Consider the following 494,565-nt stretch of genomic DNA (forward strand, 5'->3'; position numbering starts at 1 on the left):
CCAAACACGGTCTGCTTACCATGTACTTAACCTTAGATATTAAATAACCTTTATTTCACAACATTAATCATTACTGAATAAACCTTGAATATTACACTTTAATGTTAAGGAACCTTTAGGTGTGCAGTGTGTAAGTATTGGGGAATTGGGAAAAGACACTAGTTAGCGCTGTGCGACTATGTGTTTTGTGGAGTACACCATGGTACGTGTTTTGCAGGGTTAATCATTTTATAGGTTTTAGTGACTGTCTGTATTTGTATAATGAGGACTTTTAACTTATTTCTATTGGGTGGAAATCGCACGATGCTAAATAATAGCATCGCCGTATGTACTTATAATGGCGTGAATCTCTAAAATGGCGCTGAGCGGCCAGTCGCAAAATGGCGTCGCGTTGCCATTCACAAAATGGCGTCACCCCGATCTAATTTTAAACCGATCCTGTCTCAGCCAATTATCTGGCTTCGACAGTCCACCCTTTGATAGCAAACAACATGCTATCATACTCTGATTTTAAAATTACTTTAGGCTTACATTATGACATATTATTTTATGTTAATTTATGGGAGGGCACAAGGTGGTTCTTAATCCATCAATAATGTGTCTCTAGGAGGGGACATAAAACTACCCCTATACGCACACCGCAGATCTTGGGAGATCATGGGAAAGATGTGGGGATGCACCAATCCTATAAAGGAAGTCTTGAGGGGGAATAGGGACTTACATTATGTAAAATAACATTTTAATAACACATTTTATGCATGTCTAAATATTATACATTATATGATGGTATTTCCTAGTTCAGGGTTGTAATGCAGTCCTACATTTACCTCAGTATTCATATTGTTACCACTGGCCACCATCATGATTTCATTCCTTTGAATCTCTTTAACTTTACATATTCCACATTTCAGCACAGTAGGAACACACCTGACACATATGCCAAATACTATGATGACACCCAGTATAAGGATCAGGAGTTTACCTACGCTTGCAACCATTTCCTGGACCCATTCTCCTAGACCTGAGAACCATTTCACTGGGTTCAACCATGAAACCTATTCCTCTACCTTCTCCTCTACTCCAGCCACTGAAGTATTATGGTTCTTTCGAAATTCCCATTTTAACTGCAGAATTTCTTCCATCTTCCGGTCTATCACCTCCTTGGGATCACTGGTATCGTTTGTAATGTAAGTGCAACACTTTACTCCAAATTGGGTGGCCAAAGTTACGCAATACCCTCCAGTGACAGCTGTTAAGCAATTTAACACTAGTCTAAGTTGCACAAGTTCTTTCTTGTAAGCTTGCAACTCCCTACCTGTATACCTGAATGTGTCATCATACATCTCGGTGATATTATCTATTAATTTAGCAAGATCTTGATTATATCTAAAATTTTGTGTACCCCGAGCGATCCTGGTGGGATCCAATGCTACCAAAACTTGAAAGCCAGTTGTCTCACTAATTAACTGTGTGGCTTTATGCACATCACCAGGTATCATACTTATTTTGGCTCTGTGTTCATACTGTGTGTGAAGATATGGTGATGGTGTGACTTTATGAATACCAAGCATTTCACCATGTGTGAGGGTCATAACTTCTGGAACTACTCTTCCCAAATTACACAAACCTTCAGAACTTGGAGAGAGCCACTTATACGCTTTCCTTCCACATATAAAATATACATCATCGGGGAGAATATAAGGAATAGTAAACATCATTATCGTCGTACACATTTCCCTGGCAAGTGATCCTACTTCAGGTTCTCCCATTTGACTCATACTTGTTTCGGGTTGTAATATCTTGGCACAATACCCTTCTGGTACCCTACCAATCATTTCTTTGGTGGAACTCAGTGTATATTTATACCGGAAGTGTCTTCCACTTGACATAATTGTGCGTAACAGTTCATAATTCATAGGCTCACGATCAGCTCTTAGTGAGAAGGTCTTCGTCTGATTATTCCCAGTCACCTCCCAACTTCCTGGTTCCTTGGAGTTGGTGATGTTTAAACACAAAAGTGATTTATCTACTTGGTACTGGTGGAGTTTAAAATGGGGTGGTTTGGTATTAAGAAATTTTCCATCTAGTGCATGCCCTCTCTGTGATTCTAGAATTTCAGAGACTTTTAACGGGATTGGCACTAATCCTACATTATGCTGTCCTTGGGGTACGTGAGAACACACCCAACAATCGGTTTGGTTCCAAATTTTGCCCACCATGGTGTGATAGTCCTATAAAGGATACCCACCCCAATACTGATTATACTTAGGTTGACACCGTTGGTTGCAATTCTCATCAATTACGGACCCACAGAACTCACACATACAATAATCTTCAGACGATAGACCCTCACACTGTCTCCGAGTATCCACTCCTCCTCTTGACTCCACTCCATCAATGCTACCATTAGCTCCCATCTCCTCTATCGGTCCCCATCTCAGAAACCAGAAATCCTGAACAAACCAGGATGATGGAAACTCTGGAAGAAAATACAAAAATGAACACAGCAGTCCATTGCCGTAGCAAGGACCTGCAAATTTCTTTAGCTCAGGTATCTCACTGCAACCTTTTAACTCTCCCGGAACAAGCTTGCGATCGACAGGTCCACTTTACCTGCCTCGTCTCCGCCTTGTTTCTCCACCGGTTGGTTGACCTTCTTGCAGTGAGTGGAATGGACCCAGGTATCTCTCTCGGCCACCTTCAAAGATGTGGTACTCGTCAGCAACACCTGATACGGACCTTCCCACCGATCAGTCAAACAACCTGAACACAAGAAATTTCTGATCATATCAAATTCTACAGGTTCAACATCATGACAGTTTGTTTCAGGCATATCATGGGACAACAATTTCAGTTTCTGCTGTTGCAGTTTTAACTGTTTACTCATTGCTATAAGATACCTTACAGTTACCTCATTGTTACCTTTCAAATCTTCCTGCGGACTTATAATCAAATGAGGTTGTCTACCAAACAGTATTTCAAAAGGGGACAGATTTAGAGGGGGTCTAGGAGTGGTCCTTATGCTATGAAGGACAAGTGGTAGTGCTTCTGGCCAACCTAGTCCAGTCTCCAACATGATTTTACTCAATTTGTTTTTAAAAGTTCCATTCATCCTCTCCATCTTGGCACTGGCTTGCAGTCGGTAGGGTGTATGAAGTCGACTATTAATACCCATCAGCTTACACATATTTTGGAAAACATCACCTGTGAAATGAATATCCCTATCACTCTCAATAATTTTAGGGATACCGTATCTGCATACAAACTCCAGAACAATTTTCTTGGCAGTAAACGCAGCAGTATTAGTGGCAGCTGGGTATGCCTCAACCCAATTAGCAAAAACACATCCGTGCACACTAATACATACTTGAGATTCCTGCTGGGTGGTAATTGGATGAAATCAATTTGTATTACCTGGAAAGGCCTGTCAGTCGGAGGAATGTGAAATGGTTCGGTAAGGGTTGGTTTTCCCAATGTTTTTCCTCAAGCAGGGTAGACAGAACAATGCTCTCTTTTCCACTTGCAAAGAAAAACCCAGTGTGCACCAGTATGCACATACCTTGCTTTCCCAAATGAGTCAGACCGTGCACTGCCTCAGCCAGGCTTGGGTAGTATGCCTTGGGAGTCACTGGGTTACCTTGTCCGTCTCTCCAGAGTCCAGAGGACTCTTGCCCACATCCCTTGGACTTCCAGACTACCTTTTCCTGAATAGAACACAAATTTTGCATCTCAATTAATTTCAGCATATCAATTGTTTGAAAAGTCATCATTTGTTCAGTTGGGACATTCATTTTTAACCCTGGTGCCCATTTTTCAGGTTCGTCTGCCCTGTTGTTGCCCAGTGACACTGGATCATCATCACATGTATGGGCTTTACACTTTATTACTGCCACTGCCTTTGACAATTGGATTTCTGTTAGTAGTAATTTGATCTGTCTGGAATGTGCTATTGGTGTGCCTGCTGCTGTCATAAACTTTCTCAGATGCCACAGGGCACCAAAATTGTGTACTACCCCGAAGGCGTACCTAGAGTCAGTGTAGATATTAGCAGATTTTCCTTCTGCTAATTCACTCGCTCTCTTTAGTGCCACCAGTTCCGCCACTTGGGCCAGTTGTGGTGGGCCTAAAGGTTCGGCTTCTATGATGTCTTCGTCATTTACCACAGCATAACCTGCACATAACTCTCCAGTGTCAGTTTGTCTATGACAACTCCCATCAGTGTAAAATGTCACATCTACATTTTCTAAAGGTGTATCGCGTATGTCAGGTCTTGCAGTAAAGGTTTGATTCAGATATTCCATACAATCATGTGCATCAATATACCTGCAAAACTCACCTGTCACCAGTGGCTCACCTTTCTCCACCCTTTGTGCATCATGTTGCACATATGGTAAATACATAGCTGGGTTTAACGTACTGCACCTTTTGATGGTGATGTTTGCAGGTGCTATTAAGGCCAGTTCCCATTTTGTGAACCTAGCTGAGGAGACATTGTCTGGTTTGGGCAGAGTTTAGCAAAGCAGATACAGCATGGGGAGTATAGACAATCATATCATAGCCTAATACCACATCCTCACTTTTACTGACCAATAGAGCAGTTGCTGCTACACTTCTTTAACACGTTGGGAGTGATCTTGCCACAGTGTCCAATTGTGCCCTGTAGTATGCTACGGGCCTACTGGCATCACCATGTTTTTGTGTTCGGACACCAGCTGCACAACCCTCAGCTTCCGTACAATACAAATCAAAAGGTTTTTCATAATCAGGTATTCCCAATGCAGGTGCTCTTGTCATACTTTCCTTAAGATTAAGGAAAGCTTGCTCTGATTCCTCTGTGTGTATGACACGATCGGGCTTTGAGGAAGAGACTAAGCCCTGTAATGACAAGGCCAAAATAGAAAAACCTGGGATCCACATTCAGCAGTATCCACACATTCCCAAGAAGGTACGAATTTGCTGTTGATTCTGTGGCAGTGTCATGTTCTGTATGGCCTGGATTTTGTCATTTGTGAGATGTCGTAACCCCTCGGTTAGGCAGTGTCCCAAGTATTTAACCCTGGACTGGCATGGCTGTAGTTTGTCCTTAGCAACCTCCTGTTTGTGAGAGATGAAGTAATAACAGTTTAGTATCATTTAAACATGACATAAATGAATCAGAACATAACAATAAATCATCCACATATTGTATTAGAACAGATCCATTGGCAGGTTGAAAAGATTGTAAACAGTCGTGTAAGGCCTGAGAGAAGATACTGGGGCTGTCTATGAAACCCTGGGGAAATTGTGTCCATGTGTATTGTACTCCCCTGTATGTAAAGGAGATTAGGTACTGACAGTCAGGATGACGAGGTACAGAGAAGACAGCAGAACAGAGGTCAATGACAGTGAAATGGGTTGCATTTGGTGGGATCTACATAACAATGACAGCTGGATTTGGCACTATGGGAAATTGTCTCTCCACCACCTTATTAACCCCTCTAAGGTCTTGTACCAGCCTATAACCCTTCCCACCACTCTTCTTTAGAGGAAAGATGGGACTGTTGGCTACACTTGCTGTACAAACTAAAATTCCTTTTTGTAACAATCGCTCAATTATGGGAAAAACTCCTAACTCTACCTCCTGTTTGAATGGGTACTGGGGAATTTTTGGAGCTTGCCTACCACTTTTTAGATTTCCCGTTACGGACTTACGTTTGCCATTAATCCAATGTCCTGTTCATCCTTGGTTCAAAGCGAATCTGGAATTTGGGATAACATTTGATCTACCTGAGATGGATTTTTACCTCAACCAGTAGAGTGATACATTATCCTTTGGGAAGTGTCCAACATATCCCTCACCTCATGCGCAACTCTCTCTGGGATATCTAGAAAAATACTATCAAGGGTATAATATATGACACATATACATAACAAATCCCTTCCCAGTAGGTTAGTAGGAGCCGCTGCTACCAGGAGGAAAGAATGCCTGGTATGTAATGGCCCGATAGTGACCTCTGTGGATTTTGTTAAAGTATAATGTTGCACTTTACCTGTTACACCCATTGCTGGTACTGTCTCGCTGGTCAACTATAAGTAAGCGGGAGACTTTATCACTGACCTGGTCGCCCCTGTGTCTACAAGAAAAGGATATTTAGTACCAGCTACATCAACCATCATCACCAGGTCTTCCCTAGTACTTCCCATTAACCTGACTATCTGTAGACCACAGGTATGACCTGACCCCTAGCGTTGACTCTCACCCTTCAATACAGCATTTACGGCTACAATTGGAGCTGGTGACTGCTGGAAATTCCCTGTACTCTGTGTATATCCCTTATGAGGATATCCAGCTACTACCTGGTTAGGGGTTCCTGCCTTCTTCACCCTACAGTTCCTACTTATGTGTCCCACTTGGTTGCAGTTGAAGCACTTTCGTGAATGGGGTGGGGGAAAGGGTTGTTGTGCAGGTTGAGCGGTAGGGAAAGATTGAGGGTGTGGATAAGGAATTTGATGGTAATATGGTGGTTGTGGGTAGTATGGGTTTTGTGGCTGTGTGTGATAAGTGGGGTAGGGCAGTGTTTGTGGTGGTGCAGGATTGGTGAGAACGTGTAGCTGTGCAGGTGCATGTGTGTCTGCTGGCTGTGATGTTACAGTCATTCCTTCTAGCGCTTGAATACTAACAGCCATTAGCTTCTCCCTCTGAGTCTCTCTCTTTTTAAGAATGTTTTTATCATGTTCAATAGCGGATTCTATGAGGGTGTCTACAGTGACTCCCCTCCAGCCAGGTAGTGAGGTCTGAACTCGGGTCTTTAGGTTCTCTTTTAGACCATCCATAAGTACAGTGATGATCATTCCCCTGTGATGAGTGCTATCTTTAATATCCTCTAACCCAGTGTACTGGGTGATAGCCTGCAGAGCTCGGTTACAATAAACCTCTGCGGATTCACTCTCTTTTTGTTTTATGGTGAAAATTTTGCTCCAGTTAACTACTACTGGAAAATATACACCCAATTGAGTTATTATGCGGGTTATGTTACCTTGATTACTTTCGTCTGTTATGGGAACATCTCCATCCAATACGCAATCCGTGATAAACTTTTTCACGTCGGTATTGTGTGGAAGACAAGCCCTTAACACCACTCGCCAATCTTTATTGGTTGGCTCGTGAGCACTACCCAAATTCTTTAAAAATCTTTGGCATTTTGCTAATTCCTATTTAGGGTCAGGGAAATCATTTATTATGGAATTTAGCTCCGCTCTTCTCCAAGGACAATGCATTGCTACTTCCCATGTGGGCACTACACCGTTCACATCCGCATTCCCATTCGGAACAGTTATTGTCCGAATGGGATGCAGACCGGCTGCACTGCTACTTTTGACCTTGTTACCTGGTTGGGGATGTAGTCTATTACTGCTATGTATAGGGTTAACAAATTCCTCTATGGGTGAAGTGGATGTTAACATTTCCTGTACTATCACTGATGAAGATGGCGGCACCACTCGTGCTTGTTGTGATGGAGCATCTAACATGTGTACAGCATGGGAAATGGCAGACAGGCTCATTATCCGCATCATAAACATTTTCTTTATGATTACTTAAGAGAGGGTACAAGTTACGTGTTACATTTTTATGGGTTTTTACAACAACTGTACATGCACCCCATCCACATAGGGCAGAGGTGGTGCGCATAAACCACTGACAATAACTTCCACAACACCACCTTGCTGCACATGTGCGCTATTTCGTAGCGCGCATGCACCACGATTTAGCGCTGCGGGTGCACCACAATTTAGCGCTGCGGGTGCGCTCTCCTGTAACGTGCTCGTGACGCTAGCTTGCATCACGTGCACACCTTTAAGCCACGCATCCCCCTCATGCTGCCATAACTTTAAACACTCGTTATATGTTACCTTTTTCATTCGAGAACGCACCACACAGATACTATCTCTGACATTGTTCAATACCTCTTTATCAAAGCTACCATTTGTGGGGAAAGGTCTAACACTCCTCCTCATCATTTTAAACCATACATCACAGTACCTAGTTGCATAAGCACCGTACCTAGTATGCATAATATGCCGTGCCGACCCACAAAGCTATGGAAGGATAGTCTAGATGCCTCCATTCACCTATGGAAGAAAGTCGAGATGCCTCCACTCACCTATTCCCTTTTTGACTACCTTTCAACTGCTAGCATGTAGGTATTCCAATAACACCTACCCTTTTCAGTGATTTCATCCACCCTCTACCCAGTTCACAATCACAATTTACCCAAAACTGTGCAGTTGAATTACAATGCTCAAATAACCCTAACTGATCACTGAATACTGTAATCACACTGAGAGCCGAACCTACAATAAAGACAACAGATACACCTGCTTATGTGTTAGAACGGTATCTACTACCGAGCTACTAGGCCAACCCTTGCGCCTAGTACTTAAGGGTCCTGCGATACCCTTAACTAGGGAACATGTTACCCCCTACCATCAAATACTCACTGTTACACACTCTTTTCCTGCGCAGAAAAATACACGTTTTCCCAGACTATGGCAACACTCATCAAGATGCTTACAACAATGCTATCTATCAATGTGCTCTCAATGGCTTTTTTTAAAACACGTGGCAGCAATACTGGAAGTACATATACGCTATTGTGCGACTAGTCGCATACACAATAATGCGACTACTACACAACACGTATTATGACTTTTTATGCTATCGTGTGACTGGTCGCATACACAATAATGCGACTTCCCCTTTTTAACACACAAAAAACTATCGATGAAGGAAAACAAACTTTTTCCTCCCTCATCCCTGGATTCTTAATCAGCGCTCCTAAAGCCACAATAACAGGTAGCGGACTCTCAGCAACAAAGTGGTAGCAGATTTCGAAGGCACAATGCATTCTCCTGCTATTGTGCCTCCATCCTTTTGCTGAGAGATCGCTACCGAGTGTTACCTAGTGATCGGTAGCGTGGTTTCACACTGCGAGCCCCCAACTATCGATTCCTGCCTGTCTATACCTTCTAACAATCGATTCCTGCCTATACCATCTAAAATTGTCGCTATTAAGCGTTATGAGTCGCACAAGAAATAAATGCTTTCAGACTTTGAGTGTGGTTCCAAAGCACAAAAAGATATTATTCAATATAAAAAAAACAGATGGTTACACGCTGTGATCTAAATACAATTAGCGCAAGTAGATCATACAGACTCAAGTTACAGTTGTTACATACGCACACGCTCTGGGCCCAGATACCGGCATCAGCAATAGAAACCTCTGTCAACAGCACAGCAAGAAGACTCTCGACTGGGGTCAGAGAGCGCACATATAAACACTTACAGGGATAGGCAATACAATAGAACAAATTGGCATTATTCCATTGGTTCTCCTTCATGGTGCTTGTTACAGGATAGTTCATAGGTCAATTCGTATGGACACAAGTCAGCTTCCAACAGCCCTTTGTGTCCTTTTCCCCGCTGCATACTAAATCTAAGCTGCTAACATTACAGAGTACATTTTAATGTTTTAACTCTCTATAGTCCATAGTTTGCAGACGCATGTTGCGATCTTCTCACCGATGATACCGGAAATCTGTTGAGGCACAGTGGATTAGTACAACACCAAACACGGTCTGCTTACCATGTACTTAACCTTAGATATTAAATAACCTTTATTTCACAACATTAATCATTACTGAATAAACCTTGAATAATACACTTTAATGTTAAGGAACCTTTCGTGTAAGTGTGCAGTGTGTAAGTATTGGGGAATTGGGAAAAAGACGCTAGTTAGCGCTGTGCGACTATGTGTTTTGTGGAGTACACCATGGTACGTGTTTTGCAGGGTTAATCATTTTATAGGTTTTAGTGACTGTCTGTATTTGTATGATGAGGACTTTTAACTTCTTTCTATTGCGTGGGAATCGCACAACGCTAAATAATAGCATCGCCGTATGTACGTATAATGGCGTGATTCTCTAAAATGGCGCTGGGTGGCCAGTCACAAAATGGCGTCTCATTACCATTCGCAAAATGGCGTCGCCCCGATCTAATTTTAAACCAATCCTGTCTCAACCAATTATCCGGCTTCGACAGCTGGTTTTATCACAATTGTTTTATCATCTCTGAGTTCTTTTATGCTTTTTCTTTCTTTTTTTGTGAAGTTGAACGGAGTCTTTATTTTGTCCGGAAGTTTCAAAAATTCTTCTTTAATAAGATGCTGGAAAGTAGTTATGTGGGGTCCTTTAATGTATGTCGGATAAAAGCTTGACGCTGGTTTGTAATTAGTGTATGTATATTCTTTTGAAGATGCTATTGTTTTGTAATAGGATCTTTTATAAAATATTTCTTTAAACACACCTTTCTGATGAATTTGTGTGTATCAATGTACAAATTAAATTTATTCAATCCTGACAGGGGGGCAAATTTCAAGCCCTTCTTTAACACATTCACTTGCTCTGTGGTCATTTCTTTCTTACTTAGATTGAATACTGTTTCTTTTTCAAAGGTTAGTGGCGATGGTCTCTTTTTCTTCTTTTCTCCTCGTGTACCTCTCTTCCGTAGTTTGGACTGTTCCTTCTTCTCTTGTGTGTGGATCGTATTTGGTCCGGGGCTTCTTCTGTTCTCCATATCCCATCTACAAAATCTTCCCCCTCAAAGTTGTCTTCATTTTCTATTTCTTCTGAATAGTTCCTTTTATTTGTTCTCTTCTTTCCTACATTTTGTTCTTTTTTTTCTTCATTGTCTTTGATAAGTGTTCTAAAACTCTTTTGTTCCTCTTCTATTGCTATTTGGGTACCTTGTTGATAGGATTGTCTTATTAGCTTATATGGATTGGGTTTCCTATAGGAGAAGTTCCTCCAATTAAAAGCTTTGTAGTTCCTTTGTTCCCTTGATGTTCCTGGATATTGTTTGAGGAGGGGTTCTTTTTCTTTAGTTCTATATTGCCCTCTCTGATGTTCGTTGAGATTTTGCTTTCCCCAATAGGGATGTTTCGTATGCTCGTATGCCGATGCGCGTACCCACTGGTCGTATATCGCATCTTCAGATCTTGCCTGCTGCAGGAAAGATCTGAAAATCTCAGTCACGATGCAATGGAATAGTATAGGATGCACGATAGATCATGGGTCAATTTGGATAGTTTTTAACACCAAATCGTGCCCACGACTGCAGGGGAAGAAATCGGACACGATATCGGATTGTGACCTAAACGCCTAGTGTGTGGACACCTTTACTCATTCCTGCTTTCCCCAACCCAGACCAATGGGATTGGAAGAGAAAAAAACCTCATAGCCCAAAAGCAACTTGTTTCTGCAGAGTCCCAGACATGCAATTTGTCAAAATTAGGCAGTCTGACTAGTTAATGGCCGAACAGCCTATTAGGGGCTTTGTCTTATCATAAAGATAAACAAAGCCAATCAGGAGCCAGGGAGGCTCTGACTGTGTTTTGTCTTGGAGATAGAACAAAATTGGAGGCTATTACATTCTGCCCACCATATATTTACTGTATATTGCCTATAATCTATAGACAGATTTAGTGGAACCTATTGTAAACAGTAGTTAAACCAAAGCTTCAAGTCTGGAATCACAAAAAAATCAATAAATATTGGTATTAATTGTCACTAATACAAAGCCTAACATGATACATTTTATTATTGTATTGCTAGAGATTCTGGCATTGATCTAACTTCTTTAATATGGTTTTATAAAGTAGTTTACAGATTATTCTTCAGATACAGTATATGTTATAGAAAATAAAATAAAACTAGCCAAGATTGATCATTTTATAAGTAAAATTATAGTTTTATTTTACATCCAAAAAATAATCAGTGTAGTCTGCCATGCTTAGGACCTCAAAAATATAAATAGTAAATTTAAATATAGCTAGAGAAAATATATAAAATAATATATATATTCTGTTTGTCCAATATTAGATATACTAAACTTCCAATAGACATAATATCCCTATATAATGTTGCTGGATCACAATTCAACTTAATATTGATTTTGTTTAATGTAAACTAAGCTCTCTTCAATAATCTGATGTCAAGAATATATTATAGTATTGCCAGTTAAAATGCATTCATTCTGACAGTGATAAAGATATCATGTAGTGCACCTGTATCAATAGCTTCCTTTATATTGCAATAGTAAATCAGTTCAAAAAAGCTCCAATTTGAAAATACATTTGTAAATCTCACATAGTGTATTGCCACTTATTTCCTTGCAAAGGATTCCAATTTTCCCAAAGGAGCAGAAGAATAAAACTACTTACAAACATAAATCTGTACCAAAAAGAAACGGTAACTAAACAAAAGAACTGTAGGAAGATTTGAATCACTATCAAGTAAAAATAAACAATTACTTCTAGAGCTATTTCATTCTTTCATTCATTCTGACCTATCATTATTTTTATTTAATAAGGGATACTATATTTAGAAGACACATACAGCTATGGACACATGATGTGCCCCTAGCTATGTCAACTTATTTATGGGAGAATTGGAAACTATTTTCAGCTATAAAAGGCCTACAGTACATAGATTTTTAGGTTATTTGGGCATGTATAAGCTTACCTTCTTTTCATGTAATTGTATGCAATATATGTCATACCCCCATGTACAGCAATGCATAACATGAGAGCATAAATAAATAACAAGATAATATTATAGAGCTAGACCATGTAAAACTATGTGGAAGGTACATTGATAATATATTTTTGACATAGGTGAGTATGTAGACATAGATCAAATGATTTGTGAGTCATTTTAGCAATATTAACTGAAATATTAATATTTCTTATAAAATCAGTAATCATGAAATTTTATTTTTAGATTTACAATAAAAATGTAGTATGGATGGAAATAGGTTGCACCAAAAAAAAACTATAAACCTGTTAGATATGTATAGCTTTATCTTATTTACAAACTGCCACCTGCCTAGCAATGTGATAATAACATATTGTGATAATATGTTCAAATACTATTCCTATGGAAATGAACAATTCCCTATTCTCAATCTCTTATAGATACTGTAGAAGAAATTGTAGTACTTTAGATTTATGTAATTTACAAACATGATTGTTAAGTTTTTAGATAAGGCATATTCAAAAGAATTAAGAAAACCTCAGTAAAAGCTTCAAACTTAGAGAGATCCCCGATATTAGTGAATATAGAGAAAAAAAGGATGAAATACAAGTTCAAATCGGACAATTTGTTACTTAATATAATAGTTCAACAATTTATTACTTAATATAATAGTTCAACATCTTATATTGAGAAATTATAATTTATCAATATAGGATCCAAAACTATTAGATTTAGTAATAAATGATATACCCAATTATATAATTGAAAAAACATTGGGGTATTTTAAAACAAGACCCGATTTTAAATGTAATTATACCAAACAAAACCCATATTATATAGAAAAGCCTCTATCTGAAAGTCTAGACTAGATAACACAAATATCTAAGATTAAAACTGCTGTTTTTTTTCTATGTCATCAGTGCAATTAATTTACCTTTACAGATGAAAAAAAAATATTTCAATAATTTTGGAAGGAGGATAGAATAAAAAATCACCACCACATACAGTAGATTATCTATCTTATATAATCACAAGGGGGAAAGGGGCAACTTTGAAGAAAAACCTAAGCACAGGTAAGTCAAAACAAATAACACAATAATTATATAAAAAATGTAGTATGTAGCCCACTAATTAAAGTAAATTCTACTGAGACATTGTCTCACCAGGAATTACATTCATGGGGGTGCACCCCTGAGAGTAAAACATATGACAAGAAACAGGGGAAGAAAAGGACTCTCTTTGTTTGGGGGCACTCATTGTATATATTATGTTATTAAAACTTAACTTTTAATAAACTTGTTAAGATATATGGATATTTATACCACCATGTAGACATACAGGACTAAAATATATAAATTAAGCACCGTTTTGTGCTTAGTAAGAAGCAACAACAATGTGTTTTAGCAAAATAATGCTCTTAATTTGATATAATGAGAAGCAACTAAGTATTATTGGCAATATATCATAATATTAGAAGTACAGATACTTCTGTTACATAGCGGCCAGCATAGTCACAGTAAATGAGATAGAAATCTGTGCTGAGTGTCATACATTACTGAACAGGAATATAACTTTCTATTGTGTAAAAGTATTGTACGGTAAATCAAGCATTAAATCAAACCACAATGGACGGTTTCGCAAATAGAATCTAAAACATACATAATTTCACAGATTTACCCAGTGAGCACATGTAAATAGGCCCACACAGATCATGCAAATTCAATGTAATGGGGAATAACAGATCCTTGGTACTAATTTATCTGCAAAGTAATCTCTGTTGTGATCTGGTGAGTATCGTTATATAGGGACTTTATACAATAGAGCCAGCATTGCTCAAAAACCACAATGGTGTGTTATCAACATAAATCAAGGATATGCACTTTAATTGTAGTTAGCAAGCAGTAAATGAGTGTAACAGAAACTCATATAATTGATATAGGATTAGTGTAAGAGAAATAGAAGATAGGAAAACACAGATCCCTCTCTGGCACACTCCGGTGTAGCTGCTGCTGCCTGTGTGCTAGGCATTTATTGAGCATGCCCCATAGAATGCTAAAGAGCATCTGCTGTTGTATTTAGTACATGGTGGACCTTGTTGATTCAGAGCAAGGACCTCCAGTGTATGTAGTGCAATGAGAGTATCCCAAATGTATGGGAAAGATTGTAGAAGCTATGATAGTAAGCAATTTAACAAGAAATAAATGGTACACCTAATTACAGCATTCCAAGCTGCTGCTTCCCCATATGTTAAATAACATTTAGTGGAGAGTGAGCGGTGCAATGTTATTGCTATTTACAGCCATGTCTATTCATTGTCTTTATATCTGTGTCAGACATTAGGTGTTGTATCAGGTAAGGAATTGTTTTTAGCTATATACATCTGTTGCAAAAGAAAAGGGAATGATTCTGCACAGAGCTAAAGAGAAATCTATATAATTATAAACCAACCATCTCATAATCATGAAAAGTTAATATATACATCTGTGTTAGGTTTAGAGTGTCTTTTTCAGCAGTTTAATTTATGTTTATAATGTTGTTTGGTAATTATGTATATGTTTTGTATATGTAGTTGATGAACGGTGGTTTGTGATTCAAATATAAATTATGTATTTTAAGCGACAGTTATGGTGAAATATATGTGTATATATAAGTTGCTGTGTCAGAAAAAGGTTAGGAATGGACAAGGTTCACTGTTTAATCCCAAATAAACAGTGTCTCATTGTTACCAGACATGTTACCACATAGTTAATCCTGAGTCAACATGGTCTTACCTTCAGTTTACCTGAGTACATACACTATACATACACCAAAAATATATATAAAAGAACAGATTTGTTGTGGTGCGCTCTGGGGCATTCATATAATTGTATATATCCTCAATGGACAAGTGAATACACTGTCCTTGTTGTAATTTAATGTTCTCAAAAGTGCATAGTCCAGACTTTGATCTGTAGGGAGGGTGTTCTTATAAAAACCGTTCTGATAAGGTGTTAAAACTGTCTCTCCATGACATCCATAATTTGTAGTTAAAAATTGTAAATCAAAAGAAGGCTGTGGGATGGGTGTTCTTATGTAAAAATGATGATAATGGTTCTTGTATACACCTCTTCCTCCTCCTCTTCACCTCAAATACAATGTGATATAACACAGTATCAGGAACTTGAGAAACACTATTGTGCAGGATAGGGTAAGAAAGCGTGTACTTACCCAATCTTGCTGTATGCTTCCTGCTGGTTCCTCTCTGTCCCGGTGTTTATAGAGGTGGTGTGAGAGTGATCAATATGCTATAGGTGTTGTGATAATTAATGGTGCAAAGAGTGAGTGGTACAACATTATTTTATTCTTTAAATTGGATATCAGGGACTTCAAGAGCCCTGAAATTAAAAAGCAATTACATGCATAATATATAAGTCCAAGGTAAATTGTCCAGAATTGAATATAGTCCATTGTGTATATGTGGTAAGGGGCATGGGCCAACGCGTTTCATCCAAGGTTGGACTTTTTCAAGGGTGTCTGCCTTCCTCTAAACTGTTCCTTAAATAGATATGATGTCCAATGATTACCTGTGTTCTCTCATCAGCCCGACCCGCGTCCTGCATGTCCCGCACTTCCGGGTACATGTTTCCGTCTTACTACACATGCTGATGGTCACTAGAGTGTGATTGCTTGTCTGCAAGTCCATATTGCGCATGCTCCATACCGGCGGCCATTTTGGAAGTGATATCTAGTCTTAATTGCATATTAGATAATAGGTGGTACTCCTTACCTATTAAACCTATCCCACACTAACTCAATTGTCAATACTGTTTTTGTGGGGTAGATCAATGATATGGGAATGTAAATTAAGGAACATCTATAAGGAGTAGAGTCTGGTGAGTATCATATTCACCATCCAGCCTGTGATGCCAAATCCTTCTCTACGAAATTGTTTTTGTATCCCTATTTGTCCTTCTTCCTATCATGGGTCAATATTTGAGCATTCTGGGATAAGGGTGTGCATGTTGAAAAATCACTTGCTCTCTACTTTGTCTATCCTAAAGTTGTGGTCTCCACCCCACCAATTTGGGGTTACCTTATCTATTCCCAGAAACTTCAGCCCTTTGGGGTTACAATTGTGTTTACTTCTAAAGTGTTCAGATTCACTATGTTGTTCGAAGCCCCTTTTGATGTTGCGAACATGTTCGTGTATCCTGATTTGAACACTTCTAGTTATCCGTCCTATATATTGTAGGTGGCAGGGACACTCAAGGACGTAAATTAAAATTTTACTGTCACAGTTCAATCTGTGTCTAATCCTAAATTATTGTTGGGTCTTACTCCTCGTGATGCTATCCACCGGGGTGGTACTGTGGTAACCCAGGTTTGTACACTGTAGGCAATGACCACAGTGGTAGAAGCCTGTCCTAATTGGTTGTCCATCCAATGTAGATTGTGTTTTGGAAGTATTAGCTCTGAAATGGTTTTTCACCAACTTTTGTATTAGATCGGGTGCCTTCCTAAAAACCACATCTGGCTTATCAGGTAGAACAGTAGTCAACTTGTCATCGAAGTGTAATGTGGGCCAATGTTTCCTCAGAATGCTTTTTACTCTGGATGCTTCATTCGTGTAGTTAGTTATGAAATATATCTTATCATTCTCTGTTTCTTCCATTTTTTTTTTTATATATATTGCAATATGTGTTCTCTAGGTTTCTTCTTGATATTTTCATAAGCCTCCTTTACTTGTGTCATATCGTAGTGTTTTCCTCAAACTGCCTACAGAGTTTCAACCCTTGTATTTCGTAATCCTTTAGATCGGTGCAATTTCTACGGATCCGTGTGAACTGACTTTATAGGATACTGCAGATCCAATTGGGGTGGTGGTTACGCTCTGCTAGGATATAGCTGTTAACATCTACTTTTTTGAAATGTGTTTTGGTATGAATTTTTGAGTCTTGTATAAAAATTTCCAAATCCAGAAACTCTACTCTTTCTGTCATAGTTGGTAATGAACATTAGGTTTTGATTATTGATGTTCATGTACTGTGTAAATTCTATCAGGGATGCCTCATCGCATTGCCAAATAAATATCACATCATCGATGTAGCATTTCCATAGGACCAAGTTCGCCCCAAATATTCCTGATCTCCAAAAGGCTCATGAATAGGTTGGCATAGCTTGGGGTGAACTTGGTCCCCATGGCAGTACCGCGGTTCTGCAAGTAGAACCCTCAAACCACATATAATTATGCGTGAGGATGAATTCAATACCTTGCAGTATGAAGTTGGCTTGTGTGTCGAATTCTTGGTCTAGTTCTAAAAAATATCTCACACTTTCTAGACCTTGTTTGTGATCTATCACCGTATATAGGGATGTTATATCACTGGTGGCTAGCCAGTATCCATCCCTCCATTGTGTAAGACTTTTGTTTTTTCACATATCTTTGTAAGAAATAATCAATACATTGTGACAGTGAGGATGTCAATGAGTTTATTCCCGATGTTATGGGTCTGCCTGGGTTTTTTTGTGTCTTTGTGCACCTTAGGAAGGTAGTAAAATACCGGAATGACTAGTTGTTTTGTGTTAATAAATTCAAATTCACGTTTGTCAAGAATGTCCATATCTTTCCCTTTCTGTAATATAATTTCTAATTCCTTCTGAAACCTCTGTGTTGGATCATTTTTTAGTTTGGAGTAGGTGCTTGTATCGTTAAGGATGCAGTAGGATTCCTCTTTGTTTATAACCACAATCCCCCCCCCCTTTATCTGCAGGTTTTATTACTATTGACAGATCTTGCTCTAATTCCCATAGTGCAGTTTTCTCAGCTTTCGTTAAATTGTCATGAGCCCCGTGTCCTTTTGCGCTTAATTTCTGTATATCTTTTACAACTGCTCTCTCAAACGTATGTACAAAATTGCCTTTTAGGTGGCTGGGATTGAATTTCGATAGTGGTTTTAGATTGGTGTGTTGATATTTATTTGTCTGGTAATTGTTAATCACACATGTGGTCTTGTCCAAAAAATATTATTTAATGGCTAGTTTCCTTGTGAACTGTTTCACATCTAAATATGTTTCAAATTTGTCCATATGGTTTTTTGGGGCAAACTTGAGACCTTTATTTAGTAATGTAGTCAGGGGTTTTTGTTAGTGGTTTACAACTTATATTAAAGATCCCTATTGGTTTGGATTGGTCTGGTTGTTTTCGGGGCCTGTCCTGCTTTTTTCCCCTCCCCTGCATCCTCTCCTGTGTCCTCTAGTTTTCTTTTCTAATTCTAAAAAATGGTCCACCCATTTTGTTACTGTATTTAGGTCTTCTTGTACTGCTGTCAGTAAAGTGTGTGTGGTATGTTATTCTTTACCTCTAGTATTACAAGAACAGTTTCAGAGTCAACCTTTGTTTGTTGTTGTATCTCAGTTTCTAACGTAGTGATTGTACCTTCAAGGTCCCTCCAACCTTGTTTGAAGGATTGTCTTACAATGTGCGAATAGTCCTCATTGTTTTCTCCTATATCTTCTATCGTGTAAATGGAGAAGCTATCGACCTCATCCTCACTATGAGTCGTTAAGTTGAGAATATCTATATCTTGGGCTTGTTCTAATGGCTGACTATGTAGTTTTATCATATACTGTTGATATGTTAACTTTAAATGTTTATAGATAGGAGTCCTGGTGTGATCTGTCTTGTTATCATTTATGGTGATCTGTCCCTTTCTGTTTTGCTTTCTAGCAGGTCTTTTGTTTGTATTTTGTACCTGCCTAGTAATTTTGTGTTTTGATTTGTTTATCCCGAATTTGTCTCTCAATATCTTTAATTTTTTAGTCTCTACAATTTCATCCTCCCTTCTTGTCAGTCTGTTAGTAATTAGTGTCTCTAATGCTTTGTATTCGATGTATGTTTTGTATAGTTCTAATAGTAGGTCTAATTTTACAATCTCTGTGGTGAGATTGTCTACTTCTGCTTTTCTGGTCTCTATTATTAGTGCTATGAATTTATGTTAATAATCTTCCAAAATCCCTTCTCACCTCCCAATAAATTCTTTGTTTCCTTTGTTGTGTGTTGGTGACTTTTTAATTCTTAAACCCTTTGGGATAATACTTTCCTCCTGATACCAATTTAGTATGGACAGGTCCCACCATAGCCTCATCTATTTGGCCAATAATTTTTCTAATTGTAGGAAGGAGTGGCAAAATGTATCGTTTTGCAGGTCTAAATAGTTCTATGTTGTTCGAAGCCCCTTTTGATGTTGCGAACATGTTCACCTATCCTGATTTTAAAACTTCTTGTCGTCCATCCTATATAAAGTAGGTGGCAGGGACACTCAAGGACGTAAATAAAATTTTTACTGTCACAGCTCATTCTCTGTCTAATCCTAAATTTTTGTTGGATCTTTCTGTTCGTGATGCTATCTACCGGGGTGGTACGGTGGTAACCCAGGTTTTTACACTGTAGGCAACAACATTGTATTTGAGGTGAAGAGGAGGAGGAAGAGGTGTATACAAGAACCATTCTCATCATTTTTACATGAGAACACCCACCCATAGCCTTCTTTGAGATTTACAATTTTTAACTACAAATTATGGATGACATGTAGAGACAGTCCTAACACCTTATCAGAATGGTTTTTATAAGAACAGCCTCCCTACAAATCAAAGTCTGGACTATGCACTTTTGAGAACATTAAATTACAACAAGGACAGTGTATTCACTTGTCCATTGAGGATATATACAATTATATAAATGCCCCAGAGCGCACCACAACAAATATGTTCTTTTATATATGTTTACTAATATGATAGTGGGATATCTCTAGATGTGGAGCAGCTAGGGAAATTACAGTTAAAGGTCCAGAGCGCTGTACTACCACCATTTAAATACACCATAGTCTGAGAGTTCCAACATTCATAATTGAGGCAACAGTGCCCCCTACTGTCTATTAATGTTTATATATCATTTCCAAACATTACCTTTATAATTATCTGCTTATGTATGAGTTTTTCTCCTATATAAACTGTCATTTGTCACTATACAATCAGCCTTAACGAGCCTTAACCAGCCTGAACCTATGCTCGATGTACAAGATTCCAGCTTCAAACTGTTGAAGAGGCTCTTGGGAAATGAAACCATTTATGTTCTAAGTAGATGATCTGTCAAGCAAGTTAAGTGTTTATTATACTTAATTTTTTTTATTTTACATTGTAATAAATGTCTTTTAACTGATATTTGTTGTGTGGCTTGATTAACGTCTTTGTATCCAAAGAATCTTATCTCACTCCACCGAGAACAACCATCAAATGGCAGGAAGTCTGATTGCTTATTGCTCAATGAATATGAATGTATCTAGTGTAACTCAGTAGTATATATTATTTTCACAATCTACCCATCTTCAAATGGCTACTTCCAACAGGTTAACACAATATGTCACAAAGTACTTGTCAGCTCAAGCCGAAACCATGAACATGTCAATGAGTTCAGTGTACTCCAATGTCACCACCTTCACTAGATCTCACTAGAAGTGTTAGAATTGGCGATTCCCAGCATGAATGGTTGAAAAAAAAAATGTCCAGTTATACTTTCATGTTAAAATAGGCCAGAATCTCTGATGAATGTTTCCAGTACCTTGTTGAATCCATACCACAAAGAACTTCGGCTTCTAATAGAAATGTATGCCTAAAACATTGGGCAGTTAGTATATACAGAATATTATCTGATGTTGAAATTAGTTCACCATATTGCACTTTTCTTTGTGTTTCTTATAGCTTCTTACTAATCTCCATGTCTCCAACCTAGCCCTAGTATAATCCTAATGATGATGAAAATCTGACTCCCAACCTTTTTCCTATTATAGTTGGTAATACTTACATATAATCCCAGACTCTCTGGCTAGACCTTATCCCTTACAAAATAATCTGCTCCTGATTTTCCCATGTAATTTATTATTGTAGTAATCTGTGCTGAAAAAAAACATTTCATAGCTCAAAATTTGATTTGCGTTTATATTAAATATTTTGGCTAATGTTAACCAAATACACACTATATTAGGAAAATGATATTAGACTAAGGTTGATTTTAATCTGCCGTCAAACCTGCCAAAACAAATGAGGTGATTGTGACAGGCAAAAAAATGAGGTGATTGTGACAGACAATAACCATCTGAAAAAACATTCTGTCTGAACTATCTGGCCAATCAGGAGGAGAGGAATTACAATACACTTATACTGAGGGCAGTCATTGTGTACTGAACAGAGACAGACAACATTGATAATTCTCTTATGGGGAATATACTATTTTATTAATATATTAGGGGGAAAATTAATGTTTAAGAGAGCATATTATTTATTAATTATATCAAAGGGGGCAATATTAATCTTAATGGGTTTTTAAAAATGTCTTTATGACAGGAGCAACATTTATTATTTTATGACTATATATATGGTGCCCAAATCATAAAATAATAAATGTTGTCCCCATCATAGAAAAAATTTTTTTTAAACAAAAATGAACAAATAATAATAAACTATTAAATATTATTGCTCTCAGTTAAATTATAACTCAATTATGAGTTATTTAACAATAATTTATAAATAATTATCAATGTTACAGTGTCTGTCTTCTTATTGAATTCATTATACAGTAAGTGTATTTGATTCCTCACCTTAAGATGGATGTGGCGATTTTACGGCAGTTTTATGGTGGTTTTGGTCAAAACCCTAGATTAAAAGAACCACAAAACTAATGAAAAACAGATGGACAAAGACAGCGGTTTATAAAACCTGACAGCTGTTTATAAAAGCCCAGGGCCGTAACAATTGCTGTGCTAGCAGTGCCGTCGCACAGGGCTCAAGGCCCTGGGGGAAGCACCAATGCTGACCCACTGTACCTGGAAGGGCACCCTGCAGCCTGTGGAGCCTCCCTTAGCAGCTTCACTCTCTAGATGTGACATCATGACATCACGAGTTTAAGGGATGGCGCCGACAAAGGGCACACTGCCGCACTGTTATGGCACTGTAAAACCCCATCAAAGCCACTCATTAGTAAATTCAGTGGTTTGGTGCTTCAATTTGTCAGCGGTTTCAAAACCCAGTAAAACCATCGCTTTGTAAATTTATTACAAAGTTTCTTATGACCACCTGATACTTCACTTGTGGTCCCAAATAAGGTAAAATAGTTATAACAACATTTCTCACTTATTCTGATGTATTAAACATATCACTGGTGAGTACAAATATGTGCATAATCTTGTGTTCAGAAAAAGATCTACAGTATGTGTAATTAACATATTTGTCACTCGCTGAAGTTGCCGTATAAGAAGCAACAATATTAGACTCCGAATTGTCCGAACTGCACTGTAAGCAAAATATTTGGAGATAACAGTAGGTGTTCATATGATTATTCCCAGGATTTAATTCAAGGATTCACAGGGGTATATTTACTAAAGTGTGGGGTTTTAGAAGTGGAGATGTTGCTCATAGCAACCAATCAGATTCTAGCTATTATCTTCTGGAAGGTGCTAGGTAAATGTTAAGTAGAATCTGATGGTTGCTATGGCCAACATTTCCAAATCTAAAAACCCGCACTTTAGTAAATATACCCCATAGTCTCCATTTTGCTAATTAAAAAAAACACACCTGATAAGAAGTAAATATATATTTTATTTTGTGTGTTAAATTATACTTTTATACTTTATTTCAAATAAAATGTAAGTTAAGAAAAAACAATTAATTTTCAATCAGTGAATCAGTGGGAGCCGGATAAAGCTATTTCTTTTTTGCTGAACTTTTTGCACTTTTCCTCTTCTGGGCTGATGGAACCTTTTTGTCCTCTTCTCCTCGGCCAGCGGCTTCTTTAACTGCTTCAACATCCTCCATTTTTTTCTCACTTTCTAACAATTTATTTCTGTAAGCCTCCCGAGCACTGATGATCTGCTCACGGGCATTATCAAGTGATATCTGCAAGGCAATTCAAATATGAATATATATTTACATTTACTATTGACATTGTAATACACATCTGTACAGTAGTATATGATGTAGAGCCTGTTTTAGAATAGAACTTATTTTTACTAAGCTTTTTGTTGCAAACACCCCTATGGAACATTGGGTCTGACTCAGAGACAGGCATAATGTCTCATTCGCACTGTGCATGTGTAGAGATTGTGTACCACAGTGTGTATATTTATGCAGAGTTATTGAAGGTCAGGGGGCTTTTTGGGGAGGTAACGGGGGTGTGGCAACTGAAACACAGAGATTAATTCAATATCTTACTTTCGATGACCATTCTGAGTAACCATAGGGTTGCTCAAAAGTTTGATGATTGACCAATGTGTCTAATGCTTCCACCTGTGTACACAAGCGGTGGACTTGAGACGCTGAAGGTGGGCATTTTAATACAAGTCCTGGCGGGGGTGTCATTTGCATATTTTCGCACAGCCATTGTGTACAAATTTGCAGCAATGGTGGCATTAGCATCTATCTCTGAATCGGGCCCACTGTTGGTATGATTTTGGACTACAATGGGCATACATGTTTTTCCATCACTTTCAGGGACTTATTGATCATAGGGGGCCATCGGACACCCAATGATTAAATATCCAACTTAATTACATAACTGTACATAATTCCTGGAGCAATTCGTTATTGCTCTGGTGCGGCGACAGCTGATTCCTCTTTGCAATCCCAGAACTCCTTCCCATAGGAAGGAAAATGGCGTTGATTCTCGGAAGAAAACTCTGTAAATCTTTCAGTATTCAGAGTTTGTTGAATATTAGATGGCCCTACTGAGCCCTTAATAATGAATGTTCCTGTACATAAAACTTGAAGAATCTAGCGTTTCCGCATATGTAACAGGTCCATTATTGTTGATGAATAGGTTCTCTTAATTAGTTCCAGTATAAAACAGACGGGCAAGAAATCCATTTTTATTCCATTCTGGCTCTCCAAATCGTTGAGGCTAAAGTTAATTACTATGATAATGCTAATTTGTGAGCAATATTTCTACCACGCTGAGCAATCCAGAAAGGAAAGTGTTAAAAAGTTAATTTAATAAGTAGCAATAACAAAAAGCGCTAATGTATGATGATCTATATAATCTGTTAGTAAGCCAGGCTATTTACTGTATGCACAATGGAAAAACGAGTGAAGCCTACACAGCGGCGCCTGAAAAGCCGTGTGTGGTGATTGACATCTTGAGACGCAGAGGCTCTAGGAACTGTTTTACTGGTCCCGGATTTGCTGTGGACGGCTCGTCAGTAGGGTAAGGTAAGGAAAGATCATATAACACTGTTTACTGCAATATGGGAGTGAGTCACCATGTATTCTCAAAGGGGCTATGAATATCATAATTTATTTGCATTTTATGTGTGTCCACTTGTACTGTTTATACATATACCGGTCAGTTTGTATAGATCATCATACATTAGTGCTTTCTCTCTTATTGATACATTTCAACATTTTGTGTTTATGAAAGCTGCTTTCAAAACATTTCTGAAGCACATAATTATATTAATTTAATAGTAGCCCTGAAGGGCTCCAACCACAATTGTAGTATTTGTCCTGGTAAAATTAATTGTTAGCACCATTATCTTCAGGTGGATCAACAAAGAGAACACGTCTATATTGCTTCATTGCGTTCTGAGTGTGCATAAGTAATTAGGAGTCTACATTCGAATCTCCTGTTTCACATATAACAATTATGGCTCCAAAAGCTTTATAATACATACTGTGATAAAATATATACACTAGGAATATTGATACAATATAGAGAGACATGTTATAGTGAGTAACAACTCCAGTGTCGCCGTAAAGGAGAAGGCTAAGGAAAAGTGCATGATAATCCTTATGTAACTGATGGATCCTCAGAGAAACTTAATAGCAATACATCTTCAATGTCTCTGGAGGAAGAGACAACAAAGTCATTGAGAATATGTATATTTTAACTATCTCTTTGAGTGACAGATTATACATGTCTAACAATTAGAATTTAACTTGGATACACGTAAACAGAGGGAATTTTCCAGTACACGTGACGTACTGTGGAAAGATAAGTGTGGAATACTCTAAAGCTGGGTACACATTTAATAATATGTACCCAGCCGACCTATAATGCGGTGGGCCCTGGCGGAAGTCCTGGCATCGGCAAGTGCATACACACTTGCCAATGTAGGGAGCGACATCGCGATGGCGGGGGCCATGCTGTATTTGCCAGCATGGCCCCCGCTGACCATGCAGGTCCGACGGCCGATGTCACTGACAATATGTTACAAACAACCACGGTCCGGCACGTCCTTAAAAAAAGATACTAAGGCCCGTATTCAATTAGATGCGAAAAGTCATTAACCGCGGAAAAGTATCACCGAATTTGGCTTTTCGCGTGGTCGGAACTTATCTCCGTATTCAATTCCAATCGGGTTTCGCGTACGCGTAAAGTCAATACAATGTAATAGGCGAAAAAGATTCGCCTCTGAATAGCAGGAGAAAAGAAGTGCAACATTTTTATTTTGGGGTGCAAAGGTGGAGAACCCTCAAAACCCAGAACCCTTGGGACAGTCCCCCAAAAGACAACTGTGTTAAAAAATCCCAGGAAAAAAATTAAGAACACCCCAAAAAAGTACTTTCATTTTGGGGACGAAAAAGCACAAAGTGGGGGGACCAGTGACGTAACTAGGGTATTTGGAGCCCCAGGTAAATTTTAAAATGGAGCCCCCCCCACTATGCGCACGCGCCACTAAAAATGGGGGTGGTCACAAGGGGCGTGGCCAATATGACACACACACCTTTCTTGTCACTGGGAACATTTCTTTCCATTTGCACCTTAATGCAGTGCCCCTTATACAGTCCCCCCTATGCAGTGCCCCTAGTAGTGGTCCCCCTTATGCAGGGCCCCAGTAGTACCCCTTATATAGTACCCCCAGTATACAATGCCCCCAGTAGTGGTCCCTCTTATGCAGGCCCCTAGTAGTGCCCCTTATACAGTACCCCCAGTAGTGGTCCCCCTTATGCAGCCCCCGATTAGTTCCCCTTATACAGGCCCCCAGTAGTGGTCCCCCATATGCAGTGCCCCTGTAGTGGTTCCCCTTATGCAGCCCCCCATTAGTTCCCCTTATACAGTGCCACCAGTAGTGATCCCCTATATGCAGTGCCCCTTATTCAGTGCACCCAGGAGTGATCCCCCTTATGCAGGCCCCAGTAGTGCCACTTTTACAGTGCCCCCAGTAGTGATCCCCCATATGTAGTCCCCATTATGCAGCCTGCCATTACTTACCCTTATACAGTGCACCCAGTAGTGATCCCCCATATGCAGGCCCTCAGTAGTGCTCCCCCATATGCAGTGCCCTTTATACAGTGCCCCAGGAGAGATCCCCCCCTTATGCAGGCCCCCAGTAGTTGTCCCCCCTATGCAGTGCCCCCTGTAGTGGTTCTCCCTTTTCAGTGCCCCCTTTAGTGGTCCGCCCCTGTGCAGTGCCCCCAGTAGTAAGCCCCTTATATAGTGCCTCAGTAGGAGTCCTGCTTGATACAGTGACCCCAGTAGTAGTCCCCCCAGTAGTGGTCCCCCCAGTAGTAGTCCCCAATAGTGGTCCCCCCTATACAGTGCCCTTTATATAGGGCCCCCAGTAGGAGTCCCCCTTGATGCAGAGCCCCCTGTTGTAGTCCCCAGTAGTGGTCCCCCAGGATGCAGTTCCCCCAGTAGTGGTCCCTCCCAGTAGAAGTCCCCCCCGAAGCAGTGCCCCCAGTAGTAGTCCCCTCCTTAGTAATAGCCCCCCTGAAGCAGTGCCCCCAGTAGTAGTCCCCTCCTTAGTAATAGTCCTCCCCGATGCAGTGCCCCCAGTATAAGTGCCCCCCCCCCGACAAATACACACTGAAATTAAGCAATAAATAAAAGAAAAATACTTACCTGAATCCACGCTCCGGCTCCCGCCGCCGTCCTCCCAGGCTGGCGCCCTCTGCATTATGGGAGAGACGTCATGACGTCTCTCCCATTACCCACTGCAGGAGCCGTAAGGGAGCCGACTCTTGCAGTGGGCGCTGCAGCAGTCAGTGAGAGTCTATCTGACTCTCATTGGCTGCTATTTAACACACACATCGCCGCCGGCACTGGCGGAGATGTGTGTGCAGCAGCAGCAGCCAATGAGAGTCTGTCTGACTCTCATTGGCTGCTGATTAACACACACATCACCGCCAGCGCTGACGGTGATGTGTGTGTTATGCACACCATGAGCCCGCCTGCCACCCTGGCTAACTAGGATGGGCCGGTACCATGGCCGGCGGCGTCCCCCCTCACCGCACGTGTTCCACTCGCCCTGCCATAATTACACCACTGGAGGGGACAACTTCAAAAACTAGTGAAATAAGGTTCTGGGGGTGCCCTAAGAAGGGGTCAAAAGTTTTTGGGATTGCAGGTGCTTGTATGCTGAAGGAAATTTGCTTTTAGTAAAACTTCACTTTAGAGACATTAAAATATACTAGCACCCATTTTCAAGTACCCCAAATTTGACAGGACTGCTTATTTTCTCCCAAAAATACAGCAAAATGCAATTTTTCATCACTTGTGCAAAGACGCTAATTAGAAGCTATTGAAACAACTTAAGTACCCCAAACTACATTGATCCCCAATGTTACTGTATCTTTTTTGGGGGGTTAAGGTTGATTTCCCCTATTCTGACACTACTTTCCGCCTGTTCTGACTTCGCGGCTTGCCTTTTTAGCGTGGTTTGGAATACAGCAAATAGCAGGGACGAGCACAATAAGTTTCCGCATCCAAAACATGCGATGTAGGCGAAAAGTCCGGGTACTATAGGTACCAGCAGGCCCTTAGTGCCCCGCCTGCTGGTACTTGTGGTTCTCCAAGAGCCAGTATGCAGGGGATGCCTGCTGGGACCTGTAGTACTACGGCAAAAGAGAATATTTATATATTCATATGCACCACATAACAAAAATCAACCCAGCACCCACTGCACGGGGGTGCTGGGGATAGCTCCGGGCTATCAGCCTGGGGTGCCCTGGAGAGGGGGACCCCTTTATTGGGGGGGTCCCCAACTCCCCAGGGATCCCCAGCCTGGGCTGACTAGCAGTCAGGGGTGATGCTTCCGCTGGGGGGCCCGGTGAAAGGGCTCCCCTAGCTGTGGCATTACCCCCCACTAGAAAGGGTCCAGTGCTCGTTCTGGGAAATACAGGGGGGGCCCTAAGCATTTTTCCCCCCTGTATTTCCAGAACCAGGACCGGCTCTGAGGCCAGTGCTGGTTGCGCTGAATACGGGGGACCCCTACGTCATTTGTCCCCCGTATTTTGGCAATCAGGACTGGTTCTGAAAAGCCTGGTGCTGGTTGTGCTTCATACGGGGGGACCCTACATTGTTTGTCCCCTGTATTTACCACAACCAGTACTGGGGCTCCATAGCCAGGGGCTGGTTGGTTTTGTGGGTGGTGGGACCAGGCCATTTTTTTACAGTTTTTTTTTTTAAACACAGGCAGCCAGTACTGGTAGTGCTTAAATGCAGAGGACAAATGACATAGGGGTCCCCCATATGTAAGCACAACCAGCACCGGGCTAGTCAGAACCAGCTCTGGTTGCCAAAATACGTGGGAAAAATTAAGTAGGGGTCCTCCGTAAGTTGCGCAACCAGCACTGGGCTCTGATCCGGTCCTGGTTCTGAAAATACAGTGGAAATAAATGAGTAGGGTCCCCCTGTATTATCTAGAACCAGGACCGGACTATTTCGAACAGGGGGCTGATGCCACAGCCAGGGGAGCCCTTTCACCGGGACCCCCAGCCGCAGCATCAACCCTGACTGCTAGTCAATCCAGGCCGGGGATCCCTGAGGAGCTGGGGACCCCCACAATAAAGGGGTCCCCCTCATCAGGGCACCCCAGGTCTATGCTGATAGCCCGGGTATCCCCAGCACCCCTGGGTGGTGGGTGCCAGGTTGATTGCGTGATGTGGTGCATTTTAAATAATATGTTCTTTTGCAGGTGAACTATAGGTCCCAGCATGCCTCCCTGCATGCTGGTACTTGGAAAACCACAAGTACCAGCATGCTGGGAATTAGGGCCCACTACCACCTGTAGTCCACCTGTAAAAAAATATTAAAATAACACAACACAACACACTTTAATATTGTAATATTTTATTTTACAGGTCTGCACCTGGGGGACGGCGGCATTTAAGCTCTTTTACGTGGCCGCCACCATCCCAGGGCTTAGGCATCTTCGCCTGGCACACGCCAACCCACCAGGGCTTAGGCGTCTTCGCCTGGTGGGCGCCAACCGGCCAGGGCTTCGGCGTTTTTGCCTGGCGGATGCCAACCCACCTGTCTTCGGCGTATTCGCCTGGTGGGCACCAGACCTCCAGGGCTTTGGTGTCTTCACCTAGTGGGTGACAGCCAGTGTCAGCTCTTTTACTTGGCTGCCGCCCACCAGGACTTCTGGATCTGCGCCTGGCAGACGCCAACCCACCAGGGCCTCGGCGTCTTCGCATGGCGGGCACCAATCCGCCAGGGCTTCGACGTCTTTGCCTGGCGGGTGCTAGGGCTTCGACATCTTCACATAGTGGACGGCAGACTGTGGGCCTGATTCAGACCTGGTCGCAAGCGATGAGAACTCGCAACCGGGTCGATGGTGGCCCAGAGCGCATGCGCACGTGTGCATGCGCGAGACCCGGATAGTGACGGGCAATCCGTCGCTCCGGGTCTCGTACCAAAGGGGGCATGCTGTCGATGTTGAGTGACAGCATGCCCCCTTTGGTGGGCGGGCCGGGGGGTGGCTGCCCAGACGGAGGCGTTCCCATGAAAATGCCTCCGTTTGGGGGCGGCCCCACTGACATCACGAGTGATGTCAGTGGGAGAGATTTCGGCTCTGTTAGAGCCTAAATCTCTCTGGGGCTTGCGCCAATGAGACCCTACCACAAGGGTCTCGTCGCAAGCCCTATGGTCGTGATGGTCTTGACCATCGCGACCATCTTCCTGGCCGCTCACTATAGCTGTGGGTGGTCACAATAGCCCATGGGTGGTAAATAGCCCGGACCTGATTCAGAGCGAGCACTCTGTCAGAGCGTCCGGCTCTGAATCAGGGCCTGTGTCAGCTCTTTCTCGTGGTTGCCTCCCACTACGACTTCTGGTGTCTTCGGCCGGCGGGCGCCAACCTGCCAGGGCTTCAGCGTCTTCACCTGGAGAGCGCCAACCCGCCAGGGCTTCGACATCTTCACCTATTGGGCGGCAGACTGTGTCAGCTCTTTTTCGTGGCTGCCTCCCACTAGGACTTCCAGTGTCTTCGCCTGGTGGGTGCCAACCCCCCAGGGCTTCGGAGTTTTTCGCCTAGTGGGCGACAGCCTGTTACCTCTTTTCGTGGCTGCCTCCCACTAGGACTTCCGGCATCTTCGCCTGGTGGGCGCCAACCCGCCAGGGCTTTGGTGTCTTCGCCTGGTGGGCGGCAGCCTGTGTTAGCTCTTTTTCGTGGCTGCCTCCCACTAGGACTTCTGGTGTCTTCGTCAGGTGGGCGCCAACCTGCCAGGGCTTCGGCATCTTTGCCTAGTGGGCGGCAGCCTGTGTTAGCTCTTTTACGTGGCTGCCGCCCACTAGGACTTTGGTGTCTTCGCCTGGCGGGCACGAGGGCTTCGACGTCTTCACCTAGTGGGTGGCAGCCTGTGTCAGCTCTTTTTCGTGGCTGCCTCCCACTAGGACTTCCAGCATCTTCGCCTGGTGGTCGCCAACCCGCCAGGGATTCAGTGTCTGCACCTAGTGGGCGGCAGCCTGTGTTAGCTCTTTTTCATGGCTGCCTCCCACTAGGACTTCCAGCATATTCGCCTGGCAGATGCCAACCCGCCAGGGCTTCGGTGTCCTAGCCTAGTGGGCGCCAACCCGCCAGGGCTTCAACGTCTTCACCTAGTGGGTGGCAGCCTGTGTCAGCTCTTTTTCATGGCTGCCTCCCACTAGGACTTCCGGCGTCTTTGCCAGGCGGACGCCAACCGCCAGGGCTTTGGCATCTTCGTCTAGTGGGCGGCAGCCTGTGTTAGCTCTTTTATGTGGCCGCCACCTACTAGGGCTTCTGGTGTTTTCACTGGTGGGTGCCAAGCCACCAGGGCTTCGGCGTCTTCACCTGGGGAGTGGCTTCCACCTCCCCAGGGCTTCTGTGGTCTTCTTCAGGTGCTGACGCCTACAATGACATCGCGAGTCGTTATTGGCTCACAGGGGCCATCCTTGAAAATCAAAGATGGCCACCGTGAGCCAAGCTTGGCTTGCGATGTCATCGGTGGAGGCACCCGGCAGCTGCGGGACTGGCGCCTGTTCGGGTGTCGGCAGCGGGCCTGGATCCGAGAGGATCCAGTCCCCGCCAGCCATTCTGCCGAGTACCATTTTTGAAAGTCAGAGATGGCCGCTGTGAGCAGTGATTGGCTCATGGCAGCCATCTTTGAATTTCAAAAATGGCACTGAGGCGCAATTTTTGAAATAGGCACCACTGCCATACTCGGCAGAATGGCTGGCGGGGACTGGATCCAACGCCCGTTCCATCCCCTCCGCTGCCGCTGGGTCCCGCTGTCACCCGTGCAACCACCGCCACTGGTGTACCCACCGCCACCTCCGTGTCCCTGCCGCTGCTATCGCCTGCAAACGACGGCCATATTTGTGCACCCGAGTGAAGCCACAGTGAGAACACCTGCTGACTACAGCAGAAAAGTGGTCCTAACTGAGAATGTCAGAAAAAAGTGACAGTTGGAGCTTTAGATTTCTCCCAAATCCTCATTTTTTATGCTTTTGCCCTGAAATTTGGCATGCAGCCAGTGACAGTTCTACCCTGCCATGCCAAATTTCAGATCCGTACCTCTAATAGCCTTTGAGGTGTAACCCCTTGAACACCCTGCCCCCCCTTTGGAATTTTCTATGGAGAAATACCTTTTTTTAGATGCAGCCTTAATATAAGGGCACGACTGTGCCCTTATAATATATTAGTCATTCCATGAAATAAAGGTCACAATACATGAAAATGTAATTTCACTTAACCGCTAACATTTTGGAATATTTATGCTGCTAAAATATCATAGTATATTAATGTAACTTTCACAGTGACTTCAGATGATGTAGTTAACGTTGGCGACTGGTTCTATGTTGAATATGATGGAAAGAGTTACCCAGGTGAGATCAGAGATGATGTATACTTAGTGCCTGATTCAGACCCGGTTGCTAGGTGCATATTCTCGCACCCAGCATATGCAAATCCGGCTAGGTAAATGACACGGCAGGCGAACGCACGGCAAGACATAAGCACGCCCAATATGTCTTGGCGTGCGATCGCTCAGTGTATGTAGACGCCCACCAGCCTGTCTTAAGATGCCCACTTGGTTGCATACACTTCCTGAAGATGATGTGCCCATCGTTACATCGGGTACCATCGGAAGCGAACGCAGCGCTTGAGGTTGCCTATACCCTGCCGCAAGCACTGCGAGCATTTCAGTGTGAAATACAACCAGGTGACGTGTACTAGGACGCTGCCTGTTAATTATGCATGCCTCTGAAACAGCGTTGAGATGCTCAGGCACGCCTGCGTTCGCATGTCCACTCGCCAGTTCCTAGCAGCCAGCCCCTGTCACCACCCACAAACCGCTTCTCCTGTCACTCACTCTGCTGGACGGTCTATGCACAGCAAGTGATTGCTTCTGGATCTCTAGCACTGGTTCGCGCACGCGCACTGCGGTGCATACGCAGAATGCAAACATCAGCCAGCTACGAGCGAACGCATCTTAGCGACCGGGTCTTAATCAGGTCCTTAGTGAGAACCATGGAGCAAGCAGGCAGCAACTAGAAATGGCTATCATCACCAGATGAATTATTTTATACATCTTCACAGTTAATCAGGAAGTCATGAGTCACATGTCAAAATTGATTTTAAGTAAAGTTTTATTAACATTCAGTTTTTTGTTTGTGTGTCAATCATAAGTTTATGGTCTTATAAGCGTATAATATAACAATCATATTGTAAAAATAAATAGGAGAGCAGGTTTAAATAAATATATAAGTCCCCTCAGTTCCTATGTTCATTCAGTTGTAACATGAGTCACATGTGTATAAACAATACAATTTAACTACTGAGAGTGTATATTTGTTTCTGCCTCTAAGCAATAATTATGACTACCCACCCCATATATTATTGTCATATTGTTGAAATATGTTGAATTCCAGCTTCATCTTTGTGTGTGATGCATATAATCTGCATGTCTGTCATATGAATTTATTTATAATAAATATATATATATATATATATATATATATATAATGTATATATTTTGTGGCAGTATCACCAGAGGTGGCACTGGTGAGCAGCAGATTCTGTGTTTTGACAGGGGAGATCCACCCATATAGACTAGAAAAGCATTATGGGAAGTTGCCTAATAGCTGCCTTGTGGATAGATATCAGGTGTGGGCTGATGAGAAGGCAGACCAGTCAGGCGAAACAGTCTATGTGGGATTGAGAGCCCAGTGAAGCTGAGCGAGCCATTGGGGGGCCAGGAGGCCTGTGTCTGGACCTAGCAGGAGGCAAGGAGGGACCACAAACTCTCAGACTGTGTGACAGGAAGGCAGTGAAGCTGCAGGCTAAGGAAGCCAGGGCCTATATCTGTATGATACAGGGAAGGCCACCAGGACTGACTGTATTTGTGTAGCTGTGGCAGCCAAGCCAACCCAGGCTGGAGCCGGCGATAGACCTGCAAGAAGCAGGCAGAGACTTTGTTGGCAGACTAGCTGCACCACATTAGAGAGGGCTCAAGAAGTGAAATAGCCGCCCTAAACAGTGCCTAGGTTGTCTATTATTTTCTGTTCCTTTATGTTGTACCTGTTTTTCCCTGCAGGAAGTAAAGCACCATCTCCATTATTTTGCTTGAAAGCTGTGTGTGGACCCTCACCTAAACACTGCACCAATCCACCCCCTGCCGAGCTAATTACCCCAAAGATATCATTTTATATATATATATATATATATATATATATATAATGCTTTTGTAAGTCCTCACAATACCACAGTAGAAGAAATATCTCCAGTGTCACGCAATAATATAACCTTACTATTTAGAGCTAAAAGTAATTTAAAAGTAATTCTCTGTTAACATAATGTGGAATGTCAATATTGCCCAGGTGTAACAGGGAATCCCAATAGATTTATTGGTGAAGTAGCTCAATATTTCACTCATATTGATGTCATAATATGCTTAACAGACTCAATTACTGACAAAAACATATAAAGTTACATGAATATCCTTCCCTAAGGCAAACTTATTAACATCTACATACAGTATATCATGATGGCTCTTTTTGTACTGTATGTCATTGAATTACAGTTAAAATATTAAAAGAAGGCATACAGTACATTGACACACAGTTGGCAACAATTTTATGCATCACTGTCTCTTTTTTGGACGTACTATTTTATTTTTAACCTATATTTCGCTGCTTTTTCTTAAAATAAAACATTCAATCATTTTATTATTCTAAGGAATATAATAAAAGTTATATTTTAATTGTATATCAGTGCACTAATTACAGACTCTTTTCTCTGTATGTATTGCTCCCAATATCTGGCCACTTACCATCTCAGAACCAAATTATGATGTGGATGGGACTACAGCCCCAGGCCTCCACACAAAATGTGCCCATCAACCTGGCTACCTGTCTGCTCGCTGCTGCATCTTGCCCAGGACTTTTTTTGCTTTGAAAAGGTCCACTGGGGTAACCTTTCCTTTGGATGGACTAAGAGGAACCAATTGTGCAGCAAATTGTTTATACATGGCACCATATACTCATAGTGCTTAACTGAGCAGCAACACAAGACTTCACTGCATTTATTACTGCTTATAAGTGAATACAACCTGGATCAAAGTGCACCTTATCTGGCAGGTAAACATTATGGGTCCGATTCAGGGGTGAACGCATTGTAGATGTCGCACACAAACGGCTGATTTAAGTCTGCGCGTGCATCTGGGCACAGAGACGCAACACAAAATTGGATGCTCGGTCAGTGAATTTTAATGGGGATTCCTAGGAGTGAACAAGGGGGTGGCGAAGCTGATGCGGGCGTGTCAATGAAAGTGGCTGCTTCCAAAGATGCTCAGCCACTCACATAGGAGGCAATACTCGGATGGAGAAACTGCATCTGCCATAGGGCTGGTCCACGTTTCCATGGTGCGACTGATGGTATGACGATGGTGCATGTAAATATGCACAGTGACAGAAAGATGCTGCAAGTGGGCGTCTCAGTCGATTGACACATAATTAGCATAAAGACGCACACGTGACTGCAGCAAAAGAAAGAGCCGCAGCCACATCTTCGTCCACCTCTAAATCTGGCCCTATATCATCTACTGTATGTGGGACTTGCAAATATTTCATTGTGAACTGCACTGAGCAATGCTTAGCATCACCCAAGCAGAGCCGGCCCTAGGCATAGGCATTATAAGTAAATGCCTAGGGGCGACTCAGTATGCTAGGGGCATTCTAGGCAGGGCCGGATTGATGGCCACATAGGCCTGGAGCTGAAAATGACCAAAGGGCCTATTATGAGAAGCAGAGGAGGCGTGACCAGTGCTGTGTGAGCGTGGCCAGTGAGGGTGTGTACATTCCTATACTCTCTGCTCCAATGTCTCCCTAAATATGTAAAAGGAAAAAAATCCTTCATTTTGTGAGGTGAATAGAAATACAATTTTACTACTTATGATTTATGGCTGACTGTGTGGAGAGCAGATGGCCAGTCAACATCATGTTGTCATGACAATGGGCCTATTTTTATGTGGAGGCCTGGAGCTGTAGCTCCATCCGCCCCATTGTTAATCTGGCCCTGATTCCAGGGCTGAGCTCTGCCTGTCTGTCCTCAGTCCTCCCCCTGCCGCCACCGCCTGCCGCTAGCTGTTGCCCGCTGCTCCCAGTCCCACCTACCCCAGAGCTTGCGGCGTAGCTACCCACTCTCTCCCCCATGACGCTGCCGCGAATGGAGCTCTTCAATCGGGCAGCGCAGCGGATGGCCAGGCCGGTCATGTGACCAGGATCCGCATCCGCCCGGCCCTTAGTCAGATTGAGCTTCGGCCTAGAAGCTCATTCTGACAGTCTACAGGAGGAGCCAAGATGGCCACGGGAGGGCATGCTGCGCATGCCCTGCCACACCTCCCATGGGCCTTTGCTCTCCGCCTCCATCTTAAGTCCCACTCCCAGCCAGAGCCAGCCATTCTGAATAACGCAGGCTGCTGCCCAGTGCCCGCAGGTAAGAGTTTAAAACAATTAACAATAAAGCACAGCCAGCCACTAGCCACAGCATCAATAAATTTAGCTGGGGGCAAAGAGTGTTTTTTTTGTCAGTGCCGTGTCTGACAGTGTAATCTGTATGTATATATATATATATATATATATATATATATAATATATTTATACACATAGATATCTATATATATATATATGTATGTGTTTGTGTACATATATATATATATATATATATATATATATAGTGCACCAGATACTTTCAGTAACACACTCCGCTATAGCATGGCTAATGACAATTTTTCAGAGCCGACGCGCAACAATATGTTTGAGAACATATCACTGATACACAGTGGCCGACGGGCGCCCGATATATTGGTCGATCAATTGATGTGTTATTTTTGGCATCCGCGTATAAACAATAAGTTGGTGGTGGGATTATATGCTAGGGGCACCAGTCAAAATTTTGCCTAGGGCACCAAATTGGCTAGGGCCGGCTCTGCACCCAAGATTACCTATTATTATATTATTATTAGCTCCTTTTTGCTGCCAGACATGTTTTGCAGTATTCTAATATATACAGGTCATTACCAGTTTGGAGTCTATTAGATATTTATGTTACACCTTATTCTAACTTATATTTTCATTATTTTATATGTTTATGCATTTTCATATTATACATAAATATTATATAAGCAATAACAGATATCTGCCTGCTTTCGTTGAATGTCCATGAGACTCTCGAATATCAGGGAGTTCTACTGGACTCCTAGAACTGCAGTGCACACTCCTGGATCCATATTAAAGATGCCTTGATTCGTGGAACTGCACAGAGAGGCCACTGCACTTGTTATTGTGAGAGATAGCTCTGCGCGCTGCCTCTGCTTTTATAGCCTCCGGGCACCAGGACCCAGAGACACAACCTCCGACCTGCTAAATTGGAAACTGTGCATGCGCAGTTCCCTATGTGCCTTTCTCCTCATGTCCTTCAGAGTATAGGATATGTCCCTGAGAGCTCCCCTTTAACGGAGGCTACACAGAGACCCCGAACTCCACGGTGTCACCACCACCATACTTTACAAACATCCTGCTGCCACCACTGCATATAGAAGTGCTCACAGTGTGTGCATGCAGGCGCACCATAAGCACCAAAATTACCCTGCATGCAACTGCTTGCAACTGGATATCCTTGCATCCTGTCCCTGCTGCATACTGTTTGTTCCTGTGTTATCTTGCACGTGTTACTACAGGTTAATAAACCATTCCCTGGATAAGTTTATCTGCTGTGTGGACTGACCTCCATCGCACACCGCTGCCACCTACCACCATAGTTAGGATTTGCCAAAACTTGTCATTTGGACTTCACACCCAGTATCTGTCTTTTCCCAACCCACATTTAATGGCACCAGAGTGGAGAGGGGATTTAGCCACCCTCCCCTCTGAGAATGCTGGAATGACAGACTACTTGAAGAGTAGGGAGGACACCATTGTAAATGATGCCTGAAGAGGAGGGAGGACACCATTGTAAATGATGCCTGAAGAGGAGGGAGGACACCATTGTAAATGATGCCTGAAGAGGAGGGAGGACACCATTGTAAATGATGCCTGAAGAGTAGGGAGGACACCATTGTAAATGAAAGTATTGACACCAGGAGTGAAAAATCCATGTAGACACATATGTAAGTTTTGTGAATCAAGTTGTATTGGTTAAAGAGGTAGGGGGCTAGAATAACCCCTGCCAAAGGTATACAATCGGGAAGCCGGCTGCCTTAATACCGGCAGCCGGCTTCCCGACTGTCATATCCCGGCGAGGGTGAAATGCCGGGCGTCTAGATGTAGACGCCTGACATTTTGCCGACGTCGGGAGACAGGCGCCTGGCATCCCGATCGAAGGGATGCCGGGCGCCGCGAGCGGACAGCCGCGGGGGGAGGGTTAGGGCACCCGGGGGGGACTTAGGGTTAGGCACCCCCCTCGGGGGACTTAGGTTTAGGCAGCGGGGAAGGGGGGGTTAGGGTTAGGCACTTAGAGGGGGGATTAGGGTTAGGCACTTGGGGGGGAGGTTAGGGTTAGGCACCCCTAAGGAGGGTTAGGGTTCGGTTAGTATATACTTACCTTAGGGACGATCGGGATTTCCAGCGCTGTCGGGCTTCCGCTGCCGGGAACTCTGCTGTGGTCGGCCAGGCGCTGCCGGGAATCGAACAACCTGCCAACCTATGTGTAAACCTTAAGCAGTTGAGCCCCACTGTGTATTTCTTGTATAGTATTCCTTCTGGGTGAAACATAGTGAGGTGTAGTTGTCCTTTTAAGGGCCACATATCAGCAATAAACTCCTACAATTCCTACAAGATCCTGCACAGCGACTATTATGTTTATAAACAGATAAGAGCTAAGATTCTAATGCACCCCTTGACTGTCCTGGGTTGAACCCGGCTTGAAAGCCTATTGCAATTCTGGTCCTATACAGTGAGGCACAGCTACCACCAAAGAGATATTGCAGCAGGTATACACAAAGCGCAGAAGAAAGAAGTTCAAAGCAGTGTCGGACTGGGGCATGATGGACCCACCAGGGAAATGCAGTAGCAGGGGCCCGCTGAGGGGGCATGGCCAGCCACTGAGTGGGTGTGGTCATCCAACAAATAATACAGAATATTACGCAGTCTCAGATACGCAGACACAGCACAGTGTAAGATGCACCTGTGTCTGTGTACCACTGATCCACTGCACCACACAATATACAAAAGTGAAAATAAACACTCAGGGCCTGATTCAGAGCCGGATGCTATATGCGGACGGTCATTCCAAAAAAGGGGCCGGCTATTTAAATTGAGCGCTCACTCTTTGCGGTTTGTTGACGCCTCTATGTCTGTCTGAGCGAGCGAGCGAACGAAAAATGTGCTCGCAATTTTGTAAAGACGCCCCTTTGCCGTTCGCATCACACGTCATCTCCGATATTTATAAGATTAATCGGGTACATCGAAAGGCATCTGAACTGCTCGCAGTGCTTGTGGTAGCTTTTTCTTACCGCTATCACTGCGAGCAGTTCAGGCTAAAAGACAACCAAGTGACGTGGTCGATGACGCTCCTTTACTAATTATGCACTCCCATTAAACGCCCTTTTCACTGTTTGGCACGCCTGCGTTCGGATCTCCACTCCCCCGTTTTCAAGCACCTTCCCGTTACCACCCACAAACGGTACATTCTGTCAATCAAATTAGCAGCCCCTTGCTGTTTTGCGAGCGCACGATTTCAGACCGCAATAACTGGCTTGTGCATGCGCATAACGACCCATATGCATGCGCAGTTGTGCGAACATCGCTCAAAGCGAACGAGCGGCCGCTTACGAGCGGCTCTGAATCAGGCCCTCAGTCCAAACACTAGTTTAACTTATGCTTGCTTATGCTGGGTACACACCTTCCGGCCGATCCGCCGACTTATCTAACTTACTAATCGCCCGCCCGATGTGTCTTGCCTGACATCACACTTGGGTGGTCATTTAATTGTGTCCACTCAGTTGAAATATCAGGCACCGGTCATCCCTGCAGCAAGTGTAAGGGCAATTGGCAAACCACCTGCACAGCCACAAGTGCCAATATATCTGCGGATATATATCGGGCATCGGCCGCGATACGTTGTTCAGACGTATCGTCTTCACACACATGCCAATGCATTGCAGATACTGTATATTGTCGGTTTGATTGAACGGGCGATATATATCTGCCAGTGTGCACCCAGGTTTAAGGTGTGTGCGTATCCACTACATAATAAAAATGAGCGATTGAACGATTACGACATCATAATTGTTCAATTGCTCATTAATTGTGCAGTAAAATGTCGAAAAGGACCAGCAATGTGCGCTCCTGCTGGTAGTTTTCGACATCTGTCATCGCCTGAACATGCAGGCCAACCTGCCGATATTGACAGTTTGTGCATGTTCGGGGATGAGGTAGGGTGCCTGCACTGAATGACATATCGCTGAGTGTGGGCACATTATAAACTGCACAGGATGATGAACGATTGCATGATTACAATGTTGTACTCGTACAGTCGTTCCACTCTCATGTAGTGGATATGCACCTTTAGTCAAACTGGTGAAAATACATCACCACCATGACACTAGTAAGAGGCTATGGGGTGTGGGTTTCATCTATGTGGAGTTTGTATGTTTATACTGTATAAATAATATAACATAAATAAAAAAACAATTCTAGTATTATACCATTACAACATACAACTGGGATACAGCAGATTAATGCTAAAATCTGTAACTAAGCATTTTACTGGCCTAGGTGAAAGATCACTCCATTGCCCCCGCACTTCTTAGTTTCAACTCTATTAGTATATAGTGCAATACTGTAGGTTACCTCTTACTTAGGGGTATATTTATTAGCACGTGATAATTCTAAGATATTAAGGTTCGCCTGAATGTAACTAAAATTACATCTAGGCATAGGGGTTCCTATAGGAGCTTGTCTCTGCATGGTGTTCCATTAAGGTGACAGCACCTGCTACAATTGTTCGCTGTTCTGGGATGTCTAGAATGTCTTTATTGGTAAATGGGACATACGTCGAGGAACAGGGAGCACAAACTGTCAGTGTCAGTTCATCTGTAAAAGGACACAGTGGTAAGTACTGCTGCCTGTAATACACTACATTCCCCAATACACATACCACTGATTGGATACATCACGCACCCACTGAAATACCTCTCACACATCTAACAGTGCAGTATATATTACATCTTACCCACTACTACTCACAGGCACTATTCATCACCCACCGAAATAGCCTTCACACACCACTACTCCTCACACTATACCTCCCTCATTATACTTACCCTTAATCAAATACATTGCCCATATTATGCAATCCCCTAACACAGCAGTTCTCAAACTGTGGGTCGTGACCCCAAAGTGGGTCGCGGCCATCTCAGCTTGGGGTCGCGACTCACATGGGGTGAGGTTGATGACCCCTCTGAGGAGACTGAAACCAGTTGAACTGCCTGTTATTTCAGACTCCTCAGATCACTGGCTAAGAGATCCGAGGAGTCATCAGGCAGCCCCGTCCCACCCCAGTGCTCAGCTTCTCTTGTCCTCCTGCCCAGCAGCAAAAACTGACACACAGGCAGCAAGCCTCAGCAGCAGACAGACTCAGAGTAGCCAGCTACCATACTCTGTCTGCAGTCTGTGCAGATGTTGTTAAGTAAGTGCAGCCTGGGGTACCACTGAAGCCAGGGTTGGAGGACACAGAATGTGTGTTGATTGCTGTTTAGGGAGAAGAAACTTGAGCAGGTGGAGGAATGAGGGGAGTGCTGAGCACAGACACTATGGGGGAACAGGGGAGCACACAGTGTGGGAACTGGAGGGGGTGAACAGAAAAAAAACAAATTTATTAAAAGCCCATTGCCTCCCCCGGTCATCCACTGCCTCCTCCTTGAAACGCACTGCACCCTCTGTCTTTCTCATCTACTACCTCCCCCTGTCACCCACTGGTTCTCCCTGTTACCCACTGTGTCCTATGTTACCCTTAGCCTCTCACTACCTCCCCAGTCACTCACTGTCTTCCCTGCCACCCTTTGCTGCTCCTTGCCACCCACTGCCGCCTCCTGTCACCCTCTGCCTCCCCGTCATCCACTGCTTCTCCCTATTACTCACTGCCTCCTATGTCACCTATTGCCTCCCCAGTCACTCTCTGCCTTTCCATGCCATGATCTGCCTCCCCCTTATAACCCTGTCTCTCCCTGTCATCCAGTCACCCCCTGCCACCCTTTGTCTCTCCCTGTCACCCTCTGCCTCCCTATGTGAGCCACTCATTCTCCGTTACCCACTGCCTCCTATGTCACCCTTTGCCTCCCCAGTCACCCACTGTCTTTACTGAAACCCTATGCTACTCCTTGCCACCTACTGCTTCTCTCTTTCACCCACTTCCCCCCGTCACCCACTGCTTCTTGCTGCCACCCACTGCCTCTCCGTCACCCGACACCCTCTGCCTACCCCCTGTCACCCACTGCTTCTCCCTATTACTCACTGCCTCCTATGTCACCTACTGCCTCCCCAGTCACCCTCTGCCTTCTCATGCCACCCTCTGCCACCATCACCAACTGTTTCTCCCTGTCACCCACAGCTTCTTCCTGTTATCCGCTGCCTCCTACGTCACGCTTTGCCTCCCCTGTCACCCACTGTCTCCCCAGTCATTCTCTGCCTTGCAGGGACAGGGGCTTCGAAAGGAGCTCGTCCCTGCAATGTCTAAATGAAATGATCGCATTAGCGCAGTGGCGTAAGTTTATACCAGATGCCAGTAGGCAAGTTATTATTTTTGTGCCCCCCTAAAACAAAAGGGAAAATAAATGTGGTGCATATCTATCTATCTATCTATCTATCTATCTATCTATCTATCTATCTATCTATCACTTATGCACAAAAACACTAATATAGTGGGGTGGGGCCTTAAGTGGGGTGACTATATTGTGGGCAATAGATGACGCACCTCCATTGTCTCCCATAGTTCTGCCCCTGCATTAGCAGATACCTCACTTCAGTTTCCATAGTGCTACTGTGCATGAGCGGTCTGCTGACCACGCATGTGTGGCAGTCATTCTGCAGTAACTTGCTGGGGTCCTGTAATAATTTTTATTGTTAGACGGGGTCCCAGAGCAAAAAAGTTTGAGAACCCCTGCCCTAACACATCAATCCACGCAGTATATCATACCTCTTACCCACTACTACACACAAACACCATCCTATTTACCCACTGAAATAGCCATCACACACCACCACCTAACACTATACCTCCCTCACCACACCCCTCACTTAATGCCCCTCCAACCCACTGAAAAACATGTCACATATCAGTAGAGTATGTGATAGCTCTTATGCACAACTAAACACAGATACCATCCCTCACCCAATAGTGTTTAACTCATTATTCAAACACCAATACGATGTACCCTAAGACAAAAAAAAAATCTGTTCTGACCTTGGCATTAGGTGGCAGCCATAAATTAATAGAAAAGGAGGCAAGCAAAATGGGGAACACAGGAACAGAGAGAACCAGACAAAGGGAGGAGAGAGATATCAGGAAGGGAGAAATGAAGTAACGGGGAGAGAGGAGTAAAACTAGGTGGGTGCAATTGTTTATATATATACATATATATATATATACACGCAAAATGGATATTACTTGGAGTGCTGATCTTTTGGCATCATGTCGGATGCTGTTGGTCTGTTATCTGCTATTACTCCTGTACCCACATTGAATTTTTTTTATGTTTGTCTGTGTGTACAGTATATACACACACATGTAAACATCAAATATGTATCTGACATGATGCCAAAAGACCAGCACTTCAAGTAATCTCCATAAAATTTGCAGAAATATATTTAAATTCTTAATAAGGCATTTTGTCATATAGTACGTCGGTATTCAGGCTGTCGGGATGCCGCTGTCTGTGTTACGACCTGCGGCATCCCGACAGCCGTGATATCATACCCAACCCATCCATAGCTGCTCCCACTATTATACGGGATGTAACTGATATCCCAGCCGTCGGGATGCCAGCGCTCAGAATACCAGCACCAGAATCCCGACATCAGTCAGAATCCCAGCGGTAAGTATTGGGGTTATGTGTTAGGTTTAGGCACTAGGGGGAGGGTTAGGCTAGGGATAGAGAGAGCGGGGGGAGGGTTAGGCCGCAGGGGGGAATAGGGTTAGGCTACAGGGGGGGTTAGGGTTAGATGGCGGGGGGAGGGTTAGGCTGCAGGGGGGGTTAAGGTTAGATCCCAGGGGGAGGGTTAGGCTGCAGGAGGGTTAGACAGCGGAGAGGGATAGGCTGCGGAGGGTTAGGCGGCGGGAGGAGGGTTAGGCTGCGGGGGGTTAGGGATAGACGGCAGGTGGGAGGGTTAGGATGTAGGGGGGGGTTAGGGTTAGATTGCGGGGGTAGGTAACAATAATATATTTTTTTATACCTTAATAACAATAATATTCCTATATATACCTTATAATTTTAATTCCCCCCCCATCCCATTAAAATTAACATACACACACCCCGGGATAACAATAACATTAATTCTCCCCACCCCCATAACATGCACTTACCTCATAATGGAGAAAGCTGCCTGGTCTCACACTGCGGAGCTCCAGAGGAGGAGGAGAATACACCCAGAAGCTGGCAGACAGAGGAGAGGATGGGGGCAGGGAGTGGATTACGGGAGTAGAAGGACAGAGACAGGCTGCAAAAAAAGTGGCGGAGACTCACGGATTGATGAGAAGGGGCGGAGTTTAAGGCAATGGATGAAGCAGCGTCTCACAGGCAGCAGTAGTGTCCAGCCCCGATCATAACAGCAGTCATGTGACCTGCTGGGCAGCCTAGGGGGAAGAACCTGGACACTGTCACCCTCCCCCTCCCCCGATCGCGACCCTCTAAACCCCGCCTCCTCACAAAAAGGGGCGGAGTCTAAAGCAGTGGTGCCCACAGGGCAATTACCCGGCTCCTCGGCACCCCAGTCCGAGCCTTTTTCAAAGAGCCGGTGAAGAAACCTGATGGTGGCAGTAACTACTGTCATGTTACTGTTTGTAAGAGTAACCATATGCCACTAAGACATACAAGAATAGAACGTACAAGCAGCTTCTGCTGATGAAAATTACATGTGGCATGCCTATTGTCTGTGTGCAACTGTGGCTGAATGTGCATGCAAAATGCTAATTTAAAGTGTCACAGCCGCTGACTCTGCAATGTAGCAATTCGCATACAGATACAGCCGCAGTCGCACACAGAATATATACTGCATATCAATTTAATCAGCACAAGCTACGTGTGTGTCCTATTTGCATCACTTTGCGCTTTGGCGGATTTTAAGAAAAAAGAGAAAAAGTCGCAGGAAGAGACACTCGGCGCTACCAGGGCCGGCTCTAGGGGTGTTCGACCAGGGCGGTCGAACAGGGGCGCAACCCATAGAGGGCGCACCCCTGCCCAACATCCCAATTTCAGCGGGTCAGTACTGTCCCGCTGTTCCACACGTGGACGGAAATGGCCCGCGGGTGGTCAAATCGGGAGGTTGGGGACCTGCCCCGCCGCAGCACGCCGCATCCATTCACTGATAGGATAGGGCTGGAGGAAGCCCAGCCAGTGACGAAGGGTTGGGTTTTACCCCCAGCCAGACGTTATTTGGAGGCGTGCCATGGTAATGATGTCACGCCCACAATTTCGGTCGCGCAGAGTGCTGCTTACCGGGCTGCCACAGGGTGCTCAGTCTCCTGGAGCCGGCCTTGGACGCTACCGCATCGTGATCACACGTTATGTGTAACGTGACTTGTAGCGCACGGAGGATAGATGTATGTAGACACATTTGCATATAATACTGTAATTGTACATTTTAAATTGGATATAATGTTTAATAATAATAATATTTTTATATTTTTTTTTATGAATACTTGCTATTTATTTGTTAGTATTTGAATTTGTGCCCTTATATATTTTTCATTCTGTACGTTTGCTAAGATACTGTTCCAGGAAATTCTTTCAAGGAACTCCTACCCAAAAATGAAACATTTAGGGGGTGATTCAGAGATGAATGCAGTGCTACTGCATTTTTATGCTAATGCTGCGGCCGATGGGTTTCATATTTAGACGCCCACCGGCTGCGGTTCAAATCCACCAATGTGCATACAAGGATGTACCATTGGACATTGCACCTGCCTACAGCAGGTGCAGAATGCCGGTGTGAAAACGGCCCCCGATGTCAGAGCAACTGCCTCTTTAGATGCAGTCAGTGACACCAACACGCCCTAGACTGTTAGCCATCCCCCAGTTACCACCCAGAAATGCCAATCGAAAGTGCATGAATCTCCATGAACTGCATCTCACGGCGGAAAACATCTGGACAGAGGTAAAAGCTTTACCTGCATCCAGCTCTCACTCACCCCATTTGTTTTTGGTGAATTCACTGGGGTATGTGAATTAAGAAAATGTAATATACCTGCACAAGAGGGGAAGCTCTCCTGCTTAATGAGAGCAATTTGCAAACTTTTTGCTGCATTGTAAAGAGCTCCTTCCCCAAGAGGAGCTTCTGATTCGCCTGTGCGCAAGTAAATTACATTTCTAATTGAATATACGTATATATATCACCTTATTCCACTCAAAACTAAATTTGAATAAGTCTTTGTTACCTTTCAGTCTATCTGCCACCAATTATTTTTTATTTTCTATCACATCACCTCTGTCCCTTATCTTGTCTAAGTATAAATGGACAATGTTTTACTTGTCACAAAGGCATGAGCAATCCATGACAAAAAGGCAGAAATTACACTTTTCAGCATTGTAGTAGTAATATCGACAATAACACAAATCACAGAAAACAAATACAAGCACTTATTGCAAAGCACAGTATTGTACCTGTAAATCTTCATACATTTGCAGCACATTTTGTTTCAGTAGATTCCTGGCATTTTGTTCCTGCTCTCTCTGCTCTTTAACTTCTTCCCTTATCTGCCTGAATTGTCTGATTTCCTCTGCTTTTTGCAATGCTTGCTGATGAATGATATACTCATCTTTTAATACCGGTTCTGGTTTTCTTTTTCTGTACAGAAAGAGAAGATCTGCATTACTGTGTGTACTCAGCATACAAGGGAGGTCTCGTATAGCCTACTATAGCTAATGAGGTGCAAGCAAATATACTGAGAAGATTGCAGCGCCTCAAAGTATACATATCTAAATAAATAATTCTTTAATTACATAATGACGGTTGCATATAAACCAAAATAAGCATTTTAGACCTGCTCTAAAAACTGTGCAAGTCTCCCTAGAAGAACTGATGCTGTTTTAAAGGCAAAGGGTGCTCACACCAAATATTGATTTGATTTAGATCTCTCTTCTGTTCATTCACTTTGCATTTTGTTAATTGATAGAAATAAACTATTAACACTTCTATTTTTGAAAGGATTCTTACTTTGCACCATTTATTTTACACGGAATGGGTATGAAGTCCCAGCAGCCGCCAGTTCATATTACGGGAACCCGAAGGGAGAAGATCCCTACAGGACAGGTAAGTAACCTATGCCTACCCCTCTATCCCCCTTAATCCTAACCCTCCCTTAGTGGTGCCTAACCCTAACCTCCTCCCCCTAATGCCTAACCTCCCCCCAGGGGTGCCTAACCCTAACCCCCCCTTACTGCACCCTAAACCTAACCCTCCCTGGGGCTGCTTGACCCTGACCCACCACCCAAAGCCTAAACCTGACCCCGCTATGCTCCCTAAACCTAACCCCAACCCCTGCAGCTAACACTAAGGGCGCCCCGGACTTACCTCGAACGGGCTGGCGTCCTCAGCGTTCTGGTGTCGGGATTAAGATAGGCGTCGGTGTTTCAACGCCTATCTTAAGTCCCTTGTCGGTATTGAGACCAGCGGCATTGTGGCCGCCGGTCTCATAAGTACATCCCTTCCACACCTGACTAAAACTTTTGCACAGTATTGTATATATCACTGCATACAGGGCCTGAGTCAGAGCCGGACGCTATGACAAGAGCGCTCGCTCTGAATCAGGGCCCTCATACCTAAAATTGGAGCGGCCTCCTGGCCGCTCGCATAGCGGTGGGTGACCACCCACAGCTTATGCGAGCAGCCAAATAGATGCTCGCGATGGTCAAGACCATCGCGACCATCGGGCTTGCGACGAGACCCTGCGGTAGGGTCTCGCTGCCGCAAGCCCAGGAGTGCTTTTGGCTCTATCAGAGCCAAAAGCACTCCCACTGACATCACTAGTGATGTCAGTGGGGCCGGCCCCAGACAGTAGACGTTCCCATGGGAACGCCTGTCTGGGCAGCCACGCCCCCGGCACGCCCACCAGAGGGGGCGTGCTGTCACTCACCATCGACAGCAAGCCCCCTTTGGTGCGAGACCCATAGCGACGGCTTGGTCGTCGCTATCCGGGTCTCGCGCATGCGCACGACGGAGCGCCCTCCGTCGTGCGTATGCGCACTAGGGCACCATAAACCCGCTTGCGAGCGCTCAGCGCTCGCGACAGGGTCTGAATCAGGCCCACAGTACATTATGTACAATATTACATTGCTTACCTCATAAAAGGTGTCAAGTCTACAGGTTCTAACTGTCTCTTTGGAGCCGTTACATTTAGATCAGTTGATTGAGATTCCGGGATTTTGAAAGGTAGTTCAACTGGAAGTAATGTAAAACAAAATTGATTCATTAACATAATTTTACCAGATTTTTATGTGATATTTGTGAAAAACATGCGTTTTTTTACCATTAAGTTAGTAATATAGGGAATAAATATATTTCAAGAGTGAACAAAAATAACAAATGTTTTTTCTATTGGTCCTGACACATTATAGTTATTTTGCAGCTACAGACATTTCATATTGCACCATTTATGTTAATTAGAGAACAATAGCAGGTTGTAGAATAAGGTCATTGTTTTTAAAAGATTTACTTATATAGAGGGAGGCAATGGAATAAACACTGGGGGGCTGATTCAGCATTTCATGTAAATGCAATGCTGAACATAGATTCTCAATGATCAGGAATCTATGTGTGCATGCGTGATCACATGCAGACCCTGCTATGCCTCTGTCTGATTGGCAGGCAGAGGCATTTATGGGGCGGTGTGGGGGTGCGTCGCCCCCGATTTCCGGGAGTGTCAAGACAGGGATCTGCATCCACAGATGCAGTGTCCTGGCCTCGCAAGCCTAATGGCCTTCGATGTTGGGGACAGTGCTGACTGTCGCAAATGCAGCAGGGGGTGTCAGACACCTTCTGCTGCTTTTGCATATTTGCAATGTCAGAATTGTAAAGCTGCTTGTGTGCGACTTTGAAATTCCGTCCTCTGCTGAATCAGCCCCTGGGATTGAAAATTGGGCCTTTGCGTACAGTAAATCAAGTTATACAAGCACAAACATTAATTTTGGAATCTTGTAAACAGGGATGGACTAGGAAATTACTTCCATTGACAACCACAAATTGCATCAAAGTAAGCCCACTGAAAATCACATATTGGAGAGAAATACCCCTTGCACTACATACCACATAATGCAGATAAATACTACCACTGCAAATCACATATTGCATACATACTCTCCCGGGAGTCGCGGGAGGCTCCCAAATTATCGGGAAACCCCCCGCACCCCCGAAAGAGTAGATAAATCTCCCGCATCCCGCCCACTTCCTAGGCCCCCTCCATACGGACCCGCAAACATCTTGGAATATCTCCCCATCCTGCCCACTTCACTAGGTAGTGGGCAGGATGTGGTGCTAAATGGTACGGATCGCACCAATTATCCCTGCCCCCTCCTCACGGACCAGTGAATCGCAGGAGTTTCCTGTAAAGGCAGCGGGGCCTAATGCTGGCTATTTAAATAACTAGCAAGAAGAGGTAATAAGCGCTAACAATACTGGACAACAAAAATATATGATACTGTCAGATTAAAGTATCACTGTGCGCCCACACTTCAATCATGCGTTGTTCTTTCTCCCGAACAATTAGATACAAACTTACATTGAAATTCTAACTCGAATGCAGTAAAAGGTATCTTTTTAGCGTGTTCTACCACCACGAATGTCAGGACCCTATGGAAAGAGGAAACTTACATTTATATCCTCTCTCGCATACACATCAGAGTTTCGTTTGGCTCCAGAGAAACGGGAATTTTCTCATACAAAATCTTAAAATTTATTTATGAACAGGAAGAAATAAAATCCAAGAAAATCTCAGCGATGATTAAAAATAGATAAAAAAACAGTTATGTAAACATCGGTGTGCGGACAGTCATTCTTTATAGATCCTTCCGAAGGAAAAAGTACCGTAACCCTGCAGGGGGAGAAGATGGTAGCCGGCACCGATTCTCCGTGCTACAGAATATGGTGAAGGTGAAACAGCTTTTACAATAAACCTCCTCGGGTCGGCACTTTCCTCCAGGCTGTCTGGTGGTGTGGCTTCAACGTGTTTCGGAGAATCCTTTTCTCCTTTTTCAAGAACTGCCACACCCGGTCACATGGTTTCCCTCAACCAATAATATTTTTCTAAACTCATTAATCAATTTAATACTTTCATAAATCTAAAAGCCTTATTTAAAAGGACATATGTTTGTAAAAAAAAAACTAATACAAGGCTGATTTAAAATATGTTATTTAGAAATAAACTAGTTCTAAAAAGTTATACAGACATAAAATAATATATCAATCAAAGGAGGCTATTAATTCTCATCCATATCTCATATAAACACATTGGGGAGGACAAAAAGGGGTAAAAAAGAGAGTGGAGAGAAAATAAAATAAACATTAGTCTTATATTGCAGCTGTAACCAGGGAATGAAAAGAATATAAATATATATTTTACATGAACCATTTAGTTTCAAAGTCTACATTGAGACCCTTTGGTATTAAAGTTTTTAATACAAAAATGGTTCTCATCTCTAATTTAGCCAAAGCTGTTTCTGTATCCTTTGATCTTCAGTTTTTCTTACATAATTTAATCCCTCAGAGACTTTTTAAATCCTTTATATTATAAGAATGTTTTTCTTTAAAATTCAATGAGACATTATGTTTCTCATACCCCTTCTTAATATTCCTAGAGTGTTCAGCTAATCTTTCTTTCAGCATCCTGCTTGTCCTCCCCACATACTGAGCCCCACAGCTACACTCTAGGAGATATACCACATTCTTACTCCCACATGTTATAAAGTCTCTTATTTTGTATGTACAGTATGTGTGTTAACATTAGATTTATATTGCATAATTTTACTTTCTGTCTTGCAGCAATTACACATGCTGCAAGTGCCGCAACAATAAAAGCCCTTTGACATAAACTTGGTTGTTTTTTCTTTTATGGGTAAGGCACTTGTTACTAGAAGGTTTTTTTAAAATCTCTGCTTTCTTATAAATTATTTGTGGTTTGCTGGTTATACAATCTTTTAATAAAGTGTCCTTAACTAGAACATTCCAATGTTTTTTTATTATTGTCTCTAGTTGTTTGTGTTGCGATGTATATCTTGTAATAAAAAGTACTTCCTTCTCCATCCCATTCATTTGTTTTTCTTTATAGCTGAGAGCTTCTTTTTGTTCCAAATTCCTACCTCTTTGTTTGGCTTCTGAAACCCTTTCTTTGTTGTACCCCATACTTAAGAATTGTCTTTCCATTGTAGCAGCTTGTCTGTCATAGACTACTATTTTGGCGCAGTTTCTCCTTAGGCGCTGGAATTGACTGTTAGGTATACTGTTAATCCAGTTGTCATGATGATTACTTTCTTGATTAATATAGGAGTTACAATCTGTCGGCTTTAAGTAGGTTTTTGTTAACAAACTTTCTCCTTCTACATATATAGTTAAATCTAAGAAGTTCACCTCTACTTCACTTGTTTCAAAAGTTAATTCAATATTTTTATTGTTAGTATTAAGATACTTGCAAAATATATATAATGATGCCTCGTCACCCCCCCATATAAAAAAACATAATCTATATACCTAATCCAGAGCACCAGGCTGGCATCCCATTCATGGCCCATCCAGACCTGTTGGTCCTCCCAGTGGGCCATGAATAAACTCGCATAACTGAGTGCCAGCCTGGTGCCCATAGCAGTCCCGGATCATGGTAAACAAAATTTGCCTTCTTACCCAAAAAAAATGTGTTATTTAAAATGAAAGATACTCCTTTTAGGATGAAGTCTCTATGTCTTACATCCATATTATCTTTATCTAGATAGTATTTTAAAGACTCCAGACCTAAATGATGCTGTATTATTGTATACAGAGCCTTCACGTCTGCAGTTACTAAATAATGGCCACTTTGCCAATTACATCGCATAAATTTGTTAATCCCAGAAATGGTATCCTTCATGTGTGATTTAGTCTGAATTTTAGAGGCTGTATCATAAAGACCAAAATGCAGGATAAATTTGAAGTTATAGAGTTGATCCCTGCCACTATTGGACGTCCAGAAGGTTTATCTGTACTTTTTGTACCTTGGGTAACACACCCAATACTGGAATGGAAGGGTTTTCCAGCTTGATATAATTGGCCTCCTCCACCGATAAGATACCTTGAGATGTATATAAGCTCACCAGTACTTCAAGTTTTTTCAGGATGTTATTGGAGGGATTCCCCCGTAGTTTTTTGTATGTCTGGCTATCTGATAGTTGGCAGAGGATTTCAGCATGGTAGTCATCCCTATCTAGGATGACCACCCCCCTGCCTTTATCAGCGGGTTTGATGACAATTTGATCATTGTTCTTTAGTGTCTTTAATGACGGGCCAGAGGAAAGCTATAGATTGGATTTTCTAGGAAATTTAAATTGTGTATTTTCTAAATCTGCTTTTACTAAACGTTCAAACATTTCCACATGGCAACCTCATATGTTTTGGAAAAAAAGTTGATTTTTTCTTTAAGACTTTAATATTTGGGGTACTATTCTCTTTGTCTTCCTCCTTTTCTGAAAAGAACCTCTTTGATGCAAACTTTCTTATGAAACGTTGGAGATCTACATATACCTCAAAGTCATCTATTCGATTGGATGGGGCAAATTTCAACCCTCTCTCCAGAAGGTTCTTTTCGTCTTTATTAAGTTTGTATTTACTCAGATTATAAATCTGTTTTATCAGTTTCCCCATCCGTAGGTCCGTCACTTTTATTTAAATCCTGATGAATCTATTTTTCTTTTGACAAACCTATTTTTTTCTTTTTTGATAAATGTTTATGTGTCCCAGTCCTACATCCCCTTTTCTTATATGGGGATATTCTGGCTATGCTAGGAATTTCCCGGTTGGTCTTTCCCCTAAAAAACATTGATGCCTGATGCTTCCTCTACTATTGTCCTCATTCTGCATCCGAAATCTTATATTATCTTTCCTCATTTTTTCTTTTATTCTAAAGAGCTCCCCTCTTTGATTTCTATTTGAGTCTGAATCATACTGTTCCGGTACTGGTGGTCTCCTGAATCTTTTTTGATCTGGGGTGATGAAGGGATTTCTATTTCTCCTCATTCTTCTATCCTGATAGGAATTAATTCTATATCATTAGCCCTCTTCTTCTCTCCCATTCCTTTCTAATCTAGATATTCTTTTTTGATCTGGGCTAATAGAGGGATTTCTATTTATCCTCACTCTTCTATCCTGATAAGAATTCATTCTGTATCGGTAGCCATCTTCTTCTATTCCTTTCTAATCTAGGTATTCTTTTGTTTCTGTTTATAGTATTTCCCTCCTCATATTCATTTCTAATTTTCTCTTTAGAAAAAAAGAAAAAATGAGGAAAGATAATATAAGATTTTGGATACAGAATGAGGACAATAATAGAGGAAGCTTCAGGCATCAATGTTTTTTAGGGGAAAGTCCAACCAGGAAATTCCTATCATAGCCAGAATATCCCCATATAAGAAAAGAAAAGTGCATGTATGGCTGGGACACAAACATTTATATATAAAAAAAAAAAAAAAAAAATAGGTTTGTCAAAGTAAAAAGAGATTCATCAGGATATAAATAAAAGTGACGGACCTATGGATGGGGAAACTGGTAAAACAAAGATTTATAATCTGAGTAAATACCAACTTAATAAAGATGGAAAGACCCTTCAGGAGAGAGGGTTTGAAATTGTACCCATCCAATTGAATAGATGACTCTGAGGTATATGTAGATCTCCAACGTTTCATAAGAAAGTTAGCATTAAAGAGATTCTTTTCAGAAAAGGAGGAAGACAAAAGAGAACAGTACCCCAAATATTAAAGTCTTAAAGAAAAAATCTACTTTTTTTCCAAAACATAAAAGAGGTTGCTATGTGGAAATGTTTGAACGTTTAGTAAAAGAAGAGTTAGAAAATACACAATTTAAATTTCCTAGAAAATCCAATCTAACGGCAGGCCAGAAGAAAGCTATAAAGACACTAAAGAACAATGATCAAATTGTCATCAAACCCGCCGATAAAGGCGGGGCAGTCTTCCTAGATAGGGATGACTACCATGCTGAAATTCTCCGCCAACTATCAGATAGCCAGACATACAAAAAACTACTGGGGGATCCCTCCAATAACATCCTGAAAAAACTTGAACTACTGGTGGGTTTATATACAGTCAGGTCCATAAATATTGGGACATTGACATAATTTTCATATTTTGGCCTCTATTCACCACCACAATGGCTTTGAAATGAAACAAACAAGATGTGATTTAACTGCAGACTTTCAGATTTAATTTGAGGGTAATTACATCCAAATCAGGTGAACGGTGTAGGAATTACAACGGTTTCTATATGTGACTCCCACTTTTTAAGGGGCCAAAAGTAATGGGACAAACTAAACAATCCTAAATCTAACTTTCACTTTTTAATACTTTGTTGCAAATCCTTTACAGGCAATTACAGCCTGAAGTCTGGAACGCATAGACATCACCAGACGCTGGGTTTCATCCCTGGTAATGCTCTGCCAGGCCTCTACTGCAACTGTCTTCAGTTCCTGCTTGTTCTTGGGGCAATTTCTCTTCAGTTTTGTCTTCATCAAGTGAAATGCATGCTCAATCAGATTCAGGTCAGGGGATTGACTTGGCCATAGCATAACATTCCACTTTTTAGCTTTAAAAAACTCTTTGGTTGCTTTTGCAGTATGCTTCGGGTCATTGTCCATCTGCACTGTGAAGCGCCGTCCAATGAGTTCTGAAGCATTTGACTGAATATGAGCATATAATATTGCCCAAAACACTTCAGAATTCATTCTGCTGCTTTTGTCAGCAGTCACATCATCAATAAATACAAGGGAACCAGTTCCATTGGCAGCCATACTTGCCCACGCCATTACACTACCACCACCATGCTTCACTTATGAGGTGGTATGTTTTGGATCATGAGCAGTTCCTTTCCTTCCCATCACTCTGGTACAAGTTGATCTTTGTCTCATCTGTCAATAGGATGTTGTTCCAGAACTGTAATGGCTTTTTTAGATGTTGTTTGGCAAACTCTAATCTGGTCTTCCTGTCTTTGTGGCTCACCAATGGTTTGCATCTTGTGGTGAACCCTCTATACTCACTCTTGTGAAGTCTTCTCTTGATTGTTGACTTTGACATATATACATCTACCTCCTGGAGAATGTTCTTGATTTGGCCAACTGTTGTGAAGGGGTTTTCTTCAGCAGGGAAATAATTCTTCTGTCATCCACCACAGTTGTTTTCCGTGGTCTTCCGGGTCTTTTGTTGTTGCTGAGCTCTCCGGTGCGTTCTTTCTTTTTAAGAATGTTCCAAACAGTTGATTTGGCCACACCTAATGTTTTTGCAATCTCTCTGATGGGTTTGTTTTAATTTTTCAGCCTAATGATGGCTTGCTTCACTGATAGTGACAGTTCTTTGGAACTCATATTGAGAGTTGACAGCAACTGATTCCAAATGCAAATGTCACACCTAGAATCAACTCCAGAGGGTAATTACATCCAAATCAGGTCAACGGTGTAGGAATTACAACGGTTTCTATATGTGCCTCCCACTTTTTAAGGGGCCAAAAGTAATGGGACTATCAACTCAAAAGCTATTTCATGGACAGGTGTGGGCTATTCCCTCATTATTTCATTAAGCAGGTAAAAGGTCTGGAGTTGATTCTAGGTGTGACATTTGCATTTGGAGTCAGTTGCTGTCGACTCTCAATATGAGATCCAAAGAGCTGTCACTATCAGTGAAGCAAGCCATCATTAGGCTGAAAAATCAAAACAAACCCATCAGAGAGATAGCAAAAACATTAGGTGTGGCCAAATCAACTGTCTGGAACATTCTTAAAAAGAAAGAACGCACCGGAGAGCTCAGCAACACCAAAAGACCCGGAAGACCACGGAAAACAACTATGGTGGATGACAGAAGAATTATTTCCCTGGTTAGGAAAAAACCCTTCACAACAGTTGGCCAAATCAAGAACACTCTCCAGGAGGTAGGTGTATATGTGTCAAAGTCAACAATCAAGAGAAGACTTCACAAGAGTGAATACAGAGGGTTCACCACAAGATGTAAACCATTGGTGAGCCACAAAAACAGGAAGACCAGATTAGAATTTGCCAAACAACATCTAAAAAATCCATCACAGTTCTGGAACAACATCCTATGGACAGATGAGACAAAGATCAACTTGTACCAGAGTGATGGGAAGAGAAGAGTATGGAGAAGGAAGGGAACTGCTCATGATCCAAAACATACCACCTCATCAGTGAAACATGGTGGTGGTAGTGTCATGGCTTGGGCATGTATGGCTGCCAATGGAACTGGTTCCATTGTATTTATTGATGATGTGACTGCTGACAAAAGCAGCAGAATGAAATCTGAAGTGTTTCGGGCAATATTATATGCTCATATTCAGTCAAATGCTTCAGAACTCATTGGACGGTGCTTCACAGTGCAGATTTACAATGACCCGAAGCATACTGCAAAAGCAACCAAAGAGTTTTTTAAGGCTAAAAAGTGGAATGTTATGCAATGGCCAAGTGAATCCCCTGACCTGAATCCGATTGAGCATGAATTTCACTTGATGAAGACAAAACTGAAGGAAAATTCCCCAAGAACAAGCAGGAACTGAAGACATTTGTAGTAGAGGCCTGGCAGAGCATCACCAGTGATGAAACCCAGCGTCTGGTGATGTCTATGAGTTCCAGACTTCAGGCTGTAATTGACTGCAAAGGATTTGCAACAAAGTATTAAAAAGTTAAAGTTAGATTTAGGATTGTTTAGTTTGTCCCATTACTTTTGGGCTCTTAAAAAGTGTGAGGCACATATAGAAACCATTGTAATTCCTACACCGTTCACCTGATTTGGATGCAATTACCTTCAAATTAAATCTGAAAGTCTGCAGTTAAAGCACATCTTGTTTGTTTCATTTCAAAGCCATTGTGGTGGTGAATAGAGGCCAAAATATGAAAATTCTGTCAATGTCCCAATATTTATGCACCTGACTGTATATCAAGCTGGATAACCCCTCCATTCCAGTATTATATGTGTTACCCAAGGTACAAAAAAGTACAGATAAACCTCCCAGACATCCAATAGTGGCAGGGATCAACTCTATAACTTCAAATTTATCCTGCATTTTGGTCTTTATGATACAGCCTCTAGTAATTCAGACTAAAACACACATGAAGGATACCATTTCTGGGATTAACAAATTTAGGGGATGTAATTGACAAACTGACCATTATTTAGTAACTGCAGACATGAAGGCTCTGTATACAATAATACAGCATCATTTACATCTGGAGTCTTTAAAACACCATCTAGATAAAGATAATATTGATGTAATACGTAGAGACTTCATCCTAAAAGGAGTATCTTTCATTTTAAATAACAATTTTTTTTGGTAAGAAGGCAAATTTTATTTACCGTGATCTGGGACTGCTATGGGCACCAGGCTGGCACCCAGTTATACGAATTTATTCATGGCCCACTGAGACGACCTACAGGTCTAGTTGGGCCATGAATGGGATGCCAGCCTGGTGCTCTGGATTAGGTATATAAACTATGTGTTTTTTTATATGGGGGGGATGACGAGGCATTAAATATATTTTGCAAGTATCTTAATACTAACAATAAAAATATCGAATTAACTTTTGAAACAAGTGAAGTAGAGGTGAACTTCTTAGATTTAACTATATATGTAGAAGGAGAAAGTTTGTTAACAAAAAACTACATAAAGCCGACAGATTGTAACTCCTATATTAATCAAGAAAGTAATCATCATGACAACTGGATCAACAGTATACCTAGCAGTCAATTCCAGTGCCTAAGGAGAAACTGCACCAAAATAGAAGTCTATGACAGACAAGCTGCTACAATGGAAAGACAATTCTTAAGTAAGGGGTACAACAAAGAAAGGGTTACAGAAGCCAAACAAAGAGGTAGGAATTTGGAACGAAAAGAAGCTCTCAGCTATAAGGAAAAACAAATGAATGGGATGGAGGAAGTACTTTTAATTACAAGATATACATTGCAATACAAACAACTAGAGACAATAATAAAAAAACATTGGAATGTTTGTATAACCAGCAAACCACAAATAATTTATAAGAAAGCAGAGATTTTAAAAAACCTTCTAGTAAAAAGTGCCTTACCCATAAAAGAAAAAACAATCAAGATTATTTCAAAGGGCTTTTATCGTTGCGGCACTTGCAGCATGTGTAATTGCTGCAAGACAGAAAGTAAAATTATGCAATATAAATCTAATGTTATCATACATACATACGAAATAAGATACTTTATAATGTGTGGGAGTAAGAATGTGGTATATCTCCTAGAGTGCAGCTGCAGGGCTCAGTATGTGGGGAGGACAAGCAGGATGCTGAAAGAAAGATTAGCTGAACACTCTAGGAATATTAAGAAGGGGTATGAGAAACATAATATCTCATTACATTTTAAAGAAAAACATTCTTAGAATATAAAGGATTTAAAAAGTCTCTGATGGATTAAATTATGTAAGAAAAACTGAAGATCAAAGGATACAGAAACAGCTTTGGCTAAATTAGAGATGAGAACCATTTTTGTATTAAAAACTTTAATACCAAAGGGTCTCAATGTAGACTTTGAAACTAATTGGTTCATGTAAAATATATATTTATATTCATTTCATTCTCTGGTTACAGCTGCAATAGGAGACTAATGGTTATTTTATTTTCTCTCCCCTCTCTTTTTTACCTTTTATTGTCTCCAACCCAATGTGTTTATATGAGATATGGATGAGAATTAATAGCCTCCTTTGATTGATATATTATTTTATGTCTGTATAACTTTTTAGAACTAGTTTATTTCTAAATGACATATTTTAAATCAGCCTTGTATTAGTTTTTTACAAACATATGTCTTCTAAACAAGGCTTTTAGATTTATCAAATTAATAAAATTGATTAAAGAGTTTAGAAAATTATTATTATTATTGGTTGAGGGAAACCATGTGACTGGGTGCCTGTGAATAAAAGCTGAGCCAGGACAATAGTGTGGCAGTTCTTGAAAAAGGAGAAAAGGATTCTCCGGAATGCGTTGAAGCCACACCACCAGACAGCCTGGAGGAAAGTGCCAACCTGAGGTGGTTTATTCTAAAAGCCGTTTCACCTTCACCGTAGTCTGCAGCATGGAGAATCGGTGCCGGCTACCATCATCTCCCTCGGCAGGGTTACGGTACATTTTCCTTCTGAAGAATCTATAAAGAATGACTGTCCGCACACTGATGTTTATATAACTATTTTCTATCTATTTTTAATCATCGCTGACATTTTCTTGGATTTTATTTCTTCCCGTTCAGAAATAAATTTTAAGATTTTATATGAGAAAATTCATGTTTTTCTAGAGCCAAACGAAACCCTGATGTGTATGCAACATGGGATATAAATGTAAGTTTCCTCTTTCCAATGGGTCCTGACATTCGTGGTGGTAGAACACGCTAAAAAGATACCTTTTACTGCATTCAAGTTTGTATCTAGTTGTTCGGGAGAAAGGACAACGCATGATTGATATGTCGATGCACAGTGATACTTTCATCTGACAGTATCATATATTTTTATTGTCCAGTATTGTTAGCGCTTATTACCTTCTCTTGCTAGTTATTTACATATGTTCTTTGGGACAAGGGTGTGCCCATTTAAGGTTGAAAGCTGCTGACAGAGGCGCAGGGTTAAAGAACTGTTTTTTTTTTTTAATGCTGGCTATTGTCTGGCCCCGCCCGCGAAGATGAATGAAGCAGGTCCTCTCCGTCTGCTCCTGGAATGGTGCCGGTAAGTATGTCCTACCCTACTGTAAATCAATATTGCATAGACATGGGATGCAGTCAGGAGTCCGACGCCCGGCATACCAAACGTAGGTAAGCCGGGCGCGAGGGGGGGGGGGAGGGTTAGGTTTCCGGGCTCCTGGGGGAATTTAGCGTTAGGCACCCCCCGGTAGGGTTAGGCTAGGGGAAGGGGTGGTTAGGGTTATGCACCCCTGGGGGGGAAGTTAGGGTTAGGCACCCCCCCGGGAGGGTTAGTTTCAGGCTGCGGGGAAGGGGGGTTAGGTTTAGGCAGTTACTGGGGAGATTAGGGTTAGGCACCCCTAAGGGAGGGTTAGGGGGGAATATTGTTGAGTAGCTCATCCCAGCCTTGTGCAGGTCTACAATTTTGCCCCTGGTGTCCTTAGACAGCTCTCTGGTCTTGGCCATGGTGGAGAGGTTGCAGTCTGATTATTTGAGGGAGTGGACGGTGTCTTTTATACAGTTAACCAGTTCAAACAGGTGCCATTAATACAGGTAACGAGTGGAGGATAGATGAGCTTCCTAAAGAAGAAGTAACAGGTCTGTGAAAGCCAGAATTCTTGCTGGTTGGTAGGTGTCCAAATATTTATTTTCCGCAAGAATATACAAAATAAGAGTTATGGTATAACATACCTTTGTTAACTCTTTTTCTTCGAGGTCCATGGGGTCCACAGCCATTACGTTGGGGTATGAATCCCGGTCACCAAACAGTTAATGCAAACGAGTTCTCTGCTCCCAGGATGCACCGGGGTTCCTACTCATATACCCCACCCCCTGCCTCAGGTAGCCAGTTCGTTACCAAGCTCAAGCAGGCAGAGACAAACAAAGAGTAGAAAGAAAAGGACCCATACTCACGAGTTCAGACTCTCAAGAGAAGAACTACGGAAAAACCTTCCCCAGAACTGCAGGTGCGTCTGGGTGGGTGTCCTGTGGACCCCATGGACCTCGAAGAGGCATCTTGAGAGGCAAAGGTGTCAAAGGAATAAAATTTGACAAAGGTATGGATGGAAGACCATGTGGCTGCTTTACATAATTGCTCAGCAGAAGCACCCCGGCGGGCCGTCCATGATGGACTTACCGCCCTAGTAGAATGTGCCGTCACTGAATCCGGCACCCGCATACCAGCCTGTGTATAAGCCAATGAAATTGCCTTGCAAATCCATCTGTCCAGTGTCTGTTTACTGGCTGGCCAGTCACGCTTATGACAACCATAAAGCACAAAAAGTGAATCGGACTTCCTCCATTTGCTCGTGCGTTTAACATAAATTCTTAACGCACGGACCACATCCAGGCAAGCCTCACCTTGTGAGAGACTTGTGCCCTGAAATGCTGGAACTACTATTTCTTCATTAATATGAAATGTAGACACCACTTTTGGAAGGTAACCCTCCCTAGTACGTAGCACTGCTCTATCTTGATGAAATACCAAGAACGGCTCCCGGAAGGAAAGCGCAGCTAAATCCGACACTCTACATGCAGATGCCATAGCAAGGAGGAATACCGTCTTTGCTGTTAGCCACTTGATGTCTATTGAATTCAAAGGCTTGAACGGAGGAGCCTGTAAAACCTTCAGAACTAGAGTCAAGTCCCACGGAACAACCGGGGAAATGAAGGGAGGCTGAATCCTCAACACCCCCTAAAAAAAAAGGTCTTTATATCCGGTCTCAGAGCAATTTTATGTTAAAACCAGACCTGTACCTTTAAAGAGGCCAGGCGGAGCCCTGTTTCCAGACCGCTCTGAAGAAAATCAAGTACTCTGGATATCAGGAACTTCTGTGGATCATACTCTTTCATTTCACACCACTGAAAGAAAGTATGCCAAACCCTATAGTATATACGGGCTGAGAATGGTTTCCGTGCCTTCAACATCGTCCGTATAACAGACTCGGAAAACCTCTTCTTCCTCAAGACGGAGGCCTCAAGAGCCATGCCGTCAGCGATAGCCGATGAAGATCCGGGTACCAGCAGGCACCCTGTAGCAACAGATCCGGTCTCAATGGCAGAGGCCATGGAGTGTCTATGGAGAGAGACTGTAGATCTGTGAACCAGTGCCATCTCGGCCATGCCGGAGCTATTAATATGACGGTGCTGCCCCCTTGTTTGATCTTTCTGACAACTCTGGGCAGAAGAGCAAACGGGGGAAACAGATATACCAGCTTGTAACGCCACTTTACTGTCAGTGCGTCTACAAACTCGGCTCTCGGATCTCTTGTCCAGGATCCGTACCTGGGAACCTTGTTGTTCCTTCTTGATGCCATCAGATCTATTTCTGGTAGGCCCCACCTGTCCACAAGGTTCCGAAAAACCTGTGAATGTAGGGCCCACTCCCCTGCATTTATCTCTTGCCGACTGAGAAAATCGGCCTCCCAATTCAGGATTCCTGGATTGAACACGGCAGATATCGTGGGCAGATGAGTCTCTGCCCATACCAGGATCTTTGATACCTCTGCCAAGGCAGCCCGACTCCTTGTGCCCCCTTGATGATTTAGGTAGGCGACCGCAGTGCGATTGTCCGACTGTATCTGCACCGACCTGCCCTTTAGGATTTCCTGAGCCTGCACTAAAGCTTTGAATATAGCTCTTAGTTCCAGGATGTTTATCAGTAGCTGGCTTTCCGCCACTGACCACTTTCCCTGGAAAGTGTGTGACCCCATCATCGCCCCCCAACCTTGAAGACTGGCGTCGGTTTTGACTAATGTCCAATCCGGCACCCAAAAGGGGCGACCCTGCCTGAGATGCTTTGTCTGCAACCACCAGGTCAGGGACAACTGTACCTCTGGAGAGAGACGCAGCAGCTGAGACCTGATCGTGCGATGATCCTTGTTCCAGTGAGAGAACTAATTGCTGCAGTGGTCTGGAGTGGAATTGAGCATATTCCACCATCCTGAAGGTGGCCACCATCGACCCCAGGACCTGCATGGCAACTAGAATGGATATCTGCCTGTTGCGAAGCAACCTGCATATTCGTGATTGTAGGTCCAGGATCTTCTCCTCCGGAGGATATATTTTCTGCACCACGGAGTCCAATCTAGCTCCCAAATGACACATCTGTTGCACTGGACAGGGTGACTACTTTTGCCAGTTTATGATCCAGCTGTGACTGTACAGATATGATACTGTCAGCCTCACATGATCCTGTACCTGCTGTGGGGACTGCCCCAGCAATAGGAGGTCGTCCAAGTAAGGCAAAATCCTGATGCCTTGGCGTCTGAGGCATGCCATCATCACCGCCATCACCTTGGTGAATACCCGAGGGGCTGTGGACAGGCCAAACAGCAGGGCCTGGAACTGAAAGTGTTCCTCCCCTACCGCAAAACAAATAAATTTTTGATGAGCCTGTGTGATTGGGATGTGAAGGTAGGCATCCTGTATATCTAAGGATATAGGGCCTCATTCAGAGGCGGTCGGAGGGTGCAAGCGGTCGCTCAGAAACTGGGCGGCCACTTGCATCCTGACTGCCCGCCTCTGTTGCGGTCGTTAGGCTGTGGGTTAACACCCACAGCTCTAACGACCGCTCCGGTGATGGTCGCGATGGTCAGAGACCATCGCGACCATCGGGGCTTACGACGAGACCCTAGGGTAGGGTCTCCCTTGTCGTAAGCCCCGGAGAGCTTCTGGCTCTGTCTGACCCGGAAGCTCTCCACTGACATCACTAGTGATGTCAGTGGGGCCGCCCCCAAATGGTAGGCGTTCCCATGGGAACACCTCCGTTTGGGCTGCCACCCCCCCGGCCCGCCTTCCAAACGGGGCGAGCTGTCAATCAACATCGACAGCTCGCCCCCTTTGGATCGAGACCCGCTACGACCGGCGCCGTAGTGCGCATGCTCTGTGGGGGGCCATCGACCCAGTCCGAGCGCATCGGCGCTAACGACCGGGTCTGAATGACCCCCATAGTCCCCCTGTTCCATCACCAACACAATCGATCGCAATGTTTCCATCCTGAACCTGGGGGCTCGAACAAATTTGTCGAGCTCCCTCAGATTCAGAATAGGCCGGTATGACCCATTCGGTTTCTGAATCAAGAGCAGATTGGAGTAAAACCCCTCTCGGAACTGATTCTCTGGCACCGGAATCACTACTTCTGCTAGCAAGGCAAGAATAGCCTTCTGAAGGGCCAAAGCTTTTTCTGAACCCGCCTGTGGGTTTACACAAAAGAACCTTTGCGGAGGAGTCCTCCAAAACGTCAGGGATATCCCCGGGAAACAACTCCTCAAACCCAGGCATGAGGTGCCAGGGCTCTGAGAACCGAAGTAGTCGGCCCCCTACCCTGGCATCCCCCAGGGGGAGGCCCGTCCCATCAGGCCACTGGTTTATCCTGGACCCTAGATCCTGGACGTTTGTTTTGCCAGGGCTTCCTGGGTCCTGCCTTTTTTGGTTTAAGTCTCGCTGAGGGCTGACCTTTGGCCTTGCCCTGCGGCAGAAACCCCCGAAAGGACGCCCTCCTCAATTTAGACGAGGTTGCTGATGGCAAACCTGCCGTCTTTGAGGCTGCCATGGAGACTACAATTTTGTCCAATTCTGGACCAAAAGAGAACACCTCCTGTGAATGAAAGGAATTCTAGGGCCTTTTTGGACCCTACACCTGCCTTCCAATCCTTCAACCAGAGGATCCTATGTGCCACCACAGACTCTGCTGAAACCTTAGAGGAAAGGATCCCTGCATCCAAGGCAGCATCTCCCAAATAAGAGGCCCCTTCTCTAATAAAGGAGATCATATCCAGTTGCTCCTTAGAGGCATCTGGTAAAGACTCTGTTAGAGTTTTGGCCCACTCCTCAATAGCTCTTGCTACCCAGGCGGTGGCCATAGCTGGGCGGGTGGCCGTTCCTGCCAGCGAAAAAATTGATTTTAGACAAATCTCGAGTCTCCTATCCGTGGTTTCCTTCAGCGAAACTGCTGGGATTAGCAGAGTGGTACGTTTAATCAGCTGTGCCACATGCGCATCAACTGACGGTGGATTCTCCCACTTGGCACAGTCCTCTGCTGGAAAAGGATATAGAAGCGCCATTCTTTTAGAAGAATGGCTTATCTTATCCGGACGGACCCAGGCTTCCTCCATAAGTTCTGATAAATGTTCAGACTTTGGGAATTCTGCCTTAACCACTTTCTGGCACTTAAACAGGGGGGTTTTCCTAGGCGGAAGATCCCCCTCCTCGATATTTAACACAGATTGTACCGCCCTTATCAGAAAGGGGACATCGGCTACTGGGAAATGATCATCACCCTCCTCGGAGCTAGACTCCTGTGAAAAGTCCTGTGCCTGTTCCTCGGAGGAGGAGGCACTGGAGTGCACTCAGCCATATGAGGCGATACATGGCGCCTAGATTTAGGCAGCTTTGGCTTGACAGACTGAGGCTGAAAAACCCCCGAGGATGATGCCATGACCTTACCAGCACCAGGGTCCATCCAAGGCGGCCACATCATGGGCATAGGATGCATCTGCTGAGGCAAACCCCAAACCGGTGGCACCGGGGCAGCCAGCCGTTCCGCCACCTGAGCCATAACCTGAGAAAAGGACGCCCAAGGGGGCTCAGGGCCTTAAACAGGCAAACTTGGTGTGGAGGCTGTCTGTGGGGACAATCCTGCCTTGCAGGCTATACAATCTATGTGCTGCTTTCTACTCTCAATCCACACACCTGTAGCAAGGGAAGGGGAGAGACAGTGACAGTATACAGGAATTACAATTCTTTTACAGAAGAAACAGTATCCATAAACAACAATCACATGTCATGCATAAATACTTTGCGAGCCATATGCATATAAGCTCTCACTACCACAATCAGCCTAAGCTTAGGTAGGATAGAGCCCTGTAAAACACCAAAACCAGCAGTAGGCAAGGCATACAGGGAGACTGCCCAGCATCCTGTTAGGAGCAGCGTTCAGAGAGCAACTGACATACACTCTGGCTGCCCTATATAGAGGCTGAGAGGAGCAATCCACAATCACTGTGCCAGAGGACTAAACTAGCGTGTGGATTGGGGGAGGGGCCGCCAGGGAAGCGTACCTCCCCTATGCTGCTTGGACCTGGCCGCCGCCACAAGCCCCGGCTGGTCAGGAACATCATGTCCCGGCGGTCTAGGCTAGGAGACAAGCCGTATGCCTCTAGACTGCAGCGCGCCTCCAGCCAGTCTCACCGCTGGAGGCCGGACCACCACGTGGTCCCGGTGACAGCGGCCGCCACAACCACCTGCTTACCTGCCATCCCCTTGATCCGGTTGCGGTCCAGGGCCTGAGAGCCCCTGCTGAATCCCCTGCCATGGACCTGCCAAGGCTAGCGGTGCGGCGCCGGAGGTAGTTGCAGCGCGTGGCCGGTGCGCCTCCAATCAGGCGCAAGGCTGCTTCCAGGACAGCTCAGACCACCCGCTGAGATAGAGAGTAAACTCTCTCTTTTTTTTTTTGTACTCGTCTGCAGGACTGCTCCAGCAGTCCCACCGTCTATGTGGTGAAACACACCAAACAGGAAGAACTGGCTACCTGAGGCAGGGGGTGGGGTATATGAGGAGGAACCCCGATGCATCCTGGGAGGAGAGAACTCGTTTGCATTAACTGTTTGGTGACCGGGATTCATACCCCAACGTAATGGCTGTGGACCCCATGGACCCCGAAGAAGAAATAAATTGTTTGAAAATCATACAATGTGATTTCCGGAATTTTGTGTTCTGATTCTATCTCTCACAGGTAAAGTGTACCTATGATGGAAATTACAGACCTCTGTCATCTTTTAATGTGCAACAACTTGCACAATCGGTGGCTGTCCAAATACTTTTTTGCCCCACTGTATGTATTGCAGAGAAATACCCACATTGCAAATTACATATTGCAGGGATATACCTCTACTGAAAAACAAATATTGCAGAGAAATAACCCCACTGCATACCACATATTACAGAGAAATATCCCCACTGCATTCTACATATTACAGAGAAATATCCCCACTGCATTCTACATATTACAGAGAAACAGTGGCGTAACTACAGCCCCCGCAGACCCCGTGGTTGTTTGGGGGCGGGGGCTAGTGTGGCGAGGTGGCTGCAGATTCCATGCAGATGGAATCTGCAGAAAACGGCCCTCCAAAAATGGCCGCAGCCTAGGAGGAGACAGATGCTAGAGGTCCTACTGGACCCAGGCAGTAGGCAGTAGTCACCCAGGCAGTAGGCAGGAGACAGATGCTAGAAGTCCTACTGGACCCAGGCAGTAGGCAGTAGTCAACCAGGCAGGGCGGTAGTGCGGACCGCACATAAGTGCCGTCCGCACTACACTAGTATAACAAACACACAACCGCCGGCAGCTGTGTGTTTGTCTTAGCAGCTGAAGAGAGTCAGACAGACTCTCATTGGCTGCTTGTCTTGCGCCCACTGCCGGAGCCGGTTTCCTCCGGCTCCCGCAGTGGGTGATGATGGGAGAGTCTCTCCCATCATGCAGAGCGGCCCTGCCCGGAAGGATGCCGGATGGAGGAGCTGATGCCGGAGCGTTGATCAAGGTAAGTGGATTTTGTGTGTGTCTGTCTATCTGGCGGGGGGTGGGGGTGGGGGGTTGTTTGCTACTGTTGGGGGGCATTGCTGGGGGGGTTGTTTACTACTACTACTACTGGGGGAATTACTGGGGGGGACTACTACTTGGGGGCATTGCTAGGGGGGACTACTACTGGGGGCATTGCTGGGGGGGACTACTACTGGGGGCATTGCTGGGGTGGAACTACTACTTGGGGCATTGCTGGTGGGGGGACTACTACTGGGGGCATTTCTGGGGTGGAACTACTACTGGAGGCATTTCTGGGTGGGGACTACTACTGGGGGCATTGCTGGGGGGGGACTACTACTACTGGGGGGTTAGTACTGGGGTAACTATATAAGGGGGACTACTGCTGGGGGCATTATATTACGGGCATTGCATAGGGGGATGACTACCTGGGGCACTGCATAGGGAGACCACTTCTGAGGCACTACTGTATACTGTAAACTGTCTAGGGGGGGTGGGAGCACATTTTTTACTTTTGCACTGGGGGCCAGATTGCGCATAAATGGCACTGTAATTATTTTACCAAAATGCCGAGGGGGAGGGCGACAGAAAATTTTTTGGCACGGGGGAGCAAAATTTATAGTTACGCCACTGCAGAGAAGTATCCCCACATATTACAGAGAAATATCCCCACTGCATTCTACATATTACAGAGAAATATCCCCACTGCATTCTACATATTACAGAGAAATATCCCCACTGCATTCCACATATTACAGAGAAATATCCCCACAGCATTCCACATATTACAGAGAAATATCCCCACTGCATTCCACATATAACAGAGAAATATCCCCACAGCATACCACATATTACAGAGAAATATCCCCACAGCATACCACATATTACAGAGAAATATCCCCACTGCATTCCACATATTAGAGAGAAATATCCCCACAGCATACCACATATTAGAGAGAAATATCCCCACTGCATACCACATATTACAGAGAAATATCCCCACTGCATTCCACATATTACAGAGAAATATCCCCACTGCATAACACATATTACAGAGAAATATCCCCACTGCATTCCACATATTACAGAGAAATATCCCCACAGCATTCCACATATTACAGAGAAATACTGTATCCCCACTGCATTCCACATATTACAGAGAAATATCCCCACAGCATACCACATATTACAGAGAAATATCCCCACAGCATACCACATATTACAGAGAAATATCCCCACTGCATACCACATATTACAGAGAAATATCCCCACTGCATTCCACATATTACAGAGAAATATCCCCACAGCATACCACATATTACAGAGAAATATCCCCACTGCATACCACATATTACAGAGAAATATCCCCACTGCATTCCACATATTACAGAGAAATATCCCCACTGCATTCTACATATTACAGAGATATATCCCCACAGCATTCCACATATTACAGAGAAATATCCCCACAGCATACCACATATTACAGAGAAATATCCCCACAGCATACCACATATTACAGAGAAATATCCCCACTGCAAATCAGATCTTGCATATAAAAACACCCACAACAAACCAAATATTGCAGAGAAATGCCCCTACTGCAAATCACAAATTGCAAATAAATACCACCACTGCAAACCACATATTGCAGAGAAATACCCCCACATATTGCAGAGAAATACCCGCACTGCAAATCATATATGGCAGAGAAATGCCCCCATTGCAAATCATATATGGCAGAGAAATGCCACCATTGCAAATCATATATGGCAGAGAAATGCCCCCATTGCAAATCATATATGGCAGAGAAATGCCACCATTGCAAATCATATATGGCAGAGAAATGCCCCCACTGCAAACCACATATTGCAGAGAAATACCCCCACTGCAAATCATATATGGCAGAGAAATGCCCCCATTGCAAATCATATATGGCAGAGAAATGCCCCCACTGCAAACCACATATTGCAGAGAAATACCCGCACTGCAAATCATATATGGCAGAGAAATGCCCCCATTGCAAATCATATATGGCAGAGAAATGCCACCATTGCAAATCATATATGGCAGAGAAATGCCCCCACTGCAAACCACATATTGCAGAGAAATGCCCCCACTGCAAATCATATATGGCAGAGAAATGCCCCCATTGCAAATCATATATGGCAGAGAAATGCCCCCACTAGAAACCACATATTGCAGAGAAATGCCCCCACTGCAAATCATATGGCAGAGAAATGCCCCCATTGCAAATCATATATGGCAGAGAAATGCCCCCACTGCAAACCACATATTGCAGAGAAATGCCCCCACTGCAAATCATATATGGCAGAGAAATGCCCCCATTGCAAATCATATATGGCAGAGAAATGCCCCCACTGCAAACCACATACTGCAGAGAAATGCCCCCACTGCAAATCATATATGGCAAAGAAATGCCCCCATTGCAAATCATATATGGCAGAGAAATGCCCCCACTGCAAACCACATACTGCAGAGAAATGTCCCCACTGCAAATCATATATGGCAAAGAAATGCCCCCATTGCAAATCATATAAGGCAGAGAAATGCCCCCACTGCAAATCACATATTGCAGAGAAATGCCCCCACTGCAAATCATATGGCAGAGAAATGCCCTCACTCCAAATCATTTATGGCAGAGAAAGCCCCCACTAGCCACCTACTGGTGCACAGAAACAACTGCTAAATTGCTAACCTGCAACTGCCAGCCACTTACTTTACAGATAACCTCCAAATGCCAGATTCCTATAGTATCTGATAGCCACAATGCCTGCTGCATTAGTCCTCTGTTGAGTTTCTTGGTGCCCCCATGTAACACTGTCAACATCCAGGGGTTATTCTGGCCTGAACCAGAATCCTGAATGACCCTGATAAAAGGTCCTGATGATAGTAGAGTGATACAGTGACTGCAAAAGCAGTTATCACCTCCACTATCAGCAGATAGTGACTAATCTGCAGGGGTGAAAAGAGGGAGGGACAGCCAAAACTGCATAACCACACCCCCTTCAGCTTCGCATAGCTCCTACCTGGTGAACTGATATGCACAATGGGATGTAGTCATGCCTTCTAATTAACCACACTCATCCTTAAAATAAAGAGGTATGAAACTTTTCATGGCCACCATGCCATCCTTTGGATTCTTGCTCAGGTTTCTGCTCATCTTAGAAGAAACATTGTTGGATTTATTTCAATGTTAGTGAAGGATTCAGCTGAAGTTGAATCATTTCAAATCAACTGGATATAGGGCCTAATTCATTAGTGCACTGCTGAACGCAGATTCCTGATATTTGTGAATCTGCGCAGGCGCCAGACCCGTTATGTGTATGTGCAGAATGGGTCTGCGAGCCGGCATGTAAACTGGCAGCAGACTGTCAATGATTGACAGTCTGCTGCCGTTTGGGAGTGGGAAGTGGGTGGTGATGGCACCGTTTCCTGAAGAGGAGGTGTGTCGCAGCCATTGGGGGGGAGGGAAGATGACGGAGATTTCCTGGCCTCTTCTTCGCAATTGTGACGGCCGGCTGCATGGCCCCATGGCTCACCTTAGCCAGCCACTGGTCTGCAGAGTATCCAATGCTGCGTTGGACAACGCAGCTCGGTTACGTAATGCAGCAGGAGGCGTGATGCCTCCTGTGCATTACTATAGCAGCACAGATGGAGTAGCTAAGCTGCTTTCGAGCAACTTAACTATTCCGTCTGAAGCTGAATCAGACCCTTAGTCAGAAGACCAAACTCAAACAAGGATTCTGTACATCCCTATTTGTAAGTAAAGGTAAAGATACAAACTTTTAATGTAAAGTCAAGTAGTAAAAGAAAGGGATGTTTGTGAAAATATTAATTTACCCCTTGGTAAATAAATATGCTCACAAACATCTTTTTTGTGGTAATATAATGTTTTCTATGCAATGTAATGTTCCCCGGAGACAATTAAGTCAAGAAATATAATTCTCTTATTATAGTTTCGATTTTTTATAGTTTTCAAATGCCTGTAGCTTACGCAAAGTGTCAGACTTATTAATTGAAATTCTAGAATATTCAAATGTTTAATAGTGTTCCATAGTTATTTAACTTATATTTTACATTATCAGAGTTATGAGTCATAACCTTTAAAATCCATAAGATAAGAGTCCTGTTTGCCTGTGCTAAATGTTATTGATTTCCTTGCAGTCTTCAAAGGCTTGTAGGCTATGCAAAGCTGCTTATCCCAATAGCTCATTTCAAACCATGAAAAGTTGCTCTTGCCAAATAAAAGAAAAAAAAATCAAATCATCACTGTATGTGAGTCAGTCTGAACTACATAAAATAGAACATATAGTAAGAATTTATAATATACTTACTTTTTGTTACAATATTACTGTGTTGCTACAGCTTTGATGTTATTAGTATTTTTTCTTTATTTAACATAAACCAAGCATTATTTACCTTCACATGACGTGTTTAGGACATATGTGGTAAAGTGGATCTGACACACAAGTACATGGTTAGCTTGTCATGTAGGTTCATCCTGGTCATTGTATGGCAGCCTCATGTCATATGAAAATCAAACCTTGATTAATCGAACTTGAATGGACAGGAAGAAAGATAATAACCCATGACACCCATTGTCTACTGTGTGTGGTTATCATCCAAGTCAGAGAGGTCATATGCACACTGTAACCTGATACTTGGCCTGGTGGCTCTATGGCTGGATCTGTGCAATATGGCCTCCATGTGTGGGTGGGGCTAAACTGCTCCAGCCATTTTGCAATTTGTCTGAATGACTGTATCACACAGTGTGGGTACTGTAAAACTATACTGCATAACGCAGTAAATAAAAGAGTGCACGTACATATTTTATCTGTTGTTAATGGACAAGTTTTACATATATCCATCCAAGTAAATGTAAACCCTGCTTACAGTTTAAATACAATATGTCGCCTTTCCTGTTTGACTATGGATACTATTTAGTTTACCTTCCTCTCCAGTAGGAACCTGACTGTCCCAAGATATATCTTCTACAGGCCCTTCAGTGGTTTTCTGCAGGTACTTGTTCACATACTGCAAACGTGACTGCAAAGCCTAAAAAACAATTTTCATTAGCTTATTTCAAGATGAAAGAGCAAGAACATAAAACTACATTGCCAGTTAAAGCATTCTGCAATTGTTATGGTATTATTTGCATATTCATCCATTGTTTATGTTACCTTGACAGCTCGACCTGGTTCTGCCATCTCCCAGGCTTGTTTCATGGCTCTTATCTCCTCTATGCGCTCAGTATCTTTCTTTACTTCTAGCGTGTCTGCCTCACTTGTTTCACTGACCAGTCGCAGGGTCCAAAATGGTTTGTTGTTATCATTGTGCTGCTGAGTCTGCGATAAAATGCATTTCACATGCAATTGTTATTAGATCTTAAGGTCAGTGGCGGTGACTGTAGGCTCCCCCAATGCAACTTAAAGTGATAACGTATATGGATATATCAAGATGTATTTGGGAAAGCGCAATTTTAATGCAATGGAAAACTAGGTAAAACCTGACTAGCTAAGAATAGTAGAGATTATTTATGATCAGGCCATTTTACATGCATTGCGCTAACAATAATAATCATTGTAACACAGTTGTAATTAACACCAGTGGCGCGAGACCTTACTTACCTCTACCCTCACTCATCCAGTGCATGGTGCTCTGAGTGTGCACTGTGCTCTGAGTGTAACAGGCTCTAATATAAGATAACTTTCCCAATAGCTTTACCAATAATACAACACATTTCATGATGAAACACTTTTAAAATGACAAAAGATACAATTGGGCAGATTTGAAGTAGAAATGGACCAATCAGAAAATTGTTGGCAAAAACTTTGCAACCTTAGGATACCTCTCCTTCCTCCTTCGCTCACACCTTCACTTGGCTCAAGTCACACTCCATTCTCTTTCCCATATTTATTTATTTTTTTTTCAACCAAAATAATTTTTATTTTTACTTTTCATCTTTTTTTTTTTTAAACATACAAAAAATAAAGAAAAGAAAAGAATAGAAAACATAATCCTAACACAGGATAAAATAACATATCTGGCATTTCTTAGAATCAAAGTGTACCAAATATCTGGTAATACCAATCATACATCATATATATGCAAATCAAACATACAATCCCCCCCAAAAAAAAATAATAAATAAGGGGTACTCTTAATCTCCTCCACTTTAGTACCTGGCTAAACTGAGCCGGACACCCCGCAAATTGAGAATTTATCTTTCGATTACTCTAAGGAACGTTAGATTCCTCCCCTTCCTTTATATATTCTTGCCATAATAACCATCTCCTCATTAAAGAGTTAGGAGCAGATAAGTGCGAAGGTGTATAAGTTTCCATTTCATAATTATATTGAATCTTTACAATCACTTTTGAAATGTTGGGAACATTATAGGTTTTCCACAATTGAGCTATAACCATTCTGGCTGCAATAAATATTTACCAGTTAAATATCGCTCAATTTTTTTCCCCCTTTTATTTCAATGTTATTTTCCCCTGTTGATGTTTAGTATTATAAGCTTGAAATATATATTTTTTTAAAAATTAAAAAACATTTTGTTTAGAACATAATAGGCTTTAATTTGATATACCACATGACTAGGTTTAAGGTAGTCAACATTTCAAAGTCGCAGACTCAAATTAAAAACAGGCTATGCTAGATAAATGATAACTGGAATCTTATAGGTTTTTATGTTCAACACTTCCACTTTTCCAAATCACTGATTGTCAATGCATAAAAGGCCAAGTCCCTACCAAGTCCCAACAATAGATCCCCGGATCCCCCGACTTTTAACTTTGTCAAATCCATTCACTCTGCCGATTTTAGTCTCACTTAAAGAGGTATCTCACTTATCCAGTTTCTCACTTACCCAGGTTCAAGAAGTGTTTGTCTCACTTATAGAGGTTCTCACCCCTGTAAGTCCAGGTACAGACATAGAGACTTGTCAAAACCTGTACTAATCTCAGTTACAGAGATTCGAAAGGCGGTTGTCTCATTTACAGAGTTTAATAAACTGCACTAATCTCACTGAGGGCCCTATTTACTACAATCCGCATTAAAATACAGATTGTAGTGTGATATTTCCGACTGAATTCGCATTGCAAATTCAGGCAATATTACAGGGATTTATTAAAAATCCCTTGCAGGTACAGAGCTTGTGATAAAGCTCTGTCCCTGTGAATCCCGTCCGCAGCCATATCACTATATTTTTCAGAAATAATACAGTGACATGGTTCCGCGCATGCGCCGATCGGCTGCTGCTACACCGGACCACTCGTGCAGTCGTCCCCCCCGCGCTGCTCCGGTGATGTCCTCCCTCCAGGGCTCTGGTCAGCTGGTCTCCCATCCTGCACTGTGACCCGGTCAGCTGTTGAATGCAGCAGCTGACCAGGGTCACAGTGCAGGAGCCAGGAGACCAGCTGACCTGAGGGAGGACATCACAGGAGCACCGATCACCAGCCCTGGACTCAGGTAAGGTGTTTTTTTTACTATTTTTTTTTTTTTAGCAGTGATCAGCTTGTGGTCTGTTTAGACCCAATTACTGGGGCCAACTCCAGGCTCTGCTCTGCCTGTTAGAGCAGAGCAGGCATCGGGGAACCGGGGGAGACTGTGGCGTTATTATTAGAGGGCTTCCACCAGTATTTTTTCACATTTTAATTTTAGTAAATCGCAGGCAGATCACATTTTCTATTACAATTATGGGACATGCGATCTGCTTACTAAAACTATGTGATAATTAGGGCTTGGAGTAGAATTTTACGAATTCTACTCCAATTGCTCTTTAGTAAATTTAGGTGAAAACACCCTTTTTCAATTTATTTCAGTAAAAATAATGTTAATAAATAGAACCCTTAAAGAGGTCCTAACAGTAATCGTCTCAGTTATTCCTAATGATCGAGAAAAATCAGTCTCAGTTAAAGAGGTTTGACAGTCTCACTAACAGAGGTTTTTTGGTTTAAAAATGCCAAGACCTCACAATTAGGGCTAGTAATATTTATTTATTTATTAACAGTTTATTATATAGCGCAACATATTCCATTGTGCTTCACATTTGGAAAGAAAACTGGGTAATAACAGACAGACAAAGAGGTAGGAAGGCCCTGCTCACAAGCTTACAATCTATAGGCAAATAGGCATTGATACACAAGGATAGGTGCTATATATTGCATTTTGGTCCAGCCAGATTGCAGAGTTTCTTGGTGGGCTGTATGATCCAGTCACATAGGAATGCTGGCTAAAGGTAAGGAGGATGTGAAAGAAAGACTATGGCCCGTATTCCATTTGAGGCGAAAAGCCGTTTTCGTGTGTTTTTGGTGGAAACTTTTTGCCAATGACATCATTTTAGCCTGTTTTGACTTTACTCCGTATTCAATTTGGAAGACTTTTCGCCTAGGCGGAAAGTCAATGCAATGTAATAGGCGGAAAAGTTTCGCCTATGAATAGCAGGCGGAAAAAAGTGCAGAATTGGGGTTTTGGGGTGCAACGTTGCGGGAACCCCCATGCAGCCTTCAGACAGTCCCCCAAAGGTAAACTGTGTCAAAAAAAAAAAAAAAAAAAGACTTAAGAACACCCCAAAAAATCACTTTGAATTTGGGGGCGAAAAAAAAAAATGTTGGGGGCCAAAGTTGAAAACTAACGAACTTGACTCTGAGGGGGGGGGGGGTCCCCAAGTATGCCCCATGTGTTTTTTTCATTGCAGGTGCTTGCGGCAGGTGGATTTTTCACGATTTTTTAAACTTAACTTTAGCAACTTTAAAATATGCTGGCCCCCATTTTCAAGTACCCCAAATTTGCTGGGATAAGTTATATCCTGCAAAAAACTCCTGAATACTATTCTGCACCACTTACACAAAAATGCTACTTAGCAGCTATTGAGCCCATTTAAAAACACCAAATACCTTCAGCAAGCCAAATTGAGGGGTACCATACCTAACCCCCATGTCAGAGCATCTTTTGGGGGGTGTCAGGCTGATTTCCCCAAATCTGACAGTACTTTCCGCTTGTTTAAGTTTCGCCGGGTCCCGTTTTCGCGTACTTTCAAATTGAATACGGCGATACGCGGGCACGCACGCGATACTTTTCCGCCTACAAAACATGCGATGTAGGCGAAAAGTATGGGAAGCGGAGAAGTATCACGGGTCCGCTCAAATTTAATACGGCTCTATGTGTGAGATTATATTTGGACTGTGAGATATGGAAGCTATGAAGGTTATGTGAGCGGTTCTGAAATCTGATAAACTTGTCTGAAGAGGTGAGTTTTCTGGGAACCCTTGAAGGTTTGGAGACTAGAGGAAAGTCTTATTGTGCATGGGAGGGCATTCCACAGACTGGGTGCAGCCCGAAAATAGTCCTGTAACCGTGAATGTGAGCAAGTAATGCGTGGAGATGAGAGACGCAGATCTTGTGCTGAGCGAAGAGGTTGGGTTGAGAGATATTTTGAGATGAGTGAAGAGAAGTATGTTGGTGTGGTTTGGTTGTATTTGTATTGAATATGGTAGAAAACCAGTAAACGATGGAGGGACTAACAGAGCAGAGCAGCAGACGAAGACTGTTTGGCAGCCTCGAAGCTGCATTAATAATTAAGTTTCCCACTTCTCCAGGTACCTCTTATCAATGTTCGACTGAATATCAATCCATGTCTGAAATATGTACATTTTTATATGCTCACAATTGCCAATAAATGTAGATTTCTTACATTTTCAAATGTTTATAATTGTAAAACTAAAGGGTCCATTTATTATGCTAATTATCGGGGGCCAGACACTAGCAGCAGGTGCCAGTGACTCCCCGCCTGCTGCTTCACGCCAGCCCAGCACTGCTGGACCCGGTATGTGAGAGAAGGTTAGGCTGTCTCTGCGATGTCCTACGCAGTGAAAATTAGCACTGCCGAGTCTTACTTGGCAGTGGTAGTGCGTATGCATGAACGTCAGTTCACGCATGCGCAACCTCTGGCGGAATCCTTCTTCGCAACCCAGAACTCCTTCCCATAGCAAGGAGGTGCAGTCCAGGAACAAATGCCATCTGAAGATGGCATAAGTTCCCGCAGTTAAACTTCGAAATGTAGGTTTCCATACTAGGGTGTGGGGACCTCAGGCCACATTGGGACTAAAAGGTACAGTAAGCAGGAGATATCTGTGATATCTCTTGCGGAACCTTTATATTCAATAGTCAGGACACTTACTATACACAAAAGTGAAAATTTTAATTTTCTGCACTAAGGGCATGACTCATGGCTGTTCTTTGTAAGCAGCTCCTGTGCTAAAATATGGAAGAGCCACAGGAGGCGTCTTAAGTTAAAAAAAACACCTACTGTCTACTGTCCAAAGACGCAGCATTGGATCCTCTGCGTGATCATCAACCTGTGTAACTCTCAGGTTGCCCAGAATGTCTGGCAAAATCACGCTGCTGGGACCAGTGAAGCTTCGCCCAAAGACGCAGCCTTTGGCTTCAGCACGTCCAGAAAATGGGGCTGACACACCGCAATTTTCTGGAATGCTCCCAGATGCCGCCCCCAAATGTCAGCAGCGAATAATTAAGCATAAGAGATTTGTGTATGTTACAGATTTACATAAGCTCCCAGAACATGTGTAAGATTAATGAAGTCGCCCACCGTTGGAAGACAATTTGATACGTTTCATCTGCATTTTCACAAAGCATGTACAGAATGTTGAATCATTGTGTTATAGAAATAATTTTGACTAATTGAATTATGGTTTGGTGTGGGGCGAACATAAGCTCCTACAGCGATTCTTATGATCTGCTGAATATGTAATTGGTATGAGGCTGCCCTTCCTGATAGTTATTAATCTCTAAAGCAGTTTGAGCAAGGTGAAGAGTATTGTAACCAACCTAACCATAATGTTTTTTTACTGCCATCAAAATGGTGTGTTAGATGCATTAAGTCATGAACATCTATTTAAAAAATAGTTTTTTAACTCAGTCAATGTTAGGATGAAATTAAATCAGACTTTCCGACTCTACCGCAATGGCAAGAGAGCAAGTCTCTCGGTTCAGGAGCCACCAGAGGAAACTCTTCCACCCTTCCGGCAGCCATCCACTTAGGAGTGATAGTGGGCGGTCAGGGAGAGGGTTGGGTGGTGATGACGCGATTTGCGCTGAATCACATCATTGTAGCCCCGCCCCCTGCTTTTTAATGATGGAAATCTTGGCATTGTATAGCGGAAGGTGGGGCCACGATCACGCCGCCATGCTCCCGCACCGCCCACCATTTCCATCGACAAATCCCCTGCAACGCCGACCTGGCTGCCACCGGCATGTATGAATTAGATTGTGCTTAGATGCATTATGTCAGATCACTGTCTGTATCAGGAAATGGATTTTATTGTCAATACATTTGTTTGTGTTGTTGGATGACAAGTGTTTCGTTCATTCATTCGGAGAAATAGACAAGTTCATGCCAACTACTGTACATAACACAATAATACGGCAAAGGAAAAATGAAGCTGCTGGGTTTAAATATTCCATTGCTTTATCTGTTTGACCACTGATTAGTATTAGGTGAAACTCATTGAGCAATAAGAAATCCCTGTCAACAGAACAGTATCTCAGTAGCAAACAAGCAAATGAACAAGCCAAGGATGCATAACACCAAGTTCAAGGTCCAGTAGGACTACGTTCTGACATACATTTACAGGCTGCAAAGTTGCAGAATCCTATATGGAGCCCATTGAGTTGAACACATCGCCACCACTCCCTTCTGTTCCCTTTGCTTTAGGAAGGAAGGTCAGAGAGTACTCCTTTCATTACACAGTGCACAAACTATCTGGCAAAGGGCTCAGCCAGCACTGCTACAGTTTAAAAAAGCCTGTTCTGACCAGGAGAGGGAATCTGTGAGGCATCATATACCTGCCAGTCTGGAGGAAGAGTGAAGAATAGGAAAGTGGCATTTTTTTCATTTAAAATATTAATTCCACCCAAAACAAGATATTATTGCTGCACTTAGAACACTAGGTGGCAGTATTGGCTTAAAAATAACAGCTAAGGCAAATAACCTTGAATATCAAAATAATTCTGTTATTAATCTTGCACAGTAAGGCAATGTTAATAATGTTAGAACACATTAAAGAACCATTTCTGAACAGTTTTTTTATCATTGATAAAAGATATATCAAATCAAATACTCATGTAAATTAAATTGAAAATGTGATATGAATTATTTAGTTTAAAAATATAAATGTATTAATAGATCTAAATGCAAATTAAACCTGAAATAAACTGCAAGCTACTATATTCAGTCACGGGGCCTGATTCAGCAAGGATCGCAATTCTGCTAATACGCACGCAACGCAGTTGCTTATATCAGCGGTGATATGCATATGTTTACATAAGGACGTCCACTTCCCCTTACTTACATCCGTTACTTAGTAGAATAGCGAAACAATCGGTAACATCGAGTAATATCAGACTCATACGCACAGTTAAGGAAGGTCAGATCTCACTCAGGAATTGCTTACTTCAGCGCACGCTATGAGGCCTCACACTGCGTATGGCACCTCAGTGGCTAACTTATCCACCCCCATGCAACGGCATTGAAACGTTCACCCGACCACCCCGCCCCCCCATCACCACCCACAAACGGCACTTCCTGCTCTGGGTCTGTGTAGCCTATTTAATCGCAGTTCCGACCGCATTTGCTAGTTCACGCATGCGCACTGCGATGCATACACATGCGCAGAACGCAACAATCAACTGATTGCGTGCAAATTAGCAACTGTGTTCCTTGCTGAATCAGGCCCAAACTGTGTATTATTGCAACCAGAAACAAGATTAGTTCACAACATCTGCCAAATCTAGCCACAACGGAAGAGTAATTTAAGGAATTAATTCTGCAAAGGGGACCTAATGATAAATAGGCCCCTTAGTTGTTTCCCCATTAAAAAGAACTGAATAAACTACAAGTTCCTGTCTCAGAAACAGGTGTCTTTTAAATCAACCACATGATACATACCATCAAAATAAATAAATAAATAAATAAATAAATACATTCTTTATCTGCTACCTCCTAATTGCTTCTAAAATTCTGCCTCCTGCGGTCAATGATTCTTGGAAATGGATGCACCTCCAAAATGCTCATTTACAAAGTTTAAAATTGCAGTGCTTTTGTGATGTTATGACCTTACATTTGTGCAGTTGTACCCAATATTACACATTATGCAAATGGATTTGTGGGTCGATTTTGAAGCTGCTGGCCAATATCGATGGAGGAGCTGACATTATCAGGAACAAGTCTGGTAATTATGATTTCTGTTTCAGTACTGGGAAGATTGAATCTGAAAAGATTCAAACTTATCCAATCATGTTGCAGCAATTAAAAAATGTCACTACTCGTCAATTATGGCTCGCAGTGTGCAGGGCGAACAGAGCTGGCCATAGCGAACCAATTAGATATCGCCGCCTCATAACTCCAGCGAGAACCAGTCAGAAGTGAGAAGACACCAAAGAAAAGAAGAGGCACCATCAGGAAGAAAGAAAATAGCGGTCGCACACAGATATACAAATGTTGCATATCAAAAAAAGAATGGCAATGTCAGATGCATGAATAAATACAACATACATTTTGCACCAATGGTATGCATAGGATAGATCTACTGATCGTGTCCTAAGTTAACAGTTTGCTACAACCATTATCACGTTTCTTTGCTAACCGCATTCTCTACAGAGCATGTGTATGACATCTGTGTATATTGTAATACTTATCTGTTTTAAAGATTAAAATACTTGTTATTTACTGCATGTTCAGTTCTCCCTGAAATGGCACAAGGTGCATTGTCTCTTTACCTGAGATTCGGGTCTTGAGGTAGGGGTTGACTGCAGTCTCTCTCTATCTTTCTCCTTACCAGACCTTTCCTTTTCAGATTTCTCAGCTGTTCTCTCTTTGCCTTTTCTAGCAGTCTTTGGAGTATTTGTAGATTTCTGACTCTCCGCACTGTTATTTGTATCTGCTATTTCCTCAGGCTGATCTGCATATACTAGGAAAGTGGGAAAAGAGAACATTTAGCACTGGACACAAATGTTTCATAACGTTACACTCAACATACAACAAAAGACACTTCTTAAAGTTTGTACATAGGTAGGTATGTTCAGAAAGGGTGGTGTTACCAACAGCAATCAGATTCTAACAATCTGATTGTTACTACAGTTCAGAAATTAAAGCTAACAACTAATTGATAAAAGATTACAGCAATTGTAATGTAAAGTAAAGTATGTCTGTAATATTCATTCTCTACTGCAGTATGTATGGTAATTGCATCACAATGTGATTTAATAAAAAAATTCAACAACCAACCCAAATTGTACGTGGCTAATCCAGATGGATCTGGCGGATCTAGGGAGTCTGTGCTGCGCTTTCTAAAGTGACCGGAAGCAGCACTGCACCATGTATACACACATGGATGGAAATTGAAGGTGCAGACGGATTGATCTGTCCATTAACGATGCATTCATTCCCTGTAATGGGCATTCCTGGGCCGTAACTGTACACGGAACTGATCCAACTCATGGAAGTGTCATGGTAGTGTCGTGGGCATGTAGGCCGACTTCTGTGCTAGTTTGTAGCATATGGGTGGAGATGTGAAGATTGTTTCAGATGTATCTTTTGCACCTAGCAGAGCCGTAACAAGGGCTCTGAGCGTCCTGTGCCATCCCCGCCCCCTTTGACATCATGACGTTGCGCATAAGGGGTTGGGATTGCCGGCATCTGAACGTGCAACAGTGTCCGGAGCATCTTTAAGACGCTCGGGGCAGCTATAATTATGGCACGGTGCCTGTCTGTAGAGTCCGTGGTACGCTACAGGCAGCACTGCCGCAGCGATGCTGGCTGCAGGGCGCCATTCCAGGCACCTTGCAGTCAGAATCATAGGCCATGGGGTGGCGGCGGTGCTGCCCACAGAGCCCTGTGCGGCCGCACACCCCTAGTTACGGCCCTGGCACCTAGCATGGATTGGGTGCAATTCTAATGAGGACGACTGCGGTTGGAAAAACAATGGGTGGGTGGTCCTTCTGCATGCCAACGCACTAATATCCGCATTAGCATAAGGTAGTAAACAGGTTGCCATGGCTGTACAAATAAGCACCCACAGATGTGTCTATCTCAAAATCAGCCCCTATGTTAAAGCAGCTTTGGAAATAAAAAACAACAAGTCATTTGATAGTGATACATTTAATAAATAATTAATTGACAGCAAGTTTATAAAAACTTGATAGACCTTTACCATAGTTAGCGAGTAAAGGTACCGATATAAGATACTTTTGATATTTTTTAAGTCTTTTCTACAGCTCGCATGATACTACTCCCTATTGTGTTAAGAAAAAATATGAGATATGGTAAGAACTTACCCTTGTTATCTCTATTTCTACGAAGTCCATAGGGTTCCACAGGATACCTTGGGGTATAGGTGTGACGTCAGTCGCAGGGCACCAAAGAGTTAAGCTTTCAGCCTCCCAGGATGCACTAGGTCCCCCTCCTATACCCCGCCCCCGGGCCAAGGCACCTCAGTTAGTTACCAAGCCATAGGCCGGAGGAGGAGAAGGAAGAGAGAGAACAAAGATCTGGACACATACAAGAATCACATTCTCACCAGAGGGAGACGGAAAACCGGTGACCAGAGCAAAGCCCATCTGCAGCACAGGTGCGACAGGGCGGGAGTCCTGTGGAACCCTATGGACTTCGTAGAAATAGAGATAACAAGGGTAAGTTCTTACCATATCTCATATTTTCTACTTCAGGGTCCATAGGGTATCCACAGGATACCTTGGGGATGTCCCAAAGCAGTATCCTTTAAGGGTGGGGACGCTCCTGTGCAGAAAGGAGAATCCGCCGCCCGAAGGAAGCATCCTGAGAGGCGAAGGTGTCAAACCTGTAATACCTCACGAAGGTATGGACAGAAGACCACGTAGCAGCCTTGCAGATCTGAACTGCCGAGGCACCACGTCGAGCTGCCCACGAAGGACCCACAGACCTAGTGGAATGAGCCTTCAGAGAAGGAGGGACCGGTAGGCCTTCATGAAGATAAGCTTCAGAAATAGCCATACGGATCCAGGCTGCCAAAGTTTGCTTTGAAGCAGGCCAACCCTTTTTACAGAAGCCCTAGAGGACAACAAAGCGTCCGACTTCCTAAACAAAGAAGTGCAGTCAACATAAGTCCTTAAGGCCCGCACAACATCCAAAGAGGCCTCACCCACGGAAAGACCCGGTGAGTTAAAGGCCGGAACAACTATTTCCTCGTTAACATGAAACTGGGAAACAACTTTGGGAAGAAACTCGGGCCGAGTGCGGAGCACTGCCCTGTTCCCATGAAAAACCAAGAAAGGGGGTCTACAAGAAAGAGCCCCTAACTCAGAAACACGTCTGGCTGAAGCAACGGCCAGAAGGAAAACAGTCTTAGCTGTTAGCCATTTAATATCCACTGAGCCCAGTGGTTCAAACGGCGGTCCTTGGAGAGCCCTCAGGACCACAGCCAAATCCCAAGGCGCCACAGGTGGAACAAAGGGCGGCTGAATACGGAGAACACCTTGCATAAAGGTGCGCACATCCGGGATTGTAGCAATCCTATGGTGAAACCAGACAGATAGGGCCGAAACCTGTACCTTCAAAGAAGCAAGGCGAAGCCCATGATCTAGTCCCGCTTGCAGGAAGGCGAGAATCCGAGACAGACGAAACTCCCGCGGTGCATAACCTCTCGGTCGACACCACTGGAAGAACGTATGCCACACGCGATGGTATATCCTCGCGGAAGACGGTTTCCGAGCTCGTAACATGGTACGCACCACAGAGCTGGCAAACCCCCAGGACCTCAGCATGGCCGTCTCAACAGCCACGCCGCTAAAGACAGCCGAGTCAGGTCCGGGTGAAGACAAGGACCCTGAGACAGAAGGTCCGGTCATAGCGGCAACCGCAGAGGACTGTCCACGGACAGACCCTGAAGGTCTGAGAACCAGTGCCGTCTGGGCCACGCGGGAGCTATCAACAGGAGCGTCCCTCCTTCCTGTTTGAATTTCCGGATTACCCGTGGAAGAAGGGAGACCGGAGGGAACAGGTATGCGAACCTGAACGTCCACCGGACGGACAGAGCATCCACCAGAGACGCCCCTTCGTCTCTTGTGCGAGACCCGTACACCGGCAACTTGTTGTTGTGCCGGGACGCCATGAGGTCGATTTCTGGAAGACCCCACCTGTCCACCAGTAGTTGAAAAACGTCCGGGTGCAGGGACCATTCCCCTGGATGAACGTCCTGGCGACTTAGAAAGTCGCCTCCCAATTTAGCACTCCCGGGATGAAGACCGCTGATATGGCCGGAAGATTGCGCTCCGCCCAAACCAGGATCCGAGAGACCTCTACGAGAGCCGCCCGACTGCGAGTTCCTCCTTGCCTGTTTATGTAGGCCACGGTGGTAGCATTGTCCGACTGGACCTGCACCGGGTGACCCTGGAGAAACCGCTGTGCCTGCAGGAGAGCATTGAAGACCGCACGGAGTTCCAAGATATTTATTGGAAGCTCCGCTTCTGTCGGTGTCCACCTGCCCTGGAACAAGTGTGGACCCGAAACTGCTCCCCAGCCCCGAAGACTGGCGTCCGTTGTCAACAGGACCCAATTTGGAACCCAGAACGGACGTCCCTTGTTGAGGTGGGTCGTCTTTAACCACCACGCAAGGGACAGGCGAACCTCCGGGGTGAGCACAATCGTCTGGAACTTCAGAGACTGAGGCAGCCCGTTCCACTTGGACAGGATCAGGTGCTGCAGAGGTCTGGAGTGAAACTGGGCGTATTCCACCATGTCGAACACCGACACCATGGAGCCCAGTAACCTCATCGCCGAGTGTAAGGACACCCGGCGGCTGTGCAGACAACTGCGCACCCTTGACTGTAAAGCAGAGATCTTGTCCTCCGTCACGAAGATCCTTTGCTGTCCCGAGTCCAATAAGGCTCCAAGATGCAGAATCCTCCGAGACGGGATTAGAGTGGACTTCTGCCAGTTGATTAGCCAGCCGTGCCGTTGCAGCAGTGCAATGGTCAGGTCCAAGTGGTGTAACAGGAGCTCTGGAGATCCTGCCACCAATAACAGGTCGTCCAAGTACGGCAACATGCGGACTCCTTGCAGCCGCAGAGAAGCCGCCATGACCGCCATAGCGTCCTGTATGTCCAATGACACCATGTAGTCCCCAGGTTCCAGCGCCAGAATGATGGACCGTAGGGTCTCCATCCGAAACTTCGGGACCCGCAAAGACTTGTTGAGTGCTTTGAGGTTGAGAATCGGACGATATGACCCATTGGGTTTCTGTACCAAAAATAGATTTGAATAGAAAACCTGGCCCCTCTGGGAGAATGGAACAGGCACTATAACTCCAGCCTGGAGCATAGTGTGCAATACCTTCCGCAGCTCCGTAGCCTTGTTCCGGTCTGATGGTAGACCCGTGGTGAAGAATCGAGCCGGGGGTCTGTGCCGGAAGGAGAGGGCGTACCCGTGAGAGACCACCTCCAGAACCCAAGTGTCTGTCGTAGTGAACGACCAACACCGGGAGAACTGCAGCAGGCGGCCTCCCACCCTGGGATCCCCCAAGGTGAGACCCGGACCGTCAGGCCGCAGGCTTGTCATCTGGCTTGGGGGCCGGACGTCTGGTACTCCATGCCTGTTTCCGGGGCTTGACCGATTTCTTAGGGCCAGCCTGTCGAGGAAACGACTGTGGTTTGGGCCTGCCCTGGGCCTTAGATGACCGAAAGGACGATGGTCCAGAACCAGAAGGAGCAGCGGCCGACGGGAGACAAGCAGATTTGGCTGCCGCCAGCGTGGCCACAATCTTATCCAGATCCGGACCGAAGAGAACTTCTCCGGTAAACGGCAACGCTTCCAGACCTTTCTTGGATCTGCGTCCGCCTTCCAGGATCGCAGCCACAAGGTGCGACGAGCAGCTACCGCTGCTGAAGAAATTCTAGACACCAGAGTACTAATGTCTAGAGCCGCCTCGTTGATGTAGGTGGCCGAATCACGGAGATTGCCAATCAACTCCGCCTGTTCGGCCGGACAGTCGGATTCAAAAGAAGCCTCTAATGAATCCGCCCAGCGCTCCATCGCTCTGGCAACCCAGCAAATGGCCATAGCCGGCCGTGCTGCCCCCCTTGCAAGGGAATAAGCGGACTTCAGGCAGATTTCTACCTTGCGGTCCGTAGCATCCTTAAGGGAGGACATGGATGGCATCGGCAATGTGGCACTACGGACAAGACGGGTCACGTGAGAATCCACCTGTGGAGGGGATTCACACTTAGCAAAATAATTATCCGCGAACGGATAAGCCACCGCCAGGCGTCTCTGCGGCTGGTATCTTTTGCCAGGTTGTTTCCACGCCTCCTCTAAATGGTCCACCAACTGACCCGAAAGAGGAAAGACTGTGGCATCGCCCTTCACATCTTTGAAAAAGGCATACTTAGATTTAGCCGCTGGGGGAACTTCGTCCTCAATCACCAAGGCTGTGCGGACCGCCCGAATAAGTCCAGGAATATATACTTTGGACTTAGCATCAGCGTCCTTAGTATGGAAAGGTTCCTGATCGTAAGGATCCAGAATCTCCCCATCATCAGACGTCCCTTCGTCATCCTCATAAGGAGCGGACAGAGACGCCACCGGCCTTTTATGAGGCCGCATCACAGACTCCCCTTGCAACACATCCGACAAGTGCTGTACAGAACTCGTCAGGGAGTTAACCCACGCTGGCTCCTGAGAACCCGGGAGCGGGGAAATAGGGAGACTGTGGGGTACCACCAATTGTCGTGGGAACCCCTGCATGGGTGACGACACCACAGACTGCTGGGACAAACCCATCGGAGTAAACGCGGGCTGCGGAGCTAACTGGCCCACTAAAGCTGTTAACACCTGAGCGAAACAAGCCCAGGGCGGCTCCTGTACCGGTGCTGTAACCGTAATAGGCCGCGCCATGGACAAACACTGCCGGCAAAGGCCCTCCGCGCTACCCTCCCCCTCCGCTAACGGTACTTCGCACGTGGTACACTGTAGCCGGAGGGGAAAATCACTTTCAGACATGATGGCACCACGTATGTGACCTCTCTCACCAATTAAGTATTAAATAGGCGAGAGACCACCCTGCAGCACCGCACCGCAAGGGCTTTAGCAGAAAGAACAGGGACAGTAATAAAGCTGACAGTTTAGAGAAGAAAAGTTACAGGCAGCGCTAGCACAGTCACATACAATGCAGAAAATAACAATTCCTGCACTAACAGCGCTGATCACTCAACTACACAGACACAGGGCCTGGTAGGACACAGCGCTGCATACACAGACCTGAGCCACAGCGGAGGAGAGGTATGCGGGGGGACCCAGACCACGATGCTTCCTTCCAGACTTCCAGCAGCGTTCACCATGCGTTGCAGAGAAGATGGCCGCCGAGGAGCAGAGAGAAGCTGGCCTGGGGGAGGAGCGCTGACACAGGACCAGTCAGCACAGTGCAGAGAGGGCTGTGTGCAGCGGGGGAGGCGCCGGCTGTGAGACAGGGAAGGCGCGCTCCCCTGGCATGCATTTAACCCCTGGGACGCCGCAGCGCTACCGCTCTGCTGCGGTCCGCTGTCCCAGGGAGTAGTGGAAGCGCAGGTTGGTCGCCTGGCTCCACGCTGCAGCCAGTCCCCAGGGAGCCCCCTGCCTGGGGACTTAGGACCATGTGATCAGCGGGGACCCACCGCGGGACCCCGCTGCTTACCTCTGTCCCCCTTGAATCCGGCCATGGTCCGGAGCATCTGGGGTCACCGCTAGCTGTGACCCCAGACGCCCACCAGCATCCCCGGATCAGTACCGGCGTTCTGGTACCGGCGGGGTGTAGGGAAGACAGCATGGACGTCAGGACTGACTGTCCATGCTGTTCATCCAGATGTGCAGCCACAGCTGCATGAAGAAAAAGCTTCAGGGGCTCTTCTAGCCCCCACTCCAACAGGTGCACCCGACTCCGGCCGGGCACCAAACTAAACTGAGGTGCCTTGGCCCGGGGGCGGGGTATAGGAGGGGGACCTAGTGCATCCTGGGAGGCTGAAAGCTTAACTCTTTGGTGCCCTGCGACTGACGTCACACCTATACCCCAAGGTATCCTGTGGATACCCTATGGACCCTGAAGTAGAAAGTCTACCATTCAGTCAATATATTTATTTATAACAGATATTTCTCATTCAGAGCTGTACCCTAATCCCGTCGCAACTGTGACTTTTTACGCAGCAGCTATTCGAAAGTATACAAATGTTGCAGCTGGCGGGAGATGTATTGAGACGCCGACCTGCGGCTTTCCAAATCCAAGCATCTGCATAAAATGATACAGCATCGGTTTCAGATCAGTTGACCATTGGCCTCCTGAGTAACCCTATGGTTACTCAGAATGAACGACCGAACTTTGATGCTGGCACTAGTGAAGCTGCGTACACAGACACAGGACCTCATTCAGAGCTGGTCGCACAGAGCGTGCTGTCGGTCTGAATGAGGGGAGGACGTCTTGAATTTTCAAGACGTCCTCCTTTGCGGTTGTAAGGAGGTCTAAGGTGATGGTCGCGATGGTCAGAGACCATCGCGACCATCGGGGCTTACGACGAGACCCTAGGGTAGGGTCTCCCTTGTCGTAAGCCCCGGAGAGCTTTCGGCTCTGTCTGAGCCGGAAGCTCTCCACTGACATCACTAGTGATGTCAGTGGGGCCGCCCCCAAATGGTAGGCGTTCCCATGGGAACGCCCCCGTTTGGGCTGCCACCCCCCCGGCCCGCCTTCCAAACGGGGCGAGCTGTCAATCAACATCCACAGCTCGCCCCCTTTGGATCGAGACGCGCTAGGACCGGCGCTGTCGGTCGTAGCGGGTCTCACGCATGCACACGACGGCGCCGTCGTGCACATGCTCATATGCGCATGCTCTGTGGGGGGCCATCGGCGCTAACGACCGGGTCTGAATGACCCCCACAGTCTCTGGATCCAACACTCCTATAAAATGGTTGCAGCGCATCTGCATTTTTCTAACCACCAGTCGGTTACCACCCATTACACACCCACAAATGGCCCATAACTGTCAACCACTCTGCGTCTAAATCCTGTCTGAAAGCAACATTGCAGAGGTACCAGTACACATCGACTTAGACGTATTCACTGAAATAAAAACATTGGCAAACCGCATAGATATTGGCATAGCGTACAATTCTGAATCAGGTCCTGTAAGCCTTATCACATGGACACACATACATTCTAAGTCTTTTAACTTACCAGCATGTTTTTGGAGTGTGGGAGATCATACAAACTGCACACAGATAGTATATTAGTCAGAAACTGAACTCATGACGTCAGGGCTGTGAGGCAGTGATGCTAACCACTATGGTAATCGTGCTGCTTACATACACACCTGCTTTTTTATGTAACCCCATATAAAAGAAGTGATTTACTTGGTAATAGTAGTAAAAAGGGAGAAGGGAAGGTAACTTGGAGAATGCTGTCAGACATACTGTACAACAACTTAGCATAGATAATCAGTTTAACCAGGTTCACTCGTCCCGTGAAAGAGAGGAAGCTTCTGCCAGACATGACACTTAACCTTTAAATACTCATTTTGAGGTTGGACTTTAAAGTGACATGCACAGTCGGGGAGTGGGTAATTTGTATACCCAGGTATTTGAACTGCTTGCACCAGCGCAAGGGGAAATCATAAGAAGCCGGCATAGGGACAGTAGGAAGACGGAGATGTGTCACAATTCTAATCCCTGAGAAGGGTACACAAAGGTCTACCAATGCCAATAGAGACAGTAAGGAGTGTTTCATACACATTGGAAACAACAGAATATTATCAGTGTACAGGGCGATTTTCTCTTCATGACTAGAAACCATCAGTAGAGATCACATAGGAGGCCCTGAAAGCACAGGCTAATGGCTCAATGGCAAACAGCAATGGAGATAATGGGCAGCCCTGCCGAGTGACCCTGCCTAGGATAAAGAATCAGTGACAAAGCCATTTATACATGCTCATGCAGCAGGACAGAAGAAAAGTAACTGAACCCATGCCAAGAAGGCAAAATCAATTCCAAATCTAGAGAGTACCGTACCTCCAACAGAAACGGCCATTCCTCTGAAACACATGCCTTGGCAGCATCCAAGGACACAATCAAGGTGTCAACCATGCCCTCTGTGGCCACCTGCAGATAAGTGTAAAGGTGCTGGAGATTAATAGAGGAGGAGCTCCCTGGCAAAAAGCCCGTTTGATTAGGAAGAATAATAATAAGTATGACCTTATTTAGTCTCAGGGCCACATTCTTAGCCATAAATTCAACATTAGTGGATAGCAAGGAAATGGGGTGATACGTGTTCATATAAGCCAGATCTTTACCCATTTTACGGATAACCACTATTAAAGCTTCAGCCATGGACGAGGGGAAAGAACCCAATTCCAAAAGGGATGCAAAACCATCTAATAATTTAGGTACAGAAAAGCAAGGTGGGTCTTATATAGCTCGCTGGGAAGCTCATCTACCCCCCGCGCCATATTTAAAGGGAAAGACTTAATAGCATCCTCAACTTCCTAAGAGGATATAGGAGAATCGGACAGGGTCGGGAGGATAACTTGATCAAGGACAGTGGATAATTCAGAAGGGGAATAGTTAACTCAGGACCTACAGTATATTCATCTACAAATTGGCTGCAAAACACTTCGGCAATGACGGTGTATCTACATTGCATAGTCTAGTCCTGGTCTCAATCCACGGCTTTTGAACAATTAACCAATCAATCCTATCTGCTAGGCCACATCCTTAAGTGTCCAATATCTACATTACAACTCAGCCTCTTTCTTTTATGAAACACTGTGCAACTTGGAAAATAGGGTACCTAGAAACGGCATTATGAGACAAAGAAAAATAAGAGTAGCTCTGTGTATCCTGGCACCTCTGACACAAAACATCTATCAAACCCATTTCTGAGTACAAGCGAGAGAAGGAGGGAGGCCCACCACCAGAGGACCTACAGTAGGATCCTCCCTCCACCTATCCAGAGCTCATCTAACACATACTTACCTACTTTTGCACTTTCTCCTCTGGAAGAAGCTTAGAGGAGAGATGCATCCGACTGGAGGTGGGGGAAGGGCTTGGTGTTATGTGTCACTAAGCCCCGTCCCCACACCGGGAATGCAGAAAGTCGATTTGGCCATTATGACGTTATTTTTATAGAAATACATCATATTGACCCTGCCCCTTCTCTGTTTACTTGCGATTCACAGCATTATCCACCCCATAGTGCTCGCTTAGGAAGTGGGCAGGATGCGGGAGGGCCATCTACTCTTCCAGGGGTTCGGGAGACTGCTTGCAAATTTGGGAGTTTCTTGCACTTCCCAGGAGAGTAGGCAATTATGATACATAAACAGCAAGGACAGCAGGAAAATCAGCTATAAACTCACAGCATTTAGAAAGGACATCAGAGGTAAAAGGTAGGGGGAAGAGGTATACACTAGCAATAATACAAGAGGGGAAGAATGAATAGTGCCTGAAATGAAAACAAATGAGCCAAGCTGATCCACCTGAACTTTATGACAAACAATGCACGTGGATTTATGTATTAATACAGAAACACCTCTAGAATTGGAGTGGAAAGCTCTGCCAGGTGCAAAAGAGAGAGGATTTTACTGCCTACCAAATGAGTTTCCAATAAACAAACAATACCAGGGGTCTGAGACTTATCCTGGTGGAGAACTAAGTAATGTTTCATTTTATCTTTCAGATCCTAGACATTGCAAGATAGAAACTTCAACTTATCAGAGATTCACGCAGAGAAATAGGAAGAAATGGCCACCACTCCCCTTGCCCAGCTGTATTAGTAAGGAAAATCTCCTGCAGGTGCTCCACCAACTCCGCTACAGTAGCTAAAACTGCTCATGAAACATATGGAAAAACAATAAAAACATCAACAAAGCAAACAAACCAGGAAATCCCGAACCCCCCACCCTACATACCGACCTGTACCCTAAACTATTAATGGGCAGCAACGCGTTTCCTCCCTTCCCTGGGACTTTTTATGCTGGAAAAAGTTCCAGGGAAGGGATGAAATGTGCTGCTGCCTGTTATTTGAAAAGAACTGTGTCCACACTGCTGACTATCGCTGGCAAGGAATCCGCCGCATTACATCTGCCAGTCAGCGCTCAAGAAATTTACATGAGCACGGCTTGTTATAGCCTAAGTCTTCAGCAGACTCTGTATCCTATTACTGGAAAGACTTCTCGGGACTATGTGATGTCTACCACCTACTATTAGTAAGTACGATTAGCATGCTGTTATACTACCAGCGGGTCTGTTATGTTTATGTGATTTTTGGCCTGATATGTGATTTATTGCCTAATATGTCTGATTACTAGATGGATGGGATTTATTAAAATGCCTATGTGATTTTATACCAGTGCAGTTTTATTTTAACACACACAGAAATATTGCTATAATATAACACTTAAGCAAATCAACTTTCATTTTAACATTAAAAATACATTACATTTTACTGTAGATGGCACTGTTACATTATCTTTTTCATATATGCCAAAGACAGACAAACCAAAGAAATTCCACCTGCAGTTCATTTGGTCATTCCATCTACAAATGCTGCATAGAAATGAAGAATTATATTCTCTTAAAATAATTACATTACAAAATCAACCAATATTTTGCATAACAGCAGTAAAGCTGAATTTTTTCTAAAAATTTTTACTTATAAAATCTTATAACACATACTGTACAGTACATTTCAAGTTAATAAAGGTAAAAAATGGTTCTAAGGGCCATATTCAAGTGGCCACGAGATTTTAACCGCAAAAATTCATGTAGACCTCGCAACCAATTTTGGATTCCAGTGGGTATGCGTACTCTCGATACCAGCAGTATCCAATTTTTAAAAAATGCACGCAGGGTTTTCAGCACTGCAAAGCCTGCGATGCATCAAAAAATAAAAATAAATCACCTGTTCCGGCGGCTCTGGTCTCTGCTGTGCTCAGCTGCTGCTACTGTCGGCTACATCGGAGAAGCCGACCAGAGTAAGGTAAGTGACTGTACAGCACACTGGAGTCACACACACAGTGGACAGGGTCAGGGGATAACACACACATGACAGCGGCTCACACACATGACAGGGGAGTCACAGACACGACAGGGGGGGTCCTTATAGCACTGTACTAAAGTCCGTGGGTCTGCGAAATTCGTGTTTTTATTTTGCCAGGGCTGGGGATGCCTACTTTGGAATGAGAAAGGACCCGAACTTCGCATAGAAGGTGAGTGTGGATATATTTTTTACAGGTACCGTATGGATTATCTACATCAGGGAACTTTTTTCTGCCAGGGGCCATTTTGATATATATAACATTATTCGCAGGCCTGGTGCAGGCCATGCCCCCTCTGTGTGATGCCACACGGGGGCGGGCCACAATCGGTGGTTATTACAGCAATGTCTGGAGCATCCTGGGGATGTTCCGGGGAGCTGTAAGGGCAGTGGTGTGACCGTCTGAAGCATCCTAAGGATGCTCCAGGCGGCACTGCTGCATAGATTCTGGCTGCAGGGTGCCATTCTACGCACTCTGCTAGCCAGATGAAGATAGCAGAAAAAAGCTCTGAGGGCCAGATAAAATGATTCCGGGGGCCTTATATGGCCCCCAGACTTGAGGTTCCCTATCCCTGATCTACATGGACAAGAGCACCGATTGCTACAGGGATACATATGTGAGTATGTGTACATGTGTGAGTGTATTTATGTTTAATAAACTTATACTTTGCACGGTGTGTGTCCTGTGTTTATTTTAATATTGCTTTTGCTGTGGATCTACAAGTACCAGCGGGCACGTAATGCACCGCATCCTGGTATTTGAGGTGTTCCAAGTACCAGTATGAGGGGGAGGCTTGCTGGGACCTGCAGTTCCACAGCAAAAGACAATAATTTCAACACTTTCAAATCCACTACACTACATAATCAACCTGGCATCCACCGCCCAGGGGTGCCGGGATAGCCCCGGGCTATCAGCCAAGGCCTGCGGTGCCCTAGAGAGGAGGAACCCCGGCCTGGGCTGACTAGTGGCGAGGGTTAATGCTTTAGCTGGGGGGCCCGGTGAAAGGGCTCCCCTTGCTGTGGCATTAGCCCCCGCTAGAAAAAGTCTGGTGCTGGTTCTGGATAATACAGGGGGACCCCACACATTTTTTCCCCTGTGTTATCCAGAACCAGGACTGGATCAGAGCCCAGTGCTGGTTGCGCAAAATACGGGGGAACCCTATGTCATTTGTCCCCCGTATTTTGGCAACCAGGGCTGGTTCTGACAAGCCCTATGCTGGTTGTGCTTAAATACAGGGGACCCCTACGTTGTTTGGCACTTTTCTTTTTTTTTACACAGGAATAATTTTTTTTTAACAAAAAGCAGCACAGACGGGTCTCACTGATCCTGTCCGTGCTTCTGTTTCAATGAGACAGATGCATGTAGCACAGATCTCCCTGGTCCATGCGTGCATCTGTGTAATTGAAATACACAGCAGCACAGACGGGTCTCCCATCCGTGCTTCTGTGTCAATGACACAGATGCATGTACCATGGATCGCCCAGATCCGAGCCTGCATATGTGTCATATCGCACTCAATCTATTTAATATGCAAATCATTAGATCATGCACGACAGATTGAATGAACATCGTGCAGCTTTTGCTGCACATCGTTCACTTTAGCTGCCGGAGAGAGTTCGTATACGATATCAGCTAATACACAAATCGCACCGTGTATGTTAAGCCTGGAGCCTTGGACTGTCCGGGGTAGGAACACGTTGCTCAGGCCATGGGTTGCTCACAGGAACTGGTTTAAAAAGTAGGTAAACAAAAGCTATTGGTCTAGCTGACAGGTAAGCACACAAGTGCATCAGTTAATATCAGGGAGGCATACCTGGGATGTCTTGGAAACTGAAATGAATGAATGTCTGAGTCTGAAAGGGATGCTAATGGTGCCCATACACGGGGCGATTTATATCAGATCCGATCTTGCATAAGATTCCCTTGAAAATTCTTCCCTTGACATTCTGTACAATTTGTATTTAGAAATGGTACGATTGTACAAACGACCATACGATCCGATGTATTAAGATGTGTCACATCGTACTGTTCCTTTGAAATCTTTCTGCAAAACCATCTGATCTACGATGCCGATACACGACTGCGGGTACGCGCGTCGCATCATATTCGTGTCTGAAAACACTACTTTTCACACGATTGGTCGTTACGATCAGTCGAAAATGGCCAAATTGTGTGAAAAATCTCCCTGCCCATGGGGGGCTTTTAGACCCCGATTCGTGACACCAGTGTTGTCTCTCTTACCCAGGGTGCTAAAATGTCTAGTTACAGCTCTATTGCAGGGTCAAATACATAATGAGCATACATATTTAGAGCTGGGAAGGCCTTGTCCTACTCCTACCTACAGTAGCTCAATTCTAAATTTCACTGTAAAAACAAAGTTTCCCAGTATTTCTGTGCTACACACTGGCGTATCTATAATGGGGGCGGGGTATGTGGTGCACAGGCCCCTGGGTCCAGGAGGGCTACACCGAACAGCCTGCACACATATAATTATACTCATCAATCCGGAGTCCCGCATCGCAATAGCAGCATTTTCCCAGAAATCTGCGTATGTGCTGTAGCGAAGTCACCAGGAACATGGAGTGGGTGCCATGTTACCGGGACCCTATGCATGCACAGTAAACTCTGGCACAGTGCAGGAAACAACTGCACTACAGAGAGGGAGCCTGCACTTAGACTGCTCATGGGCCTCAACACTCTTAAACAGCCACTAGCGCTACGTGCATATTCATCCTGTATTTTCCTTGCATGGTGGAAGCTGGAGGGAGGGGAGGTGATAATAATGATTCATCTAAAGGGATCAATTGAAAAAAGAACGATATGAAAAAATTCTTCTAAAAAGCTACATTTTAGGTTGTCCTATGATCCAGCCAAACTGCACAGTACTGTATGTTTCTAAATCAATCAGATCTTTGGCATGGGAATCATTTCTGTATGTCAGATCAGAACCTTCATTTCCTCAACCTACATCAAAATTAATTATATTGCCCTTAGAGGTCCCTAAACATCAAAACATGAAACCAATTGGGAGATGTATGAAGAGGTGATATATGTGTAAATTACATGTAGTAATGCAGGGAAGTGATCAGAATGACAGAGGTGCTATGGTGCCGATATTACTAGATAGGGTGTAGAAGTGGTGAGGCAATGTATGAACAGTTAGTGGAACAGACCGCTCCAATAACTGAAGCTATCGGTTTCAACAGCTGCAGCTGTCTTTGGCAGACAACAGCACTGTCCCTGGCTGCCGGAATATGCAGCCAGAGACCGTGCTTACTAAAAAAATATTTTTTTTCTTTTCAATAACAGCACGGGTACTGTTGGGGATTTCTGACTGGAGCATGTGACCCATACACTCGGTTAGATGCCGAAAGAGGGAGACTGCGATTCCCCGGAGAGGGTGAGTTAGCACTCTCCCTCTTCAGCAAACCAAGTGTTAATACATGTGGATGACACTTAGGGACATATTCATCATTATGGCCCTCATTCCCCCCCATAATTACGCATCCATCTTGCCACAATACAGCTGTAAATTACTAGCAGTGAAATTTTACACAGCCAGGTTTTATCCGCTAGTTATAGTGCTAATGCATAAACTAATGTTCATCTAGTGTATGGGGACAGCAGACAACATTGGGACTGCAAGGTAAGCAGGATATACAGTATCATTAATATCTCCTGCTTTACCAATTAAAAGCACTGTTACTTAATTTCTACAAAATTTATATTTTCACCTACTTTAGGAATGATTAATGGGCCCATTGTTTCCATTCATAACTAGATGCTCACCATCTGATTTGTGTTTCCACCAAAGGGCGCCCCCACACCATCTGTGCTATTTTTGTTGTCCCTGCTGCTTATATCAGCAGGTTCCGTAACTAGGGTGGTGTGACGTGCCACGGCACAGGGCACCGCAGGACAGGGGGCGCTGTTCAGTTATGTCAGCTTCCCATTTTTTGATCCTCTGCATCTCCTGGCCACCTCTATATCCCACTTGGCCGACTCTGGCCACATCCCCAAGCACCTTCAGTCACATCCTCTTTTTTATTTAATGCATATATTTCAAAATACTGTCAAACTCGGGACTCAAACCTATCACCTCTCACATGGCAGTCAAGACACCTTACACATGGAGCTATCTGTCCCACAGTTTCTTATGGCAGCCCTGAACACAACCACTGATTCCCGACTCAGGTGTTACAAGCACACCTCGAGTACCCTGGCCAGTGAGTTCACCTGCTGGTGCAGGGTACATACACAGATCTCCCCGTGGCTGATATTTGCTGCATATACACTACAAGTAGCGCTCTTTTGATACCTTCAGTCGGGGATATACACTGCCAGCTCCAGGCTTGTGCACGGCAGTTCTGATGGACAAATCCTGTTGCAAGCACAGCTTCCCCGGTGCTCTCCTACATCTAGAGCTGGTGAGTAATGCTGCATTAGTATTGTGTATCATCAATGCAACCATTGGATTCACACTGTATTTGGCAGTGACACCTAGATAACAGTGATACAATGGGATCGGTACCCCTTCATTCTCTTCCTGAACAAATCGGGTTTGTCATGGCCCTTGCCCATGAGGCCACTTCCCTCTTTTGGGCGTGTATCTTATGCTTCTATTTGAAAAATGGAGGGAGAGGGTGTCAAAGCTCTTTCTGGCCCAGGGCACCAAAAAGTCTAGTTACAGCTCTGTATATCAGAGGGATCCTTGCTGTTATTTCCACATGTTCCCCTCGTTCCCCTCACACCTCTCATCATAGGTTTATTAATTTGTCATACTATTTGGCATTTGTTGACTTGTTTTATCTTGCAATTATTGTTTTTACATTGGCCTATTATCATAATAATGCACCTGCTTGCATTTTCTTTAATAATTGCTGTTTTTCTCTTACTTTACCATGTACAGATGTGTCCTCATACACTGTAGCTCAAAGGGTATCAAACAGGCATCTGTCGCGGCATTAAAAACGCGGAGAAAAGCGCAAGAGGGTCTACATCGTGCAATACACAGCATGATCACTAGGTGACCAGTGCTCCTCTGATGAATACTACAGTGCTGTATACAACAGCAGTGGATGGAGAAGGCACTACAGTATGTCAAGCCCTGACTGGTGACCAATCCTGTAGGACAGTAAACAGTCGCAGATGTCTACATGTAGTAAGCCCAGGCTAGTACCTCCAGGAAAGTGGGGCCCACAAAAAAGTGTGCCCCCCCCTCCTGAGTGTAATCAGCCCTAGTGCCAATAGCACCATACACAATGACTCTGGTGGCATTGGGTATGGTGGTTATGGTATTTTTAGAATCATAATATTGTTTTTTAAAGGTGAACTTTCTTGCTGGCACCTGTAGTCCACCTGTAAAAAATATATTAATGATAGGACACAAAATGTTTATTAGATAAAGATTCCCCCAGACTATGGATAGTATCCGCAATTTAGAAATTGTTGCACAGAAGTAAATTGTAGCAAGTCCCAAGTTTATTTTTATGGAGAATGTACATAGGGAGTACTCCATGAGTCAGAAATTGTTGCACAATGCTTCAACAAATGTTGCACATGAATGCAGAAATTGTCGCACACAAAGTACTTTTATTTAGTCACTGTACAGTGTATATAAGAAAATAATTGATTAAAAATAAATAATCATAATAAGCATTACCAAGACAACAGTATTGTAGAACATTGAAGAAAGAAATACAAATGCAGAGTATTAAAACACACAGTAGTCTTCTAGTGTGTCATTTCAATACATTGGCTATTTGTCGCATGCACATTGGACGGAATACACACTGTCGCATGCACATTGGACGGAAAGTAGTAATACACTTTTCTGCATCTCAGTGCGTTATGTTGCGTCTGCATAAGTCATGGTGCGCTGAAATAAGCCCTGCTACGTCCAAGCGTATAATTTAGATGCGGCAAGACTGCCGCACTGCATAGTGCATGGTCGATAAGTGTATGAGAACACATCTGTATTTTCCCTTGTGTGATACCTCATTTACTGTGTATCTATTGTGACACTGCAGCATCCAAAATCACATTCACAAAGTCTTTCCTGTAAATAGCCTTCTGTTTTATTGTCAGGATGACAAACAGGATGCACTTAAACATCACCTTTACCCTTGCCTTGGTGATCCCTAGCTATAAGCTAACACATTCCAACTGTTAAGGAGATCCACCAGTTTCTCCAGCATGGATTGCCCCACCCACAGGAACCACCCGTCTTATGGACCCTAAGCTCCTCCTCAGCTTTAACAAGATAAACAGATGTCACATATCGTTTTCTCCCTGAATTTGATACCACCCAATTCATTAGGATAGATGTGATGTTTTGCATTTCTGTAAAGCCTTATCACATAGTAAGTTACTCATTTTGCCACACTCTGTTGCTCAGACTTTTAAGAAACAACTTTAAAATATATATAAGAGTGTATTGGGGACCAGGTCCATTTGTTATGTGGGTACCCATTGGTTGAGCATTAGTCATTCACTCAGTCGTATTTAAACAGAAACCTTGTCATCAGCACTGATCTGCACCTTACAATAGAGAGGTTATCGCTCTGATGAATAGGACAAAATGCTAGTCATTTCAAAGTCATATGGTAATTTGTACACCACTGGAGAATGGATTAGTAAGACTAACAATGGGAAGAATAAAACAGATGGAAATGCAGCCTACCAAGCATTGTGATTGGAAAGTATACAAATGTGAGGTCATGCAGAGATTGCTTAGTGTTTATAGCTGATATTCAGATTAGTTTTAGACCTTGCCATCAATTGTTTCTATATGTAGCATTACTAGCTAGCTTTCTAGATTCAATAATTCTCTGCATTAACAGTGGTAACTAAGCTCTACTACTGCTCAGCGGCATCAACTGCTGTGATGGAAACCTTACAATCATGATAACATGTACTGAGAGACCCAGGAGGCACAGTGCATTAAAGCAAAAGCTGGTTGTCTGCACAGTAAGCTATTAGGGAAATAAAAGGGATTTTAGCTTTGATGATAGAAATACTGTATATTTTTAATCTCTTTATACAAAAAATAATCTTTTTTTGTTATATGTCATATGAGGTTAAGCAACTTCATCCTCCTTTTCTAAATTAAAAATGTTGTATTTTATGTTTTAATGAGGAATATTTTCATGACAATAAAGTTATATTTAAGTTGTATGTACTGAACACCCCTCTCTCCCTTTACCCATCGATTACCACTATTATGGGTGTGTTTGTTGTGTTGTAACCTTTACAATAGGTTGTGGGGTTTAATTACATATTAACATTTGACAAAGCATCTATTTATGTGACACAGCCATTGGAACAGTAGCTGTGCTTCATGTCTACAGGGAACTCAGCAGTTTAACTTTTCACCAACTGTCCTAATCTATTCAACAACTACTCTCCCTGATTACTATATTCTTCTGTCCTGATCTGGAAGCGCTGCATCTTAAATCACATTCTACAGTAGCAACAGCCCTTGATCAAGTGACTCCAGCAACTCTTTGTTCTCAATGTTGGCCACAGTATTAGCTTTGGTTGGCAAAGGAAATTTACTGCTTTAAAAAAAAAAATTGCCCTACCAAATAAAACATGAAATGCTTTGGACACTGTCAAACAAATATAATTCCAATCACCCATGTCTGCTCTTGTTTAAATCTTCTCTAAAACCACTTATATCAACCATAACCATATAAGCCCTCCCTACTTCACAGGCAACATTATGCAGGATACAATATGAAATAGAATCCTCTTCCAAGTGCACCGACATCCTCCATTTCTTTCCTGCATTCACTCACACCATTGACTTCCTTTGATCCTACAAAGTTTGCAAGCGTCATCTTGAATGTATCAGTATGCTATTGTGTAATGGCGGAAAAATATTACTAAATGATTAAGTTACCAAAATATATTATACAGCACAAATTCACATGCACTTTAGCCCTGTGCTATGAGGCCCTTTAATTTGATTGGCTTTAGAAACATACTATGTCTGCCAATATACAGTACATGATGCATATGAGAATACACAAAGCAGAGTCAATCTATACATTGGAGACATATTCAGCTATTTAGACACAGAGACGGAAGTTATTTTGGTCAAGGACAAATTATTTAAGCTGAAACTAGACCGATTAAGGACATTTTTATGACTGGGTAACATTGAAGAAGAAAAAAGTAAATTATTATTTTCATTTAATTTGAATATTGTAAGGGAAAAAAATTATGTGGATTCTGCATTAGATTGTCAGACATGACATCAGTTTTTGCAAGAAGTGAGTGTCCATTCTAAATAAATGCTCCCTGGATCTTATATATCTTGTTATAGAAGGATCAACCAGGGAGCTTTGTAACATCAAACAGAAAATCTGAGAACATGAGTCACAATATAAAGTTGATATAGTAGTGGCTAAATCTCAATCTAGTTAAATTTAAAAGAGAAAGATTGTTAGGGTGAACAATGACTACACAAAATGGTTAGTTGGTTGACTGGAGAAACCTATTGTATACAGAGGCATTCAATACCAACAAAGTGGCCTTTTAACTAAAACTAGGTCACAAGCTCAAGTACACCATGAGGTATGGCCAAAACAAGAGGAAAATGTGTAAACAAGAAACTTCCATTGCTCAGGAGCTAAAATGTAACCTCTCTTCCATACTTTTAACAGACATAGAGAAAGGGTCATTAGTAAAGAGTTATCTTTTGTTCCCACTACCCCCTTTGACCCATTTATAAAGAAGACAGAAGTTTATAAATGTCAAATGCAACCAAAATGAAAATAATATTTCTATCAATACTTTACTGAACAAAGTGGGACTCCACAACAATTAAAAGCTATATTACCAATATCGAAATTTCATCCTATGTCATCATACCCCTCCATTAAAACATATTCACAGTTGTTGGATACAACAATGGATGAACAAGAGCATATCCAAAGCCCAGGTCTTGCAATATTAGGTAGGATGAGTTTGCTACTCTCAAATCCCTTGGAAAGCGAACTGACATTACAATTAATCCCACGGACAACGGCGGATCTAAAAATATTGTACAAGATTTGAGCGATAAGTAATGACTGTACAACATACAGGCGGTTGCTGGACAAAGCTACCCTAATATTCAGGAAGAATATTGATGCTTTTTTACAGAGCGCATATGATCAATCCTGATAACTTCCCAGGATAAAATGGCAGACCTATCACTATCTGTTGAGGACCACTGTTCCAACCAATTTTGCTTACCTGGATGCATATTTGTGACCGTATGTAAAAGGTGAAACAGCACACCTATAAGATATCACATCCAAGTTGAAGGCACTTGAACAACTTCCAATGTTACAAAAAAATGGTTTAATGTATACAAGTAAACAGTCTATACACATACAGTATATACTTCATAGGGATGGTAAGTTGGCCACTAAATTGCTCATCATATATATGGCCCAGAAATACAAGTCTTTTTGGATTTGTTAGAATTGGTGGTAACGAACAATTAAATATTTTTTATAGTCAATTTCAGGATGTACAATGGGGTCTAATGTGGCCACATCTGTCATATGCCACTTCTTAATGTACATGGTGGAGAGCTATTTTTCCCCAGTTGTACTATTAAGCTTAATGTCATCTATTATGCTAGGTATACAGATAATATTTAAAAATGTTTGGTCCGAATCAATGGAGTCACTTACTGTTTTGATAGATACACATAATTCTAGCAATAACATTGACAACTTATCTTACACAATAGAGACCAATTCTGTTAATTCTTGTGAATAGTACTAAAAAGTACACAACAATTAGTCCATCTTTTTATGGTTTTGTTATCAAGATGTTTTTACCCAAATCCGCAACAATCAGTGCTAGTCAGCGCTGATGCACGTGGCGAAGGGGTATAGTAAATGTATGTGTAGTGCGTAATCTGTTTTTCTTGTAACCCTGATGAAAATACTTGAATAATTGAAATGTTGGTTTCTTAGCACAGTTTGAGTGTTTGTTACTTTATTCCTGAGTGCCACCATTATACAAGAGTTTACTGTATTATTTTATCGGGGGACAATGGGGAGAAGATATTCCTCATCAAACAATGAGTGCCAGAGATATGTATAAGTCTGTCATTTGCAATTGTCATTTATTCTACAATCAAATAATATATTAATTTTCTGATTTAGGAAAAGAGTTTTCTCAAAGTCTCCACATGCCTCCTTATTACAATTCAAAAATGTATGCTGAGGACTGACAAGCCTTTTCTTTGTTTGACTTGTTGCACATTGCAAATTCAGATAGTGATAACACTGTATTTGTTAATGAATAAAAGGACATGCACTTTTAGAAATGTTTTAATGTATATACATAATACATAACAGCTTCTTCCTCCCTGAACTAGTGATTACACTTTATGTCACGCTTGGTGTTGTGGGGTCCCCTACTGAGAGGCTGAAAGTTGTGATCCTGGGTTATGGAAGGAATCAGGGGTGAGGGGACTGGATATTCGTTCTAACCATCCGCAACCATCGGATGTTGGCGAGACCTGAGTCTAACCTGCCAGGAGGTGTTGACCAGTGACCCCTCCAAGCAGGAAATGGGCTTCAGCTGCACTCGGCAGGAAGGTCGCAGTCCCCTGGTAAGGGATCCGTTGCGGGTGGGAATAGAGAAAGATACACCGCTATGGCCCACTAGTAAAATAATCTCTGTACAAATAGTACAAAGAAGCACACTGGGAAAGCTTCCTGAAGAGGCACTGAGAGAGACCAGAGAAAGAGAATCCAATATTTCTGAGATAAATAGTACTATCTGCGCTCGTTATCAATTCTGAGGTAAGTAGGTATAATACTATAAGTTGCAGCCTGTAAAAAACTAACCAGCTTCCTCTACTGGTGATGCTTAAGCAAAAATGGAACGTATTACTGGCGCATACTTATTGAGAAATAAGCAAGGTAGAGGGAAATAACAATGGGGAAAATAGGTAATAAGGAAAAGTAATAAGGAGAAGTAGAAAGAAAGTAATCCACTTGGTGTAGTACAGTATATTTAATATGTATATAGCTAAAAAAAAAAAAAAAGGCGTGATATGCCTTTACATAAGATCCGGTATTAAGATATACACTTAATAATCTGGATACGGAGGACTATATCCAACAATTTAAAACATACAACAAAGGTATAGCCTGCAGAGGCAACATATAATTGAGACAAAGCTCGCTGCAAGTTGGCCAAAAAACACAATAAGCTAAATGTATATTGCACTTAATCAGTGCATACAGTCTAGTCCAGAGATCTGTTCCTCCTGTCACATTGGCTGTATTAGGATCCACAGTTGTAACCAAGTATAATATCTTATTTGCATATTTTTTCATACCACTAAGAACCTCAGTGGTGGAAACTTTCTTATAGTATTATTGTTTTTAGGTTTGATACAATTTTATTACTAAGCATCTTGCAACATTGAATTCAATTGTATATTGATATGTTCACCGTTATTTTCAGCACAATTTGATCAATTAGATATATATTACGCTGTTACGTATCCAGTATATTTTTACTATCCATACATGGTTTTATTCTGTATTGTTTATAATATATGTTTTCTAATTTATCTATATTAGATTTTAAATTATTTATTAATATTTTTTTCCTTTTTTCGTTTTTTTTTTATATATTGCAATAAATGTATTTATTTTCTGGCTAGCGCCTATATATCCTTTGTCTTTACGCTTTCTAGTCCATGGGAATCCAGCAAATTTCCCATCTATATAAAGGCTGCTGTCATATGTATGGTATTATTATAGATTGATATTGCTTGAGGTTTAGATACCCTCTTTATAGGTTAGCTCCTTACGTATTAGTTTTTCTTTAGAATGGTTACATACGTGACCCAAGATGGTAATAATCTTCACTCTGTATATGGCACTCACCCTCTCTGGTATATTCGTAGCACCAATGTTCCGTTTTCCCAGCCTTTACTGGTCCGGTTTATAGTTGTAGCGGGGAGTCGGAATAGCTGCTGTTTTCCTCGCTGGCCGAAGTTGTCATGGACTCCCCTGTTGTTTGGAATGCAGTTTGGAGCGCACGGCCGCACTTCCTGTTACTGGGTGTACGTCCTTCCGGTGTCTCGGGGTAACAGAGATAGCTGAGTCGAGGGTTCCTCCAACTAGTTTCTCCCCTGTGGTGCTTCATCAGGGAAGTAAATAGCACACAGGCTCTATCTCACTGATGCACAAGGATATAGCACTTGTAAATAATCACTAGGACTCAGTACATAGGAGATGTACAGAGTATACACAGGAAATACCACTTGGAAGAGTCTCTGGAAGATTGCATGTGAAGCCTGGATTGAAGCAAGCAGCAACCATCTGGGATTAACAAAGTTGATCAGGCAATTACCTGTTCACCTGGAGTCCTGTTTATACCCCCAGGTAGCTGTCCATTGGATGAACAAGTCAGCTGAGAACTGACACAGCTACCACTGGATAAGGATCTATCAGGCGATTCAGCCAAGATGGCTGTGGTAAAGCAGCCAATCCCAGGCAGAATCCTGACACTTTAGAGGTGTCTAGATTATCACAGAATAAAAAAGTTATACCTCAAGATGAGCGGAATAAGTGTATAATGTGCAAGCACAATGCACCAAAGATCCTGTACACTATGTACTGCCTGCCTTTGGGGAAATAGAAGAGATGGCAGTACTCTGCAATTACTACCTTGACAACTAACAAATGTGCACCCCAGCAGTACATTTTCTGCTCAAAACACAACTGAGGCGGCCATTCTGTAGCCTTAGGCTCACTCAGATGACCGATGTTGCAACCGATGGTCTCGATAGTGATCCGATGCAGCATCTCCTGACGCAGCACTCGGATCTGAGATGCTGGCAGTAAACGTCTCTGCTGTGCCTTTAGTGTACATCTCTGAATAAGGCCCAGAGTTCTGTGTCTGACAGAAACAAAACACATTACCAAGTCTTTAAATGGGTTCTTAACAATCTAGAAAATTGCCAGATCTTAAGCAACCTGATTCGGATTGGAAACCTGTACTTGTATTCTTGCCAATTCCAGCAGCAGGTCATTAGTACTGTATATACAGTATTAGGACAGCACGGATAGTGTAATGTATAGCATTATTGCCTCACAGCTCTAAAGTTGTGAGTTCAATTCCCAACATTGCCCTATCTGTGTGGAGTTTGAATATTCCCGCGCTTGCATAGGTTTCCTCCAGGTACTCTGCTTTCCTCCCACAATCCATTGGTAGGTTAATTGGCTACTGACAAAAAAAAAATATCCATAGTGTGTGTACATGTGGTAGGGAATATAGATTGCAAGCTCCACTGGGGCTGAAACTGATCTGAATGGGCAAATAGGTCTCATATGGTTTACTGGTCACTAAGTTGCTCTCTGTATTGAACAAAGGGGGTGATTCAGCAGAGGACATGCTAACAAGTTAGCAGCTGCTATAATAATACGGTAATGCAGCTGGAGGCGTCACGCCTCACCATACATTACTTATCCGAGCTGCGTCTAAGGAAGGACTCATGGGGTTATGGAAGCCGGTCACCGCAGATACAGCAAAGAGACCAGGAAGTCTATTAGCCGATGGAGTTTCTGACCTCTTCCCTACCTCTCAATGGCAGCGACACGCCTCCAATTTGGGACCCTTCCCAGAGTCTGCTGCAGCTTTGTGTGCGATCACGCAGGACCCGTAGTGCACATGAGCAGTATGGGTCCGGCACCCATCGGGAATCTGCGTTCAGCAGTGCACTTACATGCACTGCTGAATAGGGCCCAAAGATCACTACAATGCTACCTGTTTTGTAAATTAGTCTTTAGATTGTAATTGCATTTTATACTAGCCAAATACTCTATGTTGTAATTGATTATTGTATGTTTAAAATAATAATTTTTTCATGTCTTTGGCTTTTAGAACCCGGCCAAAAGAGGCAAAACATTTAAATGTAGTTTCACTTATAATGAATCACTTATATATTAGTTATTGTCTTACATTTAATTTATTCATTCTTATTTTATTTCTGACGGAGAGCGGCACTGAATAAATTTGATTTGGGAGTGCTGTTATCTGACTGACCTCCGTTATATTAGGTTTTGAGATTTCCCTAATTTAATCATGCTATTTGCGTGGTTATACTGTGATTTGAAAACTGATCATTTCTCAGCAGTGGGCTGTAATAAAAATAGGGATAATCTCAACCATTGGGGAAGATCTACATCTAAAACCTCTGTATATATAAGATAGGTAAAATAAATAAACCTGTATATCACACATTATAGAAACTTGCAATTTTGGAGATCATAATAAATCAATATTTATGATTAGGGACACTGGATACAATTTATAAACAATTATTATTAATATTTTTTGAAGAAAGGGATTCATCTGAACAGTAGAATTAATGATACACACTGGGCCTGATTCAGAGCTGGACGATCTGACAGTGCGCTCGCTCTGAATCAGGGCCGGCCTTCTGGTTTTTTACAGCGGCCTCCTGGCCGCTGGCATAGCTGTGGGTGACCACCCACAGCTATAGCGAGCGGCCAGGAAGATGGTCGCGATGGTCAAGACCATCGCGACCATCGAGCTTGCGACGAGACCCTTGTGGTAGGGTCTCGTTGCCACAAGCCCTAGAGTGCTTTCGGCTCTAACAGAGCCAAAAGCACTCCCACTGACATCACTTGTGATGTCAGTGGGGCCAGCCCCAGACGGTAGGTGTTCCCATGGGAACGCCTCCGTCTGGGCAGCCACGCCCCCAGCCCACCCACCAAAGGGGGCGTACTGTCACTCCATATCGACAGCACGCCCCCTTTGGTACGAGACCCGGAGCGACGGCTTGCCCGTCGCTATCCGGATCTCGTGCATGGGCACGACGGTGCCGGCTCCGTCATGCGCATGCGCACTGGGCCACCATCAACCCGCTTGCGAGCGCTTTGCGCTCGTGAGCGGGTCTGAATCAGGCCCACAGTCCCATGAAAATAGAGCTAGAGATTTGACTGTGAACAAGCTGAAACATATTGCTACATACACTATTATAAAGTAGCAATATTTATGACAAACACTGACTGATACTCTTGTAACATTATAAGACTAGCACTTAGGTCTACTGAGTCACTGTATATAGTCATTAGAAACCGATGATTAGCACAGTCCCTAGATAATAGTCACAGAAACTGAGAGGACAATTAACAGGCACATAGTAATTTTATTATATATATACACACACACACAAAAATTTGTACATGCAAATTAATAAAGGTTATATTTTAATTATATGAAGTGCACCATATCCAGATTCTTCATCTCTCTATAGACTATGGCCCTCATTCAGACCCACTCGCGAGCGGCTGTCCGCTCGCAAGTGGGTCGATGGTCCCCACTGCGCATGCGCACGACGAGCTCCATCGTGCGCATGCGCGAGACCCGACGAGCGAAGGACTTTCCTTCGCTCGGAGTGTCCCATCATTTGGTGGGCGTGCCGGGGGCGTGCCTGCCAGACGGAGACGTTCCCAAGGGAACCACAGCTATACGAGCGTCCAGGAGGACGCTCCATATTAATGGAGGTGGGCCCTGATTCAGAGCGAGCGCTCTGGTCAGAGCATCCGGCTCTGAATCAGGGCCTATATACCTTATTTATCTGTGGCAGCACCCTCAATAGCTAGAAGGAAATATATATAATAGATTCTGAGAATATTTAATTTGGGGGTTCCTTTTATGATAAAAGGTAATATTTCCGGTGCAACAGAATATTTTTCTCTTGTTTTCTCTATTTCTCAAATAGAGCCATAACCACTATTTGCCATAGCTACTGCAAACTAGAAGTTATCACAAAAGTTCCTATTTCATCCACAGCTAATCACTGGTAAAAATTGTTTCAGAGACCAAGGGGCATATTCAATAAATTGCTGGGTTTACCGCTCGGGGAAAAACCGTGGGTTTCACTTATGGAGCTATTCGATTAGTCAGCTTTTACCCTGTACGGTAACCCATAGATCCCGCGTAAAATATTGAAATCTATGGGTTTCACCACGCATGAAACCCCAGAGGCTGCATTTAATGCAGATTTTCCCCACAGCTCCTGAGGCTGCGAGAGAAAAATCAGCGTTACTTGTGGGAATGCAGGACCTAATTGAATAGGGCCTTGCTGTCAATTAAGCCAGAGGCTAATTGGGTATGCACCTAAGGTGTAAATATAAATCAAATTCTGAGGCTGTTAGGTTTTAAGTACAATAAATTTAGTAACTCTATTTAAAATGTACAATATATTTAACTTTATATTCTGACTATGGAGTGCAAGTTTGTTTATGTAATTGTAATATGTAAATTAAGTTTAAAGGGTAAATTTACTAAGATTGGAGTTCTATTTAAGAAGTGATGTTGCCCATAGCAACCAGATTCTACTTCTCATTTATTCTAGAAGATAATACCTGGAATCTAATTGGTTGCTATGGGCAACATGACTTCTTAAATAGAACTCCCATCTTAGTAAATTTACCCCTGAATGTTTATCTCTTTTGCCATTTGACTTGTAATTGATTTTTTAAGGTTGGATAGTAGAGAAGCGCCATGTGCTTGACTGATATGATCAGTGTGGGGTTCCAGACTGTGAGGTAAAGGGAGGGGTTACATAGTATTTATAACTAGCTAGCAGTTATAATTAGTAGATGTCAGGGTTCAGCATATTTTAAATTAGAGATTCCTAGTCACCCGCCCCTTGTGGATCATTGTAGTTGTATTTCCTGATTTTCTTTGTGCTTTGGCTGTTTATTCTGACCTTTACTTTCTGCAGTTGAGGTGGGAAAGCACTGCTATTTGGCAACCACAGGAGATGTAAGTGAAGTTGGGGTAGCACTCCTCCTTTGATAAGGGCAACTTTGTCATTACCTAATGGAATGATCTGGTCATCTTCAGTAATAGTAGAGACCTGCACAAGCCAAGAATAGGGGAGTGGTTCCTCTGCAATGCCTTATTTATTCCTGGTCACCCCCTTTTAGCTTATTTACAATAAAGTTGTGACTTCAATCAGTTCCAGTGTCGTTATTTTAAGGGCAATTATGGTAAGGTTGAGTTGTCATTAAGCCTAGATGGAGCCCTAAATCGCCAGGTTGCTTATATTATGTAAAGCCATGAGAATGTAAATCTACTCCTCTAGCAGTTTTTGTTATGCTTACAATTAGTTGCATTTAAATCTATAACAAGGCGCAGGGTTGCAGCCAAGTCCTTTTTGTGGACCAATATTGTGCATGCTCAGCGTATTCAACTATGAGCATCTATGAGTGATTCACAGTCATAAGCAACCCAACCGTTAAAATATAGGCGGAATTGTGTGTTATGCAGACTAGTGCATAGGCAGATATAAATCTTATTTTGGACGGATTTCTTGTACCAGGTTTAAGGCTGGTACTAGTACATGCTGACAGTATTGGCAGATACTTTCACAAGTTCACGATGAACTCAATGATTGCAAGATGTCCAGGTCCTGTGGCTACAACAATCCCAAGTCATCACTCCTCCAGCACTGTGCTTGATATTGATATGAGATTCTGGTGGTGATATAGGTTTGGTTTGTGCCAAACATGGCGTTTGTCCATTCAGATAAAAAAACTCAATTTTGGTCTGGTTTTTGCAGAAAGCCTTGTCCCATAAGTATTGTGCTTGTACTTCATTCAGATGTAACTGTACCAGCCTAATCCCTACTGCAATATTTGTTTGGGAAAAAGGGTCTTTTCCTTGGCTACCTTTGCTGGAATAAAAAAATATAAACCAAAAGAACCCATTTCCAGAGGAAGAGGCAATGCAAATAAAGATTGTACACTGGATATTTTTTTTAATAAAACTACTCCCACGGCAGCCTAGAATTACTGAAAGTGGGACTTGCCGCCAGGCCACAACCCTCCACCGAGAGGCCATGCAATCCTTCAGCGCATAAGTGTTCTGCTACTTGATTGGCACCTTTCCCAGTCAAGAAGCAACACTAAAATGTATAAGATATATATTATCTAGAGTGCCTGGCACTTAAGGGTTCCATATAATTCTATATATTTTTCCAGAATTTGTATTTAGGAAATAATAACAACAAGAGACATAGGGGAATGTATGAGTCACTCTTTGGAGAGCTCTGTGGTATGATCATTAGATGTGTGATCTGTTACGTGTAGACAAGAGTTGTGTATGGCATAAGTGAAACCATTTTTTTTCCCCATATACTCTTTGGAAGGTTGGCCTAAGACATGAAGAGCTGTAGGAAGTTGGGGAAGTCAGTTCCCATACTCTTGGTCTTCATAGGATAAAAACATTACATAGATTTGTACCTCTTTGATGAAAAAAAAAAATCTTTTTTTTAAAGTATAATTTTGTACATGAGTGACAAAAACAATTTATACTAAACTCACATTAAAATAAATATGCAAAAGTTAAAAGATACTTTAGAAAAAAGTCAACCTTCTTTACGTAGCTCTACAGTGAAAGTCGACATGTGCTTACAGCTGGTACAAGCCAGAACTATTGAACATCAAGTGCAAATATATCACTAATGGTGCATACACACGGTACAACTTGAACAACCATAGATATTGTTGATAGATTTCCCTCCAACTTTCTGTAGTGGAGGGCAAACGATTTTGGCTGTACACACTGATAGATATTTCAGTGAAGCTATTTGTTTACAGGCAAATCTTTACAAAATCGTCCAAGTTGGCCTGCATGCATGAAAGACCATAGATATCGTTATCGTTCATGCGGGAACGCGCATCGTTGGTCGATTGTTCCACTGCATAAAAATAAACTATATGAACAAGTTATCGTTGAACGATATCGTTATCATTCATATCGTTCAGGAAAATCGTCCCGTTTGTATGCAGCTTAACACTTGTAACGGACTTGAGAAACACAAATTTGTAACAATGGCAAATACTTTAGTTTATCATTTAAATAATGTCCACAGAGAAATAATGAAGACATCAAATATAATCACATAATATTACCTCTCATTTGTTGTTTTTCCATTTCCTTAAGACCTTGAACAAAGGTTGCCTGGTTTTCTGTAAGCACCCAACGATTATATAACACAGTAGCTTGTATAATATACTTGTGTACCTGCAGACAAGTAAAGAGGAATCTTGTAAAACATGCACATCAGCTCAACTGAAGCACGCATACATTTTCTTGCACCATTTTGCAGAGAATTTCTAGGTGCTAGTTATGCACATATATGGAATGGATTTACTAGGTGATCGTTATTGATATACATGTATATGAAATAAATTGACTAAGTGATAGTTATTCGCATATAGGGGCATATCCAATTGGCTGCAACGTTTTGGCAGCAAAAAATTACACGGACCTCTCAACCAATCTTGGATTACCACGGGTATGCACGCTTCCAATACCTGTAGTATAGAATTTAAAAAAAAATTGTTGTGGTTTTATTTGCGGGCAAAATCCTTTGGGAGGGAATTTTTTTGTTTTACTCGGATGGCTGCCGCGGCTGTGCAGGGAGGGTGTAGTGTAGTGTAAGGAGTGGGTGCAGTATAGTTTGTTGAGTTGGGGCAGGGTTAGCAGCAGTAGTGTAGTGTGTGGGGAGTGGGTACAGGGTAAGTGGCATTAGTGTAGTGTAGTGTGGATAGTGTGTGGGGAGCAGGTGCAGGGTGAGGGGTAGTGGGGTGCAGGGGGGATGCCGTCAAGAAGCAGACGGTCGAAATACCGACCGCCGGCTTCCCGACTGTTAAATCCCAGCAGGGTACTAATGACAGGTGTCGAAATCCCGACAGCTGGTGGTCATAATAATGTGATTCGAATGTGTATTTGTAGCGCATCAAAATAATAGCAATTCTACATAAAAACATATACTGCCCCATCACATATATTTGCAATGTAAATAATATGTAGATCCCCAAGGTCAGTAAACAAGATCGCAAACCTTTAGAGCAGTGGTGGGCAATAAGTTGCCCTCCAACTGCTGTTGAACTACATATCCCAGCATGCCCTGCCAAGGTTTAAGCATGTCTTGATAACAAATCTGTGTCAGGGCATGCTGTGATGTGTAGTTGCACAGCAGCTGGAGGGTCACTTATTGCCCACCCCTGCTTTAGAGGTATGGGACATCGGGTACCGATGTCATCATAGCAGTAACAACCTTCAATATGCACTAATACCCATTTCACATCGCAAATGGTGGGTCGCACACAGAATTTGTTCACACGGTCAACCCGGGTGTGACCTGCCTGAGACCCCTTTCAGACTGGCTGCTTGACCTGGCAATAATGCCAGGTAAATGACGTCACCGCCATCACTGCTGAGTCGGCGCTTGGAGATAAGATCATCTCCAAGCGCCGGCACTTCCTATGCAGTGAACGGGACCCGGGTCGCCTCGACCCAGGTTACCCATTCACACTGCACTGCGAGCCGGGTTGAACTCATGTTCAGCCCTGCTCGTTACCTGAGTAGAAATGCCGGGTCACTCAACTGGGCCCTTTCACACTGCACAGTAACCCGGGTTGCTGCGCATTCATGTGCAATAACCAGGGTTATTTGATGGTACTGTGAAAGGGGTATTATTTATATCACCTCTGAGGGTGAACTTCTCATTGCACAGTATGTGTGACTTTAACTAAAAGCAGGACCAAGACCCTGAAAAAGAACAGTCAAGGCAAATGCTCCTCCTTGGAAGGACAGCACCAGCCTTATACAGCAAAATATAGTTTAGCTGCTTGTCATATAACAGTACTGAAAACAAAAGTTGTTCTGATAACCAAATAAATGTGGGGAAGAAGATTCATTAACAATTCTATTTCAGGCCAAACTTATTCTTTGCATCCATTTGTTCCATAAACATTCCATAAAAGCAAATGTATGTACAGAGAAACTACTTTCTGTGCATTAATCAACATGACAATAGGTTTTGTTTGCTTGCTTGGCCAAGGTACAGTACATTACCATGAAAAATGTTTCTCTACTTTATGTGGACACTATCTTTATTAAATAAAATGTAAAATCAACATGTTCTATGAAAAGCTGGCACAGGTTTCACAAAGTGTCAATTACAGATGTGTCCTCATTCACCAAACAGTTTTGCTCCATATGGTGCGAGGCGCTTGACTTGACTTAGATGCTCCATCACCGGTAGTGATCCTGTTGAGGTGAACACTCTGTGTTTGTGTTTATTTTTTTCTTTACTCTTTAGGTATTAGTATGGCAAGGTTGTTACTCCAAGGGTTCCAATCCTGTTACTTGCTCCAGACCACACAGCACAGGATGTTAGTAATTGCCCCATATTTTACAACAGAGACCAAGTAGCCTCTGGGGGGGAGGTGGGGCTCTTTTCTCTGCCCCCTAAACTGTTCAGCAAATAGCAGGGGAATCCTGCTTATTTGTTCTCCCTCTGATCGTGTGCAAATTAGCTCATAATGTTAAGTGCAGGGTCTGTTTGAGTATTTTGGGGGAGCATGCGGCCAATTTGTTAATTATCTATTCTTAATGGTTTTAGGGGAGGTAACTGTCAATAGTTTTTTTCCTTTTTAGCTGTGTGTGTTTTTGGTAAGTGATTGCAAGTTATATATATTCAGATGACAGGTGTTGACAATTCTTTAATTTAAGTAAAAAATGCAAATATATGGGAAGTAGTTGCCACTAGGGGGTGGGTTAGGCCGCAGGGGGGGGGGTTAGGGTTAGGCTGTATGAAAAGGGGGTTATCCTTCCCGCAGCCTAATCCTCCCCTCCCCTCCCCTAGCCTAACCCTGAAATACATACTTACCGTTAGAAGTTGTCTGCATTCTGACCCGTAGGAGTCCCGCTGCCGGCAGGATTCTGACTACATCCCCTAGTCATAAAATTTACTTTCTTCACAAAACTAACCCTCTATACACAGTTTTACATTTGTATGATTATTAATTTAAATAAAAAATTATATTTTTTGTTTTGGGAGTTTTTAGGAAACACATTTAAAAAGAACATCACAGTCATTAGAGATAAGAGTCCCTTCTATCAAGCGTGATCTCAAAGCTGATTCATATTATGTCAATTCATTTCAAGGTTCATAGTAAATTACATTAACCATCATTACCACATCAAGAATGTTTCTTCAACAGTGCGATGGCAAATAAGTAATAACATGAAATATATTTCATTTTAATTAACTGCCCAATATTGTTTCTACTAACAAAAACATAAAAGAACAAAATGCTATTAAAATGTTTGAAACAGCAGGCAACTGAATTATCAAAAAGGTCAGCGACAAGGTCTTCAAACTGAAATTATAATGTGAATCTGCTACAATCTTCATTTAAATGTATTTTCAAGCAAACTATGTTAATCTGTCGGTCTCTATATTATATTGATCTAGTTCATTGTAAAATTATTTTTTACAGTAGTCGTTTTAAAAAAACATGGGAAGAAAGAAAAAAAAAATACTGTGTTCAGACTTTTAAAAAAAAATGTTAATCATAAAACATGATACAGAAGCAATATAACCTATTTAATAACAGTAACATTATTCATGTATTAACTATTTTATGTAATTTTATTCTAGGTATATTATTATAGAATTAAACTTATTTATCAACCTATCCAACTCTTCCGTGGTGCCTTCATAACCACTAAAAATGTATTTTATTCCCTATGATATATGTGTATAGTTGGATCATTTTATAATGTATTTTTTTAAACAGACAATTAATTAATTACACTATAAATTTGATTTTGGATTGATTCTGGGTTCCCATAAACTTTCCCATAAACTATTGGATTGATTCTAGGTTCCCATAAACTTTTTAACAGTTAGAAAATGTCTTAGTAAGTCTATCCTAAAAGGGAGATATCATGCACCCTATATGATGTCTGATTCCAACCTACAGATTAAACTAGGGCTATAGTAAAGTATTATTAAAACTAGTATGTGAATGATCTTTTAGATGGTCATAAGATTCCAGGACTATAACTAAAAATAACACAGGCCATACAAAATTTGAGTTGTTGAAAATTGCCTGCCATTCTCTAGCTGATTCCAAAAGTACCTTTATGTGTTGATTAAAAAAATAACTGCAATTTTTCAATGAAACGTAAGGATTTTTCACACAATAAGTGTGAAAATAGGCTATTTCAGTGTATTCTGGTACAATGTTAATTTGTTACCAAAGTTGAAAAATATATTGATGTACTATACAAAAAAAAATCTAACAAAGAACCGTTTTACAATGTTGATTACATTTACAGTCTTTACATTTTATTTTCCCTTCAAAGCTTCATTTGGTACATTTTCTTTTATACACTGTTTGCGGGTCCTCTCTGTGCAGCATTTAACAATAGTCTCCAATTATGTTGACTTTCTATCTTCCCTGGTATAGTCACTTCATCTCCTTTACTGTATGTCTTGGTGGAATCGTTTTCCTTGGTCCTTACTAATGGCTCCAAGGCTCTCAGGAAAGTATTCCAAATGATGGTTCAGAAAGGGCTCTTTCAAGCTCATCAAACAACCTAATTATTTGTATTTTTCTATCATGCTTTCCACAGTTTGCTTGTAGTTGGGATCCCAAGAACTTCTTTATGACATAAAATTATCCCAAGCCGCTCTTTTTTTTAACAGTTTCCATCCAACTTTTCAAAATTATTGGCGATTAGGAGTTTTTGAATGACTAGTCCAACAAAAATGTCCTCATCCTGATTGTGCTCAATGTTGGACTTTTGAGCACATCACTACAGTACACTAAGTCAACATCTCGACAGCAGTATGAGAGAGGTGCCAGTAGTCAATAAGTTATTTTCCTTAAGCCTAGAGCCTAACATTTATGTAGATTTTTACTACAGTCTTACTAAATTGTTCAATCCAATCTGAAAAAAATAATTAAAATATAAAATTGGTTTATATGTAAAAATAGACAAATTAATGGACTGCAAAATTTAAATTTCATATTGATGGCCAAATGGTGCGTGATGGAAATTTTTTTGTAGCAGCCAAAAATGTATTGATAAGTGTGTACATTTTTCAAACTGTTTTTCCATTGCAGACCTGTGTAATGTGCCATTTATGCAACTACAGTTGACAGGTGAAATCATAAGACAATACATCTCCACTAAGACATTTATAAAAGAACATGTGCAAGGGCCACTTTAATTAAAGGGAAGATGCACTGCGCTTAAAAGGATAAGGGGTCAATCTTTAGACATTCTAGTAATGTTCATGAGAGGACCTGAAAGAGCTTCTCTCTCAGTAATCTGCTGTCCTAGTATTTAAAAATGGAGTTTCTTCTGTCACCTTGCTTGACCGAGGTGATCCTAAGATCTGTCGAAGCCGGATGATTGGCTGAGACCAAATCTTAAATGAATATCTGGCGACGCCATTTTGTGTCGCCCCTGACAACTCCATCTTGCATCGTCAGCACGAAACCATTGTGTACGATGGTATATTTAATTATTAGCGTTGTGCGTCAGCTTTGCTACCGCATATTGTTGAAAGTCCTATCAAAACCTATACGCACAATAATACATATAAAATACACAAGACGCACCACGCACAGTTGCGCTGTTCATCAAAACACAGATAAGCACAAAATACATAGACGCACAACGCATACTAGCGTCTTTACACAATATTTTCACTCCCACACATGTAATCACTTATAAAAAGGTTCCCAAACATTAAGCTTAATATTAGAGGTTTTATTACCGAATACTTATGTTGTGAAATGTAATGTATACGATATTAAAGGTACATAAGCTAGTAGACATATCATGTTTGGTACCATTCTAAATCACTGTTTATTTGCAGATCTCTGGTTCTATCGGCAAGGAGATTGCATCATGCGTCTGCATGTTATGAACTATATGAAATTAGTGGTTAGAATGTATATCTGTATGTAGTGTCTTTTGACTAGTTTAAACTAGTTTAGAAAAAGTTCTTAAACGGTAAAACCACACAAAGCACCGTCTGAGGAACTGGGACATACCCCCAGTGATGCTGTATGAACTGTCCAATGATCTGCATAGTACCAGATTGTACAGGAGCAAGACCAAATGGAAACCTGTTAACTAGTTTCTTTGTTCTGTAAGGTATATAGCCTGCTCACTGGTTATAGTATACAGCCATTCTTCTTGGATGACCACAGGCTTCTGGAGAGACGACTTTATGCTGGGACCAGTGCGCACGCGTATGTATCAGCTTGTACTTTTGTATATAATTGTCTTTTGCCTAAATATGTTAGATCAAAGCGTGTAACTTTCTTTTATTGCAATAATAACTTTTGTGCTTTGGAACCACAATATAAGTCTGGAAAGCAATTCTTTCTTATGCGACTTGTAGCGCTAAACAGCGACATTTTGGGTATATAGATTTAGGAGTATCAATAGTTGGGGGCTCGTAGTTTTGGAGGTCACACTACTGAGAGGTCGCACGATAGCGTACAGATCTCGATTTCACAACAAAGGGTGGAAGGCGCCATAAGCAGGAAAGAATGCACTGTGTTCAAAACTTGCACCATCTTGTTTTGTGAAACCGATATCCGTTGTTATGTGATTTCAAAGAGGGCTGACTAGGACCTGGGGCAGGACAGAAAGTTTGTTTCTTTCATTATCTGTCTTGGCACTAGAGTGCGAGTCACACAATAGCGTATACACATTTCCTGTATTGCTGCCACGTGTTCAAACAATTGTTCTGATAGTACTGTTGTTTTGCTAACGTGATTACATTGTTTAAAACCTCTGAATCATACCGCCATATTAGCAAAAAGTATAGTTTCTGCGCAGAAAACTAAAAGGTGTATGAAAGCAGACTTGTGATTGTAAAGTGATAGAGGCTACTACTGTGTGTGGGGCCTAGGCTAGGTACCATGTGTTGGTACTAAAGACTCGGTAGGTGTTTGATGAGGCAGAAAGCTACTGAGTGTGTACACATAGCAGGTGTATTGCAGCAAGGACAGGGATTTTGTACCTTGAAGAAAACAAGGGGTTTTTGAAATTCGTCTCCCAATAGTGGTCGCAGAGCCCATTGATCAGTTAGGTTTTCTGGACACTGCAACTAGACCACACGGTTGGGTAGACTGTGATTGTGACTTGGGTTGTAGTGGAGGAAATCACTGGAAAGGGTAAGTGTTATTGGAACTCTTAAATTCTAACAGGGGAGAGTACTCAAAAAAGGTGAGCTACCGGACAAGGGCTGAAAGGTGTCCGGAAAGACAGTATAATTGTATAAGACGTTATTCTGTTCCTCGTTGTGCGCGCCGTCCATAATGGTTAGCGGGCCGGTTGTGCACAACGGGATAGGAGCGCGTGAACATAGCTCCATTAGAATTGTTCACCGGTCCACATTCACTAGCGATAAGTTCCCTAGCGTTTTCCCAGATGGGTGCTAAGCAGATGCTGGGAATGGTCGATGATACGCTGCGTGTGGAAGGACCGACAGGGTCGGCAAGGCATATAATGTATACAAAGTATGGTGCGTATGCAACTGCGTACTGTGATGTATGGGTTAAGATGACCAAGAGATGTGTGAAACCTTTTCCTAAAATTGGCAGTTTTGATGTGGAGGTGTTGAATAATGAAAGAGATAGCATCTGTGTGGTGAAATCTCTAAAGAAACTAGTAAAGTATAATGATTGTTTGAAAGTATGGCAGCATGAAGGGAACACGTGGTTGAGAGGCGTGCTCGCGACGCAAAACAGCATTGTGCACGCTACGGAAGGGAGCGGGCACGCGATGCAAAACAGCGTCGTGCACGCTACGGAAGGGAGCGCGCATGCGATGTAAAACAGCGTCATGTACGCGCCGCATGGTAGCGCGCACGCAACGCAAGGTAGCGCTACCAAAGCGTAAAGGGGATAGCGCATGCTCACCTCCACCACCTCATGTGGTTGAAGGTGATTGTACAGCCGATAAAAAAAAAGTAACCTAATACCCTGTTTAATTCACCTCTAGGAAAAATGTAACTGAAAAAAAAGTGTTTTAATTCACCTCTATGAATTGTAACTCTAGGAATTCTAAGTGTCTGCAGCTTTTAGTTATTGTGCATTTTTTTTTTGGGGGGGGGAATCAGGTGTCCTTGTAAATATTGAGATCAGGAGCTCTAGTCAAAATAGTTACTATATATGTTAATAAGAACAGGTTTTTTTTCCTTTGGTCTATTTAGAGGTTTAGACAATAGATTCATTCAAGAGGTCCACTTTGGTCATGTGTTAGAAATCCCAAGTAATTGTTAGGAACAGGCACAAACGTGATTTTTTTTTGTGTGTTTATAAATACCTGTAAAAATCTAGTTACAGTGTGATGAAGGTTGTTTTAAAGGGGTCTGATATTCAAAGAGGTTCGACAGGATGATTTTCTGTTATTACTAAATGAATCAGGTTTATCTATAAAATAGTTTGTGTGTTGAGAATAGATGTGAATTGGTTACATATTGTCATGCCTGTACTATGTGTACTAACATTTCTTTCTATTTTCTCGGAACACCGGAATGCAGGCCAAAGTAGACGAAGGAGTCCAAGACCTCTCTGATTCTCCTCAACAATTAGTACACAGACCATGACACTGCCGCAAAACCAGCAGCAGATCCGTACCTTCTATATTGTACAGAAGCTGATGGCTGTGCAGCCGGTGTCCTCACACAGAAACATGGTGATTCCCATACACACACGCATGTACACTTCACACACATACATTCATGGTACTGTATATCATTCCATTTTTATTCTGTTCCATTTTTATTCTGTTTAATAAATCCTGCAGTGATAAAACTTATGTATGCTAAGTTACAAAAGGCAGTAGCTGTCATCAAATGTAATGCCCACACATGTGAAGAAGACCCAGTGTCACTGGGCAATAACAGAGAAGGCAAAGCTGCCAAATGGGCAGCAGGGTTAAAAGTAAACATGCAAACTGATAAAATTATGGTTTTCCAAATGATTGACATCCAGAAATTAATTGAGATGCAAAATTTGTGTTTCATACAGGAAAAGGCAGTCTGAAGATCAAAGAGATGTGGTCAGGAGTCCTCCGGACTCTGGAGAAATGGACAAGGTAAGCCTGTTGCTCCCAGGGCATATTACCCAAGCCTGGCTGAGGCAGCGCATGGTCTGACTCATCTGGGAAAACAAGGTATGTGCAAGTTGGTCAGAACATATTGGTGTACCCCAAGCTTTTCTACCAAGCTGAAAAAGGGCAATGTCCTGCTTAACCTGCTTGAGGAAAAACGTTGGGAAGACAACACCAACTGAGCCATCTCATATCCCTCCGACAGATGGTCCTTTTCAGGTAATACAAATTGATTTCATCCAATTACCACCCTGCAGGAATCTCAAGTATGTATTAGTTTGTATCGATGTGTTTTCTAATTGGGTAGAGGCATATCCAGCTGCCACTAATACTGCTGTTTTTACTACTAAAAAGATTGTTCAGGAATTTGTATGCAGATACGGTATCCCTAGAATCATAGAAAGTAATAGGGGTACTCATTTCACTGGTGACGTGTTCCAAAACATGTGTAAGCTCATGGGTATCAATAGTAGGCTTCACACCCCCTACCGTCTGCAAGCCAGCGCCAAGGTAGAAGAGTGGTTCTCGTGGTTGAACCCTGTAAAATGGTTTTCAGGTCTAGGAGAGTGAGTTCAGGAAATGGTTGCTAGCGTAGGTAAACTCATAATCCTCATATTGGTTGTCATCTTAGTAATTGGCTTATATGTCAGATGTGTTCCTGCTGCGTTGAAGTGTGGAAAATGTAATGCTAAGGTAAACCGGGAGAATGAAATTATGATGGTGGTTAGCAGTAATAGTATGAATACTAAGGTAAATGAAGAACTGCATTACAATCCTGAACTAGAATGTACCAACAGATAATTGTATAGATTTAGCCATGCATGAAATGTATTATTAAATGTTATTTTTAAACATCCTAAATAATGCAAGTCCCTATCCCCTTCAAGACTTCCTTTATAGGTTAGGTGCATCCCCACATCTTTCCCATGATCTACAGAGATACGCGGTGTGTGTATAAGGGTAGTTTTATGTCCCTCCCAGGGGCGCATTATTGATGGTTTAATGACTGAATTGTACCATCCCATAATATAACACTGAATAATATTTTATAGTGTATGACTGAATAGATTAAGCCTAGCGTGTGATAGTGTTTTGGTTGCTATCAAAGGGTGGACTGTCGAAGCCGGATGATTGGCTGAGACCAAATCTTAAATTAATATCTGGCAACGCCATTTTGTGTCGCCCCTGACAATGCCATCTTGCATCGACAGCACGAAACCATTGTGTACGATGCTATATTTGATTATTAACGTTGTGTGTCAGCTTTGCTACCGCATATTGTTTAAAGTCCTATTAAAACCTATACGCACATCAAATACATATAAAATATACAAGATGCACCATGCAGTTGCGCTGTTCATCAAAACACAGATAAGCACAAAACACATAGACGCACCACACATACTAGCGTCTTTACACAATATTTTCACTCCCACACATGTAATCACTTAAAAAGGTTCCCAAGCATTAAGATTAATATTAGAGGTTTTATTACCGAATACTTATGTTGTGAAATGTAATGTATACGATATTTAAGGTACATAAGCTAGTAGACATATCATGTTTGGTACCATTCTAAATCACTGTTTATTTGCAGATCTCCGGTTATATCGGCAAGGAGATCGCATTATGCGTCTGCAAGTTATGAACTATATGAAATTAGTGGTTAGAATGTAAAGCTGTATGTAGCGTCTTTTGACTAGTTTAAACCAGTTCAACGGTAAAACCACACAAAGCAACGTCATACCCCCAGTGATGCTGTATGAGCTGTCCAATGATCTGCATCGTAGCAGATTGTCCAGGAGCAAAACCCAATGGAAACCTGTTAATTAGTTTCTTTGTTCTGTAAGGTATATAGCCTGCTCACTGGTTATAAATTAATATACAGCCATTCTTCTTGGATGACCACAGGCTTCTGGAGAGATGACTGTATGCTGGGACCAGTGTGCACGCGTATGTATCGGCTTGTACCTTTTGTATTTAATTGTCTTTTGCACTAATTGTGTCAGATCAAAGCCTGTAACTTTCTTTTATTGCAATAATAACTTTTGTGATTTGGAACCACAATAAAAGTCTGGAAAGCAATTATTTCTTATGTGACTTGTAGCGCTAAACAGCGACATTTTGGGTATATAGATTTAGGGGTATCAATAGATCTTAGGGTTAAAATAAGAAAATATATGGATATTAAAAAGTGATCCTTACACAGTACTAACTGGAACTTTGTTAAATCTACCCTGGGTACTAAATAAACTCCTCCTTATAATGCTAGACATATAACAAAGCCATAAAGAACAAATGGTAGCAGAAAATCTAAAATATTTCTCTTTTACATATACATACAGTATATATATATATATATATATATATATATATATATACATATACACACACACACACACACACACACACACACACACATTACACACACACACACATATATTTTTAGGGGCACTCTTGTATCAGTGGAATAGTCCTGGGTTGCCTTCCTTAGAATAATGCATAGATTCAACATCCATATCCACAGAACAGGCGGCACTCCACCAGACTTAGTAGTGAAAAAAGTTTGTTTTATTGCCAACGTTTCAAGGCCTAAATGGCCTTTTCATCACAATATATTTATATATATATATATATCTCCACAATGCAGGTGAGCAGCACTCCCTTCCAGATATAATACCAATAGCCGGTGCCCTCTTAGGTATCCAGTCCGGATCCAACATATAGTAAAGGGTCGCAGGCAGCACTCGGAAATAAATGCCAGCACACAGCTGGTTACTTAAACATCAACGTTTCAAGACATTAATGGTCTCGTCATCAGGATAAAATACAAACAAAGTTACTGACCTTATATACCCAACACCGTCACCTCGTGCATCACAGACGCCGGACCTCCCCACAGGCGCATACACATGACGTCATGTCTGGGAGACCCGTCGCCTAGGTAACAATAATAACATATAGTGAAAACGTCATCTTAAGGCCCAAGCAGTATTGAATATTACAGAAGATAAACAGCTCCAATCCATTGTAAATCAATACTATACATACTAGTAGAATGCGATAATAATCAAAAGCGTGCTCTACACAAAACAGTGTAATCCAAGGCTTTCATTTAAGCCTCTAGGTGATAATGTTCCCAGCCTGTGGATCCACCGAGCTTCACAACGCAGAAGCTTCCCAGACCGATCACCCCTACGTATATGTTTAAGTAACCAGCTGTGTACTGGCATTTATTTCCGAGTGCCGCCTGCGACCCTTTACTATATATATATATATATTTATTCTTTATTGCTTGAATATGTGATACTCTGTATATTTTGGATACCTTTACCAGATTTTTCTCATGCATCAAGAAACTGAAAGACCGTTGATAGGACTTTTTCCATGGGCCCTGAGTGTGTTGTAGTAAGAATACTTTATGCATAATCATAAAATATTCTTGTCTCATAGTAGTAGAAGAATCATTATTGAAACACTGCTAACTGAAACACATGACAACAAAGCAATACATAATAAACCACAGCCCTCTGATAAAGGTACAGAATCAAAAGAGTCTCACCGGTTGTGGAGTTGGAATTTTCTCTTCTGTGTTTTCATTCTCTCCAGACAGTTGTATTTCAGTTTTACTTCCCGGTCTTGAAGAGCTCTTATTATTTTTCTGACTGTTGCCAGAACCATTTCTTCCTTTCTTTGTCCCACTTAACAATATCTGGCTTTTGCTTGCTGTTAAAGGTTATGAAGTAAGCTTTTTTAGTAAATAATATATGTTATATCACAGTTGAATGTACCAGAAAAATAGTACATGTGAAAACCAAATAGTCAATGTATACATTTCTACTTGCTGATTGTTTGCCTGATAATTTGGTAAGTGGTACCAATGTGTCCTCATACATCTAGCTTCAATACACCTTGCAGCGCAACTTGCCTGGCGTGAGCGAGCCGCCGGGTTCCATGCTACTCTGCTAGCGTCTGGCAATACGATGCGACTAGGAAGATCCAGCAGACTGTGCTGATTAATTTGATATGCGACACTTGTATATATGTGTGCACCTGAGTCTGTATATGAACCGCTACGGAACTTGGAATGCAAAAAGCTGCACCCGCTATATTGCTTTTGTATACAGATTCAAAAACTCAGTCAAACACAGTATAAGTGTTGCATATAAAATGAATCAGCATAGTCTGCTGGTGCATCCTAGCAGAGCCTCACGTGACCTGGCGCACAGAGAAGCTTCATGGAGCGACTGCAGCAAAGATTAAGGACACCTCATGAAAAAGTCTAGCAAACCCATTTGACTCACTTTCCTTAGTATTTTTATACTAAAGCAATAATTAGGAACAGTATTTCCAAAAGTATTTTAATCCAGTTGTACAGTATTGAGGTCAGTATTGTGCTGCAACATAAGTGCTGTTCTAAAGAAATAGTTAAAGATATAAGATGATAACCTTTAAAGTAAAATACGTCAATAATACTGGGGATCATACAGACCACTGTAACCAAGAACACTGGCATTATGTATCAGCAGGGCTGTAACTAGGGTAGTGCGACCAGTACCATGGCATGGGGCACCGCAATGCAGGGGGGCACTGTTTGGGACTATAAATGTTCCTGTTTATTATCATTCTCACTTGTAGCTTCCTCTTCTTTTATCCCCAGCATCTCCTGGCTGTCCCCAGCATCTCCTGGCTGCCCCAGGAGTACCCCATCTCTTCCCTGGCCCTTCCCCATGAGACCATGGCCCTTTTTCAGATGCACTTATATATACATACTATCTTATGTCCCTATTTAAAAAAAAAAAGGGGGGGGGACGGACAATGCTCTTTCTGGCACTGGGCACTAATAAGTCTAGTTACAGCTCTGTGTATCAGTTTGCATCAAAATAATTACAGGAGGAATGAGCAATGTCTGATTGCCAGGTAAAGGTAACAGTTATGACAGGCTATGGAGGGAAGGGGGAGGGGGGTTGGGGATTGGAATACACATTAAATACAGGTCATCTTTAGCCATACTTAATGTACAGTACTCTATCAAGAATATGGTCCCATAGACCTACAGTACTGTACAATGAAGGTAAACTGTTGCCCACTTCACTTCTCTCCCCCCATCAATGCTACACTTCAGAGCTGAAACAATACTATTAATGGTAAAAGATTACATTTGTATTTCATGATAAAACCATGGTTGTGTTACAGGAAATGATAAGGAAAATGTGCTAAATGTGACAATATAAGATATGAAATGGGGATGAACTGTAAATTACATTTTAGTCGAAAACAAAACGATTTTGTAACATTTGATTTTATTTAATGCAACATTTTAACTGTATAAAATCAATGATAACACATGGCAAATGCGAAAAGTGATAAGAACATCTGAGCTAATAAGTAATGCACACCTGCCAAACTCACATACCATATATGTAGACATAGGTCACAGAGGCTGAAATCATTTGTACTATGTTTCAATTTCCTTGCAGCCAATGTTTCTTTCAATCTATGAAATACACTACTATAATTCCATTTTATGAAATTTAAAATTAACATTTATTTTCAATGTTCTTATTATAAAGGATTAGTAAAATTATATCTATAAAGTATATAGAAAATCAAATGTCCTGACTGACTCACTGACTCAACAATGTCCAGCCCAAACCCCTGGACTCAGAAACATGAAAATCGAGTAGTATATATATATATATATTTTGTGGTAAGAGGGGTGGTCTCTCACCTGAATTTCCCACAATCTGGGATCTGGAGGATGAGGAAAAAAAGACTGTCACATTCTGCAGCTACAGTAGAAGTTTGGAACTCCGGGTTTTCTGGCTGCGCAACTCAAAGTGGAAATATGGAATTCTGGGTGTTCCTGGTCGCCTACAGTCAGCAGGAAATCGGCAGCAGAGGAAGAGTTTAAAACTCTTGTTCACCTAGTCTACCAAGCATTGATGCTGAATAGCGGCCAGCGAGTAGGCCCAAGTGACTGTAGTGCCAGGGACCAAGGGCTATGCCAGAAGAGCATGGCCAATTGTGGTTGCAGGCCACTGCAATGGGCTGACTGCTAAGCACGAGGAGTGCTGGGACCTTTTATGTTAATTTACTTATTTTTCTGTATGTACCTGTGTTTCCAGGCCTAAGCCTAAGTATATTGATCTTCAGGTTCTGCTTCCAGTAATAAGATACTGTGTATTCACCAGAAATCTGCCTACCGAGTCCTTATTTCAAGTACCCATTTTTCACATTATATATAGTTATATACACAGTGCATCCGGAAAGTATTCACAGCACGTCACTCTTTCCACATTTTGTTATGTTACAGTCTTATTCCAAAATGGAATAAATTAATTTGTCCTCAAAATTCTACATACAATATCCCATAATGACAATGTGTAAAAAGTTTGAGATTTTTGCAAATTTAATACAAAAAAAACCCCTAAGAAATCACATGTACATAAGGGAATCGGTATGAAATACCGATCATCCCTAGGTAAGTATTAACTAACCTAACCTACCCCCCTAACCCTCCCTTAGGGGTGCCTAACCCTAACCTCCCCCCAAGTGCCTAACCCTAATCCCCCCTCTAAGTGCCTAAACCTAACTCCCCCCTCCCTGCTGAATAAACCTAAGTCCCCCGGGGGGGGGGTGCCTAAGCCTAACCTCCCTCCGGGGGTGCCTAACCCTAACCCTCCCTTCCCCTAGCCTAACCCTAAGTCCCGTACATAAGTATTCACAGCCTTTGCTCAATACTTTGTTGATGCACTTTTGGCAGCAATTACAGCCTCAAGTCTTTTTGAATATAATGCCACAACCTTGGCACACATCTTTGGGCAGTTTCGCCCATTCCTCTTTGCAGCACCTCTCAAGCTCCATCAGGATGGATGGGAAGCGTCGATGCACAGCCATTTTCAGATCTCTCCAGAGATGTTCAATCGGATTCAAGTCTGGGCTCTGGCTGGGCCACTCAAGGACAGAGTTGTCCTGAAGCCACTCCTTTGATATCTTGGCTGTGTGCTTAGGGTCATTGTCCTGCTAAAAGATTAACCGTCGCCCCAGTCTGAGGTCAAGTGTGCTCTGGAGCAGGTTTTCATCCAGGATGTCTCTGTATATTGCTGCATTCATCTTTTCCTCTATCCTGATTAGTCTCCCAGTTCCTGCCGCTGAAAAACATCCCCACAGCATGACACTGCCACCACCATGCTTCACTGTAGGGATTGTATTGGCCTGGTGATGGCCTGGTTTCCTCCAAATAGAACGCCTGGCATTCATGCCAAAGAGTTCAATCTTTGTCTCTCATGGTCTGAGAGTCCTTCAGGTGCATTTTGGCAAACTCCAGGCAGGCTGCCATGTGCTTTTTACTAAGGAGTGGCTTCCGTCTGGCAACTCAACCATACAGGCCTGATTGGTGGATTGCTGCAGATATGGTTGTCCTTCTGGAAGGTTCTCGTCTCCTCACAGAGGAATGCTGTAGCTCTGACAGAGTGACCATCGGGTTCTTGGTCACCTCCCTGACTAGGGCCCTTCTCCCCCCCTTCTCCCCTGATTGCTCAGTTTAGATGGACGGCCAACTCTAGGAAGAGTCCTGGTGGTTCCGAACTTCTTCCATTTACAAATGATGGAGGCCACTGTGCTCATTGGGACCTTCTAAGCAGCAGATATTTTCTGTACCCTTCCCCAGATTTGTGCCTCGAGACAATCCTGTCTCGGAGGTCTACAGACAATTCCTTGGACTTCATGCTTGTTTTGTGCTCTGACATGCACTGTCAAGTGTGGGTCCTTATATAGACAGGTGTATGCCCTTCAAAATCATGTCCACTCAACTGAATTTACCACAGGTGGACTCCAATTAAGCTGTAGGAACATCTCAAGGATGATAAGTGGAAAGAGGATGCACCTGAGCTCAATTTTGAGCTTCATGGCAAAGGCCGTGAATACTTATGTACATTTTCTTCGTGTTTTTTTTTTTAAATTAAATTTGCAAAAATCTCAAAAAAACTTTTTACACGTTGTCATTATGGGGTATTGTGTGTAGAATTTTGAGGACAAAAATGAATTTATTCCATTTTGAAATAAGGCTGTAACATAACACAAAAGTGACGCGCTGCGAATACTTTCCGGATGCACTGTATACACACACACAATACTGTGCAAAAGTTTTACGCAATTATAGAAGAAATGCTGCAAAGTAAGATTTCATTAAATACTAGAAGTGTTAATGGTTTATTTTTATCAATTAACAAAATACAAAGTGAATGAACAGAAGAGAAATCTAAATAAAATAAATTTTTGGTCTGACCACCTTTTGCTTTCAAAATAGCATCAATTTTTAGGAACATGTACAGTACTTGCACAAACTCAGGGATTTTGTAGGATTATAGTCAGGTGTATGATTAACCAATCATACCAAACATGTTATATTGATCATCATTTTCATATGTAGGTTGAAACACAGTCATTAACTGAAACAGAAACTGCTGTATAGGAGTTAGGTTAGGGTTAGGGATTCAATAAGAACAAAACTACAATGTCGACATGCTAATGAATTCAACATTACATCCATGTTGACATGTTAAATGTCAACATGATCATTGTCAACATTATGAACATGCGGTGCGAGACACTTGGGGTGAGTGAGCATAGCGCTCCATCTTTAAATTTGAGTCTTTATCTGCAGCGCTGATGCAGCGAAACACAACTCAATCTGTACCAGAGACGCTGGGCTACGACTTTTAACAGCACAGGAATTCATTTTAAATATGTACAAAGTCCCAGTTGAAGCACAACGGAACTAGTTGTGGAAAAAAGCTGCGGTCGTTGCATCGCAACACTTTGTATACAGATTCAGAGTCAGTCACATACAGATATATATACACAAGTGTCACATATCAAATTATTCAGTGCAGTTGCATCGCGTTGCGACTAAGATGCACATTAGAGCAAAAAAGATGCTTGGCGCAAGCTGAGTTGCATGGGACATAGATATTTACACACATAGGGTCTTATTCTGGGTCAGTCTGAAACTTAATCACAATTTGCTATTTTATAAAAAAAAAAAAATCACATCTCTGAGACCTATTCACAGTCAGTCACATCTGCAAATCTCAAACTGCGACTCCCTCCCCTTGTCGTATCTGGCTGAGATGAGTCTGTATTGCAACTGGAGGCATGGCTTCACAAGCAGTACTGAAAATGCTAACAATCACAGAAGACAGTAGAAATATATTGAAGTCAATGGCTTGGGGCATCTGAATTACTCTGCAAAGCAGATGCAAATATTACATTTTCTTTATTTATTTTTCATTTCATCACTTATAAATATACAACAAATAAATATGCATGCTTCACTTTCCCCAATCATTCTTTGTTTCTATAAAACGAGGGTTTAGTTCTGTGTAAAGTGACTTTTTAAGCATTACTCCTGCTGTTTCATGTATTTGAATAAGAGATGAATGGTTCGGATTCGACTCGGTTCTTTTTGCCAAATTAGCGCAAGTTCTGATTAGTTCGGATTTATTTTATTGGCTATTTAAAACACGCGCGAGCCGAATAGCCAATATGATGCAGTTTTTGAGAACCAAACACAACCGAGTAAAACCGATTAAAACCGAACCGCTCATCTCTAATTTGAATAAATGGGTGTGTTCTTCACATTTGAAATCAATTGGACGCAGTCATCATTAGCAGCTTTGCAATCAACACTATCAACTTTACACTTATACCACGGTCAGAGCTGACACAAGCCAAACCCCTTCAGGAGGCTGCGTTAGAGATTTTCCAGCAGCCATGTTTGTCTTAACTTGAGACTATGGGGTATATTTACTAAAAGCTGATTTGGGGAAATCTTGGCTTTTTGGTGTATTTATAGGTGATTTTGCAAATCAGAGATTTACTAAAGGCAAAATCGACTATAAAATCGAATCTCTACCAAAATCAATCATCAACCAAACATTGGTACTTTCCCATATCCTCCTACAGGATCCCCTCATTTACTAACAGTCAGATTTGAAATCGACTAAAAATCAACTTCTATCTGACTTTTTAAAAGCACACAAACAGGCCGCAGCCATGGAAATGGCATCTCCATTATAGTGAATGGAAATGACCGAACGGCCAAGTCGTTTCGGGTTGCAGCGGGCACTGCCCGCAGCATGTCTGTGAAGTCTCAGACATTTCTTTATTTTACCAAGACCTAGTACATCCACTTGGAGAAGAGGACTGATCTCCTTCAGGGAGTAGGTAAGTATGTAGTGTGAGTATGTGAATGAACGTGTAATAAAGATTTACAATATTCGGTATGTGAGTACTGTGGTTTGTTTAATATTTTTTTCACAGTGGGGACGCAGATGCTGCTGGCCTGCTGGCACTTGTAGTTCTATAATTGCCAAAGGGCAGGCTTGCTGGTACCTGTAGTTCCACTGTGAAAATTGATATTAATTCCTCATTTGTCCCAGGGATGCAGGGAAGAGTCCTGGACTTTTGCCCAGGGCTGGTTAATGCTCAGGAGGGGGAAATACGGCGGGAGGGGTGTAAGATGTAGGCAAATACTGTATTCTCTGTTTATTTTGGGACAGCAGCTTTAAACATGACCCTTCTTTATTTGTCTATTTTAGTGCCTATTACTTTCTTCAGTCTTAAATATTTTGTTTGTTCCAAGGTCAGTGTTCAGAATACATCCAAATTAAATAGCAAAAATACATATGTAAATGATTATATTGGGCCTGATTCAGCAGCGATCGCAACTGCGATTACGCACGCAATCGTCCGCTGTTATGTATTACTCATGCCTGTGCATCGCAGTGTGTATGCGCAAACACACCACTGCGATCGGGACTTTGGCCGCTGTGACTACGGAGGGCCATCGCAGAGTGATTGACAGGAAGCACCGTTTGGGGGTGGTGACAGGGGGGTGGTTGGCGAAAGGCGTGCCAGTGCATTTGAACAGCATTGCAGGGGCATGCATAAATTAGCCACTGCGATGCCATACGCAGCTTGAGCTTCCACTGCATGCGATGAGGTTATCAATTCCTGTGTAGGGACAGACCTTGTGCAAGTGTGCGTGAGGCTGCGATGGTACTCGATGTTACCGATGGTTCAGCAGTCTTGCTAAGTATTACGGATGTGTGTAAGGTAAGGTGGGCGTCCTTATGTCAGGCTGCGTATGGCATTGCGATCGCAGACATTAGCATATCTTCGCAGTGAGACTGCATGCGTAATTGCTTTTGCAATCGCAGTTGCGATCTGTACTGCATCAGGCCCATTGTACATTAATGTAAAATATAGTAAAAGCATATACTCACAGTGAGCACTAATTGGCCTTTCGTTGGGCAGAAAGCAAAATGCAGGAATCACTGCTTGACCTTTGCCAGTAGCACTTACAACTTCTTCATTGTCATCCAATATCTGTATCTTGAGGAATACGTCTAACTTAGAGGTTTGTACTTGAACAGTTGCAATGTGGTCTATTGCTGATTTTACTGTGTACCTTAACACAAGAGCAGAACAAAGACATCAGTATGTCAGGAAAGCAGCACAGACGGAAAGAGCACGTCTGACAGATTCACACTAAAGAGTTATGTTCTAAAAAGAAGCAGATGAATAAATTATATGTTGATATTTTCTTACTGTACATAGTGCTGTTTACATGGTAGTCTATTATAAAATGGAAGCATTTCTTTTTAATAAATGTGTTAATTGTTAAGTCTTTATACTGTACACACTATTCCACCTAAGGATGGAATGAGAGCTCAACTGTACTGTAACTTGATATTCACCTAATTTGTGTAATAGGCAGTCCAATGATGCTTCTAATTACCTAAATATCAGGTCCTTGTCATTGGGTATGTAATAGTCTCTGATTTCCCGCAGGGAGAATGCATTGTTTACAGTGTCACGAGAGAGATACGGCAGAGGGTTGCGGGTCCCAATGAGTCTCAGTCTCCATTTTCCAGATGCCACAGCAAATTCACCAATATGCGCTTCAGCCATAAATGTATATCCCTTCTGAGATATCAGATGTATAAACAAAACCTAATTAGATATACGGAAAGCACTGTCACACCTAGAAGACTGTGCAAAAATCTACCATTGCGTACAATCTGATTATATCATTGATCATATGCAGAATAGGAGTAAAATATTACTAATGAATATTACTATGTCCTGTACAAATACTGCGGGTGAAATGTAATAGGGGCGAGATTTAAAAAGGTGTGAGTTTAGCGCAAAAATAGCACTTTTTAAGTCTCACATGTAATAGGCTCCGAGAACATGCAAACTCGCATTTATCTCACATTTCCACTACTCGCATGCCTCAAATTCGCATCCAGATGTTTTCCCGTTTTAAACAAACAACTCGCCCAATGTAAGAGGGTGCGTGTTGTAAACTCGAACAGAACTTGTAAAAAAACCCCCGCAAAATAATAGATCTGCGTTAGGCTAGCACGTTTAGACTGAGCAGCAGTGTCTATAGCAGAAGCCTACACAGATCAATAAAATTACATGAATGGACTTAGGGGCCAATTCATCATTGTAGGCTGAATGGTCCCCAAAGATAAAAGATCCAACTTGCTGCGATATGCGGCGGAGGATATTTAACTACTGGAGCATTTCGGTATTGCTCCGGTGTGGGGACTGCTGCTCTGAAAAGCAGCTGTCCCTGTGATCCCTAACATTGCTACTGAAGTTGTTCCGATACTTACCTCTCTTGAGCCAGCTGACTGCTCGTGTGTGACCTGAGTTCATGCATGAGCATGGCCACAGAGCACGAGTGGATAGGCAGTGAAAGGATCAGATCAGAACCCTTTTCACAACCCTAGACCTCCTTCCCATTGATATCATTTTCTGTTGTCTCTCCATTCCCAAAATATAATGACAATGGGCCTGATTCAGACCCACTCACGAGCGGCTGTCCGCTCGCAAGTGGGTCGATGTTATGGACTGAGCATGCGCACGACGGAGGGAGCTGTTGATTGACAGCACGCCCCCTTTGGTGGGCGTGCCGGGGTCGTGCCTCCCTGACGGGGGCGTTCCCACGGGAACGCCTCCCGTCAGAAGCCGGCCCACTGACATCACTAGTGATGTCAGTGGGAGTGATTTTGGCTCTGGTAGAGCCAAAATCACTCCGGAGCTTGCGGTTGAAAACCTCAACCGCAGGCTCCGGCTCGCAATTTCGATGGTCGCGATGGTCTCGACCATCGCGGCCATCACAAAGCACGCTCGTATAGCCTGTGGGTGGTGACCCACAGCTATACGAGCGTCCAGGAGGACGCTCCATGAAAATGGAGACCAGCCCTCATTCAGAGCGTGCGCTCTGCTCAGAGCGTACGGCTCTGAATGAGGGCCAATGTATTTTTGAACCACTAAAATGCTGCTTAATGCTTTGCTTCCTTCTCTTTTACATACAAATCCCACTGGATGTAGAAGGGAAGAGAGGAAAATAAGTAAAAATACGAAAAAGTTAGCATGTATGGGACAAACAGCTACAATGATAAATAATAGAACACATTTTGCTATATACTGTACTATTAAATTCTAAGTTATCAATGCAAACAGATACTGTAGGCGTAATTTGTTAGTTGCCACTCACCTTGTTTTCTATGTAAATATGAGGTGTTACTTTGTTAAACACCCAGGGTATTTTCTCCAGTGTGTCATTATTAATGACATGTAGTGTGCACACTGGAAGGTTTGTATACATCTTGGGTACTATAAACATGTCTTCAGGAACATGGAATGTTTCCCTAAAAAAAAACATTTGTTTAAAAAATAGTTGATTAATATTTACCTAAATGTTACATACAGTTGCAGGACAAGTTTTTTGGGCATTTGGCACACGAAAAACAGCAATGACACCCCTTCCTCCAACCTCCCACACACACTTTAACTTGTATGGTATATTTCTCTGGTTGCCTAATATACTATACAGAGCCTAGTCACTAGTGACTAAGGCCCTGATTTAGCATGGATCGCAGTTGCTAATACGCACGCAATCAGCCGACTGCTGATTTCTGCGCATCACAGTGCGTGTGCGCGAACTGGCCACTGCGACCGAGACTGCGATCGCAGCGGCTACGCAGACCCATCGCAGAGTGATTGACAAGTTTGTGGGTGGTGATGGGGGGGGGGCGGGGGGTCGACGAAACACAGGCGTACCAGTGCGTTTGAACGCCGTTGCATGGGCGTGCAGAAATTATCCACTGCGGTGTTCTACGCAGCCTGAGGCCTGATAGCGTGCGCTTAAGTTAGCAATTTCTGAGTAATGTCAGGGCTTGTGCAAGTGTGCGTGAGGCTGCGATGGTTTCTCAATCTCGCTAAACATTATGGATGTGTGTAAGGTAAAGTGGCCATGTAGTGCTGCGGTGACATAGTGATCGCAATGGATTAGAATACTATCGCAGTTGAACTGTGTGCATAATTGCTATTGCATTCGCAGTTGCGTACGGTAGTGATCGCAGTGGCTGGTTCGCGCATGCGTAGTGCGAAACAATTGGCAGATTGCATGCGTAATCGCAGTTGCGTATGGTAGTGTATCAGGCCCTCAGTCTTAAGTGACCAAGTGTACAATACAGATCCAGTAACTAGTGGCCAATTATACCATATAGAGCCCAGTCACTAGTGGCTAAGTGTACACTATAGAGCCCAGTCTTTAGTGTCCAAGTGTACAATACAGATCACAGTCACTAGTGGTCAAGCGTACTATACAGATGCCAGTCACTAGTGACCAAGTATACATACAGAGTCCAGTCCCTAGTGGGTAAGTGTAGTCCAGTCGCAAAGGTAAGTATAAACTAACCTAATTCTACCCCCTAACCCTCCTTTAAGGTGCCTAAACCTAACCTCCCCCCCTGTGCCTAACCCTAATCCCCCCTCTAAGTACCTAACCCTAACCTCCCGGGGGGGGGGGTGCCTAACCCTAAGTCCCCCCCGGGAGTCGGTAAAATGACAGGCGTCTAGTTTTAGACGCCTGTCATTTAACCCTCGCCGGTATTAAGCAGTCGGGAGGCCAGCAGTCGGCATTGCGTCTGCCTGCTTCCCGAACGTATAACGTCCAGTCAGTAGTGGCTAACTGTACAATACAGAGCCTAGTCACTAGTGGCTAAGTGTACAATACAGAGCCAAAGGGTCTGACTCTGAGTTGGGAGTAAAGCAAGAAAGAGTAATTGTGCGCCTGGATCAACCATGTGCAAGAGTAAATACTGGCTGCTTTTGCATGTACCCCACAAATGTAGCACAGCTTTATTTAGATTTCAGTTTGGACATGCCCCCCAAACACTAAATCTTTCACATTTTACATCTTCCCCACTTGCAGTGCAGCATGGCAACATAATTACCAAGGTGCACCGTTATTTGCTCTTTTTTTGCTTTACTCTCAACTCAGTGAACAGTGAAGAGCCCAGTATACTCGTCTATACAAAGGTGAGATAGCTGTACCCCAGACTGCTGCCTCTCCTAATTCTGCCCAGTCCGGGGTTAGACTGTATGAGCATATCTTACCTGAAAACCACAAACCAAGAATTTGCAGGTTGATCAACATAGGTAACAGTATAATCAGCAAATGTAATTCTGTGTTGCTCGTCTTCATAGCAGGGATATTCACGTGAAGCAGGACTGTGTTTAAAAATGTACCTAAACAAAGTTTGAATGAGTGATGCAATCAATTACTATATATTTTATTTATTACCAGTTAATTATATAGCGCACACATATTCTGCAGAGCTTTACAGAGAATATTTGGCCAGTCACATCAGCCCCTGCCCCAGTGAAGCTTACACTCTATATTGCCTACCACATACTCACACACATGTACATTAGGATTAATTTTCGTTGGGAGCTAATTAAACTACCAGTATATTTTTGGAATGTGGAAGGAAACCAATGCAAGCACAGGGAGAATATACAAACTCCACACAGTTAGGATCATAGTGGGAATCGAACCCCTGTCCTCAGTTCTGTGAGGCAGTAAATAAACCATTACACAGGCTATGCTGCCCTAATTTTGGATTTACACAATAAAGTTAAACTTAAAACAATATTTGAGAGGGTCTTAAACATAAAATTTCGGTGACATTTGCTTTGACACAAAAATGTTTCCATACAGAAAGCTATATTTTATATTGCACGTATCTTAAGATATAAGCAACTTTAAGTTAGAACACAGTGCAAAAAAAGTTTACTAAGCCACATTTTTACATACAACTCACATCAGCAATAGACTTGGGAAGAACTAGTATGCTAAATCTCTTCAATTTTGTCAACAGTATTTTTTTGATACATTTTATTATTGTATGTTCAGTATGTTACAAATTCATAAGTAATTCAATACAAATAAAAATTGTATACAATACAAATAAAATTTTATTTAAAATGTGCATGCTTCTAAAGAGAAAAAAAATCTCTTGATGAAAAAAAATAATAATGTAAAGTTAACATTTTTGAGTCAACACCAAGAGCTAACCAGGTTGCCGGGGGGGGGGAGATTAGGGTTAGGCACCCCCTGGGGGACTTAGGGGTGCCCGGGACAATTAAAGCAGGGGGCCCTCCCCCGGCCCTCTCTCTCGTCAGCACTGCCCTAATCCGGTGGCAGCACAGAGGATGGCTGGAGAGGAGAGGAAGATACAGCAGGGATGGAGAGGAAGACCCGCGGGGGGCACACATGCGCAGAAGGCGCATGTTGGAAGTCACGCCTCTGTGGAGAACCACTAGGTCCCAGAGCCAGATTAAAAACTCATGGCAATATACTGGTTTTGGTCTTCCTTCGTGATCCAGTCGTCCTTTAGTGCATGCCTATATAATGGGGAATCCCTGTGTGTCAGTGTCTCAAAACACCATTATCGCATTTGCCATTGGGATTTTGACCCTGAGGAATAGGACCCATATAATGTATGAATACTGTAGGTTCCTATTCTGTAGCTCAGCAAAATTATTCAAATAAAAGATTATGCTTACCTGAAATATTCAGATTCAGCTATTTGGTGTACGACACACCTGTTTGTCTACATTGCTTTTGGGCACAGAAGAAGAGGAGGAAGAAGGTAAGCGGTGAAGAGAGAAGAAGAGGAATAAGAAAGGGTGCAAGACAAACAGAAAAGTGTTTTAAGAGAAGCACAAGGGAAAAGTGGGCTGTGGAGCAAATGATAGAAGGATGGGGACAAACAAATGGGGAAATATAGGGACAGGCACGAAGACGAGACAGATGCACAGACACGTAAAGTGTGGGAGGTAGGAAGAGGCACACATGGGGGATGAAAAATACACAAACAAAACTGAAGACAAGGAGAAAAAAAAAAAGGGGAAACAGACAGGGGAACGATAGATAGAGACATACATACAGATAAGGGACAGAATACAGACAGTTAAACAATGCAGATAACAGGAGAATTGCTCAGGAGCTGCACACCCAGTGGAATGGGAATAGAGGTATGGGTCCGCTTGCACAGCTTTTGCAAATAAAGAAGCTTTGAATCCTATGTATACAGAGTGTCTGCATTCTGCTAATTCTGGTGGTGCCATTGGCATAAGCTGGGAAGTGGGAGGGGAGGCACATGGAGGATATGGACTGAGAAGGGGAGAAACTTGCAGGCAGGGCTGGAGCAGGGCGGCATTGCGTCCTGTGGCGGCTTCAGCCCCTGAACACATGATGTAATGGCATCACTTATATGGGGCGACGCCAATAGCACCTGGAAATACAGCACTGCCAGACTGTACAAACTGTGTATGTCCAGAGCCAACAGCGACATTGGCTACTAGGTGCACACAGCAAGCCAAATGCGGGGGCTGTGGTATAGCGATAATGCCACCCCCAGGGCCCTGTGCGACGGCCCTGCTTGGACACCACTATTTACAGCCCTGCTTGCAGAATATGGACTGAGTGAGGGAGAAACACGCAAGAGATGGACTGAGAGGGAAAAACAAATGCAAGAGAGATTGAGAGGAAGAAATACATACAGGAGATGGACTGAGGGGGGAAGAGACACTTGCAGGAGATGGCCTGAAAAAGGGGAGAGACACGGTCAGAAGATGGACTCAAGGGGCTGAGAGAGGAGCTGGGAGACACGAGATGGAGTGTGAGGGAAGCAGAGAGGAGACAGGAACTGGAGCTGTGGTGAAGAGAAGGCACAGAGGAGGTTTACTGGTAGGAACCATGCTCATACTGAGAGACTGGAGATAAAGTCCTCCTCACAGTCCAGGTGTCAGAGAGCAGCTCCACCAAACTCAAGGACTCTGACAGTCAGCATGTGCTGAACTCTTCTAATCAAAAGCTCAGCGCATGCCATTGCACCAAGACTCATAGGAGTGCCTTCGCAGTGTGAGAGCTGCAGGTACTTAGTTTCAATCCTGAGTGCAGCACAATACACGCGATCGACCCCTGGCACCACATGCAAGCCTCTGGGCCCAGCAGACTTTATGGATGAAGGCGTCATAATAGAAACAAAAATCTATCTGCAGGTGGGTCCCACTGAGCCCTAGGCAGTTGCCTGTACTACCTTGACAGTAATACAGCCCTTCTGGGTCCTGACTGCTACAGAAGTGTGCTCCGGCTGGGGGAACCCCCTGAGAGAGGGGACCCAGGGCACCGTGCCCCTATGGCCCCCACTCCCCTTTATCTGGCTCTGATTGTCTCACCATTCCAGGCCATCACTTATATCTTAATCCTAATTAAATCTATTTAGATTATGCCTAATTGTTATTTTCAAGATTCATTAGTACAAACACACACATTGTACATACAAAAAAACACATTCTTAAGGTGCATACACACTAGACGATATGCTCCCTGAGCGATATCGTCTAGTGTGTCCCTGGCAGGGTGTGCTCAATGTCGTTCATGACATTGAGCACAGCCGCTGAACGATATCATTAACGATATCGTTCAGCGCCGGGCTCTCTCCCCCATTCCCTGACATGCAGCAACCTGACGACATCGTCAGGTTGGCCTGCATGTCAGCCCGATGAACGATGATGACGAACGACCCGCGGGAACGCGCGTCGTTATCGTTCATCTTTTTGGGCTTAAAAATGGATGATAAAGTGGACGACTGAACGATAACGATATCATTATCGTTCAGTCGTCCACTTTATCGCCCAGTGTGTACGCACCTTTAGTAGCTATACTAATTCTTATCATTTGTATAATTTAGCAGTTTCGTTAAAAGGTCTTCAGCATCCTGCAGTTTTATTTCTTTTGCTGCATATTCTGTTTAAAACAAGATGGTTTTCATTGTCTGTTGAATGTAGTATAATTATCAGTAACTATTATGTTGGAAACACATGCTGCAATATCATAGCCTATGTGACGCAATGCATGACAATAATCTAAACAATTGATTGGATCATTATAAATTCCATTGGTAAAATGACCGAACCTCAACACTATCCTGCTGTGTGTGATCAGTTTAAGGGGGTATTCAATTAGGCTGCGAAAAGTTGGAATCGGCGATAATTTATTGCCGATGACGACATTTTCGCCTATTTCAATTATCCCCGTATTCAATTTCAAAGACTTTTCGCAGGTTCAAAAAGTCTTTGAAAAGAATGGGGATAACTTTTCACCATGTTATACATGGCGGAAAAAAAGCGCAGAATTGGGGCTTAGGGGTGCAGGCTTAAAAAAAATAGCCTGCACCCCTGGGAATAGCCCCTAAAAACGAACTGTGTCAAAAAAAGTTGAAAAAAAATAGGGACACCCCAAAATAAATATTTTAATTTTGGGGTTAAAAAAAAATAAAAAATGGGGAACAGTGTTTAAAAATAGCCCAATAGGTTCAGGGGTATTCTGTAAGTATGCGGCAGGTGTTTTCTAGAATAGGCTATTAGCGGCAGGTGCATTTTTTGCAGAATTTAAAAAAAATTAGTTTAGGGACTTAAAAATATTCTAGTACCAATTTTCATGTACCCCAAATTTGATGGGGACCACTTTTTAAAACGAAAAAAAAAAAACTCTTCTGCATCACTTCTTTAATGTCAGGAAAAAAAACACCTACACGGCTATTTAAAAATGCAGAACACATTCTGCAGGGCTAAACTGGGGTACCCACAGTGATCCCCCATGACTAGACATCATTAGGGGAGTCCCTGGATGAATTCCCGTAAATTCCCCTATTTTTCCAGATACTTACCTTTCCGCAGCCTCCTGTTTTCGCCGGTTCCAAATTGAATACGGGGATAAAGTGGGCACACGCCCGAAACTTTATCCCCAGAAAAGCTCCGATGTGGAGCGAAAAGTCCAGCATGGAATTTTCGCTCCCTAATTGAATACGGCCCTTAGTTTTAAATTGTTCTGGCATTTTACAGAATATTGCATGACCCCAACTCCTATGTGGATGCTATGTGCTTTAAAGTGATTTCACTTAATGGACTTACCTTAACAAGTTAACACCATACTTTTCAGCATTTGGTTCTACAATAGCACATATTTTATCAAAGGTTTCCTTAACATTGGTGTTTTCTTTGGTTCCTAAAATATATATAAAATAGACATTGAAAGTTCAGTAAAGTAAAATATGTATTTTGTTAATCTATTTGCAATAGTTCTGCCTTTATAAAATCAATATGTACAAGATGAGTGATTAAGTAAAAGATCACAGCACCCTTGACAATTTCCTGTCTATGAGTATATTATTTTATTATTATTATTATTAATAATAATAATAATGTATTTATATGAAACGGTAAACAGAGACTGAAAATTAATATATAATTATGTGCAATGAGTTCTAAATAAACTTGCAATTACAGTACATTTATTCATGGAGCTAAAAAACCTTGAGGTTCATCCTTTCCAAATTCCAACTAGTAGGTATCCAATACCAAGGAACGGCAGATTGTAAGATGCTGTTGGAAAAACGTATCAAACCTTCTAAAAAGGTAGAGAAGTGGAAAAGTTACCCATAGTAACCAATCAGTGGAAAAGTTACCCACATTGTATAAAATGATATGTAGAAGCCGATTGGTTGTTATGAAACATTTTAGAAGGCTTGATACATTTCCCCCTGTACCTGTTCTTGCAGACACTCAGACAGAAGAACTTTTAAAAGTAAATGCTGCTTCAATGCAGATAATCTGACAGCTGATAGCCGGGGTTAAAGCTCTGCTTTGCTTACCTGAAAGTGGGAACTGTTTTGCTTACCTGAAAAACTTAACTAACTCCCTAAAGTATCTTACACCTGTATAATTTCATTTTCTGGTGCTATTACCAATTTTTATTCAACTTTGCTATTTCTAATGCTGGGCATACACTATACAATTATCAGTCAGATGGAAACGGTATGATTAACGCCAGCCGCATGGCCGGCAGTTCAATTCCCGACAGCGGCAGCCCAAAATGGATGAAGATCCCGATCGTCCTTTAAGGTAAGTATCACTAATCAATTTCCCCCCTAACACTAACCCTCCCTTTGGGGTGCCTAACCCTAACCTTCTCCCCCAGTGCCTAACCCTAATCCCCCCTCTAAGTGTCTAAACCTACCCCCCCCTTCCCTGCTGCCTAAACCTAAGTCCCCGGGGGGGTGCCTAACCCTAACCTCCCCACGGGGTTGCCTAACCCTAACCCCCCCTTCCCCTAGCCTAACCCTAAGTCCCCCCCGGGAGCCCCTAACCTAACCCTCCCCCCCCCCGCGGCTGTCCGTGCCTGGCACCCGGCTTCCCTTCGATCGGGAAGCCGGGCGCCGGGCTCCCGGTGTAGGTAAAATGACAGGCGTCGAGATTTCGATGCCTGTCATTTAACCCTTGCCGGGAAGCCGGCAGTCGGGAAGCCAGGACTCCCTACGTCGGCTTCCTGACTGTTTCCCCTGTCAGATATCTGTCCAATCTGGCTGGTTGGAATGAAAATCTGGTAATGTATGGGAGCAAATGACAATCGAACATTTGTTCACAAACACTGGAAAACAGACAAAAATGGACGCTCAGCCAAATTGGTTAAATAAAACAAATGTAACCAATTTGAACAATCGTTTTTGTCTGTTTTCCATATAATCTATTATCATTTGCTCCCATACATTACCAGATTTTCATTCCAACCAGCCAGATTGGACAGATATCTGACAGATAATTGTATAGTGTATGCCCAGCATTAGTTGTATAATCTTGATATTCATCTACACGAATGATCTACCAAGTCTCTTCCCATACCAGAAACCGTCACTCCACCTCCACTTGCCTGAGAATGCAGTCCTGATTTGTGAACCACGTTGCATCTTTAGAGGAGAGAAATCTTATTCAATTTTGCCACTTTGACAATTGTTTTTAAGGGCCTGATTCAGAGATGTACACAATGCAGATATTTACACAGATCGAGGGATTGTTAGTCATTGCTCATGCATGTAAGTCGCAATGTGCACGCGCAGCGATTGATTTGCGTTTACACACACATACAGGAATCACTCGCAAAGTGAGTGGCAGGTAGTCAGTGGAGGGTGGTTAGAAAAACACAGGGGTGTCTGACCGTTTAAACACTGCTTTCAGGGCGTGCATAAATTAGCCACTGCGTCCTTGCTCGCAGCACTGTGTGGAGTTCCGCTATATCTGCAACAGCTTAAACTTACTCAGAAGGCTGATGGCCGCCTACCTGCCTTCGATGTTTCTGTTTTTCGTGTCTGAGCTATGGATGTGAGATGCTTTCAGTTGGCATCTCTTAAGCCCTAGACTGCGAGTGAGTCATTAGCATATTTTCGCAGATTTCATTAGTGTACATCTCTGAATCAGGCCCTAAATTTTTATTTATTTATTAATTTCATTTTTAAATGGTATAGTTATTTATTCATTCACTTCATTTTTAAGTGGTATACTGAATTATTATGGGTCATTTGTTTACATAAAAAAATCAATTTAAGATTATTTCAATGTGATTGTTTTATGTATGAGAGCTTATTATCAAATAGTATTTTCATCAGATCGTGATATTCACACATCACCAGTAAAAAAGTATCCAATGTTGTCAGGAGTACTGGTCCAGTCTGCAGTGCTTATTTGCAGTTCATGCTAGTTATTATCTCCCCATGGTTAAGTGGGTGGGCGCATAACAATTTGCCAACATTGGAAATTGCGAAGGAGAATTGCGCAATATTCAGTGGTGCTGCGTACTATTTGTATCTTCAGTTCTTCGCCTCCCTGCAGGTTAAAAGTTTGTATGGGCCTAGCAAACCTTTGCGATATAATTGTCTAACTTCTAGCTCCGTTTGCTTGGGCCCCTACAAAAGAAAACATCTTGGTGGTTTGGTTATACCAAGCTACCAATAGGCTTAATGCTAACAGCGTTGCCACCCATTCTCATAGTTTGAAGATGTCATCATCTTCATCATCATCCTATCACTGTTGTTAATAGCATCATCACACAATATTAGCTCATCTCCAATTGAATTCACAGTTACAGTCCATTTTTTTTAATTGGTGGCAGAAGTCTTCCTCATAGAATTTGTAGTTAATTTTGAAGAACATCAGTTTTTCCACATTTTTTGGAAGCAGCCTTCTACACAGATCGCTAACAAGGCTCTCGGGTGTGCTAAACACTTTTTTCTGAGTACACACTGTAGGGTGGACAGTTAAAGACACAATAGCTAGCTAGCTTGTACAAGGGGCTGCAAATTGACTTTTTTTCCTCCCAGTATTCAAAAGGACTGTGTGAGATGTTAATTTGTACATTAATGTTAAAGTAATCCTCCACCAGTGGTCTCTGGGTGTGGCCTCATGCCCACAAGGCCACACCCCCTGGCGTACCATTCTAGGGCCGTGACTGCATGTCCTATCCACAGTATTCAGACTCAATATCCACCATATCTGGTTTTTATTTTTTGGATCCATATGCACCATAATAGCCCACATATCCAATCTGATTTGCGTATCACACAGCAAAACACAGGTTAATGAGATCTAAGGAGCTAAAAGTTAAAGGGGCTGATTCTAAGGTGGGAGCAGAGCAAAAAAAGCAAGTGTCACCCTTGTGTGGTTTGTTTGGGAACCTGAGCTGTAGACTGGTAGGCGAAAGTTCGGGAGTGCGTACAGTGAAACTGGGAGGTTTGATGTAGTTTCGACTAATGGACTGGGAACTGAGAGATAGGTAGATGGCCAGTACTTGGGAAGTTGGCTGAGACCCAAGTCAGAGATGTGGAATCTAACACGCCGGTGGTGTTCATAAGTGACCCCCGCAAGGGGATTTGGCTGTGCCAGAAGTGCAGGTCACGGTCCTCTGTTTGGGTTTCCCTGTACAGGGTTGTGGTTGAAGCAATGAGAACACTCTGGATAGCTGTGTGTGTGTGCGAACCGGAATGGATGCACCGGAATGGGACCAGACTGGATACACAGGAATGGAACCGGACTGGATGCACCAGAATTTTTGCCAGACTGGATACACTGGAATGGGATCGGACTGGATTCACTGGAATGGAATCGAACTGGATGCACCGGAATGGAACCGGACTGGATGCACTGGGATAGACCAGACAGGATTACTGGGATGGAACTGGGCAGGATTACCAGAATGGAACTGCACAGGATTACCGGGATGGAACCGGATAGGCTGAAGACAACATTGCACTGGCACTTTGAACAGTACTGGGAACTTCCTTAAATATAAAAGTACTTTCTGCAAGAAGCAGAGGAAAAGGACAAATATGCCTTTGTAGGGGCACTCTTATGACAGATAATTGTTTATATATCGATGATGATGGAATGATTAGTGTGAATAAAACTTAACGTTTAATATACACCTTTAAAAGGAAGTTCTCCCCAGAGAGTGATGTGTAGATGTTACATGGAAATCTACTAAGGACAGAAAAGAACAATATAAACGTCCTTTGAAGTGTAAATGAGTATTATTATTTATTATTGATAAAAATTCAATGAGTAATCAGCTCCTGTTAAGGGTAATGAATATTCTAATTAACCCTAATTCAATCTACAGGGAGGCACATATGATTACTTCATACAGTACATATCTGGCGAACTATAGTAGTTTTTAATTAGATCTCTGTTGTGATCGACATATACATAAATGATAGTCGGTCAGAAACAATTGTATATTGTATGAAACCACACTATGATAACTAAGAAAGATGATTTATTAGGATAATCCAGCATCTTTGAAATTTGTGTCCCCTGTAGATGAGTGAGGGATATATATTGTAATTAAATATCAGTACACAAATATAGACATTGCTGATAGTAATAAAGTATGTTAACTCATATTGGTTTTAGCAGATATGCTAGGTAAAGAATAGTACACCTTGGAGTAGTGATAAATGCATGTATTAAATTGCCATATAATATCAGCAGTTTGCACTGTGAGAAACAAAGTGATATCCCAAAACAGAAAATATGTATAAAAAAGAAAAGAAAAAAAAAAGAAAAAAATCCAAACAATAATGGTAAGTACACAATGACAATGTTACATGTACTGAATAATGACACTGTCTTCAGTGCAATAAAGAAAAATAATAACAGAAAAATTATACTTGTACTTCAGTGCAATAAAGAAAAATAATAACAAAAAAATTATACTTGTACTGAATATCAACCTAAACCATGGACAAATGCAACATGTTTGTGTACATATGTAATGAGGATCTGTCCTGAAAAAACAGGGTTATGTACCACAACACAACGGTAAGTCCTGCACTATGAGAAGCAACAATGTTACATGTTCTGAATAATGACACTGTCTTCAGTGCAATAAAGAAAAATAATAACAGAAAAATTATACTTGTACAGAATATCAACCTAAACCATGGACAAATACAACATATTTGTGTACATATGTAATAAGGATGTGCCCTGAAAAAAACAGGGTTATGTGTCACAACACAAGGGTAAGTCAATGCATAAGGTGAATTACAATATATAAAGAAAAAATAATTGATAATAATTCAAAAAATGTTCATGAACAAAGAGAAGCAATAGTATATATACTGAGTAGTGACTCTCGTCAGTAAAAAAAAATATATATTTTTGCACATGTACTAAATGAAAACATAGAATTTGACATTTATATAGCATAAATACATATATATGAAAGGGTTTAAGCTGAAGGAAGTATGACCTGGAATAAAGTAACGAGGAGTCACTTCTACTTTCCCCTGTCTACATCAAACAGGGGATGAGAGAGTGACTACAGCGTTTATTCCAGGGGAAACAACAGACAGTTCTATTCTCAGATAGCAGAAGAGCTAAGTCTCACCCCTGTTACTCTCAGGCATTGCAGGGGGAGTCACAGACTAGGACTCAGATGAGAGAGCGCAGGAGAGCAATAGAAAGATACCTCACAGGAAAAGTTCATGGGTCAGAGCTGCTGGTGTGGTTATTCAGAGATCAGCATGCTAAATGAGCATAGACAGAGACAGGACACGTGTTTCCCCGGGCGGCTTGTTCACCTGATCACCTGATTTGTTTTGGGATAATACTTTGTTTCTCACAGTGCAAACTGCTGATATTATATGGCAATTTAATACAGGTTGAGTCTCCCATATCCAAATATTCCGAAATACGGAATATTCCGAATTACGGAATAATTTTGGCATGACTGAAATAATAAAACCTTTGATTTTTGATGGTAAAAATGTACACAAACTTTGTCTAAGGCACAAATTATTAAAAATATGGTATAAAATTACCTTCAGGCTGTGTGTATAGGGTGTAAATGAAACATTAATTTATTTCATGTATGTACACAAACTTTAGTTGAGCCACAAAATTATTGAAAATATTGTATAAAATGAGCTGCAGGCTATGTGTATAAGGTGCATATAACACATATGCATTTTGTGTGTATATTGGGGTCCCATTCCCAAGATATTTCATTATGATATGCAATTATTCCAAAATACGGAATATTCTGTTATCCAAAATACCCCTGGTCCCAAGCATTTTGGATATGGGAGACTCAACCTGTATATGCATTTATCACTACTCCAAGGTGTACTATTCTTTACCTGGCATATCTGCTAAAACCAATATGAGTTAACATACTTGGGATAAAAGTCCTCCCAAACACAATCCTCTTAGTTATATGGGGACACAGACTTTATTACTATCAGCAATGTCTATATATGTGTACTGATATTTAATTACAATATATATATATCCCTCACTCATCTACAGGGGACACAGATTTCAAAGCTGCTGGATTATCCTAATAAAACATCTTTCTTAGTTATCATAGTGTGGTTTCTTACAATATACAATTGTTTCTGACCGACTATCATTTATGTATATGTCGATCACAACAGAGATCTCATTAAAAACTACTGTAGTTCGCCAGATATGTACTGTATGAAGTAATCATATGTGCCTCCCTGTAGATTGAATTAAGGGTAATGAATATTCTAATTAAACCTAACAGGAGCTGATTACTCATTGAATTTTTATCAATAATAAATAATAATACTCATTTACACTTCAAAGGACGTTTATATTGTTCTTTTCTGTCCTTAGTAGATTCCATGTTATATCTACACATCACTCTCTGGGGAGAACTTCCTTGTAAAGGTGTATATTAAACGTTAAGTTTTATTCACACTAATCATTCCATCATCATCCATATATAAACAATTATCTGTCATAAAAGTGCCCCTACAAAGGCATATTTGTCCTTTTCCTCTGCTTCTTGCAGAAAGTACTTTTATATTTTAAGGGTGCACCACCAACTTAGAGTCATCCAAAAAAATTTTTTATTGTGATGAACCATGATGTTGGTATCAATTATGTAATAGCAATTTTCCATTCATTTCAATTGTATTACTAGTGCGTACTCACAACTTTGTCATATATAAAACTTCCTTAAATACCCTGGGCTAGCCAGGGATTGGGTAAATGGAGTCAGGTGACAGCAGACTGGGATTCCATGGGCTGTGAGTTAGTCATCTGATTGGGTACAACATGGCTGCACCCAGCAGCAGGAGCCGGCAGGAAAGAATCCATGCAGGAAGTTGGGGACACTGTAGCATGGTTGCCTGTGGAGTGAGGCAGGACTCGACCAGTGGGAGAGTGGTGAACAGCGCTCAGGCCCACCCCTGCTCTGGCTGGTGACAGCCAGTGGTTTGGAACAGTGGATGATGAATGTAGATGCTGAGATCTCCCGGCACACCAGCACATACTCCTGACAGGCAAGTGGTGGGGTCTAGTACTGGGGTCTCTGACCAGGTTTGTGACAGTACCCCCCCCCCCCCTCTAAAGAGACTCTTCTTGGCTTTATGAGAATTTTTGATATGGAAGTTTTTTACCAGCTGAAGAGCGTGAACATCTTCGGAGAAAACCCAAGACCTTTCCTCAGGACCATATCTTCTCCAATCTATGAGATACTAGAGGAGACCATAGCTTAAACGGGAGTCCAGGACTTCTCTATCTCAAAATCCACACCCCGTTAGAATTGTACCTTGGGACTTATGGGAAGAGAAGCTTGAAACCATTTGAGGATGAGCGGTGTCAAAGAAAAGTGGAAGACATTTGGGATGCAATAATGGAGCAAATATGCCACTGGATTGAAGACCTTGGTAATTAAGCAGTGTCCTATGAAGCGGGATGCACATATTATTGAAGAAACCTGCAATCTGAGATTGCGTGTAGACAGCCAAACCAGCTTGAAGATTGGGGATGGCTCTTCTCTTCTTGTCCAAGGAAGTTATATAAACGCACAGAAGATATCTTTAGAGTGGAATGAACCCCTTTCCAGACTGTTGCAAAATCTTGAAGAGATGCTTTGGCATCTGAAACATCAAAGACAGGTAAGGACTGGAAATCTGGTACTCGAGAATGAATACCAAAGACTGTGAGGAATGGTGTGGAACCAGAAGAGGAATGATACGTGTTGTTGTGAGCGAACTCTGCCCATGGCAGGAGCTCTAACCAGTCATCCTGAAATGAGGAGATGTACAATCGTAAGAATCCTTCTAAATCTTGGTTAACACATTCGGTTTGTCCATTGGTCTAGGGGTGATAGGCTGTAGAAATGTATTATTCTATTTGTAGAGATGAGCAGAGAGACCTCCAAAAATTTGGCCACAAACTGAATTCTTCTGTCGGAGATTATTTTGGAAGGAAGTCCATGAAGCCGAAATATCTCAGATATGAACAGTTGAGCCAGGTAGGGAGCAGAAGGTAAACCTACTAAGGGTACAAAATGGTCCATCTTGGAAAAATTATCAATAACTACCCATATTGTGCTGTATCCTTTTGAAGGTGGGAGGTCAGTGATGAAGTCCATCAAGAAATGTGTCAATGGATGGGTTGGGATGGACAATGGAGGGAGCAACCCTGAAGGAGGTTGACTAGAAGTTTTGTGTTGTGCACATTTTGCGCAGTAAGCAACATAGGCCTGTACATCAGATATTTACTGGATGGTCACCAGTATGATCTTTGGATGAACTCATGGGTTTTCTGTATTCCTGATTGACCTGAAAAACGAAAAGCATAAGCCCAAGAAAGAAGTTTCTGATGTAGATCAGGATACACAAAGGTTTTCCCTGAAGGAGGATCCTTAGAAAGTTGAGTGGATGCGAACACAGTGGGATTCAGCACTGGATAAGGTTCTGTCTTGATTGGATCCTCTTCTGCGCACATAGAGCAAGACAGAGCATCAGCTTTCCTGTTCTGAGTACCGGGTCTGAAAAATAACTTGAACTCAAAATGAGACAAGAATGATGCCAAACGAGCTTGATGAGGAGATAGGCACTGAGCAGTCTTTAAGATCAACAAGTTCCCATGATTGGTGTAGCCTGAAATAGGAAAGCTAGCTCCTTCCAGCAAAAAGCGCCACTCCTCAAAAGCCAACTTCTTGGAGAAGAATCCATGATAAATTTTGTTGTCACAAGATTTTTGGGAAAGGATGGTTCCAACTCCTTCTGAGAACGCGCCCACTTCCAGAATGAATGAACGATCAATCTCTGGTTGTCTCAAGACAGAGCTGAGATGAAGGATTGCTTAACTACAGTAACTGAAAATTTTTTAGTAGCTTTGTGGGATGTAGGGTCAGTCCAGGATAGAATGGCTTGTACCTTTTCTGGGTCCATTTGGAGGTTGGATCCTGAGATTATATACCCTAAGAAAGCGACAGATGGGACGTCAAAGATGCATTTTTCCAGTTTACAGAAGAGGTGATTGTTGTGAAGTCGAGGACTTCTTTGACTTGTTCTCGATGTGAGGAAAGATCTGAGGAGAATATAAGAATAATGCCCAGGTAGACGACAACTGTTTTGTAGAGAAGGTCTAAGAAGATTTCATTAACAAAGTGTTGAAACACAGCAGGAGCATTACTCAATCCAATGGGCATCACCAGATATTCGTAATGCCCATCCCTTGTGTTGATTGCGGTTTTCCATTCGTCTCCTTCTCTTATCTGGATTAAATTGTAAACTCCCCGAAGATTTTTCACTGTGATATCATTTAAACCCCGATAATTGATACAAGGGTGGAGCCTGCCGTTTTTTTTTTCACAAATAAGAAGCCTGCCTCTGCTGGCACAGTGGATGGTCGGATAAATCCTTTTACAAGTTTTCCTTTATATATGCGGACATGGCTGCAGTCTCAGGAACAGAAAAAGGATAGGTATGACCTCGTGGTGGCATTTTCCCAGGTATTAAGTCAATGGGGGAATCCAATGCTCGATGTGGGGGAGGTTGATCCGCCCCTTGCTTACTGAACACATCCTGGAAGGAGTGGTATTGTGGTGGATGTAACTCCTTGATAGACTTTTCCATACTACAAAGGGGAATAACTTTTTGGAAGCAATGGTCCTGGCAGAACTTTCCCCAGGATAGGATTTGCATGGAGGACCACTCAATTTGAGGACTGTGCATTTGTAACTACGGGAGTCCCAGGATGACTGAATGTGTTGACTTGGGAATAACCAGGAAGGAAATTTCTGATGAATAGCTTCAAAGGAGAGGTTCTGGAGGACATTATACCCTGAGGAATCAGGCTGCCATCTATGGCTGCAAGGGAAATGGATTGGGGAAGATTCTCAGTAGGCACCTGGAGTTGGTGAAAGTAGTCAGAGGAAAAGTTCTCTATGGCTCCAGAATCCAGAAATGCAGATACTGGCTTAGAATCTAGCTTTCCCAAGGAGACTGAAATTATTGAGTCAGATCTTTTAGGAGAGTGAGACAAGACTCCTAACCTGGCCTCTCCTTTGCAGATTAGGAGCGACCGTTTCCCAACCGCTTGGAACAAGTATTCAGATAATAGTTTGAAGCACCACAGTTGGAACAGAGGTTCTCCTGGCAGCATCTAAGGCATTCCTTAGTGGAGAGCCAGAAGCGACTCACTTGCATAGGTTATTTTGTAGGAGGAGAGGAGGATGACAAACTCTGTGGTGTTCATTACTATTCTTTTCACAAGAACATTCTTGGAATCGCAAATCAATTTTATTGCAAAGTGAGATCAAGTCACTGAGACTATCTGGCTGTTCACGGGTAGCTAACTCGCTCGTGAGGTTGTCTGAAAGACCATTCCAGAAAGCGGCTACAAGAGTAGTGGATTAGATCTCTCCAGAGAGGTGATGCCCAATCAATTGCTGAACCAGTTAGTAACGACACAATGTACACCACTTTGGCTTTATCAGTGGGAAAGTTTGCTGATTGAGAAAACCACAACATAATTTAGGATTTCCAGCAAATTTGCTTGGCAGAGAGAGTCGGAGATTAGGAATCGAGGCAAATGAAGCCGGAGCTGTATTCCAGGAGCTAGATGCTTTGGATGTAGACATGTAACATTAGTCTGAAGACTATCTGGACTGGCTGTAAGTGTGTGCGAACCAGATTGGGACTGGACTGGATGCACCTGAACTGGACCAGACTAGATGCACTGGAATGGGACCGGACTGGACGCATCGGAATGGAACCAGACTGGACGCACCAGAATCGGGCCGGACTGGATGCACCGGAATGTACTCGGACAGGATGCACCGGTATAGAACCGGACAGGATTACCGGAATGGAACAGGACAGGATTACCGGAATCGAACCAGGCAGGATTACCAAGATGGAACCGGATAGCAACTGGAGCCAGCGGTGCAGCGAGATGGAAATCTACACTGAGTAACAGAGATTTCTGCAGGAGCTCAGACGGTATTTGTCAGCTAAGCTGAAGACAACATTGGCAACTTGTACAGTGCTGGGAACTTCCTTAAATACCCTGGGCTAGCTAGGGATTGGGTAATGGAGTCAGGTGATGACAGACTGGGATTCCATTGGCTGTGAGTTAGTCACCTGATTGAGAACAACATGGCTGCGCTCAGCAACAGGAGCCAGCATGGCTGCCTGTGGAGTGAAGCAAGACGCGACCAGTGGGAGAGCAGTGAACAGCGCTCAGGCCCGCTGCTGCTCTGGCGGTGAGAGCCAGTGGTTTGGAACAGCGGGACCTGCTGTGACAGCAAATGATGAACTGAGATCTCCAGGCATGCCAGTACATACTCCTGACAAGCAAGTGACGAGGTCTGATACTTGGGTCTCTGACCAGGTTCGCGAAAGCAAGTAACTGCATGTGGAACAAATCATGTTGCAGTGATGCAAGGGGTGCAAATATGTTTATTATTTTGGCATGCAGGGTAAGCACTGGCTGATTTTGCATGTAGCCCACAAAAGCTAAACAGCTTTTTTTTTTACACTGAAATGTATGTTTGAGTTTGGACACACCCCTTTCAAATCTAAATATCTCTGCACATTTAAATCTACCACACCTACAGTGTTACATGGATTTGCCAAGATGCACATTTATTTGCTGTTTTTTTCTTTGCTCCCAACCCAGCACCAAAATGTAGATTTTAAGGGATTTAGGAGCTTATTATTTAAGCTGAATGGGCCCAATACACATGGAGAACCACTAGTACATTCAACAAACTTCAGATACTGAAACTCTATTTTGCTACGTAAACTGAACTGACGCCATCTTCATATTGGATGGAATTCCGTAGTGGCATGAGGGATCCAGTCAGATCCATCTGCCTCCAGTGACCCTCTTTGTGTGTATGCAAGAACTCTGGCCCTGATTCAGAGCCGGACGCTCTGACAGAGCGTTCGCTCTGAATCAGGGCCGGTCTTTTTTTTTTTTTTTAAGAATGGCCTCCTGGCCACTCGCATAGCTGTGGGTGACCACCCACAGCTATAGCGAGCGGCCAAGAAGATGGTCGTGATGGTCAAGACCATCGCAACCATCAGGCTTGCGACGAGACCCTTGTGGTAGGGTCTCGTGGCTGCAAAACCCAGAGAGATTTCGGCTCTAACAGAGCCGTAATCTCTCCCACTGACATCACTCGTGATGTCAGTGTAGCCGCCCCAAACGGAGGCGTTCACATGGGAATGCCTCCGTTTGGGCAGCCACTCCCCCGGGGCGGCCCACCAAAGAGGGCGAGCTGTCACTCAACATCGACAGCTCGCCCCCTTTGTTGTGAGACCCAGAGCGATGGAGTGCCCGTCGCTATCCGGGTCTCGCGCATGTGCACGACGGAGTCAGCTCCGTTGTGCGCATGCGCTCTGGCCCACCATCAACCCAGTTGCGAGCGCACAGCGCTTGCGACCGGGTCTGGATCAGGCCCTCAGTTCACATATATGCACTTTTGCTGCCTGGCAATGTAAACTTTACTGCTAGTAATTAGCTGTGAAAATGTAGATGATAGGTATTCTGGGACATCTGTTTTGAGATAGAGGGACTCATTATCAATGAGTTTTGTCACTTACAACGAATGATAAAACTCGTTGCATATGGTAAATGGTGTGTAAACCAATAATTTCTCAACTGTCATTTTCCAAACAGATGACAGTTGGCAGCTGATTGGCTGGAGCACCATTATCATATGCAACAAGTTTTATCCCTCGTGGTGAATGATAAAACTTGATAAATTAAGCCCAAATTGAAATAGATTACACCATCCTTTCGAGAAAATTGCTTTCTAAATTTGAAAGAGTATGATGAGTTTTCTTTTCTTCATTACCACAGACACTATCAGAGTTTCTTTGTTTGTGCAATGCATATAGTGACGTGAGCTTATCTCAGTACAGTACATTTGTTCTTTTTTGCTTGTTGCAGATTTATGCTTCCATTCTCATCTGACCACCTTTCAGCATGGGAGGAGAAAAAATATCCTTATCATCCTCTAAGAATGCAGTACATCTGCCTCAGCATGCTAATGCTAATAGTTTCTGGCGCTTAACTGTAATTTCAGATGAACTTTGTTTTCACCAGTGCTACAACCTGACATATTGTATGCAAAGTCTATAATTGTGTAATGATTTCAGGTAATGGTAGAGAGTCATACTGTAGGATGTATCTTACGTGTTTTAGAACTAAGCATGCTTGGTAGCTGAGCGTACATATCTATTTGCAATTCACAGTTGTATGCAACTCAACTGTAGGTCATGCAGCTGTATGTATGTTACTGGGTGTTAACAGGGTGTTGGCACGTAGTTTAGTAGGGGAAATGTAGACAGAACTGTGGAATATGCTGAGTTGTGTGTATGCAGCGATTTGTCTTTTTTCAGACACACCTCTTGCACCAAGGATAGGGCTGGTGCGTGTGCGCAATGATAATAGCTATGAAACTAAATCATACAAGTAGGGGGCGGTATTGTTGCAAAGATGTGAACATCTTGGCAGATAGATGAATATCCACATCCATACAATCAATGCGAGTGCAAATGGGGCCGACTTGCGTGTAACTCTGTTTAAGATCCTCAGTGGCAACTTCATTAAGTACACCTTTCTAGTATTGGTTAGGACCCCCATGTATCCCCCCTAGATCAGCCTGAATTATTTATGGTATGATACAGCAAGGTGCTGGGAGCCTTCCTTAGAGATTCTTGTTTATGTTGACAGGATAGCAGTGTGGTTTTCAATCATGTTCCACAGGTATCCGATCAGAAGGTCAACAGTAAGCATGTTGACACCACAATGTCGTTCAAACTGTCAACATCATGAGGATGTCGACATTGTGCCTGTTGACAGTTTGAAGGCACTGCTTTCCCTATGCGTGTAAATATCACCTGGATGTCCCATCCTGCCCCACTTTTACAGAACATTTTTCAAGTACCTCTGAACGTCACAGCTCGTACCTCTGTTGGTACTAATACCCAAGGTTGAAAATGTTCATATCATAATGCCATTCCTGTAGATTTGTCACATGTACATTCATATTGCGATTCTTCACTTCCACAATATGCCAAAAGTACTCTGATGGACTGAGACTTGGAGACTGTGGAGGCCATAACTGACTACACAGACGAGGTGTGCTTTGTTACATGGCACATTATCCTGCTACAGTGACCATAATAATTAGCATCAATGCTGAGATAGACTGCAGCATTTAAATGATGTTCAATTAATATTAATTGGCCTAATGATTGCCAAGGAAACATTCTCCATACTATTATACCACCATTTTCAGCCTCAGCCATTGACACAAGACTTGATGGATCCATAGATTAATGTTGTTTATGCCAAATTCTGACCCTACCATCTGCATGTTGCAGCAGAAATCGAGACTCGGCACACCAGGTAAAAGGTTTCCAATCTTCAACTGTCCAATTTTAGAGAGTTTAGTGCCCATAGCAGCCTCAGTGGACCCAGTTTTAGCTGATAGGAGTGGAACCCAGTGTGGTCTTCTGCTACTGTGCTTTTCGTTCACAGATGCTTTTCTACTTTCTGTAAATTCTTGAGACTAGAGTTCAGCCATTTTTGAGATCACCCCTCCTGGGATAAACAATCATTCAATGGTCTAAGGGCCTGAGTCAGAGATTTACGCAGTGCTGATATTTAAGGCAAATCGGGTGATTGTTTGCAATTATGTATGTGTAAAAGCCTGTGAGCAATTCTGATTACAGATGCACAGATAAATCCATCAAAGTGATTGACAGGTTGTCAGCGTTTGGGATGTCTTAAAAACGTAGACATGTCTGACCATTTGAACGCCGTTACATGGATGTGCATAAATTAGCCTGTAATGAAACTAGGAACTTGTGATTGTGTACCCGAACTGGGCTGAGTGACAGAGACACCTGAACCAACGGATGGTTGAAAACTGGATGGTTTAATGTAATTTCTACTCACAGGAATAGAGGTAACTGTAATATATGAAGTTATAATATAGTCCACAGTGCAGAGATAACGCAACTAGAAGATACTGAATAAAGTTGTAGAACAAAAGTCTCTGAATAGTCTCTGGACTTGGAAAAGGATCTGTAGGAAGAACTGTAGACTTAGAACAGAATGAACTGGAAGAAGTGGAGTTAGACTTCAGACTGGAGCAATGAGGACGAGCTTGAAGAATTAAAATTAGATTCCGGACTGGAGTAATGAAGAATGAACTTGAGTATACTCCAGACTGGAGTAATGTGGAATGAACTTGAATATTGGAGTTGGCTCCGGACTGGAGCAATATGGAATGAAGTTGAAACTTGGATCTGACTCCAGACTGGAGTAGAGTGGAATGGGTAACTTGGATCTGACTCCGGACTGGAGTAGAGTGGAATGGGTAACTTGGATCTGACTCCGGACTGGAGTAGAGTGAAACTTGGAAGCAGAAGTATCACACTGGGAGCTCAGGAACATAGGTCATGCAGGAGCAATGGACATTATTGCACTGGCAACTAGCATGGGTCACAGGACGGTCTTTTATACCAGCAGCCGCATGCGGATAGGCTGAGGTAAGCTGAGACTGCTGGTGACTGGATACACGGGCATCAGCTGACCCGGACCAAGATGGCCGCGCCCATGGCCCGGAAGACCTGTGTACTAGCGCGTCGTGCGCACATGGATCAGCGACAGAGGAACTCAGACAACAACGGGGATGTTACAGACGACTTCCTAGGGAAGGCCCAGAGTTGAGAATCACGCGGCTAGCAGGCTGGTGGCACCTCAGACCGCGATGGCACAGGCGCACAGGGAGATGCAGGGGTCTCAGGTGGAGGTCTCTTACATGGTTTGTGACATAGCCCTTGCGATCTACGCAGCATGAGAGCCCTCTGCGTGTCAGGAGAGCTGCAGTGTTTGCAGCTGGTCAGACCTGCGGCAAGGGCAAGATGGCCGCTGATGTGCATCGATGTTACCGATATTTACTCAGGTAAGCAACAACGTACGCAGATGAGCAGGCAACGGTGGACGTTCTTATGCTTGGGTAAGCTTTGCAACCATTAGCATATTTTCGCAGCTGCATTGCGTACAAAGTTGCAGCTGTGATCGCATTAGCGTTCATCTCTCAATCAGGCCCTAAGTCACTTAGATCACATTTCCTCCCCATTCTGATGATTGATTCTGAACAACTAAACCCCTTGAATATGTCCGCAAGTTTTTGTGCATTGAGTTCATGTGCCATGATTGGCTTATTAGACATTTTCATTAACAAAGAGATGTTCAGGTGTATAAACAATACTAACCAATGAGTATACAGACAACTAAAATAAAATAATATTTACGAAACAAAACATATTTTTTACTTTTATACATTTAACTGCTAGTAATGAATTTCAACTGCTGTTGCCTAGAAACTGAATTTTATCTACCTATCTTAAGAGTAAACACTTCTCATTTCTCAGGTTCTCTACACTGCATAGCAACTTTTAAGATCTTATGTTTAATTGCTTGGCTCCCGCTGTGCCACATCATATAAAGATGAGAGAAGATAAATCTGACAATTCACAGAAAAATCATATTGCAGAAAGATGAGAGATGCTACTTGTGTTAAACTGACAAGAATAATCCAACATAATACCACAACGTAGAATAAAATATTTAACTTTTATTAGAAAGTGACATTCATTGCAGAGATTAATATAAATGCACTGTACGGACATGCAACTGTAATTAGTGGTCACTTGAAGACAATATGGTTTTGACATGCCCAGGCTAAGTCTAAATCACTGATAGATAGCAGGAGGCCCCAGGGCCACATGCGGCCCTTCAAGCTCTCATTCCCGGTGTGCAGCCCATTCCTACTTTGTTGTCATATACATTTCTTATAGCTCTGGACACTTGTTTAAAATTTCTAATGGTATTTTATTACAGGCAGGTCTCATTGAAATTCAACTTTCAAATGAGAGAGAGGGTTATTTGCTGCCCTTTTGTAGGTTAGAGGGCTGTCTAACCGGTCCTTGGTGCAGCCTAAACGTTAAAAAAGTGTTTTGTAAATAACATTAAAAAATTGTACATTTACATTATTTATGTACAAAAAGTACAGTAAAAGTAAATAGGTATCACATACAGATGTGTCCTTATACATCTAGCCTCAATAAGCCATGCAGTGCAACTTGCCTGGCGTGAGTAAGCCCCCAGGTCCCATGCTACTGTTGGGCATCTTTTTTCCCCAAAAATACATCTACTGTAAGTTGCAATGTGATGCGACTACGAGGCACCAGGAGACTGTGCTGATTAATTTGATATGTGACACTTGTATATATGTGTGTACTTGAGTCTGTATATGAACAACAGCAGAACTTGGAATGAAAAAAGCTGCAATAGCTACATTGTAGTACTTTGTATATAGATTGAGACACTCAGGTGCACACAGATATACAAGTGTCCAAAATTAAATTAATCAGCTCAGTCTCCTGGTGCATTATAGTCACATAGTATTGCGACTTACACATATTTTTGACAAAGAAGGCGCAAAAAAGACACCCCAGCACTAGCAGAGTCTCACGGGACCTGTCGCACAGAGAGGGGCTTTTTACCGCAACTGCAGCAAAGATGGACACATCTGTACATGTTGTCTTGGGATAACCCATAAATCCTACTGTAGAGAGACTGATTGTAACATTTATATGCAGTATGACTCTCTCAGTTCAATAGTACAGATACTAGGCTGATGCTGAGTTTGACGTATACCTGTTTGCAAAGTGTAAAATATGCAAACTGGTTCTGCACTTGCCCAGACCCACACACCCATATGCAGACCTGCTCTAATATGTCATTTCTGACTGCTTGCTATGGAAGAGGCAGGACAGAGGAGGGAAGATGCGGTTAAGTACAGAAAGGGTGTGATAGAGTAATCAGGTGCAGACAGGGCCGCAAGAAGATGGATGTATGCCTGTCATAGCTGTATCAGTTGCAGGTTCAAATACACACTGATTAAGATGCTAGGTAGCTGCTTCTCATTGGCTGATTGCGGATTCACCACTGATGGTATCGCATAAGAGCTTTCTACATTGTATGCATATATATTATAAGATTTTCTGAGCATATTTTAGAAAACAATTTTTTCTCACCTGCTGAATATAAGATTTTTTTTTTTATCAAACCTAACACTGAATGCTATGTTTAAAAAAATGGGTGTAAGTCAATCTGATGTGTGCCTGATGTAGACATGGAACAGACCTGCATGTATCTTGTCATTGTTCAAATTCATATAATTGCAATTTTTTAGTGAACGTTTTTTACATCTGCAATATTGGGTGCAAGTGTGGTCAAACTCAGGGCCTGATTTAGCTTGGATCGCCAATGCTAATACGCACTACGCATGAAATAGGGCAACTGTTGCGTATTGAGCATGTGTATGCATTGCAGTGTGTGCGCGAACCGGCTACTGCGACCAGGACTGTTATCGCTATGACTACGCAGACCCATCACAGAGTGATTGACAGGAAGTACCGTTTGGGGGTGGTGACAGGGGGGGGGGGGTCGTGAAACACAGGCATGCCAGTGCGTTTGAACGCTGTTGCAGCGGAGTGCATAAATTATCCACTGAGATCCCATATGCATCTTAAGGAATCATAGTGTGCGACAAGGTTAGCAATCCTGAGTAAGGTCAGTAAGATGCAAGTATGCGTGAGGCTGCAATGGTACTCGATTGTACCGATGCTTTCGCAGTCTTGCTAAACATTACAGATGTGTGTAAGGTAAAGTGAGTGTCCTTATGTTATGCTGCAGCGGCATAGCGATCGCAATGGATTAGTATACTATCGCAGCTGAACTGCGTGAGTAATTGCTATTGTAATCGCAGTTGCGATCAGTAGTGAATCAGGCCCTCAGTCCCATTATCTTTGATCCAGGAGAAACTGTTATCCACATCCTACACATATTTGCTAGTACAACTGATGGAAAGTGTGAACAAGTTTATCATACAGAATTGTGTAAATTGCTTTGTACTTGTGTTACCTGGTTTTCTGGAACTCCAGATTTTCCTATAGAAAACTTTTTTCCAACATGCTTGAAGTTTAGTTGCTGCAGCTTCTTCAAGGCTAGTAGCAGTTCTGTTTTGCCAGGAAGATAATACTTCAGGACTTGAATCTATTAAATAAACACAAAGTCCAATAATGCTAAAATCTCAAATCAAAGTATTAAGAAATCCAAAACGTTGGTCTTGAGAAAGCGCAGTGCACAGAGGAGCGGATTTACAGTTGGACATAAGAGATGCCTTTTAGTGCATAAGCAAATGTACATCTGTTCACACATCTTATGATATTTGCAATGGAAAATGGAGGAATGGCGAAGACTGATGACATAGGAAGAGGTAGGGGAGAATAATTATGTGATGGCTATATTGGGACAGAGAAAAAGGAAACAGAAATACTTGGAGGAATCAGAGGAAGAGCAAGGAGAGAGAGAGACAGAGGGACAGAGAAACAATACCTAGCAGACAGACAGACAATGCCTAGCGACATAACAAATGAAGGATCCTGGATACTAGTAACATAATATAGCATCTGGAAAACTGTTCAATTAATTAATGAAGTAGATTATTGGCTATGACTCCATGTTAAGCCCAAAATGAAAGCTTTGTAAAGATATAGAACTTGGCTTACACCTTTGGATAGGTATAGAGCTAAGGCTTGCTCAAATGCATTGGCTACAGCTAAAATGATAGTTTATGGGGACTAATCTAAAAATTGTATTTACTTAAATGGTTATAGCTCAGGGGTATGTGAATGCTAAACATTGTTCCCTCTCATTGCTCGATCTCTGCAGAGAAATAGGTTTAAACTCCCTTTAAGATTAACAGTATCTATAGGAGAAAAGCCATAAATCTGGTGAGAAGCCATCACTGGGGCTCTCCTATCATACCTTCCCTAGGCAAAGCATGGGGAGGCTAGAGTTTAGCCATTAATATGACCTACTGATTATAAACAACTCGTATTATAATTGTATCAATAGCTTAATCAGTCCAGTAGTATTTCGCTAGATGGTATATTAATGTTCTACACAGTCACATAGGGATAAAGAATATGCAATTATTAAAGTGACATTAATGCACAGTGCCATTATACTCTCAGGCTCATAGTCAAAATCTGCATTATTGTAACCCACGTTTATAACAGCTTATGTTGAAAGAAATTATCCATTTTACAGTTAAGCCTACATACCATCAGAAATGTCTAAAGAAACTTATCTGATTAGCCAGGATTACATTTCAGAGACTTTGTGTGTAGATACCTTGCGTAAAATGAGATCCTTCAGACAAAACAGCAGAAAAATCCAATGTGAAGGCTCTGAATGCAAATACCAAGTCATGTGTAACTTTGCTCCCGATAGCTTCAGTCATAAGATGCCACAAAGCAATGTTAAAGGTCTGGAATGAAAAAAAAAAAAAAAAAGTAACCACCGTGCAACTTAAATGAAACGAGACCAATTAGCGTAGGAAATAATGTACCTTATATGTGGGCAAGATCATTATAAAGCTATAGAGAAGTTAGGTTCCACCTCTTCTATGGCACTATCACCTCAATTTTAACATCCATAACCATCTACTGTAACATAACATAGATGGGGACGCTTATAACAGTGTGTCCTTTTATGAAGCTATTGCATATGCATTTCTTAAACAGTAAATGGAACGAGTATGACGACAATTTAAATAAAGACTGCATCTTTCCAAAGGTATACGGAATAAGGCTCTATAATAGGTGAATTGCTAGAAGGTACCTCTTGGAGTATATAAAAACACTTTCCAAATTGCAGAGATACAAGAACAAAATGATGGGTAGGTAGAGCCAGACATTATATTTGCAAGAAGGAGGGAGTAGAACATTTTGGGAAGGTCCTAACTAGCACTTGTGATCCATGGAGTAGTTGGTTCAAAATTCCAGTGGAAAACTTTGTGCAAATACTTTGCAACTCAGTGGCCGTTGTGCTCAGAAAAGTAATTTAAGTTAAAGATTAAAACTAAATTAACTGAAAATAATTAAAACAGTTTTTCAATGGAAAATATAAAAAGCTATTCACGTGTAAATAGACCCTTATAGATTGCCTTCAGTGACTGTTATAAAAATAATCAGCAATTAGTTATAAATCAGTTTAGTAATATACTCTGCTCAAAAAAATAAAGGGAAGACTAAAATAACATCCTAGATATGAATGAATGAAATATTCTTATTAAATACTTTGTTCTTTACATAGTTGAATGTGCTGACACCAAAATCAAAACAAAAATTATGATTGAAAATCAAATTTATTAACCCATGGAGGTCTGGTTTTGGAGCCACACTCAAAATGAAAGTGGAAAAACACACTACAGGCTGCTCCAACTTTGATGTAATGTCCTTAAAACAAGTCAAACTGAGGCTCAGTAGTGTGTGTGGCCTCCATGTGCCTGTTTGACCTCCCTACAACGCCTGGGCATGCTCCTGATGAGGTGGCGGATGGACTCCTGAGGGATCTCCTCCCAGACCTGGACTAAAGCATCTGCCAACTCCTGGACAGTCTGTGGTGCAACGTGGCATTGGTGGATGGAGCGAGACATGACGTCCCAGATGTGCTCAATTGGATTCAGGTCTGGGGAACGGGCGGGCCAGTCCATAGCATCAATGCCTTCGTCTTGCAGGAACTGCACACACACTCGAGCCACATGAGGTTTAGCATTGTCTTGCATTAGGAGGAACCCAGGGCCAACCGCACCAGCATATGGTCTCACAAGAGGTCTGAGGATCTCATCTCGGTACCTAATGGCAGTCAGGCTACCTCTAGCGAGCACATGGAGGGCTGTGCGGCCCCCCAAAGAAATGCCACCCCACACCATTACTGACCCACTGCCAAACTGGTCATGCTGGAGGATGTTGCAGGCAGCAGAATGTTCTCCTTGATGTCTCCAGACTCTGTCATGTCTGTCACATGTGCTCAGTGTGAACCTGCTTTCATCTGTGAAGAGCCCAGGGCGCCAGTGGCGAATTTGCCAATCTTGGTGTTCTCTGGCAAATGCCAAACGTCCTGCACTTTGTTGGGCTGTAAGCACAACCCTCACCTGTGGACGTCGGGCCCCTTTACCACCCTCATGGAGTCTGTTTCTGACTGTTTGAGCAAACACATGCACATTTGTGGCCTGCTGGAGGTCATTTTGCAGGGCTCTGGCAGTGCTCCTCCTGTTCCTCCTTGCACAAAGGCGGAGGTAGCGGTCCTGCTGCTGGGTTGTTGCCCTCCTACGGCCTCCTCCACGTCTCCTGATGTACTGGCCTGTCTCTTGGTAGCGCCTCCATGCTCTGGACACTACGCTGACAGACACAGAAAACCTTCTTGCCACAGATCCCATTGATGTGCCATCCTGGATGAGTTGCACTACCTGAGCCACTTGTGTGGGTTGTAGACTCCATCTCATGCTACCACTAGAGTGAAAGCACCGCCAGCATTCAAAAGTGACCAAAACATCAGCCAAAAAGCATAGGAACTGAGAAGTGGTCTGTGGTCACCACCTGCAGAACCACTCCTTTATTGGGGTGTCTTGCTAATTGCCTATAATTTCCACCTGTTGTCTATTCCATTTGCACAACAGCATGTGAAATTGATTGTGGACAGTTTGATTTCACAGAAGTGTGAATGACTTGGAGTTACATTGTGTTGTTTAAGTGTTCCCTGTATTTTTTTGAGCAGTGTATATGTTTGGATTCCCAAATCTAAGGAGGTGACTTAAAAAAAAAAATAATCAAACAGTTTTAGTGCACATAATAGAGCTGGTTTTTTTTAAATCATAAAGCCATATAAATGTGGAGTCAACGGGGTAAATTTACTAAATCATTTTTCCCCCCATATATTCTGAACCAGAACTGACTCAAAGAGCCCGGTGCTGGTTATGCTTAGGGAAGGTGTCTGTATGTCATTATGTGTAAGGGGCACTACTAGTGTGGCCATTATATAGGGGAACTACTACTGTGGGCATTGTATAGGGAGAACTACTGTGTGCATTGTATAGGGGGCACTACTACTGTGGGCACGGCATAAAGGGCACAACTACTGTGGGCATTGTATAAGGGGAATACTATTGTGTGGCATAATGCGTATAAGGGGTACTACGGTGTAGTCCACTACACGGATGAAAAAGGGGGCGTGTCTTAAGGACACATCTCTTTTGAGTGGCCACACTCCTTTTTCCAGCGCGTGCATAAGTACAATTTTTTCCATACCCCACTTCAAAATTCCCACTTCGACCATTGGGCGTATTTGTAATGGGTGAAGAGTGTGTGGTGCACAGACACCACACCGCACACCCTGCACCTATATAGTTATATGTACCTCTCCAGAGTCCCACGTTGGCCAGTGCTGCAAACTGACATCACTGGAAAAATTGTGTGGCGGCCTGGTGATTTGCGATTGCGCAGTACAGAAGTCTCAAGGAACATAGCAAATGCGCCATGTTTCATAGAGGAAAGGGGGAGGGGGCTTGGACTGCGCACCCTAATTTTAAACGTAATAAGAGGTGCTGCCATGCTGAGACTTGTAGTACAATGCAAGGGACATATAATGCAGGTGCACACTCTAGGTACTAAGAACAATGATAGTCAAAACAATTCTGATACACTCTACAAATACCATCGAGTATAAGTGAGGTTCTTAGTACATGTTTAGTCAAAAAAGTTTGCCAACATGGAGGCTGCACATGGGGCTTAAACCTCCCCTGGAACTACGACGCAAAACTGAGGAAAAAGTAGCAGGAAAAAGTTGAGCCTTAAACAAGTGACCCTAGTCATTCATCATTATGCTTAGTCTTCTACTTTATACCAATTCCTTTGCAAGAAAACAAAATCATAAAATCCTAAATACCTAGTATGTTATTTGTGATCTAAAACACAAAATTGAGGAAAATGTACTGTAGAACAATGAAGGCAAAATTATATCAGAAAAAAAAAGCAGCAAATTTGAGGTAAAGGTAACAAAGTTGAGGATAAATAACACAATCTAGGATAAATAGTCAAAAGAAAGGTCGCTTAATCTGCATCTTTATACCAAATTCTTTGCTACAAAAAACGAATCCTAAAAACCTAGTACCAGGGTTGTCTTAACAGCAGTGTGGGCCCTGGGCAAAGCACCCGCCCATTCACGGGAAAAAAATTTAAACCCTCCTGCAAGCCCATCAGACCTCCCTCCATGCAGAGACTCTGGGCCTCATTCAGAGGCGGTCGGAGGATGCAAGCGGTCGCTCAGAAACTGGGCGGCCACTTGCATCCTGTCCGCCCGCCTCTGTTGCGGTCGTTAGGCTGTGGGTTAACACCCACAGCTCTAATGACCGCTCGGGTGATGGTCGCGATGGTCAGAGACCATCACGACCATCGGGACTTACGACGAGACCCTAGGGTAGGGTCTCCCTTGTCGTAAGCCCCGGAGAGCTTCTGGCTCTGTCAGAGCCGGAAGCTCTCCACTGACATCACTAGTGATGTCAGTGGGGCCTCCCCCAAACGGTAGGTGTTCCCATAGGAACGCCTCCGTTTGTGCTGCCACCCCCCCGGCCCGCCTTCCAAACGGGGCGAGCTGTCAATCAACATCGACAGCTCGCCCCCTTTGGATCGAGACCCGCTACGACCAGCGCTGTCGGTCGTAGCGGGTCTCACGCATGCACGCGAGGAAGCCGGCTCCCTCGTGCGCATGCGCACTTGCAAAACATCGAGGCGGCCGTGCGGTCGTAGACCGTACGGCGGCCTCTGAATAGAGCCCTCTGTCTGACTGGTCTAAAGCCGGCGGATGAAGTGAAACTGGGACTGAGGTGAGTACTCGTCACCGATGGGGGGGTTAGATCAGAATACAATGCCCCGGCGTCCGACTTATAAAAATATCACAAATTTACCAACTGGCCGCGGCTGCAGGGGAGCGGGTTGGCGGGCCCCTACAAGCTTTGGACCCTTGGGCAACTGCCCAACAGGCCCATTGGAGACATGGCCCTGCCTAGTACACTATTTGCAACCTAAGGGCCTGATTCAGATGTGTACACAACGCCGATATTTATGCAGATTGAGCGATTATTAGCCATTGCACACGTGTGTAAGCCACACTGTGCAATGCAGCAACTGAATTGCGATTATGCTCACACAGAGGATTCACTCGCAAAGTGAGTTACAGGTAGTCAGCATTTGAGGGAGGTAATTGGGGTTGGAGGGTGTTGGGGCATTTAAACACTGTTTTCTGAGCATCCATAAATTAGCGACTGAGTTCTTGCTTGCAGCAGGAGAGCCCTATGTGTGTCTGGAGACTCGCTATGTCTGCATAGAGTTACTCGGAAGGCTGATGACTGCCTGCTCTGCCTCCGATATTTCCGATTTTGTGCGTGAGCGGCAGATGTGAGATGCTGTCAGCGGGCGTCTCTAAGCACTGGACGGCGGGTGAGTCATTCGCATACTTTCGCAATTGCGATTTGTGAGAAATTGCAGCTGTGAAACCATTTTCATTCACATCTGAATAAGGCTGTAAGATTCAAAAATGAGGACAAAGTAGCACAATGAAGGAAAGAGTAGCAGAGTTGAGTACAATCAGCAAAAATAAATAAAAAGTAAGCAGTACGGGAATCACACTAGGTATCTAGTGCCATATGGTGCAAAAAGGATAGGTGTATGAGGACACATCTGTACTAGATAAATGATAACTAGTAGCTCATTGGCTGCTATGGATAACTTCTCCAGTTATCAAGAGGATGATGTACAGACCAAGAGGATATTTTACTTCTCAGCTAAATTTAATAGAAAAACTTTATACAATTGATGTGCTGTAAATATGGATAAACCTCTAGGATGTAAAACATAGAAAAACAGTTTCTCCCATAATTTTTTAATTAAAATTTAAATTAACAAAAAAGCCCTTTTAGTAACATGCCAGCTGCAGCAGAGTTTCATTTTACTTCTCTTATCTATTGATATATTATATATTACTGAGCAGAGCATTTCCATCATTATGCAATTGTTTTTACTTTCGCTAGGGGGCACATTTATTAATTATTGCGTTTTAGACCGATTACTTTTTCTCATTGCCGCTTATCGCAGCAATTGAAATTAAAGATCACCTGAATTTAGCAAAAACAGGGACTCAGATAGTGAAGTGAATGGTTAATTCAGATCCATCTTCTAGTAATTTTGGTGTAGTGTAACTATGGATGAGCATCAGGGATCTGAGTCCACCTGAGCCGCGGCTTGGGTGTTCCCTTCTGACTCGGATCCCACTGCGAGGCCGAATGTCATCCTCGTGACATCGGATTCTCGAGAGTTCATTGGCTGAGAGAGGCAGGGGCTCACTACTCTCAGCCACTGAACGCTCAGATACGGCTCTACAAAGGCAGAAGCCGCATCTGAGCTCTTCATTCGGGAGGTAACAACCATTGTGTTGTTGCCTGTTGCGTGGATCGCGTGACTCGTTTATTTATTTTACCAAGACCATAGATGTCTACATGGAGAAGTGGCCAGGTAATGTAGGTGAGTATGTGTGAGTGTGTTTGTACAGTGCCTTGCAAAAGTATTAATCCCCTTCGCTTTTTACCTTTTTTTATTACATTACAACCTGTAATTTTTTTATTTTTTTAATCTGCATTTTATGTGATGGATCTCCACAAAATAGTCTAATTTGGTGAAGTGAAATGAGAACAATATATATAAAAAAGAATCTTTATAAATAAAATTCTGAAAATTGGCATGTGCATATGTAATCACCCCCTTTGCTATGAAGCCCCTCAAAAGTTCTGGTGTAACCAATTACCTTCAGAAGTCACATAATTAGTGAAATTAAGTCCACCTGAAATCTTAGTGTCACATGATCTGTCAGTATAAACACGACTTTTCTGAAAGGCCCCAGAGGTTGCAGCACAATTCTGGGTTGGGTTATAAAAAAATATCCAAATCTTTGATGAGCCCCCGGAGCACCATCAAATCCATCATCATCAAATGGAAAGAACATGGTACCACAACAAACCTGCCAAGAGAGGGCCGCCCACCAAAACTCACAGATCGGGCAAGGAGGGCATTAATCAGAGAGGCAGCACAGAGACCAAAGGTAACCCTGAAGGAGCTGCAGAGTTCCACAGCAGAGACTGGTGTATCTGTGCATGTGACCACAATAAGCCGTACACTCCATAGAGCTGGTCTTTATGGAAGAGTGGCCAGAAAAAAGCCATTACTTAGTGATAAAAATAATAAGACACAATTTGAGTTTGCCAAAAGGCATGTGGGCGACTACCCAAATGTATGGAGGAAGGTGCTCTGGTCAGATGAGACTACAATTGAACTTTTCGGCCACCAAGGAAAACGCTATGTCTGGCGCAAATCCAACACATCCCATCACCCCAAGAACACCATTCCCCACAGTGAAACATGGTGGTGGCAGCATCATGCTGTGGGGATATTTTTCAGTAGCAGGGACTGGGAAAATGATTCGAGTCGAGGGAAAGATGGATGGTGCTAAATACAGGGATATTCTTGTTGCAAAACCTGTTTCAGTCTGCCTGTGATTTGAGACTGGGACGGAGGTTCACCTTCCAGCAGGACAATGACCCGAAGCATACTGCTAATGTAACACTCGAGTGGTTTAAGGGGAAACATATAAATGTGTTGGAATGGCCTAGTCAAAGCCCAGATCTCAATCCAATTGAGAATCTGTGGTCAGACTTGGAGATTGCTGTTCACAAGCAGAAACTATCCAACATGAAGAAGCTGGAGCAGTTTTGCCTTGAGGAATGGGCAAAAATCCCAGGGGCAAGATGTGGCAAGCTGTAATTGCCACAAAAGGTGGCTCAACAAAGTACTGACTTTGGTGGATGAATAGTTATGCACGTTGAAGTTTTCTGTTATGTTGTCCTAAATGTTTGATTCATAATGTTTATTTAAACATTTCTTTAGAGGTGAACTACAGGTACCAGCGGGCCTTTAATGCCCTGCATGCTGGTACTTGTGGTTCTCAAAGTACCAGCATGCAGAGGAGGCTTGCTGGGATCTGCAGTTCTACTGTAAAGACAATGTTTATACTTTTCTTTTTTTACACTACACTTACACTATCAACCAGCCACCCACTGCCCAGGGGTGGCGGAGATAGCCCCGGGCTATCAGCCTAGGCCAGGGGTACCCTGGAGAGAGGGATCCCTTTATTGGGCAGGGTCCCCAGCTCCTCAGATATCTCCAGTCTGGGCTGACTAGCAGTCAGGGTTAATGCTTCGGCTGGGGGGCCCGGTGAAAGGGCTCCCCTGGCTGTGGCATTAGCCCCCTGCTAGAAAAAGTCCAGTGCTGGTTCTGGATAATACAGGGGGACCCTATGCATTTTTTCCCCCTGTATTTCCAGTACCAGGACCAGAGCCCAGTGCTGGTTGCTCAAAGTACGAGGGACCCCTACGTCGTTTGTCCCCCCGTATTTTGGCAACCAGGGCTGGGTCTGCTTTAGTACGGGGGACCCCTACATCGTTCATCCCCCGTATTTTGCACAACCAGCACTGGGTCACTAAAGCCCAGGGCTGGTTGCTCTTTTGAAGGAGGGGTCATGCCGTTTTTTTTTTTTCTTTACATAGGTTTTCATTTTTTAAACACAGCAGCACTGATCCAGTCCATGCATCTGTGTTTATTTTTTTACAGACAGATGCATGCATCATGGATTTCCATTACCGTGCAAGTATCTGTCTGCTATCCTGCACGATCTAAAGAACGGCAAATCTTTAGATTGTGCATGATAGATCTTATGACACATCGTGCAGCTTCGCAGTACATCGTGTCCTGGAGTGCCAGGGAGAGTTCAAGGGAAATTGCTCACGATATCGCATCGTGAGCACATCGCGTAGTGCGCAGGCACCTTTACAAGTGGCTGTGCTAACAAAGTGACTGTGTGTAGGGGCACACTGATGTATGCTGTGCTATACTCTCGAGAATCATGGGTGGCTGTGTGTACAAAAAAAAATTTAAAAGTTTAAAAAGTAATAAAACCTTTCAAGAAAGTTAAAAGTTAAAAAACAAAACAAAAAAAACAACATTTTTTGGTTCTGTACCCCACTTTGTATACAAGCACCATGACTAAATTGAGCAATAGCCCTCTGTGTGTATAAGCCAGTGTTGGCTAACCTTGACACTCCAGCTGTTGTGGAACTATATATCCCAGCATGCCCTGCCACAGTTTTAGCATGCCCTAATAGCAAAACTGTAGCAGTGCATGCTGGGTTATGTAGTTCCATAACAGCTGGAGTGTCAAGGTTAGCCAACACTGGTATAAGCACTGTGACTCCATGTGTGTATACAAGCACCGTAACTCCTTGGGCCGTAGCCCTCTGCGAAATACAAGCACTGTGACTACTTGGGCCTTCGCCCTCTGTGTGTCCATAACTCACAAGCACTGTGACTCAGTAGTGAGTGGCAGTGAATGGCAATGTTTCATAGATGTGCTTTAAACTGCGGTGTCTGTCACTTAGTAACCAGCTAGCTAACTGCAGCCTTTGGCCAATAATGGTGCAAATAATATTGTGAGCTGTGAGGTGGTCTAAATTAACTGTAAATAACTGGAAATTAATGTTATGGGGGTTAATAATACTCTAGGAACAAAAAAAAAACCCAATTTATGTGATTTTAGCTTTCTTATAAATTTTTGTAAACCCAAATCCAAAGCCGGAAAACGAATCAGAACCAAATCTAGCAAAAATGGTCTGGCGCACATCCCTAAGTGTAACCCACAAGATACAATAGCTGACACTATCTGAAGATGGCGTTAGCTGCCGGGGCCATATCCTGTATTGCTTTGGATTCCAGAGCTTGTTAAATTCGCTAGTTTAGCACTCCCCATAGAAACCCATCAGAGCTTTTGCGGTCGGAAATGGAGAAACCGCGGCAGATATCAGAAATATCTGCTGCAGTCCCCCCATGTTACATACAGGGGATACAGTTTGCCAGAATCCCCCCCAAAAAACTGTTTTCAGAGAATTTTCTGCAAAATAATATTGGTAAGTATGACCCTCTGGGATTTATTTATTAACATGCATTGATTGGCAATATAAAAAAAATCAGTTAATGCTGCAATTTAGCAAATAAAATCTTACTGAGGCAGCTGAATGATACTGAACTGCCTTGGCAACACTGGCCCAAAGTGGTAAAAGCTAACTTACTGCTTTGCGATGCCAGATTCAAGGGATTAGCACATGCGTGACCCAGCAAGCTGGTTCATGCATTCGCTGTGGAACAGATAGCCCAGACTTGGGCTTTCAGCTCTAGTAATAAATAAAAAGATTTGGCAATAAATAGGTTAAAGTATTTAAAAATATTACTATTGAACAAAAATGCTTCATTCAAAGAAGAAATATATTTTTTTCTTTTATTTTTTTCTGTTATATCCATCCTGAGATGTGATAATAGAACAAGTATTGCAGCAGCAACAAGTAAGTCAAATACGCAAAGCATCTCAGTCAACAATCCCAACAGGAAATGTAGACTGATCAGGCTACGTTCTTGAACAGACCAAAATACGTCCATATTTACTGTATCAAACCCCTTTTTAGGTGACACCACAGATTTTTTTTTCTACACTGGGGCACGGGCAGTCAAAAATATTAATTATGTATAAAAATTAATCTTTTCATTAAAATATCATTGTATCAATGTTGGAATTATACATCTATTTTAAATGTGTTTACAACTGCTCTATAGTTGAACTAAAAAAATACAAAATGTGGAAGTTTCTGGATATATATTTTATAATTATGTTCTGTCACTCTTGACTTTGGAACTAAAATCCTGTGAGGAAGCCACGCTTCACAACACAATATAACATAGAACAAAGAGTAGAAAATATATCTCAGAAAATAAATATTCCTACTTTTCAGCCTTGGGCGTGAAGTATTTTTACAGTTTTTCTTTATGGCATACAGTAAATAAACCTCTTATATTTTTTTATAGTATTATTAAAATATTGTAAGATAAATATAATTACCTTGAAGTGTTCATCAGTTAAGAGTTTTGTTCTTATTTGCTGTGGATAGTGTGCTTGTTCCAAGTGTTTAAATGTCTTGGCTATTTCATTTCCATTATTAAAGTTATGCATCATTTTCAATATAGCTTTTGTTATATTTGAAGCCTGCTCCATAAATCTATAGCTTTCCTATATAATAAAATAAATATACAATTATTTATTAAAAGGATATTTTATATGAATATGAAAAAATATTTTAAAACACATTTTATGACACATTACATGTACAAAAGTTTCACAATACAAACAAGTATTCTGTCCTGCCTAGGCCTACAAACCCATTTGTGAAAGCCTGGGACCAGGCTAGGGGTCTTTGGCTATGGTAGCCCACGTTCTATTAAAGTAAGCAGGTGTACACAGTAGGTAAACACTTTCCTCCCTATCTTTTTCATTCAAAAATGTCTCTCAAAAAATTGATATACCCCACACCCATACCTGTATATTACTGGCTCTCCTATTGGATCCTATTCCTCTGCACCTTTGGGATCCTCCATACTGATCCTACATAAATACATAAATAACTTTTGTATCAAACTAATCCCCATCTCCCTTTTTCCTGAATTGTAGGAATTGAAGACCCTAATAGAATCAACAAAGGAAAGTACTATTTGTGAGTAGACAGCAGAATAGTGATGAGAGTAAGATGCGTTATATGTTATACGACATGGACTCTCAACAGTGGATCACTGGGCTTGTATGTCAATGAAGAACTGTGAGAATTACTGTAGATTGCAGGACACATCGATCAATACACCTGCCTGATGGTCGCTAGGAAAGAGAAGAATACTGGTACTCTCAGCGCTCGTAGTTGAGATCTGTTACAGACAACATTACTACACAATTTGCTTAGAAGAAATATGGGGACTGAACAAGAACCTAAAAGTATCCAATGGCTTCACCCCCAGGAATACACCACAGCAGAATCCTCAACATCATACACTCTTGGAGAGTGGATACCGTTACAAAGGGAATTGTGTTCGGGTCATTGGTGTCAACAAAAATAATCACTGCCGTTCGCCTTTGTATGCTGGATGGCTGAAGTGCCGCGTTGATGGAGGCAGGCGATGAGGCAGCTTACTCTGAACTCAAATTGTCATTTCAGAATTCTCAAATTCATTGGATGCCAACAGTGCAGAGAAATAGAAGCCTGATTCAGAGGTGCATGCTAACTGTATGCAATTTTGATGTTGGAAGTACTTCACATGCATCAGAGTTGCACTGTGTATATATCCCAATGGTTACCACCAACAGTGAATTTCAGTGGGTAACGGGTAATTGGGAGCTCTTAGTGCTGACGCGGGCGTGTCGCTAACGCAGTAGCATCGACACAGCATGCCATGTTCAGACAGAGGAATTGCCCCTGCCATAGGGCTGATGCAAGCTTTGATGATGCAACTGATGGTGACTCACAGAGACAGATTAGCACCGCAGTCACTGAGTGTTTCAGTAGGAAGATCATCGTTTGCGGCATTAGCATAAATCGTGCACTTCCGATCAGGCCCTATGTCTCTTATGAGCGACCTAAAAAATTCTGGTAGCATGGAATATGATAGTGGGGATTACTTTCAAATGTTACATCCAATGGTAAAATTATCCTTTAATTGCAATTAAAGGATAATTTCACCTTAGAATGTAACATATCTTTATAGGACAACAAAAGGAACACAAAAGAGTGGTATTCAGTTTCTCATAGAAGAATAAAATAACTGCACAATAAAGTGTAAAACACTATGCTTATAATTGAGGCATATGAGGAGTAACTATAACATGAGAAATATACTGGACTATACTTGTCACAAATGGTGTCTGCGAGTTACCTGTCTCAGGTGGTGATCAGGATTCAATGGAGACCGGCATGACTGGAACCACAGATGACGTAGATAGCTCTATTTGCAAGATTTGTGTAGCAGTGAAAACTGCCTTTGATGATAAATGACAGGAACTTGGAGGAACTGGACTGGGACCGGCAGGAAGACTTGTTGAGTTGAGCTGATGAACTTGGAACTTGACTCTGGACTGGAACTACGTGGCTTGAACTGATGAGCTTGGAATTTGACTCTGGACTGGAATAACGTGACAATGGCTGAAGGGAAATCTGGTAATGCTGAGACGAGGGTTAAACAGGGTGATCCGGAAATGCTGTGACAAAGGTTGGAATTCAGGTGCAGGCTGGATTGGATAATTGAGAATTACAAGTTCAGGAAGAAATGGGTAGGTTTGGGATTTAGGTTCAGGGAGGGAGTGGGTAGTTAGAAGGACAGGAGTTGATCCACAGCAGGAAGCACAATGCAGGGTAACACGATGCAGGTTTGCAGGGTGCCAGGGACCAACCAGGAGTAGGGCTAGCAGCAGAGCACAGGACTAAGGTCAGAAGCACAAGAACTCACTTATAGCTGAAGCTGAAAACACAGGAGTTGCACTGGCCTGGGAACTAGCAGGATTACTGGGTTGCCAGGTATTGCTGTAGCAGGACATCTGGATTGCCAGGTATTGCTGTAGCAGGTTTTCTGGATTGCCAGGGATTGCTGTAGCAGGTTTTCTGGATTGCCAGGGATTGCTGTAGCAGGTTTTCTGGATTGCCAGGGGAGATGAACTGGTCTGGGAACCAGCAGGTTTTCTGAATGCACTAGAGGTTGCTGTCAGCAGGAGCCAGGGATATACTTGTACACAGAAACAGCACGCACCATACACCACAGGAAGAAACGAGATGTTCAGGCCCAGAATGCCATCAGGGGAGTATATATATACCCTGGGTCTGGCAGCAATTGGTGGATATGGACAGGTGGTCTGGCAGTAGCATTTTGAGTGGTGGAAGGCACAACATGCAGAGGAAGTATTCATCTCTGAAGCTCTGAGAATCAGAACCACACCTGCGATTCCAATCAGGGCTAGCAGTGTTCACAGACAGGAAAGGACTCAGGTGGATAATTACTGTGACAGGAATGCATAGAGAAGTGCTGCAGCAGCATGATCAGAGCAGATCCTCCAGGCAAATTACACACATAGATCCATGGGACAGCTGACAGGGGTAAGTCTCAAGGCAAAAAGGTGACAACTAGACAGGGTCGTGACAGTACCCCCCTCTTTATGGGTGGACTCCGGACACAGAGAGAAAAAAAACAAAAAACCTGTCTTCCAAACATGACATTCCAGGAGCTTCAAACACAGGGACACCATAACTCTGAAAACATCTCTTCAGACATCTTCATCCTCAGAGTAAGTAGACCATTCTTCCTCACTACAGGTGGAACCTTCATCACCTAGGAAGTCTTTAGTAATCCCAAAATGAGGACAATCTTCTGGAAATGTAGTACACAAAGATTTGGTATGAGAAGATGTAGAACCGGCATTATTTCGCTGGTATCTTTGGTGGGAAGATGATAGTCTCCCCCGGAAAGCCGTAGCTCTCTCAGGCAACTCCTGAGGAAATACATGACTGGGAAGGACAGGGTCAAACGACAGATGGTCTTCAGAGAATGGAGAATTATCGTGTGCATAATCGAATTCAGATTCAGAGTCATTATCTAAAAGGTAAAATGGAAGGCTTAGTAAAACTTGAACATTGATAGGACTCCTGGGAGGAACTAAGCGAAACATGACCAATTTTGATGGTGTTTTGGGAGATACCGCAGTATGAAGAGGGCAAGGAGGTCTCCGCACAAACAAACTGTTTGGTGAATATTTTGGAACTGAGAGCTTCCCTAGAACTTTGGTTTACAGGGTAAGGACCAAATTCTTTGACAACAGCTTCACTGAAAGTCTTTATATTTAGAAGCATTGGATCTTTTGAGTCATAAATAGGGTCAACCCAGTCCCAAGCTTTACCTTGAAAAGATGGGATAATAAACTCTACAATATTAGTAGGCTTGACTCCACATGGCAAAGAAGAATTCATCATACCGAAGAATTGTTTCAATAAAGCATAGTTTTGAGATAAGTTCCTATCAAAATAAATGCATGTTGGAGTATCCGACGAATCCTGTGTGTTCAAGGACTGTAGAGCACATTCAGGTGCAGGGCTGGAAGAGACTTGAGGATGCTCCAATTGATGAGGAGTCAAAACAACTGGAGCTGACAGATGTTCGGTATTCGGACCAACTTATGGGACTGGAAGGTGTCCAGAGGAGCTAGAGACAGTAACATCAACAATCAAAGCTGAGAATAGACTACAGAGATTGTCATTTTCTGGAATGATATTTGTAGGAGATGCTGAACAGGAACCATAATCAGGATTAGTAGTACACGACACTCCTCCCTGGGAACTGGAACCTGGAACCCGCTCCTGGGGTACAAGACTTGGAACCCCCTCCAGGGGCATGAGACTTGAGACCCCCTCCAGGGGTGCAAGGCTTGAGACCCCTTGCAGGGGAATGGGACTTGAAACCCCCTCTTGGGGTACGAGACTTGAAACCCCCTCTTGGGGTACGAGACTTGAAACCCCCTCTTGGGGTACGAGACTTGAAACCCCCTCTTGGGGTACGAGACTTGAGACCCCCTCTTGGGGTACGAGACTTGAGACCCCCTCCTGGGGTGCGAGACTTGCCGGAACGGGCAGAACCAGGCTGGGGCCGGAATGGGCAGGGGCCGGAACGGGCAGAACCCGGGCTGGGGCCGGAACGGGCAGAACCCGGGATGGGGCCGGAACGGGCAGAACCCGGGCTGGGGCCGGAACGGGCACTGAGACGTTGACACTTGGAACCACTGCTGAAGTTGCAAAGGGAGCAGTCTTTAATGAAGTGGTCAGAACTCCCACAATAGAGGCAGAGCTGTAAATCTTTGCGCCGCTGGCGTTCAGCCACAGAGAGCTTGGGGCGTGGGTAACTACGATGTCTGACATTACTTGGTTCAGAAGAATCCTTGTTTCTTAGGGATTCCAAGGCAGAGGTTTTAGTTGAGACAGAGGCAGCTCTAAGAAATTCAGGAATGATCTGAAAAATGTTGCTGAGTAGAGCCTGAATCTGTTCCAGCAGTTGATGGAAGGTAGTTAGGGGTTCAGGTAAGATTTGGGTAACATCTAGCCGGTTATTCAGGATTTGCAAAAGATGTAGCACTTGATGCTGTATGGCCTCCTGTGAATCCAAGCGGGCGACCAGGTTACAGAAAGCATCTAGTCCCTTATTATGTGCTTGATCCGCCACCATCGTTGGGCCTGAACATTATGTCACAAATGGTGTCTGCGAGTTACCTGTCTCAGGTGGTGATTGGGATTCAACGGAGACCGGCATGACTGGAACCACAGATGACGTAGATAGCTCTATTTGCAAGATTTGTGTAGCAGTGAAAACTGCCTTTGATGATAAATGACAGGAACTTGGAGGAACCGGACTGGGACCGGCAGGAAGAGTTGTTGAGTTGAACTGATGAACTAGGAACTTGACTCTGGACTGGAACTATGTGGCTTGAACTGATGAGCTTGGAATTTGACTCTGGACTGGAACATGGATAGAACTGATATGACAGGAACTTGACTCTGGACTGGAATAATGTGACAATGGCTGAAGGGAAATCTGGTAATGCTGAGACAAGGGTTAAACAGGGTGATCCGGAAATGCTGTGACAAAGGTTGGAATTCAGGTGCAGGCTGGATTGGATAATTGGGAATTACAGGTTCAGGAAGAAATGGGTAGGTTTGGGATTTAGGTTCAGGGAGGGAGTGGGTAGGTAGAAGGAGCAGGAGTTGATCCATAGCAGGAAGCACAATGCAGGGTAACACGATGCAGGTTTGCAGGGTGCCAGGGACCAACCAGGAGTAGGGCTAGCAGCAGAGCACAGGACTAAGGTCAGAAGCACAGGAACTCACTTATAGCTGAAGCTGAAAACACAGGAGTTGCACTGGCCTGGGAACTAGCAGGATTACTGGATTGCCAGGTATTGCTGTAGCAGGACGTCTGGATTGCCAGGTATCGCTGTAGCAGGTTTTCTGGATTGCCAAGGGAGATGAACTGGTCTGGGAACCAGCAGGTTTTCCGAATGCACCAGGGGTTGCTGTCAGCAGGAGCCAGGGATACACTTGTACACAGAAACAGCACAAACCATGCACCACAGGAAATAACAAGATGTTCAGGCCCAGAATGCTATCAGGGGAGGATATATATACCCTGGGTCTGGCAGCAATTGGTGGATATGGACAGGTGGTCTGGCAGTAGCATTTTGAGTGGTGGAAGGCACAACATGCAGAGGAAGTATTCATCTCTGAAGCTCTGAGAATCAGAACCACACCTGCGATTCCAATCAGAGCTAGCAGTGTTCACAGACAGGAAAGGACTCAGGTGGATAATTACTGTGACAGGAATGCATAGAGAAGTGCTGCAGCAGCATGATCAGACCAGATCCTCCAGGGAAATTACACACACAGATCCATGGGACAGCTGACAGGGGTAAGTCTCAAGGCAAAAAGGTGACAACTAGACAGGGTCGTGACAATACTTTATTTATTTTCCAATTCATGTTAATTGGAATTTGATACAAACCTTATCATTGGAAGACAACATTCATCTTTTGGAAATCACTAAAGGACACTATTCTGGGACCTTTCATATGTTCCTCTTTGTTATCCTCATTGTTTGTAAAAAAAATAGTAAGAATTGCCAGGGCAAGATCACCATATTTTAATTTATATGTTCCAAATTCAAGTATAAAGGGGCATACACACTAGACGATATGCTCCATGAGTGATATCGTTAGTGTTTGGCCTTGATGAAGAACATTGAGCATACACACTGAATTATATCATTAACGATATCTTTCAGTGATGTCACCCTGCACTTCTCCCAAACATGCAGTCCCTGACTATATTGGCAGATTCACCTGCCTTTCTGATTACAACAGACATCGTGGACGACCCGTGGGAGGGTGTATCATCCATCGTTTTGAACATACACACAATATCATTATCGTCAATATCGTTCACTTTAATCGTCTAGTGTGTATGCCCCTTAAGATGGTGATACTTTCAGGTGCAAAATACCAGGTAACTATTTTATGTGCGTGATTTGTTTACTGCCTATCTTTGCACATTTTTAAAGTCAATTATGCCTACGCCTTTTGAAATAAATAACATTCAACTTAGCATGAGCCCTAAGTGTAAACTTACATAGAGTTAAGAGTTTGCATGTTTCAATATGCTTTATGTAGAATGCTAAAAACATCATCATACAGGGCATGATTCAGACTTATACACAAACCCGATGGTTTAAGTACAACTCTGATGTTTGGCGATCTGCGCATGTGCAGATCTGTGTTCGTGACGGCGGTCACAGTGCCCCCTAAGGCACAGCATGATTGGCATGCTGCAGATATTTGGGGGCAGGGAAGAAGAGCCAACATGTAGAGTCCCAGAAAACAGGGGCGTGTCACAGCCAGTAGCTGTGTGTTTAGATGCAGCTTCACTGGCCCCAGGAACATGATCCTGAGTAACTTGAGGGTTACTAAGGTGGTCGATGGTCACGCAGTTGATCTGATGGCTGCATCTCCGGATGCAGCATTAGATCAGAAAATCCACCAGTGGGCGGCTTTTTACGTAATATGTCTCCTGCAGCTTTTGCATATTGTAGTAGTGTAGTCTTTATACGCAGCGGCTGTACATACAACCCTAAATCAGGCCCACAGTACTGTTATCACATTAGATCCTCTTTACTTTTTTAACTTGAACCTTTAATTTTTTTCAAAAATACTTCTTGTTTTATTGCATTATATGTCTTATTTTATAATAGTGGAACTAATGAAAGTAATGAAGATTGGGACTTCCTTTATTTTATGGGGCAAACATAAACTACATTGAATGTAATGCATTAGTATTCTTGCCACTACTACTACTTTCTTAATTTCGTATTACTACATTTAGGTTTTTTCAGGTTAGCATTAATATTGTTATTATTAAGAATTATTTATATAGCCTTAGTAGTGCTTTATAATTGGGAACAAACACAATAATAAACATTTACTAGGTATCTCACCTTCCTTGCGAAAAACAAATGGGACTCGTCACCAACATATCTCAAAACGTACTAAGGGCGAGTTACACTTGTTTGCAGTATTGCATGATTTCAGAAGGGAAAGGTGGGAACTTATTTACTTACTTACTTAAAAGTCCCCAACTGCTATGTAAACAAGCCACACCTTCCTCAGCCACTACACTACAGATAACTGTGAAGACAAATGGGATGGCACTAAAACTGCCCCAATTCCAGCACTTACATACAGTTGCTTGAAAGTGGCAGCTCTACCGCTCACTCCTCAAAAAAACAACATCAACAAATAAACATGGCCTCTGAATTACAATCAGTCAGTAATGCCCAGTTGTCTGTTTTGACTCTACTACTCATACTAAGTGATTACCTTTTCAGTGGTCTTAGTAATTGATTGGGTAAAAGCCTCTTTCTCAGGTGCCGATGATAGCATTTAACTAGTTTGCTGGATGCTTTGTCCTACTGAATTTGAACTGATTACTGGCTCCGCCCCCAAATTGCTCTCACCATTTTTGGACTGATTACTGGCTATGGCCTCGGCTTGGGGATGGGTATGGGATGCCGGCACTCGGGATCCCGGCTCTCAGAATCCCGATGCTGGCATCCCAGACAGGGTTAGAATACCGACACTTGTTGGTCAGTATTCTAACCCTCCCCCTCTCCCTACCGTGACCATCCCTGCCAGTGCCTAAACCTAACCTCCCCCTGCCCGCATCCTAAACCTAATCCTCCCCCTGAGTACCTAACCCTCCCCCTAGTGCAGGGCTGGGGAACCTCAGGCCCAGGGGCCCACAGAATCATTTGGTCTGTCCCTCAGAGCTTTTTTCTGGTAGCCTTATCTGGCTAATATGGTGCCTACAACGGCACCCTGCAGCCAGAATGTATGTCTTCAGGACGCTTCAGACGGTCACACCGCTGCCCTTACAGCTCCCCGGAGCATCCTCAGACTGCTCCGGACATTGCTGCAATCACCAGCTATTGTGGCCTCGCCCCATGTGACGTCACACGGAGGGGCGTGGCCTGCACCAGGCCCGCGAATAATGTTATATATATCAAAATGGCCCTTGGCAGAAAAGGTTCCCCACCCAGTGGCAAACGCAGGATTTCTAGATGGGGATTTCCAAAAGCTTGATTGAGTGTTGCCAGTCCATGAAGAGGGGAGAATTAGTATTTAACCAGTTTTTATGTACGTCATACAAAGTGTATTGTGTGTCATAATTCCAGCATATACAAAACTAGTGATCACAGTATGCCATTAGATGCGGCAGTAGGGCCAACCTGCCTGAGCTGAATTTTTTTATTTGTGGGCACCATTCAAGAGTATTGGAGCAAGTCCAGGAGCCTGGAGGAGCAGCAGAAGAACCTAGCACTGCCCTGGACATATATGTACATATTGGGCTCTATAGCAGTGCATCCCTAACAGTGCATGTTTTCCAGAACTCCTAGTTGGTGCACAGGTTATTTATTACTGGCTGATACATGTTAAAAGATCTACAGGTGGTGCTAATTATTTCATTTGTGATACTGAGAAGAAGAACATGAAGTGCTAGTAAAATTCTATTTCTATTGTGGTCCAGGCAGCCAGAAACCCCCCCTGCATTTGCCTATGCCACCCCTGCCCTAGTGCCTAACCCTAGTCCCCCCCCCAACCATGCTACTTACCTTCGGGATCCCAGCAGTCGGGATGCCGGCTCCGGTATTCTGACTAGTGTCGGGATTCCGGTGTCGGCATTCTGACTGCCAGAATCCTCGTGGTCGGGATATTGACCGCGTCCCCTCAGCTTGCTATCACCAGTCTTGGAGTAATTATAGGATCTGATCTCGGCTTGTTCTCATCATTCTCAGACTGATTTACTGATGCTAAACCAAGTTTACAAACTTTTACTACACAGGGAATTACTTAAATATCAGCTTGCGGATTTATCTCATAGTTGCTTATCTACACACAGTGTACTACCATCAGCTTCATAAAAGTCTCAGAGTACTTTGGTTTTCCATTGCATACAACTCATTCAGGTCAGTGCATTCGTATATCAGTCGTGTAAATTGTCACGTGGTTCCATTGGTGTTACATAACTGTGTTACATCGGTGTTACATAACTGTTCATTCAGTATTGAGTATTCAGTATCCTGTTTCAACTCTGGTTTCCACTTTATGGTATCAAACTTTACTATGTCGTTCTATATTACTATCACCAATACCTCCAAATAAGCCTTTGCTAAGTCCTGGAGGTATCTGTACTCTAAGGGGTATATTTACCAAAGTGCAGATTTTTAGAAGTGGATGTCTCTTAGCAACAAATCAGATTCTACTTAACATTTATTTACCACCTTCATGGAAGATAATAGCTAGAATTTGATTGGTTGCTATGGGCAACATCTCACACTTCTAAAAACCCACACTGTAGTAAATATACCCCCAAGGCTGTTTTAAATATTTATTAAAGGTGACAGGTTCCAACACTCTGCATTTTAGTACTGGCCTCACCTAAACAGGGCGCTGTACAGTATTTCATTTTTTGCCATTTCATATTTTGAATGCAATGCCATTCTGGGGCACCAAAAATTGGAGCTTTTACCATTTCTCTTATATTAAGTATTCACGTTTGTAAAAGAATAAGAGAGTCTGGTTATGTGGTACTTCTGACCCAGAAAATCCTGGCAGCCATAAGCTGCTCGGATGGCATTTGTTGACCTACAGCTGTAACCTAATTATGTACACCAAAGCATCCTAGCACTTGTAGAACTACAAACACCAGTATGTCCTGGCATCAAGGGTCGTTGGGACCTGTAGTGCAACATAAAAAAATACCTATGCCAGAGGTTCCCAAATGCGGTCCTCAAGGCAGCCCAACAGTTCAGGTTTTAGAGATATCCATGGTTAAGCACAGGTGGTTAAATAAAATTGACTGAGGTACTAAGTAAGTCACCTGTGGCAAGCATTGATATCTTTAAAACCTTGACTGTTAGGGTGTCTTGAGAACTGAGTTTGGGAACTTCTGACCTGTGCTGTTCGTACAATTAGATGAATTCACTTGTGTTTGTTGGGGATTTTGAAAAGTAACATTGATGCTTGTTCCATGATTGCTATATTCTTTCTAAGGGCTAATGTGTCACGATCCGTACAGAAAATCCTCAGGTGAGGGTAAAAGCCAGGGGGTTAGGGTGGCTAGGGAACAACTAAGCGACTGTCAATGGAAACAGAAGGGGGGAGAATCTGCGCTGTCTATAATGTGTACTGGTGTTAATATTATATGTAAATTAAAAAACAGATGGTGACTAAAAGCATAAAATAACATATATTTGATACATATTAAGAAAAAACACAACAATGACAATAATTTCAAAAATCAGGAAACCATTAGTAGGAAGATAATTGCCAGTGACCGAGATAAAGCATCTTTGCAATCTATCCCAATTGAATGGAGGTAATAGCTGCTGGCATCTGTATGAAAGTCTCTATTTGTGTCTAGTGTCAATGTTTCCACTTGGAAACTATCAGTTCACTTGTAACATATAGGAGATCACCGTTGTAATTGTCTCCAGCGGACACAGCTGATATAAATCAGTATATGAATTCCTGCAGCAATTAAAGGGTAGATCACATTTAAATTGTGAAGCATATATAGTATTCCGACTTTTGTAGTAGCACTGCTGGAAAACTGAGAGAGAGCTCAAGTCTCAGACTGAAAATTAGCATGGAAGCTAATGCAGGAAATTTCAGGAAAACTGTGAGTAGGCTGAAGCAACACTCTGAAGGAAATAGCACAGAGCCACACTGGTGAGTAACACAGTCACTGGAATAGCGAAGTTGAACAGCACTTTTCTGTTCCTGGAGTCAGACTTAAATACCCCTGGGTAGCTGGTAATTGGATCAGAGGATCAGCTGAGTGACCACATGACTACCATTGGGAGAGACAAGTCAGGTGATATGGACCAACATGGCTGTGCCCATGCCTGGCACCCTGGAACCAGGACGCATGCATGAAAGCCCTAGCAGACCCTGGGGAGAATACTCAGTCACCACTCACCTCCACTCCCAGCGACTGAACACCTAAGCCCAAGGACACCGGCGCGAAGGTGAGTAGCGGCCGATCCCAGGCCGCATCTTGACATAATGATAACAATAATTATTTAAGCCATGGGACAAAAAAAACGATTCGTAACAAATACTGAGCCCATGGTACTCCCTAGTATTTTGGATCAAATCTTGTAAATTTTCATAATTTATAGTAGATTATTATACATGTATTATAGCACATTATTCCAGTTTACATCTGCTGTGCATTGTGGCCTAAACTTGCACCACTTGTTGCACTTGTTGAAAACTCATACTGTATATTGCATACACATTTACTGTTAACTAGTCTTAAAACATATGTACACTGTTGCCTTTTTGTAAAATGAAGTAAAACGCAATGAGCATATTGAAAATCATGTAGTGACCTAGTAGTTCTAGTAGTTGCCATGGGAACATGTACCTTGTCAAGATATGGCATAACAGCTTCCTCATCGCCAAAGACAAATGGCACTGTACTACACAGGTGGATATGGTGCCCCAGGGGTGATCTTGCAGTGAAGCATAAGACATGACGCCTACAATAAAGACACATAAAAAGCATTGTCTTAAAAGTGTTTCAAGAGACTTTTGACACATAACTTTTATGTTTAAGGGAGACATTTTATGGAATAAAACATATTCTGTAGTTCTCCATATTAACAATAATTGTGTAAGGACATTTAATAAGATTTAATAAAATTTTAAATAATTACTATTGACTCAGCAAAATAACTTTATATTTTATTTGGATCAGAAAATAACAAACTAACTAAATGACAAAACAGACATAAAAAGTATTTGAGCAAAATGTCATATTATATAAACTTAGAAAATATGTCAATCACCTAGTGTAAATGATTTGTAGCACAGTGGTCCTGTTATTGCCCCATAAATCCCCATTTGGCTAGATGAGTTTACAGGGTTATAGCTATAGTATAGTGGTATACAAGTCCCAAGACCGAATCCTGTTGCTTCCCACTCTATTTTAGAATGTAGGAAAAGCATCAGTTCTTGGCAAATGGTATATCTCCTTCTACGCCTCTGTAATGGTTACCCCTGCCAGGTTTGTGCTACTGTTTGAGATTCTCCACCACCTGCAACCAATATAAAATGTAACAAGGAGGCAGTGACGCTCACATCATTCAAAGGACGCCGCTTCCTATATTGAAACAGTAGTTTATTCCTCTGAAGAAGTCATATTACACATACAACACTACTATACTGTAGTTCTTGTTTCTGAACCTTTTCTTTGCTAGCAACGCAAGAAATATACTGTAACAGTGGCTTCCTTTGAACAGCAACAGTACGGTCTCTTCCTTGCAACATTTTACACTGCTGCTTTTTTTCTTTGTTCATACTGTATATACAATATATACCGTAGATAGTTAGGAAGGACCCTGCTCAGGCACAGGGGGAGGACTTAGTAATGCACACTTATAAAACACAGCAACTCAGTTATTTCAGCAATGCTAATACACTGTAGTTAATTCCAAGATATTTTTTCTTCAACATACATACCTATCCTCCTATCTATAACTGTAATTGTTTTCCTTATTTTTCCTATTTAATGGTACATAGAGGTGGTGAGTCAGGTACAAAGTACCCAGGCATCTCTCGGATAAATGCCTGTGTCATATAATGGTGGTGGCCAGTCAGCTGAACCACATTAAAGAGATGATTGCAGAAACACCCCTACTACGTAGAGTGCTCGGCAGAGGCAGATAAGGAGCCATGGAGCTCTATGCAAGATACTGATTTGGGGTACCCTAGATCCATTTATACCCCTAATATTTACCCTATACATGTCCCCAGCATTATTTATCCTTTCTCCTCTTTGCATTCAACATTATGACAAATAAATACATGTTAATGCTTTTACTGTATTTCCTTACATCTTAAAATGAGGTACATGTACTGCCACTGTCCTTATTAAATAACCTTCAACAATGCTTTGGGGCTAATGCTGGCCTGGGGCATTCTTTAATATGGAAAGGCACTATCTTCAGCAAAATCACCCATTTTCACCAGAATTTTCACCGTTTACATGAATATTACAAAATTATGGACATTAATTTAGAGATATATTTACATCCATAATTTAGTAATATTCATGTAATCAGTCAACACACATATTTATTTATTACCAGATATTTATATAGCACACACATATATTCCGCAGAGCTTTATAGAGAATATTTGGCCATTCACATCAGTCCCTGCCCCAGTGGAGCTTACGATCTATATTCCCTACCACATCTACATACATACACATGAGGGTTAATTTGTGTTGGGAGCCAATTAGCCTGACAGTATATTTTTGGCATATATATGCTTATATACTATACAGGGCCATAACTAGGGGTGTGTGAGCAGTGCCGCCGCACAAAGCGCAGGGCTCCATGTGCGGCACCGTCACTTCCCCACGGCCTTTGCTTATGGCTAGCAGGGTGGGCAGCCGGTATTGCATTGGAAGCTCCAGACAGGCATCCTGCAGTCTAAACAGTCGATCAGAGTGTCCACAGGATGCTAAGATCAGTGCTGCACTTACTGATGTTGGTGGCCAGGTCTCCTGTGCGCAACTTAATGATGTCATGCATGTTGCGTCATGCACTCAGGGGGGCGGAGCCAGCAGCGGGTGCAGTTGAGCCCTGATACTGCACTGATATTATACATTTTAAATGATTTGCTCACCAAGAGATGTCTGAATACATCTAATTTTATGAAAAATAACTGACAAATGTGATATAGCTGAAGTAACTAGGTGCTTGATTGAAGCAGTGGTTTGCTTCCATATAACAAGTATGGGTATGCCTGCTGTCAATATTCCAACAGCGGCATCCCGATGCTCAAGATCCCGACAAGGGTCTGGTAAGTATACCTACCCTCTTCCTTTCTCACCCTAACCCTCTGTTTGTACATCCTAACACTCGGCCGATTGCGTGCGTATAAGCAACTGCGTTCCTTGCTGAATCCTTACTTTGTAAGGTGCTGCAGAATCTTTGTGGCGCCATATAAATAAAGAATAATAATAATAATAACAAGGCAGTATGGGGCAAAGCCCTAGCGCTGCACAGCCACATCCCCAAGATGGTATGGCCATGTCCTCTCCAATGGACGGTGCATAGCGGGAATCAGCATTCCGGATGGGAAGTGACCACACACTCCTAGTACTGGGGCTTTATGGCATCTTGGAATACATACCCAGCAGGCAGGCTAAGCATAGCAGCTTTGGTCACATAAGTATGTAGTTTTAACACAACTGATCCACAGAGAATACTTTTCCAAGAAAACTGCTCTACAGTCAACAGGCCCTTCTGTGCTCCAGTGTCCTGTGTAACTGTAAAAACACAAATCACATGAAAATATAACGTGTATTATATGCAGAAGGAATGAAAAACATTTGCATATTTTCTGAGGAGCAAAAAATATGTAATAGACATAAAAGAATTGTGAAAGTTGCTATAAAAATTTATTTTATTTTATTACACGTATGTCATGCTTACAGTTCAATAGAGGGATAACTAAGGATCCGTTTTGTATAGTGTATTTATCAGATTCACAGTACACAACACTCTTGCATTGTTGGACTTACCTGGTGAATCACCCCAGTGTACCAGTGCTGAGAAGCTAACTAAAAGCTCTGTAGGTTTAGTGTTGTCCAAATATAAGAAATAGGATTTTTGATCTGGATCATCTGTTGTCTGCAGAGTAAAAAAAAAAAAAAGAAACACATTTATTATTTATTTCAACATTTAAAGGCTACAGCTGTCTGCTGCACTTTGTCTCTAGATATTACTTTTCTTTTTTGCAAAGGGAGCAAAATAATGTAAGCTAAGAGCTTGGAAATCTGCTTTTCATTATTAATAAAACATATAGGGGTCCACTCAGAGTTTGTCACATTTGCATCCAGATCATATGCTTAAAATGTGTGCTGCATACATTGTGCTTTTATTTTGAGTTGGTTGAGTTTTACAATACGATAAATTCAATATAAACATATAAAGCCCCCTCTTGAAGATAGATGTAAAGCTTCCGAGTACAATGCAGGGGCATACTCTAGACAAAATTTAACTTCATTAATACAGTGGTGCTCACTGAAAATGAATGGATCAATAAACATCACTGTATCAATTATCTGTATCATCCCTGTGTTTTTATTTTCTATTGGATAACAAACTGGAAGCAAAGGATCCCTATGGATGTAGGTGATTAATAAACAGAGATCAGGGGAGTCTATTTTCATATTGTGTTTTATTTTATTATATTTTTTAGAGAGGTACTGTAAGTCCCAGCAGGACCTGCATGACAGGACATGCTGGCGCATATTATTTTGTATGTTCTAGCATACTCTTGCAGCCTGAGTATGCTGACACTTCTTGTACTACAGTACAAGTCTCAACACAGGGCCGGCTCAAGGCATGTTCGACCAGTGCGGTCGAACAGGGGTGCCACCCCATAGAGAGAGCACCCCTCCCAACCATCCCGATTTTCAGCAGGACAGTCCCGTTTTCCAGGCAGCTGACATATTTTTTTTCCGGGGACATATTTATGTTTATTAGTAGAGACTGTTCTACACATTGTGTTCCTTTTCTTGTATTTCCATATGACGTATCACCTGGAATAACGGACCGAGTGTTTTAAAAGAGTCTAAAGAAAAAGGAAAAAAAAATACAGACTGGCTTACTTGATCCTAAATAAGGGACATATGTTTTTTTCATAAAATTGCATTGTGTCATATAAGCGCCTTGAACTGAAGTCATTTCTATTCTGTTATGTATTGGCGTCTCTATGCTGGCTTTGCTGTTGCAAATATTAGCATATTTTTGCAGCAGGTCTGCGTGCGTAATTGCAGCTGCGATCGCAATAGTGATCCATAGTGAATCAGGCCCACTATTGCTTACCTAAAACTCGCTAAATAATAGACCTGCATCAGTCTAGCAAGACTTTTGACCTTTGTGCCGTCTCCTCTCTTATGTCATCTGAAGCCCCACAGCCCGGTGCAAATCAAGGGGAGTGGCGTGTTCAGTGTGATTGCTCCCCCCCCCAGGCAGAAGAGAGGAGAGGAGACTGCAGCGAGCAGTCTCCCACTGCAGCCAAGCACACAGCAGCATGTGCTGGGTTGCTGACAGGTAAGAGGAAGGGGAGGGCAGCGTCAAACACGGGCCTCAGTACATGCTCTCTGCGCCCCTGGGTTCTGGTTGTGAAAATACAAGGGCAAAGAGCCGTCATTTAGGAAGTACCGTCCTTAGAGGATGGTACTTATGTCCTTGGCACGGATTTTCTCGGTTTGATTTTTTTCTGAAGACATGGATGCCTACATGGACATAAGAGGACCGGAGCAAGGGGTAGGTTAGAATGGATTTTTTTTACAGGTTTCGTGGATGCTACATGGTGAAGAATATGTGAATGGCTACAGGTATTGTAGGTGAGTGTATGTGAGTGAGTGAATGAGTGAGTGTATGTGTAAAAAAATATTAAAACCTTCGGTGTCCGTATCCTGTGATTTTTTAAATATTTTTTTTGCAGGTGAACTAGAGGTACCAGCGGACGATAATGCCACGCATGCTGGTACTTATGGTTCTCCAAGTATCAGCATGCGGGGGAGGCTTGCTGGGACCTCTAGTTCTCCTGTAAAAGACAATATAATTTTATCTATTTTCTGACACAATCAACCCAGGACCCACCGCCCAGGGTTGCCTAGGATAGCCCCGGGCTATCAGCCCAGGCCCAGGGTGCCCTGGAGAGGGGTAATCCCTTTATTGGGGGGTCCCTGGCCTGGGCTGACTAGCGAGGGGTGATGAATGCTTTGGGGACCCGGAGAAAGAGTACCACGGCTGCAGCATTACACTATCCGCTAGAAAGAGTCCGGTGCTGGTTGTGGAAAATACAGGGGACCCCTACTTATTTTGTCCCCTGTATTTTTACAACCAGGACTGGCTTACTGAGCCCAGTGCTGGTTGATGAAAATATGGGGGAACCCTACGTCTTTTTTGGATGTGGATTTAAAGATCTACAGTAAAAAGGTAGACAATGTCTAGATAGACACCAGATGTTAGACAGTCACTAGGTCGACAGGGACAAAAGGTCGATAGGGACAAAAGGTCGACACACTAAAGGTCGACATGTGAGAAGGTATGCATGTGCAAATGGTCGACATGGTCAAAAGGTCGACATGCAAATGGTCAACACAAAAATGGTCGACACCTTTTTTTTCTAACTCTAATCTTCACCCTAACCCTAACTCTCCACTTGGTGCCTAAACCTAGCCGTCCCTCCTGATACCTAACCCTACCGTCGGGGTAGGTGCCTGACCCTAACCGTCTCTTCTAGCATTTAAAACTAACCCTCCGGTAAGAGCATAACCCTAACCCTCCCTCCTGGTGCCTAACCGTCAAGGTAACCCTAAAAAAAAAAATCATGTGTTGACCATTTTCATGTTGACCTTTTGACCCTGTCGACCATTTGTACCTGTTGACCTTCGTTCTTTAGTGTGTCAACCTATTGACTGTCTAACATCTGGTGTCTATCTAGATATTGTCTACCTTTTTACTGTATATTTTTAGACCGGATCCCGTCTTTTTCCCCACGTATTTTTACAACCAGGGCCAGCTCAAAAAAGCAGGTTGTGCTTTTAGGGAGGGACCCCACGTCGTTTTTGGGGGGATTTTACACTCTTAAAAGATTTTTTAACACAGAAGCATGCACGGATCTCACTGATCTGTGCATGCCTCTGTGTAACTTGCACCTTGTAATGAAAGTCGCATTCCAAGGTGCGAGTTTTCCCTCAGCTTTAACTATCATACACTCACACATTTATGTGTTTGTGCAAATCGGGGGCATAAATACTCATCATCTGGGGCAAGAGAAATATAGATGTGACCTAATTTTTTTAAATTGTACTGCCAGACAATGAATTAATCTATATAAATTAATCTGTGAAGCAAATAAATCAATGAATTAGTGAAAAAAAGGAAAGTAAATACAGAAGCAATATTCACAAGTTTTATAACTTGAAGATCACTTTTTTTTTTTTTAAATCATTGTATGTAAACATCTCAGGAACTTGTCAGAGCTCAACGTACCAATAATCATGCTAGAATATATTTCTGACTGAGGAATACAAGAAAAAGTCCTTCAGACTAAATCAGTGACCATATGGATAATTGTTTATATATGGATTACAACTAATATCAGATATTTTAGTTTCTATAAAGGTTTAGAAAATGGTATCCGCATGCCACAAGAGCCCTTTCACATTGGCTGTCTTAATGGCAAAAATAAAAAAAATATAATGAAAACTCAGAGGTATTGTAGAGCTAGTAAAATCACAATTATATTGTCATATTTTCTGCAAACCATAACACAATACTCCCTAATTGTGCAAGGTCAAAGTCACATCATTAATTAGTATTTTAGGTAGCATTTATGTTTTCCAATCTGACCATACAACATTGTGATATTTTCAAAAAGGCTCTTTATCATTTGTAATCAGTGTAGATGTCTGAAGGTGTTAAAAAGTAAGTTAAATGACATAGGAAATGAGCAATAGTCAAATCGCTATTCTTTACTAAATAATTAATTGCATCAAGGCTGCAGTTGACATAAGAGAGGAGACGGCACAAAGGTCAAAAAGTTTGACAAAGTCTCAGGAGCAACACTGTTTTCATTCTCATTTTGTCCTTTTATCCAGTCCTTCTTCACCTTGAATCAATAATTTAAACTATTGAGTTATTTATAGTCTTGCTGTGCTATACTATTGTATTCATTCAACAGCTGGAGAAGAAGGTCTGCATCTTTCTGCTAAATGAAGCTTTGCATTTTTTAACATCTTTCAACAAAAATATTTTTTTTGTTCAAATATGAATTCAATTTAAAGTAATGTAATTTAAACAAAATGCTTATTACATTTTAAATTTGTCCACATATCTCAGAGGAGGTAACTTAAGTTAATAATGGATATCATAATTATCTAGATAGAAGTAGTCAAGGGCACAGTGAGGGGGGAGGTAAGGATTACTGAGGCCCGGGCTTGTCTGACCCATGGGGGAGGAGGAATGTCCCCCCCCAATCAGTATGCAGGGAATGGTTTGCAGAACGGACATGACCACACTACCATGCTAGCCCATCCTCCATTCTCTAGCGCCCAGGCCTGCGAGATGTCTCAACATCCCTGGAAGTAGCTACACTAGTGGGATACAAATGTATGAATCATAAAACACTCTATATAGCTTGGCTGCAATATTGTACAGAGCTTGGAGTTGCTTTTAATTTTATGAATCTATGGTTGTTCTTACTAATGAATTTCTCTAAGCTATTATGTTGATACTGTAAGTGTTGTAGACATAAACATTGAGCGTGTGGACAGCCAATGGAGATGGCTGCACTTTCGATCACCTATGTGCTCTACTCCCACATAATCATCTTCCAATTAATAAAAATGAGGTGGTAGTTAAGCCAGAAATAAAGATGAAGTGTAAAAATCTTTATTGTACCAGCAAATACATCAGGATCAAAAATGGTTGTGGAATCCTCAGGTTGGAGGAGCAGAAACATGTTGAACATAAAAAGCAGAGTATAAGGTCACACATGGATAGCTAGGTTTGTAGCAGACACTGTGACGTCCGCTGGTTACAAGTTAGCTGGCATAGGAATGCTAGGTCAGGAATTATGACTGTAGGTACACAGGAAAACCAAGCAGGGCTATGACTAGGTCCATAACAAGCGCTGCGCAGGGGGCAGCACCATCGCTGCCCCGTGGCACATGTATTTGGCATGCAGTTTGCCGGGAATGGCACCCTGCAGCCTAGACAGCAGTTTCTAGGCTACTTTGGGGTCTCAGCTTCCCCCTAGTCCTAGCGCCATGATGCCGCAGAGCCGCCCACAGCATCCGCTCTGGTTGCTCAGCTTCCCCTTAGTCCCTGTGGCAAGCCAGCAGAGAGCAGCCCGGAGCATCCTAAAGATGCTTTGGAAATTCAGCTTCTCGCCCTGGTGCTGGCGGCACCACTTCCTCATTGTGACATGATTAAGTAACACATTAGAGGGGCGAGGGTAGCACTTATCAACCGGTTAGGGCCCTTAGAGTTAGGAGAAAAGGGACTGCAGACTTGCATATTAATATTATTAATATTAGCCTTGTCAGGAACAAAGACTGTAGATACATTGTAGCTGATCAGACATTGTAGCTGAGTGAAATAATAATATTATTCAATGATCTGTACCAAATAGCTGGGAGAATGAGTTATAAAAGTCAAGCACAAGTGAATGTATTTAAGAAAAAGCAGAGGGACAGCTAAGCAATGCTCAGCTATCCGGCCATAATGGCCAGCTTACCACACTGCTGGCCAGTCAGGGTCAGTACTGCGTATTCGTGTCCCGGTATTGCCAGGTCCCATATACACAGTGAACCTGGAAGGCCAGTCATGAGCTTCCAGTTCAGATTCAATTAAATAAAATCAGAATAGCTAAAAAAAAAAAATTATTATATAATCGTGTAAGGCATGGGTATTCAACATGCGTCCCTCCAGCTGCTGTGCAATTACACATCCTAGCATGTCCTGACACAGTTTTGCTATTAGGACATGGTAAAACTGTGGCAGGGCATGCTAGGATGTGTAGTTCCACAGCAGTTGGAGGGCCGCACATTGAATACCCCTGGTGCAAAGTGTCTGTCTAGCAGAAGCAAAATGGAACAGACACCTCACTCCCCCTGCTGACTACAACAACAGCAATGACCAATAAAATAACAATATGTCTGATCCCACCTCTTAAGTGAGAGTCAATTATACAAACCTTTACATTGAAATTTGCCTTCTGCTGTGTATAAGGATATGTATTTGGCTTGTGGAAGACATACAATGTCCTGTAAATCAAGATGGAAAAACGAGTTAATAGTTTTCTCTTTTTGAACTTCTCTAGTTATTTGGCAATGACAAGTAGATTACTGCTATATTCTTTATACAGTATACATTTAGACTTCCATATATTGTATGTATTAATATTGAAAAAAAAAAACGTGTTTTCATATAGAATTCTTTAGGGATGCGGTCAAAATGCCGACCTATGGGATTCTGGCGGTCAGAATGCCGACGCAGGAATCCACACACTAGTCAGAATACTGGCGCCAGCATCCCTACCGCCGGAATCCCAAAGGTAAGTACTAGGGTTAGGGAAAGGGGTTAGGAACTAGGGGGCGGGTTAGGGTGTTAGGGTTAGGCTGCGGGGGAGGTTAGGTTTATGCTGTGGGGAGAGAGGGTTAGGTTTAGGTACTAGGGGGGGGAGTTAGGTTTAGGCTGCAGGGAGGGAGGGTTAGGGGTAGATTAGGTGTACTTACCTGGGGGCATCGGCATTCTAACCTGGTCGGGATGCCGGCGTCTGGGTTTTTTTGACTGCCGGGATCCTGAGAGTCGGCATCCTGTACCCATCCCAAATTTTTATGCTCCTTACATGGAAACAGAATTGCACTATGAGGCAAACCAATACCCTATAATACGTGTCACCTCTATGAAACTATTTGGTAGGGGATCCACCACTTGACACCCACTATGATGTATGAAGGCAAGGTCAAAAGCTGAGGCAGATAGAGAATAAGTGGAGGCAACAGCTCCAATGAAGAAAGTCACTGCATCACACATAATCAAAGTATTATATTTAAAATAAGCAAAGGCAAACAGAGTAAACTGTAATGTATAATTATATACCAGTTAGCACATTGAGTTTCAAGGGAAACAATGGCTATTACAGGTGAAAAGAATGCTAGCCTGGATGCTGGAGTGTAGTCGGTGGGTATCTGATGACTTTACTGTCTTTTTATTTTATTGTATGCTGTTTTTGTATTTCACTTGATGCTTCAATTAAAAAAAAGTTAAACAAACAAAAAAAAACTGTCACCGTAACTCATACCAATGAAAATTCAAATCTGATTTCAATCTGAACTGTGCTAATAAAAACAACAGCTAGAATCTTCTTGGTTGTTTAATATTTACCTTGGAGAATATTCTTGGTTGTTTAATATCTAGGTTGGTACTTTTACACCAGCACTCTTCACAAAAAAATAAAATATATTTAGTGCTCTACAAATTAAATAAAGGGAAAAAGGAAGGGAATGTCAGTTGGCGCTCTCAGAAAGCAGCTAGTTCAAAAAGAGGTGCCAACTCCTAATAGTATGTTTAAGAAAAAGAAAAAATGGGTATGAACAGCGCTAGAGTACCTTATCATAAACCATAAATCAAAAAATTTATCAATATTGCCATGCAAATCGTGGGTGTTATTGTAGAAAGATGTAAATATATATAAAATTGATAATACAGGTTGAGTCTCCCATATCCAAAATGCTTGGGACCAGGGGCATTTTGGATATTGGAATATTCCGTATTTTGGAATAATTGCATACCATATTGAAATGTCTTAGGCATAGGACTCAAATCTAAACACAGGATGCATTTATGATTCATATACACCTTATACACACAGCCTGAAGGTAATTTTATTCAATATTTTCAATAATTTTGTGCCTCAAACAAAGTTTGTGTACATACATGAAATTCATATTTGTGTCATATACAGCTTATACACAGAGCCTATAGGTAATTTTATACTTTATTTTTAATAATTTTGTGCCTTAAACAAAGTTTGTGTGCATTAAACCATAAAAAAGCAAAGGTTTCACTATCTCAGTCATGCAAAAAATATTCCGTATTTCTGAATATTCCGTATTTCGGAATATTTGGATATGGGAGACTCAACCTGTAATATCATATAAAAAGTAAATAATAAATATATATCACAAATTATAAAAATAACTATAAATATCTATACAGCTTGATTGGAAAATTTAAATTTATTAATAGATACAAAAAATATGTTGAATATATGGAAATGAGCATAAATTTCATGAATATTGAAAATCAAAATGTACAAATAAAAAATAATAATGAAAAATGTATAAATAATAACAGTCATAAATCAAATATATAAAAAAATAATCCAAAGGAATCCAAAGAAAATGTCCATAAGAAATTGATGAGTGGACTGAAATGAATGAAAAATATTAAAAACAATTGAGCATTATAGAAGAATCTCATAGAACAGTCTCGATTCAAATAGTAATTGGAAGTGATATTGCAACAGTCACCGGCCTATACGTGTGGATCCGGAATAATATCCAGCTAATAGTAATTACCAGACTTGGTTGAAATGTCCATGGCCTGAGAAAGATGCAGAAGTTCCTGCACTGGCGTGCTGACGTGAGAGGCATGGGCTGGAAAACAGAAGAATGGTGCTGGTCCGGAAACAAATCCACAAAGGTATCCAAGTGCTGTGTTGGTGATGGTGGGGTGCTAGTCTGGTAATTACTATTAGCTGGATATTATTCCGGATCCACACGTATAGGCCAGTGACTGTTTCAATATAATTACCAATTGCTATTTGAATCGAGACTGTTCTCTGAGATTCTTCTATTATGCTCAATTGTTTTTAATATTTTTCATTCATTTCAGTCCACTCATCAATTTCTTATGGACATTTTCTTTGGATTTTTTGGATTATTTTTTTACTGTATATATTTGATTAATGACAGTTATTATTATTTTTTAATTTTTCATTATTATTTTTATTTTTACGTTTTGATGTTCAATATTCATGAAATTTATGCTTATTTCCATTCATTCAACATATTTTTATGTCTATTAATAAATAAAATTTTTCCAATCAAGCCGTATAGATATTTATAATAATTTTTATAATTTGTGATATACTGTATATTTATTTCTTATTATTTATTATTTACTTTTTATATATATTTAGATATATTTACATCTATTTACAGTAACACCCACGATTTAATATTTAGTACTCTGTTACCGAATTAAATGGCTATACATTATACGGTACATCATTATGATAAGATGGATAATGACCCAACCAAGGGACTAGTTTAACAATTGTCAGCGTACAATGCATTCAGATGGGAGGCAATTAAGATGTTTAGAGAGAAATGGGTTAAGAGGGCAGGTTATTGGGTGAGAACAGGAGTTTAGTGCATAGATGTTGTCCTTGGTTAACTTGGAGAACGAATTTAGGGTTGATTAGGGAGTGTAAGATACAAACAGAGAGGGGATGGGAGACCTGCACTCAATGTGTATGGGCTGTAGTATGTGGTTGATGCCTGCTGCTGACCTCTATGGGGTTACCCAACCTATAGAGTACGACTTAGTATAAAAAGTAATGGAGGTCAGCGCTACATCTATTGTGTGCAAACCAAAAATTATAATACAAATGGATATGTTTTTATTTTATTTATTGGGATTCACATTTAAGGGTCACAATGCCCCTGTAGTATAGTATGCAGAATGGGGTGGGTGGGTGGAAATAATGGTACCTGTTGGGATATATATGCCAATACTGGTGGTAGGTAGGGTATGGCAGAGTCAATAAATATAAAAATGGAGGTGAACAGTGTAATTAGCACAATAGTGCTAATAGGCCTCCTGATGTGCTACACCGACAGTTCACAGTGATGTGACGTTGGTGATAACAGAGTCTAAATACGCGGGGTGTATAAGTATGTGTCTGGCGGGGCGGCATCCCGTATCAACCAGGTGCACAAACTTACCCTCAACGTCCTTTCTCGGTCACAGCCAGGTGACCGTGATCCTCTTCTCCGTCCTCGTCGTGGGTCCCGGTCCTCTGGTCTTCTGCTCCGCTAGTAGTGACAGCGCGTGTTGTTAGTAGCGTGCTGTCTGGGATGCAGAGTCCACACCGGTGCCCTGCGAGACTTTCGGGTAGCCGCGTTCTCGCGAGATAGCGCAGCTCTCCGGGCTCAGCAGGTATGACGCGGAGGCTCGACTCGGCGCCGCAAGGAGACTCAGGAGATGAGAATCGGCGGTGTAAAGTAGTGGGGATGGTAGTCTGTGGTGTCTCCAACATGTATCGGCTGTTAAGCCTTCCTCAGGGATTGATAAGTGCCATCTTCTGTGTGGCTATTTATAGAGTCTCTGACGGTCGCCATCTTGGTTGAGGTCTCAAAGTGTCATACAACTGCGGTGGCCATCTTTGATAGGGGCATGTGAAATAGGATATATGATATTATCCAGTACATATGATGCGTTATGGGATATGCATAATACTGTGGGGAAAAGGGTATAGCGAGTTCTATACGTTCATATACATATACTCTTGTCTGTCTGTCCGCATGTTACTATCCATCAAATGTGTATTCATGCATAAGGCAGTCTTAATAGTACTTTTAATCTCACGGGGGTAGGGTGAGGGCACCTATAGTGGAGTAGATCTCCCGTTGGGTACATCTAAAGTGTTATAACTGACTTCACCTCATTATCCACATTAAGTCCCTGTGGTTGGAATGTTTTGAGGGTATATATCCATTTTAATTCTTCCCTATTCAATCTACCCTCAAAATTGCCTCCTCTCCAATTTTTCTCCATATAAACAATCCCTATATATTTCATCCCTTTGGGATCCTGATTATGTTTCTCTTTGAAATGCAAGGATAGGTTGTGTGTTTCCAATCCTTTCTTAATATTACATCGGTGTTCCGATATTCGTGTCTTTAAACTGCGTTTGGTACGTCTGACATACTGTAAACCACAGGGGCATACAATCAAGTATATAACCCCTGTGCTGTTACAGTTAATATGTTGTTGTATTTTGTACGTCATCTTAGTGGTGTTTGACGTAAAGTTTTCTATTCTCTTTGTGGTATTGTATCCCTCTTTGCAATTTTTGCATACTCCACAGAAATAAAACCCTTTCCTAACTGCAGTGGTTCCTAAAGTGGTTTGTCTTGAGGAATTGGTTTTTATGTGATTTTTTACCAATTTTTGTTTCAGATCAGGAGCTTTCTTATATATTATCTGTGGTCTGGCTGGTAAAAGATCTGACAAGATATCATCTTCTTTAAGGATGTGCCAGTGTCTGCTCAAGATTTTCTGGAGTTGTCGGGTGTCTTTACTAAATCTGGTAATGAAGGTGGTCTTGAAGGGGTTATTTTCATTTGTGTTTTTATTTTTGTATGAGAGTAATGTCTGTCTCTCCGTGTTTTCTATTCTTTGATATGCTTCCTCCACTATTAGTGCATCATACTGTTTTGCAAGAAATTGTTCCTTCAGATTATGACCTTGTATCCTATAATCTTGTAGTTTGGTACAGTTGCGTCTAATTCTGTATATATGCCAGTATTGGCATATATACCCCAACAGGTACCATTATTTCCACCCACCCACCCCATTCTGCATACTGTACTATAGGGGCATTGTGACCCTTAATTGTGAATCCTAATAAATAGAATAAAAACATATCCATTTGTATTATAATTTTTGGTTTGCACACAATAGATGTAGCGCTGACCTCCATTACTTTTATACTAGGGAGTGTAAGAGTCTTTCACTTGAAAGGTGCAAGTTGCAATGGTTAAAACGCCGGTAATGGCACCGCATCTTGCACCCCTCGAAGCCGGCTCCAAGACCAAATTCACATAACTTTGCTTGGAGCCCTATGGGGTTGCAAGCACTTTTATGCGAATTCGGGCTGCTTTCAAGTGCACCCACTCGCACCCGTGAGTACATCACATGTAATTGTATTGACCCCATTGTGTGAAAACTGTGATTTTGTGACTTTTGTGTTGGTGACAAACTCATGGGCTGTAAGAGAAGAAGTGTCAGGTGGACAAGGAACCTTCATAAAGTTGGCCAAAAATCATTGAGGGCATTATTCAGTATGGTTTTGTGGCCTACTTATCCTATATACACTGAGCTCTCCCTGACCTAAGCCTTTTAAAAAAGGGCATGCCATTGATAGCATATAATTACCTGGTGAACCTGGTCTGATTGTTGGTGGGGAACAGCTCAATGGGTGGGGAACAGCTCAATGAATGTTCAAATATGCCTATTATGTACCCACATGTAAGTACCATTCTTCTTCATAGTGCTCCCCTATAATAACGATTTTGTAGGGACACAAGGATTGTTTTTCAGCAACATTTTCTAACAAATATATGGTTTTAAAACATTTCTTGCTGGAAAACAGACAAAATTGGAACAAATACACTTTTCAGGAAAATCTTCACGTAGGTACTTATTTTCATGCAATAAGTGCAGCCCCAGATATCCACCCCAAAACTGAACTACACTTCGAACTGTCTATGTCCAGCACAAAGGTATATTCTACACTGACAAAAATATGCAAACAACCTTAGAGTAAAATTAAGGCAGATAGGACAGTGGTGGTAGATGGTGAGTGACTTATTTTTGTGAGTTTGGGGGCATGAGTGTAAAGACAAAGACAATCTTAATTAATTTTTCTTTTTATACCAGACATTAAGGATTTCAGTAACCCTATAGACATTTTATTTACAGGTTCACTTTACTGTCATCCAACGTCCTTTAAATGACTTACTGACATAAATTCTCGTACATAGAAAATACATGCTCCACACTTATTAAAGCCTGTTAATTTTTTATTTATGTAACAATGAATTCGTACAGAGGCTCCCAAACTCCATTACAGTCCAGGTTCAATGGATGTTCATGCTTGAGTCCAGATGGTTAAATCAATTTGAATGATGTACTATTTAAGTCACCTGTGATCAAGCATATATATCCTTAACGGGATGCAGTTATTATGCCGGCGGACGGGTTGCCGGCAGTCGAAATACCGACGCGCAATCCAGCTGCACGGGCATAATACCGACGCCGACATCCCGATGGACATCAGGATACTAGCATCGGCATCCTGACCGCCGGAATCCCGAAAGTATGAAGGTAAGCCGGGGATTGGGGTGGTTAGGATTAGGCACCCCCGGGGGGGGGGGGGGACTTAGGGTTAGGCAGCCCCCCGGGAGTGTTAGTGTTAGCATGCGGGGAGGAGGGGGTTAGGCACCCACTGGAGACTTAGGTTTAGGGTGCCGGAAGGGAGGGTTAGGCACCACTGGGGGGGACTTAGGGTTAGGCAATGCCTGGGAAGGTTAGGTTTAGGCACCACTAAGGGTGGGTTAGGGTTAGGGGGGGCAGGGTAGGGTTAGATTACTTACCTAGTTGCGTCGGGATCTCCTGCTGTCGGGTTTCCGGAGGTGGTATTTGAACCGGCGGCTAAAGAGCCATCTGTATTTCAATACCATTCCATCCTTAATACATGGACTGTAATGGCGGAGTTTGGGAACCTCTGCATTAGGGCATTGATATAAATGTTGCCCCTTTTCTTTTTGAGAACATCCCTACTGTCAGATTTTGCACCTCAGAGCAGAATGCTGCTCATGTGAGATAGTTTGATGGAACAATCTCATTGTGCCTTAGAAATATACATGCATCCAGCGATAGGGTTATCAAGATAGAAGGGGGGGGGCAACAAGGTAAGTAAGGACCTAACGACCCCTATACTTACCTTTTGGGGCAGTTATTGTAACTTATGGGGCGGGTGTGTTGTAGCATATATTTGAGAAAGTCATTAGTGATACTCTTATAATCTTATATACACATATTTGTGTTAGGTGTCCTCTTGTATCTTTGACGCTGATGCGGCAAATTGTGCCACATATGGTGCGAGTCGCGCAGCCCCGATGCTGTACACACGCTGCATTCGCACCCGCGATCCATAGGATTGCACTGTGCAAATGCTGCCACAGCATGGTGTACCATGGTGCACGCGTCAAGTCGCATGGTGCAATGCATGCGCACGTTTGTCGTCAAAGCGGTAAAGATGGAAGAGGACACATCTGTACATTTAGAAATCATGAATCAGTAGCCGCAGAAAAACCACCCAAAATAAATACTAAAAAGATGCATTATTTCCAGTCTATAAACTGTAACTATGATATAAACTACCAGCTGTTAATTGTGATGTTATTTAAAGACATGCAATCAATACTTTGTTTTATCATTTATTCATAGTTTGATATAACAACATGTATAATTTGCACAGGGCCTGGGGGTAGGTAAGTGTGAAGGACAGGTTTTCTCCGTGATGTGTTTGGCTTAATTTGTTACTTCAAAGTTCTATACAAATGCAAATGTATCTCAAATGCAAGTAAATATATTAATATTGAGCACTGTAAGTGCTCTTGGGAAAGAGGTGAAGGATTCTGCTATTTTTCATCATTTCAGCTAACACCTCACATTATTTTCTAACAATTCTTAAAATAAAGGTTTTAGCTATGGTGCATTAACGACTGTGAAATTAACATCACTTGAAAAGTCGAAAATTTTATAAATTCAACAAGAAGAAAGTTTCTACAGATTTGGACACATTTATTTGCACCTAGTTTTGTCTTTGAAATTAGCATAAACGAAAGTCATTATTTCTTTAACACACTGAAGATCATTAATGAAAAGTGCTAAAGGATAAATATAATGTTACCCATGACAACAATCAGATGTTTGCTTTGGTTTTCTAAATGGCACCAGTAAAAAAAAAATCTAATTACTGCGGGCAAAGCTACCTTTTCTTTTCCACTTAAAAATCTACTCTTATTAATTTACTGTTATTTTCATGATGACCTATATTTCAGTAAACTTTTTCGACAATGTAAAGCATAATTACAGTGTACTGTTATTTCTACACCCACAAAGAATTTCAGCTACTGTTTAACTCCTTGAGAGTGGGGATTTTTGCCTGGAGGGCCTGTGACACTTTGAAATGTATGCAGACAATCAATGACAGTTTAGCGGAAATCTCATGATGAACATTTAGGAACGATTTCCTGGGGGAAGTACTGTTACTATTATGTATTGTATGTTTTAACACTCTACAGTGTATGAACATTAGGAAACACAATTAGGGGCATATTTATAAATCCCACAACAATTAAAAGTCCTTATCACCACATATTGCAGCATATTGCATTCGGGGGTATGTACCATTGAAGGACCCCAGGACACGGACTCCAATAGGGGATGGGTACGTGATGCTGGCGTTCGGGATCCCGGCTGTCAGAATCCCGATCCTGACAGGGTTAGAATACCGACACTTTGTCAGTCGGTATGCTAACCCTCTCTCTCTCCTAACCCTCCACTTCTTCCTACACTAACCCTCCCTCCCCTCTACTTCATCTTTTGGAGTCGGCCATGTTACTGTTCATGTGTGACCTGAAGACCACGCATGTGCGAATAGTCATCTTATAGATTCATCTCCCAGTAAATTTGCAATCTGTAGCCCATAGGCATTTGAAAATGGCGTTAGGCGTAAATTCTGTATCTTAACAGCCCTCATTTGCAATTGAAAACGGGGGATTGCTGCGGATAATCAGAAATCTGCTGCATTCCCCCATACATACATGTGGGTGTATCCCGGGAATATCCCACAAATATTCTGTGAAAAATATGCCTCTAAAAGTCTTGGCCTAGAACAGAGTGGAGAACTGTGAGTTCCAATTTCTACCAGCTGCAAAGAGGTAAAAGGTAAAGCCACCCTTAGAAATAATATATGCTGTACCCCAAAGAGTGGTGAATAGGCAGAACCCAGAAAGGGGCTTGATATTTGGGCAAAATAAAGGCTAATTAGGATCATGACAGTGACAAAGGTAGGCAGAAGAGGAGTGGGTTAAGCTTGGAATCTACCAAAAATCTATTTTATGCCGAGGGTGGGTAGGTCAACAGGTCACCCTATAAGACCCAAATAATGTTCAGACCAGGAAGAAAAGCAATGAGCCATTGGCATTCTACAATGCTGCATAATATGTTGGCACGTAATAAATATAAAATAAAAATAATAATGGAGGACCACCCATCTAAACAAATAAGATCTATAGAGAAGGAGACTTAAGCACAAGTTACCCTTTCATGAAGAGTGCAACTGGGACTGTAGTGTGGAATAGAGAAAAAAAGACTATGGGTCTGATTTAGATGATGACAAATTTATACATGTACAGTATGTATAAAAAAAGTGGTTGCAAATAAATTATGTTTAGCTCAAGACATAGCAGGGTTTCCATGCCAAGTATACATCAGCCATATAAACACATATTCTTCTGCCCAAATATAGAGTAGAGATACGATTTGACCTTGTTAGTTATAAAAGTGAAAGTTGTATTGCCCTATTCATAAACAATATTGTGTAACGAAATGTCATATTCACAAGAGATAATAGTATTGAAGCAGGATTATTTCTAAATGCAAAAAAACCCCATTTTCAATAAAAGTGCAATTATTATAAATACAAGCACTGCCATTTCCATTGTTTACTGTTATATAAATTCAATAGGAATCTTATTTCCTGTAGGAGTCCAAATGGAAATGACAAATAGGAAATCTGGAAAGGCAACTGCTACGTAACATAATATAGCTACAATATTAATGAATAAAGTACTATCACCTGGAGGGATAATGCAAACAGCCTGAAGAGTGCTGCTAGTATCATCATTAGCAGTACACACCTTTACACAAGGCCTCCGGTCAAGGGTGTAGCCAGAACTTTGTGGGCCTCATAGCAGCATTATGAAGGAGCCCCGGCCTCACTGCTTTTAGAGACACCTCTCTATGCAGCTGCTGTTCATTTTATGATCCATAGTAGTGCCCTAGTTCATCTCATGCCCCATAGTAGTACATATTATGCCACTCTGTAGTGCCCTAGTTTGTATTGGTAGAGAACTATATGACCTGGGTGCAAGTGAACCCCCGTCCCCCTAAACCTCTGGGCCCCACAGCAATGGCACCCCCTGCACCCACTATAGCTATGCCTATGCCTCTGGAACCTACTAAATATATGTTTCTTAAGAAGCATATCTGGGGACTTAAATTTATTCAGGTAGTATCTTCAGCAAACGTACTACACTTGCGTGTACATGCCATTATTCAGGTAGTATCTTCAGGAAACTTACATCACTTGTGTGTACATGCCATTATTCAGGTAGTATCTTCAGGAAACTTACATCACTTGTGTGTACATGCCATTATTCAGGTAGTATCTTCAGGAAACTTACATCACTTGTGTGTACATGCCATTATTCAGGTAGTATCTTCAGGAAACGTACATCACTTTCGTGTACATGCCATTATTCAGGTAGTATCTTCAGGAAACTTACATCACTTGTGTGTTAATGCCATTATTCAGGTAGTATCTTCAGGAAACGTACATCACTTGCGTGTACATGCCATTATTCAGGTAGTATCTTCAGGAAACGTACATCACTTGCGTGTACATGCCATTATTCAGGTAGTATCTTCAGGAAACGTACATCACTTGCGTGTACATGCCATTATTCAGATAGTATCTTCAGGAAACTTACATCACTTGCGTGTACATGCCATTATTCAGGGAGTATCTTCAGGAAACTTACATCACTTGCGTGTACATGCCATTATTCAGGTAGTATCTTCAGGAAACTTACATCACTTGCGTGTACATGCCATTATTCAGGTAGTATCTTCAGGAAACTTACATCACTTGCGTGTACATGCCATTATTCAGGTAGTATCTTCAGGAAACGTATATCACTTGTGTGTACATGCCATTATTCAGGTAGTATCTTCAGGAAACGTACATCACTTTCATGTACATGCCATTATTCAGGTAGTATCTTCAGGAAACGTACATCACTTGCGTGTACATGCCATTATTCTGATAGTATCTTCAGGAAACGTACATCACTTGGGTGTATATTCCATTATTCAGGTAGTATCTTCAAGAAACGCACATCACTTGCGTGTACATGCCATTATTCTGGTAGTATCTTCAGGAAATGTACATCACTTACGTGTACATGCCATTAATGTATAATACTTGTGGTTGTCCATCTCTGGTCCATTTTTTCAGGTGCTTACAGTCAAAAGTTTAAGTTTCAAATCTAAATACATACATATTTTAGACAGTACACATGCCCAGTAAGGAAATGGGTTTTTTTTACGTCATACAAATGGACTTATATCTAACTGTAAAATGATCACCGCTGTGTGATTCAGAGGTGCACGCTATTGTAGCTGCGACTGCGTCTTAATGCTAAGGATGCAGCTGATGGTATTCGTACAGAGATGCCCTCTGGCTGCATCGCTAATCAGATGCACTATCGGTCGCACCATGGGAAATTGCACCAGCCCTATCGAAGTGCAGAATCTCAATCTGAACATGGCCGTCTCTGGCAGCACAACTACGGCAAAAGATGCAGTCATTGACCATGACACGCCACCTCTGGCTAGTCACCCCCCTATTACCTCACTTGAATGCCCACTTAAATCCCCAGTTCAAATTCACTCTGTGGCTTCTGGCGGTAATCACCGGGACGCAGACGCAGTGCGATTGTGACACGTGCAGACTGAAAACATATACTGCTTGTGTGCAGCATTGACATTGCATGCACCTCGGAATCAGGCCCAGAGTCTTAAGGTGCATATCCACTACACAAATGTAGAACGAATGTACAATTACAACATCGTAATCATTCATCATACTGTGCAGTGGATATTGTGCCCACACTGAACGATATGGCGTTCAGTGCAGGCACCCTCCCTCATCCCCGAACCTGCACAACCTATCAATATCGTCAGGTTGGGCAGCATGTTCAGGTGCTGACAGATGCCGACAACAACCAGCAGGAGTGCACATCGCTGGTCGTTGCCGGCATATTCACTGCGCGATTAATGAATGGTTTAACCATAACGATGTCATAATCGTTCAATCGTTTATTTTTATCGTGTAGTGGATACGCGCCTTAAGAGATGTCTCAAGTATGATGATGGTCCCCAGTATATAAGGGGTCTTGGAGTTCCAGCCAAAGTGTTAGTCGCAGAATCTAGTGAGCGCAAAGTGACTCTGGGTTTCTGTGGTAGAGTAACAGCGCAAGAAAACTGGGGACAGCCAAAAGGCACATCCTGAGAGAGAGTGGGCTGGACGAGAAAGTCATGATGGCCAGGGAATGAGAAAAGTTACTGTATGAAGATGCACAAGTCAAATGAATAGACTGGGTGCTTGGATAGTGTTACCAATATCAATTAACTATTCATTTAACACAAAAAATTGTAATGGAGAGGCATGTGAAGATGAAAATAAAGTTTGTTTTTTTCATTTAGATCATTGATGGGCAACAGCCAGTTGGGGTGAAGATGTATCATAAACAGTGTGTGCCTGTATTGCCTGGTTTCTGTGTAATCTGACAGCACACTGCAGGACATCAAAATGAGCTCGGGGGAGGAGGGGATGCAGTAAGTCAGCACCATGTGATCTCCCTCCTTCATCTACAGGAAATAGTGCACTTTATATCTGACTGAAAAGGTATGCAGTCATTTTTCTGCTGACTTGTGTGGATATAAGATACATTTGGGAGCATTTTTATTTAAACGAAGGCATGAGGGCAAGTCTGGGTGCAGTGAAGATTTCTTTTTTTTTGTAGTTTATAGAAAATCTTAATATATTTGGAAGCAGCGTTATGTGCAAAGGAGAGAGGGAGAAAGACGTGAGCTGACTATAACAGAGAAGATTGTGAGTGTAAAACTGTATTTATAAGTGAGATTGAGAACAATGTGCAGTCCTTTTGGTGGTTCAATTGATCCACATGATGAACTTGAAGTGGGTTAGGTACGAGATGCCAGTGCTTCAGATCCCGGCGGTCAGAATCCCGATGCCGGCATCTCGACAAGGTTAGGATACCAACACCTGTCGGGTAAGTATACTAACCCTACACCTCCCACCCCGCAACCTAAACCTAACCTCCCCTTCTAGTGCCTAAACCTAACCCTCCTCCCCAGTGTCTAACCTTAACCCTCCCCCTAGTGCCTAACCCTAACCCTGCCCCTAGTGCCTAACCCTAAGTCCTACCTATGGTGTCAGGATTCCGGCGTCGGCATTCTGAGTGCCGGTATCCCGCACGCCGGTATTTCAACTGCATCCCCTTTGAAGTATATCAAGTTAACCATCACTGTTTAAGATAATCAAAAGGGAGATAGACTGGCACCCATTTATTGATCAAGAGAAGATTGTTTTGCAGGTCTATTTCTGTATCTGCAATTAAAACAAGTATTATTGTTGTCAAACCTAAATAGGCAGCTGTTTTCCACTGTACCCCGGAGTCAAAAAGACAGATCTAGATGTGGGTGGATAGTACCAGGATATCTACAAGCTAAGCGCATGTGCAATGGATCTGGCAGGTGCAGCGAACACCGGCTTCTAAGGACTGCATCGGCTGCAGCCCCCTGGGACTCAGGTAGGGATCACAGAAGGGCAAGGGAGTGACTTCCCATTGAAAGCGCTCTCTCTGCTTATCGCATTCTGAACTGGTAGTCCTAGGGAGAGAAAACTCCACCCACTGGGACTGCCTGTCGAGCGTTTGATTAGCAGGTAGCACTTCTAATAAGAAACCACTGTCAGGGATGACACCCAGTACAAAGATTCACTGGTTAAGTTTACTGGGGTGGCAGACTTTACTGGGGGGCTGCAGCCTTACAGCCACTAGGTAAAATCTGCCACTGCATTCAAATGATGCTCAGTGGTATGAAGAGGACTAATATGTGCCAAGACAACATTGCCCACTCCATTATACTGTAGCACCACCTCCATGAACCATAGACACAAGGCAGAATGTATCCATGTATTCATGTTGTTTATGCAAAATTCTGACTCTACCACTGCATGTTGCCGCAGAAATCAAGATACGTCAGACCAGGCGTTTTTCTTTTTTCAATCTTCAAATATCCAGCTTTCATAAGACCAGGCAACATTTTATTTAAATCTTCAACTATCCAGTTTTGCTGAGGCTTTGACCATAGTAGTCTCAGCTTTCTGTTCTTAGCTGACAGGAGTGAAACCTTGTGTGGTCTTCTGCTACAGTAGTCCATCCACTACAGAGTTTAATGTGCTCAGAGATGCTCTTCCGCATACCATTGTTTTAACACCTGGTTGAGTTACTGTTGCCATCCTGCCAGCTTGAACTACAGATGTGTCCACATACATATTACTTCCTTGAAAAAACAGCCCTTCTAGTTGCACCATGCCGTGTCGTAACTCGGTAGCACAGAGCTTCTTTTCCTGCGACTTCTTACCTTCAAATGCATCTTATTCGCAAAGTGAATAGCAGCTTCTGTTGATTAAAATGATATGCGGCATGCCTACATTCTGTGTGCAGCTGCGGATGTATCTGCAAGCTAAATGCTACGTTAAAGTACACAGCTGCTGACACTATAACGTAGCATTTTGCATGCATATATAATCGCATTTAATCAGTAGAAGCTGCTTGTGTGTCCTATAAATAAGATACATTTAAAGGTAAGAAGTCGCACGAAAAGAAGCTCTGCAATACCGAGTTGAACGCCGCTCACGCATTATGTTAAACATGACTTGTAGAGCATGAAGGTAAGATGTATGTGGACACATCTGTAGTGTGGCCATTCTCCTTTGGTATCTCATAATAACAAGGTGTTTTTCTGACACAGAACTACTGGTCTATGTATATTTTTTGCTTTACGAAACATTCTCTAGTGACTATTGTGCATGAAAATCCCAGGAGAACAACAGTTTGTGAGATGCTCATTGTAGCCACTCTAGCACAAATAATAATTTCACGGTCAAAGTCACTTAGATCACATTTCATACCCATGCTGGTGGAACAACTGAACCTCTTAACCATGTTAGCATGCTTTTATGTATTCAGTTATCGACAAATGATTGATTCCTTTATATATATATATATATATATATATGCATTAGTGAGCAGGTGTTCAGGTGTACCTAATAAAGTGACCACTGAGTGTATATACAGTACACATATATATGAAATAGGAACAGTGATACTGGGTTGCAAAATGAAGGATTATTAAAAAATGTTCAAGCAAAAAGTTAAAAATCGGTGATTGATATTGGAAATTAAGAACAGATGGCAAATATAAAGCTATTACATAAGCATCCTATGGGCATTGGAATATTTGCTTGATTATAATGCCTAATTGTAAACTCACCAATCCTAAGTCACATGTGCTAGCTATACACAGGAGGTGTGAAAAACAGAAACAAAAGAGGAGAAAACTACGGGATAAAGTAATACATGTTATTTATAATCACAAATAAAAACTACTCACTGAAAACACTTGCAAAAGTCAGAAAAATCCATCCATGCTTGGTTTGGCACTTGATTTATTTCCACAGTTCCTTCTTCTTTATGTATAATGTTTGTTGCCAGTGTTGTTGTGTGACCGTCACCAGCAACAATATCACTGAAGCCATCTACAAGATGCACAAGATATGCTTATGGCACTATTGACTGGGTGATATAGTGCTCTGTAGCACTCTATTACAGCATGATTCTACTAAGCACATCACGTTAGCTATGTATACCACAATTAGATGGATTAAAAGTACTACAGCCATAATTATTTAATTTGACTGGATACAAAAGCAGCTTTTGACATAAGATAAAAGCTTTGTCGGAGTTTGGAAATAAGCACTTTGACACAACATATTTATTACCATACGTGCTGACATTTTCTCAAAGATACAGTAGTAAAGGAGTGATTGCTAAACTATTAGAACCGATGAGGTGATTCCTAACCTGTAATCTGTACACATGAGTCATATTTATACTGCAATAATCTTCTGAATATTAAACAGATACTGCTAATGATATGTACCATACCAATACAGTTGTAACATATACCCCTTTTACACCAAAATCCCGGGTCCAACCCTGGAATTTGAACACTGGTCAATCCCGGGTTGAACTCGGCTTCAGACCCCGTTTATACTGCAACTCGACCCGGGTTATTCCCGGGTTTGCCCCGTTTACACTGAACCCTGGTAATCCCTGCTTTTCTCTATAGAAGTCATTAAAAATGGTCTGCTTTAAGGTCTGACAAAGATGGTCACAAAAGGCAGCAAAAGAGAGGGGTGGGGACTGTTTTCAGCATTGCTACAGGCTGCTGTTTTGGCTGTGGCAGGCTGTGTATCAGCCTGCATTTGTGGCTGCTGGTCAGGCTGCAGTTCTGGCTGTGGCAGGCTGCAGTTCAGGCTGTGGCAGGCTGTGTGCCTGCCTGCTTTTGCGGCTGCTGTGGTGCAGGAGGTTAGGCAGGCAAGCGATGGCTTCATGTGAGTGTCTCTATGCAGGGCACTGACAAATTACATCAGAAGCTCCAATCAGCATCATTCAGTGCTAGCCGGGTCAAATAAGCAGGGTAGCACCCGTTTACACTGCCTCATGACCCGGGAACAACCCGTTTTCAACCCTGCTCTCAACCCGAGTAAGATTGCCTGGTAAATCGAACCGGGTTATTTTTTTGGGAGCCGTTCACACAGAGCCTCAACCCGGATCGACCTGGCAATAACCTGGGTTATTTGTTTGGTGTAAAAGGGGTAATACTGGCTTCAGTATTCATTTACTCTAATGCTATATCTGTTTTTGTACAAATGAGCATGCTAGCACCAGCCTGAGCTCTGATACCTTAAGCCTGTGCACAATGCGGGCTGAAATAGACGTGTTCATTTCTATGTGAAAATTAAGCGCACTGGAATGTAAAAATTTAATTTTCTTTTGCGATTATTTCATAAGATAAAGTGGTGGAGAAGGTGCATTTATTTTATATGCATTCTCTGCCTTGTGGGAAGGTGCACAGCTTTTTTCTCCATCTAAAGGACCTGAACATTCCAGAACAGATCACATAGCTGAATGCAATTTGACATTGCACTTCGATAGGCAACTGCTTTTTCTAAGTCTGTCAGGCAATGTAATGTAATAAATGCAACTTAACAAACATGCCACATGCACTAAAGACAGCCCTAATGTCCCCTCACATGCATGATTAATTTAAGTTACAACTGGTGATACTGTAAAACAGTATTTTAAATCAAGAACAAAAATGTTTAAATAATAAGGGATGGGATATGATCAAAAAGTTGAAGTAGGAGAGACTTGCCCTATTTTTACTGCTTCCATGATATGTATTATACAAATAATCTGCAAACCCACAACAGCCAGTGCAGTTTAATTACACTGCGGGAAGTGAGTGCGCACCATGAAATACACTTGGTGAACAAGCAGGTACACTTGTACTAATAAGGAAGTAGTAGCTTATAGTGCACGTAAAATTTGTATGTGGCGTGTTATTCGAGTGTCACGGGACAGTCAGCCGCACAGCCGCAAGCATAGGCCATGTTTAGACAGAGAATCTACACCTACCATAGGGCTGATGCAGGTTTTGATGGTGCAACTAATGGTGGCATATTTGAAAGCACCAATTATAATTACAGCATGCACGGACGCTAAAAGTGGGTGTCTCAGTCCTTGCACATTCAGCCAAATGAATATACACAATAGAAGGTATTGTTGACGTAAAGTCGCAGATGGGCGACCACCAATAGACGCTGCTGTCTGCCCTTTTGCGTGTGACTCAGAATAAGTCTCTTTAAGTGCATGAGTAGTGTTCCCCATAAGTAGCAATCATCTGTACTTAAAGTTCCATTTCAGCTTGTCGAGCACTGGCAAGATTAGATAAACTCTGAGTTTGCAGTCACTGTAGATTCTGTGCTACCAGAAAACAAACTGATTCCTCTACATTGATTCACATACAATACAACTGCTCGAGCAATAGAAATTGTGTGAAGCAAGGAACAATAGAGAAATAGGTTATTTGATGTCGTCTTTTTTCTCTTTTTGGTTACCAGTGTACAGTATGTGCACATTGGTTTATGCGCTCACAATTAAGGAATCATTTTTCATTCTAAAAACTTTCAGAATAAGGTACAGAACTCAGATCTCTACAAAATCAAGGTTATGCAAAGATCATTCTGCTTTATGTTGTAAGGTTTGAGGTTAAGAGTCTCTTTATATGATGAACAAAATGCTTTGCTCCCGCTCTTTAGTTGAGAAAAGCACAATATATTGTATTTCGTTTCACTTCTCATGTGCCTGCAACCCACATAGCCAGCAATGGGAGCTGTGCAGGTCTGCAATTTATAGAGATGAGGGAAGCTTAATTTCTCTCATCTTTTGCCATCTCTGGATGGCATTATGCTTACCTTAGTGTATGCGTATCTGCATTAGTTAAATTCTTTACAGCACATGCACAGTTTTACCAGCTCGTGAATGCACAGTCTGAAATCGTCAGACTTTTCTTTGCACATGTGCAAGCCGCAAACAAAAAGTATGGTGGTTGCTCATATCAGCTTAATGACACAGGTGCTTGTAAAGGGCAGGGTTTACACTGAACACAGAAAAAAGGGATATGCCCTCCAGCACACTGTAGCAAAATCAACAAAAAATACTTTAATCCTACATAATAATAGAGATTCAGAGGTATTAGTTACATACGTTTGCAAATATATGAATAAGCGTCAGGCCAATCGTCATGGCTCCTCTATACTGGCGTCCCTAACATTAAGTGGTTCAGGTCCGAGAAGCAAGGTACCCCAAAATATTCCAGCCAAGAACCATCCCCAGGGCATCACACGAAAAGGGGAAAAAAGGTGATAGTGAAGTGTAAAGGATAGATGTGTAAGGATAAATCAATAAGTGTTAATGAAATGTGAAACAATTAAAATGACATAAATAATAAACAAACAATTAGAGAAGTAATACAAATATTCTATGTGAATTAAGTGGTGATGCTCTGAAAAAGGTCCAGCCAGAACAAGCCGGTAAGGGCACGCATGAGCAGTCCGTGCTGATGCTGGGGGACAAAACTCACACGCCAGAGAGGTAGGTTTCCACAGGACCTCTCATCGGTGAGTGCTACTTTATCATATACAGACAAATAGGGGGAGGGGGACAAAAAGTGATAATACTTTACTGAGGAAAAATTTGTTACTTTATAAAAAAGCCCATTAATGTGAAAACAAGCGGTTTACTGTAAGCCAAACCACATCGGATGTGGTGTAAGCTTTCAGTGTGCAAACTGCTAAAGTAAATTCGGTTGTTTAGTTCTGAAAACCACATCCAATCTGCGTCAGTTTGCAAATCACATACAAAGTTACTGCTTTGTAAATTTCCCCCTTAGGGTCAAATTCAATTAACGTCGAAATTGCCCGATTTTCGCCAAAAAACAGGCAAAATCGGGAAGTGCTAAAAAAAAACCAGGTGAAAATAGGTAAAAGAGTCAGGAAATTGCGACTGTACTCCAAAAAATGGCTGATGCACATCGGAAATTAATTTAGAAGTGTATTATTGGCCGTAATAAAAGTATTTAGGGCAATTAAATTATGTTGGTTGGTGGTAATTTGCATATATGATGTTTTTTTTTAAATGACAGAAAGACATTTTTTTCCAGGAAATTACTGTTCCACGTAATTTGGGGGTACGTTAAAATGGGTGCAAATATATTTTCATGTCGTAAAAGCGCACTTTTAAAAACGTTAAAAAAAAACACCTGCTGCAGCCACGTGCAATGTTTAAAACACTTAACGCACTCATATAGCCCCCCCAAAAAACCAAACCCAATACAATTTTCATAGTTTTTTTTTTCACCCAAAATTTTTCGCCACATTATGCAAATTACTAAAAACTTTTGGGGTCATTTATCATTAGGGGGGTGCCCAAAGGGTTCTGAAAGAAATCCCCACATTTTTAGACAAAAATAGGGATTTTGATTTTTTTTTCACCTGGTGAAAACTTTTCGCCTGTTTTTTTTCCACCCCTCCCGTTTTCGCCTGTTTATTGTCGAAAATCGTCCGATTTCGCTGTCAAAATTGGCCTGTTTTATCGCCAACAAAATTGGCCGATTTAGTCGGTAATTGAACACGGCCCTTGCAGTTAAAATATCTAGTTGAAGAAAAGAAGGAAAATTGGGACACATGGGAGTCATATCCATCATCAACATACTTTCCAACTAAATTTTAATAAAATTTACCTGTTATGTTATCTGGCCTGTGTAGAAAATCTTGGCCGGTAGAGTTTACCTGCTGGTATAAAAAAGAGAATTTATTTAGAAGCTGTGCATCACCTATGTTTAGATAACCACAAAACAAAAAGCCAACAAAAGTGGATTTAGGGGATTCAGCGAGCCAATCCTGGTCTTGGAAATACAAGGCACAAAATGAGTAGGGGTCCCCTGTATTTACCATGACCAGCACCAAGCTCTTTCTAGCATGGGTGTAATGCCACAGTCAGGGGAACCCTTTCACCGGATCTCCTGGGCAAAGCATTACACCTGGGGAGGTGTGGACCCCCCAATAAAGGGGTCCCCCTTTCCAAGGCACCCCAGGCCTAGGCTGATAGTCCGGGACTATCCCCGGCACCCCTGGCTGGTGGGTGCCGGACTGATAGTGTAAAGTGTATGTAAAAAAAAGATATAATAACATTGTCTTTTACAGTCGAACTACAGGTCCCAGCAAACCTTTCCTGCATGCTGGTACATGGAGAACCACAAGTACCAGCATGTGGGGCATTAAGGGCCTGCTGGTACCTCTAGTTCACCTGTAAAAGAAATGTTAAACTAAAGACAACACTCAGCATGAAAGTATATACGTTTATTACACACACAAACTCCCCTACAATACCTGGAAAGGTACTCTTGTCCAAGTAGGCATCCAGTGTCTGCTTAGAACAAAAAAACGAGAAGCCCGGACCACAAACTTAGTACCGTCCTCTAAGGACGGTACTTCCCAAAAGAAAGGTCTGCCACTGAATTTCTCTTAGAATGCTGGGACTGAGCGTTCATTGGTTGAGAAAGGTAAGACTTCGTCTCTCTCAGCCAATGAACGATTCCACCATTGACTTCAGTGGTGAAAACCGCTAGATAACCTTTAGTAACCTATCAGTAATCAACAGGGGCTATTGTGTCCATCCAGGGGCTGCTGTGTCCATCCAGGGGCAGGGGCTGCTGTGTCCACCCAGTGTAATATTCATACAAGTATTTAGACGCTGTAGGTCATACCACAGTGCAATATTCATAAAAGTACTGTGATGATGCCGGCCATACCTCAGTGTAATATTCATACACGTATTGTGACGCAGCAGGTCATATCGCAGTGTAATCTTCATACAAGTATTGTGAGGCTGTAGGTCATACTGCAGTGTAATATTCATACAAGTACAGGTTGAGTCTCCCATATCCAAATATTCCGAAATACGGAATATTTTCTGCATGACTGAGATAGTGAAAACTTTGATTTTTGATGGTTCAATGCACACAAACTTTGTTTAAGGCACAGAATTATTAAAAATAAAGTATAAAATGACCTATAGGCTGTGTGTATAAGGTGTATATGACACATAAATGAATTTCATGTATTTACACAAACTTTGTTTGAGCCACAAAATTATTGAAAATATTGTATAAAATTACCTTCATGCTGTGTGTATAATGTGGATATAAATCATAAATGCATTCTGTGTTTAGATTTGGGCCGTATACCTAAGACATTTCAATATGGTATGCAATTATTCCAAAATACGGAGTATTCCGATATCCAAAATACCTCTGGTCCCAAGCATTTTGGATATGGGAGACTCAACCTGTATTGTGACGCTGTATGTCATACCCAAGTGCATTCATATAAGCAGTGTGACTCTGCAGTGTCATTTGTGCACAAAGTTTACAATAAAGTAAAAATAAAAATTTGGTACAAATTGTGGTATGTGCTGTACCCCACGTTCGTGTTTGTTGATATGGAGAACGATCAGTTGAGAGAAGAGCAGGAACCGCATACCAGTGCTGGAGATGCTGCCATTAGTCATGATGATACTAGTCTGTCAATGTCATGCCCAAGGGCAAAGAGGGCTTAAGTCAAGCCACCTAAATTAAAGAACCAATCTTTTATAGTGGTAAAGAAAAAAACATCAAAGTGAAAGTTAGCTGCAGAAAGATATAAAATTGGCAATATGCCTTTCACCACACGAAGTGGCAAGAAAAGGCTAAGGACTTTGCCTTTGTTATGACTGGTGGTTTTGCCTCTTATGATGAGGTAAGCCCTTCTCCCTGCAGAAGTATAAAAAAAATGAAAATCGTTAAGGCACAGGAACCAACTGTGCGCTCACAAATACCTGAGGAAAATCTAAGTGTATCCGCGGGTGCCATGTGTGAGCCTGACCTTATACTGTACACCGAAGAGGAGCCTCCTTCCACCATTTGTGCTCCCTCTGCAAATGTTGGGATGAGCAGCACAAGTCAACATGCTAACATAGAAATTGAGGATGCTGCTGTGGAAGTGCACCTGTCACGATCCTGGCTAGTTTGTACCTTTTGTGACTTTCCACTGCCAGCTGCTCCATGGATCTGTGTTTGTGATTCTCCTGGGACATCTGCTCTGGCTGAATCATGCTGGCTGTAACATCTCTGTGTGTGCAGACTCCTCTCCCCCCACACTGATTAAACACCTGGACTCTGCTCTGTCTGTGAGCATTGCTAGTCTTAATTGGAATCACAGGTGTGGTCCTGATTCTCAAGGGCTGCAGAGATGATTTCTCCCTCTGCATGTTGTGCCTTGCTCCACTCTGAATGCCACTGCCAGACCACCTGTCTGTATCCACCAATCGCTGCCAGACTCTAGGTATATAGATCCTCCTCTAATAGCACTCAGTGCTTGAACATCTCATTACATTCCGTGGTGTACTACTTGTGCTATAGCTGTACCTCTGTGTACCAGTTTGTCCCAGGCTCCTGCTGGTTCCTAGACCAGTGCTATCCGTAAGCCTTCTGCACTCAGCTATCCACGCTACCATTTCTCACCCACAGCTCCCAGGCCGCACCAGGTAGCTTCCACGCTACCATCTCTCGCCTACGGCTCCCAGGCCGCTCCAAGTAGCTTCCACGCTACCAGCTTCTCCACACGGCTCCCAGGCCGCACAAAGTAGCTTCCACGCTACCATCTCTCGCCTACGGCTCCCAGGCCGCTCCAAGTAGCTTCCACGCTACCAGCTTCTCCACACGGCTCCCAGGCCGCACCAAGTAGCCACCCAGCTACCAGCGTCTACCCACGGCTATCCGGCCGCTCCACGTAGCCACCCAGCTACCAACGTCTACCCACGGCCTCCAAAGCCACAACAAGTAGCTTCTATGCTACCATCCGTCTGCAAGCCCATCTACTAGTAACCCGACCAGCTCAGTCAGCCTACCTGCCGGTCCCAGTCCGGTCCCTCCAAGTTCCTTCTGGTCTCATTCCAACGTCTCCAGTTTCCAGTTCCAGTCACTCATCACCAAAGGCAGTTCTCACTGCTACCACTTCTTCTAATAAAAGAGCTATTCATGTTACCCATGGTTCCAGTCCAACCGGCCTCCTGTGATTCCAGTTCATCACCTGATACAGGTAACTCGCAACTGTGACAGCACCAGGATGAAGAGGATATTTGTGTAGCTGACACTAATAAGGATGTTGATGATGAGGATGTTGAGGTAGGGACCTTAACCATCTAGGAACCTCCTTCCCTGATATGCTAAAAACCTCTATTGAATGCAAAATTTTATTGAATTTATATATTATCAATAATTTGGAGTTGTGCACCTGAGATTTGTCTGTTTCTGTGCCTACAATTAGTCTCATCAGGTAGCACTTCCCATTATATATATTCAGGTTGTGCAAGTGCAGGAATCTTTTCCATATTCCTCAGAAGAATCAATGAGCGCTAGGCCTGCTGCTGCTGGAGGTGGATCTCCATCCCAGAAAGGGACCAAGACTACTACTAGTAGTAGTTTAAAAAACAATTGACTGTTAAACAATTCTTTGATAGAGGAAGCAAGTATGGCAGCTGTCGCCCAGTTGCACAGAGGATTCCTGACGCCATGACGGCTGTGCTAGTATTAGATGGTGAAATAATAGAAATTGAAGATGATAGTGTGGAGGAAGTGCAAAAGGAGGATGGGCGGGATATTTGTGTCCTATTTGACGCTAATGAGGATGTTCTTGCTCGTGATTTAAAAAAAGCCATTGTCATGCCTGGGCATTAGACCAGAAAAGCCACGTCTTCGGAGTGGAATTATTTTAACCCAAATCCTGACAACAGTTGTGAAGGCATCTCTACCATTTGTGAAGCCAAAGTTAGCAGAGGAAAGGGACGTTAACCATCTAGGCACCTCCTCCCTGTTATGTCATTTGCAGCGAGTTCATGCACTTTATTTAACAAAATTATAATAATTTGTAAATTAATAAAAAGCAGTCCAATATCTGCTACTAGCAGTTTGGACCAGCACTTGCAATCTCCACCGCCAACACCCTCATCATTAACCTCCTCCTTAATAATTTGAGGCCCCCCCTTTCCAAAAAATTGTTTTGTGGGGACCCAAACAAACCAATCACTTCAGCCACAAAATTGTCAGTACTAGTCGCTAAAGTGCTTGGTTTGTTAAACTGTGCATGTCCTTTTTAATATCCAACATAAGAGTGTGTGGGAGGGCCAAATGACAATTTCATCTTGCATCTCTTTTCTTTTCATTATGTGTTGTTTAGGGCATTGCTGACTGACATTTTTATAGTTTTTTAAATTGCCATCCTGTCTGCCACAGCTGTGTGGCAATGTTTCATAGATGTACTATATTTTTTTAAACTGCTGTGCAGTTGTGCCGCTGCTCTGCCGCTTACTTTAGTCAGCCAGCTTGCTGGAGCCTTTGGCCTATATTGTTGAAAGTAGTGAAAACAATTGTGAGCTGTGAGGTGGTTAAAATTAACTGGATATGCCTGAAAATGATTGTCATTAAGGTTAATAATACTGTAGGAGCAAAAACAGGCCCACATTATGTGGTTTTAGCTGTTTTTATAATAATAAAAAAAAAAAATACAGAACCAAAACACGCAAGGGCGGTTTTGCAAAACCAAATCTAGATCCAAAACACGAAGGAGATACAGATCCAAAACCAAAATCAACACCAGCACAAATGGTCCGTCGCACATCTCTAATTTCCAAACCACTGCAATATGTGCGTTAAATGGTGTTACTCTTTGGGGCATCACCAGATAAATAGCCTCTTAGATGGAGTCTTCAATTTTGATATACTGATTTCCATGTGCAAAGTGCTGCTGGGGAAAAGCCTATAGCTGGGTATACACTATACGATATATTGTGCAATCTTGGTACTTTCGACCAATCCGCATGACCATCATTTAGTGTGTAGTGTACCCCCAATCCGTCGTTCATTGCAGCGTCCCATTGGATGTTATGCACGTCCAATTAGATGATTACACGGATGAAGTAGTGTTGTCACATGAAGAATGTAAATATATATTGTGTTGTTGTACAACAGATTGTGTAGTGTGTACAGCGATGCATTATATTGTTACATCGTATCACTGCATCGCTGGGGCGCAACATCGTTCAGATGTGTCCGAGCTTTACAGGGGTAACAACAGTCTGTGATCACTGGATTGTGCAAATGGGATGGTCTATGTGCTTGAGAATTAGCTCTACTTTTATTTATTTCCAAATGAGCCCTTTTGCTTGAGCATCATGTTCTCTGGTTTATATTTTTATTAAGGACAATAGGAGATTTAAATTGAGAATCAAGCTCACTAATTATTTAGCATATTTAAAAATAAAAATGTCTGCACTCCACAAGTCACTTAGAGAAAATGCAATTTCAAAGACACAAAGGTTAAGAGAGGATTATTTTTTGTATTGTTTTTCAGCAAAGTTAAGGTCAACACGGATTACTGTTAATAGTTTCGGTTTATTTTGCTTGTTGGTTTCAATAATGCACTTTATTGTTTTTTCAATTTAGTTAATACTTGTATGTAGTTAACAAAAGTTTTTATATTTTATAGTATAGTTTTATACAATATAGTTATATCTATATATCTATATATATACTGTGTATATATATATATATATATATATATAAAAAAAAGGCTAACGCTGCTCCTCACCTCTATATGGGGAATTCAAGTGTGTTGTACGCCAGCAACCACTAGTTGGTGCCCGACGGAGAAATTCAATTGTTGCTCCGTTCGGGCATGCACAGCTGCCACCGCTTTCATCATAGCCTCCAACTGTACTGTTTTATCCAGTACAGTAGTGATTTTTTTACAGTCCGTACCAGCAAATAGCACTGTAATGGTTTGTATCGGGTTCCAGAATTCTTAGCAGCGATGCAGGGACATGGACTTCCGCAACCCTGCTCAGTGACACTGAAAGGCGGCTCCCTACCCCCCCATCCTTCCGTGGCTGTCTGCAGGCTTTGTGCGTAGTGACACACCTGCAGGGCTGCCAAGAGAAATCCTGGTACAATAACTTCCCAGCCCCCCCCCCCCCATGGAGGGGGTGTGATCACACCATGTTAGGGGCAGGGCTGCACATACATACATATATATATATATATAATAATAAAATAATAATTTTTTATATATATATATATATATATATATATATATAAAACAGTCCAAATTACTCAGCACTAATACCTAAAAGTTCTACCAATAGTCGGTGCCTTCCTCCAAAATGAATAACAGTATGCAATGGGGTTAAGGTGGCACTCAGACAGTTAATGTGAAGTAAAGACACGGCACACCGCAAGTCTCTGTCAACATTTCAATTCAATAAGAAATTTCATCAGGACATCCTGATGAAAATTCTTATTGAATTGAAATGTTGACAGAGACTTGCGGTGTGCCGTGTCTTTACTTCACACTAACTGTCTGAGTGCCACCTTAACCCCTTTGCATACTGTTAAATATATATATTATATATTTATATATAACAGTATGCAATGGGGTTAAGGTTATATATATTATCATACCTCACAACATTGGATGAACTGCACTCGGGATATTATGTATACACAGTATAAGGGTATTACCCAGCAGCAGCGAGCACGGTGACAGCAACGGGCGGGTCCGTGATACAATGTATCATCTCTGTGGTGCATGTACAGTGTATTTATGTATGTATATGTCTGTGATCAGTCCTCACGCCGCACTGCATATGGGGCCATGGTGTATGATACTACAGTATATAGTTTTATATTATGTTATGTGGCCTCTCTGTGTATCGGTCAGAGACCAATAGTGTGAGTAAGGCTTTATACAGAGATTTATGTTGTATATCTATATATGTAAAAGATTAATGCTGCTCCTCACCTCTATGGGGGGAAACCAAGTGTTCTGCGCAGTACAATTGTTGATCTGTACGGGTGTGCACAGCCGCCGGTGCTGACATTTCTGATCGCAGCCCCCCGAGCTGACGAGCAGAAATGACCGAAAAGTGACCCATTTAAGCACTCAAACAGGACTCTTCACAGGCACAACAATGTACCGTCATTTTGACGGGCTGCTAACTAGTGCATACAATACTTATCACTAGAAGATAATGCATTTGACTTATAACACTGTGACATTAAGAAAAGACTATCTGTTTAATTAAACTAATTAAGGTACAGAACATTATGCATTCTTAATTAACAGCGGTTTCTGCATTAAGGTAACAATTTGATGAATGTAAAGGAACCACAATAACAGAATACAATTCAAATCTTCCAGTTCGCCTACTAGTGTTTCATAGGTTCAGGGTTGCTTTTCATTGTTAATTACCAAATGAATTTAGTCTTCAGTTATAGAAAGAAGGGAATAATTTGGAAAACCATATTTAATTCTAATGTTTAATTAATATGTGACACAACTAAGGAGAAGGAGCAGTTTGTAATTTCCAAAAACAAAGTGTCACTATGTATGATTCACAAACTGGTTATGGCACACGAGTCATCTCTACTTCCATCGGCACTAGGATTCAAAATACATATTTACATTGCAAGATCTAAAAAAAAGTATATCATCTACACTTTGTAAATCATGGAAATCATATTCTGCAGTAACATTAACAAAGTCTGACTCAATGACAGCTCAAGGTAGCAGTGTCTGTACTGCAGTAGGAATGATGTACCTTTGCATTGCAGTAAGAATAACAAATGGTTGTCTGGGCAGATTACTTCTCAGATGTAACAAATAGCTTACAAAGACTGATTCTCACACCTAGTTTGCTGTGAATGGAGATAATTTCCGAGGTGTAACATGGCAGCTATGCAATCAGGGGCTGGCTGGCAACTTTTAGCCTGGGGGGCAGGCACCAGTAAGTGGCCCGGTTTTTCCACCAGCGCATTGCAGTAGGGAAAGACACATGATAATAGCCTCTGTAGGCAGGCCCGCCGAGAGCCGCGGCGGGTCCGGGTAAAGGGGGCGTGGCTTAATCGAGTGATACTTAGCCACGCCCCCTTTGAGGAGAAAAACCCATTTTTGCGGCACTGCGCGCTGGCGAGGGGGGCGTTCTGAGCCCCCTCAGCCAGGCGCATAACCAGTGAGGGGCGCGATCAGCTTGATCGCTCCTCCCACAGGTATAGGAGACTGCTGTGGCTGCTTATTAGCAGCCACGAGCAGTCTCCCAGGGCAGCCCAGCACACAGCAGCGTGTGCTGGGCTGCTGTGATGAAAAAGGGGGGGGAGCAGGAAGGGGTTTAGGCACTTGGGGGGGAGGTTAGGGTTAAGGTGTCCACACACATACCGATCTGCCCACGATCAGCCGATGTGTACGATTTCCCTTGAAACTCTCCCCGGCAGCTCTGCACGCGATCTCCACACGATCTGCACACGATTTGGTGTCCAATCTTCAAACGATCTCTCCTGCATCCAGACTTTCACAGTGCATCGCGTCCTAGATTGTCAGATCTGCCCTACTGCACGGCAGATCTGAAGATGCGATGTGCGACCAGCGGCGACGCGCATCGCATCGTGATCGTGAGTGGGGACTCACGATTTCCTCACGATTTGGCCATATTTTACACGATCTGTCGTTCCAATGTGTCGGAATCGGCCAGATCGGGTAAAATATCGCTATGTGTGCGGGCACCTTTAGGCACCCCTAAGGGAGGGTTAGGGGAGGGAGGTTAGGTTAGTAAATAGAAAAAAATACTTACCTGTCGGGATCTTCACTGCCGGGTTCCGCTGTCGGCGGTAAATCATACTGATTCCCTTACATTTACACACTCTCTAAGCAATATAACAAGTATTACAGCCCAGACAACATTTCTACATGTGCAGATGTCCCCTCACTCTCATGATTACTGTGATTCATAAATAAAGGTAAACCAACCAAGATTTTAGGTATAAACTATAAAATCTTTTTCAATGAACGAACGTCTCTAGGTTGTGGAGAGTCTCCTGAGAATGCTGGGTAGGCATGAACTCTGTAGCAGCTGCACAGGTGTTCAGCCTTTATAAATGACATCCAGTGACTGCAATGCATTCCATGTAGTCTGTCAATTGGAATTACTGATCTTGTTTGTATATTTGTGCTTCGACCTTGGATCTTTGCCCTACTTCTACACTGAGATCAGATGCTCCTAAGAGATGGCAGAGGAATCATTTACAAATCAGAAGAATTTGGAGGAGCGGTGAACTTTTTCATGTATTAAGTCTTATTGAGGGACATAAATGGCAAACCCCATACTGTTTTTCCACTATAATATGCACAAAGGTTTTGCCTTATGTGTTGTAGTCTTGTGGTCCATGAAATTAATACACATCTGTCAAAGTAAAAGTGTCAATCAAAATACTGCACATTTCTGCCAACTAACATATTTGTACAACCTCATTGTCACAACACTACATACTTTGCGTGATATCTGCGCCTTCCAGCTCTTTTTGAGTTTTCAGCGTGCTTCATGTTTACTCTGCATACCTGGGCCATTCCCCTTTGCTATGAGACTGAGCAAGCAACACTTCCTTGGCTTTATTCCTGCAGTCATGTGATCACAGTCATCACAGTGGCAGGCTGTTTGAATTGGGCTTCTCTATATAAGTTGCTCTGGGTGCAGATGGCTGCCAGAGTATTAGGCTCACTAACTAGATCCAGTGTTTTTTTGATCTCCACTGCATTTGCTCCTGTGTATGACCCGGCTTGTATCTGACTCCAAGTTTTCTGACCCAGGCCATCTATCACGCCTGTAACCAGCATGAGAAACTGCGACCTGAATATTGGGTGCAGCAAAGACCAAGCATCCTTCCGTGGGTCCCTGGTGAAAACCACAGCGACTTTTTACTGCTAGTGCATATACAGACTGAAAGCACTGACTCCATGACTTCCCATAGAACTTTGACACTCATTAATTAATTATAGTTGTAATATTGCTTGTTGGAGCATCACTGATGCCTTTAATCATGACTTAAAACATTTTGCTGATCTTTTTCAAATGTCACAACTTTACATTTTGATCTTTTATTCATGTCACTTCTGCCTTACGATTTTCTTAGGTGACACAAAAGATGTTATTATATAATTAGATTTCTAATTACGACTACCTCTAAAGTGCCATAAAAATCGAAACCGTTTGCCCAGGTAATAGGGCACTATGGACACCCAGTATAATAGGAATGACTTCAAAAATGCACATGCTCTACTCCTTGAAGTTCATTAGAATATCTTGTCTCAAAATAAATCTTGCTTTTGCATGAGCATTAGCTGGCATTATATGGTGAATTACACTGCAGCTGTGCCTCCAAGGATAAAGATATTCTCAGTTCTAAAAACTGAAGTAGCAGCCTGGGAGCTCATGGGTCTAGCTTTTATATAATGTATAGCTTTAATCCACAAAACAAGAAATTAGGAAATTGACAAGAAATTAGGAAACAAGAAATTAGGAAATTGACATTTTATATAATGTATAGCTTTAACCCACAAAACAAGAAATTAGGAAACAAGAAATTAGGAAATTGACATTTTATATAATGTATAGCTTTAACCCACAAAACAAGAAATTAGGAAATTGACAAGAAATTAGGAAACAAGAAATTAGGAAATTGACATTTTATATAATGTATAGCTTTAACCCACAAAACAAGAAATTAGGAAATTGACATTTTATATAATGTATAGCTTTAACCCACAAAACAAGAAATTAGGAAATTGACAAGAAATTAGGAAACAAGAAATTAGGAAATTGACATTTTATATAATGTATAGCTTTAACCCACAAAACAAGAAATTAGGAAATTGACATTTTATATAATGTATAGCTTTAACCCACAAAACAAGAAATTAGGAAATTGACAAGAAATTAGGAAACAAGAAATTAGGAAATTGACATTTTATATAATGTATAGCTTTAACCCACAAAACAAGAAATTAGGAAATTGACATTTTATATAATGTATAGCTTTAACCCACAAAACAAGAAATTAGGAAATTGACAAGAAATTAGGAAACAAGAAATTAGGAAATTGACATTTTATATAATGTATAGCTTTAACCCACAAAAGATTTGCATACAATTTTACAGCACTGTACATATATAAATAATATCACTATATTAGAATATTTTCTGATATTTGGTTTTATTGACATATCTTTTATTTATTATTCAGTGGTCTGGTCTATGCCAGTCTAACACTAGACCATTTAAAATAACAGGGCTATGGCACACACTCTAAATACAAACCAAGTATATGATGATTGAAGGGACAAGGCTTCAGGAAATAGTCTTGATGCTTAAGATTAATAGTTGTTTTGGAATATAATATATTGAATGGAATGTAAAATAAGCACATTAGAATCGGTGTACATTTATTATACTGGGTAAAACTGACAGACTGTATAAAACAGAGGATTATATGATCAATAGCTTCATTCCACCTTCATTGTGTCACTAGACGGATTATCCATTACAAAATGACTCACGCAAAATGATTTGTAAATCCCATCTTATAGCTTGTGAATCTTAAAACCTCATGGTTTTTGAAGAGGTCACAACAATGTATCTTGCCATGGGCACTTGGATAAATAAATATTCCTTAATAAACTGTAAAGTAGTAGTACAGCCAGACCATCACATCATGGAAAAGTCTATAATTTCCAATAGAAAGGACACAATAACACCCTGCCTCTCCCTCCCCCCTTCCCTAAAAGAAACAAAGAAGAAGCAATAACTGTATTAAATAAGTGTTTTTATATAAGCACTATTATTTTATTATTACCTGAGTTATATTGTCAGAATTTAGTTTAAGATTTTCTTTCACATCCGCATTCTTTTCCTGAACAGTCTCTTCAGTTTCATTGACAGATGTAAGGCTCAATGGTGCCAGAGAGCTTCTCCTGGAAGTAGTGCTAACAATATGTCTAAATAATAAAGTAAAATAAAACGTATTGATTTACACATATTTTTGGTATTTTCAGTGTGTTTATCTACAATAATATAAAATAGGTACTTATAATATGTTGATTTGTAACAATTGCTATAAACTTGAAAAAGTGTACTGTGCAAAAGACTTTAATAATAATTTACAAAGGTTATATGTATAATTAGCAAACAATTTGTAGGCAGTAATGAGGCCCATGTGCGTATAATTGTGTCCATACACAGACAGAACTAGTGACAGACTTGGGAATCACAGCTGAGAGACTTAATCCCATTGGGTCCAGGTGGTCGATGACTATACAAAGTGGCAGATCATGGTCACAGACTGGCACGATTGTCCTCTATACAGATGTAATCCTCATAAACCTATCCTCAATCTAACGATTGGTGAGTGCCAATCGTTTGACCGATGTGTCTGCACTGACATCACAACTGGATGGGCATTTAAATTTGCCTGCCCAGTTGAGATGTCAGTCACTGGCTGGTCCCTGCAGCAAGCGTACAGGCAGTCGGCTGGTCAACCATACACACAGCCAGAAGTGCCAATATATCTGCAATATATATCGCACCGGCTGTGCAGCAGGACAGATGCGATATGTCTGTGAACAACGTCGTTCACAGACAATTCTTCTGTACACACCCGCCGATGCACTACAGATATATCGCCCGTTCAATGGAAGACTACACTGATTAATTTCATATGTGACACTTGTATATCTATGTGCAACTGAATCTATATACGAAACACAACGGACCTTGGTGTGGAAAAAAGCTGTGGCAGCTGCATCATAGCACTTCGTATAGAGATTCAGAGTAAGTCGCACACAGACAGGTGTTGCATATCAAATGAATCAGTGCAGTCTCATGAAGCAGTTTGTCGCATCCATTTGTGACTAAGACGCATTTCCGGGAGAAAAAAATACACAACAAAATGCTCGGTACAAGACAAGTCAGAATGGACCTGGCTGTTATCTGGTGCAACTGCAGCAATAGTGTATGAGGCTACATCTGTATGATGGTCGGACTTTCTAGTATTTGTGGGCCATAAAAACCAGTGACTTGGATCTAATTTGGTCAAAACTACAAACTAAAAACCACTAAGGGACAGAATAATTAATATGTGATGTATAGTATCAAAATTAAAATATACCAATGTACCTGTAAGTACCAATACTGGAATGTAAAGTAAAAAAAAGCATTCCCACATTCATCCCATATGCAGATAAGTGGGGATATCCAAAGTCACTGTGTTATGCTGTATTATGCCAAAACTCATTGTTATTGTCCTGAATGGATTCTAGGGCACCATCACTAAAAGATAATAAACCTGATAAATTAGGTAATGTAATGAACTTCTAAACATGAAAAACTAAAACAAACGCACCCAAAAAATACAGGGAATATGGATATAAATGTAGCTGCAGACATATTCAGACAAAGGGTCACCAGTGTGATTGTGGAATTGTACAGTGCATCCGGAAAGTATTCACAGTCCTTCACTTTTTCACATTTTGTTATGTTACAGCCTTTTCTAAAATGGAATAAATTAATTTTTTGTCTTCAAAATTCTACACACAAAACCCCATGATGATAACGTGTAAAAAGTTTTATTGAGATTTTTGCAAATTTAATTTAAAAGAAAAAACTTAGAAATCACATGTATATAAGTATTCACAGCCTTTGCCATGAAGCTCAAAATTGAGCTCAGGTGCATCCTGTTTGCACTGATCATCCTTGAGATGTTCCTACAGCTTAATTGGAGTCCACCTGTGGTAAATTCAGTTGATTGGACATGATTTTGAAAGGCATACACCTGTCTATATTAGGCCCCACACTGCCTGTCAGTGCACAAACCAAGCATGAAGTCGAAGGAATTGTCTGCAGACCTCCGAGACAGGATTGTCTCGAGGCTCAAATCTGGGGAAGGGTACAGAAAAATATCTGCTGCTTTGAAGGTCCCAATGAGCACAGTGGCCTCCATCATCCATAAATGGAAAAAGTTTGGAACCACCAGGACTCTTCCTAGAGTTGGCCGGCTGTCTAAACTGAGCGATCGTGGGAGAAGGGCCCTAGTCAGGGAGGTGACCAAGAACCCGATGGTCACTCTGTCAGAGCTACACCATTCCGTTGTGGAGAGAGGAGAACCTTCCAGAAGGACAACCATCTCTGCAGCAATCCACCAATCAGGCCTGTATGGTACAGTGGCCAGATGGAAGCCACTCCTTAGTAAATAGCACATGGCAGCCCGCCTGGAGTTTGCCAAAATGCACCTGAAGGACTCTCAGACCATGAAAAGCAAAATTCTCTGGTCTGATGAGACAAAGATTGAACTCTTTGGCGTCAATGCCAGGCGTTATGTTTGAAGGAAACCAGTCACCGCTCATCACCAGGTCAATACCATCCCTAAAGTGAAGAGTGGTGGCAGCATCATGCTGTGGGGATGTTTTTCAGCGGCAGGAACTGGAAGACTAGTCAGGATAGAAGGAAAGATGAATGCAGCAATGTACAGAGACATCCTGGATGAAAACCTGCTCCAGAGCGCTCTTGACCTCAGACTGGGGCGACGGTTCATCTTTCAGCAGGACAACGACCCAAAGCACACAGCCAATATATCAAAGGAGTGGCTTCAGGACAACTCTGTGAATGTCCTTGAGTGGCCCAGCCAGAGCCTAGACTTGAATCCGATTGAACATCTCTGGAGAGATCTGAAAATGGCTGTGCACCGATGCTTCTCATCCAACCTGATGGAGCTTGAGAGGTGCTGCAAAGAGGAATGGGTGAAACTGCCCAAAGATAGGTGTGCCAAACTTGTGGCATCATACTCAAAAAGACTTGAGGCTGTAATTGCTGCCAAAGGTGCATCAACAAAGTATTGAGCAAAGGTTGTGAATACTTATGTACATGTGATTTCTTAGTTTTTTTATAATAAAATTTGCAAAAATCTCAAAAAAACTTTTTGCATGTTGTCATTATGGGGTATTGTGTGTAGAATTTTGAGGCCAAAAATTAATTTATTCCATTTTGGAATAAGGCTGTAACATAACAAGTGTGGAAAAAGTGAAGCACTGTGAATACTTCCCGGATGCACTGTAAGTACATGTTGAGTCTCCCATATCCAAATATTCAGAAATACGGAACATTCCGAAATATGGCATTTTTTAGCATGACTGAGATAGTGAAACCTTTGCTTTCTGTTGGTTCAATGTACACAAACTTTGTTTAAGGCACACAATTATTACACATATTGTATAAAAATACCATCAAGGGTGTGTGTATAAGGTGTACACTATATTAAACATAAATTAATTTCATGTACTGTATGTACACAAACTTTGTTTGATGCACAAAATTATTAAAAATATTGAATAAAATTACCTGCAGGCTGCATGTATAAGGTGTATATGAAACATAAATGCTTTCTGTGTTTAGATTTGGGTCCCATTCCCAAGTTAGTTCATTATGATATGCAATTATTCCAAAATACGGAATATTCTGATATCCAAAATACCCCTGGTCCAAAGCATTTTGTATATGGGCGACTCAACCTGTACAGTAAATCATCCCCTCAATAAAATAACCTTATTGTACTTACCCTTCTGATGGTACAGAGAGTGGGTTCAGCCGAAAGTTAAGTAGTGCTGTGGTAATTTCAACAAACTGATCAGCTTTTTTCTCTACAGTTTCTGAAATGTAATATATTCTACTATTAATGTCATTAATAGCAATGGAAGGGTTGTTTATTATGCAATTTATTTTATTCCAGTGTATATAATGTCTTTGTAATGTATACTACTATACTAATGTATACTAGAAAAACAGTTAGTAAGAAATACAACAAAAATACATTTATATTCTTTCAATAAATTCTATACTCATTAATACAGCATGTGCTTCTGGAACATAAAATTAAATTGGAAAATAGAATATTTTTTTATATAGAGTATTTCTCATACAGAGGCCGGTTTCACGCATGTTAATTATGTATTTATTTATTTATTTTACTAACATCTATTGATATAGGGCCTGATTCAGCAAGGAATGCAGTTGCTAATATGCACGTAATCGGCTGATTGTACAGGTGATTTTGTAGTCTTGCTAAACATTACGTATGTGTGTAAGGTAAAATAGGCGTCCTCATGTAGTGTAGTGGCGGCATTGCGATCACAATGAATTAGCATACTATCGCAGTTGAACTCGTGCGTAATCGCTATTGCATTTGCAGTTGAGTTCCGTAGTGAATCAGGCCAATAGTTCCTACATATTCTGTTGTGCTTTACTGTAGGGAACAAAATAGTAATACATTGAGACTGGGTAATAACTAGAGATGTGCACAGACCCAAGTGTTTTGGTTTTGGCAAAACCACCCTCAAGTGTTTTGGTTCAATTTCGGTTTTGGTTTCGGATTTCATTTAAAAATTGATATAAACAGCTAAAATCATGTAACTTGAATCTGTTTTTGTTCCTATAGTATTATTAACATCAATAATATACATTTCCAGTAATTTTCAGTCAATTTTGATCACATCACAGCACCTGAAATCATGAGAGAGGGACATAAATGCAATCCAAAATGCGCGTGATCCATTTTTTAGATCCGAGTTCCGAACTGGGTAAGAAGACCTGAGTCAGGAATCGGTTCTATTCGGAACCCAAAAGTGACCTGAGCTAGGGCTCGGTTCGACTCAGAGCCCCAAAGTTCGAGTGTGTTCGGTTTTCAGCAAAACCGAACCACTCATCTCTAGTAATAACAGGCAGATAAATATGTTAATGGGCCCTGCTAACAACCTTACAATCTAAAGGGAAATAGGAATGAGATACATGGGAATAAGTGCTACATATTGCAAATTACTCCAGCTAGAATGCAAAGGTTCTCGGTGGACTATAAAATACAGTCACACAGCTATGTTAACCTGAGGGTAAGGGGGTTGTGGGAGTGTAGAAAGAGAACATATGTAAATTTACAGTAGCATGAACTAAATTTAGAGAGGGAGGGAAGGTAATTCGGTAAAACAACTTATGGAGGTTATATGAGTAGTTTATGAATTTGGAAAGCTTGTGTGAAGAAGAAAATATAACCTTCTAGTAGCAGAGGTTAAATCCAGGCAGTAATTACATTGAAAAATAAATAAAATAAACACAGTAATTAGAACATATATAACATACAATAAATATAATCTCTGTGCTCTTGTTAGGAAGTTTACAATGTACAATAGAAGATTGTACATTATATATATATTTGATCTTCTACTGTAAATTTTAATCTTCCTAACAAGAGCGTAGAGATTATATTTATTGCATGTTATATACAGTGGTGCTTGAAAGTTTGTGAACCCTTCAGAATTTTCTATATTTTTGCTGAAATTTGGCCTAAAACAACCTCAGTTTAAAAGTAGATAAAGAGAACTAAATTAAACAAATGGGACAATTTTGAGGAAAATTATCCAATATCACATATCTGTGAGTGGCAAAAGTATGTGAACCTTTAGGTTTAGCAGTTATTTTGAAGGTATTTTCAATCTATGGGATGACAATCAGGTGTGAGTGGACAACTTTAAAAGAACAGCGATCTATCAAAGTCTGATGTTCACAACACATGTTTGTGGAAGTGTATCATGCCACAAGCAAAGAGTTGTTGATGCTAATCAGGCTGGAAAAGGTTACAAACCATCTCTAAAGAGTTTGGACTCCACCAATCAACAGTCAGACAGGTTGTGTACAAATATAAATAGAGACATAAAATATATCCAACAATATTATTATATGAAATCTAAAATCATTCTCAGGTTAGATACGGCTGTGCAGATGTGTCTGACCTGTGAATGATTTTATATTTTATATACTATTACTGTTGGATATATTTTATGTCTCTATTTATCTGTATAATTAAATAGTGCGTTTTATTTAATATTTGACTGACTATCTCCTATTACAGCAGCTCAGTATAACAACTCACATCAGCGCCTGACCGTGTATAAAGTAGGTACACTCTTTTACAGATTGTGTACAAATGGAGGAAATTCCAGACCATTATTACCATCCCGAGGAGTGGTCGACCAACAAAGATCACGCCAAGAGTCTAATAGTTTGCAAGTCCACAAAGGAACCCAAGGTAACCTCTAAGCAACTGAAGGCCTTTCTCACAGTAGCTAATGTAAATATTAATGAGTCCACCATCAGGAGGACACAGAACAACAATAGTGTGCATGGCAGAACTGCAAGGAGAAGCTGCTCTTGGAACAATGTTTTGTGGACAGATTATTCCAAAATAGAGCTCTTTGCTTTAAATGAGAAGGGTTATGTTTGGAGAAAGGAGAACACTGCATTCCAACATAAAAACCTAATACCATCTGTGAAGCACGGTGGTGGTGGTATCATGGTTTGGGTCTGTTTTGCTGCAACTGGCCCAGGACGACTTGCCATCATTGATGGGATACCAGAATATTCTAAAGAAAAATGGCAGGATCTGTCCATGAGCTTCATCTCAAGAGACCGTGGGTCATGCAGCAAGACAACGAAGCACACAAGTCATTCGACCAAAGAATTGTTAAAGAAGAATACATTTAAAGTTTTGGAATGGCCAAGTCAAAATCCTGACCTTAATCCAATCGAAATGTTGTGAAAGGACCTGAAGCGAGCAGTTCATGGGAGGAAACCCACCAACATAACAGAGTTGAAGCTGTTTTGTATGGAAGAATGGGGTAAAATTCCTCCAGGACTAATCAACAATTACCGGAAACATTTAGAAGCAGTTATTGCTGCACAAGGGGGTCATACCAGATACTGACAGCAAAGGTATACATACTTTTGCCACTCACAGATATGTGATATTGGATAATTTTCCTCAATAAAAAAATGAGCATGTCTAATTTTTTTGTCTCATTTGTTTGATTTGGTTCTCTTTATCTACTATTAGGACTTGTGTGAAAATCTCAGGTAGTTTTAGGCGAAATTTCAGCAGAAATATAGAGATTTCTGAAGGGTTCACAAACTTTCAAGTACCACTCTTGGTGTATCCACCATGTTAGGTAACTCCTAGTAATTTCTCTTGCCGCCATTTTGTCTGCGCAAGGAATTCAAACTTTGTTTTTATGTTAATTAGAACAATTAGACTCTGCTTATCATAAATTAATTAAAATATCAGGGAGATAATATTAGTATTAGTAAAACAATACGTACAGAGAACTGAGCATATCTTGCAGCTAAAATACTGATTAGAAACATGTTAGACCTGTGTTAGGGGATATTGCCACACATATAGGTATATTCTGTTAGTAACTCCCTGCTAAGGTAATGCTCCATTAGAATCAGCAGAAAATGAGCCCAGTATGATTACCTTGCAAGTGTACTGTACAAGCAATTGCAAGTATTCAGTGGGACAGGTAGCAAACATGTGGTCTCGGACGTCACTCCCAGGTGTGTAAGAGAATGCCCCCATCCAGCAATGTGAAACTAAGTAATTGTAAAAAGAGTTTTGCTTACAGAGCAAAGTTCCGTCTGTGTTGATGTTTCCAGTGCCTTGAAGGCAAGACTATTGACGCATTTCACTGCCAGTAATAAGCAATTTTTTACAAGACGAGTTGGGAGATAGTTTCAGAAAAAACAGAGATGTATGTAGGTATAGTCTTGTTGCCTTATATGTAAGCAGAAGTATTTTAGATTGAATCTAGTAAAGTACAAACAACCAATGTAATGACTAACAAAGTAGAGAAGCAGAACATTTTGTGAGGAAGATCAGTCTAGCCACTGCATTCAAAATAGATTGTAGTGGGTATAGTTAGTAAGATTTGTGTCTGTCCTAGATTGCATTCCTGGTCGTGTTTCCCCTGATCTTCAAACATGGATATTTACCAAAGTCAAACACAGGTGTAAAAATACGACTGAATCTGCAAAACACGGCCGAACACACAAGTACAAGTAAATACACCATCAAAACAATTCACAAGTACTTTCCATAGACAGGAATACAACACAGGGACTTACCCAAAATTGTATCTACAAACATGATCGTAAAAGGAGCCAACTCGGGCCAAACTAGAAGTTTAAAATAGACCTCCTCCTCAGCAGTGTATGCAGCTGAAACATTGCACAGATCACTGTGATCTGTGCAGTGCTTCTGTGTGCTATAGGATAAAGAGTAAAAAAAAAAAAAAGTCTATTCTGGTCCTGGAAGATTGAGGAAAAAAAAATCGTGTGGGGTTCCCCCATATTTCCAGTAACCAGCATCCGGCTCAACCAGCCGGGGAGTAATGCAGAACACACAGCATGGAGTCCTCCCTGCCAAAGCATTCACCCGCCGAAATCGATCACCCCATCCCTGGGAATCCTTGTAAAGTGGACAAAGGAATCCCCCCCTTTGAAGGATACCCCAGGGCTAGGGTGAAGCACAAGACCTGGAGGCGGTGGGTGCAGGGGTAAAGGGTACATGATAGTAATAATATTGTTCTTCACAGTGGGACTACAAGTCCTAGCCAGCCTGTACTTGTAGAACCACAAGTACCAGCAGGCTGCAGGCCCCTGTAGACTCACAGTGAAAAAATATTGATAAAACAACAACACACACACCAAATGTTCTATCACTTTATTACACATTTACTTACTCACTCACACTCACAATACATACTTACCTACTCCATGCCGCTGGTCAGTCCTCGATGTAGAAACCGGTCTACTAAAAATAACAAAACAGAATTGCCCAGACCACACAGACAGCTATACTGTACAGAGAGCATAGTGCTACCTGACTGACAGGTAACCCACGCAGGTTTCCAGCATAATAGCCATGATTGGCTAAGAGTCCGACTGCTCTTAGCCAATCTGCGGCCATTGTCATAGTAACCACTGTCACTTCAGGATTTCAAGTGGATGTACAGTTCGATAGTGTGGGACAGACAACATTGACCTGAAACAATTAAAATAGCACTGTAACCCTAATGAGAGGCAATCATATGCTTAGGAACCGAATGATAATTCTACTTTAAACCACTAAAGGCCACCACTGCACATGATCTTGCCCAGGGACGTCTTAACAGCTTTGTAGGTAATAGGCAAAGCAGTGCACTGGAGCCCCTACCCACCTATAAAGGGGAATAAAAATCTAAACATTCAATAAAATTAAACCTTAAGATTTATTGGCACTTTCAACAAAATCAATGTTTAAATATAAGAAAACATGATATAAAGTGAGGTTTATGTACTCCACCTCCCTCTTCTCTTTTCCAGCTCGCAGGGCAGTTCCTGCCCTGCACTGCAGCTGTGTTTAAAGTATGGGGGCTCTCCTGAGAGAGGGGGCCTTTTGGGGGGATATGCCACCTGTGCCTCCCTCATTAATCCAGCTCTGTGGCTGCAGGCTGGGAGTCAGGAGGGAACGCTGCCTGGCAGCTCTGATTGTGTGTAATTCACAATCAGAGCGGCCAGGGAGCATCTTTCTCTGCCTGCCTCTCAGCCGACTGCCATATTCATGTAGCGAGGGGCCGCACACCCCATGTAGATGCCCCCTGGTCCAGCCTGCCCCTGCTCAAAGGCTCTTTGAATTTTGTAGGTCCCTGGGCAGCTGCCCAGTGTGCCCATACATTAAAATGGCTCTGATCTTGCCATAACCAAGATGTTAGAAATAGACTCTAACAATTCTACTCTCAGCTACCAAAGTCCATCACTAGATATGAACTTGCCCTTAACCAAAATGATCAGCTCTACCTCTGTTGTTCAATTAGACTATTGATTTTTTGCCTATAAATGTAAACTTGTTTGATATATTTTGATTGAGAACTGTGTTTTTCCTACTCCAGCAATTCCTGCTAATCGTAGTTATCGTACTCAACTTGTCTCTAAGCATTCTAGTTCTGCTCATCCAGTATACTGAACTCAGCAACTCTGGCTACTGCTGATCTACTCATCCTATGTAAGAAATACAGCTGGTTACTGACTATCTGCATTCACTGGGCCTGATTCAGAGATGGATGCAAGGGCTGTCAGTACTGCATCTTCAGTAGCAGATGATCTGAGAAGTGACTGTATGTTAATGCAGCAGGTGCCTTTTGTAAAAAGAAGCCCACTGCCAGCTTCTCAGATGTGTCGAAAGTTGCAGCATCAGATCACCATCAAGCGGGCCATCGGGCATCTAAGCAACTTCAAGATTGCTCAGAATGCCCATCTCAGCTATGCTGCCAAGGCCAGTGTTTCTACGTCAGGAAGTTGCTGCCACTGGCCTCGGAATGCCTCAAAAACTAAGCTGACATGTTCCCGCTTTGTTCAACACTCCCCATCCCCAAATGGCAGAAGACTGCCAATCAAGCGACATCTGCTGCCCTTCTGCGTCCATCAAAGCAGGACTAGATTTGCACATGCCTAATGCAGCTCTTGTGCATACACAGATCTTAAACCATCAGTCAATAACGACCGAATCGCCACAGTGTCCGACCCAGAATCAGGCTCACTGTTTACCAAACCCAGTCTTGATTTGCTCATCTTGTGTATTGAACCCAGCTAGTCACATCCTGTGTACTGTACTGTCAACATGCAGCATCTATTCACTCGTCACACTTCAGCCAAACACAACGATATAATGACTTTCACTCTTGTTCTCTCTTAAAAATAAAAGAATAAGTCTTCTTTTGTTTAGTCAGGTAACCTGCACTTGCGTCAAGTTCCATTACCATCGTCGCTCACAGTGAAGATTTGTTTGCAAAGTGATAAACAGACAGAGACAGTTGCTGGCGGCAATAGGGGGTTGTGACTCAAACGCAGGAGTGTAGCGATCATTTCCAGGTGCCTCTGTCCGCAATTATTTGGTGCAACCATAGAGTTACTCAGAAGTTCGATAATCAACTAATCTACAACGGATACTGCGTCTTTGTACACAGTCGCTTGGCTTTTGCAAAGCCACCAGTGGGCGTCCTAATACAAATCCAGGTGGCTGCTACAATTGCACATTTTCGCACAACCTCTGCATACAAAATTGCAGCCACAATAGCATTAGTGTACATCTCTGTTTCAGACCCTGCATTATGAGTTTGTAGAATAAGAAAAGTAAAATGAAAAAAATATTAAAAGGCAAAAAAATCATGATAAAGGGTCTGTTTCTGAGCCGCCTGCTGCTGCAACCGCTTTACCGTCATCTGCTGTAGTAACGTCTGCATCTTTATGTTACTGCTAGTAAAACCCCTTCCCCAGATGTACATGTGTGCGTCTGAATGTGCCTGGGATGCCCACTTTGTGCTTCTTCAGACGCAACAATCCTGCTTGGTGCTTCTTTACACTCTACTATTGGACGCACAATCAAAACTTGCACCTGCCCAATGCTAGGTGCATACTATGTGTCAGAGTATGGCCTCTTTTAAAGATAAAATAATTGTGAAGTCCGCTCACCTTCTTGGAGTTCCAAAGTTCAAAAGATGTTTATTCGCATAAAGAAATACAAAGTGTACTGCCCTTACAATGCGCATGCGCTGTTGGCACCAACATAATGCTTCAATTCTGAACGCACTGACTTGCAGGGTCAGTGTGGAACAATTTATACACAGCAAACAATACAGGAGTAATCTTAGTGACATATATTACAGTTTAGATCAGGGGTCTTCAAACTTGGCCCTCCAGATGCTGTGGAACTACACATCCCAGCATGCACTGCACATAGTTTTAGCATGCTGTTATATCAAAAAGGTGGCAGTGCATGCTGGGATGTGTAGTTTCACAGCAGCTGGAGGGCCAAGTTTGAAGACCCCTGGTTTAGATAAACTGGTCACTACACAATAGATTACAGGTCCAACAATGCAACTGGTCAAGCTTTCAAACTGTCTTCTTGAGCCGTGGTAACCTCGTGCTTGTCATCATTGTCGTATCCATGTGTGCTCATGTCCCCAGGTGCTCGCCACTCAGGCTGGGAAAGTCCAGGTAACAGTTTACACTTAAAAATAGGTTCTTATGGAAAGCCTATGCATCTACCAAACAAGCTGTAACTACAAGCAATGCTGAATAAAATAAATGATCAAAAATCTGTGATCACTTACAAAATCAAATATATATCCATACATAGAATTGCAGTGCTATATTTACACACTGTTATTTTGGAAATTGTGCAACGTTCGTAAAGAATATAAACACTAATATAAAACAATGCATGATATTGAAAAGTAATATTTAAGTATATAAAATATGATTTAAACGTACAGAAAGTTGTTTATTGTTGTACTTCATTCAATTTTGGTATTTGACTTTGACACCTCCAATGCAAGCATTTAAGCTTCTAAATTCGCAACCAGTTATGCAACATGCCCGAGACACTCTTATAACACGTCCATAAGGCAGTGCATCTCCATGTGTCGGAATAGCAACCGAATACTCCCCACCCAAAAATGCTGAATACCTTTTCAATACATTTCTGAGACTGTTTGTCTCAATCGCTACTGTGAGAAAAAGGGAGGATTTATGTCAAGTGCTACACCTTAGAGAAACATATATATCAGATTCTATGTTGTAAACTCTGAATAATGTCAATAATGATGTATAGTGGTGTTGTTAATTGTTTAATAACAAAGAGTGTTGTAAGTCACCGTCTACTGATTAAACTGTTGAACATATGTATTGACATATATCACAGGCACACATGTGGTTAATAGAATAATTCAATCTTTACTCTTCCTAATCGTAAAACATGCATAAAATAAGCAAGCAGGTATTAATGATGGCAACACTATATGGCAGCTATGTGCGTAACTTTACAAGAGCAAGTGGAGATATTGCAATGATGGCAAGGGATTAGTGCTTTGTAATGTCACTCTAAATCCACTGAGTCCGTGACCCTATGTATTGGAGGTGATGGTTCTTTCAGAGATCACAGCGTCCTGCAATCTCTATGTGGTAGGATGATGTTACCAACCACTAGTCCAGTATGAAATGAGTCTTTGATTACTGTATTGCTAACATTGCCCGGGGGTGTTTTCAGGCTGGAGGGGGGACGAGTGTGCGTGTGACCGGTGTCTCCCAGGACCGTGCTGTCCACAATGAGGATCAGATCGGCAGTGCGCTTCTTTGGGAAGTCACATGCTGCTCGATCCAACTCTGTGGATGTGCACTCATCTGGGGAGGAAGCGACTGACAGCTCAGGTGTATGGACCGTATGCCGGGTGCTCCCTCCACTCACTGGGGAAACTTACCTGGTCTAACTGCAGTGTGCGTCGTCCTCCCACCTCTAAGGATGCCCTCACGATCAAGCCCTGTGTTCCGGTCTCTGTTCCCGTGGAAGTCCTGGTGTTCGTATACTGCTCTGTTCTCCGTCTAAGTCCTGAGTCATGTGATCGGGATCCCGAGTGTGAATGCTGGGGGGGGAAGCTGCCAATGGATGCATTTCGCCTGGAGGCTTGATCACGGAGATAAGCTTCAATCGTTACTGTGCCTCTGTACATACATACTATAGCATGCATGCACTGTTCAACTTTTTAGCGACTTAGGGGTTAGGGTTAGGCACTAAGGGGAAGGGTTCGGTTTATGGTGCAGGGAGGTTAGGTCTAGGCACTGGGGGGGAGGTTAGGGTCAGGCACAGAGTCGGGAGGGTTAGGATACCGATCGACATGTGTCGGTAACCTAACCCTGTTGGGATGCCGGCGCCAGGGATTTTGAACAAAAGAATGAATCAGTTAACCTACACTTCCGAATCTAAAACAAAAAGGGTTATAGCCATTGTTTATTAGAATGTCGCTTATTTATCTTGCGGATTTCTGAAAATGACCTTAATGTAAATACAGTAAAGTTGTTCTAAAATACAAAACTGATTTTTGCAGAGGATATTTTGTGTGTTGGGTTTAAAATGATCTGTAGCAGGAACATATAAATTTTCTTGATGCACCAAGTGGAAACTGACAAATGGATATTGTGCAGATAAAATTGGTCCCTTTGTAGACGCTTATTATGATTAATGACATGTCCTTTGAGTCCCAGTAAAGATACATTTTAATGGCCCTGCAGTCAATAGCTGTGGAAAATTCGCTAACAATGTAAATGTAGCATATTCATATTGATAATGTTTTCATCAAAATGAATAGCCAGTTTCCTCCTAAAAATTGCAATTAAGCTTGTTTTGAAACCACTGTAAATAGCAGTATTATGTAAGTTTAAAATAGTTTGGCTTTCATATAGCTATTTCACTTGACAAAAAGCATCACAAAATGTTTCTAACTAACATCTAAGAAAATCGCAGACACAAAAAAAGCTGATTGCTGTGTTATTGTGGTTTTCCATTATGAGATTAAACTCCATTCTTATTATTTATTGCACAACATATGTTTATAGAATGTGTTCACATTGTGATAATGCTCCTGTACTTTATGTAATTACATATTTTTGATGATTTTCAGTAAAAGGCTGTATATAAAAAAAAACAGACAAACCCTGCAGAACAGTGTCAGGACTAAACTGGGACTATAGTGGGTGTGGTTGTTACAGCTCCTGAAGGTACTCAGAAAATCTATGGCCTCACCGGGCCTAACCCAAATTTTGCTATGGAGTCTGGTAATGCACAGATCCACACACTTCCTTGAAGTTTCCCTGGCCAACAGAATCATAGGAGGACCCTTATTTTTTGCTAACAACATAGTACTGAAGGCACTATATAATAAAGGAAGACAACAGAATAAAAGGAACACCAACAATTTGAAATGCAAAGACAGTCAGAAAGGTGTACAATCTTTTGGCAGCACTGCTTAGAAGTGGGCGTGATCATGTGTTATAGGGATGGGTATGGTCAGCGCTCCTATTATGCTGGACAGCACCCCACCGCACCCCGTTGCCTTCCATTTGAATCCCTGTTCACCGATTCTGTTATGCAGGGCAGTGGTAAATAGGACTTAACTACCCGACTGCCCAGCCGATAATAACAATGCAGTTCTGACCAAGAAGGTGGGATAGAGTCTTTGACTAAATTGTCACTACAGCCTAAAGCTCCTGCATTAGGCTAACACTGCAGACCCCAGACCCCATTATTCTATCTGGCCCTATTATTTACCAAGTTCTGAAAAGTTTAGCCTTTAGGAGCATAGTCCCGTTAGCCAAAGCCATCTGAAGTTTTGGGGAAAAAACATACTGAAAATAACTGGCGCTACTGGAGAGCCAATAATGTTTCTGGTATGCTGGCACTTATGGAACTACAAGTACTACCATACAAATATACCAGAGCGCATAATGTCACTTGTGTGGTAAAATATAGAAAAACCAACCACAGCAAAATTAAATTAACCAATATTTTATATTCTTAATGATAACCTATTATTTGCATGTTTTCTATAATTACATTTGTGGTATGTTGAATAAAGAGTCAATGGTGTAGTTTTGAAAAGAATCTCTGCATTCAAAAATATATCACTTGTAGCCCTATTGGCAGGGGTAAGAGAAAGGGCCCTGTGCAACACTTCATCTTATGGCAAGGTGTAAATGTAAATATTTCAGCATTATTTGCTGCTTGGGATAAGCCAAAAAAGGTTACTATAGTTATTACACAAAACTAAACCCTGGAACTAAAACAGTGCAAGTGGTATGACCCAAGGGCAAACACAGGATTTCTAGAAAGGGGTTTCCAAATGCTTAATTTTAGAGTAAGTGTGGCCATCTCATGAAGAGGGCATAATTAGCATGTAACAATCTATAGGGGTCAATGTAACAGCCTGCGACTTGAGTTTCCGGAGAGTCTGTCCGAAGACTTAAAGGGGCAATCATTTGAAAGGCAAAACCAAACTCGTACTACTTTTTAAATGATTGCCCCTTTAAAACATTGGACAGACTCCCCGGAGTTTTCATGATGCCTGCAAGTCACAAGCTATTATATTTACCCCATTGTCTGTTTCATACAAAGGTGGCCGACTGTATCTTGACAATAGCAGACTTCTTATAGGAAGTCAGAGGTTAAAACATTATTACAGTGACTTCCGGTGGGCGGGCCGAACTGACTGGCCATAATTATAGAGAGGTCCCGGAGCTCCCCTCTCCCACACCATACCATCGCCGTAACGGAGGGGGAAACGGACCCAGACCATCATCCACAGGTCCCCATTATACAGTCAAGCAAGTGACTCCCTGTGCCTTCTTACTGCCGGAGTCAAGCCATGCACCAGAGTGGCACTGCCCATGGCCGCCTGCCCCCTCAGTCCACCCCCTCCTGGGTTTAACGGGGACCTTTGCCCCCCCTTACAAACCTGACATTGCATTGCTGTGTGTATTCTCCCTTAGGGATCCACATACCTGACACAGGCTACCCTCTCCCCTGCTGGCCGTGCTGGGGATTGCCTTTATTGTTTCTTCAAGGCTGCTCATTCTGTTTTGTGCTACTCAGCCTGCGTTAACATAGAGAAATTTGTAGTAAAGCAGCAATGTGAAGCCAGGGGGGGACAGGCTGCTAAAAATAAGGATAAACCTGCAGCTGCTGCTACCCCCAATAGGTCTCGTGTTTCTCCATCTGCTGATTGCATACTAGATGGTGTTTCAACCCTACCAAATATAACACACTGTCTGTGTTATAAGAGGTATCTGAGCTCCTATCTCAAGTGTCAGATTGGAAGCTGGCAGGATTAAAAGAATCCATTGACTCCACAATGACACAGCTTACAGAACATGGTCACTGCTTTACTGATGCGGAACAACGTATTTCCAATGTGGAAGAAGAGCTATCTGAAGCTCAGTCCTTGATTCACAAGCAGGAGTCCACCACTACTGCCATGCAGGACAAACTAGAAGATTTAGAGAACCGAAACCACCATAACAATGTCTGTCTAATAGGCCTCCCCGAGTCCGTGAAACAAAAAGACCTAATGGACTTGGTATCACAATGGTTTCCTTCAGAGCTTAACTGCACCACTCCTTCTGGCACTTTCATCATAGAGCAGGTACACCGCGTTGGTCCTGACCGCTCATCAGATTAATTCTGACCTCATCCCGTCATCATTATGGTACTAAATTACATGGACAAGATCCGTTTACTTATAGAAGAATGTAGAAGGTGATATCTGCCAACAATTGCGCTACAAAGGCTGCTAAAGGGTAAATCTCCTTGGTGTTATCCTCACCAAAATTACATTAACACAAACAAAAATCCGGAGAATACCACTCTGCGCTCACCCAAGATATAGAATTTACTTATCTTCAATATGAAGTCCTGATCTTGGGACCTCAAATCCTTTTTATAATGGACACTTTATATGATAGGTGTGGGATGTATGTTCCAATGTTGATGAATATGTGGGAACATAAAACATAGAAAACAGTCTAGTGCAGACGTATAAGAATTCACTTGAGTACACAATAATTCACATATAGGGGTGTATATGATCTACCCCAAATTAATACATATATAGTCCATTCAGGTATATGCTCTCCATATGTCCATATTAAAATGGAAAAAAAGGCACATTTAAAAACCAAAGAGACAAAATTTCCAAAAAAATAAAAGTGTTTTAATTGGATATATCCAAATGAAGGAGTTCCAAATAACTTTAAAAATACAACAATGCTTCACAGCTGAAGCATTGTTGAGGAAGATCAGAGTACTGATCGAAACGCGTTGGCGGTATTGGTGTTGAACAGCTATCCTGACCAGACCAGAGGAGGACGGTGCCATTTCCATCGAAGATTTGGGTGCATTACTGCGGGCAGTGAGATCACTCTTATACGCACAAAAAACCACTGTATTCTGGTAGGAAGCCATCTTCACCTTTTGTGGATATTTCAGCTGTGAAGCATTGTTGTACTGTACAATACATTACAGGACATGGATAATATACATTGCTACATTCACGACTATAACACCCAGATAAGCAACAATGCAAAGCAATCAAGTGTTAGGTGCCCTGGTAGAGAGTAAGAAGTAGATGAAGGTATAGTAAGGAGATGCACAAGAGGGTAGAGGGCCCTGCTCAAAGGAGCTTACATTCTAAGGGAATGTTCAGTGGGGATTCCTCGCAGGGGTGCCCAGTGGACCACATGCTCTTTTTCCTCTTGCTCCATCTCCTCCCCCCTTCCCCTTATCTGTTTTCCTTCTTACTTTTGAACCATTATTATATTATATGGTTTAAAAGGGCCCATTGGGTCCTTAGTTTGGGTTATTAAAATGTAAAAAACTTGTAGGGCTGCACAATGTTTGTTATTTTTTCTCATTATTTATTTATTTCATGTCTGTTATTGTTGAGGTTCAACTCGCAAGCAAGTTGTGGGAACTTTTGTGGATTCCCTTTGCTCGCTGGGACAAAGGGAACCACACTATTTAAATTATCCATTGTTTTCCAGATGGATAGAGTAGGTATAGGTCTGATAACATGCCTCATCTGTCCACAGCTTCTACTGTAGTTAAACGGAGTATATCATTTTTTAAAAATCAAACTCGATATATTGGTATTACAAGAAACACATTAGAGAAGGGATGATCCAAATGCCCTCCATGACTCTTGGATTGGTGATTATGAATCAGCTTCATTTACTACTAAAAAGAGAGGGGTAGCTGTCATATTTCAGAAATCCTTACGCTACACTATTATAGACTTGCTGCTAGACACAGAAGGCAGATTCTTATTCATTAAATTGACTGGAAATAATAGAATTAATCACTCTTGCTACTGTACTCTATATGCTTCCACAGGTTCCAACGGGATGTAGTCGGCATCCTGGTGTGCAGGATGCCACACAATGCATTATTTTCAGATGTCTACACAAGACTTCAGGACTTCAGTATTGGGCCAAGGGCGCCATAATCTTGGAAGGTGATTTTGATACCACCCTCTCCCCTAATTTGGTCACTCTGAAACGACACATGAGTGGCAGCACGTCACCCACATTGCAACTGTTACTTGATTCTCTAATGCTGGGCACACACTGGCAGATATATTGGGCGATCAATTGATCGGTCAATATATTGTATGCCCGTCGGCCTGTGTGTACCAGCGAAATTTCTGTGAACGACGTCGTTCACAGACATATATCGCTTCTGGTGTGCTGCACAGCTGATGGCAGATATATCTGCAGACATATCTGTCAATCGTGCTCTGTGTATGGGCGATCAATCGACCACCTGTACACTTGCAGCTGCAACCGCGGGGAGGGAGTCGCTGCACGATCCCCAGCCAGCAGGACCCGATGACAGATGGAAGATGATGGTTATTCAGTGTGTATGAACAACCATCATCTACAGATATATCTGCAGATCACTCAATCTGCAGATATATCTGCTAGGTGTGTAACCAGCTTAACTTTATTAGATCCCTGGAGACATTTGCACCCTGTCACACACGACTACACTTTTTATTCCCCTTCCCTATCAATTTTCCGCTAGGTTGGACTTTTGGTTAGTGCCTAGTTCCTTACTTTCTAGAACCCAGACTGCACACATAGAAAACATAGTCATTTCTGACCACGCACCCACATGCTTTTCTTTGCAATTGACATCCCCCAAAGTTTCATCCTGCAACTGGAGATTTCCAGCTTATCTGCTCATCAATTTCACAATTACATCCACGACAACAAAACTCATCTTGACAAAATTACTTTGTTCTGTGGCGCATCTAAACCTGTGTTACGAGGCCACATTTTAGCTTATGTATCCCATAAATGTCACCAGCGTCACCAACATTTCCTAGCCAAAAGCAAGGATCTATTAAAGTCCTATGCTGACATGCTGCATTCTGCTAATGGCGCAGCTCGGCAGCATTACTTCACTAACAAGCTTGATACATTATACAATGAGAGGACCCAATATCACCTAGACTAACCGGGAAGCACAGCTACTTTTGTTGGGGAAATAAGGCAGGCAAACTTTTGGCAAATATTGTTCGGAGCCAAAAGCCATCCTCCCAAATTTTATCTATTATGGGTAATTCTGGACCTCTCATGGAGACGAGGATATTGGCGAAATTTGTTTGCAATATTATACCAATCTAAATTCTGCTCAGACTGATGATCCTGCTCTTAGCATGTGTTTCCTCAAGGTGGCTAATTTACCTACTCTTTCTGTAGAGGCTAGTGAAACCCTAACGGCTCCTATTTCAAAGCTGAAAATTTATTCAGCTATTAAATCTTTATCTAATGGTAAGTCTCCAGGCCCAGATGACCTTAGTGCTGAATACTAAATAATGCTCGCACCACATATGATGCCTCACCTAGTCTCTATAATTCTATTTTAAGGGTCAAGTATGTGCTGAAAAACCTTTAGCCAAGCCAATATTATACTTCTATTGAAATTCGGTAGAGACCCTGACCTTAATTCGATCATATCATATATCCCTGCCACACCAGGATTTCAAGCTATTCAGTAGTATAATTGACAAACGTTTGCAGCTACTACTCCCTGAACTAACACACCCCCCTCAAACGGGATTTATGATAGGTAGAAAATCAGTGCATAATGTACGACATCTGATTGCGTTGCTGACTAAAGCACATCAGGCAAAAGACAGACACACATTACTAATAATTTGTGATGCCGGCAAGGCTTTTGATAGAGTGTCATGGTCACATTTGCTACGTGTCTTTCATTTACAGCATTTCGGCACAGACTTTGTACAGTTATTTCAAATGTTATATAATACTCCAACTGTTAATGGTTTGAACACACTTCCTTTTAGATTGTACCAGGGTATCCCCTTTGCTTTTTAACCTGGTGATAGATCCCCTTATTTGTAGTTTTTTTCTCTGTAAAGACTGGCAGGGTGTATATATATATAGGGGAATACACCTGAAGGTCTTGGCTTATGCCGCTGATCTATTATTGTACTTTAGAAATCCACATTCTGTGCTTTCCACTTGACATCCTAAATGATTTTCATGTTATCTCATGTTTCCTGATAAATTATACTAATAACGGAGGCCTTGGTCTTGCACCCTGATGCCACTAGAGGATGGTTTAACACATTCCCTTGTCAGAGGGCTTCGTCTACTTGAAAATATTTAGGTCTCCACATTACTCCACATCCCCGGGCCTTTATGCTGCCAATTTCCGTGCCATTATCTAGCGAACACTCCTTGACTTTAAAAAATGGAAACATCTCCCTCTCTCATATCTTGGTAGGTGCCAGTTAATTAAAAATATATAATTTCCAGGATTTTATATATATTACATATGCTTCCCTTACTCCCACTGGACAATGACTTGAAAATTTTGAACAAAGTTATCAGCAAATTTATCTGGGTGGAAAAAAAAAAGAATTTATTTATATAAATTAAGGCTTCTGTTCTCTCCACTCCAATGAAACTGCCCTCACAAAAGTCAGCAATGACCTCCTTGCAGCCAAATCCAAGGGCCACTACTCTCTGCTTATTCTCCTTGACCTCTCTGCTGCCTTCGACACTGTTCATCACTCTCTCCTGCTGCAAATCCTTCACTCCCTTGGTTTACGTGACACTGCTCTCTGCTGGCTGTCGTCCTACCTCTCAGACCGGTCCTTCTCTGTCTCTTCTCATGACTCCTCTTCCCCACCACAGCCACAGTAGGTGTTCCCCAAGATTCCGTTCTTGGACCTCTACTATTCTCCCTCTATACTTCCTCTCTGGGTGAACTCATCAGCTCTTTCGACCTTCGTTATCATCTCTATGCTGATGATACTTAGATCTACCTTTCCTTCCCTGACCTCTCCCCCTCTCTCCTCACTTGTATCTCCAACTGTCTCTCTGCTATTTCTTCCTGGATGTTCTAGCGATTTCTTAAACTTAATATGTCTAAGACTGAGCTGATCATTTTCCCATCCTCCAACATAACCTCACTTCCCACTATTTCTTTAACAATTGATGGCACAACTATCTCTTCTAGCCCCAAAGTGCGCTGTCTTGGAGTTATCCTGGACTCCTCCCTCTCCTAAAAACCACATATCCAGAGCCTTTCAGAGTCCTGTCGTTTCCATCTCAAAAATATTTCCAAGATTAGACCCTTTCTCACCCAGGATGCCACCAAAACCCTCATACACTCACTGGTCATATGCAGATTGGACTACTGTAACCTCCTATCTGGCCTCCCCAACTCCCATCTCCCTCCTCTCCAGTCTGTCCACAATGCTGCTTCTAGACTCATCTTTCTCTCCAAACTCCCCTCTCCTAAAAGCCCTCCACTGGCTCCCCTTCCCTTTTAGAACCCAATTCAAGGTTCTCACACTTGCTTACAAAGCCCTCACCCACTCCTCTCCCATTTACATCTCTGACCTCATCTCCCTCCACTCTCCTGGCCACCCCCTTCACTCAACTAATACACGCCGCCTCTCATGCCAACTGATTACTTCCTCCCACTCCCGCCTCCAAGATTTTGCCTGTGCTGCTCCCGATCTTTGGAACTCTCTCCCTCTCCCTATCAGACTCTCCTCCTCTTTACAATCCTTCAAACGGGCTCTCAAGACCCACTACTTCATCAAAGCCTTCCAGCTCCCATCCTAACTTGCTGCAACATGCTCCGTTGACCCCATCTGTGTCACACCTGTTTGTCTGCCCATCCCCTTTAGAGTGTAAGCCACCACCCTCTTGTGCTTCTCCTTACTTCTTTTCACCTACTTCTTACCCCCCACCAGGGCACCTAACACTTGGTTGCTTACGCTCTGTTGCATATCTAGGTGTTATGGTCAATTATGTATCAATGTATATTATTCATGTCTTTGTCCTATTTTGTACTGTAAGTCACTTGTCAAATTATTTGTTTATGTACTATTAAGGCGCTGCGGAACACTTGTGGCGCCATATAAAGGATAATATTATTATTATTATTATTATTAATAATAATAAATACACGTCTCTTCTCTTTTCCATCCCATTTAATCCATAATATATGGATTCACACCCCTTACCAAGTTTGGCGTCAAGATCGATCTCAGATGAAGTTATCCCTATTGTCACTTTATTTCTTCCTATTGGCCCTAAACCCATAACCCTGGATTCTCTGCAGGTTTTTTTTATCACAGCAAGTTACAACATGTAGCCATCGTGGGCTTTGATACATTTATCAACTATTAGACCAGTCCACTATGACCATTTATTCTCAAGATTATTCACAAGAAAAATACCCTCAACTTCAGATCCCTTTATTTTTTTTATTTTCAAATACATAGTTACAGTATGTCACTGCCCTATTGCCCCAACTTCCTACCCCAACGGTGGGTTGTGGGCTGGATGATGTGCTGTCTCGCTGCTCTACTATGATGTTTTCTACCTCTGTTATTTATGCACACAAACATTCCCTACTATACAGTCGAAGCCGGGTGATTGGCTGAGAGCAAATCTTAAATTAATATTGGGCGGCGCCATTTTGTGTCGCCCATGACAACGCCATCTTGCGTTGTCAGCATGAAACCATTGTGTGCGATGCTATATGCAATTATTAGCGTCGTGCGTCTGCATTGCTACCATACCCCATACGCACATTAAATAAAACAAAATATATAAGACGCACAGCGCACAGTTGCGCTGTTTATCAAAGCACTCTACACATAAATGCACCACGCATATTAGCGACTTTACGCAATATTCTCACACTTACACATACCAAAACTTATAAAAAGGTTCCTCCACATTAAAAGCTTAATAGTAGAGGGTCTATTAGCGAATACTTATGTTGTGAAATGTAATGTATACGATATTTAAGGTACATAAGCTAGTAGACATATCATGTTTGGTACCATTCTAAATTACTGTTTATTTGCAGATTTCCGGTTCGACCAAAAAAGGAAATCGCATCATGTGTTCGGGTTATTATTATTATTACATTTTATTTATAGGGCGCAACAAGTGGTCTGCAGCGCCGTACATACAGAAAAGGGTACACAGAACATTACATTAAAATACAGTAACCAAAATATAAACAGAACACAAGTAACAATTAGCAACACAATTCTCCATAAACTGTACAGCTCTGATGGTGAAGACTGTTCTCAGAAGTGCTAGAGAAGAAGGCTGTGACACAGTGGGGATGAGGACCCTGCTCCTAGGAGCTTACAATCTAGGGGAAAATCTAGTAAAGCTGTATGAAGTGTTTTTCCCGTCTTTGGCGGAAAAACCACACAAAGCAACATCTGAGGAACTGGGACATACCCCTAGTGATGCTATATGAACTGTCCTATGAACTGCATCATACCAGAATGTCCAGGAGCAAGACCCAATGGAAACCTGTTAACTAGTTTCTGTGTACTGGGAGGGTATATAGCTTGCGTGCTGGTTCTAGTATACAGCCATTCTTCTTGGATGACCACAGGCTTCTGGACTGATGACTGTATGCTGGGACCACTGCACACGCGTATGTATTGGGCTGTATCTCATTTTCTGTATTTAATTATCTTTGCGCTAATTGTGCTAGATGAAAGCGTGTAACTTTCTTTTATTGCAATAAGAAGTTTTGTGCTTTGGAACCAGAATATAAGTCTGGAAAGCAATTATTTCTTATGCGCCTGATAACGCTAAACAGCGATATTTAGGGTGTATTAATTAAGGGGTATTCATAGATGGGGGCTCGCAGTTGATATCACGCCACCGTGATTCGCACGATAGCAAACGGACCTCGATTCCGCACCAAAGGGTGGAAGGCGCCATAAGCAGGCAAGAAACCCTGCTACCATTCAGTGTTGTGGAATCGATGTCCTTTATTGTGTGATCTTAAGAGGCGCTGATTAGGAACCTGGGGACAAGAGAGAAGGATTTATTTATTTTATTGTCTGTCCGTGCTTTGTGTGTTAGTCGCATTATTGTGTATGCGAGTAGTCGCACAATAGCGTATTTTTTTTTTATTTCCACGCTTTTGTGTATCAGTCACATTATTGTGTATGCGACTAGGTGCACTATAGCGTATACATGTTTCCGGTATTGCTGCCACGTGTTCAAACAAATTGTTTAGGATTGCATTGTTGTATTGATAGCGTGATTACATTGTTTTGAGTCTCTTAATCATACTGCCATATCTGAGAAAAAGTTTAATTTCTTTTCTGCGAAGAAAAGGTGCATGATAGACGTATATTTGTGATGAGAATAGGGGTACTGTGTGTTCCGTATTGCTAGGGGTACTGTGTGTTCCCTAGAGCTAGGTTACTGTGTGTTTCCTAGGGTACACATAGCAGGTGTATTGCAGCATAGGGGTACTGTGTGTTCCCTATTACTAGGGGTACTGTGTGTTCCCTAGAGTTAAGAAATCAGCTCTCAGTGTGATTGCAAAATCCATTGATCAGTTAGGTTCTTTGGGCATTGCGATTGAACCGCACGGTTGGGGCAGCCGTGATTGTGAATTGACTTGTGGTGGAGGAAATCACTGAAAAGGGTAAGGGTTATTGGAACTCTTAAATTCTAGCAGTGGAAAGTACTTGAAAAGGGATTTGGTTAGGGGTACTGTGTGTTCCCATTGGTTAGGGGTACTTTGTGTTCCCATTGGTTAGGGGTACTGTGTGTTCCCTATCCGGAAGGCAGGATATTGTATAGGCGACATTCTGCTTGTTGTGTAGGTTGACTGTAACGATTAGCGAGTTGGTTGAATACAGCGGGTGAAGGTGAGTGGACGCAGCCTGTGAATTGGTCCACCGGTCTAAATCTCTATTGAAAAGTTCTGAATTTTGGCCCAAGATGGATGCTAAACAAACAGTGGAAATGTTAGATGATGCGCTGCTTTTGGAAGGACCAACAGGTTCGGCATGGCATATAATGCATACAAAGTACGGAGCATATGCAACTACGCACTGTGATGTATGGGTTGAGATGACGAGGAAGTGTGTGAAACGTTTTCCGAAGATTGGCAGTTTTGATGTGGAAATATTGAACAATGTTAGAGATAGCATCTGTGTGGTGAAATCTCTGAAGAAAAGAGTAAAATATAACGATTGCTTGAAGGTGTGGCAGCATGAGGGGAACATGTGGCTTAGTGGAGTGCACGCGGCGCAAAATAGCGGCACGTTCACGACGCAAGGGAGCGTGCACGCAATGTTAAATAACATCATGTGCGCGCCACAAGGGAGCAGTTAGTAGCGGAGGCGCACCTCCACTGCCCTACGCGGTGGAAGGTGAAGATATAGCCCATACCAAAAATGATAAAAATGTAACAAGTAACTTGTACCCTCTCCTGAGTAATTATAAGGAAAATGTTTATGAAGCAGATGATGAACCTGTTGTAATGTCAGCCATTTCTCATGCAGTTCAAATGTTAAATGTTCCTCCACAGCAGGTACAGGAAGTGGCCTCACCAATGGTAGTAGCAGAAGTGCTACCACCCACAGAAGCCGTAGCAGCAATCACCTGCTCGCATAGTGGCAGTAAATGCTTTATTAGAGCAGGACAGTCAGCTCTAGGGGTCAGGTCACACCTGTAGTCTACAGCCAGTCAGGTTAACTGGGAGTACTAGGGTAGAACCTGTAATGATGGTTGATGTAGGTGGTACTAAACATACTTTTCTTGTAGACACAGGAGCAACCAGATCAGTGTTAAAATCTCCAACCAATTTATAGGTGACCTGCAAGACAGTACCAGCAATGGGTGTAATAGGTAAAGTGCAGCATTAGCCTTTAACTGAATCTGCTGAGGTTACTATCGGGCCACTGCATACCAGGCATTCCTTTCTCCTGGCAGCGGCGGCTCCTACTAACCTACTGGGAAGGGATTTGTTGTGTAAAATGGGATGTGTCATTTATTGTACCCCTGATGGTATATTTTTAGATATCCCAGAGAGAGTTGCGCATTAGGTAAGGGATATATTGGACACTCTACAAAGGTTAATGCTACACTCTACCATCCTAGAGCAAAGTCCATCACAGGTAAAGGAGATGTTATCTCAAATACCGGGTTCCCTTTGGACCAAAGATGGACAGGACACTGGATTAATGGCAAATGTAGCTACTGTAATGATCAATTTAAAGGTGGGAAGACAGGCTCCAAAAATCCCTCAGTACCCTTTAAAACCAGAGGTGGAGCTAGGGGTATATCCCATTAATTGAGCGATTGCTCCAGCAGGGGATTTTAGTCCGTACAGCTAGTGTAGCCAACAGTCCTATCTTTCCTGTGAAGAAGAGTGGTGGGAGGGGTCATAGGCTAGTACAGGACCTTAGAGGGGTTAATAAGGTAGTTGAGAGCCAATACCCTGTAGTGCCAAACCCAGCTGTCATTCTTATGCAGATGCCACCAAATGCAACCTCTGTTCTACCTTCTTCTCTGTCCCTCTTCATCCTGTCAGTATTTATTCACCTTCACTTACAAGGGGGTACAATACACATGGACACGGTGGCCCCAGGGCTTCATAGACAGCCCCAGTATCTTCTCTCAGGCCTTACACGACTGTTTACAATCTTTTCAACCTGCCAATGGATCTGGTCTAATTCAATATGTAGTCGATTTGTTGTTGTGCTCTGATTCATTTATGTCATGTTAAAATGATACTAAACTTTTGTTGCTCCATCTCTCACAGACAGGACACAAGGTTGCTAAGGACAAATTACAGCCATGCCACACTAAGGTTAAATACTTGGGACACTGTCTAACCCAGGTCCTACAACATTTGACAACCGACCGAATACAAGACATACAGACCATGACACTGCCGCAAAATCAACAGCAAATCCGTACCTTCTTGGGAATGTGTGGATACTGAAGAATGTGGATCCCAGGTTTTTCTATTTTGGCTTTACCATTGCAGGACTTAGGGCCTGATTCAGACCCACTAGCAAGCGGCAGTCCGCTCGCAAGTGGGTCGATGTTCTGGACTGAGCATGCGCACGACGGAGGGAGCTCCGTCGTGCGCATGCGCCAGATGCGACGAGCGAAGGAAAGTCCTTCGCTCGTTGTGTCTGATCAAAGGGGGCGTGCTGTCGATGTTGATTGACAGCACGCCCCCTTTGGTAGGCGTGCCAGGGGCGTGCCTCCCTGACGGGGGCGTTCCCACGGGAACGCCTCCCGTCAGAAGCCGACCCACTGACATCACTAGTGATGTCAGTGGGAGTGATTTTGGCCCTGATAGAGCCAAAATCACTCCGGAGCTTGCGGTTGAAAACCTCAACCGCAGGCTCCGGCTCGCAGTTTCGATGGTCGCGATGGTCAAGACCATCGCGGCCATCAAACTGCACGCTCGTATAGCCTGTGGGTGGTCACCCACAGCTATACGAGCGTCCAGGAGGACGCTCCATTTTCATGGAGGCCGGCCCTCATTCAGAGCGTGCGCTCTGCTCAGAGCGTACGGCTCTGAATGAGGGCCGTAGTCTCTTCCTCAAAATCCGACTGTGTCACACACACTGAGGAAACAGAGCAGGCTTTCCTTAACCTTAAGGATAGTCTGACAAGAGCACCTGCATTGGGAATACCAGATTACGAAAAACCTTTTGATTTATATTGTACGGAGGCTAATGGCTGCGCAGCAGGTGTACTCATACAAAAATATGGTGATGCTAGTAGACCCGTAGCATACTACAGTGCACAATTGGACACTGTGGCAAGATCACTCCCAACATGTTTAAGAAGTGTAGCAGCAACTGCTCTTTTGGTCAGTAAGAGTGAGGATGTAGTATTAGGCCATGATATGATTGTTTATACACCCCATGCTGTATCTGCTTTGCTGAATTCTGCCCAAACCAGACATGTTTCCTCAGCTAGGTTCACGAAATGGGAACTAGCTCTAATAGCACCTGCAAATATCACCATTAAACGGTGCAGTACGTTAAACCCAGCAACGTATTTACCATATGTGCCTCAGGATGCGCAAAGGGTGGAGAGAGGTGAGTCGCTGATGGAAGGTGATTTTGCAGGTATACTGATGCACATGATTGTATGGAATACTTGAATCAGACCTTTACTGCAAGACCTGCATACATGATACACCTTTAAAAAATGTAGATGTGACATTTTACACGATGGGAGTTGTCATAGACAAACTGACACTGGAGAGTTATGCACAGGTTATGCTGTTGTAAATGATGAAGATGTTGTAGAAGCTAAACCACTTGGTCCACCTCTCTCAGCACAAGTAGCTGAGCTGGTGGCATTAAGGAGAGCGTGTGAACTGGCAGAAGGTAAGTCAGCTAACATCTACACTGACTCCAGGTATGCCTTCGGGGTAGTGCATGATTTTGGAGCTCTTTGGTGTCTGAGAATTTTTATGACAGCAGCAGGCACACCAGTCGCACACTCATACCACATAAAAGGACTGTTGACAGCAATTCAAAAACCAAAGGCAGTAGCCGTCATTAAGTGTAAAGCCCACACGTGCGAGGAAGACCCAGTGTCACTGGGCAATAACAGGGCAGACAAAGCTGCCAAATGGGCAGCAGGTTTAACAGTGAACATGCAAATTAATAAAATGATGTTTTTCCAAGCATTTGATGCGCAGAAACTACTTGAGATGCAAAATTTGTGTTCCATTCAGGAAAAGGCAGTCTGGAGATCCAAGGGATGTGGGCAAGAGTCCTCTGGACTCTGGAGAGATGGACAAGGTAAGCCGGTGGCTCCCAATGCATACTACCTGTCACAATCGTGGGATTTCGGAGCTGTGTTCCCGGACTGGGCCTTGGATCTGTATTACTTGGCGCAGACGCTCGCTGGAGGAGACTAGGCTTAATGAAGTTTCTCCGCATGAGAGGGTGCAGCGAACTGACAGGAGTTTGAGGAATGCGGCTGTAGCGTGGTAGCTAGGAAGCTACGTGGAGCGGCTGGATAGCCGTGGGTAGACGTTGGTAGCTGAGTGGCTACGTGGAGCGGCTGGATAGCCGTGGGTAGACGTTGGTAGCTGAGTGGCTACGTGGAGCGGCTGGATAGCCGTGGGTAGACGTTGGTAGCTGTGTGGCTACGTGGAGCGGCTGGATAGCCGTTGGTAGCTGAGTGGCTACGTGGAGCGGCTGGATAGCCGTGGGTAGACGTTGGTAGCTGAGTGGCTACGTGAAGCGGCTGGATAGTCGTGGGTAGACGTTGGTAGCTGAGTGGCTACGTGGAGCGGCTGGATAGCCGTGGGTAGACGTTGGTAGCTGAGTGGCTACGTGGAGCGGCTGGATAGCCGAGGGTAGACGTTGGTAGCTGAGTGGCTACGTGGAGCGGCTGGATAGCCGAGGGTAGATGTTGGTAGCTGAGTGGTTACGTGGAGCGGCTGGATAGCCGTGGGTAGACGTTGGTAGCTGAGTGGCTACGTGGAGCAGCTGGATAGCCGAGGGTAGACGTTGGTAGCTGAGTGGCTACGTGGACGGCTGGATAGCCGTGGGTAGACGTTGGTAGCTGAGTGGCTACGTGGAGCGGCTGGATAGCCGAGGGTAGACGTTGGTAGCTGAGTGGCTACGTGGAGCGGCTGGATAGCCGTGGGTAGACGTTGGTAGCTGAGTGGCTACGTGGAGCGGCTGGATAGCCGAGGGTAGACGTTGGTAGCTGAGTGGCTACGTGGAGCGGCTGGATAGCCGTGGGTAGACATTGGTAGCTGAGTGGCTACGTGGAGCCTCTGGAGCGCAGTGGGAAGGCTTGCTTAGTTAAACTAAGAAACTAGTTGCTCTGGCAACTTGTGTGAGCATTGGGGATTCTTTTGTAGTGGACACTGGGAGCTGACTGGCTGAGAGAGAAGGAGAAGGCTCCTCATTGGTGGTAGTGGGGTCACATGGGCAATCCAAGAGGGCCACGCCCATGGACCGGAGGACAGCGCTTCCTGGAGGTAGTCAGCGGGGACCAGCGGTCAGCAGGAGCCAGCGTGGGAGCAGCACAGCAGCGGGACCCTCCAGAGGACAACAGCAGAGACTGCCTTGAGAGATGAGGAAGGAGCGTACAGCGCGGGAGCCGGAAGACAGCGCGGGTCAGCGCCCACACAGGTAAGCGACGGGGTCTGATTCTGGGGTCTCCAGGCCGGTGTGTGACAGTACCCCCTTCTTCAAGAGTGGCCACCGGACACTTCCTTGGTTTATGAGGAAATTTCATATGGAACGCTTTGACCAGACGGGGTGCATGGACATCGGAGGCATTTATCCAGATTCGTTCCTCCGGATCATAATTCTTCCAGTCGATGAGGTATTGAAGACGGTTGTATCGACAACGGGAATCTAAGATTCTGTCAACTTCGAACTCCTCTCCCTGCTGTGTTTGAACACTAGAAGCTTTAGGCAGGACCTTCTGAAATCGGTTTAAGACCAGTGGTTTTAAAAGAGAAATATGGAAAGAACTTGGAATGCGAAGAAATGGAGGAAGCTTTAACTTGTAAGCCACAGGATTCAAGACTTTGATGATTGGGAATGGACCAATGAATCGCGGAGCAAATTTCATCGAGGGTACTCGGAGTCTTAGGTTTCGGGTAGAGAGCCAGACCATATCCCCAGGTTGGAAATTTGGAACCGCTCGTCTTTGGCTGTCAGCAAATCTCTTGTACCGGGCTGAAGTTTTAGTCAGAGAGGAACGAACCTTTTCCCAGATGTTGGAGAACTGTTGAAGGGACATCTTGGCCGCAGGCACATCTAATGTTGGAAGAAGAGGGAAATCTGGCACTCGAGGATGATGACCAAAAACTGTAAAAAAAACGGAGTTGAGCTGGTGGACGTGTGATAATAATTATTGTGAGCAAATTCAGCCCAAGGAAGAAGTTCAATCCAGTCATCTTGGGAGGAGGAGACAAAAGAGCGCAGGAACTGTTCCAGGTCTTGATTGACCCTTTCGGCCTGACCGTTGGTCTGGGGATGATAAGCGGTAGAGTTTTACTTGAAGGGCTGAGCAGAGTGACCTCCAGAACTTCGCTACGAACTGTACTCCCCTGTCGGAGATGATCTCTTGAGGAAGGCCGTGGAGCTTGAAGATCTCTTTTATAAAGCTCTGGGCGAGTAGAGGTGCAGACGGAAGCCCAGTAAGTGGTACGAAATGAGTCATTTTAGAAAAGCGATCCACGATAACCCAAATTGTGTTGTGGCCCCGAGATGGAGGAAGATCAGAGATGAAATCCATAGATAGGTGAGTCCATGGCTTAAATGGAATTGCAAGAGGCTGGAGTTGACCGTGTGGAACCCGCCAAGGTATCTTGTGTTGGGCACATTTGATGCATGATGACACATAAGACCTGATGTCCTTTTTCATCGAAGACCACCAATAGGACCGCTGGATGAATTCTAGGGTTTTATCCATACCCAAGTGACCAGAGAACCGGGAAGCATGAGCCCAATGCAGTAACCTCTTGCGGAGTTCTGGAGCGACGAAAGTCTTCCCAACCGGGGGTATAGAAGATAATTTGGTAGAGGCGAAGAAAGCTGAATTCAAGATTGGTTGGGGCTGTTCCATGGGTAGATCAGGGTCGCTCATCATGGAACGGGAGAGTGCGTCGGCTTTGAGGTTTTGTGAACCGGGACGATAGGAGACTTTGAAGTTAAATCTGGAGAAAAACATTGCCCACCGGGCTTGACGAGGGTTCAAGCAATTTGCAGATTTAAGATAAAGGAGGTTCTTATGGTCTGTAAAAATGGTAATGGGGTAATGAGCTCCTTCTAGAAGATATCACCATTCTTCGAGGGCTAGTTTCATGGCGAGTAACTCTTGATCTCCGATGGTGTAGTTCTTTTCTGCAGGCAAAAACTTCCGGAAAAAGAAACCACAGGGATGAAGTTTTTCATCTTTAAATCGCTGGGAGAGCACTGCACCGACACCTTCAGAGGATGCGTCCACCTCCAGGATAAATGGCCGGGTGGAGTCTGGTTGCTTTAAGATGGGAGCGGAGATGAAGGCTTGCTTAAGAAGTTGAAATGCAGAGGTAGCTTCGACGGGCCATTTAGTTGGATCTGCTCCCTTGCGGGTGAGGGCTGTAATCGGAGCTACCAGAGTCGAGAAACCTTTTACAAACTTGCGATAATAGTTGGCAAATCCTAGGAATCTTTGTATGGATTTTAAGGAAGAAGGAAGAGACCAATCAAGAATGACTTGTAGTTTTGAAGAATCCATTTGAAGGCCTGTTCCGGAGATGATGTATCCCAGGAATGGTACACTTGAGACCTCAAACAGACACTTCTCTAATTTGCAAAAAAGTTGATTGGACCGCAACCTCAGAAGGAATTGTTTGACCTGGTCTCGATGAGTTTGGAGGTCTTGAGAAAAAATCAAAATGTCGTCCAAGTAAACGACCACACACTTGTACAAAAGGTCCCGGAAGATTTCATTGATGAAAAACTGGAAGACGGCCGGAGCATTACAGAGGCCGAAGGGCATAACGAGATACTCGTAGTGCCCATCCCTGGTGTTGAAGGCCGTTTTCCATTCATCGCCTGGACGGATACGAATTAAATTATAGGCTCCTCTTAGGTCGAGTTTGGTAAAAACTGTGGCTCCCTTGACTCTATGAAATAACTCTGTTATGAGAGGAAGAGGGTAGCGATTCTTAATAGTTATTTCATTAAGACCCCGGTAGTCAATACACGGGCGCAAGCCACCATCTTTCTTTTTTACGAAGAAAAATCCAGCCCCTGCTGGAGACGTGGAAGGTCGAATGAAGCCTTTACTTAAGTTTTCCTTAATGTACTCCGACATGGCCTGAGTCTCAGGGAGAGATAGAGGGTAGGTTCGGCCTCTAGGAGGATTCTTCCCAGGAATCAGATCTATGGGACAGTCCCAATCACGATGGGGAGGTAACAGATCTGCACTCTGTTTGCTAAAGATGTCCTGAAACCCATCAGAGGCTTTGTGCAGGTCTGTAGAATCCCGTACGACGGAAGATCTGACAGGTATTACCCGCTGAAGGCAGCCTTTGAAGCAAGTGGAACCCCAGGAGGTTATTTGCATGGTGGTCAAATCGATTTGTGGTGAATGTCTCTGTAGCCAGGGTAATCCGAGGACTAAAGAATGAGAGGCTTTGGGAATCACTAGGAAGGATAGTTGTTCGGAATGGAGCACCCCAATGGTAAATTTAAGTGGTGTTGTACGATGGGTGATGGTTCCACTAGAAATGCGACTACCATCGATGGCGATTAAAGTGATGACTCGAGGCAAGGCTTCCATGGGGATTTGATGTTTCTGGACAAAGTCAATAGTGACAAAGTTCTCTGCCGCTCTGGAATCCAGGAGAGCTAATACAGCTTTGGAACCTCGAGGAAACTTTAAATGAGCCTGGATGGTGGAATCAGACTTCCTTTGTGATTCAATGGCAACTCCTAACTTAACCTCTCTTTCATAAGTTAAGAGGAGGCGTTTCCCGGACGAATGGGACAAGATTTAACTAAATGTTGAGGAGATCCGCAGTACATACAGAGGTTCTGCCTCTGCCTTTTCTGCCGTTCCTCAGCCGATAAATGAAAGCGGTTGACCTGCATGGGTTCTTTGCCCAGAGGAGGAGAGGGTAAACGGGAAGCTGGACGTGGCCTTCCACGATCAAATCTGCTTCTTTCCAAGGCACTCTCAATTTGATGGAGATCCACCTTGTTGCAGAGAGAGATTAACTCATCCAAACTGGTTGGAAGGTCACGGGAAGCTAGGTCGTCTTTGAGTCTTTCAGAAAGGCCACTCCAGAAGGCAGCGATGAGGGCATCCTCGTTCCAATTGAGTTCTGAAGCCAGAGTTTGGAACTTGGACTATGTATTGGCCGACGGTCCTGCTGCCCTGACGGAGGCGTAGAATATCAGCTGATGCGGAAGTGGTTCTTCCGGGTTCATCAAAGATTTTGCGAAATGTGGCAACAAATTCAGGGTAGTTGGAGAGCAGGGGATCCGACATCTCCCAAGGGGGCGAGACCCAATCGAGTGCTTGGCCAGAGAGTAGAGAGATGATATATGCCACCCTGGTTCTGGCCGTTGGAAAGTTGGCGGATTGTAGCTCGAATTGGATTTCGCATTGGTTTAAAAAAAACCTGCATAATTTGGGGTTGCCATCGAACTTGCTCGGAGGGGAAAGCTGAAGACGAGCAGGAGGTAGAACCGGAGGAGCAGGTGACACTACAGGAGGAGAGGCGGCTTGGGAGCCAGCGGGAGCGGGATGAGCCAGTAAGGACTGAATGTTGTCCAGGCGTGATGACATATCTTGGATGAATTGGATCAACTGGGCCTGAGAGGTCTCCTGTCTTTCCAGACAAGATAGTACATCCTGCGAGGGTTCTACCCCAGATCCTTGACCACTTGCCGAGTCCATCTGGCCAGTGCAAACTGTCACAATCGTGGGATTTAGGAGCTGTGTTCCAGGACTGGGCCTTGGATCTGTATTACTTGGCGCAGACGCTCGCTGGAGGAGACTTGGCTTAATGAAGTTTCTCCGCATGAGAGGGTGCAGCGAACTGACAGGAGTTTGAGGAATGCGGCAGTAGCGTGGTAGCTAGGAAGCTACGTGGAGCGGCTGGATAGCCGTTGGTAGACGTTGGTAGCTGAGTGGCTACGTGGAGCGGCTGGATAGCCATGGGTAGACGTTGGTAGCTGAGTGGCTATGTGGAGCGGCTGAATCAGGGCCCACCTCCATAATTATGGAGCATCCTCCTGGACGCTCGTATAGCTGTGGGTCACCACCCACAGCCTATACGAGCGTGCAGGTTGATGGTCGCGATGGTCTTGATCATCGCGACCATCGCCACTGCGAGCCAGAGCCTGCGGTTGAGTTTCTCAACCGCAAGGCCCGGAGTGATTTTGGCTCTATCAGAGCCAAAATCACTCCCACTGACATCACTAGTGATGTCAGTGGGCCGGCTTCTGACAGTAGGCGTTCCCTTGGGAACGCCCCCGTCTGGGAGGCATGCCCCCGGCACGCCCACCAAAGGGGGCGTGCTGTCAATCAACATCGACAGCATGCCCCCTTTGATCAGACACAACGAGCGAAGGAAAGTCCTTCGCTCGTCGCATCTCGCGCATGCGCACGACAGAGCTCCCTCCGTCGTGCACATGCTCAGTGCACACCATCGACCCACTTGCGAGCAGACAGCCGCTCGCGAGTGGGTCTGAATCAGGCCCAATGTCCTGTCTGACCTGCTTGAGGAAAAAAGTTGGAAAAACAATACCAACCGAGCCATCTCACATCCCTCCGACAGACGGACCTTTTCAGGTAATACAAATTGATTTCATCCAATTACCACATTGCAAGAATCTCAAGTATGTATTAGTTTGTACCGATGTGTTTTCTAATTGGGTAGAGGCATATCCAGCTGCCACTAATACTGCTGCGTTTACTGCTAAAAAGATTGTTCAGGAATTTGTATGCAGATACGGTATCCCTAGAATCATAGAAAGTGATAGGGGAACCCATTTCACTGGTGATGTATTCCAGAACATGTGTAAGTTGATGGGTATTAATAGTAGGCTTCACACCCCTTACCGACCGCAAGCCAGCGCCATGGTGGAGAGGATGAAAGGTACTATTAAAAACAAATTGAGTAAGATCATGGCTGAAACTGGATTATAAGGAGGGGCTCTAGACTGCACACCCTAATAGTAATGAAAGGTGCCATCATGCTGAGATTTTAAAGTGACATATACAAAAAACAGAGTTGCAGATGCACTATGCGATCATTACTGTATACATTTAAATTTATTATATAGAATTTCAGAGGTAGTTTGCATATCAATGGCCACTGATATGGGTCTGCCCAGCAGCATCAAGGTCACCTCATTGAGCAGGTCCCTAACACTCTGGGGTTCACATCTGGGACGCAGGGCACCCCAAAAGTCAGCCCAGCCAAAGATGCCCAGGGCATCACACAAAAAAAGGGTGACAGTGAAGTGTTAAAGTATCAGGTGTGTAAAGTAATTAACAAGTGTTATAATACTGATAAGGGTAGAATATGTGTGAAAAAATACATAAATAATAAACAAACAAACATGAAAGTGATATACAAAGTGACTATATGTATTAAATGGTGATGCCCTGGAGAGCTCCAGCCGGAACAGCTCAGGGGGCCCCACACTTTCATGTTTGTTTATTATTTAAAAATTGGAAAAAAGGGCACAGATGTATGCCATCTTATTAATGAGGGTGATAGAATTTAATAGAAGATTAGACAAATTAGGATTTAAAAATGTATCTGAATTTAATGCAAATATTATGCTGGGTACACATTAGACGATAAATTGGAACATGAGCCGGATTGGAACAACAAATCGTCCACATCGTCTAATGTGTACCATTGCATGCTCCCATGCGTCGTTCCTCGCATCTTCTCATCTGCTGTACTGTACGGCAGCTGGGCAGATTTTGTGCAAATCGTGTAGTGTGTACGCCCAACCGGACAACCAGGCGATATATTAACATTATATCTTAACGGGGATACAGTCAGTATCTAGTCGGCCACGATGCCGGCACTGATATTACTGACGTGGAAATCCCGACGCCTATCACAATCCCAGCGCCGACATTCTGACCATCAGGATACCGAAGTTAAGTAGCAAGGTGGGGAGGAGGGTTAGGGTGCTGGGTTATGCACTAGGGGGAGGGTTAGTGTTAAGCACTAAGGGGGGAGGGTTAGATTTAGGGTGCTGGGAGGGTTAGGTTAGGTTCAGGCACTAGGCGGTGAGGTTAGGGTTAGGCACCAAAGAGTGAGTGTTAGGGTTAGGGTAGGGAGAGGGGAAGGGTTAGCATCCCGAACAACAAGTGTCAATGTGCTAGCCCTGTCAGGATGCCGGTGTCGGGATTCTGACAGCAGGGATCCCGACTGCCGGCATCCCATACCGATTCCATTTTAACAATCTAATTACCAAATAATGCAAGATATATCGTTCAGTCATTTGCAGGAATGCACAGTGTGTAAGCGGTATATCTCTGTGTTCCCAGCATTAGACTAGCAACAGTTTCATACCCAGGACTAAGCAGGTGATAAACTGCATCCAAAAGTTATATGGTTTTACCATGAGCACAGAAAGTGTAATCAGACTATGTAATTATCTGTCAATACAAGTGGTGATGAACAATTCTTTAATGGATGTAAAAGTGAATTGTACACCTTTCTTACAAGCTACAGTATAAGATTGCATTATCAGGGCGACTGACCAAGGGAATAAATCTGATTGCTAATTATGGTGACAGGAAATATATTTTTCCACACCCATGGAGGATAAACTGGCCTGTACTCTAGTCTAGAATCTGTTGTTAGGATTCCTAATATTCATACTAAGGAACTTGAATTATTTAGTTTTGTTTTTTGGAGTGACAGGGAATTAGAAAGTAAGCACCAGTGGGGTAGGGGAATAATATCATATTCTCTGTTCATCATTGCATAATATGGTGGCACTATATAATTTTGTTTTTTTTATTTCACACTGTGCATGTTCCGTAGCCAAATATTAGCAACTTTGAGAAACTACAAGAGCTACGTACACATCTTGGCTTTGTGTGATATTTGTGTATTTTACATGTGTTATTGTAATTCAAAATGTTTTTTGTGGTATATAATGTTAGACAGGCTAGGCCATTTGATAAATGTGCAGATTTATGATTTCCCTTGGGTCCACCATAATCAGAAGCTTTAACCTAGAAGGCCTTACAAATGACGGTTCTAAAAAGCATCTGTCAGTGTTATAAGTAAGAAAAAGACAAAACATCACATATTTCAAATAAGGGAGTCACGTCTGACAAATGACTTATTGACTAAGGAAATCCTGGTATTCATGGCTCAAATAAATATAAAATACTTTATGTCACGGGCTGGGAAATTGGAAGGGGTGGACCCGAGCTGGGTTGAGTGACAGAGACACCTGGACCAGAAGGGAGTTTGAATTTAGATGGTTTAATGTAATTCTTTAACATACAGATGAAAGAGGACTAACTGAGTGATGGCAAATAAAGTCCTTGGTGCAGAGATGCACAACTGCAGATACCTAAAACAAACACAAAAGTCTCTGAGGTTCAGGGGGTACTATGGAGGAGAATTGCAGGGTTAAATACTGTAGAACTTGTAGATGAGTTGAATACTGAGTTGAATATTGTAGCAGAGTAGAATATAACTCCTGGATGGAGTATGCAGGATTGGGGAAGCACTATGAATAGAACTCCGGGATGGAGTGTGCTGGATTGGGGAAGCACTTTGAATAGAACTCCGGGATGGAGTGTGCTGGATTGGGTGAGCACTTGGAATAGAACTCCGGGAAGGAGTGTGCTGGATTGGGTGAGCACTTGGAATAGAACTCCGGGATGGAGTATGCTGGATTGGGTGAACACTTGGAATAGAACTCCGGGATGGAGTGTGCTGGATTGGGTGAGCACTTGGAATAGAACTCCGGGATGGAATGTGCTGGATTGGGCAGGAGTACTCCCAGCTGTAGTACACAGGAATAGAGTCACAGGTGAACTGTAACTGGAAACAGCAGGGCTCAGAAGCATAGGTCTGGCTAGAGCAAGAGCACTATTGTACTGGCAATGAGGCAGAGTCAGAGAAGGGCTTTTATACCCCTGGCCGGAAGATGATTGGCTGGAGTCACTGGAGAGTGCTACTGACTGGATGGGGTTGGATCACCTGACCTGATCCAAGTTGGCCACGCCTATGATCTGGATGTCTGGCATGCAGAAGCACAGGAAGTGCATGGAGAGGCAGCAGGAACAGCTAGGCAACAGTGGGGATACAAGGAATCACCTTCTGGCATAGGCCCCACTCTGGATTCCCCTGAAAGCAGCGGCCGGCGACTCAGCAAGCCGCGATGACACCAGCGCATAGGAAGATGCAGGGGTCTCTGACGGAGGTCTCTAGCACGGTTTGTGACACTTTATAAATAAAGCCTGGTCTTTACTGTACATACAATTGCTTTAACATTAAAACAATTAAACAAATTTCTGACCCATTCCAAGCTTTAGACCTAACATTAATTCATGGCCTATTTCCTAATGATAAACCTAGCTTAAGCTATAAAACGTTCCTTAAAATTGATTTTAACTTGCCTCCTCAAACTGTAAAAGTGTAAAACTATAACATTCTGTAATTTATACCACTGGAAACATAAATAATTTTGCTTGTACGGTGCTCCCAAGACAGCATAATACACTAATAGGTCTATTTACTAAGCCTTGGAGAGAGATAAAGTGGATAGAGATAAAGTACCAACCAATCAGCTACTGTAATATTTCAGGCTGTGGTTAAAAAATTAAAGGTAGGAGCTGATTGGTTGGTACTCCATCCACTTTACTCCCTCCTCCAGAGTAGCTCTACAAAAGCCTAAGATCTCCCTTTGAAAAAGTGTGAGGCACTTTACCTTCAGCTTCATCCTTAAGATTAACTTCTTTTTTCTGCCTTATGAGTTTCCATCGTGGCACAAAGGGAGGTTTCGGAGGAGCAATTAAAGGACATGATCTAGTCCTAGACACAAGCACTGGGTGGTTGTAAATGTGAGAGAGTCCATATTGTCTCAGCTTTTCTGATGAATCAGCCTATGAATAACAATATATACCTTAATTTTATTAGTTTTAAGCAATAGAATTCTAACTATATGTTTATGCAGTAAAAAATATATGATTACAATGAAAGCATTATTATTAATTACATACCTCGCAAATTGTAATATTGCTTCTGCAGTGCAAGGCCATGGCCAATGCACCTCTCTTCCCCTCCATTAAAAACACCCCTGAATTGTCAGCTCGCATCAGAGACACATACCTCAGGTATGTGCAGCAACCATTGACCACGGTAATCGGGACATACCTTTCAACTTCCCATGAGTCAATACAAATGTGCTGACAATGGGGACTTTCCCATTGAAATCGCGACAGTTGTGAGGCATGGGTTTATAGATTCTGACTGTGTAAAATAACTGTGCCCACACGCAGAACAAATATTCCTTTGGTAAGGTTAATGTATGAACCACACAACATAAGTACCAACAACAATGCATCTTTATTTGTGCAAATGCACCTACTTGGCAACCTAGTACATTTAAAGATAATCGCTAACTCTTGGTCCTTGGAATGGCTCCTAAAAGGTCAAGAGTTTGCGGATAGGCCTGAAAATGTGCATGCTGGAATGACTGCATAATATCACTTCCTCTTTCAACATGCACAGCTGTTTAGTACCAGCCCCTTTATATTTTATAAACTATATGTCTACAATTGATCGGCTTAACCCTATTCATGTCTTAAATCATGTAAGTCCTTCTGTAGAGAAAAAAAGGCTGTGCACCCTCACACAAACTTGGCAACTTCTCTCAAATGTTCCCTACTGCACACTAGGGTTTGCAATCCCATGGGATTCGCACGAGACTGAGACTGAACTGCATTATTTTTCAAGGTTGAAAATCAGACAAAAAAAAAGTGGAAAACAAAACCTTTTTTGCTGGCCGCTGTCTGATGTTCAGAAATACAGGAGAATGACCGCATAAACTACTATTTAATTGATTATCCTTCCCATTTATTCTAATTTATTTTCTATAATTTTCATTTTTTAAGGGAAGGTGCTCCCAGGAATAAAATAAGTCACAATGGAAAGCAAAAGAAGCAAAGTATTCCTATAGCGGGGCGCTCTCGGATTAATCATATCAGGAACTGTAACCTCTAGTGACCCTTCAATCCTTAAAATATACCTTTTATTAGATCCTTTAAAATAAAGTCAGCGAAATATGTTAGAAATCATAATGTGAAAATAATAAAAACAAAATTGTGTAAGTAAATTAAAACTCGTGTTCTCCACAATAGTCTATTATTCATAATACTGTGATCCATAAATCATATTGTATACCAACTTAATAAATTGAGTGCACAAATAAATCTTCTTAAATGGTCCACTGTATTTCTTTTCACAATATATTGCTTATGCCTTGATTGAGTGATGATACACACATATATATTCTTCTTCTTCTTCTTCTTGTTTAATCCAAACTCTGGAGCCAATCATTTTTAATAATTAAGACAGATGTTCCATACAGTTAGGGGCATATGTATCAAAGCTTGATGTGAGATAAATGTGAGATATATATCACCAAACAGCTTCTAACTTACATTATGCAGGCTGTGTTTAAGAAATGATAGTTTGGAGCTGATTGGTTGGTGATATATATTTCAAAATTGTATCTCACATCACGCTTTGATACATATGCCCCTTAGTATCCAAAAGAAATTAGATTTAGTCTCTCCTACACCTTTAGTTTTATTATCTCTGGTGTGTTGTTACGCTTTCCACTTATAAACATCTTTCATATTGTATCGAAGCAGATCTCACAACTCGTTATTAGTGACAGTGATACAACAGAGACACTAATTATCATTGGTTAATATGTGTGGCTTGAGTAACTATTCTTCCATATTAGTCATATCTTTTAGATATATTATTCTCAATCCAGCAGATACTAGGTTGCTCTAGCCGTTGATTTGCATAGGCAACTGGTAAACAATTAATATTCTTGGTAATTCAAATTTTATATTAAACGGGTATCTTCTGACAAGCGTCTTATTACTTCTTCACTTAATACAGTGGACAATATGTTTAAATAATATTATAGTTGTGACCACATCTCATTTATGAGGCTTCCTGAAAGAACTCTGACGCCAGACAGCACTCAGTGTATCTTCTTTAAGCCAGTAAATTACATAATGCGAGCTGGTCTATTGTGTGGTCACAATCATAGTTACCGGGTGAGCTTGGACATTAAATAATGTTAACTGCACACTTAATCAGTCTCTCAATTTTAGAGTGATATGCTGCAGGTGTATCTGCTATATTATCGAGTGATCTCACTCTCCTATTCGTGTCCCAGCAGTATTATACAGCCCCACTGTTATTACTCTCAGCTGCTATTAGCAGCAGTGTATCACTGTCAGTTCAGACTGCCTTATAAAGCAATTACTTTTATCTGCTCAGTGAGCTGTAATATCCTATAGCATTTATCGGCATGTATTATACAGCCCTATTGTAATACCCTGCAGCATTCATCAGCATGTATTGAACAGCCCCACTGTTATTGATCTCAAAGGCTCATTAGCAGCAGTCTATCACTGTTAGCTCTAAGGTTAAGTAATCACTTCTATCTGCTTAGTGAGCTGTGATACACTGCAGCATTCATCGGCATGTGTGCTGTGCTCACCACGGTCTATACACATTTCACTCAAACATAGTTAAGACTAAACATTTTTTTGAGGAGACACAATAATTTAAAAAACACAGGTCACACTAGGCATCGTGTGCCTGTGCAGTCCTGACACGCGTTTCGCTTGTCAGCTTTGTCAAAGGAACAACCTGACCACCGGGTTGCTTCAAACTATATCCTGGTCTTTCTCCAATCACTATTGGAATCCATGATTAACATTACTTTGGGCCAATGGGATGCGCCTGTCAGCGTTTCTATTGGCTATCGTGATCTCCATTACAAAGATACAGAAGAACAGCGGTGTAATAAGATCGTAAATGTCTGCTATACAATGTAACATCTAATTTTTATGACTGACATTTCTTTAGGCCAATGGGACGCGCCTATCAGCATTTCTATTAGCTATCGTGATCTCCATTATAGAGATATAGAAGAGCAGAGGGGAAATAAGATCATGAGTGTCTACTACACAATGTAACATCTTATCTTTATTTTCATCTCGCATTTATATGTGATACATTAAAAAAACTAAATCCCAAACTTACACATGTGTACTGTATGATTTGATATATAGAGTGTTTAAAACTCTATATATACGTGTGATGTGTCTATTATTACACTATTAAGTAGCAATATTAATGCCTGATGTTCACTAGAAGGGTGGAGCTACACTGGATGGAAAGGAGGAGGAAGAATCTGCACTTCCTGGTTTCCTCCTCCAGGGATTAGTGTATAAGTGTAGTCTGGTCCGGTCGCTGCACGGTGTTCACTGTAGGGGTGAGGCTGCACAGGGCAGGAGGAAGCAGGAGGAATATTCACTTCTCTGCTTTCCTCCTCCAGGGATTAGTGTATAAGTGTAGTCTGGTCCGGTCGCTGCACGGTGTTCACTGGAGGGGTGAGGCTGCACAGGGCAGGAAGAAGCAAGAGGAATATTCACTTCACTGCTTCCTCCTACAGATCAGTCAGTGTCATAATTCATAACGCAATCCAGAATGGAAGTTATGATTTCTTTCACAGACTGCAGTAATATAAGCTTACCATTGTTTTATGAATTGCGGTGGATTGATGCTTTCCCCATACTTGTGATTGGGGAAACAAAATTAGATGAAAATAGGGAGACTGCAGAAGAAATCAGACATTTCTCTGAGAGTACATAAATAGCTGAGAGCAATGAACAGCCCTTTTATCACAGGTCATAGTTTCATAAAATAGAACCCTCAATCGTACAAATACCGTAGAATCCTGCAAGGTTAATCCTGAAGATGAGGGACTATAACAATAGTGCAGGATCCCACGGAACTGAGGAATCCCACATTGCAGGATTGCAATATCTAATTCATAACTGCAAAACACTGTACGCCTCTGGTCCTCAAAGTTCCTTCCATCGGAAGGTTGCACCATCACAGAAATTGTCAAATCAATGAGTTTCCCATTGAATCAGGTACATTTGTGCACAGTAGGCAATGCTACAAAAGAACAGATACACTGCAGGCTTAACCTTTCTTAAGTTATCCTTAATCATACTAGTCTAAAGGTGGGTACACACCTGACAGATATATCTGCAGATGATGGTCGTTCATACACACTGAATGATCATCATCTACAGTCTGCAGCAACTCGGGCCGGACTGGGAGCGGGTAGGGGATGTGGCCTAATCGCGGAAGGCGTGGCCATACCCCCTTTGAGAAATAAAAAAAAACACATCTGCGACACTCAGCCCGGTGCCCAGCCAAGGGGGGGTGCGATCAGCGTGATCGCTCCCCCCTTGGCATAGGAGACTGCTCAAGCTGCTGCTTTAGCAGCCTCGGACAGTCTCCCAGTGCAGCCCAGCACACAGCAGCGTGTGCTGGGCTGCTGTGGATGGGGAGCTGTGCCGTACCCAGGTAAGTAGTACCCGCTCGTGGCTCCCCCCCCTCGCTGCACCCCTGTGTACAGGCGATCGGCTGATCGCCCCCGTACACACTTGCCGATGGACAGATATGTCTGCAGACATATCTGTTCATTGGCTGTGCAGCACAGCCAATGCGATATGTCTGTGAACGACGTTGTTCACAGACATATCGTCTGTACACATTGGCCAACAGAGGCATGATATATTGGCCGATCGATTGATCGGCCAATATATCAGCCAGTGTATGCCCAGCATAAGTTTCTGGCATGTTTGTGAAACACCTGAAAGTCTGGGAAAATAGGCCACCTTCCCTAGTAAGTTGGCGGGACCTTTATGATGCAATTTGCTGAGAATCAGGTCATCATGGTGGAATCTTCCCAGTATGAATTGAGCCACTGAGCATCAGATTGGGACCATGACGTGAATAATTGCGTTATCATGCTCAACTGCACTTACCCCTTAATCATATGTAAAATAATGGCTGCTACTTGTACAACACCAAATCAGTTACCTACTCAAATATATTTTTAAAATATGTATGTGAACATGTCCTGATTATCGCATAGTCAAGAATAAAATATACATAAGCCTATATAAATGAGTAATTCACAGATATAAGTACCAGTGAGGTCACTGTATATTAGGTGTTAACTAGGCTGATATTTCCTCTAGCAATCTTTTTAGTGTTATTTTCCTGTTACACAGCTGAGAGTCTATATTTCAGAAAAGGCCCGACAGTGTGCTACAGGATAACCCAGCTCCCCAGAACCCATAGGATCTTAGGTCTCTTATAAGTCATAATGCTAGCTGGGAAGTATATTATGCTTTATATGAGAACTGATATACATCTAATTAATATAATCCATGTTTTCATGGATCCCTAAAACAATCTATAATCAGTTAATGTAAGAACAAATATGTCAAGCTCAAATATCTGCTTCATCAAGAAACCATAGACATAAACAATGGTCCCAAATAATGTATCTAATATTTCCATGTACCATAGTCAAATGTGTGGAAAGTTATGACCTGGTTGGTGAATGTCATATTTCTACCATGTTCTTATTTATAATTACTCCTGAATTGCAGTGGCCTGGAACACAGCGCCATAAAAGAGGCTTTGTAACCAATTAGCATTCATACTGATCTTCTTTCAGTAATTTCAATGGGAAGGTGGGGGGGCTTTCAGGAGAAGAGAATGCTTAAAATTTTAAATTGTGCTTTGAAAAAGGGTCAGTCCAAGAGCATCAATAAGCTACATGAAAAATATATACATTTTCTGTTTCTATTTTTATTCCTGTTTTATCTCAATAAATTTGTTTGCAGTTGTATCTCTGTTCTTATTGTTATCTTTTTTAAACCATTTTAAGAATTGCGACTTTCTTCATCATATTAATTTATTAAAGTTTTTTCCTTTGTGATCTTAACAAATGAATGTGAGAGATAAGCTTGCAAGTCATAAACACTAAATTTAAAGCAGATAACTGTTGATGAGTGTATTTTGAGTGTGTGAAATAATTTTGGGGAAGTTTAATAATTTTTAGACAGACCAGGTAGTTTTGTATTGATTAATCCTTTCACACCAATGTGTCAAGATTGCTCAATTGATTGTTCTTATGACAAGAAAGTTGCTAACTATGATCATTCAACACATAAATAACAATTGTATCACTATGTGCATGTGGACATTAAATGTTATAAATTAAGCGATTTGTTTTATCCACATGGTCAAAACTTCATGAAATCATCAAAATTAAAAAATATATATATTTATGTAATATTCTATTTAGATACTTTATTATACAAATTGTTAAATTATATCATTTAACAAAAAGAAAAAAGCACCCAATCTCACTACTGCTCGAAGCTCTGTTTAAGTAACTGCTGCTGCAGGGGCTTTTCAAGAGAGGAGGAGGCCTGTGTGCAGTCTCTGTCCGGGGCTCCCTCCTCTCTCCGGGCGACTGCGCACTGAGCGCAGCATCGCACGGGTAGACTCTGGGCACTGGAGTGTGCCCAGAGTCTACAGCACACACCACACACCCTGAACTTAGAATAGTATGCCTGAATCAGCCCCCCTCGCCTTTTCAACTTCCAAGTGTAACATTGTAAAAGTTGGTGCCATCACACGTGTTACGAAAGACTCTGACACTGTGCCAGAGGCCCCCCACCCAGCTTTAATTTGGTCTGAATTAAATCAAGTAATGTTGAATATAATATTCCACATTTTTTATGTTTAAATCACCATTGCCACTAACTCAAGCTAACAGACCCTTCACAGGATAGTCAATGTTGTCTTATATCTGGACTGGACAAATCACAAGATATAAGTAGCCAGTACTGCACTAAAAAAATTCCTCTTTGCACCACTGAATATTTGCTACATATATACTAGAGCATACATGCATAGAGCTCATGATATGGGGGTTCAAAATGTGATTTTGAATCAGGAGAAGGAGCTGATGCAATGGGAGGATGGGGTGGTGTTGAATCCTGAGGTGCCATAAGGATTACGTTTTAAGCAATCCCTGTAGCAACGGAGACAGGACAGACCGTCAGAAGAGTAGATATTGCAGGAACAAGATGAGGAGGGAGCGGGTCGTGGGCGGAGTGGGGACAGACGGTTTCAAAACTACTAGTATGTAATATAAGAGGTGGAGGATACATATAATAAAATGAGATGTTCAGAAAGACAGAAACAGAGGGTACAAAATAGATCTTTGATCTTAAACTGGTGTGTCATGGTACAAGTGTGCCATGACACAACCAACTTAGCTGGCCTTGATACACACTGGCCCGCACCAGACACACAGTGGCCTTCCTGGGCTAGGAGGTGCAGAAAACCTGACCAGCCCCCCAACAAATACTGGCATAATGTGATTTAAGGGGGCACTACAATGTGGCATAACGTGATCTAAGGGCCCTACAAAGTTGCATAATGTGATTTAAGAAGGACTACATAGTGGCATAATGTGATTTAAGAAACACTACATAGTTGCATAAAAATCAAAAGGGCTCTATATGTGGCATAAAGAGATCAAAATGGAACTATAATCTGACATAATGTGAGCTAAGGGGCACTACAGTGTGGTATAATGTGATCTAAGGGGCCTACAAATTAGCATAATGTGATTTAAGAAGAACTACAATTTGGCAAATTATGATCTAAGGGGCACTACAACATTGCACAATGTGATTTAAAGGGCACTGTAATGTGGTATAATGTAATCTAAAGGGCACTATAAAGTGGCATAATGTGATCTTAGGGACACTACAATATGACAATGTGATAAATTGTTATCTAAGGGGCACTACAATATGGCATAATGTAATCTAAGGGCCCTACAGAGTAGAATAATGTGATCTAGGGGACACTACAAACTGCCATAATGTGTACTAATGGCATTACAAAATGGCATAATGTGATCTAAGGGTCCTACAAAGTAGCTTAATGTGATTTAAGAGGCATGACAAAGTGCCATAATGTGATCTAAAGGGCACTACAATGTAGTAAATTGCGATCTAAGGGGCACTACAAAGTGGCAAAATGTAATCTAAGGCCACCACAAAGTAGAATAATGTGATCTAAGGGGCTCTATAAACTGGCATAATGTGAACTAAGGGCACTATAAAATGGCACAGTAAAATAGAGGGAAACAGGAGACAGAGGAACAATAGGGATATAGGCTATAGATACTGAATAATAAATGCCCCTTTATGTATGTTAAATAGATCATCTTGGTAATAACTGTATCTTCCTGTGAAACAGCGCATATTGAAATGTATGGTGCTGTAAAGTAAATTTTCCACTGTAAAAAGGACCAAAGTCAGATACACAGATGAGAATAGCTTAGCACACCTAAACGTAGCAACAAATATTTATTTCTCAACATTTTGGACAGTCCTGATGACAGTGTTCTTTGTAGCAGGTGTGTTATTCCAGTCTCATCTTCATATGCACCTTGATTGATCTTTGTATTTCAGTGTGCATTTGGCCTTGCCTGCTTCAAACATGTAAGTGGTAAATGGCTAATATATACTGACAGAACCGTTTAACAACTTGTACCCTTGGGTTACAGTGTTTTGTACATGTCGAACAGAAGGAAGATTGTATAGCAATAAACTGGTTGAAATGGATTGTCTTATAGGTAAACAGGCATAGTATGTAGAAAACAGTTGTTATACCCTACATTACTGCCAACAGGATAGTTAGATCTCTATTACATAATATACACAATATTATTTTGTGTATTAGTTTCAGTTTAAAATTATGCAATCTGTTAATGCAAACTTTAATATTGAATATGTTTTCCCCTTTGTGAAAATTTCTCCCTGCCACTATAACCATCTCTGTGCCAATCTTCAGATTAGTAAAGATGGTCAGAGCGTAAAATTAGGTGAGATATTAGCAGCTTCCTTCATGTAAAATGGCTGATACACAATTATATATGTGCACCTATATTGTAGGTGTGGGCAACTGGCGTGAAAAAATGTTGACATCTGTCATATAGAGAAATAAGTTCAAATATAATATGATATAGCAAATAGAATTGTTATAAAAAAAAATTAGGATGTAAGTGTAAAATATTAAAAGATATATAAATATTTCAAAAACTAAATAAGAATAACAATCAAATGAAATAAATATGAAAAATATAAAGATACAATAAATATAAATGTTAAAAAAATATTTTTTCTCTTTATTTATTCCTATTTTTACTCTCACTGTACACTACTTCAGCCCTTGCACTTTTCAAAATTTTATTAACCTGAAAACGCTTCCATGTTATTCTGTAAATGTATGCACTTTTAATGAATTCTAAGCACACTTGCACAAATCGAGGCACACAACAGGACCAAAGCTCGCTCTGCACCATCTTGCACTTAGTAAATGACCTCCAGTTTCTCTATAAACAGCTATCTCAGCCTTCAATTTATTACACTACCCTGCAGAGCTACTCCAACAGATTACTGCAGCGATGTACTGCAGCCACATGGTTAATAAAGTGTGCAACTGCTATTATGGATATGCAAGACTACATCACCACACCCTTGAGGTTTGCAAAATGGGAGGACAAATTCCAATTTCAGAGAGATGAGCAGAACACATGATTGGAAACCAATGCACAGCCAATACAGGTAGTTATAAAGGCAGTGGGACTCTGATTGAAATACGGCACAGTTGCAGTTGTAGGCTGAGGTTGGCCCTGCATAGATCTGGTTAAGGTCATGGAAAACTGTATCTGAAGCCTTCCACTGCATTGTTTGTAGAGGAAGATTCAGACTGAATCTCTGCAATACTGTTTTTAAAGGGTTAACTCATGATCTGCAAATAAGTTGTTGCAGTGGAATGGAGCTTATGACCAAAGGCATCCACATCCATAGATGTATGGACGGATTCTGGCTGAAACCCTGAAAAGCCATAGTGGAAGAGTATATGGACTGAAGCCCTGCCAGCCGCTGTCGTGTGAGGAGCTTAACAAGCCAAGTAACAGTAACCCAGAGATCATTAATGAACTCCAGTGACCACCAATCACCAGCACATCGCTATGCTCATTCAGGTCAAACCTAAAAGGTATCAGAAAGACAGTGTTCATTCATAGTGTTCATTCTAGTACACTGCACCTGTCACAACCTGTGCAGTTCCTCTTTCCTGTCTGGGGTGTGGCTCTCTGCTCGGGTGCTTCCAGCACACTCAGGTAATGCAACAAACTGCTGAGATACAGACCAGAGTGTGCTAGAAGCACCAGAGCAGAGAATGAAACCCCAGGCAGGAAAGAGGAACTGCACGAGTTGTGACAGGAGCAGGGTGCTAGAATGAACACTAAAGCATATACTTTACACTTGAATTTACACTGCAACATATTTAGCCACTACAGGGTCAGTACTCACATAGAGGCTCATTTTGAGTTAGCAAAACAAAAAATTGCACCTTGACAAAATTATGTTGCACTGTAGGGGAATGTCGTGACTGCGCTCTAAATTGCAGTGTAAGTAAAGCTGTCCAGTGTTTCGCCCTGATTCTGCGTTGGGAGCAAAGTAAACAACAGCGAGTACCTTTGCACCTTGGCAAAACCTTGTTTTACTGCAAGTGTGGCAGATTTAAAATGTGCAAAGAGATTTAGATTTGAGGAGGGGTATGTCCAGATCTAAATTGCACTGCAAAAATAAAGTTGTCCAGCATTTATGGGCTACATATGAGAGCAGCCGGTATTTACCCTGCATGCAAAAAATAAATGTATTTGCACCCATTGCAGTGCAACATGGTTTGTCCAGGTACCCTCTTTTTTGCTTTACTCCCAACTCAGAATCAGGTAATTTGTGTGCTACTTGCAAAGGCAGCAGTATTTACCCTGCATGCAAGAAACAAAAATACATGCATTTGCACTCCTTGTTTGTTCAGGAGAAAATTTGCAACATGTTTTGCTTCGTGCCTAACATTAAATAAAACCCTTAATGCAAAGGTTCCCAAACGCGGTCCTCAAGGCTCCCCAACAGTTCAGGTTTTAGAGATGTCAATGGTTGAGCACAGGTGACTTAATAGGTACCTCAGGCAATTTAATTTAACCAACTGTGCTTAACCATGGCTATCTCTAAAACCTGAACTGATGGGGAGTCTTGAGGACCGAGTTTGGGAACCTCTGCCTTAATGTGACTATTGCCCGTATAATACATTCAATAACTGCTTATTTGGGACAAAAAGACAATATTTGTAAAAAAAGCATGTCCTCTGTAATTTACCTTCAATGTGGTGACTTTTAATTTTCAGACAGTTACATATATTATAATGGTTGAATGCCGGATAAAGTTCTTACCATTTGGCCAAGTACGGAAGTCTTCTGTTCGCTCAAATGGAGTGGTAAGTAGCTGGCGTATACAACCATCTGGGGCACTAACTGTACAGAAGTGGCTGTAGAAAATAAAGCAATAGATATAAACACATTTATTTAAGTTTCAATATAACTATAATAATAGATGTCCAATTTCATTATAATTACAAATGCAGAAAATCTTAACTGTAAAAAATATCCATCTTTAAATATAAATACTTACAGTTTTCTATTTCATTTGTGCTACATTTTATGGTGCAAATGAGAACCCCTTTGGCGTTTGGAGACCAATATGTTGCACATCCCACTGATATAGCAGCCAAGGCCAATGTAATTTAGAAACGTGTGAAAAAGATAATTGTATTTTTGTAGATAAACTCTCTAAGGAGAATCATATAAAATTAAAGCCAGTAAAAGTTTCATGTTAAGTTGTGCTAAAAAATAAATCCCCTAGGTTTAATTCTATATGTTCTATTTTAGTTTAAGGAATCAGTACAAAAGATATAATTAGGTCAAAGACAATATGAAATTAGAAAACAAGCAAGAACAGGAAATTATAGGCCACTAAGGTCAACTAGTTTAGTGTGTGGAATACAGAATAAAATTGAGCAGAATAGAAGATAAGAAGCAGGATACATTTTTTATGATCTGACAATAGAGCTAACATTTGCAGTTGTACTTGAAGGACTAGGTGCAAATAGATTTTTACTAAACATATTCAAATTGTGCACAGGCTCCTTGACAGGTGATAATTATGCCATTCGCTTTGCACTTTGAATTTGGAACTTGAGTGAATAATGAAGCTCTGGTAGAAACATCTTAAGGTTTGACCAATGAAGAGTTGGCAAGCTTTGATGTCCTGCTTCTTTAGATTAACTTATTTCTCTCTATAATAGACATTAATTGTAGGTAGTGTACTCTCAAAACAAATCGTCAGCTTTCATACTTTTGCTTCAAACTTCAAGAAATCATATTCTTTATTCAACTGAGGAACTCATGCAAGTTTATTGATTAAATATCTCTGTAGAGAAATGCACCCTTAAGGGGCTCATACACCTGAGATGTATTGTCCCTGGGAATTGGAAACAATCATCATGATGGAAATCCTGTAATTCAACGATCCCTACCAAAACATGATTGGTATGGGTGAGTCAGGGATTTTTAGCATGCAGTTTTTCTCTGAACAGCCAACACAGTAGCGCAGGCAGTGGGGGTTTCTGAGTACACAGAGACCCTCTTGATAGAGGTGAGAGTAAGCACCAGGTTATTAAGCCCCACCCCTTCACTGCAAAATGCAGCTATTTGTGAGTCAATGGGGAGAAGGCGGAACCAATATGATGAGATTCCATTACAATTGTGTAATTTGGCTCCGCCCCCTCCCGACTGACCTGTGAATCGCGACAATTTGCCACTGGGTAGGGGCCTAATGACATGGTGCCTGGTCCCATCCCATCTACAACCTGCAGCTACTGCAGGGTAAGTGTGTGTGTGTAATGTATGTGTGTATATATATATATATATATATATATATATATATATAGACAGTAAAGATTATATATATATACATATACACAGTTGAGTCTCCCATATCCAAATATTCCGAAACACAGAATATTCCGAAATACGGAATTATTTTGGCATGACTGAGATAATGAAACCTTTGATTTTTGATGGTTCAATGTACAAAAACTTTGTCTAAAGCACAAATTATTAAAAATATTGTATAAATTACCTTCAGGCTATGTGTATAAGGTGTATATAACACATAAATACATTCTGTGTGTATATTTGGGTCCCATTCCCAAGATATTTCATTATGATATGCAAATATTCCAAAATACGGAATATTACGTTATCCAATATACCCCTGGTCCCAAGCATTCTGGATATAAATATATATATATGCTGAAAAATAATAATAAAAACATGCGCCTAATAGTGTAGTAATGTAGAAAACAATTTAATCAATGCTCAAAAGGATAAGTAATGTGCGTACCAAAGAGTAAACAATCAAAAGCTTATCTGATAGTCAGGTAGTACTCCAATGGTCAGGTAACTTGAACCGATATCACTTTCCAGGTTCCCACGGGATACACCTTCATGATAACCTTAAATTTTGGCTTGCAATTTTTTGCCCATCAGGAGAATATACAGTATATAGTGTAGTATTATATGCAACAAATGGAAACATCACTGGACATAAATATATCTGCGTAACCAGAATATGTGTAAATCAATTGCAAAAAAGATATCACTCCTCTGTGTTTCAGGTCAAGCTCAGTAGCAGTCTGGCTTCATATGAAAACAGATAGAAGACCTCAGACCAGAAATGGAGAGAAATCTCCGTAAATATTTAATTTAGACCACATAAAAACACAACAACAGAGTAAAAACAAACGTAAAAAATAATAAATAAACGCTTATATTTTTGGTATTACTGCAGATACTAGTCCACTACTAGCAGTATTGGGGAATCAGTTCCAAAGCGTTTCGTCCCTCTGGACTTCCTCAGGGGTAATATCAATGTCCTGGACACCCCTTTATATATCCTCTACCATAATTGTGATTAAAATTTGTGCCAACTCGTTGCAGCATGCCGTTTGTGCATACGCACTGTGCGGCGGCCATTTTGGTGACATCATATCCGCGTCACCGATGTTATATGGAGTAATGGGAGAAATAAGAAAAGATCTGCACACGCCACCCAACATAGCGGACGTATGTAACTCCCAATTAGGTGTTGAACAAGGCTGGCGTCTCTCCCAGAGGCTTGCAGCACTCTATATCCATGGCTCGCACTTCCGGATAACTACAGGTTGCTGGAGGGCGGAAGTTGTAGGTGTAGCCATCTTGTGGATGGCGATCGTCAATTCGACTCGTGGCGGCCATCTTGATGCTGTTAATAACGGCCTCAGCCATCTTGCGGATGGCGGCCATACGTAAAAGCAGCCACGGACAACTTGTGGATGGCGGCTGGTAGTTAAACATGCAATGGCCAGCTATTTGGTAGTACTCAATAGCCTACCACCAGATTGTCATCCATCATTTTGTGTGAGGGCAGCACTGGCTTTTAGCAGGCAGCCATCTTTTGGGTATAAAAATTACAGAACAGCAGAACCAGCTTTACAAATGAGACCAAAAATACCTCATTAATAAATAAACCATAAACATAAATAAAACCAGAAATTACCTCATTAATTAATAATAATATGGAGGTAAACTATAAACATATGCATACAATAATAATAATAAACAGACATCTGATAATAAATAACGACTCCCATTATAGTATATAAAAACTGAATGAAAAAATGATAATAAAAATTCCTTAATAAAAGCTACAGTAACAACCAATAATTAATAATAATAAAATACATAAAAGGAGCTAAAACAAGATAAGATGAATAAGAGTAGACATTAAGAAAAGGCGCAATTTCATAATTTTTATTTAGATATATATATACACACATATATAGACACACACATATGTCACACATACATTACACACACATATCGGCAGAACGAGGCATCGGGGCCATAGATGTGTGGCCCGCATAAGATGATCGTTTGTTCCACACTTAGATGATTACTTGTTCTGTATATGTCCTGCATTGCAAAGAGCAACTTTGTCAGCCAGGTGATTCTATAGAGGCCATTATTAGCAATGTTAAAAGCTTACCAGTTGATAAAGGACAGCGTGACGGGTTCGGGATGCAACAGAATAGCCAGGCTCCTCCACAGTTTAACTGTGGGGCGATGCACTGTTCTGCCCCTAAAATAGCCTCTTTCACTATAGATACAAATGTACAATAAATTCTGCCTCATCAGTAGATATCGGACTGGGGAACGGAAAACAACCTGAGCCCAACCCACTACTGGTTAACCAAATTCTTGGTTTCAGCATTCTTTTAGCCCTATAACAGCACCCATTCCCTCTGGACAGTTCTCAGATGCCAAAAAGGACTTTGATGGTATGAAAAACTTGATGTACAGTAATGGCAGCTGGTCATGAAAGAACCAGTACATCAAAACAAGGGAATGTACAACATCAACTGACCAAGGCAGACATAGGTGAAAAATATGTTAGGATAACAGAAAGCTCAAAACAAAAGGACTGGGACGAAGAAAATGCTCATGGTCACAAACTCAAACAAAAAAAGAAGACACAAGGCCACAGACTAGAAATAAGATGAGAAGACAGACACAAAACGGAGAAACAATACACACAAAAAGACAACATGGAGATCTAATTGGATGGCATGTGCTCCATTAGTCTAGTAGCGAATGTGTACAAGATAAAAGTGAAGAGGTCCTGGGTTTAAGCACCATCAGCGCCTTACAAAAGGTTATACTTTAAATATATGAATATAAATCCCTGTTGTTTTAAACTTTCTTTTTGAATTTTTCAAATATAAATATAAACCAGTTAACTAAAACATTTTTTTTCATCAAAACCGCACAAAATTGTTGTTTTTTTTATTTAAGTCTAATAAGTATTTTGTAAAACATAGTAAAATGTTTTGTTTTAAAAATATACCTAGGAGTGTCCATGCCCCAATTGTAATTTTACTTCCCGCCCCATCAAAAATAGCAACCCCCAGTGTCAAAGATCCCCAACAATATCAACCTCCACTCCCTAGTGATAATAGGTCACCGTGGCAGAGCCCCACCCTTACACCCATGAGGGGCCCCATTTTGTCCCTCCCCATCCCCATGTGTCACTATGTCTTAAAAATGCTTTTTTATATATCCCCCCACACTAGCCAAAAATATATATTAATCTGCAGCATAACCCCCCTCCCCTCCCAGTGGCGAAAGATGCACCTCCCTACCCTCCCCCGTGACCCAGAGCCCACTCATCTTTGCAGAATGTGGTGCAGGTCCCCTCTGCTGCAGCTGTCCTCTGCACACGCAGAGATCTGCACACTTTGTGCTCCTCACACTTTTACTTTAGGCACATGCAGCAGTAATGTTGAGGGTCATAGACCACCACATCACTGCAGTGGGGACTGGGGAGTCAGTAAAAGGAGCGTTCTACACTTGTGCAGAACAGATCTCCTCTGCAGAAGCCGGGGGACAGAGCAGGCTGGTGTGGTCACATGGGATGCAACCTTGCCAGATGAAGCACTTCTGGCTCCAGTTGCATCACATGCGACCAAGCCAGATGAGTGGTTAAGGGTTTAATGTACAGATAGTAGACAAAAAAATTAAAACACTGAAGTCACTTGATTGAATGTTTGGCCACCATGAAGAATCAGTATGGTCGGTCTCCATCATGGGAATGAGTCAATAAATGTCTGGATTATGCAGGAGAGATGTAAGACCATTTTTCCACAAAATACTAACTAAACTGATGCCTGGGTGATGGTGGAAATTGTTGTTCCAAGCACAGCTCAACAATATCTCATTAATGTTTGATTGGATCCAGATCTGGTGACTGAGAAGGATGAAAAGTCCTGAAAGTCACCTACCCCATCAGGAAAGAAATGCTGCAACATGCATGTAATTATGTATTAATTACTAGCATTTATTTAATTAGACCCAGCATATGCTGTTGGGCTTTATAATTAGGAACAAAACAAGACTGGGTAATAACAGACGATAAAGATGTAAGAGGATCCTGCTCTCAAGCTTACACTCTGCAGGGAAAAAGGTATTTTACACAGATGTGATCTCCTACATCTATCCTCAATAGGTCACGCGGCATGACATGCCTGGTGGGAGTGAGTCATGATATGCGACACTTGTACACCTGTGTGCGACTGAGTCTGTAAACGGAGTGGAAAAAAGCCGCTGCATCTTAGCACTTCATATGCTGATTCAGAGACTCAGTTGCACACAGATATATAAGTGTCACATATCATATTAAACAGCACAGTCCCCTGGTGCCCGTCCTAGTGCATCACATTGAGACTGGGGCCTATCCATTAGCAGATCATTTTCAAAAGATGAAAGACAAAAGATTATCCCTTGAAAATCCCTGGGGCTGCGGTGACAGATATCTGTCATGTACATGACAGATTTTTGCAAACGACGAACGATATTGCATGACATCATTCAGGGAGTGGATTTTTTTTTATGTATGAACAGAAGTTAATTTTCATTAAAAATATTGTTCGTCGTTTACCGCGACAGATATTTCTAATATCTGTCAGCGATAAGCGATATTTGACCAACATGTTGGAGAGACAAAAGACAAAATTTGTCGGCTGCGGGAGTGCGCATTTTCATTGTTCAGAGCCTATCCATTAGCAGATAAATTGAACGACTGAATGATAAATCGTTTATCGTTCAAATTTATCTGCTAATGGATAGGCCCCTTTAGGGGTATATATTTACTAAAGGTCGATTTTAATCGATTCGAAATCGATTAACATTGATATTGTGTTTCTGAAGCTAAATCACAAATACTTTAAAAACTATATAAAAAATTGTCAGTTAGTAAATAGCCCCAGAAACCCAACATCGATTTTGATCGATTTTTAAAGTAAAGATACCCCTTAGATGCATTTTCCCCCCCAAAAAAAGGCCCCACACTAGTAGTGTCTCACGGGACCTGGCATGCCGAGGGCTGCTTGGTGCGATTGAAGCAAAGATGTGCGAGGACACATCTGTAATTCGGAGTAAGTGCTACAAATTGCAAACTGGTCCAGCCAGAATGTAAGTGGAAATTGCTTGTAATTATGCATAGGTATGCTGGTTGACCTGTTTTTTGCATCTTTGCTACCCTGTTTTATCACTGATTTGTATAGCGCTGTAGTATTTTGTAGTGCCCTAATATATATGCTAATAATAAAAAACATGGGGTAAAGATGATCATACAGCACCATTACATAGTAATGAGCAGACTGCCCCCAAATAATGTCAGGAATGTGTGACCCTCAAATGGGTTTCGCTGCACCAAGTGAGCAGGTCGCGGCCCTCTGAACAGGTACCTGGGAGTGGCAGGAAGACCGGAACTATATTAGAATGAATTAGCACTGGGAACCCTAGAACTGTAATAACACTAGAGGCCAATGTAAGAACTAAATGGCTAGGACACAAGGGATCAGCTAGACCTGAATACTTGAACACAGGAGACTGGCGTATGAACTGAATACTTGAACACAGGAGATCAACATGTGAGCTGAATACTTGAACACAGGTGATCAGTGTATGAACTGAATACTTGAACACAGGAGATCAGCGTACAAACTGAATACTTGAACACAGAAGATCAGCGTATGAACTAAATACTTGAACACCAGAGATCAGTGTATAAACTGAATACTTGAACACAGGAGATCAGCATATGAACTGAATACTTGAACACAGGAGATCAGCGTATGAACTGAATATTTGAACACAGGAATGCACTGTGAATTTGTAAAGGATGTAGTTGCTGACTTGCACTTAGAACACAGGGAATGTAGATACAGGCATGTACTGGGAATTGCTAGAGATCCAGCTGAGAGCTAACTAGTAATTAGCATGAAAGCTGACACCAGTAACACAGGGAGGCAGCTGGGGAACTGAACAGCACAATAATAACAATACAAGTGTTGTTATGTAAAGAACTGGAGTTCAGTGAGAAAACCAAAAGGACACACTGGGAGCTAATATAAATAACACTGGAGGACAGCGAGAAGGCTGAAGCAAGACATTGATGACATTACATGGACAAACACTGGTGAGTATCACAGTCACTTGGACAGCAAAGATGAACAGCAGCTTCCTGTTCCTGGAGTCAGACTTAAATACCCTTATGTAGCTGGTAATTGGATCAGAGGATCAGCTGAGTGACCACAAGACTACCATTGAGAAAGACGGGATCGGTATGAATGACCGCCCGACCAAATCCCGACACCAGAAGACCAGCAGGACAGAAAATCCTGATTGGTAAGTATAGTAACCACACCCAACCCTATCCCCCCCTAACCCTAACCCTCACTTAGGGGTGCCTAACCCTAACCTCCCCCTAGTGCCTAACGCTAATCCCCCCTGTAAGTGCCTAAACCTAACCCCCACTTCCCAGCAGCCTAAACCTAACCCTCCCGGGGGGTGCCTAACCCTAACCTCCCCCGGGGGTGCCTAACCCTAACCTCCCCCTTCCCCTAGCCTAATCCTAACTCTCCCAGGGGATGCCTAACCCTAAGTGCTCCCAGGAGCCTTGAAACCTGATCCTCCCCCCCCACGGCTGTCCGCGCCCAGCTTACCTTTGTTTGGTATGCCGGGCGTCGGGCTCCCGGCATAGGGATAATGATAGGCGTCGGTATTTCGACGCTGGTCATAAGTCCCCTGTCGGGATTAGACAGTCAGGAAGCTGGTGGTCGGCATTTCGACCGTCGGCTTCTTGACGGCATCCCTGAAAGACTAGTCAGGTGATATGAACCAACATGGCTGCACCCTGCCCGGCACCCCGGAAACCAGGATGTACACACAGAAGTCCTAGCAGACCCTGGGGAGAATACTCAGTCACCACTCACCTCCACTCCCAACGACTGAACACCTAAGCACAAGGATGCTGGCGCAGTGGTGAGTAGCGGCTGATCCCAGGTCGCATCCTGACAACTGGCTGCTATCGCCAGAGGTTGAAATTTACCATTAGTAAAACTGCAGATAAAAGAGAAGTAACTTCTGAAGTGCATCAAGAACAGCAACTATGCAGCGCTGTATAAAAACAATGCAATTTCACTTACAATATTATATTTTAAACTTCAATGTCAGCGATGAATCAATATTTATGCTGAAACATTAACAGAGAGATTTAGCAAACCTTCTAAAGAGGACAAGGGGAGAAGTTGCCCATAACAACCAAATTCTAACTAACATTTATCCATCCAGTACATTCTATAAAATGATAGGGTGCTGGCAGTAGTCTATGGGATGAAACTTTTGGCTACAAAAAGGATGCACAAATATTTTGAGACATCTACTACTATAGGTTATTGAATACACCATATTCAAGTAAAAGTCAGGGACAAATGCTTAATACAGTACGTCCCAGAAAAGGGATATTTCTTTTACACTGTTCTCTTTTACAGTTTTAAAAGTTTTTATTTTTCTCTTTGCGTAATAAAAAAGTAAAATGCCAGATTTTCTAGTCGTGTTTCTTTCTTTTATTTCCAACTGAGAACATGAAGCAAAAATATGAACATCCTTTAACCAATTGCCAGACCTGGTTGCATCAGATGCAGCCACTACCCTCCCCCAGTGTCTGCCATGCAGCCGATCATTACTGATAGGGCAGCCCAGTGGCACCCCCCCCACCCGGCGGCTGCAGAGAGCCATAATTACAGGTTGAGTCTCCCATATCCAAAATGCTTGGGACCAGGGGTATTTTGGATAACGGAATATTCCGTATTATAGAATAATTGCATATCATAATGAAATATCTTGGGAATGGGACCCAAATTTAAACACAGAATGCATTTATGTTTTATATACACCTTATACACACAGCTTGCAGGTAATTTTATACAATAATTTCAATAATTTTGTGGCTCAAACAAAGTTTGTGTACATACATGAAATTCATTTATGTTTCATATACACCTTATACACAAAGCCTGAAGGTAATAATATACATTATTTTGTAATAATTTTGAGCCTTAAACAAAGTTTGTGTACATTAAACCATCAAAAAGCAAAAGGTTTCACTATCTCAGTCATGATAAAAAAAAAATCCGTATTTCGGAATATTCCGTATTTCAGAATATTTGGATATGGGAGACTCAGCCTGTATAGTCAACCAGATGGACAATCCTGCAATTTTATACATGAATCGACCATGCTGGGTGTTATCTGTTTGTTTAACACATAAGCCATAACTGTGCATAGGCTGTTGCTTTCAATATAATTGGCATTCCTGAATTATTCAAGTTTGCTAGCAAAGCTCACCATTTTGTGCACTATTGTTGGTCTTTACCTTTAGCAACTCTCATATTGCAGACCAGGCAGTCTGAGACATACACAATCCAATAGACCAGAGTTTCCCAAACACTGCCATTATAGTCCAGGTTTTAATGGTATCCATTGCTTGAGCACAGGTCACTTAATAGGTACCTCAGTCAATTTGATTTAACCATCTGGACTCAAGAATGGAAATCCTTAAAACCTGGACTGTAATGGCGGAGTTTGGGAAACTCTGCAATAGACAATAGCACCCATGTTAAAAAAGAACAAAAGTTGTTATGTGTCCTTATAATGCCAGACTTGCTCTTATATAGGTGATGTCACTTTATATTGTGCCTATATGTGTTCTTGACCGCAAACATGCAATACTGTGAGCAAAATACTAACAGGAGTCACAATAAGAAGACACCAGAAAAAGTATTTTACAAATAGCTGTGGGGGGTACTGGCTCATGGCAATTGGAGGTTGGGATTAGCGTCATTAGGTAGCTTGGTTCAAAAAGGTTTAAAATAACTAGTTGTGTCTAAAAAACTCTCTCTCTATTTTCTCTGTTCATAGTCTGCACAGAAGGAAAACTACTGTATGCCTAACATACACATTCCCATGTGCTAGCTACAAATTACCAAGGTTGAGGTTAGATTCCCATCAATTCTATCAGAAAAATTATATATACATATAGGGGGCAATTCAAATAGCAGTGGTAATTTACTATGGTCTGATTGATCCCCTGTAACTATTCAATTAGCCCTGAAGGTAGCCCGCAGGCTGCAGTTAATGGGGATTTTGTTCAGGTCTAATCAGACCTGAAAAGAAAGCCCCGATAAATATCCTGTTAACGGGTGCAGCAACTAATTTTACATATAGGCCCGGGAACTATGTGTTAATGGCCGTTACCAGGGTAATTTAACGGGTCAGAAAAAGGGGTTCTAATTGAATAGCCCCAGGCGCTAAAGCCCGAGACTAGCACCCTTTTTTACACCTGTTAAATTAATGGGGCTAAGTTAATTTCCCCCACAGATTTTTAATTAGTATTTTGTTTACAAATCACATGAAAACTACAGTAAAACATTTAAATACAGATTTAAACAGCTGATATAAAAGTTACATTTAGAAATAAAGTAAAAAATAATATTTATTCATGTTTAATATATCAATCTAATTGAACACCACATGAAAAAAATGTTCTCAGGTGTTTTTTTTCCTCCACATAACATTTAATTATACAAATATTCAATGAGTCGTAGGTGCAAATTGCAAGATGTTATATTCTTTTTTGGCCAAAAGCGAAAAATCTGTTGCTTCTTTGTAAAGACACTGTTCAAATGCTGCAAAACTAGCAATTTAAACAAAAGCAAGACACAATTGTTAAATATATTTAAATGATGTTATGCTTTTTATGATAAAAAAATAAATATTATTTAGTGGTGATCTTATTTGACAATAATAAAATCAAGACAAACAGAATTAAAAAGAAAAAACTACTTGAGCTACATTATTACTATCCAAGTACAGGTTTGTGGCCTAACATAATTTACTGTACCTTTTTTGCAAAAATATTATTTGGCATGGTTTGGCCAATGCCACAGCATTTTGACTGTTATCGTTTTTGAACATGACACATGGCTCTGCTAAACTATATCTCTCATATTGTATCATTTGGCTACAAGTATGCCATCTGTCTTCTTACAGATATACAGAGTGTACTGCCACTGGCATTGTGTCAATCTGTGTTTTGCCAATTGCTTAAGAAGCATCTGACAATACTGCTGTTTTTTTTTTATCTTGTTGTGTTACAGATGGTTGCATAATGTTGCTTTGGAAAATATGCCCTTCTTTATATGCAACCTAACTAGGTAGAATGCATACTCATATGCAACTGGGATACAACTTTCATGGTCCTTCCAACATGGCTTACAGAAATTGAAGGGTTAACACCTCTGTAACTTGGAGATGAGGAATAATCCAGAGCATAGTTCAGTAAAAACAAGACTCTACCTCTTCCATACTCTGTATTTTTTAATTCACGATGGGACTAGGTAGGTACAGGTATTATTATTATTATTTATATATCACCAGTATATTTTGAATCTCACCAGTGGTGGTGAGATTATGGTGGGGTCAGCTCAGTTTGGCAGAGTCTGACAAGAGTCAGGTGTTCACTAGGGATCCGCTTCACTGCTGACACCCCATGATTTGTGGCTGTTCACTGAGAAGATTCACGGTAAGGATGGTTTATCAGGAATAAAAAGCTCATAATTAGGAGGTGTAAATTTATTGCTAAAGAAGATTTGAGGAATCTATTGATAATGAAGCTTTGAGAAGTCAACTGATATAGAAGCTTTGAGGAATTGATTGAATTGATTTTTAAAGAGTCAATTAATAAAGAAGCTTTGAGGACTGGAGTGTACTTGACTGAAGTGTGGCCTGATGGCCATGTTGGAGCCTTGAGAGCTGATGTGTGCTTGGCTGGAGTTGTGGTTGAGTTGCATCCTTGAGGGCTGATGAGTACTTGGCTGGGATTTGGCCTTGTGGCCAGGTTGCAGCCTTGAGGGCAGATATGTACTTGGCTGGGATGTGGCCTTATGGCCAAGTTGCAGCCTTGAGGGCTGATATGAACTAGGCTGGGATGTGGCCTTGTGGCCAAGTTTCAGCCTTGAGGGCTGATATGTACTTAGCTGGGATGTGGCCTTATGACCAAGTTGCAGCCTTGAGGGCTGATATGTACTTGGCTAGGATGTGGCCTTATGGCCAAGTTGCATCCTTGAGGGCTGATATGAACTTGACTGGGATGTGGCCTTGTGACCAAGTTGCAGTGTTGAGGGCTGAAGTGTACTTGGCTGGGAAGCGGCTGAGACAGCCGTGATGGAATAACTAAAGTCCACTCAGATGCAACAGTGTGACTGAAACAGTAGTAAAGTTGGTAACAAATAGTCCAGTCAGACGCAGCAATGCGGCTGAGACAGCTGTGATGTAAAAAGTAGAGTCCACTCAGACGCAGCGGTGCGACTGAAACAGTAGTAAAATTGGTAACGAATATTCCAGTCAGACGCAGCAGTGTGGCTGAGACAGCTGTAGTTTAGTAAACAAATAGTCCAGTTAAACACTGCAGTAAGGCTGAGACTGTTGAGATGAAACATGTTAAGTCCCCTCAGATGCCGCAGTACAGTAGTGACAGGGAAGATACACGCTAGACAGGAGATACTGGTCTTGTTACCCCACTACTAAGCCCCATTCCCTCCTCGTTCTGTCTGTCACCTCCAGGGCTGCCAAGAGAAATTCTGGGCCCGGGTACTGCAACATCCTGTAGGACCACATCATGTATGGCTGCACCCATTTGTGAGTGGGTCTAGCATGTGAGATGCACCCACTCACAGGAGCATGGCATAGCACCCAGCAGCTGGAACTAAAGTAGTCACTACTGTATTAGGATGGCGGGACAGTCCCATAATAGCTGAATTTCTTGTCAGGCTGTATATAGATGCTAAAATGTAACACACAAATTAAAGTGCTTCTACTTTACTTTGTACATCTCTCATGTAAATAACACAAACAATCTATTTTCTATCATAGAGATAGATGTATGAAGGACTTAATTTTTACATAACATCAGGTCGTCTTATACACACACATTCCGCAGCACATATCCATTCCTAACCCACTGCTCCATGCTCCTTCTTCACTATCTACCCCTCTGTGTCGCCCCTGTCTGTCTGCCCTTCCCCTTTAGAATGTAAGCTCTCACGAGCAGGGCCCTCATCCTCACGTGCTTCTCCTCCCCCTACTTATAGTATAATTTACTCCTAACTCCCTACAATGGCACCTACCACCTGGTTGCTCATGTCCTGCTGCTTGTGTTTTGCAGCTGAGTTTATAACCTTGTCCTTGTCCTGCATTGTTTTGTATTACTATTAACTGTTTTTCTTGTGTGCTCATTTATGTACTGTGTAAGGCGCTGCGGAACCTTTGTGGCGCCATATAAATAAAGGATAATAATAAAATAATAATAAATACTGGAGCGCACCACGAGGATGATACCACACACAGAAACCGGAAGCCACGTAATGAACGCTATAGCCGGCATCCGAGCAGAGACTCAGCAGAGGTAAAAAAGGAGAGGGATCCAATCAGGACAAGATGGAGATTACCGAGCAGCCAGGTAGGAGGACCTCACGGAGTGACAGCCCAGCATCACGGTCTCTTAGCAACGGGCCTGAGAGAACCGCCCGAAGCAGTATTGTCAGACAAGATGCAGCAGCGACTTGTGACAGTGACCCTCCAGGTAAGTACTTAGCATGCCCAGTCAGAGAACACCATGAAAGAACAGCGAGCTTGGAATACAAGTCATAATGCAAGGTCCAGAGTCAGTAATGAATAATGTCGGGGGTGGGGGGAAAGTGTCAACTGTACAGTTCAAAACAAATTATCCTTCCCAAGTATATTAGAAAGTATTAATTCTCAATGAGGGAGATGAGCTAACAATTACAGAGCTATATAGGGTAGAGACGAGAAAAGTAATATTATTGTGCACAAATCGAGCATTGTACCATATGGTGCTCCAACTGATACAGGAAACAAAGAGAGGGGGATCCAGGGAAAATAACAATACAGGACTCGTATGATAAGCAGAATGAGAAACAGTTTAAGACAGTATTGAAGGCCTAGGGATTGTAATGTTTGTATAAGAAGAGAGTGGACAATGTTGTCAAATGGCCAGGAGAATAAGAAGTATATAATGGCCTTTATATTTAATACTGATCAATTATTGACCACCACAGTGCAGTCTCTGTGGAGTATTGGGAGCGAAAGCCTGACTGAAGAGGGTCCAATAAGTTGAGTGAGGAATGGGAGCATATGTGGTAAGTGTAGAAAAGCCTCTTAAGTAATTTTTTGAGGTGTATGGGTCGGGAGTAGTGTGATGGAATGGTAATCTGCAAGACAATTTGAGTAAGAAATGGTTTCTGTTTCAGAATAGAAGCAATTCAATATGTAAATAATGGAAAGGTACCAGTGGAGACAGAAAGATTACAGCGATGTTGATTACATTTGTGAGGGGATAAAGTCAAGTGTACATGTATAGACGTACTTCCTCTTCATTTGTGCCCAAGCGTTCGGGAAGGGAACTGGACTGGTTTTTCCAGGGGAAGAAGATACAATTTCATGTTGAGCTTTCTTAGTTTTGTCCAATGACGGTTGTCAGAATCTTTGGCATATAAGGGTTGGGAGGTGATTAAAAAAGTATTAAAGAGGCATTTGGAATTAAAAGTCTGTTAAAGAGAGAAATCAAAAATAAGTTTGGCAGTGTCCAGAACTTTTTGGAGAGGTATATAGTAGTTCTTTAGTGCATTTTTTCTTCAGTGTCTCGTGGCAGGGATCTTCGTCACCTCCTAGAACAAAGAAAAGCTAGAGCTACTTGATCAAGACTTTGATTAAGATATGTTTTTGAAGATCAGGAGAGGAAATGTAGAATTAAGGAGAGTAGTTGTTGCAAAAAGGTGGAAAAATTGTTAAAAGTTATCACAGTGGAAATTTCTGTGTTTCATGGAGGATTAGTAGAATTAAAGTGTATAGAGATTAAGCTGTTGGGGACAGCTTGCAGGTTGTCAGGTTGTCAGGCGACAGTCTGAGACAAAGGAGTATTTAAGCAGTCAGAAACTGAAAAAAAATCTGTAGAAAACATGAACAAGGGAGTGGCCACGAATATAAGAAGAAGAGTCTGTCCTCTAAGAGATGCCAAGAGATGAGGGTATACCGACATATGGATGCCAAGAGATAAGGGTATATCGATGTACGGATGCCAAGAGATGAGGGTATACCGATGTACAGATACTGCAGTTTGGTTAGGCATGCTTTTCAATGATTCTTGGATTTAGTGAAGCGGTTTGGTTTTGCAGCACAGTAAATCATTCACTGTACAAAATCACCAGCAAGGACTGGAATTATGTGTTCATAGAAGGCACCATCATGCTTATTACATTACCAGAGAACTAAATAAAATTGAGTACAATTTGTTTCACTGTACAAAGCTGGAAAAAGGAGTAGTTTGGCAGGGTGGAGTCAGCTGAGCAGCCCGTCATCTCGGTATCTCAGATGGGCAAGTGCAAATATACTTCATATATGAAACATTTCACTACTTCTGCTCATACTTTTTCAAGTATCAGATTAAGTTCAGAATTAAAATCAAAATCCAGAAAATTAACTTTTGATATGGTTTGCACTAGGGGTGAGCGGGTTCGGATTTCTGAAATCCGAACCCCCCCGAGCCCCCCCGATCCGAGTCCGATCCGAGTCAGGCTCGACTTTTCCCGCCTGACTCGGATTCTGAAATCGAGGCAAAACGTCATCTTCCCGCCTTCCGAGTCTCGCGGGTTTTGGATCCTATATAAGGTACCCACGTCGGCGCCATTTTCTCACTCGGCTGTGGACAGTGAAGAGGGAGGGTGGGAGTTAGGGCTGTGTAGTGTAGTGTAGTGTAGTGCTGCTGTTGTCCACTACTTCAAAGTCCATAGGGGCTGGCTGTGTTGTGCTGTGCTGCTGTTGTTAATAGGGGCTGTGTCCACTACTTCAAAGTCCATAGGGGCTGGCTGGACTGTGTTGTGCAGTCAGTTCTCCATAGGGGCTGTGTCCACTCCAAAGTCCTGTGCAGTGTCCCAGTCCTAAAGAGGTGCTGTAGTGTTGTCCAGGGGGTGCTCTGTCCATCAGGGGTGCTCCCCCCAAGTGCTAAAAATATAATATATTTTCTGTGTTTGTGAATTGTGTGCGCAGTAGCCGCATGTGCATCAACAAAGTAGTGCCAAGCGTGCGCCTGTGTCATAAGTAAAGGGCCGGCTGGCTTGACCGTTAAAGGGTGCTGTAACCCCCGAAAGTACACTCCAGTCCAAACCAAAAAAAAATTATTTTCTGTGTTTGTGAATTGTGTGCGCAGTAGCCGCACGTGCATCAACAAAGTAGTGCCAAGCGTGCGCCTGTGTCATAAGTAAAGGGCCGGCTGGCTTGACCGTTAAGGGTGCTGTAACCCCCGAAAGTACACTCCAGTCCAAACCAAAAAAAAAATTATTTTCTGTGTTTGTGAATTGTGTGCGCAGTAGCCGCACGTGCATCAACAAAGTAGTGCCAAGCGTGCGCCTGTGTCATAAGTAAAGGGCCGGCTGGCTTGACCGTTAAGGGTGCTGTAACCCACGAAAGTACACTCCAGTCCAAACCAAAAAAAAAATTATTTTCTGTGTTTGTGAATTGTGTGCGCAGTAGCCGCACGTGCATCAACACAGTAGTGCCAAGCGTGCGCCTGTGTCATAAGTAAAGGGCCGGCTGGCTTGACCGTTAAGGGTGCTGTAACCCCCGAAAGTACACTCCAGTCCAAACAAAAAAAAAAAATTATTTTCTGTGTTTGTGAATTGTGTGCGCAGTAGCCGCACGTGCATCAACAAAGTAGTGCCAAGCGTGCACCTGTGTCATAAGTAAAGGGCCGGCTGGCTTGACCGTTAAGGGTGCTGTAACCCCCGAAAGTACACTCCAGTCCAAACCAAAAAAAAAATTATTTTCTGTGTTTGTGAATTGTGTGCGCAGTAGCCGCACGTGCATCAACAAAGTAGTGCCAAGCGTGCGCCTGTGTCATAAGTAAAGGGCCGGCTGGCTTGACCGTTAAAGGGTGCTGTAACCCCCAAAGTACACTCCAGTCCAAACCAAAAAAAAAATTATTTTCTGTGTTTGTGAATTGTGTGCGCAGTAGCCGCACGTGCATCAACAAAGTAGTGCCAAGCGTGCGCCTGTGTCATAAGTAAAGGGCCGGCTGGCTTGACCGTTAAAGGGTGCTGTAACCCCCGAAAGTACACTCCAGTCCAAACCAAAAAAAAATTATTTTCTGTGTTTGTGAATTGTGTGCGCAGTAGCCGCACGTGCATCAACAAAGTAGTGCCAAGCGTGCGCCTGTGTCATAAGTAAAGGGCCGGCTGGCTTGACCGTTAAGGGTGCTGTAACCCCCGAAAGTACACTCCAGTCCAAACCAAAAAAAAAATTATTTTCTGTGTTTGTGAATTGTGTGCGCAGTAGCCGCACGTGCATCAACAAAGTAGTGCCAAGCGTGCGCCTGTGTCATAAGTAAAGGGCCGGCTGGCTTGACCGTTAAAGGGTGCTGTAACCCCCGAAAGTACACTCCAGTCCAAACCAAAAAAAAATTATTTTCTGTGTTTGTGAATTGTGTGCGCAGTAGCCGCACGTGCATCAACAAAGTAGTGCCAAGCGTGCGCCTGTGTCATAAGTAAAGGGCCGGCTGGCTTGACCGTTAAGGGTGCTGTAACCCCCGAAAGTACACTCCAGTCCAAACCAAAAAAAAATTATTTTCTGTGTTTGTGAATTGTGTGCGCAGTAGCCGCACGTGCATCAACACAGTAGTGCCAAGCGTGCGCCTGTGTCATAAGTAAAGGGCCAGCTGGCTTGACCGTTAAAGGGTGCTGTAACCCCCGAAAGTACACTCCAGTCCAAACCAAAAAAAAATTATTTTCTGTGTTTGTGAATTGTGTGCGCAGTAGCCGCACGTGCATCAACAAAGTAGTGCCAAGCGTGCGCCTGTGTCATAAGTAAAGGGCCGGCTGGCTTGACCGTTAAGGGTGCTGTAACCCCCAAAAGTACACTCCAGTCCAAACCAAAAAAAAAATTATTTTCTGTGTTTGTGAATTGTGTGCGCAGTAGCCGCACGTGCATCAACAAAGTAGTGCCAAGCGTGCGCCTGTGTCATAAGTAAAGGGCCGGCTGGCTTGACCGTTAAAGGGTGCTGTAACCCCCAAAGTACACTCCAGTCCAAACCAAAAAAAAAATTATTTTCTGTGTTTGTGAATTGTGTGCGCAGTAGCCGCACGTGCATCAACAAAGTAGTGCCAAGCGTGCGCCTGTGTCATAAGTAAAGGGCCGGCTGGCTTGACCGTTAAAGGGTGCTGTAACCCCCGAAAGTACACTCCAGTCCAAACAAAAAAAAAAATTATTTTCTGTGTTTGTGAATTGTGTGCGCAGTAGCCGCACGTGCATCAACAAAGTAGTGCCAAGCGTGCACCTGTGTCATAAGTAAAGGGCCGGCTGGCTTGACCGTTAAGGGTGCTGTAACCCCCGAAAGTACACTCCAGTCCAAACCAAAAAAAAAATTATTTTCTGTGTTTGTGAATTGTGTGCGCAGTAGCCGCACGTGCATCAACAAAGTAGTGCCAAGCGTGCGCCTGTGTCATAAGTAAAGGGCCGGCTGGCTTGACCGTTAAAGGGTGCTGTAACCCCCAAAGTACACTCCAGTCCAAACCAAAAAAAAAATTATTTTCTGTGTTTGTGAATTGTGTGCGCAGTAGCCGCACGTGCATCAACAAAGTAGTGCCAAGCGTGCGCCTGTGTCATAAGTAAAGGGCCGGCTGGCTTGACCGTTAAAGGGTGCTGTAACCCCCGAAAGTACACTCCAGTCCAAACCAAAAAAAAATTATTTTCTGTGTTTGTGAATTGTGTGCGCAGTAGCCGCACGTGCATCAACAAAGTAGAGCCAAGCGTGCGCCTGTGTCATAAGTAAAGGGCCGGCTGGCTTGACTGTTAAGGGTGCTGTAACCCCCGAAAGTACACTCCAGTCCAAACCAAAAAAAAAATTATTTTCTGTGTTTGTGAATTGTGTGCGCAGTAGCCGCACGTGCATCAACACAGTAGTGCCAAGCGTGCGCCTGTGTCATAAGTAAAGGGCCGGCTGGCTTGACCGTTAAGGGTGCTGTAACCCCCGAAAGTACACTCCAGTCCAAACAAAAAAAAAAATTATTTTCTGTGTTTGTGAATTGTGTGCGCAGTAGCCGCACGTGCATCAACAAAGTAGTGCCAAGCGTGCACCTGTGTCATAAGTAAAGGGCCGGCTGGCTTGACCGTTAAGGGTGCTGTAACCCCCGAAAGTACACTCCAGTCCAAACCAAAAAAAAAATTATTTTCTGTGTTTGTGAATTGTGTGCGCAGTAGCCGCACGTGCATCAACAAAGTAGTGCCAAGCGTGCGCCTGTGTCATAAGTAAAGGGCCGGCTGGCTTGACCGTTAAAGGGTGCTGTAACCCCCAAAGTACACTCCAGTCCAAACCAAAAAAAAAATTATTTTCTGTGTTTGTGAATTGTGTGCGCAGTAGCCGCACGTGCATCAACAAAGTAGTGCCAAGCGTGCGCCTGTGTCATAAGTAAAGGGCCGGCTGGCTTGACCGTTAAAGGGTGCTGTAACCCCCGAAAGTACACTCCAGTCCAAACCAAAAAAAAATTATTTTCTGTGTTTGTGAATTGTGTGCGCAGTAGCCGCACGTGCATCAACAAAGTAGTGCCAAGCGTGCGCCTGTGTCATAAGTAAAGGGCCGGCTGGCTTGACCGTTAAGGGTGCTGTAACCCCCGAAAGTACACTCCAGTCCAAACCAAAAAAAAATTATTTTCTGTGTTTGTGAATTGTGTGCGCAGTAGCCGCACGTGCATCAACAAAGTAGTGCCAAGCGTGCGCCTGTGTCATAAGTAAAGGGCCGGCTGGCTTGACCGTTAAAGGGTGCTGTAACCCCCGAAAGTACACTCCAGTCCAAACCAAAAAAAAATTATTTTCTGTGTTTGTGAATTGTGTGCGCAGTAGCCGCACGTGCATCAACAAAGTAGTGCCAAGCGTGCGCCTGTGTCATAAGTAAAGGGCCGGCTGGCTTGACCGTTAAGGGTGCTGTAACCCCCGAAAGTACACTCCAGTCCAAACCAAAAAAAAATTATTTTCTGTGTTTGTGAATTGTGTGCGCAGTAGCCGCACGTGCATCAACAAAGTAGTGCCAAGCGTGCGCCTGTGTCATAAGTAAAGGGCCGGCTGGCTTGACCGTTAAGGGTGCTGTAACCCCCGAAAGTACACTCCAGTCCAAACCAAAAAAAAAATTATTTTCTGTGTTTGTGAATTGTGTGCGCAGTAGCCGCACGTGCATCAACAAAGTAGTGCCAAGCGTGCGCCTGTGTCATAAGTAAAGGGCCGGCTGGCTTGACCGTTAAAGGGTGCTGTAACCCCCGAAAGTACACTCCAGTCCAAACCAAAAAAAAATTATTTTCTGTGTTTGTGAATTGTGTGCGCAGTAGCCGCACGTGCATCAACAAAGTAGTGCCAAGCGTGCGCCTGTGTCATAAGTAAAGGGCCGGCTGGCTTGACCGTTAAGGGTGCTGTAACCCCCAAAAGTACACTCCAGTCCAAACCAAAAAAAAAATTATTTTCTGTGTTTGTGAATTGTGTGCGCAGTAGCCGCACGTGCATCAACAAAGTAGTGCCAAGCGTGCGCCTGTGTCATAAGTAAAGGGCCGGCTGGCTTGACCGTTAAAGGGTGCTGTAACCCCCAAAGTACACTCCAGTCCAAACCAAAAAAAAAATTATTTTCTGTGTTTGTGAATTGTGTGCGCAGTAGCCGCACGTGCATCAACAAAGTAGTGCCAAGCGTGCGCCTGTGTCATAAGTAAAGGGCCGGCTGGCTTGACCGTTAAAGGGTGATGTAACCCCCGAAAGTACACTCCAGTCCAAACCAAAAAAAAAATTATTTTCTGTGTTTGTGAATTGTGTGCGCAGTAGCCGCACGTGCATCAACAAAGTAGTGCCAAGCGTGCACCTGTGTCATAAGTAAAGGGCCGGCTGGCTTGACCGTTAAGGGTGCTGTAACCCCCGAAAGTACACTCCAGTCCAAACCAAAAAAAAAATTATTTTCTGTGTTTGTGAATTGTGTGCGCAGTAGCCGCACGTGCATCAACAAAGTAGTGCCAAGCGTGCGCCTGTGTCATAAGTAAAGGGCCGGCTGGCTTGACCGTTAAAGGGTGCTGTAACCCCCAAAGTACACTCCAGTCCAAACCAAAAAAAAAATTATTTTCTGTGTTTGTGAATTGTGTGCGCAGTAGCCGCACGTGCATCAACAAAGTAGTGCCAAGCGTGCGCCTGTGTCATAAGTAAAGGGCCGGCTGGCTTGACCGTTAAAGGGTGCTGTAACCCCCGAAAGTACACTCCAGTCCAAACCAAAAAAAAATTATTTTCTGTGTTTGTGAATTGTGTGCGCAGTAGCCGCACGTGCATCAACAAAGTAGTGCCAAGCGTGCGCCTGTGTCATAAGTAAAGGGCCAGCTGGCTTGACTGTTAAGGGTGCTGTAACCCCCGAAAGTACACTCCAGTCCAAACCAAAAAAAAAATTATTTTCTGTGTTTGTGAATTGTGTGCGCAGTAGCCGCACGTGCATCAACAAAGTAGTGCCAAGCGTGCGCCTGTGTCATAAGTAAAGGGCCGGCTGGCTTGACCGTTAAAGGGTGCTGTAACCCCCGAAAGTACACTCCAGTCCAAACCAAAAAAAAATTATTTTCTGTGTTTGTGAATTGTGTGCGCAGTAGCCGCACGTGCATCAACAAAGTAGTGCCAAGCGTGCGCCTGTGTCATAAGTAAAGGGCCGGCTGGCTTGACCGTTAAGGGTGCTGTAACCCCCGAAAGTACACTCCAGTCCAAACCCCAAAAAAAATTATTTTCTGTGTTTGTGAATTGTGTGCGCAGTAGCCGCACGTGCATCAACAAAGTAGTGCCAAGCGTGCGCCTGTGTCATAAGTAAAGGGCCGGCTGGCTTGACCGTTAAAGGGTGCTGTAACCCCCAAAGTACACTCCAGTCCAAACCAAAAAAAAAATTATTTTCTGTGTTTGTGAATTGTGTGCGCAGTAGCCGCACGTGCATCAACAAAGTAGTGCCAAGCGTGCGCCTGTGTCATAAGTAAAGGGCCGGCTGGCTTGACCGTTAAAGGGTGCTGTAACCCCCGAAAGTACACTCCAGTCCAAACCAAAAAAAATTATTTTCTGTGTTTGTGAATTGTGTGCGCAGTAGCCGCACGTGCATCAACAAAGTAGTGCCAAGCGTGCGCCTGTGTCATAAGTAAAGGGCCGGCTGGCTTGACCGTTAAGGGTGCTGTAACCCCCGAAAGTACACTCCAGTCCAAACCAAAAAAAAAATTATTTTCTGTGTTTGTGAATTGTGTGCGCAGTAGCCGCACGTGCATCAACAAAGTAGTGCCAAGCGTGCGCCTGTGTCATAAGTAAAGGGCCGGCTGGCTTGACCGTTAAAGGGTGCTGTAACCCCCGAAAGTACACTCCAGTCCAAACCAAAAAAAAATTATTTTCTGTGTTTGTGAATTGTGTGCGCAGTAGCCGCATGTGCATCAACAAAGTAGTGCCAAGCGTGCGCCTGTGTCATAAGTAAAGGGCCGGCTGGCTTGACCGTTAAAGGGTGCTGTAACCCACAAAGTACACTCCAGTCCAAACCCAAAAAAAAATTATTTTCTGTGTTTAGCCGCACGTATATATCAAATCGATATAACATAAATGGAGGACCAAACTTTCTCCGATAAAAATAAAATAGAGAAAGATCAAGAACCACTTCCTCCTAGTGCTGAAGCTGCTGCCACTAGTCATGACATAGACGATAACATGCCATCAACGTCGTCTGCCAAGGCCGATGCCCAATGTCATAGTAGAGGGCACATACAATCCCAAATGGCAAAGTTCAGGAAAATGACCTTGAAAAAGACATTTAAATCAGCTGAAGAGAAACGTAAACTTGCCAATATGCCATTTACGACACGGAGTGGCAAGGAACGGCTAAGGTCGATCCCTAGTATGTTCATGACTAGTGGTTCAGCTTCACATGACGATGGAAGCCCTCCTCCCACTAAAAAAATCAAAAGAGTTAAGCTGGCAAAAGCACAGCGAAGAACTGTGCTTTCTAAGAAGATATCACAAATCCCCAAGGAGAGTCCAAGTGTGGTGGTGGTTGCGATGCCTGACCTTCCCAGCACTGGACGGGAAGAGGTGGCTCTTTCCACCATTTGCACGCCCCCTGCAAGTGCTGAAAGGAGCACCCACAGTCCACTTGCTGATATGCAAATTGAAGATGTCACTGTTGAAGTACAACAGGATGAGGATACTGGTGTAGCTGGCGCTGAGGAGGAAGTTGGCGAGGAGGATTCTGATGGTGATGTGGTTTGTTTAAATCAGGCTCCGGGGGAGACAGTTGTTGTCCGTGGGATGAAAAAGCCCATCACGGTCATGCCTGGGCAGAAGACCAAACATTCCACCTCTTTGGTCTGGCAATATTTCTATCCAAATCCGGACAACAACTGTCTTGCCATATGTACCATATGTAAAGGTGAAATAAGTAGGGGTAGGGACGTCAACCACCTAGGAACATCCTCCCTTATACGGCACCTGCAGCGCGTTCATAAAAAGTTACTGTCAAGTTCAGAAACTTTGGCTAAGACCGTAAGCAGTCCAGGGACACCTAAATCCCGTTGTCCTGTTGTATCCAAGCGCCTGCAAACCACACCGTCAACTCCCTCCTCGTCAATTTCCTCCTTAGTTAGGATCGGAAGTAGTCCTGCAGGCCATGTCACTGGCATGACTGACTCTCCTATCCGGGATTCCTCCGGAGGATCCTGCATTGCTACGCCTACTGCTGCCGCTGCTGCTGTTGCTGCTGCTGGGAGTCGTTCATCATCCCAGAGAGGAAGTAGGAACACCACTACTTTTACTAAACAATTGACCCTCCAACAGTCCTTAGCGAGGAGGATGAAGTACGACAGCAGTCATCCTGAAGCAAAACGTATAACTGAGGCCTTGACTGCTATGTTGGTGTTAGACGTGCGTCCGGTATCCGCCATTAGTGCAGTGGGATTTAGACAATTGATGGAGGTAGTGTGTCCCCGGTTCCAAATCCCGTCTAGATTCCACTTCACTAGGCAGGCGATACCGAGACTGTACAGAAACGTCAGAAAAAGTGTCCTCAGTGTCCTGAAAAATGCCGTTGTACACAATGTCCACTTAACCACGGACATGTGGACAAGTGGAACAGGGCAGACTAAGGACTATATGACTGTGACAGCCCACTGGGTAGATGTATCACCTTACGCAGCAACAGCAGCAGCGTCACCAGTAGCAGCATCTCAGAAATGCCAGCTCGTTACAAGGCAGGCTACGCTGTGTATCACCGGTTTCAGTAAGAGGCACACCGCCGACAACCTCTTAGAGAAACTGAGGGAAATCATCGCCCAGTGGCTTACCCCACTTAGACTCTCCTGGGGATTTGTGATATCTGACAACGCCACCAATATTGTGCGGGCATTACATCTGGGCAAATTCCAGCACGTCCCATGTTTTGCTCACACAATAAACTTGGTGGTGCAGAATTTTCTGAAAAGCGACAGGGGCGTGCAGGAGACGCTTTGGGTGGCCCGAAAAATTTCTGGCCACTTTCGCCATTCAGCGACTGCGTGCCGAAGACTGGAGCGCCAGCAAACACTCTTGAACCTGCCCCGCCATCACCTGAAGCAAGAGGTTGTGACGCGGTGGAACTCAACCCTCTATATGCTTCAGAGGATGGAGGAGCAGCAAAAGGCCATACAAGCCTATACATCCACCTATGACATAGGCAAAGGAGGGGGTATGCACCTGACTCAAGCGCAGTGGAGAATGATTTCCGTGTTGTGCAAGGTTCTCCAGCCCTTCGAACTTGCCACACGTGAAGTCAGTTCAGACACTGCCAGCTTGAGTCAGGTCATTCCCCTCATCAGGCTTTTGCAGAAGCAGCTGGAGAAAGTGAAGGAGGAGCTAAGATGGAGCGATTCCGCTCGGCATGTGGGACTTGTGGATGAAGCCCTTCATTCGCTTTGCCAGGATTCCAGGGTGGTCAATCTGTTGAAATCAGACCACTACGTTTTGGCCACCGTGCTCGATCCTAGGTTTAAAGCCTATGTGGTGTCTCTCTTTCCGGCCGACACAAGCCTGCAGAGGTGCAAAGACCTGCTGGTGAACACACTGTCAGCTGAAGCGGAACGTGACACGTCAACGGCTCCTTCTTCATTTTCTCCTGCAACTGGGGCTGCCAGGAAAAAACTTAGGTATCCTAAGCAACCCGCTGGCGGTGATGCAGGGCAGGCAGGACCAAGTTTGGACATCTGGTCCGGACTGAAGGACCTGGCAACAATTTCTGACATGTCTACTGTCACTGCATATGATACTGTCACCATTGACAGAATGGTGGAGGATTACATCGGTGACAGCATCCAAGTAGGCATGGCAGACAGTCCATACCTGTACTGGCAGGAAAAAGAGGCAATTTGGAGGCCCCTGTACAAACTGGCTCTATTTTACCTGAGTTGCCCCCCCTCCAGTGTGTACTCCGAAAGAGTGTTTAGTGCAGCCGGGAACCTTGTCAGCGAAAGGCGTAGGAGGTTGCTTCCACAGAATGTGGAGAAGATGATGTTCATCAAAATGAATTATCAGCTCTTCCAGGGAGACCAGCCTCCAGAAGGTACAGAGGGACCTGTGGTGGTGGATTCAAGTGGGGACGAGTTAATACTTTGTGAGGATGAGGATGTACACACTGAAGAGGGTGAGGAATCGGTGGATGAGGAGGATGAGGATGACATCTTGCCTCCATAGAGCCAGTTTGTGCAGGGACACATTAATTGCCAGCTTGTTTTGTGGAGCCCAAACGAACCAATCATTTCAGCCACAGTTGTGTGGCAGACCCTGGCGCTGAAATGATTGGTTTGTTAAAGTGTGCATGTCCTGTTTATACAACATAAGGGTGGGTGGGAGGGCCCAAGGACAATTCCATCTTGCACCTCTTTTTTTTCTTTGCATTATGTACAGTTTGGGGCCTAGTTTTTCAAACTGCCATCCTGTCTGCCACTGCAGTTTCACGCCTAGATGGGTCACGTGTTTGTGCCGCCCACTCGTGTCGCTTAGCATAGTCATCCAGCTACCTCGGTGCAACGTTTTGGACATAAAAACACTATTGTGAGGTGTGAGGTGTTCAGAATAGACTGGAAATGAGTGGAAATTAAGGTTATTGAGGTTAATAATAGCATAGGAGCAGAAAAACCTACAAATTCTGTGATTTTAGCTGTTTTTATGCTTTTTTAAAAAAAAATACAGATCCAAAACACAAAACCCAGAACCCAAAACACGGAAGGGTGGTTTTGGCAAAACCAATCCAGATCCAAAACACGAAGAAAGATCCAGATCCAAAACCAAAACACAAAACACGAAAAGTGGCCGGTGCACACCCCTAGTTTGCACCAGGCGGTATGTGGCAGAACATACCAGAAGCCATAATTTACAAGCTTTGAAGCCCAAGAAGAATGTGGATAATAAATAGAGAAGTTGAAATCACATATGAAGATGGTTGGGATGTAAAAACATAAGAAATTAAAGAACCATGCACATTAATGTGTTTTTTTATGTATTTTTATTTAGTACAGAAAAGAGTTTACCAATTACATAAAAAGTGAAAATTAATTACAAATCTGCAAAGGTTGAAAATACATTACAGAGAATTGTGAAGGGGAAAGGGAAGGAGTAGGAAAGGGTAGGAGGAGGGTAGCCAGCCAATGAGAGCTACTAACTTCAATAGAACTGAAAATAGAGTAAACCAAGCTATATAGTTGTTAGAGGAGGTTCGGCCTCAAAGTGGGTTGTCCATGGGGTCCAAACTCTGACAAAGTGGTCTGGGGTATCGTGTATAACTGAAGTAATACATTCTAATCGATAAGTAGACCAAATAGCTTTAACGGTAGCAATCAATGAAGGTGGCGTCGTTGATTTCCATCGTGCTGCAATTTGACATTTAGCTGTATTCAGGATGTGTTTGATCAGTTTCTGCTGCGGAGTTAAAATGTTGGGTATGGGGCATGAAAGCAGAGTATACAAGGGAGAATTTGGGAGTTATATACCAAAATGCACATAAATGTTTAAGGAATTGTCATTTGGTCTAGAGGAGATAGAAACAGATGATTACAATTGTTATAGTTTGAGAACATCACAGTTAAGGAATGCAGAAAGGAAAATAATTCATGAATGTCAATTAGATATTTATATGGATAAAAGAATATGAAGTATGTTGTAATTTCAACAATAATGCCATGGCAGGATAGTGTGAAAAATAAGCATTGTGAGCTTTGATAGCTTGTTAGAGAAGATAGATGCGTTCTCATACATCTAACCTGAATATGCCATGTGCGTGAGATGCCTGTCGTGAGTGAGCTGCCAGGTCCCATGTGTCTCCGCTAGCGCCGGGCGTCTATTTCAAGCCTTTTTTGATAGAAAATGCATCTTGGTCACAATGTGATGTACTCGGATCAGGAGACTGTGCTGCTTAATTTGATATGCAACACTTGTATATCTGTGTGCAACTGAGTGCCTGATTCATTACGGATCGCTGTGATTGCGCGGCTGTGATTACGCAAGCAGTCTGACTGCGATGATATGCTAAAACACTGCAATCGCTATGCCGCCGCAGCACAACATAAGAACGCCCACCTTACCTAACACACGTCCATAGTGTTTAGCAAGACTGTGAAACCATCGGTAACATCGAGTACAATCTGAGCCTCACGCACACTTGAACAAGCTCTGACCTCACTCAGGTATTGCTAACTTCATTGCACGCACTGAGTACTCAAGCTGCGTATGGCATCCCAGTGCATAATTTATGCACACCCCTGCAACAGTGTTAAAATGCCCTGGCATGCATGCGTTTCGCCGACCACCCACCTGTCACCTCCCACAAACGGCACTTCCCGTCAATCACTCTGCGATGGGTGTGCGTAGTCTCTGCAATCGCAGTCCCGACTGCAGTGACTGGTTTGCGCACGAGCACTGCGATGCATGCACAGAACGCAACAATCGGCCAATTGCATGCGTAATTGCAGTTTCGATCCTTGCTGAATCAGGCCCTGAGTCTGTAAATGAAGCGTAACAGAACTTGCCATGGAAAAACGCCACGGCTGTTGCATTGTAGCACTTCATATACAGATTCAGAGACCCAGTCGCACGCAGATAAACAAGTAACACATATCAAATGAATCAGCACAGTCTCATGGTGCATCCTAAAGTCGCATTGCAACTAAGATGCATTTTTGGGTGCAAAAAATATGAAAAAAATGCCTGGCACTAGCAGAGTTACACAGGACCTGGCCCACCAAGAGGGGCTGCATGGCGCGACGGCAGCAAGCATGTATGAGGAAATATCTGTATCACATCCATGTAGACAAGGCTGTGTCTTTAACAGTATGTGCTCCCAGACGTGTGCCACTGGTTGTGATGGACAAAGTGCTAAAGGAGTTAAATTGCATGACAGCATTGGCCATCATTGCTCCATTGGTAGAAGCAATGGTTGCTGTAGTAAAAAAAGATCATTCGGTGCACTACACGCCTTCATTGACACTGTGCATCTGAACAAAGCGCTGATGAGACCGCATCACCTCCTCAAAACTGTGGAGCAAGTAATAGCTGATGCAAATGCAAATATATTTACCATTCTGGATGCCAAATGTGGATTCTGGCAGATCACATTGTACAAGGAATCATCCATTTTCACCACATTCATGACACCTGTGGGCAGATACGTCTTCCTCCGTATGCCTTATAACATATGCACTGGCAGTGAAGTATTCTGACATTGCATGAAGTATCTCTTCAAGCGATATCCTTGTGATATCATTGTGGACGACATCTTTGTTTGGGGCTGCACCACCGAAAAACACAACATGCTCCTCTGCAAGGTCCTGTATGTTGGCCATCTCCTAACATCAGAGGGTGTTAAGCTGGATCCTGCCAAGGCACAGGCTATCCAACACATGTCTACCACCACAGATAAGTTGAGTATGCAGCATTTTTTAGGCATGATGAACTAGCTTTCAAAATTTCTGCCACACTACAGTGAGGTCACAGCCCTTCTTCGCCAGCTTTTTCACAACAACGTTCAATGGTGTTGGTTGGACTGTCATGCTACTGCTATTTCTTGCCTCAAGGCTACGCACTTAAAACTCCAGGGTTGGAAAAAAAACTGTTTTTTAAAAAATAAATAAATAAATACATTTTTGGTTTAAACCATTTTTTTTTTAAACCAGTTTTTTTGCATTAATGTTTAAATAAAATAAAAAGAATAATCTTGCTATGTATTAGAAACCTTGATCAATCACGTTTAATGCTTTCTAACAGTAATAAACCAAAGTTATTACGGTTTCATATGATTTATTTGACATATTTCAATAAAACCAATTTTAGACTAAACATAATTAAAACATGCAAAAACACTTTTCAGAGAAACACACAAAAAGAGGAGATAAGCATTAGAACTGGAAATGTCACTGGCATTAAACATTTTGAATAAAAACACTAGTTTAGAGGCCTTTTCAGTTCCCAGCCTGTTTCGAAGCTTCGAATGAACAAAACCGAAAGAAGAAAAAAATTCTTTCCACACTAGCTGAAGATGCTTGAGCTGTCAGAAGTTGTTAAATAATGGGAAATACATTGGGGTTAACTTTTTTTGCTCGGCCACCATTCATAAGATGATACTTGTGACACCACAGAGTCTTTCTTTCTAGCACTCATCTCAATAGGACTGAAGGTTTTGAATTGAAATACAAAGGTAAGCATGGAGAATAAACCATGAGATGTTTCTCTGTATATTGCCTGTTTTATGTGTTGGTGTATACTCTTTAAGATTGAGAATGTTAGCTGTGGTTTTTTTCCTGCCCTATGGGATTGATGGGGGAGAAGTCTTTGCTTGATGCAAGGCAGATTTAACACTTCTCTTATCTGGTTCATACTCCCTATATCTTTGTAGTGTGTGTGATTTACTGCAATGATTCAGCTTACTCAGATAAAGACCACAAGCAACAAAAATGTGGAATAATACCAGTCACAGTGTTGTGCCTGTAGTCACAGCATAATAAAAAAACAGTGTTTTGTTTTTTTAAACATTTGGCTTAAAGCATGGTTTAAACCGAGGTGGTTTAAACCAGCCAACCCTGTCCAGCTCCAATATTTTTTATGTGCATGTTTCTGCTGTGATCTCGGTCAATGCATGTTCTTGGTGCTGTCTGCCTGCATTGTAACAAACCCATCAGTTTTACTTGCAGGGCCCTTACTGAAACTGAATCGTGTTACGATCAAATTGAAAAGGAACTGTAGGCTCTAGTCTTTGCTTGTCAAAAGTTTCATGAGTTCATCTATGGGCGTCCAGTGCTGGTTGAGACAGACCATCAACCCCTGATTGCCATTCTCCCTAAACCCCTGCATACTGCCTCAGCACGAATTGATATATTTTGTGCTCCAACAATACAATCTGGATGTCATGTAAGAACCTCCATGTTGCTGACGCTTTATCGCTTGCTTACCTCCAGGACTCAGGTGTCCCTGCTGACGACCAGGATGTCATGGTGTTTGAAGTCCTCTCCTCCAGGTGCATGTAGGAGCTCTTTGATGCCACACTCAGGGATGCAATCTGCCAAAGTCTGTTTCATGTTGTGCTGCATGGCTGGCCCTCTTCCTCCAAACAACTGTGACCTCAATTCTTTCTTTGCCTTTTAACAGTGAATTGACCATCTCAGATGACATCCTCCTGCATGGTAAGCGTTTTGTGATACCTCATGCCCTTCAAGGTTTCTATGCACAACAGACCCACCAGGGGCACCCCGGGAGTGAGACCACTATACAGCGGTCTAAGAATGGCCTGTTTTGGCCCTCAATGGCCAAAATCGGTTGGTTCAAGTTAGATTATATTCCCAAAATGACAAGTGCCACAGTTATTAAAAAATTAAAAGGCACTTTTCTGCACATGACATACCACGCAAGCTACTTACTGACAATTCCAAGCAATTCATTTATGGCGAGTTCTAGACTTTCACTAGTGAATGGGATACTGAGAAGTGGCATTTTGTTGGTGGAACTGTTATGAAAAAAAAGTCTAAACACAAGTTAATGAGTTTACTTGCATGTTTAGGACTGGTTCAGCTATAAAGTTCAGTTTTTTAGAAGCGCTTGATTCGCTTGATTCTCCATTGAGAAACATTCCGTTTTGACTTTAAAACAAGTAGAAAAACAGCACAGCTTTATTGATGAGTTTTAATAAATTGTTATTTTCTCTAAAAACCAAGCTAGTGTAATTCATCAGAGTTCTTTTTTAAAGCAAGCAAATCCATAACACAGACCCATGCAGCTGCCTTATTAAAAGTGCCCTTTTCTTACAGAAGCAGCTCTAAATAAAGCACAGCTGTTGGCTTACTGTACAAGGAAAACAGTCTCTTTTTGGTTTAATAATAGGACACTGCAGATGGAAATGCAACATCATATCATAACAGAAAATGCCATTGCAGAAGCCACATTTTAAGTTCACAACTATATGAAATCACTGCTCCAGATGGTAGAAAAGCTTTTTAATCATTAGGAGGCATATTTTAATAATCAATACAAACCCCATAATTAGTAAAAACAAACAGTAAATTAAATTCATAGGGCTCTGTGTCAAGGAAAATAGGGATAGTGCAGTGCATACTGATCTTTAGACGGCTGTTTTGCATGGCCACATTTTTTGGGCATGACCATGGGTGAAGAGAAAAGAGTTCTATTGCTCCATCCACTATCCCTGCGCTGAAATCCTAAGTTGGGGGAGAACAGTTCTGCTGCAATTTAAAACAGATCTGTATTATATGTCTCAGTATTTCATATGGTGCTACTGTGGTCAAAACCCCCCCATTACTTTAGCACTTAGAACTAGAGATATGCGTGGACACCCGTGTTTTCGATTTGACAAAACCACCCTCAAGTGTTTTGGTTCGGATTCAGTTTTTATGATTTCTTTTAATTCCAGTTAATTTTGACCACCTCATAGCACCTGAAATCAAGATAGAGGGACGTAAATGCAGCCCAAAACATGCAAAATCTGTTTTTTAAATCCGAGTTCCAAATTGCGAGAAGACCCGAGTCAGGACTCGGTTTTACTCGGAACCCCAAAGTGATTTCGAACTGGGCCTCAGAACCCCTAAGTTTGGATGTGTTCGATTTTCTCAAAACTGAACCGCTCATCTCTACTTAGAAGTCACTACTGCCATCTGTCCAATACCCCAGGTCTTATATTTCCAAAATTAGACTATAGAAATTTTTGTTGCAGCGGTTGTGCAAAAATATGCAGCTGTCGCAGATGCCGATATTAGTATTGAGATGCCCACCAGTAGCTTTTACTGCGTACAAATATGCAGCATTGGCTCCAGATCAGTCGTTATTAAACTTACTAAGTAACCTTACGGTTATGCAGAATGGCCATCTGAGCTGCGACAGGTCCCCAAATGGTCGTTACACGTCTGCATTTGAACCAACACTCCGCCGTTACCTCGTCAAATGCTCCCTGACTGTCAATCACATTACGGGTAAATACTAACTGCGACTGACAGTAATGAAAATTGGCGCATGCACCATAGATGCATGCACTGATCACTGCTAATCACTCAGCTGCGTAAGCATCACCATTGCGCCCATCTCTGAATCAAGCCCACAGCTCTCAATAAGAGTAAGGTTCTAAAATGCACAAATATATGAGAGGAGAGCGTTTCATGCTCCAAAAACAAAATTAAGCAGGACGTTTTAAAACTTTGAATTTATAATAATGCAGATATAAATCCGCTCTTAAAAAGGCTCTGATGATTCAATAAGATAAACAAGATTGTGTGTGATAGCCTGCTGAGTCTGGGGTCTCAGATTTTAAAGCAGCTTAATCAACACCTCAGTTGCAAGCAAGGAAAGTGAGAAGCAGACTCACAGTCTTTGCAAACTTTCTAAGCACTTTAAGGAGGAGACAGGTGCTGGGGGCTGGGTATTTCCTTAGTGGGCCCTTCTTCTTCAAAGCCACACCCGTTTCTGGGAGGAGATGGGGATTAGTGGGCCACGATGGTGGGATAGGGGTTGCGGTGGGGACCATGGGCCTGATTCAGAGCCACTCATAAGCGGCCGCTCGTTCGTTCTGACCGATGTTCGCTCATCTGCGCATGCGTACGGATCGTTATACGCATGCGCGAACCAGTCAGTGCGGCCGAAATTCATGTGCTCGCAAAATAGCGAATGCCTGCTATTTTGAGTGACAGAATGAGGCGTATGTGGGTGGTAACAGAGGAAGGTGCTTGAAAACGGGGAGTGGAGATCAGAACGCAGGCGTGCTTAAAGGTAAAAACGGGCGTTTTATGGGTGTGCATAATTAAAACAGCAGCGTCATTGACCACGTCACTGGCTTTTTTTTTACCCAGAACTGCTCGCAAAATTGTGGTAGCAAAAACCAACCACAAGAATAGCGAGCAGCTCATACCCTGTTCGATGTACTCGATTAATCTAATAAATAGCGGACATGACGTAGGATGCGAGCGGCCAGGGGGCGTAGTTTCCCAAAAAACGACCGCAAGTTTTGTTCGCTCGTTCAGACCTAGAGGCGTGAACAGACCGCAAACAGCGAACGGTTCATTTGAATAGCCACCCCTATTTTCTGGACGAGCGAGCGCAAATAGCGACCGGCTCTGAATCAGAACCCATGCTTTAACCAGGTGACAGAACATGACAGTTACAGTCTCTGGGAAACTCAAGGGGGCTGCGCTGCTGCAGAACCTGTAGATTGGTATTTAGCAGTATGATGTAATTGGCTGTGCCAATCTGCTTGATCAGCTGTTGTGTGCAGGGGTCTGCTCTCTTCCTGTCCGATGTGCCATTGTGCTGCTATGTAGCAGCCAGTGGTAATGGTCAGGTGAGAAGTGTTGGGAAAGGGGGGTACGATGCCTGCTAACACAATCATAAACACCGACAAACATAAACACAGAAACATCAAACACAAACACCACCGAGAACAAACGATATAACTTCAACAGGCAAACTCACACTGACAACAAAATGCCTATAAAAAGGACTAAGGGTGCCTACACACTTGGCGACGTGCTCACGATCCGACATTGTGTTCGATTTCCCCTTGAACTCTTCTCAGCAGTTCCTCGGCAGTCGTGGGCACGATTTGGTGTTAAAAACTGTCCAATGTAACAAACGATCTATCGTGTCTCCTAACTATTCCAGTGCATCGTGACTGAAGGTGCCTACATACTAAGCGATATTTTACACTATTTACCCGATTCCGACGCATCGTAACGACAAATCGTGTAAAATATGCCCAAATTATGAGTGTCCACTCATGATCATGATGCCGATGCACGTCCCCGCAGGTCATACATCGCATCTTCAGATCTGCCGTGCTGTAGGGCAGATCTGACAATCTCAGTCACGATGCACTGGAATAGTTAGGGAGCACGATAGATCGTTTGTCACATTGGACAGTTATTAACACCAAATCGTGCCCACGACTGCCGGGGAGCTGCTGGGGAGAGTTCAAGGGGAACTCGGACACAATATCGGATCGTGAGTACATCACCAAGTGTGTAGGCACCTTGAGATTGTCAGATCTGCTCTACAGCATGGCAGATCTGAAAATGCAATGTACGACCGGCGGGGACGAGCAGCGGCATCGTGATTTGGGCATATTTTACACGATTTGTCGTCACGATGCTTCGGAATCGGGCAAATCGTGTAAAATATCGCTAAGTGTGTAGGCACCTTTAAATGTGCACCGACAATACAACTCAAGTTTGACATCTACTGTGACCTACAAGCCTTTATTCTAAAACTCACCCTAAAATAGTGTTTCGTCAACAATTCCATAACCAAAAATCACAGCACCCAGCAACAACAGACCAGAATAAATATGTGCACATAAAACAGAGACCCGATTCACGCTTCTACCCCAGCCATTTGAAAAACAACTTTATTACAACCTTCAAATCACTAGAAACCAACAACATTTATATATACAAATACATGTTAGAACCATTATGGTTGATAAACACTCACATCAGCAGAATACACCATGCCAGATGCAACAGTGTTACCAGCACACACATTACAGGATATATCCTACCATCTCACAGGCTTGGATACACACAGATCCTCTCAAAGTGAATTATTGTTTAACATACCCTAGCTTAGATTGTTATTCTTCACATTTTTCTACAAATATACCCAGATCACTTTTGGGGCCTGATTCAGAGCTCGTAAGCGGCCACTCGTTTGCTCCGAGCGATGTTCGCACAACTGCGCATGCGTATGGGTTGTAATACGCATGCGCGAACCAGTCATTGCGGTCGGAAATTGTGTGCTCGCAAAATAGCGAATGCCTGCTAATTTGAGTGACAGAATGAGGCGTTTGTGGGTGGTAACAGGGGAAGGTGCTTGAAAACGGGGAGTGGAGATCCGAACGCAGGCGTGCCAAAAGGTCAAAATGGGCGTTTTAAGGGTGTGCATAATTAACAAAGCATCGTCATCGACCACGTCACTTGGTTGTTTCTTAGCCTGAACTGTTCGCATGATTGCGGTAGGAAAATCCAACCACAAGCACTGCGAGCAGTTCAGACGCCTTTCGATGTACTCGATTAATCAAATAGCGGAGATGACGTAGGATGCGAGCGGCCAGGGGGCATCTTTACAAAATAGCGAGCGCATATTTCGTTCACTCGCTCAGACATAGAGGCGTCAACAGACCGCAAAGAGCGAGCGCTCAATTTAAATAGCCGGCCCCTTTTTCTGAACGACCGTTCGCAAACAGCGTCCGGCTCTGAATCAGGCCCTTGGTTCACTCACGCGCTGCCCCCTAATCTTCTCAGCAGTTAATTACAGCTTAATATTAGAATAAATTAAAAAACCTGTATTATTACCATAGGATGTATGTCTCTATGCTACAAATATATTTAAATGTATGCCAAAAGTCCTTACAAAATAAATTCTAAAGAATAACTTTATAATGATGCAACTCTTTCAGTGATATCACCCTTTTCTTATACAGTATATAGTAACTAGCTAATGTACTAGGTTTCACCCGGGTAGACCTTCCTTCATACCATCTTAGCTTAATTTATATGCTTACTTAGCCACTGCAGCATGGCACATATTTCCTTGCCGCATCCTGAAGTTGCCTCCTCCTTTCAGCATGTGTGTATCAGGCACAACGTTTGTCAGGAGCCTTCTTCGGGACAGGAAGTAGTGATTCCTGTGAGATATGTGAGGCGAAGTCGGGCTGGAGAAGCGGTGGTGTGGTGCACACTTTTTGAGGTTTACATGGCAGGTACGCACAGCAATGGCCTCTAGAGAAGTCTTGCGTAAAGTGTAGCCTCCTCACAGGGTGATGTTCAGCACCAAAACTCTCAAGAAGTTCACCATTGTGGTAAACCTCAAAGACGAACTCGAACAGCTGCCCAGTTGCCACCAGTTCACATAAACCACCATAAGTAAAGAGTTGGGACATGTCAAGGAGGTACTTAGCGGTGGTGGTATAGTTGACCCCCTTGCTGTCGTGGGACATGATTGGGAACTCCACCCAGTTGTCCACCACATTCCTCACGATTAGTTCACACACACCTCCCTAGCCATTAACTGAGTGTCATACATGAGATAGGAGAGGGACAGGAACAGTAAGGTTCCGTCTCCTGTGATGGGGACAATGGTGTAAAGCAAGATCTCCCCTTTAACATTCAAAACCTCAATTGCCATGTTTGAGAAAATAAAATATACTGTACAAATACAAAGCAAATGAAGTATCCAAATGGAAAAACATAGTCAAGTGCTAAGTCCTTAGCAGTGGTGACTACAGAGGTGTGGCTGCAGTGCAGTCCAATAGTAAAACATGAGAACCACACCAACTGTCACCCCAAATGCTGCCAAACATCACTGGCAGTTAGTGTGGCGCCCCTATGTGAATATTGGACAGCAATGCAGCCCCACCTCTAAAGCCACTACTAGACCAAGACAATGGAATCTATTCCCTAAGCCTTGGAGAGAGATAAAGTGGAAAGAGATAGAGTACCAACCAATCAGCGTCTCACTGTCATTTTTCAAACACAGCCTGTAAAGTGTCATGTGCGAACGCAGCCTAGCGAACGGGTCTGAATCAAGCCCCTAGTTCGGGGGTCGGTTTTCTCGTGTTTTTGTTTTACCAAGACCAAGGATGCCTACAGGGACAAGATGACCAGTCCAGGTAATGTAGGTGAGTATGTGTGAGTGTGTATGTATGTATGTATGTATGTACAGTATTAAAACTATACTGTCACAGTGTGTGTGTATTGTGCTCATTTAAAATGTATTTACAGGTGAACTACAGGTACCAGCGGGCCCTTAATGTTCGTATGCTGGTACTTGTGGTTCTCCAAGTACCAGCATGCGGGGGAGGCTTGCTGGAACCTGCACTTCTACTCATAAAGACAATGATTTCACTTTTTTTTTATACACTACACTAATACACTATCAACCCAGCACCCACCGCCCCAGGGATGCCGGGGATAGCCCCGGGCTATCAGCCTGGGGTACCCTGGAGGGGTTTATTGGGGGCTCTTCAGCTCCCCAGGGATCCCTGGCCTGGGCTGACTAGCGGTTAGGGTTGGTGCTTCAGCTGGGGGGCCCGTTGAAAGGGCTCCCCTGGCTGTGGCATCAGCCCCCCCGCTAGAAAAAGTCCGGGGCTGGTTCTGGAAAATACAGGTGGACCCTATGCATTTTTCCCCCTGTATTTCCAGAAACAGGACCGAATCAGAGCCCAGTGCTGGTTGCGCAGAATACAGGGGACCCCTACATCATTTGTACCCCATATTTTGGCAACCAGGGCTGGTTCTGACTAGTCTGGTGCTGTTTGTGCTTACATACGGGGGACCCCTACATCGTTTGTCCCCCGTATGCTGCACAACCAGCACTAGGTTACTAAAACCCTGAGGCTGGTTGCTCTTTGGGGGGGGGCACACTGTTTTTTTTTTTACACAGATGCACGGATGGTTCTCACTGAACCATCCCTGCATCTGTGTTTATTGTATTAAAGACAGATGCATGCATCATGGATCTCCCTCACCCTGTGCGTATATCAGACTTCTTTTTTTTTACAAAACCCCGGTCAGACGCACGATGCACCGCATGAGCAAATACATGGCACGATCAGCATATGATCACGATAGATAATATGGGCTGCACATCTGATCATACAATACGTTTTAAGAGCTGTGGGAACGCGCATCGGATCGTATTGCTACCTAAATTCTACACGATTTCGATACGATTCATCGTACGACGCGACGCAAATCAGGCAAACATCCCGAAATCGCAATAGTGTATGGCCAGCATATGAATAACTTGCTAAAACAAATGCTACAGTATAGTGCTAGTGATACTGAGCAATAGGCACAATAATAGTCCGATTGTCACTGTTTGGATTAATATCAGGTACTCCCATAAATCTGATAGGTAGATACCCATCACTACTGAAGAATATGACTTCTAATTAAAAACGAGCAAAACGTCATCTTTCACAGACTTCTCGGCACAGATGACTGTGAAAGTTTAAGTTTTGTCCACAACAATAGACATTTTGCTTAATTCTGAGATCCGAACTTGACGGGAAGATCAGACCCAAAACCGAACTGCTCATCTCTACTTCTATCTGCATTCATTTATTGTAAGATATACTTTAAATTTTCCTATAAAATATACAAGTTCTAATTTGCACAAAAAAAAACATATGCTAAAGCATACATTGCCACATATAAACATTTATTAATTTATTACACCAGATACATATATATATATTCTATGATTTAGCCCATTTTATTTTTCGGGTCCACACTTTCGGAGGATTGCCAGCCCTGGGCTGACCAGTTTGGGGCTGGTGAAGGTTTTGGCAGGGAGACCCCACGTTGTGTATTACAACCCCAGCTGGTTCAGTTATGCTGATTATAAGAAGTAGGGGGAACCCCATGTCGATTTTCCCCCCTGATTTTCCTGTTCCAGAAGGGGCTCAGAGGTCCATGGTTGGTTATGCTTTGGGGAAAGGGGTACCTTATTGTTTTACACTTTATTACACCTATAGCACAGAAGCACTGATCTGTGCAGTGCTTCTGCTGAACATGCTGCTGATTAGATACTGTAGACTATTTAAAACTATTTGCATTACTGTCTATGGAAAGTACTTGTGAGTTGATTCGATGGTGTATTGACTATTTGTGTGTTCGGCCGTGTTTTGCAGATAAAATCGTGTTTTTACACCCATGTTTGCCTTTAGCAAATCTTTGTGCTTAAAAATTAGGGAAAACACGCACTGAATATTCCTGTCTTTAAAGACATCAGTTGCTATTATCACATCTCCACTGTTTTGAGACATCAGTTACTATTACCAAGTTTCCAATGTTCAAGGACTTCAGTTGTTATTTCCCAAGTCTCCTGTACTGAGGGGCTGATTCAGTAGAGGACAGAATTGCAAAGCCGCAAACAAGCAGCTTTGCAATTCCGTTCTTGCAAATAGGCAAATGCAGCAGGAGATGTCTGACACCCTCTGCTGCATTTGCGATCCTAGCGCTGTGACCAATGTCGCAGGCTGGGATAACCATTGCAACCATCGGTTGTGATGGTAGACGGAGCCGGCCAGCTGAGTAGGCCTCAGCGTACGCAGGTTGGCTGGCTTGCGAGGCCAGGAAACTGCGTCCGTGGATGCAGATCCTGGCCTTGCCACTCCCCGAAAACGGGGGCGCCGCGCCCCCGTTTCTGGGAACACCAGTCCCTGTCCCCGCACCATCTCGTACATGGCTCTGCCTGTCAATCAGGCAGAGGCATAGCAGGGGTTGCATGTAATCACGCAGAACGGGACCTGCGCACGCACAGATTCCTGATAATCGGGACTCTGCATTCAGCAAAGCACTTATGCCTCTTAGTATCCATAGTAGTCATATGTAATCACATTATTGCTTCAGCTACAATTTAGCTAAATCAATACCTTGTCATATTTCTTTGCTTAACCAGTTTCTATTAAACCTTACACTACCTTCTTGGTAAAAACTGGACTATCTTTTATTATTTATATGTTCCATAGACTTGTTACAGTACTATTTAACAGCATGTTCGCTGCAATTACCTGTTGCTATTATATCAATGTTTATCTGCAGTCTTCAGCTTGTTGTGTTCCTGTTTCCCAACCAGTGCTTCACTACCCTTGAAATAAAGACTCTTGCACGTCAACACTCATTCTTGCCTAGTTATGCATTTGTTTAGAATTTGAATGATTAGTGGCGGCTCCTACCCTCTTGGACAGCAGCTATAGTACACTTGGCTCTTAGCCAGCAGCTATAGTACACTGTGAGTGGTGTTTTGTCAAGACAAGACACAAAAGTTAAAGATGGTACGTTACACCTCTCGGGACGGCTCAATCGCACCGGGCATCTTGCGCCGCATGCTGTAAAGATGCTACAGTAGGTGTATGAGAAGACATCTGTATGTCATCTGTAATTATTTACATCAACAATTGAATAGTTACAATACAAATTGTAGGACTTCAAAGATTCTTACAGCTAAAGCTGGGTACATACTTAACGATGTGTGTACCCAGCGTCGCGACAGACGACCGCACCGCCGATGGGCTGCATCCCGCTGCATGGGGTCGTCAGCTGGATTGTCAGATTGGGCTACATGTAGGGCCGATCTGACGATGCGATTGACGACCAAACGGGAGCTTGGTCGTTAGTAGTGAGTACACCAGATTGGATGACATATCATCTACATATCTGCTAATGTTTTACCTGGCTCTTAAAGTTTTCCTTCACCAAGCTGTAAAGGCATTAATAAAAATTTAGGAAGTACAACATTTCGAGGGAGCTAAATATTAGCACTCATACAGTATTCTTGTTTAATTTTAAAAGTTGCAGCTTATTTCATTATTTGCTATTCTTAATGCAAGCTGCAAGTATCTGCGTTTGACTTCAATGAAGAACTATGGAAAAAGATTGCTTAAAGTTGCCACTAAAACTGAACACAGCTTTTCCAAATCCTTGGCCTATGAGACTAATTTACATTATTTCTCTGCAAAGAATTTCTGCAGCATTCACGCTGTCATGACTAGCCCCAGAGACCTCAGAACCAGCCACAGAACCTGGCACTTACCTGTTCAGGTCCTGACAAGCTGTCAGCACCACACTCCAATGTCCCGCAGGCCTGCGTCCTTCTCCGCGGGTCCACTTTAGCTTCTTCCAGCTGGGGCGCCTTACTTCTCTTATACCCACTGGTGCCTGCTTACTGTCAGTGCAGGCTAATCCGGCATCCCACGTGCAGAGTCTCCCGCCGACTCCTGAGTATGAGTGCCGCCATGTTCGGCCAGGTCAGCTGACTACTGCACCACCATTGGTAATTCTCATCCTGGTTCTCTGTCAATCAGCTGCCAGCCAGTACAATAAAGAGACTTCCTGCAAGCTGCCAGTGTAACATCCCTCTATGCGGCCTGTCAGAGGTGAAGTCCTGTGCTTCCCAGTGTCCTGAGAAGTGGATTTTCTACAGAGATTCTTTATTCCAGTCTCCAACACTCTTTTACCACTCCAGAGCCCAGTCACAGGACCGCTGTTTCTACAGCGTCCAGTACCACTGGCACCAACCCGGTGTCCAGCCACAGTACTGCTGCATCCACAGTATACAGTACCACTGGTACCAGCCCAGCCCTAAGCCTCAGTACCGTTGTATCCACAAAGTCCAGTACCACTGGCACCAACTGGCATCCTCACTGGCAGTTGGTGTGGCTCCCTAATTTAAATTTTGGTCTGCGCTGCTGACTAGGGTGGTGAACAGCTGACCTTCACTTCACGCACACTTTCAGCACTTGCTATGACTTCCTCATGTTTCTCATAGACCAAGATATGTCTGTGTCAAATTTCACTAAATTACGTCAATTACTTTAAAAGTTATAAGAAAAACTTTGGGGCCAATGGTGAGTGAAACACCCTGGGGCAGATGAATGAAGCTCTGGGAAGTAATAAAGTGGAAACTGAAAAACGACCAACCAATCAGCTCCCAAGTGTAAATTTTCAAACACAGCCTGTAACATGACAGTTGGGAGCTGAGTGGCTGGTCGTTTATCACTCTGCACTTTATCACTTTCCAGAGCTTCATATGTATGTTGAATATGAAGGACAGAGTTACCGAGGTGAAAATGATGGAAAGAGTTACCGAGGTGAGATCAAGGACATCAGAGATGGTGAATACTTAGTGAGCACAATGGAGCAAGCTGGCAGCAACTGAAAATGGCCATCATCACCAGATTAAAATATTTTATACATCTTCACAGTTAATCAGGAAGATAAACAGGCCTACATTGATTAATTTACATGGATTCTACAGGTTTTTGTAATTTGTATCAGGAGACCTTTGACTGGGGACGGAAATGTAACGTGAGTCACATTCGTATATAACATGTCAAAATTGATTTTAAGTATAGTTTGGTTAACATTCAGTTTTTTTGTGTTAATCATAAGTTAGGGTCTTGTAAGTGTATAGTACAAATAAATAGGAGTTTAAATAATTATATAAGTCCCCTTAGTTCCTACTGTATGTTCATTATGTTGTAACATGAGTCATGCATATAAACAATAAAATGTAACTGCTAAGTGTGTAATTTTTTTTTCTGCTTCTAAGCATTAATTATGACTACCCACCACATATATTATTGTCATATCTTTAAAATGTTGAAATTCAGCTTCATTTTTGTGTGTGGCGCATTTAAACTTCTAAAAATTAACATGAAATTTCACATGGAATGACCCTGTAGCATGCATATTATCATGGGCGCCGAAAGTGGGGGAGCGGGTACTAATTACACGTCCTGCTGGAGGGGCCTGGTGGGGGTCTGGGTCCGGCGACGCCCTCCCCCTTCTTACATCAAAGCAGCCCAGCACACACTGCTGTGTGCCTAGCTGCACTAGGAGACTGCTCGCGGCTGCTACGTACCAGCAGCAGCAGTCTCTCACTGGCTATGTGCCGGGCTGAGGGGCTCACATTAGTAATTTGTTTTCTTTTTTAAGCACTGATTTAAGAAAATATAATTTTTTTCTCTAAAATAAACCTTAACCCCTACTGTGCATAGGCGAAACTACTTGGTGGTCTAGGGGTGCACAGAACCACCCATTAGGAAAAGGAGAGAGCAGTGCATAAGCAGACATGGCGTAGTTACATACAGTAAAGCCTAGCTAGCTGCCTGCACTGCTGAGGAGTCGGGCTTCGACCTGCGTTACTCCTAAAGGCAAACTGTGAATCAATGGATGCAGAAGGGGACGAGGTACAGCAAGATTGTCCAATCACCAGCTGCAGTCTTTTTATCAACACTTGTGACTGGACCTTGCAAGGTTGAGACTGTGAAAAGAATTGCAGGATTCCCGGAAAATGGGATGATTTCAATAAACTGTCCCCAGACCCAGCTAGTCCAGGGGCATTGCGTGCTGCCTATTGGTCTGCCATACTTTTTCCTCCGCATGGTGAGAGCCAGACAGCAGGGTTGGACTGGCCTACAGGGATACAGGGGAAACCCCCGTGGGCCCCACTGCCTGTGGGCCCACCCCCTCTTCTAGGTATCAGGTTTCAGACATCAAATTATAGATTGTTACCCTATTAGATGGTCAGTTACCAGGACCACTGATCAACATGGGGGCCTGGTTCCCTTTTATAGAAACTACACCAAGATTTGCCTAATGGTTAGCAAAGCATCTGCAATGGTTGGCCACACCCCCTAAGCATGGGCCCTTAACACTGCCAGACAGTCAGTGTTCCGGTTAGTACTCCCCTTCCTCTACATGGCAGGCACTTCCCTCCCCTTCCTACGTGCTGCATTACTGCACTGCAAACCTCCCCTCTCATCTGCTCACCAGGCTCAGCCAGGCTGCACTGTGTAGAAATGTGAGTATGTATGCATGATGAACTTTCTCGATGTGATCTGCTACACAGTAGTAAGAGACAGGAGAGTGGATTTATTGCCCTTGTAACACTTCTGTTTACTAAAGGAGACGAACTTGCATATAACCTGTTGTAGAACCCCAATTTTTTTTTTTTTTTAATGGTGGGTCCCTGGGACCCACATAATTACAAACGTGGTGTAATAACTGGTAGTAACAACCAGGACATAGGTTGAACTGTTTAACACCTGGGCCTGGGGAACCTATTTGCCTTCATTTGCTCCCCCTCATGTAAAAAGCTGGCTACAATCCTGATAAACACTTCTTTTCTACCAACAAACTTTATTTATAAGCAAAGAAGGTATATTATCTGCTTGCCAATACTCTATATTTTAAGGTTTACATTTTTTTACAAAGACGTGGTAAAATTGGTATTTTTTTTCAGTCTAAGTAAATGCACTAGAAGTGCTTCATTCTGTGTGGCATAACAAGAAACTCTGGGCACTACGATTTGGCGTAATTTTTTAAATGGAGGCATTTTGTTCTATATGGCATAAAATTAGGTTGAGGATAGAGGTAATGCTAGATAACTTTACGGCCTACCTAATGGTCATGAGACAGAGTGGCAAACTGTAAAGGTAACAAAAGTTCTGGTGAGTTGGAACTGGGAACCCATGAGGGAGGGTACAAAGTATCCAAGCCTCTAAAGGGGCATGAGAGTAACCACTCTCCCCAAGATGCAATGACAACACCCCCTCAGCACAAGCCTCCACTTCCTCACACTATAATCATGAAGTCCATGACAGGGAGTTGCCATGCCCTCCCATGTGGTCACGCACACCCACCATAATGGGGCCAAATTAATCTATTGGCAGCCCTGCTGGGACCACCCATTACCAAATGTTTAGTTTCACCCATGCTACTGTGCCGTATGCGAACTGACTGGAACATGATTGGACAGGCTTTAACAAGGTCAAACATGCTTTTGCAATACACATTGTTATTTCAATTATAGTTAAATCCTATCTTCTATAACTTACAATCATGTAGGTTCTGCTGAAGAGGGTTTGAGGACTCTGAGGGAGGTCGTGCAGAATGAAGGGCTGACCTGTTTCTTTCTTTGTCTCCTTTATTTTTCCGAGTGTCCTTTGAGTCTGATTTCTCTGTAAAATTAAAAAATTGGCTTACTACCAGAAGACTAATCTGAAAATATAGCAAGAACCCCTGTAAAAATGTTTATATAATATGTACAAAAAACAGAGAGAAAATACAGTCTTGATGTAAGAGATGCAATAGAATTCTCTAAACCAATCTTTGCAGATTTTATGTATTGCAAAAATGATCCTAAAATGATAATTACTACTGGGACAGGCTGTGAAAGTGTTTTGATCACGTTCTGACAAATAATAACAAACCCATCAAAAAGCTAAGTATGCCAGAGGACCGACAAATGCGTTATTCTTTCTGGAATATACATGATTCACATGTTATGACAGAAACTCTATAAACAGTTTCTCTTGATAAAAGGAATAAATGAAGTGAATTGATATAAAAATTTAATAAAAAAGATTACAGTATAGTTTGTACTAATAAGGGTGTCTATTTCAGTTCTCGACACCTACCCTATGTGTCTCACTTCAAAATACAGCACGAATTCCACACTGGCAATTATTTCATTAGCCTAATGTGGAATTTAAACAATAATTTTAATTAGTTGCAAAAGCCGAGGACATGCATTCAATGCATCTACTTCAAATGAGTTATATATAAATCACTGGCTACATTTTTAGTACAATTAGCATTTTTGACCTATTCCGATGCCAAGACTGAAAATGGACAAGTAATTTAACCTTTGCTGGCCTTTTCTGGTTGTCTAATAATAACGGGTACAGTGATCTCTGGTTTAAGTTCAGGGTTATTGTTGTCTTTTGTTTTGTCTTCTGTTTCAAGTTTGCAATCTTGTTTTACATCACAAGGTAATCTGAATTCAGGAACTATTCTCTTTAAGAAATCCCAGACTTCACTGAGGTAGTCATTGCTGAAACAGAAGAAAATATTACAGTTCTATGAAAAAATATCAATATACTATACCTACAAAGAAGCTTTATTCTATGCAATTAAACCACATACTGGTATATATGTTTTAACAGACATACATATGCACAATAAAATCACCAAGTTTCAGAAGCCCAAAGTATAACTCTGTCCAATAAACCTTTAGGTGCATTTATTTAGAATCATTTACAGAAGTGTACACATTCAGTACACACTCGTACCAGGTGGAAGGTTGATTGTTTACCCGTGTCTCCAGTACTCCATCATATAATCTTGAGTCATATCGCATTCTCTAAGAATTAAAATGGTTGGCACCAACATAGGGATCCAATCTAATAGCAACACAGGGGGCCACGATTTAAGACATTACATGTACATAACTCATTTTGTTCCATGATGAAACCCATAACGATTATTAAAAGGGGTTAGGTACGGGATTCCGCCAGTCAGAATACCGACAGCGGCATCCCGACAGTCAGAATCCCAACACCATCAGGTAAGTACCCTAATGCTAACCCCTACCCCTAACCCTCCCTCCCCGATGTCTGAAACTAACATCCCACCCTAGTGCCTAACCCTAACCTCCCCTTCCCCGCACTCTAAACCTAACCCTCCCTCCTTAGTGCTTAACCCTTCCCCTAATGCCTAACCCTAAGCTCCCCTTAACCCCAGATACTTACCTTCGGGATGCCGGAGGTCGGGATACTGGACGTTGTTGGGATTCTGGTGCCGGTATGTTGACCGTCGGAATCCCGCACGCCGGGATGCTGACTACCCCCTATTAAAGGCAATATGCCCTGTACAAAGATCAGATTATATATATTCAAGAGCTATAGATAGGACAGGATTCTGGGTCTTAAATAAATAAAAAAATATATTTCAATAAACAAAATAAAAAAATTACAATCAGTCCAACATTTCGATGTTCAAAAACACCATCATTAAGAACATGGGGCCTGATTCAGAGTTGTATGCTATTGCACAGCCGCTGCAACTTTGCACTGGCTGGTGTTTTCACGCCTCCGGGAACAGTGCAGCTGCGTCAGAAGATGCAGACACTGACCTCAGCATGCCCAGAAAATAGGGCCAGCACATCCATTTTCTGGGACGCTAGCCGTCGCCGCGCCATCCCTGCCCCAAAAATGGCCAGAGCATGTCAATCGTGCTGCAGTTTAGGGGACACTGCAACCGTCGCTGCAGACACAGATCAGCACATGCGCACTATAGATCTAGCGCATGAGCCGATCGGCAACCATCAGCGTTGTAGGTAAACCATTGGGTTTGCGTACAACTCTGAATAAAGCCCATAACTTCAAAATATAAAGGGGCAGATGTACTAAGCTCTGGAAAGTGATAAATTGGAAAGTGATAAACTAACAACCAATCAGCTCCTAACTATCATTTTTCAAACACAGCATGTAAGATGACAGTTAGGAGTTGAATGGCTGGTAGTTTATCACTTTCCAGAGCTTAGTACATCTCCTCCACAGTGTACTAACAGACAAATCAAACAAACAATAGTTTTTCTAATACCTGGAGTACCGCCCTATGTATTGCTTTTGTGTTTATTTATAGTTATACCATATTGGACTGGACAACAGGGCATTTTGTCGGAGTTAATTGAGTGCCGGGCTGCAGATATTTATATATAGTGTGTGTGTGTCTATGTGTATTATTTAAAACACAACTCAGTTTCAAAAACAGAACAGAGCTGTAGCTCCATGCCAACCCATCCTCTTGGTGCAACCCTGGTGAGACCAGTCATGCAAAGTGAACCTAGCCATCCTTGTATTGTCGTCTGTACACTAAGCATAATGGGGCTCATTTAGAGGTGAAGGTATATGCATTTAAGATGCATGCAGTTTAAAAACAGTAATACTTACACTAGGCTTAAGACAGATGTATGAAGTGTGTATGCTGTACATACCTTGCACAATAGCACAAAGAGACTACAGAGATGTGGCTTGACAGTGCTAAAGTCACATTACTTAGTTCTACACAATATAATATTAAAATAAAGTACCATATGCACGAGAGACCATTTGGTCTCGACAGTTATTAATAACTGTGAATATTGAAAGTTAAAATTAAGTCACAATACAGACTTGTTTAAATATCATCTGTTTTTCCCTTAAAAAAGTCTTCTTTCCTGCACTAGAAAGAATGAAAATATCACTTGCAACAGATGATTATGAATTCTTGGTAAATAGCTACATGTTGACTAGTAATGGATTGAGTGCTATTTGTTGATGAGGTCAATACACAATAAGCTAATCAGAAAGGTCTAGACTCTAGAGAGTGTTGCTGACAGTCATCACCACCAGCATCCACAAGGGATATGTCTCCTGAAAGGCATACCTCCACTAATTATGTCTCCAGGTACAAAGAGATGAAAGTCGTTGATATGTTTCCATAATTCATAATGCAATGCTTTTTGGAATACATCATACCATTGGTAAATGACTCATTAACAAAAATGAATAATAGATTTAAAATATAGTTTAAAAACTATATAATAAAAAGTAATATTTAGTGTAACATTTGTTCTACTTACTGAAGTGGTATCACTTCTGGTAGCCAGCCAGTTAGTGCATGTAAGACAGTAAACTCTCCTAGTTCCCGCTTTGCAAATCCATTAGTACTAGGTTCAAAAAAGGAAATAGTAAACAGCATAATTAATTTGAAAAACTAATTGAGAGTTTATGATAGAAATTGCACGTTGATAACAATGTAGAAAAATTGCACTATGATTCTGCTGGTATGAATTAACCTGTGTTGGAGTGGTAGTGGTTTGTTTGAGTCTTGTGGTACATACATAAAGAGCTTTTAGAAATTTATTGGAGGTCATTAAGGATTTTTTTAAGTGTACTTTAATATAATATTAATGGTTCCTTTGTATGTTAGAAGAAGTCTGAAACGAGCCCTTTAAATTACAAATTACCTGCTTTGACTACTATAGATTAGAGGTAACATTCTCTAATACAGTAGAACAACTTGTTATGTTTGAATTATTTAGACAATATTTGCCTTTACGTGTTTCAGTAAGAAAAAAAAAGGTAGTTATCACTTTAATAATATAGTATATTAGATATCTAGAAGAATATACTTGCAGAGCATTGATGGCAAATTAAACTATTGTTAAAAAAAGCTAATAAGTATTTTATAGACAAAACTAGCTTTGCATTCAGAACCACTCGCTAGGATGTGTTCGCATGCAGCCTGCCGATGTTTGCATTCTGCGCATGCGTACGCATCACAGTGCGCGAACTAGGCCATGCGATCTGGAAGTGTTCGCTCGCTGCGCATAGCCACCTCGCTAGAATGAGTAACAAGACGAGCCATTTGTGGATGGTGACAGGGGATGGTCGATGGAGACGGGGGAGTGGTGGTGCGAACGCAGGCGTGCCTGAGCATCTTAACGCCATTTCAGAAGTGTGCATAATGAAGATGCAGCGTCATAGTACACGTCGCATGGTTGAAATTCACACTGAAGCACTCGCAGTGATTGCGGTAGGGTATGGTCAGCCGCAACTCGATGTTACCGATGGTTGCATACACTTCATGGAGATTACGTATATAAGTGGGCGTCTTAATACAGGCTGCTGGGCGTCTACATACACACCGCGATTGAACGACAAGACATAGTGGGCGTGCTAATGCCTTGCTGTGCGATCGCGGGATTTGCATACTTTCACTGTGTGTGAACGCATCTAGCGACTGGGTCTGAATCGGGCCCTCAGTGCAAAGCTAGTTGGGCTAATTAGTACTATTTAGTCTCTCGATATAAAACTGAACAAACTAACCTAAATAAAAGAAATACAAACATTATCTTTTTAATACACGTTGATTTAAAAGATCAAGTTGATTTAAAATATGCTCATTTTCTCCAGCCACCCAGCTAATATTGAAAAACATATTTAAAAGAGCTTGGCAGTTACAAAAAACAATGTCTTGCTTAAAAAGGTTTACATTTTGGGAAACAGACCTACAAGCAAACCCATCACTAAACCATAATATTGGAAAGTGTAAACTTCAAACCAGGCAGATAGCTCTAAATAAAGGTTTACTATCCTGATGAACTGGCAGGCTGCTAATTTGACATTTTGTAGCATTAACATATGCTGCCATTTTACTTAATATTGGGAACGCTGCACTAAAGAACAGCCTAGGTAAAAATCTATATGTGATCAATACATCTCTCAGTGTTGTTGTTTTTCTAACCCAGCAGCTGCACCACTAAAACTGGTCCATAACAAGGGTTTATGCTCAGTGCTCCTGTATTACACTGTAAATTAGAAGTCATACAGTAGGTGTACCAACCATAGTTACCGCTTATTATAATACATTTGCTAAAAATTAATTGCAAACGAGAGATCAAGAGAAAGAACACTTCAATATAGTTCCAGTTCCATTTAATTATAATTTTTAAATGTTAAATCAATGGAGCATTAACAGTACAGCATGGTTGCTTGTCAATAATGAGGCATACACATAATGGGTTGCTTAAATTGATGTAGTGCAAATTATATTAATGATAAGTTTATATATTTTTGCAGTACTTGTACAGTACTTTCAGTGTCAATTATTGGGTTTCACTTGCTGAGCTTCAGTTTCTATTTTGTTATGTTTTTCTGAGATTAAATAATCTGAGTTTTTCTGATGTTCAGGATGCCTAGATGGTTATAAATGAAGTGGAAGATCATAGGTCACTTGCAAAATCTGATTATAGAACTGTGTGATTTTTACAAATGTCACTAAGTTTTTGAAACAAGGGTTCTCAGACTGAAGAAAGATGGTTTATCAAATTTCAATTTATTATTGCAGATTAATATAGTTAGCACAACATGGAAGATTGTTTTAAAAAAGTACATATTGGATTCATACTGTGTCTAATTGCACATGTAATATGCATTCTGAAAAGAAAATGCATTTTTGCTACCGATGTATAGCTGCCCACAAATTCAAGATGTGTCCAGGTTGGTATACGTAGTGAAATGCGCTTTATTACTCAACAAGAGCAGCTGTGCCCAGAATACCATTTGAGGTGTGGCATTACAGTGGTAGTAAAAATGCTTATAAATCGGTACACCGTACATATGCATTACAGGTAAGGCTGGCTCTTGGCATAAACAAAGTAGACATTTGCCTAGAGCAACCTACCACCAGAGTGGGCGCCACCCATCTGGGATAACTCCGGACAGTCTGTAAATCCACCAGTCCAGATAGATGTAGAAATGTGTCACACTTGTGGCTACCACTGGGACCGACATCGGATTCCAGCGCCAACAGGGACTCTTTTCAATTTTGGTGATAGTCGTGTGGCAATCGTGGCTCACGTACCAGTGAGCCAATCGCAGCATGCTATGTCATTGCTCCACCCACTTGCTTCATCTTTTATTAGTCGGCTCGAGCGACATGAAGTTAGTACAATGGTGGATGGAGAGCATAGTAGAGCAACACCATGCCAGAAGTCAGTTAACCAAAAGAGGCAGTAGAAGACAAGAAGAAGACACCAGGTCAAGAAAGAAGATACCAGGATGCCTAAGCCCTGGCTGCAAAGTGGGCTCTTGCAAAAGAGCTTATACTGGCCCCATTGTTGCTCAGGTGAAGTCCAGCAAGAGACATGTAGCCAGCGGAGTGAAATCAGTGCAGTGAGGCAAGAAAGGGTCTGGCGCTTGGTAAGCTGATGAGTGGCGCTGACCCCTGCAAGAAAGGCCGGCGCCAAGGCCCAGTGGGACAGCCTCTACTCATTACCTCCCTAGACCCCCAGGGTGAACGTTAGGCCCGTGTCATGCATTCAGGGCAGTAGGCCCGTGGGCATGTGGGGACAGGGCACCCTTTAAATCTTGCCTAGGGCACCAAATTTTACTGGGCTGGTCCTGAATACAGGGCATGGTTGGATGGATAATACAATTAATAGGTAATAAAGTTGCAGGGAGCATGTAAAATAAAAACTGAAGAAACAAAAACTATCTTTTTTAAGTACCCAATAATAAAAATGTCATTACTTCCACTTTACATGCTGACTAGGAAACATGTATTATGACAGAGAACTAATCACTCATTGCACTGTAATCCTGCTAATAGACTGCAGCAGCATTATGAAAATATTGGTAGAACTGGGAGGGATTTAGACAAATTTAGCCAATCTAATGCGGTTACCAGTTGTTATCATCATCATCAGGTCACAACTTGTGCCAGGGGTTGAGTACCCACAAGTGCTCACCCACCATACAGACATGTGTCTGCTTGATACTCGGCATGAGTATACATTATGGTATTGCCTTTCAGTCATGTCTATGCGCCCCCTCCCAACCCCATTATGGCCCACTTTGTGAATGCGAGCCCTTCAGCATGCATATGGCCATTTGTATTCAGTGATGAAAGATGCATTTTGAGCGGAAAACATCAGTACAATGTGTTCATACCAACTCTGCACCAGCTCTATTGTCTTCAAACAGTTCAGGTGGACATTTGTATACAGAGCTAATATTTATACATCAATATAAAATGTATGCAATCAATTCAGTATTACTGAAATAATGGGAGCATTCTAGAGGCATGGATATCTTCTTCATTGATAGCATGCACTTCCTTTGACATAGACAAGTGAGGGGCTGATTCTGAGTCAGACACAAAGTGGCTGTGTTTGCATGATACTGTGGCAACCTGATTTACTACCTTATGCTAGTGCAAGTTTCCATAGGACTAGTGCAAGGATCCATGTGGCTCCGAGCAGGAAGCTACACCGCCCACTGTTTTTCTGTACACAGCTGCAACCATCACAATTAGCATCGCCACTTACACAAGCCCCATACTAAGTGCAAGAGATCTGAAACAGGCTTCCATTTCTATATATGCATGACTCAGATTAGCACGGACCTCTAGTAACACACCCACAACATATCCCACAAGACGGAACAGCTCAACGTAATCGTATTGTCACCGCCCATATTGCGCCCTGAAACACCCATTTCACAGGACAGATCCAGCCAAGTTCCATCTGACTCAGAATAGGACGGAGATATGCAAAGATACATACATTAGCATGTGTGCATGTGCTGTACGCTAATACCCGCTATAGTATTTGCAACTGTACATCAAAATCAGAATCAGCCCCTGAACCATTATCTTATGGAGGCACTTAAGCCTAGCTTAAAGCTTATGATTTGATCACAAACTCATATCATATCATTTGGGGGGCTGGGTGTACATGAAGAGAAGGGTAACAAACGTTATACCAAGGACTATTCATTTACAGTCTTCACTCACTAATAGAGATGAATATGATATGAAACATTCATGGGTGAGTCTAGGTAGTGTCAAGAAAAACTAGATATATAATTAAATTAACCATTGACAATAAAATTCTTAAACTGACGCGCTCTCTCTCTCTCTCTTTCTCTCTCTCTCTATCTATGGAGAGGAGGAAACTGTGAAAAGAAATTGCTCCAACTGGAGATACGCTGAACCTTCAAAATTAATACAGCCATGGCCAAAAGTTTTGAGAATGACACAAGTATTGGTTTTTACAAAGTTTGCTGATTCAGTGTTTTTAGTCCTTTTTGTCAGATGTTACTATAGTATACTGAAGTAAAATTACAAGCATTTCATAAGTGTCAAAGGCTTTTATTGACAATGACATTAAGTTTATGCAAAGAGTCAATATTTGCAGTGTTGACCCTTCTTTTTCAAGACCTCTGCAATTCGCCCTGGCATGCTGTCAATCAACTTCTGGGCCACATACTGACTGATGGCCGCCCATTCTTGCCTAATCAATGCTTGGAATTTATCAGAATTTGTGGGTTTTTGTTTGTCCATCCATCTCTTGAGGATTGACCACAAGTTCTCAATGGGATTAAGATCTGGGGAGTTTCCTGGCCATGGACCCAAAATTTCAATGTTTTGTTCCCCGAGGCACTTATTTATCACTTTTGCCTTATGGCAAGGTGCTCCGTCATGCTGAAAAAGGAATTGTTCGTTACCAAACTGTTCTTGGATGGTTGGGAGAAGTTGCTCTTGGAGGATGTTTTGGTACCATTCTTTATTCATGGCTGTGTTCTAAAATCTGAAACATTGGATCAAAACCTTTGAAGAGTCTGTGTTTATTATTGAAACATTCTGTGTTATATACAAACAGTAATACAGTAATACATTGCTACATACTGTACACTCAAAAATAATTTTAATGTGAGATGCCAGTTTTTTGGGCCTTTACAATTATCTATCTTATAGTAGAAAGCTTTTTGAAGGCATTACATACTTGTTATTTTTAGTAGTTTTTTGTTTATACCACACTGTATTTGACTGCAATACTTAATTTAGAAAAATGAATATAACATTTATCTAACTCTCATTTTATTTATAATAGGCATATTCTAAAATGTAAGGTGTTATTCTATTTATATTCAATACATAAAAAATATGTATTCATTAAGGGAAAACATTTTGTATTAATATTTCAAAGTAATCTGTGTATTTTAATTGTTTGCGTAACTTCAATGTTATTCTGCATAGAAAACAAAATTTCTCTGTATACTTGCATTTCTGTATTGGCAGACACTACGGTGGTAGGTGGCAGTTGGCAGCAGTGTGCAAATGGAGTTTAGTCCACATGGAATCCTAATGAGTTGGTAGGAATGGGGTTATTAACCAGGTAGAAACAGGCAGCAGGATAACACAGGGTTAACAGTAATGCAGCAGGTACAGGATGCAGAGATATCCCAGTTTCAGCCAGGAGCATACAGGGAATGTTGGGCGTTGTGGTGTGCCAGTGCACTCTCTCACTATATTGCAATGGTGCCAGGATTTATGTATATACACTGGAGTGGTGATATAGTGGAATGGGGTCATTGTATACTGCCTCCATTAGCGGAGGAACTCAGGGGCACGTCCACTATGCTGAACAGAGAGGAAAGAAAGATGTAGCGAGGAGTCGCGCAAGCGCCAAAGGTGCATGTCAGAGGTCGCACCTTCGTGGTGAGCCGCTGAATCCTAATGCCCGGCGGTGGCTGCAGTAAACAGGCCGCGCAGAGTGCTCCTTAAACATTCTCTACCAGAAAATGTACTTGTTATCTGCACACAGTGGAGGTAACCATTTTAAGAGTGAAACCTACCAACTCATTAGGATCCAGTTATATGACAGACATGGGACACAAACTAATAGGCTGTATTTCATTGGTTCAGCACACAAAATGTTACAGCAAATGACTAGAACACTTATGGCAGCTATGCAGTTTTCTCAGCCAAGTTAAAATACATTTTCAGTCATGGAAGAGTGCCCATAAATGTTACATTTTCATAGAAAACTATAATTTATTGTCTTTGCCAAGCAATATATTACACACAAAGCTTCTATGAGACATGGGAATATTCTTGTTTTAAACAGCAAGTAGTGTTTCAGCCTATTCTTACTGCAAAGGATACAAAGGGGTGGGCAGTGAATGAGGGAAAAACATACTATAAGCTTTCCTATCATCTTTGGGAAAGGTATAGTTTGGAATGCAGATGCAGGGAGAACATTTCAGAAATTAAAAACATCATAAGCAGCCAGCCCTAATAATTACTGATTTTAAGGGGTATTCTGTACAGACAAATGCTTCTGATGTGAGTTTAATTCAATTTACTGTCAGACTACTCCCTGTTCACAATAGTAATGAGAAGGTTAGGGCAACAAGCTCGTTCTCAACCCTACAAAATGTGGAAAAAGCACTGCAGAGTGTGTGTATTTCACCCTTGTCCTTATGCTGCGTGAAATAAATTCCAGGGAAAGTTTCCCTATTTTTCATGAGGTAGTAGGTAAATTCTAGCTTCTGGGCCTGGAACCTAGGAAATACTGGAATATTAGGCAGGTCAAAGTGTTATTCAAAAATAAGGTCTCCGAACGGGATGTAGTCAGGATCCTAATGGTCAGAATGCAGATGGTCACAATAAAGACAGATTCCCACGGTATTAGGGTTTTGTTTAGGTACTAGGGCTAATTTAAGGACTATGCTGTGGGGGCGGGAATGGGGGCGGGGATGGAGGCGGGGGGTGGTTAGGATTAGGCTGCAGGCGGGGACGGTTGGGGTTAGGTTGAGGGAGGGGACGGTTAGGGTTAGGCTGCAGAGATGGTTGGGGTTATACTGCAGGAGGGGATGGTTAGGGATAGGCTGCGGAGAAGTGGGTTGGGGGTTAGGATTCGGGTTAGAACACTTACCAAAATACGTTAGGATTTTGACCATCAGGATGCCACTGTCGGTATTCTGACCGTCTGCATTGCGACCGTCGGGATACCGTACCCCACCCCTCCAAACACTATATACTGAAAATCAGCAAATTATCTAAACAATACCAGTTCTGTATTGTCATTTGGACTATACATCATTCTTGACTTTTACATGTGTCCCTTTCTCTCAAATTCATTAACAATGACTTTCATAACAGTCAGAGCTGACCCATAATGCACTTGTCATTATTTGTCTCCCAGAATAAAAAGCCATGTTCAAGATTACAGCATTTGTGGAAAAGGCCACCTTCCAGTCACCACCCAGAAACTCCCATCACCTTGCCACCCCATTTCTGATGCCCTCTATCCCAAATGCAATAGGATAGAACACTGTGTAACGCATCATAGGGGTTTTCAGGAATTTTCAGTTGCAAAGAATCACTCAACTACGTGAACATCGGCATTGTGTTCAAATTGCGTGCACCTCTGAAACAGGCCTTATATGTAATATTGTGGTTTAAACACAATGTTTTTCTTGGTCAGTAAAACAAGGGTATTTCAATGTCTGGGAGAACAAAATTACTGTTTGGTAAGGTATTCAACCATGCTCCATGATCAGTGATCGCAGTGAGTGACAAAATATGTGTGTCCCAGGGACCCTACACTTTAAAAAAATGGGGTCCTTCCTGACCGTTTCTGGGTCCCATCATAATTTATGCTTTAGAGCTCCCCATATAACTCTCAGACCTCCCCTAACCCCGTACAGATGATGCCACACAGCCATGCCTGACCTTTACACATTATGCCGCACATTAATGCCCTTTACACATTATGCCACGCAGTAATGCCCAGTCTTTACACATTTTGCCACACAGCCATGCCCAGCCTTTACACAGTATGCTGCACATTAATGCCCTTTAGCCCACCTATGCATTGGCCCCAGTAGTAGTCCCCCCTATGCACTGCCCTCAGTAGTTGACCCCCTATGCATTGCCACTAGTAGTAATCCCCCTATGCATTACCTCTAGTAGTCCCCCTATGCATTGCTCCCAGTAGTCCGCCTATGCATTGCCCCCAGTAGTCCGCCTATGCATTGCCCCCAGTAGTAATCCACCTATGCATTACCCCTAGTAGTGCTCCTATGCATTGCCCCAGTAGTAATCCCCCCTATGCAGTGTCCCCAGTAGTAATCCCCCTATGCATTGCCCCCAGTAGTTGACCCCCTATGCATTGCCCTCAGTATTGGCCCACCTATTTGCCCTTTAGTGACCTAGGCCTAATGCCCAGGTCACTCACACCTATTTGTGGGGCAGATACCTTCAATTGGGCCTAATGTCCCCTATGTAGCCCGGGAATTGTGACCACCTATATACTCACAGGCCTATTGCCTGAATTTATGCCACGGGCCTAATGTCCGACAACCCTGGTGGTCTAGGGAGGGGTTAAATAACGGTGGCCCAAGGCACCCTACCCGTACGGTGGAAGAGGCTACGGTGGGAGCTTCGTTAGCTCTTTTTCTTTCCACCCCCGCAGTCCTCTCCGGTCCTCAGCTTCATTCTTCTGCTGCTGTCCCGTCCTGGCCAGCGGCGCTGCCTCTTCCTTTCTTCCTCCTTGATCACACCGTCTTCGGCGTCTTGCACGGCCGCCGGAACTGTTGCCGCGACGCTCTTCTCTTCGGGAGGTCTTCACACCTCCCCTCCGCCACCGGTACTGAAGTTTCCCGCTCAGTAATTCAAGACGCCACGAGTGGGCGGGGCTATGACACGGCGAGCCGCGATTGGCTCATCGCGTCTGCCTCCTTTTGGCTGCTGGACAAACACAGCTCGCGGCCAGTGCCAAACAACCGCCGCTGCTACTTGGCTTCCGGGCAGCGAGCTCTGCTTAGCTTGCACCCAGAGCGAAGCTTCTCCCGCCGCCACTTTACCGTCGACGCTGGTGGAAGGGATGAGGCGGTCCCTTCACCAGGTACCCGCCGCAGTGGCTTAACCGGCGCTGGGAACAAACAAACTGTCCCAGCGCCAGTCAAGGATGCTGCGTCGATGCTGGGATCAGACACTTGATCCCAGCACCACTTTCCACAGCAGCAGCCAATGAGAGTCTATCTTACTCTCACTGGCTGCTCTAACAGACAGTGTTGTGTCTTTCTCAGGGGGACGCGCTTTGCTGCAGCCAGCTGTCAGGGATTGGCCACAGCACAGCGCGTCCACGGGGACCCAGCTTATTTTTAAAAGTGAGTCCCCACTACTCAATCCTGGGTAAAATACGTGCTATAGCACCGATGATAACAGTATATTTGAATTAATCTCTATGGTTTCATTCTCAATTAGCAATGGAAGTAGTATGGAAAACTCAGATAATATACAAATATGCAAACAAATATTGATTTCTGTGCAGAGGAAGTAGTCATGGGCATGGCTGGCCTGCTTCCAAACACAGCAGGTCACTGTTTGCTGGCCTTCCGAATCAGAATCCTCAACAGAACCCAGCTGGGCACAGCCTGAGGCTAGAGATGACATAACACCTCTCTCAGCTGTTACCACTATCAGTATCAATTGTGCTTTCATAGATGCACCTGCTTCAGAACTATACTTTCCAGTATAGTTTGCTTCCAGTCTTATTTCAACTCTGTCTGGTCTCCTTGATAGCAGCACATCCATCCCTGCATTTTCATCTATAGTATTTCCAGCTAAGCACTCTGCTGCTTTCAGGGTGGGAACCAACTACGCTGGGCTGCGATCTGGCTCCTCACTGAGTAAAGACCATATCCTCCGCCGGGGATCCCTGATGAAATCCAGTTGAGGGTCTTAGACTCTGCGTCAGTGTATTTGATTGTGCCAATTTCACCGGTTTGGATTTATGATCTATGTGCATGTGTGTACTCTGATAAACTCGCTGTCTGTTTTGAGCTCCAGGGTTATTGCATCTACTCCGTGTATCTCATTGCATGCTACATGCTGTTCCTACAATGCCAACACATCTGTGCTTCTCACTGCATACTACGCGCTGTTCCCACAGTGCCAACACCTCCATGTACCTTATTGCATACTACGCACCGTACAAACAGTGCCAACGTGTCCGTGTACTGTACTGCATGCTACCAAACTACCACCACTCGGAGTTCGTAGCTATACCCCTTTCGGTGTGTCCTCTTATAGGAGCAAAATCCCAAGGCTTCACAGGGGCAAACTAGTAAAATAGAAGGATGCTCCAAGTGATGCTGCAAGGGAGCACTGTACTGTGTAACTGCTGATGCTAGAAAGGTGAACGCGGGGAGTAATGAACAAATTTTAATAAAACAAGAAGTACCATCATTTCTTTCCAAAAAACAGTTCAATCAAAAGATATATGAAGCTAGTTGTGTAAGGGTCTAGGAAGCAAATACCCCATGTGGGTTGAAATGCGTCAGAGTTTTATGCTGTGTCCTGCTTATTCTACTAATGGTGGTCCCCTTCCAAGAGAGATCCTGTGTACAACTGGTCGTACCAATTCCAGGTTTCCGGGACTTAAGTTTCTACATAACAAATTTCACTCTGGTAGGGTTACCCTATCTTACACCAGTTGGGGATTGTTTTTACATGTTATTCATGTTTTGCATATTAATAAACGTGCTGAAGATAATGCACTAGCATGCTGCATTTTACATTTGCATCATCCAATGGATGAGGGAGTGGGGTGATATTTGGAGAGTGGGGTTGGACAATGAGGTGTATCATCTTTGATTCAGAAGTGTCTATTTGTGATCCCTGAAAATTAGCATTGGATTTCAGGGGCTCTGTTCTTCACCTAACAATTCACTATAATGTTTCAGTGAAGGTAATACAATAGAATTGTACCCTCTATTTGTCATCTCCATATCTTTCAATCTCAGAGTTTTGGACTTTGCTGACACCTGGGGAGAAGCTCATCATAAGAAGAAACTTATTTCCTACATTTTTGGCACATTTGTGGTATTTGCCAGGATAGAGTGCATGTTTAAAGTGCTTTCATTTAGTGTTTTCTTTTGATAAATACGTGAAATATATTATTTGTATTATCTCATGCTGGATTGGTATACAGTCAGGTGTATAAATATTGGGACATTGACAGAATTTTCATATTTTGGCCTCTATTCACCACCACAGTGGCTTTGAAATGAAACAAACAAGATGTGCTTTAACTGCAGACTTTCAGATTTAATTTGAGGGTAATTACATCCAAATCAGGTGAACGGTGTAGGAATTACAACGGTTTCTATATGTGCCTCCCACTTTTTAAGGGGCCAAAACTAATGGGACAAACTAAACAATCCTAAATCTAACTTTCACTTTTTAATACTTTGTTGCAAATCCTTTGCAGGCAATTACAGCCTGAAGTGTGGAACATATAGACATCACCAGATGCTGGGTTTCATCCCTGGTGATGCTCTGCCAGGCCTCTACTGCAAATGTCTTCAGTTCCTGCTTGTTCTTGGGGCATTTTCCCTTCAGTTTTGTCCTTCATCAAGTGAAATGCATGCTCAATCAGATTCAGGTCAGGGGATTGACTTGGCCATTGCGTAACATTCCACTATTTAGCCTTAAAAAACTCTTTGGTTGCTTATGCAGTATGCTTCGGGTCATTGTCCATCTGCACTGTGAAGCGCCGTCCAATGAGTTCTGAAGCATTTGACTGAATATGAGCATATAATATTGCCCGAAACACTTCAGAATTCATTCTGCTGCTTTTGTCAGCAGTCACATCATCAATAAATACAAGGGAACCAGTTCCATTGGCAGCCATACATGCCCACGCCATGACACTACCACCATCATGCTTCTCTGATGAGGTGGTATGTTTTGGATCATGAGCAGTTCCTTTCCTTCTCCATACTCTTCTCTTCCCATCACTCTGGTACAAGTTGATCTTTGTCTCATCTGTCCATAGGATGTTGTTCCAGAACTGTAATGGCTTTTTTAGATGTTGTTTGGCAAACTCTAATCTGGTCTTCCTGTTTTTGTGGCTCACCAATGGTTTACATCTTGTGGTGAAGACTCTGTATTCACTCTTGTGAAGTCTTCTCTTGATAGTTGACTTTGACACATATACACCTACCACCTGGAGAGTGTTCTTGATTTGGCCAACTGTTGTGAAGGGGTTTTTCTTCACCAGGGAAAAAATTCTTCTGACATCCACCACTATTGTTTTCCGTGGTCTTCTGAGCTCTCCGATGCGTTCTTTCTTTTTAAGAATGTTCCAAACAGTTGATTTGGCCACACCTAATTTTTTTTGCTATCTCTCTGATGGGTTTGTTTTGATTTTTCAGCCTAATGATGGCTTGCTTCACTGATAGTGACAGCTCTTTGGATCTCATATTGAGAGACGACAGCAACTCATTCCAAATGCAAATGTCACACTTAGAATCAACTCCAGACCTTTTACCTGCTTAATTGATAATGAAATAATGACGGAATAGCCCACACCTGTCCATGAAATAGCTTTTGAGTTGATAGTCCCATTACTTTTGCCCCTTTAAAAAGTGGGAGGCACATATAGAAACCGTTGTAATTCCTACACCGTTCACCTGATTTGGATTAAATTACCAGCAAATTAAATCTGAAAGTCTGCAGTTAAAGCACATCTTGTTTGTTTCATTTCAAAGCCATTGTGGTGGTGAAAAGAGTCCAAAATATGAAAATTCTGTCAATGTCCCAATATTTATGCACCTGACTGTATATACAGTATATCACAACTTTCACCACAACCCTTTATTTTCCTATAGCCACTACTAAATTTCTACTCCAGCTACTGTCTATACAATTTTGCACATTTTTGTTGTGGAAACGTTAATACTGCCTCTTTAGTTCCCCTGTGATAAAAGAAAACTCCACTGTCACTGGTTGTAAACTATGAAAACACATGACAAAAAGAGCAAAGTAGAAACAGTGATTACATTATATAAAATGAAAACATAAAATCCCCAGAATGTAGTATGAGATATAAACTAATGTATGTAGTACAGTTGTTTGAGGGCTACAAAGTTGTATAAAGGTACTTAGCTCCTGTAACATACAATGGGGGTGATTCAATTCAGTGCAATGCTCTATAGACCCGGGACAGAGCTTATGTGTTCCTTTTGTACATAACTATTACCTGCAAAAAATAGTTTTTTCTATACATTTATGATCTATTAGAACAACTACTAAATATGGACAATAAAATGGAACATACTCTACACTTGCAAGCTTAATGATAGCTTTGGACAATAACATCGGCCACAATTCAGCTTCACATGTTGTTGCGGGAAGTAGCAACTTGTCGTCTTTGCTAAATGGTAGAGTATCATCCACGACAATTTTTCTCCAGGACCCCTGAGAATAAAACAGAAAGAGCAAAGGAATGAAATCTCTGAGCAGGAATAGAAACTGTGATTCAGCGCAAGTTATCCATCTCTCCTACACAAAACACTCCCATTGTTTTCCTGCTGTGGGCCGAGTGAAATTATTGAAGGTTTAAGTGGAGAGAAGTCACTAAGATTGCAGATTAGGAACCACGCACACATGCTATGTGTGACAGCCACTGATAATCTGTACTAATTTAGTAACCTGCGTACTTTTGTTGCTTGTACTTCTGTATGTATATAAATGTCATTGCTAAGTGAAGCTGCAACATAGTATTTATTCTAAACAATTGCACTCAAGCTTTAATTTGTCTTTCTAAAACATCTGTAAAATGTATTATTAAAATGGGGCATTCATAAATTAAATATGGCATCCAAATGCTAGAAACAGAAAATCAGCAAAATAGCTAAATAATACCATGGTATAGAACTGTGTGGGAGTCATAATCACACAAATCTCTGATTTGTATATATATATAAAACTGTGATGGAGTTGCAGCATATAACTGGACTTAGAATAACTGATTTATTTTTCTGTCCTTTTGAGCTCAGAAAATCTAATAAAAGATTTCTCTTTGGAGACTTCTGCTTTGGGGGTCCCAGGAAAGTTAGGCAGAGCTGGTAAAATATTTCTTTGGAGTGAGTTTTGCGTGGTCAAGCTGGTAGGGGAGATGGAAAAGAGGGCCATCTTAAATTTTGCACCAGTCCCAGAATCTTTTTAAACATAACAATTTAGGAGAGAGGTTTTAGTGAAACTGCCAACAGGAACTATTTTATATTGGAGGTTGGCATAAAACACCTTGATTTTGTAATTGCGTGTTTCTCTGGTTCATGTTGCACATTTTAAGGTAAACATCCACTCTTAGCTCCCGGAAGTCACTTTTCTTTGATATGGAGAATTGAGGAAAGATCTTAAGAAGTGTACTGTGCAGTCTTATAGATTTCACATCAATGTCCAACTGATCATTTTAGTATGAGACCATTCCCTCAAACAACATGTCATTTTATCTCCTAAAACAGTCATTCACAACTCCAATACTCACCAGATCATGTTTACAGGATTTATGTCTGTGGAAACAAGTGGGATAATTACCGACTAAGCAAAATAGATTCACTGATCTGTGCATAATTAAAGAAACCCTGAAAACATGACCTGTTTGGGGTAATTGAAGATTTGAGTTGATAGCTCTTGTCCTAAAATATTGTTCAGCTGAGGCATCCTGCTACGGCACTGCTGGCCTGGTTTGTTCTGACTTTGGTTCCCTGCTTGTGACATCTGAATCAGATGTTAAAACCTCATGCACATTACACCAAGGATGGGTCTAACTCTTCCTGTCAAAACTGAGCAACATCACAGAGCTCAGACTATAAACCCAACTTTAGATTTCAGAGGTGTGGCTAGGCAGCTTCCTGGTCTCTGCTCTACTCAGCGGGTAATTTCAATAATCATAGCATTAGGTTTGTAGCTATTTTATTCTACCACTCACTGCTGCACTATAGTATATGGCTAGTTTGGTCCCCCACTAAATAAACTAGCCCCAGGAAACTATTAGACTATTTGTTTCCCACAATGAACTTCTACATTCTTAGAGGTACATTTATTAAAGAGCCCAGAGCAACCAATCAAATAGTACCTATTACTTATCTTTATATTCCATAAAATGATATCTGTAATCTGACTAATTGCTATGGGCAGCTCCCTACTTTTTGTTTTAAGAGATTTAATAAATCTATCCCTTAATCTCTAGGTCCCTACAGTTTCATATTTTGTCAGCTGCTTGATGTTGGTTATTGTATAAGAGAAAATATTTCAATTTAAACTGGAATAATGATAGTGAAATCCACAACTTTAATCTCCTAACAAAATCGTTTTTTTAGGATTACTTTATAAATTATACAACAAAAAATCAACTCTTCTTCAGAAGTTGTGAATGTGGCTTTTTCTTTCTTAAATAAACTCTATGGAAGCTTTTTTTGTACAACATGTTTAATTATAGATGTATAACATGTTTACTTCTGCTTATCTCAGCTGTATATACTGGTAGAGCACCTTTCTTTTGGACCAGTGATATGGCACTTTAATCATGTGGTCCACTTCTAACAGTGCTACAACTAAGCACAGTTATTACAGAGTGGACAGATATAGTACTACTCAGTCAGTCACTGTCGTAGGTTTACTAAAGCTTCTAAAAACAGATAAAAGGTGGTGTTGCCCAAATCAACCAATCAGATTATGTCTATCATTTTCTAGAATGCAAAAGACTAATGATAGCTAGGATCTGGTTGGTTGCTATGGACAACAACATCACTGGTCTGTTTTAGAAGCTTTCATAACTTTTATTTACTTTTAAGCGGTACTCGAGGGGTGTTATAGTTTTGTTTACAGATTGAATGAAGTGTCAAATTCATGTTTAATCAATAATCCTAATCTCTGAATTCTGAAGATTAATTATGGTTTACGTTTCAGAGAAAAAATGCATGTTGCAATAATCTAACCCCACATTTCATGTAACTTACCAACATCATTACTTACCATCCAATATAGTTTTACAATATATTTCCCATAGCTGTTATACAGAGGGATGTGCCCCTTCACGGCTTTACAAAGGGCATAGATGTGTTCCCATGGCTTCCATGCCAGCACTGGTGGTTCTGCCGATGTGTCTTTATTATCTGTCACATTTCCATTAAAAATTCTCCAGACAGCACTGATCTCGCTAATTATCCACCTCATAAGCTGGGAGGAAACAAATGTCAAAATTCACATTATATGAGTGTTACTCTTTCAGGTTTCATAAAGTAGTTAAAAAATGTGTCAGTTTACAAGCATTTCTTATACGATTTTACATACCTCACTACCAATTAAATGCTCATTTGCTGACAACAAATCACAGGAGGTTTCATCCTTCACAACCACAGGAGTCTAAATCAAAATGGGAAAAGTAAAATGAAATCAGATATTATGCTATGGCAGCCTAAGGTGTTTTTTTTTATATAATATAAAAGTGAAGCCTTGTGGGTAAATTGTAGAAGGTGATATATTAACATTTTAATAAATGTTACCAACACAATTATTTAACTCTCTAGTGCAAATCACACTAAAGATGAAGAGGTATATTTACTAAAGTGTAGGTTTTTATAAGTGGAGATGTTGACCATAGCAACCAGTGAGATTCTAGCTATTATCTTCTACTTGCTAGATAAATGTTAATTAGAATATGATTGGTTGCTATGGGCATCATCTCCACTTCTAAAAACCTGCACCTTAGTAAATATACCCCAAAGTACAATGTTGGTGTTGCAGCTGTTTTAATAAAGAGAAACATATTACATTTTCCCAAGTTCCCAAGTTCTATAACGATACAAGACCCACAATTATGGAGCGTACACACGGTCAGATTTGTCAGACTTGTCAGATTTGTCAGATGAACGACTGAACGATTGAACGATTTTACCAAAGTTTTGAACGATTTGAACGATTGAACGATTTTTGACTGCATTAAAATGAATGGAATCGTCCAAGTCTGACTGCAAACCCATCAGATGTCAGATATCGTTATCTGACAAACGGGAACGCGCATCGTTGATCGTCCATCGTTCAGGCATGTCAGATATGAACGCTTTTCCTTCAGATATGAACGACTGAACGATTTTTAAATAGTTATCGTTCATATCTGAAGGAAAAATCTGATCGTGTGTATGCACCATTATCTTCATATTTAGAAACTATTGTTATGACAGTCATTAAAGGATGTGTTATTTTAGTCCTAGGGTGGAGGTTTGAAAACCATCAGAAAACCCCTGAAAAAAGCATGACAGCTACTCTAGTAAATTGGTACATAAGGATGCACAAAACTCCTCTTATGAGGGCAATAATTTCATGATGTTGGCATCATTTATCAATATGTAAAGTGTAATAAAATAGTTGTGCCCATCCAGGCCCGTTACTAGGGGTGTGCGAGCATTGCCACCGCACAGGGCTCTGTGGGTGGCGCCATCACTGCCCCACTGTTCCTACATCTGGTTAGCAGGGTGTCCTGCCTCCCCTCCCCACTCACCTCAGCATGATGTTGCGACAACATGCGGCCCTGTTACGGCGCTGTTCTCATCATGAATACATTCTTATTGACACCATTAACCTTCACTTTATATTGCCACCTTAACATATTTAATAAATAATATTACTATCTTAATAAAATGATATATTAATTTAGCCTAATATATTCATAAAAGACAATTGCTGCATAAAAATATTTTTTTATGATATGCCCCTATTAACCAAATATGAATACAAATAATGTAAAATAAGGATTTCTGTTGGTTTGACCTTTAGTAAATTGTGCCGTTTTCAAATTGCAAGACAACTGTCAAAAACCGGTGGTCCAGGTTTTCAGAATATCCATACTTAAGCACAGGTGACTTAATTAGTACCACAGTCAGTTTAATTATACCATCTATGCACAAGCATGGATATCCTTAAAACCTGGACTGTTAAGCTGGGCATCCACTATACAATTTACTGTCAGATATCTGTCCAATCTGGCTGGTTGGAATGAAAACCTGGTAATGTATGGGAGCAAATGAAAGTTGATCATATGGTTTTGAACACTAAAAAAAGGACACAAACAATTGTTCAAATTGGTTAATTTTTAACCAATTTTTTAACCAATTGGTTAACTTTTAACCATAATTCTTAAGCAAATTGGTTAACTTTTAACCAATTTGTCTGAACAACCATTTTTGGCTATTTTCCAGTGTTTGTGAGCAAAAGGACGATTGTCATTTGCTCCCATACATTACCAGGTTTTCATTCCAACCAGCCAGATTGGACAGATATCTGACAGCAAATTGTATAGTGTATGCCCAGCTTTAGGGTGCCTTGAGGACCTAGTTTGGGGTGGTGATATCTATCAGCCAATCAGGTGCTGCCATTAGTTGACCAATCAGAAAGTGTAAGCAGCATTTATATACGCCATACACATTCTTTTTTACATATTGGAAGTGCCTTCTCTCCATAATTCTTAAGCAATGAAGCCTCTGACCTGCATCAGCAAAGTAGAGGGGTATACTGGAAGACAGATTGCCGAACGTCTACTGTTTAAAAACACAAAAGGGAGAGATTCCGCACAGGACTTTTGTAAAAGTCTCTAAATAATTAGTTTTTTTTATATATCAATATTCACTTTGAAAGTCTACTGTTGTCAGGATGTTTGCCAAATCTAAGAAGACCAGATCTACCAATGTAACAGATAAGTTTTCTGCCACAACCTGGGCTGTATACACTATGGGCCTGATTCAGAGTTGGGAATAGAGAGAGAGATAGTACTTAACTGTGTACCTGGACAACCCATGTTGCAATGCAAGGCGTGTAAATACATATATTTTCTTTTGCATGTAGGGTAAATGCTGGCTACTTTTGCATGTAGCCCACAAATAATGCACAGCTTTATTATTATTCTACAATTTAGATGTCAATTTGGACACCTCCCTCCCAAATCTAAATCTCTCTGCACATTTTAAATCTGTCCCACCTGCAGTGCAGCATGGTTTCACCAAGATGATCAGTTGAGAGAGAGATCTCTCTCTATTCCCAACTCTGAATCAGGCCCTATAACAGCTGCAACTGGGTTTTCTATTGTGTCACCCTGAAACACCCGTGTGAAAATATGAGATATGGTAAGAACTTACCCTTGTTATCTCTATTTCTACGAAGTCCATAGGGTTCCACAGGATACCTTGGGGTATAGGTGTGACGTCAGTCGCAGGGCACCAAAGAGTTAAGCTTTCAGCCTCCCAGGATGCACTAGGTCCCCCTCCTATACCCCGCCCCCGGGCCAAGGCACCTCAGTTAGTTACCAAGCCATAGGCCGGAGGAGGAGAAGGAAGAGAGAGAACAAAGATCTGGACACATACAAGAATCACATTCTCACCAGAGGGAGACGGAAAACCGGTGACCAGAGCAAAGCCCATCTGCAGCACAGGTGCGACAGGGCGGGAGTCCTGTGGAACCCTATGGACTTCGTAGAAATAGAGATAACAAGGGTAAGTTCTTACCATATCTCATATTTTCTACTTCAGGGTCCATAGGGTATCCACAGGATACCTTGGGGATGTCCCAAAGCAGTATCCTTTAAGGGTGGGGACGCTCCTGTGCAGAAAGGAGAATCCGCCGCCCGAAGGAAGCATCCTGAGAGGCGAAGGTGTCAAACCTGTAATACCTCACGAAGGTATGGACAGAAGACCACGTAGCAGCCTTGCAGATCTGAACTGCCGAGGCACCACGTCGAGCTGCCCACGAAGGACCCACAGACCTAGTGGAATGAGCCTTCAGAGAAGGAGGGACCGGTAGGCCTTCATGAAGATAAGCTTCAGAAATAGCCATACGGATCCAGGCTGCCAAAGTTTGCTTTGAAGCAGGCCAACCCTTTTTACAGAAGCCCTAGAGGACAACAAAGCGTCCGACTTCCTAAACAAAGAAGTGCAGTCAACATAAGTCCTTAAGGCCCGCACAACATCCAAAGAGGCCTCACCCACGGAAAGACCCGGTGAGTTAAAGGCCGGAACAACTATTTCCTCGTTAACATGAAACTGGGAAACAACTTTGGGAAGAAACTCGGGCCGAGTGCGGAGCACTGCCCTGTTCCCATGAAAAACCAAGAAAGGGGGTCTACAAGAAAGAGCCCCTAACTCAGAAACACGTCTGGCTGAAGCAACGGCCAGAAGGAAAACAGTCTTAGCTGTTAGCCATTTAATATCCACTGAGCCCAGTGGTTCAAACGGCGGTCCTTGGAGAGCCCTCAGGACCACAGCCAAATCCCAAGGCGCCACAGGTGGAACAAAGGGCGGCTGAATACGGAGAACACCTTGCATAAAGGTGCGCACATCCGGGATTGTAGCAATCCTACGGTGAAACCAGACAGATAGGGCCGAAACCTGTACCTTCAAAGAAGCAAGGCGAAGCCCATGATCTAGTCCCGCTTGCAGGAAGGCGAGAATCCGAGACAGACGAAACTCCCGCGGTGCATAACCTCTCGGTCGACACCACTGGAAGAACGTATGCCACACGCGATGGTATAGCCTCGCGGAAGACGGTTTCCGAGCTCGTAACATGGTACGCACCACAGAGCTGGAAAACCCCCAGGACCTCAGCATGGCCGTCTCAACAGCCACGCCGCCAAAGACAGCCGAGTCAGGTCCGGGTGAAGACAAGGACCCTGAGACAGAAGGTCCGGTCGTAGCGGCAACCGCAGAGGACTGTCCACGGACAGACCCTGAAGGTCTGAGAACCAGTGCCGTCTGGGCCACGCGGGAGCTATCAACAGGAGCGTCCCTCCTTCCTGTTTGAATTTCCGGATTACCCGTGGAAGAAGGGAGACCGGAGGGAACAGGTATGCGAACCTGAACGTCCACCGGACGGACAGAGCATCCACCAGAGACGCCCCTTCGTCTCTTGTGCGAGACCCGTACACCGGCAACTTGTTGTTGTGCCGGGACGCCATGAGGTCGATTTCTGGAAGACCCCACCTGTCCACCAGTAGTTGAAAAACGTCCGGGTGCAGGGACCATTCCCCTGGATGAACGTCCTGGCGACTTAGAAAGTCCGCCTCCCAATTTAGCACTCCCGGGATGAAGACCGCTGATATGGCCGGAAGATTGCGCTCCGCCCAAACCAGGATCCGAGAGACCTCTACGAGAGCCGCCCGACTGCGAGTTCCTCCTTGCCTGTTTATGTAGGCCACGGTGGTAGCATTGTCCGACTGGACCTGCACCGGGTGACCCTGGAGAAACCGCTGTGCCTGCAGGAGAGCATTGAAGACCGCACGGAGTTCCAAGATATTTATTGGAAGCTCCGCTTCTGTCGGCGTCCACCTGCCCTGGAACAAGTGTGGACCCGAAACTGCTCCCCAGCCCCGAAGACTGGCGTCCGTTGTCAACAGGACCCAATTTGGAACCCAGAACGGACGTCCCTTGTTGAGGTGGGTCGTCTTTAACCACCACGCAAGGGACAGGCGAACCTCCGGGGTGAGCACAATCGTCTGGAACTTCAGAGACTGAGGCAGCCCGTTCCACTTGGACAGGATCAGGTGCTGCAGAGGTCTGGAGTGAAACTGGGCGTATTCCACCATGTCGAACACCGACACCATGGAGCCCAGTAACCTCATCGCCGAGTGTAAGGACACCCGGCGGCTGTGCAGACAACTGCGCACCCTTGACTGTAAAGCAGAGATCTTGTCCTCCGTCACGAAGATCCTTTGCTGTCCCGAGTCCAATAAGGCTCCAAGATGCAGAATCCTCCGAGACGGGATTAGAGTGGACTTCTGCCAGTTGATTAGCCAGCCGTGCCGTTGCAGCAGTGCAATGGTCAGGTCCAAGTGGTGTAACAGGAGCTCTGGAGATCCTGCCACCAATAACAGGTCGTCCAAGTACGGCAACATGCGGACTCCTTGCAGCCGCAGAGAAGCCGCCATGACCGCCATAGCGTCCTGTATGTCCAATGACACCATGTAGTCCCCAGGTTCCAGCGCCAGAATGATGGACCGTAGGGTCTCCATCCGAAACTTCGGGACCCGCAAAGACTTGTTGAGTGCTTTGAGGTTGAGAATCGGACGATATGACCCATTGGGTTTCTGTACCAAAAATAGATTTGAATAGAAACCCTGGCCCCTCTGGGAGAATGGAACAGGCACTATAACTCCAGCCTGGAGCATAGTGTGCAATACCTTCCGTAGCCTTGTTCCGGTCTGATGGTAGACCCGTGGTGAAGAATCGAGCCGGGGGTCTGTGCCGGAAGGAGAGGGCGTACCCGTGAGAGACCACCTCCAGAACCCAAGTGTCTGTCGTAGTGAACGACCAACACCGGGAGAACTGCAGCAGGCGGCCTACCACCCTGGGATCCCCCAAGGGGAGACCCGGACCGTCAGGCCGCAGGCTTGTCATCTGGCTTGGGGGCCGGACGTCTGGTACTCCATGCCTGTTTCCGGGGCTTGACCGATTTCTTAGGGCCAGCCTGTCGAGGAAACGACTGTGGTTTGGGCCTGCCCTGGGCCCTAGATGACCGAAAGGACGATGGTCCAGAACCAGAAGGAGCAGCGGCCGACGGGAGACAAGCAGATTTGGCTGCCGCCAGCGTGGCCACAATCTTATCCAGATCCGGACCGAAGAGAACTTCTCCGGTAAACGGCAACGCTTCCAGACCTTTCTTGGATCTGCGTCCGCCTTCCAGGATCGCAGCCACAAGGTGCGACGAGCAGCTACCGCTGCTGAAGAAATTCTAGACACCAGAGTACTAATGTCTAGAGCCGCCTCGTTGATGTAGGTGGCCGAATCACGGAGATTGCCAATCAACTCCGCCTGTTCGGCCGGACAGTCGGATTCAAAAGAAGCCTCTAATGAATCCGCCCAGCGCTCCATCGCTCTGGCAACCCAGCAAATGGCCATAGCCGGCCGTGCTGCCCCCCCTGCAAGGGAATAAGCGGACTTCAGGCAGATTTCTACCTTGCGGTCCGTAGCATCCTTAAGGGAGGACATGGATGGCATCGGCAATGTGGCACTACGGACAAGACGGGTCACGTGAGAATCCACCTGTGGAGGGGATTCACACTTAGCAAAATAATTATCCGCGAACGGATAAGCCACCGCCAGGCGTCTCTGCGGCTGGTATCTTTTGCCAGGTTGTTTCCACGCCTCCTCTAAATGGTCCACCAACTGACCCGAAAGAGGAAAGACTGTGGCATCGCCCTTCACATCTTTGAAAAAGGCATACTTAGATTTAGCCGCTGGGGGAACTTCGTCCTCAATCACCAAGGCTGTGCGGACCGCCCGAATAAGTCCAGGAATATATACTTTGGACTTAGCATCAGCGTCCTTAGTATGGAGAGGTTCCTGATCGTAAGGATCCAGAATCTCCCCATCATCAGACGTCCCTTCGTCATCCTCATAAGGAGCGGACAGAGACGCCACCGGCCTTTTATGAGGCCGCATCACAGACTCCCCTTGCAACACATCCGACAAGTGCTGTACAGAACTCGTCAGGGAGTTAACCCACGCTGGCTCCTGAGAACCCGGGAGCGGGGAAATAGGGAGACTGTGGGGTACCACCAATTGTCGTGGGAACCCCTGCATGGGTGACGACACCACAGACTGCTGGGACAAACCCATCGGAGTAAACGCGGGCTGCGGAGCTAACTGGCCCACTAAAGCTGTTAACGCCTGAGCGAAACAAGCCCAGGGCGGCTCCTGTACCGGTGCTGTAACCGTAATAGGCCGCGCCATGGACAAACACTGCCGGCAAAGGCCCTCCGCGCTACCCTCCCCCTCCGCTAACGGTACTTTGCACGTGGTACACTGTAGCCGGAGGGGAAAATCACTTTCAGACATGATGGCACCACGTATGTGACCTCTCTCACCAATTAAGTATTAAATAGGCGAGAGACCACCCTGCAGCACCGCACCGCAAGGGCTTTAGCAGAAAGAACAGGGACAGTAATAAAGCTGACAGTTTAGAGAAGAAAAGTTACAGGCAGCGCTAGCACAGTTACATACAATGCAGAGAAATAACAATTCCTGCACTAACAGCGCTGATCACTCAACTACACAGACACAGGGCCTGGTAGGACACAGCGCTGCATACACAGACCTGAGCCACAGCGGAGGAGAGGTATGCGGGGGGACCCAGACCACGATGCTTCCTTCCAGACTTCCAGCAGCGTTCACCATGCGTTGCAGAGAAGATGGCCGCCGAGGAGCAGAGAGAAGCTGGCCTGGGGGAGGAGCGCTGACACAGGACCAGTCAGCACACTGCAGAGAGGGCTGTGTGCAGCGGGGGAGGCGCCGGCTGTGAGACAGGGAAGGCGCGCTCCCCTGGCATGCATTTAACCCCTGGGACGCCGCAGCGCTACCGCTCTGCTGCGGTCCGCTGTCCCAGGGGGTAGTGGAAGCGCAGGTTGGTCGCCTGGCTCCACGCTGCAGCCAGTCCCCAGGGAGCCCCCTGCCTGGGGACTTAGGACCATGTGATCAGCGGGGACCCACCGCGGGACCCCGCTGCTTACCTCTGTCCCCCTTGAATCCGGCCATGGTCCGGAGCATCTGGGGTCACCGCTAGCTGTGACCCCAGACGCCCACCAGCATCCCCGGATCAGTACCGGCGTTCTGGTACCGGCGGGGTGTAGGGAAGACAGCATGGACGTCAGGACTGACTGTCCATGCTGTTCATCCAGATGTGCAGCCACAGCTGCATGAAGAAAAAGCTTCAGGGGCTCTTCTAGCCCCCACTCCAACAGGTGCACCCGACTCCGGCCGGGCACCAAACTAAACTGAGGTGCCTTGGCCCGGGGGCGGGGTATAGGAGGGGGACCTAGTGCATCCTGGGAGGCTGAAAGCTTAACTCTTTGGTGCCCTGCGACTGACGTCACACCTATACCCCAAGGTATCCTGTGGATACCCTATGGACCCTGAAGTAGAAATATCAATAATAAAATGGTGAAAACCCAATAGCGCTAGTGAAAAAAGAGTTATGGAAACAGAAGTGAACAAAGGAAGAAAGAATGTAAGATACTTCACTTCCCCTCAGTAGTAGCAAGACTGGTTGGTGGATCTGATACTCTTTTCTTTGTAGAGCGTCATTCATACCATGTAAAATATAAAGTATGTACAGACCATAGTGTAACAAATCAACACTGAATTTCTTCTTTTAAAAACAACACTTCTAAAATGGTGCAGTGAGAAAGTAGGTACTTAATGTACAACAAATTAAATGAGAGAATTACCAGATGTCCCTAGTATTAGGGCCCATAGACAAATATTAGGTGGAGGTCTCTGGAACCCTCTTGGAGGCACCTTAAACGGGGGACCAAGTGCTGGCTAATTACTCCATTAAGTTCCCAAAAGTCACAAAAACACCTACATGTCTCCGTGGTTAGCAGGTACCCTACATTTCAGTCTATTGGCAAATGTCATTCATACTCTGCTTTCCTCTCAATATGAAAGGACACAAAGGGAAAAAGAAGTAGTAATATGATCAGTGAAAGAGACTGCTATTGGTTCAGTGCCGGGCTATAAACTAGCTTTATATGAGTTTTTTTCTCTTTCCTATATGGATTGCCATCTTCCCACTGGACTGCAGCAGACCAGGAAATAATTATGTATTTATTATTTTTAATTATTTACTAATTTTAAAGGGTGAAACATATAATCATTTAGTATGGTAGCACTATTTATTTATGATGGAGAGGCATTATTACTAATTTGTGGTTAAAGTTGCAGCCCTGTGTCTGCGATGCAAATTAGACACAAAATGTAATTTAAAAGATGGTACACTACACCTCTTGGAGCGGCTTAGTTGCACTAGGCGTCTCACGCCATATGGCATATACAGTAGATGCTAGGTGTATGAGCACACATCTGTTTTTAGGGGGTACTGCAGACTCCCATCTTTCCAATCCCAATAGCTGACCATAGGTTTCTATGGGAGCTGCTATATTGTGAAATCTACCAAGCTTGGCCCTGGTAGCTAACATCAGCTTTAGATGACATTAACCATTGTAGTCTATTGGATACATATGACAGAATTTGCAGAGAAGAGGGATCCTCCAGAAGACGTGTATGCGCAGTAGGATGCTGGGGGTCCTGCAGCACAAAGTAAAGCGATGGAATTAGCGATCACTTTAAACATTACAGTGATGGGCTCCTACCGAAGCCCCTGTCACTGGATGTGATCTTTAATACATTCAGCCAATACAAAATGTAATATTGGCGCAAATTGCGGCGATAATAAATTCTAATTATCGGATATAAAACCTGACAAATGGGTCCTTTTCTCTTTAGAATGATGGCTTCCCAAATGTGTGAGCAAGCTTAACATTCTATTCATGTATTAAAAAAAAACATAAATGTCATGTATCAAATGATATTTATGTAGTATTTAAAAATTATTAAAGAATTTTACGGGTATAAAATAAGCTTACCTTAGGCAATGCAAATCTAGCAGACATAGTCAGTGAAAGCATACTGTACACATTTGGAGGCCTATTTAGCATTCAATATTTGTGGCATATCACCTGAAAACACCTCTTTTGGGGGGATACACACAAATATTAAGTCTCACCCCAATGTATGAAGGAGAGACAGCAGCAGCTATCTCCATATCTGCAGCAGTCCCTCCATTTCCAAACAGCAGCCGCAGCTTCCATCCTGTAGAGACTGTGAAGCTGTCAGATTTATCCAGCTGAAGATGGCATTAGCCGTTGTAGCCTATGGGCAACAGACCGCACTTGAGCTGTAGCACTGCAGGGTCCCGATACACAAGTGAAGTAACTATTAATGCGGAGCCACTATCTTGGAGTGCGATCTTTGATACATTCAGGCGGTATATCATTTCTTATTGCCATAAATAGCGGTGAAAAGAAATTATAATTATCGTGTCTAAAACCTGATAATTGATAACTATGCCCCTTGCTCACTGTAAGCATATAGCGGATTGTCCTGTGACGAGCACTGACCTTTGTGCTCAAGGTGACTGGCATCATAAAAGCTTTTTATGATGCCAGTCAAAACAATATATTTTCTATGTCAACCTGCCTGGATTTTATGAATTCTAAACGTATTTATGGAAATTACATGTCAGTTTAAATTTCTCTATTTAAGGATAACCTTTGTGTACCCATCCACCGCTGTTAAACCAGATGTGTTACAGGAATTTTGTAATAGTAAGTAGATAAATGTATCAAGCAGAACATACATTATGACAATACAAAATGAGCAAACTTCTAAAAGTTTAAACATTATATCTTTTGAAAACGCACTTAAGCTTAAGAGCTGAAATTACAAAAGTTTTAACTTAAAATGTAATGTTCTAACCATAAACTTAGTTTAAGCTCTACAACTATCTGAGGGCCTGATTCATTAGTAATTGCAACAGCGATTACGCACGCAATCGGCCGATTGTTGTGTTCTGCGCATACGTATGCATCGCATTGGGTGTGAGAACCGGCAACTGCGATTGGGACTGCGATCACAGTAACTACGCAGACCCATCACAGAGTGATTGACAGGAAGTGCCGTTTGTGGGAGGTGACTGGGGGCTGGTCAGGGAAATGCAGGTGTGCCAGTGCGTCTGAACCCCGTTGCAGGGGCGTGCATAAATTATCCACTGCGATGCCATAAGCAGCTTGAGTACTCATAGCATGCGATGAAGTTAGCAATTCCTGAGTAAGGTCACAGCTTCTGCAAGTGTGCATAAGGCTGCGAATGTACTGGTTTCGCAGTCCTGCTTAACATTACGGCTGTGTGTAAGGTAAAGTGGTGGTGCGAACGCAGGCGTGCCTGAGCGTCTTAACGCCGTTTCAGAGGCGTGCATAATTAAGACGCAGCATCATAGTACACGTCACGTGGTTGAATTACACGCTGAAGCGCTCGCAGTGCTTGCGCTAGGGTATGGTCAGCTACAAGTGCTGCGTTCGCTTCCGATGGTACTTGATGTTACGATGGTTGCATACACATCCTGGAGATGACGTGCATAAGTGGGCGTCTTAAGACAGGCTGCTGGGCGTCTACATACACACAGCGATTGCACGCCAAGACATAGTGGGCGTGCTAAATGCCTTGCCGCACGATCGCGGATTTGCATACTTTCGCTGCGTGCGAACCCATCTAGCGAGCAGGTCTGAATCGAGCCACAGTTCCTTCCATATGGGCAGAATAAAAACAATATACTTTAGTACCATTTCGGGTTGAATCCAATGCAATCTAAATTCAGATTCAGATCCCTGCTCCTATCCTTCCTACATGCAGGCTCTTTACAGCGACTTGTCTGTGTACCAGTATGCAACTTCCTAGGCCAACCATCATAAAATGAATGACCTTTGGTCTGTTAAGGTCATTATATCTATTCAATACGCCTCGTGTAAAACAAAATAAATTCCTCAAGGAGAAATGTTTTCAGTAGTTCAGTTTCTTCACTGTTCTGCTAATAAATAGGTCCCTAATTACCCTGAAACTACCTGATGAGGTAAATTATTTCTCTTCTCTACTCCTCGAGAGCAGCCCGTTCAATATATGTTTTTTTTTCTCTTTCCCAAATGGATTACCACTTTCCCTTTAGCTTGCGGAGGACCAAGAATAGTGATCATTAAAAGAGGTATTTTTTATGGGGGCAACATTTAATAATTTATTTACGCAGTCAAAAAATAATAATTACGGTGGCATTATTTATTCATAAGAAACAACAATCCCGGCGCTCACTTGTGCTAATAGGGGGATATGGGAGGAAGTGCTGCAGGTCCAAAAAATTACACTCCCCTGGATCTAACCAAACTGTACTTTGATCAAGGATTGCATATGAGTGTGATTACACAAATATGCCAAAGGGACTGCGCTCTGTTAATGGTGAAAAAATATTAATTTGTATACTATAAATGAGAGGCGATCAATATATTGAACAGGAGAAAGAAGTAGAAAATAAAGTTAGAAATAACAATCTGAATCTATTTATCTGTTTTTATATTATATCTTGGATTTTATTATAAAAATGGGTATTTGTAAGAAACAAAAAAGTTTGCACTTTAATCACCACTCTCAACGAACGTCCCTCTGCAGGGCCAGATTAGCAATGGGGCGGATGGAGCTGCAGCTCCAGGCCTCTACATAAAAATAGGCCCATCTCCATGACAGTATGATGATGACCAGCTGCCTAGCTGGCACATAGTCAGTCATAAATCATAAGTAATAATATTGTATTTAGTTTTCTTTCAAACTATGCAATTTTTGAAATATTTATGTACTGTATATAAGGAGACACTGGCGCTGATAGTGTCTTTGGCCACATTCACACAGCACTCGTCACAGCTCCTCCCTTTCTCAGTATAGACCTTTGAACATTTTCAGCTCCAGGCCCATGTGGCCCTTAATCCAGCCCTGTCCCTCTGCCTGCCCCAGTCTCCCCAAGTTAGGTCAGTTGAGGGCTCAGCTGTCTGGAGCCATCAGATCTCCTCCAGCCTTTTGAGATCTCACGACTGGACGGGAAGTGCCCACAGATGCTGCGGGGACCAAGCCAGCGGCTGCACTAGCAGCGACCACTGGAATACAGCCCACATCATTGGCAGAAGCAGGAGTGGATGAAGACCGGAAGAAGACAGGAACGGGACCAGGACCGGGACTGAGGACAAGATCTAGGTGAGGCCTCACCAGAATTTTTTCATGACAGATGTCATCAGACTGCTCAGCAACACTGGGTACCACACACCAGTACTTACTGGCCACCAGGTGCTGAACTGATTTATCCCACTCATCATACACTCTTAAGTTGGATTCATCCAAATTCAATTTATATTTAATTTTATTTTTATTACAGTATTTATTTTTCTTTTCTGCCCTCCCCTCCTTCCCCCTCCAGTTACTGCAGCTTTTCCTTAAAGTGCAAACTGACTATTTATGACTGAGACATAATTTACCATTATTACTATATGTATTACAAAGACCATTATTATCTTTATGCTAACCATGCACCATGCATGCACTACTGGTGAGTGCCTCTCCAGTAGTTTTTGTGAAAAGTAGTCCATAGGTTGCAATGGCTAACGTTATATGGAGATGGTGTTAGCTAATAAATTTGGCAAAAAAGCTTCCCACAGACACCTATGGGGGCTACTTTTGCAAGCGAAAACTGGGGATGGCAGCAAATATCTCATATATCTGCTGTGGTCCCCAGTACATACATGCCAGAGATTGGTAATATGTGCAGGTACACCCCACTCCTCTCCGAAAATGGTTGCTTATTCGGGGAATATCCCACAAATATTAATTAACAAATAGGCCCCATAGAGATAACCTATATTAAATCACTCTAAACTATAGCGTAGGATTATAGTAACTAAGAAAACACTCTTAATTTAACAAAAAGTTTCTTTATTTATTTTTATTTTCTATATCTAATCATAGTGACATAGGGGTTGATTGTGAGTCGGACGCAGATGCGTCTTTCGTTGTAACTGGGTCTGTGTCTTTATGTTAATGATGCAGCTCTTTTTGATCATATTGATTTTAATCATACTGAGACGCCTACTTGCAACGGTGCAAATCCATCTCGGGGCGTCTTTAGATGCACCATCTAAACGTGCACAAGCCCCATAGTAGGTGCAGTTTCTCCATCTGAACATGGCGTCCGGTGTGAGCGGTTCTGTGTCTTTAGCTGCAGCCACTGTCAGCGACATGTACAAGTCTGCATAACTACCCACCCCATGTAACACCCAGGAACACCACTAAAATTCATGCTCACTGCATCCAAATTCGTTCTGTGTCGCCATGCGGTAACCAATGGTGCGCATGCGCAGTGTGTCTCGGACGCATGCAAAAACTGAAAACATTGGCCATTTGCGTGCGACACCGCCACTGTGCCACCTCTGAATGAGGCCTGTAGTGTTCTTTAATAATTTTCCTTACTAAAGTTATAGGATTAATTTTCCACCAGGGTGCAGTTGAGTCAGACCCCAAAGGTGGGCTCCCTAAGCCTCTGTGCTCTATAGCAATGGCTTGCACAGGTTTACTCTGCTATTCAATGACAATGAGTAACAGGAAGGGCCCAGAGCTAGTCACCGTTGGGCCAGTACTCTCTGATGTGTGGCTTTTCTTTAGTAAATCTTGCAGTTTATAAATCTGACATGAAATTGCAACAAGACATGTGCTTTACTGAAATCATACTTTATTACATCTTGGCAGGGATCTCCATTGGGAGATAGGCTAGCCTTACAGCTATGCCATTAAAGTAAACGTTTCATCTAAATGATATCTAAACTGCATATACCTACAAACACCTTAACATCACCTTCCCTATAATACATACAGATGTGTCCACATACATCTATCCTCCAAGCGCTACAAGTCGCACCACACATAACGCGGGAGCTCCGTGTGCCTCGACAGCGCAGAGCATCTTCCGTGCAACTTTTTTTACCTTCAAACACAGTGGTGTGAATAGGATGCACAAGCAGCTTCTGCTGATTAAAATGATATGAAGCATGCCTATGTTCCCTGTGCATCGGCGGGTGTATCTGCATGTGAAATGCTACGTTACAGTGTCAGCGGCTGTTACAGCGTTTTGCATGCCGATACACCTGCAGATGCACAGGGAATATAGGCATGCTGCATATCATATTAATGGCAGAAGCTGCTTGTGCATCCTATTCACTTAACTGTGTGAATAAGAAGCATCTGAAGGTAAAAATTCACATGGGAGACGCTCAGCACTACCGAGTCACCCCACGGCATGGCACGATTAGACGGGCTGTTTAACGCACAAGGAGGCTAGATGTATGAGCACATATCTGTAATAGCACTCTTTCTACTATAATACGCTGTAGCCAAGATGAATGTTAATTAGCTGGGTGGCTAATGAGCTCTGTAAGTGTTGCCTCCTCTTAATTTCCTTTTTACCAACTCAAAGCAGCTCCTGATAAAATCTATAAATCTCCTGTTCAAAGAGACGACACAACGCTTAAATGTCTCCTGTTCCAGCACTGAGTGATGGAGATTAATGCACCTGATAAAGACCTGTCTGTCTGTAAGGGGAAAAGCTTCATGTACTTCATTAATAGCCATGTGTCTCTTTTTGATGCTACTCAGCTTGGTTGGTGAAAGGACAGTCAGTTCTCAGCTGCCTAAGAATAATTGGGTACTAGAGTTCGCATCAGTGCATTACACCAATGCAGGTGACCAACTACACTCTTATTTTGTATAAAATCACAATACATGACATTGGTGTAGGATATTGAGGAAAGAAGAAAAGGAGATGTTAATATTCTGTAACGTTGAATTTTAGTTATTAAAAATATCAAAAGCCTTAAGGAACAATGGGCCTGATTCAGAGGTGCTCGCTATTTGCAAAAAAATCCACCTCCAGGCCGCACAGGTAGCTGTGGGTGACCACCCACAGCGTGTGCGTGCGGCCTGGCGATGGTCAGGATTATCGCGACCATCGGGCTTGCGAGGAGACCCTGTGGTAGGGTCTCAGGTCTCGCAAGCCCAAGTGGACTTCCTACTCTAATAGAGCAGGAAGTCCACTACTGACATCACTAGTGATGTCAGTAGGGCCGCCCACAAATGGCAGGTGTTCCTTCAATCAACATCGACAGCCGCCCCGTCTTGTAGTGAGCCCAGGAGCAAGTGATGTCTCACTCGCTCCGGGGCTCGCCCATGCCTTGCTTGCGCAATAGCCCACCATCGACTCGCTTGCGAACGCTATGAGCTCGCGAGCAGGTCTGAATCAGGCCCAATATCCAGTACACTGGGACGGCAATGTTTCCACACCAGAGGTACTTATTTTGCAAAAGACCTCTGCTCCAACAACCCAGGGAGGTGCGCCAAGACATTTTAGCGTGGCTTGTCTGTGGGTGGAGAGAACAGTTTTGTTGGACTCTACCATAGAGGCACCAGCCCTGTGCTGATCAGCAGGGGACTGGTTCTCACTACAGCAGATGCAAAACCAGGGCTCCCAGCCCATTACCAACATGGAGGAGCAACAATTGGCAGCTACTCTTCCATGTCAGTGGTCGGTTGATAAAGTGGGAATTTCATAGTGTAAATAAAGACATTGGGCCTGATTCAGAGATTAACACAGACGTGGTCGCAGCTTTTACCACATTCAAATCTGTGTCTTTTTGCTAATGCCGTGTTCGATTTTTAAACAACTGAGACGCCACCTGCAGCGTGTTTAGATGCAGCATAAGCACACCATCAGTCGCACCTTTAAAACGCTCCAGCTCTATGGCAGGTGCAGCTTCTCCGTCCTATGTGAGTGGCTGTGTGTCTTTAAATGCAACCGCTTTCAGCGACGCGCCTGCTTCGTCATCCCGTTACCTCCCAAGAAAGTCTACTATAATTCTCAGACTCTGCATCTGATTGTGTACAAAGCCTCTGTGCGCAAACAATCGAGGGGGATCGGTATGAAAGACCGCCAGACCTATGTCCGGCAGTTCAAATCCCGACGCCAGAAGACTGGTAGCAGTGAAAATCCAGACAGGTAAATAAATACACTATCGCTAACCCTCCCCCCCCAACCCTAACTCTCCCTTAGGGGTGCCTAACCCTAACCTCCCCCTCTAGTGCCTAACCCTAACCCCTCCTTCCCCTAGTCTAACCCTAACCCTCCTGGGGGGGGTACCTAAACCTAAGTCCCCCCAGGAGCCCCTAACCATCCCCCCCCCCTCTGCTGTCCGCGCCCGTTGTCCGGTTTACCTTCGTTCGTGATGCCAGGGCGTCGGGCTCCCGGCGTAGGGATAATGATAGGCGTTGGGATTTCGACGCCTATCATTAGTCCCCTGTCGGGATTGCACAGCCGGGAAGCCGGTGGTCGGCATTTTGACCGTCGGCTTCTTGACTGCTTAACAATCGAGGCACATGTGTGGTATGACTCAGACGGATGTGCAGTGCAAAAAACATCATGTCACTGTTTTAAGCATGCCCTAAATCCTGCTGCTGGTTCTAGTCCGGCTTGCAGAAAAGACAACAGCAACAAATCTCCTGCATCTACACAGAAGAAATGTCACGATTCTGACTAATTTTTCACATATTCTATAATATTTCTTCTATGTTTTACCTCTGCAGTGTTTGTTCCAGCTAGCGCTGAGGTCCGCTCGTGCTGTGACCACACATCACTCCTGGATGACACAGAGGTCTGCCTGCACTGCTCATCACATCCAGCTGGCTATGAGGTTTGTCCACACTGTTCCTGCTCTGTGCACAGTGGGCCTGATTCAGAGCCGGTCGCTCTGACAGAGCGCTCGTTCTGAATCACGGCCGGGCTATTTTTTTTTTAGAACGGCCTCCTGGCCGCTCGCATAGCTCTGTTGACCATCCACAGCTATAGCGAGCGGCCAGGAAGATGGTCGCGATGGTCAAGACCATCGCGACCATCGAGCTTGCGACGAGACCCTTGTGGTAGCGTCTCGTTAACGCAAGCCCCAGAGAGATTTCGTCTCTAACAGAGCCGAAATCTCTCCCACTGACATCACGAGAACGCCTCCGTTTGGGCAGCCACTTCCCCGGCCCGCCCACCAAAGGTGGAGTTCTGTCACTCAACACCGACAGCACGCCCCTTTGTTGCGAGACCCGGAGCGACGTAGTGCCCGTCGCTATCCGGGTCTCGCGCATGCGCACGACGGAGCCGGCTTGCAATGGTTTGCATCTTGTGGTGAACCCTCTATATTCACTCTTGTGAAGTTTTCTCTTGATTGTTGACTTTGACACATATACATCTACCTCCTAGAGAGTGTTCTTGATTTGGCCAACTGTTGTGAAGGGGTTTTTCCTCACCAGGGAAATAATTCTTCTGTCCTCCACCACAGTTGTTTTCCGTGGTCTTCCGGTTCTTTTGGTGTTGCTGAGCTCTCCGGTGCGTTCTTTCTTTTTAAGAATGTTCCAAACAGTTGATTTGGCCACACCTAATGTTTTTGCTATCTCTCTGATGGGTTTGTTTTGATTTTTCAGCCTAATGCTGGCTTGCTTCACTGATAGTGACAGCTCTTTGGATCTCATATTGAGAGTTGACAGCAACTGATTCCAAATGCCCTTTTACCTGCTCAATTGATAATGAAATAACGAGGGAATAGCCCACACCTGTCCATGAAATAGCTTTTGAGTTGATAGTCCCATTACTTTTGGCCCCTTAAAAAGTGGGAGGCACATATTGAAACTGTTGTAATTCCTACACCGTTCACCCGATTTGGATGTAATTACCCCCAAATTAAATCTGAAAGTCTGCAGTTACAGCACATCTTGTTTGTTTCATTTCAAAACCATTGTGGTGGTGAATAGAGGCCAAAATCTGAAAATTCTGTCAATGTCCCAATATTTATGGACCTGACTGTACGTATACTTGGGCAATATAGCGAATGAATCGGTAACATCGGACCCATACGTACAGTTAAGGCAGGACAGACCTCACTCAGGAATTGCTAACTTCAGCACACGCTATGAGCCCTCATGCTGTGTATGGTATTGCAGTGGATAATTTATGCACGCCCCTGCAACGGCGTTGCAGCGCACTGGCACGCCTGCGTTCACCCAACCACAACCCCTCCCCCGTCACCACCCGCAAACTGAACTTCCTGTCAATGTGCTCTGGGTCTGCAAATGCATTTCCCATCGCAATTGCTAGTTCATGCACGCGCACTGCGATGCATGCGCAATGCGAATTAATCAATCAATTGCGTGCATCTTTGCTACTGCGATTCTTGCTGAATCAGGCCCTCAAACCGATCCAGTACTTCAATCCATCATCATCAGTCTCAAATCAATCCAGTACTTCAATTCATCATCATCAGTCTCAAACCAATCCAGTTCTTCAATTCATCATCATCAGTGTCAAACCAATCCAGGACTACAATTCATCATCATCGGTCTCAAACCAATCCAGTTCTTCAATTCATCAACATCATTCTCAAACCGATACAGTTCTTCAATTCATCAACATCGGTCTCAAACCAATCCAGTTCTTCAATTTATTAACATCAGTTCCAACCTGACTGTCTCCAAACATCAGTTCCAACCTGCCTGTCTCCAAACATCGGTTCCAATCTGACCCTGCTTCATCAATTCCATATAATTGATTCTACTACATCGGTTCCTAACTGATTCTACCACTACAGTTCCAATTCAATTTCCAGTCTAATAAAGTTATTTTCTACTTTCCTCGCCTTCAGGCTCATCACCTCCAGCAGTTCCACTGCCTCCTATCTTCCCTCATTGCATGAGGAAGTCCTGGTGCAAGCCACCCAGATTCAATCACAACTCCCTAGGCTCCACTTCAGTCTCCCACGCCTATTCCAACCAACTCCAACCCTCAGACGTGACAAGAAACTGAAAAAGGAATTACAGATGTGTCCTCACTCGCCTTTGCTGCAGTCACGCCAAACAGCCCCTCTCGGCATGCCTGGTCCTGTGAGACCCTGCTAGCGCTGTTCGTCTTTTGTTGTCGAAAAGTTGCGATGCGACTAGGATGCACCAGGAGACAGGAGAATGTGCTGATTCATTTGATATGCTACACTTATATATCTGTGTGTGACTGAGTCTCTCAATCAGCATGTGAAGTGCTACAATGCAGCGGACACAGCTTTTTTCCACGTCCAAGTCCTGTTTACAGACTCAGTCACACATAGATATACAATTTTTGCATGGCAAATTATTCAGCCCAGTCTCCTGGTGCATCCTAGTCGCATCGCATTGCAACTTAGACACATGTTAAGCAAAAAAAGACGCTCGAAGCTAGCAGATTTGCACGGGACCTGACGGCTCACTCGCACCGGGCATATTACGTTGCATGGTGTATTGAGGCTAGATGGGCAAGGACACATCTGTACTTAATATTATCTATAACATCATTCAAATGTTATCACAGTATGGCCCAGAAAGAAAGATTTTCTAACATCAGTTATTGTGAAGCGATATAAATATTTTTCAGGCCTATTTAACAATAACATTTTGCAAGAGAAGCAGAGATATGCTAAGCTCCCTGGTGATACTGGCTGCCAGTTGTAAGAAGAAACTTACCACTTCATCGCCGAGTAAATGTCCCCTATGCATACAGTATATATGCCCGGCTTTGCCAGGTCACATGAGTTTTGCACTGTAAGACTGGTCTACAAGAGACAAACTGCTCAAATAAAAACAAACTTCTAGGAAAATCAGTTCACCAGTAACAATAAACGCACAGAAAGTTAGCTACCTTCAAGGACAACAAGCACACCAGACTATACACTGTACTGCACAAAGGTGAGTGGTCTCTATTGAAAGAGACAGACACTTACATTAAAACTAGCAATGGTCAATTTCTTTACACTGATTTCCCGATTAGACACACATTACTACACATTGGAAATACCCCAATGATCACACAAAAACATTGTACCCCCACCATCTTCAAACGACGCCAAATAAAACTTCAATACACCTTGTTGGTCATTTCTAAGCTTTACGCTCAGTCAGATTGAACTGTCATATTATTTATTATAGCTTGTAACACTTGTTTAACTTACATGCTAATGTGGTATTAGAGGGCGGTGTCTCTTTCTTTTATTAAATGTACTGTTTTACAGAGATTTAGGGTAATGTTCTGCCATTTTGATAGTGCAAGGGTAGCACCTAAGGTCCTTGAAGTGTATTAGGTTGCCTATAAGTTCTGTAGATGGTAAACTCATTTGATCAGTGAGTTCTATACTTTGGGTTTCAGTGTATGTAAAAGTTTTCTGACTTGTTTGTACTATAACCTACAAATACTACATTGCCTATTTACAAATGTACAATATTAATAAAATATATGAAAATAATTTTAAACATATATATGAGAACAATGTTTATACTTGGGATACATATAAAAATCATTATTTCACAATTCCAAATTGCTAGGAAACTTTTCCATATCACTAAATTACAGGGATCATGTAGAGTTGGATACAATTTATGCCAAAAATATAGGCATACATTGTGTTCATATATATGCAATTTGCATAATATGCAGCGCTGCAATTATCATAAAATTCCCACGATTCTGCGTATTACGTAAAATGTGTATTTTTTTGTTATTTCCACAAATAACATGAGATATGCTAAAAGCATATGCTAAGTTTTCAATATGTATCTTTAAAAGCCAAAAAAGTGTCTCTTACTAGTACCCAAGTTTTATCCCTGATAGAGAAATCCCTATTTATAATCATTAGATCTAAAATATTTTACCCATGGTTCCTAATCATTTAGGAGATGACTCATCCAATGGATCTAATACTTCTCGGCCCCTGTGAGTACCTTAGTAATAGTTACTCTTAATATTTGACATATTTGCACTTTTCATAACTACAACTAAAGTGCACATGTCGTCCACAAACAGTGACAGCTATCTAGAAAACGTCAAGGTCTAGGAGTAGCAGCCTATTATCACCCTAGGAATCTATGATGTCATTGAAATGAATATGGCCTATCAATTAACAGTAAGATTTAAATATAAACACTAAAAACACAGCCCCACCTGCTTCTTAGTTTGCACAAGTGTACATAATTGCTACTCTTTCGGACCAACTCCCTCATATATTTAAATATATGCTTCTTGCCGTTAACAGAACACACATGCACTGCTATGATGCTTGATAAACGACCACACCAACAAAGGTTATCGCTGGCAGCAACCGTAGAGCAAAATAAAAACAGGGTAAAACATGACAGCCAGTCCCTGCTGCATATGCATATGAGCCTATTTTCTCTTCAATTGTAAACCACACTCTAAAAATGTAAAACACCAACTATAGTTTTCACTATAAAAGATGTAAATAAGCATACATTATATTTTTCAATACGCAATCCAGTATATAAATGGAGATGAACAGCAGTGTTTAAGCAGGGTAAACTAGATACCTCTGTATGTGAATTTTTTATTTGTTCCCCAGAATAAATACAGGTATGTTTTTATTGAGTATTCTGCACATAACCACTAGATGGCATTAATCACCTATACACAAATTAGTACAAAATAAATAAATCTGGACATCATAAAAAAAGAGTATCCCCAATTTTAGTTTCATTAATGTGCATTAAGATGTATCTTGAATCCCAAAATATAGCTTTGTATAAGATTATCTACATAAACACATTTACTTGCTTTTAAAAATGTTGTTTAATTAAAGGAACATGAATTCTCCCATTTCCATTCCATCTACCACAAGTTAGTCATTGGCTATTTGGCATCTATATCTATTGCTCCAAAATCCACAGTAGTTTTGAACATTGTAATTATGGCATACTGATGTTACAACCACAGTAGAGACAAGCTGAGTAACACATTTTATAGCCAAGCTTATTGATCTGTGGCACTATGTTGTGATCTTGCTTCAGTAGAATAAGGTTTTTATGCAACATAGTTGATTCGTTGCTGTTCTGCGTAATGATAACAAAGAGTCATCCGGAAGGAGGAGAGTTATAACTATAAGACTGCAATGTTTAAATAGCATGAAACTAGAACAGTGCATTAACGCAATTTTGGTATTCCTTTTCCTTTAGGCTTTTGGCAATCAGTCTCTGGTGGTAACCTACCTTGCCTCATACTTTACAAACATGGGAAGCTCAGGCAAATTTTATTTGAACAAATTTTGGTGAGAGATATGATGGCATCGCTGCTGGCTGTTATTTACGATGCTGGGTTTTGTACAATCACCACTGTCATGCAAGAGAAGTGGTAGGAACAATAATTAAATTCTTCCCACCACTGTCTGATAAGTTAAAGCGGTTAAAGAAAGAAATTCAATTTACTGTGATATGTGGTCGGGATTTGCAGCTGTGCACATAACCGCTTAATATGGTACAGCATCCCAGGCTATCCTGCGTACCTCTGGGTTGAGAGGAGAAATCTGTGATGTTGATGTCGCAAGGTGCCAAAGAAACAGTCAAATTGCTGGCAACTTTTGTCCATTACCGCTAAATGAATTGCCTACAAACAGTCTGTATATGGAACTCCTCTGAGATCCTCTAATGACTATGCCTTCATGGCAACCATTATACTGTAGGTGATAGTTTTATTTTTTGTTTTCAGTTTATTCTAGTTTTTTTTTCAAGGTAGATTACACTTGATAACATAGACATTAGTCAGTAAGAACTTTTGGGTCTAAAAGACAGAACAGTACCCCCTCTTATTGATAATGATATAATACATAGGTGACATTAATGTATGTGTAATATAAATGTATGTATAAATTCCATATAGAGATATATTTCATGGCATCGTATCACTATTCCATTGAAGCACTTATGTGTTATGAAGAAAAATGTTCCCTCTGTAGTGCATCATATGACTTAACAATGTGCCTGGTTGTGCATATGACACACATATTAGATACACCAAGGTATTACATGACAATGTAAAGAATATATAATGCATCTCTAATACTCATAGGAAATTTTAAGAAATTAGACCCAAAGAAAGTAGCTTCAAGTTGAAGTTTCAGACATAAATGTATTCACAGTACATTGTTTATATAAAATGATCAAGACCATTTTAAGATAAGGGCTGTAGTGGGAAGTAGACTCTAAGGTGGATGACTTCAGTATTTGCCATTACAAGACTCTGGGTTTTCATAAGAAACTCTTAGAGGTTACAGATGGTTTGGGTACAGAATCCCGATGGTCAGAATGCCAACTGTTAGAATACTGACAGCGGCATCCCAACAGTCAAAATCCCAATGGATTTTGGCATTTTAACCCAATTCATAACCTATATCCTTACATCTCTCCCACAGCCTAACCCTAACCATCCCCCTAGTGCTTAGCCCTAACCCTAATACTTAGGAATCAGGTGGGATGCCGCTGTCGGTATTGTGACCATCGGCATTCTGACAGTCGGATTCCGGACTACTCCCGTTACAGATATGGTGCATTGCCATCACACAATGAATAATTGTAGTGTTAAGGTGAACTATGTATTAAATAAAGGCAGTATAACAGATGACATAGCACAAAGAAGAGTTGACTCATGTCTAAGACATTGGAATATAAAATATACAACCATGTTATGAATGGATTCAGCTGTCAGTAAAGTGACAAGAAAAATTTGCTGACAGGTTTGTTTTTTACCTTATCTACAATGCCAGGTTTTCATTATTTTGACAGCTTAGCTTCACAATTTATTTTGGTTTTATTTGCTGTCAAAGGCATATGAATTGGACGGCCAGGAAATGTGTTTCTAATGTCAAAGAGGCATGTTATTTGTATGACACCAATAACGTGAATCGCACAGTAAGCTCTGCATATTTATTTGTTTAAAGTAAGTTTTCTATAAAGGAATAATATCCAAGTATCATTAGATACCTCAGGGCCAAAATATGAACCTCAAATGCTTGAATATCTGCAAACTCTTTGCCTTATGAACACGATCTGCTGGAGCTAACAAAGTGCCCAAAGAAACCTCCATGAGCACAATCTGTTGATTCTTAAGTAGAACATGTCTTCCCAATGTTTGCAATAGAAAGCACAAAACATATGTAGTTATTCATACTCTAGCTATACAGTTAATGCTAAGTATATACTTGTTTTTAATTAGTTTTTTTTCATATGTTTTTTTAGTTATGGTTATTAGCGCATTTAGGCCCTCATTCAGAGCCGTACGCTCTGAGCAGAGCGCACGCTCTGAATGAGGGCCGCCCTCCATGAAAATGGAGCGTCCTCCTGGACGCTCGTATAGCTGTGGGTCACCACCCACAGGCTATACGAGCGTGCAGTTTGATGGCCGCGATGGTCTTGACCATCGCGACCATCGAAACTGCGAGCCGGAGCCTGCGGTTGAGGTTTTCAACCGCAAGCTCCGGAGTGATTTTGGCTCTATCAGAGCCAAAATCACTCCCACTGACATCACTAGTGATGTCAGTGGGCCGGCTTCTGACGGGAGGCGTTCCTGTGGGAACGCCCCCGTCAGGGAGGCACGCCCCTGGCACGCCCACCAAAGGGGGCGTGCTGTCAATCAACATCGACAGCACGCCCCCTTTGATCAGACACAACGAGCGAAGGACTTTCCTTCGCTCGTCGCGTCTGGCGCATGCGCACGACGGAGCTCCCTCCGTCGTGCGCATGCTCAGTGCAGAACATCGACCCACTTGCGAGCGGACAGCCGCTCGCGAGTGGGTCTGAATCAGGGCCTTAATTAGCATTTCTGTAAACCCGTCTGTAACAATATAGAGACCTGCTTAAGGAAAATAAGCAAAATATAAAATATATATAAACGACGCTGCAATGAGCGGCCAACTCAAGTGAAGAACAAAAACTGCAGCCAAAAGTAAATCCTACTCATAAATATAGTAAAACACATAAAAATAAGTGTCATAGATCACCAATAAATAATAAAAGAGATAGCCTACACCATAAACACTCACACAGTTTTAAAGCTTTAAAACCAGGAGGATTATTGCAGCTGGAGACCAGAGATAAATCAGTTGGAGCTTCAAGAATATAGTGCAAATGGGCAAGTAATAAAAATCTTGTCTCTAGAACCAATCTAAATGAATGCATGTATATAATAATATAATATCTATATAAAAATGCCTTTATAAAATATTACAATCTGGGTCAAATGTGAAAACCATAGAAAAAGAGCTATGGGATGCTGCCCAATCTTCACGGTATAAAGATCAGAATCCATCAACAGATTCAATGTGTGACCAGACTGCTAAGGGGAGATAAGTTTATCCATTTTGTTGGTTGCAGTGAAAATATGTCTCCATGCACTGCATTCAGTCACCCTTATACAGTGTTTCATGACAATATGAGGGGAATCAATTAGAGGCGAAAAGTCATATTCGCCTGTTTTTTTGTGAAAAATTCGCCTAAAAAAAAAATTCGTCAAATTCAATTCCAGGACAATTGTTTCCTAAGTGGAAACAATTCTCCAAAAATTATTCTCCAATCAATAGCTGGTGAAAAGAAAAGCAAAATCTTTATTTTGGGGTGCAAACGTGGAGAAACAACTCAGACCCCTTGGGACAGCCCCCCAAAGGACAAATACGCAAAAAAAACAGAAACAAAAACCTAAGAACACCCCAAAAAAGACATGTCATTTTTGGGGTGTAAATTTAAAAAGTGGGGGGATAAACATTAAAAGTAGCGAAAAAGACTTCTTGGGGGTCCACAAGTATGGGTCAGGTGTTTTTGGGATTGCAGGTGCATGCAGCAGGTGGATTTTTCACGTTTTTTAAAAGTTCACTTTAGAGACATAAAAACATGCTTGCACCCATTTTCAAGCACCCCAAATTTGACAGGACTATTTATTTTCACCAAAAAATACAGCTTTATGCCATTCTTCACCACTTTTGCAAAAACGCTAATAGCAAGCAATTTACACAACTTAAGTACGCAAAATAGTTTTATTAGGGCTATTAGTACACATCTATATTGATTCCCTATGTTAGAGCATCTTTTTCTGGGGTACAGACTGATTTCCCCAATTCTTTCAGTACTTTTCACCTGTTCCGCATTCGCCTATTTCCGTATTCGCCTGTTTTGCAATTGAATTAGGCGAGAAGCGGGGACGAGCACGGAATGAATTCACCTCTGAAACAGGCGAATGAAGCGAACAGTCAGGCGAAAACTTCGCCTCTAATTGAATATGGCTCTAAATGCGTTTGCAGAGTTTTTGACAAAAAAAAAAAAGACGGTCCCGTCCCCTAACCAACCAGCCATTCCCTCCTTCATGGTGTTCCTGAATCTATTCTAAAAAATATCACTGCACTTACTTTTGGCAACTTGGGGCAAGAACTGAAGTCAATTTCCTGCATTTGTTCTAAATAAATACTATTATAACTGGTAATATATAAGAAACTGAAGTTATTCAATGATTTTAAAAGTTTATAGCAGAGCTAGAAATTTCATGGTTGTCTAAAAAAAGACTATGGGTATAGTGACGAAAGTGAGAGTTTTTAGAAGTGGAGATGTTGCCCATAGCAACCAATCAGATTCTACTTAACATTTAACTAGCACCTTCTCTAGAACATAATAGCTAAATTTACCCCTATCTGTTAACATTCTTATTAAGGATGTATCTCTTTTTAAAATGTCCAAGTACCTTGTAATAATGTATTCTACACTACTATGGTTAGCAGCGTTCTTTTGTACAGATAATTGGGCTGCATAACCCTATTCCATTTTATTTTTAACTTTTTTTCAATTTCTGTCTTTTAAAAGTACAAAAGAAGAATAAAAACTGGAATTCTTACAGAATACTTGCAAGCTGTTTGTATTTCAAGACAGAACTTCCATACAAATTCATAAAGGTTGAACATTGTAATTTAGCTGCAGCAATTCTTACCCCGTTTGTTATGAACTCATGGACACGTTTCCAAGAATGAATTTTTAAATCAGCTGGTAATTCAATCTTCCCTTCAGGGTCATCAAAAAAGTGCTGAAAAACAAATAATTCAGTATTGTGGAATACTAAACACTTTTTCCAAAAAAAAAGAACACATAATGTATGTACACTGTGCCAGAAATCAACATTTCACTCAATTGAAAGTAGCACAATACCTAGATTTTACCAAAATATTAAATACCGTCCTGCAATATACTGGTTTCATTCTGCATTTGGCGTTAAAAAGTAAAATATTTGGCAGAATTTATATTTCCTATCATAACTACAGTAGGGCCCCGCTTTACGGTGTCGCGCGTTTTGGCATTACAAAGTGATGGTGGTGTTCAATTATGTATATGTTCATTAATTTGGGCAAATGTTATTTTCTTTTGCTGTTTTTTCTAGCCAGACACGCTCAACAGGATGTCAGAGAAGGGCGCCATATACACAAAAGTGCTCTCTTACTTTAAATGGCATGTTAGAAAATATTAGATTTAGTGACTAATGACTACGTTTAAATAAAAAATATTCTTCTTTTCAGATATTTTCTTTTTACGTCTGGGGTCCAGAACTTTATCCGCCGTATGAGTGGGGCCCTATTGTATATTACACAACAGAATGATTGGTGGCCTTCCCAGTTCTAGTTATACACTATATACTATGCAAAATGTGAATTTAAAAATACAGTGAGGAATGGCACTGCATGAAATACTGAAACTAAAGTGGAATTTAAAGATTGTATCAGTCATTTCAGGTTTCTGGAAAATGGCCTGTGCCCTGTTCCACCACACAACTTTGAGCGGTATCCAAGCAGCCCCGAACATTATTTGGGCGCGAATTGACCCCATGATCGGCAAAAACGGGGAGTTTTCACTGATTATCCATGATTTTCGCCAATGTTTTTTTCATCCTATCCTATTATTTCGGTCTAAATAATAGGATAGTTCTCCAAAAAACACATAGGTGCCGCGATAAGCTCACAGACTTATGTGTTTTCGTGTTTATTTCGGGACATCAGGTCCCAAAAAAAAACCCTTATAAGTGCCGGCGTCAGGCCCACTTCGGGGCTAATTGGATAGCCCTGGGCGAGGTATTTAGCCACGGTAATCTACTGCGGCAAATTGGATACCCCCGTTTGTATACGAGTCATTCATATAGACAAGTTACATAAGTTACTAGCTGCCATTATGTTCAGAGTAACACAGGCAAAATGCAGGATGCAACATATATGCATTTTGTTTTAGCATTTTGGTGTGATGGAGGATTGTCTAGTCTCCATCCTGCCATACCCTTGCTTTGCCTGAAATGTCCCTGTAGATGAGATCCTTTTTTTAAAATCCCCATTTGGCAGTTCAAAAGTAGGTGTTATTGGCTGTGTACATGCACACCTATACAGTACTTGTATAGGTGTGCTGATTGTTACCTGCCGTAGATCGGTTTTACATTCCACTACGGCATGCATTCGTACACTACAGAGCACTCCAAATTCCCTTTATAATCACTAACCTAAAATCCATAAATAAGGAGATTCTGAAAATAAAATCACAGTCACAGGTAGAATTAATAAAAATATTAAATACTTTGGGCCTGATTCAGACCCGGACGCTATGCTGCGCTCGCTCGCATTGAGCGATTTTTCACAATCTGCGCATGCGTATGAGTCGCAATGCGCGTGCGCCAACCAATCATTGCGATGGGAAAGTGCTCGCCCGTAGCCCGCAGTCGGGCCGCTATTTTGATTGACAGATAGTGCCGTTTGTGGGTGGTAAGAGGGGAAGGTGCTTGAAAAGTGGGGTGTGGATGTGGGAACGCCGGCGTCCCCGACCGCCAGAACGGCGTTTAATGGGTGTGCATAATTAGCAAAGTAGCGTCATTACACACGTAACTGGGTTGTATTTTAGCCAGAACTGCTCGCAATGTTGTGGTGGGAAAAGGCTACCACAAGCGCTGCGAGCAGCTCCGATGGCTCTCTATGTTCCCGATTAATCCTACAACTGCCGGAGATGACGTGTGTTGCGAGTGGCAAAGGAGCGTCTTTATACAGCTGCGAGCGCATAGTGCGGCCACTCGCTATTACTTAGTGGGCGGCTTTATGCGACGCAGTGCGAGCACGTGATTTAAATAGCCGGCCCCTTTTAACCAGCGAGCGGACGCAAATAGCATCCAGGTCTGAATCAGGCCCTTTGTGCCATAAATCACACAGGAACATGCCGATGCATTAGTAAGTGTAAGAACTGCAATATAGACTTTTATTTTCATGTGTTTTAAACCCTGAATGCTTAATGTGCGGTTGTTATTATACCACTACAGGAATCATCACAGAAGTAAATTAGTCACTCAAGCTAATGACCACCCCTTCTATTTAAAAACTGGTAGACTGGATAGCAAAGCATTCTCAGATGCTGAGGCTACGATGGGCACACTCGCTGCTTACAAGTATCACAGTATTAATGATTTATTAATAGGACATTTATATTTGCTTTAGTCATACTAGTGTTGAAATAACATGAGCATTTAAGTATGTCAAATAGGATGTTATAAATTCATTTGTCAAAAACTATTAGAAACTTATTTCTGGCAGTCTAGGAAAATACTTACTAATCCTGGACTTTTTCCAGTTTTATCTTTCTCCTTTCCAGCTTTTCCTGTATCCCATTTCTCAGCATTTATATCTGCTTCATTCCACTCAGGCCATATAGAAAATGTTCCTTTCTTGAACTCAACCGATGCAGTCAATACACTGGCAATCACTGACAGCGAGCTAGAACGAAGAACACTGGGTTAATGTAGTGAGGTGATTGCTGATCAAAGCTAATATCCCATTGTTTGCTATGGATTACAGTATACTTTTTGACATATGAACCATGTTAATATATAATACTTACTGTACAGCAGTATTTATTAATAGAACATGTTTTCATGCCTCTTACTATATTGAGTTGTGGCAACCAAAGCATGCAGATTGATATTAGGACTGTGCTACATTAATACAAAGGGGAAATAAGTGGTGAGGATAGAATAGACTTCCACACTTTATGCTGCTAATACTTTCTGTCATCAGTCAAAAGGAAACGCTGAATGTAGATGTTGTAATGCTGCGTACATACGGAACGATAAGCTGTCAGATTTTAACGATATGATGGTCGATGCGCGGCCACATATGGTCGTTATCGACCAACTACCGTCGCCTGTACAAGCAGGCAGACCTGGTCGATATCGACAAGGTTACCCTCTTTAATATAGGAACCCGCGAATGTAGTTCGCGGGTTTTTATAGTCGTTAAGGGGTTACTGCATGTGTTGGATGAACATCCAACACATGCAGGACGATCAGACAATCATCTGATCGTTGCCATCGTACCGTGTGTACGCAGCATTACATGGTAATGTCAGCCAGCTGGCCAATTCTGATTGGGAAACAGCTAAACTATTCCAGTACTGGTTTAGAAGTACTAGATACTTAATATAAACTGTTTACAATTATTCAAGTGTGATTGACTGATGTGTCATCTAAAGGTAACGTAAAGTAAGGTGCATTTAATGCACAACAGAAACTAAATATTTTTGTACCACTAACACAAACTAACTGCTAGAAGTCACAATAATATTTTATGAGTAAATGTATTTAATGTGCCTAAAATGTATAGATGCTTTATTCTGCTGATATAGTGAGTCCCTATTATATATCAGGGATCACCCAGGGTTGCTTTGCGCCCACGGCAGATTTAGTTTTTTTGTGTAATACTCATTCAGCATCAGACCCTCTATGTGCAGGGTGCTCAGAGTACAGGGTTACACCGAGCTGCAGATTATCAATGCAGTCATTCAAGGCAAAGTTTTCATTACACCGTGCTTCTAACGCTTTCAGATGTTGTTTACATCTTTATTTTTTTTTTACATTTGCATGAAGCACAAACACATTAGAATAGCCAATGGACATTATGAATACTTAACAATGACTTTTGGTCTGTATAATCTTCATTCAAGATTTTTTTTAACAGTGTTTTACAGATATCTTGTGAACATTCATGGTAGTTTATATAGAAAATATTTTGATCTGTTCATGCTCTAAAAAAATTCTGTTTTGTGTCTTTCAGGTCAATTCTTTTTCTGCAGTGCATAATGGGGCTCTGAACGGATGCTGCTGCGACCACGTTAGCAGCTTTGCCAGTCTTGCAGCTGCGACTTTATGCTAATGCTAGTATCAGACGTTTGCCTGGTGTACAGCTGTGCATCTGAATGCAGAAAGGCTGGGAGGCCCACTTTGAGCGGCTGCAGTCACAAACATCGGGAGCACCATTGGGACTTGCACCAGCACAATCCTAGGTGCAAAATCTCCGTCAGAGTTTATGGGCTTGATTCAGCAGAGGATGGAGATACTATCGCAGCTGCTTACATGGTAGCAGCTGCAATAGCACTAATAAGGTAATGCAGCAGAAGGCGTCATGCCTCCTGCATGCATTACTGATCCGAGTTGCGTTCTAAAATCTGCGAGACCATTGGCTGGCTGAGTGACCCATGGGTCACGCAAGGCAGCCGCCACAGATGCTAAAAAGAGGCCAGGAATCTTTGTCAGTCTACGTACAGTACATGCTATCCTTGTCTTTAGCCCACAACGGTGGCAACACAACTCCATTTTGGGAAACAGAGGCTGTCGCCGCCCCTCCCTTCCCTGAAACGGCAGCAAACTGTCAATCACTGACAGTCTGCTGACAAATTGCGAGCCACAACGCAGACCTGTACTGCACATGCGCAGTATGGGTCCGGCGCATGCACAGATTCCTGAACGTCAGGAATCTGCATCCAAAAATTTGCTGCATCCTCTGCTGAATCAGGCCCTATGTATGCAATTAAGCGTCTGAATCTGAAACCACTCCTGCGACACGTCCGCAACACTCCCATAACACACTCAGCATTCCAACCATACATCACATGCAACCTGCCCTTCCTCACATGCACTGTAATGTAGGTCAATATTAAAAACAATATATAAACACTTTTAGGTACAAATCTTTAAAACCTGGAAATGTTCCTGGGACTTAGGAGCAGGTGTCAGCTATGATAGATATGCTCTTATATACACTCAAAAGCCCAAACACCAGACACACACATGTGAACATAAACATACAAACTTGCACACAGAGCACAGTTAACACTTTGAGGTTTTAGTGGCAATCACAGAGTATCACCGACGGTAGCCATATTCACAATAGCTTTTCTATGCCGTTCTCATTTGAATATTTACTTTATTTTACACCAAAATTTTGTTTTATATTGTATTATTTACAGAATTTACAGACCTGGGAGCCCAAGCTGGTGCTTGAAGCGCAGTGTGCATGTGTGAATCAGCACAACTGGGTCACACATGTGCATAGGGGACCTGGATTGGCCAGTGAAGAGGTATGCTAATTATTTTTAGACCATATTGCTAAACAAGAATGTGAGGGGCAGGGTTGTCTTAACGGCAGTTTGTGCCTGGCAAAGCAATGTACTGGGGACCCTACCCACCCATTCACGGGAAAAAATGTAAATGATCAATAAAATTAAATCCCCTGCATGCCCATCAAACCTCCACACATGCCGAGCGACTGGTCTGAAGCCGGCAGATGAATTGAAACTGGGACTGAGCTGAGTACTCGTCACCGAGGGGGGATGGGGTGGGGGAAGTTAGATCAGAATACAGTGCACCGGTGGCCGGCTTATAAAAATATCACAAATTTACCAACTGGCCGCAGCTGCAGGGGGTGGGTTGGCGGGCCCCTACAAGCTTTGGGCCCTTGGGCATTTGCCCAACATACCCAGTGGAAGAGAAGGCCATGGTGAGGGGCAGATTCAATTATCCGAAGGGCTTACTGTGGGCTGGTAGCTGCAGGCTTTAACGCCCGGAGCTATACAATTAGAAGCCCATTTCCACATGTGATAACGTGCGGTAAGCCCATGGCAAACACGCATTAACCTATAGATTCTGGGTTAAGTGTCCGCACAGCAAGCACCACAGAGTGCACTTAATGCAGATTTTTCTTTACAAACAAAAAATGGCAGCTGCTCAATCAATCTAGCAGCACTAATCAGGTGCATGACAGGGAGGGGTCATACTAAGTAGAAAAAGGAGGGGGGTTTAACCCCCTATTGTTCCTCAGCACACTGAATAGTACCTGCAACAATATATGAAGACTTTATGGTCATAGAAATCAGAGATATTAGTTGCATGCATTTGCAAATACATGGGAAGCTGCTAGGCCACGTCACGGCTTCTCTGTCTCTAGCAGTCCCTAACACTAAGGGGTTCACATCCGGGGTGCAGTGCACCCCGAAAAACATCCAGCCCAGGACCCCCCCCAGGGCATCACACGAAAAATGGAAAAAGAGTGACAGTGCAGTGTAAAGTATAGGTGTGTAAGACTAATTAATGAGTGTTGGAAAAAGGGGTTAAAATATATGTGAATTATTACATGAAAAAAATACAAACATAATATGTGATGTAAAAAGCAACTATGTGTATTAAGTGATGATGCCATGAGGGGGCCCAACCAGACCAGCCCTGGGGGTCTTACGCCCGAACGCTCACCCCAAATGTAAAATATACCAATTATAAGGCCTCATGATAAAGGCACATATAAATTTTGTCAAATGTAAAGCCTCCTGATAAAGGCACATACATAAATGCATCCACATTGAGAGCCAGCTTACCTGGGAGTCACCCCTGGGAACTCCAACTAGCACTACTAGAACCAGCAAGCCGTGACGTGGCCTAGCAGCTTCCCATGTATTTGCAAATGCATGCAACTAATATCTCTGATTTCTATGATCATATAGTCTTCATATATTGTTGCAGGTACTATTCAGTGTGCTGAGGAACAATAGGGGGTTAAACCCCCCTCCTTTTTCTACTTAGTATGACCCCTCCCTTTCATGCGCCCCGGATGTGAACCCCTTAGTGTTAGGGACTGCTAGAGACAGAGAAGCCGTGACGTGGCCTAGCAGCTTCCCATGTATTTGCAGATGCATGCAACTAATGTTTCTATGACCATATAGTCTTCATATATTGTTGCAGATTTTTCTTTGCAGCTCCTGGGGCTTACCACACATCATCTTCACCTTCACTTCACCTTTCTTGTTAGAGCGGTGTCTTGGGGTGGCTTAGCTGGGCTAGTTTGGGGGTGTCCTGCGCTCTGGATTTGAACCCTAAATTTTGTTTTATATTGTATTATTTACAGAATTTACAGACCTGGGAGCCCAAGCTGGTGCTTCAAGCGCAGTGTGCATGTGTGAGCCAGCACAACTGGGTCACACATGCGCATAGGGGACCTGGATTGGCCAGTGAAGAGGTATGCTAATTATTTTTAGACCATATTGCTATACAAGAACGTGAGGGTCAGATTCAATTATCCGAGGGGCTTACTGTGGACTGGTAGCTGCAGGCTTTAACGCCCGAAGCTATACAATTAGAAGCCCATTTCCACATTTGATAACGTGCGGTAAGCCCATGGCAAACACGCATTAACCCATAGATTCTGGGTTAAGTGTCCGCACAGCAAGCACCACAGAGTGCACTTAACGCAGATTTTTCTTTGCAGCTTCTGGGGCTTACCGCGCATCACCTTCAATTCACTTCACCTTTCTTATTAGAGCGGTGTCTTGGGGTGGCTTAGCCGGGCTAGTTTGGGGGTGTCCTGCGCTCTGGATTTTAACTAGTATGTTAGAGACCTACCTGACAAAGGTTACCCAGATGTGGTGGGTAGGCCCATAACCTTGGCCAAGATTATGCCAAAAACCTCTATTCAGTGCAAAAATGTATTTATTTCTATACAAATCAGTTAATTTGGAGTTGAGTACCTGTATTTCTTTTTGTATATATACCAACTGTTTCCACAGGTAGCACCTCCAATTATATATATATATATATATATGCAACAACTGCTTGGCACTCTTCCTCTTATGTATAAATGGGTGCCCTCTGCAGATAATCACAAAACAGGCAGCAGTGGCAGCGGCACTCCTCAGTAAAGAATATGAGACTGGTTACAAAGAACCTAATTTACTTCTTCAACGTTTCAATCACAATAATGATTTTCATCAGGAAGACAATACTAAACAATAAGACACTTACCTAAATAACATCTAAGAAAACACCACGAGTGCGGCTGGCTCCATCCGTCCACTGGGGGCGTCTGACGTCATCGCATAGCACTACGCAGCTAGCGCGGCGTCAGCAAACCCGTTACCAAGGAAACCAAGACAACAATTGTGACATAACGATACCGGCACCAATAACAACATAAGATCATAGCAGCAGTATAACTTAAGGGAATCAGAAAACAATAACAGTGACCTAACTGATAAAGACTGGGTATAATTCCAAGAATAAAAAAGAAGAAGAGGCAACAAAAAGCTGTCTAATAGAGACTGTATGTGCAGCGTATAATACTATAAGGGAAATAAACGAATATGAGTATCTGAGTGGGTAACAGAGAACATGGTTAATTAAAGCAAGATAAGGATAAGGTCTCATTCAAACCATTCGGCTGTATGGTATTGAGACGATGTATCCAGAATGCTTCTCTTTGCAAAAGCTTACGGGCCCTGTCACCTCCTCTGTGATTGTCAGGGACCTGGTCAATCATTTTATATCTTAACGTAGATAGATTGTGTCTGTACAGACGAAAGTGGCGAGCCACCGGCTGATCATTGTCCTTACCACTGAGGGCTAGTCTAATGGCAGACCTATGAAGGGCCATTCTCTCACGGAACTGTCTAGTTGTTTTGCCGATGTATAATAAGCCGCAGGGACAACGAACAAAGTAGACTACATACTGGCTAGTACAAGTCAGTACATTATTAATCTTGTATCTATGTCCCATGTGTGGATGGACAAAACTGTCTCCAGTTTCCAGGTATCCACAGGTCGTGCAGCCCAGACATTTATAATTGCCCGGTTTTTTGGTCAAGAAATGTGTAACGGGGGTATCACCGAAACTGGTGATGTCATTGTGTACCAACCAGTCACGAATGCTTTTACCCCTTTTATAGCAGGGCAACAACGAAGTGTTTTTCAAACTTTTAAGATTCTGGTCTTTGTTGATCATTGGCCAGAACCGTTTCGCTGTACTGATTATATGTTCACTTGCCGTATTAAAGCTGTTAACCCACACCAATTTGTGATCGCTACCATTCTTTTGAACATTAGGCAAAATCTCCTTTGGAGTAGCCAACGCTCTTGTTCTGGCTTTAGTTAACAATTGTCTGGAGTAACCCCTATCCTCAAATTTCTTAGTCATGATGTCAAGTTCCCTTGACTCATCATCAGGGTCACTGCATATCCTATGTATCCTCAAAAACTGCGAATAAGGCAGTCCCTTTTTGAGGTTACCTGGATGAAAACTTGTGGATAATAACAAGGTATTCCTGTCAGTAGGTTTTCTATAGATAGTCGTCTGGAGTGCCCCGTCCTTAAGTCTGACTAAAACATCCAGGAAATGAACCTCATTGGCATGTATGTCGTATGTAAACTTAATATCACTGTCTAGTGTATTGATGTTTGTCATCATTTGTATAAAATCTTCCTTACTGCCAAGCCAAATTATGAATATATCATCTATGTACCGTGTGAAGAACCTTATCCTTTCAGCATAGATGGTGTTGCTGAAGAATAGGTCCTGTTCCACACGGTACATAAAGCCATTGGCATACGCCGGAGCTGCACATGAACCCATGGCGCAACCGTGGGTCTGTAGGTAAAAATTACCATCAAACAAAAAGTAATTTCTGGTAAGAGTAAGGCGTAATAATTCAATAAAGAAGGGTAAAGCTGGACCATCATAATTGGTGTTGTTGGTAAGTAAATGTTCTATGGCAATCAGGCCTCTAGCATTAGGTATGCTCGTATAAAGGCTTATTACATCTATAGTACAAAGCCAACAGTCTTGTGGTAAATCCCGCAACGTGGTAAGTTTGCGTAAAAAAGCAGTCGTGTCCCTTAAATATGATTTTTCAGCTTGTATCACCGGCTGTAGATGGTAATCAATAAATCTTGAAGTTTCGTAATATAGTGAGTCCCTGGCCGATATAATAGGCCTCCCCGGTGGATTAAGGGGATCCTTGTGAAGCTTAGGTAATGTGTAGAAGACTGGTATCTTTGGTGCCGTGGGTAGAAGCATGTCCTTGGTGGTTTTATTTATATTGTGTTCTTCCACAGCCAATTCTAGTATCTCCTGAAGTTCCTGCTGATATTTGGCAGTTGGGTCTCCTGCCAATGTGCAGTAAACTTTGGCATCACTTAATTGTTTAAGAGCTTCATTACGGTAGCTGGAGATATCTTGTATTACAATCCCGCCCCCTTTATCAGCGGGGCGGATAGTAATACTTTTGTCACTACCAAGTTGTTTAAGGGCTGTCAATTCATTTTTGGATAAATTGTGATGTATCTTATTGTCCCTTTTGCTGTATTTAGTGATGCTGGATTCCATCAAATTAGTAAAACCCTTGATAGCTATATTGGTGGATGCTGGTTCAAAGGTGGAACTGGATTTGCTAGGTTGGAACCTAGAGGGATTCACTGTTGTATCAATTTTGTCATCATAGAACTCTTTTAAACGAAGTTGTCTGTTCAGCCTGTGTAGATCAATTTTACTTGTCAGTTCATCATGTAGTACTGTGGGAACAAAACTTAATCCTTTTTGTAGTACACTCATTTCATCTGTACTCAAAGTCCTACTGGAGAGGTTATAAATTATTTCTTTTTCTTTGGTGCCTGTTTTTTGCCTCTGCCACTGCCCTCCTCGTCTTGTGAAGAGTCTGGGGGGAGATCTTTTTTGGCTCTTGTAGTCACGACTACAAGAGCCAAAAAAGATCTCCCCCCAGACTCTTCACAAGACGAGGAGGGCAGTGGCAGAGGCAAAAAACAGGCACCAAAGAAAAAGAAATAATTTATAACCTCTCCAGTAGGACTTTGAGTACAGATGAAATGAGTGTACTACAAAAAGGATTAAGTTTTGTTCCCACAGTACTACATGATGAACTGACAAGTAAAATTGATCTACACAGGCTGAACAGACAACTTCGTTTAAAAGAGTTCTATGATGACAAAATTGATACAACAGTGAATCCCTCTAGGTTCCAACCTAGCAAATCCAGTTCCACCTTTGAACCAGCATCCACCAATATAGCTATCAAGGGTTTTACTAATTTGATGGAATCCAGCATCACTGAATACAGCAAAAGGGACAATAAGATACATCACAATTTATCCAAAAATGAATTGACAGCCCTTAAACAACTTGGTAGTGACAAAAGTATTACTATCCGCCCCGCTGATAAAGGGGGCGGGATTGTAATACAAGATATCTCCAGCTACCGTAATGAAGCTCTTAAACAATTAAGTGATGCCAAAGTTTACTGCACATTGGCAGGAGACCCAACTGCCAAATATCAGCAGGAACTTCAGGAGATACTAGAATTGGCTGTGGAAGAACACAATATAAATAAAACCACCAAGGACATGCTTCTACCCACGGCACCAAAGATACCAGTCTTCTACACATTACCTAAGCTTCACAAGGATCCCCTTAATCCACAGGGGAGGCCTATTATATCGGCCAGGGACTCACTATATTACGAAACTTCAAGATTTATTGATTACCATCTACAGCCGGTGATACAAGCTGAAAAATCATATTTAAGGGACACGACTGCTTTTTTACGCAAACTTACCACGTTGCGGGATTTACCACAAGACTGTTGGCTTTGTACTATAGATGTAATAAGCCTTTATACGAGCATACCTAATGCTAGAGGCCTGATTGCCATAGAACATTTACTTACCAACAACACCAATTATGATGGTCCAGCTTTACCCTTCTTTATTGAATTATTACGCCTTACTCTTACCAGAAATTACTTTTTGTTTGATGGTAATTTTTACCTACAGACCCACGGTTGCGCCATGGGTTCATGTGCAGCTCCGGCGTATGCCAATGGCTTTATGTACCGTGTGGAACAGGACCTATTCTTCAGCAACACCATCTATGCTGAAAGGATAAGGTTCTTCACACGGTACATAGATGATATATTCATAATTTGGCTTGGCAGTAAGGAAGATTTTATACAAATGATGACAAACATCAATACACTAGACAGTGATATTAAGTTTACATACGACATACATGCCAATGAGGTTCATTTCCTGGATGTTTTAGTCAGACTTAAGGACGGGGCACTCCAGACGACTATCTATAGAAAACCTACTGACAGGAATACCTTGTTATTATCCACAAGTTTTCATCCAGGTAACCTCAAAAAGGGACTGCCTTATTCGCAGTTTTTGAGGATACATAGGATATGCAGTGACCCTGATGATGAGTCAAGGGAACTTGACATCATGACTAAGAAATTTGAGGATAGGGGTTACTCCAGACAATTGTTAACTAAAGCCAGAACAAGAGCGTTGGCTACTCCAAAGGAGATTTTGCCTAATGTTCAAAAGAATGGTAGCGATCACAAATTGGTGTGGGTTAACAGCTTTAATACGGCAAGTGAACATATAATCAGTACAGCGAAACGGTTCTGGCCAATGATCAACAAAGACCAGAATCTTAAAAGTTTGAAAAACACTTCGTTGTTGCCCTGCTATAAAAGGGGTAAAAGCATTCGTGACTGGTTGGTACACAATGACATCACCAGTTTCGGTGATACCCCCGTTACACATTTCTTGACCAAAAAACCGGGCAATTATAAATGTCTGGGCTGCACGACCTGTGGATACCTGGAAACTGGAGACAGTTTTGTCCATCCACACACGGGACATAGATACAAGATTAATAATGTACTGACTTGTACTAGCCAGTATGTAGTCTACTTTGTTCGTTGTCCCTGCGGCTTATTATACATCGGCAAAACAACTAGACAGTTCCGTGAGAGAATGGCCCTTCATAGGTCTGCCATTAGACTAGCCCTCAGTGGTAAGGACAATGATCAGCCGGTGGCTCGCCACTTTCGTCTGTACAGACACAATCTATCTACGTTAAGATATAAAATGATTGACCAGGTCCCTGACAATCACAGAGGAGGTGACAGGGCCCGTATGCTTTTGCAAAGAGAAGCATTCTGGATACATCGTCTCAATACCATACAGCCGAATGGTTTGAATGAGACCTTATCCTTATCTTGCTTTAATTAACCATGTTCTCTGTTACCCACTCAGATACTCATATTCGTTTATTTCCCTTATAGTATTATACGCTGCACATACAGTCTCTATTAGACAGCTTTTTGTTGCCTCTTCTTCTTTTTTATTCTTGGAATTATACCCAGTCTTTATCAGTTAGGTCACTGTTATTGTTTTCTGATTCCCTTAAGTTATACTGCTGCTATGATCTTATGTTGTTATTGGTGCCGGTATCGTTATGTCACAATTGTTGTCTTGGTTTCCTTGGTAACGGGTTTGCTGACGCCGCGCTAGCTGCGTAGTGCTATGCGATGACGTCAGACGCCCCCAGTGGACGGATGGAGCCAGCCGCACTCGTGGTGTTTTCTTAGATGTTATTTAGGTAAGTGTCTTATTGTTTAGTATTGTCTTCCTGATGAAAATCATTATTGTGATTGAAACGTTGAAGAAGTAAATTAGGTTCTTTGTAACCAGTCTCATATTCTTTACTGAGGAGTGCCGCTGCCACTGCTGCCTATATATATATATATATATATATATATGTTCAGGGTATGCAGTCTGAGGCCCATTTCCTATATGAATCCAATCAGTGCATTGTTTTGCACACCTGGAAAGCCTGAGACACTTTCCACTCAGACCAGCACCCCTACTACATTGGTTTAGAGCATGGAGTCTGGCATTGTAATTTGCACACCAGTCAGAGGCACAATATAGGTAAGTCCTGCAAATATTTAGACTGTGTAGTGCAGCTTTGGTTCATTTTTGAGGCGTGGGTCCAACTGGATTGCTTTGATTGATCTGCCTCAGGGCACTGCAGTATAACACATTTTTCCTTTAACACTTTTTATAGCTTCACTGTCTGTTTTTTATATATGTATTTCACTTTTTTATTTTTATTCTTTATATGCAGCTGCGGCTGCTCTTAACTAATTCTTTTACACTTCACCTTTCTTATTATGAGACCGGTGTCTTGGGGGGTTTAGCTGGGCTAGTTTGGGAGTGTCATGCTCTCTGGATTTGAACCCTAGTATGTTAGGGACCTACCCTACAGAGGTTACCCGGATGCAGTGGGTAGGCCCATAACTTTGGCCAAGATTATGCCAAAAACCTCTATTCAGTGCAAAAATGTATTTATCTACAATCAGTTAATTTGGAGTTGAGCACCTGTATTTCTTTTTGTGTATATACCAATTGTCTCCACAGGTAGCACCTCCAATTATATATATATATATATATATATATATATATATGTTCAGGGTGTGCAGTCTGAGGCCTATTTTCTATATGCTCACCGCGCAGGGCAGTGTCAGTAATTGAGTAGCTCAGGGCAGAGCTGTAGCCGCACATAAACCCCGCGGCTAACTGAATTTGCCCTTTAGTCTGGCCTAGTTTTTACAACAATTCAAACCTGGGCAATACCTGGTTATTAAATCCATGCAGAATAGTATCATAAGCTTGTGGTTTTATATTGGTACAAAGACTCCCTACAGTAGGAATGTTTTTTTGTATGTGTTTTATATGTTTTATTTTATTTTTCTTTATGTCATAGACATATGATTCATAAGGCCCCCATACACGGTGCGGCTTGCTCACAATCCAATCTCGTTTGCGATTTCTCTTGAATTCCTGAAATCTTCCGGTCATACGATATTGTGCTCACACACGGTACGATTGTACAAACGACTATACCATATAGATGGGTCGTAATCGACTGCAGATCGCAAACGATATATCGTTTGTAGCAAACAACTTCACGATGCTGGAATTTACATAATGGGAGGAAAAGTGACAACATATCGTACATCGCATCGTACATCATGCACACATGGAACGATGTGTGTCAAATTCTGTACGATAGGTCGAAATCTTATTGCATGCTCACTTGATCTATGATGACGATACACGACGCCGGGGACGCGCATCAGCATCGTGATCATCCCCACACACGGCATATTTTACACAATTGGTCGTTCAGATCATCGAAAATGGGCAAATCATGTAAAAAACTTGCACCGTGTATTGAGGCCTATAGCATATGGGCCCCAGTTGCATTTGTTTTGGCTGGCAAAAGTGTAAACAAACACTGAAATCACTGAAAGAACAATTTTCAGAAAGATAGCAGAAGTTACAAATACAACAAATCTGCAATATCACCTATATATTAGGGGTGTGCACCGGCCACTTTTCGTGTTTTGTGTTTTGGTTTTGGATCTGGATCTTTCTTCGTGTTTTGGTTCTGGATTGGTTTTGCCAAAACCACCCTTCCGTGTTTTGGGTTCTGGGTTTTGTGTTTTGGATCTGTATTTTTTTTAAAAAAAGCATAAAAACAGCTAAAATCACAGAATTTGTAGGTTTTTCTGCTCCTATGCTATTATTAACCTCAATAACCTTAATTTCCACTCATTTCCAGTCTATTCTGAACACCTCACACCTCACAATAGTGTTTTTATGTCCAAAAGGTTGCACCGAGGTAGCTGGATGACTATGCTAAGCGACACGAGTGGGCGGCACAAACACGTGACCCATCTAGGAGTGACACTGCAGTGGCAGACAGGATGGCAGTTAGAAAAACTAGGCCCCAAACTGTACATAATGCAAAGAAAAAAAAGAGGTGCAAGATGGAATTGTCCTTGGGCCCTCCCACCCACCCTTATGTTGTATAAACAGGACATGCACACTTTAACAAATCAATCATTTCAGCGCCAGGGTCTGCCACACAACTGTGGCTGAAATGATTGGTTCGTTTGGGCCCCCACAAAACAAGCTGGCAATTAATGTGTCCCTGCACAAACTGGCTCTACGGAGGCAAGATGTCATCCTCATCCTCCTCATCCACCGATTCCTCACCCTCTTCAGTGTGTACATCCTCATCCTCACAAAGTATTAACTCGTCCCCACTTGAATCCACCACCACAGGTCCCTCTGTACCTTCTGGATGCTGGTCTCCCTGGAAGAGCTGATAATTCATTTTGATGAACATCATCTTCTCCACATTCTGTGGAAGCAACCTCCTACTCCTTTCGCTGACAAGGTTCCCGGCTGCACTAAACACTCTTTCGGAGTACACACTGGAGGGGGGGCAACTCAGGTAAAATAGAGCCAGTTTGTACAGGGGCCTCCAAATTGCCTCTTTTTCCTGCCAGTACAGGTATGGACTGTCTGACATGCCTACTTGGATGCTGTCACCGATGTAATCCTCCACCATTCTGTCAATGGTGACAGTATCATATGCAGTGACAGTAGACATGTCAGAAATTGTTGCCAGGTCCTTCAGTCCGGACCAGATGTCCAAACTTGGTCCTGCCTGCCCTGCATCACCGCCAGCGGGTTTTTTCCTGGCAGCCCCAGTTGCGGGAGAAAAAGAAGGAGCTGTTGACGTGTCACGTTCCGCTTCAGCTGACAGTGTGTTCACCAGCAGGTCTTTGCACCTCTGCAGGCTTGTGTCGGCCGGAAAGAGAGACACCACATAGGCTTTAAACTTAGGATCGAGCACGGTGGCCAAAATGTAGTGGTCTGATTTCAACAGATTGACCACCCTGGAATCCTGGCAAAGCGAATGAAGGGCTTCATCCACAAGTCCCACATGCCGAGCGGAATCGCTCTGTCTTAGCTCCTCCTTCACTTTCTCCAGCTGCTTCTGCAAAAACCTGATGAGGGGAATGACCTGACTCAAGCTGGCAGTGTCTGAACTGACTTCACGTGTGGCAAGTTCGAAGGGCTGGAGAACCTTGCACAACACGGAAATCATTCTCCACTGCGCTTGAGTCAGGTGCATACCCCCTCCTTTGCCTATGTCATAGGTGGATGTATAGGCTTGTATGGCCTTTTGCTGCTCCTCCATCCTCTGAAGAATATAGAGGGTTGAGTTCCACCGCGTCACAACCTCTTGCTTCAGGTGATGGCGGGGCAGGTTCAAGAGTGTTTGCTGGCGCTCCAGTCTTTGGCACGCAGTCGCTGAATGGCGAAAGTGGACAGAAATTTTTCGGGCCACCCAAAGCGTCTCCTGCACGCCCCTGTCGCTTTTCAGAAAATTCTGCACCACCAAGTTTATTGTGTGAGCAAAACATGGGACGTGCTGGAATTTGCCCAGATGTAATGCCCGCACAATATTGGTGGCGTTGTCAGATATCACAAATCCCCAGGAGAGTCTAAGTGGGGTAAGCCACTGGGCGATGATTTCCCTCAGTTTCTCTAAGAGGTTGTCGGCGGTGTGCCTCTTACTGAAACCGGTGATACACAGCGTAGCCTGCCTTGTAACGAGCTGGCGTTTCTGAGATGCTGCTACTGGTGACGCTGCTGCTGTTGCTGCGTAAGGTGATACATCTACCCAGTGGGCTGTCACAGTCATATAGTCCTTAGTCTGCCCTGTTCCACTTGTCCACATGTCCGTGGTTAAGTGGACATTGTGTACAACGGCATTTTTCAGGACACTGAGGACACTTTTTCTGACGTTTCTGTACAGTCTCGGTATCGCCTGCCTAGTTAAGTGGAATCTAGACGGGATTTGGAACCGGGGACACACTACCTCCATCAATTGTCTAAATCCCACTGCACTAATGGCGGATACCGGACGCACGTCTAACACCAACATAGCAGTCAAGGCCTCAGTTATACGTTTTGCTTCAGGATGACTGCTGTCGTACTTCATCCTCCTCGCTAAGGACTGTTGGAGGGTCAATTGTTTAGTAAAAGTAGTGGTGTTCCTGCTTCCTCTCTGGGATGATGAACGACTCCCAGCAGCAGCAACAGCAGCAGCGGCAACAGTAGGCGTAGCAATGCAGGATCCTCCGGAGGAATCCCGGATAGGAGAGTCAGTCATGCCAGTGACATGGCCTGCAGGACTACTTCCGATCCTGACTAAGGAGGAAATTGACGAGGAAGGAGTTGACGGTGTGGTTTGCAGGCGCTTGGATACAACAGGACAACGGGATTTAGGTGTCCCTGGACTGCTTACGGTCTTAGCCAAAGTTTCTGAACTTGACAGTAACTATTTATGAACGCGCTGCAGGTGCCGTATAAGGGAGGATGTTCCTAGGTGGTTGACGTCCCTACCCCTACTTATTTCACCTTTACATATGGTACATATGGCAAGACAGTTGTTGTCCGGATTTGGATAGAAATATTGCCAGACCAAAGAGGTGGAATGTTTGGTCTTCTGCCCAGGCATGACCGTGATGGGCTTTTTCATCCCACGGACAACAACTGTCTCCCCCGGAGCCTGATTTAAACAAACCACATCACCATCAGAATCCTCCTCGCCAACTTCCTCCTCAGCGCCAGCTACACCAGTATCCTCATCCTGTTGTACTTCAACAGTGACATCTTCAATTTGCATATCAGCAAGTGGACTGTGGGTGCTCCTTTCAGCACTTGCAGGGGGCGTGCAAATGGTGGAAAGAGCCACCTCTTCCCGTCCAGTGCTGGGAAGGTCAGGCATCGCAACCACCACCACACTTGGACTCTCCTTGGGGATTTGTGATATCTTCTTAGAAAGCACAGTTCTTCGCTGTGCTTTTGCCAGCTTAACTCTTTTGATTTTTTTAATGGGAGGAGGGCTTCCATCGTCATGTGAAGCTGAACCACTAGTCATGAACATACTAGGGATCGACCTTAGCCGTTCCTTGCCACTCCGTGTCGTAAATGGCATATTGGCAAGTTTACGTTTCTCTTCAGCTGATTTAAATGTCTTTTTCAAGGTCATTTTCCTGAACTTTGCCATTTGGGATTGTATGTGCCCTCTACTATGACATTGGGCATCGGCCTTGGCAGACGACGTTGATGGCATGTTATCGTCTATGTCATGACTAGTGGCAGCAGCTTCAGCACTAGGAGGAAGTGGTTCTTGATCTTTCTCTATTTTATTTTTATCGGAGAAAGTTTGGTCCTCCATTTATGTTATATCGATTTGATATATACGTGCGGCTAAACACAGAAAATAATTTTTTTTTTGGTTTGGACTGGAGTGTACTTTGGGGGTTACAGCACCCTTTAACGGTCAAGCCAGCCGGCCCTTTACTTATGACACAGGCGCACGCTTGGCACTACTTTGTTGATGCACATGCGGCTACTGCGCACACAATTCACAAACACAGAAAATAATTTTTTTTTTGGTTTGGACTGGAGTGTACTTTGGGGGTTACAGCACCCTTTAACGGTCAAGCCAGCCGGCCCTTTACTTATGACACAGGCGCACGCTTGGCACTACTTTGTTGATGCACGTGCGGCTACTGCGCACACAATTCACAAACACAGAAAATAATTTTTTTGGGGGTTTGGACTGGAGTGTACTTTGGGGGTTACAGCACCCTTTAACGGTCAAGCCAGCCGGCCCTTTACTTATGACACAGGCGCACGCTTGGCACTACTTTGTTGATGCACGTGCGGCTACTGCGCACACAATTCACAAACACAGAAAATTTTTTTTTTTTGGTTTGGACTGGAGTGTACTTTCGGGGGTTACAGCACCCTTAACGGTCAAGCCAGCCGGCCCTTTACTTATGACACAGGCGCACGCTTGGCACTACTTTGTTGATGCACGTGCGGCTACTGCGCACACAATTCACAAACACAGAAAATATTTTTTTTTTGTGGTTTGGACTGGAGTGTACTTTCGGGGGTTACAGCACCCTTAACGGTCAAGCCAGCCGGCCCTTTACTTATGACACAGGCGCACGCTTGGCACTACTTTGTTGATGCACGTGCGGCTACTGCGCACACAATTCACAAACACAGAAAATAATTTTTTTTTTGGTTTGGACTGGAGTGTACTTTCGGGGGTTACAGCACCCTTTAACGGTCAAGCCAGCCGGCCCTTTACTTATGACACAGGCGCACGCTTGGCACTACTTTGTTGATGCACGTGCGGCTACTGCGCACACAATTCACAAACACAGAAAATAATTTTTTTTTCGGTTTGGACTGGAGTGTACTTTGGGGGTTACAGCACCCTTTAACGGTCAAGCCAGCCGGCCCTTTACTTATGACACAGGCGCACGCTTGGCACTACTTTGTTGATGCACGTGGGGCTACTGTGCACACAATTCACAAACACAGAAAATATATTATTTTTTTAGCACTTGGGGGGAGCACCCCTGATGGACAGAGCACCCCCTGGACAACACTACAGCACCCCTTTAGGACTGGGACACTGCACAGGACTTTGGAGTGGACACAGCCCCTATGGAGAACTGACTGCACAACACAGTCCAGCCAGCCCCTATGGACTTTGAAGTAGTGGACACAGCCCCTATTAACAACAGCAGCACAGCACAACACAGCCAGCCCCTATGGACTTTGAAGTAGTGGACAACAGCAGCACTACACTACACTACACTACACAGCCCTAACTCCCACCCTCCCTCTTCACTGTCCACAGCCGAGTGAGAAAATGGCGCCGACGCGGGTACCTTATATAGGATCCAAAACCCGCGAGACTCGGAAGGCGGGATGATGACGTTTTGCCTCGATTTCAGATCCGAGTCAGGCGGGAAAAGTCGAGCCTGACTCGGATCGGACTCGGATCGGGGGGGCTCGGGGGGGTTCGGATTTCAGAAATCCGAACCCGCTCACCCCTACTATATATACATATATATTGTGTATATATATATATATATATATATATACATACAAACACATACGTCCCCTTTAAACATATTTGTTGTAGACTGTAGTGTATACACTCTCTTAGGTTGGAATGGTATATATCATACTTGGGTTTCTAGACTATTTACAATATCTGTAGGGGAAAATGATATGTAGAGCAGATGTGAATATTACAGATTCTGCTCACATTTTGTATTCATCAAATGCTTTTCTTTCCTTTCTACCATTTTACAGAACTATTTTGCAAACTGACTTGCACTCATATCATTTTAGAGCCAGAAAGGCAATTGTCACCATGTAATTATGTCATTTGTATGCCTTCAACATACAGACATGTGATTGAGTATTTTGACTTCTAGAGGTGCTGCTTTCATTGTTACCAGTACAGTGAAGCAGGCGTTACAGCAATTAATACTTGCCTATAGCAGTCTAAGCATCCTAAAGGCTTTGACTAATCCTTACATGAAATTCTTACACCTTGTCCTCCCATCTGTTGCTGAGGACTATGAAGCCAACTGACTGCAATGCAGTCTGTCAATTTGGCATTCTTAACACCTTTTAATTCTTTTCTTTCTTAAAATGGCATCCCTGTTGAGACACATATTAAATTGGCAAGAACATCAAACAGTCTTGAAGGGTAAATGGAAGTGTAAGGTGATGCATAATGATATTTTAAAATGTAGCACATGGACCTTGCAATGATTCCTGGGCTACACATTATTTGAGATTTTTTTTTGTCTATTCTTTATATGAAATTTTTTCAGTATTTCTAATCATTCATGTGATGACATTCTGATACAAGAGACAGCGGGTAACTTCATTATTACTATAAACTTTTAATGATATCTGCATTTTTTATATATCGGCGTTAAGCTGACAACCATGGCTGACTTTCCTGAAGATCACCATTGCAATATATAGATAAATATTTATCACAAAAAAGATATAAGCTGAATAATCACTACCTTTCTAATTAAGACCAACACATAGGAAAATAATACTAAAAATATAAAAGTGTATAAAACAATTTATAGTTGGTATGATTTTGTTTTTAGCAAAATATACAATACATTTACAGTTCTGAGAAATGTAGGATTTAAAAACTATTAAAGGGTAATGACATACAAAGCAAATGTTCTGGAATACATAATAATTTAGCCACTAGGTGGCACTAATCATTTGTAGTATGTAAGTGACTTTTCATCAACCTTGACAAAGCAAGCCAAATCCGGCTAAATGCCAACAGTTTCCTAGACATGACCAGAAAATGTAAGTGAAAGTAATAAATAAGGTGTATTTCCCTTTACTTGACTGGGATCAAATTAAATATTCAGACTCCTTGAGCGGTAGTTAAATTGTTATGTAAAATGGCTGAGTACTTATGACAGGTACTAAAAATCTGAATGGTTTACACTTGGCCAGCTAAAAATACACTAAGGGCAATGAGAACATATGTAAAATCACATTTCCATAGTATTATATCTGCTAAAGAATGGATTCCAAATACATATTTTGCTCAGATTGTGGTTGCTCATACCACAATATAGTAACCTCAGTTCAGATATAACATATATGAACTGAGTGTCACGGCTCAAGGTATTGGAAGGGGTGGACCCGAACTGGTTAGTGGTACAGAGATACCAGGACCAGGACAGAGTTGGAATTTAGATGGTTTAATATAATTCCATTGCATACAGTAAAATGAGAACTAATGAGAGATGGTAAATATAGTCCTTAGTGCAGGGATGCACAACTTTAGACACTGTAAAACAAAAGGTAAAAAGTCTCTGAGGCTCAAGGGGTATTGCGGAGAAGAACTGTAAGGTTGAATGCTGTAGAACTTGAAGATACGTTGAATACTGGAGGGCAATTGAATATGACTCCTGGAATGAGCATGCAGAACTGGGAAATGAACTTGATTCAGACTCTGGGATGGAGTATACTGGATTGGGTGAAGCACTTTGAATAGGACTCCGGGATGGAGTGTGCTGGATTGGGTGAAGCACTTTGAATAGGACTACGGAATGGAGTGTATACACCACGATAATCGATGCAGGGACGAAGGCCACCGTCTTTCGTCTTTCTTCTTAACGAAGGAGAAACCCGCTCCAGCGGGCATGCTGAAGGGGCGAATAAACCCTTTCTCCAAGTTCTCTGCAATATAGTCGGACATGGATTGGGTCTGGCAACGAGAGAGAATTAACGTCCCCGTGGCGGAGTTTTCCCTGGCACCACATCACAGAAGTCCTGATAGGTCTCTTTGCAATTTGCAAGGACGCCCAATCGATTCGAGGATTATGTCTTTGAAGCCATGGGAGGCCCAGGATCATTTCATGAGAGGCTTTAGGAATGACAAGGAAGGACATGGTTTCCACGTGAAGCGCCCCAACTTTGAGCTTCAAAGGTTGGGTGCGATGTGTAATTCTCCCACCGATGACTCGACTACCATCTATAGCAGTTAAAGATACTGGTTGAGATAGCCACTCGGTAGATATGCGATGTTTGTGAACGAAGTCCGAAGTGAGGAAATTCCTGGCAGCTCCTGAATCAAGCAAAGCGAGAACACTTAAGTAGACTTGGTTCACTTCCAACAAGGCAATGAGAGTAGGATCAGTTTCCTTGTGTGATTCCATAGTTACTCCTAACCTAACCCCTCTGTCATAGGTTAGGAAGGGGCGTTTCCTGGGCGGGAGGGACAAGACTTGAGGTAGTGATGTGAAGAAGCACAGTACAGGTAAAGATTCTCTAGACATCTCCTATGACTTTCTTCAGCAGAGAGTCGGGAACGATTCACTTGCATAGGCTCATCAGGAGGAGTAGAGGGTGAAGTAACTCGGGGAACAGGACAACTTTTACGGTGGTCGAACCGACTTCTTTTAATGGCTCGCTCTCTGCGCCGCAGGTCGACTGTATTACACAGAGAAATCAAGGCGTCCAATGATGAAGGCAGCTCACAGGAAGTTAAGTCATCCTTAATTTTCTCTGACAACCCATTCCAAAAGGCTGAAAGTAAAGCATCCTCGTTCCAGGTTAGCTCTGAAGCTATGGTGTGAAACAGGATCACATATTGACTGACAGTCCTGCTTCCTTGATGGAGACGTAACACATCATTAGAGGCTGAGGTCGTTCTATCTGGTTCGTCAAAGATTCTACGGAAGGTGGTCACGAGTATAGTTAGATAAAATTGGGTCAGCTTTCTCCCAGAGAGGAGAGATCCAGTCCAAGGCTTGACCGGTCAGTAGTGATATGATGTATGCTACTCGGGTTCTGGAAGTAGGGAAGCTTGCTGCCTGTAACTCGAAATGAATCTCGCATTGATTTAAAAATCCACGACACAACTTTGATTTCCCATCGAATTTATTGGGAAGCGGTAGCTGAAGACGAGGCACTGGAGGAGAGACCACTGCGGGAGTGGTTGCTGAAGTAGGATTACTGGGCTGGAGATCCATTCTAGATATTCCTTAGAGGAGAGCTTGAACATTATCCAGACGAGTAGATATATCCTGAACATATTGCATCAACTGCACTTGTGTCGACTCTTGTCTAGGACTCCGGGATGGAGTGTGCTGGATTGGGTGAAGCACTTAGAATAGGACTCCAGGATGGAGTGTGCTGGATTGGGTGAAGCACTTTGAATAGGACTCCGGGATGGAGTTTGCTGGATTGGGTGAAGCACTTAGAATAGGACTCCGGGATGGAGTGTGCTGGATTGGGAGCAGGAGTACTCCCGACTGGGCTACACAGGAACTAGGAACAAACAAACTGGAGCAGGAACAGCGGAGCACAGGAACATAGGTCTTGCTGTGGCCTATGTTTTCCACCGTGATATGAATAGCGCCGGGAATCAGCTCCCGGAGCTACTCAATTCTGCGCAAAGTTAGGTCGGGGAAGGCTCGTTCTCACGCCTTAAACAGGGTGTTTAGGCGCGAGAACGGGCATTCTCCGACTAAACTTCCCGGCGCGATGCTGTTTACCCAGCGCTAAGGGCAGAAAACAGCATCACGCCTGGACTTTTGTCGGATTTCTGCTCGCATTCCCGGAGGGGTGCGAGAAGAAATCCTTAATCGGGCTTGGCAGCGCGGTGTATTAAATAGCTCTGGGAACCCACTCCCGGTGCTATTCACATCGCGTAGAATAGAATCGTGCCCTTTGCATTTTAAGTGTGCACCTGTAGGAATGGTGCCGGACTTCTGTATTACATGTCTGTCTCTGGATACCCTAGGACAGTGGTTCCCAAACTGGGTGCATTTGCAGGGGTGCCTCGGGTTGGTGATCCAGTACCAAATAAAATGATTTTTAGTTAGTGTGATAGGCAAAACCAGTGCTAATGGCTGCCAAACAAAGAATATGTGGACAAAAAGAAGGACAACCCTGTCAACCACCACATAACTGAACCTAAGGGTGACATACAAGCACAATTTACTTTATTTAATTATTGCTGAATTTCTCAATAAGAAACTTTTGGCCCAAGTGTGCCGTAGAAAAAATGCTGATACTCTAGGGCACCGTGATTCAAAAAGTTTGGGATCACTGCGCTAGGGGGAGATGTATTAAACCGATAACTGCCAATTTAATCACTAGATTTCAATTATTATTATTTAACTAAATAAGAAAATACACATAATATTGCATGGTTTGATACACAAGTCAGTTTTCTATCTTCTATGAATAGGTAATTTATACCATGTTTAGTTTGTTGTGTTGTGCAAAAGTCATTATTATATAACAGTTTCTGTGTTTCATGTTGCTTCTTTTCAGAAGCTCCATCTTGGAGTTTCAGGTTTTAAAGAACGCTGTAATTTTCTCCTGGGAGTACAGTATTGGATAGAATTGTATAGTAAAGAAAACAACACAAAAAAACTATATTTGCAGCATAATAAGAACCACAGGATTTAGAGAAAGAAACTCTGGGATGCAGAGCAAAACAATGACCACCAACGGTGAGCAAAACAGTAGAACCACAAATAAAGGTTTTAAAAATGACCCATCCTACAATACTGTATAATGGGAACTACTGCTCAGGTGCTACTCAATGTTACACAGCATGCTTGCACAGGGGTGGGATGATGAAAGTGATGAGTACAGAATGTAAACAAATGCACCTGGCAGTTGAATCACTAAGGTAACACTGCCCACAGCTATCACCTTCACCGCCACTACCAAACTTATGGGTTTTTTTCTAGACAATTTTCTCAAGTTAATTTTAATATTAACACCATTATTTAAATGTAAGAAAACAAATGTTTGGACAAAATCCAAATAATAAATGTTTGGGAACCTACTGTCACAAGCCGCAGACGTATCCTGTTGGATGGCCGGTTCTCTCAGGCCAGTTGCTGGGAGACAGAGACGCCACGCTGTCAGCTCATGAAGTCCTCCCTTTAGGCGGTACGTCATCCCTGCTGGAACGGGATTGGTGCTTCCTCCTTTTTCTGCCCTGCTGATGCGTTGCTCGGATGCCGGTGATAGCGTTCCACGTGTTTCCGGTTCTGGTGTTTGCATCGTGTTGATCGAGTGTCCTGAACCTCAGCCTGTCTGTCTCCAGGATCCCTGCTACTTGTGTCATCTCGGCGTCACAAGTCGCACTCCAGCATCATCTGTCGCTTGTGTCATCTCGGCGGCATAAGTCGCACTCAACTCGGCGGCCACACAGCCCATTGGCTGCATCCTCTACCAGCCCTCAAGGCTGCTACACAGCCCAGAGGCTGGATCTGCTACCAGCCCTCAAGGCTGCTACACAGCCCAGAGGCTGCATCTTCCACCAGCCCTCAAGGCTGCTACACAGCCCAGAGGCTATGTCTGCTATCAGTCCTCAAGACTGCTACACAGCCCAGAGGCTGCATCAGTTATCTTTCCGCAAGGGGTACCCCAACCATCATCTTTGCATAATCCTTGGCTCTATTGCTACTCAGAGTTGTTTCCGCTTAGGACTCGTGACATTATCACCGGCCCTTAAACAGAAAAGAGTGATATCAGAGTTATAGGAATGTGATCTTGGAACTCGGCCAGAACCCAGCTCAAATACTTGCAGCTCAAATCCAGGCCTTGACCCATAAAGTCCAGGAACTTTCCCTCCGGGTCGAGGATAAACGAGCAGCTCCTGCTCCAGCCGGTCCTCAGGAATCTAAATAGAATTGCCAAACCGATTTTTGGGCAGACATAAGGACTTCCTAAACTTTAGGGAAAGCTGCAGATTATATTTTAGACTACGACCTAGGTCGTCTGGCTCTGAGATTCAACGAGTTGGCATTATAATCTCCCTGCTTCAGGGAGATCCCCAGACCTGGGCCTTTGGTCTTCCTCCTACGCAGAGTTCCCTTCAGATGGTGGATGCTTTCTTTTCCGCCTTAACTCTGCTCTATGACGATCCAGACAAGGCAGCGTTGGCAGAGTCAAATCTTCGGTCTTTGACACAGGGGCAGAGAGCTGCAGAAGACTACTGCACCGAGTTTCGTAAATGGTCAATAGACTCTGGGTGGAATGACCCGGCATTATGGAGTCAATGACGCTTGGGTCTTTCGGATAAGAATAAAGACATTCTCGTACAGCATTTGGTGCTGGAGACATTGGAGGACCTCATGCATCTAGCCGTCCGTATAGACCGCCGACTTCGTGAACGAAGGTTGGAGAAGGAGCTTCCTACTTCCGCTCCTCGGTCACCAGTGTGGGTAACTCCACCGGACCCAGAGGAACCCATGCAGTTGGGGGCTTTTCGCCTCTCTACTGAAGAGAAACGGAGGAGAAGTTCCCTAGGTCTCTGCCTATATTGTGGAGGAAAAGGACATACCACCTCTATTTGCCCAGTCAAATCAGGAAAAGGCAAGGTCTAGGTATATTGGGAGAGATGCATCTAGACCTTGCATCTGTCTCTCCCTCTAATTCAGTCCTTATCCTTACAATAATTCAGGTGGAGTACCTTCAAGTACCTGTCTCTGTCTTCCTGGATAGTGGTGCAGCAGGTAACTTTATGGACATTTTTTTCTTTAACACCTTAGGACTGGTGTCCAAACCTTTCCACAACCTCTCTCAGTCGTTGGTCTTAACAGCGAAGAACAATCCAGGATTGCTGTTTTCTCCCAAACACCTCTCATTCGATTGTAGGAGCCTTGCATTCAGAGGAAATAACGTTCCTGTTGTCCACTGTCCACTAGCGCCACTGGTTTTAGGCCTACCATAGCTCAGGGAGCACAACTTCGTTATCCCTTGGCATACTGGAGAGATTCTCCAATGGGGAGATTCCTGCTCTTCTCTCTACATCGCTCTGGCAGAAGTTTTTACCAAGAAAAAGGCGTATACTCTACCACCACACCGCTCCTATGACTGTGCTATTGACTTGCTTCCTGGAGCAAGGCTTCCCCTAAGGCAGGTTGTACTCTTCAGGTTGTCTCTTCCTGAGAGCAAAGCGATGCAGGAGTACATTCAGGATGCTTTGGAAAAGTGCTCCATTCGGCCCTCCAAATCTCCGGTCGGAGCTGGCTTCTTTTTTGTGCAGAAGAAGGATGGCTCTCTCCGAATGTGCATAGATTTTCGGGGGTTGAACAACATCACCGTGAAGAATTCCTACCCACTGCCTCTTATTTCTGTCTTGTTCGACCAGCTTCGGGGAGCTTCCATCTTCACCAAGATTGATCTCAGAGGAGCATATAATCTTGTTCGTATCAGGAAAGGTGATGAATGGAAGTTGGCCTTTAATACCCATTCTGGCCATTATGAATAACTGGTGATGCCGTTCGGCTTGTACAACGCCCCAACCATCTTCCAGAATTTCATCAATGATGTATTAAGAGAATATCTGGGAGTTTTCGCGGCTGCCTATCTTGATAATATCCTGATTTACTCCTATTCCCTGTAACAACACCGTCAGCACGTGAGGCAGGTGCTAGTAAAACTCCTGGTGGACAATTTATACGCAAACCTGGAGAAGTGTGGCTTTGAGATCCAACAGGTATCATTTCTTGGATATATCATCTTGTCCCAAGGGTTCTCTATGGATCCAGGCAAAGTTAAGGCCATTTTGGACTGGGGTCAACCAACCAATTTGAAAGCTGTACAATGCCAATTACTACAGGAGATTTATAAAGTCCTTCTCATCCATTGTCACTCCTATCGTGAAGCTTACTAAGAAAAGAGCTAATGTTGCGAACTGGCCAGTCAAGGCCCTTCAAGATTTCAACCTCTTGATGCCCGCCTTTACTTCCGCTCCGGTTTGCCATCATCCCAATCCAGGTCTTCCATTTATTGTCGAGGTGGATGCCTCCGAAATTGGCGTGGGTGCTATCCTGTCGCAGAAGGATCCTGAGGATGATAAATTGCATCCCAGCGCTTTCTTTTCCCGGTAGTTTGCCTAAGCCGAGAAGAATTATGATGTGGTGAACTGTGAGCTCCTGGCCATCAAGTGGGCATTTGAGTATTTGAGGCACTAGAGGGAGTAAATCATGTCATCACGGTGCTCACTGACCATAAGAACTTATCATATATTGAGACAGCCAAGAGGTTAAATGCCAGACAGGCTCGGTGGGCATTGTTCTTCACCCGCTTCAATAATGTTATTTTGTTCCGACCCGGTGCCAAGATGCATTATCTCAAGGCTGCTACACAGCTCAGTGGCTGCATCTTCCACCAGCCCTCAAGGCTGCTATACTGCCCAGAGACTGTATCCACTTCCAGCCCTCAAAGCTGCCACATAGCCCATTGGCTGCATCCTCTACCAGCAATCAAGGCTACTACACAGCCCAGAGGCTGCATCTTCTACCAGCCCTCAAGGCTGCTACACAGCCCAGTGGCTGCATCTTCCACCAACCCTCAAAGCTGCTACACAGCCCAGAGGCTGCATCTTCTACCAGCCCTGATGGCTGCTAAACAGCCCAGTGGCTGCATCTTTCATCAGCCCTCAAGGCTGCTACACAGCCCAGAGGCTGCATCTGCTACCAGTCCTCAAGACTGCTACACAGCCCAGAGGATGCATCAGTTATCTTTCCACAAGTGGTACCCCAACCATCATCTTTGCATAATCCTTGGCTCTATTGCTACCCAGTGTTGATTCCGCTTAGGACTTGTGACACTTACACATGGAATATTATAATGAGACAGCTTTACTGCTCTGAAAGCTTGGGAGTCATGTCAAGGTGGTCTCTATACAGCTCTGGTCTGGTTCCCGTGATCTCAGAGTAGATTGCACCAGGATGCATACCTAATACAGTAATTTTATGGTGTCAGCTATGGGCAGGGGCGGATTGGGGTGGAAAACCAGCCCGGGAAATTTCTGAAAGCAGCCCTAATGGAGGTGGGTATGTTGAAAGGATGTGGTCTATGGAGGAGGGCAGAATACTCCCTCCTCTTAGGGCCTGGAGGGGCTTTTGCAAGCCACTGAGTGGAGCAGGGTCGGCAATATAAATCTTGGTCAATGATACACTTTTTTGGGGGCACCCCATCCCTCTGCAGTAGGTACAGGCCAGTCAGTTTGAAAGTCTTTTCTTACCTATATGGTGGTTTCTCTGCAACGGGAAACCTCTGAGGAATTTGAGCCTCACTGGGCAGCGCCTTCAGCCGGTATTCACTATTCATGTAGGAGATCACATTGACTGGAAGATGTCTGTTTATGTAGAAACATAACCAATGTCATCATCATAACCAGTTAATATATAGTAACAGAACGTTTTGTGCAGGGCAACATATGAATTTCCCTGATCAAAAAATGTCAGTGTCTCTCCAGGCCTCCCTGTGTTACTCCAGACCCAATACGTCTCTCCATCCCCAGGTCCCCCTGTGGCTTTCCAGGACCCCTGTGGTTCTCCAGGCTCCCTGTGTCTCTTCATCTCCAGGCCTCCATGTCTCTTCATATCCAGGCCCCCTTGTATATCCATCCCCAGGACCCCCTGCTTCTCTACATGCCCCACTGCATCTTTCCATCCCCAGGCCCACCTGTGGCACTGAGCCTCATTCCCCCAATGTGTCTCAGCCCCATTCTCCTGGCCCCAGTGTGTCTCTCTCAGCCCCATTCCCCCAGGCCCAGTGTGCCTCTTTCAGCCTTATTCCCTCGGCCCTAGTGTGCGTCTCTCAGCCCCATTACCCCGGCCCCAGTGCAAATCTCTCTGCCCAGTGCGCGTCTCTCAGCCGCATTCCTTCAGGACCCAGTGTGTCTCTCTGACTCATTCCCCCCCAGCCCCAGTGCGCGTCTCTCAGCCCCATCCCCCCGGCCCCAGTGCACATCTCTCTGCCCCAGTGCACATCTCTCTGCCCCATTTCTCCAGGACCCAGTGTGTCTCTCAGCCTCATCCCCCCCCAGCCAAGTATGCATCTCTCCCATCCTCAGCATCAGTCCTCAGCCATCAGCCCCAGCCACCAGCATCAGTCCCCACTCCCCATCCATCAGCCCCAGTTCTCAGAATCAAGCCCCAGCCCTCAGCATAAGTCCCCAGCCACCAGTCCCAGACCTGAGCATCAGTCCCCACTCCCTAGCCAACAGCCCCAGTTCTCAGAATCAAGCCCCAGTCCTCAGCATAAGTCCCCAGCCACAAGTCCCAGTCCTCAGCATCAGTCCCTACTCCCCAGCCACCTGCATGTCCCCAGTCACCAGTCCCAGCCCACAGCATGAGTCACCAGCCCCAGTCCTCAGTCCCCACTCCCCAGCCACCAGCCGCAGTGCTCCGAAGCAAGCCCCAGCCACCAGCATAAGTCCCCAGCCACCAGTCCCAGCCCACAGCATAAATCCCAAGTCACCAGCCCTCAGCCCCTGTCTGCGTCCGTCCGTCCACCCGCCAACACTTACCTGCTGCTGCTGCTCCTCTGCTTGGCTGCCCGCTGCTTCTCTGTGGCGTGGCCAGCGTTCCCAGCATGCAGGGCAGGCTGATTGTTGCTGAGTTTGTCCAGGGCTGGGACGCGGAGGAGCTGGAGGCGGAGCCGTCGTCAGTGGTGATTGAGCAAAGGCTTGTGGGGGAGCTGCTGTGGCTGGGGATGACATGCGCAGCAGCTCCCCATAGCCATTTTCATTAGTACTGTACTGCTGCCCAATCGGAGCTCAGCTCCGATCGCGGCAGTGGCCGTGGGTAAGTGGAGGGTGGCAGCCGGCCCAGCGGGAATCGGCCCGGTGTCCCGGCGGCCCAATCCGCCCCTGGCTATGGGTGTATAATAAAAATCATTGCACCCAGTGGTCTAAGTTGTCAAGGCTGCCACCTGAACCATCCTTCTCTAGGTTAGGGATTTCTGCAATAGACAATTTATTAACTGTATTGAAAATATGTAGAATATATATGGAAAGACCCTTGGCGCTGAGAAGAAAGAGATACAACGGACCAAGTACTAATAATTAACCAGCAGCTGCTACCAAATGGTTGCTACCATCTATATCAAGACAGAAACTCAAGAAAATACAGACAGCAGCGCTTAGTATTCAATTATGAAATAATTACCCACAAATTAAAAATGGAGTGAATGATAACCACAACCACTGTGGTTATCATTCACATCCATTTTTAATTTGTGGGTAATTATTTCATAATTGAATACTAAGCGCTGCTGTGTGTTCTTTATTGAAAATATGTACTTGCTATGTCCACTTAATATTAATCCAATAAGGCACTTAAATTCTGGGTGGTATATCATGATATTCAACTGCGCACATTGTTGATAATATGGCAGCCAATCTGAGCTCATTTTCCTGTGCACCTCTATGGGGTGTAAGTAAAAATGAGGAGCGGAGTGTCTTCCCAACCATTCAGGCGGCACTCTGTGCACATCGTTCAGAATTGAATTCCCACCTATACTTTTACTTTTTGAAGGAAACAAATAGAAGAAAAAAAATCACAAAATGTGTTTATATAAATTATCTTTACATTTATATACATTTTTTGTCCCATGAGGAAGACAATGTCAACTACTAGTTAAGCCCAAATTCCTTAAAATCCCATGACAAAAGTAATCAATTGTAATCTTCAACATAAACTAGCCCATAGCCTAGAGCAGAACTTGGAGAAAATATGGCCTGTCAGTTAGTATTTGCACATATACTTACAAAAGCAATGCAGCACAGGGACATTATCTTAATGGCTACTGTTTCCAAAACAATAATTACTTTGTAAATTGACAGCAGTCACTTGAAATGTTATTGAACTTGAGAACATAAGAAACAAGTCCCTGGTCAGACTGTATAACTGTCATGCAGGAATTACATTTAATTACACTTTGTCAAAAACTCCTTCCTCAATTTAATGCTTTGCAGATTCTTAAATGTTTCACCTGCTGTTGCAATAGGTCCGTCTGCTGCTTTCATTCAGCTGGCATGTCTACAGTATATATGTTGCTTTGTATCCAAATCAAGATACAGAAAGCTACAAATAGCCCACTTTTTAGGTCAATCAATACACCTACCAGGAATTGCAGTCCACATGCCAATAGGACTAATGATATCATGTTAGCTGGAAAGTAGTAGGTAATTTTATAAAGTCTGTTAACCTTCAAACAAAAACAATAAAAGCAATAAACAACCTCGATGATGATAACATTTAATAATAATAACAATCAGATCAACAAGCCTGAATAGTCCATAAAATAAGGCATGTCTATTGATTTCATTTTCTGCAGTAGTTATAATATTACATTTATTTCATGTACCATTTAGGTATTCCCTTGTCTGTACTTCACAGCAAGGAAACGAGCAAAGCATCAGTACACTGTGAAATGTTCTTCCTAATTTAACTTGGCCGTTCAGACAAATGTTAGAATGTTTCACCACTGGACGTAGCATCAATACTTCTGCATAAAGTAAATCTTTAACAGGATTTGGAATACTAGCTTCAGAAAGAGACAGCCAAAAACGTACTGGTAGGTTATTGATGTCAGAGCATTTTTAAAACCATCACAACAAAAACCCTGTATGCTTAAAGTTCCACGCTATTCTAAAAGTGGAGCCGGATTAGAGAGGAGGGAACTACCTGGAAATGATGTCTAAAAAAGAAAACAAGTAGATTTATGAAATGAAAACTCTCCAACCATCCAGACTACATGTGGATTTTGAATTGTAACCTATATTATAGTGAATTCAAATACATGTACATGATTTTAAGGCGGGCAATCGGGAATGTACACACTGTGCAATTTCTTGTTCCGACCCTCATTAAACTGCACCACCTCGTACATGATATCTTTTGATTGGCCGTGCAGCACAGCCAACCAAAAGATAACGCTTACGGTGCGCGGGGGTGTGTAATTGTGCATACACACTGCATGATATGCACGATTTGTCATTCCAATTTGCCTAAAACGACAAATTGTGCAGATATCGTTGTAGTGTATACCCAGCCTAACTTGTAATAGTAAGAAAAATAATTGAATTTAATTGACCCAACTTTCACTGATCAATTAAACAGGTGTAGTAAGTGTTAGCTCCTCCATAAGCAGCACTGATATCAACACTATGGGATAGATTTACTAAAGCTCTAACAATGATAGATATAATCTGATTGGTTGCTATGGGCAACACTATCACTTTTCACTTTTAGAAACTTTAGTAAATCTACCCTTTTGCTTTTTTTTACCTTTTGGGGAGTACTGCATATTAATTTGAAGAAATTTTGGCTGCATAGCCCACATTAAACTAGACTTTACTAACTAGAAAGACCAACTTAACCTCTACAAACTTAAAAATGTCAGTCCAAAGAAAAAACACAGAATCTGATGGCTGATAAAAACTACATGGAATATTTTGGGGGTTATGTAATAAGCTCTGAGTTTACGCAAATGGCAGGATTTCAGCGAGACTGCCATAACATTTAAAGCGGTGATCAGTTACAAGACTAGTTCAGCCTTAAAACTGACTGCCGCTTTAATTTTAGAAGCAATCTTGCTGAAATCTTGTAGGTTCCATAAAACAGAATCTGATACATAACCCCCATAGTCTGCCAATTTTTATTCCTAAAAACCACAGGCCCTATTTGAACCTTATCTCATTTCGAGATGTACAATAACTTTTCTTTCCCAATAATGTTTAAATTCCTCTACATCAGGGATTTTCAACTCCAGCCCACAATACCATCAACAAGTCATGTTTTGTGGATTTCTTTAATCATGCACAGGTGAGTTTATCTATTTTGCTGGGTCACTAATTATCCCCCTGCTTCCATAGATGGAAATCCTAAAAACATGACCTGTTGGGAAAACCTGGGATTTGAGGTTGAGAACCACTGCTCTACATTATCAGTCATACCAACTTAACACATACATAAACATGATATATACATATAATCAGAATTATATCCAAAGGAAAGAAACACCTGATGATGGAACGGTTCGCATATCGGTACTGTACTATTCTTTACACAAGAACAATATCAATGCAGATTGTAATATTCATTAAAAATTGAACCCTAGCATTGTACTTATAAACCATGAATCTGCACTTAAGTGCATATTGTTTCTGCATCTTGTTTGTCCCTCTATTTGCCAGCTGATGTCAGGACAGTAGAAAAAGGCAATCACAACAACAATGGATCCAACTATTGGGACGTTATCCCCTTTCTATTAAACTGTGGAGCTGGGAAAAGGCTATAAAACAAATAGTATTATATTCTCATTGTGGCATGTTCAGGGGTGCCGAGAGGAGGGGGGTGCGGTTATTAAGTACTCAGGCTTGTTGGAGGGGCCTGGTGGGGGCCGGGTCCGACACCGCCCCCTCCCAGCTCTCTCTCATCTGTCAGCAGCCAAGCACATGCTGCAATGTGCTGGGCTGCAGCTGGGCTGAGCAGAAGCAGTCTCCTCTCCTCTGCCCACTGGATTTGCACTGGGCTGATGGGCCCACAGTGCACCCCTTCCCCGTACGTAGCTGCAAAAAGTTTTATGCCTAATGCCTTCCGTGTTAGGCCACGTCCACAATCAGTACCAGGGCTCGTGGCGGCTATTGGCGTCCATGGGCATGTTTGTTAATTATCGTGTGTCTACACACAGTACGATGTGTAGGGACCAATGAAACTGACGATCCCAGGGCTGACATATTGGGTGGTCCCTACACAGGGCGATCCAGTGCCCGACCACCTAATATGCCGCCCCCCGCATAGCGGTGCATGGAATCGTCAGTCGCTTCGCCTGATCTTTTGAACATGAAGATCAGGTGAGGCGGCTGACGACTCCAAGGGAGCGCGCTATGCACGATATCGTGTATAGACATGGAATGATGTTGCTGTTTGGTCGCTCCGATGCGTCAGATTGTTAACAATATTGTTCTGTTTGTAGGGGCCTTAAGGTTTGATAAGATGTATAGTAGCCTGTACCTGTGATGTGTAAAAGTAAAATGATCGGTAATGCGAACACTTCACTTGCTGCTTCAGGGGCCGGCCATGCTATTGGGGATCCATCTCCGGTAAATTGTGCAGAAAGTAACCCCGCGCATCCTGGAGCTTGGCAACCCTCACAAATAGCAGCCCTCCTGTGTAATCAAAAAATGAAGATCACAGCAGATATCATCAATATCTGCTGCAGTTCCCCTTAGATACATCCATGGAATACTTTAAGTATTCAGATGTAATACATCTGGCCCACTGACTTGACAACTTTCCTTATTCAGAATTATGTCAAGATCCTCTAATTATTAAACAGACGCATTTCAATCTACTTTGCATCAATCTTCCCGCTACTTAACTAAGGTCCCATTAATTTCCTTTGTACTGTAAAAGCTGAACAGTAATACAAATTTAGATTATCTACATTGAAAGATTATATTGTGGTATGCTGTAGATTTACATGGCTTTAACATAGTTAATAAAGATAAAGTTATTCTATAAATGAAGTGCCTGGATGTCCACGCTTTATGGCAGGAGTGGGAAACCTTTTTTTTGCTGAGGGCCATTTTGATATATGTAACATTATTTGTGGGTCTGGTGCAGACCCCCCCTCCTCCGTGTGATGTCACATGGGGTGGGGTCACAATCGTTGGTGATTACAGCGATGCCTGAAGCATCCTGAGGTTACTCCGGGGAGCTGTAAGGGCAGCGGTGTGACAGTCTGAAGCTCCAGGCGGCACTGCTGGATAGATTCTGGCTGCATTCTAGGCACCCTGCTAAACAGATGAGGCTAGCAGAATCAAGCTCCGAGGACCAGACCAAATGATTCCACGGACCTTATATGGCCCCCGGGCCTGATGATCCCCAACCCTGCTTTATGTAAACTATCATATGATCTCCAGAAGCTGGTCAGTATGTAGTGCTAAGATACACTGTGGTCATTGCTGAATAGCATAATCTATTTAATAAAATCATCATTGAGGACGCCTATAGCTGGTAGTGTGATAGCATGAGTTAGTGATATTTATCTGCTGTTTCCACAACATCAAAACTGATCAATTTCTTTAAAAATGTATAAGAAAAACACACAAGTGATACAATTAAAACAAATGACAGTAAACGGCTCATGGTCACCCCAAATATGACATTAGTTTTATCTCTGACACTAAGGGGTATATTTATCAAAGTTTGTTTTTACTTTTGATTTGATGTGCAATTTAGCTCACCTCAAATCGAATCAAATCGAAAGTACAAATCCCTCTTCGAATTCAATTTGGTTCGGCTTTGAACAGTGATTTGCTGTTCGATTTGGCATGTTCATGCAAAAATTGAACAGCAAATCCCACTTCAAAACGAACTGCAAATCCCTGACTGAATAGAACTGCTTCATGCTTTAATATTCAGCATGAGCAGTTCGTTTTCACACAGATACATGCATACATCAGGGAGATGCATGCATGTGTCTTACTGCAACAAGCTTAGAAATAGTTAATTTAAAAAAAAATGACATAGGGTCCCATCTTAAAATAGAACGAGCCCCAGACTTTTCATAGCCAGTCCTGGTTGTCTAAGTACAGGGGAAAAATTGCATAGGGTTCCCCCTGTATTTAGCACAACCAGCACTGGGCTCTGATCCTGTCCTGGTTGTGAAATTACAGGGAAAAAAATGTTTAGGGCTCCCCTGTAATCTCCAGAACCAGCACTGGACCCTTTCTAGCTGGGGGCTGATGCCACAGCCAGGGGAGCCTTTTCACTTGGCCCCCCAGCCACAGCATCAGCCCTGACCACTAGTCAGCCCAGGCCAGGGATCCCTGGGGAGTTCTCAGTCCAGACTGTTCAGAGAAGCATTTAACATTTGTAACATCAAAAACTGCAAGATTCAATGCTTTAACAAAAAATTAATTGTGGACATATTTGATGTCTTTTAGAAGGACTTACACAGATACTTATCAATATTATTTTTACTAAAATATTGTGAAAACGTGTGTTCTCACACCCTTCTCACATTATTTTAGTTTTATTGAAATGTACTAAGGGGTGTCTAAGCTGGATAATTGGCTGAGACAAGATCAGCTTAAAATTAGATCGTAAAGACGCCATCTTGCGACTGGCCGCATGACGCCATTTTAGAAAATGAGATCGCAAGTCGCCATTTTGCGAATGGCCGCCCAAGCGCCATTTTAGGTAAACTCAAACTTAAGTACATATGGCGATATTAGTATTAGCATCATGCGATTGCATCTTTCACCATTTCTCATACACACAATAATACGCACAATTGCGCTGTTACCTAGTCGCATATTAGCGAATGCATAAGATCCTGTATGAAAACGCTGTTTATTAGCTTCATGCGCACGCATCTGCCCCAAGTTAACTAGCGTCTTTATATCAAACCCCAAATACTTACACAGTACACATTCACATAAAAGGTCTCATAAGCTTTAAAGTATAAGATTCAAGTTTGTTCATAATTATAATTGCTGAGAAATAAAGGTTACTTGGTAGCTAAGGTTTAATACATGATAAGTAAGTCATGTTTGATATTATACTGATCTGCACTCTTTCAACAGCATTTTGATATTGTCAGTGTGAAGATCGCAACTTGCATTCTCAACTTATGGACTGCAGAGACTTAACGCACCGAAATGTACATTATATGACCAACTGTTAGGATGTGCATGAACAGGAAACCAGAGACAACCAGTTGTTAGAGGCTGGACTGTGTCTATTTGAATCAACCTGTTAAATGCTCTGCAACAGATGCATCCTCCTGGGAACCAATGGCATCAGCGACAAGCCTCTCTATTGTGTTGTCTGTTTCTGTGAGAGTATAAACGTGTGTGTTGTGACCCCAGTCTGAGTCTTCTTGCTGAATGCTGATAGACGGGGGTTTCTTGCTGAAGCCTACATGTGGCCCAGAGCGCTGCGTATGTATAACTGTACTTGGGTCTGTATAATTCTTTGCGCTAAATTGTACTTAGATCATAGCGTGTAACTGACTGTACTTTTACTTGAAATATCACTTTGTGCTTTGGAACCACAGGTAAAAGGTCTGGAGTCTTTTTTTACTATATGACTGCGTACGCAAAATAGCATCATCCTTAGAGGTTTATAGGCAGGAAATTAGAAGGTATAGGCAGGATATTAGAAGGTATAGGCAGGAGTGTATAGAGGTTCTAATTCAATATCCTTAGTTGGGGGCTCATAGTGAAGTCACTTACATACTCACACGATACATACGGTTATCGATACTCACCAAAGTGTGGAGTGGCCACATGCAGGGTTTACTTGCAACCGCTCGGTGCTGAGAAATCGCTACCCGTTTTTATGTGAGCCAGGGACGCTGACTAGAATCCAGGGACAAGAGAGGAAAAAGTTTGTTTTCCTTTGTTGATAGAACCTTATGTTTAGAGGGGTGCCGCAGTATTGAGCACGCGGCTGAGTCGCAGTTTTGCACACAGTCAAGATGCACTTTTGTGTACGCAGCTAAAGGTTGTCATACGGTTGTGTGGTAGTCGCATTATTGTGTATGCAACTGGTCGCACAATAGGGTATACGTACTTCCGGTTGTGCTGCCACGTGTTTAAACAAAGCCGTTGAGGTTTACATTTTTCAATTGTTATCAATATCTGGGTTAACAAGTATTTTTCTGCGCAGGAAAAAAGTGTGTAACAGTGAGTATTTGTTGGTAGGGGTAACTTGTTCCCTAAAGTTAGAGGTACCGTATGACCTTTAAGGGCTAAATGCTAGCCGCTCGGTAAGCAGCTTACCATTCTATACACAGTAGCAGGTGTACATGTTGTAGAGAGATGCGTGGAAGTAGCCGACTTAAACTTCCATAGGTGTTGAAGTTGCCTTCTTAAATCTTATCCGGGTGTGTGGAGTAGCCTTCTTCAAATCTTCACAGGTGTGTGGACGCTGCCGTTTAAATCATCCACAGGTAAGTGAAAGTATCTTGACTGTCTTTCACCAGTTTAAATCTTTATTGAAAAACGTAGGAGTTGTCTCAGAATGGGAGCCATGCAAACAATAGAGATGTTAGACAATGATGTGCTGCTAATGGAAGCGCCACTTGGATCGGCCCGTCGTATTATGCATACTAAGGGCCTGATTCAGAGCCGCTTGTAAGCGGCCGGTCGTTCGCTCCGAGCGATGTTCGCACATCTGCGCATGCGTATGGGTCGTAATGCGCATGCGCCAACCAGTCACTGCGGTCGGAAATCGAGCGCTCGCAAAATAGCGAGTGCCTGCTAATTTGAGTGACAGGATGAGGCGTTTGTGGGTGGTAACAGGGGAAGGTGCTTGAAAATGGGGAGTGGTGATCCGAACGCAGGCGTGCCAAACGGTCAAAACGGGCATTATAAGGGTGTGCATAATTAACAAAGCAGCGTCATCGGCCACGTCACTTTAGGTTATCTCTTAGCCTGAATTGTTCGCATGATTGCGGTAGGAAAATCCTACCACAAGCACTGCGAGCAGTTCAGACGCCTTTCGATGTACTCGATTAATCTAATAAATAGCTGAGATGACGTAAGATGCGAGCGGCCAGGGGGCGTCTTTACAAAATAGCGAGCGCATGTTTCGTTCGCTCGCTCAGACATAGAGGCGTCAACAGACCGCAAAGAGCGAGCGCTCAATTTAAATAGCCGGCCCCTTTTTCTGAACGAGCGAGCGCAAATAGCGTCCGGCTCTGAATCAGGCCCTAAGTACGGTACTTATGCAATAAGGTATTGTGATGTATGGTTTAAAATGACGATGAAGAGTGTTAGACCGTTTCCCAGAATTGGTAGTTTTGATAAAGATGTATTAGAAAATGTCCGAGACCACATAAGTCTGATGCGCTCCCGAGAGAAAAAGGTAAAATATTATGAATGTTTAAAGTTGTGGCATCATGAAGGCTTAAAAATGCGCAAGCGACGCAAACTAGCTTTGCGAATGCATTGCCAGAGAATACATCCGCGACGCTAAATTGCATTGCGGGCAAGCCGCAAAATGGCGCGCACGTGCAACAAGGTAGCATTGTGGAAAGTATTGCCAGCAGTTCAGGAGCACCACCTCCAGCTTATGTGGATGGAGGTGCAAGTACAGTTATCAAAAATACCCATAAAAATGTAACAAGCAATTTGTACCCTCTCTTAAGCAACCATAAAGAAAATGTTCTTGATGTGGATGATGAGCCTATTGTAATGTCTGCCATTTCCCATGCTGTACAGATGATAGATGCTGCACCACAACAATCACGAGTGGTCACGCCATCTTCATCGGTAACAGCAAGGGAAGTGCTAGCTCCCTCTGCACCCGTAGAGGAAGTCGTTAATACCATACGTAGCAGCAGCAGATTAAACCCCCAGCCAGGTAACAAGGTCAAAGGTAGCAGCGCTACCGGTCTGCATCCCATTCGGACAATAACTGTTCCGAATGGAAATGCAGATGCGAACGGTATAGTGCCCACGAGGGAAGTGGTAATGCATTGTCCTTGGACAAGAGCAGAACTGAATTCCATCATAAATGATGTCCCCGATCCCAAAAAGGAACTAGCCAAATGTCAAAGATTTTTGAGGAATTTGGGTACTTCTCATGAGCCAACTAATAAAGATTGGCGTGTGGTGTTAAGGGCCTGTCTACCACGCAATACCGATGTGACAAAATTTATCACGGATTGTGTATTGGATGGTGACGTTCCCTTAACAGACCAAGTAAACCAAAGTAACATTTCCCGCATTGTAACTCAATTGGGTATATATTTTCCGGTAGTAGTTAACTGGAACAAAATTTTAAAACAAGATTATTGCGACCGGGCTCTGCAGGCTATCACCCAGTACACTGGGATAGAAGATATTAAAGATAGCACTCACCACAGGGGAATGATAGTCACGGTACTCATGGACGGTCTTAAAGAAAACTTAAAGACTCGGGTTCAGACCTCACAACCTGGCTGGAGGGGAGTCACAATAGATACCCTCATAGAATCTGCCATAGAACATAAAAACATCTCAAAGAAGAGAGAGACCCAGAGCGAAAAACTAAGGGCTGTCAGTATCCAGGCTCTGGAAGGAATGACGGTAACATCACAGCCAGCAGACACACTTGCATCTACACACACACTTACACCTGAACAGTTATATGCCCTCACTAATCCCACGCAACAGCAAACACAGCTCTATTCTACTAATCCTACACATCCACAGGTCCCATACTACTCACAAACTTCATATCCCCCACAATACCCTTATCCTCCATATCCCTACCCAAATCCACCACCTTTACCCCCTACTCAAACCTCACAACAACCCGTGTCTTCATCCGATCCACGAACATGTTTTAATTGTAACCAGCCAGGACATTTAAGTAGAACCTGCAGAGTAAAAAGGGTAGGACCCCCAAACCAGAGAGTACCTGCATATCCCCATAAGGGATATGCACAGAGGCCAGCAAATATCCAGCAAGCACCAGCTCCAATTGTGGCCGTTCATGCTTTATTGGAGAATGGTAGCCAACGCTAAGGGTCAGGTCATACCTGTAGTTCACAGATAGTCAGGTTAACGGGAAGTACTAGGGAAGAACCGGTCATGATGGTTGATGTAGCTGGTACTAAATATCCTTTTCTTGTAGACACAGGGGCGACCAGGTCAGTGATAAAATCTCCCGTTAATTTACAGGTGACCAACGAGTACCAACAATGGGTGTAACAGGTAAAGTGGAACGTTATCCTTTAACAAAATCCACAGAGGTTACTATCGGGCTGCTGCATACCAGGCATTCTTACCTTCTGGCTGCTGCGGCTCCTACTAACCTGCTGGGTAAAGATTTGTTATGTAAGATGGGATGTGTTATATATTGCACCCCTGATGGTGTATTTCTAGATATCCCAGAAAGAGTTGCGCACGAGGTGCTGGATATGGTAGAAACTCCCCAAAGAATAATGTATCACTCTACCAGTTTAAATGGAAATCCATCTCAGGTAGATCAAATGTTGTCCCAAATTCCAGATTCCCTTTGGACTAAGGATGGACAGGACACTGGATTAATGGCAAACGTAAGCCCCGTAATGGTAAATTTAAAAGGCGGTAGGCAAGCTCCAAAAATTCCCCAGTACCCACTAAAACAGGAGGTAGAATTTGGGGGTTTTCCAATAATTGAGCGATTATTACAACAGGGAATTTTAATTCGTACAGCTAGTGTAGCCAACAGTCCCATCATCCCGGTGAAGAAGAGTGGTGGGAGGTTTTATAGGCTGGTACAAGACCTTAGAGGTGTTAATAAAGTAGTAGAGAGCCAATTCCCCGTAGTGCCAAATCCAGCTGTCATTCTTATGCAGATCCCTCCAAACGCAACCCATTTCACTGTCATTGACCTCTGTTCTGCTTTTCTTCTCTTTGCCTCTCCACCCTGACTGTCAGTATTTATTCACATTTACATACAGAGGTGTACAATATACATGGACACGGTTTCCCCAAGGTTTCATAGACAGCCCCAGTATCTTCTCCCAGGCCTTGCATGACTGTTTACAATCTTTTCAACCTGCCAATGGATCTGTTCTAATTCAATATGTGGACGATTTATTGCTATGTTCTGATTCGTTTATGTCTCTGTTTGAATGATACTAAACTTTTGTTGCTTCATCTCTCGCAAACAGGACACAAGGTTGCTAAGGACAAACTACAGCTGTGCCAATCCAGAGTAAAATATTTGGGACACTGCCTAACCCAGGGGTTACGACATCTCAGAAATGATAGAATCCAAGCCATACAGAACATGACACTGCCACAGAATCAACAGCAAATTCGTACCTTCTTGGGAATGTGTGGATACTGTAGAATGTGGATCTCAACTTTTTTCTATTTTGGCCTTGCCTTTGCAGGACTTAGGCCCTCATTCAGAGCCGGACGCTCTGAGCAGAGCGCACGCTCTGAATGAGGGCCGTCCTCCATAATTATGGAGCGTCCTCCTGGACGCTCGTATAGCTGTGGGTCACCACCCACAGCCTATACGAGCGTGCAGGGTGATGGCCGCGATGGTCTTGACCATCGCGACCATCGCAACTGCGAGCCGGAGCCTGCGGTTGAGTTTCTCAACCGCAAGGCCCGGAGTGATTTTGGCTCTATCAGAGCCAAAATCACTCCCACTGACATCACTAGTGATGTCAGTGGGCCGGCTTCTGACGGCACGCCCCCGACACGCCCACCAAAAGGGGCGTGCTGTCAATCAACATCGACAGCACGCCCCCTTTGATCAGACACAACGAGCGAAGGAAAGTCCTTCGCTCGTTGCGTCTGGCGCATGCGCACGACGGAGCTCCCGCTGTCGTGCGCATGCGCAGTGCACACCATCGACCCACTTGCGAGCGGACAGCCGCTTGTGAGTGGGTCTGAATCAGGGCCTTATAGTCTCTTCCTCAAAGCCCGATCGTGTCATACACACAGAGGAATCAGAGCAGGCTTTCCTTAATCTTAAGGATAGTCTGACAAAAGCACTTGCATTGGGAATACCTGATTATGAAAAACCTTTTGATTTGTATTGTGCGGAAGCCGATGGTTGTGCTGCAGGTGTCCTCACACAAAAACATGGTGATGCCAGTAGGCCCGTAGCATACTACAGTGCCCAATTGGTCACTGTGGCAAGATCACTCCCCACCTTTTTCAGAAGTGTAGCAGCTACCGCTCTATTGGTGAGTAAAAGTGAGGATGTAGTATTGGGTCATGATAAGATTGTCTATACTCCCCACGCTGTATCTGCTCTGCTGAACTCTGCTCAAACCAGACACATCTCTTCAGCTAGGTTTACCAAATGGGAACTAGCTCTAATCGCACCTGCAAACATCACTGTTAAACGTTGCAGCATGCTGAACCCAGCAACGTATTTACCATATGTACAACTTGATGTACAAAGGGTGGAAGGAGACGAGTTGCTGGCGGGAGGTGAGTTCAGCGCACATAATGATGCACACGATTGTATGGAATATCTGAATCAGACCTTTACTGCTAGACCTGACATGCATGACACACCTTTAGAGAATGCAGATGTAACTTTTTACACGGATGGGAGTTGTCATAGACAAACAGACACAGGTGAATTATGTACAGGTTATGCCCAGGTGGCAGAGTTAGTAGCCCTAACTAGAGCGTGTGAACTGGCAGCAAGGAAGTCTGCTAACATTTACACTGACTCAAAGTACGCGTTCGGGGTGGTGCACGATTTCGGGGCTCTATGGCATCTGAGAAATTTTATGACAGCAGCAGGCACACCAGTTGCACATTCCCGACACATAAAACATCTTTTAGAAACAATCCAACTGCCGAAAGCGGTGGCAGTAATTAAGTGTAAAGCCCATACATGTGAAGATGATCCGATGTCACTGGGCAACAACAGAGCCAATGAAGCTGCAAAATGGACAGCAGGGTTAAAAATGTTTTCAAACAATTGATATGCTGAAATTAATTGAGATGCAAAATTTGTGTTCAATCCAGGAAAAGTCCATGTGGAAATCCAAGGGATGTGGGCAAGAGTCCTCCGGGCTCTGGAGGGACGGACAAGGTAAACCAGTAGCCCCCAAAGCATATTACCCCAGCCTGGCTGAGGCAGCCCACGGTCTGACTCATCTGGGAAAACAAGGTATATGTAAATTGGTGAGGGTATACTGGTGCGCACCAGGTTTCTCTTCCCAAGCAGAAAAGAGAGCAATTTCCTGTCTGACCTGCTTGAGGAAGAACATAGGGAAAGCGATCCCTACCGAACCATCCCACATTCCACCGACTGATGGACCTTTCCACGTAATACAAATTGATTTCATCCAATTGCCACTCTGCAGGAACCTTAAGTATGTGTTAGTGTGCACTGACGTATTTTCCAACTGGGTTGAGGCCTACCCAGCGGCCACTAATACTGCTGCATTTACTGCCAAGAAAATAGTTCAGGAATTTGTATGCAGATACGGTATCCCTAAAATCATCTAGAGTGACAGAGGTACTCATTTCACAAGTGATGTTTTCCAAAATATGTGTAAGCTGATGGGTATTAATAGCCGACTTCACACCCCCTACCGACCGCAAGCCAGTGCCAAGGTAGAGAGGATGAACGAGACTATTAAAAATAAGTAAAATCATGGCAGAGACTGGATGACTAGGATGGCCAGAAGCGTTACCGTTGGTCCTGCATAGCATAAGGACCACTCCTAGACCCCTTCTAAATCTGTCCCCATTTGAAATACTGTTCGGTAGACAACCTCATATGATTATAAGTCCGCAGGAAGACTTGAAAGGTAACAACAAGGTAACTGTAAGGTATCTTATATCAATGAGTAAGCAATTAAAACAGCAACAGCAGAAACTGAAATTGTTGTCCCATGATATGCCTGAAACTAACTGTCATGATGTTGAACCAGGAGAATATGTTATGATCAGAAATGTCTTGCGTTCAGGTTGTTTGACTGATCGGTGGGAAGGTCCGTACCAGGTGCTGCTGACAAGTACTACATCTTTGAAGGTGGCTGAGAGAGATACCTGGTCCATTACACTCACTGCAAAAAGGTCAATCAACCGGTGGAGAAACAAGTCGGAGACAAGGCTGATAGCGTGGACCTGTCGATCGGGAACTTGTTCCGGAAGGATTGAAAAGGTTGTAGTGAGATACCTGAACTAAAAGAAATTTGCAGGTCTTGTTGTGGCAATGGACGGGTCTGCTGTGTTCATTTTCATATTCTCTTTTAGAGTGTTCACCATTCTGGTTGGTTCTGGGATATTCGATTTCTGTGATGGGGGACCAATTGAGGAGATGGGAGCTGATGACAGTTCTGATGGAGTGGAATCAGGAAGAGTGCTATGCCAATCAGGGGAGTGTCTGACCAATCTTAGTACTTTTATTGTTAAGAGAGCTGTTATTCCGGATACTCGGGGACGGTGTGGAAGTTTATCGTCTGAAGATTCCTGTATTTGTGAGCTTTGTGGGTCCCTAGTTGATGAGAACTGTATTCAACGGTGCCAGCCTAAATATAACCCGTACTGGGGTGGGTATTCTTTAGAGGATTATCATAGCATGGTAGGCAAAATATTAAATCAAACAGATTGCTGGGTGTGTTCACGTGTCCCACAGGGACAGTATAATGTAGGGTTGGTGCCATTTCCACTGAATATCACGTAAATTATAGAACTGCAAAAAGGGAAAACATTGGATGGAAAATTCCTCTCATCCAAACCACCTCATTTTAAACTCTATCAATTCCAAGTAGATAGATCACTTTTGTGTTTGAACATAACCAACCCCAATAAACCCGGGAGTTGGGAAGTGACAGGGAATAATCAGACGATGACCTTTTCACAGAGAGCTGATAATGAGTCCGTAAATCATGATCTGTTACGTTCAATTAAATCTAGTGGGAAACATTTTAGGTACCGGTATACATTGAGTTCCACAAAAGAAATTATTGGTAAGGTACCAGATAGTTATTGTGCTAAAATAATACAACCAGAAACTTGCATATACCAGATGGAAGAGCCTGAGATAGGATTGTTTGCAAGGGAAATGTGTTTTATGATAATGATGCATACCATCCCTTATGTTCTCCCCGATAATGTGTATTTTATATGTGGAAGAAAGGCGTATAAGTGGCTCTCCCCGAGTTCCGAAGGTTTGTGTTACCTGGGAAGGGTAGTCCCAGAAGTTATGACCCTCACACATGTTGAAATGCTTGGTATCCATAAAAACACACCATCACCATACCTTCACACGCAATATGAACACAGAGACAAACAAAATATGATACCTGGTGACGTGCATAAAGACACTCAGTTAATTAGTGAGACAACTGGCTTCCAAGTTTTAGTCGCACTGGATCCCACCAGGATCGCTCCGGGTACATTAAATTTTAGATATATTCAGGAACTTGCTAAATTAATAGATAATATCACCGAGATGTATAATGACACATTCAGGTATACAGGGAGAGAATTGCAAGCGTACAAGAAAGAACTGGTGCAACACAGGCTAGTGTTAAATTATTTAACTGCTGTTACTGGAGGGTACTGCGTAACTTTGGCCACCCAATTTGGAGTAAAATGTTGCACCTATGTCACCAATGATACCAGCGACCCCAAGGAGGTGATAGACCGGAAGATAGATGAAATTCTGCAGCTAAAATGGGAGTTTCGTAAGAACCATAATGCTTCAGTGGCTGAAGTAGGGGAGAAGATAGAAGGATGGGTTTCATGGCTGAACCCAGTGAAATGGTTCTCAGGTCTAGGGGAATGGGTCCAGGAAGTAATCGCCAGCATAGGCAAATTCTTGATCCTTCTACTGATTGTCATCATAATAATTGGCATATGTGTCCGGTGTGTTCCTATTGTGTTGAAGTGTGGAAAATGTAAAAATAATGTAAAACGAAAGAACGAAATTATGATGGTGGTCAGTAATGACAATATGAATACCGAGGTAAATATAGAACTGCATTACAACCCTGAACTAGGAAATACCATCATTTAATGTATTATATTTAGACCTGCATAGAATGTATTATTGAAATGTTATTTTTAAAACACCTCAGATAATGTAAAGTCTCAAATTCCCCTTCAAGACTGCCTTTATAGGACTGGTGTATCCCCACACCTTTCACATGATCTTCGTAGATCTGCGGTGTGCGTATAATAGTAGTTTTATGTCCCCACTCAGAGACACATTATTGATGGATTAAGAACCACCTTGTGCCATCCCATAATAACACTAAATAATATATAAATGTAAGCCTAAATTAATTTTTTAAAATCAGATTGTGATAGCATGTTGTTCGCTATCAAAAGGGTGGACTGTCGAAGCTGGATAATTGGCTGAGACAAGATCAGGTTAAAATTAGATCGTAAAGACGCCATCTTGTGACTGGCCGGAAGACGCCATTTTAGAAAATGAGATCGCAAGACGCCATTTTGCGAATGGCCGTTCAAGCGCCATTTTAGGTAAACTCACACTTAAGTACATATGGCGATATTACTATTAGCATCATGGGATTGCATCTTTCACACATTAATACGCACAATTGCGCTGTTAACTAGTCGCATATTAGCGAATGCATAAGATCCTGTATGAAAGTGCTGTTTATTAGCTTCATGCGCACGCATCTGCCCCAAGTTAACTAGCGTCTTTATATCAAACCCCAAATACTTACACAGTGCATATTCACATAAAAGGTCTCATAAGCTTTAAAGTATAAGATTCAAGTGTGTTCATTTATTATAATTGCTGAGAAATAAAGGTTATTTGGTAGCTAAGGTTTAATACATGATAAGTAAGTCATGTTTGATATTATACTGATCTGCACTCTTTCAACAGCATTTTGATATTGTCAGTGTGAAGATCGCAACTTGCATTCTCAACTTATGGACCGCAGAGACTTAAAGCACCGAAATGTACATTATATGACCAACTGTTAGGATGTGCATGAACAGGAAACCAGAGATAACCAGTTGTTAGAGGCTGGACTGTGTCTATTTGAATCAACCTGTTAAATGCTCTTCAACAGATGCATCCTCCTGGGAACCAATGGCATCAGCGACAAGCCTCTCTATTGTGTTGTCTGTTTCTGTGAGAGTATAAACGTGTGTGTTGTGACCCCAGTCTGAGTCTTCTTGCTGAATGCTGATAGACGGGGGTTTCTTGCTGAAGCCTACATCTGGCCCAGAGCGCTGCGTATGTATAACTGTACTTGGGTATGTATAATTCTTTGTGCTAAATTGTACTTAGATCATAGCGTGTAACTGACTGTACTTTTACTTGAAATATCACTTTGTGCTTTGGAACCACAGGTAAAAGGTCTGGAGTCTTTATTTACTATATGACTGCGTATGCAAAATAGCGTCATCCTTAGAGGTTTATAGGCAGGATATTAGAAGGTATAGGCAGGATATTAGAAGGTATAGGCAGGAGTTTATAGAGGTTCTAATTCAATATCCTTAGGGGCAATGTAGGAAAATTTGCAATTATCACATTTTTTTAGTAATCATTTTGCATTTCCCATAATTGTAATCGGAAATGCGTTCTGCTCAAATTTACTAAATTTGAATTGTAAAATTATAATGGGGGAAGCCTTGTATTAATAACGCCACCTCGAGATGGCGTTATTAGGTCTTTTCCGTTTCACCGACTCCTGCTTTGCAGGCAGAGCAGAGCTGGGAGCCGGTGCCTGTAATCAGCTTTGTCTGTCTAAATAGATAACATCAACATCTCGGTTTACAGCAGAAGTCAGATGGTAGGGTCACAGAGCAGGAGCCCGCAGATCAGCTGGCCAAAGTCATAGAGGAGCTGACCGAATCACTAATAATAAGGTAATTGTCAGCTTAGTGGGGAGAGGGGGATTGTGAGGGAGTCTTGGGGGAAGGATTAGCAGACGGAGCATGCGTGGCCACACTCTTAGGGGAGAAATACGCAGGTACAGAGCTTTCTCACAAGCTCTTTCCCTGCATGCATCTTTGCGATGTATTTAAATAACGCATTGTGATTTTGGCTGAATTTATCACGTCCCATCTGCTTCTGAGATGCGGATTGTGATAGATATGCCTCTTAAAAAGTATACCATTAGGTACAGAGCTTTAGGAGTCTGTTACCTAGTACAGCAAAAGTTGCTAAAAGATGAGTGAACACTCCGCATGTGCTGCAGGCTAAAACCAGCCCCCGCGCCCCCCCCAATGACTGCCCTCCCCAGCAATCCCCTGCAATGCCAGGCTCAGTTTACAATTACATACTCGGTGAACGGTGATCCAGTGAGGTCCTCTGGGACTCTAGTCAGCTGGTCTCCGGGCACCTGCACTGTGACCCCAGTCAGCTGCTTTATGCTGTAAACTGAGATGCTGGCATAGAGCAGCTGACCGGGGTCACAGTGCAAGAGCCTGGAGACCAGCTGATCGGAGTCCCAGAGGACCTCACAGAAGCACCAATCACCAGCCCCTGGATGCAGGTAAGTGTTGCTGGTTTTAAAATTATTTTTTTTTAAGTGAACAGCTTGTGGTCTATTTAGACATATAAAGTTGATCACAGTCTCTGAGTAGTTCCTGCTTTATTTACGGCCAGAAAGGGCATGGAAGGCCCATGCATTTTCTGTCCCAAGGCACCAAAAAGTCTAGTTACGGCTCTGCTCTCTGAGTAGTTCCTGCTTTATTTAAACGACTTTGGCTAACAACTACTGATATGGAATTTGGATAATATCTTCCAATAAGGCCCTGAACAGCAACATCTTCAGAAATAGAATCCGAATAACATCTTCAGGTAAGGACTATATAACATATTTTGGCCTGTCACTGGTACCTCTTCAGACACCTTTCCTCTATTGTATCTGCAGTTTGATATTTTTAAATGGATACAGCAAATTATTAATCTGATATGACACTGCATGATTTCAGATGGGTACACACTTGTCCAATCCCCTGGGCACATGGATCGAGATTCACCAAACAATATATGCCTCTGCACCTGTCCAATTTGCAGCAGATCTTAGAACAGCATCTGCTAGAACAATCTACTAAAAGGATTGTGTCACCGCACACACTCTTCTAATCTGTGGCAGACTAGCTGCCATTCACAGGCAAAAGCATAGCTAGCATAGGGTGCCACTGGGGCCCCGCCATCTACCTGCACCGAGTTACACTGCCATCTCCAATTCCCCGACTCTTCTATTCTCACCAGTGTGCTGTTGCAGGGCATCTGGGCCCAGAGCTGATCTAAGCTGCTGCCTGCCTGCCTGCATTGTGATGTCACATGCAGGTCACAACCCTATATAAAAGGGATGCCCAGCTACTGGCAGCCATTTTGTGGTGACATTTTGTCCTACATAGATACTCTCTTAGTAGTTACTGCTTTATTTAAATGACTTTGGATAACGACTACTGATATGGATATTGGATTACACCTTCCAATAAGGTCCTGTACAGCAACATCTTCAGAAAAAGAATTTGAATAACATCTTCAGGTAAGAACTATATAACAAATTTTGGCCTGTCACCCTTACCCCTTCAGACACTTCCCTCCATTTTATTTGCAGTTTTTAATTTTGAAACAATGGATGAAAAAAGTTATTAATCTGATATGACTCTGCATTACTAAAAAAGGGAACACATGTCTCCAATGCTCTGGTGATCCAACTCCAGACCAGACTGTTGACTCAAACCTACTGGAGACCAGGATGCAAATTCAACACCCAATATATGCCTCCACACCTGTCCAATTTTGCAGCAAATCTCAGATCTGCATCTGCTGAAACAATCTACTGAAAGGATTGTGTCACTATACAAACTTTTCCAATCTTTGGCAGACCACAGACAAGGCGTAGCTATAGTAGGTGCAGAGAATGGGGCTGCTACAGGGCCCAGGCCGCTCCTGGAGCCCAGCACTCTCCCTGGACCAAGTTACACTGCCATCTTCTGAGTCCCAGCTTTGCTAGTCTCACCAGAGTGCTGCTGCAGTGCCTCTGGGTCTAAGCTACAGCCATCTCTAGCTGCTGCCTGCATGCATTGTGATGTCACAAGGGATGCCCAGCTACTGGCAGCCATTTTGTGTTGACATTTTGTCCTACATTGATACTCTCTGAGTAGTTCCTGTTTTATTTAAGCAACTTTGGATAACGACTACTGATCTGGATTTTGGATTACATTGTCCAATAAGATCCTGAATAGCAAAATTTTCAGAAAAAGAATCAGAATAACAATTTTGGGTAACGACTATATAACAAATTTTTTTTAAAAAGGGGATGGGGGGGCCATGCTCTTTCTGGCCCAGGGCACCATAAAAGTCTCATTCCGGCTCTGCTCTCTGAGTAATTCCTGCTTTATTTAAATGACTTTGGATAACGACTACTGATATGGATTTTGGATCTTTCAATAAGATCCTGAACAGCAACAGTTTCAGAAAAAGGATCTGAATAACATTTTCAGGTAAGGACTATATGCAGTTTGATATTTTGAAACAATTATTAATCTGATATGATGCTGCATGATTTAAGATGATGGGGACACACTTATCCAATCCTGGGGATCCAACTCCAGACCAGACTGTCGACACAATCCTACTGGAGGCCTTGATGCAGATTCAACACCAAATATATGCCTCTACACCTGCCCAAATTTGCAGCAGACCTAATAGAACTGCATCTACTAGAATAATCTACTGAAATGTGTGTGTCACCGTACATACTCTTCCAATCTCTCGCATCTAATTGTCACTCATAGACAACGGCTTAGCTATAGAAGGTGCAGAGATTTGGGCTGCTACGAGACTCAGACGGCCTACTGGGCCCAGCCTTCTCCCTGCACTATACTACACTGCCATTTCCTGAACCCTAGCTGTCACAGTGCAGCCGAACCCGATGCTCACTTACCGGGTCCAGCGGCACTAGAGTCCAGGCTGGCGAAGGACAGCGGGCGGCAGATCCCCGATGCCTGCTGTCAGCTGCTCTCTCTCCTCCGGCTCTGTGTACAGGCGGACATGGCTCCCATAGGGACACGCGCACCGCTCTGTTAAAGATTTAAAGAGACAGGCGCGGGATTAGGGAATAGCTGGTTGGGGCTGGTTTGAACCACCTATATTAGGATGTTCCTGGGAGCAAACCAGTGCCAAAGTATATGCTTCATTACCTTATTCCAGCTTTCCAGTGTATATCTCGTTACTTGTTCCTTACCTTGGCTTGTTTGTGACTACGATTTCGATTGACCTGGTACTGCATTGAATATCTGGTTTTGACCTTGGCTATCCTCCATGACCAGCATATGTTTGCTCCATGGTACCGTCCTGTCTGTTTGGATCTGACCCACCTGTCGACTACGTTGAAGGTATTTACCACTCTATCCAGTGTTCACCAGCACAGGTACAGGGGAACCTATCCTGAGGGCTGCGACCTGTGTGTCGGACGCAGCCAAGTCCATACCTTCTTGCAAGGGTCCCTGGTGAATACCGCCGGCACATTAGACTCTGCGCCTCAGAAATAGGTCTCGCCAATTCCCAAATACGGGCTGCATCCATTATCCACCCATGAGTTGTGACAGAATACTCTGGCCAAAAAAAAAGAAATGGATGCTACTGGTAACCCCTCACCACGTGACCTATTGGAGAATTTGATCAGTTGTGTGGAAAAGCAAGAACAAGACCAGGCTCAAATTATGCAGTACCTGCAGATGTTAATGCAACAGGTTGGCAATCCACGTTCTCCGCCTGCACAGCCTACGTCGCCTCCTATGGTGTCTGTTCCAGCTGCTGGGGCATCCGCACCATTGCGGATTCCAAATCCCTCTAAATATGAAGTGGATTCCAAGAGTTGTCTGGGTTTTCTGAACCAGTGCTCAATCCAATTCGATGTCCAAGCAACAAATTTGTCATCCGAGAGAACCAAGGTGGCCTACGGCCAGGTCAATTCGCAGTGCAATTCTGAACCTTTGTTAGGATGGAACAATTAAGCTTTGGTTGCGGCCTTTATGCAAGGTCTTTCCGAGCAAATTAAAGACGTCTTAGCGTCCAAAGAGTTACCCACATCCTTGACTTAATATTCTTATGCATCCGCATAGATCTGCGCCACAGAAAGAGAACTCGAGAGCGGGAGCTGTCCCAGTACTTCAGCTTCAAACTAGCACCTCGTTTTACTGCTCTAGTAGAGTCTCCTGAGGAACCTATGCAGATTGGGAAATCACGTTTGCCAGTTGCGGAGAGGGGAAAGGAGATTTAAGAATAAATTGTGCCTGTACTGTGGTGACCCAGGTCATCTTCTCATTCAGTGTCCTAAACGTCCGGGAAACGGCCTAACTGATTGAGGGGTGGTCAGCTTAAGTGCGCTCCAGCACACCCCAATCAAGAAAGTTTTATCACAGTTTGCGATCGATGTGATCCTTCTGTTAGAAAAGCCCATCAAGACTCTTAAGGCCTTTTTGGATTAAGGAGCCGATGGAAATTTTATTACTACTAAAAAGGTCCAGGAATTAGGGATCCATAGCATGCCTTTACAAAGTCCACTATGCGTCATTGGGATAGACGGGAATAAACTGTAGGATTCCAGAGATCATCATGCAAGTAGGCGCTGTTCACAAAGAGTTAAATTCTTTCTACATAATTCCATCGGCTGACAGTCTGATTATACTGGGTCTTCCGTGGTTACGCAAGCATGCTCCTACGTTAGACTGGAGTGAGCCCCAAATTTTGTCATGGGGATTTCAGTGTTATCAGAGATGTTTACCATCAATCAAACCTCCACATTGGGTCATCCAGAGTACGTCCACCGTTTCAGATGATCCTCTACCCGCTCCGTACCAGTTCCTCAGGGATGAATTCAGCAAGAAGGCTGCCCAGCTCATCGGGAGTGGGATTGCGCTATAGAATTATTAGCAGGGAAGGTGCAACCCCGTGGAAGAGTGTTTCCTCTCCCAGACAGTAACTGACTATGTCAGGGAGAACGCGGGTTTATCAGAGAATCCAAGTCACCCACAGGTGCTGGTCTATTCTTTGTCAAGAAAAAAGATGGAGGCTTGAGACCGTGCATCGATTACGTGGGTTTGAATGCCATAACAATCAAGGATCGGTATCCCCTACCACTAATATCTGAGCTCTTCGATCGAATATAGGGTGCAGATTTTTACGAAACTAGATCTTCACGGGGCCTACAATCTCATTAGAATCCCATCAGGAGACGAGTGGAAAACTGCCTTTAGCACTCAAGATGGGCACTACGCGTATTTGGTTATGCCTTTTGGTTTATGCAACACACCTGCAGTTTTTCAGAAATTTATGAACTACATCTTTCGAGATCTGTTGTACCAGTATGCAGTAGTATATCTTGACGACATTTTGATATTCTCCAAAGATTTGGCAAGTCATCGCAAGCACGTCTGTGAAGTCTTATCCCGACTTCGAGTTAATCAGCTCTACTGCAAATTAGAGAAATGCTCCTTTGACCAAATAGAGTTGAAGTTTCTGGGTTATTATATTTGGAGTTCGAGTCTTCAGATGGATCCAGAGAAAATGTCAGCTATCGTCAGTTGGCCTCATTTGACAGGGATAAAGGCGATAAAACGTTTTCTTGGTTTCTGCAACTTTTATCATCAATTTATCAGAAACTATTCATCTACCGCAGCTCCTATCACTGCACTCGCCAAGAAGGGACAGGATACCAGGGTTTGGCCTCAGGATGCAGAGGAAGGGTTTGGCAAATTGAAGCAGTGTTTAATTTCAGCCTCCATTTTGAGTCAACCTAATTGTGATCAATCTTTCTTCCTAGATACCAGGGTTTGGCCTCAGGATGCAGAGGAAGCGTTTGTCAAATTAAAGCAGTGTTTAATTTCAGCCCCCATTTTGAGTCAACCCAATTGTGATCGACCTTTCTTCCTAGAGGTGGACGCCTCTACAGTTGGTATTGGGGCGGTCTTGTCCCAGAAGGATGAAAGGAGTAAATGGTACTCTTGTGGTTTCTTTTCCCATAAATTTTCGGCAACACAGAAGAACTATGGAGTCGGTAATTGGAGTTACTAGCCATTAAGCTGGCTTTGCTTGAGTGGAGATATTTGCTGGAGGTGGCAACATTTCTGGTGACAATTTACACAGATCACAAGAACCTCACTTATCTTAAAACTGCTCATTGCCTGAATTATTGCCAGTCCAGATGGTCGCTGCTAAAACTGCTCATTGCCTGAATTATCGCCAGTCCAGATGGTTGCTGTTTTTCGATCGTTTTAACCTGATTATTACCTATCGTCCATGTTGCAAAAATGTGAAAGCTGACGCTCTGTCTCGAGCATTTAATTCCGCCAAGGAAAAAATTTGCAAAATAGTGAAGCACAGGTTTAATCAACATATAACAATATATAAAATACACAAAGACAGCATCCTCTAAATGGATAATCCCCAATGGCAGAGGTGTGTAATTACCAGAAGGCTGGGAGGTATAATCTCAATGAGCGTGTAGTGTGTTGCTTCAGCGTTAGTCCCGGGAACTCCGCTGGTAAACATTCATGTCCACAGCTGTCAGGATGTAAACAACCTCTGGCGGAAAAGGATATTCACCTTCTCTCACCGACGCGTTTCGACCCCTAATCCGGTGGTCTTTTTCAAGGTGTCCAGATCCTGCGTGCTTTGTTGCAGTTACCAAGATCAAGATTCTGCTGGGGAAAACAATTTTGGCACCTGAACTCCGAACTAAATTACTTCAGTGGGCCCATTCTTCACGTTTCACTGATCAGGCAGGAGTGGGAAAAACTTTGGAGTTAATCCTCAGGAATTATTGGTGGTCGACTGTACGTCACGATGTCAAGGACTTTGTGGCAGCTTGTACCATCTGTGCTCAACACAAGGTGCCTCCTCAATTTCCCCTGGGTTCTTTATGTCCACTTTCAGTACCCGATTGTCCTTGGTGTCATATATCCATGGACTTTTTAATGGACCTACCATCCTGCCAGGGTTTCAATACAATCTGGGTAGTGATGGACAGGATCTCCAAGGTTGTTCAATTTGTCCCATTAAAAGGTTTACCATCAGCTCCGAAATTGGCTGATGTATTTATAAAAGAACTCTTCAAGCTACATGGGTTTTTAAAGCAAATTGTTTCAGACCGTGGGGTGCAATTTACTTCCAGGTTCTTGAGGGCATTATGTAAATGCTTTGATATCAACCTAAGTTTTTCATTTGCGTACCATCCTCAGAGTAATGGCCAGAAGGAGCATATAAATCAAGATCTAGAGAAATTCATTCGGATGTATGTCTCAGCCAATCAAGACGATTAGATTTCCCTGTTGCCATGGGCTGAAATTTGCTCACAATGATTTGCACCATGAGGCATCGGGGTACTCTCCGTTCTTTATTCAGTATGGGCTGGATCCTGTGATACCAGAATTGCCAGCTCTTCAGATACTCTCTTCCAGCTGTTGGTGGCACAGTGAATCGGTTCCTCAAAATTTTGAGGGAGTTAAAGAAGAAACAATGTAAAGCCTCTTCCAGGTATAAACGGGTGGTGGACAAGAAGAGAAGGAAGGGTCCTCTGCTGAATCCCGGTGATAAAGTCTGGGTATCCACTAAACACTTGCGATTGAAAGTTCCCACCATAAAGTTTGCTCCCAGATTCATTGGTCCCTTCCAGATCTTTTAGGTAATCAATCCAGTAGCTGTTTGGGAATCCTGGGAGTACCAGGAAGTTTTAAGCAAAGTGTTTCTTATCTCTTCTCAAACCATTGGTGTTCAATCGATATTCGAGACATTTAAACCCACCCTCTGCGATTCCAGTGGATCACCAAGAGGAGTATAAAGTTAAACAGATTTTGGACTCCAGAATGTCCCGAGGTTCAGTTCACTTTCTGGTGGATTGGAAAGGATATGGTCTGGAAGAACATTGTGGGGTTAAGGCCTCGGCTAAACTTGCACCTCAACTCCTTTGATAGTTTCATCAGAAGTTCCCTGGCAAGCCATTTGTTGGGTGTTCGGTGCCCACCCCTAGAAGGGGGGGGTAATGTCACAGTGCAGCCAAACCCAATGCTCACTTACCAGGTCCAGTGGCACTGAGGTCCAGGATGGCGAAGGACAGCGGGCGGGAGATCCCCGGCGCCCGCTGTCAGCTGCTCTCTCTCTCCTCCGGCGGCTCTGTGTGCAGGTGGCCGCAGCTCCCATAGAGCCACGCACAGCTCTGTTAAAGATTTAAAGTGTTTACAATTTGTATGCACCCTATCTATATATTTTTATACAATGTTGTTGACTACAAAGATTTAAAGAGATAGACGCGGGATTAGGGAATAGCTGATTGGGGCTGGTTTGAACCCTGAACTATATAAGGAAGTTCCTGGGAGCACTCCTGTGCCAGAGTACAGGCTCCATTACCTAACTACAGCGTTCCTGTGTATATCTCGTTACTTGTTCCTGACCTTGGCTTGTTTGTGACTACAATTTCGTCTGACCCCTTGTACTGCATTAAATATCTGGTTTTGACCTTGGCTATCCTCTGTCACCTGCAAACATTTCTTCCCTGGTACCATCCTGTTCGTTTGGTTCTGACCTGGACTGTCGACTACAATGAAAGTATTTACCACTCCATCCAGAGTTCACCAGCACCTGTACAGGAGTACCTATCCTGAAGGGCTCGGCCAGTGTGGCAGACGCAGCCAAGTCCTTACCTTCTTGCGAGGGTCCCTGGTGAATACCGCCATCACATTAGACTCCACGCCTCAGAAATAGTTCTCGCCAATTCCCAAATACGGGCTGCATCCATTATCCACCCGTGAGTTGTGACACTAGCTTTTCCATTCTCACCAGAGTGCTGCTGCAGGGGATCTGGGCCCAGAGCTGATCTAAGCTACAGCCATCTCTAGCTCCTACCTGCATGCATTGTGATGTCACAATGCAGGTCACAGACCTATATAAATGATACCTACCTACTGCCAGCCATTTTGTGGTTACATTTTGTCCTACACTGATACTCTGAGTAATTCCTGCTTTATTTAAATGACTTTGGATAACAACGACTTATATGTACTTTAGATTACATCTCCCATCAAGGTCCTGAACAGCAACATCTTCAGAAAAGAATCTGAATAACATCTTCAGGTAATCACTATATAAGAAATGTTGTCCTGTCACCCATACCTCTTCAGACACCTCCTTCTAGGATAGAGTATATTAAAGAAGCCATATGGCAATTAGAAGACACCACAATTTATGAGAAACTCACCAGCGACCCTACAAATAGGTTTTTAGTGGAACTGCAATTGTTATTGGAGAGAGCAGTGTCAGACGGTGTCATTTCCACGGAAGAATTTCGATTCCTATTCTCGACTCTGTTCCCATTTATTATCATTTACCCAAAATTCAAAAATCCCTCACTTCACCCCCAGGGCGTCCTATCATTTCGGGCATCAATTCTTTATCTTCTAATCTTTCTTTTAATGTTGATTCTTTTTTACAACCATGGGTGTCCACTTTAAAATCACATATTAAAGATACCACTCATTTTTTTCAGTTGATCCAGAACATTGAATGGAAAGATTCTTATGGTTTTTTAACTCTGGTTTTCCAAAGACTATATTCAAATATTCCCCATGATTGGGTTTACAAGCTATAGCTAAGAGCCTAAATTTAGATGATGATCTCACAGAGAGACACAGGAGCTTTATTCTGGATTAAAATTTAATATATTCTTCATCACAATTATTTCTTATTTATGAACACATATTATCTACAGGTGATGGGAACAGCCATGGGGACCAAGTTTGCGCAAAGTTATGCCAACCTATAAATGGGCGAGGTGGAGGAGCGCCTAATGTGGGGTGAGGACTCCGGAGCGAACCTGGTCCTCTATGGCCATTATATTGATGATCTATTTATTGTTTGGAATGGGGATCACATTTCTGCACTGAATTTTGTCTCAATTACAATTCTTATAACTTAAAGTTTATGCACACTTATCACGAGAGTCGAACAAACTTCCTGGATCTGACCCTGGAAGACAAAAATAACAAAATATGTACCTCTAATTACTCAAAAGAGGTAGGAAGAGATGCATATCTACATTACAATAGTGCCCATTCTCTCCGGTGGAAAAGAATATTCCAAAGGGGCAATTGCTCTTTTTAAGACGTAACTGTTCAGAAATAGAGACCTTTGAAAAACAAGCAAATTACATGATTGGTTCTTTCGTCCATCGGGAATATCCAGACACTATTGTAAAAAAAAGCATTTGAAAATTCTCCTTTTTTAAAACTATAGATAGAAATAAACTTTTGGAAAAGAAACTAAAAGAACATGATCCTGAGGATAAATATGGGGATAGAGAGGTGGCATTTATATCCACCTATAATAAACACCACTTTGCTCAAAAACATCATACAGAAGAACTATAATATTCTGAAACAGGATCACATATTGAATGATCTCATCCCCACAAAAACTGTTTTCATTTTCACAAAAAAATAAATCCCTAAAAACCTTGTTAGCACCAAGCTTCCTAAAATCTGTAGATTAAGTCAAAAAGAACACCGACACATCCCATGGTTACAACCTAAACCGAATGGTTTCTATAAATGTGGGGCAAATAGATGTCTAACATGCAATCATGTAATAAACAAGACAATTTCTATACAAACTAAAGTTGAAAATAAGGCTTATGATATTATGAACTTTATCAATTGTAATACAAGTTTTGTTGTATACATGATCTCATGTGATTGTGATTTTAAGTACATCGGTAAAACAACAAGAATGCTCAAAACAAGATTCCTAGATCATCGCAGGAATATCATCAAATAAGTACAATCACATAACGTGTATAGACACTGTGAATCCCACAATGGGACCCAAGTTGTCTTAAAAAAGTGGGGATTGAACATATTCCATCAACCAAAAGAGGGGGCGATAGATACAGAAACTTGTGTAGACAGGAAGTCTTTTGGATGTTCCAAATTAACTCTATTTACCCAGATGGATTGAATTAGGCAGTAGAACTCAATATGGATCTCTAATAGATTTATTATCTTTTACGGAAACATCAATAGGTATAAAAGAAAGGTTGCCATCCACTTTGCCCCATCCTTGTGACTCTCCTCTCTTGGATCCATGGTTCTTATATTTAGATGTCAAAGTACAGAACATATAATATTGGAAATAGAATTTAAAAAATAATGAAAAGGTAGATAAAAATAAAAATGATGAGTTCAATACGAAATGAGGAAATCTATATTTATTTCTACTGTTATTCTTGTATGAGGACTATTTTCAATTTGATGTATAAATAATGATATATATGATAATGCATGAGGACTATACATAATCAATTGCATGAATATAATGATTAGGTACTTGTGTACTTTACGGACTCATTGCAGTGAGAACCCAAGTGTCCTACACTAATTTTTATTATCAATCATGGTAATGTCTAAATCCCCTTCACGGAGAGGACCCTGATGCCAGTGTCCAGCGTCATTCCAAGTGTCCAGTGTCATTCCTTACCATCCAAGTGGGCATAGAGGGGGAATATAACCTTGTGGCGAGCGCAGCGAGCCACCGAGCCCGAAGAGTGGCGAGCGCAGCGAGCCCGCAAGTGGACAACTTTCTTTTTTAGGTGGGTGGGGACAACTTTCAGTACTTGTGTACGTAAAGTACACAAGTACCAATGATTATTCCGACAAATGGGGCCAAAGCTGATGCCCAACTGAAATTTTCTAGTCATCACGATAATAACTATACATTATTATACTAAACTTGTGTTAAAGCAATGACAGTAGCAAGAAGAAGATCTAGATATGTCATGACATTTGTATTCCCTGTCAGTTTTTTTCTATTTTTTTTTTATTTTTCTTTTTTAATTCTTGTTCATCTTTTAATGAAAATATTGGGTCAGAGTATATAAATACTGAATGTGTTTTAAACTACTTCCCCAATAATCCTTTGAAATATTTGACAAGCTAATTAGCCTAAGGACATAATCACGTGGACAACACGCTGTACGATGATTCTTGAAATGAATCCATAATTTCATTTTTATTGTGATAGCTCTAGATGTGTTATTGTATCTCTTTCTTAGAGAAAACAACAAAAGCATTCCAAACTACATTTCCCATAATTCCTTGTAACTACAGATAAGCGGACTAACTTGGGAGCACGATCACGTGGATAATACCATGTGATCGTAATAACGGCGATTAAAACATACTAATACGCCGGATGCCATCGCACGCCACATGACAAGTGACTTTACTCTTAGTGACGTGTCAGAAGGAACGTGATCCCACCACCCAAAGAGACAGGGGGAGGAAGAAATTCCCATAGCAACACAATGATACAAACACTTGGACGGATCTTACTCAGGAAACATGTGATGTTATATTTACATCACATGATCAGAGTTAGTTCCATGGAACGGAAGTGAAAGGTAAGATGAAATACGAGGGTTGTTCAAAAAGTACTGCCTAAATGCTCATAACTCAAATTTTATTATAGATACAGAGTTGAAAATTTGCAGTAAAATACTTTGAAGTCTTAGTAACAGAATGACTCTACTCAAAAACTTCACCATCTGCCCTCAAACATTTTCTCCACCTCTCAACCCAAGCTGTGAATCCACTTTGGAAAAATTCCAGTGGTTGGTGTTTGACCCAGGAACGTATGGCATTTTTAACAACCTCTATGTCTTCAAAATGTTGACCCCGGAGACTATTTGAGAGATGAAATAGATGAAAGTCAGAAGGGGCCAAATCAGGACTGTATGGTGGATGTGGCATCCGCAGATGTTGCCATCGAAGTGTGAGGTCTGGCATTGTCATGGTGTAAGATGACATTTGACAGTGGAATTGTTGACATGTTTTTGCAGATGGCTCCTTTTAGCTTCTTAAGTGTAATAATGTATCGATCACTTGATTGATTGGTTTAGTTCCAAGTAATCGATGAGAATAACACCACAGCAGTCCCACAAGAATGTGGCTATGACTTTGTTTACAGATCGCTGTGATTTAAACTTTTTTGGCCTAGGTGAACTTTGGTGTTTCCATTGCTTTGATTGGGCCTTTGTTTCTGGGTCATAAAGGAATACCCAGGTCTCATCTCCTGTAATGACATTTTCCAAAAACGTCTCAGGGCTGGCTTCAAAGTTAGTCATAAGGTCATTGCACACTTCCACCCTCTGGGCCTTATGACCCCTGGTTAATTGCTTTGGAACCCATTTAGCACACACTTTATGATATCCCAAATCATTGATTAGTGTTTCTACAGTGCCATGGCTACATTCAAGTTCATCACTGATATCTCTGATAGTCACACAATGTTCTTTCTGAATCATGGCATCGACTTTGTGTCGGTTCTCTGCTATCATTGCAGTTGATGGTCTGCCACCACGAGGTTTGTCGCACACGGACGATTCTCCCGATTGAAAACGCTTCATCCACCTTCTGACATTGCTATAGTCAATTGTACGTTAACCATACACTTTTTCCAGTCTTCTGTGGATTTCTGTAGCACTGCAGCCTTCTTTTTCCAGAAATTCAATGACGGCTCTTTGTTTCATCTTGGATTCCATGGTATTTCTTGGACTACCTAAACAAAATTACATATATAGCTAGCAGACATATTAAACTACAAACTGACAAAGTTTCAAATAAATGTTGCATATTATTTCAGAGTTATGAGCATTTAGGCATTACTTTTTGGACAACCCTGGTATATTACCTAACGGGGAATCCTTTAAAAGCGTGTTTTTTATTAAATATTGAATATAAAGTTTCTATAGGTCTGCCTCCATATTAGAGTGTTATTGTTTTTAAGAGCATATGAGTTAATTAGATGGCTAATTGTAATCATGTACAAATAAGTAAGACCAATTAGAGGGGTATAAGAAGACCCTCCTGGATAATAAAATTTCATCTTCGAAAAAGCTGCAACAAGGGGCTTGGCCTGATTGCCAAACAGAGTGGACGCTTTTTCCCGCAGCTCCCCAACCTACCCCTCTGGATACCCTGTTCCAGCTGACCCCGCTGTCCTGGCAGACCCTCTCTCCACTCCTGCCCTTCCACACCCTCGCTGACCCCCTGCCCGGGATCCAGGAGTGATCTGTGGCTACGGAGCTCCTGCGGCCTGCACCACCTCCAGCAGCCTCGGACTCAAGTTTGGAGCTCCATAGACAGGCGCTGCCACGATCACCACCCGGACATCACCGTGACCTCCCTACCCTCCTCTGGACCCTCACTGGATGTCTGGGGCTTTAGGTGGAGAGGTATATCCCCAGGGGCCCCTAGAAACACCCGCAACCGGAGCCGCGAATCGCGGGAGGTCGACATCTTGTGAGCCCCATATTCACTCCTGATGGTCTGGGCCCTCTGCTGTCTGCTCTGGCTACCTCTCTCCTCCCGAACCTGGTCCTCTGCCACTGACTGCCTCCCTCCTGTTGAACCTGAGCTGCTGCTGCTGACCTGTTCTATTGTGTACAGGCATCCGGGGACCACTTCTCTCTTGCTGGGCCCCCCTCTCTCCTGCTGCCCTCTCCCCTTCTGTGCTGGTCATCTTGGACAGCTGCAGACTTTAATTATAATAGGAGTCCCTCTTGCAGCCTAAGGAACATACACTGCTTCAATCCACAGTGAGTACCTGTTTCTAGGTAGAATTTCTTAGGGAGCTCCCTTGTGCAGCTCCTTATACGCACTCCCTCTACAGTTGCTCCTGGAACTTATGGTGCCACAACTCTATTACCTTTCCCTGTGCTGACTGTGTGCCCCTGCCCTGTATACTCCACCCTGTCAGTTCTACCTGAACTGAACCTACACTGGAATTATCTCTGACCCCCAGCACAGCACCTGCAGTTATATTTCCTGAGGGTCTCCCTGGACGGCTGGACCTTGTTCCCTATTTCTCTGCTGCTCTCCTCACCAGCCCTATATCTGGACCTTTCCAAACACATTTTGGCTCCTACTGAAAGACTAATATAAAGCTTACATTCCCACTCTGACGTCTATAACATGTACTAACTGAAACATCACTCCCTCCCACCCCTAATTAGTACACGTGGAGTTTTTTTTTTATATATATATATACATTTCCCATAATGCCTAGAGGGAAGAAATCTTCTGCAGGTGACCTCACACCATATCTCACGAAACCTAAGCATCTGTCTGACCCTAAGGATGTTGCGCCGGATTCGGCTCCTGACCACTCTAACTCAGAATCAGAGGAAGATGACCTTTCTCCTATCACTCGTAGAGACTTCCTTAACTTGTTCAAGGAACTCAAAGATGTCAGAACGTCTGTTCAGCCTCTCCATACAATGCAAGCATAAATTTCCACTATTGGTTCTAGGACAGACCAACTAGAACGTAGAGTTGAGGAAGTGGTTACATCCTAGCAGTCCTATGATGCCGACCTCACACAGCTACGCCATGATGTTGCTCAGCTCCAAGAAGGCCAGGGAGACCAAGATAACAGAGCCGGAAGTAACAATCTACACGTTAGAGGTATTCCAGAAGACGTCGAACTCCCCCACCTTGAGCTCTATCTCAAAAGTCTGTTCATGCAGCTCTCTCCCTCTACTTCGAAGGAACACCTGCTCCTTGATCAAGCCCATCGTGCCCTAAAGTCACGCTCTCAGTCTTCTTCTCAACCTCGAGATGTTATTTTACGTATGCACTACTTTACGGCCAAAGAGAGCATAATGAGAGAGGCCCGCAAACTCCCTTCGGTCTCCTTTAGGGATGCTACTCTCTAGATCTTTCATGTTGTTTCCCCCTTGACACTTGCTAAACGAAGGGACTAAGCCTCTTACCACTCTGCTTTGCCATCACAATATCAGATATCGTTGGGGTTACCACTTCCGCATTCTAATATGGCACCAGTATCAGCTACATGTGGCTCGATCTCTCCTTGAAGCTCAATCTCTTCTTCCAAAACTGGGTATATCCGAAGAGCTTGTCTCTACATCCACCGCCCCCCTTCCCCGAAGATCTCGACAGACGACTCGGCGCCCCCCTCCATCAGAATGGTCTACTGTTCCTGCATCTTCCAAGTCTTCCACTCCTATCCCTGACACCTGAGACCCTCTAAAGGTTTACTGTTGCACTGTTTTTATTGTTTCATGGTGGGGCCCCTCTATAACATTGTCTCACTATTTGTTTTTGGACTTCCTTTAGCTTATTTTTCATGTATTTACAGGGGTTTATTTAGTTATACCTTGGTAATGATACGTTATAATGATTATAGTATGTATCTATATCTGTGCATATCCTGACTGTTTGCTAATGCCTTATCGAGACTATGTTAAACCGTTTGTGTGTATATATCCATATAGGTGTAGATCCTGTCTCAGTTTGTAACTAGGTCTTGTTTGGGATGATTTATCCCTCGATTTATTGCCATTTGCTGTGTATTGTTCTTTATGGGTTTTTTTTTTTTATATATTTGCATTTCCCTTTCCTATTTACATGTTTCTCTCCTTATGTTGTGTTTTTTTTTTGTTTGTTTTTAAATTATTATTTATATTATTTATATAATTTTGGATCAACCATACCTTCTCCTACCCTCTGTGCTCTCCTTCCCCTTTTTTTTCTTTCTTTCTTTTAATTTTTTCTTCCATTTATTTCTCTCTCTATACTCCACCTGTATAATATTGATTTTTTTTTTATAATTGTATTTTTACTATATTTAGGGCTTATGGGAGGGCCCTACTTTTTCCCTATGACATTACTATGGACATGCGGCTTGCCTTTGCTGCGCCCCTCCAGGGTTTTGTACCCATTTGCTGACCTATGTGCTTTCTTAGTACATAGTTCCCCTCCTTTTTGTCAGCATCCATGGCCTTGGACTCTTGTGCCATTAGGCCGACCTAACTCCCCTTCCCCTCACCGGTTTCCCTTCCTTTTCAAACAGGACAGTCCTCTCCATTCTATATATCTTCCATGTTCAATTGTTGTCTTTTCTGGCTTTCCTCTCGACCATTGCGCATGGGTCTTAGAGTACTCTCCTTTAATGTGATAGGCCTCAACAGCCCCCAAAAATGTAGCAAGCTTTTTACCACCCTTAATTTATACAAAGGAGACTTAGTATTTCTCCAAGAAACTAATTTTTGGCGAAATCTCCATCCAGAGCTTCGCTCTAAAGCCTATTCCACCACCTACCACGCCTGCGACTCTAGGCAGAAAAAACAAGGCGTTGCTATCCTCTTTGCCCGCCACCTCACATTTGATTTGATCGACTCTTATGAATATAAGGAGGGCCCCTTCCTTATCCTTGTGGGTACCCTTGACAATACTCTCTGTACTATTGTTAACATATATGCCCCTAACCAAGCCCAGCCTGCTTTGTTCATAAACGACAGGGCTCCCTTATTGTTTCTGGTGATTTTAATGCAGTTTTGAACCCTTCATTGGATAGGTCTACCTCAGGGGCCACTGACTCCAATGGGGTGGATCTCCGTAATTCCAAGGCGCTTCTTAATCTCATGAAGTCCCAGCTTCTCTATAATTCCTGGCAGGTTCGAGAGCCCCTCACTCGGGACTACACCTTCTCCTCTGTGTACAACTCTTATTCCCATATAGATATGATCCTGCTCAGCCATGCCCTAGCCCTACGACTTAGAGATGTTCGAGTCTATCCTTTGATCTGGTATGACCACGCTCCTATGTCAGCTGACCTCTCCTGTATCACCGAACGTCCTGGTCCAATGACATGGGGCCAAATGTAATAGGGTGTCAGTTTTGGTAAATTGCAAGTATTGTGCTAAACTTGCAATTTTTCACAACTCTCCAATGTAATAGGGTGTCAATTCAATAGAACTCGCATTTTTCAGAGTTACTAAAAATCTCCATTCTCAAACTCGCATCCAGATGTTTTCACATTGAAAACAATCAACTCGCTCAATGTAATAGGGTGTCTGTTTAAGACTCGCAAAAAAAAGATAACCAAAAGTCCCCAAATAATAGACCTGCTTCAGGATAGCGAGTATATCCTGAGCAGGTCAGATTAAAACAGAAACAGGCACATATCCATGAGCTACGTGCATGTTTCTGTGTGTACTTATGTAAAAGTTTTTAAATTAAAAAAACATGACGTGCACCCCCTCCCCAAAAGCATAACCAGCCCCAGGCATTATACACCCGAGGTGCCCTGTAAAGGGGGACCTCTTTATTGGGGGGGCAAACTCCCCAGGGATCCCCGGCCTGGGCTGACTAGCGGTCAGGGGTAATGCTTTGGCCGGGGAAACAGGTGAAAGGTTTTCCCTGGCTGTGGCATTATCTCCCCGCTAGAAAGAGCTCGGTGCTGGTTTTGGAATTTTCAGGGGACCCCCTACTCATTTTGTCCCCTGATTTTCCAAAACCAGCACTGGCCCCCTACGCATTTTGGCCACGGTATTTTTAGAACCAGGACAGGCTTTATAATGCCCTGGGCTGGTAAGGCTTTTGGGGAGGGGGTGTACGTAATTTGTATTTTAAAATACAGACAGAAGCCATCACGGATCTCACTGATCTGTGATGGCTTCTCTAAAACTGGCACCTTTTAATGCTACTCGCATTAAAAGGTGTCAGTTTACATAGTCCTAAACTCACCTAAATTCGCATATGTACCAGCCTCGAGCTGAAAAGTTTGCAGGCTATTGAATTTGCGAGTTTCAGTACAAACTCGCACTTTTTATAAGTGCGAGACAGTGTGAGTTTGTACTGTTAATAAAACTGACTACCTATCACATTTGGCCCATAGCGTTTAAATGATACTATTCTTCATTCTCGAGATGCGATCACCCGTATCAACACCCTTCTTACAGATTACTTTCAATGAAATGCTCTCCAAGACCACTCTCCCTCCACCCTCTGGTTGGCTCATAAAGCTGTTCTACGGGGGCATCTGATCAGTATGGCCTCTAAAAATAAAAAAGACTTTCTATCTCGTACTAACTCCCTTTCCATTCGGCTCCAACAACTGAAGTCACAATATAAACAGTTCCCTAGTCCTTCCCTACAGCAGGAGCTTACCACTCTTCGGCATTCTCTTGCTCTCCTTCTCTCCCAATACGCTGCTAAACGTCTTAATGGTTACGCCAAACCTTTTATGAAAATGGAGATAAGGCTAATAAGATTTTGGCATCCAGGCTCCGTGCGGAACGAACCCATAAAGATATCCTCATGATTAAAAATTCCAAAAATCACCTTCTTTATGACCCACCCACTGAGACAGCAATTCAAGAATTTCTTTCAGCTGCCAATCTTCCTCATTTGTCTTATGAAGCGATCCAGGGTTTGAGTGAGGAGATCTTGGAGGAGGAAATCATAAACTCCATTAAACAGCAGAAATCCGGCAAGTACCCTGGACCTGACGGCTTTACAGCTGCATACTATAAAAAATGTATGGGATATCTGGTTCCCCACCTGCACTCCCTTTTTAATGATGTTCTGCAGGGGGGCTCCTTCCCTACAGATATGCTAGAAGCCAGAATTATTGTTGTACCTAAGGAAGATAAGGATCCGCACAATTGTGCTAGTTATAGGCCAATCTCCCTCCTCAACCTAGATGTTAAAATATATGCTATGATCAGGTCGGCTTTGTGCCGGGACGTCAAGTTCGGGACAATACTTGTAGGACCATAGATTTAATCCATATTATAAATTCTAAGAGGTGCATTTGATAGGATCTCCTGGACCTTTATGTCCCAAACCCTACGATCATTTAACAATGTCGGGAGACTTCCTGACTGGTGTCATGGCCCTCTATTCCACTCCCTCTGCTACTGTTTCCATCAACTGCATCCCTTCCAACAGTTTCCTCATCTCAAATGGCACCAGGCAGGGCTGCCCTCTGTCCCATTTGATCTTCGCCCTAGTGATAGAACCTCTGGCCTCCCTCGTCTGACAAAACCCTAACTAAGATTCATGGAGTGCAGGTTGGGAATTTGTCTTCCAAAATCGCCCTTTTTGCCGAAGACATTTTACTTACCCTTACTCAACCCCAGATATCTTTACCCAACCTTTACAGTTAATTAGACCTTTATGGTGTGCTCTCCAGATATAAAATACATTTTTCTAAATCTGAGACCATGCTACTCCATATACCCCACCAAGACACTGAGGCCTTTAAATCCTCCTACAGCTTTAAATGGCAACATAGAAAAATCAAATACCTTGGTGTCTTTCTGACATCCCGTTATGAGCTATTATATCTGGAAAATTTCCGCAGCTTTTTACAAAACTACAAGCGGATCTGACTTCCTGGAAATGGCTTATACTCTAGTGGCTGGGCAGGATCATCGCAGTGAAAATGAATATTCTCCCATTTGGCTCTGCCTTTTCCAGACCCTCCCAGTGGCGGTTCCCCTTACCCTCATTCAAAACCTTCAGAAATCTATCAACCATTTTATTTGGAATGGTAAACCCCCTCAACTATCTTCGTCCATCCTTAAAAAACCTACTTCCAAGGGGGGTAGAGGTCTCCTGAATTTTAAGCTCTACTACTTGGCTTCACACTTTTCCCAAATTGTCTCCTCCTATTCCCCCCACGGAACGTCCTCCTGGCTTGATATTGAATCCAGCTATATCAATTCCCCAGACCTATCTTTCCTATGGGGCCTACAAAAGAAACACCGTCCTCCTCCCTCTAACCTTCCTCCAACACTTAAATTCCTTTTACACATATGGGTTTTATACTCACATAAATTTGCTATTACCACTCCTATATCTCCTCTTACCCCCATATGGTGTTATCCCAATTTCCCACCAGGTTTGCATTCGGCCCGCATACGGTCATATATAACAGCGTCCCTTAAATTTCCTGCTGACTTTAGCTCACAAGGGTTCTGGCTTTCTCTCTTAGGCCTACAACTGCAATGTCCAACCCAATCCCTAAATTACTTTGAATATTTCCAAATACAACACTTTTTAGGCTCCTTACCACAAGCCCCACTTCTCCGTGACCTCACTCCTTTTGAACGACTCTGTAAATATTGCCCCATGTCTAAAGGGATGATCTCTCATATATACGGCATTCTCATTGATGCTGCTCTGCCTACTAATAATCCCCATGAATACTCCTGGGAGATAGAACTTGGCACTCCACCTGACGAAGAGGCTTGGGACGACATGAGACTTGCAATTGCTAAAACCTCTATCTTTACCCGCCTTAAAGAAACTCCTTACAAATTATATTACCGTTGGTACTATACCCCAGTTCGGCTCTCCCATATGTTCTCTTCTGCTTTACCCCTCTATTGGAGAAACTGTAGCCTCCGAGGTACCCTCACCCATATCTGGTGGACCTGCCCGACTCTTGAACCTTTCTGGACTTCGGTTCATGCTCTTCTGAACACTGTCTTTGGAAACCAGATTCCGAAAGATCCATGGACCTTCCTTTTAAGTTACCCCCCTCCTGATCTTAGGAACCGCTCTGTTAAAATGTTCTCCCATATTTTAGTTGCTGCTAGAAATTTGATTGCTTGTAACTGGAAAAACCCTCTTCCACCAACCCTCTCTGCCATAAAGTCACAAATCCAGCATATAGCGGAAATGGAAAATATTACTTACTATCTTCATGATAGAGGCCATATGTTTTCTCAGGTTTGGGCTCCGTGGCTCTCATACGACAGCACTTCACCACCTCTTCTCCCTATGCTAACTGAATACTTTTTTCTGCTGTTCTCCAAATGGCAAGTTTTTTGTTCCTTACAATGCTACTTGTCTAGCATTTGGTATTCTCTATGGTATCTTGCTTCCCTTGGTAGTCCTGTTCCCCCCAATACCCTCCCACCCCCTCCACTGACCCCACCCCCCTCATATGATTATTGCTAATTATCTCATTTAAAAAACTTTACTATGTGTTTTTCCATGTTTTTTTGTGAGCTTTCTAAATAAAGAATAAAAAAAAAGAAAAAGCTGCTACATATACACAGTGAAACGTGTCAGAGGCCTTTGCCTCTATCTAACAAGTGACCTTGTGACTTTTACCTGGATACACAAGTGACCTTGTGACTTTTACCTAACAAGCCTGGACCAGCTTTCCGGTAATCAAAGAACTGAAACCCTTTAATTAGGAAACATCTGTGCATAATTATTTGGATTTAACAAAACTATTCACACCATAGACATTTGAGTGCTCCGAGTGCAGCATATGGAACTGTGGGCCTGATTCAGACCCGCTCGCGAGCGCTGAGCGCTCGCAAGCGGGTCGATGTTGGCCCAGTGCGCATGCGCACGACGGAGGCGGCTCTGTCGTGCGCATGCGCGAGACCCGGATAGCGACGTGCAAGCCGTCGCTCCGGGTCTCGCTACAAGGCGGGCGTGCTATCGATGTTGAGTGACAGCACGCCCCCTTTGGTTGGCGGGCCGGGGGCGTGGCTGCCCAGATGGAGGCGTTCCCATGGGAACGCCTACCGTCTAGGGCTGGCCCCACTGACATCACAAGTGATGTCAGTGGGTGGAATTCTTCCTCTGTAAGAGCAAGAAGTCCACTGGGACTTGCGGCAATGAGACCCTACCACAAGGGTCTCGTCGCAAGTCCGATGGTCGCAATGGTCTTGACCATCGTCCTGGCCGCTCGCACTAGGCGGGCACTGATTCAGAGCGAGTGCTCTGAAAGAGCGTCCGGCTCTGAATCAGGCCCTGTATGCCAATAGGACCATCCCTCTACTGGTGTAAGGACTTGGTAAGCATATACAAATTGGACAAATACTGTTTTATCAAACTTAGATTGATGCTACGTAGTATCTATTAACCGAAAGCACATATAGGAACAGGAATTTTTTTATGTGAACAGTCAATTGGAAGAGGCCTATTGCTCATATTTTATTGTGTGATACCTGTTAATCCCTTTTTAATATTTTTATTAAAGTGTCTTTTTCATGTCCATCTATTTATACTCATTGATATTATACACACATCATAGCGCTGCTACACCTTTTATAACTCCCTCTATTGTATCTGCAGTTTGATATTTTGATACAATGGATGAAGCAAATTATTTATCTGATATGACACTTTATTACTTAAAAAGGGTACACACTTCTCCAATCCTCTAGGGATCCAACTCCAGACAAGACTGTTGACTCAATCCTACTGAAGACCTGGATGCAAATTTAACACCCTGTCCAATTTTGCAGCAAATCTCAGATCTGCATCTGCTGAAACAATCTACAGCACTCTCCCTGCACTAAGTTGCAATGCCATCTCCTGAGTCCCGGCTTTGCTAGTCTCACCAGAGTGCTGCTGCAGGGCATCTGTGTCCAGAACTAATCTAAGCTACAGCCATTTCTAGCTGCTGCCTAAGATCCTGAACAGCAACATTTTCAGAAAAAGAATCTGGTAACGACTATATAACAACTTTTTTGAAAAAAAGGGGGTGAGGGGGCACACTATCTTTCTGGCCCAGGGCACCAAAAAGTTTCTAACGGCTCTGCGCTCTGAGTAGTTCCTATTTTATATAAACGACTTTGGATAACGACTACAGATATGGATTTTGGATTACATCGTCCAATAAGGTGCTGAACAGCAACATTTTCAGAAAAAGGATCTGAATAAAATATCCAGGTAAGGACTATATAACAAATTTTGGTATGTCAATCTTACCCCTTCAGACACCTCTCTCTGAAGTATCTGCAGTTTGATATATTGAAACAATGGAAAAAGCCAATTATTTTTCTGATATATGACGCTACATGACTTAAAATGGGTATACACTTGTCCAATCCTCTGGGGTTTCAACTCCAGACCAGACTGTTGACACAGACCTAATGGAGCCAAGGATGCAGATTAAACACCCTATATATATGCCTCTACACCAGTCCAGTCTGCAGTAGTTCTTAGAACAGCATCTGCTAGAACAATCTACTAAAAGGATTGTATCACATCACACACTCTTCCAATCTGTGACAGACTAGCTGCCATTCACAGGCAAAAGCGTAGCTATACTAGGTGCAGAAAGTGGGACTGCTATGGGGCCTAGGGTGCCACTGGGGCCCCGTCGTCTACCTGCACTAAGTTACACTGCCATCTCCAATTCCCCAACTCTTCTATTCTCACCAGTGTGCTGTTGCAGGGCATCTGGGCCCAGAGCTGATCTAAGCTACAGACATTTTTAGCTGCTGTCTGCATGCATTGTGATGTCACATGCAGGTCACAACCCTATATAAGGTATACCCAGTTACTAGCAGCCATTTTGTGGTGACATTTTGTCTTACATTGATACTCTGAGTAGTTATTGGTTTATTTAAGCGATTTTGGATTACGAGACATGGATGCAAATTCAACACCCAATATATGCCTCCACAACTATCCAATTTTTCAGTAGATCTCAGATCTGCTGAAATAATCTACTGAAAGGATTGTGTCACTATACAAACTCTACCAATCTTTGGCAGACCAGCTATCACTCACAGACAAGGCATAGAAGAGAATGGGGCTTCCACAGGGCCCAGGGCCCACACTGCCATCTCCTGAGTCCCGCCTTTGCTAGTCTCACCAGAGTGCTGCTGCAGGGCATCTACAGCAATCTCTAGCTGCTGCCTGCATGCATTGTGATGTCACAATGCAGGTTACAGGGATGCCCAGCTACTGGCAGCCATTTTGTGGTGACATTTTGTCCTACATTGATAATCTCTGAGTATTTTCTGCTTTATTTAAGTGACTTTGGATAACATCGTCCAATCCTGAACAGCTACATTTTCAGGAAAAGAATCTGACTAACATTTTCAGGTAACGACTATATAACAATTTTTTTTTAAAAAGGGGGTGGGAGGGTTAATGCTCTTTCTAGCCCAGGCCACCAAAAAAAAGTCTCATTACGGCTCTACTCTGTAAGTAATTCCTGCTTTATTTAAACGACTTTGGATAATGACCACTGATATGGATTTTGGATTACATCTTCCAATAAGGACACTGAATTACTTAAAATGGGTACACACTTCTTCAGTTCTCTGGGGATCCAACTCCAGACAAGACTGTTGACTCAATCCTACTGGAGACCTGGATGCACTTCCCCTGCACTAAGTTGCAATGCCATCTCCCGAGTCCCGGCTTTGCTAGTCTCATCAGAGTGCTGCTATAGGGCATCTGGGTCCAGAACTAATCTAAGCTACAGCCAATTGTAGCTGCTGCCTGCATGCATTGTGATGTCACAATGCAGGTCACAGTACTATAAAAGTGATGCCCACCTACTGGCAGCCATTTTGTGGTAACATTTTGCCCTACATTGATACTCTCTGAGTAATTCCTGCTTTATTTAAACGATTTTGGATTAAAAGACTTAAATTAACTTTGTATTACATCTTCCAATCTTAATAACATCGACAGGTACGGACTATATAACAAGTTTTGGCCTGTCACCCTTACCCCTTCAGACACCTCCCTCTATTTTATCTGCAGTTTGATATTTTGAAACAATGGATAAAGCAAATTATTAATCTGATATGACGCTGCATGATTTAAGATGATGGGTACACACTTGTCCAATCCTCTGGAGATCCAACTCCAGACCAGACTGGTGACACAATCCTACTGGTGACCTGGATGCAGATTCAACACCATATATATCCCTCCACACCTGTCCAATTTGCAGCAGATCTTAGAACTGCATCTGCTAGAATAATCTGCTGAAATGTGTGTGTCACCGTACATTACTCTTCCAATCTCTGGCAGACTAATTGCCACTCATAGGCAAAGGCTTAGCTATAGTATGTGCGGAGCATTGGGCTGCTACGGGGCTCAGACGGCCTCTGGGGCCCAGCCTTCTCCCTGCACCGTATTACACTGCCATCTCCTGAACCATAGTTTTTTCATTCTCACCAGAGTGCTGCTGCAGGGCATCTGGGTCCAGAGATAATCTAAACTACAGCCATCTCTAGCTGCTGCCTGCATGCATTGTGATGTCATAGCCCAGCTACTGGCAGCCATTTTCTGGTGCCGTTTTATCCTACATTGATAATCAATGAGTAATTCCTGCTTTATTTAAGCGATTTTGGATTATGACTGCTGATAAAGATTTTGGATTACATCGTCTAATAAAATCCTGAACAGCAACATTTTCAGAAAAAAAATCTGAATAAAATTTTTAGGTAACTACTATATAACAAATTTTTGAAAAAAGGGGGGGGAGGGCATGCTACTTTTGGCCCAGGGTACTAAAAGTCTTGTTACGGCTCTGCTCTCTGAGTAATTCCTGCTTTATTTAAACGACTTTGAATAACGACTACTGATATGGACTTTGGTTTACATCTTCCAATAAGGTCCTAAACAGACACAAAAGGGGAAGGCTGGCTGATGCACAAAAGGGGGAGGCTGTCTGATTGACACAAAAGGGGGAGACTTGCTCATTGGCACAAAAGGGGGAGACTTGCTCATTGGCACAAAAAGGGGAGGCTAGCTCATTGGCACAAAAAGGGGAGACTTGCTCATTGGCACAAAAAGGGGAGGCTTGCTCATTGGCACAAAACGGAGAGGCTGGTTGATTGGAACAAAATGGGGTGGCTGGCTGATTGGCACAAATTAGGTAGGCTGGCTCATTGGCACAAAAGGGGGAGGCTGATTGACACAGAGGAGGGATAGAGGCTGAGAGACACAGGGTGCAGATGGCTTAAGTGATGGGGCAGGGGGCAGGAAGGTGGAGAGACAAGGCAGGAGGCTGTAAAGAAAGAAGGCTGAAGAGACAAGGGGCAGGAGGCTAGAGGGGATACAGGGGTTAGTAAGTGACAGGAGACCAGTCTGGTTGAACCTCTGTTTTATGATGATGACATTGGTTATATTCCTACACAATCAGGCATTTTATGGACCATGTGATCTCCTACATGACTAGTGAATACCAACTGAAGACACCATATGAAAGCTGCAGCCAGGTGAGATTTATTATTTAATAACTGGGGCTGGCTGGTGGTACACTGTGGGCTGCCTCTGGGGACGGCTGGAAGCAGGGACAGATTTTCTGCAAGGCCATGGCCCTTGCTCCGGGGCCAAACACCCTATTTTGTTATGTGCGCCGTCAACATGCTCAGGAATATTATTGGTCTTGTAAATTCCCATGGGGGTGGTGGGGGCGCATTCTGACTGTTTGCACTGGGAGCCAGATTGTCTACAAACAGCCCTGGCCACAGGGCATCTTGGTCCAGAGCTAATCTAGGCTACAGCCACCTCTAGCTGCTGCCTGCATGCATTGTGATGTTAAAATGCAGGTCACAGTACTATAACTCCCTCTATTTTATCTGCAGTTTTATATTTTGAAACAATGGATAAAGCAAATTAGTTATCTGATATAAGGCTGCATGACTCAACATGGGTACACACTTGACCAATCCTCTGGGAATCCAACTCTAGACCATACTGTTGACACAATCCTACTGGAGACCTGTGTGCAGATTCAACACCCAATATATGCCTACACATCTGTCCAATTTGCAGCAGATCTTATATCTGCATTAGCTACAACAATCTACTGAAATGATTGTGTCACCGTACTTACTCTTTCCATACCTGGTAGACTAGTTTCCACACACAGACTAAGTCTTAGCTATAGTAGGTAAAGATAATTGGGCTGCTACGGGGCTCAAATGGCCTCTGGGGCCCGACCTTTTCCCTACACCGTATTACACTGCCATCTCCTGAGCCACAGCTTTTCCATTCTCACAAGAGTGCTGCTGCAGGGGATCTGGGCCCAGCGCTGCTCTAAGCTACAGTCATCTCCAGCTGCTGCCTTCATGTATTGTGATATCACAATGCAGGTCACAGCCCTATTTAAAGTATGCCCTCCTACTGGCAGCCATTTTGTGGTGACATTTTGTACTACATTGATACTGTCTGAGTAGTTCCTGCTTTATTTAAGTGACTTTGGATAACGACTACTGATATGGATTTTGGATTACATCTTCCAATAAGGTCCTGTACAGTAACATCATCAGAAAAAGAATCTGAATAGCATATTCAGGTAAGGACTATATAACAAATTTTCACTGATTTAGACTTTGTCTGCAGTTTTTAATTTTTTTATTTTGAAGCAATGGATAAAGCAAATTATCTGATTTAACGCTGAATGATTTAAGATGGGAATATACTTGTCCAATCGTCTGGGGATCCAACTCCAGACCAGACTGTTGATACAATTCTACTGGAGACCTGGACACAGATTCAAAACACAATATATGCTTCCACACCTGCACAATTTTGCAACAGATCTCAAATCATCATCTGCTGAAACAATTTACTAAAAGGATTGTGTTACTATACACTCTCTTACAATCTTTGGCAGACCAGCTGCCACTCAAAGGCAAGGGCGTAGCTATAGTAGGTGCAGAGAATGGGGTTGCTACAAGGCCGCCTCTGGACACACTCCCTGCACCGAGGTACACTGCCATCACCTGAGCACCGGATTTGCTATTTTTACCAGAGTGCTGTTGCAGGGCATCTGGGCCTAGAACTAATCTAAGCTACAGTCATCTCTAGCTGCTGTCTTCATTCAGTGTGATGTCATAATGCAGATCACGGCACTATATAAATGATGCCCAGCTACTGGCAGCCATTTTGTGGTGATGTTTTGTCCTACATTGACACTCTCTGAGTAGTTCCTGCTTTATTTAAACGATTTTGGATAACGACTGCTGATATGGCCTTTGGATTACATCATCTAATAAGGTCCAGAACTGCAACATCTTCAGAAAAAGAATCTGAATGACATTTTCAGGTAAAGATTATATAACAAATTTTGGTCTCTCACAATTACCCCTTCTGAAAACTCTCTCCATTTTATCTGCAGTTATGAAATTAGAAACAATGGATAAAGCAAATTATTAATCTGATATGACGCTGCTTGACTTAAGATAGCTACACACTTGTCCAATCCTCCGCGGATCAAACTTCAGTCCAGACTGTTGACACAATCCTACAGGAGAGCTGGACGCAGATTCAACACCCAATATATGCCACCACACCTGTCCAATTTTGCAGCAAATCTTAAGGGGCACATCTACTAGCAGACTGTGAAAAGACTGCACAACTACGACATTGTAATCATGGAGTCGTTTCACAGTCTGTGCTGTGCCTACACTGAACGATCAGTCATTCAATGTAGGCACCCTACCTCATCCCTGAACATGGGCAATCTGTCGTTATCGGCAGATTGACCAGCATGTTCAGGCGATGATAGTCAAAAACGACCAGCGGGAGCGTGCATTGCTGGTCGTTTTTGACATTTTCATGGCCGATTTGTGAACGATTAATTAACGATTGAATGATAACGATATCATTATCGTTCAATCCCTCATTTTCATCGGGTAGTGGAGACCTGCCTTTATATCTACATCTCCTAAAATAGTCTACTGAAAGGATTGTGTCACCGCACACTCTCTTCCAATCTGTGGCAGACCAGCTGGGACTCACAGGCAAAAGCATAGCTATAGTAGGACCCGAAAATGGGGCTGCTACGGGGCCTAGGCTGCCTCTGGGGCTCGGCTTTTACCTGCATCGAGTGACACTGACATCTCCTGAGCCCCAGCTTTTCTATTGCTGATCTAAGCTACAGCCATCTCTAGCTGCTGCCTGCATGCATTGTGAAGTCACCAGGGCCGGATGATAGGAGGGGCAGACGGGGCGGTCGTCCTGGGGCCCCCACGCCTTGGGGGCCCCCACACTGCCACAGATATTGACCGGAAGCTGGCCACTCACCCTGGCTGGCTCCCGACAGAATCACACAGACAAACAGCACACTGACAGTCAGCGTCAGGACACTGCTTGATGGACCTCTAGTGGTTGCCTCTAGAAGCCCCGCCCCCTTGTTGGCATATCCCCGCGGGTGCATGTGTAGGGGGTGGGGCCGGGTGCATGTGATGGGGTGGGTTCTAATGTAGTGAAGTGCCCGCCCCCATAAGAAAGCTGATCGCTCCTGCAGCTGCAACAGGTATGTAGCGTTCCCGCTAGGCTGTTTTAGCGGACCAAAGCACCCTGCCCTCCAGGAGGAGGGCAAAAAGCGCCCTGCCCTCACAGCCTGCGGGTGCCGTTCTCACCCGCGGGACGCAGTGTCCCGCGGGTGGAGAAACATGCGGTGTCGCGGTGACGTCCCGGTCACCGCCGGAGAATAGACGCCGGGCGCATGCGCCCGGCATCTATTCTCCCTTTCTGCAGCGCTTGGGAGCTGCCCGGCATGTCTGTAAGCGCCGGGCACGCCCCCAAGTATGACGAAAAGGGGACGCGTCTTATAGACACGCCCCCTTTTCATGACCACGCCCCCTTTTGGGTGCGCGCCTAAGGCGCGCGCATAAGGTTGCCCTCTCTAGCTCCGGCGCCCTGCCTGCCGCCAGAGCTAGAGTGAACACTAGGTATGTGTACCCCCTCTCTCCTGCTCCTTCCTTCTCTCGCTCTCCCCCTCTGTCCATTCCTTCCTCTCCCTCCATTCCCTTACTCCCCTCTCTGTCTCTCTCCTCCATCCCTCTCTCTCTATTCCCTGTCACTCTTCCACCTCTCTCTCTTTTCCCTCTCTCTGTCTCTCTTCCTCCCTCCCTGTCCTCCCTCTCTTCCATCCCTCTCTCTGTCTATACTGTGTCTATACTGTGTGTATATATATATATATATATATATATATATATTCATATAGAATATTAGATCATGGCCGCTATGCTGCCGGGAGTCGGTTCCCAGCAGTGTCACGGACATGATGTAGTATGCTGCGACTTTGCCAGTCAGTGGAGAGTCCAGAGAAGGTAAGGCTGGGTACACATTAAATGATGTGTACCCAGCGCAATGTCTCGTGCGGCGGGTCCTGGTATTGGCAAGTGCATACACACTTGCCCATGTCGGGAGCAACGGTGTAACAGCAGGGGCATGCTGCATTCAGCAGCATGGCCCCCGCTGATGATATTGCTCTTTGGACCTGCTTGCAGTTCCGACGGGCGACGTCAGCAACATAGTGGGTACACACTTGCTGATGTGGACGATATGTTGTGGGAACATGCAAATGCTAATCTTGGTCTTCCTTTTGTGCTCCACGGAGCAATGGAGTATGAAAGCAGTGAGGCGTCTGCTTTCAGGTTACGTGGTCTGTGCATTTGTGATGGAGTGTCACAACTCACAGATAGATAGTGGATGCTCTTTCGGGATTGACTAGAACCTAGTATTGAGGCATGGAGTCTATCGTGCCGGCTGTATTCACCAGGGACCCCCGCAAGGAGGTTTGGACTTAGCATGTGTCGTGGCTCTCAGACTAGGTTCCCTAATACAGGTGCTGATGAGCTATGGATAGGAGGAGAGTACAATGAAAACATACAGCGTAGTCGACAAGCTGGGTCAGAACCAAATGGACAATAGGGTACCAGGGAGCAGACGTATACAGGTCACGGAGGGACCAGACGTATGCAGGTCACCAAAATACCAAGCACAGCACCAAGGAGGAGACAGAGTCAGGTCACAAACAAAGCCAAGGGCAGAAATAGGAAGGGTATCACAGGTGAGAACTCTGGAGTCAGGTTTGGAAGTCTATACTCTGGGAGAGGAGTGCACTCAGAAGCTTCCTTATATAGGAGGAGGCTCGAAATTGGCGCCTCCTGTGTTGTCACCTGGAAGCATGTATGCCTCTTTAAAAACTATTACTGAGCTGCTGCACGGCCCTAAGGGATCCGCAGCCGCAATCCGGAAGCCACAGGGGAAGAGCTGAAGCGTGCCCTGGACGGCTGCATAGAAGGAACAGCCGTGTAAGACTTACAGCACTGGGCGCCGGGGACCTCCCGCTCGCTGCCCTGCAGACATAGCCCGACATCAGCGCTGCCAGACCTGGTACATGGATGCCGGGATCCGGCATGCTGTGACATGGAGATTATAAACACTACAACATTGACGCAACATCGGCCGCACCATCGACATTTGCGGTAACCTAGGGTCTACTGTGGCTACTCTCCTCTAATACAACTAAACATGCCCTCTGCAGCATTGTATTTGCGATTGGAACCGCCCAGGGTTCACAAACACCTTCTCAAGTGTGAACAATACGGCACACAATTGCGAATGGGATAGGACACTTTGGTTTGCTTAAGCGCAATAAGGGATTCCTGGAATTATCACATATGCGCAGTAGCAAAACATCGCTCAACTGTGTAAGTATCGGCACTGCGTCCATCTTTTAATCAGGCTTCTAATAAGCGGTATTGAGAAACAAGATGTTTGTTTTTGACACATAACACAGTATTACCTTTTATTTGTATGGTGCCACAAGGTTTTCACAGCACATTGAAGTTGCACAAGTCCAGAATAGTACAAACACTGACATAACTTACATATATACAGAATTACTTGTTCAAAAGTCATAAAAACATAAAAAATAATAGATTACAATATAAGGCAGTGGTTCTCAACCTAGAGTGTCAGGAGTACTTGAATGTTTTTTTAGTAATGGTGGGGTGGAACATCCAGGTGATAATTAGACACATAAGAAAAAAAAAGTGTACTATACAGTGAGGCCCCATGCCTCACTGTAGGACCCTGATTACAAAATTAAAATAAAATGAAAAAGTCTATCCCTGTATCTATGTAAAAGAAACGGATTAGGTAAAGGATCCCGGCGCACACAATACTTGTGCTCACAATCCTGACTGGTTTCAAATACCGACACCTGTAGGTAAGTATTCCTCCTACTCCTTACCCTACCCCTAAACCTAACCCTCCCCTACCTCCCGCAGCCTAACCCTCTCCCTTATTGCTTTGCAAATGTTGTGGGAAACAAATAATGCAAATGAGATGCCAGGGAGTACACAGGAAGAAAATGATTGGGAACCACTGATCTAGGGGATGGACAGACACAAGCAGGGAGAGGGAAATACAGATGGGGAAAGCAGAGGTTGGACAACTAAGAAGAGTTGGTAGGCTTGAGCGAAGAAGTGGAGGTGACTGATTGCGTGTGGAGGGCATTCTGGAGGTTGGCAGTGGCACGGGAGAGAAGGTGGTGGTAATAAGGGAGGAAAGGAGGCATGTATTAGCAGAGTGAAGTGGATGAAAGGGTGAGTGAGTGCAAATGAGGTATAATACAAGGTGTTACACTCGTTATTAGCCACAAAGTTTTTTACTAAAGTAATTGATGTCATTTAGTATATATAATGTAATAGAAACCCCTATTAAAAATCCTGCATTTGCCCCTGGACTTGTAATTCACAAGTGTATTACACTTGTCAACAGGGCCGTAACTAGGGTGGTGTGACATGTGCCACCGCACACAGAACCGTAGGACAGGGGGCGCTGCTCGGGCCTGTCAATTTTCTGTTTAGAATCATTCTCACTTGTAGTTTCCTTTTCTGTTATCTCTGGCATCTCCTGGCCTCCCCTATCTCCTCCCTGGTGGACTCCCCTTCCATCTGACCACCTACCCAAGCACCTTCAGTCCCATCCTCTTTTATTTAACTCACACATTTCAAAATACTGTCAAGTCATACCCAGGATTGGAATGTATCACCTCTAACATGGCAGTCAGACACCTTACACATGGAGCTATCTGCCCCTTTCTCAGGTGCGCGTCTAATGCCCTTATTTGAAATATGGGGGGGGGGGGGGGACACCAATGCACTTTCTGGCCCAGGGCACCAAAAAATCTAGTCAAGGCTCTGCTTGTCAAAATTGAGCCGTACAGAACAGAGACAAACAAACCCAGCCACCAACCCATACAAACTCTGCCCAGATCCTACCAAGAATGCCCACTTTTGGGGTGAAACTCTATTTATTCTCTCATAAGCTACACTAGTAGTAGCACAAATATGGGGGTGCTCCAATATCCCCCATATTGACTGTAAAATATGGCACATATGCGGAGGTGCTGCCGCTGGAGGACCCTCACAGCTTACTCCAGTACTCTTAACCAATTAGTAAAAGTCACCATATGATCATGTATATTAGTGTGTGGTGGATTCATTTAATGTACTGTACACACCACCACCCGCCATTCACTCCCTAGAGTCACTCACTCTCTTGGTGTTAGCCCAAACGAAGAGCTCATTCGGTGCGCGGACTCCTTCTTCTTAGTTTGCTTAGACGACATGGTAAAGGCTCAAGCTGTGTTGCGGTGCCGCAGCCGGTCACGGACCGGTTCACAGAACTGTGCAGTCAGTATAAGGAGCGGCGCGTCCCTCGGTTGCTAGGAGACGGCTTCTGCGCGCTCCCGATGCTGGATAGCTATGAATCGGGAGCGCGCGTCACAAGCCGAGCAGTGTGCTCCCCGATCACGTGGTGAGGCTGCAACTGGACAGTCAGATGTGTGATCCCTGCTGGGCTCCCTCCTATGTATACGTCATTTTGGTCTTGTTAGTAGGATTATGAAAAAGTTTACAGAGGAACATTAAATGCAAGTGTTTAAATATTATTTTGTGCGAGATTCGTTCTGCAGTTTTATGTCCTTGAAAATAGTTAAGGCCCTGCATCTGTTACATGATTACTGGGAGGACCATCCATACAGCTCAGATTATTTTCATTATAAATAAAAAGGCGTTGAGGAAGTTTATTGTGTTATACTTTAAGTACATGATTAACCTTCTCCTATCTCTTGGGGCTCTGTTTATCAATCATTTTTTTTCAGGGACGGACTGGGGCTGTAGATCAGCCCTGGAAGTGTACCCTGTGCGCGCACACTTGGAAAATGGATGTGGTTAAGTTTCACAGGGGTGTGCCGTGAGTCATGGGAGCCTGGCCTTGCGGCACGCCCCCGTCTCTTAGTATCCCAGCCAAGCAGAGCACCGGGAGGCGGTGCTGCTCGGCAAGAATTACCGGCCCATCATGTACACCAGGTGCTGCACTGCCGCCGCCCCTTCCCTCCCCCTGAGCTCATACCATGAACACTGGCAGGAGGGTTGTGGGTGGGGACACCGCCGCAGTCCGGAAGGTGGCTTCCGCCCTGTGCAGCGGCAGTCGCACTCTTCGAGCCAGCCCTGAGGCCATTGGCCCTTCTGGCATTTGCCAGGTGATCAGTCCGGCTCTGATCTTTTTACTAAGGCGTTTTCACACCCTTTTCACGTTATTTTAGTTTTGGCTAAATGTATGAAAGGCATAGATGCCGACATTCTGGCTGGCCCTTTCGGGAGTTTGTGGGCAGAGCGTGGGCGCAGTCACACAATCACGTATATTTTTACCCGCTACACAATGCCGAGATTTACGGCATTGTGCAGCAGGGGGCGGGGCTAAAAGTACGCGATTTGGTGTGAATCGAGTCACTGCCACCCCCCCCTCCCGCTGCAGGGGTTCTCATACAATCCCTGGTGGGACAGAGGGGTTGGCGGCTGCACTGACTGAACATTATACATACTTGCCGACATTCAGCTCCCTCCTTCTGATAGCATTGATAGTCAAAATAATCCTGGTAAACTCTACAATTAACATGAGTATAAATGTGGTTCTTAGTACATGTTTGGTCAAAGATGTTTTCCCATCCTCCGCGTCAAGGTGAACCCCATTAGATGGGTCCCTAACATCCCTAATACTAATACATAATATCAATTTATCCAGGACTTACCTATAATAGTGCCCATTATAATATGTAGACAACAATGTAGGAACCTGTGCTGATTAAAAATACCTAAGGGCAGATGGGGGGGGTGCAAATACCAAGCAGAAAGAGTCTCAAGCTGCCCATACGGTAGAATATGCACCTTGCTATGCGACTTGGGATCTGATGGCCGACATATCGGGCGGTCCCCACACACGGAGTGATCGGGTGGCCGACCGTCCGATATGCCGGCACCGCCCCTCCCCCACCCGCATAGCGCTCCATGGGATCGTACATCGCATCCCCAGATCAAGTGAACATGCAGTAAGATCTGGAGGTACAATGTACAACCCCACAGGAGCGCGCACTGGTCAATATCATGCCCACACATGGTACGATATATAACAGCGATATCATACCAATCCGTCAGATCGGCTGATATATCACACCGTTATTGGGCACTTTAAGCCTCCAAGTGTACAATATATACACAAATATAGAGGAAAGGGAGAGGGGGCTTTTAGGTACCCATCAGAACGACGTACAAAAGACGCAATGCTTTTTCCAATTTCTCTTTATCCCAGAACAAATGATATAGAGCGTACACACTATGCAATTCTCCAAACGAAGGCACAATATATCATGTCGGAGGATTGTATCCATTTAGTCTTTTCTCCTGTACATACTATACAATCATTAAGTAGTTCACTGGCAGTTTAGGTGATGTCTTCAGAGAAAAGATTGGACCAATATATCTTGTGGTGTTCCGGTTGAGGGTACACACTGCATGATTTGCACCATATTGTTTACGACATCTTCCCATCTGACGTGCAGCCCATCAGATGTAAATATTCAATGAAAGATGCACGTGAACACATGTTTGAGTGTACACACTATGCAATGTGAAAGATATGTTGTTCCAATTTGCCTTAAAACAACATATCATCCAATATATCGCCTAATGTGTACCCAGCTTTTGCTATCTTTACTGCATCCTAAAGTTCTTGTCTCTCTTGTGATCAAATCTATTAGCGCAAATCATTACAAACATGATGACATTGGGTTTGTGTTGCACTTCGTGGGCTAACCATAGACAAAGCACTTACTATGGCTGGTCTACCGCACAGATGTCTTGAACTTATATACACGCACCTAGAGAGTGTATAGATAAATGTTTATAAATAAGATAGGTGTAATCAGGGCTGGATTAAGGCCCACATGGGCCTGGAGCTGAAAATGTTCAAAGTCCTATACTGAGAAGGGGAAGAGCTGTGATCTGTGCTGTATGAGGGTGTTCAGAGTCACCTTGGTGTGTACATCCCCTACACTATGAACAGTAACTGCATAGAAATAGAAAAATTGCATTTTTTTTTGTTGGGGGGGGTGGGGGAGTGGACTAGAAAAATTACTTAAAATTTATGGCCAGTTAGGCAGCTGGTAATCATGCTGTCATGTTGATGGGCCTATTTTTATGTGGAGGCCTGGAGCTGGAGCTTCATCTGCCCCATTGTTAATCTGGCCCTGGGTGTAATATTCGCAACAGAAGTATTTGCTATAGCCAGGTATGTGTTACAGTGGAGCATGATCACCATTTGTGTATGAAGTCACTTATCTCTTAACATAGGTTTTATATTCTGGCTTCATCGATTCTAGTCTAACGAGAGTAATGCACTTAGTGGCTATTGAAGAATGACCACTACTCCCAAAAAGATTACATGTGCAATCAGAGCCGTAGCTAGACTTTTTGGTGCACTGTGCCAGAAAGAGCATTGGCGCCCCCCAAAAAGGGACATACTGCACCCAAAAAAGGGGAATTGCCTCATGGGGAAGGGCCAGGGAAGAGACAGGGGAGGCCAGGAGGCTGGGGATGAAATAAGAGAAAGTTATAAGTAAGAATGATAATAAACAGAAATTTGACAGGCCCAAACAGCGCCCCCTGACCTGTGGTGCCCTGTGCGATGGCACCGGCCGCACTACCCTAGCTACGGCCCTGTGTGCAATGCATGTTTGAACAGTCGAAAGCATTATGCATAGATCAACCCTTATGACCAGAAAAGTAGAAAGGGGGCTGCAAGAGGCATTTTAACATGAGCAAGGGTCTATTCATACAAATGCAGCCCCTGCTAACCAGCGATTTTACACATATATACGGAAGGAGGCATACAATTTGCACCAGCTAAAGCACAACAATGATGATGATGGCGATGGATGGCAACATGACCTCATCGATTCTCATTGGATAATGCCCAATCACTGGTCCTGATGACAAATACTCCTTTCATTAAGCACACCTATATCAGATGATTGGATGATCGTATAACAGCACTGACAGAGCATTAGAGCAGGAATACTATTGGTTTTTCTTTTCTTCACACACATTCGCGTGTATCTCGCTAGCGTCTCGCCAGCTTTTTATTGATACATCTTTATTAGCTTTATTTGCAAATTAATTTTTTCCCCTATGCCAAACAAATAAAAACAAACTTTATAGAGTTTAGTGCAAAAACATAGCTTGTCTCTAACAGTACCTGTAGCATGCATTATCTTGCATATACAGTGACTTGCAAAAGTATTTAACCCCTAAAAAAGTCAACAGATTTGTTAATTACTGTTGCAAGCTACTCTAATGGGTATATTTACTAAAGGTTGATTTTAATCGATTTAAAATCAATCTAAATCGATCACCATCGATGTTGTGTTTCTGGGACTAAATCACACATTTACTAACAGCCAATTTTTGATTTGCTTTTTAAGTTTTAGTAAATGTGTGATTTAGCCCCAGAAACACACCATCAATGTTGATACATGTAGATCGATTAAAATCAACCTTTAGTAAATATACCCCTGTGTGTCCTCTCAATATGTTATACATACTTGCCGACTTTTCATTTCTTCTCTCTGGAAGAAGCCCGAAGAGGAAATGCAGAGGACCACTCCAGGGGTGGAACTGGGATGTGGCAGATCCATCTGCTCTTCTGGGAGTCTACCAGACCTACCAGGACAGTAGGTAAGTATGATGTTATATGTATCATAATTATAATCATGTGCTTTTATTCCCATGTAAAATAACTTTTTATTAAAGTGTACTATTTATGTTTATTCTTCTAATTTTAGTTAACACAACACCTATGAAACTGGAGAGCATACTCCATATAAGCCTTGTACGGTTTTCTTGTTGAAAACTGAATGTATGCGTGCTTATAGAAAATATAACATGTTCACATTTTGAATAATCTTTATTAGGAAACACAACCTTTTAGCGAATAGTTACCACTAATTTTGACATGCAAAATCTATATTTGTGATAATAAACAATGCAGTGCTCAAATGTAATTTAGAAGGCATATAGGACCTCATTCAGACCCGGTTGCAAGCGCTGAACGCTCGCAACCGGGTCGATGTTAAGGCCCTGCGCACGCGTGCGCAAGCTCCGGAGCGAGAGAGAAACTCTCTCGCTCCGGAGCCCACTACAAAAGGGCCGGCTGTCGATGTTGATCGACAGCTCGGCCCGTTTTGTAGGTGGGGCGGGGGGGTGGCCACACAAACGGAGGCGTTCCCAAGCGAACGCCTGCCGTTTTGTGGGCGGCCACACTGACATCAGCAGTGATGTCAGTGGGGAGCTTCCTGCTCGATCAGAGCAGGAAGCTCCCAGGGGCTTGTGGTTGCCAAGACCCAACCTTAGGGTCTTGTCGCAAGCCCCGATGGTCTTGACCATCGCGACCATCAACCTGGTCAGTCGCTAAGCTGTGGGTGGTAACCCACAGCTTAGCTAGCGACCAGGAGGCCGCACTAAAAAAAAGAAGCACCCACCCTCATTCATAGAGAGCGATCGCTTCTTGCGACCGCCTCTGAATGAGGGCCATAATCCTTTAATCTCTGCAGTGAGTACCATTAATGCTCTAACACTGTACAATTAAAAGTTTTTATTTTGTAACCCTAATATGTATTTTAAGAAAACTTATGTTCTGGTTATCTATTTTACTATATAGTTTGAGGAAAAATACAAATACATTTTGCATTCAATTTCTAAAAAGAAATAAATGAATAAAATTGCTTGGATTTTATAAATGTTGTACCTCCAGGGAAGATGTTAGATTGGTCTCTCTGCACCTGGCTCCGAGAGGCCCGGGCATTGGGGGTTGCAGGTGCAGAGACTGTTGGTGAAGCCTCTACTCCTTCAGGGCCAAGCTCCCTGGGGGACAGAAACGGGGACAGGCCCAGGATCTGTGGGAACCAGACTGCCAAAATGACTCCAAACTCCCTTATAGCTTGAGCAACAAACAATACAGTATATCGATGGTTCATCAGCAAGTGTGTAAACTCGATATGTCTGTAAATGACATACTGGGTATACACATATTAAACATATGCATATTATCAGGGGCGCCGAGGTGGGGGGGGGAGCGGGTACTAAATACCCGGGCCCAGGCTTGCTGGATGGGACCGACGGGGGCCAGGACCCAGCGCCGCCCCCCCACATGCTGCTGTGTGCTGGGCTGCACTGGGAGACTGCTCACGGCTGCTAAGCAGCAGCCACAGCAGTCTCCTATGCCTGTGGGGGGAGCGCCCTCCACTGGCTATGCACCGGGCTGAGAGGCTCACAACGCCTCCCTCCACAGCGCGCAGTGCTTCGCAGTGCTGCAAAAGGTGCTTTTTTTCTCCTAAGGGGGCATGGCCATGCCTCCCGCAATGAGACCATGCCCCTTTTACACTTTTATCTGAATTAGTAATTTAATAAGGAACAAAAAACAAACTGAGCTGGATTATATAAATAAACACCAAATTACACTATCTATATAATTTATTATTTAAAGCAAATTGCTGTGTATCAAAAAAAACTATTCAATTACTAGTAGATCAATAAAGTATGTATAATTTATAGCAAAAGATACATAGGTGCACAATAGATACTAGATCAAATATACATCACATGTAAATAAATTAAAAATACATAAAGATATATAAAATTAGTTTTATATATATATATATATATATATATATATATATATATGTGTAATATATTGTAAATGTTCAGTAGAAATAGTCAATATGTCCAGTTAGGAGGCATAGTAATTAAGTGAATTGAGTTTGTAAACATATCCAGGATGGAGGAAAACAAAGTTGGTACAAAGTATCAGTGCCACTGATTATAAAGTGTCCATGTACAAAGTACACAAGTTTACCTGCCTTTCGTTTTCCAGCACAGGTTAACGGGCTGCCTTAGTAGAGTCCCATCAGTGCTATAAGTCAGAGTGGTAGTCTCGTTTTTGTACACACTGCAGCGGCTGTCAGTTTTCTATACCCCTTAGCGCTTGGTTTCTTGTGGCTTTCTCCCGCCACTGGGTCCTGCCGGCTTTAGTAGTAAGGCAACTGAAGGGAATTATTTGTAGGTTCCCACTGTGATCCACAGTGTATCAGGAGTCAGCAAAGATAGTGATACGGCAGCGTCCTTGCCAATCACAAGTCCCTCACACCCGCTGACAGTAGTAATATGGCTTCTTCACTCCGTTGGACAAAGTAATAATACCATAGGGCAGCATTGCGTTTTGTCCAAATCTTTGGATTTTTGCAAACTTGGTAATTTAATAATACAAATCTGTTAAATCAATTGTTGAAATCTGTACAGTCTAAAAATTAATTCACAGTTTTTCTCCAACATAAGGTTATTATAAGAAGTATTCTCATCTTTCCATGAAAATTCTTCTCATCAGTTCTCCAAATGAAAAATATGTCATCAACAAATCTATATCAATGGGTAATATTTATCATATGATGTGTATCTTCAAGAAATAGGGACTTTTGCATATTATACACTAGCTGGGATGCCCGGCTTTGCCCGGGTTGAAGACTAGACCCTGAAATATACCTGCAGCCTTTATTTGTTTACATTGTCCTTGCCTATAAAACCCCATTCCATTGATACTGAAAAAGACCCCACTGTTTGCTAACGTGAATGCAAACAGTGGCTTAACTTCCGTAGGTGCAAAGGGTGCGGCTGCTATGGTGCCCGAACTATGTCTGGCCCGCCGCTCCCCCTGCACCCAGTCACACACACAAGGTGGGCCAGGTCAGTCAAGGCCACTTAGGAGGGACCTCATGTCAGCGGCGCTGATTTGATTACAGCTGCCACATCGGCAGGCAGACATGGAGAGACAGCGCCACTGGTCGTGAGGCAATCAGAGCTTGCGGACCGGCAGCAAATCAGTAGTGGTGGCTCCTGATTGAGTGCTGGTCCGCGATCTTCGGTTGGCTCGCGACCGACGGCAGATTCAAATTGCACCGACAGTGCCTGCTGGTGCACAAGCGGTGATTAGCTGGCAGCCCGGCACCAAATCCACACCTGCTGGCTACTGCTGGCACACAGTGGCAGGCAAGAGGCTGCTGGAGGGACACGGGGAGGTGATTTTCTGGGGTGGTATAATGTGTAAGGGGCATTACTGTGTGGCATAAAGTTATAAGGGACATTACTGTGTGGCATAATGTGTAAAGGGCAATACTATTGCATGGAATAATGTTTTATATGGGGCACTATTACTATGTGGCATAATTTCTAAAGGGCATTCCTGTGTGGCATAATGTATAAGGGGCACTTCTACTGCATGGCATAATACGTAAACGGTGTACTACTGTGTAGCATAACCTGAATGTGCTATGTGTAGCATAACATGAATGGGCTCTATGTGGGGACAATGTATGTGTTTTTTTACCTCTGGGTTGGGTCCTTTTAAGATCTTGCTATGTGGCCCACAAAGTTCTAGTTCCGCATGCAAACACAGACAGCTGTCTAATAAATATTGCCACTTTAAAAAGGACTAACTCTGGATTTAATATGAACTTGCATATGTCATAAAGTTTGACACTTGCCCTGACTGTAAGGTTAAAATTATACTTTTGTAGCTTTCACACATGTTTTTGGCAGACTGCCAATTTCCACTGGAGCCAGCCCCAGAACCTGTGTCATTTAAGAGTGTCCCCATTTTTAAGGACTATGTGACAGTGTGGGGCCCTGATGAAGTTCGAACTTAAGCAAAAAGCTAATCATGGTCAAACTACACCACCTATCAAATTTGGTGGCGCTAGATCCAAACCTCTGGCCGTGCATAAAGGACAGATAGACAGACAGACTAACTTTCTAGTAGATAGATAAAATATTTGCAAAACCTTGGCCCGTGTTCATGTCCATACTTGTTCTGAAGGTGGAAATCATTGTGGAATTTTAAATATGTAGTTCAATATTATTGTTCCTATCTTTTATTTATAAGGAGCCCCAAAGGTATAAAACTGACAAATAAGTACAGACTAATACAGACAGTATAACATTCACAAAGATACAAGTGAGCATTTGACATAATTATGTACAGAAGACAAATGGTAGAGGGCCCTGCTCATATAAGCTTACAATCTATGGAGTATATTGGTTACGCAATGGGAAGAGGGCAAAAACTGTCCTGAGTACCGATCTTTTTTTACACCTATGCTTCCCTAGTGCATTCAATGCTTTCTTCATAGGATATGAAGCCTTTGTACGTGAATTCTACACAATAATTCATGTTTCTCCAAATGTGAAAAAAAAAATTCTGTGTATCTGTGTTGGAATTTTCTGTACCAAAATTAGCAAATAATGGTCAATACATTTTGCCTAAGACTGAATTAATGAATTAGTTCTAGATAGAATTGGACGCCCAGGAGGGTCATTAACATTTTCATGAACCTTCGAGTAAAATATAAAAAATAGGTGCTAAAGGACTGCCATTAATCAAAAAATCTCTTTATGTTTTTATAGTTATGTATTCAAGTATAGAAGATTCAATATAGTCATCAGTCAATTTTTTAAAGCTTACTGTGGGGTATCTTATTAACTTAAATTAATGGACTTCTTTACTAAGTTAGCTCTAATAACATAATTGCTCATAAGTGAGATTACTCTTATCATATAACTTTATCCTTCCTTTAATAGCATATATGAAAATGTTTCTATTGATTGAGTTATAATTGAAAATACAAAATCACTTTTCAATCTTAATTTAACTTGACCATTTACTGTATATTGTCTTATTTGGCATAAACATCAGATCTGTTTTCAGTAGGAAAAAAAAAAATTTTTTTTATAACAGTCCATTTGCTTAAAAACATTTTTTTAATATGTAAGTAGGATCAAAATCAGGTATGTTATGTATTACAGTCTCTTGTCCCCAAAATGCATAAGAAGTTATATATTTATCAATAAGTCTTGTACCTCTGATGATGTTGACTGGTTAAAGGAAGATCTATTCTTGTTTTTTTTCTTCCTCTGTACTCTTGATTGTAAGACTGCACAATAATTGATTGATTTATTGTAAAATCATTGGAGGCACAAGTCAGCATTAAACCTTATAACACATGATGAGGACTGAATGTCCATACTAATTTCTTCCTTTACATAATTTATCCTCTTGACACCTCATATATTTAAAAGTGTAAACTGTTTCCAGCTCATTATCTTTATAGTCACGATTTACATTTTTGATTTACCCTATAATATATTGTCATTGATTTTAGACAATATATCAAATGAAGCCTTAATTAGTAAACCATATTTGACTTTAGCAATGTCCTCTTAAGTTCCCTTTAGAATTGGTTGTTCATATTCCACATATAGAAGCATAATGTCAGTAATCCAGTTATTCAGAATTTTTCTCCATTTGGTAACAAATGCTTTATTACTGCAACCAGGGCAATATTAACAATGGGGCAGATGGAGCTACAGCTCCAGGCCGCCACAAAAAAATAGGCCCACATTCACGACAGCATGATGATGATCAGCTACATAGTCGGTCGTAAATCTTAAGTACTGAAATTCTATTTCTCTTTTCCTCACAAAATGATGCAAATCTTTGACTTTTCTGGTTAAGGGAGAAATTGGGACTCACAGTGTAAAGGTGTACACGCCCACATGGCACTGGCCACACCCAAATAGCACATCAAATTAATCAGTGCAGCCTCCTGGTATGTCCTAGTTGAATCAGATTGCGACTAAAACGTGTTTTCAGTCTCAGGCGTCTCTGTGTAAATGCCCCAATATATACTCCAGGAAAATCCAAACAAGAAACCAGAAAATTCTCATCAAATGTCAGCAATCAACAATCTTTTTCTATGTATTCTGCGGAAACATTGTTTTCATATTGTACAGATGTGCACACAAAAAGGGAAACAGAGGCACATGAACAGAGGGAGAGACACCTGCACAGACACTGGAAAGGCAGAAAGGGCTTACGAAAAAGAGCCAGCACAGACTGGGAAGAGGCAGAGGCCAGCGCAGATAGAAGACCTGAGAGGCTTTCATATACAAAAATAAGCAGGTAGTCTGGTGCAGACAGTTTAAGAACAGAGACTGGCACACACAGGGAAAGGTAGAGAGGTCAGCACAGACTGGGAAAGGTAGAGAGGTCAGCACAGACTGGGAAAGGTAGAGAGGTCAGCACAGACTATGGAAGGTAGAGAGGTCAGCACAGACTGGGGAAGGTAGAGAGGTCAGCACAGACTGGGGAAGGTTGGTGCAGGGAGAAGAGTAGAGAGGCTGTCACAGACCAAGAGGGATAGAGAGGCTGATACAGACAGACGAAGGGCAAAGATGGGTACATAGAGGGTATGGGCAGAAATGATGGTGTAGAGTGGAGAGTATAGAGGCTTGCACAGACAGCGGAAGGACAGAGAGATGGGCACAGGCATAGGCTAGTATAGACAAAAGGCAGGGAGGTTTGCATAGACTGGAGCAGGGCAGAAAAGCTGGCGCAGACAAGTTTGACAGAGGGGCTGGCTTTTTTGACTCTTGGTCCAATGATCTCAGTGTTTATGCTGTACACAATGGGCCTGATTCAGAGCCGCTCGATCTTGTCGCAAGCCCGATGGTCGCGATAATCGCGACGGTTTCCAGGTTGCTTGCACAAGCTGTGGGAGGTCTTCCACAGCTTTGCGAGCGGCAGGAGAAAAAAACAAACGTCCACAGACCCTGCGAGCTGCCTGAGGCTGCGAGCGGGTCTGAATCAGGGCCAAAGCCCATTATCATTCCAAATCAGGTCACATCAGATGATTTGATCTGACCTGCTGCACAACATTTCACGTAAATGATGAGCTGATATCGTGCCCAAACTTAGTCGTATGAATATCCGATCATCTGGTTGACATTACTGCTGATACAGTAGATCACTTAAAAATGTCACCTTTGTGGGAATGAGTAATTAACTCTGTAATTATGGGCCTGATTCAGCAAGGATCGCAGTTGCTAATACGAACGCAATCGGTCGGTTAATTTGCACTGCGCATACTCAAGCCAGACGCTGCATTCAGAACTGCGTACGCAGAGGCTACGCAGACGAACAACAGAGTGATTGACAGGAATTGCCGTTTGTGGGTGGTGACGGGGGGTGGCCGTGTGAACACAGGCATGCCAATGCGTTTCAATGCATGGGCATGCATAAATTATCCACTGCAATACCAGACGCTTTCCTGAGTACTCATAGCATGCGCAGAAGTTAGCAATTCCTGAGTGAGGTCTGGGCTTCCTTAACTCTGCGTCTGGGTCCGATGTTACCGATTGTTTCGCTATGTTGGCCAAGTGTACGGATGTGAGTAAGGGGAAGTGGGCAGTGGCGTAAGTAGGGCAGGGCGTGCGGGGTTCGTGCCCTGGGCGCCGTTGGACCGGCGGCGCGGGGGGGCGCCGCCGGCCACAGTACTGGCCCGCCCGCCCTAGTTAGCCAGTGTAGCGCTGACCGCAGTGAGTGCGGTCAGCGCTACACATTTACACAGGACCGGCGCTAGGCTTCCAGCGCCGGTCCTGTGCTGCACGCCTGAGCCCGTTCCCTCCCCCTGAGCGCTTGCCCTATAGCGCCAGGAGGCGGGCTCAGGCTGTGCATAACACACGCATCACCGCCAGCGCTGGCGGCGATGCGTGTGTTAAACAGCAGCCAATGAGAGTCAGATAGACTCTCATTGACTGCTGCAGCACCCACTGCAAGAGCCGGACTTCCGTCCGGCTCCTGCAGTGGGTAATGGGACTGACGTCATGACGTCTGTCCCATAATGCTGAGCGCGCCCGCCTGGGCGGGAGCGGCGTCGAGAGCAGGACCAGGAGCAGAGATTCAGGTAAGTATATTTTTATAGAGATATATATATATATATATATATTATTTTTTTTTATTATTATTATTTTTAACCTATCTGCACAACGGGGGAGGGGGGTGGCTACTACTGGGGGGACCTCTACTGGGGGAGGGGTGGCTACTACTGGAGGACCTCTACTGGGGGAGGGGTGGCTACTACTGGGGGGACCTCTACTGGGGCAGGGGTGGCTACTACTGGGGGACCTCTACTGGGGGAGGGGTGGCTACTACTGGAGGGACCTCTACTGGGGGAGGGGTGGCTACTACTGGGGGCACCATTGGGAGGACCTACTCTACTGGGGACTACTAGTTGGGGGAAATACCACTGGGGGCATTATAAAAGGGGCCTACTAGAGGCACTGCACTCGGGGGACCACTACTGGGGGAAATAATAGGAAGGGCCACTACAGGGGGCACTGGATAGGGGGGATCACTACAGGGTGCCTGCATAAGGGGACCACTACTGGGAAAACTGCATGGGGGGGGACTACTGCTGGGTCACTATATAAAGGGCACTACATAGGGGGGGGGACTACTACTGGGGGCACCATATAAAGGGCACTGCATAAGGGGATACTGCTACTGGGCGCACTGCATTGTGGGGACTGCTACTGGGGGCACTGCATAAGGGAGAACACTACGTGGGGCACTGCATTTGGGGGGCCACTACTGGGGGTACTGAGTAAGGGGAACTAATTGGGGCTGTATAAGCGGGACCACTATTGGGGATACTGTATAAGGGGCACTACTATGGGCCTGCATAAGAGGGACCACAACTGCATACTGGGGGTACTGTATAAGGGGTACTACTGGGGTTAAGGTGCATATGGATAGGAATGTTCAGCGTGAAAATAATAAAATAAAGGGGTGTGTCATGTTGACACGCCCCATTTTTAAGTGACCACGCCCGGTATGTTAGTGGGGGGGGGGGGTGTTTTCAAATTTGCCCTGGGCTCCAAATACCTTAGTTATGCCACTGGAAGTGGGTGTCCTGATGTCAGGCTGTATTCGCAATGCGAATGCAAACATTTAAATATCACTGCTCGTATTAGCAACACAGTTGCGTGCCTATAAGCAGAATAGCGATCCATGCTGAATCAGGCCCTATGTGACTTATGTTGTGTAAAATTAACATTATATTAATGAATACAGGACTGTGTGTGATGTTAAAGTCTTCAGTGTTGTATTAAGAACTTTGTGCCTGGTCAATGAGTGAGGTGGAATTTTCTTCCATGTACATTTATAAGCCCAAGTCTTCTATTTAGGGCACTGATTATTATAGAATATAGTGTATACTGAAATGTGCATTTAACATAATGCATGGACTACTCCAGAATGGGTCTCTATACATTGTCATTACGTGTTGAATGTAATGTGAAACTTATTTCCATACTGCTTTATCATCCCACATGTCTTGAGCTTTGGAATGTATTGGAGAAGTCTTGGTAATGTAATAACTTTTGATATGTGCTATTGTTATGAAACCATAGGAGGTTAATAATAATGTGAATAAGGAATTTAAGTGTTCTTTAACCAGGCTTGCAGGTTTATTGTAGGAATTCAGCGGTACATGGTGGTAACTGCGGTATAAACGGTTAGATCGATGATAAGTGGCAGATCATCTGGTCATGTAATACAGGTATTTGTAGGTACTCACACGCTAAGCTAAGTGGTACATGTCAGTGTAGCACTGAAGTAAAGATTGCTTGGCCGCGCATGTGCCGTAACACCCCTGGTGGTCATCTTGGTAAAGGGCACTGGGCTGCTTCTGTGAAGGAGCAGACAGGAAATAGCACTGTAGCGCACTTCTTCCCAACACCCCCCCTCACTACAGGCCATCTCCGGTCACAAAAGTCACATATTTTACCTCGTACACATATAAAATGGTAAAATCCCTCTAACCAAAAACATGAGGGTTATGCATCAAATAAACAAAATAGTGAAACATATCAAGTATATTCCAGTCCACTTTGCCTAGAATGAAAATTAGTTACTGTGACGTTAGTCTAAGGGCGGATTAAGGCTTGTGAGGCCTCGGGACAGCTAAGTTTTGGTGGCACCCACTGGTAAAATTGCCCCCTTACCCCGCCCAAGCCATCACCATCATCACTATGGGGTCTATGTACTAAGCAGTGATAAGTGACAGAGTGAAAAGTGATACGTCTGTGATAAGGTGCCAGCCAATCAGCTTCCAACTGTCATCTCACAGGCTGTGTTTAAAAAATTACAGTTGGGAGCTGATTGGCTGGCACTTATCACAGACTTATCACTTTTCAGTCTGTCACTTATCACTACTTAGTACATAGACCCCTATGCCTCTTACCTTGTCTCTGGAGTGCACTGACTGGCAGCGTCGCATAATATATTACATCATGTCCGGAGTGCAAAGTGGGCCGGGTTGCAGTGCAGTGTGGGGCCCCCAATGCAGAGCCGGCCCTAGGCATAGGCAGAATAAGCACATGCCTAGAGCGGCATCTGAGCAGGGGGCACCACTGAGGCTGGACAATTATGTAGTTATTAATTTCAAGATCAGCGACATTTATTAAGCGCTTGCAGCGGCGATTGATCTGTTCCGCAATGCAGGTAGCTCAGATTCCTAATTTCTCTCCCCCCTGCAGCTTCTGATCAGATCATTCTGACAAAAGCTGTAGACAGGAGACGGAGAGATTATGACCCGGCCTGAGCTCCCTGCATCACTCTATCTGCTTGCTGTATGTGTACGTCAGTGAGTGAGTCAGAGGCTAGTGGCATGTGACCTTCCATGTGAATGTCAGATCTCCCAGTCAGCCTGTGCGCCGCAGTTTCAAAGAGCACCGAGCAGCCAGAAGAAGGAGAGAATGAAAGAGAAGAGCTCGAGCAGCGACTCAGGAGACAGAGAAGTAAAGCAAAGGGATACACTATTAGAACTTGTATGTATGGTTTTTTATGTAAGCTGCCAGCTGCCTGAATAATTGTTTTAATTGCTCTCTGGGTTTTACAGCTACAATGTGTCTGTTTTGCATAAATTCCATTCTGACTGAAGGGGTTTAGCAGAGTCAGGGTCAGGGTGTTCCTGCTTATTCCATAGCATTCTCTGTAATTTATCTCTGCATTTGTCTGCAGTCGGTTTATAATCCAGGTCCACCAATGAGCTGATCCTAAATTATAAATAAATGTATGATATCGAAAAGCAAGTAAAAAATACAAAAGTTTGTGACTTATCAGTTCTAATTCTATGTATGGGTCCAGTATATATACAGGTAATTCTCATCTACCTCTGTCCTGTGTTTTACACCATCCCAATGTAGCCCTATTTCCCACCCATCTCCCCTCTAATCTATTATATTGAACCCACTCCCTTCTCATTATCCTCATATCTTCTTTCACATAACTTATTTCCCGATTTGTTCCTCGGGAGGCTTTCCACCTAGCAACAGCTGGTGGGTAGGATGGCAAGTCTTCCGACTGCCGCTGGAGAAGGGAAGTGAAAAGAATTTTCACTTACCTTCTTCCACAGCTGGGGAGCGTGCTGGCGTGCACGGGTGCATAATGTGCGCGCAGACACAAGTGCTGATAGCCGCTTATGAGCCAGCAGGCTGCGTGCACACATTGGTCACGTGCGCGCGTGATTACCTGCCTAGTACAGCCCTCCCCTTGCAGATTTGACCTCAGCGCTGAAGATGGAGGATGCAGTCTCTGTGTCTGCTACAGATACTTTGCCTGTGTCCCCATCTGACAGCCATATTAGTAATAACCTACATAGGAGAAAGCTCTCCACTGACTATTCCTCATCTGAGGAATTTATATTTAAAAGAAAAAGATTGCTCAACCTTGCCAGGTCAGAAGACAGCTGGGATAGCTCTGAGGCAGATAGTGTGCCTCTGGAGGTTTACCTCCCCCCCCCTTCATTTCACTGTTCTCACACAAGATTGTGAGGAAAAGTACTTCAAAGAAGAATAATGTGAGTAATACAAGAGACAAAAGTCTCATTCCCAGGTATTGCCCATAGCTGGAATACCTCTATGGTGCGTAACAAACCACCATCTCCTGCCCATGGCTGGCATTTATCTCCAGCCAGTTCCTGGCACCAAGCGCTGCCGCGCTCCCACAGTGGGTCCAGTAAGCAGCGTTCCCTGGCCCTTATTCAACATGACGACGTCAGTCACCACTCAGTAGACTGGGAGTCAGAAGAAGTCACCAGAACTTCAGTATCCTCTAAGAGAGGCGAATACAGTGACCTGCAAATGGCCAGCGTGGCATTAGCAGGCATAACACCTCCTAATAAGGTTTATGCCTCACACTGGGCACTGAGCGAACGCTCCCATGTATATCATTTTGCCCAGTTAGCATTTACGACCACCATCGTAAGGAGATTGAGATGGTTCTGCGTAATCCTACAGGTATTCCAGATATTCCTGTTCTTTTTGCCCCAGAAATTGACCCAGTACTGTCTTCACTCATTGGTGACAGAACCCAGAGGGACACTATTGACAAATTATTCCAGAAAATCCAATTTAAAGTGTCTGACGCTGCTGGTCCTCTGCTGTTCGTACTGGACAAAGCAGAGAAAGAGGAATCCGCTAGCAGATCTTTAGACTCATTGGTAGCCTCTAAGGCAGCTCTCCTTAAAGCTATAAGCAGAGTGACCCTGATGGTAGGACAGACTTTCGATTTCATATCGAATACTCATAGAACCCGCTGGCTAGCTAGAGCTGGTTTAACTGAGTTCGCCCCCAGGCCAGAAGAAGTACCTAACCTTGCAGACTCCGATCTTTTCGGCCCAGAATTCATTGGCGAGGTTAAAATTCGTTACAAAGCCTGCAAATCCTTTGCGGACCTTAAACGCCATCAGTCCTCCAAACAGCCCTTTCGCCAGGAGGGTCGTCCTGCAGGATCCAGCAGTTCGACCCGAGACCAGCAAGGTGCCCCACGAGGACAAAGAGGAGGCTACAACAGGATTCGAGGTGCCAGAGGTGCATCATCCGCTAACTCCAACCCTTCCAGAAGACACAGAGGGCACAGTAAGTCGTTTAGAGATACCCTCCCACCTTGGCCTCTCATGCAACAGTTTTGTGGAGGGAGATTACCACAGACAAATGGCTGCTAAATATCATACAAAAAGGGGGAGCATGGCCAGGACGAGCTCCTAGGCCCAAATATCCAGAATTATTATCCTGTTCCCTCTGACTGGGCTCCCACTTTGGCACATTGTTGATTACTTACCTCTCCACGCTCCTGAAGTCCCTCGGCCTGCCTATTCCTTCTGGTTGCTGTGTTGTGAGAGCAATTACTTTCCCCCTGCAGCGTCTCTTCATCGCAGGCACCATTTTGGATTTGGGTGCAGCGGCTGCTGCAGCTCCTGGTTGAGGCATTGATTCCATTACCTTCCTGAAAGAAGTCCTGGGTGGGCGGGTAGTTAGAGGACCCTGCTCCTGTCATTCCACGGTCCTCTGTGGGCTTCTGTGGACCCGTGACTCCCGGGCCCTGCTGCCATCTTGTATTCAGCCTGGGTAGCTGCTGCTCCTGCTTCCTTTACTGGAGTTGTATGTATTCCGGTCAGTGCCCTGAGTAGTTAAAGAGGTGGATAAGCATCTCCTCACGGTGTGTAGATTGTTGGTGACCTTTGTGAACCCGCAGTTTCTAAACCCAGCCAAAGTTTTGAAGTGCTACTCTACAGCAGCAAAGGCCTGTAGGCTGAAGGCAGATATTCTGTTGGTTATCCTGAGTATCCTGGATTGCAGTGCCTGCTGTTTCTGATCATCTCCAGTGAAGTATTGTATTATACTACCATCCTGTTTTGATACTTGTTTCTATGAATATCTCCTGAGATGGCTATGCCTTCTTTAAATAATATGGAACTTCTCCTTAAAGCCATCACCAACTCTGAAGAGAGGCTCGTGGCTTGGGTGGCGAAATTGCACTTTCAGTTATCTCTTTCATGTTATCATTTATCACATACTGAAGTACAGCTTACTGAAATGGAGGCCTGTGATCCCGAATTGGAGGGTGGTGATACTTCTGGTTCTGTCTGCTTAACCACCTTCAAGCCTCAGATACCATCTCCCGCCAATGTTGAGTGTTTCGTTAGTACTCAATTTTCTATTTCTCTCTCTGAATGTGAGGACCTCACTTTGCCTGCAAAAAAGCAATTCCTGGATTTATCCTACTTAGTGATTGTGTTTCCTTTCAAGTTTGACGATCTCTCAAACCCTGGATACTCTGATTCTTCAGTGGCTCCTCAAGAAGTCCGGTATCTATGCCTATCGGCTGTGATGGAGAGTCGTGATTTGCCGTTACAGTACTTTATTTATTATTATGTTTGTTCTTGGGGAGGCTGGATCGAGACTTTATTTCTTTTCATTATTTTCCAGGAGGCTGAAGCTTGGCCTGATTAGTACATTGGAGATAATTGTTTTTGTTGTGTATTGATGCCTTCTCTGATGTTAATTGTTTGACTAGTCTGCTGATGCCTACTATGTATGTTTTTTTTCCCCATTTTTTATTTTTCTCACTTTGTATATATACGTATATCCTGTTGTTCTGATTGTTTAAAACTCTAGTGTCATGCCTAGATTATGTCCTGTTTTATTGTGTCTCCATTTGTGCATGGGAGCTGGGCCATATCTGGCTCATGGCCATATAGTATTTTGCCCCTGTCTTATTGTGGTGTTATTATCCTTTCTCTGGGTTGGGGAGGGGGGGGGTATGCTCCTGAGATATATACAATATTTTTTTTTGTATTTGTGTATTAGGCGTGGGGGGAATTGGTATTTAGTTAGAGTTTATAGTAAGTGAATTTTGTGAAGGGATCCAAGTATGCCTAGGTTGGGGTCAGGTTATACAGAGTGGAGGGTTATAGGGAGGTTTGCTTTGGGTAATTGTGTTTATTTTTTTTTGAGTATATGTTTAGTTTGTAGTTAGGGATGGGTTCGGTAGGTTTGGTGGTGTAGGGAGGCAATAGTTTGGACATATACTTATGATGGGTGTAAATCTTACTAGTTCCCTTATTTTTCTTTAATGTCTATTGTATACACCCCATTGATATTATGCTTTTTTTTTCTATGCACACCCAATTTGTGTAGTTTTGATAACCGGCAGATGTTTTACCTTATAATGATTTGATATCTAATTGATATAGCTAGAAGTGGGAGGATATTTGTATACTCTTATCCGGTTACTAGGGCCCGAAATGCGCCTTCGGGTTCCTACTATTTTCTTCACAAAGTGGACTATATTGTATATCCTGATTTTTTTTTATGTAATCTTAATTATACCTATACAATGTCCTATGCCCATATATATTATATGTTGCATTTGTTTCCTCATACCTACCATACTGTATATGTTTTATTCTATTCATGTAGTAGGGTATCTATAATGTTAAAACCAATACAAAATATTGAATTACAAAAAAATATCATACAAAAAGGCCTGTCTCTCCCACTTCTAAGATTCCACAGCCAAACATTTCCCTGTTCTACAAATGCCAGCCCTCGGCTGGATGACGTTTTGACCCAATCATTATCTCAGGGCAAAATAGAATTGGCATACACTTCCAAGAAAGGTTGGAACAGTCACCTCTTCCTCATACGGAAGCAGGATAGTTCTTACAGACCCGTTTTGAAGTCAAATCCCTAAATTGGTACATAAGACATTGCACATTCAGACTGGAAGGTCTGGCAGAGATTTCTTTCCTCCTTACTCAAAACGACTATTGTATAAAGATAGACCTCAAGGAGGCCTTCCATGCTATTCAGGTCCACCCAAACCACAGAAGGCTTCTGAGATTTCTTTGGAAAGATGTCCTCTACCAATGGACAGTGATGGTCTTTGGGTTGTCCAATGCCCCTTACACATTCACCCGGCTTATGAAAGCGGTAGTGTCTCATCTCTGGCAAAAACAAATTCACTGCATAATTTATTTGGACGACCTTCTGGTAGTCCATGCAGAATGCGAGAAGCTGCTCTCTCAACGAGACTTAATCGTATCCCTGCTTCTCAATCTGGGCTTCTCGATAAATTATACCAAATCAATACTAAACCCTTGCCAACGTATAACCTTTCTAGGTTTCCTAATAGATTCCCCTTCTTTCTCTATAGCAGTCCCATCAGACAAATGGAAAGACATTCAGACCTTTATTTTTCGTATTCTCCACCGGCAGCTCACCATGAGAGATCTCGCTGGAATTTCTTGGGAAAATGAGAGCATTAGATCCAAGGTTTCTACATGCACCCCTCATTTGCAGACACTCTCAGAACCTTCTAGGATCTCTTCTCAAGAGAGGTCTCAAGTGGCCAGACAAAATTCTGCTCACAGCTATAGCACGCCAGGAGATAGAGAATTGGCTAGTTCTTCTCCTGCCTCTTCTCAGGCCTCTCCTAGAACCCCTACAAGAGGTCATAATCTCCTCAGATGCTTTCCTCACAGGCTGGTGAGCATTCACACGAGACAAAGCCGTGAAAGCCAAGTGGTCTGCTCAGGAATCAGAGGCCCACATCAACCTTTTAGAACTAAGAGCGGCCAAGTTAGCCCTGGAGGCTCTAGTCCCTCCTCAGCTTCGAGACATTCCAGTTCAGATTCGCCTAGACAACTAAACCGCCGTGTCTTATATAAACAAGATTGGCGGCACCAATCACTACTACTTTGCCGAAAGGCATTAGACATCTGGCAATGGGCATTACAAAGATCTATTCAGCTGTCCGCCGTGTATGTACCAGGCGAACTAAACGAGCTTGCAGACTCCCTTTCCAGAACTCGCCTCACTCTGCACAGAATATCCCTGAAACCAGACATTTTTCACAACATTGTGATAGCATTTGGCCAACCGCAGTTGGATCTATTTGCAACCTCATCCAATGCTCAGGTTCCGACCTTCGTATCCAGAATCTGGGTCCAAACTGCCTTCCACACAGATGCAATGCCGTTTCCATGGACAAATCTCATCCTCCCATATGCCTTTCCTCCCCCGGCCATGTTGTTGACAGTACTTCACAAGATCAGAACAGACAGGGTACCCCGAATCATTCTGGTATACCCAGTCTGGCCATCCAGAATTTGGTTCCCCCTAATCAGTCTCCTACGCAAAGGACCCAAACTTCCCCTGGGTCTATCCAAAGACCGCTTCCGCTTCAGGGGCTACCTCAATGCATGTGGATGGCGATATTGCTCGGTTATTAACAGGCTCACACCTCTCAGCCACTTCTACAGCACTTATTAATGCATCTCAGGCCAAGAACAAGATCTAAATATAATGCAATCATAAAGGAATTTGTTTCCTGGCAATCCACACACCCTACTTCTCACCTATCCTCTGCTGTAAACTCTGCCATTGACTTCCTAGCTTGCAGATATGAGGCAGGGTTGGCTTCGGCCACCACCTGCTCATACGGCTCTCTCTCACACCTAATTCCTGGACTCTCTGAGAATAAATTATATCTCCGCTTGCTCAAATGCATTTTCTTATCTAGGCCATCATCTGGATTTCTTTGCCAGTATGTCTTCAACCTCAGATATTTCCTGTGTGTCAAGGAAACTGGCATCCCTCCTAGCTTTAGCTTTTGCAGCAGGAGGAGCGGAACTCTCCTTGATAGACATTTCAGACCCCTGGATGACACCAAACTGAGCAGGTTTCCACATAATACTCAGAGGACACACAAAAACCACTTTGTTTCAAAATCCCTTAGTGGAGTTTGACCTCGTTAAAGATTAATTGGATACCTCCCTTTGCTTAGTGGAGTGTTTGTCTTCTTACCTTGCTATCACCGCTTCACACAGAGGCAACATTTCCCAACTCTTTATCACTTCTCGTAAACCCTTTTGCACTGCCAGACCTTCCATGATACGAGGATGGATAGTATCGGTTATGCATGATTCTGGTATAGACACTTCATTGTTTAAGGGTCATTCCCACTGCAGCGTGGCAGTTACTTCGGCAGCTGCAAAAGGGTTGCCTTTGCAATCTATAAAGCAGGCTGCACGTTGGTCTTCCACACGTATCTTTGTTAGGCACTATTGGAGACCTTCTGATTCCCAGAGGATAGAGTTTCTCAGAGCAACCACCAGGTATGTGGTAGTCTGCCCACCAGCTGTTGCTAGGAATCTATGACCTGCAAACATTCTTTGTTCTAGGGAATAGGATTGCCACCTAGCAACAGCATCCACCCTACCCTCCCTATACTTTGCTAGGTCTGTTGGTTTCTCCATTTATCTCCAATACTGCTAATGGCTCTTCTCTCCTTTGGTTTCAGGCACTCCAAAGGGTCCAAAGAAACAGCAAGTGCAACCAACTAAGCAACAGAACTGACTTTACTTCGTTGTTCTTCGATTGCCGAAAGTCTGTTTGAAATATTCCTGTATATCCTGGTTCTAAGACTTTTCCTAAGTTTAAATAGTTCCTTCCATTTATCAGTTCTTCTTCTACTCCTGGTTGTCTAAGACTACTATTAAATACTGTTCACTCTGCCAGCCTCTCAGTCATGTGGATATGAGGAGGCAGGTAGCTGCAGCTGCGTTACTGGTACAGCTGCCTGAGCTCCTCCGTCTACAAAAAAAAAAAATATCGTTCAGCTGCGGTGATGGATCGGCAGGCGAGAGGGGGTTCTCGGTCCTCAGAACCTTTCCCCCCATATATATATTTAATATATATATATATATATGAGTAATTCACCAATGTGTTATTTTCGGTGTCCATGTATAAACACTAAACCTGGTGGTGGGATTATCTGCTAGGGGGCACCAGCCAAAATCTTGCCTAGGGCACCAAATTGTTTAGGGCCGGTTCTGCCCCAATGTGTGGTGTTTCCGGAGCAACCCACCTATAATTTGGCCTTAATTATAGCTGCACCCACAAGGGTTATGTATATAATACAAGTGTAGTAACTACAAAGTAGCAGTCAACAAGTGGATAACACCTTCACCCCCCATGTATTCACTTCAGATTCACAGGCAGCTACTGTATGTGAACTTTTAGCCTTCTCCATTATACACTATAAAGCATTTGGACCCCATCTCCCATACCACCCCCATATATGGATACAATTTATCTTAGAGATAACATTCAACTCTTGCATGCATCAAAGTCAATAGGAACAAGTGTAGCATGGAGTACAGTAATAGGGTATACAATGGCTGACAGGTTATTTCAGCCAATCACAGATCTCAGTGAGTCAGATGGAGAAATCCTGCAGAGATGTATATTTATTTTATTTATAATGACAGTTTCTAACACCAACAAGATAATAAATACAGTCACCTGGTAACACAGGAGTAGTGTCTCAGCTGTAGCTCCATACATTGTGACATGCTATTGGCTATTTTTCCACCTATTAGATTCCATCCTTGTGATGTTACCAGTCTCTGGATGGATTACTCCAGGCTTCTGATCACCCAGTAATTTTCATGCAACCGTCCTTTATGTATAATGCAGCATGAAGGGGCTCAGTGAATGTGGCTTCGAAGGTGTGTAAGTGATGGATAAGCCTAGATTGAGAACGGGTATTGAGAGAATTAAAGGACAGCAGTCCAGCCTCATAATCCAGACACTTCAACACTCTTTGCCAGGAAACATTATCATCCAACATAATAATTTTTCTGTCATGTATCACTGAAAACACATTTTTATCAAACATCCCATGTCTATACCTCCTGCTCATAGTGAAACACCAGGACTTGTTATTATACCCAATGTCTGAATAATCTCCCCTCCTGTCTGTACTGGGATAACACATCCCCACTCTCCAGTCTCCTGAAATAATGATATCCACATCCCAGTATTGTCGCCCTGAGGTGAATCCCCTGGTACTTATAACCTGACGGCATTGAAATCTTTCTGCTGTTTCTGGCCGATTCTGGTTATCTGAACTGTATACCGTTTTTCTGTTATCTGATATACATAGAAAATTACTAGCTGTGTTTACATCCAATAATAAAAAACATAAAAATACAACCTCACTTGCGCTTGTGAAATATGTTCCAAAAGTTCATATATTTCTCAAATAGTTCCAATACGAAAGTCCACGGTACATGGAAAAATAAGAGATAAAAAAGGACACAAATGTGTCATAAAGTCACTTCTTAAATGCACACCACCGCACAGATGTGTTGGTAATATCAGTAAAGTGGGTATAGAGATCCTCTCCAAGCTTAGAGTCCTTCTCCCTTTGAAGAGATGTCACCCAATATGTGAAAGAGAAGGCCATGGTGAAGTTCTCACATGTATGCTTACGTTCAATGACGTGGTACTGGCATATAAAGGTATCTTTAGGTTGATCACCAACGCAATATCTTCACACCAAATTACATCACGTCCATCAATGAGCGGTGAAGAGACCAGAAAAACAAAGCAATCACCTAGTTTGTACTAAAATCTAAATTTGGATGTGTTTATTAATAAAAAGAAAGAGAAACCCTACCATCAATGATGGTCTGATGCTAAATTCCATATATCTTACAGGAAAGTCCCGGGCCTTACGAGAATACTGAAGTAGCAAAAATCGATGGCAGGGAAACTTCACATAAATAAGAAGACACTTTTCAACGCATTTTGGCGCACTGCGGGGCCTTTTTCAAGATATGTGTCTTATCGCTATGTAATCCCGCGTGCCAGATCCAGTAATATGTCTGTAGCTTCCTGTACATAAAGCCCTGTATTTATACCTGTTATTATATCAGATAATGTGTGTAATGTCCCTGGAATGAGACCAACATCCAGATCTCCTACACCACAGACCTTGTTATTATGTTTCTCTATGTCCTCAGTATCACTCAAGTCACCTGTGTCTGGTTCCTGTAAGACGGTCACTGGATCAGACATATTACACAGCTCCTCAATGTAACGCATATTCCTGGACAGCTCATCTTTACTTATTTCCAGCTCCTGGATCAGATCAGAGACTGAAACACAATGAACATGCCTGTTTATCTCAATAAGGGCTCTCTTTTCAAGGTCATCCAGCTGTCTCCTGATGTCTCTAAACAGAGTAGTGACACTCTCTGTTACAGCCTCTGCTCCCTGTTCTTCCCTCCTGCGCCCCTGCAGACTCTGGTTGCTTTTCTCATTCTCTTCTCTTTGTGGTCAGTTTCTGCAGGACCTTTCTCAGTTTCTCCTTCTGCTTTTCAGACGCTTCATCCAGGAACTCCACCATGTGTCCCTTGTGCTCTCCAGGCACAATGCAAGACACACAGATACAGGTCGAGTCTTCAGTGCAGAAATACTTCCAAATCTCTTTATGGATGGAGTATTTTGTCTTCTCCAAGGAAGTGGTAGGGTCAACTAAGACATGTTCTCCTGACTTATTGTGTGTTTTTCCAGGGGCGCCGAGAGGGGGAGAGTGGGTACTATTTACTCAGGCTAGAGGGGCCCGGCGGGGGCCCGGGTTCGGCGCCGCTCTCCCCCTCCCTCCCTCGCTCCTCCCACCCACACAGCAGCCCAGCACACAGCATGTGCTCGGCTGCAGTGGAAGACTGCTCGCGGCATACGATCAGTACAGTCCGGGCAGTAGTTGTGTCCACATCTCAAGGTTACAGGATCAGTATAATTTCTCATGCAGATAGAACAGTCCAACTGCCTCAGATCAGCAGACACCATCGCTGGCAGAAGAGAGAAATTAAAGTGAAAGTCTCTGACACTCAGATACCAGGGCGAGCTTCTCACATTCTGCACATAGGGCGAGGCTGAGCTTGTATTTCAAGTTATACAGTACCTCATGCTTGCCTACTTTCGAAAAAGTATTTCAGGGAGATTGTTAAAGCAACACCTATGAGCGCGGTGGTAAAGTGGGCGTGTACTGCTACATCTGAGAGGCACGTCATAAAACTGACTTACATCCAAATGAAAACGAGCCCAAAAGCATTTATGAGTTGACGAAAAAACACTGATACTTTTCAGAAAATGCATGTAGGCTTAGGGATCATTATGCCTTATACCCACTGCAGGGAATGATACCAATACTCCCATTTGAATGTACATACATCTCTGTTTTTCCTTTGTATAATAGCTCTATAATGGGGGTAAGGTGCAATCAGGGAAATTGGTAGACTGTTGAGGGAGACAGGGAGATTGCTACTATTTCAGGGAGTTTCCCTGACAATCAGGGAGAGTTGGCAAGAATGCATTACCTATAGGCTCATAGATTATGCAGAAAATCTTGTTTATGATGGAAATAGGTAAAAGTTAATTTAATATGATGAAATGTATTCATTTTGGCAGAATAAGACAAGTTACATTATTCAGAGTTGTATGTAAACACAAGTTGCAGCTTTTTTAAGCAGAAACTTGTACTTGGTAATTCACATGCTCCAAGCCAGTCGCTTATTATTTGCACTATTCAGCCATTAAATGATATATGCATGCAGTTTATTTTGTATTCACAGTGAGGCCACACCTCCAGTCATATATAGGTTTACCACTGGTCCAGGATTGCTCAGGACAGTCCAGAAATCAGGACATCTGTCTGGAGAACGGAGTATTCGAAAACCCGGATGGGTGGTGCCCGTAATTTTACAGCATCGGCCAGCCCCACTCCTCAGTCTGCTCAATGCCTCCTCCACCCATGACCCATGATCTATCTCACCTACTCCTGCGGGACGGACCAGAGGCGAGATAGCAGATGCACAGACCAGAGGGAAAGTCGTATGCCTTTCCTCTGGTCCGTGCAGCTACTGCCTCTCCTCCTGGTCCATGCTCATTCCCTGCTGGGGAGCTTATAGAGGGGTCAATGATGTAGTGAACTGTATAGATGGGTCAGTGATGTAGTGTAGGGTATACAGGGGTCAGTAATTTAGTACAGCATACAGAGGTGTTAGTGTGGTAATGCAAAAATGGGGACTTAGGGCCTGATTCAGCATGGATCGCAATTGCAACCGCGTACGTAGCAATGGTGTGCAATGCAATCACGCACACAGATAGAACGCAGAGCGAGTGATGGTATGTCAGCATTTGGAGGAGTGGTCGGAGAAATGTACGTTTGAACGCTGTTGTATGGGCGTGAATAAATTAGCCACTGCAACGGCATATGCAGCTTGAGTACTCACTGCGTGCAACAAGACTTGCAATTTCTGAGACAGGTCAGAGCTGATGCAATTCTGCGTGAGCGTCCGATGTTACAGATGTATACGCAGGACTGCAAGGTCTTACAGATGTGAGAAAGCGGTAGTGGGCATCTCTATGCTGGCAGTGCAGTTGCAAACATTAGCTTATTTTCTCAGCAGAATTGTGTACGATTACACAGCCACGATCACAATAGCGATCCATAATGAATCAGGCCCTTAGTTCAGTGTATAGCAAGGTCAGGGAAAAAGTGCAACATTGTAGGGTTGGACAGTTGTGCTGTGTATATAGGATATGGTATAGTAGTGTAGTGATGTACTGTAGGCAGGTAGTACAGAATATAAAGGGTCTGTGCTGTTGGGCAGAGTATAGAGAAGTCAGTGGTGCAGTGTAGGACAGGATGTAGTGCAGTGATGTACAGATGTGTCCACATACATCTTGGCTCCTTGCACGTTAAACAGCCCTTCTAGTCGCGCCATGGCGTGGCGTGACTCTGTAGCGCCGAGCATCTTTTCGTGCAACTTTTTACCTTCAGATGCGTCTTATTTGCAAAGACTTGTAGCGCACGGAGGTAAGATGTATGTGGACACATCTGTAGGGTGGAGATGTAGTGCAAAGTAAGGAGGGTTCAGGCATGTAGTGTATTGAGAGAATAGGGATCTATTGCAGAATACGGAGTGGTCAAAGATGTGGTGTAGCAATGTAGTGCAAGGTATAGATGAGTAAAGACACCTTTCTGACCATTCTTCTGGTTTCTATGGTTCTAGATCATACATTTTTGATACATCTATTTTCTACCACTTTGGTGATGTGCCTACAGCTGCTAGCATTCCTATTTTTCTGTTGCCGAAATGTATGTGGCATCACTCGGGTTGCCACCAGTCTGCCATACAAGTGTCATGAGGGGACTCAGGCATATAAAGGGGCACCAAGGAACGGCGTAAAAGGGGGCATGAGCAGCCTCTGGTGCATATAAGGGGTGAAGCATTCCCGAGTTTGGCCCTCGCAGCTATCACTCCAAACACTGAAGGGACAGGCTCCACTTGTCCCTGCATGTGGTATTGGATACATTCTCGCAATGCGATTATCGGTGCTAATACTGTGCCCAGATCGCTTTGAGAATGTGATTATTGATAAATGGGCCCTGTATACACATACATACTGTTGCACACATACATATAGTCACATACTTAAACATATATATGCCCCACTTCCTCTTATTACCTTACACTCTGGGTACACTGTCTGCAGTGTTCCTCCCCTCCTCTCTCCCATGATGCTGCTAACACTGGCTAACTGCACACAGTGCCTTGCGGGCCCCAACCCCCCTGCTCTGACTCAATCCTCTCTCTTCTCTTCAATTTCTACAGCTTGCAGTGCACTTCTGCACTGCTGCTGTATTCAAAGACATGGAGCCCCCTGGGAGAACTTGCCCCTCTCCCTTAATCCAGCTCTGCATTAGTCCCTTTGTGAGTATATCGGCAAGATTATATTCCCTTGCTACAAAGGTTACACTAATAGATCCACTTTCAACTAACTCATGGATGAAGTGATGTCTAATAGTAGTGGTTCTCAAACTTGGTCCCCAGCACCCTACACAGGTCACATTTTGAAGGTGCACAGGTGTATTCATTACCCATTGACATATTTTAAAAAAATACACAAACTAAGCTAATTATTTCACCTGTGATTCTGTCAGACCTGGAAAACATACACTGTTTGGGGTCCTGAGGACCGAGTTTGAGAACCTTTGTCTAATAGCAATGTGTTTGGAATGTCCATGATGCTTAGGTAAGTAAATTGCACCGGTGTTGTCACACTCCACGTTGATAGTCTCATCTTGACATAAAAGATTCACTCCACACAAAGTCTCTTTAAGGTATAATGCTTCCTTAGCAACTTCTGTGTCATATACTCCGCCTCAGTGCTGGATAGTACAATTCCTGTCTCCAAGTTCTGTAAGAGTCTTAAGTATAACAGGTGATCTGCAGGGTGCATGCCTGGGGAATGCTTTGGATACTCCAGGCAGCACTGAAGCAGCACTACTGGCTGCAGGGTGCTGTTCCAAGCACCCTGCTAGCCAGATGCAGTAGCCATGGGGCAGCGATGACACTGCTTGCACACACACCCCTTTGGCCCTGGGCCACAATTTTGGGACAAAAACAAACTCACTCTCTACATAGTTCCATTACTTGACCTGCAAGTTATGTGAAACTTATTTCCATGCTGTTTTTTCATGTAAATTTGTATTAAAAGACCAATAATCGTTCAAATCAAATCAATAATTCACTATTGTGTACACTTGAGATTGAATGTTCTCAAGATTATTTCTTCACTCTGATAATCATCAAGTCAGCGGGATTGGGAGTCAAATCATTCAGGTGATTATTCCTTTGATACTGCAGGTCTTGCAGTCCATGCAGGAGTTCCCCTCTCTGGATTGGGTTAGACTTTTTCTAAATTACAGTTTATGCCACTTTCATCAAGTTTACAAAACAAATGATCATTTACATAAAACTTTTGATTCAAAATAGAATAGATTTATGTGCACTAGACTGTAAGCAGGTCTTACTACTGTACAAATCTTATATTTATTCATTGGAAAATTAAGATGTCATAGTGAAGAAAATGTTATATTTATTCAATGGATGTTTCCAGTTGCAATTTTTTTAATAGTTTTTTTATTCAACCCCTATAAAATACATAGCAATATGACAGTAAGCATAGTTTATATTGTAAAAAAAAAAAATTACCTATTTAAAAAGGAACACACTCAAAAATATATGATGGCCATTCGATTTTGACAATATAAAAATTTGCAAAAGATAATGTATTATATCATACTTTAACCCTCTTGCAGTGGTATGTATGCATAAATGTGAATGCATGAGCCTCAGCACAAACGGATGTAGTATGTATTACCGCTGGTCGCGTGGCCGGCGGTTCAAATCCTGAACAGGAGAAGCCCGGCAGAGGTGAAGATCCCGAAGCTACAAAGGTAAAGTACTAACTAACCTAATTTTACCCCCTAACCCTCCTTTAGGGGTGCCTAACCCCCCCCCCAAGTGCCTAAACCTAAACCCCCCACCCCCGCAGCCCAACGCTAAGTCTCCCCGGGGGTGCCTAACCCTACCTCCCAGGTGGGTACCTAAGTCCTACCCCGGGAGCCCTAAAACCTAACCTCCACCCCCCCCACGGTATGCAGGGCGACGGGCTCCCGCTGCAGGGCTAATGACAGGCGTCGGGATTTCAACGCCTGTCATTGGTAATTTGCCGTGATTAGACAGTCGGGAAGCCGGCGGTCAGTATTTAGACTGTCGGCTTCCTGAATACATCCCGCACAAACATGGCCATAATACTCAGAAATCTAATTTAGGAATCAATGATAGTAAAGTTATAATTGAATGATAATGAATAAAATGAAATAGTCAATGTCTGAATGCTGTAGACAGTCAGTATAGGTTAATCTGCAAAAAACATAAATGTACATGGGATCCTATGTGAAGATGGGTTTGGAGAGATTTATTATGGGAATGATAATTATATACATACCAGCTGATTTCAGGTCAATCATTTATCAATGTACATTTAACAGTAAAGTTATAGAAAGGGGTATATATACGATTTTGTGTGTGGAGCCATCTGTACTCTGGTGAAGTCATGGTTTTTGCTTTCTTGAGTGGAAATAAACAGCTGTGCATGGCAACAATATTGCCATATTACATTTCAGAAAACATGCCCCATTAGATATCACCCTCATGATTTGCTCTCAGTTCATGCTCCATGAATGCCAAAGGGGGCATGTCATTTAGCGGTGGTGTTCAGCAATTATGGTAGCACAACATTCCTAATTGTCCTGTGCACCACTGTAGGGTGCAAAGTAAAACTATTGACGTTGAGTGTCGCAACATGCCTTACGGAATGACACATCGCGGCCAAGCGGCTTTTTGAATCACCCCTATATACTTGAAGCAAAGTTGTCATGTCATTAGATGTCCCAGGTCAGGAACCTTAAGGTTGGCCTTTGTATTGGGAGAGTGTATGAAGCTCCTCCTTAAGCAGTACGGAATAAGTGGGTAAGAGGCAGAATACAGAGCAGGCTGATGAGCCTCCTTGTGGCTTGGAGTATGTAGGCACACTGGAACAGGATTTATTGAGGTACAAGTTGGAAGGCACAGGCAGGATCAGGCTGACAAAAGCAGCAGGGACTGGAGCACCAGGACACAGAGAGGAGTCTTGGCAAACATACTGCACAGCCGAGACAGATGAAAGATGACGTTGGATCTTGCACCCCATCTTGAGCAACTGTTGAGTGCAACGCACTGCCTGGAGCGGATGCTGGCACCTACTGTATGTAGTGCACAGCCTGTAAAGGATGGTGACACTAGTTGTGTATAGCGCACAGCCTGGAGCTGATGCTGGCACTTGCTGTGTCTAGCGCACAGCCTGGAATGGATGCTGGCACTTACTGTGTGTAGCACACAGCCTGGAACAGATGCTGGCAATTGCTGTGTGAAACGCACAGTCTGGAGTGAATGCTGGCACTTGCTGTGTGTAGCGCACAGCCTGGAGCAGACTCTGCCACTTGCTGTATATAGCGCACAGGCTGGAGCGGGAAATTATTTTTAAGTGTGCTGGATGAAGTGCACAGTCTGAGACTTACTGAATATAGGCCCTCATTCAGAGCCGTACGCTCTGAATGAGGGCCGGCCTCCATGAAAATGGAGCGTCCTCCTGGACGCTCGTATAGCTGTGGATCACCACCCACAGGCTATACGTGCGTGCATTTTGGTGGCCGCGATGGTCGTGACCATCGCGACCATCGAAACTGCGAGCCGGAGCCTGCGGTTGAGGTTTTCAACCACAAGCTCCGGAGTGATTTTGGCTCTATCAGAGCCAAAATCACTCCCACTGACATCACTAGTGATGTCAGTGGGCCGGCTTCTGACGGGAGGCGTTCCCGTGGGAACGCCCCCGTCAGGGTGGCACGCCTACCAAAGGGGGCGTGCTGTCAATCAACATCGACAGCACGCCCCCTTTGATCAGACACAACGAGCGAAGGACTTTCCTTCGCTCGGCGCGTCTGGCGCATGCGCACGACGGAGCTCCCTCCGTCGTGCGCATGCTCAGTCCAGAACATCGACCCACTTGCGAGCGGACAGCCGCTCGCGAGTGGGTCTGAATCAGGCCCATAGTACACAGCCAGGAACAAGTGACAGAACGAAGCTGTAATGATGCTAGAGACTGGAAGCAGGTAACAGGTGCTGGTAATATTTAGCACTGCAAGGAGATAGTTGGAGCAAAAACACGGATTAGTAATACGCAGTAAAAAAAAGATAAAAAACTTGGCGCTTCAGTGTTAATCTGTTGTGGGGTACAAACTGCAGCTCACCAAATGGGGGTGGCAAACCCCTATCAAATGCAAGAACAAAGGAAACAAATATTGGGAGCGCTGTGGTACCAGTGTGAATGTATTTAATGTCTAAAATACTAAATAAACAAATCAATGTGAGCACAGAAATAACAAACAAATCCTATAGGTACAATGTGATAGTGAATGTCTAACCTAATGGACCTAGGTGAACATGAGTAGCTGAACAAACTGGAATAACTAAATATGTAAGCAACAATGTGGCCACATAAACATAACCAAAAAATAAATACCTTTACCTCTGAGGAAACAGCCGGTTCCATTAGGCTGAGAAACTAGCCAGGACATCATCTTCACTTTGAAGCACCTATGACTCCTATGCCCAGCAACACTGCGATCATTTCAGATCCATACGGAGCCACTATACAGCAGATCCTGTTGTTACCACGCAGACCTAGTGTCTTACAGCTGACTTTTCTGTGCACTGAACTGTCTGTACTTCAATGCGGAGCAGTGATCCTGCCACGCATGTGCACAACCAACGGTATTTGTCAGACATCACGGATCCCATTGGAGGTATACGTAGGAGAGGCCTCTCCACTTTCAGTGCTGGTTTAGCACAATCACGGCAGGATTGTTTTGCATTTTCTCACAAGAGACTTCTGAGACACGGACACACTTGGAGATCACAGGTACACATCCACCAATGTGGATTATTAATTGTGTTACCTACTAATTGTTCCCCAATTGCAGGATATTTACTATGCATTCATCTGTCATACTAAAAATGTATTCTAATTAATCTGTATCCATCCCTGCACTGCTGGATCATTACTCCAATTGGATTTTACCTGTGCTCTTTATTACGTGACTTTTGCTGTTGTACTAAAGGAGCTATATTCTCGATCCTCATCGGTTCTGTGTGGACTATTTTTCGCATATATATTTTATTTTTTATTCAATATTTATTTTTTGGTTATTTTTATGTGGCCACATTGTTGCTTACTTATTTAGTTATTCCAGTGCTTTCAGCTACTCATGTTCACCTAGGTCCATTACGTAAGACATTCACCATCACATTGTACCTATAGGATTGATTTTTTATTTTGTATTTTAGACATTAAATACATTCATACTGGTACCACAGCGCTCCCAATATTTGTTTCCTTTAATACGTAGTAATGTAATGATGATAACTTGTGGCAAACAAGAACAAGTGCAGACTCTACTGTAGTAGTAATGCTGTAAGTAGAAACTTGAATAGCTGCAAAAAGCAAACAGGTCAAGAGGCCATGGTACTGAGAAGTTGGTCTGGCAATGTTCACAGTGCAAGTCAGGTTTAAGGGCCTAATTTATCAACTCACTGTGTATAATAAATGGTGCTCAAGCCAATCATCTCCCAACTGTTATTTTTTTTTTAAACAGATGACAAATGAGGCCCAATATGGTGCTCTGAGTGCTGATAGGTTGAGTGTAGGAGGTTGTCAATGTTGCTGGAATTAGATTGCTCAGTACAGTGAGGTGATCACAACCAAGATGTTAACACCCATGTTTCAGAAGCATGGGGAAAGAACACAATAAAATACTAATCCCATACGCTGGTTGATATGCATGGTCCTTGGAGACACCTTCTGCTGCAAGGAAGGACGCGGATGACCATGACGTGATGCCACCAGACATAGTAACAGGGTTTCAGACTCTAAAGTGGGACAAAAGTATTTCATGTTAATTTACATGAACAATAGATCATTAATTGGTGTAAGAGAAGGGCAGGTTCTCACTTTTATAAAAAAAAAAAAGCTAACTTTCTAGTTTAAATAAGCGGTTGGATATAAAGGGGACCTCAAAGAATTTATAAATGTTATAATAAAAACAAAAAAATTCTGCTGGGATAAACACTCACAACAAACTGAATAGACAAATGCATATTTACGTGCAGCTAATTGGGGACAATTATATATTTGAAAATTAATGTCATGTGAAAGAGGCGATTGTAAATTCAGCAGCCCACATTTTTTTTTCAGTTTGCTAGTCTTTCAGTTTTATGCTGGGTACACACTAGAGGATATGTTGTCTAATCCTGCGGATCAGAGTGACATATCAGGTACATTGTCTAGAGCAGGGGTGGGGAACCTTTTTTCTGCCGAGGGCCATTTTGATATATATAACGGTATTCGCGGGGCCGGTGCAGGCCACGACCCTCTGTGTGACATCACATGGGGGCAGGGCCACTATCGCCGGTGATTACAGCAATGCCTGGAGCATCCTGAGGATGCTCCGGGGAGCTGTAAGGGCAGTGGTGTGACTGTCTGAAGCGTCTTAAGGGCGCTCCAGGCAGCACTGCTGCATAGATTCTTGCTGCAGGTTGGCATTCTAGACACCCTGCATGCCAGATGAGGCTAGCAAAAAAGAGCTCAGAGGGCCAGACCAAATGATTCCAGGGGCCTTTTATG

The 494,565-nt window shown here is 43.0% G+C and overlaps 1 protein-coding gene and 1 pseudogene across 1 annotated transcript; one reads left to right on the top strand and one right to left on the bottom strand.

Annotated features, from left to right (window-relative positions):
* Positions 1 to 23,215: 23,215 nt before the first annotated feature.
* On the bottom strand, positions 23,216 to 459,140 carry ADGB (androglobin). The gene is made up of 35 exons (XM_088474497.1): positions 459,067 to 459,140; positions 377,290 to 377,452; positions 374,653 to 374,745; positions 346,687 to 346,758; positions 346,369 to 346,572; positions 343,667 to 343,806; positions 329,828 to 329,914; positions 327,069 to 327,256; positions 326,259 to 326,381; positions 280,706 to 280,800; positions 269,183 to 269,357; positions 232,744 to 232,834; positions 228,991 to 229,132; positions 216,958 to 217,006; positions 212,203 to 212,347; positions 195,986 to 196,055; positions 189,789 to 189,897; positions 189,398 to 189,533; positions 186,618 to 186,732; positions 174,131 to 174,298; positions 163,436 to 163,571; positions 162,161 to 162,292; positions 142,460 to 142,553; positions 137,594 to 137,725; positions 135,687 to 135,840; positions 133,914 to 134,101; positions 133,399 to 133,583; positions 125,670 to 125,833; positions 113,077 to 113,188; positions 81,791 to 81,981; positions 73,168 to 73,332; positions 72,937 to 73,042; positions 48,832 to 48,931; positions 47,155 to 47,338; positions 23,216 to 23,496 (listed from the first exon to the last, which is right to left on the bottom strand). Exons 1-35 carry the CDS (start codon positions 459,138 to 459,140, stop codon positions 23,305 to 23,307), a joined length of 4,674 nt encoding a protein of 1,557 aa, XP_088330623.1. The 3' UTR covers positions 23,216 to 23,304.
* A 16,234-nt stretch (positions 459,141 to 475,374) lies between these two features.
* Positions 475,375 to 476,802, top strand: LOC148521927 (uncharacterized; annotated as a pseudogene).
* Positions 476,803 to 494,565: the final 17,763 nt, after the last annotated feature.

Source organism: Taudactylus pleione, unplaced genomic scaffold (assembly GCF_031769625.1).
Source record: "Taudactylus pleione unplaced genomic scaffold, aTauple2 ptg000154l, whole genome shotgun sequence".
Taxonomy (NCBI): domain Eukaryota; kingdom Metazoa; phylum Chordata; class Amphibia; order Anura; family Myobatrachidae; genus Taudactylus; species Taudactylus pleione.

Bases quoted from the DNA above. Each gene is read 5' to 3' on its own strand.
- ADGB (XM_088474497.1), bottom strand. From the start codon at position 459,140: ATGTCGTCTAAGCAAACTAAGAAGAAGGAGTCCGCGCACCGAATGAGC. The intron at 174,299-186,617 runs GTACATGTTCCC...TTTATTATATAG, and splicing joins TTATGCCATATCTTGACAAG to GAAAGCTATAGATTTATGGA. The intron at 162,293-163,435 runs GTATCTACACAC...TTTATTTAATAG, and splicing joins AGGATCTCATTTTACGCAAG to ATTCAAGTCCTGAAGTATTA.